The sequence below is a fragment of the Pan paniscus genome, chromosome 13 (genome assembly GCF_029289425.2).
Source record: "Pan paniscus chromosome 13, NHGRI_mPanPan1-v2.0_pri, whole genome shotgun sequence".
Lineage (NCBI taxonomy): Eukaryota > Metazoa > Chordata > Mammalia > Primates > Hominidae > Pan > Pan paniscus.
The window spans coordinates 141,645,890-142,218,023 of record NC_073262.2 but is presented as its reverse complement, the minus strand read 5'-3'; the positions used below and the strand labels follow the sequence as shown (position 1 = coordinate 142,218,023).

Genomic DNA, 572,134 nt, shown 5'->3' with positions numbered 1-572,134 from the left:
GCCTCCTTCACACATTCTTTATGCTTTCTACATGCCTTCTTCATGCCTCCATCACACCTACATGCCTTCTGCATGCCTTCTTCATGCCTCCATCACACCTTCAACCTGCCTTCGTGTCTCCACCACACCTTCTACATGCCTTCTTTATGCCTCCACACCTTCTACATGCCTCTGGGCATGGAGCAGGCCCTGTGAGGGATCTGGAGAAAGGGAGGGGACAACAGAGAGGTGCCCTTTGGGACCCTGTTCATTCTCATTTCTGAGCCCACAATAGAGAAGGAAAACAGCAAGAGCCTCTGTGTAAATGCTCACCCCACAGTGCACAGTTCTCAGAAACCAAAGAGGAAAGCCACGTTTCATGCTGTACTGGAGTCATGAACCACCTTCACCTCCACTGCATCTACCACTGACTTTAAGACGTGGCCGACACAGTAGGAGAGAGCTGAGAGGGGAGAGAGCAAGAAAGGAGGCAGGAGAGGAGAGGGGTCACAGATAACCCCTGGAATTGGGGAGTGCAGAGAGGCCACCTCGTGGGCAGCAGGCTCTTAGGGGAGCTGCAGTCATCCTGGGACTCCACGGCCTCCCCAGTGTTCACGTGCCCTGGCAGATCTGACCTCTTCTGTCCTGAGGTCTGGCCGTGCCTGGAGATTGAGAGGTATGGAAGAAGCGGTTGGCCAGTGATGGCTACTCTGCCTTCTGCCGCCATCCCCTCTGAACCTGCCCATCCCTACCCTCTGGACCCGTTGTCATTCCTCTCCATGCGGTAGAGTCCCCAGAGCTCTGCCCTCCTCCTCCAGCCTCCTGCTCTGCGTCTCCTGCACAGGATCCAACACCATCTCCCACACACCTGCCACCAGCCAACGCAGGTCAAAAAGATTTACTATGGTAAAAAAATAATAATAATAAATAAGTAGAAGAAAGCCGTTTCACACAGTGGAATAAACGCCATTGAGTCCGCCATGTTGCAGCGTTCACCGGGCTCAGGCCAAGGCAGCAAGGTCACTAGCTGAGAGGGGTTACCAAGACCAAACATGAACAAGAGAAGCTCACCAGTAAGAGTATGTCTGCTTTCCTGGGACACACGTATAGCATAGCGCCCAGCCGGGGGACACGTGGAATCTGTGAATCGTAAGGGATTGTTACAACGCTTAAAGAAAATTATTCCAGAAACAAATGCAGCTATAATTTCAGAGTCAAATCAATGCTCCTTGGGTTAGCCTTAAACACAGGATGCATGTATAATCTGCCAGAGAATGATTTAAGGAAAGACGCTCCTACAAATAAACAGTGGGCACGTGTCAAAGGTTTATTTAACTCATGAACGGGAGAACCAACAGATGGCAAAGCTCTCAAAGAGCGCTTTAAGAGATGCTTATATTTACAAGCAATGAGAAGAGAATGTGGAACTAAGATTGCAAGGTTAGAACTAGTGTTGGTTGATGTCGCACCGGGCAATAATAGTGCAGGTCTGGCGTTCACTTTGCTAAGAGTCAGGAGTCGTTTGCATCCCTGCTGAGCGAAACCTCCATGTTAATGAAACCTACAAGTTAACGGGTAACTTCACAAAGTCCTGGCACTGCTCAGTAAACAGCTGTGTCAAATATAGACACATCCCCACAAAGAATTACACACTCTTCTGGCGGGCTGGTTAGACCCTGCTCCAAAATGCCAGGGAAAGGACGGTAGCCACTCTTTTGCCTTATTTACAAGGTTGTTTAGAAATTATTTTTCTGGCCGGTCATGGTGGCTCACACCTATAATCCCAGCACGTTGGGAGGCTGGGGCAGATGGATCACCTGAGGTCAGGAGTTGGAGACCAGACTGGCCAACATGGCCAAACCCCATCTCTACTAAAAATACACAAATTAGCTGGGCATGGCGGCACGCGCTTGTAGTCCCAGCTACTCACGAGGCTGAGGCAGGAGAATCGCTTGAACCCGGGAGGCAGAGGTTGCAGTGAGCCGAGATCGTGCCACTGCACTCCAGCCTGAGTGATAGCTTGAGACTCCGTCTCAAAAAAAAAAAAAAGGAAAAGAAATGATTTTTCTTCATAGAGTATTAGAAAGGGGGAAATAGCATTACCATTACTTATAGATGATATTATTCACACACAGACAATTCAAGGGAGTCACTGAGAAGCCTTCAGTATTTGTTATGGGCCGAATTGTGTGCCCCCCGAAATTCATCTGTTGTCGTCCTAACCCTGGCACTTCAGAACGGGGCTGTATTTGAAGACAAGGTATGTAAAGAGGTCGTTAAGGTTAAATGAGGTCACTGGGTGGACCCTCACCCAATACCACTGTGTCCTTCTAAGAAGAGATTAGGACACAGATACACAGAGAGGGATGACCACATGAGGACAGCGAGTAGACAGCATCTGTGAGCCAAGGAGCGAGGCCTCAGGAGGAACCCAGCCTGCCAACACTGCAGCCTTGGCCTTCCAGCCTCCAGGACTGGGAGAGGATGGACATGTGTTGTTCAAGCCGCCCAGCCTGTGTGCTTCCTCACAGCAGCCCAAGCCAACTCATGCGTGCTTGTCCTCAAGTGATGGGGCAGACCCAGTGAGTCCAGGCAGCAGAGACTTTCCCAGGGCCGAGTGGGCTAAAATCCACACATGCTCCACAGCCCACCCACTGCCCAGTGCAGGCCTGTGTCCCCCAGGGGCAAGGGGACCTTTCAGGGCCCTACCAGCAAGGGCACATCCCTGAGCCGAGCTCTGCTGGCTCCCAGGAAGGCACCGGGTGGCCACAGCACCAGAGCAAGGCTCCAGACGTGCAGCGCTCGGCTCCCCGCCAACAGCGTGCAAAACAGAGGCGGTGTCAGACCCAAAGGAGAGCTGGGAGCTGCCTGGCCACACGCTCTGCGGGAAGCACACGTGGCCTGTGGGAAGAACAGTATTAAGCTCTCCTGGAGGACACACTGAGGCTTTGCCTAAACAAACACCCATCTTGTTTCCAGATGTGAAACTGCACTAATAAAGATGTGGTGTCTTTTAAAATCAAAAACCGTATGTCCTCAATTATAAGTGGGAGCTAAGCTATGAGTGCACAAAGGCATAGAGAGGGATGGAATGGACTCTGGAGACTCAGAAAGGAGGTGGGTGGGAGGGGGGCTGGGGATAAAAAGTACACATTAGGTACAATGTATACCACTCAGGTGACAGGTCCACCAAAATCTCAGAATTCCCCACTGTAGAATTCATCCATGTCATCAGAAACCACTTGTACCCCAAAAGCTACTGAAATAAAAATTAAATAAATATTCTAGTGAAAGCATAAATATATTAAAAATGCCAAGAAAATTTAAAAATATCACAGGAGACTTTCTATTATTAACAAATCAAACTGTAGAGCAGTATTATTCAAAGCAATGAGATACTGCAGCTAGATACCACAAGCGGACCGATGGGACAGGGAGGCAGTTGAAAGCGTACCCCAGAATGACCATTGAATAGGTAACAGAAGTACCTTCCAATCGGTGTGGAAACTCACAAATAAATAGCATTGGGAAAATCAACAGTATAACAACTGCTAAATTCCTGTTCATATCATACTCAAAAACAAATTCCTGATGAATAAAATGTCAAAATAGTTTCAATTATAGGAACAGCAGAAGAAAATAGGGGAAAATCAGTTTCTTTAATACTTGGGTGAGAAAGGGCTTCATAATCAGGATATGAAATCCAAAATGTATAAAAGAAAATATTGACACAGTTGATCTCATAGAGCTTTTAAACTTCTGAAGAATGAACACAGTTAAAAGAAAATGCCAGACTAGGAGGAAACATTTGTATAATTATAACAGGCAAGGAGTCACTATCACTAACCAACAATTAATATCCAGGGAAAGGTTTATAACTTAAAATTCTGATTCTAAATTTCTACTAGAAGCATAAATACATAAAAGTTGCCACATAAAAATATAACACATAAAAATGTAGTACTTCAGTAAGAAAAATTTACATGTTTGTTAGAAAAAAAGTGCAAAAGAAGAGAACACTGAAGGCATGGTAAATGTTCTAAATCTTGTCACCCCGGGGTAAAAACATAAATTTGTAAAATGTAAAAACACGTTAACCTTTGTCAAGCTATACACACAGGGCGAATGTACTTTACTGTCCCGATATTCTTTTACACCTCAATATGCGGTTTAGAAGCATGGAGCAAACACCCACAGATCCACAGAGAAGAGAATGGAATCACCAGTACACATATCCACACCATTGCCTCCACTCCTGGGCCCAAATCCTCTAACGCGCTAGGCCGTGCATCTCACCCCAGGGAGACTCTCCTCTCTCGGCCCCATCCCTATCTTCCCTGACTTCTCTGAAACGTCACCTGCCAAGGAAGGTATGGCAGCCGCATGTCCTGCCATCTTCCCGTGCTGGGGGAATGTCCTGGTCCGGCATGCTTGGTGGCCCGGCCCTTCCATGTGGCTATCTGAGATCTTGCTTTTAAACATGTCCTTGGCCAACCCTGTCACTGGAGGCCTCTCCCTGGCTGACCAGGCCACTGTCCTGCTGTGACCCCAGCCCCCTGCCATGGACCTTCCCCACCTTTCTCAAGGCTCACCCCGTGCCAGTCCCCCACCCTGCCTCACCCTCCTGCCCATCTGCTATGCAGTGCCGCTTCTTCCTTTCTCTGCCCAAGCACCTCTGTGGCCACTTGCTTGGAACTACTCATGGCCAGAAGTGTGGGCAGCTCCAGTGCAGAGGCTGTCCCTTCCCGACATGGCGTTGCTGGGCTTCCCCTCTTCAAGGAGCAGTGTTCTAGCCCTAGTCCAAGAAGGCGGGCAGTGGCCACAGGAGCTGGGCCAGCTGCATGGGCACCTTCCCCATGGGCCAGAGATCAGTCAGCTGAGGTGAAGCCGGCCTCCCATTCTCCCACCAAGTGAGGACCAGCAGCTTCAGGAGACCGGAGGGGCAGCGGGGTGGGAACGCAGCCCTGGATGAAGTGCAGAGGGGTGCAGCTCTTTGCCGGAGTCCTCCATGACCCAACAGCTCCCCTGCGTCATCACCAGCACTCCTTGAGCCACCTCCCCTGCCTAGGAGGGCAGTGGGAGTCGCCGGAGGTGACCAATGTGAGCAGCTTCAGAAACTAGGGCACCCATTCAGGTTGCCCCAAATTTAGCGGGGATATGAGATGATAATCATACCTCCAAGCTCATTTTCATTTGTTCTGAAGTTTCCTCTGTGTGGTTTGGGGCAAGGAGCAGCACCCTGGACTTTCTCATCTGTGAAACAAAGGAACTGACTTGATTTTTCATTGCTCCTAAAGGTATCAGATTAAGAAAATGGACAGAAGCAAGAAACAGATATACAGCCTGCAAAGGGGCCTTGCCAATGTAAGTGAAAAGGGCTGACTCCAGGAGCTCGCGAACATGGCATGTGTTTGTGTTACAAACCTGCAATTGCAGGAGATTGGAAGCCAAGCCTCTTGGGCACAGGCAAGGAGTTGGGCATATCCGGGGGGTCCTCCTTCATGGTACTGGGGTGTGATCATGAACAGGATCAGGAAGAGAAGCACAGGCTGGCTGGCCAGGGTTGCAAGGTGTGAGGCCGCTGCACCGGGAGAGTCTACCAGGCATCGTGAGTCAGCTGGCGTGGGTGGGATCCAGGAGGCGGGGACTGAAGAGAGTCAGCATGGAGGGGGACTGGGTGTGCACACATGCACGTGGATGAGTGTGTGTGTCCCCTAACCTAGTGCAAATCATCCTCTCAGCCCTGTCCCACCCACGCCAAAACCAGGTGTTGTGGGAGAATCAAGAGACAGCTGTGAGTTGTCCCACAGACTGGAATTCAGGAAAGTCAGCATATCTCCAGGGGCCACCATGATGGGGAAAGGGATCCTTGCCATGGGCCGCGAAGAGAAGGTCCACCCTGAGAAAGCAGGGTCAGGGCCCTGTGAGCCAAACAAACTCCAATTCCGGAAATTCTCCCAACCTCAGAGCACCTAGTGCAATTTTTATTAAGTGGTATTTTTATTACCTCATGCTTAATTGACCAAGGAGCAGGGAGGCTGGGATTGGCCTAAAGTCTGAAGTACCTCTCTCTATTTTCAGGGCGGGCAGCTCATCAGTGTTACCTGTGTGTCGTTCTCCAGATGCTCTCATGGCAAACAGCATTTCTAAAATGCTAAATCACGTGGCGTCTGGGAGAAGAGGAGATGATGGCCAGGGAAGGCCGTCGTGTCTTCCTGCCTCCTGCCTCAGTCCTGGGACGACAGAGCTGCACCTCTAAGTTCCCAGGAGAGGGTGGTCCATTTGAGTGTAGCCGTCTCCTCAAGACATGTTGAAATGAATTTCCATGTTCATCAAACCATGAATTATTGAAAAGCACTCAGGAATTTTTGTGTTCCATTTACACGAATCAATGAACAGAGGTTTAGAGTCAACCTTTGCTTCACTGCTTTATGGTTTATAAAGACAGGGCAACAATTTCAAGTGTATACTGAGAACGAGCTTATTCGTGGTTGGAATAAATTAAAAGAATGGCCTTTATAAGAAAGATTCAGAATCTGTATGAAGCAAATGACTAGGTCAGTAGGTAGAGAGATTTTTCCCCATTTTTGTATTGGAGATTTTCAAATGTATACAAGAGTAAAGAAGATGGAAAATGACTCCCTTGAGCCCGTCGCCCAGCATCAATATGTACCAACATTTCGCTATTCTTGCTTTATCTAACCGTCCCACTTATCTCAAAACCACAATATGTTAAGATAAGTGAACTGAAGGCCTGAATAAATGCAAACATCTTATGCAAACATACATGAATGGTAAAAGTGAATGTTATAAAACTGACAATAATTCTTAAATAAGAGCTACTGAAATACTAACGAAAATTCCAAGGGGAATTTTTCTTACTTTGTCAAAATAATTCTAGAATTCTGCAGAAAAAGTAAAACACATTAACAGTGCAAAAAAAAAAAAATGAGAAAGAGAGCAGGTTTTATATATTAAACCATAAAGCCATTAAAAGCATCATTAGAAAAAAGAGAAACATTTTTTATAACCTTGGAGTAGGAAAAGGTTTTCTCAATCTAATATCAAAGCCAAAAATCATTAAGAAAAATATCTAATAATTTGGGCTTATGAAAATGAAAAACATAATTATAAATCTAAAAGAATGTAAAGACTTACAATTAATAAGTGAATTTGGTAAATTTGCTAGCTATAAAGTCAGTATGCAAAAATTAATTGTATTTCTATGTGAGTCATACACAAACAGAAAAAGAGATTTACACACAACAGTATTTATGATAGCATTGAAAACATCAAATTTCACAACAGATGCTGGCGAGGTTGCAGGGGAAAAGAAACACTTTTACAGTGTTGGTGGAAGTGTAAATTAGTTAAACCATTATGGAAGGCAGTATGGCAATCTCTCAAGGATCTAGAAGCAGAAATACCATTTGACCCAGCAATTCCATTACTGGGTATATACCCAAAGGAATATAAATCATTCTATTATAAAGATACCTGCACATGTATGTTCATTGCAGCACTAGTCACAATAGCAAAGGCAAGCTGAACGATGAGAACACAGACACATTGGGGGAACAACACACACTGGGGCCTGTTGGGGAGGTGGGGGGAGGGAGAGCATCAGGATAAATAGCTAATGCATGCTGGCTTAATACCTAGGTGATGGGTTGATCTGTGCAGCAAACCACCGTGGCACATGTTTACCTGTGTAACAAACCTGCACATCCTGCACATGTACCCTGGAACTTAAAATAAAAGTTGAAGAAAAAAAAAATCAAATGTCTAAGAATAAATCTAACAAAGTATGTACAAAAACCTCTACACAAAAATCTACAAAACCTCATTGAGAGAAATGAAAGAAGTTATAAATAAAGATAGATTTAACAAAAGATGTATAGAACCTGCTCCCAGATATCTACAAAATATTATTGAGGGATAGTTGTTAACGTCTCAATAAATTGAAAGTTTTGCTTTGTAGAGGACAGTTCTCTCTGGATTAATCTTTAAATTCAGGGCAGCCCCAATCAAAATCCCAGCATATTATTTTTGCAGAAATTGACAGGCTGATTCAAAAATTCAGGTTCCCTAAGTCAGTCTTGGAAAAATAAGAACAATGATGTAAAATATCAAGACTTATTACAAAGTTATAATAACTAGATGAGCGTGATATTGGCACAAGATAGACAAACTGACCCATGGTGTGGAGCTGGGCCCAGTAACAGACACACACATAAGCCATCAATGCAGTGGGGAAAGATGCTTCTCAATCAACCAGCTGAGTCCACCTCTATGCAGATACTTAAAGGCATTCTGTGCCTTTGAGCAAACTGTCTTTTCGAAAAGCTGTGCAATCCTACAACCCACCCGTAGAGCATGAAAACCTATTGAATTCCTAATCATCACCCTCTGCCATTTGAAGCAATCTTTGCTAACTTGACAAACGACAAACAGCAGCTCCTCTCTGGGGTGTGGGGCCGAGCGTTGCCCCCATCTCTTTAGTGTACGTTTGTGTGGTTTCTCGAATGAATCACCTGTTCACATCTGTTGCCCAACTTTCTACTGGAATGTTCATAGTTTCGCTTAGCCATTTGTTAGATGTTGTAATAGCTTCCTATATTAAAGGTTTATTTTTCAATCTGATGCTTTTTGAAAAAGTTGTCCCAGCTTTCCCACTGTCTTCTAGTGTGGATTACCGTGTTGGTGGCACATACTCAGAGGCAGCCCAGACCCCTCCTGGCTGAAGGACCACTGGACAGAGTCCGCAGCTGACGCCACTGGGCCAGGAATGGCCTTGGTTAGCTGGAAAGAGGAGTTTCACTTCTACAGGGTCCTGCACCCTGCCTGGCTTATCCCATCACTAGTGCATGGTGGGATATAAAACCTGCTCTCTTGCCTGGGTAAACAGCAAGGCTCCATCTCTACAAAAACAAAAATTTAAAAACAGCCCAGCATGGTAGCACCCACCTGTAGTCCCAACTACTTGGAAGGCTGAGGCAGGAGGTTGGCTTGAGCCCAGGAAGTCGAGGCTGCAGTGAGTCATGATCGTGCTCTCCAGCCCAGGGGACAGAGCAAGACCCTGTGAAAAAAACAAGCAAACAAACAAAAAAACACTCCCTGCCCCAATCCAGGGCTCCTCTGAAAGGCCACCTGCACCAGATGGCTTTGTGGGCTCAGCTGGGGCTGGGGTTGAGACCCCACGGGGGTCCTCCTTGTTCCTCTGCCCACCCCTGCTCCTCCCTCTCCTGTCTGTCGGGTGTGGATCCTAACTGCTCTCCCAAGCACAGGCTGTGCCTGTTCATCTCCCTCCCAGAGGCTGCTTCCTGAGAGCCCACCTGCTTTGGTATTTTGGACGTAAAGAAGACCTTTATGTGGTCTGATCTGTTAATTTTCTGTTTCACGGGTTCTGCATCTGTTGAACCCTTAGGAAGTTTTTCTGCACTGCCAAGATTATGTGAATATTAAATATTCAGACTTTGAGCACTGGCCCACCTGGAATATATGAGGTATAAGATGCAAAATAGAGTCTCTGACTTCATTTTCCCCCCAGAGGTTTAGGTAGATCTCACAGTACCACTTATTGAATAATCCATCCTCTTGCCACTGATTTGAAATATCACCTTAATAATACAGTAACTTATTAAGGATACTTGGATTTGTTTCCAGGCTTCCTAAACTATTAATCAAAGCTGTCCATGTAGTCCTGGGCCAGTCCACACTACTGAAATTTTGTAGCTGTGGGCTTCAACCTCTGACAAAGCAACACTCATTACTCTTCCTTTTTAATAAGAATCTTTATTCTGCTAAGTGCAACCGCTGAAGGGCACGTTGCCCCTGCTATTTTATGTTTAATATTTTTATAATCCTTCCCGAGCTCATCGATCCCCACTTTCATCTCAGCCCAGTGCACACTGGGTGAGTGGATCCCTGGATGGCTTCTATGGACTCACGGGGTCTGTTTGTTGAGGACTTCAGCCCAGCGCTGGGCAGGCAAATGCTCAATCCCTGTTTCTCAGCCAGGCAGGTGGTTAAGACTTTCCCTCCTAGGTTCTTCCAAGATCTGTCTCCCCAGCAGGCAGACCTTGCATCAGGACTAATTGCAGAGACAGATCCATCTCTCTCTCTCCACAGCTGCTCAAAATCCACAGAGCTGGGACAGACTCATCACGTTTTTTGGGTCGGTTTGCTTTATTTTGCAGTTGCTGAATAGCCTGCCCTGCCTCTGTTGCTGCTGTTTTCTCGCTGCTGTTGTCCTCTGCATATTAGGAGCTTGCCATATGTGCGCCTAAACCTCAGGAAGGAAGGTGAGGACAAGAAAGAGAAAGGCTGGGAGATTTATACCCTGGAGGTGCAGAGGGGCCCGGGGTGCGTCATCCCAATTGCACAGCACCCAAAGGTGAATAAATGGAAGCGGTCGCCCCTAGGAGACGGGCGACTTCAAGCATTGCTCCTTGTTCCAGGGACACCGGCCACATGAAGCCCTCCCTCTGTTCAACCAACTTAGGCCTGTTTCTCAGACTGTCACTCACTGTCAGCTGCTAACCCAGTGGCAAGTGCTCCCAGAGGCAGGAGAGGACCCAGGGAGAGATGGAAAGCCAAAGGCCTCCCCACCTGCCATAGGGGCGGGGCAGGAAACAGTGAGAGAGGATGTGGGTTACTGGGATTTGGAACTTATTAAATGTGTGTGAAACTCTACAGTCAGAGTGGCCCAGGTCTCTATCTGACATGCACGGCTGGAAAAGTGTCATACTCAGCCAGGAAGATCCTGTATTAGTCCATTCTCGCATTGCTATAAAGAAATACCTCAGACTGGGTATGTCATAAAGAAAAGAGGTTTGGCTGGGCATAGTGGCTCATGCCTGTAATCCCAGCACTTTGGGAGGCTGAGACGATGAATCACTTGAGGTCAGGAGTTTGAGACTAGCCTGGGCAACTTGGCGAAACCCCGTCTCTGCTAAAAATACAAAAAATTAGCTGGGCATGGTGGCTCACACCTGAATTCCCAGCAGCTCAGGAGGCTGAGGTGGAAGAATCACCTGAGCCCTGGAGGTCAAGGCTGCAGTGAGCTGAGGTCGCACCACTGCACTCCCGCCTGGGCAACCCAACTGGAGTGAGATCGTCTCCAAAACGAAAAAAGAAAAGAAAAAGAAACGAGGTTTCATTGACTCGGAGTTCTGCAGGCTGTACAGGAAGCAGGATGGCATGATGCTGGCATCTGCAGGGGCTTCCAGGAGCTTGTCCTCATGGTGGAAGGCAAAGGGGAACAGGTACATCTCATGGCGTGAGCAGCAACAAGAGGGGCACGGGGCAGGCGTTATACACTTTTCAATAACTGGATCTTGTGAGAAGTCTCTCACAATCAAGAGAACAGCACCAAGGGCATGTGACTAAACCATTCATGAAGGATCCAGTCCTGTGATCCAATCGCCTCCCACCAGGCCCCACCTGCAGCACTGGGAATTGCAGTTCAGCATGAGAGTTGGTGGGGACACAGATCAAACCGTATCAGAGCCCCTCGGACCCTGCCAGCCGACGCCCTCTTCTTTGACCCTGGGGCCACTCTGGCAGCCTCAGCTCCCACATCCACTGCTCATTCCTTGTGTGGCCCAAGGAGTGGACCTTCTGTTTTCTCATTTACAGAGGCGTGTAGGTGAGAGTGAACCAGCCTCCTGTCCTGTGCAGAGGCCAGCACAGACCCCCTTGTGTGCCTCCTGGGTCCTTAGCCACATCAGTCCCCAGAACCCATGGCCAATTCCCAGGGAGCCAAGCTGCATAGGCTCACCTGGGCAGCACAGGCAGGCCTCACCCAATCCACTCATCCCTCACCCCTCAGCATGGCCACCACTAAGCTTGCAACACAGAGGCACCAACCATGCAGAAGATGCTCCATGGGGTAAACCCTGGACCGGCGCAAGCCCAGCAGCTGATAAATCCTTCTCCCTCCACCCCCAGGCTGGGCTGGCCTGAGAGGGAGTCATTCATTAGGCCTCATGAAGAGCCGTACAGCCTGCTTCCTGTACAGCCTGCAGAACTCCGAGTCAATGAAACCTCGTTTCTTTTTCTTTTCTTTTTTCGTTTTGGAGACGATCTCACTCCAGTTGGGTTGCCCAGGTGGGAGTGCAGTGGTGCGACCTCAGCTCACTGCAGCCTTGACCTCCCGGGCTCAGGTGATTCTTCCACCTCAGCCTCCTGAGTTGCTGGGAATTCAGGTGTGAGCCACCATGCCCAGCTAATTTTTTGTATTTTTAGCAGAGACGGGGTTTCGCCAAGTTGCCCAGGCTAGTCTCAAACTCCTGACCTCAAGTGATTCATCGCCTCAGCCTCCCAAAGTGCTGGAATTACAGCTCCCAAGACTGGAGCTGCTGGGTCATGGAACCCTGGCACCCGCTCTGCTGTCTCTCCTCCCCCAGCCCTCACCCCTCCCTGTCATTGCCCTGGGACTGCACCCCACTGAGGGAGCAGCCCAGAAACGTGGCCTCAGGCTGATTTCCAGGGATGAGGCTCAACAGGTGCTAGGGGGTAAGGTTAGGAACCAGCAATCCACTGAGGGTCCTTGTGACCCCCCCAGGGAACTGCATCTGCTAAAACCACTGCCTCTTCAGCCTCTGCATCTAAGGTGAAGTGTCCCCATCAGTCTGGCTACTCTAATAAGTTACTGTAGATTGGGCAGTCGAGACAGCAGACACTCATTTCTCACAGTTCTGGAGCCTGCAAGTCCAAAATCAAGGTGCTGGCATATTTCGTGTCTGAGGAAGGCCTGCATCCTGGTTCACAGACAGTGCCTTTTTGCTGTGCCCGCAGAAGGGGAGGCAGCCCGCTGAGGTCCCTTTGTAAGAGCACTGATCTTATTCGTGAGGCTACACCCTGAGGACCTAATTGCCTCCCAAAGGCCCCACCTTCTACACCATCACCTTGGTGGTTAGGTTGGATGTATGAATTTTGAGGCAACACAAACATTCAGTCCGTAACTAGAAGGAATGGTGGCAGGGTAAGCTCCATAGCACAGCCTGGCCAGGGTGCTTGGGAAAGTCCTATTTTTCATCTTCTCTGACACAGAACCATAGAGATGAGCCATCAGATGAAAAGGCCATCCTTAGCCATCTATACATCAATCAATCAATAAGACTGGATACTTTGCTTTGCCCTTTGAACTTGTAATGACTCTCCAAAATACCATGAAGATGACGCAGCCTCGCCAGGTGGACAGGAATGGCCCCACGGAGACATGCAGAGGGATCTCCCAAAAGAAGGAGGAAGCTCCCTTTGCTCCTTCTCCCAAAGGAAGCCCCACAGACACTCTTCAACTAAATTTGATTCAGAAAGTTCAACTGAGGCTTGCTATAGTCTGAATGGGTTCCCCTCAAATTCATCTGTTGAGATCCTAACCTCCAAGTTGAAGGGGTTGGAAGGTGGCCCATCGGGAGGTGATGAGGTCATGGGGGTAGAGCCCTCATGAATGGCTTTAGTGCTTTTCTAAAAGAGGCCCCAGAGAGCTCCCTCGCCCCTTCCACTATATGAGGACACAAGAAGAAGACACCATCTATGAACCAGGAAGCAGGTCCTCGCCAAAGCCCAAATCTGCTGGCACCTTGATCTTGCACTTCCCAGCCTCCAGAACTATGAGAGACAAATGTCTGTGGTTTGTAAGCTGCCCAGGCCATGGTATTTTGTTATAGCAACCTGAATGGATGAAGACAAGGCTTTATCAGTCTCATCATCTATCAGAGCATTCCTTTGTATACAGCAAACATCCCCAGAGTGTGTGTGTGTGTGTGTGTGTGTGTGTGATTCATTGAGGCAGATACAAGTTATAGCATTTACTAAATTAAACCAGCCACGTTTTGTGCAGGATTGTTCAAGGGTCCCGTTCTCCTCACAGGGGCAGGGGCAGGGTCCCTCTTCCACCTTTTTGAAGAAAGCACCAAGGCTGGGTCATCTGGAAGGGTTTTGAAAGGCCTTTGGTGCAATAAATACATTTTCAGCTTTTGGTTGAGCGTTTGTTCTTAATGCTTTCCCTACACACCCACCAGAGTCTTCCTTCAGTGGTTTTCATGAAATCACTGTTTATTTTCAATGTCATCTTGCAAAATGTTGGTTGCCTGATCCAGCAGCCCTGCAGGTCTTCATCCTCCAAGCTGAGCCCACTGGGACTTTGCTTTGGCAGCTGCACTGTCTCCGGTGCTCTCAGCCTTCTGTTTTCTATGGCTGTGAATGGAGCGTTTAAGCTCTCTGGATAGAAAGAGTCGCTCCCACTTGGCCCAAGTGGCAAGTGTGGTCCTACCTCGCACTGCACCGTCTTCCCCGTGGCGTCGCTCAGTTCAGGAGCGGTGGTCACATTCTGTCCAGCTCTGTGCAGTTGCACATGTTCTACAGGATGGTGTGCATGCCTGGGGCAAAATGCCCCTGAGACTTCAGAGTCACGCAGATGTGGCTTTAACTCAAGACCCATAGGTAGAAAAGGAGGAGTAAATGCGGGAGTCTGAGGCGATCAGAGAGATAATACAGTGACCACTCAGAGGGACACCTGCTTTCCACCACTGTGGGAAGATACACCGAAGGAAATCAGCAAATGCTCATTTCCAGGGAGGTGAACTCATGGTTATTAGGGATTACTACAGCAGGGAGGGAGGTCTGGAAGGCTGGAGGGCTCCTGTGAAGCTTGGGAAAGAAAGAGGGTTTTGGGTCCTCAGCTGCCTCTCCCCCACCCAGCATGCGTCCACAGTCAGCAGGGAAGGAAAGCAGAGACACAAGACACGGGAGAGAGGAAGGGCTCTAGTTTCAGATCTGCGCGGCTGCATCAAATGCTATCATCCCATCTGAACCCGCTGGGCTTGTCTGTACTCCACACCCAACAAGATCCTCACATTCGCCTCCTGGCACCGACCCTCACGCAGGGCTTTCTATCCTGCCACACCTTCTTGTGGGCAGAGTGATGGTCCTGGAAAGATGTGCACGTCCTCATCCCCGCAGCCTGCGAATATGTGACCTCGCAATGCAAAGGGACCGTGCAGATGCGATTGAGTTAGCGATTCTGAGGTGGGGGGTTATCTTGGATTAGCCAGGTGGGCTCGATGCCATCAAAGGGCTCTTATAAGGGAGAAGGCGAGGCAGGAGGCTCACAGTAGTAAAAAGAGGTGTGACCATAGAGGCAGAGGCGAGAGAGATGTGAAGGTGCTGCTCTGTTGGCTTTGAAGATGGGGGAGGGAGCCACCAGCCAAGGAATGTGGGCACCTCTGGAAGTTGGAAAAGCCAGAAAACCTACTTTCCCCTAGAGCCTCCTGAGGAACCAGCCCTGCTGATGACTTGATGTTAGCTCATCAGGGCCCATTTCTCTCAGGGGCGCTCAGCTTGAGACAGCAGGAAGACACACCTTGCCTGCAACCGGCTGGGCCCAGCTGCCCTGCACGGAGTGTTCATCCTCCAAGGCAGGCTCTGCCCGCCTCTCAGACCTGACTCAGACCCACCTTCACCTCATCTTCCTCTGAGGTCTGAATCATCAGACAAGCCACAGAAAGCACGTTCCCTCCTGCCTCTCCACCCTCAGACTGAAAGTGCCCAGTGAGGTTAGCAGGTGCGGGAGGAGTAGGGGGGAGGTAGAGCCGTGCCGTTGCCCTTGACAGCTTGTCGTTGGGTAAAGTGACTTTCAAAGAAAACAACGGCAGTGTGTCTCTGTCCACCCACATTGGGAGCCTGAAACATAACCCAGAGTGCAGCCCATAGCAGGGAGATGGCCTGAGAGCCCGTGGTAGCCATGCACAACCTGGACCCTCTGATCCCAGGAAGGGATTGGAGCTGGGAAGCGGGGCTCTGCCTCACTTCCCTCCCTTTTTCCTCCAGGGAAATTATTCAGAAACAAGGTGGACTTTCTTGCTAAAAGTTCTCGGTCTCAAAACAATCTTCAACTTTAGGATTCATTTCTCAGAAGTTTGAATGTCACATCCCCACCATGACAGGAACGGCACGACACTGAGATGCAGAATCAAGTGTCCAACCCCCTGACACCTACATGGGACTGATGTCTCACAGGGGACTGACACCTCGGATGGGACTGACATACAACAGGCCAGGCATTTTACATGGGACTGATATGTTACAGGGGACAGATGACATATGCTTGAAGGCAAGCCCCAGACCAGATGGTCCTCGGATACAGGGTTCTGTGGTCATGCCCTGCCCTGAAATCTTTCTCTAGTGTATTAGCAGGGACACTTCTCACCTCTCAGTCCTGTGTGCTCTGCAGTTTATCCTCTCAAAGCAGTGAGCCTCTAAATGGCAGGGGTTTGAATGAGCCTTGGGCTGGAGAACTGGGGAAGTAGCTTGAGGTAGCTGAGCAGGTGACAGTGGTGACCTGACACATAATATGCATTTGATTTTGTGATAAGAGTACAATCTTCCCTCGGCACCAATAGGGGATTGGTTCCAAGACACCCCCAACCCCCCGTAGATACCAAAATCCTGGGATGCTCAAGTCCCTGATATAGAATGGCATAGGATTTGCAGGGAACCTACTCACATCCTCCCATGTACTCTAAATCATCTCTAGATTCTCTAGATTACTTATAATACCTCACAACAATGGAAATACCATGTAAACAGTTCTTATATTGTATAGGCTTTCTTATATATATTGTTTTTTATTGTTGTATTGTTATTTTTTATTGTTTTTCCCCCAATATTTTTGATCCATGGTTGAATCCACGGATGCAGAGCCCACATATATGAAAGGCCAACTATATCTGGGATACTTCAATAACAAAGCACAATCCCACTTCTAAAGGGACATATTACTTGGAATGGGGCTTTGAAAACTATGGCCCGGGGCCTGTTATTGTCAATAAAGTTTTATTGGCACACAGCCACACCATCCATTCAGCTGTGGTCTGAGGCTGCTTTTGCGCTGCAACTGAAAAGCCTGGTGCAGATGCCACTGATTTCCCAGGGGGTGTCAGCTTCCCTGGTGGTGGTGCACAGCCCCTGTGATGCCACTGGTTTCCCAGGGGGTGTCAGCTTCCCTGGTGGTGGTGCACAGCCCCTGTGATGCCACTGGTTTCCCAGGGGGTGTCAGCTTCCCTGGTGGTGGTGCACAGCCCCTGTGATGCCACTGGTTTCCCAGGGGGTGTCAGCTTCCCTGGTGGTGGTGCACAGCCCCTGTGATGCCACTGGTTTCCCAGGGGGTGTCAGCTTCCCTGGTGGTGGTGCACAGCCACTGTGATGCCACTGGTTTCCCAGGGGGTGTCAGCTTCCCTGGTGGTGGTGCACAGCCCCTGTGATGCCACTGGTTTCCCAGGGGGTGTCAGCTTCCCTGGTGGTGGTGCACAGCCACTGTGATGCCACTGGTTTCCCAGGGGGTGTCAGCTTCCCTGGTGGTGGTGCACAGCCCCTGTGATGCCACTGGTTTCCCAGGGGGTGTCAGCTTCCCTGGTGGTGGTGCACAGCCCCTGTGATGCCACTGGTTTCCCAGGGGGTGTCAGCTTCCCTGGTGGTGGTGCACAGCCACTGTGATGCCACTGGTTTCCCAGGGGGTGTCAGCTTCCCTGGTGGTGGTGCACAGCCCCTGTGATGCCACTGGTTTCCCAGGGGGTGTCAGCTTCCCTGGTGGAGGTGCACAGCCTCTGTGATGCCACTGGTTTCCCAGGGGGTGTCAGCTTCCCTGGTGGTGGTGCACAGCCCCTGTGCCTTTTGCTTCAGTGCAGTCACACAGGGCATCTCAGTGAAGGGTCTTCGCCTGCTGCTTTCGGTGAGGGTCCCCACCAGCTGAGCCTGAATCAGGGCCCTTGTGCAGGAGATTCATAGAAGGAGGACTCCCAGGAGAAACCCAGACGGGTGGGAATAGGAAGAAGTTGGGCAAAGATTCAGGTCCAGGGCACACCCAGCCCAGCCTGAAACCATGGGAGCTCCACAGTGTGAATTTCACCACAGTTTGTCCTGCTCAGGGGCAAGGAGGCTGGGTTGTTAAACCCCATGTTGGTCAGAGGGTCAGCGGTTGGCTACGGGCACCATTAGGGTGGGAGGTGGAGAGAGTAACTGCTCAGCACCCCTCACAGCCCCTCATGGCCGTGGCCAAGGGCAGACGACACTCGCAACAGAGGGCGGGTGGGCACACAGGCCAGGAAGTGGGTCTGGACACAATAGGGCAGCATCTGCCACGCCTGTGGCCCAAGGGCTTCTTTGGCGATTGGGAAGCCCCTGAAATTGTTGGCAAATGGATTTTCTTTTCCCACTTTCATTAGAGCCTTAAAATCAGGCTTAGAACCCCAATCCTAGTGGGAGTCACACAGGTTCCCGCCCACCATTCTCCCCAACAGGGCCACACTTGGAGGAAGGAATTGTTCAATGTGTCAGGACTGTGAGAGCAGCTAGTGGCCCCCACGGGGCAGGGAGGGCGGCACCTGGACATGTCCAGGCAGAGGTGGAGACTGGACAGGGATCAATCCTGGGAGAGAGGGAGACGGGCTCTGCCCAAACCTTAGGTCCAACTCAGAAGGCTGGAAGTGTGCAGGATCACCAAGGGCACGGGGCCAGGGGAGCCGAGGAGGCAGGGCTCCTTCTGGAGGGTGCTTCTGAGAGGCTGGGTCACAGGTGGGAAAGCTGCCGGCTTTTGTCACCTGTGGCTCTTTGAAGTCCCCAGGCAGAGAAGTTTCCGTGGAAGGCTGGGGGGTGGGACAGAAGCCACAGGGAGCAGGGGCTGGACACAGAATTCAAGGCAGGGGCGTGGCGCTGGGGAGGGGTCCTAGCTGGAGGGTGATGTGGGGCAGGCGTTTTTCCCTGGGAGGTAGGCGTCGCTGTCTCTGTCCGAGGGTGGGGGTAACCCCATAAACAAGAGACCAGAGATGATTGCCAGCGCCATGCTCTCAGGAAAGGGAGAGAGGGGCCTGGGCTCCGGACGGCAGAGGGTGGCCTTGGTGGCTGTCACACTCCTTCCAGGTGACAGGAGGGAAGGTGGTGGGCAGGCCTGCAGATCAGGGACAGGAGGAATGCAGGGGCTTCTGGAAGCTTCCATCTCCTCAGAGAAAGAGGAGGGGAGCACCTCTGAACCTGAGGGAGGGGAAAGTGTGAGGGGAGGAGGAGGGTACAGGAGACACCCCGCAGGGACCCATGAGCCTAGGGCAGGTGGCTCCACTGAGGCTTACGGCCAGGAGTCTGAACGACTCCAGGGAAGGGGAAGAGGTGGCTTCTCCTGAGGCTGGGGTTTCATCCAGGGTTGAAAACGGGAGGAAGAAATGGGCCAAGGAGTGGAAGAGCTTGCCAGGAGGCGGCTGTCTCTGGGCCACATGGTCACAACTGGAGAAAGATGGTGGCCGAGGCAGGAAGTGGTACAGGAAACACGGGGGAGGCAGCTGTGGGCCCGCCAGGAACAGCCCCAACCACTCACAGGCGCTCTCACTCGGTGCCAGCACCTCCCCTGTGCCCACATGACACCAGACCCACTGGCATCATGGCCAATGGGTGCTGTTATAGGAGGGAGTAGGAGAGAGCTGATGAAGCTGATACCCTCAGAAACTGAGTCTAAGAGAAGGGCATCGTGGGAATCCCCCCACACTGCTGTGATGTCATCCACACCTGCTTTCATGAGACACCATCCACCGTCATCCTCACAGCCTCTACTGAGCCACCACGATTCCACAAAAGGCCGTACAGCCGCCCACTGCAAGACCAACCTCCCCAGCCTTGCGGGAGGGGCCAGTGTAGCATCCTGGCCAGAGCCACCCTGGCCACTCAGGAATGGTCCTGAGCCCTAGCTCTGCAGGAGAAGGAGGGAGTCCCCAGGCCCAGAGTCAGATGACAGCACCTGGCACAGCCAAACATCCTGCATGGCTGCAAGAAGATGCCAACTACCACCAGCTCTGTGCTGATTAGTAATGATGTGTTTAATGAAATTTCAAGGTTCATTACAGAATGTGGATTAATTAAATTGAGAGGGAAGATAATGAAAAATATTCCCATTGGATACATAAAAGAGCAGGCCTGCTGTGGTGGGAGGAGGGAGTTGAAATGTATGGACCTGCCAGAACTCTCCAAGTCTGCCCCTGGAAAATGAGCCAAGTCTTTCTGCTGCGTCCTCTAAGCAAAGACGGTGGCCTGAGTCCATGTGGGAGCCCAGTGGGGCCTCTGAGTCTCACTTGTGATTTGGGGAGAGTCATACTGGCTCCCTGCTGGGCTCAGCATCACATTCAAAGTCACTGGTTCATGTCCTCCCAGGACCTTGGAGTTGGCCAAGCACTCATGAATCCCTCTGTGTACTTTCTTTACCAAGGGTTCTGGAAGGAAAGGAATGAAAACATACACGTCAGATTCATCCAGATGCACCAATCTCAGCAGCCAGGCAGCAGCAGGAGGAGGCGCAGCAGTGTCTGACAGCTCTGAAGTTTCCGCCTGGTTCAGGAATCCTGGAAGTTTTCCCAGAGTCCTCTGCGCATGCTGGAAAAATCTGCTTTGAACTTCCTGATGAGCCAGTTGGAGCATGAAGGATCTGGTTGAGTCTTAAAAGCCTTAATACTGAGGCTTAAATTCCAGTGTCTGTGTGAGTTAGGATTGCGGGTTACTGAGCACCCTCGGCTGAAGAACAATCATGCTCATCCCGTGTGTCTGCAAGCCCACCTCTCCCTGCCTCCTGTGCCTTCCCCAGCCCAATCCCCAGCAGAACTCTATCCGTAAGGGCTATTGTGCCCATTTCATGGAAACACACAGTTGGCAAGCAGCTGCTACACCCACCACAGATAAATCTCATAAACAAAACGCTAAGTGAAAACCACTAGAGTTAAGAGAATATGCAATGTGTGATGCCATTCACCCAAAGCGGGTTCAACTGTTCAAAGGCAAAATCATGGTTATCTTTGAGGGTGTGGTGGGGAGGTGGGAACTGAAAAGGGCATGAAAAAAGTCTTCTGGGTTCCTGGCAATGATCTGGTTCTTGATGTAGGTGGTGGCTACACAGAGGTTTCATCATTTCAGAGATTTCCCTTGCCATCTGAGCACTCTCTCATACTTCAATTAGAAGCATCTGTTCTAAAAATTACTAAGTATTGTGTCCACAAAGTTGTCCTGCAAGTGGCATATCCATTTCACTATTCATCCTTCTCAATTTATCCAAAACAAAAAGGTTTAATGTACCATAAAATAAATGTATTTCTACTAAAAAATGGCTAGAAGTGTTTTAAAAATGTATTCAGATTGAGAATAAGTGGCTTCCCTTGGTCCTGCAGCTAGGGCTCAAGTGAATCTCAAATCCAGGTCTCTAATAGCACAGCAGGGCCTTTTTTTCCCTTCACACAAGAGTGAAGCCCTCCTTTCCTAAAATTGGACGAAGGGCATGGGTGGCAAAAGTTGGGACCTCATTCACAGAGCTATTTTGACAGAGGTGATTTCTGCTGCTCATGAGTGCCTCAGAATAGTAATAGAAATTATTAACTGATGTGATCCAAGAGAGTCAATGGTAAGCCTGGAACACTCCTCAATTCTTGACTTCTGGGCTATTGTGCTGACCAAGTTGATTTCCAACACACCCAATTGTCTCTAAATTTTCCTTCCTCCTACTAAATCAGCAGAATTTACCAGGAGGTATGAAGGAGATTAAAGTCCTTTTCCTAGGCAGCAATTACTCACACCAGTCAACACGTATTCACCAGAGATAAACATCTCATCCAATTCATATTCCATACCTCAACCCGCTGTGCGTAAGAGAAAATGACAGTCAGTTTCTGGGAAAGACAATTACATTACATGATTTCAAACAGCTCAAGCTTTTCCTTTTCTATCTTCATTGTATTCATGGAAGTCTTCATGAAGGACAAAAATATTGAACACTCTGGGTTCAGCTAACAGGATTTCACCAATGTCCTTTCAATCTAATGCTCTTACCTAGAATCACCTTCAAGATACAGGTCTGGGCCAGTCTGCTTCTTCATGCTGAAGGGACTAATAAACCCAGAAAGTGGACACATGGGGAGTCAAGGTCAAAGGGGGCCCAGAAACCACCCAGGAGATGACCTCCTTCGAGTGGGTTAGGAACAAGAGGCTCTGAAAGCCTCTGAGAGTCGTTCCTGGTCAGTGATGGTATTAAAGGTAGGGCCAGGACTTGTACTTGGGCCTCAGGAATTCTCATATGGTCAGTGCCTGAGCTGGTCTGCAAGAGACTGGGCACCAGAAGCCAAAATCAGGGTGGGGCCTGCAAGAGATCAGATGAACTTACTAAGGAGTGAGAGATTCAGCCCAGCACCCTGGGGAGTAGAGAGGAGTCCCCGCTGTGTGGAAGAGCCAGATTACAATCTTTTCTTTAGATAATCCTCACCCTGAACATGTTTGGAAGGGTGGCGGAGACCAGTACCCAGTGGTCTCTCCACGGGCCTGTCAAGCACAGACTGGGAATTCCAGGGAGGAAGGAATCCATCCCTTCTTTCAAGTGCTTATAGTGCCCTTAGATAATCCTCAGGGTGACAGTCATTGGAGAGTTACTTCTCTCATCTATCCAACCAGACCCATGGCTCCTTATACCAAGTCACATGTTCCGCATTCTAGACTCTTAAATAGAAACTGCAAGATTTTGCCACCAGAAGTCCCATCACTAGAGAAACGGTAAAGGAAGCTGTTTAGGAAAAAAGGAAAATAATTCTAGAGCAAAGATGCTTAGTGACAAGAAAAAGCAATGCAAAAAGAATAAAAATATAGAGAAATCTAAATAAACATTGACATGAAAATTACATTACAATAAATCCTAATTGGGTAAAGGACAGAAATAAAACATCAATAAGACTATTGGCAATATGATTAAGTAAAAGATATTCTCAGCTCCTTAAATTGTTCAGGAGGGCTGTAGGTCTTTCAATTAAGTTTAGATCCTGAGTTAAGTTTGTATGCTAAAATTCTAAGGGTCACCATCAGAGGGATAAACATAGATTGTGGTTTTGTCTAATTCTGAAAGACAGAGGACAGACTATGGATTTTAAATATGTAATCAATTCAAAATAAGGCAGAAAAATATTGGATATTTAGAACAAAAAGAAATCACAAAATAAGATGGAAAAAATAATTTAAAATGTATCAGCAATCACAAAAAATATAAATGGGCAAAATTTAACAGGTAACCAAACTGTCAGATCCAATGTTTTAATTTTAATCCAGCTTTATGCTGTTTAGAGATATTTAAAACTTATGTGAATAAAAAGTTGTAAAACATATGTCAAACATTATATGTGTATATTATATATGTATATAAAGACATATATATTAGTATTTTAGCCTTCGAATTTATTTTTCCGTATATTTGAAGGCTAAAATATTATGAGAAATAAAAGAAGTCACTACCAAAGAATGGCAAAAGCTTAGTTCACCGGGAAGACATAAAAACTCTAAACAAAATAAACCTAATAACATGACCATAAGATCTCTAAGACTGGGACTGGTAGAATTCGAAGAGAATACATGATAAATCCACCATCATAGTAAATTTTCATAAGCCTCGCTCAGTAATTGAAGAGGTGAACACAGAATTAGTAACAGTGTAAAAACTCTGAATAATGCAAGCTAGATCTAATGAAAATATATAGAATCCTACACTCAACAGTTAGAAAATATACATTCTTCCCAAGTACATATGCAACATTTATAAGAATGTCCACCAATACTAGATCAAATTTTCACAAATTTTTAAAAAATCAGTTTAAAGTAGACTACTTTTTCTTACCATAAATCCGATAATGTTAGAAATCTATAGTAAATTTAATTTGGAAATGTAAAACCACATTTCTAAATAAATGCCCCAGTTGTCATGAATTCAACTTTAATGACATTTTTAGAATTTTTAAATTCTCAGAACTGAAAAATGATGAAAAAGCTATAGCATATCAAAAATTTGATATAAGGTCTGTCAAAACATATGGATGCAGGTCAAGCTAAGACTTCAGGAATATGTATAGCTTTCCAGTGCAAGAAGGGCTGATATTGGAGGGCTACATCTCCATACTACAGGCAAAAAAGCAGGAGCTGTCCTTCCCAAGGTCAAGAACAGGACAGGCACACTGCCCCCGCCTCTGTGCAACCTTGTTCCAGAGGCCCTAGTACCACGCCAGTGATGTTCTCAAACCCTGTGCCACGATCTCTTGCGTGTTTCAACAGTTAATGTGCTCATCTCCTTAACTAAAGTGAAAGCAACTCAACGTTATAAACCATAGCTTATTGTACTTCACCTCTTTTTGCCTCCCTTTCCTCATCTATAAAACTGGGGTAAAATACTATCTACCCAGCGAGAGGAGGGAAGGCAGCCACCCACATAACACGCTCAGTGACACCTCACCTGGCACCCAGCCGACTCACGGAGCCTCGCCTGTTTTTCTCCTTTGCAGTTGCCCGTCACAGGGATCAGTGCACACTTCTCAGAGTCAGAGGTCTTACAGAGAGACTCTAAGGGACCTGGTGGCTAGTCCAGTCTGGCCTTGTTTACCTTTAAACATTGACATTAAACATAAAATTGAATAAACTGCCACTAAGCTGGGGAGTATGGTCAGAAAAGAATAAGCCACGGTTGCTCCTCAGGAAGACCAACAGTTGAATAAAGAAGAAAGATTTAAAAGAAAAACAAAAAACTAATTATATTGAAACTGTAGTGAGATATAGCCACACACCTGTCAGAATGGCTAAAATAAAAATTAGTGGGCCAGGCGCAATGGCTCACACCAGTAATCCCAGCAGTTTGGGAGGCTGAGGCGGCTGGATCACTTGAGGTCAGGAGCTCAAGACCAGCCTGGCCGACTTGGTGAAACCCTGTCTCTACTAAAAATAAGGACAACTGGCATGAGTCCTTTGACATAACGTTCTTGAAATGACAAAGTGATGGCGCTAGGGAGGGGTTAGCAGACACGGGGTGTGAGGGGAACAAGGAGCTGGTCGTGGCTAATAAGGGCGGCACCAGCGATCCGCAGATGGACGGACGGTTCTGTGCCTTCCCTGTGGTGCTGGCTACCCAAACCTACACCAGGGGGTAAAGTGCCACAGAACTAAACACACACACAGGTGAGTGCGTGTGACACTGGTGACATCCGAACTGTGTGTGTGGATGGTACTGAGGTCAAGTTCATGGCTATAATTTGTCATGTGGTTACCTAAGACAGTACCTCGGGGGAAACAAAGTGAAAGGCACCCTGATCACTCTGTAGTGTTTCTTCAGCTGCATGTGAATCTACAGTTATCTCAAATTAAAAAAAAAAATTAAGGATAATGTGAATTCAATGACAGAGATTTACATAAAGTCCTACTTACCAGGCACCCAGTTTTGCAGGTTGTATGTGTTTACTGAAGCTGCTGTAACAGATCACCACAAACTTGGTGGCTTAAAACGGTGAGGATTTACTGTCTCAGCATCCCGCAGGCTGGAAGCTGGAAATCTGGCAAGGCCATGCTCCCCCCAGGCCCCTAGGGGAGAATCTGAGCCCGCACGACTCCAATCTCTGCCTCCCTGGTCACATGGCCCCCTCTCCTGTGTCTTCTCTTCTCTGTATTCTCAAATCTCCCTCTGCTTTCCTACAAGGATACATTTCATTGGATTTTTGCTCCCCTGGCTAATCCAGGATGATCTCCTTGTCTCAAGACCCTTAATGTAATTACATCTGCAAAGATCCTTCTCCACAGAAAATCACATTCACAGGTTCTTAAGATGAGGACGTAGACAGATCTGGGGGTGCCGGGGGACAATCTGACCCATTGTATGGATGAAGCCATCGGCATCCCCGGTTTTCAGGACCCTACTCCATCACCACCTAACATTACGCAAAGAAATCTGGGTGATCTTGGAGAGAATCCCAGCCTCCCCACCGCCCAGCCCGTGTGGACCTTGCCAAGTTCTCAGGGAGAGGCTGCGGGGCCTGGGCTCACTTCTTGCTGAATGAGAGGTCCTCCCTCTAGACGCTGCAGGAAGACCTCCCGAAGTGCGCCTGAGGGTCTCACTACCCAGGCTACAGGAGCCGGCAGATGAAAATAACCTGGATGGGGATTTGTTTGATAACCTGAGGCAGTGGAGGATCATCACGAAGGAACCCTCTGCTCCCCGAGGGTCCCCATCACTTCTCTCTAGGGTTTCCAAGACTTGGACTAAGGCTCTGGAAGGGCTGTTTACACTGGACCTAAAAGCCAACAAGGAAACGGCAACCATTTGGAAGAGTTCGAGTTTTTCATGACTCCAGGAAGAGTTAATTACAACTTGGTGGCTGATAGCTGCTGACTCTGCAAGTTTCTGAGCAAATCAGAGACTGGGCAGTGGGAGTTGGTTGAGGATCAGGGGTCTCTCTGCATCAGGCTTCTGTGGAGCTCAGGAGGCCCAGACACTAGCCAGGCACTGCCACTGCCACTGGGTGACCTGGCACCAGTCGCTTACCACAGGCAGCAAGGGCTGCTCTGTGACCTCCTCCTGCTCTGAGCAGACGGCCAGGCCTGCAATATGCCTCTGCCGCACCACCTTGCTCTGCACCTGTGCCATGGATTCCTGATTGCTCTGGAAAATGCCACTCTTCACCCTAGCATGGTGGACAACAGGCTCCGGAATCATCCTGCCCAGTTTCAAATTCTGCCTGTACCCCTCATCATCTGTGCAATCCTGGGCAAGTTCCCCAACTGTCTGAGTGTCAGTTCTCACATCTGCAGAATGGGCATGACGACAAAACTCGCCACTTAGGGTGCTGTAGATTAGATGAGATGGTGCATTATGCAATTAAAATAATGTCTGGCACACAGAACACCCTCGGTAGATACCAGTGATAATAATGGTGGTGATGATGATGTCATCACTTGGGGCTTTGACTCAAATAATTCTCTTTTGGTCCTTCCAGTGCCTACTCCTTGTTCGTCTCTGACCCACTGTCCGATTTCCCACTGTAAACAAGAGAACACACAAGACTACACCATTCAAAACAAGCAAGGGGGCTGGGTGCACTGGCTCACACCTGTAATCCCAGTACTTTGGGAGGATGAGGCAGGCAGATCACCTGAGGTCAGGAGTTTGAGACCAGCCTGGCCAACGTAGTGAAACCCTGTCTCTACTAAAAATACAAAAATTAGCTGAGTGCGATGGTGCACGCTTGTAATCCCAGCTATTTGGGAGGCTGAGGCAGGAGAATTGCTTGAACCTGGAAGGCGGAGGTTGCAGTGAGCCAAGATCATGCCACTGCACTCCAGCCTGGGCCACAGAGCAAGACTCCGTCTCAAAAAAATAAATAAAATAAAATAAAATAAAAAAACAAGCAAGAGGCCAGGTCAGCAGAGCATGAAGCAGTGGCAACACCCCTTCCTTTGCTGCTGCAGCCTGGTGGGACTTCGACACCATCCCAGCTCAGCTGCAGGGCGCCACAACTAACAGCTGGAATTTGAGACCTTTGAGGAGGGTTTGGTGGCCCCATCCAGCCTTCTGTAGAGATAAGTTGATGCCGCCTGTCTCCACATTTATTTCTCAATAGAAACCTCCTGGTAAGGTCCACTGAGGTTTGTCCCTGTACCCTGATATTAGCAGGCTCAGGATGTCCCCCAAGTCCAGAGCCTAGCGTCAAGAGGAGAGAGGCCAGAAGCCGAGTCTTGAGGTGGGGTCCATGGTGCAGGCAGGCAGGCTCCATTGTGGAGGCCGGCAGGTTCTTTTGTGCAGGCAGGCGGGCTCCAGCTCCTTTGCAGAGGCAGGGGTTCCATGGAGGAGGCAGGCCAGTTCCATTGTGGATCTGGCCGCCATTCATGTTCATTTGATGCTCAAGATCATGTGGGAGCTTTGAGAAGGCTTTAACGCATGTGCTTTTGAGGATTCTTTCAAAAAGGGAAGATTAGAGGCAGGAAAAGCCTGGGGCAACCTGGTAGTGAAAGACAGAAATCAAGTTAGTGTCATCACAGAAGGCTACATGTTCTGAAAACCTCTCTAACCTCGTGCATCCTCCATTCCTGCAACCAACACACACGGGCACCTACGAAGAGGGACAGGGGCTCAGGTCTAAGGAGAATGCACGAGGTGGGGTCCCGCACATGTCGGGGCAGAGTCTGTTGAGCTGGGTGGAGGGTGGACAGCGGAGCCAGGATCCCATGCAGGGTCCTGGAGTGCCCAGCTTGCCGGGACAGGGCGGGGGCCACTGTGCCCAGGAGGGGCTTCTCCAGATGTTCACCCCCTCCCACCACCTGCACCAGAGTCCCGGGGGCTCAGCCCAGACCACAGGCTCCCCAGGCGGAATCTGAACATCCGCCTTTCAAAAGGCAGCCCCGATGTGTGGCCTTGGTGCGGGGATCAGGAAGGACCTTGCCCAAGTGCCTCTCAGTCTGAGGAAAGATCCTGAAGATGGAAGGGGCCGGCGATCCAGCAAAGACGGTGTGTGGAAAGGCATCTAACCCAGCTGGGCAGGGCAGTTTGCTCTTAATAGTTACAAGAGGGCAGGGTTTGTCCACCCCACACAACTCCCCAGGGCCTAAGGCACAGCTTGGCACTCAGTAGTGCTTGGTAGGTATTTGTTGAATGAATGAATGACTGCATGAGGGGCTATGGGTGTTCCTGCAGAGCCTCACCTGTTTGGAGAGTTCCGAAGGGGATGCCTGAGTCACTCTTGCTGGATAACTAGGCATTTTCCAGGTTGGGGCAGGGAAAAGTGTTGCTGGCAGAAGGACAGCATGTGCAAACCCCCAGGGTGAGAGAGTACAGAGCGTGGAAGGACGGGGGTGTGGAGCTCCCCGGGGAGGGAGGCAGAGGGGGTGAGGAGGTAAAGAGGCAAGTGCGGGAGGCTCAGAGTTGTGGACAGAAGGTGGGTCTCAGCAGCATGGGGAGTGGACAGGAGGGGCTTCCCCAGGCCACCAGGGCCATTTAGGAGACCCTCAGGGACAAGATTCCATATGAGGCCAAGAAGGTCTGACCTAGGGATGCAGGGGAAGGGCTTGTTGGGAGGGGAGGCAGGAAGGGGAGCTGCAGCCTGGTGGCCAGTCAGGGTAGGGGCAGCATGAGAGGGTCACTCCGGGGCAAGCTGGGGGAGAAGCCACCCTCCTCGCTGCCTCAGGATCCCCACTTCCCCTTCCTCTGACCTGTTGGTCTCGGGCCTCAGCTCCGAGTCAGGAGCTGTGTGGTCACTTTGGGCAGGGCCAGGGCTTTTGGTGGAATAAGACCCAGGTGAGAGGCCTCTCCAGGCTGGGGGTTTCCATTCATTCAGTCATTCAATCCATCTGGCCACATATTTATAGAGCACCTGCTATTTCCCAGGTCTCATGCTGGCCTGTGGGGTCAGGAAGAGAAGCCCGCCTGCTTGCTGCCCTTGGTGGAGGGCAGGCCTGATGTCAGCCCCATCCCCGGGGCTCCTTTCTGACCCACTGTGCTGGTGCAGCCCAGGGTGTATCCTAATGTGGGACAGAAAAGGGGTCTCATGGTGCACAAGCCTGCACACAGCTCCAGCTGAGACCAGAAGTGGGCGAGGGGCTGCCATCAGGCACCACAGCATGGGTCCACAGGGGAAGGACGGTTTAGGGGTGGGCACGGCTGGCAAATAAGAGGAAAGGGGAGAGGCTCTGAGGCTGAATTTGTCTATTTGGGATTCATAATGGTTCTCTCGTGATGCTTAAGGCAGCTGTGCTCCAGTGACTACTGCCACATAACAGCCACCCTGGGAGCCAAAGGCTTGACAGCCACAGCATTTCTTTTGTTTACCATGTAGCTCGGCAGGTGCAGACACTCCTGTTCCACACAGCATCAGATGAGTGGCTTGACTGGAGACTGCAGGACCCCTTCCAAAGCAGCCCAGGCACAGGGCAGGCCAGCGGGTGCAGCTGCACCAGCCAAGGTTGAGGGCTGGGGCCTCATTTCTGCTCCACGCGGAAGTTCTTCATGGGCTGCTTGGGCTCCCTTCCAGCATGGCAGCTGGGTTCCACAGCAAGTGCCCCCAGAGACAGGAAATGGAAGCTGCTGTTTCTACAGTCTGGGCCAGGCTGCCCCAGCACCCACCATGTTTTATTGATCAAGCAGCCACAGAGCCCACACTCAACGGGAGGAAATTCGGACCCCACCTCTCCATAGCAGAAGTTTCAAAGAAATTTGAGACTGTTTTAAAACCACCACACAAATAAAAACACATCTTTTGATTGTGACTCTGGGAAAATCAGTTGGCCTTTCTGTACCACGCTTTGTAATCATTTTAGAAAACAATCAAATTAATCATAGCTAATACTTCCATATTACTGAGCTTGGCTCAGTTCTAAAACTACGCTTTTGATTAATACTTGTCATGCCCATAACAATTCTATGAAGCAACTAAATTCACACTTGGGGAAACTGAGGTCAGAGGTGTGACTTCCCTGGGATCACGTGGCTAACAGGGAGCAGGTGTGGGACTGGGGCCCAGGCAGCTGACTGCAGAATCAAGCCCCTCCTCTGCTCCCCAGGCTGCTTCTCCACCCTGAGCTGAGCAGCTCAGGGACTGCTGCCCAGGTCACTGACAGGCCACACGGCTAAATGGAGGGATGAGGAAGTGAACCAATTGACTAATTCCTTCCATCACAGCCGTGAGCCTGCCCAGAGGTGAGCTAGAAACTATGAAGAGCTTCACCCAGCGGACTCTGCACACCGAAGGCAGCAGAGACACAGCCCCACAGCATGCACAGTACACCAGGTTTATGGTACCACAGACAGGGAAGGGGTAGGGTGCACCCAGAGGGGCTCAGGAACAGCTTCCTGGAAGAAGGAATGACCCGGTAAGACACTGAAAGATGAGTGGGATTGGGCTGGATTGTGGGGGAAGAAAAGGATGTGTTCTAGAGAGAGAGAAGCCGTGTGCAGAGGCCGGAAGGAGATAACTCATGGCTAATTCAGAGAGCTGACAGCAACTCCCTGTGGGCAGAGAGAGCAGGAGCAAGCAGGGCTGGAGCAAAGACTGCTCTAGTGTTCTCCTCTTTGCAGGGCTCCTCAAAGCTCACACCCAGACTTCCCACAATCCCACATTCATGATCGTTCGGTGTCTGGGCAAGAGGCAGGGACTTGCCTGGGCCCTGAAGCTGCTGAGGATGTAGCCCACCTTGCAAGAGGCAGGGACTTGCCTGGGCCCTGAAGCTGCTGAGGATGTAGACCACCTTGCATGCCTTGCCTGGCCCCGCCCAAGCCTCCAACAAAATCATTTTCAGTGTTTAAAAAATTATCTATAATATGTAGAAGCAGTAATCAATTCTTCTGCACCCCAGATTCTTTGAGCAACTCCCAGGTACAAAAAGACTTAACATAAGGCAGTAGATGGTTCAAGAAGTGCTGGGGAGACAAGATCACATCACAGCACATGGTGTGACTTGGTGCTGCCCGGGGAAGCCTGGGAAGGTGTGGGGAGACCTAGCCAACATTTTGCAGAGCAGGGAGAATTGAGCCAGGGTGGGAAAGACACAGGTGAGCGTCCCAGGTGGGACAGGAGAAGAATGCGCCAGGCTGAGCACAGCACGTGCTAAGGCACTGGTGCTTAGCCTTCCAGATCCCAAGGCACCCAGGCCTGACCCCGAGATGAAGAAGCGGAGTGAGGGAAATGGGAAACGTGTCGCTCCTCCATAGATGGAAGGCTGCTCAGTCAGCGTGCACTCTCTGCTCCTGATCCCTGGATTCATGCCAGACCACTTTTCCTGGAGTCTCCCCTGTGCTCGAGACCAAAGAGAAAGAGGAGCACTGCTCTCCACACACAATCACGCACGACTCCGTCCTGGAAGGAGGCCTGTCCTGGGGAAGAGTTCTTCCTACCAGGGCCAGCTCTTGTTCCACAGAAAGAACCCCATGCCACCCCACCCACCAGGACGCACCTGGACGCCTGGGCCACCCAGCTCCACCCCAAGCGTGAGTGCATTGCACTTTCCTGTCTGGGGCCAGTTTCCCCATCTGTGAAACCAGACAATGGAACTAGACAAGGGATTCCCAAGTAGCCTCCCAGAGGTGTCTCCAGGGCAGGGAGAGAGGAGGGAGCTGTGGGCCTGGATGGGTGAAGCCCCGGGAGCCCCTCCCCGAGTTGTCAGCCCAGCCCCTCCTTGATCTGCTTTACATGCCAGGGTTCTGCACCAAGGTCTCATCTGGAGAACAGGCATGCACATGCACACACACACACACGCAGGTGCACACACGCGCACACACATGCAGGTGCACACACACCCAGGTGCACACTTGCACATACACGCAGGTGCACACACGTGTACACACACGCAGGTGCACACACACGTGTACACACACGCAGGTGCACACATACACATGCACACACACGAGGTTCTGGCGCTAAAAAGATGCTGTGAAAGGCCTTGGTGAGAGGCTTTGGACGGGATAATCCCCAGAGGCCCCTCTGACCCCTGACTCGAGCTTCCTCCAATCAGCAAGTCACAGCACTGCCCGAAATGCAACGAGAGGCCACAGCGGGTTGGAAAGGTCAGTGAGAAATGCATAATTCAGGGAAAGCGCTTCCTCCAGGGACCACTGATGGAGGAGCTGCAGTGAGGCGGGGAGTTGGGATTTTATAGCTTGGGGAGAGAGATGTTATCCCGACCACAGCCTTGTCCAGGGGGCACAGGGTCAGGGCCTCGGCCACACGCAGTCACACAAGCTAGTGGCTCAGGCTTGCGTACAGGGTGCAAAAAGCCAGGCTGGCTCTGGCCTTTGACGCGCAGCACCCAGCTGTTGCCTGGCAACGGCAGATGCTTCCTGCAATGATGGGAGAGATAGACTCAGATGGGGCATTTGGTTTTTTCTGGGTAATCAAACCAGTTTAAAAGTTGTCAGTGTTGCCTGGTTACAAGGACAGCTCTGAGCCCCAGATGCCCCAAAGCTGCACCCAGGAACTCTGGGTCTCCTCGGGAGCTTGAGGAGAATCAGGCGCAAGGCACAGTGTGCAGGGGGCACAGAAGGGACCTGGAGCCCCTGCCCAGCTCCCAGCCAGCACTGAGTTGAAGGGACTCAGTCTCCTCTGCAAGTGAGTAGGGGACAAGCACCTGGCCTCCCACCTTCTATGCATCAAATGAGGCGGTTCTAAGCCATAAGGTGCTGCAGGGACAGGGACACCTGCTCACAGTGGCTCCATGCCTCACTCAGCCCTTCACAGGGGACACCTGCAGGGAGCCTCCCAACACCTGTCCAGCAGGAGACATGAGCACCAAGATGTTTATAAACAGGATTGTGCTCTGTGTTTTTCCCACAACTTGTTTCATTCCATTAGCAGCACATTACGTGGTCACTCCAAGTCAGTAATGCATAGAGCTTGGCTTATAGTAGCTCTGTGGTGTTGTGCAGTGCACACATACACACATTTGTTTTTACGCTTTGTCATTCCACACATGCTGGGGTGTTTTTTTCCCCCAGTGGTGCACTGACCAACTCTGCCTGCACTGCCTTTCTGCAGCCTGGGGAATTTTCTTTGATTATGTCTTTGACTTTTGTTTCTGTTCTCTTAATATTAACAGATGAAATCTATTTGGATACTTTCCATCTGCCAGGAACTGTTCTAAGCTCCTTACCAGCTGTCCTTTTATTTACTCCTCACAAGAAGCATAAAAAACACCTATTGTCCCTTTTCACAGATGATAAACATGAGGCACAGAGAGGCTGGGTGATTTGTTTGAAGTCACACAGCATTGAGCAATGGAACCCAGGCAGGAATCCACCAATCCTACCTTCAGGTAGGATGCTACACTGCTGTGCGCTGAAGAGCATGGTTGGGCTCCACACTCCCCTCATTCTCTGCCCCCAGCCGACACCTCCTCCTCCACTTTCACCTTGGATTACGCTTTTGGAGTACCTCTACCGTGGATTTTCCACATCCTTGATCCTCCTTTTTAGCCTCAATGTTGTCTTTCACTCCTCTCTTGTGCATTTATTTCCAAGTCCAGTTTGTGTCCCCGTCAGGGCCCCCCTGTGAGCCTTTCTGCTCTGCAATGCCAGCCTCTTCACCCCACAGCTGTGAGCACTCTGCTGGGTGCACCCACATTTAAGCAGCAATGCCCGGCCGCCTCACTCCTGGACCCCAATTGCATAAGGGTCCTGGCTGCCATAACAATGATCACAAACAGAGGATGGGGGCTTAAAACACAGACGTTTCTTCTCTCACAGTTCTGAAGGTGACATGCGAAATTCATGCTCCCTCCTGAGGCTCTGCGGAGGGTTCTTCTGCCTCTTCCAGCTTCTGGCGGCTCCAGGCATTCCTTGGCGTGTGGCTGTGTCACGTCCATCTCTGCCTCCCTCTTCACAGGGCGCTCTTCCTGGGTGTCTCTGTGTGCTCTCCTCTTCTTATGAGGGTAGTAGGCATTGAATTTAGGGCCCGCCTGCCCGAAGATGATCTCATCTCAAGATCCTTAACTAATTATATCTGTAAAGAACCGATTTCCAAGAAGATCAAGGACAGAGATAGAAAACCTAAGTGGGCAAGGTCTTACACCCATAATTCATGCAAAATATGGATACCACCCTTTAGGTTTTGCTAAAAAGCCTAGGAAAGTGAAGTCTAAGACATCCGTCCCAATTCATTCTTTAAATAACATGTATGTGAGGCCTTGTGTGATTTTCTAATATTCCTTCCTTGTTTAAAAAGTAAATAAGAAAACCCATGAAACAAAATAAAATTATCTGATTTTGCATCTGTTTTGTTTTTTCTAAGCTAAGCATCTTTCAGCACAGGTAAGAAGGCTGGCATCACATCTGGGAAATGCCTTAACAGATATCTGAGGAGTTACTGCACATTCAGTCAGTAACACCACACTTCAGTTTCAATGTGTACATAATCTCCCCTTGATGCTCTTCAACAGAGACAAGGTTCTTGTCTGCAGATCAGATAGATCACAGTATTAGGAAAAAAACATAACAGCAAATTTGGAAGTACAATCAATTTAAGGAGAAGCAAAAGGAAAAGACTTAGAAATGGGACATTATTGTCTACATCTAGAGGATACATATACCTGAAAGCTTAAGAAAGCCCTTATCTTAGGAACTTGAAGCTGAGGATAATCTCAAGTTCACTTAGTGCCAGTCACTTTAGTTTTTTAAAAAATTTAAGTTAAACCCCAGCCTAGGCAACATGGCAAAACCCCGTCTCTACTAAACATACAAAAATTAGTCAGGCATGGTGGTGTGTGCCTGTAGTCCCAGCTAGTTGGGATCTTCTTTGCCAAAATGTGAGTATACAGAAATTTTCTGTATATTTCAACTTAAGACATTTTTAGCATCTGTATAGTTTGTATTCAATTTGAGACCTTTTCTATGGGAAGCTCAGTAATTTTTATTAAAAGATTGCCATTGCTATTCATGTAAAACATGGGAAAAAAAATTGTGTAGTGAAGCCAACAGTGGACTTAGGATGGGACTGAATGTTCAGTATAGTGATCTCACTTAGGAGAATTTGCAGGAGAAAGTGATAGTTGATTGTTTTTTCCTCGCCCATATTCAGTTTTGTTCTACTTCCTCCCCTTCCTTCCAGATGATAACATCACATCTCTACAGTAAGTGCCTCTGCCAGCCCAACCCAGGAGCGCAAGTTGTCTTTGCCATCTGGTCTATAGTACAGTGCGCGGCGTTAGGCCACAACTCAAAAGCATTATCTTTTTTAGGGTTAGTAGAAATTGTTTTATGTTGATGGGAGGTTTGTTTGATTGTCAAAATGTACAGCCACAGCCTTTTAATTTGGGAGCCCCTGTTGTCATTCAAATGTGTACCTCTACAGTTGTAAAAAGTATTAGATTCTACTATCTGTGGGTTGTGCTTGCCAGACAGGTCTTAAATTGTATATTTTTTGGAAGAGTTTATATACTCTCTTAGGAATCATTGTGAAAAGATCAAGAAATCAGGATGGCCATTTATTTAATATCCATTCATTTCATGTTAGTGGGACTATTAACTTGTCACCAAGCAGGACTCTATTTCAAACGAAATTTAAAACTGTTTGTGGCCTATATGTGTTTAATCCTGGTTAAAGATAAAGCTTCATAATGCTGTTTTTATTCAACACATTAACCAGCTGTAAAACACAGACCTTTATCAAGAGTAGGCAAAGATTTTCAGGATTCATATACAGATAGACTATAAAGTCATGTAATTTGAAAAGCAGTGTTTCATTATGAAAGAGCTCTCAAGTTGCTTGTAAAGCTAATCTAATTAAAAAGATGTATAAATGTTGTTGAAAAAAAAAAAAAAAAAGAACCGATTTCCAAGAAAGACCTTGGGGTCTAAGGTCGTTATGAGGTTCTGGATGAAGATATACTTTGCGGTCACTATCTAATTCCCAACAGCACCCCTCTCTAGTTCTTCTGAGCAGTTTCTGGGAGATGCCGGCTCGGGCTGGATTTGGGAAGATGGGAGGAAGTGAGGGTGTGGGAGGGAGGAGGGGGCATCTCTGCAGGTGACAGGTGAGTGGGCTGTCCTGTCACCAGTTCAGAGCCGGGTCCCTGTGCAGGGTCTTTCCATTGAAGAAAAAAGAAGTCACTCGGGAGTGTTTTTCATTCCTTCTCAACATTTTCAATTCAGAGACTTGATTTCCAAGGGACACAGACCGGTGGGGCTAGGAGAGCCAGATCGCTTCCTGAGGGCCCGGCCAGGCCAGCGCTACCTGCATGCTGTCCTCTGCTTCATGAGGTCCTGCCTGGGTGGGTTTCCCACGCTGGCATCTCTGCCTCCCAGCTCTCTTGGTTCTCTGCAGGGTGAATCTGTGCCTCTTCCCTCCTCCCAGGTGCCTGTGGGGATTTGGAGAAGGCCACAACGAAGGCTCCAATCTGGTGTCTGCAAAACAAGACATGGGATCATAACATTCTAATCATCACTTGTGCCCCAGCATTAGGCTGACTGGCCGGGTCCCTGAGTCCCCTTTCAGTGCACAGAGCATTCAAATTGCACAGGGGAAAAAGAGGCAAGGGCTCAAAAGCAGCTGTCGGCTGCCAGCCAGAGGGTTTACTGGGTCTTAGTAACCTGCTTTTGTGGAAAGGAAAGGAAGGGAGCATTGAGCACCTACTGCCTGTGAGATTTGCGCAGCTACTTTGTTCAAAGCACCCCGAAAATGTCATCCCCAGTTTATAGATGAGGAGACAGACCTGACAATATTAAAGCCACTTCCCTGAGGCCCCACCAGCAGCAATGGTGAGCTGAAACTCAAACCCTTGCTCCTGGCACACACAGGGCCCCAGCAGGCTGCCACAGGCTGCACACCCAAAGGCCTTTTGGGGAGGCTCAGCCCTGCTCAGGAGCAGACCCCAAGGGGAGGTCAGGTACACCTTCCTGGTGCCCTGAGCCTCCCCTGCCCTTGGGCACAGCCCCGCAGCCTGCACACTTGGCCTCCAGCTACACATCTACATGGAACCTGGTGACCCCATCCAGGCCCTTGGGGGAGAGGCACCTGCACTTACAAGGCCTGGGGCCCTCTCCCTGCCTCCAGCCAGCAGGGCCATGCCACCTCCCTCCTCAGGAGTACAATGACCTCCATAAGAAGGCAGGAGAGGCAGGTCGCACTGACCTGGCTGGGCCACCAGGAAGCTGCCTGGCTCTCCTAGCCGACCCATCTGTGTCACTTAGAATCAAGTCTCTGAATTGAAAATGGTGAGAAGGAGGGAAAACATTCCCCGGTGGCTTCTTTTTACTTCAGTGGAAAGATGCCACAAGAAAGGATTTGGAATGAGTCCCACAGGCCTACTTTCTATGGCTGTGGCCTCCCAAAGGCCCTGGCTGTGAAATGCACCATCTCCATTTTAATGGGGACCACGCTGTTTTCCAGCTAAAGGGAGACAACTGGGCCAAGGGCCCCAGTTCCCACAGCAATCTCTCTTTACCCCCTGGGAGCTTCAGGAAGGCTCTTAGCTGCCTTCACACCCCAAAGTGTTCATGCTGGATGTGAAGTCTGCTGGTCCTGCCTGAGCAGCCGCATCCAGGCTGGCCCCCTCAGACCCACATTCCATTCCTCAGACATCTCTGGCGGGTTCCTGGAGCAAGCATCCCATGAGCTCAGCCCTTCATGGGGTGATGCATCCAAGACCCAGCAGTCACAAGCCCTGTGCATGATGGCGGCAGTTACCAGATGCGGTGCACCCCGCTAAGTGAGGCCATGTCTATGGGACTACCCAGCGTTGCCCCTCATGGGGCTGGAAGCAGGGGCCAGGACCCCTGGGAGGAAAGTGTCTCTTCCCACGTTGCCTCCATCAGCAGGGAAACCGACTGAGCTCCTACAGAGCCTGACCTGATTTGGGCAGTCTGAGTCCCACAGGGCACGTGACCACACCTGAGCATCTCCACAAGCTGGGCAGGATGGAGAGAACAGGGATGGCACACCCTCGTGATAGTGCACCCTCGTGACGGCGCACCCTCGTGACGGCACACCCTCGTGACGGCGCACCCTCGTGACGGCGCACCCTCGTGACGGCGCACCCTCGTGACGGCGCACCCTCGTGACGGCGCACCCTTGTGACGGTGCACCCTCGTGACAGTGCACTCTCATGACGGTGCACCCTCATGATGGCACGCCCTCGTGATAGTGCACCCTCGTGACAGCACACCCTTGTGACGGTGCACCCTTGTGATGGCACACCCTCGTGATAGTGCACCCTCGTGACGGCGCACCCTCATGACGGCGCACCCTCGTGACAGCGCACCCTCGTGACAGTGCACCCTCGTGACGGCGCACCCTTGTGACGGTGCACCCTCGTGACAGTGCACTCTCATGACGGTGCACCCTCATGATGGCACGCCTTCGTGATGGTGCACCAGGGGACCAGGGCCTCCAGCCTGGAAGACAGCGAAGCTCAGTGGCCTGAAGCTGCCCAGTGTGTGGGTTCCTTCCGGCAGCCCCAGGACACATGGCACCTTCACGGCCCCACCCCATATCCTCCTGCTGTGGAACCCTGTCTTGGTGTCTGCCTCCCGGGGTCCCTGAGTGCCCCACTCAGCACAGGATGTGAGTACAGGGAGGGGCAGGGATGGGAAACAGTGATGCAGTTTGCCTTCCGACCTTTGGAGTTGGGGGATGAACCCCGAGGAGCTTGGGGGCCCTGGTCCAGGCTGGTGTCAGGGAGGGACAACGAGGTCCCTCAGATGGATAGGGTCACCACAAGGAAGGAGAGAGGCCACCTTGGCTGGTGGCCACTGAGGCAGGGCTGCCAGAGCTGGTCCCTGCCCAATCCTGACCCAGTCCTGTGGGCACCAGCCTGTGCCTCTGGCTTGAACCCGAAGAGGCGGAACCTGGGACGAGGGACGGGTGGGCGCCAGACCCCACGCTCCATGGCAGGCTTGTTTTTTGGACAGCGCCCTTGGGTACCAGGGAGTGGGGAGCAGGTGCCGACCCAAATGCTGCTGCTTTTTGTGTCTCTGGCCCCCGGATTCCAGGAGGCTGAGTGCCTCATGCTGGGTGTTACAAACACGGCCCATCTCCCTGTGCAATCCTCCCACAGACCCTGTCCTGGAGGGGCTGAGGGTGAATGGTCACACCTGGAGCCCTTTCTGGCACCGATGCTTTGACTAAGCCCGAGCTGCTTCTCTTCCTGCCTCAAGGACAAGCCCCTTGCACCACCTGATCTCATCCCCAGCCTCTCACACTCAGACTGGGACTCTCACAAATTCACATGCACATCCACATGCAGGAGAAAGATGCAGTGTGCGGAGAAGTGCTTACAGCCGCACAGTGCAGACACGACGCCCCTGTGCAAGCGCCTGACCCCTCTCTCCTCTGACCACTTCTGGGGGGTTATGTCAATTAATCTTCTAGGCACCCTGAAATGGGTCATCTTATCCCATCTGACAGATGAGCAGGCTGAGGCTGAGGCTGATCAGAGTGCCCAGTGTCCCTCAGCTCATGAGTGGGGGCACCGACAACTATCGTCATCCAGAACCATCCTTCCAGGGAAGGTCCACGTGCACCTGGATCTCAGCAGCTCTCCAGCAGGTGGACACACCCCTTCTCCTCCTACCCAGGAAGAAACTACAGCTCAGAAAGTTGCGGGGCTCCCGGGGCTGCTGGAGCCTTCTGACCCCTAGTCCAGGGCTCTTCCTACTGGTCAAGGGCAGAGTTTGAAGGGCCCCCTCTGTATTTGCTCCCATTGTCCAAGAGGACAGGTTTTTCTCCTTCTTTCTTGCTCCGGCATTTCTGGTAATCAACAGTGTTTGAGCTACCCTTCTCATCCCCACCAGGATAGAAAAGTTACACCTGAGAGGAGGGAGAGGAGCAGGAAATAGAACTATTGGGCACTAGAATGAACACTGGCTGATGAAATAATCTTCACAATTAAACCCCCATGACATGAGTTTACCTATTCAGCAAACCTTCACATGTACCCCCAAACCTAAAATTAAAGTGAAAAAAAGCATAGGAAAAGACGCTCTGCATCATTACTTACAGGTAAATTCAAATTGCCACCTCCTCCTCACACATCCGTCAATCTGGCTAAAGTTTTAAAATCACTGAATGCACAGTACTGGGGAGGACAGGCAGGAATGGCAGCATTTGTGCATTACTGGTGGGAACAGCAACGGGTAAGATCGCTTTGGAAGACTTTGTGTAATAAACATGGGTAAACAGAGTGTACCCACGACATGGACCAGCACGTCCATAGCAGAGTTATTCAGCACAGCCCCAAATCAGGAACAATTCAGATGGCCATCGACAAGAAAATGTATAAAATAACTGTAATATCTTTATATAGTGTCAGGCATAAATATGAAAGAGAAAAAAAAAACACTGCTACAGGCAACAACAGGGATGAATCCCATAGACACAAAGTCTAACAAAAGATGCCAGACCGACTGGGCGTGGTGGCTCGTGCCTGGAATCCCAGCACTTTGGGAGGCCGAGGCAGGTGGAGCACCTGAGGTCAGGAGTTTGAGACCATCCTGGTCAATATGGTGAAACCCCGTCTGTACTAAAAATACAAAAATTAGCCAGGCTTGGTGGCGGGCGCCTATAATCCCAGCTACTCAGGAGACTGAGGCAGGAGAATCGGTTGAACCCGGGAGGCAGAGGTTGCAGTGAGCCGAGATCACACTACCGCACTCCAGCCTGGGTGAGAGAGCGAGACTGTCAAAAAAAAAAAGAAAAAAAAAAAGCCAGACCTAAAAGACTGCATAGCATATGATTCCATTTATATGAAGTCCCAGAATAAGCAAAGCTCATACACTGAGTGAAGGTTGACAAGAGAGATATTGTCTTGGAAGGGACACAATAAATCTCACGTGACGTGGGAAATGTTCTGTATGTTGATCTCAGTGGTACTTGTAGTTTTTAGAAAAGGTGATAACCTTTGTAAAATTTCATCAAGCCACACCTTTTATATTTGTGCATGTCACTCTACATATGTTACATATCACTAAAAAATAATGCCGGGTGTTGTGGCTCATGCCTGTAACTCCAGACTTTGGGAAGCTGAGACAGGAGGATTGCTTGATCCCAGGATTTCGAGACCAGCCCGGGCAACATGGCAAGACCCTGTCTCCACAAAATTAAAAAATTAGCCAAGTGTGGTGGCATGCACCTGTGGTCCCAGCTACGTGGGAGGCTGAGGTAGGAGGATCGCTTGAGCCCAGGACGTTGAGGCTACAGTGAGCCATGTTCATGCCGCTGCACTCTAGCCTGGGCAACAGAGTGAGATCCTGTCTCAAAAATAAATAAGTTTTCTAAAAAAAAAAAAAGAAAAATTATACCTAGATCTGGGCAGAATTTGAATGGCTGAATCTCCATTTGAACCACTTCAGTTTCAATGCAACCAAGTAATTAGGGGGGTGGGGTAGGTTGCTGGTTTCTCACACTTAAAAGATACAGAAAGTGTCTTACCAGGTTTAGAATTCACCAGTTTAACAAGTTTGGAGTTTGTGACTCACACTTTTCATGAAATAACTTTGAAACCCTGTGATCACATGATTTTACAAAATATTAAACCTTCTCAGCTATAAAAAGATTTTTGGACATTCTACAGGTCTCAGTAAACAGCCTTGCTAATTTAAGCATAAATTAATTGCATGTGGCTGGAGGAGAAACCAGCTAATTTTTTCTGGGCCATAAACCCTGGGCTGAGTCAGAGGCGTGATGCAATCAGGGCTGGGGGTGGGCAGGGGGTTATCTGCAGCGCAGCCTTTTCCCAGGCTGGCCTCCATGCCCCTAACACAGGTCCAACCTCATTCTGCTTCTGGAAAAGGAAAAGAATGGTTTGGGATCAGGTAGACAGGGCTGAAACACCCTCCCCCACCACCACCATGTCCATGGCACCCCTACTGCCCGCTCTGCGACCTTGGGCAGCTCCTTTGATCCCTACACCCCGGGACTCAGCGTCTGCACCCACCACTTGGGGTGGTAGTGAGGAGGAGGGCACAGGAGCTGGCCGCACAGCACCCAGCGTGGAAATTACTCCTCCACGCCGCAGCTTCCTTCTAACCAGAAGCCAAGGAAACATCTGGGCATTATCTTCAGGACTGATCCCCCAGTCCTGACCTCTCTGGGAACATCTTCCCCGTTCAGAGGGGGAAGGAGGGGGCCTGGGGTCCTGCTGCAGGGCCAGGCGTCAGCTCAGGGCTCCTGCTCCAGACCCCAGAGGGCTGGGCATGGGGCTTAGCACGTGGCATCCCTCATGCCCACAGTCCCAAGGCCAGTTTGGTAGGGTGTCAACACAGGGGGCCATCTTGATGGCCAGCCTTGGGTGGACCAGGGCTACAGCAAGCCCTATCACTATGGCAGCTCACAGCAAAGTGGCTTCTCTCCTGGCCCTTTGGGGCATGAGGGATGAAGAACCTCAGAGTGGGGCTGCTGGGCAAATCATCACTCGATGCATCTCAAATGCCTCTCATAGCCACACCAGGGCAAGCTTGGGAAGGTCCTACCCCTCCCCATTGCACCCTCGTGGCCCTGGCGGGTTCCACCCCGGGTGGTCTGGGTCAGCCCTCAAGAGCCCCTGTCAGCTGACCCCAGCACACCTGGGTTTTCCGTTCCCGCCCCTGCACAGTTTAAATCATCACAACAGAATTATGTGTTGTCTGGGTCATTCCATAGCGATCCACTGAAATCAATTGCCCACAGAAGCAGACAAATTCGAGAAGGTGGCCCCCCGCCCTGCTGGTCTGCCGCATCCCCGAAGGTGCCAGTGGCTGGAGCTCCCAGGCCCGGCACAGGGACCCTCGATGCATTTCTGTTGCCTGCCCAGTTAGACTCACGGTCACTCCAACTGGCTGGGTCAGTGGTCAGCAATGCTATGGGCCATGCGATGCACCTCCTCGTGGGCCCCCATGCTGACACGTGACCAGTGGTGACGTGTCATGTGTCACACATCACCATCCAAAGGCAGTGGCACTCATTCACGTGTCTTACAAATGTTTGTGGGTTTCTCCCAGATCCCAGGCAGTGCCAGGGAGTCAAGGGATGCGGTTCTTGCCTCCAGGAGCTGACAGGTATATGCGGCAGACAGACATGGAGCAGACAGTGCATCACACAGCCATCAGTGAGCTCGTGTGGACCTTGATGGGGGCTGCACTGGGGGCCTGGCCTCCGCGAGCGTGCGTCAGGGAAGGAGGCGTAATGGAGGACATTAGGGTGACCGGGCTCAGACGGGGAAGGCAGGAAGATGCTGTACATCGGCTCATGGCCGGGAGGGACCTCAAGGAGCTGGAAGACCAGCCAGTGAGGCCACTGCAACAAGTGGGGTGCAGGCTGGGGAAGGGGTAGACCTCACAGGCCCCTGAGACAAGCAAGGTTTGGTGTCACAGCCCAAGGCAGCTGGATGCCATGCTCCTTATCACGCCCTTTGTCCTAGTTGGGTTTCAGCTTTCTCTGCAGCAGCTGTGTGCTGATTGGGCTGTGGGGCAGCCTTTGCCAAACTGGTTCCATGGAGCACTAGTCCACAAATTGCCTCTTGACAAATGTTTTCACAGCAAAGCTGCTGCATGAAATCTGCAAGCTCCACCTCTCCTGCAAGGGCGGTCGTGTACGTTAGCCTCTCAGAGGCACTGATAAGTCCTGCTGTGGGGAAATCGCCCACAGCCCTTTGTGAACTGCCCCTCCCATGATCACATGCTCCTCGGAGCTGTCGCTGGCCCCAGCCCCGTCCCTCAGCTGGCCAGGGACATGTACTCTCTACACAGCCACAGAAAGGGGCAAGATTATCCAACCAGGGTGTATCCTGGTTTGAGGCGGTGCAGGGGCCCAGTACTTATTCCTACACAGCCCAGTTGTGACTTTTGAGAGCAAAATCAACCCACTGGCTTGACTTTGAGGCAGCTCTCATGGGCAGACTAGAATCTCAACTCCCTAAGCAGGAGCATGAGCCAGTCTTTCCCTCTGAAAACTTCAGTGGGCAGAAAAATATTACGGGAGAACGCCCAAGACAGCATGCTTTGGTCAACTCAGAAATGTTCTGGGTCACCCATTCTTGCCCCCAAATCTTCTAATCACTGGGGACCCTGAGCGAGAGGGCATGGAAGTCACTCCTTACTGCTCATTCATGCGGCAGGCATGCACCTGCACCTCTCAGACCCAGACCCTCTTGGCCCACATCTGCCCCACATGCCAGGCACGGGATTTGCCTCTGACTTAGGAAGGAGGGCAACATCAACCTGATCTTGGGAACTCGTGACATGCGGCAACTTCACGGGGCTGGAGGCGGGAGGGGCCAGGAGCCAAGAGACAGTTTGGGAGGGGAAATGCTGCAGGGAGGTGGTGGATTCCAGAATCACAGGGGCCTGTCACAGGAAGAGAGGGAATGGGTCCCAAGATGCAGGGACAGCCATGTCCTGGGTGCCAGCCCTGAGTACACTGGGGCCAGCCTGATTCAGTAACTGCTGCCGCCCAAACACAGCAAGCCCTGCACGCCTCGCACCAGCTCTGCACTGGACAGGCAACTGTTCCCTCCCCGCACGCAAGCCACAGCGTGGCACCTGGTCCTTGGCTCCCAGGACAACGCAACACACCCTCAAGGGTCCCTGTGGACAGACATCCCTGCTGAGGGCTGGGTGGGGAAGAAAGGACTCAACATTAAATCTCCACACTCTGAGAAAAGAAAAGAGGGCAGGCGGGCGGGCAAGCGGGTGGGCAGCCACGTTGGCCCTTTGAAGCAAACGTGTACTTCTCAGGGCTACCCCACCCTCCGAAGATGCCTCCCCAGGCCTGGACCCATGGGCTGTCCGCGGGACCCCACAGGCTGGTCTTGCTGCTGGTTCTCCTGGGACAACTCTGTCCGTGTGCCCTTTTCACTGTCAGGAGAGCGCTGGGCTGGTCGTCCCACCCTTCATGGTCCACAACTCACGAGGAACTGTGTCTCCGCTCCTCAGTGGCAACCCCATGGCCCGTAAAGTTGCCTTGAGCAGAGAGAGACGCAAACAGCTGGTCCCCAGTGGCTGCAGCAGGAGGAGAGAGCAGCTCTAGGCCACCCCTTCCCAGCTGCCCAGCCAGAGGAGATCAGGCACAGAGCCTCACACCCAACTCAGCAAACCAATCCCTCCCATCCAGTGAGGGGTGAAGTGTGTTTAATGAATGCAAAATCATGCTATCCCTGGAATGGAGGCCAATTCGACTGCTTTATTCCCAAAATTATTTGAAGTAGCTTCAAGATTGGGATTAAAACATCCATCAAATCTGCAGGAGGGGGAAGGAGGCGTGGCTGCTGTGGAAGGAGCCTGCAAGAGCATGGCTAGACGGTGCCCTCGGGGTGCAGACGCGCATCAGATGGAAGGTGAGGGAGACTCCAGGAAACAAGGACAGGCAGAGGCCCAGGGGGGGCCTGGGGATCAGGGACCCGGAAGTGCAGTGAGCAGGGGTTCCAGCACAGTTGGGGCTTCTGAGCATGTCAGGTGGGGCCAGGGGCAGTTCCCTCCAGCAGCCCAGGTGGAGTCTGTGGTCTTCTGGCCCCTCCATGCCTCCGTTCTCTTTCCAGAAGTCCAAGGTATGGGACCAGGTGACCAAAGCTTCGAGCCTTGAAGCAGGAGGGCCCGCCCAGCGGATGTAAATGCCTCCACGGCTGCCCCAGGCTGGCTCTCCCGCCTGCCCACCACCATTTTCAGAAACTGCTGGGGATCAAGGCACAATCAGGAGCTGGGAGGAGGGGCACTTGCACAGATGTGATGTCCAGCACCCCAGACACGCACCCCGGACTCTTCCCTTAACCCCTCGAACATTCGGAGGAGGCCCCGGTTCTTTCCGGATCATCTCAGATGGGCCCAGAACCTCCCTGCAGCCCCAGCACCTTCATGGGCCCTTCCAGGTGGCGGCTGGTCCTCCTCACTGCAATGGGCCTGGGGTACAGAGCCCAGACCTTGGTTCACGTCCAAGCACCCGAGGCCACTGGGCGCTGCCAGAGAGGTCAGGAGCCTCTGTAATGAAGGAGCGGCCCCTCCCCCAGCCCAGGTGTGTTTTCACTGTGGTCCTCCTTTCCATCTGTGCCACCCCCAAGACCAACATGGTAAATGCAAGCAGCATCGTTCAAGAAGCCGCCAGCCGCCTCTGACCTTCCCTTCTAAAAGGGGATGAAGTGCCTGAGCCCAGCTGATGAGAATCCTCGCAGCATAGATTACAGTCAGAAGCTCTTAAAGATTTAGCATAAGACAGACGAGATGCCTATCTCCGGGGGCCCTTGAGGAAGCAGCATCTTAAATAAAACCATCATACATCTTTCCTCCTGACAGCAAGACAGGCAGCATGGGGCAGAGTGGGATCGATCCCTCCTCCCACATAGATGGGTCCTGATTATTCCCTTAAAAGATGTCAGATGTTGAACAACAAGACATAAACTCCTGACACTGTCTTGAGATGCTTTTTCAAGATTGCTGCAAATGGAAGGCAGGAAAAAACAAACAGAGCCGTAGTGATCAGGGCTTCAGAAGCACCTCATGGAAAGAACACCTGAGCTGGCGGCGGGCCAGCCTGTGTGGCTTTCACCTGTGCTTGAGTCCGACAGCCACCCCAGGAGAAGGGAGCATGCTGGCTCAGCTGGTGCACGTTAGGCCTAGCTGCCAGCTGCCTGCACTGCTCCCCAGAACCTGCCTGCCCTTGTCCGGGGCTGGGGAAGCACAGGACCTGGCTGAAGTCTAGACTTTAGCAAAAGGTAGAACTGAGAAGGAATTGAGAGTCTATGGGATCCCCTGAGCACATGCAAACGCACACAGCGACAGGCCTTCGAAGCGGGGTCCTAGGGCACATGCGCTGGGTGTGTCTGTGGCCCAGGGTGACACAGCTCGGCACTCTGGGCACCCCACCCTTCCAGCTCAGGGCGCCTGCTGGGGGTGCCTGCACTGGCTGTCCCAGTAGTCGCTCAGGAACAGTTACTAAAATGGATCAGCCCCTCAGCTTTGTGGAGGTAGGGGGACATCCCCCAACCCCTTTTTGGTAGGCTCTGGCCCTAAGCTCAGAGAGGTGTCTCCTTCTGTTTCTGCCTCTCTTGCCAGGAAGAGAAGCTGCCCATTGGCAAGCGAGGTCCAGACTGTCCAGGCCCCACCTGGAGGAGCTGCCCACCCCTCATTTGAAGTCCTTCATCAAACTTCTGGAAAGTGCCCCATGGCAGGAACTCAGGGGTCAGCATGGAGCAGTGGGTGTCGCCTTCCTGGGGACCACACCGACACCAGGAGACTCGCTCACCATGAGTGAAAAACGAAAGAAGCTCTGCATGAGTTAGACAAGGGTCTACCCAGCAAGGAGGCCTCATGTCCCGGCCCCAGGCCCCAGGCCCGCTGCAGGGCCCTGAGTTCTGTGCACGGATGGCTTTTGACGTTCACCCAGATTTTCACTCCACATCCTTCCTGCACATGGCAGATAGCTTTCCATTCCCAAAACGCACAGAGAAGGACCCAGCTCCAGCGGTAAGAGCTGAGGTGAATGCCTGTCTCCACTGGCCACCTCCTAGCTGACGGTGTGACAGTGACTGCTGGGCCCAGTTGCCTCCCCAGGGTGACCCCCGGGAGACTTCACCCAGAACTGTCCAATCGCCTGGAAGCTGGGGCTCACCAGTCCAGCCCAAAGCACTTTGTTGTGAAGGTAGAGGCATGATGGGGAATTTGCATGAAGCCACAACCATTTTCAGAGCTGCAATAACAGTTTCTCAAGTTTCAAGGCATCCACCCGCTGCCCCAAATGTGAGGCAGGAGTCCTGCGCATCCTTAGTCCTCCGAGCTAGCATGCTGGTCCCGCAGCATCCCGCAGCGTCCTGCAGGATGGTGGGACTGCGGGGGTGTGCTCCCGAGGCACCAGGCCACAAAGAAGACTCTGGTGTTTGCTGGAATCAGCAGTGATTGCCCCAAGTGCCTGGGTCATGGCCCTCACCATCCTGACCGTAGAGCTGGGGCCTGGTGCCCTGGGGTACAGGGAATGAGACCCGGGCCTGGGACAGCTGTGAAGCAGGAGGTTTGCCCCACTGCACAGATAAGCGCAGCTATGGGACAGGGGTCGGGCTGATGCTTCCCTTGGGGCCAAAGACACCAATGCACAACCATCTCCTTGGATGGGACACCCTCTCCTTGCATGTCACTCAACTCTCTCTCTCTCTCTCTCTCTCTCTCTCACTCACTCTCTCCCCCAGCCTCCTGGGGAAAATCTGCTCTGTTAACTGGCAGGGTCATTGTCTAAACTCTGTTAGACCCATGATGGCTAATTGTGTATGCCAACTTGGCCAGGCCGTGGTGCCCAGTTGTTGGTTGCCCACCAACACCAGATGCTGCTGTGAAGGTAATTTTTAGATACCATTGACACTTACAGACCGCTGATTTTATGTAAAGCAGAAGCTCCCCCATGATGTGTGTGGGCCTCGTCCCATCAGCAGAAGCCCTTGGACAGAAAGACAGGCTTCCCAGAGAAGAAGCAACTCTGCCTCAAAGCTGAATCCACCCTTATCTGAGTTTCCAGGCTGCCAACCTGCTCGATAGAGTTCACACTCGCCAGCCCCACCATTCACGGTTCTGTTTCTGTCCTGTTCTCCTGGGGCACGCCGATGGACACAGCCCCGAACGTAGGGCCCTGGGATGAGGACTTGAATCTGGAGGAACAGCCATGCAGATGCTGGGTTTGCAAGTCTCGGAGTGCTCCCATCATTCCCAAATGGGCCTGGGTCTCCATAGCCCCCAGAGTAGGAGGGGAAATGAAAGCAAAGTGGGGCAGGGTCGGCGGGCAGCCCCTCTGGAGGCCTCAGGACAGTGCGGAGCCTCCCCTCCTTGTGGGGATTTTTGGGGAATGTTCCTATCAGGGTGGGGAGAGGGTGTCTTGTTCCAAATCAGAAGTTCACACCGCCCACCCGTGGTGTCACCCACCTCCGTGTGACCTTGGCTGTCTGCCGGCTGTGATGGTGCGCACTGGGATGGGCTGACCAGACACCCTTCTGGGACTGCATGTGGTATCACTGGTGCTGCAGGGGTGGTCTCTGCTGCAGAGAGTGGCCTCACCCAAGGGCACATCCTCCTGGGCCCCCCAAATCCAATGCCTGGCCAATGAGGGGTGTAAAGGCCCAGGCACCTCAGCCCAACTCAGCCCAGCCCTGGCGGGTCACTCTAGCCCCAGCTCCCATGAGGCCAAGGCTGGTGTGGGGCCTCCTACGGCTGAATTTCTGCCTCTGCTGGGCCCAGCTTCCTTCCCTATCCGTGGGGTCGCACTCCTCAGTTCACAGCCTGCACGCCACACTCCCTGCCAGAGTCGGGTTCCCGGACCAGCCTCAGCTTGGCCTCATGAGCACCACGAAGATGGCTGGGGCTCCCCAGTGTCTGCACCAGAGACTCCAGGCTTTTCTAGAGAAAAAATGCCACCCACCCACCCCACAATCCCATGGCCATCTTCCCACCTGCCTCCATCACCAGGGCCAGAGGGCATCTTGCCACGAAGATCCCATGGCTCAGAATCCTTTTCACCTTGGCAGCCCCATCCATGCATCAGTGCAGGCTTCTGGTTCCCTGGGTGCAGAGGTAAGACTGTCCCTACCACTCACTACCCCCCAGCCCAGCCCCACCCTCCCCTCCTAGAAAATGGGGACAGTAGTGCCGTACCATGATGTTTCTGGAAGAATCCACTGAGCTGAGCCAGTGTGCCATCTCTCAGAAAGCACGCCCTGATCATGGCTGCAAATGCTGTTATGACAGGGGGCGGAACAAGGGCACCCACCGGCCGCAGGCCTGTCCATGCCTGCTGGACCCAGAACCAAGGCATCCCAAGCCCCAGCCCAGTGCCCCCTTTCATTCTTTCATTCACTCGACAAATGCTCATAAGTGCCTGCCACATGCAGGGCAAAATTCCATCTCCTGCAGACAGAGCCCCAACCCCCTAGAGCTTATTCTAGAGTGGAGGGCAGACGAGAACCCAGCGAACATGCAGTATCTGGTCAGAGTGGCACAAAGAGGGAATCACGGCACCAGGGTGGGGAGAATCTCCAGGAGGGGGCTCCGCAAGGCACAGGGAGGAGGCAGGTGCACTTCCTGGGCGTCTTGGAAGAGGTAGGGGCACAAGTGGATGTGCAGAATGAGCAGGGAGAAGGGGAGGGGTCGGAAACTGTGGCCCTGAGGGGCCTCCCGGGCTCCAGACAGGTCTGGGCTACTGTCAGTGGGGAGAAACAGGTCAGCAGCTTATCCAGTCATGAAAACACACTTGTGTCCATGTGTCCAGCCCCGCATCTGGTACTTGGGGTCTGAATCCGGGCTGGGGGAGCAGGGAAGACAGTGCACGTCCCTTCCTCAGGTAGGAGCGTGGGCAGTGGCTGTGGCCGGAGGCCCCAGCTCTCATAGGAGCCACACCCTCTGGATGGGGCTGGCTGGGTGGGTGGGACCTTGGCAGGAGGGCAGGGAGCAACCCCAACCGTGGCCCCACAATGTCCACATGCTCTGGGCCCCGCAGCTCAGCAACACTCAGGACTGCCCCATGGAAATCCACCTGCTATGGAGATGCATGGGAGGGAAGGAAAGAGGAGGAGAGGCCCGAGGGAGGAGCCGTCCTGCAGAAGGGCCATGCAGCAGGAGAGAGAAATGAAGGACCCCTGACAAGAAAGTCCCTCCCGTCCGCCCAGAGCCCCCTGAATAACCGGAGGGAGGCAGCTTGCTGGAGTTGGGGTTGGAGGATCTGGGCTTAGATCCCGGGTGACTTAACTTTCAGGAGTCAGTGAGCCTGAGCCTCCTCTCACTGGTAAGATGGGAACGGTGTCTGCCATACCTGTCACACGGGGGCAGCGGCGGGTGGCCACGGGGCGGGGGAGGGGGGGCGATAAAAAGGTTGGTGACGTCACACCCCACCTGGCAGTGCACCTTTTCCCTTCAAGAGCAGGTCACTGGGATGAAGCACAGCGCTCTATCTTCCTTGACCTTGACCGATGCCTGCGGCACCCTGGGCTGTGTGCCCTCGGAAAGAGAAGCTACTCTTTGTTTTCAGGGGTGTGCTCCAAACACAGGTGTGGCCCTCATGCTCTGAAAGAAGTGAATCAATTCCCACAAGAACTCTGAGATCCAGAGACCTTCACAGCAGGATACAGAAGGGTCTACCCTTCAGAAACTCGGCAGATGCAAAGAGCTCTCCAGCAACTTGTAGGGCGAGCCATCCTGGACGGACGTCAGATCCTGGCAGCTGTCATGCCACAGTAAGAACCTGGGTCTTGGAGTCCAAGAAAAGGGGTTAAGGCCCAACTCTAAGACTTCCTGGCCAGGAGACGGTGAGCAAAGAGCAAGGTCTCTGGCCTTCCATCTGCCACCCTGTGAAAGGAGAGCAGGCACTTCCTCCACCAGCGGCTATGAAGATTAAATGAGATCACGGGGGTAAAATGCTTTGTACACTGTGACACGCTAATGTCGTTCTTAAACACCACCCCCACCCCGGGACCCCGAAATTGAAATCTCAAGAGCGTGAAATTTCATCTACCAGGCAGGATAGGAGGAAATGGGTTCTGTTCAATCCAAAGATGGCTGAGGAGCAGAGCCCCCATGCCTGAGGAGGGCTGCGGGGAAGGCAAGGGCCTGGACAGAGCCCTCCCTGTAGCCTGGAAGAGGAGCCCATTCTGCCTCCAGGTCCTGTGTTGAGGGATGGCCCTCGGCACAAGAACTGTGCCTGACACGCGGGATCTCAATTGTTGGATGCATGAAGGAATGGGTCATGTTTCCTGAAAGGTCTCGGGCCCAGCACCGGAGGTCGCCCTGTAGGGGCTGCGGGACTGTCTGATGGAGACCATCTTCTGTCAGGAGGAGCCTGATGCATATGTGAGTCCCCCCACCCCCACTCCCAGTGCCAAGGTACAAGGAATGGCAAGTCTGAAACAGGAGAGAACAGCCAGGGTTCTCAGCCACATCTCCCTGCAGCCAGCATGGGCATAGCTGACGAAGCATGGGTGTGATCTGGAAGCAGCTGGGTAGAAAAATCACAAAGAGCCTTGGCCCTTCATAAGCACGAAACCAAGAGATCTCATGCCCATCAACTCACTGTTTATCACTTGGTTTAAATATCTTTCAGGGCAAAGAACCATCAGTGCACCTCAGTGTCCAAGCAGAGTAACTGTGTACTTCTTAGCAGGTGCACCAGCAGAACAGCAAGTCCCCCCAGAAATCACAGAAATGAAAATGCAAATGGCAATAAATGCAAGTGTCACTAATGCCCACCTCCATCAAAACCAAATATTCATAAACCAATCATATATTCATCTGTTCTCACATTGCTGTAAAGAAATACTTGAGACCAGGTGATTTATCAGGAAAAGAGGTTTAATGGGCTCACAGCTCTGCAGGCTGTACAGAAAGCATAGCAAGGAAGGCCTCAGGAAACTGACACTCGTGGTGAAAGGCGAAGGGGGAGCAGGCAGGCGAAGGGGGAGTAGGCAGGCAATCATGTGGCCACAGCAATGAGAGAGATAGAGAGAGAGAGGAGAAGGTGCCATACGCTTTGAAACAGCCAGTCTCAAGAGAACTCAGTCCGCTTCACGAGAACAGCACCAAGGAGATGGTGCTAATTCATGAGAAACCGCCCCTGTGACCCAATCACCTCTCACCAGGCCACACCTCCAGCACTGGGAATTACAATTCTACATGAGATTTGGGTAGGGACACAGAGCCAAACCATACCGGTTCGTTAAAAACCTAGCTTTGAGCAACACTAATTCATTCAACAAATATTCTTGAACAACTACTATGTGTCAGGTTTACATTCTAACAAGCAAATAATCAAGAAAATACGAGTTACCTCCCAGAACTCCAAGTGCAATGTGGCCGTGTCAGGACAGTCACGTCCACCTCTGAGGAAGAGAAGTCCATCACTCTAGTTTTGAAATATATTATCTGGGCTGGGCGTGGAGGCTCACGCCTATAATCCCAGCACTTTGGAAGGCCAAGTCGGGTGGATCACTTGAGGTCAGGAGTTCGTGACCAGCCTGGCCAACACGATAAAACCCCATCTCTACTAAAAAATACAAAAATTAGCCGGGCGTGGTGGTGCGCACTTGTAATCCCAGCTATTTGGTAGGCTGAGCCAGGAGAATCACTTGAACCTGGGAGGCAGAGGTTGCAATGAGCCGAGATCACACCACTGCACTCCAGCCTGGGTGACAAGAGCAAAACTCCGTCAAAAAAAAAAAAAAAAAAAAAAAACAGAAAGAAAGAAAGGAAAGAAATCTATCATCTGTAGCCATTCCTGAACAATAATGAGACTGTGGGACAACTGCCTGTCAAGGTCACCTCAGGCTGGGGGAGGCAGAGGCCCCCAACTTTTAGGGGAGGATTATATTTCGGTCTTTGCAGGGGTCTTAAAGCTCATGTTGTTATCTATTCCTTTTCATAAATTCAAGGACAGCCAGAAGCCTCTACCACCAGTTGTGTCACTCCATTCAGGCTCCTAGGACAAAATGCTATAGACTGCATGGCTTAGAAACAACAGACAGATATTGCTCAGAGTTCTGGGGGCTGAGAAGTCCAAATCAAGGCACCAGCAGTTCCTGTCTGCGAACCCACTTCCTGGTTCATGGACAGCGCCTTCTCACTGTGGCCCCACGTGGTGGAAGGGGCAAAGGAGCTCTCTGGGGCCTATTTGATAAAAACACGAGTCCCATTTGTGAGAGCAGATTCCTCATGACCTGATCATTGCCCAAAGGTCCCACCTCCAAATACCATCACACTGGCGATTAGGTTTTAATGTATGAATTTCAGGGGGCCACAAACGTTCAGTCTTTCACACAGCCTTGTGTTATCCCTAATCAGTCTCTCCATTGCATGGTCTATGGTCGAATGGCCACTTTTGCAAGCTACAAGCAAAAGGTTGCCCTTAGAATCCTAGTTGTGCAGTTGCCCGCATGGGTGGAATGTCCAGTAAACCACAGGTGTGCACTAGGGAGAAAAAATTGTTCTATTAGGACCCAGCCACACAGCCTTGAGCTGAGGGACTGAGATGCTTGCTTCAGTGTTTCCATGACCTTCAGGATGAATCTCAACTGCCTAAACTTGTAGATAGGATTCTGCTTCTGGCCAAGATTTCATGAGGGGCAGCAGCAGGTTTACCCTCCTGCCTTAAGCAACTAAAAACCAAAAAAAAAAAAAAAAACTAAAGAAACAATAGTTTTTTTTGTTTTGTTTTGAGACAGAGTCTTGCTCTGTCGCCCAGGCTGGAGTGCAGTGGCGCGATCTCAGCTCACTGCAAGCTCCACCTCCCAGGTTCATGCCATTCTCCTGCCTCAGCCTCCCAAGTAGCTGGGACCACAGGCAACCGCCACCACGCCAGCCAATTTTTTTGTATTATTAGTAGAGACGAGGTTTCACCGTGTTAGCCAGGATGGTCTCGATCTCCTGACCTCGTGATCCGCCCGCCTCGGCCTCCCAAAGTGCTGGGATTACAGGCGTGAGCCACTGCGCCCGGCAAAGAAACAGTAGTTTTTAAGACATTGGACATCAGGCAACAGAGGACAGCGGTCCTTGAGATAAGAATCAAAAGAAGAGAGGCCCATGGTTACCTCTAGGCTGCAGGACAGGGAGGGGGCTCAAGCAGAGCCTGAAGACCCCCCCTAAGCGGCGAGGGGTGGGGGCTGATGTTCAAACAGACAGAGAAGGCTGCTCTTCTCATGCCAGAGTCCTGGAGAGGAGGAGCTGCAAAGACAGAACTCCAGAGAGCTGCAGAAGGCCCCCCAGGCCTCCGCCTCATTCCCATAAATGTATGTGAGGAAACCGCCCAGCCCTGGGGAAAGAGCCACTCTAAAGGAGTAGAGGGAAGCATGCCTGAAACTCACGCAGAGTCAGGGGTGGCCAGGGTGGAAGACCTTGTCATTCGTAGGCCTTTGGGTTGAAAATACAGAGGGTTTTGCCTCAGGAGTGGGGCAAAATTCACCCTAGAGTAAATGCTTCCCTGGTCTCACCTAACAAAGCAACATCTAAAAGGGTTAAGCCATTTCCAATAATTTCACTGTCTCCTGGAACAAAACCCAAGAATAGTCACAGGACTACAGAAATATCCAGCACCCAACAAGGCAAAATTTACAACGTCTGGCATCCAGTGAAAAATTACCAAGCATACAAAGAGGCAGGAAAATATGACCCACAGTGAGGAGAGAAACCATTTGAAATCAATTCAGAAATAACACATAATTAGACAGAGATAATAAAAGAATTACTATATCTGTTTGTTCAAGAAGCTAGAGGAAAGACTGATCATGTTAAGCCATGGAAGATACCAAAAAAAGTAAATAAACAACCAGGAAACTTCTAGAGGAAACAACAATGATGTCAACCCTAACTCTGACATGAAAACCACCCTGGAGGGATTAGCAGCAGATGAGACGCAAAGGGAAAGACGGGCGAACTGAAAACAGAGCAATGGGAACTTGCACCAGTGAAACACAGGGGGAGAAACTGGTGGAAAATCACAGAACGTCAGTGAGCTGCAGACAAAGCTCCACCCCTCTGCACCAGCCACCCCGGCACCTGCCTGGAGCAGAAGGTGGGCCCAGCCAGGGGCCATGTGAAGAAGGGGAAAGCTCTGTTTGGAGACCTCAGTGTAGGTCTTGCCCGAGCTGCTGCTGTAGGCCTGCCTCGCCACCAGCTGCCCTCAGAACTGGAGTCCCACTGCACACATGCACACACACCCATATATATGCACACATGTGTGAATACACACGTACACGTTTGCACACACCCACACACATATGTGTACATTATGCATGCACACGTACAAGTGCATTTACATATGTACTCATGTGCATGCACACATACATATGCATACATCACATGCACGCACTCTTATATGCACACATCTGTAAGCATACATGTATACATGTGCACACACCCACACACATATGTGCACATCATGCATGCACACATACAAGTGCATTTACATATGCACTCGTGCACGCACACATACATATGCACACATCACATGCACATACATATGCACACATCACATGCACACACTCATATGCACAAGTACACAGAGCCACACCATATCACCTCACACATGCACGCAGAGCACGCATACTCGAGGTGATATGGTTTGTCTCTGTGTCCCCAGCCAAATCTCATCTCAAATTGTAATCCCCACGTGTCGGGAAAGGGGCCTGGTGGGAGGTGATTGGATCATGGGGGCGGAGTTCCCCTTGCTGTTCTCGTGCTGATGAGTGAGTTCTCCACGGATCTGATTGTGTGAACATGTGTGGGGCTTCCCCCTTTGCTCTTTCTCTCTTTCTGTCTCCTGCTCCACCCTGTAAGAAATGCCTGCTTTCAATTGCCTTCCGCCATGGTCCTAAATTTCCTGAGGCCTTCTAGCCATGCTTCCTGTTAAGCCTGCAAAACTGTGAGTTAATTTAACCTCTTTTCTTCATAAATTACCCAGTCTCAGGTAGTTCTTTATAGCGGTGTGACAGTGGACTAATACATGAGGGCACCCACGCACTGACGTGTGCACACACTCGTGCACACATACACCCCTGCATGGAGTGTGGAAGACCCTCGGGTCAGATTGGGAGACTGCTCCTGGGTGGCTGCTTCCGGAGACCCACCTGTGTTAAGGGTCACACTGAACCTGCAGGGATCCTCGAAGTGAAGACTCCACCCCCGCAGCTGGTGAGCTCACACAGCCTGAGCATGAGACGAAATCAAGGGTGGCTTTAGTTGGCCAAATCAACACAGACTGGGTTAGGGCACCTGCCCGTGGTGTAGCCGGGAGAGGCCGAGGACACCAGAGAAAGGCCCCTGCCCACCTCAGCCCAGGAGAGGCCAGGGAGGGTCGGGATGACCACAGAGCAAGCTGGCAACAGGCACCCCTTTCCCTTGGCGAATCAGGAAACACCCTGAGTGGGAAGATGGGCAGGGACCGGCTGCCCCAGGCTGGAGCATGAGGAGGGTGCAGGGCGTTGGCCAAGGTAGGGAGTGGAGGGGTTCTGCTGGTTCATTAAGGAAAGAAAGCCGCAGTTTTACCCACACACACGTCCATACAGAGAGGTGCACCAGGGAGGCTTCCTCTGTTATCACCGCTGGAAATCAGACTTAACACTGTGCCCTGGGACAGAAAAAAGATTCCATTTCAAATCTCATTTCAAGAGAAACACAAAAATAAAGAGAAAGAAATGAATTGCTAATTAAATCCTCTTTAAATTTAGTTTAAGATTAAACGGAAACTTATGGAATCTGCAAGTTGGCATGAGGCACATTTTTTCCTAAAAAATGCTAATTTGGAAGTGCTGGACTCATTTAGCCCCAACTTGATACTGCTATTCTGAATAGCATGCTCTCGGGGAGATTCCGCATGAAGCTGGGGTGTGAGCTTTATTTCTGGAGGATGTCTGCCTGTCCCAAAGAAAGGATGCAAGGAGGCCACCGCAATGAAGTCGGATCACTGCACAAACCCTGCACCCAGAGCCACGTCCAGAATGAGTTCAAGGGAATAAAGATGACCCGGTGGGCCCTGGCTCCACACGAGGGGCAGGTGACCAGCCATGGAGACTCGCAGAGAGAAGGGAGGCTGGGTCCCAGGGCACCACCGCCACAGGGCGCTGCAGCAGCCAAAGGAGGGGCAGAAGAGGAAGCAGAAAGGGGGGACCTTCCCCTACCCACACCTCTCCTCTGAAGGGACTCAGCAAGAGGGGCGTGCTCACTCCCCAGCCGCTTCCCCACCATCCTGCACCCTACAGCTGCCTGGAGCTGCACAACCCAAGCCCTCCCTGCTCCAGCCCTGACCCCGGCTCTGGAGCAGAAGCCCTGCACAGGCTGGCACAGGCCCTGGCCTTCCGACACCTCCCCTCCTCCCAGCCTCTCCGATTCCTCACTCTCTCCCACTCCTGATCCTGCCGTCCTCCAGCCCGAAGGCTGGTATGTGCACACGTGGCCCATGTGTCCCCATGGGTGGGTGCAAGTCGGTGGGTGCATGTGTGTGTGCACGTGTTTGTGTGGTCACTGCTTCACCTGTGTGCACGTGCTCACATATACATGCGAACAGGTGCACACCTGCATGTGTTTTCAGTGAAATATTTTAATCAAGTACATAAAAACCAAACCATATATACTTTTATTTTTCAAACTTTTTATTCTAAAAATTTTAATGATTTATTAAAATTTGTGGCAAAATACAACCTATAATAAATGTTGACATTTTAAATCAAAATTACTTTAGTAAAGCTGACTCGCCGCGTGGGGCTGCCCATATGTGTATGCGTGTGTGAGGGTGCACGTGTGTGTGGACACTTTGCTCAGCTTCATCTCCAGCTCATAAGGACATGCGCTCTGAAGGGTTTCCTGGCACCCTATCCGGTTCCCTCCCTTGGGCACATCCCTCTCACTGAGCCCCAAAGCCCAGCACTTTGTCCTGGGAGGAGGCCGCTCTGACCGTGGCTCTCCCCAGGGAGGAGGTTCTGCCCCCCAGGAGGAGGCCCCTGGGCTGTCTGGGCCTAGCAGGCTCTTCTCCCATATTGGTCATTTCAAGCCTTTGGGGGCTGCTGTGTTTTCTGTTTGGCTTTGTTTTTTAGCTTTTGGTAGTAGTTATTAATGTTTTTCATTTCCTCAAAAATTACAGCTGTTGCGATGGTAATGGAGCTCATTGTTACTATTCAGCATCTGGAGAGGCAGTTTAGCACCTGCTAATAAAGACTCCTCACTTGAAGTTTGGAGAAAATGACCGGATTCCCCAGTGTCATTATGTCACTCTGGCAAGTGGAAATCATGAAGGCAGAGCCTGAGGCAGGGCCTGTCTGAGGACTCGCCACAGCGTGTTGCCCATCCCTGCGGCTCAGCGGACGTGCAGGAGGGCGAACGAGCGCTGTGTCCACCTCGTCCACGTGACGTTTCCTGCAAGATTTTCAAACCTTTCCTTTCAAGATTTTTAAGACATGTGCTGCAGCACACTTGGGTTGCAGGACACAACACTAAGCCAGATCCCGGGGAAAACTAGGCGCGGGCCACTCTAGGTCTGGGACTGCGGGGGGCCACGAGGCGGGGACCCCAGAAACCAGGGGATGGCTATGGCTGTGGAACATCCCGAGCTGGGTCCTCACAGTATCTGCCCTGCGGTGAGTTAGGAACCGCCTTACCTGACTGCCCTTCCCTCCACAGTCACGGGCCCTGCAAGCTCCGCCTCTCTTCTGCTCACCCCTCAATGGCAGAAACTCGAGACCTTCTCCCACAGCCCCTTTGCAATCAAGGGCTCTCCATGAGCCATATTGAGCCAATGTCTGTCTTCCTTGCGTCTTTCTCCTCCTCTGCTTGGTGGCTCAGGGAACAAACCCAACAACCTTTATGAGCAGGAGAGGAGCTGTGTGTCCCCAGATCCCCGCTCCTCCTGGCCAGATGGCAGCAGCCCTGCGGTGATGCCCCCTGCCCCCCACTGCCTACTGGACCGAGGGATGGAGTCCACTGCCCAGATCAAGTCCTAAGCACCCCCAAACACACACCCCCTTTCTGGAGAAATGAGAGAGGAAAGGAAAAGAGAAATGAACTCTCAAGCAGACCCGTCACCCACCAAGCACCCGGCAGTGCAGGTGACACCCCCTGCCAGTGCCGGAAAGCCAGTGCCAGCCTTGGATTTGGGGTGGGAGCCAGTGCCAGCCTCCGATCTGGGGTGGGTGACCCATGGTCACCCTGGGCATGGGGAGCACGCAGCGACCCTGATGGGACTCCTGCTGTGAGGCCCCTTGTCATCCATCCTCCTGCAACTGAAGACACGTAGCATGATCTCATCTCTCTGGCCCAAAGTGATTTCCAAAAAGCTGAGAGGGTCTCTGGCAGGAGGGCAGAGTGAGCTAATCCTGACTCTAAAAACATCAGGGCTGGAAACTCTGCCTGCCAGCAGACCTGAGGGGTGGAGGGGCGGAGGGGCGGTGCGGGAGATGGACAGGGCAGGGTCCTTCTCACGGATGGACGAACAGAGCTCGGGTGTCTCCTCCCACCCCGACCACAGGGCTCTGAAGTCAGGGCAGTATCCCCACAGGAAATGACGGACAAAATGTGGTTGCTAAGCCCCGTCCAACAGGCCTGCCCAGGGCCCCGGAGAACAGGACACCCCACAGAGCAGGTGAGCTCTCCCCCTTAGCTCCCAGCACTGCAGGCCCCCACCACCTCACACCTCAGTGTCAGACTCTGGCTGTCTGTCTTTCTCTCTCTCTTTCTCTCTCTCTCTCTCACACACACACACACACACACACACTCACACACACATGCTCTCGAGTTCTCTCAGATCACTGATAACTGGGGTGACAGGCCTCACCTGGGAGAAGTAAGGACGTCTTTTCAAAAGGAGCACACAGTCCTCGAGCTTCCAAACCCACAGCCTGCTGTGGCATGCCGGTGCCAGCTCCCCCCGCCTGCAGGAATGGATCACGGGTGTCTCTTTCCAACTCCACGCCAAGTGAGCTCACGTGGGTGGCTTGAAACCTGCCGTGGTGGGAGTGTTTACACTACAGAAATTGGCACAAGGTAAAAACCAGGCCCTTTTTCTTCTGGAGAGCTGGTTGCTAAACACTCAGTGGCACCCCACCGGCCTGGGGCCCCGGAAGGCTCTGGCCTGGTCTCTAGGGCTCTAGGGACACCAAGGTCCTGCCACCATGTGTCTTCTGTGCAGGTGGCCTCTGTTAATGCAGAGGCCATGACCTCGCGCTGCTTCCCCTAAGGCCGTCTTGAGAAACAAGAACAGAATTGGAGGTTCCCAGGGAAGAAATAACAAAGACAGGAAAACAGATCTGTGAAGGTGGAAAATTTACCTTTCCTTGCAGCACAGGTCAGCACTGCCCTGAGTGGCCATTTTTCTGGCCAAATGCTCGAGTTCTGGGGCTGCTGTCTGGATTTCTCAGAGGCCTTCTCCCTGTCTGTGGCTGTGTCCCGAAAGCTCACCTTGCTGTGACCGCCAGGAAGAGGCTTTTCTATATGCAATCGCTCTTCAACAGTAAAAGCTTTGTTGTAAAATGTCAAAGATAGCAGGTGTCCTTTTAAGGAAGTCCCCATTTATCGAGTACCAGGCTCATGCCCCTATTGTTTGTACAATTAGGGGGTAAATATTTAAAGCAGAACTTAGACAGACACCCCCTGAGAATGAGCCGGCATCATCTGTAGCGTGTGTGCCTGTGCATGTGTGGAGATCGTCAAAGCTGTGCTTCCAGCGTGTGAGCGTGCGCCACCCGGGCAAAGCCCAAGCCCATTTGAGCAGATTCATCATGTTTGAGGCTCGCAGAGTCTTGACCACATGGAAAATCTTGTTTTTGAGCAATAACCCTTCAGAACGTTGCATGTTAGCACCTTTTGGAGGCTGTCAGGAGACACTTCCTAAATAGGATCTGGGGAGGAAATGGAACCCGCTCAGGCCAAAGCTCAGCTTCGATATTGGATTTTCTGGGGTGAATCAGATTTGCTCGGTCCTATGAGGACTCGCAGAGGCTCACCTTGCCCAGCAAGGAGCCTACGCTTTTGAGACGCAGAAAATCCTTAAAATGTTGAGGCTCTTGTATCCTAGGGGAATTTTCTTCTCTATCAAAGAAACCCAAGACATAGGCCCGTGTGGGCAGGAGGGCACAGTGGGGTCAGAAGATTAGAGTGGAGGGCCAGCTGTCTGGCGGTGTGGCTGTGGGCAGGTCTGCAGCCTCTCTGAGGCGTGTTCTGTGGGTACCTGGGGCCTGTTGTAGCACCACACGCCACGAGTCTGCCACCATGCCTTCTTCAATGAGCTGCGTGCAGTCAGGGGGCCAGCAGGGGTGGGCACCAAAGGGGCCCAGGGACTGAGGATGAAGCCCCACATGGAGTTCTGTGGACCTCCCTGCCCGGCACCCCAGCTCCACTCCTGCCATCCCGATGGACACTGGACACCTGTCCCTTCCCCTCTGGGGTTCCTGGGCTGTGGGGTTTGCTGCATGGATGCCAAGCTGAGACATTTCCACCCACCCCCATCAGACGCCACCTTCCTGCCACAGGTGAGCTCATCTAGGCTGGTCCCTCTCCCTTTGGCAGCCTCTGCCCTCCGTGCATCCCGCAGCCAACATAGCCCATCTAGGCTGGTCCTGGCTCTGCCTTCCCTCTCCCTTTGGGGCAGTCTCTGTCCTCTGTGCATCCTGCAGCCAACATAGCCCATCTAGGTTGGTCCTGCTCTTGATGGAATAAGGTAGGCTTCAGAGACCCCCACTGGGAAAACATCCGTCCATCTACCCAGGCCTTGTTCCAGCATCAGAGCTGCCGCCGTGAGCTGAGCAGATGAGTCCTGCTCTCGAGAGCTTCCAGGAAGGAGGAAAACGGAGAGGGATCCTGCCTCCCACACAGGAGAAAGGCCACCAGGGTGGAGGCTTGGTCCGTCCCCTGTTCCAATGCTGTCTTTGGCTCCTCCCCACCCCATGCAACAAATCAGAGCGATGCCAGTAAGTGCAGACCAGGGTGACTGGCAGGCACTTAGAATTCCCCTTCCTGTGGGCTGGATGCTGGAAGGCACCCAAACTGAGGGCACATGAGCACCTCTGAGTGGCCTCTGGCGGGAAGCTGGATTGGCCTCCCACAGGTGTCTGGGCCTCTCTGGGTAAAGCGATTCCATGTGATTATTCAAGAGCTGTGTCTACGCTTGCAGAATCAACACATGGGCTGCCACCTCGATGACCCAAAAAGAAAAGGCAAGGGTGGCAGTGCTTCTGCAGGCTCTCATTTACTCATCCGATCGCTGGACCCCTTGGGAACCCACTGCCTGTTGGCAAGGTTTTGCTGAGCTCCCCATGGGCCGGGCACGCTGCCAGGTGGGCACCACCAGCATCCAGGGCCACAAGCTGGAGAGACAGGCACTGCGGAGGCCTAGGCCATGGGCTGGAGAGATAGGCACAGCAGAGGCCTGAGCCACGAGATGGAGAGACAGGCACTGCAGAGGCTTGGGCCATGAGCTGGAGAGATGGGCACCACGGAGGCCTGGGCCACGAGATGGAGAGACGGGCACCACGGAGGCCTGGGCCATGAGCTGGAGAGATGGGCACCACGGAGGCCTGAGCCACGAGATGGAGAGACAGGCACTGTGGAGGCCTAGGCCATGGGCTGGAGAGACAGGCACTGTGGAGGCCTGGGCCATGAGCTGGAGAGATGGGCACCATGGAGGCCTGGGCCACAAGATGGAGAGACGGGCACCGCGGAGGCCTGAGGACGTGATGAGGTGCACACCAGGGTCTGACATCTGGCAGACGGCAGAGCCGCTGTAGGCTCAGGCCACAGGAGAGGGTCCTGAAGGCATGAATGAGCAATGAGATCCTTCCCCATGAGCCCAGCCTGCCCCGCAGCCTCAGGAACTGGGTCAGTCACGCGGCTTCCATCCAACTCAGACGCCCCCGCTGGCCGCCTCACTAAGCCTCTTGGTCTCCATCCTTTCCTTGGATTCTTGCCTCTCTCACCTGTAGCCCAGATTTCAGTTCAAATCAGCAAGTTGTCGATGTGGATTTGCCCGCACTCATTCATTCAATGGCTGCACCCTACAGTGACCGCACTGTGGAAGTACTGGAGCAGAAGGAGCTGGGCAGGGCTGCAGCTGGGGGGCTCTGCAGCCATCGGCCCAGTGGCCACAAAGGGCCCTCCCCACAGAGGGTGGAGCAGGGCTAGGCTTGCACGACATATAAACAGGGACACAGACCAGTCCACCCCGGACCAAGAAGGTTGCAGCAGCCATTCCAATGGGGTCTGGTGTCACCAGGACCTGAGGCCCTCTCTCTCTCCAGCTGTCCCTCCTACCCCTCTCCCTCCCTTGCCCCTCCCCCTGTTACAACACCAATCTCTCACTCCCCACACTGGAGGAGCAGCCTCAGTCCCACGTCCAGCAGAACATTGGTCCCATCCTGTCTCCTTGTCCTTAGCTCACCGGAGGGTACCAAACAGAAAGAGAATCCAACCCAGAACTCCCTCTTTATCTGCCTTCCTTGCCCGCCTCCAAACCGGAGTCAGAGCCATTCAAGGAGGATGGAGAAGGCAATTTCCCGAGAGCCTGCAGGTTCTTCTCACCCGCGATGCCCGTGTGGGCCCCCCTCAGCCTGCAGGGAAGTATTCTTAGAAGTTCCTTCTTCACGAAGTTGGGTAACTTGCTCAAGGTCACATGGCCACCAGCAGAATAGAGGAAGGGAGAATCTACGAACACTCCAAGTCACGCTTGCAGCACTGTCCCGTGCAGTCTCTGTGTCAAACCAGGTGGTCCGTGGTGCTGTGAGCCGCCCGGGGCACTTCTCCAAGCTGAGAAGAGGCTCCAGGCTCGGAAGCCTCCTGAGAGCCCTCCCTGACCCACCCTCACCCTTGACCACCACTGAGGGGAATTTCTTCATTTTCTGTGCCTGAAGGTTCAAGAGGGAAGTCAAAAGTGGCTTCCAGTCAGCTTAATGGGGACGGGGTTTTCTCTGGGGGTGACAAAACTGTTTCGGAGCTTGACAGAGATGGTGGTTGCACAACACCGAGGATGTACTAAATGCTGTTGAAATTGACACTGCAAAAGGGTTCGCTTTATGTTATGTGAATTCCACCTTAAAAATGCTTTAACGTGGCTTCAAGACAAATCTTAGCGGACCTTACAGAGCATTTTGAGACACTATCAGCAAATGCCCACAGAGCTGGGCCCCCTGTGCCTCCCCGATCCCAGGTCCATGAGCAGAGTTAACCCTAAACCACCTCCTGAGCCACAGCCTGAAAGTAGCCCCCACGGACAGGGGAGGCAATGGAGTCCAGGGGTCCCTGAGGCCATGCCTCAAGCCCACCAAGTCCAGCAGAGTGACCGGTGCAGGTGCCTCAGTCCACGCCTCCCCAGGATGAAGAGAGGACAGCAGGGACCTTGCCAAGTTTCCCTTTGGGTGCAACAAGGTCTGTCACTTGTAAGCAGAGCATGAAGCACGGCTCTGTGGTCACTAGTAAAAGCTGGTGTGTGACACAAGGGTGGGAACTGGGAGCAGAGATGCCAGCACCTCCTGCATCTGCCTCAACATCAGCCGCCTCCTCCTGCCCTCTGTTGCCCTGACTGCCCATCTCAGGACTTCCCCGTCCGCGGTCTTGTTTATGAGCCTGTGGCTTTGAGGACGCTCAGTCCGTCCTCAGAGCCAAAGCTCTGGCCCTGGGAGAGGAGCGGGAGGCTTCAAGCTTCTACACAATGGAAAAGCAAAGATGAAATAAGAAAATTCCTCTCGGTCCAGGAGTCTGTGCTGAAGAAATGACTCATTACAAACAGCAGAAACTTCAAGTTAGACAGATGGGGAGAAACTCTCTGAAATGTGCTTTTCTGCCTAATTTAGAATAATTGCAATCCACTACATTAGGGCATCAGGTTTTCAGCATCTCATGAAATGCTGAGGGTGAGAAGGGAGCATTTTCTGACAAATTAAGATCAAGCTGAAAAGGCCAATGTGCTGGCTGCTGTTCAGCCTTGGTCCTCCCGCAGCTCCACGTGGCTGTAGCCAGCAACTCATTACAGGCAGCTTGCAGTCCGAAACCCACTGTGGGCCGATCAAAGACTGAAACCCTAGAAGGAGAGAAGGGAGAAGCAAGAGGTCCCTAGCCCACAGAACCTTGGGGACCGGCACAGCACCCTGGTCCTTCCTCTCATCCTACTCTCTGCCACCCACCCAAGCTGGGAAGAGGCTCCAGGCTCAGAACACCCCACCCCAAACACTTGGAGAGATGCTGGCCTCCGCTGCCTCGTGCCTTCCAAGAAATGAGGGTCCAAGCCACTCTTCTTCATCCAGATCTTGGCTCTAAACCTGCAGTGCACTCTGAGCTGGTTCCTGCTATCCCAGAGCCTCATTTGGCCACAGACGTGGAGAAGGAGCATTTCACAGCTGGAACAGAACTCCCATGCTCCCAACCCCAGCATCCTTGGGCCACCAATGGGAAAGCTGAGACCCCCTCACCTTCACCCAAGGAAGGAAACTCAGTCAGGGTCACCAGAATAATGAAAAGCCAGGCTTTCTCCCGGACGCTTTGCTGTTGAATCTGCCCGAGAGCAGTGCCGGTGGAGCCAGGTGGCTCTGGGCCAAACCACCACTCGTCCCCATTGGATTTGTGCTGACTCCCACCCAATTCCAAAGAATTACATCAGAGCTGTGGAAACCAAGACCAACGAAGCACCACACCAGTTGCCATTCTTCTAAGCTCCAAGTCCTCTACGCAACTAAAGACTCAGGATCCTTCCACGTAAACCCAAGAACTGGGAAGCCTCAGCCATGGCCGGGGGACGTCAGAGGCCGGGAGCCACTGCCCTGCCAGCCAGGTCAGCAGCTCACCCAGCTGGAGATGTAAGGGGACAAGGGGACGGCCCCACGTCGACCTCCTCCACCTGTGTTGTTCCCATGGAATCGGGCTGTTTATGTCCTCATGCATTCCCATGCAAACAGGCCAGAGCAGATGGCCCCTGGGCCGTCGTGCCCACACCACTGCTGTGCGGTGAGCAGGGCCTGCCTCTGCTTTCCTGACTTTCCCTAAAGCTCTCCTGTGGTCCAGCCACCGGGGTTCAACCCTCAGAGCTCCCGTGTCATCCCCCTCCGTGTAGTTCAGGTTTCCCTTCCTGACAGACACAAACATCTTCCAGCCTGAACATGAGCAAGACACGGTCCCACTCGGCATTCATTTTCCTTGAACCTGGCCCCACCTCCCTTTGCAGTCTGGCCCAGATTGTCCTCGGAACCTGGTGTGGCCCCACCTCCCCTTGCAGTCCGGCCCAGATTGTCCTCAGAACCTGGTGTGGCTCCACCTCCCCTTGCAGTCCAGCCCAGATTGTCCTCATAACCCGGTGTGGCCCCACCTCCCTTTGCAGTCTGGCCCAGATTGTCCTCGGAACTGGTGTGGCCCCACCTCCCTTTGCAGTCTGGCCCAGATTGTCCTCGGAACCGGTGTGGCCCCACCTCCCTTTGCAGTCCGGCCCAGATTGTCCTCATAACCCGGTGTGGCCCCACCTCCCCTTGCAGTCCGGCCCAGATTGTCCTTGGAACCCAGTGCAGGCCTCATGCATGGCAAATATTCCACAAACACACGCGGAACTGAACATCACCATCAACGCATTGATCATTACCATTTAGTGAAATAATGAAGGCTGCCCTTTAAATTTGCATTTGTGTGGACCAATCATCAGTAGCCAAGTGACCGCTGCCCTGTCTCTGTGGACCACAACTCAGGGGAGCCCCGAGCAGAGCCAGCTCCCCGAAGTCCTCCAATTGTTTACATTTACGTCACATGTGAAACTATGATCTGGGAAAGTTGGATGTGGCCAAGTCAGAGGAGCTGAGCCTGCCCTGGGCTGGCTGCAGAAGACTCGGAATTCACTGCCTGGTTGGACCCTCACTGCAGATTTGGGATGTAGGAGGGCAGGTGGTGGTATCCCCTGGAAGAGTGCTGGGAGGAGGCAGCTGAAGACAGGGGAAGGCTCCAGGTTAGTGGCACAGATGTCATGGGCCTGTCATCAAGATAAAAGCAATGGGAATATGACGGACCATGTCAAGATCTTTCGTGTGGAGGCCGGTCCAGGGGCCACTCAAGACCTTAAGTGTACAGCACCTCTGTAGGAATTCTGCTGGGATGCCACAGGAGAGGTTGGACACTTCTAAGACCTCACTCTCAGCAAGACTCGAGTCTCTTACTGTGGTTCCCACCACAAACACCCCACGGGAGCTACACGACAATGACAGTGAAGGCTTGGGCCCCGCCACTTCTCCCTGCAGCCACTGTGCCCGCTCGGTCACTGGACCACCCTCTCAGGGGCACTGATGTGCAGAAAGTAATTGTGTGGAAACGGAGGGTGTGGGGAGGCTGTCTACAAACTGTCAAGGCAGAGCAGGTGTGCGTTCAGGGCAGTTTGGATTGGTATTGGCTCTTATGGGGTCCTCCTGACCACCTGTGCTTTGTCCTTTGCCCAGACTTGAAGTTAGTAGACCTGACCTGAGGGGTGTCCTCACAAAGCAGGGTGTTCAGAAGGAGACCCACCACCCTCCACTGGGTGATTTCACCGCTGCCTGGGAGAGGCCATGAGACGGGGAAAGAGCCCTGACCTTGGCCATCAGGACGCAGGGGCAGGGCCGGACACACTGTGCTCCTTGTACATTCACGAAGGGGAGCCCACGATAGGCGTGGTACTCTCGCCTATCGGTACTCTGGCCCTGTGGACTCTCCTCCTTTTGGCCACAGCTCAGAGACCCCACACTGAGGTCAGTCCCATCACACACAGGGACACCTACCACCGCCAAGTAACTGCTTCCTGCCCCAGGCAGGAGCTTCTTGGAGTGAGTCCTCGGCATGAAACAGCTCTGCCCAGGCAGAAGCCCTACTCAGAAGCCCTAATGACGGTTTGCTAAGCCAGAGAGACAGGGGTCCTCCACCCCAGGGAAGAGCCAGTCTTAGAGAGGGTACACCTGGTCCACCTTCAGCGGTGGCATCCCAGGTACCAAAGTGAGGCTATTTTGATGGTGTCTTTCTGAAGGGTGGGGCAGTCACTGATTGGCTGGCTTTCAGAGAGGCAGGGCTGTCATTCATTGGCTGGCTTTCAGAGGAGCAGGGCTGTCATTGATTGGCTGGCTTTTAGAAAGGCGGGCCTGTCACTGATTGGCTGGCTTTTAGAAGGGCAGGGCTGTCACTGATTGGCAGCTTTCAGAAGTGTGAGACTGTAACTGATTGGCTGGCTTTTTGAAGGCCGGGGCTGACACTGGCTGACTTTCAGAAAGGCAGGGCTGTCACAGATTGGCTGGCTTTCAGAATGGTGGGGAGTCATTGATTGGCTGGCTTTCAGAAGGGTGGGGCTGTCCCTGATTGGCTGGCTTTCAGGAGAGTGGGGCTATCACTGATTGACTGGATTTTGTGTATTGGCAGAAAGCTGTCGATCAACTGGAATGGATTTAAATGATTCTGGTTAATTTTTTACTGTGGTCGAAGAACCGTGAGCCTTTTCCTAGGAGGACAGGCACTTATTCCTCACACAGGTTTCAACAAGAACATTACGAGCTGGCTGCCTGGTCCACTGGTACATCTGTGAGCAATCTTAACCCATAATTGTAATGATTTCCATTGTTCTAGCTCCTCCCTGGATCAGGCACTGAGCATGACCATGTTTTTTCTTTATGGTTGTTACAGGAGCCCAACGTGCCTCACATACATGGTCTCTGAGGAGAGAACAACCTCGGTTCAGCTCCTGCCTCCCACACTTAATCTACGGGAACTTCTGTTTACCATCTTTAGGGTAGTGGTAATACTAATTCTTTCTGCAAGGACCGTTGCAACAATTCAATAAGACCACGGATGTGTGAGGGCTTCTTCAAGGAAGCCAGAGGGAGGGCCAGTGTGGCCACCGAGGCTCCTGTCTGTGGGTGGACACCAGCACAGAGGAAGCAGACGTGTTCCTGCCGTTGTCAGATACGAGGCTGCGTTAGGGGGTCCTGCCTAGTCCAGTGGCTTGCTCTGAGCAGCTGTTCTTATTGAAGCACGTGCCCAGGAGACGGCTTTATTTCCCTCCCTCTCTCTGTTGTTAAGCAGTTCAAAAGTCACTGAGAGTTCAAGTCCTAAAGGCTATGTACAAAGAACGACTCTCCTGCAAAGATGGCCCCTGCTTCCCACAGCCCCACCGCTGAAGTCAGTGTTTGTGTTGGAGAATAATTAAAGCTGATCACGTTTTGTCCCCAACACGGAGTGACATCTTTTGAATCTCTGCATATTGCTGTTTTCACTAAGCCACATGTAACACTTCAGAGTGCCAAATGCTTTTTAAAAAATAGCCCTGGCTCTGAAAGAGTGCTGCAGAATAACTCTGATGGAATATGGCTTCTGTGAAAACACAAAATGTTAATCACCACCCCCCCCCCAAGAAAAAAAGAATTCAAAGAATTGTTTGAAAAGAGATGTTTGTTCTGGGCACATATTTCAAGGGCAAAAGTGCTTGAAGAGGAGTCGCTCACGTTTGTTCTGGTTCCTTAAGATCTCCAGCCCAGCTCCTCAAACGGAGAGAAATGGAGACCAGTCTTGCTTTCTGCAAAGTGGAGGCATCACCTGACTCTTGTCTGCTGTCCAGGTATGGTCAGGACTCATGAAACAAGAGGTGGCATTGGACACCTTGGAAGAGAAGCCATGCCCCAGGCAGACCCTTTCTCCCTCTCTGCAGCCCTGCACAGGCCTGTGTTCCCGCCGACCACCAGCCTCTGTGAACTTCTGCTCCTTGTCCTGCCTCCCCAGCCCAGCCCTGGATTTTAGTGGCTACTGCGTACAAACCAGTTTCCAGCCTTAGCCAGTGCTCCTTGCTGCCCAGCCAAGAATCTACATACTCATCCTCTGTCCCCTTCTGGCTGCTTCTCCTTCCCCTCTGAGACAATTTCACCAGCCCCCATACTGACCGGAGCTGACCCTGGAACTCAACTGAAATAATAGAACCAGCAGGCAGTTCCCACTCAACGTGCTTCCCTGAGCCTGCCTGTCTCCAGGACAAAGCCACCTCTGCGCTCCTCATGCCCATCTTCTCCTGCCTTCCCAGGAACCTCACCCCATCAAGCATGCTTTCCCTCCTGAAATCTCCAGGTTCTCTTCTCTTTTGGCTGTTTCCCCTCATCCTACGTATACAATCCATTCTCTCCCATCTTAAAAACAAACTACAGAAACAGTAAAGAGATCAGTAGTTGCCACGGGTTCAGGGCAAGGTGGGAGGGATGAGTAGCTGGAGCCCAGGGCATTAGGGTGGAGGAATGCTTCCATATGATGTTGTCATAGTGGGTACATGACATTGTACATTTGCCAAAAGCCATTGATCTGTACCACATAAAGCACCAACCCTAAAGGAGACTATAGACTTTAGTTAATGATAAGGTGTCCACATGGCCTCATCAACTATGACGAAGACACCACACAAATGCAAGAGAATAATAAGGGAAATTGTATGAAGGGTGGTGGGTGGGGATGTGGAATAATACAAGGACTCTCTGTACTTCCGGCACAGTGCTTCCATAAACACAGAAATGTTCTAAAAGATCATCTATTTAAAAAGCAAAACCGAACAAGACCTTCCCCTTGGTGGCTTTCATGTAAATGGCATGGTAAGTATAGGTGGTTAGCTCCCCTTTCCAGAGTCCAAAGGAAATATTTTTTAAGCTAGGGAAGGCTGTACCACACAGAAAACTGACATCACTTGATTCATGCAACTTCCACTAGAAAGGTTCAGGTATGTCTGTACTGAAATAGAGGAAAGGTGGAATTGTAACCAACGCTTCGCGGAAAGAGTAACTTGGTTCCAAATGAGAGAGATGAGAAACCCTGGTGTCACTTGCAGAGGCAGGAAGACAAGCAATGAACAAACAGGCAGCCAGCGGGGCGTCCCCAGGACAAACACTGCAATGGGCTAGATTTCCTCAGGTGAGAAAGTCAAGGGGGAACGGAAGGTTTTTTAAGAGAAGCTACAAGGGCAGAAATAATCAACAAAAAGAAACCCACAAAGGTGAAGAAGGACTAGGTGAAGGTGAACACAGGATCGCTGAATTTCCATAACATAAAGCCTCAAAGAGCCGAGGGTGCCCGTGCTGCTGAGAACGGAAAGGAAAAGGCCCCGGTGGAAGCTCTCGTCACAGCCGCGTTCCACGCCACAGGAGGGCGTTCCCAGACAGGCACGACTTTAAGTATATGAACCGGGAACCCTTCCCCAGAAGACCTTTTACAGGCATAAGCAATTCTGCCCAAAGGGCAGTCAACATTTAAAAGCTGAGAATAAAGCAGTCATTCCAAAAAAGGACCAACAGGAAGTATCGAAACCATCTACCTGTGGATTTCTGTCTACAAACCGGCTGTAAACGGCTACACGACGTGCAAACGCTAACAATAATGCTTTATTAAGGGGAATTACACTTACCAGTTACAATGCAGCCTCTGCTAGAAACAAATCCAGGATCACAGCTATAAGAACCAGGTGATATTGCTGTCAGCCTAAAAAACCCAAATGGTAAATTGAGAACTTCTCAAAACCAATAAACATGCTAACTGATATGATTTGGATCTGTGTCCCCACCAAATCTCACATCGAATTGTAATCCCCAGTGTTAGAGGTGGGGCCTGGTGGGAGATGGGGGCAGAGTTCTAATGAGTGGGTTTGCACCATCCCCTCAGTGCTGTTCTCATGATGGTGAGTGGGTGAGTTATCGTGGGATCTAATTGTTTAAAAGTGGGTGCGGCTCCTCCTTCTCTCTCTTCCTTCTGCTCTGGCCATGTGAGACACCTCACTCCCTGTTTGCCTCCCACCACAACTGTAAGTTTCCTGAGGCCTCTCCAGAAGCTGAGCTGAAGCCGCTATGCTTCCTATACAGCCTGCAGAACCACGAGCCAATTAAACCTCTTTTCTTTGTAAATTACCCAGCCTCAGGTATTTCTTTGTAACAGCATGAAAACAGACTAATATACTAAGAAACTAAAAACAGGAACCATGAGTGTTCCTATATATAAGCAATTATTACTTAGAACAATTAAAACAAATTCTATTAATAAGAAGCAGCAGACATTTAGGAACAAACCTAACAGGAAGAGCGCAGAGCCTATTACTACTTGCGGACTTTACTGAGGCAGTGAAAGAACATTTGCATAAACAGAGATTTATTCTTTGTTCCTGCAAAGAAAGACTCAGTGTGGAAAACATATCTATTCCCCCGGAATTAATGTAGATGTCTGGTGCTGTTTCAATACAAATCCCAGTCACATTTTGGAGAAAACTTAACAAAATAATTCTGAATTTTGTCCAAAAAAAAATAAACAAGTGAGATTAGCCAAGAAAATCATTTCAGGTGGGAGGGATGTTTAGAAGCATGGTGAAATAAAATGAACATGCCAGGTATTCAATACTAAAGGGTCCCATAAAGTCCCCAATGGCCTCATCACGGCTGTTGTGCTGGGGCTGACCTTCTCTCTCCACCTATGCCTCCTCCGCCCCCCTGCACAGCCTTGGGTTTCTGGCCCTCTGGGTTGGAGAAGGAGAAGCTGAGGTATGGCAGGAAAGTCTCCCAATGACTCCCTTGTAATTTGGTGTCATAAGTTGAATTGCGGCCCCCAAAATGAAATATCCAGTTCTAATCCCCAGAACCTATGAGTGTGATCTTATTTGGGGGGAAAATGGTGTTTACAGATATAATGAAGGATCCCAATATGAAACCAGCCAGGCTCACCCAAGAGAGCCCTAAATCAAGGACAGGTGTATCCATAGGAGACAGAGGAAGAGGAGGAGACACAGGGAGGAGAGCAGGGGGCCCTGGGAGACAGAGGCAGAGATGGGAGGACGCAGTCCCGAGCTGTGGAGCCCCTGCAGCCACTGGGAGCAGGAAGAGGCAGGAAGCCTCCTTCCCTGAGCTCCGGAGGGAGCACAGACCTGCTGGCACCTTGATTTTGGACTTGTGTCCTCCAGCGTTGGGGAAGCCTGTGTGCTGAGAGCACATTCCTATTCTTGTAAGCCACCCAGTTTGTGGTCATTTGTTACTGCAGCCAAAAAACAGACATTGCATGTGTCTGGAGCAGCAGGTGCTCCAGGCTGGTTCTGTGGCATCTCTATTCCACAAGGCTCTCTGTCCCCAGACCCTCGCCTTCCCATGGTACCTCCAGCTTCTTGCTGTCGGGGATGTTCGCCCACCAAGGAGGCTTCTCAGAAGGCCCTAGGATATGCCGCGCCTCCACTCTCACACACACGTGGTCCACGGACACATGGGCGGTGGTCCCGGCAGCACCAGGCACACTCCACCCACAAATGCTGCCCCTGCAGCCACTGCCCACCCAGCACCAGATCTGTTCCTCCCTCCAGTATGGCCTTCTATCCACCTTCATTTCCTCAGCGGCATCGCTCCGACCCCCTGTTGTAGGGGACACATGCCTGCTGAAGCCCCCCTCACTTGGCTGGTGGTAAGGGACCAGGAAAGGGCTCCAGGCTCCCAGCAGCCAGCCCCAAAAGTCTCCCTCCCAAACTCTCTGCCCATCACCAGGCTCACCCTGTTCTATAAAGGTTCCAACCAGTCCTTGGCCACCCACTTTCAGGAAGTTCTTCAGGTGGTGGATCTTGCCACAGTATTTAATATCTACCATCGTAACTACCTGTAACGTATATAAAATTTCACTGTTATAAAGCTGACATCACAAATGCCAACAAGAAACACAGGCCCCCAGTCCAACAGTTGACAAGGAACTGTATTCTGCTAATAACCATGGAAGTGTGGAAGTGGATCCTTCCCCAGGTGAGCTTTGAGATGAGATTCCCAGCCTGGGCCAAAAACTTGACGGCAGCTTTGTGAGACCCTGGGGCAGAAGACACAGCGAACCTGTGCCTGGATTGCTGGCCCACGGTAACCACCATAAATGTGTGCTGCTTCAAGCCACTGGGCATGTGGAACTGTGTTACACAGCAATAGATAACTAACACAGATAATAAGACTCACCCAGTTAAAATAACCATCACTCACTTCCAACCAGGATTCCTCCTGCATTATGATGGAAGCATGTCTCCTCTAAGAGAGGGTCTTACAAACCTCACCTAAGGGGCTTCCTGGAAGCCTGTGTGCCCATCAGGAAGTAGCCTTAGGTCAAGGGCATTCTCAGCCCACACCCCCCACCGCCATCAAGATCACTACATTATCACTAATACTAGCATGAGGAACTGAAAGGTAAGAGCAAACGCCACCTTTACAGCATTGGCTAATCCTCCTGAAATACATTTTTCAAGGTGGGTTCTGATTGAGGTTTCTTCTCCAGAAGGCAGTGGAGCCGGGGAAAGCCAACCCAGCTCCTATCTTGACCACACCTCTCATTAGCTGGGCCACCCCTTGTACAAGCCTTCCAGCACCTATCTAACTCAGTATTCTCATCTCAAAAAATTTTAAGCCATTAATTTTGCAAGAAAATTGTGGGCAATATGTGAAAAAAAAGATCAAGTTTCAGTATAATGGAGACCCATGATAGATGTCCAATAAAAGTGGCTAATGTTTCACATGGTTGTCCTTGATCTTTAAAAATCCTCTATCTTATTTAAAGAAGTGGAGAGAGATTTTGTGGTAGACCATCCTACTAGTTTTTTGAGGGAATAAATCCATTCTTTGCTGAAGGAAGTTTTAGTGAATGGATGAATGGATAGAGGGATGGATGAGTGGATGAGTGGATGAGTGGATGGATGGATGGATGGATGGACGGATGGATGGATGGATGGATGGGACAGATGGATGGATGGGTGGGTGGAGGGGTGGATGGATGGATGGATGAGTGGATGGATGGATAGATTGATGGGTGGGTGGGTGGGTGGATGGATGGATGGATGGATGGATGGATCAATGGATCAATTGATCAAATAATGCATCAGTAGACTACAGTGTGTCCTTTTGCATGTTTTTCTAGGATCCTAGACTTTTTGAGGACAGATGGACAAGTAGGATAGTAGGGCCAGCCCACTGGAGTCTGGTTGATGAAGGGTCAGAGAAGACTTGGAAAAGAGCTTTGAAGAACACAGTTTGCCCAAATACAAGGACAGGCACAGAGGGGAGCGAATATTCTGCAAACAGATTCATCCCCTGCTGGAGAGAGAGCCGCAGCCACAGCAAGTAAACTTGAAAAGGGCAGTGTGACGAACACCCCCAGGAAGCTGGGCACGGAGAAGCACTGCCCCAGGAAGGGCAGCACAGGGCCTCTCCCTGCTCCCATCTTCTGCTCTCATCAGTTTGGTGTATCTCAGAGCATCAGAAACAACCCCAAGGCCAAGGATTTCAGGGACCTTGGTATACAGCCCCCTGCTCAGCCCCCTCCAGGCAAAGAGAGCTCCAGGATGTGGCCTGGGGCAGATCACCAGAAACAATGGCAGAGAGAGACACCCCAGCACATTCGGGAGGGGTGCAGCCCAGCACCTAGAGACAGGCATGGACCAGCCAGGAGCCAGAGGCCACGTCTCCCTTCTGCTGCACCAGGGCAAGTCCAAGTCACGCTTGTCTCTCCAGCTGCTCTCCTTTCTCCTCCACGTCCTGCCTTTGGTTTTCTCATCCTCTTAGGGCAAATTGTGTGTGGGTATCTGTCCAGCTGGGGCCAATGACAAGGGACAGAGTGATAGGGTCAAACTCTCCAGGGTGTGAGTGGGGTGTGGGCAGCCAGACCACAGATCCCAGCATGGAGGACGTGCACACGGCTCAGAGCAGATTGAATTCAGAGCTGTGTGCTTGTTGGGGACAAGGAGGGGGAGGCAGGGACCTGAAATTTGAGCTCATCTTTAAAAGATCTTAGGGTAAAAATACATAATCTTTTAATTAAAATTTTACTGAATTTTAACTTGAATTTCCCCATCTGCTTCCTTAATTATGCCTAACCCTAAACCTAACTCTAAGCCATCTGTGTTCTTATCTCATTATATTGGGGTTATTTGTGTGTTTGTCCAATTTCTGCAGGAAACAGTGAGTCCCTCATGGGGAGGGGCTGAGGCTGGGGCATTCCGGATCTTCAGATCTAGACAATGCCTGTCACACAATAGGGTCTCAGAGAGGGTTTTTCGGACCAATCCTTTATCAGTGGGTGATTGGATGTGTGGACAGAGGTGTGAATGCACTGGGAGGACAAGCAGGTGAATGGGAAAGTGGGTGGCTCCTCCTGGCCCGAGCTCCCTGGTCAAGCCAACCCTGAGGTCACCATGATTTTGCCGTGACTTTCAAAGTGAAGTCGAACGGGGAAAGAGCACCGGAAGGCAAGTGCCTCCTCTTACACACACACAGATTTGTGGATTTGGTGCACATTGACTTAACCACTGGCTTTTTTTTTTCATGAGCCACGGGATTTGCTCTCTGTTCACTGGGCTTTCATCAGAATCAGCAGCCATGAAACCCTGGGCTGAGAGTCGAAGCCTCTCCTCTGTGACCCCAGAGAATGAGCGGGGCTGCAAACTCGCTCAGCATGCTGTGGTTGAGAAGCTACGGCATGGATTGAGCTGAGAAGTGCTTATATATTTATAAATATGACACCCACACGCACTGACGCTGCCAGAGCCCAGGCTCTTGGGGCAGAGAAGTCTGCAGTGAAATGAAGCAGTCCCCACCCCGTGATGGTGTGCGGGCCACTCAACCCGGCTCTTCTCTAAAGCTGAGTAAAAACAGCCTCTGCTCCACATGACTGCCCTGAGGTGCACCGGTGTAGAAGTGCTTAACACGCTTTACAAACTGCTTGGCACACAGCAAGTGCTCCATAAGTGCTCCCATTGTGAGTTTGACTCTGTGTAATCCTGCAATGCAGACTCACTCGACAAAGGAAGGCAGCCTTGAATCCCAGCCAGCCGCTTCTCTGCCTCAGCTGGTCTTGCTAAGCCCTGGCATTTCCCATCCGGGGCTGCAAGACAGAGGCAGGTGCCATATCCCTGCATTCGCCCTGTACTGGGCATTACCTGCCTACAGCCCTAATGCTGCTGTGTCCAGCCCAGTGGGTGCCCTGGAGCTGACTCGTGCTGATTTCACCGTGGAGTCCTGAAGGAGCCGGCCAGTCAGAAAGGCCAGGTCATAAGCGTGAGCCCAGGTCAGGAGAAAACGCATGTTTATCAGCACAAAGCTGGGCATCGTGGCCAAAGGACAAGCTGAGAAACTTGCACTAAAGGCACATATTCATGGCTGGGTCATGTACAAACTGCTCTTAGAAAATACAGATTTCAACTAAGAACAGGAAGGCGTTTCCTGAAATTCTGGGGAGACGACTTCCCCTGTTGTAGGAGACACAGAAGAATACCAAACAGGGTCAGAGGCTCAACCCTGAAATATGTGTTTATATTATTTATACGATGTATCTGTAGCATATATTATAATATTTATTTGCAGCAGCTAAATATGCATGGGAGAGGGAGAGGAAGAGAAAGAGGAGAGGGGTGGGCCCCGGGCCCAGTGGCACGACGGCCTGAGGCTCGCCCTGCTCCTGACGCCTCGGCTTTGAAGATCCTGATCTTTCTTTAGAGTCAAGCGAATTAGCTCCAGACAAAGTGGCAGTCCCTTTGCACACGTGCACTCCTGCTCCCATGGGTGGGCACGCACACATGTGTGTATATGCATGTGTGTGCCTGAGCCAGGCACTCAGACATGAGCGGGGGCTCCCCGAGGAGGCTGACCCTGCCACGAACCCCACTTCAGGGAGGAAAGAATGGGACGAAGGTATGGAGACGCAGGGAAGCCAAGGGACCTGCCCAGCCACACGGGCTCCCCACGGCTGGGCCACAGGGCCTGCCCATGTCCTGGCAGCGCCTCCAGGGTGGCCACCTGCAGGAACCTGCCGCCCTGGCCTCACTCAGTTTTTACCAAACAACTGTCATGCTGTGGCACCAGTGCTATGGCTGTAAACACGCCCAGCTCTTCTCTCCTGTCCCTCCTCTACCGTCCCGTGTCCCTCCTTTCAGCCCTTCGCTGGTTCCCGCCCTAGGGGTCAGCTCGACTTCAAAGTCACCGAGCCCCCTGGCTCCCTGCGAAGTCCTCAGTCCCGGCCTGTCTTGGATGTTGCCATCAGCATCTCAAATGAAACCCACCATGGACCCCCCCACCAAGCTTACAATTGGCTCCGGGGTCCCACCTCACCCCCATGTCTGTTCACGGCCCCGGGTGTATGGCTTGCTGTGGCTGTGAAGTTGAGGGTTTCATGGGGGGCCTGTGGGTCCAGGCCTGGCCCCGTCATGGGCCCAGGGCTTCCTCCCACATCCCATGCACACACAGGGCTAATTTGGAAAACCAACACGGGTTTTTGAGGGAGGGCAGGAAATGACCATTTTTAAATCAGAAGTCCCCCATCAATTTATAAAGAACACTTTAACAGCAGAAATAAGAAAGACAGCATTCCAGAATAAAGAACAGATCTTCAAACTCAACCTGCTTTTGCTTCATTTCTCTCATATCTGCATCCTTTCCTGCCTACATTTCAGTCCCACTCACTTAGGGACTTTCACTATAGATGACAGTCAACTGAGGTTCCAGACCAGACCACCCTAGACATGAGGAGGAGGTCCGAGCAGGTAGGGAGAGGGTGGTGGGGGACCAGGCAGCCTGCCTTCGAGCCTGGAGCTCCCTGGCAGCCATGGCAAGAACCAGCTCAAGGGGCCATGGGGCCACTGGACCCACAGGTGCAGAGTGGAGGGAATTCTGTGCACCCTGGTGGGGTCTGCTCTGGTCTCCCCCATGGTGGCCCTGGTCAGTACCCAGAAAGTATGGTGCTGAGGACACTTCAGGAGCCCAGCGTAGAAACTGGCCTTGAATCCCCCTGGCTGCTGAACCCCAGCCCTGAGCCTTCTCTATCCCACGTTGCTCCTGAGAAAACAAAAATAATCTTAGGCTCTGGCCGAAGAAAAGCTCACTGATTATGGAAGAGGCAAGACTGTTGCTATTCTCAGTAGGAGGCATGTTTACTTCTTTGCGTGAAGGTATTTCTAAACACAGGTAATTATAAAAATCATTACCCCATGAACCAGCGTGGTAAACCAGATGGTAGGTAATACATTCATAAATAATTACCTTGTACGAGTTCTCTGAAATAATACTTCCTATTCACTTTACACCTTTCTGTAGAAAATAAATCTCCAGCATTCTCTCATTTGGAAACAGGCAAGCAGCGACTTTCCCTTTATTAAAGGAATAAAACAGATGTGGAGGAGGCACTCCTTGGCTTGGTCTTCAGGGCCTAGTCCCAGGGACCATGCCGCAGGCTGCTCAAATCCTCGCCCCAGTGGTGCTGGTCCTGATGCCGTCCTGGAGCCAGCCACAGGGACCACCCCTGCCAGGATCCCATGTCCCTGGCTGACACCACAGCCCAGCTGGATCCTCTTCAGCCAGCTTCTCTCTGGTGTCTTCCAAGCCCAGCTGGATCCTCTTCAGCCAGCTTCTCTCTGGTGTCTTCCAGGACCCTTCTGGCTGCTTTGTGCACAGAGCTTGCTTCATGTGACAGATGATATGGTTTGGCTGTGTCCCCACCCAAATCTCATCTTGAACAGTAGCTCCCATAATTCCCACATGTTGTGGGAGGGACCCAGTGGGAGATAAATGAATCATGGGGACAGTTTCCCCCATACCATTCTCATGGTAGTGAATAAGTCTCATGAGATCTGAAGGTTTTATGTGGGGTTTACCCTTTCCCTTGGTTCTCATTCTCTCGTGTCTGCCATCATGGAAGACATGCCTTTCCCTTCCGCCATGATTGTGAGGTCTCCCCAGCCACGTGGAACTGTGAGTCCATTAAACCTATTTTTCTTTATAAATTACCCAGTCTTGGATATGTCTTTATCAGCAGCATGAGAACAGGTTAATACAATGGAGAATTTCAGGCAGTGACAGACAGAGCATGATGAATCCCATAAGGCCCTGTCCCAGCTCCATCCTCCACCTACTCAGGCCCATCCTGCCCTGCCCTCTCCCAGCAGTGGCTGAGAGGGCTGAGAAGATGGGGCCTTCGGGCCAGGCCAGGCGCCAGGGCCAGTCAGCAAGCTGGAGCCTCGGCCACCAAGCCCTCCCTCCTCTCCTCACCATGTCTCCTTTCTGGGGCTGCCTCCCCCTAACGCAGGGCTCAGCGTCGCCTTGTTCGCCGATGGCTAGGCCTGGTCCTGTCCTGCCTTCTCAGTCATTCCCCCAGTGTCCCCGTGCCCTTGTAACTGTTGCACAAATCTACAAAGTAAATCCTGCTTGTAACTCCACTGATGGAAACACCAAAGGATTCTGCAAAATTTCTTAATTCTCTTTATACGTGTATCTTCCTCGTTTAAAAAAGTCTTTCCTCCAGCCTTTTGTGAAAAGCAAGTCTAAAGCTTCGAAGCTGTCCTCACCACCCCAGCGTGCGTGACCTCACCTTCGCGACACCAGCGGCTCTCCAAGCTGTCTCTCCTCACCAGCCTCTGCTCGGTTAAGTTTGGGGGTTGATTTGCTTGCCAGTGCCCATTACCTCATCGGCAGTGGTGCCCGGCTGAGGAATGTGGGTATCTGGTGGGCATTCATGCGAGAAACGCTTCCCATGGCCTCTGCGTCTAGATGGCATCATCAGTGGACATGGAGCCACTTTCCCCATAGATGTCATTCTGCCACCTTCTCCTTTTATTTGTCTCACCAGATAGCCCCAGACCTTTCTGATGTGTTTGGTCTTTCATTCCAGGAATGTCTAGGAAGCACCATGGGTTGGTTGGTGGCTGGCTGTGGGGACTGCTCAGGGACCAGTGCATTGCCCTCAGCTCCTACAGATCCTCCCTGCGGCGAAACACCTTCCAAGGATGCCTCCTGTCACCTCAGTTGCTGCTGACTCAGGATTCCACAAGCCCTCCTTTTCCAATCTCAGTTATTTTTCCAGTTCCAGAATCGCCCTCGACGACAGCACCATGGTTTCCAGGCCGTCTGCCTCGCTTCTTCTGCAGGAGCTGCGGTGGCTTGCAGCTTAGCTCTCTTACTCTCCAGGCTCCGTTCCGCTTCTGAATCTCGCTCCTCCATTTACGCTTATTTTTCCTCCTTTTGTTCTGTATTCATTGTCTGAGTTTATCATGTGTTTCATTCACTGGGATTTGGGCACGGTCGATTCCGGCGGGTGTGCCGTCTAATGATGACAGAGATGACCCCCGGAGGCGCCCTTTATTTAAGTTCAGGGACACACGTGCAGGTTTGTTATGGGGTAAACTCGAGTCGCAGGGGTTTGTTGTAAAGATTACTTTGTCATGAAGGTATTAAGCCTAGTACCCATTCTTGCTGGAGAAGCATTTGAGATGAGGGTTGCGGGTGGCGGGTTCCAACTTATTGCTTTTTTCCCCCCATTTTAGAAAAAACTTCTTTTGATCCAAAACTTTTTCTTGCTGGTTAATACTTCTATGGGCTGTCCTTCTTGATGCTTCTTGTGATTCTTTGGTTATTTACAAGTAAAATGCTCAGCAGGGGGACTATTCGTTGAATGGGCAGGAAATGCTAGTGCTGCCATGCCTGCTAAAGGGGCCGCAGCCCATCTATCAAATCTTCTAGAAGAACTGCAGGTTAAATTCCCGGCATTTCTGTCCATCCCACCACCGCAGAGGTCCCCGGATAGAGCAGCCACGACTCTACCCGGAGGAGGCTCTCAAGCACAGGCCACCATCCCGAGGCTCAGTCCCGAACTGTGAGTTTCTCTGGACACAGTGGCTGCTGCTGAGAGGAGGGACCTGAAGTGGGCCTTGGCCTCTGGCCGCCCCCAGAGCCCCACGGGGAGACCCCGCCTCTGACCTTGATCAGAGCCCAGGGGCCTCTCCTACTGCACAAGAGAACGCACCATCCATGTGTCCCGAGGAGGGCGCCTGCTTAGCCTGAATCCTGACACTCACGAACCACCGAGGTAGTGTTTTAAATCACAGATCTCTGTTGAGGAATGTCTGCGGGCGGACGCACGATAGGTCCCAGGGAATGCCGGAGGTCGCCTTGACGCCTGCGTGCTTCGTGCCGTCTTCTCTGGCCCTGGCTGCTTCCCAGGCTCATCTCAGTGTGGAATCTGATGTCCAGCGAGGACCCCACTGTCAGCTCCACCTCTGGAGATGCTGAAGGCAGGGCCGGGCCCCTGTGGCACGCCCGGAAGTAGCCTGGGCGGAGGTGGTAACTGTGCGTCTCTCCATCTGCCTGGCCAGCACTCCTTCCCTTCCTCCTTCCACGGTGTACCTGAAGGCAAGGCACAGCTGCATTCCGGTTGCTAAGAAAATGACTCATACCGTGAGTGGAGGGGTCTGAGTAGTATCCATACGCTATTTTTTAATGCACTATGAACAATATGCCTACTGACACAGAGATTGTCAGGGAAACAAGTTTACTTAATGTTGCATACACTCACCATGGTTACGACTTGGCACAAACACTAAGTATTTATATCAATAGGATAAAGTTCAGATAATCACTGTAATGTGCATTTTACTGAGACAAATCCGTGGAAAACACAAGATTAATCAGGCAGGTCAGGAGAAGGCATGTTCCCAGGAGTGTAGTGATCTGATGGATTCAAAATAGATTTATAATTGATTGGAAGCAGTTCACCACCCACCAGCCTCAACTTCATGTTCAGAAGAGATTCCCCTAAATTGAGAAGTCCAGAAAAAATTCTTACCAAAAATCGATATGCAAAACATCACGGCATCCCCCAGGATGGTGCTGAAGATGGTTCCCTGCAGGAGGGCCCCATCCTGAGCACACCCAGGCTCCGGCCTCGACAGACCTGCAGCATCGGGATTCCCGGTGAAATCCTTCCCACCCATGGGAACCCTGGTTGTCTAACACAGATCTCCTGAGGGGCCCTCAGAGTCTCTAAGTCACTATTCCAAGAGCTGCAGCCTCGGGATTAGGGGGGACGTCCTTCCCGCCCACAGAAACCCTGTTTGTCTAACATAGATCTCCTGAGGGGTCCTCAGAGTCCCTAAGTCACGATTCCAATTACAGAACTCTCTTTCAAACAGCAATTTCTAAAAATGTAATCACAGATCAAAATGACCACTCTGTTTACAAAAAAAATTTTACTCATATTACGGTTGTCTTCATAGCACGTAATTTCTTCAGCTATCTTTGCCCATTCTTTCTTTTCTTTGACAAATGTCTGTGCCCAGTTCCAGGTCTGCAAAGCAAAGGCAACCATGAACAGGTCGTGTCCCTCTGGGCAAATCTGCCCTAGGACAGGAGAGAAATGGGAACTGGTGGACACACGGTGCCAGGGAACCATCGTGCTGTGAGGGAAGAGCGCGGAGCAGCAGGGAAGGAGAAGAGCAGCGGGGCGTGGCTCTGGACAGAGCAGGAGGAGCAGGAGCTCAGAGCCCTGCAGGCAGAGCCAGCTGTGGATCCTCAGGGCTGAGACAGGAATGAGGGCGACAAGATGCCCAGAGTGGCATGAGCAGGAATGAGAGGGTGAAAATCCAGCTGGGACCCAACCAGAGGCCTTGGCATTTGAAGTGGGGAGTCATGTGATTGGATTTGGGATCTACAAAAAAAATCTATGGAAAACAGCAGGGACGTTCTCAAAAAATTAAACATGGAATTACCATTTGATCCAGCAATTGCCCTTCTGCATATCTACTCAAAAGAACTGAGAAGAGCGACCCAAGCGGATGTGGGTTCCCCCATGTTCACAGCAGCTTTGCTCACAAGAAGCAAAGACGGGAAGCAGCCCCCATCCACGGACAGATGGATGGATCCACAGAGGCCGCCCAGCCATGGATGGAATCATGCTCAGTCTCGAGGCGAGAGGAAACTCTGACCCATGCTACAGCACGGATGGATCTTGAGGACATCATGCTAAGTGAAATAAGCCAGGCACAAAATGCAAACACTGCGCCATTCCACACATAGGAGATCCCTGGAGTGGTCAGATTCACCGAGGTGGAAAGTAGAAGAGCGGCTGCCAGGGGCAGGGGATGGAGAATTCCTGTTTGATTGGGACAGAGTCTCAGTTTGGGAAGATGAACAGTTCAGGAGATGGATGGCGGTGATGGTTTCACAACAGTGCGAATGTGCTTAGTGCCACTGAACTGTACACTCAGAAATGGTTAAAATGGGACACTTTATGCTATATACATCTAGCCACATATATATACATCCACCAGGTGGGCCTATCACCTGAGGTCAGGAGTTCGAGACCAGCCTGACCAACATGGTGAAACCCCGTCTCTACTAAAAATATAAAAATTAGTTGGGCATGGTGGCCTGTAATCCCAACTACTCGGGAGGCTGAGGCAGGAGAATCACTTGAACCTGGGAGGCGGAGGTTGCAGTGAGCCAAGATCACGCCACTGCACTCCAGCCTGGATGACAGAGCGAGACTCATAAATAAATAAATAAATAAATAAATAAATAAATTTAAAGAACACTCTAGCAACTAAGCAAACAGTGGGATCTGGAGAGAAGAAAAGCCAGAGGCACTCCCAGTTCTCTGGAGGAGAGGTCCCAGGGCTGGAAGTAACTAAGGTGGCGGGTGTGGAGTGGGCAGGCATGGGCAGGTGCAGGATCACTTTTGAAAACGGTCGATGGAGCAAAGGTGGGGGCTAGAGGCAGGAAGAATGGGAGTGGAGGCTTGGCGTGCATGCACCTGCGTCGTTTGAGGGGCCATTCTGAGATGGGGGGATTCATAGCATGGGGCTGGGGCCCAAGGGCCAGGCTCAGTCTCACTCCTCCTGACCACCGTGATGGTGGCTGTGTGAGGAGTAGCTGGCTCAGGGCTGCAAATCTTTCTAGGAGGTGCTTGTACCATGCGGCATGTGGGGGCAACTAGAGGAGGCTGCCTAAGGCTGGAGGCTGCCGGCGCTCCCTTCTCCACCACCCAGGTCTAAGGAGAGCATGGTCCTGGGCACCGTGGGAGGTGATGGCCCCAACCCTCAGGAAGCCCTGTAGCACTGAACAGGAGAGCTTGGGGCCGAGCCGGGAGCCCTCCCCACAGGAGCTCCCATGCCGAGACCCGGGGGGAGATGGAGGGGCTGCCCTCCCTCAAAGGGCCTCGTGCCTGGGTGCACATCGGATGGACAGGAGGTCAGGGTTGTCCCCAGAGCCTCTGCTTCACGGGCCTGGGGGTTGAAGGGCCAAGAACCTGCGTGTCTAACACGTTGCCACGGTGCCTGGACCCACTGCAGAACACCCTGCTAGTTCTTAGGTTGGTTCTGGGCTCCTAGAGTTTCTTCCTCCTATTAGGTGTCATTACCTACATGTTAAATATATCGCCTGGCATGTAATACCTACTTCAGAATTATTTTTAAGTTTCAAGAAGAGGGGTGTGGAGCACAGTCCCTCCAGGGCCCCAGGGGACGTGGGTGGTGTGCGCCCAGCTCCGAAGCTCCCTCTGGGCCTGGTCTTCTTCCTCCACGAGGCAACCCTGGGCCACTAGCAGAGAGGACAACGGTTGTGTCCCTAGACAGCTCTGCACTGTCCTTGTGTAGGGAGCAGGGCGCCTGCAATATGGAGACCTCCAAGACATAGATTCCCCACCTTGCAAGATCCCCAACCTCCCCATGCACCCTGAGTCAGGCCCCATGCTGAAGATGGAGAAATTCAACCCCAGCTCCCAGGAGTGGCCCCATCCGGAGACAGAGAGCAGGAGACGGGCACACAGGCCCTGTGGAGGACCCTGTGGTGACTGAGAGGGACCCCAGCACAGCCTCCCAGTGTGGACCCCTACTCAGTGTTCCTACAGCCCTGCCGCGGGGGCTGTCTCCCCCAGCTAGCCCCCAAGCCTGTCCCAGGTGGGCACCATGCCTGGGCGTGGACCTGCCTGTGCCCCCACCCCGTGCAGGCTCCAAAACCTCTGCAAGGTGCCACGGTTACAGGCTCTGTTTTTTTGTTTGTTTGTTTGTTTGTTTGAGACGGAGTCTCGCTCTGTCGCCCAGGCTGGAGTACAGTGGCGCCATCTCGGCTCACTGCAAGCTCCGCCTCCCGGGTTCACGCCATTCTCCTGCCTCAGCCTCCCGAGTAGCTGGGACTACAGGTGCCCGCCACCATGCCCGGCTAATTTTCTGTATTTTTAGTAGAGATGGGGTTTCACCGTGTTAGCCAGGATGGTCTCAATCTCCTGACCTCATGATCTGCACGCCTTGGCCTCTCAAAATGCTGGGATTACAGGCGTGAGCCACCGCGCCCAGCCAGGCTCTGGTTTTTTTGATTGAGGTAAAACTCATATAACAGAAAAATGACCATTTTAAATATACAATTCAGTGACATTCAGGAGAGTCACAATGCTTTGTAACCACCACCTCTCTCTGTTCCAGAACATTTATTTGAGACAGGGTCTCACTCTGTCACCAGGGCTGGAGTGCAGTGGTGCAATCATAGTTCACTTCAGCTTTGACTTCCCGGGTTCAAGCAATCCTCCCACCTTAGCCTCCAGTGTAGCTGGGACCACAGGCGTGTGCCATCACGCCTGGCTACTTTTTTATTTTTTATTTTTTGTAGAGACAGGGTCTGGCTATGCTGCCCAGGCTGGTCTCAAACTCCTAGGCTCAAGCATCCCTCCTGCCTCAGCCTCTTGAAGTACTGAGATCACAGGGGTGAGCCACCACACCCAGCCCAAAACACTTTTACCACCCCAAAAGGAAAGTTGTTAAGTTCTACACCCCATTTTCCCTTCCACTCAGCCTGAGGCAGCCTCTGATCCACTTCCTGCCTCTGTGGGTTTGCCTGTCCTGGAAATTTCATATAAATGGAATCCTACAGTATGTGGCCTTTGGGGACTGGCTTCATCACTCGCCAGAGCATCTTCAGGGTTCATCCACGTTGCAGGAGGAATCAGCACTGCATTCTTTTTTTTTTTTTTTTTTTTTTTTTTTTGGTAGGGGGTACGGAGTCTCGCTCTGTCACCCAGGCTGGAGTGCAGTGGCGCCATCTCCGCTCACTGCAAGCTCCACCTCCTGGGTTCACGCCATTCTCCTGCCTCAGCCTCCCAAGTAGCTGGGACTACAGGCACCCGCCACCACGCCTGGCTATATTTTTGTATTTTTAGTAGAGACAGGTTTTCACCGTGTTGGCCAGGATGGTCTCCATCTGCTGACCTCGTGATCCACCTGCCTCAGCCTCCCAAAGTGCTGGGATTACAGGTGCCGCCACCACGCCCGGCTAATTTTTTGTATTTTTAGTGGAGACGGGGCTTCACTGAGCACTGCATTCTTTCCGTGGCGGAATCACGTCCCATCGCGTGGCTGAGCCACAATGTGTTTACTCATTTCCGTCGATGGATATTTGGGTTGTTCCTGAATTCTGGCTGTTGCGCTCAGTGCTGTTACCAACAGTCATGAGCAGAGTCTGTTTTCGCTTCCTCGGGGTCTGCCTAGGCGTGGGCTTGCTGGGCCTCACGGTGATTGCATGTGAAACTCTTGGAGAAACTGTCACGTTTTCCACAGCGCCGCACAGCTGCTTCCACAAGACAACACACGGCCCGGCCCTCCAGGCCCCCATGCAGGCTGGAGCCCAGCCCCACCTCCGTCCTGACCTTGGGAAGGGGACGGGTCACAAGCAAGATCACGGAGGTGTGGCAGGGGTGGGGTGGGGGCGGGCACAGACTTCCCGTGTGGACCGTCAGCCTCTCGCCACCTTGTGCCGGAAATGCAACGTTCCCCTTCCTAAACTGAGGCAAAAGGTAATCTAAGTATTTTTCAATCTGAAAACGGAGGAATTATTAATAAATGATTGATTCTTCAGAGATTCACATCGTTTCCATTTTTGCCTTGTAACAATTAAGTCCGCTTGCTTTCGAGAGTGACCTATTTCAGTAGACCTGTTTAAACTGGATCAGCAGCAGCCCCGAGAAGCGGGCCTGTGCACACGGGGACACCGCCCGGCTCATGCACAGCGTGCAGTGCTGAGAGAGAAGAGCTGTGTGTGCAGTCCTCAGGTTCCGGACTGCTTTCCTAATGCACAGTGCAGTCACGCCGCTGCAGCTCTAGAGCCCTCAGTGGCTCCCTGTTGCCTTCCAAACCAAACCCCAGCTCTGCAGCAAGAACCTCCCCCAACAGCTGCCAACCCTCCCAGCAGCCTTTTCACCAAGCGCCCCTTCTGCATACCCCACAGCCTAGGTGCTCCCTACACGGCCCCTTCTGCCTCCCTTATCCCTCCATGAGCCATGCCCCACCTCACTTCAGTCCACCTCCAACACCGCCTCCCTCAGGGAGTCCCCCCAACAACCACCAGGACCCACCACGGATTCCTGCTGTACTGGCTAAAGGCACAGGCCCCTCACTCTCTGCTCCTGGACTTCTCCCACATCACTGTTGCTCCTTGCTGACCACAGGCTGTGTCCCAGCTGACCTCGCGCTGTCTCCCTGCTGACCCTGGACCATCTCCCTGCTGACCTTGGGCTGCACCCCAGCTGACCTTGGACCATCTCCCTGCTGACCTTGGGCTGTCCCCCAGCTGACCATGGACCATCTCCCTGCTGACCTTGGGCTGTCCCCCAGCTGACCTTGGACCATCTCCCTGCTGACCTTGGGCTGTCCCCCAGCTGACCTTGGACCATCTCCCTGCTGACCTTGGGCTGTCCCCCAGCTGACCATGGACCATCTCCCTGCTGACCTTGGGCTGTCTCCCAGCTGACCTTGGACCATCTCCCTGCTGACCTTGGGCTGTCCGCCAGCTGACCTTGGGCTGTCTCCCAGCTGACCTTGGACCATCTCCCTGCTGACCTTGGGCTATCCCCCAGCTGACCCAGGGCTGTCTCCCTGCTGACCTTGGGCCGTGTCCCTGCTAACGTTGGGCTATCAACCTTGTCCTCTTCACCTCAGCCCTCCAGGGTCCTTGAAGCCTGCAGCTGGATCCCTCCTTCCAGCTCTTCTGATGCTGGGAATCTCAGTGGGAACAGTCTGTGTGGGGAGCACTGCAGTTTACCCTACTCCAGCCCAGTGAGAGGGGCACATGGTGTTTTGTGTGAATTGCTTCCCCCCGCCAAGTCCATTGCTAGGGCCACACAGACACATGGACGGCGCCCTCGAGTCTCCGTGCCATGTCCAGGGAGGTCTACCCTCTGATGTGGTTTGAAGGCCAGGCGAGGCTCTTGGCCTGCAGCATCCTTCAGCACACCTGCCCCTGCCTGTCTCAAGCGCTCTCTCGGCCATCACCAGAAAAATCCAGAGCCACTTCCCACATATACCAGGAAGGAGGACCCATGAGGCTCAGCTCCAAGTTACGTAAATCCAGAGCCCAGCGAGCCACGCACTCCACTCTCTGGCTGCCAGGGAGGGGGCCATAGCGGGCTGCCTTCAGGTCCTCCGCGGAAGGATTCCTGGGGCCAAAGCCCTGCTGGAACCGCCCTGGTGCTCAGTGAGGGAGGCCCTTGCTGCCACAGAGCAGAAGCCCACTTCGCTCCAGGAAGGCAGATGCCCCGGAGGGATTTTGTCGCATTTACTGGTGCATGAGGGGAGGACAGAGAAGCCCCCCACCCTTGGGACATCCTCCAACCTGAAACGGCTGCCACTGCCTCCCCAGGCCATCCCCGAGTGAGAAGCTGCAGCCTGCCTCTCCACAGCCCTGGGGCCCAGACCTTGCTACCAACAGCCTTGACTGCCAACACACACCCCAGAGGGCTTTCCAGGCCAGGATGGAGACGCTGCCCTCGGCCCTCGTACAGGTGTGCGCACTCCAGACCAGTCACTCACAAGGAGAACATGGGTGAGAACTGGGAAGTGGTAACCAGACAGCCCTCCACCTGCTGCCTCCCTGCCAGTCCTCTACCAAGGGAAGCCCAGGGGAGTGGGCAAGCTCTGGGTATGCCAACAGAGGACCTCAACCTCTGTCCCCTTGGCAGATGTCCCCATGGAAGCCTGCGTGGCCCAAGGCTGCTCCCTGCAATCCCACCCAGACACAGAAAGGCCCATCAGCTCTGCTGGCCTGGCCCATAGTGACTCCCAGGCGAGGTGCCTGTTCCATGCAGAGCCTGCCATACTCTGGAGGCCTCTGCCCAGAACCCAGAACCCAGAACCCACATGCTCTTCTGACCCTTCTGAGTGTTCTCCCCAGAACTAGCAGGGCTAAGTTCTGGTCCAGAAAGGGCTGCACAGTGTCACATTTGAGTGGCCCCAAGAAATGTATCTTCAGAGTTCCGAAAGCTGGGTTTCTGGACCACTTCTTGGCCGGTCAGAACATTAACTTTAACCCTCCTTGAGTGGTAATCAGCATTGACCATCGCAGTTAGACTAAGGGTCAGAGGCCACATCAGGTAGGATGACTGCTCCAGCCAGAAGCCAAGGAGCCCCTTCTGCAAGGTAAGCCCCAAGTGGGTAGGATTGTTCCAACAGGCTTGGGACGGAGCAGGCACTCCATGAATATTTGCTAATGAATGAATGGAAGATGAGCAGTTCTCCATCTCTCCTCCCTCAATTCATCACAAGTCCTATCAAATTCACCTGGCAAATATTTATTGAGTGACTACTATGTGCCAGACACCAGGGAAACCATGAAGATTCCATGATTAGCAAAAACAAATATGGCCCCTGAAGCATATGATCCAGACAACATGATAAATAGTAACCAAATGATCACACAGACTGGTGTATAATTACAAACTAGAAAAGGAACCCAGTGATAAGAGGCACCTAACAAAGGAATCTGACCTGGACCGGGAAGTCATATGAGTGTCCTCTAAGAAATGGTGCCTGGGCCGAGATCTGAACGAGGAAGAAGAGTTAAACAGAAGAAATTAAGAGAGGAGGAAAGAGCTTTCTAGACAGAGCAGCATGTGCAAATGCCCTGTGGTCATGAGGAGAATGAACATATTCCAGGAGATGAAAGAAGACAAAAGTGGCTGCTGTGCCCAGAAAAGGAGGGACTAGGGTAAGAAATTTTGTTGGAAAGTCAGAAAGTCAGGCAAGGGCCAAACTGTTCATGGCCTCATAGAGGTGACATCAAGTAACATATCAATGATTTAAAGGAGGAAATCTTTGAAGAGGACTTGAAGTGCCTTTAAAAAATTCGCAAAGAGACGTTGAGTGGGCAGGTGGGCAAGAGAGTGGAAGCTCAGAGAAGAGATCTGGGCAGAAGAATAAATGTGGAGCCATAAGCATGCAGGTGGCACTGGAGGCAGGGGGTGTAGATACACTTACCCAGAGCGAGCCAATAGAGAGAGAAAGGAAGAGACCCAGGGCTGTGCCTGGCTGAACCCTAGCATCCGGTAGCAGGCCAGAAGAAGATGAGCTCACAAGGGAGACAGAGGAATGACCACAGAGACAGAAAGGAGGGAGGAAGAAAAGCACGAAAGAAGAGCCTACGCCTCTCCTTCTCACTGCCACCACAGGACAGCCACTGCCTGCCCTACATCCCGCCACCCTGCAGGGACCCACTAGCTGATCTTTCACTCCAATGTCCTCTTCTTGGAACCTACATACCAGCCAGAGACAGCTCTGAAAAGATATGCCCTTCCCCTGCTTCAAATCCTTTTAAGTGTTCCCATTGCCATTAGGGTACTTTCCCATATTTCCCAAGACCCCCAAGTCCTATGTGACCTACCTTTCCAGTGTCCATGGCTGTGTGCTGTGCAGTCCATGCTCCAGGTTCAGTTCCGGGAGACGCCAAGCCTGCCCTTCTGCCCCTCCCCTGGGTGAAGGTGGGGTGTAGATCGGGCACCTCCTGGTCCCCAGTGTGGTTTGTCCTTCTAATAATGATCAAGGGGGTATCCTGGAGCTCCCAAGCACAGGCAAGAGGACCCAAGCGCACAATGCCCAATGGTGTGAGGGACTCACCCCACAGCACGCTGGGAATGTCTTGGCCTGTCTCAGAATGTCTTTAGCACTGAGCAGTCCTGTAACCCCCACTTTAAGTTGTCCTTGTCATCCTATAGTCTGGATACCCTCACATTCTCCCTCAATACCCAGGCACAACATGTCCCCTGCGTGCCCAGGCTCCAGTTGCTGTGCGCCTCTCACAGTGCCCTGAAGTCAGCATGTTCATGGGGACTATTTCAGTTGCAGGTGATTGACAGAATCCACACTCAGAGCATCTTAGACCCAAGAGGAAATTCTTTGCCTTCAACCACTGAAAACCACATTCAAGATCTCACAGAACCGAAGAGAGAGCTGCAGGACTCAGGGTTCCAGAAAAAGAAGCTGAAACTCCACCCAGCATGTCCTTCTCACCCCTACTTCCTCTTACCGCACTCCTATTCATCCTTCAAGACGCTGTGTGCAATTGCTACCTCCAGAAAGTTCTAAGTGACTCCCCTAAGCAGAGTCCCTCTTCATCCTCTGGGATCTCAGAGATTTACGTTTGTGCCTCTTTTACTGTACTTTTCACATTGCGTTGTGTTTTTTTCACACACCAACCTCCTCCAGGAACCCAGGGCCTCCTCAAGGACATAGACTATGCTTTCTCCTCTCTCTCTCTCTCCCCCTTTCCCTGCTGGATACAGCCTATTCACATGCACAGTAGGCTTCAACAAACACGACTACATCAGATGTGGGCTTCTCAATCCTGGTACTGTGTTCTTTAACTCTTCTTTGGACCTGAAGATGCAAAGGAGCCATATGAATTTGGGGATGGTGGAGACAGCTGCCCTCGGGGCTGGGAGCTGAGGGGGCCGAGCCTCCCCAGCGGGACTCTGATCTTGCTCACTCTGCATGGCAACCCCCACATTTGCTTACTCGATACACACCACATACGTGCTTGATAATTACAGGCTGCTGTGGATTTGTCTCACCCGCATTTGGAAGATCCAAAAGCAATTACCCTGCAGCCTCCCTGCACTCAGGAAGACAGGAGTAATCAGGGCTAATGACACAGCACTTACTGTGTGATCCTCCTGCCGCTATGCTGTAATTACTATGTAATTAAGTGGTCACCAGTTACCATGTAAACACAGCTTACACTTGATGCATCTATGGCTTAAACAACCCTACAAACTCATTTTAATTTCAAAGTGTTGAATGGAAAACAGTTGGTCGGCACAGATAGAGGACACCAGGTTGGAAAACTGTGAGGGCTCCTGGGAAAGAGGAGGATGCCCTTTCAAACCTCAGTGTCGCAGGTGTGGGGCAGAAAAAGAAACAGAGCAAAAAAAAAAGGAAAGAGTATACAGTGGATTATCTGCAAGAATGCACCAGGTGCTATATGCAGAAGCACCTCATAGACTGTAAAGGGCCAGCCAACTGCTTGCGTGCGACCATACTTTTATAATTTGGTGATCCCTTGGGACCAGAGAATACATTCCAGACCACCCAACAGAATGTCATAAGGAAGACCCTCTTTTTCCCAGAGTAAAATAATCTTGAGTCAGGCAGTTCAAACCTTCCACTCTACTGCTGAAAACTCTTAGGTCTTCAGAATAATAGAGGAAGGGAGGAGTTATTTCTTATGTCCCAGTATCTTGTGACTGACAGGATGATGGGTACCCTAATGCCACAGCTAATTCTGTGTCAACTTGACTGGGCTAAGGGACGCCCAGATAGCTCAGAACATCTTATTTCTGGGTGTGTCTGTGAGGTGTTTCTGGGAGAGGTTAGCATTTGGATTGGTGGACAGAGTAAAGAAGACCTGCCCTCCCCAGCATAGGTGGGCAGCAACCATCCATTGAGGGCCCAGATAGAACAAAAAGGCAGAGAAGGGTAAACCTGCCTCCCGTTTGAGCTGGGACACCTGTCTTCTCCTGCCCTTGGACAGCAGCACTCCTGGCTCTCAGGCCTTCAGATGTGGACTGAGCTGCCCCACTGGCAGTCCTGGGTTTCTAGCTGCAGGCAGCAGCTGATGGGACTTCTTGGACTCCATAATTGTGGGAACACATCCCATAATACATCTCTCCCTTTCTCTCTCTCCATATGTGTGTGTGTGCACGTGTGTGCATGTGTGCACGTGCAAAAAAATCTTCTGGTTCTCTTTCTCTGGAGATCCCTGACTAATGCACCTGAAGACATGGCACCAGGGATTGGACACGCCTTGCTCATGCTCATCAGGAAGGGGAGGCTCCGTGGTAGAAGGTCTCGGCCCCATCCAGGATTGGTCATTAGCTGGCCTGGGGTTTGGTGCCTGTGACCTCCCAGAGGTCCTGAGGAAGCCATTCTATCCTGGGGGTTGTGGGTAGGGGTGAGGCTACTGTAGGAACTGGCCCAGGAGGGCAGGAGGGTGGGTGGCAGAAGACCAGCTGACAGGTCTCAGAAGCATGGCTGCCCCGCTCCCTACCACACAGGCTGCGAGGAAACCCTCCAGGCATGGAGAGAATCTCCCTCCAGGACTTCCACCCACCTGTCTGCAGCAGAAGCTGGGCTACCTCCTGGAGCCCCCAAAACAGTCAAGGTCAAAACAGACCAGAGGGCCAGGCCTTCATTTCTTCCAATTCGGGAGGACATCATGGGTCATGGGGGTGGGGGGAACACGTGTCAGCAAATGACCCCACCCCAACCCTAACTGGCAAATGAAAAGCCAACACTGTCACCTCCCTCAGCCTTCTGGGAGCACTCACCATGCATGAGCACCCCTGTTGCACAGCCAACTTCCTCCACTCAGTTCCCAGCTCTGTGCTCCCTGGGGGTCCCAGTTCACATCTTGGCTGCTCCTTGTGGCCTCCGGGACTGGATCCTCCTCCCCTTCCAGGATGCTACACAAGACTCTGTTCCTAGCTGCACTTGCCCACTGGGTGGTCTCTGAGTCCCAGTCCCATGGCCTAGATGCTGTCTTTGCACAAACGACATGTGCATTGCCATTTCCATGCCTCGTCTTTCCTACAGACTTACTCCACAGGGCTCGCTTGACCAGGTGTCAAACAAGATTAAGTCTCAAATCCACAGATTAAGTCCACCCATCGGACTCTGTGCGACTGTCACAAAATGTCACCAACTGGATAATTCATAAAGAACAGAAAGAGGCTGAAAGTCCAAGATCAAGGCACTAGCAGGTTCATTGTCTGGAGAGGGCCCGGTCTCTGCTCCCAAGATGGTGCCCTGAACGCTGCATCCTCCGGGGGAGGAATGCTGTGTACCCATATGGCAGAAGGTGGAAAGGCAGGTGAGGGATGAATGCTGAACAAAGATCTCTCATAAGGGCCTCAATCTCACTCACAAGAGGGGCAGCCCTCATTGCCTCGTGACCTCTTAAAGACCCACCTCTTAACACATCCCATTGGCCATTAAGTTTCAACACCTGAATTCTAGAGGGTACACATTCAAACCACAGCACCACCCAAATGTCAAATATGCAACCCAGACTTCACGTGTGTACAGTGGCTGCTGGGTTGCATACCCTCCATATCCCAACTTCCCCTTTAAAATCAAGACAACTGTCATCCCAGCTGCTGGCAGTTTCGGCTGCTAACAGCTCACATCTGGGTTCCTTCTGGGACTTGCCCTCATCCAGGATAACATCCAGGCACAGGCGACGGGAAGCCCTCCAGCAGCAGCACCCAACAAATGGAGGATGCCACACACTGCAGGAGCTTACAGTGCCCACCACATGGACGGTGTCACGGCAGGAAGACCCGATGAATAAAACAAAGAGTGTCCAGCACATCGCAGCCTCTGGTATGACAAAAGTGCTCTAGAGCAGGGGTCCCCAACCCCTGGGCCAGGGAATGGCACCAGTCTGTGGCCTGTTAGGAACCAGGCTGCATAGTAGGAGGTGAGCAAGCATGACCGCCTGAGATCTGTCTCCTACAGGATCAGCAGCATTAGAGCCTCACAGAAGCACAAACCCTCCTGTGAACTGCACATGCTCAGGATCTAGGTTGCCTGCCCCTTATGAGAATCTAATGCCTGATGATCTGAGGTGGAACAGTTTCATCCCAAAATATCCCCCCACAACCATCCGCCCCAGTCCATGGAAAAATTGTCCTCCAGGGACGAAACTGGTCCCTGGTGCCAGTGGTACCTGGGGATCACTGCTCTAGAGGACACCCTCCTATCCGGAGGATGAGAGGGAAACTCTCAAAAGGTTTCAAGGCTGGCAGCATCAGGTTAGCTTTTCGGGACCCAGTGATCCAAGGCATGCAGTACATCCCCCACAAAGTAAAGGACAAATGGCTGAATCTCGTCCTCCCACCAGAGAAGGAGGCGCCATTCCTTGTTGGCCTTCTGGGGTTCTGCCCCTGCCCTCATCACTGCCAGTGACCATCACACTAGACTGTGGACTTCCCACCCAGTGAATTTAGGTCAAGCGGGTCTAGACGTCCTGGTTCCAGAAGAGGCTGCTCCCGCCAGAGGTCCAGCAGCAAGGAGGGGAGTGCCCACCTGGTAGGGTTGGCCCAGGTCCCCAGGAGGAGGTGGGAGCCCAGCCAACCCACTGGGGCATGTCCTGGTTCTCCCCTGACCAGTCTTGATGGTCAGTGGACAGATACGGCCAACACAGGGGCTGAAGCTCACCCCACTAACCTTTGTCTGCTGAGTTTCTCCAGGAGGAGACATCACGCCGATGCCAGGGCAGACTTTCCTAGGTGGGGTGGACTCACCATAGGAGGCAGCGGCCTAAGCTGGGGGTGGGGGTGGGCCATCAGGAGCACGGGGTGCACCCCAATGTCCCCACATTGGACCAAGGTGCTCATTTCCCAGCCACCACTGCTGCACTGCTGGGGCCCCTCTGCAGCCTCCACTGGCGGATGACAGCAGGAGCTCCCTCCCCACCCCACGCAGGATGACGCCAAGGGCTCTCCCAGCTCCTGAGCTTCCATGGGAATGGCTGAGGCTCAGTGCAACCACATCATGGTTCGACAGCCCCCTCTGTAAACAACGCTTTCCATGCTCCCCTGCAGGTGTGCCCCGAGAGCAACCCCTCTGTTCTCTACAGCTCTCCACCTCAGGACCCTTCCCAGGGACCCCAAACCAGGAACAGGTAGAAAAACAGACTCAACTTTCCATCTCAGGCTGTTTCTCCCCCGAGTCTTCTCTGCTCAGGAGACGGAGCCACTGTTCATCCATTGGCTCAGACATGGAATCTGGGTGCCAATGCTGACCTCTCTCTTTCTGTCTACCTCACACCTGACCTGTGAACACATGTTTTCCAATCTAACTTCACAACCTTTTCAGGACAGAACCTCCTCAGCACCTCCACCACCACCTCCTCCCCGGAGCCTCTTCCTCTCTCATCAGGACCAGAGCAGCAGCCTCCCCACTGAACCCCACCACACACACACATGCCACACCATGCCACACACACATACACACACTCACCACACCACACACACGTACACAACAAACACATCACACCACACTATACACACACATGCCACATCATGCCACACACACACACACATGCACCACACTACACACACGTACACAACACACACATCACACCACACTATACACACACATGCCACACTATGTCACACACCACACATGCACACATACATTGCACATATCACACCACACCATGCACACACATGCCACACATCACACACCACACCAAAAACACACACCACACATGGAGACACACATATCAATATGCACACACGTACCACACACCACACATGCACACACATATATCACACCGCACTATGCACACACACCACAAATCACACATGCATGTGCATGCCACACTACACCACACACAGGCTGAGGGTGGCTCCAACCACGCACACACACACATGCACCACATAGGATACATACACACCACACAGTACATGCAAACACACACATGCATGCACACACACACGTAAACTCAAATACCACACACACAGCCTAGACTTCCTCTGGCAGCATAAGTAGACATTTTAACACATCAATCAAATCATGTCCCACCTGTGAGACCCCCACACCTAGGGCCCCCCACTCCTTAGGAAGAATCCACGGTCCTCACCGTCCCCAGGAAAGCCTGCGGCCTAGCTCCCACCTGCCCCTCTGGCCTTACCTTCCTCTGCTCCATCCAGCTTCCCCCCACGCCCTGACACACCAAGCATCACCTGCCTCCTGGCCTGGCCCAGGCTTTGTCTGTTTGGGACATTTTTTCCCACGGATGTGCACAGCTCCATCTCCCATTTCACTGCTGTCTCAGCTCCAATGTCCCCTCTCAGAGGGACCCACCTTGTCCACCCCAGGTAATGCCACCCCTCACCCTGGATCCCTAGGGTCTGCCCGGGTTTACCAGGCCCTTGTTCTGCAAGGCAGCTTCCAGACGTGGCTGGCAGAGAGCAGCTGTGGGGCAGCCTCGGCAGGGGAGACACGCTCACACTCCCCGCCCCGCCCCCCAGAGTAGGCCAGGGGCCGCAGGCCAGTTCGTCCTGGGCCACACCAGGGGGTCACCTTCCCTTTTCTCTGTGAGCTCCTTTGGTACCAAGCTGATCCCCACTCCACACAATCGGCATCTTGACATTTACCAGTGAAGAAGTGATGGGTGAGACAGTGACCCCCAGGGACGCCTGCTGTAGGACCAGAAGTGATTGCTAGCCAGAGCCAGGGTTGGGGGGGCATCCACTAGTCAGGAAAAGCCATGTGCCATGCAATGTCCCCAAATGGAAACCAGGACCACCAGCCTCCTGCCCGCCAGCCTTCTCCCGCCAGCCTCCTCCCACGCCAGGCCCGGTTGATTAGCTGCTCCCGTGATGATGAGGGGCCTGCTGCTTGGGGCCAAGGAAGCTTCAGGCAGGAAGAGAGACCTCAAGCACTATGGAACCAAGTGGAAATTGGCCACAAAAGACTAATTAAAGGGGCCTGAGGCCTCCAACCTGTCACCTTGTGTGGGCTTTTAAAAAGCTTTGCAGACAAGCACAGAACGCTAGGACTTTGGTCTTAATTAACTCCACGTGTCTTGTTGAGCAAGCAGAGACAAGAAATAAGCGCCTCTCCTGCCCCCAGCCAGGAGCTCCTCACGCCTCCCAGAGGCTCTGGGCTGGTTTAGGTGGAGGTAGAGGGAGGAATAAGGTCTGTAGATGGGCCAGCCAGGTGCCTACCAGGTACCCACCAGCTACCCAGCAGGTGTCTGCCTGGGACCTTCCCAGGGACCCTGGGTATTCTCTGCCTGCGCCCATCACCTCCACCCCCAGAGCCTGTGACCTCCCTGGCCACAGCACACAGAGGCGTAGGGCACAGCCTTCTACTCCAGCCGTGGCTCCTGATGCCTGGCAGCACAGGTGTCACCCACGAGCCTGTTAGAAACGCAGAACCGAGGACCCGCCCCAGGGATTCCCATGCATCAGAGTCTGAGAAGCAAGCGCTGTCCTCGGGGACGGCTCCAAGCCCACTGGCTGAAGGCTGTGTTGGGGCAGCCTCAGCTTCCTCATCTATGGGACGGGGATGCACACTGTCTGCACCACAGGTCATGAGATTCCTCGTGATGTGTGTGCAAAGCACTTGGCACTGAGCCACAGGAAGCACTCAGCGTTGAGAATCAGCTGTCTGCCTATTTAAGTAACTTCATGGGCCGCTTTAAAAAAATTTATCGCAGCAGCACACCTGTGAACCTAGTTACTCAGGAGGCTGAGGCAGGAGAATCACTTGAGCCCAGTTCAAGCCTGCAGTGAGCCATGATGGAGCCAATGCACTCCATCCTGGGGAGCAGAGCGGGACCCTGTCTCTAAAATAGTGTTTATCCTGCTGGGTTTGGCTGAGGGGAAGGAGGGGCCTCTTGCTGCCCTCAGGCCTGGTGACTCATAGCCCTGGCACCAGGGAGGGCCCAGCTCCATGGGAAGGGCACAGAGCAAGCCGGGGGAAGGATCCAGCTGCTGCCAGCCACACGTCATCCACCCGTGCTGTTTGGCACCCATGTCCCCCGCAACCCGGCGGGATGAGAGTGAGCAAGCCCGTCGGGGCTCATTAGCAGGTGCCCTAACGCCATAGGAGAGGAGGAGAGAAACGTCCTGGGAGGCCTGATGTCAGAGGAGCCTCAGGATTTGAGTGAGGCCTATGAGGCGGCCCTGTGGGGTCAGGGGGCACGGTGGGACAGATGTCCAGGAAGACAGGGGAGCTGCCGGGGACACGGACACTGCCCCCTTCCCTTCTCCCTGTGCCAGTTCTCGGGGTCCTGCCTGATTGGCCTCCTCCCTGCATCCCCAACTGTGTCCTTGCCCTATTGTCCTCCGCCCCCAGACAGTGGCAGGCACCGGTGACGGGTGTCTCCTGTCCACAGGAGGCTGCACCCTCCTCACTTCCTCCTCTCAGCTGTCCGCGGACACCTTGGAGCAAGACAGCCCCACACCTCCCAGCCTCTGCCATGCACTCACCAGACAGGCGGCCAGGTGGGCCGCAGCACCGCAAGGGAGGTCTCCAACTGGCAGATGAGTTCCTCCGCCAGGCTCCTCCCCTCACTTCTAGGCTCTGGGCCAAGGCCACCTCTTTGTCTCCTTCCCTACTCTCGGCTCCCCACCACTGCCACCCCCAGTTCAGCAGCCTCGTGCTCCCCCCGGTCATGGCGCAGCCCCCATGCCCCACGGTCTCCATCCTGGCCTCTGTGTTGCTCCACCGTGCTGCCTGACCTGACCACCTGAGAGACGCAGTTCCGACCCCCACTCTGAGGCCACTGAGTGTGGGGCCCCTGGGCTCAGTCCCCAAGGCCTGAGTCAAACCCACCTCCAACGCTTTCAGCTGGGGGCTAGAGGCAAGTTCCTCCCGGCCTGGGCTCCAGGCTCATCATCTGTAGAAGATAATAATGGGACCCCCCTTGTAAGATGAGGTGTGGCTGCTGCCCACCGGATCCAGGCCAGAGCCCCCTGTGTCTCTGCTGTCCTACTTCTGCCGAGCACAGCCTCCTGGCCAAGTGGCCAAGCGGCAGGGACCACGGGGCTGCCAGAGGTGGTAGTGTCATCCCGAGAACTCAGCTCAGTCCAGTGCTTCTCCATCCCAGGAGAGGAGGGTCCAAACACCCAACATTCCCTCTCCTTGGGCGAGCTGTGCTCCCCAGGAAGTGAGCTACAACCTTCCAGGGACAGCCGGGGCTCCATCCCAGCCAGGACCCGCCAGGCCCTTCCTCAGCACATGACATGCCTGGACCAGCTCCACCCCTCCAGGGGCCCCGGCTCTCACCGCACCACACCCTGCTTTCCTGGGATTCATTCCAGAGGCGCTGTGGAGACCACTCAGTCCGGACCCCTCATTTTGCAAATGGCAAAGCAAGGAGCCAAAAGGGCAGGCAGTGACCAGCATAGCCCCCTAGGACCCCAGGGAGCAGAGGCTCCAGCCAAGTCTGGAGGGCACGCCGGCCGCTGCCCCAGCTCCATGTCCCGTTCTCTCCCGGTGGCCCGGGTACTTTGATGTTCCCCAGGGAGGGCATGCCCTCCTGCTGCCTGCACCTGAGGCCTCCTGGCCTCGCTAAAGTGGCCTCATGCTGCCAATGGCTGCACGGAGTTCTGTGTCATAGCCATGAGCACTAGCCCGGTGTTAAGCAGCCTATTTAGAAAGATGACCTATTTTTAGCTGAATCTTCTGCCAGTTGCTAAATATCTGTTTAAATACATGAATTAACACATCTGTCAACAGCACTTAGAGTGGGAATCAGACACACACTCACGGTGGAAGGTGATTTAAAACGAACACATGTGGCAGAATGAAACCTTAGGGGTGGCTCTTGTTCTTGGCTCCTGGCGGGGCGCCATGCCGATGGCAACCCCCTAACAGGGCGACAGCAGTCAGGCAGGTGGAGCCCCCTCTACGGCCTCCTCCAGCCGGGATGAAAGGGTGCCTGAGAGAACACCAGGGGGACTTCAGGAAGCAACAGCCCCTTAGGGCATCCGAGTGAGGAGCAGGAAGAGCCACCACCACCTCTAGTAGCAGCTTCTCGGCATCACCCCCGTCCATGGGCGCAGCTGAATGAAGGCAACCTGGTGTTTCCCATCAGCTGTCAGGAGCCATGCTGGGTGCGGAGCAGGAGTATTAATTACACCCCACGGTGAGCCTCAGACCCAGGCTGGCAGGACACAAAAGGACGCCCCTGAGCCCCTTCTCCTGGACCCTGAGAAGAGCCTGCAGAGGACCCGAGGGACAAGGAGAGCCCTCAGGGAACACCCTGCCACCCTCCCCTGGCTGACCCAGCCGCCTGAGATGCCACCCAGTGATGGCAGCGCTGCTGACCTCTCCACCGTGACTCCTGGGATGCTCAGCTCTGCACCGGGCAGCCCCACATTCCAGCTTCCTGAAAGTACAAACCCTCCCTAATGAGCTTGTGTCCTGCTCCAGGAGGGGAATGCGTGTGAGGACTGATGTGGCAGGCATCAGAAAACCTGCACTTTCAGCCCAGTCCGGCCACTTCCTTGTCACATGACACTGAGAAAGGCACACCCCTTGCTGTGCCTCAGTTTCCTCATGGATCCTGAAAGTGTAGCACAGCAGCTCTGCACCCCCCCCCCACCCCCTGCCACATTGACCAGCAGCATGTGGGATCTTCCCAAGGTCACAGAGTGGGCCCAGTGGCCACATTGTGATCTTCCCCCACTCCGAGGGGGCACCACGAAGCCCACCCACCCCACCCCCTCTTCTGCCTCAATTTCCCTCAATGGGTAATGAGTCTGGGTGATGGTGCAAAGTTGTGAGGGAAACACCTGAGTCCTGGTGAGAGGGAAAAACCCAGAAAATGAAATGGAGATGTTCCTGCTCTTCACGCCAGATGAGGACCCTGGTTCTGGAGTTCCCTGGGCCAGGACAAGACCAGTGAGTGGGCAGAGCAACCTCGGCTCACCCAGCTGCTCCCTGTGGCTCTGTCAGGAGCTCAGGGGGCTGCCCACAAGTCCCTTGAGATGGGGCACCCCCAGGGCCATCCCCAGGGCTCAGAACCCAGGGCCAGCTTCCATAATTCCCAAGGACTTTTCAGTTTGTGGCTCCCAGCTCCCCTTGATTCCTCCCTGGACAAAAAATCACAGCCCGATGAGTCTCCCTTTGCTGTCCTCGTGACCTCAGTTTCTTCCAGACCCAGGCCCTCCATGCTCTGGAGTTGGTTCCCTTCCTCCAGGTGCCGTCCAGGAAGGCAGTCAGTAGGTCAGTGGGGAAGGGGCTTAGCTGTGGACATACCATCCCAGAGTGAAGTGGGAGGGTGGCCGGCTCCAGGACATGTCCCTGAGCCCTCGGGTCACTGCAGACCCCATGAACCCCAGGTGGGAGGCCGCCTGGCCTGGGTGGGCCCCAGCCCTCCCCGGCACCTGTCCATTCTCTCTCTGTGTCTCCAAAAAGGACAACGGGGATGTTCACAGACTCCTGCTAATGAAAGTAAGGAGGAAAGCTGCAGAAATGTAGGAAAGCAAGAGGTAAGAGGGTGCATTCTCTTTGGAGTCCCCGGAATGGCAGGGCAGCCATCACTCTACCACACGCAGCTGGTGACTCAGCACTCAAGGCCCAGTGGAAGCCGGCCTGTCCTAAAAAGTTGCCCCACAGCCATCATCCAAGCACGTCACTCACAGCAGGAGCAGCCAGCCCCTTGGTCTCATGGTGGGAAGTCCACAGCGGGATTCTGAAAAATACCCCTGAAACCACAAATGTAACCAGGGAATGCGTCCTGGGGAAGAGTGCCAGGAACGATTGGTATCATTCGGAAATTTTGCAAGAAAATGGGAGCGTGTTCCTGTTATAAATGAGTCCCTGACGGTGAAATCACTTGATTCGAGTGACTGAACTGTGACCTTTACTCAAGCAATAAAAAAGCCAACAAGAGGAAATGTACACTTCATTCTTTGGTTAACTTGGGAAGCACAGATGCAATATTTCTCCTTGTCTTCTGCTTGCTAAGATTAAAAGCAACTGGTAAATTCAGGGAATGGAAAATGGATCGATATTCCCCAGCTCCTCCCCAAGCTTTGGGGATGATAATCTTTCGATTACTATCTCCAGCTAATGGGACAGAAGCAGAAGCGATCGTGAGGCCAGCAGGGGCCTGTGGGAAGGCACATTTGGCCCTTTGAAAATTACCTCCTGTTATTTCTGCAGATAAGAAGTAGTTTCCAAAATTACAAAGACATGTAGTTATTCATGCCAATATCAATGACATTGATGAAAATAATCCTAGCCGTGGACACCTTTGAGAATCCAAAGATGATAATAACATTCCCAGGGAAAATCCATATGGAATTTTGTCATCTAGAAAATAGGAATGGTATGATGCAATGAGACTGTCTGCAAACATCCCAAGTCTCACGGATCTATGTGACAATGAAAACAGGAAGCACTTGCTTCCATGAGTTTGCAGCATGGACCGTGCCTGAATGAATGAGGTACATCCCAGCACAAGGCACACAAGAGAGGCTGGCAACAAATGTTGCTATTAAACACACATTACCCTGCAAAGCAGTGAGCTTGGTAAGGAGAATTACCTTACCAACCTCCTGAAACCTGAAACCTGAAAATGGTTTTGGAACTCCTCTCTAAAAATTGCCTTTATTCTCTACATACATTTTGTTAAATATCCGTAACAGTGAGCCGGGCGCAGTGGCTCATGCCTGTAATCCCAGCACTTTGGGAGGCCAAGGTGGGTACATCACAGGTCAGGAGTTTGAGACCAGTCTGGCCCACATGGTGAAACCCCGTCTCTACTAAAAATACAAAAATTAGCTCGGTGTAGTGGTGCATGCCTGTAATCCCAGCTACTCAGGAAGCTGAAGCAGGAGAATTGTTTGAACCCAGGAGGTGGAGGTTGCAGTGAGCCAAGATCATGCCATTGCACTCCAGCCTGGGCAACAGAGGGACACTCTGTCTCAAAAAAAAAAAAAAAAAATCCGTAACAGTGGAAAATTATTTCATGATGGTGACTTAGGATTCATAGAAATCATTGTAATTGTTTTCCATCGCTGCCGAAAGAAAATGCCACAGCCGGGGTGGCTTCAGTAACAGAAATTGATTTTCTCACACTTCTACCATTCTGGAGGCTGGAGGTCAGAGATCAAGATGTCAGCAGGGCTAGTTCCTTCTGAGGACTCTTTTTGGCTTGTTGATGTTCGTCCTCTCCCTGTCTTCAAGTGGTCTTCCCTCTATGCATCTCTGCCAGTGTGTCCTCATTTCCCCTGTTTCCTTGGGACACTAGTCATACTGGATTAGGGACCACCCCAATGACCTCATGGTCACTTAATTACCTCTGTAAGTCTCCTGTCTCCATATACTGTCATTTTCTGAGCTGGAAGTTAGAATCTCAACATATGAATTTTGGGAAGACACAATTCAGCTCATAACAACTGTCAAAGCCAATCAAATCCAAGACAAGTGCATATGGTGAGTAATCACAGCACCACGTCTTGTCAGTGGGGATGACTCTGTTGTCACGGTAACTGTGTGTGAACCGGCCAGCTTCCCCTAGTGACCAGCGAACGAGATGCCTCTGCCACCTTCTGTCTCTGCTTCCGCTGACAGCTGTTCCCCCTTGGCTGGCCACAGCACGGTTCACCCTAAGCCGGATTGACTGAACCAAGCCAGCAGTACCTACACCTTCCCGTTATTTCCTGTCCACTGTGTTACTTTCAGATACGCAGTGGCACCTAACTAGACCTGTTGTAGAAATGAACTCTTAGCCACAGAACAGATGTCTCCTTCCCAAATTAGAATTCAAAGCAAATGCTAATAAAATAAACAAATAAATAAATAAAAGGAAGCAGCATGATTTCACAGGTTTTGGGACGCACCTGCTCTTCTGACATGTGGTGCTCTTGAAGTTTCCTGTCCTCAGTGGTAGTTTATTCTCTGAGTCCTCAGGAGCCCACAACCAGCCACAGCAGATGCACAGCCAGAGGGTCACTGAATCACCGAATGCCCCGGAGCTGCCTGGGTACAGACACCCAGCTCACCCCTCTCTCAGCTGTCACTGAGCTGAACTCGGAACACTGCCCTCCAGAACGTGGAGGAGCCATGGCCACTGCCACCACCATCCTCCCAGGACATCCAACCTTGCTGAAGTCCAGCCTGAAGCCTGGGCTGGGCAAACCTGCTTGTCTGGACCTAAGCAAGGGCCTGTACCCCAGGGTGGGTGAGGGAAGCTGGACAGCAGATGCCCAGCATCTCCAGCCCTCTGGTGGGAGGCAGATGGGGCCTCTCAAGAGAGGGTTCTCCAAACCGGTGGGAGCTTTCAGATGCAGGGAGGCCCAGAGAATGACCAATGATCACCAGAAATGTATCCAGGGCTTGGCAGAGGTGCCCATTTTTCTGGTTGAGCCCTGCCCTTGGTCTACTTCCTAACTAATTTGGAGCATGTCTGGGTTCAATAGCATCTCCCAAAATTAACATCCACTTGGAACCTCAGAGCGGGACTGCTATGGTTTGAATGTTTGTCTCCTCTGAAACCCATGTTGAAACTGAATCCCCAGTGTGTCAGTATTGGGGCAGGGGGAGCTTTTGGAGGTGATTAGGTCATGAGCGCTCTGCCCTCATGAATGCATTAATCCATTCAAGGAATGATGAGTTAATGAACAACTGGGTTGATGGATTAATGCATTATCCTGGGAGTGGGACGGGGAGCTTCATAAGAAGAGGAAGAGAGAACTGAGCCAGCACGCTCAGTCCCTTCACCATGGGATGCCCTGAGCCACGTCGGGACTCTGCAGAGAGCCAGCCTACCAGCAAGAGGGCTCTCACCAGAGGCAGCCCCACGACCTTGGGCTTCTCAGCCTCTATCACTGTAAGAAGTAAATTCCTTTTCTTTGTAAACTGCCCAGTTTCGGGCATTCTCTTACAAGTGGCAGAAAATAGACTAAGACAGTGATCCTATTTGAAATAGAGTCTTGCAGATGTAGTTAAGGTGAGGATGAGATGAGATCATACAGGATTATGGTGGGCCCCAAATCCAATGAGAGTGGCCTTAATGGACTTTGGGGCGTCCTCACTGTCCAGGGAAAGGGCACACCGACACTGGGAAAGGCCTGGTGGAGAGGAAGGCAGAGAGCGCAGTAATGCGTCTATAATCCAAAGAAAGTCAACGACAGCCAGCCGCCACCAGGAGCAAGGAGAGAGGCCTGTCACGGTTTCTCCCTCGGAACCTCCAGAAGGAATCAACCCTGCCGACACCTCGAGCTCAGTCTTCTGGCCTCTTGAAATGTGAGAGGATACATTAGTGTTGTTTTAAGCCATCAAGTCACACTCCACCAACTGCAGCTGTGAAGCCAAAGTCCAGGGAAGTTCCATGAAAACGCTTCTCTACCTTGGAAGGTAAGCCCTGTTTGAGGGGCAGTCCCTACAAAGATTCTCCCCAGATGCTAGGCCAGAACACAGGTGGCGGCTGGGTTTTCCTGGGTCACACCACTCCCCTTAAGCAAAGCCTGAGTGGTTCCCACACTGGAGCATCTGTCAGAATCACCTGGCCAGCTTTGTGAAAGCACAAATGCCCGGGCCCCTCCATGTCCATTTCTGACGCGGCAGGTCTGGAGCAGAGTCAGAGAATTCCCACCTGATGCTGGGGTCTGGGCACCACACCGAGGGACCCTGGCTCTATCTGGGGCTTCACCAAATCAACGAGGGAGTTCCATTGGGATCACGTTGCTCAAAGTGTTGTCCTAGCCCAGCAGCCTCGGCATCACCTGGGAGCTGGTCAGAAATGCACATTCTTAGGCCCCAACCCAGACCCACATCCTAGATCCACTGAATTGGAAGGAGCATTTTGATAAGATTCCCAGGATATCTGGGGCTATCTGGAGCCTCTGTTTACCTGTTTCTCAACTGCAGGGGTGCACAGAGGAGTGAAACATACTTAAAAACAGGCAAAACCCACACAGGCTGGTTTCCAATCCTAGTTGCTACTGCCACGCAGGCATTTCATAATGGGACACAGGGAAAAAAAAAATGTGTGTGCACATTTGAGTTTGAGAAACACGAAAAAAGAGGACTCCTCTTGTGCCTCCAACACAGTGAGCCCCTGCCCAGGTGACCCAGAGATGACCGTGGGCAGCTAGTCCCCACCTGGGGCTCTGTGTAGCCATCTCCTTCCACCCCACACCTTCCACTCCCCGGTGAATGGGCAGCTGGGGGTAGAAGACTTCATCCACCTGAAGTCTGTTCATGCACCTCCATTCTTCATTGCTGTTACATAAATCCAGGCTGTACAGGGAGTTCTGGAGGCAGCCCTGGCCCCTGCCATTCCCAGAACACACACAGCCTGCGAGAGCCACCCTCAGAGCCTGTGGATGGCCCCAGCTGGGAGGGATGGCACAGTCTGAGCTGACCGACCCCTGCAGGACTCCCCCACTGTCTTCATGTGAAATTTTCTCTCTGTTTTTTTTTTTCCCTGTGTCCCATTATGAAATGCCTCCGTGGCAGTAGCAGCTAGGATTGGAAACCAGCCTGTGTGGGTTTTGCCTGTTTTTAAGTACATTTTGCTCCTCTGTGCACCCCTGCAGGTGAGAGACAGGTAAACAGAGGCTCCAGGGAGGGACCCAGGTCTTCAGGGTGGTTTTCCAGTCCCTTTCTTTGCTCACAGAATCAAATGAGTGTCTGCATTCCATTTCTCAGCTCTTGTTCAGTGACCAAAGGGTTATTTGTTTGTTCTTTGTTTTTCTGATCAAAAAAGGCGAGATTGTGCCACTGTTCTCCAGCCTAGGAGACAGAGCGAGACTCCATCTCAAAAAAAAAAAAAGCTATACCAGGTCTCAAACGTCTTGTGCCATGTTTACTTGCATGTTGTAAACCCCACGGAAATAACCAAATAAAAAGGCAAACCAAAGTATAATGTACAGCAACACCTAGAAACAAAGAAGAGTTTGTGATGAGCCAATTTTTGACTTTGAGAAAACTCTAGACTGTATGACGCAGATGGGACTGGCTGGGCACACGACTGCCAGGGTATCTGCGCCAGGGTTCCATACCAACACAGGGTGCATGCTGGGCTTCTCAACACAGGCCTGGAAACCTCTTGCCCTGGAGCAGAACAGCCTGGGAGTAGGATCCAGGGTGGGCTGGGAACAGTCTGAGAGGCTTACGTCGAAAAGACCTTGTGAACTGCGCCAGGTGCAGGAAAATAGCTGTTGGTGTCTTCTGCTTCCCCAGGCAAAGCCCCCAGTGAGTGAAAACATGAGAGAAGGGCCGGACAGAGAAGGCAGCAGCCCCCTCTATAAGAGGCCACTGGAGCCAGTGCAGATGAAACGAAATGGCCGTCCCAGCGCCCCAGCTTCCATGGCCATGCCTCCCTTACGTGCCTCTGCCAAGCATCTCAGCTGAGACACAGAAGCTCCTGAGATGGCAGCAGCTGTGGAAGAGGCAGGGAAGGGTCACTGGGAGGCATCACGGGACATGGAGACCCAATAGAGACCTGTGTCCAGAGCAAGCCAGACCCATCAAGACACCAGCTCCAGGATTCGTTTGGAAAGGACAGTGCAGTGAGGAAAGTGAGACCTTTGCCACTAGGGGCTTCCATGAGACCCCAGCTTGTTCATGGACTGTTATTCCTGGCCATGCGCATACAGGGAGGTCTCCAGCAAGCCCACCCACCTGCTCCCTGCACCTAGGACACCACCCAGCCATACAGCTCATTGTGCTTGGAGGCTTGAGAGGAAGAGCGGCTGGATGGGGGAAACACACTGGACCCTACACGGCTATCACAGGGGCAGACGACCCAGCATCAGAAGCATGAGGGGAGGCAGCATGTTGGAAAGCTGCAACAGGAAGAACTCCACGGAGACTAATATAATGCGCGATGCGGGGAAGAAGCACTGAGGAAGCCAAACTCACGCTCAGCAAGAATAGACTAATGCTTCCGAAAGCAGGGCGGACTGGACACTCTGAAGGGCTCCCCATTTGCCTACAAGAAGCTAGACCCTGACCAGGGTTGATCTGCAGTGTTACTGGGCTCAAAGAAAATCAAGGAAGTTGCCCAGGAGCACACTGACCAATGACACTGAACTGAGACTTAAAGACAATGCCTAGAGAAGGTGTGCGAGCTAAATCACGAGGGATGACAAAGTGGTCCCAGTCATCAGGGTCTCTTGTCTTGTTACAGAAGCAAACACAAATCCTCTCTAGTGGAAAACATCCTCAGTTTAGGTTCCACAAATTAAGACCAACCAAATATGAGCTCACATTCAAAGATCAACAAGTAAAAAGAGAACAGACCATCGGAGATTAGGGCAATAGAAACAAACAGCAGATTTAGACTTCCAAAAGCCTCTAATATTAGAATGATCAAGGACAGAGCATATAAAACCAATGTAGTAAATATTTAAAGAAATGCAACATAGAATCATAAACATGAACAGGCAACCTGAGACCATCAAAAACGACTAGACAGATGTGGAAAAAATAACCAGAACTTTAGAAGTAAAAAGAAAAAAATCGTTAAAAATAAAATGCATGGAACAAGTTACAGAACATATTAGATGTGGATAAGAGAATTCTTGATTAGGATACAGAAACCGGAGCCCAGGGCCCATTGAGAGCAGGGGCACCATTAAGCACCTCCCTCATCCTTTAAGACAGAAACCAAAAATGTGTCTGAAGGAGAAACTGAATCGAAAGTGAAAATCCCATGAACAGACTATAATTGGTTTTGAGTCATCTGGGTAGCACAGAAAAATCTTGGGTCTGAAATACTGAGTTAAAGTGATCCTCCATTGCTAATGTCTTCAAGCACCTGAGAGACACAAATAAAAATATTTTCTGAATAAAGATAACATCATCCTAGTTCTCTAATTACTTCTACAACAATTTTTCAAACATAGTGTCCAGCACAAAATCAAAAATGAACAAGGCATAGGAAATAAAACAACATAAGCAAAACTCAGCAGATATATTACATAATAGAAAAAGATAAGCATGTGCTTCAAATACTGAAATGAAAAGACATAGGCTTTAAAATAATTATGCTGAAGGATGATAAAGACAATATTGAAAAACTTGGCAGACAACTGGAAAACATTTTAAAGACTTTAATTTTAAAAAATAATGAGAAATAGAATAACTAAATTTTAAAGAAAACCTAAATGGGTGACTTTAATAGCAGTTTAAAAATACAAAGCTGAAGAGAGAATTAATAAACTAGAAGATAGACAAGAAGAAAATATTCAAAATGAGACATGAAGTACAGAGGAAGAAAAATAAAGGTATGAAAATGTGGATAATTGAGTGAGAAAATTTAACATACATTAAGCATTGGAAAAAGAGGAGAAAAAGAGTGAAACAGAAACAATATTTGAAAACATAATGACTGAGAATTTTCCGTAACTGGTGAAAGAAATCAATTTACAGACGAGTCATAAAGTTTAGTGAGCACCAAGCCAGATAAATAAAAAGTAAATCACGCCTAGACACATTATAATAAAAATGCAGAAAAACAGAAACAAGGAAAACAATTTTAAAAGCAATTAGAGGGGGAGAAAAAAATTTACAAAAGAGCAAATATCAGATGGATTTCTCAACAGAAACAGTGCAAGTTATAAGAGAAAGGATTTGCATCTTTGAAATACTAAAATAATAATGACTACAAATGTACAATTGTATTGCCAGTGAATATTTTCTTTTAAGGATGAAGACAGAATACTACCAGATACTCAGACAAAACCTGAGAGGTTCATCACCAGCAGTTTATTAAAGAAAATCCATTGTTGTCTTCAAGAAGAAGGAAAACTATCTCAGAGACAATATGATTTCATTGGGAGATGAAGGCAGGAATAAACAGCAACAAAGTGAATGAGTATATAGATGAATCAAATTGAATATTGACTTTAAAAGTGATAATAAAGGGCTGGATGCTGTGGCTCATGCCTGTAATCCCAGCACTTTTGGAAGCCGAGGTGGGCAGATCACGAGGTCAGGAGTTCGAGACCAGCCCGCCCAATATGATGAAACCCCTTCTCTACTAAAAACTACAAAAATTATCCAAGAGTGGTGGTGCGTGCCTGTAGTCCCAGCTACTTGGGAGGCTGAGGCAGGAGAATCGCTTGAACCTGGGAGGCAGAGGTTGCAGTGAGCTGAGACAGATCCACTGCACTCCAGCCTGGGTGACAGTGCGAGACTCCATTTCAAAAAAAAAAAAAAGATAATAAAGGGTTGGGCACAGTGGCTCATGCCTGTAATCCCAGCACTTTGGGAGGCGAAGGCAGGCAGATCACAAGGTCAGGAGATTGAGACCAGCCTTGCCAACATGGTGAAACCCCGTCTCTACTAAAAATACAAAAATTAGCTGGGCATGGTGGTGCACGCCTGTAATCCCAGCTACTCAGGAGGCTGAGGCAGGAGAATCACTTGAACCCGGGAATCGGAGTTGCAGTGAGCCAAGATCACGCCACTGCACTCCAGCCTGGTGACAGAGTAAGACTCCATCTCAAATTAAATAAATAAATAAATAAATAAATAAATAAATAAATAAAAATAATAAAGATATAATGGTACTTTAAGTAGAGAGAGAATTAAAGCATGGGAATCAGAGCATGTAAGTTGGGGTGAGGAATAAGTAAAAGGGAAGAAGACAAAAGCCAGCCCCAGCCATACAGAGAGGTATGATTGGACTCCTATCCTTCATGTCCCCACAGTTTGGACCACAAAAGACTAAAGCTCTGGGTAAGGAAAAACCAGAAGGGACTAGCAGAAAAATTGCCCTGGTCTTCATCAAATCAGGAGGAATATAGTCCATGAGAAATTGTAACCAAGCTGATCTTGCAGGAGTTGCAGCACAAATTCACATCACCGGTGTGGTTCATAAAACCAGTTTTAAACTTGTTTTAAAGTGTTCATGTACTAGAAATTCCCCTAACTACCAGACAGAAACAGACACATATTCTGTCTAAAGGATTTCACCTTCACCCAGGCCTAAAGAATATTCACACACATATTTTTAAAAGAGTGCTTTTCATAAAAATCTACTCAAGAACACAACTAAGTCACAATGAGACAAGTAGGAACAGTAAATAGAAAAATAAGACCCAAGGCTTCAAACATCATCATTTTTTAGTCACAGATTTAGAAAGAAGTCTAAGTACTATGTTTAAAGGAATAAAATACAGGCTGGAAAATATCTCTAGTACATAGGAAACTATAATATGTGACTTAGCAGATGTGAAAAAAAACAGAACTTATAGAAATTAAAAATACAGTGATCAAAACATTAAAACTGCAAGGGACAGAAATAACAGGTTATTAGATATAGCTGAGGAAAGAATTAGTGAACTGGAAGAAAACTCAGAAGCAACTACCCAGAATGTACCACAGAGAAAGGGGGAAATTTAAAAATATAATGAAGAGATTGATACATGACAATGATGTGAAATCTAACAGTCTCCTAAATCAAAGTCTTTAACAGAGAGCAAAGAGGGGACAGATATATTAAAGAGATAATGGCCAGGTGTTATTTCATATGGCGGAAAGCACCAATGTGCAGATTCAAAACACCCAATGAATCTCAAGCAAAATACTTAAAAGTAAATCACAACTAGACACACTCTTTAATAAAATTTGATTTCACTAAAGTCAAGGAGAAAATCTAAAAAGCTATAAGAGGAAAATTTTAAAAGGACCAGTTTGTTCCAAAGAATATCAGTTAGCTAACTGTATCATTTTTAACCATAATAAAAATCAGATAACAGTGGAATGAAATTTTCAATGTATTGAAAAAGAAATATTAATCTAGAATTCTAGAATTGGAAAACATCTTTCAAGAATGAGACAGAAATAAAGACATTTTCAGATGAAACAACTAACAAACAACACAACAAAGAATTTGCCACTGACTGAACTTTACTAAGGGAAAATTTAAAGGGAAAAGAAAGTAATCTCAAAGAACTAATTCACAAAAAAGAGTAAAGAATGTAAATATGTGGGTGAATATAAACAAACTGACTAAACGGTTGCAACAATGTATGGAGGGGTTCAAAAAGATGGAAATAAAATGTGTGACAATACATTTGTATGCACCTCATAACAGCACTGAAACATACAAAGGAAATTTCAATAGAACCTCAGAAGTTGATAAATACATACTCATAATGGGAGATTTCAACACACTTCTTTTGGTAATACATATATAAAGTTGGTCAATGCTAAGTAAGGATATAGATTTATACAACACAATTAACAAACTTATGGAACACTGTTACCCATCAACTGCAGAATACACATTCTCTCTCTCTCTCTCTCTCTGTATGTGTGTGTGTCTCTTTATACATACATAAAAAATATACTAAACAGTTGAGTGTATGTTATGCCAAAAAAATGTGCTGAACTACAGAAGCAAGTTCTCTCACAATAAGATTAAGCTACAAGCTAATAACAACAAATAACCAGAAATCTCCATGTTTGGAAATTAATATGGTTCAGAATAACCCATGTGTTTGAAGCATCACAAGAAAAATCAGAAAATATTTGTACTGAACAATAACAAATACTATGTATCAAAACTTGTGAGATGCATGTAATGCTGCATTTATAGGAAAACATAGCCTTTTATGTCTATCTTAGAAAAAAGGGAAAATTAATGAGCTAACAATCCATCTCAGGACATTTGGAAAAAATATATAGTTCTAAAATAAATCACCCAGCACTTTGGGAGGCTGAGGCAGATGGATCACCTGAGGTCAGGAGTTCAAGACCAGTCTGGCCAACATGGTGAAATCCTGTCTTTAATAAAACTACAAAAATAGCCAGGCATGTGGCACACATCTGTAATCTCAGCTACTCAGGAGGCTGAGGCAGGAGAATCGCTTGAACCTGGAAGGCAGAGGTTGCAGTGAGCTGAGATTGCGCCACTGTACTTCAGCCTGGGCAACAGAGCGAGACTCCATCTCAAAAAAAAAAATCACAAAAATATTAAGGAAAAATAATATTAATAGGACTACAAATTAATAAAGTAAAAAATAAACATTTACTAAAGCATATAAACACATTGGTTATTTGAAAAAAACTAATGTTAGTGTCAATACCCTAGCAAGACTCATTAAGAATAAACAGAAAAGTCATACACATAATCAAAAATGAGAAAGGGGACATTGCTACAGATCCTACATATATGAGAAATGTAATAAGAGAATTTTTTTTAAATATCCAATAATTTGTGAAAATAAATCTAAAAATGTGTATAAAATAGAAAATTCCTAAAAACTTTTCAAAACTTAAGAAGAAACAGCCTATAATCATTAAATAAATGCAATCATTAGTGACATTTTTTTTCCTCAAACAAACTTCCAGGTATAGATGGCTTCACTGGAAAATTCAGATACTCAGGAAAGAAAGAATTACAAAATCTCTTCCCCTGCCCCGCTGAACCAACAAAACAAAACAAAACAAAAAACAGAAAAAGAAGAAACACTTTCTAACTCATTTTATGAGGCTATTATATTCTGACTAGCACAATCCAAAAATGATATCATGAGAATGAAAACATACAGGCTAATCTCATTTACCCACAACATACATTTTTTAAAAATGACAACAAAACAATTAACAGGGGAAAGATAGCAATATATACAAATGAGAACGCATCATGATCAAGTTGAATTATACCAGGAATGCAAGGTTGGTAATGAATTATCATATCAACAAATAAAAGAAAAGCAAACATTTGTTATCTCAATAAATGCGAAGGAAAGTGTTTGATAAAATTCAACATTTTTATTATTTAAAAACTAAAAATACAGCAGAATTCCCTTAACCTGATAAAGGGTATTTCAAAATTTTCACAGCAAACAGCAATATCTTATTGGCAAGATATTGAAATATTTATACACTCAAGATAAAGAACAAGATAAGGACATACACTTTCACACTTGCTTTCAAATTGGATTGGAAGCCCCAGCCAGCACAGTGAGATCAGAGAAAAAACTAAGAGATATAAGAATTAGAAAGGGAAAACAAAACTGCCAATATTCATAGATAACATTTAATAAGAGTTTAGTAAAATGGGTAGGTACTAAATCAATATACAGAAATATGATAAACAGTTATAAAATTATACATTTTAAAATGTCATCTACAAAAGCATCCAAAACCATAAAATGCCAATAATAAATCTAACTAAAGATGTACACAACCTCTATGGAAAAAGAAATAAAATTTATGAAGAAGCCCTGAATAAATGGAGAGAGACCATGTCCATGGATGGGAGCATTCTCTATTATAAGCATATCAATTCTTTCTAAAACAATTTATGGATTCAACATAATCCCTATCAAAATCCCTTGTAGAAACTGATACACTGACTTTAAGCATTATATAAAATACAAAAGTCCAAGAAGAGTCAAGACATTTTTAAATAAAAATAACTTGGAGGTCTAACCTTCCTAGGTATTAAGACCTCTGTTAATACAAAAGGGATAGACAAATAGTCACATAAGACCAAATAGTGATCCCAAAACAGATAGCTGAAATGCCAACTTTATCATATGCTAAGGCAGGTAAAGGGTGGGATTTTTAAGAATTCACGCTAGACCTATTGACTATCCATTCAAGAAAAATATGAAATTACACCCTACCTCACACCATATCCAAAATATCAATTCCAGTTAGATTATAGGTAAAGTTACCATCTGTCTCAGCCTGCTCAGGACTGAGGAGTCCCCAGAACTTTTAGTGTTAAAACTAGTCAAGTCCCAAGCAAAAATAGACTGGTCACCATAAACAGGACTAAACTGGAAAGACAAAAAATAAATTGTTTAGACTATATTAATATGAGAATATCTTCCCAAACTCGGATGGAAAAAAATTCTTCAACCAGACACAAACAGATATTACCCATAGAGAAAAAGATTGATACATTTAGCTACATTAAAATTAGTTATCCAAAGTCACCAAAACATCCCTCATGACCAGTGGGGAGCCACGATCTAGGAGAAGATATCTGTAACACATGCAGCCCACTGTGACTATCTTTCAAATTATGTAAATAACTCCTGCAAATTCGAATGTTAAACAACAAACAACCAAATAGAAAACAGACCAAAAAAACTACAACAAGTACTTCAAACAAGAAGAAAATCCAAATGGCCAATAAACACATAAAAAAATTTTCAACCTTATCCCCACAGAAAACAGAAGAGACAAACAAATCGTACTGAATTCTACACACTAGAAGACTGTATAGCAATAAAAAAGAACCAGTAACAGCTGTACTTGAATAAAACTCACAAATATAATTTTGGACAAAAGAAGCAAAGTACAAAAGTATGCCAACAGTAAAATCCCATTGATTTGGAGTTCAAAATCTCTGCCATGATGAATTGGGAGATACCTGCTTTCTGAGAAGGCAAAGGGGAAGACTGTCTCCCCACAGCCAGGACAAGACACTTCACCTTCTCCAAACTAAATCACAAAATTAGTTCCAGGGCCTGAAACAGTCTCTAACCGTGAATTGCCGGGGAGATCATGAGTTGACGCTCTGCTTTCCTCATCCTTCCTCCTGAGTCCTCCATCCTTCGCTGGTCAGTGTACCTGGCACGCAGCAGGCACATCAGGCTTTGCTTGTTGAAGGGAAAACTGTTGGGGCCTTTTTCCATTTTGCAAACATGTTCCAGGCATCAACCCTACCAAAGAAGCTGAAAGTTTTGGCAGTTTGGGACCTGCTGAGAATGAAGCTGACAAAAGTTATAGTTGTACTTACAAACAGACTTTCTGATGATAAATTGGGCTTTTCTCTACTTAGTTATCTAATGGGGAAGCCCCACAATCTTAGCACATTCCAAAAAAAAAAAAAAGTCTCTGTTGCCAAGAAGTTTTCAAAAGTTACTATTTTTGTAGGACCTATAAAAATTCAGCGTATTCACTCCCTCTGCTGACTCGGCAGAAGCGTGTAACTCCCAGGCCCTATTTCCAGAGCCCGCTGCCATCTGGGCCTTGCACAGATGTTTTGGCAGGACTAGAACCTTCCAAACACAAGTTTTTGTTCATTGTATTAAACAAAAGCAGCCCTGTTAATTTCAGTTCCATTCAGCACCAAGTTTGAAGGGGGGGAAAGAATCAATATTTGCTAAGAGGAGAAGAACAAAATCAGTAGGGGGAAAACAATTATTTGCTGGCTTTTCAGAGAATATTACAAATAATGATGGTTCAAAACCATAAAAAAACTGTTCAAAGAATTGCCTGACATGAGCCCTTTAATCTGTGGTTCAGTTTACTCTCTGGTTCATTCTTTCTATGAAGAATTTGAATCCATGAAAATTTTTGTAGGAATACAAACTAATTGCTATGCAAATACCAAGCTTCTCTGGTGCAGAATGCTTTCGGCTGGAAGGGATCACACAGCAGCCCAGCTCATTGCGACATGCTCGGGTTGGCAAGGGGGCAAAAGATGTTTGTCATACACAATAGGCAAAGTGAGGTACCTGCTTGCTGGGAGGCAGAGCATGTTTCACAATCCCAAGCATTAGGCATTCCGGAAAATGAACCAATCCCAGCAGACACCTTTGAGGTTGGCCAAGAAAAATGTATCCTTCCCCTTCCACACCCCCACTAAATTTTCCTCCTTAAAACACGAAAGCCTAAGCATTGTTGGAAGATAAAATAATGGCTAATCAGATGCAACGTTTTATAAATAGATTATCACTCAGTAGAAATTATTTTCTCCCTAAACAAAAGGATTGTTAAGCCCAAAGATGAGTCACTTTATTGACCTGGAGATTAGAACAGGATTTCACAAAGTGAGGAGTCTGACTGTTATGAAACGCCAGCATCTTTCAAAGGCATGGAAATTGAGGGCTCCCGAAACAAGAAACTAGGAGGCTTGTGATCTAGGAGTAGAATCTAAAATGTATTTGTCTGCTACTTTAGCCAAAGGGGTCCACCTGGTATAGTACTATGGAAGATTCCGGGGTTCTGGATTTCTTTTGCTGTAAGTGATTCACCCAAGGATGAAGTGGGTAGTGATTGCCACCAGCTCCATGTGATGGATGGTCAGTGCCCATTTGACAGAATGAAGCAGCGCCCCGTGGACTGGCCTGGCTGGAACCCAGCTTCGCTGTCAAAGCGTGGCAGATCTCCAATTCCCTCACCCTCCCTTGTGTTTTATCCGCTTAGGGAGTCATCGCAGGCTGCCTCTGGGGCTTGGCTTTGTTCTGTTTCTTGACCTGGGTGGTTCATTCCACCTAATCCATGACTCTACATTTCTCTCAATGTGTTCTTTTTCATAGCTGACAAGGTCTAAACACGCAAATGGTAGGTGGAGGAGCCAGGTTAGGACCCAACCCATCTGACTCCAAAACTCACGTCCTTGACTTCCAAGGATGGAAGAAGAGCAGGTCAGGCATCCACAGAGGATGAGTGATGGGTGTGTGAACAAGTATTTCCTGCCCCTGTGAGTCATGACACCGCCATGGCCTTCCTGGAAGGGCTGACAGATCAGGCAGAAGTCGGGAAGGAGAGACACACACGTGTAGCCAGCACTCGACTGTGGGCAATGGAGTCCTTCCAGCTCTAGGAGCACCGTGGCTGTGCTTGTCAGAGTGAAAACACGAAGCCCCAGCCCCATGTCACACTCCAAGGCCTGATGAGCAGATGCCAAGGCCTTGGCAACACAGAGAGGAAGGGTGCTGCCCCCCCCATCTTCAGCCAGCTCTGGGTGTCCCGACTTGAGAAGCGGCAAGGACAGCTTGTAGCCTGAAAGTCAGCAGAGTGGTGTAGCCTGAAAGTCAGCAGAGTGGTGTAGCCTGTGAGTGCAGAAGGGCTCTCAGAGCTGCCGGAGGTCGGAGCAAACAAGGACAGCTTCTGAAAGAGCTCCCTTTCGGGCACAGCCTTGAACAATTGCAAGTAAGAGGCCTCCAGACCAAGAAGGCAGCTGAACCTGACAGCAAGGAGCTCTGAGCAGGTGACACCAGGCCAAAGGCTGCAATTAGGGCAAAGGGGAATGAAAAGCTGGAACAGCAGAGCCCAGAAAGTCAGGCAGAGGACGTCAGGGGCAGGGTCCCAAGGCCACCAAAAGGGTGAAATGGCAGCAGGCAAAGGGATAAGGGGTGAGTGGGCAGGATGGAGGCAGCCGCTGGTCTGTATTATGGACAATTCTTAGAGCTCTCTTTTAATATAAAAAATCATACTCTTTTAGTACACTTTTGTAGGGTTGTAAAAGTTGTCCTGGTTGTTTATCTGTGTATGTAGAGGAATCCATTTAGATTTGGGAATGTGATTTTGAAATGTTAATTAACAGTGCCCCAAAGACACCTTCTTCTCATTCCTGAGGACACTTATTGACTTAGGATGATGCTCTGAAGAGACTTCTGAAGCTCCAACAGGAAAGAACTGGGGGCCATGGCTCTTGACTAGGACTGGCCAAGTTGAGTGGGAAGAGAGAAAACCTGGGCCCATGAGAGCTGGGGTCAGACACAGGCTGGTGTTCACACAGGAGATGCAGGAGGAACTGCAGACGACCAAGCCGTGGTGGAAGGTGGAAGCGACAAGAGACTGACTTCAGCTCAATACAGAGACACTTCTCCAAGGAATCAAACTGCCCAGCAATGCCAGGGTCCCATGGAAGGCAGAGAGCTGGGGGACCACCTCCCAAGAGTGTCTCTTTGAAAAGAGATCCCTGCTTTGACCGAGAGATGAAACAAAATGGTTTCTATAGCACCTTCCATGCCACGATGCCATGATTGCATCTGCCAGTGCCTGGAGCTGCTGTGACCCAGGAGGCAGATGAAAGAAAAGCCACTTCCCTCTCTGTTCACATCCAGCATTCAAACCAAGATGCACTCTGGGCAGCAGTGTGCTGGAGCCCGCTTGTTCCTTTGCCCAGGAGCCCCTCATGTGTGGGCTATTGAGGGGATCATGTGAGATGAGGACTGTGAAGGCTTAGTGGACTCTACCCTGGGCCCAGCTCTGGTGTCAGATGCCTTTCCAGTGCTGCCATGGAGTTCACTTGGGTTCCCAAAAGCCAACAATGCGTCTTCCCATCTCTGCTTTCAGTGGCATCGTATCAGTAGCTTGACATCTGCTACGATGGGAGTATTTACACCAGAGACATGGGCAGATGCTACAGATGAAAGCGTCCCCCACCCCCACCCCACACAACTGGTTGATAAACATTTGCCAGCAACCCCTGGCTCCAGGGCAAGATGCCTCTGACCCAAAGCTTTGGAGCCTTGATTTGGGTATGGAGCGTCCTGTCTCATGCTCTCTCTGTGCCCACGCTGCCTGCCAGGGCTCGTGTTTAGCCTCACTCAGGCAGCTGTGCTGCCTTCTCTCTCCTGGGCCTCTCCATCTTTACTCCTTTGTTTCTGTGCACTCCATCTCATAACACAAATGTGCCCGAAACTGAAGTGAGCACTGCGCGTGCAGTAGCTCATTTAATCCCCATGCCCTGGGGGCAAGGACCCTCCTGGCACTCTCCCTGTGCACAGAGGGGAGCCTGAGGCTCAGAGATACCCAGTGTCTTGCCAGAGAAGTGCCAAAACTCAGATAATCCAAAATAATGGTCAACGGAAAGTTGGCCTTTTGGGGCAGGAGTGGGTGGAGTACACGGATGACATCCATTTGCCTGGTCCTGAAATCGAACTGTGCTTCCTCTGGGCATCAGGGAAGAGGGAGCCTGCAGTCACAACTTGCTGAAGAAAATCGCAAAAAGAATAATGTTTACACAGCTATTCATTAAAATAACCACAGACGTGCACAAAAGCTAGCAGAACCCATTTTCACACTCACGCCCAGGAACAAGAAGGACATTCTCTTTAGATGATTTCCCTGTCACCATGAGGTGCCTCTTTGTATCTGGGGTGAAATTTGACTTGCAGAAATGAGAGTTCTTGGGCATTTCCAAAAACCCTCTGGGTGTCTGTTTCTTCCTGTGTAAAATAGGATCACGCCGGCCACAACAAACTCCCTCCCCCAGCACCCGGGGGACTGAGAAAAGATGCATGTGGAGATGCTCCGCGAATTACACTCTGCCCTCCCAGAGTGTAATCCTGGGGAACTGGCTGAGGCTGTGATGAGGCTCCGTGTCATGGCAGTTTATAGTTTAGAAAATTTAGCAGTGGAGCCTTCCAGATGTTCTGAACCAAAATGCAACGATCCAAGGGCTCCTTTGGATTTCAACTTACTATGGATATGTGTTCACAGCCCCAGATGACGTGTGTCCAGTTTTCCAGTAAAGGCCTGCTCTTACGAGGGCCGTGCTGCAAATGTATGAAACAAAAGAGCCATCTCTTCCTGCGAGTAGGAGTCAGCATCAGACATCTCAGCTTCTCAGTGCTGCTGCGAATGCACTCGCGTTTAGAAAAATGAAAGGGAAGTGCTGTCACTGAAGCCTGAGAACATTCAATGACCCACTGGAGGACGTAGAAACCTCTCCAGGTTTTACGCTTCTCCGTCATGTTTCCACCTCGGTCTCTCCCAAGGAAGAGCAGTAAACACCGGCCTCCCTCCCTCCCTGCTGCCCTAGAACCGTGGCATGAACCCCTAGCAAGGAGACCACATCCCCATTGCGATTAACAGAGCCTTGGGGGGCAGGGAGGTGGGGGGGCTGACCCCTGAGGGTGTTTTCACAGCTGCAAAAAGACTTTTCCACTTGAGCCTTTAAAAATAGGTTGTCATCCCCCTCCCTGGGGAGGAGTAATCCAAGTAAAGCCCACTTCTGATTCCAACTAAAAGAAGTTTATAGACATTTTCTGTTTATTTGTGCCTCACACACCAATCAAAGCGAGCCCAAGTCACTGCCTGGCTCACGAGTGTCTGATTTGGGTCCTATTATGTTGTCTGTTGGGGGGCGCAGCTCAGAGTCCGAACTGATGGGTTTCCAACAGCCTGTGCCAGTGGGGGAAGGAGAGGCCCCCTGCCCGCGTGGCATTCAACAGCCCAGACCCAGGGGGCCTGCCATCTCCGTTTTGCCAGCAGAAGAATCACAACTGCCAAGATTCAGCTTCAGAGTGAGTGCAGCTGGGCACAGCCGAGGAGGGACCAGGAGACCGGCTTTGTTCTTCAGGCCGGCCTGCCAGATCAAAGCTGCACTCCCCGACCCGGGCATCCCGTCCCGAGGCCAAGACCCATCTCATTGCTGATCCACATGTGTCTCGCCCTCCCTCCCTGCAGCACGATGGGCGGCTGTTTAAAAACAACTCTGACAACACCGAGCAAAACAATCCTGCTGCTTGTTTCAGACAAAAGAGAGAGCCGGTGCGGCTCAGCTCCCAGGCGAGCCCGAGCTGGAAGCTGAAGGGGGCAGAACGGCTGCGATTCTGTGAATTGATTCTCACCTGCTCTTCTCTTTGCCCTTTTACAAAAGCTGGGCCAGGGTGGGCAAGGCGATGACAGATTTGGGGGTTAGAGATGCTTCTAAAATGCAGTAATTTTCCAGAACAACAGCTGCACCCGGGGCTGGGCAAGGTCCCTGGGAAGATGCTTTCCTGGCTTTCTGTTCACCTGCTGAGGAATTCTGACCACCAGCTCCTTAGGAGGAAGCCTAGGGATCATGCAGGAAGAAGCCAGGGATCTGGCCCCAGCGAGGGCAGCTGGTGCATCACCACTGATTAGATGGCACTGGGGGAACCCTGATTTCTCCCCACCCTGAGCTGGGAGCTGGGAACTGGGGTTCAGGCAGGATGGGCTCTTGCCTGCCTCGAACAGCCAAGGGCCATGGAGAACACAGGCACTTGGCCAGGGGGTCTGGCCGGGGCTTTAGCCTTGGGGTGGAGGGAGGGGCCGTGGTGGAGTTTTAGGGGCGAGAGCTCTCTGAGCACCCCCGAGTCCTGCTCTGGGACTATACAAAGAGGAAACAGGGCCCAGATCTGTGGCTTGGGAGGTCCCCAGACTTCCCTGAGCCTCTCCCCTACATCCCTGACTGCACAGAGGGGTGCACCTACCTCAGGGTACCCTCCTCGGCAAGGGTGGCAGTGAAATCCTTGAGGCCCGCCATGCCCCAGTGCCACAGGCTCCAGCTGCCTCCTGCATCTACAGCCCCACGTCATCCTCGAGGCCTCTTCTGCCACCTCCTTCCTCCCTTTCACCCCAGCGTCCCTTCTCTCCTCCTGACAGGCTCTCTCAGGGATCCCTGACTCTTCCCCATCAGGACCAGCAAACTCATGCCAGCATGTTCCCTCCCAGAGTGCCGGAGGCCAAGGGGCTGCAGTGCCCGGCCTGCTGGAGGTATCCAATGGGGTACAGAGCCATGTGCCACTCTAACCTCACCCTCAATCTAGCTGCCGGGTGAGCAGCTCTGGGAGTGTATGGCAGACAGGCGGACACGCCCTCAGGCCTCCCCACGACACAGCACCCGAAGTCCACGCCCACGCCAACCTCCCTAGAATTCTCCACACATCCAGCCTCCGAGAGAGCAATGTAATAAGGAGGCAATTTTGTGCACACACAGCTTCATCTTCTGAAGGGTTTGGATTGCGGTGGCTCAGCATCTCGCCTCGTGCAGCTGCAGATTAAAAGCTTCAGAAATGCGTCTTCACTAAAATGACTCCAAGATTGCCTGTGATTTCGGCGAGAGGATTTTTCCTTTCTTTCCCTTGTTCCTTTTCACTTGGCTTTTTCTCCCTTTTTAAAAAACATAGTCATTAAAGAAGATCCCTAAGGAAATGAAACACAGAACACTATGTGAACATATCACAGAACTTCTGACTCTCGACACTCAATTCCCCAGAAAATGTTGAATTAAGCCAGTTAGTTCCACATTTACAGAAACACCGGAAACTTGCTGGGGAAATTATTCAGAATGAAATGAGTAGCTCATATAGTGTCTCTGCCTGCTCTCAATCTGCCCAAAGCTACTCTCACTTATGAAATTTTTATGAATGAGAAACGGTAAGACTACCAGCACCCCCGGTATCTGGATAGCCAAAGCCAGGTCCCAGGCGGGGAAGGCCTGACATGTTCAGACGCGGGACTTTGTTGGTGTCTTAGACCCCTCTATTAAAGTTGGGTCATAGAACACACTTAGAGATAAATGTGGCCCTATCTCATGACTAATTACCTTCTAAAATTCACCTTCTTACATAACTTCATTAATTTCTAAAGTCACAAACCCCTGCTGCATCTCAGATCAAAACATCATTTACAATTATTGCTGGTTCAATATGTAACATTCTTTGTCATCCCACAAGAAAAGAAAATTTAAATACCTATGTATATTTGGAGAGTCCAAGAACACCATACTTAGGTAGGTTGAAATATAATTATTGGAGTTTTTATTGCATCTTTGTATGACATCATGATGTGATATGATACAGGAATGCTTCCACTGATTCTTCATATTCAGGATTCTTCGGAAAGAATAGCCTTTGTCATACAGAAAGAGGATGTTCACTATAACCAGGATAGTTTTTCCCATAATGCTTAGTCACATAAACCTAATCGGACACCACATCATAATATTCTATATTCTGTTCTTATGTTGGTGTTGATTTATGTAAAATATGTTTTACTTAAAACTTTTTATACATAAATATATTTTATGTAAAATATATTTTTATTTTCCAAATAGCATATAGTAAAATTGACTACAAACTTTAAAACCAAGAAAAACACCTCAGTGCAGTTTAGAAATAATTTTCATCAGGCATTTGTCAGACATTGATATGTCAAATACATTGTAAAATACCATCTTACCTCTCACTATACAATAAGAGATGTATTCTTTATAATATTTCAAAAGCCAAAAAAAGGGAAATGGAGGAAAGCTGAAAATATTGTGTTTTCATATACAATTCTGGATCTTTCTAAATAAATGCAAGACAAAAATAAAAGGCCATGAAACAACACTTTCTTTGATTATAATCGTACCTGCCAAAATCCTCTTTTGTCAACTTCATGGGTTCATCAATATTACAAAGTCTATCCATGTGCTCCCTCTGCGAGGTGTACCCATTTGAAATAAATGAAAGTAAACAGGAAAAAAAAATAAGAAAAACAATGAGTGATCTCTTACACACATGAACACAGGTGATCAATTGTGAATCTTTAATGCCTGTGAATAAATGTGTTGGGTTTTTAAAAAGGAATGACCTGGTCCCGATGGTGAAGTCATGGCTTCCTTTATATACTATGACCTTCTTCTTCAAGAGCTAATTCTAGGAGGTTTTTTAGTGTATCAGATTCTTTAAAATCACTTTAAGGGGTTACGGGGCCAGGCTTTAAGCATGTGTAACAAGGAAAGAGGAAACACAATTTTCTTAGCAGCTAGAATCAGAGCTGTTTTAGGGCAGAACCCTCTTTAATTGCAAACTTTCTTGCAGAAGGTAAGTCATTACAGAAGAGGGCTCAGCTGCATCCAAGATCCTGTGGTAGCGCAGAACCCCCCCAGAAGCCAGCGGGTAGGTAAGGCCTGGGACAGCCCCAGGCTGGTGAAGGCCATAGAGAGATGTGGATGCTGACCTGCACCATCTTATAGCGGGGCGTTACTCTTCAGCACTAGTCAATTTTGAGAGGAACTTGGCCAGTTCTTCCAAATTTTTTCAAGGAAATCTAGGTGCTTATGTGAAATCTCTCACTTTTTAAATGTTTACCTAACATTGTTTTAAAAAATAAATGATTTTTAAAATTTCTACTATGGAATCCCAATTTTTAGTTTTGAAGAAAGAGAGAAAACTTGTCCTGCAGGAAGCAAAAAGAAGAATTTGTTTTCTCCTGGGTTGAGAGCAGGAAGACAGAGCGAGTGAAATATCTCATGTGATGTGAGTTGTGCAAAGTAAGTTCCTGTCCTTGGTTTCCATTCCCACTTTCAACAAATCATATAGGTTGGCACTCAACTCCCGTTCTAAACCTCCTTCTTGCTAATCTGCCCCTACTATAAAAAGTAGGAATTAATTAGAAAATTTCTGAACTACTCCTGAAGGTAGTAGTTGCTATGTGACACCTGAACAGTGCCTGCTGTCCTGAATAAAAAGATAAAACCTTACTAGAACACAGCTATTTATCCCCTTTTCATTCCCTTTTCTTCCTTCCTGGAATATGAATGAAAGGTCTGGAGGTACGGCAGCCCTATTGTGATGGTGAGGACAAAAGCCACATATGAGGAATGGCGAAACAGGAAGGTAGAAAGAGGGTGGGTTCCTAAAGACACTTCACTATCCCTAGTCTGTTCACCTCCACATTTCTTGCTAAATGAGGAAAATAAGTACTATTTCATATCTTGAGCTGAGCCTGAGACAAAGATTAAGTGCTGGTGCTCAGTTTGCCAGAGTAAAGAACCCTGACAAAGGGTCACGTTAGGATGAGAAGGAAGGCAGGGTGACGTATTGCCACAGCACCCACTGTCTCACAAATGGACACTGAGGGTGTTTGGCAGATGTGCCAGCTGGACATATGGGATGCCTCTGGCCAGGCTGTAGAGATCAACGTCTTAAAACAGTCTGTCAACAAGAAGGAGGGAAAGGCAGTTACCTTCACAACTCCCTCTCATCTCTTGTTTCTGATTAGTCAGAGATTTGCCCCACAAGGTGTGAACTCGCTGGCCTCCAGGTGTCATCTCAGACCTCCTGGGCAGTTGTTTAGGATGCCTGATCACATGCCCTGCGAGGTGGTGGGAGGGGTAAGGGAAGTCAGGAACTCCAGCTGCACAGCTGGTCACTTTGAATGCACAGCAACAATCGGAGGGGGTGCCTGGCTCTCCCAGGGCAAGTGAGTAATGGGTCCTGACGGCAGAACAAAAGTCTGAGAGGCCATGGGCCGCCATGCCAAAGGGACTCAGAGAGGTGTGTGAAGCATGTCTGACTCACTCCGTCTGCTGAGACTGGTGTTAATCTAACATATTATTATTTGCAGCTGAACCGTTTTTAGTCACGTGCTCTTTGGGGATGTGTGTGTGTGTGTGTGTGTGTGTGTGCGCAAGAGACTTCTCATAAAGTTAAATGTATTAATTATAATTTTTTAAATGTTCCTTTTAAAATACCTCTTTTGCTTTACTGACTTTAAAGGTCTTTCATTTAGGGACATATTGGTGATAGTAGATGGTAGATTGTATTCACACATTAATATGCTTCTTCATAAATACATCAAAAACTTTCTCTTAGTAAAAATGTCAAGCATTACAGAAAAAAACTACAGTCACCTTGACCATTGCCCCTAGTCAACCTCAACTTCCCAAAGATACTCATAATGATGGGTGTCATGAGAAACCATTCAGTTCTTTCCGAGGTACCTGCAGAGAAATTGCTGCATGCATGGGTTTTTTCTTCTGAGTTCTCTTTTCGGTTCCATTTATCTACTTGTCTAAGCCAATGGAAGAAACAAAAAGAAATTAAATAAAATATAAGCATGAGAAAACAAATATTTGCAAATCACATATCCAACAAACGATTTATGTCCAGAATATATAAAAAACACTCAAAACCCAACAGTGAGAGAACAAATAATCCCATTTATTTATTTATTTATTTATTTATTTATTTATTTATTTATTTATTTTTGAGACAGAGTCTTGTTCTGTCACCCAAGCTGGAGTGCAGTGGCACAATCTCAGCTCACTGCAACTTCTGCCTCCCAGGTTCAAGTGATTCCTCTGCCTCAGTCTCCCGAGTAGCTGGGATCACAGGTGTGCGCCACCACGCCAGGCTAATTTTTTATTGTTGTATTTTTAATAGAGATGGAGTTTCACCATGTTGGCCAGGCTGGTCTCAAACTCCTGATCTCAAGTGGTCCACCCCCACTCGGCCTCCCAAAGTGCTGGGATTACAGGCACGAGCCACCATGCCAGGCCAATAATCTAATTTAAAAATGAGCAAATGACCTAAACAGACACTTCACCAAAGAGGATATATCCATGGAAAAGAAGCCCACAAAAAGATCCTCAGCGTCACTAGGCATTAGGGAAATGCCAATTGAAACCATTGTGATACACCACTACACATCTATTAGAATTGCTAAAATAAAACATAAAATAAGTACATATATGCATACATCAGTAAGTAACTAAGTAAATAAATAATAAACCTGACAGCGCCAGGTACTGATAAGGATGCAGAGCTACTGGATCTCCCATCTACTGCTAGTGGGAATGCAAAATCGTGCGGCCATGCTGGAAAACTACCTGGAGCGCCTTACAGATTTGAATCTACACTTACCAGATGACCCAGCAATCCCACTGTGTTTATCCTGGAGAAATTAAGATGTATGTTTGTACAAAAACCTGTACACAAAAGTTTATGTCAGCTCTATTCATAATTGCCAAAATGGAAACGACCCAAGTGAGACCAGTTTTTAAGATTGCTTCAGCCAAGATGGTCTTTTGCTGATGTGGAAGAGGGGGCTGAGAGGCTGGGTTGTATGTTTCAGCCTTGCCAGGCTTCAGGAAAAAATCTGAAGTCTGAGGCCTGCCCAGGGCAGGAAGCCTAGAAAACAACCCCCCATTTTAGGTAGAAACCTCAAAGAGCTGACCCCTCGTAGCAGTCATGTAGTAATAAATTCTTAACAACTGGCTCTCCAAGATACAAAGCCCTTGTTTGCAACATCTGCTAACTGCCATGGTGTAAATACTCCTACCAAGGCCAATTTCATGCTGCCAGTATGACATTGCTGGACACAGAGCTGAGAAAAGAGTGCACAGTCGGTTCTCATGGCTACAGCACACCACTTCCTAGAAGTTAGGGTGAACTGGAGGAAGCCAGTTCTTATGGTCCAGCTCTGAATCAGCAGAATGATGCAGATAATCTCTCAAGCCCTGAAATTAGATTAAAGTGATCCTAGATTGCCAATGACTCGTAGTGAACTCATAGGTGACTCACACATAAATGAAACTCCTCTGAAAGAAGAAAATATACAACTGTTCTCATTTTTTCCTGAAAAATAAATAAAACCAACAACAATACACTCTTCACTACACAAGTAAAGACAACCAGACAGATAAGTAAACAAGACCACATGAATGAGAACCAATACAAACAACAGACAAAATAAACCAGTACAGGTACCTAGAGAGTAGAAAGGCCAGGAAAGAAGCCAGACAAGCAAAACAAACTGTATGATTGTTTCCATTTATATAAAGGTCAAAATGGCAAAATAAAATTATAGTGTTTGGAGGTGCATATTTAGGCTAAAAAGTATAAAGAAAATGAGAAAGTAGGTACAATAAAAGTTGAGATTGTGACTGGTCGAAGGGGTGAGAAGGTGCTGTGACTGGGAAGGGGCATTCAGAGAGAGGTTCTGTCTCTTGTCTTGAACAGTGGTGACTCTGGTGTTTAATGCAGAGTAATTCATTAAACTGTACATATATGTTTTATGCATTTTCTCTTTATATTTCATAGGAAAACAGTTAAAAATACATCATGTCCAAGGAGTCTTTATCCCAGTAATCCAGAGATGAGTCAGTATTTCAAAAATATATCAGTGTAATTCTCTCCAATAATAGGTTTATGGAGCAAGGAATCTCAATATTTGCCAAATAAAAGGGCTCTGATGAATTTAAAATGCATGTGCATGATTGAAAACAAAAGTCATTGGAATCAAAAAGTACATAATAAAGAGCATTTATTTGATAAAAAAGAAATCTATAGCAATGACCACTCTGAATGGTGAAGTAGCACAAGCATTTTCATTAAAGTCAGAAAAAAAATCAAATGTGTTCATTATTCTATCCTGCAGCACTTTTACCAGAAGTTTCAGCCTATACAATGGTAAGAAAAAAGAATACAAGGAATACAATTCAAACAGAAGGAAAAAAGACATTCTTTGCAGATATATAATTAGCTACATAGAAAACCTAAGAGATTCAAGCAGTGCTGCCTAGACACTCGCCCCTCACAGCTGCCATTTATACAGAATGCATGTGTGCAGTGCTCCCTGGAGTTGTGTAGCATGGGGGCCTTGGCCAACTAGTAAACATTTAGAATGAATAAGAATGCATTGGCCAGACATGGTGGCTCATGTCTGTAATCCCAGCACTTTGGAAGGCTGAGGCAGGTGGATCACGAGGTCAAAAGATCGAGACCATCCTGGCCAACATGGTGAAACCCCATCTCTACTAAAAATACAAAACACTAGCCAGGTACAGTGGGGCAGTCACCTGTAGTCCCAGCTACTCGAGAGGCTGAGGCTGAGGCAGGAGAATCACTTGAACCTGGGAGGCAGAGGTTGCAGTGAGCCAAGATTGTGCCACCGCACTCCAGCCTGGTGACAGAGCAAGTCTGTCTCAAAAAAAAAAAAAGAAAAGAAAAAGAAAAAAGAATGCATCAAGGAGACAGGATAGCAGATCTCCATAGACCAAATATTTGTGTCCCTCCAAAATTCATGTATTGAAGCCTAATCCCCAAGGTGTTGGTATTTGGAGGTGGAACTTTTGGTGGTTATTAGGTCATGGGGTCAGAGCTCTTGTGATTGGGATTAGCTCCCTTATAAAAGGGATCCCAGAGCCCCCTTGCTTATTCCACCATATGAAGACACAGTGAGCTGGGAAGTCAGCCCTCACCAGGCACTGAATCTGTTGACACCTTGGCCTTGGACTTTCCAGCCTCCGGACTGTGAGAAATAAATGTCTGTTGTTCACAAGCCACCCAGTTGATGGTGTTTTTGTTGTAGCAGCCCTGAGGGACTAAGACCTCAGATCCACATATACTGCCTTCAGTGGCTTTCCTCTACAGCACCAATAACCAACTAGAAAATGGAACAGAAAAAGAGCCCTCCTTCACAATATCAGCAAAAACTATAAAAAACACCTAAGAACAAATGCAACAGGAAGTCAGGAAGTGTGTTCTGCCTGTCTGAACGCTAAGACTACGGTGAAGGATCTTTAAAAATCAGACCTCAAGGTAATAGAGAAAAAATACCACATTATTGATGAGAAGACTCCACAGACATCAACTGTATCCTAAATTAATCTATAAATTCAGTGAAATTCTAACCAAAATCCCAACAAGATTTCACATGGACACCGACAAACTGTTCCTCAAATTCACAATTAAGTGGAAAGCTCATGAATCATTAGGATGTTCTGGAAAAAGAGCAGTGGGACGCGCTTGCCAGCCAGCCCTCAGGATACATGGCAAAGCTGTCATAAGTGAAGAAGGGTAGAATCCACCAGCGTCGAATCCCACATGGGTGTGGGAGTGTCTTGTCTTGAGCCCTGTGTGGGTCCTGATTCTATGTCCCAAGGAAACCAGTGAAAGTGCCAAGTTCTGTTCCCAGGTGGGTGTGGGAGTGGACAAGACACCACAGGCTGAGTCACAGACAGGAGCTGCAGGGGACCCCATGACTCAAGTCCACAGGCCTGCCCAAAAATCTTTTAGAGGACTTGGGATGTTAACAGAGCATGGAACTGGAGGTAGGAAAGTGGGATCCTTTGAGAAAGCTTCTCTCATAAAGCAAGGGGCAGGAAGCTCCCAGCCAATGAAGGGATTACATGCACATGTATCCACTGTTCAAAGGAGTGTAAGCTATGCAGCCTCATGAGACAGAGACTTGATTAATGATCACCTATATTCACCATCGGAAGAATTTTCTGGAATTTCTTTTGCAAATACTTATTCCGTTTCAGCTTTTTTGGGTTTTTTGTTTTCTGTTTGTTGGTGGGAAAATATACATACAAAATTACCACTGTAGCTATGTTAAGTGTGTACTTCAGTGGCATTAAGTACACTCACATTGCTGTGCAACTATCCCTACTGTCAATTTCCAGAACTTTTTCATCATCCCAAACTCCCAAACTTCATCATTTCCCATTCAACAGTAACTTCCCATTCATTCTTCCTTCTGCAGCCTCTGGTACCTACCACTCTACTTTCGGTCTCTATGCATTTGACTACCCTAGGAACCTCATTTAAGTGGAATATTTTTCCTTTTATGGCTGGCTTATTTCACTTAGTATAAGGTTTTCAGGGTTCACCCATATTGTAGCATGTATCAGAATTTCCTGCCTTCTAAAGGCTAAATAATATTCCATGTATCGACGGACCACCATTTTGTTTATACCCTCAGTTGTTGATTGCCATTTGGGTTGTTCCCACCACTGGAAACGTGGGCTTTTCTGAATCATGTTCTGTGAACATGGGCATCCAAATATCTTTTCAAGTCTCCTCTTTCAATTATTTTGGGTCTATACCCCGAAGTAGGACTGATGGTTCATATGGGATTGTACGTTACCGTATGGAAACATACGGATCATACGTTGGATGTTTTGAGGAATGTCTCAAGTTTCAAATGCATTGTTGATCCACCACAATGGTTAGTTCTATCAAAAGCATCCGTGGTTTGTGGCTCATAAGGAACTCCAAAGCTCATGAATGATTTGGGAAAGGAGTATTTTTTTCACATATAAATAAGGTGTAATCTAGCATTCATAAAACAAATAAAACGCTTGGGATCTCACAGCTTTCATCATGATAGAGATCTCTTAGAACTTATGAGGCTGATGGCTGCACTTGCTGTGTGGACAGGATGACAAACGGATGTGGTCCTTGTCCAGTGCCAGGCTGTTGGGGGACAGTTTCTAGGCTCTGTCCAGCCAAGAGCCACCGCGGTCCTCCCTGAGACTTGTGGACCCTAGTGGTCTCAGAGCTTGCCCTAGCTATGTGGGGGTATCTCTCACGAGGGTCCTTGTCCAGACCTATGCCTGGCCCCAGCATCAACCCACGGTCTATTCTCCATGTGAGACTTGCAACCTGGGGACATTGCAGCCTGCCTCATCCACCCACGCACTGGTCCAGCAACCTTCGCACCAGGGGGGCACGGCCCTGCAGCCCACAGCCCACAGCCAGCATCCCCATTGCCTGGGCAGGAAGGAGGACAGCTTCCATTGTTCTTCTTCATCTGTGCCTCCTCAGGGGACAGAACAGTTTTGCAGTCATTTTCCATGGACTCCACAGTCCCAATCGTGAATCAAGAGTTAAGGGAAAATTTTTAAAATTAAATCTGAAACCACAGGATATGTACAAGAGGGTGATGATTATGCCTGGGAGTTTTTATCAGTCACAGCTGTTCCATTATGTTTGTTTACTTTGGGGCAGAAATGGTCCTTTGAAATACATGACCAAAATAAACACACGGGCAGCTGTAGTTAGCATGGGCAAGTGAACAAGCGAATGGAACCAGCCCAGGGAGGCCACGGTTCACAGTCGCCAGGGTCAACAGCAAAATAAGTAATCTTTTTTTGACAATACCCAAAGAACAGACATCTTTTACGAATGAATCCTGTTGGAATCTAGGAATTATGAAATTTTGTGAAATGTTACAGTTCAGGCAAAAGCCAAACACTTTTTAAAAAATAGAGAATATGGAATTAAATGGAGCGCGAGAGAAGCCACATTGATCATACAGTAATTAATACATACAAATATTTATCGAGTGCTTACTCAGTCCCAGGCATTCTACTCAGTGCTGAGCACCCAGCAGTGAAAATGAAAGTCAAAATCCTTTTTCCTAGGAAAACCAAAATCAACGACAAAACAAATAATAGAATTTCATGTAATGATTAATACTACAGAGAGTTTCCACCACAATTAAGTTATTTAAATTATTAAACCTCGCTAATCACATATGTAGAAATACATTTTACTTGAATTAAGATAAATAAATTTCATATTTGTATATACCTAAAGTCATCTCTAACTAAAAATCAATAGAGGAAAATAAAAGCAAAAGAAGTCATAAAGGACTTATGTCTTCCTCATACATATATAAAAATGTGCATATTTTATGAATTCACAACACTTTACTTCTTTCCATGACCTTTTGTAGAATGTTAGGAAGCCTTCAGGTACTGAAAGTTGTTATTCAAGGAAAAATGCTGAAACAAATAAATTTGAAATGCTGGCATTTGTGTCCCAATCTAAGATAATGAATTACAGTTTCTGACAGTTTCCCTTTTTATTGTAATTGAAACCACTCCACAAAGAAGGGACTACTTATAAAAACAAGTTGTATTAAAATATCTGTTTCCAAGATATAGGGGATCTCAGTGTACAATGGTTCTCTGCGGTAATGACCCAGAAAAAAAAAGTGATTTGTGTTTGCTTTTCATTCCCTGTAACAAGAAATGCATCAAAGAAGAGGAAAATAGAACCAGTAGGACAGATCAAGGCAGAGAGATTGTGTAGGGACTTCCTATGAATTATTTACTTCCAGATACTGATCTGATTTTGCTGGAAGAGGGAAGACTGGAAGCAGTGCTCAGATTATAAGACCAATAGACTGGATGCAAACTGAAGACTGTACTGAGTATTAGGTTGATGCAAAAATAATCGTGGTTTTTGCTATTAAATAACTAAGAACAAATTTAGCTCCCAGGCTGTTGGCTTTCCTACCGGACACGGCTATCTTCTGATGGTGTTACAGAATTGTTAACAACAGACATACCTAAGTGTTAATATCAGTTTCATAAAAGCATATTCTTCAGAGCACAGATCTGCATCTCTTGGAAATGATGATCCTTGGTCCTCAGGCTGCAATCTGCATCTGTCTCCACTGGAGATACTGGCATTCGTTGACCAGCGTTTAGACTCAGGGTTTGTTACACTAGACGAAAATGTGGTTGAGCTCTGCAGGACTACCCTAGGTTGCAGAGAGCTAAGTAATGCCCTCATGATTGTTAGCTGTAAGTATTTTTTTAACTTCAAGTTATACATGCTATCAGTTAGGAATGCTTTAGGCTATAAGTAACAGATCGCTGAGTCTCAGCAGCTTAAACACATTGGGGTTTATTTTTCTCACATACAAAAAGTTTGGAGGTGCACAGTCCAAGGCTGCCATGGCTCCTCATTCGTATTGTCCAGGAAAATAGGGGTCTCCCAGTTTTCTGCTCTGGCATCCTCAGCAAGTTACCTTTCATCTTCATGCTTGCTGCCTCCTGCCTACAGCAGGCTGTTGCACATCTAGCATCGCATCCATGCTCCAGTTGAAAAAAAAAAAGCAAAACTACAGGGAAGAGCAAAAGGAAAACAGGGCAGGGCATCTAAGTGTATCTTTCATATGTGTGTGTGTGAGATGGAGTCTGGCTCTGTCCAGGCTGGAGTGCAGTGGCATGATCTCGGCTCACTGCAACCTCCACCTCCCAGGTTCAAGCAATTCTCCTGCCTCAGCCGCCTCCCAAGCAGCTGGGATGACAGGTACACACCACCATGCCTGGCTAATTTTTGTATTTTTAGTAGAGACAGGGTTTCGGCATGTTGGCCAGGTTGGTCTCAAACTCCTGAGCTCAGGTGATCCGCCCACCTCAGCATCCCAAAGTGCTGGGATTACAGGCATGAGCCACCATGCCTGGCCTCAAACCTATCCTTTTTTATCCAGAAAACAAAGTCATCCCTGGTAACCAGGCTACCGACTTCCATTTACATCTCATTGTCAGATTAGGACTGCTGGCTGCCCCTAGACCAATTACTAGCCTAGAGATGAACTACCAGCAAAGGGTTAGATCAATCAGGACTTAAAACCTGAGACTGAGATCAGCATTAACTGTGCCTGAGATCTAGAGACTGCCGCCCAGATCTGGACAAACTGGCATTCTGTTAACAAAGAAAGGGGAAGAATGGAGAAGTGGGTATTGGTGGGATGACGGGGTGGGGGTGGGGGCGGGTGTTGGGTGGGGGGGCAAGGGGACAACAGCCTCTACCTCTGTTTTCTCCTTAGCCACCTGAATGTTTTTGTTCTATTAAAATAACTCTGCAAAGGTGTTGAAAAGGGAGTCCTTCCCCTCCAAGGAGAAGGACTCTGACATGTTATCAATGGTATGAAAACTTACTTAACTTTACAGAAAGGTAGAAAAATCATACTAGCCAAATGCATCTCAAGAAGGGAACTGATTTGTAGGAAGAGGGCTTAGGATGGAAAGTGAGACCAGGATGTGAGAGTTTGGAGCTCCTGGAGCCAGAGGGAGGGTGACAGAAGGATGGAAGGCTGGTTTGTTGTGGAGGGAGCTCCAAGCCCTCTTCCTGCACTAACTCATTTAATCTTCAGGACAGCCCTGCAGCGCTGGGCTTCCCACCTCAACAAAGGGAACTTGATGCTCAGGAGGCTACTGGGCTTTTCAGAGGCCTTTTGGCTAGAGGTGCCCATCCTGAGCCCAGGTCCCTGTGTTCCGCACTCCCAGGGATGGAGAAGTCAGCAGGCGGGTGGGACAGCCCATCCTGGACAGCCAGGGCCTCTCCCACCCACTCTGTGTGCTTTCCCTAGAGACACTCAGCAAACAAAACGCCTGAGCAGAAACTGGAAGGAATAGGCGGTGCAGTGATTCTCTCCCGACCTGGCAAAGGCGGAGGAAGGCCAGTGATAACACTGTCGGCAACCGTCTGCATGGCTCTGGGGTTAAAGCCATCGGCTTAGGGTTTCCATCAGGTTTGGCCAGCTCCATGAAGGACAGAGCCCTCAGCTGACCTCTGAGCTAGGCCCAGCTGGGTCGAGGCAAAGGATAGAAGGATGTGGCCAAGGCCAGTGGACAAAAGAGTTGGGCTAAAGGATGGCTGGGATGACGGGAGGTGAAACGAGAATGTCGCTGGCCCCAGAGGAGGTGGGCTTGACCAACGTGAATGGGAGTGGAATTCGCAAAGGTTTGAGCCTTGTACTTCACTCATGGCTGTGAAACTTATTTCTAAAAGGTGTTGCTGGTGCCATAAAATTTGAGCCTGTAATTCTTTACTCACCAACTCCCTTGGACTCCAAAGTGAAAAGACGTCAGTACTGCCTGGGGTCCAGGACAGGCCATGATCCAAAGCTCTGAGTCAGCGCCCAGGAAGCAGGGACCCCACCTCCCCCAATGCCCAGTGCAGGGGCAGCTGAAGGGCAGGCCGGGAGAGCGTTGGCTTGGTGTGGGTGGCCCCGTGGCATCAGCTGTGCCCAGCAGCGGTCATCTATGAGGACTAGAGCTTCCGCACCCTGACCCCAGGCTTCCGTGTCTCAGAAAAGGATTACTCCTACTCGGGCCAGCAGGGGCTTCCCAACACTTGGCAGAAAGACTCACACAATTGCTATTCTGCACGCCTCCCTTCAAACCTCCAGTGATTACTCTGGATGTCCCCGAGTAAATGTCCAGAGAACACTGTGTTTCTTCCTTTGGATGCCATGTTTTGGGGACATGATGCTAGCACAGTGGCTGGCTACTTACAGGAAAAGCAGCCAAACACAAGAGACCAAGAGGAACGAGAGTGGGCTACAATCTTTTCAACATTTTGGCTGCCAGTCAATCTTTCTCTGATGCCGAAACAGGCTGTCCTGGGCACGCCACTGGAGGGCCGTGGGCGATGATGGTTGCTTCTCTCTCCCTCCTCCTCTCCTTTCTTTCTTTCTCTGTCTGTCTCCCTCCTCCCCCACCCCATAAAAAGTACAATCGCTTACTTCTTTTTCTTACTTCTTCCTCTCAGTGCCCTCCAAATTCTTCTGAGCTCTTTTGTTTTGGGATATTTTTTGGTAAAGGGAGCTTCAGTCTCGCATGAACCCCCATGAGATGGGGGAGAGTGAGGGGTGTATGGGTGTACACACACACACACACACACACACATATAAATATAAATGCAGTGGATATTCTATAAAATTCTCATGTTAATTAACATATAAATCTGTGTTCTCAAAGCGATTTTTCTCTGTCCATTCCCTAAAATTACCTGTTTCATATAAATATTTTCTCTCTCTGAACCTAAGTCTCACAGATAATGTTTCTTGGTGCCATTCATTTTTTTATTTAAACACCTAGAAAAAGTCATTTGTGATCTGGCTCACCCCATGCCCTTTGTTGGGTCCCCAGCCCTTGCTGCCCTGGGGTTCCTCCGCAGCCCTCTCCCTGGACCTGGTCCAGTGCACGGGGCACTTGGCAGCTGTGGCTCCTTCTCACAGTGGAGGCAGTGGGCTCCCTGAACACACAGTCTGCACGGGGGAGCCCTTGGTGTCCAGGCAGGAAGGCTGAGGTTGGGGGGTGGGGGTGTGAGGCTGATGGAATGATAAAACCACCCTCACCTGGGCCCTAGATGGACCCCAGGTATGGAGCCCTCTGGCCCACCTCGGAGGGGTGCTGAGCCTCTGAGCTGCTCTAGTTCTGATTCCATGCCCTCATGAGGCCACCCCTGGAGGTTCAGGGAAGATGCTTGCTCTCTGGAGCTCCCGCGCAGCTGGGGCCAGACCATCGTGGAAGCACAGGTGGCTGCAGCCAAGGTGCTTTGGTGAGTCCTCAGGTGGAAACCAGCAGGGGCTGTCACAGAGAAAAGCAAGCGCCAGGGAGGGCCTCCAGGGGAGCTGGCAGTGGGGCCGAGCCCTCAGGGATGCTGAGGACCCAAGCAGGCCAAGACTGGCAGGGCCGCCCCACCCTCATGTGGAGAGCTCATCTCACCAGCACAGGGGCCTGGGTTTAGCAGGGGGACCAGGTACCAGGTACCAATTAAACTGGGAACCTGGCTTCCATCTTTTCCACAGCATACATCCAGGCTGTCTCAGTCTGCACAGGCTGCCATGGCAAAGCACCACAGACTGGGGAGCTTAAGCAACACACATTTATGTGTCATAGTTCTGGGGGCTGGAAAGTCCTAGATTCAGTTGCTGGCAGATGCAGTGCCTGGCGAGGGCTGCTTCCCAGTTCACAGATGGCACCCTCGTGGGGCAAGAAAGCTCACTGGGGTCCCTTTCATAAGGGTGCTAATCCCATTTGTGACAGCTCCATCCCGTGGCCTGATCCCTAAAGACCCCACCTCCTAAGACCATTATCTTGGGGGTTAGGATTTCAACATACACATTCTGGAGGGACGCAAAGACTCGATCCATTGCACATTTGTATAACAGTTGTCATTGGTGTGTACATCTCTAGACACACTCATACTGACCCTCTCTACCTGTTTCAGAATATTTTCCTCTCTCCTTTTTCTTGACTTACATTCTGTGTTTGTTATTTTCAAGAGTGACACGCTTCTCAAAATCCTAAGAGCATTTTTCATGGATGACTTTTTTCTGCTTTGCTTGGTTCCTGCATTGCTCATGTTCTTGTTGCCTGAGACTGACAGCATGAAGGCCAATGCAACAGATGCAGTCACCGTGGATAAAACTCAAGTTGTCCATCGAGTTCATCTATTTGTGTGTGCGGTAAAGATAGCTTGGCAAAAATCACATTTCTAACTTCCCAATTATATTTTGAGTAGTTCGCCAGAAAACCTCTACTGGAAAAAAAAAAAAAAACTTCAATATTGAAAAGCATCTCTGGCAAATAAAATCCATTTTTTTTTTTTTTCGAGATGGATTCTTGCTCTGTCGCCCAGGCTGGAATGCAATGGCACGATCTTGGCTCACTGCAAGCTCCGCCTCCTGGGTTCATGCCATTCTCCTGCCTCAGCCGCCCAAGTAGCTGGGATTACAGGCGCCCGTCACCACACCCAGCTAATTTTTTGTATTTTTAGTAGAGATGGGGTTTAACTATGTTAGCCAGCATGGTCTCAATCTCCTGACCTCGTGATCCGCCCACCTCGGCCTCCCAAACTGCTGAGATTACAGGCGTGAGCCACCGCGCCCGGCCAACAAAATCCATTGTTAATACAAACAATGAATCTCTGACTTTGTTAAGAGTCTGCATTTTCCTCTGCTCTTTGGGCTGGGTGCGGAGTCTACCTGGTCAGATTCAGCGTTACACCCCCAGGGCCACGTTTTCCATCCCTGGCAACCACAGAAGGTGGCTTGGTGCATGGGGAAAGCCCTATGTGGACAGATCGAAGATCCCCCTGACCTGCCACTTCCTGGTCACGTGAGTTTGGGCAGCTGCCCAGAGTCTCTGAGTGGTCAACTTTCCTCTTGGAAAACAGGAATCAGGGAGATACTTAGGGTTGTGGCAAAGAATCAATATGAGCTATGAGTGAAATGCCAAGCATGGAGCCCGGCAAAGAGCAGATGCTCCTGTGAGTGTAAGTCCCCTTCCTGCTCCTCCTGCTTCACTTAAGCCACTCAGAGCAAAAGATGAGACTCTTAATGAAGCAATAATAGAGCATCCGTGAGAAGATTTTCTAGCTTATCCATTTCAGGGTGACCGTCCTCCTTGAAAAATTCAGCAATCTTCTCCCTATCCTCCCTCTTAACTGGTCCATCCAAGTTAGGTTGGCATTAAGAGATAAAGCAGGAGACCAGATCAGAAGCCCCAGCCCCAAAACTCCATCTAAGTGGGAGCAGGAGCCCTGTGGAGTGGCCATGAGGGGCACAGAGAATCAGAAGTGCTGCCCAGGCTGGAATCCTGAAGATCTGAATTGCTGAAGACCACTCGGCTTCCAGGTCACCTTGGCTGCCGGGTAGCCCGACACCCTCCCTGGAGCAAGATTCCAGTTCTGTTTGCAACGGATGCAGCCTAGGTCATGCGCCCAGACACCAGCCTCTGTGCCAGCCCTGTACTTCCCACGTCCTCCCAGACCTTGAATGCACCGCTGCCTGGGCCCGTGTTTCAGCCACACCTGCCCCCTATAACCTAGCTCCAACCTTCATCCCTTGGTGAGCCTTCCCTGGCAAGTCATAGAAACCCAGAGGGAGTTCCTTATTTCCTGGTCACCTGGCACAGCTGTTTGCAATCTTCACTGTCCATTAGGCACCTCAAGGGGCTTTTAAAAATATTCATTCCTGGGCCCCACCCCCAGAGGTTTATTAAGTGTGTGAACTACCGGGATGGGTGTTGGGGAGAGAGACTAAGACATCATCTAAACCACAGATGTTTTCAATCTGAGGGGGAAATAACATATGCATGCAACTACCCCTTCTGTGAGACGGGAGCTGTGGGGTGTTGTGAGAGAAGAAGGTTATGTTCCCAAAGAAGTCCAAGAAAAAAGATTTCTTAGGGTTGGGGAATACAGAAGGCTTTGTGAGACACAAGGCCTTTAAACCTGCCTGTATACATGAGGAGCATAGAGATGGGTGGTATATTTACATACTGTGCCTTCCCAACAATCTTGTCAACTCTGTGGGGCATGGGCACACAAAATCTAAGTGTTTTTTAATTATCTTGAGCATCTTGAGTTTGGAAAATGCTGAAATAAGTTTTGTTTTTGTTTTTTTTTTGTTTTTTTTTGTTGTTGTTGTTGTTGTTGTTTTGAGAAGGAGTCTTGCTCTGTTGCCCAGGCTGGAGTGCAGTGGTGTGATCTCAGCTCACTGCAACCTCCACCTCCCGGGTTCAAGCAATTCTCCTGTCTCAGCCTCCCAAGTAGCTGGGACTACAGGCACCCACCCGCCACCCACAAGCCTGGCTAATTTTTGTTTTTATTTATTTATTTATTTTTTGAGACGGAGTCTCACTCTGTTGCCCAGGCTGGAGTGCAGTGGTGCGATCTCGGCTTACTGCGAGCTCTGCCTCCCATGTTCATGCCATTCTCCTGCCTCAGCCTCCCGAGTAGCTGGGACTACAGGCACGTGCCACCACGCCTGGCTAATTTTTTTTATTTTTATTTTTAGTAAAGACGGGGTTTCACTATATTCGTCAGGCTGGTCTCGAACTCCTGACCTCAGGTGATCCGCCACCTTGGCCTCCCAAAGTTCTGGGATTATAGGCATGAATCACCAGGCCCAGACTGTTTTTTCTTTTTTCTTTTCTTTCTTTCTTTTTTTTTTTTTTTTTTTTGAGACAGGATCTTGCTGCATCACCCAGGCTGGGCTGGAGTTCAGTGGCGCAAACATGTCTCACTGCAGCCTTTGCCTCCTGGGCTCAGGCGGTCCTCCTGCCTCAGCCTCCTGAGTAGCTGAGACCACAGGCATGTGCCACTGCACTTGGCTAATGTTTTTATTTTTTAGAGACACCATCTTGCTCAGGCTGGTCTCAAACTCCTGGGCTAACACCATCCTCCCGCCTCTGCCTCCAAAAGTGCTGGGATTACAGGTGAGAGCCACTGTGCCTGGCCTGAAATAAGTTCTTATTGATTGAGGAGAGATCTTCAAAACCTTCATCCACAAGACCACAGGGCAGCCTAGCCAGCATGACTAACCTCCTCAGAAGGCTAAGAAACACCAGCATCTACCAAGGGCATTTATTTAAGAAATAATGCTGTGAAAACAGAAATTACCTACAGAAGGGAGAGGCAAATCCTGTCAAATGTCTTCCCAGACCGGTGCTGGATTCTTCCAGTGCCAGGTGCACAGGTGGGGGCTTTGCCTGGTGAGAGCCTTGGGCTGCATCTACACAGGAACACCAGTTCCCCTCTCACCAACGCAGTGTTTCCTCCCAGTGAATCAACTCACGTGTGTGTCATTGACCCAACCCCCCGTCATCCCGGCATTCTCAGGAGGCCGGTGCTGAGACTTGACTTCATGTTGGACATTTGCACCTCCCTGACTTTCCAAATGGCCCATTCGCAGTTCGAGCGCTGACATTAATCCAGCCACATCTTTGTTTTCCTTCCTTTCAGATCTACAGATAGAACCTCGTAAAGCGCCATGACAGTTGGCTTGCATTTATAAGCAGTAATTAGCTATCAAATCCTTTGTGAATCTGTTTCGAGAAGAAAAGAATTCAAAAAAGCCAAGGTTCCTTCTGGGAGCAGGAGCCTTTGTCTTCTCCTCTGCCCCCGCGTTTTGGAGAGCGCTCCCATCCCGACTGTGCTCTGTAGGAACGAGTTATTATCAACATGGCACACACTGGGTAGGACCTTCAAGAGCAACGGACAAAAACACAGTCTTTCAGGGTAAGAGAGAGGATTTATAGGCAAAATGCAGCTATTCTGAGAGTCTTCAATAAAGATATACAACCTGAACAAAAGGTAAGTATTTCACTCCGTCTATGAAAGCCTGTGAAATTTATTTCTTGCAAGCTTTTACAGTCCATGGCCTTCCCATTCAATCTTGAATAATAGCACTGAATTGAGCTGTAAAAGCTTCCGAAGTTTGAAGCCTTTTGACAAGTTAATTTAGCAGTATGGTAAAAAGTTTTTCCCCAAGATAGAATAAAGCCATCATATCATGAATGTAGCAGTCATCCCGAGGAAAGAAAACACCATTAGGATTCGAAATGATGTGCTTTATGGAGATAGTTTGTGGTTTTGTGTAATCTACTATCAATATTTCAGGAGAAAGATGTTCCACTCATCAGTCAGCCAGAAGTCAATATCTCCACTTAAAACCAACACCCAGGGGCCAGATCACATATATCTCTTATTGGAAAAATAACATTTGCTATGTAGTCTCGCTTTCTTCAGTTCTTCAGATTCTAATTGAGGGGTGCGTGCGTGCGTGTGTGTGTGTGTGTGTGTGTGTGTGTGTGTATAACAAAGAAGTCTTTCTTTTTCTAGAAAAAAAAAAACAAGGAAAAGAAAGAGGCAATATTTTCTTTGTCTCCCCTATACACCCATATCGGCCACCCACCCTTTCCTCAGCGGCTGGTATGCTTTTCCGTGTCCATTCTAAGTCAAATAGAATGAGCTCGGCCACTTTCTTTACACACAATGAAAGCCCAGTTGAGGGTTGTTTGTTTGCTTGTTTTAAAAAATTAAAGTAACTCAAAGTGCCTGGTTCCTATTTGGCCATAGGAGGACAAGAAAGGAAACAGAATTACCATCTCCCCTCCAGCATCTCTGTGGTTATTGCAGAGAATCTTTGGGGAAGGAAAAGAGTCACCTATAAACAGGATGAATGGTACAGATCCAGCTTTGTCATGATGGGGGAAAAAAGCCAAGAAAAATTAATTATATTTAACAAAGAAATGCTTCAGATGCCATTTGGTCTTGTGCCCTGAATATAAATCTCCAAATGTTTCTCGCTTGAATATTTTAGTGGGAAAAAATAAAATTAAAATTAAAAAACAGATGCCCTATTATTGTGTTTATATAGTAATTGCATGGGTTGCTTTGAAGTACCCTGTGTAGTTAGGAGAGTTCAGCACTGGTTTTTGGAACTAAGCCCTGGGGTTTTGGGGTAGAGGATGTCTTGTATAATGAAACACCTCCAGTGCTAAACACTCAACGTGACTCTCCCAAGGACAGATTCAAAGTCTTGCACAACAAGGTGTGGAAACTGTTTCTCAATGGTTCTTACCTTTGGTGTTACAGAGCAGAGAGTGGTTTTCATTTTATTAAAGGAGTTATTAAATTAGTCCTATCTAGTAATTATTTAATTAGTCCTATCCTACTAAATCATTTTAGAAGGGAAATGTCCAATGGGGGTTGGGACTAAAGAAAGGAATAACAAAATTTATGGTACTAATTAAAAGCACACACTTTTGGCTCAGCTAGACCTGAGTCCAGACTCTCTAGCTCTGCTCTACATAGATGTTCCTGGAATAATTCACCCAGCAGCTACTCACTAAATGCCCACTACTTGCTGGGCAGCATGCTAAGTGCAAGGGCTTCCGCAGTGAATTGAAGATAGATACAAGTTCTTTCTTATTTCCCCAAGTCTTCTTGTGCTTGTACGATGTGATACCAGGAGCACCTGCCTCTCAGGGGGCTGCAAGGGTTGCCATGGGCTTGCCTCAGTGCCCGTACACGCAGTCACTGCTCAGATGTTTAAATTATGATCATGTGGGGCTTTTAATCATCTAACGCTAAAAAAAAGTCAAGGAATAACAAATAATATTTCCACTTAAAAGTGAAATCCTGATGAAACATGATTTCTCATATTAAGTGCCTTCTTTCTCAACAAAATGAATTTAGAGCATCGTGGGCACTTGAAAAGTAACGTTAACTATTTGCCCACACTTATACACATTTATTCCAATTTTCATTATGACAGTTTGGAATTTCTTTTGTGTCCTAGAAACTACTTGTTAGTGAAAAATGTAATTTGATTTTCATACAAAAATAATTGACTTCAATAGTCTCCACAGAATTTAATTCTTAAGACTGATACCAATGAAATTTTATGAGTTTCAATTGTGCAACTGGCAATGCTTCTAAACACGATTAAGAAATAACATAGAATTTGGCCAGGCGCCGTGGCTCACGCCTGTAATCCCAGCACTTTGGGAGACCAAGGTGGGTGGATCACGTGAGGTCAGGAGTTCAAGATCAGCCTGGCCAACACGGTGAAACCCCGTCTCTACCAAAAATACAAAAATTAGCCAGGTGTAGTGGTGCACGCCTGTAATTCCAGCTACTTGGGAGGCTGAGGCAGGAGAATTGCTTGAACTTGGGAGGTGGAGTTTGCAGTGAACCGATATTGCACCCCTGCACTCCAGGCTGGGTGACAGAGCGAGACTCTGTCTCAAAAAAAAAAAAAAAGGAAAGAAAAAAAAAAGAAATAACATAGAATTTTTGTCTTTTCCAGATCACAGAAGTGAAGTTGTCCTTTCGACATAATTTGTTGAGGGTCATGAACTGTGTGAGGTAAGAAAGTTCATCAATGGAAAAGAGAGGAGGCGTCAGAGTCACTTGACCACTGTGGAAGGTGGGCACTGGGTAAACCACTGGCTGTTTGAATACTAACAAAATCTTGAAAGAGAAAGATTCTGATCTTTGAACTGTCCTCCACATTTATTATGTATGTATGTGTGTATTTTATTTTGGATACCAATGTTAAATATTCCAAGCTTAGAGAGAAGTAGAAGAGTTAATGACCACATGTGTCCGTGCTTGTTATCATATGTATCCAAAATCGTTTATTCCTCTTTGTTGTGTAGTGTTCCGTTGCATGGATGGACCACTCTGTTTATCCACTCAGTCACTGAAAGACCTTAGGGTTGTTTCCAGTTTGTGGCTATTATGAATAAAACTATGATAGTCATTTTCATATAGATTTTTGTGGAGCACATGTTTTCATTTCTCTAGGGTAAATACAGAGGAACAGGATTGCTGGGTGTATTAGTCCTATCCAAGACTGGGTAATTTATAAGGAAAAAGAGGTTTAATGGACTCACAGTTGCATGTGGCTGGGGAGGCCTCACAGTCATCTCGGAAGGTGAAAGGCATGTGTTACATGGCAGCAGACAAAAGAAGAGCGCTTGTGCAGGGAAACTCCCCTTTATAAAACCATCAGGTCGGCCGGGTGTGGTGGCTCATGCCTGTAATCCCAAAACTTTGGGAGGCCGAGGTGGGCAGATCACCTGAGGTTGGGAGTTTGAGACCAGCCTGACCAACATGGAGAAACCCCATCTCTACTAAAAATGCAAAATTACCTGGGCATGGTGGCGCATGCCTGTAATCCTAGCTACTCAGGAGGCTGAGAGAATCGCTTGAACCCGGGAGGCAGAAGTTGTGGTGAGCCAAGATCGTGCCATTGCACTCCAGCCTGGGCAACAAGAGCAAAACTCTGTCACACACACATATACGGAAAAAAACACCAAAAAACAAAAAAACAAAACCATCAGATCTCATGACACTTACTCACTATCACAAAAACAGCATGGGAAAGATCCACCCCCCATGATTCAATTACCTCCCACGGGTCCCTCCCACAACACATGGAAATTGTGGGCGGTATAATTCAAGATGAGATTTGGGTGGGGACACAGCCAAACCATATCACTGGATCATATATATGGTAGGTGGATGTTTACCAATGGGAAAAAACTGCAACGCAACAAGACGCCTTTTTTTTTGGATTGGCTGCACCACTTTGCATTCCCATCAGCCAGGCGTGAGAGCTGCAGTTGTTCTGCATCCCCATCAGCCTCATAGTCTCCACTGCGTTTTCTTTCAGCCCAGCAGATAAATGTGAAGTGGCAGCGCATTGTGGTTTGAATTTGCATCTCCCCAATGGCTAATGATATTGAACAGTGATGTCAAATTTATTAATATTTTCCTTTATGGCTTCTGGCTTCTGTGTGCTATGAAAGAAATCTTTTCAAGGGACATAAAACTATTCCTACCCCATTTCCTTCTAAGACTCTGAAGTTTTACTTTTTCGTATATAGATTATTTTTCTGCCAAGTTTATGTGTTTGATGTGAAATGTAATTTTATTTTTCTTTTGTTTAATATGGAGAACCCATTGTCCAAGTATCAATGCTTTAGTCGTCTTTCTCCTCTGCTCCGTAATGCAATCTCTGTCATAGATCCAGTTTCCATACATACATGAGCTGCTGCCTGGACCCTGTTCTGTTATGCCGCTGTATTTGTCTATTCCTGTGCCAAGGCCATGTGGCACAATTCCTAAAGCTTAGAATAGATCTTGACATTTGGTTAAAACACCTCCCCTCCACCACTATGTTATTTATCAAAATTGCCTTGCCTATTCTCAGCTCTTTGCTATTTAATGATTTTCAGAAGTGATTTGCCAAAAATTGCATTGAGGTTTTAAAATGCATTGAAGAGAATCATCATTTTTTACAATTTTCAGCTTTTCCATCCATGGATATGGTATTCATTTAATTGAATCCGAGATGCCATCAAGTAAAAGATGCACCATTATTTTATGTGCTATGAGGAAACAGAAAGTGCTGCCAATTGATCTATGACACAAAACTATGACACAGTTAATTTTAAGACATATTTGATTTCTGAGATGTTAAAAATGTGAAAAAATGCATGTTTCAGAATTGATGAAATTTGATGTATACCATCAGTTATTTGGTTCCATTTAAAATATATTTCAATAAGTTTCACAACTGTTTCCACGAATATCTTTTACAAGTTTTGTTAGGTCTATCCCTAGGCATCATGAAGTTTTTGCAGGGTAAATGGTGTCTTTAGAATTCTAAGTGTTTCTGTGTATAGAAATACGATGAATTTTGATGTATGGATCTTATGTCTGGAAAATCTCCTGAGCTTCCCTATCAGTTCAAATAGTTTGCCTATAGATTCTCTTGATGTCATCTTTTTGCCATTGATTTCTAGCCCTATCACAGTTTGGTAAGAGAATATATTCTGTATGATATCAATTCTTTGAAATGTGTTGAGATTTGCCTTCTGGCCTAGTGTGTAGCCTTAGCCAGTGTTTATATGTTCCATGAATGCCTGAAAAAAAAAATGTGCTTCCTCATTTAGGAGTGTAGGATTCTTTTGATATGGGGACATTAGTATAACCATGTTAATTAATTCAAATCTTGTATATATCAGTTATCAAATGAGTAGTATTCTACAATATTATGGATTTATAAATTTCTCGTTAGAATTTTTAAAATTTTTTCTTTATATCATTTTGGGGCTAAATCGCTAATGCAAAAAGTTTAAATTGATTTATCTTCCTGGTGAATTGTCCCTCTTACCCTTATGCAGTGGCCACCTTTATCTCCAAAAATGTTTTCTTTCCTCTGGGTCAATTTTGACTGACATTATAACAACAGATACTTCTTGTGATTTGTGTTGGCTAAGAACATCATTTTTTTGCCCCACTCAGACTATTAGCTTTGCAGAATTTTCATGTTTCATGCTATCGCTTGTAAAAAAAAAAAAATAGGGAGATGGCTTTTATTTTTAAGCCCAACCTGGCAATCTGTCTTTAACTGGCAAATTTAGTCCATTTACATTCATTGTGAATACTGATATATTTGGACATATTTCCCAGTTTCACTTTTGGTTTTACCCTACTCTTTCTATGCCTCTTTTGTTTTCCCCCATTTGGATTGATTGATCTTCCCACCTCTTTTTCTCCCTTCTTTTTTTCTGTCCCCTCTGCTGCTTTGGAAGTTATATATTTTATTTCAAGTGGTTTAGTGTTTTCTTTAAAAATTTGAACAAACATTTTTTGCTCAACAAAATATAAATGTATACTTCCTACCAATACTAGGAATGCAGAGAGCTTCAACTCAACGTCCCCTCATGCCTTATAAGCTATATTATTGTATGCCAGACACCACCCATCACCTTATCTTATATCATGTGTGCTATAGCTCATGCCTGCTTAGATTTACTCACACAATGTCTTTGCACTCCATTTTCTTGCAACTAATTTACTGTCTTGGCCAGGGCAGGGCTCCAGAGAGCAGGGAGGCCAATTCAAGGGCTTACACCGGGCCTTTCCTGTCATGATACCTGTTGCCCAAGAGGTGAAGGCTCTGCAATCTACTAAATACATCCATCCTAAGCTTAAACTAATGTTTATGTATCAAAATAATTTTGGCCGGATGTGGTGGCTCATGCCTGTAATCCCAGCACTTTGGGAGGCCGAGGCAGGCGGATCACGCGAGGTCAGGAGTTTGAGAACAGCCTGGCCAACATGGTGAAATCTTGTCTCTACTAAAAGTTACAAAAATTAGCTGTGCGTGGTGGTGTGTGCCTGTAGTCCCAGCTACTTGGGAGGCTGAGTCAGGAGAATCTCTTGAACCCAGGAAGCGGAGGTTGCAGTGAGCAGAGATTTTGCCACTGCACTCCAGCCTGGGTGACAGAGCGAGACTCTGTCTAAAAAAAAAAAATAAATAATAATTTTGCACTCCTAAATTAGGAAACACGTTCTTTTCAGGCATACATGAAACATTGACAAACACCGGCTGTGACCATACATCAGGTCACAAAACAAATATTAACATATACCAGTGAATCAGTACCACATATAGTCAAGGGCTGGAGAAGTGAGCACGGGGAGGTCTGCAAATCCCTTAGACCCACTGTGACAGACGTGGTGTGGGAAGGAGAATTCTTCGAGGGCACCAAGATTCTGGCGCATAGTGACGGATGGCAGGATTTGCAAATATGACGGGATATCCCTCCTGCAATTATGCAACCATAGGAGACGCAACACTCTACTTCTACCTCTTAGGGTTCCCAGATAGGCCTGAGAATTCACTTGGCATAAGACAGATTAACAGCAGAAAAGCATACCGATTTATTTAATCTAAATTTTATGTAACACAGGAAACCTCATTAGGAAATGAACAGAAAGAACCGGCAAAACCACAATGTTTCTATACTTGCTTGAGCAAAGAGAGGCAATTGCAGGAAAGTTACTAAATTATGTGGGATGCCAAAAGAAGATAAGAATTATTTTAACAAGATCCATTTGTACAGCATTTTCTCAGCTCTGACTTCCACTGAAGAACATTTCTTTTTCTGCTGGGACAGGGAGGGCATCTTTCACACAGGTTTTATCTCCTGTTTTCAGGAATCAATGGAGAAGTCAGAGCACCCTTCTTGTGTCTGCTGTTTTAAGGTGCCTTTAGCTCGAAATGATCCTTTACCAAAGTGACGTATTTTGGGGTGGCATGGTCTGCAACCCTTCATTACATTGTATGTCAGAAAGGATTCTGCAGGTGTCATTAACATCCCTAATCAGTGGGCTTTGAGACAGTCAAAGGGAGATTGTCCTGGGTGACACTGAACTAATCAGGTGAACTCAAAAGACATCAGAGGGATGCTGAGCTGGAGGGAGCCTCCTCCTGGCCAGGCAGAAGCAGACTGCTTGGTCGTGGAGGGGACAGGTGGCAAAGAATTGCAAGTGGCCTGTAAGAGCTCAGAAAAGGCCCTGGCTGACAACCAGCAAGAAAGCAGGAACTTCAGTCCTGCAACCACAGGAATCGAATTCTACCATCATGAGTGAACTCGGAAGAGGACCCCGAACCTCAGATGAGAACTCAGTCCTGACCGACGCCTTGATTTCAGCCTGGTGAGACTGCACAAAGGACCCAGACTCCTGGCCCACGGACACAAAAGAAATCATTCATCAGGCTTATTTTAAGCTGTTGAGTTTGTTATGCAGCCATAGAAAACTCACACAGCAAGACCCAGGTACCACCTGCACTGTGTGTGCCCTTCTCAAACAAGGATTGTAGGGGCACCTCTGATTTCAGTGTCAGCTCAATCCTGTATGCAGCAGTTCTCCTGAGGCCTGGATCTTCCCTGCTCCACAGGGGGCAGTTACTCTGAATGGCTGGAGGTCCTGTGGGGAAGCACAGGGAAAAGAGCTAGTCTATTAACTGGCTGTGGTGCCTCAGGACCTCCATCGCTGGACTGGTGCCTGAGAACTGACTCAGGTCTGGCCATCGGGTGAGGGGTTGTGATTTTCCTTGTGGCAGCTGACACCAGCCTCTGTCCACCCACCTCTAGCCTTTATTGATTCTATGTTAGAAAGTAGTGCCCCCATTGGCTGCTGTCTCTCGGCCCCCCAGGACCTCCCTGGTCTGTTGGCATCACCACCAACACCTGTGAATTGAGCACCTTATCTGCTGTCCTGGCTTGCTGCCCATCATGGAAATTACGTGCACCTTGCCCCAGATGGTGAACTGACACTGCCCCTGCTATTCAGGATCCTGCCACTCCCAAGAACACGCGAGGACTCAGGTTCATCAAGGCCCTCCCTCTTCTGCCCTGTCCTACTGAAGACAGACACCTCCAGCTTTCTCAATGATGCTCACACCTCTTCTAAAAGTTCTTTTCTTGCCACCTGAATGCAGAGAGAGTCCTGTGTTCCTTGTGGGAACTTCATGTGATCAATCTCTCTCAGTGCGCCCACCTCTTGGACTTCCTGACCCCTTCCTTACTGACCCCCAAGGCAGGCCTGGCGGCTCCCCTCCGCCACTGTTGGCCATTGTCTCCATGCTTCAGGGAACATTCTGGCAACCCATCAGTTCCAGTTCTCCATGTCCTCACTGGGGTGTGAAATCCTGAGTCACAGAGGGGGACCTACGTGACTACGTCTTCTCTCTCTTGGGTCTGTGCTGCTCCCATCGGCACCCTCGGGATCTATGCTCCTGTTCCTGCCCGTGTTATATTCGTTAGCTCCCAAGTTTCTGTTAAATAATCCCTTTTTTCCTGTAGCTGGGGCTGTAAGCCTCCTGCCTGATCCAGGGAGGAGCTGACAGTCACCCTAGAAGCAATGAGGGAAGGTAGGGAAGGTGGCTCCTCACCTTGGGAGAAACTGCCTGAGCCAAGGCTTTGCAAACCCTATAGGTGCTGAGCGAGTCTCTGCTCTGGCATGGGGAAGGCCACTCGTGCTGGCCTGGGGCCCGTAGGAGAGTCTGGAGGTTCCAAGACCTCACACGCATCCTCTGAAACGTTCCTCTCCTACATCTAGGATCCCACTCTTTCCCCACCAAGGACCCTACCCTTGACTTTAACACCAGAAGCTTGCTGGAGTATGAACTTAGCCTCTATCACTTTGTAATCCAAGCTTGGGCCTGATTTTCAGCACAGTTTGCTCTCCAACTGCAGAAGCTGCTAAAACTAAGAATTAAAAAATTAGCCAAGCACGGTGGTGTGTGCCTGTAGTCCCAGCTATTTGGGAGGGTGATGAAGTGGGAGGATCACTTGAGCCCAAGAGTTCAAGGCTGCAGTAAGCCATGATTAGGCCATTGTACTTCAGCCTGGGTGCCAGAGTGAGATTATGTCTCAGAAAACAAACAAACAAACAAAAAAAACAAAACCCAAAAAACAAATAGTCTGCCATCAGTCCAATGATCATTCCTCAGGAGGCCACCTGCCATTTCTTTGTGGCTGCTTTTAGGAAAGCTTTCTTTGCATTGGCATTGGGCGGTGTTGCTACCATAGGTCCAGTGTATCATTATGTTACTTACCATCCTCAGGGCTCGCAGGACTTCCTGAGCCTAAGGATCCCCCTTCTTCTGTAATGCTAAGAACTTCTCAGCCATTATCTTGCTCCTCCTCCATTCTCTCCTCCTGCAATGCCTTGTTCTAGATCAGTTACCCAAGAGGCTGAGGGTGAGGTTAGGGCTGCTGTACAAATGCTTTCTCGAGGATTACTCGCAGGGAGGACCCTGCCAGGAAGTGAAGGGAGGATGGCAGGGCAGGGAGTAGGGCCAGAGGAAGGACAGTGCACAGCAGGCGTGGGGGGAAGTTAGGAAAGGTCGTGATTTAGGCTCAAGCCAGCCAAGGCTCAGCCTGAGCCCATGGGGAGCTCAGGAGCATGACTTGCTGCACAGGGATCTGGGCTTCCTATCCCTGGGGGTCAGACACTGGCCATCTGGGAGCGGAGACAGGTAACCTCCCAAGCATTTCCAGGTGAGGTGACTCCCCTTTGACCAAGGACAGCTCTCTGGAGAATGACACAGCTGTAAGCCATTCGCAGGCCACACTTCCAGGTAATGGAGATCTGTCCCAAGCACCCACATGGCCACCACTCTCCTAGTAAAAAAGAGATGCTTCCATATCTTTTATCCTGTGGTCTGCATTTGGATAAATTCCTTGGGTCCATTTAACAAGTTGCTAATAAGGTTTTCTAAGATGCTTTTTATTTTCCCCACCAAATTTTTAATTTTAATGACTACATATCTCATATCCAGATGTTTTACTTGGTTCCTTGAAAAATTCCACTCTTCTTTTTCTTAGTGTCTTATTCTTTGGTTCATAGTCAATGTAACTTCCTTGATGCCTTTAGCAATTTCTAACATTTATTTTTAAGCTCTCTTATAATCCCAGTGCCTTGGCTGGAGGCATCATCCTGTTCTTCATCTGCTGACTCTTGCTCATGGTGAATTGTTTCCTTTGGGTTTTATAAACTTACATAACATTTTACATATTTATATAAAACCTTTACATCCTGTCATTTTCGGTCGTGAGCTCATTTTGCGTGAGGCTCTATTCCTGGGAATCCCGTGTAACCTAGGTTGAGGGTGTTACCCTCATTGCCACTGTTTGCTTCTGCCAGAAGTTCTGACAGTATCCTACACCTGGACTACTTTTCATGTTACTTTTGGGGCCTGAGAGTTCCTGGATTGTGCGGGTAGCATGTGTCAAACCCAAGTGAGGGTGGGCCCTGCTACAAAGTTGCAAGAAGCCTTTTCCCCACCCAGAACCAAGGTGGAAACAGATGCCCTTCCTCATTGTCTCTGTGTTCCACTGGGCAGATTTTTTTCTAGTCTGTCCTTTCACTAAGGATATAGAATTCAAACGCCTCAGCCCCTGAGTTAGAGGTATCAGGAAGGGCTTTTTCCTAAGGCATCAGTTTAGGAGATTTCTCGTCTTTACGGAGTTCCCTTACTTGCTTGTATATACTCAGCCATGTGTTCTTCAAAATGCAGCCTTTTAGGCAGCACTCCTAGGTCCTTTGTAATGAGAATGTTTCCAGGTAAGCGAGTCAGCCCCCTTGCCAGGATCCTGAGCTTTGCCCTCTCCCCTACCGCTGAAATCTTAAGCTGAAAATCATAATGTCTTTCCACAAGTCTCTGGGCTACAGCTACTCAGCCCGGGCACTGAGCTCACTGGAACCTCCAGGTCCTTACCCCTGCCCTTTTCTCATCCAACTCTGCCCTTTTGCCCTTCCCGTCCTCTGCGGCCTGGACCTCACAGTGAGTCATGCCCACCACCATGGCTAGTACCCCTAGGGCTTTGCTCCTTTGTCCTTCAGCCCTACCACCAACCTTGCATCTATCCAACAATACAAGAATTTTGCAGCTGGCCTTCTCAGTGCTACCAGAAAAGATAAATGACCCTGGTGCCATTACAAACACTGCATTTGACTGGGTGGGCCCTCAGCACCACTCAGCAATGCTTTTTTTTTTTTTTTTTGAGACCGAGTCTCGCTCTGTCGCCCAGGATAGAGTGCAGTGGCGCAATCTCGGCTCAGTACAAGCTCCGCCTCTCGGGTTCACACCATTCTTCTGCCTCAGTCTCCCGAGTAGCTGGGACTACAGGCACCCACCACCATGCCTGGCTAATTTTTTGTATTTTTAGTAGAGACAGGGTTTCACTGTGTTAGCCAGGATGGTCTTGATCTCCTGACCTCGTGATCCGCCCACCTCAGCCTCCCAAAGTGCTGGGATTACAGGCGTGAGCCACAGCACCTGGCTAGCAATGCTTTCTAATAGCCTGCTCAGCTCTCTCTTCAATACCCTGCCAATGCCACTCCCATAGCACCTGGCTCATAGCAAGCACATCACGTGTTGATTATTGTTGTCATCACCTGTCTTTACTCCTGGGTCTCAGCTCAGGACCATGTCTATTATAAACATAAGGCTGCCATCCTCAGCCTCCTGCCCTCACCTGTAGACTCATCTCTGCCCATTCTCACCCCCTCCCCTTTCTTTCAGAGGCCCCCTCCTGTTTGAGGATCTTCCTGCTTGGGGTTTTCAGAGCCCGTCTGAGACCTGAGCACAAGGGTCCTGACCTGGCCTCCTGTTCCAGGACCCGTGCTATTGAAGCAGGCTATCTGGCCCCTCCAGGGTATCTTTCTCTCTAGCTTAGAAGTCGCTGCGACCATCGTGGGTGTTGCTCGGGGACCCATGCTCCAGGTGACAGGGGCCCAGGATTCCACATCCAGATGACCCGAAGCCATTTCCAAACAGGCACGGGCCTATTCTGAGGTCCATGGCCCAAAGGCAGACTGTGGCACGGGGCTGCCACACTCAGGTCTGCAGGGAGGCCAAGGGGTGGCTGTCTGGGAGTGTGGGTAGAGCTTGAATCAGGCTGGGCATGGGAGACAGGCTCCTTGAAGTGCAAGACAAGGCCAGTGGCAAAAGGAGAAAGGAACAAGGCAGAGGCTGACTGCAGCTCCCTCTGAGGCAGAATCTTGAGGCCCCTGAGGATTTTAAATTCCAGACAGTTACAGCAGGACGAGTGTGGCAGGAGGAGGATGGGCACTTTCCTTGTCACAGTCTATTGGCTGAATTTGCCCTTTTATTTATAGTATTTAGACACGAGATGTGTGAGCCTCTGCCTGACGCTTGCCACGTGCCACACACGCTCGGGACGGGCCTGGCACTCCCACGGCATCCTCCACATTCCTCCCTGGGACTCTCTCAGGGGCACTTCCCCCACGCCTCCGCCCTGGCCACAGACCTACCCCGGTCTCCTGTACTAAGAGGAAAATACAGACAGTCCTGACTCAGGAGGGTCTGACTTGGCCTGTTGCAGTTTTGACCTAATTTACAGTGTTCAATGAGTGATGTGAGGTGCTCAACCCTTTATTATAAAACAGGCTTGTGTAAGATGATTTTGTCCCACTGTAGGCTAATGCATGGGTTCTGAACCCACTGGAGGCAGGCGAGGCTGAGCCACGACGCTTGGCAGTTTCGGTGTATTCGAAGCATTTTCCGCTTAGGATGGACTTATGGGGGTGCTGCCTGCGGCAAGTGGAAGAGCCGCACATGAAACTTTTTGCCTTGGGTCTCCCCCACCAGCTCCTCAGACGCTCCTCACTTCATGTTTGCTTGGTGACCGTGGTAGCTACCCAGCCGATGCCTCTGAGCCTTCCAGGGTCCATAGCACCTCCTGGAACAGCAGGAGACCTGGCCTCTGGCCTTGCCTCAGCGCCCCTTCTAGCAGCTGGAGCTCCCTCTCATCCCAGCCACGCTTCCATGGCCAGTGCTCCCTGGGCCCCGCAGATGCGCCCTGGTGGCTCCTCCCCTTGGCCTGTGGTGCCTCTCTTGTCTCCTTTCCCAGAGATTCTCTGAAGCTCAGAGTGGGGTGTTTGGGGGGCTCTCTCAGAACTCCTGCTTGCCCAGCCTGGAAGCATGGGGGGCCTTACTTAACCCCTGTGGGGCAGCGCTTGACCACTGGTGTTTGCAAGCTGATGGAAAAATGCTTCCTCCTCCTTCTCAAAGATGAACAGTCTGGCCAACTGCACATCACAGCCCAGGACTGGCTGTCCTTCCTTTCCTGTCCCATCTCCAGCCCCCAGGTCTGTCGCTCCTGCCTCCTGGGGCCTCCTCCCAAACCCCTGCTGCACCTGTGTCCTTGTATCAGGCTCTGCTTTTGGACCTGAGCTAAGGTAGTTGGCACTTAAATTCCTCAGATAGCAGTCACGTGCAAACTTACTTCCCTGAACAGCAAAGGCCTCATCTGGAGGACTTTTTCCCAGTCCCCCAGCCTCCAGCCTCTCAGCTCTCGGCCTCTTCTCTCTTCTCTTCCTGGACTCCACTGCTCCTGCCATTTCTAGCCACTCCCTACCTGGCCTCACCCTCTGTAGTGACTTCAGCTCCTCCTTACATGCTAATGACCCCAATATTTTACCTCAAAAAACATAAACTAAAGCAAAAATCTCAAGCCAACTTTGGTAGCTTTTGACTGGGTCTGCTTGGTCAAGTTCACTTCCATTGAATCAGTCACCCAAGGCTGAAAGCTGGGCAAGGGGAGCCAGGGGAGCGTCCATCACCAGCTGTTTTGTTGGTCTCTTGCTACTTATTTCAATGACCTGGTTGTGTCATCCCTATCTGGAGCAGGTCTTGGGTTAAAGTGTTGGAGGGCAGAAGGTCCGCTGAAAGATATGGAAGAATTGAAAGTCTTAGGGCTGTAATTTTCTGTCCTTGTGATAGTTTGCTCAGAATGATGGTTTCCAGCTTCATCCATGTCCCTACAAAGGCATGAACTCATCCTTTTTTATGGTTGCATAGTATTCCATGGTGTATCGATGCCACGTTTTCATAATCCAGTCTATCATTGATGGACATTCGGGTTGGTTCCAAGTCTTTGCTATTGTGAATAGTGCACATCACTCATAGGGGGGAATTGAGCGATGAGAACACTTGGACACAGGCTGGGGAACATCACACGTCGGGGCCTGTCGTGGGGTGGGGAGGGGGGGAGGGACAGCATTACATATCTAATGTAAATGACGAGTTAATGGGTGCAGCACACCAACATGGCACATGTATACGTATGTAGCAAACCTGCACATTGTGCACATGTATCCTTGAACTTAAAGTATAATAATAATAAAAAAAAGAAAGTTTTAGGGCTGTGAGAAGAGCCCTGAACTACCCCACCCCTGCTCCCTCTACTGCAGCCCAGGCTGCACCTCCCATCTCTGTCCTACAGCCCCCGGCTCGTGCCCGCTTGACAGAGGCTCTCAGACCTTGCTGTCTCCTTAGTGAACTTCATGTCCTTCTTGAATTTTTTTAAATAATTATTTTTTACAAAAGGAAAACATGTTCACTGAAGAATTAAGAAAACAAGTGAGCAAAAGAAAACAAGAATCTCTCATTTTCCACTTAGAAGAGGACACATTTTTCCTCATTGTTTTTGTGTCTATAAATGCTTTCATTTGTAAAAATTACATCACATTGTAATGAGGTCTTCTTGTCTTTCTTTTCCCTTGAAACTATAAAGTGAATTTCTTTCCATGATATAAAACCCCTTATTTTTGGTGATATATGCATACATATTCATCCCAACCAACCATTGTTTCTGTAGACCTTTTAGCTAAATGTTTATTAGCATCCATGTTTGTCTCTTTGAATGAGGTTCTAAAATTGCAATCACTAGGTGAAAGAAGGTACAAATTTTGCAGGTTTTATTTATGAGTGTGGTTAAGTAGCTGTCTGAAAGTTTCTATCAGTTGACACTCAGTTGCTGTATAATAGCGTTTATTTCCACACATTTGCTTTTATCAAACAAAGCATTGCACTTCTCTTATTAGAGAACATCCTGCCATGTTTATGGGCGTTTCTTCTTTTGTCTTTGCCTCTCCTTGTCCCTGCCTGCTTTATGTATGGGCTGCTCCGCTCTGAAAACCCTCCTGCCTGTGAAGATCAGCCTCTACGAATCCCACGCAAACGCTTTCCCCACTCACTTGTCTTAATTTTATTGTGTTCTGAAGCACCAGAAGTCCCCCCTTCCCCTCCAAACTGGGGCAGCCACTGCCTTCAAAAAATTTTTTTTCTTCTGAATTAAAATCTTCCTGAGAAAGGCACAGCTCTTAAATTCAACGAGTTTTGATCGGTACGTACCCCTATGCGATCTACACCCCAGACAGAAAGTGTATTATCTCCATTGCCCAGGAAGGTTCTCGTGTCCTTCCCAGTCCACCCTCTGTAGGCCCCCAATCTGGAGAGAAGTGTTCTGATCTCTACCCCATATTTGGCTGAATTTCATATTAACAGTCATACGGTGTAAACCCTTTTGTATCTGACATCTTTTATGATGTTCTTGACGTTCAACCGTCTATAACAGTTCATTCTTTTTTATTGCTAATATTCCCTTGTATTTTGCAGTTGGGGTTTATCCATTTTCCCACTGATTGCACACTAAATTTTAATTACAACATAGCTAAATTCTCAATTATTTCCCTTTATGACTGTTGACAATATTCTTTATATTCCACAACCCTATAGAGATGTCCAGAGTTTTTCCTTAGTACTTTTTTTAAAAACTTAAGTCTTTACTCCATTTGATGAGTAAAGATTTCAACTTTAATCTCTTCTCTTCAAATGATTAGCAGGTACCCTACCATATTGCTTTCTCACTGATTTGAAAAGCCACTTTCATTATATTTTAAATCCCTACAGGGGTGGTATTAAAACTAGTCAAGAGTTGGTGAGGCACAGGCACTAACCAGCCTACAAAGCTGCCCATTAAGAACAGCTGGAGCACACTGATCATACACATATCGGCTGGGTATCAGCCTGGAGTCAGTTCATTTGCTTGGGGCCATTCCTTTACTTTCTATTATTTTGCATTGATCTGGGCCAATATCACGTTGTTTTCATTTCGGAGCCCACATAACATGTTTTTATTTTCTGGGAGCACAGTTTCTCCCTCATTACTCTTCTTTTTGACTGCTCTCAAATCTTTATTCTTCCAGATGAACTATTTAACGATTTTCACAATTCTCAGGAAGTTCTGTTGGAACTTAGTGTTACATTTAGGTACTTAAAATGTTTTTGCTAATTGAGAATGTTTCATATTTTCTAACACATATGTAAGTGCTTAGCACAAAGCTCACCACATACTGAATATGCAACAATTATTTAATTACCGATTGAATGTTGTCAGTTATCTGAAAGTTACTGTTATTTGTATATTTTATAATTGGCCAGCTTGCCGATCGTAGCCAGTCTAGGAGTTCTACCATTTTATTGGATCTACCAACCCTAGATTTTAAAATTTGAGTCTTTGATGCTGGTTTCTTTCAACTGTGAGAACACGGAGATTCCTTTGAGTGTGATTCATTTGACTCTGTCAAATACCTGTATGTGAAGTCCCAAGTGAATGCTCCCAGGCATTGGGGTTGTCACCCCACCTTTCTCCTTATACACAGCTCACAGGATAGCGTGTTTGCTTTCACTGCACACTATCGTACTGAATTGCTCTGCACTGGCTGTGCACCGGTCTCCTTCAGACAGCCCCTCTGACACATAATGGCAGACACAGCCACCCAGGCCAAGTTTCTCTTTTCCAGACATGGCGAGTGAGGTTCTTGCACCATCCACCCAACGTCTGCGTGGTGCCTCACTCTGCTGGAGTGCCTCTCAGGACTCCTGTGGTCTAAATGGCACGCAGCAATGGGGCTACCCATTCCTTCTAATGGAAATCTACTTTTTAAAAATTACCTCTGCAAGCATTAGATCCCAGAGCTCGTTTCACGTGACTTTTTGCGCAGGCACTTCTCTTTGTACGTGAAAAACTAACTTTGGTAGACTTACAGGCAGGTTTTAATATTTTCTCGTGATTGTATGTTTTTGAGAATCCTGTCAAATGATATTGAATCTTATCTAGATGTTAGCTAGCTACAGACCCTGTTTCATTCTACATGAAAATTAGATAGTGCACCGTTTCCATCAGCAGCCAAGTCTCCAAAACCCCGTAATTGCTCTCCTTTTCTTCAGCTGTATCTTGTTTTAAAGTTCTCTAATTCACCATTCCTCTCCTTCAAAGTTCAGCCTAAGCATTTCTTGCAATGACCAAAGTTTTCTAATTATTAATGAGATATTTAAGGAAATGTAAAATTGGCATTTTTATTTTGCTAACTGTATTTTTATCCACATAACTAGTTTCCCCCACCAAGAATCACAGGTCGAGAATGCTGTAAAAACGGATCCTTTCTCAGCTCCTAAAAGGAATGGCCTACAATCGAAGCGAACGCGCATCTCCGCCAGGTCCGCAACCACGGGCCCACGCCGTCGGGCCCCACGAACCGGCGCGCGCTGTCAAAGGCGCTTCCTCCCTGGAACGCGGGATTCCGAGGACAGTGTGTGCACTCAAGTTGAAAAGTTGTCATACTCCTGTTGGAAAGAAACGGAAACATCACCACCAGGAGGGTGGCCACTAAAGACCCTCGCCGACACCTGCTGGCAACCAAAGGCGCTTCCGGGGATCTACGGGCCGACCTTTAACTCAACACAAGCCTCCCAAGCCCTGCGGCCTTAAAACAACGCCCACCCGGGCGGTGCGCCGTTCCCGCCACCTCCACGCCTGCCTGGACCCGGACTCGAGACCCTGGCGGCGGGCCGGGCTCCCTCCGCCTGAGCAGGGACGCGGCGAGCGCATCCCACGACCCTCGGCAGCCGTTGCAGGCCTGGCGGACCTACACCCCACACCCTCACGGCTGCGTTCCCGCCGCGGGGCAGGGCGAGGCCCACGGCGCCTGCGCACTCAGTGACCGGGCCGCCCTGCGCCTCAGTGCGCACGCAGCACCACGTGACCCACTGCCAGTATCCAAGATGGACGCCGCGGCGAGGCCTGGCCGGCTCCCCGCCTTAGCCTGCACCCCATTGTGTGCCCTCTAAGCGCGAATTAGGCTCGCAGACACGCGGTGCTGACCGCTAGGCAGCCATGCGGGCTACCGAGTGCGACTGGACACGGCCGGGGCCCGTGTTTACGGTCACTACTGGCCCCCGGTCCCTGCGCCTCCTCAACCGCGAAGCACCCAGCGGCTGGCGCCTGGAGCGTCTTTTGGTACGCCCCACCCTCTAGAATTGGCAGCTCCAGCAGCCAATGAGGTCCAGGACGCGTGCGGGGAGGCGGGCAGCGGTGGAGCCTCTCTGCCGCTCATAGGGCATCCGGCCCCGCGGTTGGGCAGCCGCTGGGCGAGGGGTGGGAGCAGACGGGCTGTGCGCAGGTTTCAGCGGGCCAATGGAAGGCCGGCCAGGCGCCCAGGGCGGGCGGGCGGGAGGCGGGGCCGAGCCGTAATTGACGAGCTCTTCATTAGAAACCAGGCGGGAGGGCGGGGCCCGCAAGGGGAGGTGACGCAAGACTGCCGCAGCTAATGGTTGGCGAGCCGCCGGCTGGCTGGGCGGGGCCGGGCCGGCTGACGGGCGTGCGGGGTGGCCTATCGCCGCCTGGCTCGACGCTGGAGGGGGGAGAAGCATCATGGTTCAACGTGGGTCAATTTTTTGTGAATGAGGAGGGGAGGTTGTGGGGCCGCCGCCGCGGAGCACCGTCCCCGCCGCCGCCCGAGCCCGAGCCCGAGCCCGCGCACCCGCCCGCGCCGCCGCCGCCGCCGCCCGAACAGCCTCCCAGCCTGGGCCCCCGGCGGCGCCGTGGCCGCGTCCCGGCTGTCGCCGCCCGAGCCCGAGCCCGCGCGCCGGCGGGTGGCGGCGCAGGCTGAGGAGATGCGGCGCGGAGCGCCGGAGCAGGGCTAGAGCCGGCCGCCGCCGCCCGCCGCGGTAAGCGCAGCCCCGGCCCGGCGCCCGCGGGCCATTGTCCGCCGCCCGCCCCGCGCCCCGCGCCCCGCGCAGCCTGCAGGCCTTGGAGCCCGCGGCAGGTGGACGCCGCCGGTCCACACCCGCCCCGCGCGCGGCCGTGGGAGGCGGGGGCCAGCGCTGGCCGCGCGCCGTGGGACCCGCCGGTCCCCAGGGCCGCCCGGCCCCTTCTGGACCTTTCCACCCGCGCCGCGAGGCGGCTTCGCCCGCCGGGGCGGGGGCGCGGGGGTGGGCACGGCAGGCAGCGGCGCCGTCTCCCGGTGCGGGGCCCGCGCCCCCCGAGCAGGTGGGCTCCGGGCCGCCGGGAGTGAGGGCGGGGGCGGGCGGGCGCCGGGGCCGGCCGGGCGCCGTTTATGTAACTTTGTCAAATGCTGTGAGTTTGCAGAAAAACGTCCCTGCCGGGGGTCCGCGGCCCCGCGCTTGTCGTCGCCGCTGCGAGCGCCCGGGGGGTCGCGGGAGGGCGGGGGGCTGCCCGGGACCCGCTTGGCTCAGCCCGCAGGGCGCCAGCAGGCCGAGACGGGGCCCTGTCCCGCTCGGGGGTGGGATCCGCGTTTGCCGGCGTTGCGAAAACACACCACGGAATCATAAGCAAATTATCTCGTATTTACATTGAGCGTTGAATTATTTGACACTGTTATAGCAGGAGACCGTGCGTATCAGTTGGAAAGGCCGGGGGTGGAACCCAGTGTACTCATTTAATGCACATCAAAAATTTGTAATAACTTGAGGCAGCTGATATGAGTGTTTTCTTTATTGCATGTTGTAAATTGACCTGCTGTGACACAATTTTCAAATAAAGCGTTGCAGAAATTAAACTTAAGTTATTTTAAAACTAATGACTTTCTTAACTAAATCCTAATTGCATGACTGTAGAGACCTACCTAATTGCTTGCTGAGAGCAGTTCTGCTTGCTCTCCGTGAGGGAGGAAAGGGCCTGTGCAGTCACTTTGCCGCCCCGTTTTTCTCTGTTCAGGCTTTTCTGTTTATTCCCACAAATCACCGAAGCAGTTAAGGCCTGGGAGTAAGCCTGTAAACAGTCCTGGCCCAGCGCCAGCCCAGCAGGACTAGGGGGATACTGGCAGGTTTGCACCTTGACCTGGTTTCACTTTTTCTTTTGTAATATGATCGTAGTTGCCTGGAGTTTTAATTGCTTCTGATAATTCTGTGCATTATTTTCGGGACTGTCCAAGGAAGGCTGGTGTGGTGGTTTCAGGACCTAGCCAGGAAAGGTGGTGGTGGTGGCTGGGGAGAGGGAGGGTGGAAGGGAGGGAGATCGAATTAAGAAAACTCAGCTGCTTGTACACAAATATACACTACAGCAGTTACAAAGCAACAAAAGTTATTGCAGAATTTTGCAGTAACTATGGCAACACAATTACTCTATTATAATTGGAAATGCAAAATGCCACCCAGTTAGAAGTTTCATCAGAATGGAGTTTTGGATATCAAAAATATGTGAAATTTAATTTTTTTTCAGGTAGCTCCTGTGAATTCTAAAATCTGTGTTCAATTACCTATTTTTAAGACTGATCGGGCTTTCCCAGATATTCTACTCTCTGGGATCTGTGGCATCTTTCCCCAGAAGAACTCACATTTGTGTGGGAGGGAAGTATTTTCATGCCTTAAAAACACACACCCCAACACATTGTAAGACTTCTATAGCTTTCTGTGTTCTGGGCTTTTATTTTAGAGATCAAATCCCATCCTAAAGAGAGCAGTAATCAATTAGAAAAGAAGCCGGCTGTACTCAGCAGGCAGATGTAACGCTGCCCTCTTTAGGGTTCTTTCTCCTGCAAGGGGAGCTGGCAGCAGGCATGCCCCCGGGAGAGCCCTGGGCTAAGGGGCGGGGCGGAGGGAAGATGACTGGACTGCACATAGGCCTGGAAGGCCTAGGGACGAAGGACAGATGTGGCCTCGGAGCCCTGCACCAGAGAGAATGTTCTGTGTTCAGCAGCTTCCTAGCCATGCAAAATAAAAATCTCCAAATGCCATATTCTCGGAGGCCTTGGGGGCTGTTGCTGTAGCAAGATGGACAGGACAACCTGGCACGCTGGCCACGTGCGGCTCAGGCAGCCCATCTGGACTCTGTGGCCAGAGACCTCGTTGAGAAGAATGCCCTATGGATGTTTACCAGGAGGACTCTAGTGCTGGAAGTTTCCACACATTGTGGGGTTGCTGCAGTTTAATTTTGTTATAACTCTTTCCTTTTAACTACTGCATATTTATGCCCAGTAATCGACTTCCATTCTCCAGCTTCATTGTGAGGTTTCAATGCAGCATGAATGGCTTTGAATTCCAATCCTTTGATGTTGGGGGTGGCACCAAAGGAAAGGCGACTTTATGCTGTCTTAATTGCCGGAGCAGAAGAAACATTTCATCACTCCTGTAGAATTCATCCATACCATTCTCTATTGAAAACGGCTGGGCTTTCATAGCTCAGAAGCTGCCATGAGTAATATATTAATACCTGATGTAGGGCGCGAAGGAGCCGCAGAGGCCTAGAGAACTGCCGTTGCTGAGAGGCAGCGGGGCGACAGGCTGTGGCCGGGCTTTCCTCCGAGGCTCAGAATTGATGACTGTAGCTGGGGATGGGGGAAATGAAGGGCGAAGGGGCCCAGTCTCCACCTAAGCTTGGGGCTGTGGAACCGGGACTGAGCCCCTGCCCTGTTGTTTGCAGCCCCCAGTCTGTCCTGGGGTAAGGAGTCGGAAAGGATGGATTTGGAGGGAGTGTTTGTTTTGATTTCAGGTGGTCAGCATATGCCCTGCCGTGTGGTGGGCTCTGGGTTTTTGGCCTTGACGTTAGAGGCGGGTACTGCACCTTCTGGTTCAGGTCAGATGAGGGGTACCGTGTCAAAAGTGATGCTACCTTTGAACACACCTTAACTCATTCTTAAGCGTTTCTGTGGGAACAAGTGTCACTGAGGTCAGTAAGTTCTCTTCATACGGTCAGTTTTCTTCTCTTGGGCTTCTGTGCGTGGGAAGAGTGGGACCTGTTTTGGGGTGGCATGAGGGCCATGGTGCCTGCAGCATTAAATGGCCATGTCCCCTTGCTGCAGCCTCACTGAGACACCTCCTACTCACTTCCTAGAAGGAGGGTCAGGGTCCTACATGTCCCCTTGCTGTGGCCTTGCTGACACACCTCCTACTCACTTCCTAGAAGGGGTCAGGGTCCTACATGTCCCCTTGCTGTGGCCTTGCTGACACACCTCCTACTCACTTCGTGGAAGGAAGGTCGGGGTCCTACATAGATTGTCCCCACTGTGACTTCCTGTATCACTGTCGGGGGATGAGGATGTATCCTGGAGCAAGGAGATGATGCCACGAGCAGCTGTCACATGCTCCCGTAGCTGACGCCAGATGAGCACCTGCTTGGGGCTCGTGCTGTTTCATGCACTCACCATGTAGGTGTCAGCACAGTCCTGCAGGTGGGCTCTACCTCTGGAGGAACTGGGGGTAGAATGCGATGGACCATCTGCCACCCCCTGCATCTCCAGTCCCAAAGGCCAGTTCCTCTCCGTGCCTCTGCTTCTGGGCTGGTGGTGACCTTGAAGCTGAAGTTCAGCTTGTCGAGGTGCTTGGGCGAACACAGCCTCTTAGAGAAGAGGACGATTTGGAATACCTTTCTAGTTCAGTGTCGTTAGACTTTCTAGTGCTGTGTTGACTGTTCTTGGAGCTGTTACAGGCGGGTTTCATAGGTCTGGGCAGTACTTCTGGCTTTCTCATGCTGTCTTATGTCACGTGTGGGGCTGCAGAACTAGAAGACATCATGTTCTTCTCCTGCAAAGTCCCCAGGACGCCTGGAAGCAGGTGGGGGTGACGGAAGGGAGCTAATGCTCCAAGTCCACTTCAGCCGGAGCAGCTTTTAGTGTTTGTTGTTCGGTCTGTTGATTACCTTGGAAGATTTTATTGGAAGAAAGCATTTGAGGACCAAGTTAATCTACTCTTTCAATACCAACCCGGAAACCTTAAAGAAAATCTTGACAGATTTAATAGGATAAGAGTTTTTTTAAAAATCTCTTTGGCAAAAGACTCCGTCAGCCGGGCTAAGAGACAACGAGAGAGAAAATACATAACACATTATGCCTGTGTAAGCTTAATAGTCAATATATAAAGAGCTTTTACAGACCAATAAGGAGAGCATGAGATCACCATTGCAAGATGAGCAGAGCGTATGAACATTGAATCATTGTGCCAGTGATGAAAGGTTAGCATTACTAATCAATTCAGTGTGAAGGAGATTCCCTTTATGCCTATCATATTGGCGAGTTTGATGATACCTGTTGCTGGTCATAATAATAATTTCTATTTTGTAAGGTTTTTGCAAAGTTTAAATAAGTTAATGTATGGAAATTTCCTTGAATAGGGCCTGGCATGTAGTAAGCATGATATAAATGTTGGCTGTTATTTATTATCATTTGCTCTCTGGAGAGACCCATATGTATTATTATATAAAATATAATAGCGCTGGGCGAGGTACCTTATGCCTGTAATCCCAGAACTTTGGGAGGCCAAGGTGAGAGGATCACTTGAGCCCAGGAGTTCAAGACCAGCCTGGGCAACATAGTGAGACCCTCATCTCTACAAAAAAAAAAAAAAAAAAAAAATCAGGCATGGCGTCGTGTGCCTGTAGTCCCCATTACTTGGGAGGCTGTGGCAGGAGAATCACGTGAACCTGGAAAGTCAAGGTTGCAGTGAGGTGTGATTTTGCCACTGCACTTCAGCCTGAGTGACACAGCGAGACCATGTGCTGTCCCCCCCAAAAAGTTTATATATGTAATGTATAAACATAAAATAGTGATTACCGAATTGCTCTCTAGAAAAGTCTTAAGTGTCAAAATCTTAAATGCCATTCCCCTTGTCCCCACAGTTCTACATTTTGAAATCTATTCTAAGGAAAGAAGATAAGTGTGTAGATATCCAGACGTGTGTGGAGGTCGGGGCTGCATTATTTATAAAAGCAGTACTTGTTAAACATGCTGGCATTTCTGCACTGTGGCATCCTCCATGTGTAGACAGGCAGAAGTGTGCAGTGTAAGAGGGAAAGGCGGGGTCTGGAGCAGTCCCCGGGCCACTCCTGGTTTTAAGTACATGGGTCTCTAAGGTAACCATCAGAGGTGAGGAAATGGGGTACACTTTTCTTTTATACATGGTGGTATTGTAGAGATTCTTTTGGTAAGCGTGTATTTTTTACAGTAGTAATTTGAAAACATTTAGATATCGTCATTGGAAAGAAAAGTACTCTTTAAGTCCTTGGCAAGTTGATAAATATGCTTCGCAATAGAAGAATTTAGGGGCATTTGTTTTTCTAACTCACATGTAAGCTCTTCAAGGTGGGGACTGACCCTCGGGGTCTGAGCGGGCTCTGCTACAGCCCATCCTACAAACAGTCTCCCAGGTTTCCACCAGAAGCAGGTTTGTACCTCTCATTCCCTTGCTTGAAACCCTGGCATGACTTTCCTATATTCTTAGGATCCTAAGGTCTCGGGGCCCTGGAAGGCCTGCCTGATCCTGGCCTCTGTTTTACCAGCCTCATCTGATAGCACTTGCTGTGTTTGTGGAGTTTCAGCTGCCACCTGCTTTACTTTCTAGCTCTCTCTAAGTCCCTTTTGACCTCGGGGCCTTTGCACACACTGTTCCCCTTCCTTGGAATGGCCTCCCTTTACCTTCCTCTTCTCCAGCCCCTCAGTTCATGCTCATCCTCTCATCCTTTGATCCCCTGTTAAACTTAGCCTAACAGCTTTTTTCCTCCTTTCTAACAGCATCCCACTGTGCAATTTCAGGAGCTCATTGTGACCTTAGTTGTTTAATGCCCCCTTTTCTACTAGCTGGGGCTCTGTAGGATTGAGGGGCCCTGAGGGCCTCATGCCTGCTCTGTACCCTGTGCTTGGCAGTGTAGGTGCTCGAAGAATGAAAGAAAATGAATGAGTGAATGAATGAATGAATGAATGGATGGATGAGTAAGTAGCCCAGTGAATGGCACAATGTGGGCCTTGGGTGGGAGAGCTGGGGTGAGGCCCCACCTCTGGCCTGGCCCCTCTGCGGGGTTCTTGCCAGTGCTCTGGAATTGCCTGTTTCCTGACACCCCCTGCCCCCATCTGGGAACTTCTTGGTCCTGATTTTGGAGATTACATGCTCCTAAGGAGATGTCATAAATGCAAGTGGAGGGAATTCTGTGATGCAGAAAGGAATGGGAGGGAGAACGGCCTTCAACACAGCTGTCGAGTGGCAAATGCGACTGTTGTGCCAAGGCCAAGGCAGGTGTGTGCGGCTTGTTCTCCAGCCACTTTGCCCAGGGCCCCGGTGTGTGAGGAGGCGAGTGGTGCTTTTATGAAGAAGTTTTTCTCTGCTTGTTTTAAATTAGAATTAATGACATTATTTAATCACTTCTTATTTAGCGTCATAATTTTAATATGATATGTTAATATGTTTGTGTACATAAACATTTTGGAGTCTGCTCTGTTTAAAAATGTGAGTGTTGGGCTTTGTGAGTTTACTGTTGTTTATGAAGTACTCCGTCTGTGTGAGTCAAGTGCTTTTGCTGGATTGATGTTTAAGCTTGAAACAATAAATCAGTTCTTAGGACCTGAAAGTCTGAACCAGCATTCCAAGTGGGAGTATTGTTCAAGCGGTGAGGGAATTGCATTTTCCCTTGGGAATGGCCCGTCATCTGGTTTATGTGTTGCTATTTGCTGGAGCGGTTCTTTTTTAAACTGAGGAAGAGAAGTTTCTGTGGTATCTCCACTGGCCTCCCTGGTGGTGGGGTTGGGGGTGGAGGGGGGGTGGTCCTTGGGGGCCATGTTCCCTAAATATTTCTAATTGATTAGTTATTATTTTGCAAATACTCATTTTACACCCCAGCCCAAGTACTAGGTTTTACATGAGATGAGACTCAGTTGAACACATTCTCTGTGCCAGACGCAGTGGCCAGCCCCATGACCCCAGGCTTGATCAGGAAAACTGGCCTCTGCCCACAAGAGGCTTTGGTGTTGGTAGGGACAGAGGAGAAAAAGGAGCTAAACAGGCAGGTGCACACGGGTCACCATCCTGAGAACCAGGGCTGTGGCTGGAGGGCTTGCTTGGTAGGGAGAGCCGTGGTGCAGGAGCCAGGCCCAGATGAGGAGGAGGAAGGGGAGGCTGGGTGGGTGGGAATGGGGTGTGGTCCTTTTTAGCCAGAGCCAGAGTTTCGGGGCTGCAGTAGGGTGAAAAGGGCATTGTGGCCAGACGGTGGCCTGGTGACTGAGGTCTCTGAGGCCAGAGTGCGTGAGCCAGTGATGAGCCGGGCCAACTGGCAGGCTGCCTGGGTGGGGCGGAGGTGTGGTCTGCACAAAGGACTTCCTTGCGTTTTCATGTACGTGTAGTCTTCTTGCATTTAATGGAGAGTTTGCTTCTGTCCTTTCTGTTTTGTGCATTGGTGCCTGGCTCCAGCTGGGTGATGGACCTGATCTCTCTTGTTCTAACTTGGTGGAGGCAGGCCCATTCAGATGCATCCCAAGGAGGCCTCCAGGTGGTCCATGGAGTGGCTAGGCCCTCCCTGGGGCACATGCTTGGTGGTGCTGTTGTGGGGACCTCTGCATGAAAAGCAAGGGCAGCTTCCAAAACAAGGGCAAGGTGAAGAAGGTGGCTCACACGCCGGGGGTCCCAGCCCTGTGGCTCTGAGACGGGCCGCATCCAGAAGGGAGGGAGTTCCTTCCTTCCAGCAGTGCTGGCGAGAGCTTCCTCTGTGCCTAGGTCCAGGATTCTGTAGAGTAGCTGTCAGGACTGAAGCCTGCCAGGAGTCTGTGTAGAAACCGTGCTGGAGGGGACCCGCTGGGGGACCCGAGCTGGCACCCCCAGTGCCACCAGTTTACACACCAGAATTCCGGGTCTGAGGCTGAGCCCAGCCTGGCCCATCTGCAGGGGCCTTGCTGGCTGGCACCGTGCCATGTAAGTCAAGTGGCAGAAAGTGGGCCCCCAGCAGGTCAGCAGAGCGTGGCCAAGGGCCCCTGAGCCTCAGTCCTCCCTGTGGCCTGGGGCTCATCCCAGCTGGCTATTGAGGACTTACCCACCCCCAGGACTCATGTCCAAGCCCCGTAAGCTCAGGGGTTAGAGTGTTCTAAGGAGGCTGACCCCCATTCCACCTCTGGGGGCTGTGGACAAGGAGGGGAAGATGGCCTGTGGGTCCACACAAGCGGGGTGTGTCTTAATTAGTGATGCCAACTGTGCCTCCTTGCTTGCAGGATGTGGGTGGCCCTCTGACCTTTTGGACCTTTAAAGGGAGCCATAAAACCATTGGGAGGTTCTGGCATATTAAAACCCCCTCTACTATAAAATTTACGTCAGATTTTGCACTGAAAAAATCCTCATAGGTGGTCACAGTCCCCATTCTTTGGAGAACACTTGTTTGCCAGATCAAGGGCTCTGTGTTGGAATCCGCCCCTTGGCTCTCCAGGTCAGAAGGATGCATCAAAGGAGATGTCACTGGGGTGCCTGTGTCTTCTCGCCTTTCGAGTGCCTGCCCTGAAGCAGCTTGCTTTCCTTTGCCCCTGAGTGTGCAGCACAGCCCAGCGTAGCTCGGTTGCCGGCTGGGGCAGCAGCTGACCTGCAGAGCCGTTACGCGCATGCCCGCTGCCATCCGAGGGTAGCAGCCGGGCTGGGCCATCCCACCCCTGCCCGGCATGGTGGCCCGGGCAGGATGGGGCCTGGTGTGGGAGCATCCAGCTCACCTCCCAAGCTGGTGGGGATGTTGACCTTTTGGGCTTCGGAGTTCACAACCAACCATGTGCAATGCTTCCCGCGGTCCCTCCCTGAAGAAGAGTGTCTTTCCATGTCAGCGTGCCAGCTTCAGCACACGCGGGCTACGTTCTGACGAAGTTCTGTTTTCGGAATTCTCCTGGTTAAGCGGAGGCCAGAGCTGAGGCACGTGGGGGCTGCGGAGGGCCTCTTCTCTTGTTTCACGTATCCTTCTCCTGGTTCCTTGGTGCTCTCGTGGGTGTGGGGTGAAGGGTCTGATTGGTGGATGTGCTCACTTCTGCTCGTCACACTGCCAATGTGCCGCAGTGGACAAGAGTGATTTGCAGTGATGTCCTGTGTTCCATGGCTCTGGGGTGTTGAGTGAGCATCGGTTGAGATCCCAGCTTCACTGTTATGACCCCATCACCTCAGTGAGTCCTTTGTCGTCTGCTGAGTGAGTGTCTCTCCCGCAGAGACTCAGCTTTCCTCTTCCTCCTCCCCCGCTGGCTCTGAGGACACGCAGCCCTCTCTGCTGGCAGGTCTTGGGAGGAATGAGGAGTAGGGTATGTCCCCTGCCCGGGGCCTGCGGCTGACCGGGCCTTGGATGCACCTGCAGGACTTTCTGAGGCTCCTGCACCTGCTCAGGGTGTCTCTGCAGCAGGTCGTGGTGTGGTGGACGTCTCCCCGAAGGACCTTAGTACCGTTTGAGAACAAGCTCTCGTCTGCCTTTGTCCTTGCAGGGACTGTGTCATAGTTTACAGAGATTAGACTCTTGAAAGCTCAGAAGCACCGTGATGCTTCCCACGGACACTGTCACCCCCCAGGGCATGCTGCGCTTGTTAGGGACCTGAAGGGCCAGCGTCCCTACCCGGTATGCAGAGCCCTGCTCGTGATGGTGGCTCAGCTGCTATGGCATGTCCAGATTGCGCCTTGGCCACAGTGTGATTCGTATCGAGGCCGAGCCGAGGCCCCTGGCCCTGAGGATGACCCGAGCGGTCTGATGGACACTGTGCCACGGCTTTGCCGTCTGTCATGCTTCCCAGTGTGCTGGGAGAGGGAGCTGCCCTGAGACTGTGGCTGTGCGTAAATCCAGGCTGCCCCGCTTTCCCTCCCCTTGGTTCTTTCTGTCCCGTCTTCACTGCTTCTGATTTGCATGAGCAGGGACCCTGAAGGACTGTGTGCATTTTGCCCACTGCCTTGGTCAGAGGGCTACCGGGTGTGGCTGCAGTGTCTCAAGGGAGGCTGCGTGGCTGGGTGCTCAGGTCCAGGCTCGGGGCTCCAGGCATGTGGCGGCTCCTGGTAGCAAAGTGAGGGGTAGTGCCGCTGTGGAGGGCAGTGAAGGACAGGGAGATGGGAGAGGTCAGGGCTGGGGCTGCGGCCGCGTGGTGCCCCTGTGGGCACAGCTCCTCCACAGGTGGAGGGTGGGAAAGGCACTCTAAGGGGATTTTGGGGGGTGGCTTCCAATATATATATATATCTTTGGAGACAGAGTCCTGCTTTGTTGCCCAGGCTGGAGTGTACTGGTACAATCACCACTCACTACAGTACAATCACCACTCACTGCAACCTTGATCTCCCAGCTTAAGCAGTTCTCGCCTCAGCCGCCTGATTAGCTGGAACCAAAGACGCATGCCACCATGGCTGGCTAATTTTTTGTATATTTTGTAGAGATGAGGTTTCGCCATGTTGTCCATGGCTGGTCTCAAACTCCTGGGCTCAAACAGTCTGCCCACCTCGGCCTACCAAAGTGCTGGGATTACAAGCGTGAGGTACTGTACCTGGCTGGCTTCGAGGGAGGTATTGAGCAGGGAGGTATTTCTGGTAGCTCCCCATCAGATAGGCTCTCGCTAGGTACTGTGGCCTCAGGGAATTATTTGGCTTGTTTTCCTAGAAAGTGCCGGAGGAGGAAGTATTCAGGCACTGTTTGATCCAGCTCCTCCACAGTGTCATCTGGGGCTTGTTTCTTTTCCCTACCTGGGGAGAGTCAGCTTCATGGGATACACAGGCCCTGCCCGCTGCTCCCAGGGTTATATACACTGGCTGGTTCACACCCGTCAGGAAGGACAGCATCTTTGTCTTAGCAAGTCTTGGATTCACTCTCCTTCGGTCTGGCTCCAGCCACGTATTGAACTCTGAACCAGTCACTGTGACCGGGGTGCAGAGCGCACCGAGTGGCTCAGCCTGGGTGCTGGACATGCCTCTTCCAGAAGCCGGCTGGGGAACTGGCCTCCCTGGTATGGAATTCACTGATGTCAGGAAGGAAGGGGGAAGGGGACAGATGCTGAGGAGGAAAGCCGCCAGTAGCGTCCTCAGTGAATTTAGCTCCTCGTGCCTCATGAATCCCAGCAGCAGTTCCAGAATAGTCTTGGTGTGGGCTCAGTGTGCATGGGTGCCACACTGAACGCTCTGCGGACCTCGCCTCAGAATCCCTTAGCAGGCCTCTAGGAGGGCAGGGTGGGCCCCATCCTGTGTCCGGAGTTGGTTCCTTCCAGTGGGTTCTTGGTCTCACTGGCTTCAAGAATGAAGCTGCAGACCTTTGCGGTGAGTGTTACAGCTCTTAAAGATGGTGTGTCCGGAGTTTGTTCCTTCAGATGTGTCCGGGGTTTCTTCTGTCCAGCAGGTTCGTGGTCTTGCTGACTTCAAGAATGAAGCTGCAGACCTTCGCGGCAAGTGTTACAACTCTTAAAGGTAGTGCGGACCCAAAGAGTGAACAGCAACAAGATTTATTGTGGAGATCGAAAGAACAAAGCTTCCACAGCATGGAAGGGGACCCAAATGGGTTGCCACTGCTGGCTGGGGTGGCCAGCTATTATTCCGTTATTTGTCCCCACCCGCGTCCTACTGATTGGTCCATTTTACAGAGTGCTGATTGGTGCATTTACAATCCTTTAGCTAGACACAGAGTGCTGATTGGTGCATTTTTACAGAGTGCTGATTGGTGCATTTACAATCCTCTAGCTAGACAGAAAAGTTCTCCAAGTCCCCACCCGACCCAGAAGTCCAGCTGGCTTCACCTCTCAATCCCAGAGGCAGAATGCGGGCTCCTAGGGCCTGCGGGAGAAGCCCTCGGCAGGGTTTTCTGGCAGTGGAGACTAACACACAGTGGCCTCCCTGTGTCTCTGCTGCTTCCTGGGAAAACCCGGGGCCCTGGAAGTCAGAGCCCAAGTGCGCCAAAATGGCCAGTGGGAAAGGTGGATAGAAGTAATGGCAGCTCAGCAGGGAGATCCCTCCACACACTCCCTCCACTGATGACTGGCTGGATGCAGAGAAGCCTGGGGCCCTTAGAGTGGGGAGTGGGGGCCAGGAAGGGAGGAGCCTGTGTGGCAGAGTCCCTGCGGCTGCAGCCCAGTGACCCCAAGGGGCGGGGTGGGGGCTCCAACCCACAGGATGGTGGAGGACGGATCAGGGCCATGGCTGCCAAAGGGGGGCCCAGAGGGTGGTCCTTCCAGCCGTGCGGTCCAGCTGCCCTCTGGGGCCAGGCACCCAGGTCACCCAGAGGACCAAGGCTCTGCTGGTCATCTGAGGATGCTCCGGAGAAGGGTTGAGCCATGTTGGCTCATCTGTCCCATGCAGAGGTGGGCAGGTGCCTGAGAAGGCCGATGCAAACGTGGCCTGGGCCCCGATACTCCTGGAAGCCGCACTGACCGCATCTGCCTCCCTGCGGGCAAGTGGTGTGTTAGAAGGAATGTGCTTTGGGATTAGGCGGATGAGCTTCAAAGTCCAGGCTTGCGGCCCTCCAGCGAGCGGAGAGCCACAGTGGTCAGTTTGCCACTTCCCTCATCCGGGTCCACCCATCTGCAAAGCAGACTTCAGGGTTTCCTCCTTGAAGAATTGTTTTCAGGATAAGTAACACAGGAGGTCAATGGCCCAGCCTTTCCCCAACCCCAGGTGCCATGAGGTGAATGAACTCGCTGCCTCCCTCGGCTTCAGGGAGGACCTGCCCAGCCGCGTCCTGCCATGTTTCTGCAGTGGGTGTCTTCTGTGTGCTGGGCCCCATGTTATGACATGTGGTCCGTTAGTCCCTGCACACCTGTGGCGTGGATACCCTTCCTCCCGTCTGATACCTGTGGCCACTGCGGCCCCAAGCGAGAGCGGTGGGGTGGGGGTGTGGATCTGAGCTGGCCGCTGCTCCTGAGCCCACGCCTTCCACTCTCCTTAGTGCCCATTGCAATGCGCGATGGAACCATGTGCCCCAGCCAGGAGGCGCGGCTCCTCCAGGGGCGCACTCTTGTTGGAAAGTAGAGTGAGGAGGAGCTCGGCTTTTTAGGCTTTTTAGGGCCCAGGTGCATCTTGGTGGAGCCACGTTCCAGCTGCTCTGGTGCCATTGACCCAACCGCTCTAAGCCTTGGTTTTCTTCTCCACACGATCAGAATTGCAGTATCCCTGCCCTGGCTGAATTGTTTTGGGTATAAAGCGTATTGTCCCTGTCAGCTGGGGCACAAGGCTGGCACAGATGCTGCCTGAAGACAGGCTGGAGCTTTCTCTGGTCACAGAGTGCTGTGCCTCGTCCTGTCTCTAGGCTGGAGGGAGAGGCAGAGAACCTCAAACCTGCACACCTCTAAGAGGAGGTTTCTTCCAGGCGAGGGTGGGGGTTTTGTAAAGTAAGGGGTGGGAGGCTCTCCTGGGCATTGCGTTGGTGGCGGCCGGCCCTGTGGTCCTGGCCAGGCACGCAGCGGCAGGACTGAGGCTGGAAGTGGCCTCCTGGCCTGGGTGCACCGGGGGATCTTCTGGCCACTCTCCAGCCCCTGCTGCAGCCATTCTGGTGCTTGTGGGCCCACGGCTGCTTCAGTGGGTGACCCCATCCAGGCCACTTGTGAGCAGTCCCCTCTTCTCTGTCTTTAGCTCCCACTGAAGTTCTAGGACTGCAGCCCTAGTGAGTGTTATTCCTCCTCAACACACATGTACGTGCATGTGCACGTGCCGCACACAGCAAGCATTCCCACCCACACACTCGTGCTCCCCGGACACGCACACACCCTCATACAGACAGATGCACGGACAGACATCTGCACACACGTGCTCACTCACTGGAGTCGTGCAGTCTGGCTCGTCTGGCGTGATTCCTGGTGAACCCAGAACAGTCACTCACCTCTGGTCGCTGCCACCTAATGAGGAAGGGTGGAGTTTCTCTAAAATGGGTACATCTGATGGTGGCGAGGGTGGCGAAATCCTCCCTCATGCGCAGTTCTCACCCAGCTTCTCTTCTCTCCAGGGAGACCACTGTGTTTTCACTGTTAGAACTGGGCTGTCTCTGGACAAGGGCCAGCCTTGTTACGAGCAGAAGTTCTCGGTATTGTGTCTGGGATGTGGCTCTTGCTCCTCTAGGTCGTGACTACGTTGTTTATGAAAGTCAAGCTCTTACACCTAAAGCCGGTGCTCATGGGATTTCCTTACGGTGCATTACATTGTTAAATTTCAGGCCCAGACGTGGTCTGGCGGCTTGTCTGGAACACACAGTGGTGCTCCAAGCATGCCTCTGCGTGGACGCCTTACCCGCCAACATCCGTGGGCTCCAGAGGCCTCACACCCTCCCCTGGCCGGCCACCCCGGGATGCCCCCAGGACCTGCACCCTCAGCTGACGCTCCTCTTGGGGAGGTGGTTTTGAACCTCTGTCATGTGGTTCCTCCCGTGGTTGGGACACACTGTAATCTGCCTCTGGTGTGACCCATCTCTCTTTGGTCTTTCCTCGTCCCTCCAGTGCCACCCATTTTCGTACAGAAACTGAGGATGCCTCTAATTCCGTTTGAGCATTTGAGTCTCAGTGTCTGTGACCTTGACTCCCCCTGTGCGGCCGCCCCAGCCCCAGCGGCACAGTCAGGACTGGGACCTGATAGTCGCTCTGAACCTCCGAGACACAGGCCCCAGCCTCTCTTCCCTGTGCTCCGACTCTCAGCCTTCCTTCTCTGCCCTGGTCCTGGCATCCTGCGGCTCATCATTGTCTAGAGTAAAACGCAGGCCCCTCTGCCGTGCCTGCCGGGTCTTCCAGGGTTTGGCCCAGCCTCCCTGACCCAGATTCCTTCTCCCTCATCCTTGGGTCTGGCCACATTGTTTAGCCCTTGTTTAGGGCACACCTGAGCTTTCCTGTCCCTGGGCCTCTGTTTACCTTGCCTCCGGGGCTTGTTTGGGGCTCCCGGAGCAGAGCTGTAGGAGACTGTCTTGGACCGCTTTCCGGGGCCCAGTGGCCTCTTTTTGATTCTGTACCAGCAGGAAGGGTCATCACAGCCTCCGTGGCTTCCTCGGCACTCACCGTGGCTTGCCTGGCCTCCTGTCCCCTTTGTGAGTTGTAGTGAGTAATGGATGAGGCTGCAGTCAGGCTCCCTGTGTCCTGTTGTATCACATGGTCCTTCTGGGGCTCCTGGGGTGGCGTCTGTAGAATCAGGGACAGGCGTGTGCGTGTTCCTTATCACAGGCCGGCTTTGCCCGCTGGTGGGCTGTGCTGTGCACCTGAAGCTGCGAGGGCTCCAGGCACAGGCAGGCAGGGGGCTTGAGGCTGAGACTTCAGAGGGAACAGGGGCCCCTGTGGCCACTCATTTCCATGCTCTAGCTCTGCCTTCCTGCTCTGGCCACCCACAGGGAGCCGGGTGGAGGCAGAGCTTCCCCGCTGCTGACCTGGGCAGAGTCGTGGGCCAGGAGCCTCCTTTTCTTCAGTCCTCGGAGGTGGCCCGGAGGCCCCCGGAACCTCCTGACACTGCCAGCCAGTGCTTCCTCCTGCTGAGAGCAGCCAGCCCGCTGTGTGCCCCCATGTACTGAGCTCCAAGAGTGTCGCCTCTGGCTAAGGGAAGCTGAGGGCAAGGCTTCTTCCTGAGGCTTGGAGGAGACCTTTCAGCTGAGGTGCTGGGGATGCTGGGGAGAGGGCCTCCACGCAAAGCAGTCAGGGGCTATGGGCCTCCGATTGTGCCAGTCCTGTGGAGGCGGCCGGGAAGCAAGGTGCCCTTCTCAGGAGAGAGAGCCAAGATGGAAGGGAAGGGATGGGAAGGGCTCTTCCATGGAAGCTTTGTCCCTGTCCCTGTTCACAAAATGTCCGCAGTTCTGTTCTCCTGCATCCTGGCTCGCTGGAGCCCTTGGGTGTGCACCTCCCCATCAGTTTCTGGGCCCGGGGGGGTGCAGAGAGGAGCCCTGAGCCCCTCCTCAGGTCCTGCCTGTGTCTCATCTTCTGGTGCTTGGTCCGAGGGCTGATGTATTTGGAAGTTTTATTTAAGCTGTTGTATTGTTAAAGTGTCATCTTTGTATGTGTTTGAATACAAATCGGCATTTTAGGGGTCAGAAGCAGGGGACAGAGCCGTAGGGTATATGGTGCTGGGGCCATGTCCACTGAAACAAACCAGACTAATCGTTGCCGCCTAGGACCCATTCCTTTGGATGCAGGGCAGTTTTCCTTTCTCTTTCTTTTCTTCCGTTTCCTTTGCCTTTTTCTGAGCTAGAGCCTTGCTCTGTTGCGCAGGCCGGAGTGCAGTGGGACAATCATGGCTCACTGCCGCCTTGACCTCTTGGGCTCTCTCCATCTGCCTGCCTCAGCCTCCTGAGTAGCTGGGACTACAGGCGTGCACCACCACATCTGGCTTTTTTTTTTTTTGTAGAGACAGGGGTCTCACTATGTTGTCCAGGCTGGTCTTGAGCTCCTGGTCTCAAGGGATCCTCCCACTTAGGCCACCTAAAGTTCTGGGATTACAGGTGTAAGCCACCATGCCTAGCCTCAGTTTTCTTTTTCATTAAACATTTCCATATGATAGAGAGAGGTACTAAAATATGTCATTTCGAATGTGGCTTTAGGGAGATCATGGATCTTTTCAGCCCACGCAGGTATCCCAGATTACGAACACCTGATACAGAGGACCTGGGATCTGGGCATCCCCTAATATTAGCCTGGGCGTCTTTCCCATCGACGTGGTGTGCAGCCAGGTCCCCCTGGGTTTTCTGCCTTTGCAGAGCACGATGGAGGGTTGCCCACGAGCTGCTTCTCTGTCTGTGTCCGGGCTGTTCGTGGCTTCCCATTAGAGGCGAGAGTGGACTGCGCCTCGTTACTCACGTCAGTAGGCCTCTCGCATGGTGCCCAGGTGCCAGCGATGGCAGCTCTTCCAGCCGCCCTGCCCTCCAGTGGCTCTTAACGTCTGTCCTTGTCTGGCCTTGTTGGTGGGGCTGATGCCGTCTGGGGGACTCTGTGGGACTGTGTGGATGAGCTTCATCCTGTCTGCATCCTGTTTCCACTTTGTATCATTTTTCTCACTTTCCAGTCTCTGTTGTCCATTCCTGCCCCGGCCATCGTTGAGGGAGGGGCCATCAGCTGGCCCAAGGCACTGCTCTACCCTGCCCCCCACCCCACGCCCTCGAGTGAGAGCTGCTGAGGCGGTGTCGTTGCCGCGCTTTCTCCCACCAGGTACAGAGAGGGAATAAATGGTAATGGATTGATCGGGCGCTCTTTGAGCGTATTGGGTTTGCAAAACTAACTGCTTCCTTGTTGCTTCATTGTGGCCCAGACTGCGCTTGCCGTGGGTTTCTCTGTGGCGCTCAGAGGAGCCAGGTGAGGAGGCACCTGTTCCGGCCGAGTGCTTAAGAAGCCGACCTCTGCCACCCCTGCCCCTGCCTGCCCACATGTCATCAGATCTGTTTCCAAGCCCTGCTCCATCTCCCGAGAGGCAGCTTTATCCTTCTTTCAGATTCTGAACTCACAGACACTGACGTTTGTCCAGCCTCCAAGCAAGGGTCTGCTCAGTGGTTATGCACTTTACGGGAAGGTGCAGGGCTCAGAGCAGTGCCAGGGCCTCCTGCTTGTGAGGGGCATCATGATGGAGGATTCCCCCTGTGGGCTGGAGCCAGGGTGGGGGTGGCCACGGGAAACAAGCGCATCTTCCTCGACAACGGGAGCCTTTGGGTGAGCAGGGTGAGATCCGTGAACTGGACTGTGAGACCGTGATGGAGAACACTGGGTATTAAGCCAACCATGCCTGTAACGTGGGCAGTTACACAGTGAAATGAACACTTCACTTGAGTTGTTAGAAAGTGTAAGCTGTTGCTCACGCCTGTAATCCCAGTACTTTGGGAGGCCGAGGTGGGTGGATCACCTGAGGTCAGGAGTTCACGACCAGCGTGGTCAACATGGTGAAACCCCATCTCTACTAAAAAAAAATACAAAAAAGTTAGCCAGTCGTGGTGGCTCATGCCTGTAACTCCAGCTACTCAGGAGGCTGAGGCAGGAGAATTGCTTGAACCTGGATGGCTGAGGTTGCAGTGAGCCGAGACCGCAACATTGCACTCCAGCCTGGGCAACAAGAACCAAACTGCGTCTGAAAAAATAAAAGAAAAAGAAAGTGTAAGCTGTTAGAGAAAGCTCCCATCACGGTGGGCTGGCTTTTCCTGGCCTGGCCCCACCCACAGGACCCCTGGGCTGTTTCTCCCCTTTGTGGGGAGGAGTCAGGGAAGCCCTGTTTGGGGGCCCATGTAGAGGGCAGAGCACTGTGGCTCCGGGGTTCAGTCTCTGAGACGTGGCCCATCTGGGTCACTCTGGGTGGTCCTACCCATTACATGATCAGAAAGGCACAAAGTAGAAAATGTGTATCTTGTATTGCCTGAGAGTTTTATTAAAGCATTTCCAGTATCATTAATATTAGAGGAACTAAATTGGTAGAATAGATCAGCAATACAAATAAGCAGTTACTATAATTGGGAAAAATACTAATGATTTAATTTGCATATGTGGCAGAAGCGATGTTTTATGATTGCTTTGATAATAAAAGACAGGCTGAGTATCACCAATGCACGCAAATAAAGAATCCATTAATTCTATTCATTTAAAAAGATGGTATTCCCAGCTTCTGCAGCGACAGTTTAATAATTAGCGTGCCTAATTTTAATCTGTTACGTGGGTGCAGGTCCTGACTAACTTGGGAAGGCAGCTCCTGCTGGTGTGAGTCTGTGCTGTCGCTGATTGTGCTGAGGAATATGGAGATCCCAGCCCTTGGGGAAGCAGAGCCCTTGGCCCTAGGGAGCCGTATGTGATCTGTATCACTGTTGGCTTTGGGGGCCTGAGCAATTGGGACTGTGTTGCCCTGGCTTCCAAAGCCCAGTGAGCAGTCTCAGCTGATGGAGTGTGTGTGTGTGTGTGACGTGGAACTAGGGGGCGGTGACTTCAGTCACTCTGGCTTGAGTCTATTTTAGGGGATCCCTCGCCTAGGAGGTTTTGCACCCTCCTCCCCCAGGGGACATTTGGCAGTGTCGGGAGACAGTTTTGGTTGTCACATCTGGGGGCGTGGTACTGGCCTGTAGTAGTTTGAAGCCAGGGTTGCCACTGAACATTCTACAGCACATGGGACAATGAATTGTCCGTCGCAAATGTCATTGGTACCTAGGGTGAGAAGCTCTCTTGTCGTTAAGTCCAGAACATGAGCATTTATTTAGCATTAGAAGTAAATGGCACTGCATTTGCCCAGTATGGATTTTGTTCCACTGTACAGTCATAGAACTTAAATAGTAATTTTGAAAACTCTTGGGACAAGTTACATACATCATTTACCAGCTTGGGGGTGAGGAAATGAAACCAGCTTTCATTTACATTTTTTTGCATGTGAATAAAATGTACCTCTCTCCTCTCCGTTTCTTTTCATTTCTCCATCTCTTTCAGATTTGAAAAATGGGTTTCGATTCCCCAGAACTTACATTTTCCCAGCCAGAGCGTGTTTTGCATGCAGATGTAGTTGGAGATAACAAAGAGGCATGTTTGTGTTGTAGTGACTACATAAAAAGAAAGGATATTGCTGAATTGTAAATTGCATTTTTAGAATATGCTAAAACGAAGCACTGAGAGTCATTTGTCTTCACTGCAGCTCAGCTCACTGCGTGTTTTCTTTGTAGTGATTGAGGAAGGCGGTCGCGGGAGGCAGCTCCGTGACTCTTGGTTCCTAGACGGTTTCCTTCCTCAGAGCATCGCGTGTACGTCACGTGTTCAGGTGACAGCTCAGTCACCATAAATATACTTTAAACATCCTGATGTGTGTGTTGTGTGTGGGATGCTGTTGTTTCAGTCACTGCCAGTCATTTTCTCAGCTATCAGGACGTGAACCCGTGTTTGCTCCTCGCATCCGGGAGGCGCTGCTGAGGGGTGACCTCGATCCACAGGAAGTGTGCGCTGTGTACGGGAACGTTTAAACCGGGCGTCCCTCGTTTTCTGAGATGGGGCGTGAAGGCTGAGTGGAGATCGGTAGGCAGCAGTGCCTCTGAAGTTGGGGACAAAGCGGGAAAGAATCCATGTGAACAAGCAGTTTGGGCAATTTATTTGATTGTGTGTGTGTTTCCGGCTTTTAAATATAAAAAAAATTTTCAATTGTGGTAAGAAACACCTAACAAAATTAACCATCGTAACCATTTGTTACTGTACAGTTCAGTAGTGTTAATTATATTCACGTGGTTGTGCACCCAATTTCTAGAATTTTTTCATCTTGCAAAACTGAAGCTATTAACATACACCCATTAAATAGCTATTCAGTTAGAGTTTTTAAAGGCAGGTGGTTCTTCTGAAACACAAGGTTACTGTCAGCCCTGTGGTGAACTCAAATGTTTGCTAACTATAGAGAGAAAGATGGGAAAAAACAAATGTTTATACATACAATAACTGTAGATACACATATATAAAATATGTCTATATTATCAATATAGAATACATAGTAAATGTGTATTTATAACATATGTATAATTTAATGTAAATGTACATTAAATACATTAATTATATAATAAGTTAAATGTGTGCATGGACGTGTGTGTGCATGTGCACATCCTTGATTTACCCAAAGACGCAGGCCATTGCAGAGCTCGCGCATTCTGCAGTGGGATTTCTTCTTATTCCTCTGGTCCAGATCTCCAGAACTGATTGTGCTGTTTTCTTTCTCTGAATGAATCGAGCCTCATGAGGGCCCTCTTGGCTCTGGCACCCATGGGCCCACGCCGCGTCCCCAACCCCAGGTCTCATCCCCTTTTTGGTGCACGCCCTCCCAGCCCAGTGGAGTCTTGGCGCCCCCAGCTGGATGGCAGGCTGGCCACGCTCCACCACGGGCCAGATGGAGCCTGCAGTCTGCATCCGCTTCTCCCCGAGTCACCCCGCAGCCAGGTCTGGAGCATTCCACTGTCTCCCTACCCCACTGTCAGCGTCTGGGTGCAGGTGCTGAGCCTGGCTTGGTGTTCTTCTGTCCTTTGTTTCCTGTGACCCTGTGGTGAGTGTGACCCTGTGGTGAGGCAGGGGCTGCTCTCTGGCCTTCCCAGTGGAGAGGATGAGCAAGGGGCCCCGGCAGCCGATGGGGGGCTTGGAGAAAGGGCGCTTACCCCACCCTGGGGCTCCTTGGGGCTGCCAGGGGGATGGTGCCCAGGCTGGCTCTGAAGTTAGGGTAAGATGACTGGGCCACCAAGGTGGGGGCTGTGGGGAGCGCTAGGGAGGCCCTGCCAGGAGCCGGTGCCCTGAGAGCAGGGCGGGCACTGGGCCAGCTCAGGCCGAGGGGACCTGCCAGACCCCTCCTGGGAGCTTGGACCTCCTTGGGTAAGAAGGAGCAGACCTTGACGGGGCTGGGCTGGGGCTGTGCTTGAGGGACTGGAGGGTGACAGGCAGAAGAGGGCAGTGGCTCCACAACGGGTGGACGGGGTGAGTCTTGGTGTCTGTCAGTGACTGCCAGCATGCCCAGCATCATCACACGCTCTGCTTTCTCCTGGCACCGGCCTGGTGCGTCTCCTCGGGGCTCGCCCACCTGCACGGGAGCCAGCACTTGCAGGGGCCCACCTTCCTGGGTTGGTCACCTGGCTTCCTTCCTCTCCACCCCCAGCGCCCACTCCCCCTGGCTGGACTCTCCCTCTGTCCTCCGAGGAACAGCTTTTCTTGGCGGCCTCCACCCCCAGCTCCTGCCTTCCTGGAGTGACTTGCCCCTGGGCTCCCTGTCACTTCTGAATCACTTAGCCCGAGAAGCATTTCTTCCCTTTGTGTCTCCTTCCCTAGGGCGCTTCCTCTTTACCTTCCCGTCCCGCCCCTGCGGCTGACACTGAAGATTCTGCTGTGTGCCAGTGAGTGAGCGGGCCCAGCATGGGACACTTTTCCTTGGAAATGAGGGGAAAGAGGGCTGCTTCCTGGGGAACTAGACAGAGCTTGGCAGTCTTCGAGGAGGCCTGGTTGTGTCCTCTTTGTTCGAAAGATTGTTTTGCCTCAGGCCAAATTGTCCGACTCTGTCAAGGCAGGAAGGAGAGTAGGAGATACATGGATCCCTCAAGTGAACAAGAGAAGAGCCCAGGACATGCCGGGGTTATTGGTTCCCGGGGTTATTGGTTCCCGGGTTCATTGGTTCCTGGGGTCATTGGTTCCCGGGGTCATTGGTTCCCGGGGTCATTGGTTCCCAGGGTTATTGGTTCCCGGGTTCATTGGTTCCTGGGGTCATTGGTTCCCGGGGTTCTTGGTTCCTGGGGTTCTTGGTTCCCGGGGCCGTTTCAGGCCACCTCCGGCTCCTGAGAGCGAGGGGAGCCCATGGAGGCCTGCAGAGGAGAGTGGGAGGTGAGGACAGGGACCTCTGGATATGGCCCTCAACAGTACAATGGTCCTTGTGATGCTGCCATCTGGGTGGTGCACATTCAGTGTGGGTGCCAGCCTGGGCGCAGTGTCAGAACAGCCGTGGTCACGAGCATGTGACTTAGCTCTTCGTTCCCCGGGGCCCACGCCTTCCCTCTTCCAGGCCATCATCGTGTGGACCCCAGCTGCCAACTCCGTCTCCATCCTGGACTCTGCTTTAGTGCCCTCCCCACCCTGGTCACCACTGGACTTTATGTGCCTGGGTGCTCGTCTCCCCCAGGAAGGAAGGAAGTCCCCAAGCTGTCACGGATGCCCACTGGGCTGCTCTTCGACAGACGCCTCAGGGTCCAAGGGGTGTCTCCCGGGCCAGATCTATGTGCACAGGGCATGTCCCCAGGCTGAGAGGGGCACCCACCTGCCGCTGGCATTCCCCGGATGTTGGCTGAGTGGAGGGGCACCGCGTTTGCTGGACAGAGGGGCTGCCTCAGGACGCGACGTCTCCCCTGGAGGACAATGGCCATAATTCTTTTTGAAAACCAGGCATTTTGATGTCCATAGAACTCCTATTTCAGGGAAAATTAGAGGTCCTTGAGGTGGGTGTAAAACCAAGCAGGTGGGGCGCTCCCCCTGTTGCATTTGGAGACAGTCCCAGCAGAAGGTGGCGGCAGCTGAGCTCAGCGCGGCGATCAGTCTTGGGCCTGGGCTCGTCTGCCTGGCCGTGCCCAGTTGTGTCTGAGATGTCCGTCTTGCATCCTGGCAGGTGCTCTAGGGTCCTGGGGGTCTTTTCACCGCGTTGGGTCTCTGCACATAATACTGGTCCCAGCCGGATGAGCTGTCAGCCCTGCCCCTTGTGAGAAGCCAGTGGTGAGACTGTGGCCCTGGGGCCTCCTGCCCGCACCTCGGCTGCTCCAGGTTGGTGGTCTGGGTGAAGTGAGGCAGGATACATCATAGGTCCCTTTGGGGAAGGAGAGTCTCGTGCTCCCTCCATTGTGGTGATGCACTGAGAGGTGTGGAGATCTGCATAGAAGACAGGGCCTCCAGCAGGGTCCAGAGAGGCCCATTGGTGGCAGAGAGGATGCAGGTGTCGGGGCAGCCCTCGCAACAGGTGCTGTGTTGCAGCCTGGAGCAGGCCTCTCATGCTGGCAACACGCAGACTCACGGAGTCAGAGGCCCTGGACATTTTGGGGCCTCCAGAGGCACACGTGGCCTGTGAGCCAGCACCTGTGTGGACAGCGCCCTGGCAGTGGCTTCGGTTAGTGGATGGCCTCGTAACCTGTGGTGGCGACGCCTCCTGAGCTGGGGCAGCTGACGCCTGGGGAACTGCTTTTGGTTTCAAGTTCAGAGTCAGAGTGAGCAGAGGTAGCCTTTGGGCTGCCATAGAGGAGCGCAGCCCACCCTGGCTTTGGGAGGACAGCATCTGGGCACCGAAGGCAGAGGCCCCGCAGGCTGGGGATGTCTCTGAAGCATGCTCACGGGTGAGGTGTTGGTTCCAAGTGACCGTGTCTGGCAGGGCAGTGGTGTGAGTAAGGAAATGGTCTATGTCCAGGAGGGACGGGCGTGGAACAGCTCCTCTTCCAATAAGGACCTGCACTCAGAGCCACTGATTATTGAAACTTGCTATCATCGTGCAACCCCAGTTTGTGCTGTAGTTGTCATCAGTGTGTCAGAAACATTTTGTGCTGTGCTTACTCAGAGAGTCTGGTTCCACCGAGACCCTGCCACCCAGCCGTATGCCTGCATTATGAGGATTTGTGTCATAGCAGTGGCGTGTTCTGTTGAGCACTGTGGCTTTTTAATCGTTACTCAAGTGTGGCCACTCAGGCTGTATTCAGGAACACACGGTCTGAACTAACAAGAAAAAACTAGGCGTCCCGGGCAATCTGTGGCTGGATGGCGTTCATCACCTCCCCCTGGGGTGGGTGTTGTGCTCCCGGCAGGTGGTGTGTGTGGTGTGGCCAGGAGGCCATGTTACTGATGGTAGTAGACACGTGCCTTCGGGCCAGGGCGGTCGACAGAGTCTGTGTCCCACCTCTGATGGCGCGGTGGTGACATCTGGGGCACCATCAGGAGGGTTGTGAGCACACAGCACCTTCCTCACATCTGGGCACCATCAGGAGGGTTGTGAGCACACAGCACCTTCCTCACATCTGGGCACCATCAGGAGGGTTGTGAGCACACAGCACCTTCCTCACATCTGGGCACCATCAGGAGGGTTGTGAGCACACAGCACCTTCCTTGGTGTTTGGATGGTGGAGGGTTGTGAGCACACAGCACCTTCCTTGGTGTTCGGATGGTGGAGGGTTGTGAGCACACAGCACCTGCCTTGGTGTTTGGATGGTGGAGGGTTGTGAGCACACAGCACCTTCCTTGGTGTTCGGATGGTGGAGGGTTGTGAGCACACAGCACCTGCCTTGGTGTTTGGATGGTGGAGGGTTGTGAGCACACAGCACCTTCCTCACATCTGGGCACCATCAGGAGGGTTGTGAGCGCACAGCACCTTCCTTGGTGTTTGGATGGTGGAGGGTTGTGAGCACACAGCACCTGCCTTGGTGTTTGGATGGTGGAGGGTTGTGAGCACACAGCACCTGCCTTGTTTGGATGGTGGAGGGTTGTGAGCACACAGCACCTGCCTTGGTGTTTGGATGGTGGAGGGTTGTGAGCACACAGCACCTGTCTTGCTGTTTGGATGGTGAAACATCATTGCCCAGAACCTGCCAGCCCTGCTTTAGGGACCATCGAAGGACACACTGAAGCAGAGTCAGACGAGGCTGGCCCCAGGGCGTCCAGCAGGCTGTGGACAGGACATGACGTGGTCCAGGTGACACTCGCAGTCGGGTGGGGTGACTGCCAGGCACCCCCCTCTTCTCCAGCACCCTCCCTCATGAGGGCCGGCAAGAGGCCTGGGCTGGGCAAGATTGCCTGCAGTCAGGGGCACTCACTGGTTGAGGGAGCCCAGACTCCCCAGGCCTCCTGGGGGGCCACGGAGGAAACGCCCGTCCAGAGCACCTGGCAGTGGGTGCTCCATGGCAAGCAGTGTCCCCATGCGATCTTCCACCCCAGACTGCCCTTCTGCTGCGCCACTGGAGCCTGTGCGTGACCGAGTTGGCAGGACCCTCTCCTGCAGTCATGCTGGGAGGCTGTGATGGCCTGTAGCGTCCGTGGTGTCTGTGTGCCAGGTAGGCGTGAGTGCCATCCTGTGGATGCTGTAAGGCCTCACCACTCGCTGAGGTCAGTGGCGTTGCCCTGGCAGGGCTGAATCTGCATGGAGGACGCTCAGGCCTGAGGCAGGGGCTTCGCTTCACACATCCTCACGGTGGGGTCGGGCTGGCCGTGGGCCACCAGGCATCCTCGCTGGCCCGGTGAGGACAAGTGAGTGGACGGTCCATGGCCTGGCAGGTGTTCAGGGAACATTTAGGGACATGCGTGGATGGGAGGGTGGGTGGGCGGAGTCCACAGGCCTGCAGGACAGCAGAGAGACCAAGCTGGCTCTGGCATCTCCTGGGGCACCCTCTGCTCCTCTGATTCCCAGGCCCCTGGCTCTGCTGACTTCTTCCTACGTGGCTGCCCTGCCCCAGGCACATCTGGGCGTTCCTGCTGCCTGGTTCCCAATGTCAGTGTTCTTCACAGCTCTGTGGACCCTGCCTGGCTCTGCGTGTTCTCCCAGCTGACCCATCAGACCCCTGCGGCTGCCCTTCCTGCCCGCAGCAGGCAACTCCTGAGTCTGTCTAGCTCACACCCACCCGTCCAGGTGCCCTGGCAGCGTCATCCCTCACCTGGGTCTTCAGGCCGTGAGCCTTAGGGACCGTCCCTCTCTTTAGATCGGGTCTCTGACTTACACAGGGTGCCCGATTTGCACGCTGCCCTTCACGTACCACCAGGGTGGGCCTGTGCAGCTGACAGGACCTGTGGCCAGCTTGGCTCTCATCCAGTTTTAGGTGTCTTATTTTCATTTTATCTGAAATTTGAAATCTGATTATCTTTGATATTCTGAAATTTAAAATTTATCCCATTTAGCACACATGAGTTAACTTAATTTTTAAAGCCTTGTTTTCTGTTCATCTGGGGAGGTTTCCTCCTCTCCTGGTCACCCTCGTCATCATTGTCGGCATCATTGTCATTTCCCTGCAGCGCCTCTGACCTGTGTTTTCCTTTGGTGGGATTCCTGTGAATGCCATTTTGGCTACTGGTTTATTTCTCTGATATTTACTCAGTGTGATCTCCCAGGTCCTCTGTGCAGTTTTGTTCTGCTGTTCACCGGCTGAAGTTCCAGGCGCTCTTCCCTGCTGCCTGATCGCCTCTGCTTTGCATCCGTTGGTGCCTGTTCTGCGGACGCCATAGCATCACTGTTCTCAATGTCCCTCCTTAGAGGGGCTTGAATTACCTCTGTGTCTTCCGGGCTCAGTTTTTCTGTGTACCTTGGTCATTCTTTTTCTTGCTTCAACTTTTTCAGTGGCTGGTCAATTGTTCATATCTAAGTATGAGGAGAAGATACATTTCAGATGGATTCAAGGCTTAACTGTAAAAAGTAAAGCAAGAGAAATCTCCAAAGACAATTGGGGCATCAGGGACCCGTCCTCATTGACCCAGGATCTCTAGAAGCAGACAAAGATGCAATTGACAGAATAAAAACGGCAACTTTTGAGTGGATAAAGATATTAGCAACAAAGTCAATGAAGAAATGAGAGTTTTGGAAAAATATGTGTAACATTTGACAAAACTGAGGCAGGCGGATCACCTGAGGTCGGGAGTTCAAGATCAGCCTGACCTGCATGGTGAAACCCCATCTCTACCAAAAATACAAAAATTAGCTGGGCGTGGTGGTGCACGCCTGTAATCCCAGCTACTTGGGAGGCTGAGGTGAGAGAATCGCTTGAACCTGGGAGGTGGAGGTTGAGCCGAGATCACACCACTGCACTCCAGCCTGGGTGACAGAGTGAGACTCTGTCTCAAAACAAACAAACAACAACAACAACAAGTTTACTATGGAGAGGTCTCTTACAAACTGGAGAGAAAGACCAACATTAGAAAATGAACGCTCAGTGTGACCAGGCAGCCCAGGGAAGAGGGGTCGTTGCAGACGTGCCCAAACTCCCCAGCCCCCAGGGAGATGCCCAGAAAAGTCAGCAGAGATCGTGCTTTTTACCCAGCTTGGCAGAAGATGGCAAGAGAGATGGTGTCCATTGCAAGGGAGGATGTAGAGGCCGCAGCAGTGTCGGGCATGGCTGGAGGAGGTGCGCGGCTGCAGCCTCTTTAGAGGTTGTTCTGCTCACATGTCCTGACGTGAGAAATACGCAGATACTTCACTCAGCCCCCACTCCCAGGGCTGTGCTCCACAGGGGCACAGACCCCAGGACGTGAGGCTGTTTGCACCTGGCAGTCTCTTGCAGTGTTGTGGTGAGAGTCAAACGCTTGGAGGAAAGTCTGTGCCCATGAGTGGGAGAATGCTTGGCTAAATGTTGGCACAGCCACGTGATGGACTCCCCCGAGACATGGTATTGAATGAGAAAAGGAAGATGCTGAGAAGTCTGTAGGATACAATTTCATTTTTGGAGGCAGTGACCACCTGGTGTGTGCATGTGTACATATGTGCACATGTGTGCATTGTGAGCATGTGTGTGTGTGTGTGTGTGTATGTGTATGGAATGGAGGGAAGTGTGGACAGCAACCACGCAAAGGTTTCCTGTTGGGTGTTTGATGGTGGAGAGAGCAGGAAAGAGAGAAAGAAGCTATTGCTCTGAACATGAAGCAGTGTGTCTGTTCTGTCGCTGTGTATAAACTGCTTGCTTGTGCGTGTTGCCACATACACTCTGTAGAGAGAGGGGACCAGAGCTCCTGGTGTACCGGGAGGCCGGGATGTGGGAGTGGGAGCTGCAGAGCAGCGTGTGGAGTGCAAGTCTTTGGGCACTCACAGAAGCGAAGCCTGTCTGTGTGTGTGTGCGCGTGTGTGCGCGGGAGCCCAGCCCAAGGAAGGACCCTGGTGGCCTTGCAAGGGAGCCAGGGACAGAGGTCACCTGTGTGTGTCTTTGTGTGGTGGTGTTACTCTTGTGGCAACAACGACTTTCGTAAATGAGAGTGCATGGCTGAGGCGTTGCTTCTTAAAGGCAGAAGTAAGGAGGAGGGCCCGGGGATGGGGAGCGGTGGGGTGAGTGGCTGGGCCCTTCCAGTGCCGGCTTGAGGGCCTTTTCTCTGGATCACAGACTCCCCGCCTGCTGCCTCGGGCAGCGGGTTCTGTTCTGGTTCTGCAGAGGAGAGTCCTGGGGCCCACTGTCCAGGAGTTCCTGAGACAGAGACCCTCAGGGAGGCTCCCCATCAGGTTCCTATGGGTTCCTGCTTCACCCTGCTGCCCTCGTTGGAGAGACCCCCAGCAGTCTGGGGCCTTGAGGATGCCTCTGGCCGAGCAGCCACCCACGCGCCCTGCCCTGGTCTGCTTTGCAGCTCTGCGGGTGCAGCTGCTCCTGTCCGCCAGCTGCTGGATGTTTGTGGGGCATTGTTGAAATCTCTGATGGATGCTGCCCCCTGCCCCTCCACGGGCTCCTCACTGTTTTGGGTCCATGCCTGTGCTATCACTTGATTCCGATTTAACAAGACAGGTGAATGAGGCAGGGCCGGATGCGCAGGCCCAGATCCTCATCTTTGTGCAAAAGCTTTGAGGAACCACAGGTAAAGGCCCGGGCCACGCCGACAGAGGCTCCAGTCTCCATCCTGCTTGTGCGGCCATGCCTGAGCCAGGTCCCCTGTGCTGTTGCCACACACGTGTGTGTGTGAGTGAGTCCGTGCGTATGTGTGTTTGAGGTTATATGAGTGTATTTGTGAGTGTGAATGTGTGAGCATGAGTGTGAATGTCTGTGGGTGTGTTAAACTGTGAGCATGAGTGCATGTTTGCATGAATGTGATCGGGTGTGTTTAAGGTTATGTGTGTGAGCATGCATGTTTGTGTGTTTGTGTTAGTGTGTAAGTGTGAGTGCCTGGGTGTGAGTGTGCAAGTGTGATTGTGTGAATTTGAGGTTGTGTAAGTGCATGCTTGTGTTTGTATTAGTGTATAAGTGTGTTAGTATATAAGCGCATGGGTTTGAGTGTGCATGTTTGAGTGTGTTCGTGATTGTGAGTTTGTGGTTATGTGAGAGTGTGTGTGAGTGTATAAGGATGTGTGTATGTGATTGTGTGAGTTTGAGGTCATGTGTCAGTGACACACGTGTTTATATGTTGGACTCCTTGTTGGAGCCTGGCCTGAGTGGACGGGGCCGTGGTGCAGGCCGGAACAGGTGTCTGCACAGACAAGGTGGCCTGAGGCGCAGGGTTCCTGCCTGGACAAAGGTGGACTCTGTCCTGGGTGATTCCCTGTCCCAGCTGGGGCCTGCCCTGTGGCTGCCAGGAGCTGAGGAGTGACTGACTCTGGGGGCGACAGGCTGTGGGAAGCCCTGTGGTGTGGACAGCAGCTGCACGTCACTTTATTGGTGGCTCCAAAGGGCAGAGGGTTAGAGCAATTGCCCTAGATGGCGGCTGTCATCGACCATCAAACTAGGAGATGAGGGGCATGTTGGTCCTTCACCTTTATGACTTATTTAGCTGCCTGTAATTCATCCCAGGAACGTTCTTAAAGTAATCATAACCATTTTGAAAAGACCCAGCATGATGCGGGGATGAGCTGTGAAGACAGGATTTCAAGCCCAAGTCCAGCGGGTGCTCAACCAGCTCCTCTGCTCGGCTCCTCCAGGCGCCGCAAGGCTGCAGGTGCACCAGCCTTTCCACCAGGTGCCTGGCCAGCACAAGAGTCCTGCTCTCCGGAGGCCGCTGTGCAGGATCAGCTCTGCACTATCTGTTGCCGTTAACCATGCAGTGCATGACCTCCTGAAAAACACCAGACATGCTTCACAGGCCCCAGGGCTGGCGAGGCAGGGGGCAGGGAGGCCTGGATTCAGGGGGGCGCTGCGGGGAGTCCAGAGTGCCCGTGCTGACTGGGTTTGGTCTGTCTCTGGGCAAATCCAGTTTTACAAGTCTGCTAAGTAGCAGTCTTTAAAACTGCATCTTGATTGGTGTGTCACCTGTCTCCTGCCTGCGAGGACCATACCTGCTTTTACTCTACCCTTTAACAGGAGAGCCCCGAGCCATGTCTTTCAGTGGGATCGAGGGAGTTGGAACATTTCAGAGCTGCGGGGTGCCTCCCTCAGCGCAGCACGTTGGACCTCTAGCACCACTCTCTGACGGTTGTTGGTGGCCCACGGCTAAGGGCTGCGTGGTTGTCTTTGCATTTTTAAACTCTGTTTTGACCCCGCAGAGTCCCTTGGGAAAGGTCGGGATGCTCCCCTCACTGACCTGCCAGTCCCGGGACACAGGGCAGACGGCCTGCCGTCCTGTACAGGGCCCCGTGCATCTGGGCGTGCTTTTCTCTGCCTCATGAAGTGTGTCGCCAGCCACGCTGCAATCATCTGTTCTTTAAGAGAAAGAAAAGTGGAGATGACAGGATATGGCGGTCCTATGATTCTCTCCGCCCACCAGGGAGGAATGGGAAGTTCCCATCAGGGCATGGCGCCACTTTCAGTACAAGCCTTCAGGCATCTGTGCCACTTCCTTTCACACACCCTGCACTGTCCTCAGCTCCTTTAAGCTCTTCATTTCCGTTGTTTTCTATGAAAGGTGGCTACGATTCTGTGTGTTCTGCTTGAGAGAAGGTGGCCCAGGCCTGCTGAGACGTCATGGGCCGTGTCATCCAGCAACCTGGCTTCCGAGGCGCTGTGTTGAACACTTCTTGACTTCATGAGTTTATAAGTACTTCATGCCCAGCTACACCGTGTACGCGGAAATGAGAGCAGGGCTTGACCCGTCTCTTGATTATCTGCAGCAGTTTTAATTTATTTTAAAATAGAAATAGCTTTGCTTTTTACATTAAAATAACGCTTTTTGTAAACAATTGCAACAATAAATAAACTTAGAAAGTAGGAGTTTAACGAACCTCTGAGTTTCGCTCACATGCCTGGGAAACCAACCGGGTTAGCAGTGGGACTGTAGCTTGGAGACATTGCAGCCCACGGGGCTGTCTCTGGGGAGCCCTGTGGCTCGCGGGCTGCCCACCCCGCCCCGGGCAGTCGGCTTGCTGCCACCAGCAGGTGTGAGCTCCAACCGTAGACATGCTCTTGGTCCAGACGTCCATTTATTGGGACCCAAAACTCAGAACTGTGGGCAGTTCAGACCTGGAAAGATGAAAGGGGACCGTCGGGGAACGGGCCGTGCTGCTGTCTTCCTTCCCACTTGTTGGCATCTGTCCAAGCCTTCCCTCCTTTCTTGGAGACTGTCACCAGAGAGGGCCTGTCTGTGTCTTGTCAAACAGAGAGGATTCCTCCCTGCCGGCGAGCCTGTCCACTGCCTGTGTGTGCAGGTCCTTTGTCACCTTCCAGCAGCTTCCCTGGGGTCACCAGGGGAGTGGTGTGCCACCCGTGGGGTTGGCATTCACGTCTCCCCAGGTGCGGGCTCTCTGACAGCTGTGAATAATCACAGCAGCAGGTACCAGGATTGTCTGCGGGTTCCCATCTGCAGGGCAGCCTCAGCTGCCGATGCCGACCTTGATGGTTTTGAGTAGAGTTGGGGAGGAACTTGGGCTATCACCTGGAATCAAAGCACCTTTATTTACTGCTTTGATCCGAAAGAACTCAACACTTAGGAGGGTCCACTCCAGCAGTGATAAGCACCTCACCTGCAGAACAGGGAGGGCTGCCTGCCCAGGTCTCCCACCTCACCTGGGCAGGAGAGGCACCTGCAGCTTGAGACAGGCACGGAGAGGATGGTCCTGACCACTGGGGAGTGTCTGTGTCTGGAGGAAACAGCCTGTGCCCCTCTCCTCAGGACGGAGGCCCTTCACTTGTACCCCCCTGTTATCCCCCAATGGAGAAGGAAGTGGGTGGGCGGCTGGGACACGTCAGTTTCCAGTTTTTCTTGCTTGGCACCCTGTCAATCTTGAGTTTGTTTCAAGAAGCTGTTCTGCTTCCTTGATGAGACCCCCTCCACGTGAAGAAAGGTGAAGTGCAGCAGCGCCAGCCACACAAGATGGTACTGTGCTTTGGACGGTGCATTTCAGGGTCTTCTCATCGCCCCCTTTGCTAATCCCTGAATTCCTCACAGCCAAGTTCTTGTGTCTCTGCGGGCCCCACATCCCTCACATCTGACATTCAGGGCCCTCCTGTGTCTCCGAAGGAAGAGGGTTGGAACACACCTGCAGAGCCACAGTTCTCAAACTCAGGAGCCCTTCACACTCCTGCAAATTAGCATGGACTCCAAAGAGCTTTAGCTTCAATGATTGAGATGCACAGGCTGACTGTCGTTCTGACATGCTTGGGACCAGAAGTGTTCAGGCTCTCAGAGTTTTTGGATTTTGAAGTATTTGCGTATACATAATGAGATATCTTGGGGATTGGACCTGAGTCTAAACATGAAATTTATTTATTTATTTATTTATTTATTTATTTATTTTGAGATGGAGTCTTACTCTGTCGCCCAGGCTGGAGTGCAGTGGCATGGTCTCGGCTCACTGCCACCTCCGCCTCCCAGGTTTAAGCGATTCTACTGCCTCAGCCTCCCTCCCGAGTAGCTGGAATTACAGACATACACCACCATGACTGGCTAGTTTTTGTATTTTTAGTAGAGATGGGGTGTCACCATGTTGGCCAGGCTTACCTCAGGTGATCCACCGGCCTCAGCCTGCCGAAGTGCTGGGATTAGTGTGAGCCACCACACCCAGCCTAAACATGAAATTTATTTTTCATGTTCACCTTATACATACAACGTGAAGGTAATTTCATATAGTATTTTTAATAATTTTGTTCGCCAAACAGTTTTGACTGTGACCCATCACGTGAGGTCAGGTATGGAATTTTCCACTTGGGTTTTCATGTTGGTGCTCAGAAAATTTCAGATTTTGGAGCATTTTGGTTTGTGGATTCTTAAATTAGGGATGCTCAACCTGTATTGGTATTTATTGTATTAGAAACTAACACGCATCTAAAAAATGTGCTTACTCATTTGAAACTAAATAAACCCATTACATGTTAAATAGATAGGTAACATTTTTAATGAAAAATAACCGTTCGGTAAAACAAAGCGTCGTGAGAAGAGAGGCATCATTTTACCCTTTGCCAGTCTATGGAAGGTCTGGCTTAACGGCGACAGTATTTCTGCTTCTCACACCGGCTCTCGTTCAGTCCATATCCACTGTACCCCTGTGAGAGAAGGGCACGTGACATTTTTCTATTATGAACAAAAATTTGACTTCACACACCCCTTGTAAAGGTCTCGGGGACCCTCTGGGACCCCAGATGGCATTATGAGGACCGCTGTTTTAGAAACGGGTTTCTGTGTGGCTGGGGGCCTGGGGGCTGATCACTTATTTGGCCGATAGGGTCTTTTGTCAAAGGGTTGTTTTCCATCCGCAAGTGCCTGTCAGTGACGGAGGCTTTCAGGCATGTTGTTGGTGAAGCTCAATTCAGGCCCGTTGTTGGTGAAGCTACGCGTGCTTGGGTGCATGGTGGTTATGGTGGAAGAGATCTTTCCTTACTTAGTCTGGTACTGACATAAGGTTCTGGGGCTGTTTGTCACCTGCCCCGGGGGTGCCCTGCGTAGGGCAGGGATAAGTCATGTTTTCCTTCGTGGGGTTGCAGCCATCTGCCTGGGACCCCACTGGCCTTTTGCTCTCTCAGGGGGTTCATGGCAGTTGGTGTTAAATGATCCATTGAGCCCAGCGTTTCACACCGTAAGTCAAATCCCTGGGCCTCCTGTGTGTCTGTCTGAATCTTTTTCTCTGAAATTCTTTTATTTCACAGCGAACGGAAACAAGTCTTGTTTTATCTGGATGCCTTCTGCATTTGGACTCTTAATCTCCAGAGTTTATTTTACCAATAAGTTTGTACATGCTAGAGATCATAGGCCAGAATGTGGATCTTTATCCACTCTTACGCCTATGCAGACTGGCAATAAACACACCTAGGCATCTGCAAAAGGGCCTCAGTGCTGACATCTCTTTTCCTCCATGGAGAAAGTTCAGTGCTGACGTCTGTTTTCCTCCATGGAGAAAGCTGATGCTCTGTTGCTGCTAACGGACAATTATTCTTGTGTGTTCATCTGTGTGTCTGTGTCCGCCAGTGCCACACGCGTGACCCTGACAACCCTGCTCTGTGCATGCATGTTTGTGTGTGTCCACCAGTGCCACACGTGTGACCCTGATGACCCTGCTCTGTGCATGCATGTTTTTGTGTGTCCGCCAGTGCCACACGCGTGACCCTGACGACCCTGTTCTGTGCATGCGTGTTTGTGTGTGTCCGCCAGTGCCACACGCATGACCCTGACGACCCTGCTCTGTGCATGCGTGTTTGTGTGTGTCCGCCAGTGCCACATGCATGACCCTGACAACCCTGCTGTGTGCATGCATGTCTGTGTGTGTCACATAGTGCCACGCCAGTGACCCTGACGACCCTGGTCTGTGCCTGCGTGTCTGCGTGTGTCCCCCAGTGCCACGTGCGTGACCCTGACGACCTTGGTCTGTGCATGCGTGTCTGTGTGTCCCCTGGTGCCACACACATGACCCTGACAACCCTGGCTTGTGTGTGCATGTCTGTGCATGTCCCTCGGTGCCACATGCATGACCCTGATGACCCTGGCCTGTGCAAGTGTGTCTGTGTGTGTCCCCTGGTGCCCCATGCATGGCTCTGAAGACCTAGCCTTGCTGGCTCCCATGGCCCTTCCTCTTTATCCTCTTGGTATCTGATCTTCCGAACGTTCCAGAATGAGAGGGTGGGGGAATCAGAGCCTCAGATGGAATGGTGGCCTCAGCTCAGCAGAGCCTGTTTTGGCCTTGTTCAGCATAAGCCTGTGGATTGTGTGAAATGCTTCCTATTTTATTCCCGTTACAGCACAGTGAAATGGAATTTTATTACTTTCAAGTGTAGAGTCCATTATGAAGCTAAAGTATAAATCTGTCCCAACAAATTATGGAGGAAAAATATCTGAAGTCTTGCGCCATGTGGCCACGTATCATAAAATGACACTCTTATAAAACACAATAGCCAGACCTTACACTCCACATTTCACTAAGGAAAACAGTGCTTATTAAACTCACTGTATAGACAGGAGTCAGAAATGTCATATAGCAACAGTTTGCTTTCTAAAGCTTAAAATTTATTTCAATTTTAATTACCCTAAATTCAAATTAAATTAATCATTTAATTACACAAATTAAAAATGATTTCATATATATTTTGTCTGACAAACCTGACTTAGTACCTCTTTGGGAATTCCCTGTTTTTTCTCCATTTAAAATCTGCACCCTGTGTTTGCACCCTCGTGGGTTCTGAAAGAATTCTTTTCCGTTTCTGCGAGGTTTCTTTTAAGAGGAGTAGTATGGTGACGATTTCTCCTACATGTACTGATTGTAAGAAATGGTGGCAAGAACTATAAAATACTTCCTCACTGTCCGGAAAGTCCAGGTAAGATCGTGCAAGCTGCATGGACCAGTCAGATCGGTATTATTTGGATCTTTCTTGGTGCAAGATGGCTTTGAGTCATTGGTCTGCACCAGTTTTTTATTGAATTATAAAATATATGAGAAAAGTACACAAGCCAGGAGGGATATGCGGGTGCTGACTTTCTGCAAGTGAAGGCTCTGCCTCCTCTTCCACGGATCAAGGAGCAGGTGTTCCCCCCGCCACCGCTCCCTTGTTCTTCCTTCAGTGGCCGTCCCCCACCCCTCCCAGGGGAACCTGTCTGGACGTCTCCCACCTCGGATTAGTGTTGCCTGTTTTCACATTTTATGCACATGGAGCCCTACAGTAGGCGCTGCTGTGTGTGTCTGCTTTTTCTCAGCATGATGTTTCTGTGATTTATCTGTGTCACTGCATATAGGTGTAGTTTGTTTATTTTTACTGCTGTATGGTGTTCTGTGGTATGATGACATCACAAGGTATTTATTCGTGCAGCTGTTGGCACGTTTGGGAGGTTTCTGGTTTTTGACTGTTACAGATAATGCTGCTGTGTCTTCGTAGATGTCTTTCTGTTGGGTAGATGCCTCGGGCTGGCATTGCTGGGGCATGGCACTTGTGTGGCTGTAGTACCTGCCACCGAGGGGTTTCCCACAGGGTGTGTGCCGTTCACTGTTTCGTGACCTCGTGTGTGAGTGCCGGCCAGCCACATCCTTACCAACACATGGTATCCTTTCGTTTACAGATTTTAGCCATTTTGGTGGGTATGGAGGGTTCCGTTGTAGCTTTATCGCGTTTCCCTGCAGTCACACATGCGCGGGACCTTGTGTGTGTTGATTGACCACTTGGAATCCTGTCTTGTAAAGTACCTGTTGATGTGTTTTGCTTATTTTTCATTCAGGTTGTCTGCCTTTTTCTTAGTGATTTGTAAGAATTATTTATACATTTTGAATATCCGTCCCTTGCTGGGTGTATGTGTGGCAGGGTCTCTTCTATTTTGTGGCTTGCCTTTTCCCTCTTCTGCATCTTTTCATAAATGAATGTTCTTAATTTGAGTGCAGCACAATTTATCATTTTCTTTCCTTCATGGTCAGTACCTTTTTAACATCTGTCTATCTTTGCCCACCTGAAGATATTTTTTGTTGTTGTCTTTTAGACCAGGCCTCATTGCTTACCTTTAATATTTAGGTCTGTGATCCAGCTCATACTAATTTCCATCATGGCGGGCTGTATGGGCTGCGGTTCATTTAGCATCAAAGAGCAGTTGACACAAGCACTGCATATTGAAAAGACCCTGTTTTCCCTATGGATTTGGGGTGGAATCCTCACAATAATCAGATGACTCTGTGTTGGTCTCATTCTAGCATATTCTCCTTGGTTTACTTTAATTACACAAGTTTAGAAGAAGTCTTGATATTTGGTAGTGTGAGTCCCCCAAGCTTGTTTCTCTTCCAGATTGCTATTTCAGGTTCTTTGTGCTTCCATTTAAAATGTAAAATTGTCAGTTTTCAAAAAAATTCCGCTGGGATTTTGATTGCGATTGCATTGACTGCCGATTACTTTGCAAAACATTGACATCTGAATCTCATTGGGGTTTCCGGTCCATGCACATGGTATATTCCTCCTTGTATTGAGATCTCTAATTTCACTTATGTTTTATAGTTTTCTATGTAGAATTCTTCTACGTCTCTTGATAGATTTAGTCCTGTATATTTGCCAATATTGTATGCTATTATAAATGTTATCTTATTTTCAAAGCTTATTTTGTATTTGTTTATTGCCACTGTATAGAAATACAATAGCTTTTGATTTTGGTACATTATTGACCTTTTACTCAGCAATCCTGTAAAATTCACTTAGTTATTTTAATAATTATTGGTAGATTGTTTTGAGTTTTCTGTGTATACACTATATCATCTGTGAATAGTGACATTTTCCTTTCTAATCTTTTTGCTTTCTTTTCTTTTCTTGCCTTACTGCCCTGGCTAGGATCTCTGCCAGGGTGTTGAGTGGAAATGATGAGAGTGGGCATCCTGGCCTCACTCCCTGTTTGGGGAAGGCTCTCTGTTGCCCAGGAGATGATGTGTATTTGGCGTTCTGGACTGGGTTCTGCAGGCTGCTCTCCTTCGTGTGACTCTGGGTTCTCCTTTTGGTTCACTAGCACTGGCTGTTCCGTCACCAGCATGGCAGGCTGAGGCCGTGGTGGGCACTTTGAGCCATAGTCACTGCCCATGAAATGGGGTGGGGAGGGTGTGTGGTAAGGGACAAAACTGGCCCTCCCCACACTGTCACATTTCTTTGTGGTAGCTTGGTAAGATTTTTTAGAAGAATGTTCTCTGATGGATTTATAGCTTCTAAGACTTTTGCTCTTTGGAAGGTTTATGGCTTATTCCATGAAATTAAGTCAACCAAAATTTCAAAATTTCCAAGCTGCGGGAGGAGGAACCATAGGTAACCTTAGATTCCAAGTGTTTGGTGAAGGAAATACACCCACACTTAAGCGTTAGTGATGCATTTGCTTTCATTGATTCTGTGTGGAGCAGAAATGAAAAGAGAGAGATGTCTTTATGTAAACAGATGCCCAGTGTCGGAAACTGCCCACTTGGCAGAGTGACCATGGCTATCTTGCTAAAGGTGCTTGTAAATTAAAATCACAGGCTCTGTGGCTCAATGTGGACTTCTAGTGCATCTGCTAAGTTAGGGGAAAATACATCATAAAAGGCATTGTGTTTGAAAGTTGTAATATGTCCACATTCGTCTATTATTTATTAGAATGTATTTTAGTTAGGGATGTACAGATACACATTTCAAACGTCCTTCAGAAACAAATGGATCCTTGAGATCTTAGTAGCATGTGCTTTCCATGTGTTTTCTTAGAAAAGTGATCATCCTAGTTCTCTAATCTGGTTAGTGAAGTATCATTAGACACATACATCAAGATAAAAAGAACTAGATCATGCTTAAGTCTTATTAAACCATTTAATTTCTAGTACGTTTTTATGTTGTGAGTGTTGTGTTGGGTTGTTCAAAGACACACCACCTAAGGGGAAGGTGACGGAATGGGCAGAAAGAAGAGAGGTGTATCAGGCAGAGAGCTGACTGATGGGTTCTCATCCCATATCCAATAGAAAAGACTCTGCTTTCCTCGTGGGCTCCAGATAGCGCTGCTTTCTTTATGAGGGGTTCCATTTAGTTTGCAGCTGTAGAATCGTTTGTTCTTAACTCCATAATTTTTCTCTTCTCTGCCTGTGATCTTCATGAGGGAATGTGAAGTTTTTCTTTTAACCCAGATATTCTGAGGGCCAACAGCAGTTCCCTGCATTGTGTGTGACTCTGGCTTTCTCATGGCAGCCCTCTGCAGGCTCTCTGAGGCGTTGGGAGTCCTGAGGCTTAAAGTACCACAAACTTGTGAATTTCTGGAATCTTTGATATCAGATCCTTAAAACTTAACTCTAGCCCCCAGAAGGCAGAAAACGGTTTCTTTTGCAATTTGCTTTCAGCTTCAGCCCCCTGTGAGGTAGTTTCTGAGGGGAATCCAGGAAGACCTTAAAAACGTTCATTCAGTTCACAGTTTTATTGTGTGCCTACTGTGTGCCTTGGGCCAGGGGTGCAGCAGGAGGTCACATTCCAGCCAGGGGCAGGCAGAGGGGCCGACAGATAATGAGAAAACAAACAACTACTTAATGTCAACATAGAATGAAATATCAGAAAAAGGAAAGAACTTGGAAGGGCAAGAAAGTAGGGTGACAGGAATGAGCGTCTGGGGTGGGGCGATCAGGAGCAGTTTCTGGGAGGTGGGACGTGGGTGTGGAGGTGGAGAGAGAGGTGCCTTTCCTGTGCTTACCTGCAGCCTCTAAGCCGTCTGGAGAACTTCCATTTCCCAGACAGCGTTGGCCCCAGAGCCTTTTTCCTACAGCACACCAGGGATGCCGATGAACTCCAACACAGTACTTCTATGGGGAGAAAAGAATCAGGCTCAGGGGTGATAAGGAACTGGTCCAGGGTGAGAGAACACACTGGGGTAGTGCTGGGGCCAGGTGGAGCTCAGGTGTCCCCGCTCCCTGTCTAGTACTCTTTCCCAAGGGACCAGGTGGAGCTCGGGCGTCCCCGCTCCCTGTCTAGTGCTCTTTCCCAAGGGACCAGGTGGAGCTCGGGTGTCCCCGCTCCCTGTCTAGTACTCTTTCCCAAGGGACCAGGTGGAGCTCGGGTGCCCCCGCTTCCTATCTAGTACTTTTTTCCAAGCCAGAGTCCGGGGGTGCGAAGAGATACATGTCCCCGTTTGCTCTCAGTAGAACTTGCAGCCAGGCACGGGGCAGGTGCTCATCAGATAAGCCAGCACATGGGTCACAACAGACCCAGCCAGAGCCAGAACAGCATGGGGTCCTGCTGCAGGAAGGCAGGGTGCCTGGGCAGACCCTGAAGGTCCTGTCTGTGGCTGTTGGAGCTACTTTTTTAGCCCAACTGAGCATCATGGCTGCTGACTCAGTCTCCCCAGCTGTGACACGGGGGCTGGGGTCTCCGGGTCCCCTTGCGGCTGTCTGTGGCATCTGTCTGCCTTGTCCTATTTCCCTCTCTGGTAATGATTCTTTAGTTTTCCTTCGAGGAATGACCTTCATTCCCATTGGTCTCACCTTGGTGGCGCTGCCTGTCAGGGTGTCCTGGCCTCCCTGGTCAAGGGGTGTGGCTCAGCGCAGGCCATCAGGTGTGGTTGGACAGTGTTCTGGAGGGACTCGCCGTTAATTCCTGCCTCTGGGTCCCTCCACCTGCTTTGCCAGCTACCCCGTTCACTCCCAGGAGCGTCCTCTGTTTGCCTAGATTATCCAAAGTCAGTTTTCTATTGCTTGCAACCATGAACTCCTAACAGGTGTACCTTGAGTCTAGCATGCCTGCTCTGTGAAACCTGAATTCTCACTTCCTTTGGCTCAAGCACTCTGTGTTCTCGCCGGTTTCCAGAAAGAAGGGTTCATAGACTGTGGGCATTGATATTCTGTCCAGCAGGTTCTGGAGCTGGCTTCTTAGCCTCCTCATGTCAGAGCCACTCGTCTACAGATTCCTGAGTCTTCTGCTTCCTCTCTAAATCGCAGCTCCCACTGGCTTCCTCCCAGGAGGCTGTGGCCAGTCTTCTGCTTCTCTAAATCACAGCTCCCACTGGCTTCCTCCCAGGAGGCTGTGGGTGGGCCCTGGTGACCTGGCTCTCAGTGAGCCTTCACCAGAGGCACCAGGGAACGACCATTTCTGGCTGAAAAGGTGACCCGAAGGCTGAGTATGTGACCGAGTGGAGGGGCATGTTCTCCATGCACTCCCCAGTAGCTGGAGCCCCCACCCCCCAGCTCTGGGAAGGGGTCCCCACCCAAGCTGCTTCTGTCATCTTGGCCTGTCCTAGACCCGACCCCAGGTCCTCTGTCCTGCTCAGAAGCCTTCAGTGGCTTCTGCTTCCCTCAGCGCAGAGGACACAAGATTCTGAGAAGCCCTCTTGTTCATGACACAGCCGGATTCTGGCCACATCATGTGAAACATGTTTCCCATTAGCTTGGCTGTGCATGTAAAAGTGAGGAGGAACTCACATGGTAATAGGGTTACATGGGTATATGCATTTTCAAAATGGTGCCATTAACTTTCGGACGTTTCAGTGTAGGTGGAAGGAGGTACCGATGCAGCGTGAATGCCAGGGTGTTGGCCGGCGTTGAAGCTAGATGCTGTGGGCTGTCACACAGTTCTCTTTACTTTGTATATGTTTGAAGTTTTCATAATATAAAAGCTTTGTTTTTAAAGAGAAATTCATGTTAAAACCTGTGAAATCTTAAATTGCAAATATCAATATGAAAACACCTTTTTTTTACTTAAAATATTTGTACTTTTTACATATCCAAAAAATAAACAAATGACTAAAACCAACCAGTATGTGGGGAACCCAACATGAAATACATATGCTAACCAAGGAATTTAACTCTCTTACAAATGCGCTCACCTGATAACTTTGGAAACGAGCGTCTTACCTGGATACGGTAAGGCTGAGAACAAGGAGAATCGTGTATAAATGGTGGTCTTGTGAATGTGTTTCTCGTGTGTAGAGGTTAGCGATTCTGAAATGACTTTGTGTGTGTACCGGAATTAAACAAATGAGAAAAGATACTGTAGATAATAGGAACCAGGTTTCCCACTGTTAGAAAGATATTTAATAAAAACAAGGAAAGAGGAAGACTAAAATACACCTTGTGATGTTGGGATCTGAGGTCTCAGTATAGACTCATGATTGTTCAAGTGTAAACTCATACAGAGATACTGAGGTGTGAGTGAGTCCCTACGCGCGCTGCCTGCTGAGAGGGCCCTGCACGCTCTGTCGCCCAGCAGCAGTGAGCACACCTAGCACTAGATTGGGTCTGAACACAGTTCTCCCAAACATGGATCCAGGGTTCCCTGGAGAAGCCGTTGATTCCGGGACTGTGACAGGGACATCTTGTAAAATCAGAAAGTAAGCAAATGCTCAAAAACAAACAAACGAAAGACTGGATTGGATGCTTGCCAGAAAAACCTAGGAGCTGGTTTGCAGGAGCTCCCGACGGCCGGCGCTTTAGCGCCAACACCAATGGTGGCGATATGGGACTAATAACACAGCGGATAACGTAACTATCTGTGAGTCCACACGAACGGAAGTAGATTACTGAGTCACTGGAAAGATGGAGCAGTGAAAGCTCATCCTTGCCTTGGAATTCTAAGTAATAAGTGCAGCAAAAAGGAGGCGATTTGGATGTCACCACTAGGCAAACATCATGACAGTGAGTGTCACAGCCCGGCTGCCCTGATGGATCCAGGCCCACGAAGACGTGTGTTGATATGTGTCTCTCTCGAGTGAGCTTCGGTAGCTTGGGCTTTTCAAGGCACTTGTTTATTTCATCTAAGTTGTCAAATTTATTGGCATAAAGTTTTTCATAATATTCCCCATTGTCCTTTTAATATTTGTGCAATCTGTAGTTAATTCCACTCTGATTTTTTTTTTTTTTGGAACAGAGGCTTGCTCTGTCACCCAGGCTGGGGTACAGTGGTGTGATTTTGGCTCACTGCAGCCTTGACCTCCCGGGTTCAAGTGATCCTCCCACCTCAGCCTCCCGAGTAGCTGGGACTACAGGCATGCACCACCATGCCCAGCTTATTTTTTTTTTTATTTTTTGTCGAGACAGGGTTTCACAATGTTGCCCAGGCTGCTCTCGAACTCCTGAGCTCAAGCAATCCCCCCACCTCGGTCTCCCAAAGTGCTACGATTACAGGTGTGAGCCACCACACCTGGCCCCCTCTCTCATTCTCGATATTGTTAATCTTTGTCTTTTCTCTTTATCAGCTCTGCTAGAAGTTTATCAATTTTATAGTCTCAAAGAATCAGCTTTTAGTTTCATTGATTTTTCTCTGTTCTGTTGTCTTCTGTTACTGTTTTTTTTTTTCTTATTTTGAGTTTAATTTGTTCTTTTTCTAATTTTTTAAGGTGAAACCTAAGGTCATTGAATTGAGGCCTTCTTTTCTAATACAGGCATTTGGTACTTATGTTTCCTCCTAAGCACTGCAGATTTTTATGTTGTATTTTCATTCGTTTCAAAATGCTTTCTAACTTCTTTTAAATTTTTTCTTTGATTCATGATGTGTTAGTTTGCAAATACTTAGGATTTTCAAATATCTTTGTTATTGACTTCTAATTTAATTTCAGTTTTGTCAGTGAACATACTTTGTATGACTTGACTTGTCCTTTTGAATTCGAGACTGGTTTTATGGCCCAGAAGATGTTCTATCTTGGTAAATGTTCTGTGTGTGTTTTTAAAAAAGAACGTGAATAACGTGTATTCAGCCGTTGTTTATGGAGTGTTCCATGAATGTCATTTTGGTCAAGTTGGGTGGTAGTGGTCAGGTCTTCTCTGTTCTTATTTTCTGTCTACTTGTTCTAACAGTTACTAAGAGCAGGGTGTGAAAATTCCCAGTTAAAATTGTAGATTTGTCCATTTCTTATGCTTTTATTATTTTATATTATTATTTTATTTTATACCTTGTGATGTTGGGATCTGAGGTCTCGGTATAGACTCATGATTGTTGAAATGTAAACTCATATGGAAATATCGTGGTGTGAATGAATACCTATGCACACTGCTTGCATCAAGTATGAAGCCCTGCCAACAGGTGCATAAATGTTTAGGACTGTGTGCCCACTTGATGAACCAACCCCTTTATCATTATGAAGTGGTCTTCTGTATTGCTGGTAGTATTCTTTCTTTAAATTTTACTTCGATATACATATAACCATTACAGCTTTCTTTTGATTAGTTATGTGATATACATTTGTCCATCTTTTAATCTATTTCTATATTTTAAATATAACAAGATAGATTTCTTGTAGGCAGCACATAGCTGGGTGTATAGTGCTTGGGGAAGATTGACTGTACGTTATAAAACACAGAGCCTCCTCTCTCCAAAAGCTTTTTAGTCCCTCCTCACACTATTCCTCTTTATACTCTGAGAAAGTAGGGTCTCGCTTTTTTATCCAGTCTGACAACCCCTGCCCTTTAAATGGGGTGTTGAGACAGTTTGATATGCTCACTGATATAGTTGGGCTTGGCTGTCTCCAATTCTGTAACTTAGATGCTTTAATTCTTCCTCTTACTGTTCCATCAAACTGCTTTCACCTTTTTAAAAGGTAAATTTCTATGTTTACTGGACTTTTCATTGATCAGGACTATTATATATATATATTTAAAACTATGTGATGTTTTTCTTCATGTAATGTAATGTTCTCTGTGTAATGTTTTTGTAATGCCTTGGTGATGAAATAGCATAGTTTTGAATAGTCTACTGCAACTTTTCTTTTTTCTAAGATAAGCCCTTGTGTTTTTAGTATACAGTTTTGCAAGAGTGTGAGGTTCTTCCAGAACATTTCTATTATAGTGAAAATGCCTGTGCTCTATTGAATCTGCAGCTGGGAGAAGAATCCGTTTCTAGCTGTCAGCACTATGTTAGGTGAAACCTTGCTAGACACTGGACATTTGGCTAGGAACCGTGCATGTCAGCTTGCCAGAATTATAGCTTTGAGAAGCATAATTGACCAGTATTAAAGTGAACACAGAACAGGGTAGGAGTGAGCACACATAGCCTCTTGGCAGTCCTCAGGTCTGGACTAGAGCTTATTCCTATTTGAAGATAAATAAACAGAAACAAACCTCACCTTTGGACCTGTCAAAAAAAGGGTATCCCAGAATGTATGGAAGAGGGAAATACCCTGAAGTGCAGAAGAATATGCCTCTGAAAATGAAATTAAATCAGGAAAAAATATTTTCAAAAGGCTTTGGCTAGAAGAATACCTGGCTCAACAAAGAGAAGCAGAAGGTGATGTATGAGGAGGGACTAGGCCGAGTGAGAAGATGATGAGATGAGTTTAAAGGGAAGTGGTTGAGAACAAAGAGTTCATGGCTTAGTTAAAATCTGTATTTGAAGCCATAAGGAATAAAATGGATATTGTGGAAAATAGCAGCAGTGAAGTGAAGAACATACTTGAGAGGCTGCCTGGGAATGCAGAATAAACAACAGATGTGTCACCGGTGAAAGAGGCCAGATCTGATGGGGAGACTTCAGCCAAATAGCATAGGAACTCTGAAGAAGCCAGAACAAGTTTAACAAAAATAATAATCAATGACATAATTGAAGAACATTTTCCTGAGCAGAAAGAAGACCTATATTTGTTGAAAGAGTCATGTTTTGAACAAAATAAAAGACTCTTACTTATGTATCTTCTGACAACGTTTTTGAATTTTAAGATTCAAGAAAAAAATGCCAGTAGATTCCAGGCAGAAGAAAATGGTAACAACCACAACATCAAGACTCGGCCCCCAAAGTTTTACCTGGAAAGAAGCTGTAATTGAGCTGGACTTAAACTTCCCTACAATGTTGAGGGGGGAATGACATCCAAAGATTTTGAGGGGGGCATATTTGTGATCTAAGATTTTTATACCCAGCTGAGATGTGTTTTTTTGTGTGAAGGATACTGTCATCTGAGATTTGTGAGGGTTTGAAAAATATGCCATCTACATTCCCTTCAAGAAAATGTCTCTTTCTGACCAAGAGATGAATAAACATTCTGACCCTGAAGACAAATAAGTCATTGTCATTCCTAAGGAGATAACCAGATACAGAACAACAGTCATGAAGATATTAATCAGAGTTGTAGATACAATGAACATAAAATTGGAAAGCATCTAGATAGCCAGCCTTGGGGGCGGGGGTGATTCTTTACATGATGAACTGGTTAGAGTTCTTTGGTTATAAGCAATTGGCAAAAAAAAAAAAAAAAAAAAAAAAAAAATTTCTAGACTAATTAAATCAAGAAAAGGAATTGGTCACACTTTTAAAGAAAGATGAACACAGAAGCCTCTGAAAGCACTTGAGCTGGGATCAGCCAGGGACTCTCAGTGGTAGGAGTACTGAGACTTGTCTCTTTTGGGTTCATCTAGTGACTGATCTATTGAAGAGGCAGGCCTTGGAAAGAGAACTTGATGAGCTCAGCTGGTGCCACATGCCACTCTTTGGCCCGACACTTCCCTGGGAGCAGCAGGCTCATCCGAAGCTCCTGAAGTGGGGCGGGGCAGCTGTCTATCCACACATGGAATAGGAAACAGCCCTTCAAAACGAAGCTTACCAGGTATTGTTAATGCCATTGGAAAATGCCTGGCTGTAATATCAGCACAGAGAACGTGATAGACAGCTGTATCACTAGAGGTTCGTATGGGCAAAAGGCAAAGAAAAACAACGGCAAGGAAGCATGTCAGAATGTTACCAAGGGCTTGTCTCTGTGTGATGGCATCATGGATGACTTTTTAAATACTTAACCTGTGATGCGCATGTATTGCTTTTATAAGCAGAAAATGAAAACCTGAGAAAATGGTCATTACTAAGACAGAAACATGAGAGAACTATTTTAGGTTATCATGTTACGTGAGGAATGCGGACTTTAGAATTAAATTCTGTGATTACACAGACATTGTGACTACGAATGTCTATGGATCCAGGGTGATGCAAGCGTGCAGTAATGACATTTTGTGGTGGGAATGTGCTGAAAGTGATTTTTCTTTTAAAACATTTTATTTCATATTTATTTTGTAAGCTAATATGACAGAATAAATTTATATTAGTTGGAAGATACTCTGCTTCCTTTCAAAAGCCTAATGTTGGGGAAACTTCTGGAAGGGGTAAGGAAGGTGTCTCTAGATCAGATATTTTGAACCAGGGGATGATATTGTCCCCCAGAGGACCTTTGGCACTCCCTGGAGACATTCTTGGTTGTCATGACCTGGAAGATGCTGCTGGCGTCTGGTGTGTGGAGGCCCAGGATCCTGCTAAATATCTTATAATGTGTATGGCAGCCCTACACCCCAACACCTAAATACGCAAACCAAAATCCCAGTGGTCCTGAGGCTGAGAAACCCTGCTCTCTGGAGACATTTTTACATGTCTGTGATTTACTAACAAAAATCCCGCTGCTCGTATTTGTAGAAATGATTCCGTCGAACTGTTCTATCTGTCCTTGGTCAGAACAAGGATAAAGAAGGAAGTTGGTGGGGCGTGGTGGCTCAAGCCTGTAATCCCAGCACTTTGGGAGGCTGAGGTGGGTGGATCACTTGAGGTCAGGAGTTTGAGACCAGCCTGGCCAACATGGCAAAACCCCGTTTCTACTAAAAATACAAAAATTAGCTGTGCCTGGTGGCATGCACCTGTGTTCCCAGCTACTCGGGAGGCTGAGGCAGGAGAATTGCTTGAACCCAGGGTTGCAGGGGTGGTGGAGGTTGCAGTGAGCCCAGATCGTGCCACCACACTCCAGCCTGGGCGATAGAGCAAGATTCTGTCTCCAAAAAAAAAAGGAAGTCATCGTTTCCCTAGTTGGATGTTGTTTTCCAGATCGGAACTTCCATGTTGTAACTCCAGTCTCTTTTCTCCTTCTGACCTTGCAGGTTCATCTGCAGAAGCCAGCGGACGCCTCTGTTCTCCTTGTGGGTTACCTGGCTCATGAGACCTTGCCGGCGAGGCTCGGCGCTTGAACGTCTGTGACCCAGCCCTCACCGTCCCGGTACTTGTATGTGTTGGTGGGAGTTTGGAGCTCGTTGGAGCTATCGTTTCCGTGGAAATTTTGAGCCATTTCGAATCACTTAAAGGAGTGGACGTTGCTAGCAATGAGCTCCCAAAGCCATCCAGGTAAGGCCGGGTCCTTTCTTCTCTGGGCACACAGCGGGGCTTTCTTTGCCCAAAGTAGAAGTTCTTGTGACTGCAGCTTGCTCTCTGGATTCGAGACTTTTGTTTTTCTTGATAGTGGTCACTGTTGGTTTTTGACAGCACAAAGTGCAACATGGATGGTTTATTCTTCCTCCTGGTGAAAGAAGAATGATAAAACCTGTGAGGATGTGGAGTCAAGTCTGTGACCCCGGTTTGCAGGCTGACTTGAGAGGCACACAGGTTTCCTCGATGCTCTTTGACAAGGGTGATGTTGAAAGGTCAGGTTGTGATGTGGAGAGCTGGTTTCTTGCCCAGTGTCTTTGTTGTTTCATGAGGGGTTGTGTGAGGGGTGGGAGTGCTCCTCCAACTGGGCGTCTGGGCTGTCTGGGAAGAAGCTCATGTTCCCACTGAGGTCGTGGCCACAGTTGCTCCTGGTGTTTGAGTGCCTCTGTGAGGGGCTGCACTAAGCATTTTATAAGCATTTAGTACAGCCCCAGATCATCTCAGGCCTGGAGGGAAGAAGTAATTTGCCTGAGGTCACAGAGCTGGTAGGTGGGGGACCCACATGATTGGGAAGCAAGCTTGTCCTGCTCTGAGCTTCAGAAGCATGTCATGGGCCCATCCATTTACGACTTCACACTTTCTGTCCTTGGAAAGTCACCGAGAGCGTGCGCCATAATGAAACCTCGAGGCCTGCCGCTGACCTGCCTGAGTGTGGGGCTCCTGCAGAGCCAGTCCTGTGCTGCCCAGCTTCCTGCCACTTCCAGCGCACCGTGGCCTTCAAGGGCACTTAGCCATCGACTTCTGTCTTGCGTCCACATGAGAGAGAAGACGGTGGCCACTGGACAGACGCTTGGACAGGCACCTGAGGCTCTGTTAGCCTTGGCTCTGGGTCCTGCTCCTTAGAGCAGAGGCAGAGAGGCTCAGGGTCTGTCTCGGTCACTCTCTTTGAGATTGCCCGGAACGCTTACACACATCTTTCCCTGGGTGGAATCGTCTTTGTCTGAAAATTCCAGAGGGCAAGATTCCAGGTTTTTTTAGATATGAAAGTTTTATTGAGTTAAATTGTTTATGTATTGACTGATGTAAAGAAATGGTTTATGATCATTCCAAGACAAAATTAAGCGCTATGGCTCAAAGTGTCTAAATAGACATTGAATGGAGCTGGCTCTCTCCCTCCTACACTGGGCTGCTGTTGGGTGAGAGTGTATCTTTTTTCTGTGTCTAAACATAGTGTGATGTGTGTGAGCATTTTCATAGAGTATAATTCTAGAGGCAGGGCCCTGTGTTTTACATTCTGTCCATTTTAATGTGTTATAAGCATCTTTTGGTATCAGTATGTGTGCAAATATAACTTGCTCTTTTGATACCTTGCGAATGGATATTTATGTGGTTGTAGCAGTGTTTATACCAATTCCAAATTGGCATCAAACAATTATTATACATATATTTTGTAAACTTCTAAGTATCACTACTAGACAAATTCCAGGAAGTGGAAGCTGGGTCAGTGAGCCCGTGCACTTAAAACATCATTAGGTTGACTGTCAAATTGCTCCAGAAGCCTCGTTCCAACTGATCTTCCTAATTCCAGTGTAAGAGGATGCATATTTTTCATTTGTGCTGTACCAGCACTGGGTAGGTTCAGTCTCTTTCATTTTTGTCAGTGTGCTAGGGGAAAATTATTGTTTGAGTTCACTTGATTATTTTAATGGGGGTGCATATTTTTGTATGACTTGGTGTACACATAATCATAATTTGTACATGCTCTGCAGGCATTTGAAGAGAAAGTATGCTCTTAGGATTTTGTTTCAGTCTAAAGACGTCTGTATGTATGTATCAATATTGTATTTAAAGTTCTCGGCCGGGCGCGGAGGCCCACAGCTGTAATCCCAGCACTTTGGAAGGTCAGGGTGGGCAGATCACAAGGTCAAGAGATCGAGACCATTCTGACCAACATGGTGAAACCCCATCTCTACTAAAAATACAAAAATTAGCTGGGCGTGGTGGCGTGTGCCTGTAGTCCCAGCTACCCGGGAGGCTCAGGCAGGATAATCGCTTGAACCTGGGAGGCAGAGGTTGCAGTGAGCTGAGATTGCGCCACTGTACTTCAGCCTGGCGACAGAGCAAGATTCCGTCTCAAAAAAAAAAGTTCTCTCATTTATATATATTTTATTTATATATAGGAGGATATGTATCCTTTCTTTATATGTTATTTTAATTATATATTAACTCAGTTGAGTTATTTAAATCAGTATAGCTTTACTTATTTTTTTCTGTCTGCTCGATTTCTTGGAAAAGTGTATTTTTCTACTGTGATTATAGTCTTATAATATTCTTTTTACATTAATAACCATTTTTTGCTTTATATAGTTCAGTGTTTTTTTTTAAAGCTTAAAAATTAATGACTGTTCTTTTGGTAGATCAGGTCTCTTATCAAAATATAATATATTTCTCTTTGTTTAATGTTTCTTTGACCAAGAGCTTATAGCGTTTCATGAGTTATTTCTACCCTTGGTTTCTTTTGGCTAACAAATATTTCTCCATCCACTTGTCTCTAACCTTTTCAGGCCAGGTTCTTTGAGGCTCAGCTCTGGAAACCGCGGGGTGCTGGGTTTGTTTGGCCTTTTCTGTGGGAATTTCAGCCGCTGCGGTTCAGTTTGATCACCGGCCTGCCCGGGCCTGTCCTGCCCATGTGAGTTGGGTTGTGTGCGCCTTATTGCCACCCACGACCTCTCCATTCTCTCTCTCAGTGGGTTGGAGGCTGAAGACAGGCCGCACTGGTGAGGGCAGGGCTGCCCCTTGGCCCAGCCCATTCTCTGCTCTCCATCTGTGGAGGGGGTGCAGCTGAGGTGGTTTGCCTGGGGCCTGAAGTCTGCTGGCTGCCTCCTCTGCCCTGTCCACTGTCATCTTTCCCTGCCGTGTCTGCCCTTCCGCCTGGAGGTCCCTTGGGAGGCAGGACCCCTTGTGCCCAACACGTGCGTACCACCACCTGCACACACTGGCTGGTGGCCCAGCGGCCTCTGCCCACATCTCAGGCGGGGGATGGGGCTTGCCCAGAACCGTGCCCTCCCTCCTGGGCGAGGCCCACTGGCTTGTGTGCCTTCCCAAGCAGCTCCATCCCCAGAGATCTCTAGTTTCGGGAAGTTCCTCTGTGTTTCTTGTCAGCTGATGCACCTGTCCGTCCGCTCCCAGGCATTGCTGGAAGTGCTTTCCAATCCTGCTTTTCATCATTTTAGTGGGTTTTGGGAGGAAGAGAAATCATTAATACTAAAGGATTCAGTTTGCTCTCTTGAGCGGGTAATTTCTAGGTGTGTCAGAGCACAGCCACGGAACCGCTGTCCCTTTTCCTTGAGCCAAGGAGCCGGGTCCTGGGCTGCCTTGCCATCACCAGGCAACGTGGTGTTCGGGGCCTACCTGGCTGCACCTCCCCTCCCTCCGTGTGTCTCTCATGCCGTCCTCTGCTAGCTGGCCCTGTCCTTCGCCCTGCCCACCCGGCTCACTCTTGCCTGCCTGGCTCACCCTTGCCTGCCCATCTGGCATGGGGGCCCTGCTCCTGTGTGGCCTGGTGTGGGTGCCCGTGCCACCCTCACTCCCTGGGCAGGCCGGGCTGGGGGAGTCCAGCCGCCCATGGGCCCCCTCTCACATTTGTCGTGTGATTTGGCTTTGCCCTGCTGATGAAGTGCCCTTCTAGTGCAGTGTGTGTGGCTTTCCTCTCCTGTGTTCTGTGAAAGTCCTCTGCTGCTGGGTGAGTTTTGTGTTATGGTTTTATTGCTGTTCCCGCTGAACTTTGCCAGAGCCAGGCCCTGGTTCTCTGACGTCAAAGCTGCTTAACTGTTGGGATTTTATTGCTCTAAATAACGATTTCTAATGATGTGAGCGGCCTGAGGGAAGAACCTGGATTGACTTAGCCTGGAAGAGCTCTCCTTTGAAAGGAGGCCCTGGAGCCTTACGCCCCTTGCCCGGCCAGCCCTCCACACCCTCCCTGAGGGGATGCGCTGTGGCAGGGCAGGATGCCTTTGTCAGGACACAGAGCCTCTGCCTTGAAGCCAGAGTCCCTGGCATGAAACCGGGAGTGTGGACGGGAAGCCCACAGGGGCCTGCTGGCAGGACAAGCCATGCCTCCTTTTTTCTCCCATTCCCTTGTTTTCCTCCAAGGACAGTTCTCCAAGTAACTGTCCTTGTCTTTCCTTGTGGTTAAGGGCTTAGGATACTGGTGACTTGACTGGCCAGCAGGAAAGGCAGACGTTGTTACTTGGCCACCCACTTAACACTACCCCATCCCTCCAGTGTCATTTACTTTCCCTTCCGGAATGTTCGTGCCTAGAGAAAGTCTTGCCCAGAAAAGTTCTCAGTGTCAAGGAGCCCCGCAGTGGATTTGCTGGGATGTGTCTGTGGTCACCGGGATGATGCTCTCGATAGGAAGCTGGTTGAGCAGGCAGTGGCCGGTAACTTGAGCATCGTCTCGCTCCTGGAATCTTGGTGCGAGGTACGGATAATGTTTAGTTCAAAACAAAATAAGTGGCCGGGTGCGGTGGCTCAAACCTGTAATCCTCGTGCTTTGAGGGGCCGAGGTGGGCAGATCATTTGAGGTCAGGAGTTCGCGACCAGCCTGGTCAGCATGGTGAAACCCCGTCTCTACTAAAAACACAAAAATTAGCCAGGCGTGGTGGCACGCGCCTGTAGTCCCAGCTACTCGGGAGGCTGAGGCAGGAGAATCGCTTGAATCCGGGAGGTGAGGTTGCAGTGAGCCGAGATTGTGCCACTGCACTGTAGCCTGGCCGACAGAGCAAGACTGTTGTCTCAAAACAAAAAAAAAGGATTTTGTGGGAAACGTGTGTAACTTAAGATCAGTGTGTTAATTTGGGCCATTCTATGATTTCTTAATATTCTGTTCAGTCTGAGCTACCCCCATCCACATAAAAGCAGCTAAAAAGTCTCTGTCCACAATGACTTGGTGATGAGTGAGTTCATGGTAATACAGTTGCTTCAGACCACTGTTGAGTGTTAACCCTGTGAGTCCAGGGAGAGGGCTGTCCTCTGGGATTGCTTCCAGTCCTCATGTTCTGCTCTAACTTTATTTGATCTTGAATCTGTTTATTTTAACCATCGTGGCCGCCAAGATTATTATATTTTAATATAGAAATGATCTCATAAAGATGCATTTTTATGGCATTTAAATAATGCTCTGCAGTGGTTGAATGTCTCAGGAATACCACAAAGTGTCTGTGTGTATGTGTGTGAGTGTGTGTTAGGGTGTGTGTTTTAGACAGGTTGTATGTGTGTGAATCAGGGTGTATGTGTGTTAGGGTGTGTGCGTGTGATGGGGTGTGTGTTTTAGACAGGGTGTGTGTGTTAGGGTGCATGTGTTTGTTTTAGACACAATGTGTATGTGTTAGGGTGTGTGTGTGTTTTAGACAGGGTGTGTGTGTTAGGGTGTGTGTGTTTTAGATAGGGTGTGTGTGAGACAGGGTGTGTGTGTGTTTTAGACAGGGTGTGTGTGTTAGGGTGTGTGTGTTTTAGATAGGGTGTGTGTGAGACAGGGTGTGTGTGTGAGGTGGTGTGGGTGTGTTTTAGACAGGGTGTGTGTGTGTGAGACAGGGTGTATGTGTTAGGGTGTGTGTTTAGACAGGGTGTGTGTGTCAGGATGTGTGTGTTTTAGAGCGTGTGTGTTAGGGTATGTGTGTGTTAGGGTGTGTGTTTTAGACTGTGTGTTTTAGACTGTATTAAGATATGGGTATGTGTTTTAGACGGTGTGTGTGTGTTAAGGTGTGTGTATGTGTGTTTTAGACAGGGTGTGTGTGTCCTAGACTATGTGTTAAAAGTATGGGTGTGTGTTCTAGACAGGATGTGTGTTAAGGTGTGTGTGTGTGTTTTAGACGGGTGTGTTATGGTCTGTGTGCGTGTGTGTTAGGGTGTGTTTGTGTGTTTTAGGGTGTGGTATGTGTGTTAGGGTGTGTGTGTCTTTGTGTATTAAAATATGGGTGTGTGTTTTAGACAGGATATGTGTGTGTTAAGGTATGTATGTGTGTTTTAGACAGGGTGTGTGTGTTTTAGACAGTGTGTGTTGGGTGAGTGCATGTGTGAGACGGGGTGTGTGTTTCAGATGGTGTGTATGTGTGTTAGGGTGTGTGTGTGTTGGGTGAGTGCATGTGTGAGATGGGGTGTGTGTGTTTCAGATGGTGTGTATGTGTGTTAGGATGTGTGTGTGAGAGTGAGTGCAAGTGTGTGAGACGGCGGTGTGTGTGTTTCAGACGGTGTGTATGTGTGTTAGGATGTGTGTTTGTTAGAGTGAGTGCAAGTGTGTGACACGGGGGGTGTGTGTGTGTTTAGACGGTGTGTATGTGTGTTAGGGTGTGTGTTAGAGTGAGTGCATGTGTGTGAGACGGGGTGTGTGTATTTTAGACGATGTGTATGTGTGTTAGAGTGAGTGCATGTGTGTGAGACGGGGGTGTGTGTGTTTTAGACGGTGTGTATGTGTGTTAGGGTGTGTGTGTGTGTGTGTTAGGGTGAGTGCATGTGTGTGAGACGGTGTGTGTGTTTTAGGGAGTGTGTGTTTTTTAGACAGGGTTGAGAGTGTTGTTTTACACAGGGTGTATGTTAGGGTGTGTGTTTGTGTGTGTTAGGGTGTCCGTGTGTGTGTTGGGTGTGTGTGTGTGTGTGTTAGACAGGGTCTTGCTGTCGCCCAGGCTGGAGTGTGGTGGTATGCACCGCAGCCTCAGCTTCCTGGGCTTCAGCGATCCTCCCACCTCAGGCTCCCGAGTAGCTGGGACCACCTCTGGCATGCACCTCTGCATGCCACCACGCCCAGCTAATTTTTAAAATTTTTTGTGGAGACCAAATCTCACCATGTTGTCCAGGCTGGTCTCCAACTCCTGGACTCAAGCAATCCTGCCCTCTCGGCCTCCCAAAGTGCTGGATTACAGGTATGAGCCATTGTATCCGGCCAGGAGTACTACAAAGTTTTAAGGGGCAGAAAAGGAATTTTGAAGACCTGCAATTAACCCAAGACCTTGATTCTGAGCTTCTGGTGACAGGTGGGTTGCAGATTCTGAGCATGGCCCTTGCTCAGAAACAAGGTGGCGGGAGGTAATGAGAAAGCCTGGGAGCTGAGAGTGGCTTTGCAGGAGGCCCAAGAGGGCTCCCAGGAGGACGGGGTGTGTAGGCAGCAGGTGCAGCCAGATGGCAGGAGTCCAGGGGAGCTTGGACAAGGTGGCAGGGCCTAAGAGCATGCTTGGTGCCAGCTGGAGAAGAGCTTGTTCATGGCCCCTGCAGTGGGCAGCCCTACATCAACTGGAGGTTTTAGAGAAGGACAACAGAAATGCCTGGATAGTTCCGGCTGATGTTGGGGTGGGAGATGCTTTTGATCCCCATGTACTGCTTGCTTCCGCTTTCTAAAGGCAGGGTTTCAAAAATACTTGTGTACGTTTTCTGACGCACAGCACCGCCTGTCTGAATGTGCATCCTCCCAGCCACCCGGCACGGGGCGTCTGCAGCTCTCAGATTGTCACTAGCCTGGATTCTCCATGCCATCATTATCTGGGATCTTAATCAGTCAAGGTTTGTTCTGGAAATCATGTAGACATAAGGACTTATTTTTCAACCTACTTTTTTTTTTGATCCTCAAATTGTGTTTTGTCTTTTAAAAATCACGAGTACTCAGTCATTATGAAGAGCTCAGAAAATTCACTGTCAATGGAGCATTGATGGTTTGTTTTGGCAATTCTCTGAAAATTCTTACACAGTTTGTGGAACATTTGCATTTGTGTCCCTTTTTCAAAGCCACTATTGTAGAAATGCAAATTTCTGAGTTCTGAGATGCTGAATGTTGGATGATTAATGATATTGAAATTTAAGAATGAACTCCCGGTATGTATTTGACATAGAAAACGCGGTGTGAGAATCATTAGAAACCATTGAGCACAGCTTGGCGGGGAACAGAAAGGCTGTGATTGAGGCACCCGGCAGTGGGGGCAGGTCGCACGTGGACAGGTGTGCAGGTGCGTGGCTGCCTCCGGGTGCCGGGCTGTGTGAGGCGGGAGCTACTGCCATCAAAGGTCTGGCTCTACTGGACCATAGGTGTTCAAAACTCATCATAATAATACATCAGCCTTGATGACTTGCTTGCTCAGTCAACCCCACTGCGCGTTTAAGAGAACGAAATGAACAGCAGGTTTGTTCTGAGTTTTGCTTGCTGCTACTTCATTTGTGCTTGCATATAGCCTGTGACGTGAGCTGGACACGTTATTTCTGTTTTGTAGATGAGGAAACCAGTGTTACTACTATCGAGTGCTTAGGTAGGCTGAGGCTGGGCAGCGCATCAGAGGCCAATCTGGCACCGCTAGAATCGGTCACCTTCTCTCAAGGAGCGTGCGCCTCTCTGCGGCACAACCCTGGGCGCCTGGGACCTGAGAGGCATTGAGCCTGTCTGCTTGTGTGAGCTCCCTGGCCAGGGCAGGCAGGGCAGGCAGGGCAGCAGGCACTCTGGTCCAGTGTGGTTCATGCCATGAGAGGGATGGGCTGGGCATGGAAGCCCCCTGAGGGATGTGGAGGCCAAGGGAGGCTGTCCCCTAGAAAGGACCTGAGGCTGAAACAGCCTTGCGAGGACGGTTGGTGGGTCTCCCGCAGGTCCTGCCCCGCCGGCTGGGGCCCTGTCCTGCAACGTAGGCTTTTTTGTGTCCCAGTTGGTTTCAACGAGCGTGGGTTTTGCCATCAGGGAACTTTATCTGTCCTTCCTCTGTCTTTTTGTGAACTTTCTCTGAGCTCTCTTTGCCAGTCCTTAGAATGTTGGGACTGAAGGAGTGACTGGGTGATTGGCATAACCAAGCGAACTCTGAGATTTGGGCTGAAACTGTCACGTTGTGGCCACTTAGCATCCTTCTCTGTGTTTATTTCATGAGAACATGGCAAAAAATGGGCACTTTGGGGAAAATTATAATGAAAATTACAGTTAATTTTAAGAAATTAAAATTAAGACAAAAATCAACTGAGGCATATACCTAAACTTTTTTGAATTATATCTGGCCTTGAGCTTTTAAACTGGTTTGCCTTCAGCCACCTAATCAGTAAGAGACTGGGAGTGCTGGCCCTTCAGGAGTGATATGCATTGGTGGGGATGGAGGCCTTGGGGCGTTATTTTCATGTTTGCTTCTCTCTCCTTCCCCCTTTTTAGGAAAACAAATACAAATAGAAAAGATAAATTCTGCCTCTCAGGGAGCTAGGCACAGCTGATTTGGAGACCGAAGCCCATAGCCAGGCCTTTGGGAGCCCCCTTGACAGTGTAGGCGGCTGTTTCCCTCCAAGACGACGCTGGGCCTGCGGGCTCTTGGTTGTCTGTGAGGATCCTGAGCCCGGCTGGCTCATGGTGGCTTTGTTCTCACTGGACTCCAGGCTCCCTCGTCTCCCTCAGCCCTCACTGTACTCTCCTCCATCTCTGCCCAGTGTCCCCTTGCTGCCTTTCCTTCAGTGCTACAACCCGGACTCAGGACCCAGTGTGGTTCCGTGCTGACGGGCAGCTGTAGAGCTGTTGGGATATTACCCTGAAACACAGTGTTCAGGATGACTGTCATTTCCTAGCTTTCACCAAGACTCTGTACTTTCAAAAGGAGTAGTAAAACTTATTGTAACGTATTTGTTTTTTACAAAATACAGAAATGACCTAAATGTACTTATTTTTGTTCCATTTGAAATAGCATTTATAAAGAATTAGGACAAGTTGGTCTGTGTGTCTTAGTGTTCATTATTTAGTGATGGTCATTAACTGGGGGAGTTTTTTCTTTTCTGTATACAACTACATTCTCAAAGGTTCAAATTAGCTCTTTGAGTTTGTATTCACTTGAGATGTCAGAATTTGTTATTATGAAGCCACTGTCTTCAGAGCCTTTCCCTAAAAGAAGTTTTGTGATTGGAGCCAGTTTTTTTTTTTTTTTTTTTAAATTTTAAAATGCTTAGACCATTTTCTTAGAAGATTGCTTCCATAATCTGGTTGTTTAGGTGATGCCTTCGTTCGTTCAGCCTGCTATCATAAAATACCTTAGGGTGGATGATATGTAAATAACAGAAATTTCTTGCTCACTGTTCTGGGGGCTGGGAAGTCCAAGATCAAGGTGCCAGCAGACTTGGTGTCTGGTGAGGGCTGCTCTCTGCTTCACAGATGGTGCCTTCTTGCTGTGTCCTCACCTGTTGGAAGGGGTGAGGGGTCTCACTTGAACCTCTTTAATAAGGGCACTAATCCTATTCCTGAGAGTCCATAACTTAATCACTCCCCAGAGGCCCCACTTCTTAATACTGTCACATTGGGTATTAGATTTTAACACATGAATTTTGGGGGGGATGCCAACATTCAGACCACAGCAGCTGCTAAAGCCAAGAGAATACCTTTCATTATAAGAGCGAATGGTTTTCTTTCAATTAGTTTGCATTCATAGCCAAGGGTATTCCTTTTTAAATACCTATGAGTTTTCCTAGGAAATATGTAGAAATTGGATGCTTATTAACACTGTGTTTCTCAGTGACTTGTTGATTCAGTAGGGTTTGTGAAATGCTGTTGGAGTTTCAGGCAAGGATGTGGAGTCTGTTCTGAGCGCACTCAGGGTTTCCATGTGTTGTCCTGAAAGCCTTTCTCACCTCTTCACATCTAGGGTAAGGCCGTATTGAGGGGACGTTCCTCCCTCCCTGTGAGATAGTGTGATGCAGAATTCTTGACACTCTTTGTTTTCACATGGACTGAATCCAAATCAGGTGGGGCTGATTCTTCCAGCCCTGTCTCCTCATCCCGGTCTGACACTGCACAACACAAACCTTCCTGCTGCAGGCTCACCGAGGTTCTGTCTGGCCCTGTCTTTGCCTGAACACCTGCAGTCTCAATGTGGCTGTGCGGGAGCAACGGCGGCCTTCGCCCCACGTCTCTCTCATGTGCTTCCATAGCACTGCCTTGTTTTTGTGAAAGGATTAGGGAGGGAGGAAGGCAAGGTTAATTTTTTCTTTCTGATGTACTAGTGGATAAAAAGAGTTCTAGAACATTTGAGGAGGCCCTAGGGGAAACTGGAGACATGGAAAGCAGAGGTTTTCCTTGGTAAACCAGAGAGATGAGGAGTTTTAGTTTTTGTAGTGCCTGCTGCATTGTATGTGTTGAAAGCCGAGTCCTTGATGGTAATGGGGGCTCTGATGATGGTGGAGATGGGAGGTTAGGATCCCCTTAGAGATGTTTAGTGGGTGCTGCAGTGAGCCCAGTTTTCTGAGTGACAGGGACTAGGGTGTGACTGCTGAAGAGGGGGCCAGATCTTCAGTGCCCTTTATCTCTGGTGGGCTTCTCATCCTTGGTCTTGCAGCATCAGGATGGGGCCAGGGTGCCTGGCCTGGGGGGGTGGACTTGGGCCGAGGACTGCAGGGCACAGATGTCCTCTCAGTGTGGCCCTCAGCACGGGGAGCCCTGTGGCTTTGAAGCAGATGCTTCATTCAAGGCAGGTGGTTCTTTTCTGAATACAAACATACACTTGAGCATCCCCAAAGGCTGTTTTTGAGAGATGGTGTCTGTCTCCATGTCCAGGCTGTTGCAACAGGATGATAAGGTGCAGAGGCCATCTGACAGCTGGAAGGGTACAGAGGCATCTCTAAGCAGCAGCACCGATGGAGTACCCAGCCTGGAAGTGCTGACACCCCACCATGGTCCTCCTCTGTCCCATGCAGCCCAGCCTTTAGGAGATGCACCAACAGGCATTTGGGTGGCAGACTGGAGCTCAGTGGGGCTGCCCCCACTGGGGCCCCTCTGTAGCTTCTGAGAACAGTTGAATTGTCTATCTGCCTTCACATCTATCTGTGATTTGGTTCCCGTTTGTTCTTCGCCAGTCCTCAGTAGGATTTGGTAAGACGTAATTTCTCGATGGTTCAGGAAGACGGGTGGGGCTGTGTCCATGCTTGCACAGCCTACTGTGAACAGCTGAGCTCACTGCCCTGTGACTGGCTTGGTGCAGCTGAGGCTCAGGGAAGAGCTGGGGTGTCCTGGGGTGAGGGAGCAGCAGCACCAGCAGGACCCCATGCCCCAGCTGCTGCAGGGACCATCCTGGCCCGAATGTGTTAGAAACTAGGAGGGTATCTGGGGTGGGGACACATCCCACTCTTCTTGCTTTGTGTTCAGGCCCCCAGCCTCTTTCTGTCATGATGTCTTGATGTCTCCCTACTCAGCTGCTAGCACTTCTGCTGAGGGAAGCAGTCACAAAGCCCGGTGGCCCTGGCCTGAGCATGGATGTGGCTTTCTTGGTTCTTGGCTGTGGTTTCCTTGAACTCTCTGTGGTCTGCAGGACCTGATGCATGAGAATCACATGTGGGGAGGGTGTTTCTTGTGTTTATCAGTGTTTCCATTTCTTTGGACGTTACATGGATGCTGTTATGAGTGGATTTGGTGGACTGATTTGCATGGGTGTGGCCTCAAGGACTGCATTTTCTAAGGAGATGGTGTTTTTAATGCCTTAGCCAGGAGATTGCAGGGGGCCGCGGGCCACGTGTGTGGTTCTCTGGGATGATTCTGCTCTGGAGCTCTGCTGAGGGATGTTATTTCAAACTTCAGTACTATCTTCATGAACAAAAGAACAACGTAGGTCTCCGTTGAGTTGCTCACATCACCCGAGAGAGCATGGCTTTGGTGCTCCTCACCCATGTCCAGATCAGAACATTTAGGCTTCACCTGGGGAATGGACAGGGGCAGGAGCTGGGAGATCACTGCCCAGGGGTGGCTCTGTGTCCAGGGGTGACCTGGACTGGGCCCATTGCTTCCTGGGGCTGAGGTTGCTTCCTTTCATCAGGCCCTGTTTCTTTAGAAAGATACTGGGCTTTGACTTTTGCCTTCTGGCGGCACCTGGCCCTGCAGCTGATGGAAACTGGCAGAGCAGAGGACTTCACTGGGACAGTGAGCAGTGGGGCAGCCCTGTGTTTACAGGCAACCCCAGACCCTCTTATGACAGAAGGGTAGGGCAGGGCAGCCGGCCTTCACCTGGACAGGAACAGCAGGTGGCTGATGTATCTGAGTTGGTATATTCATTCAGAGACATTGGTTAAAATGACTTGTCAATATAACATCTTTACCATTGTTTTCTTCAAAGCCAGATTCTGTATTTTCTGATTTTATGTAAACTAAATACATAGTTTTCTTAAATACAGATGACCTGTGCCTTCACAGTTTCTTTGGATACCTTTCAAGTCAGTTTTACACACATGCTCTCTGGAAACAAAACTCAGCCACTGGGGAACCGAACCTATGCTTTTGGTAGAATCTCAGCCTTGGGGGGAGCCTGGAGGCCCTGAGCCCTGGATGACACCTGCTCTGGAATCCTCCACCAGTGGCTTTTGAAATGTGGTTAGTGGCTGAATCTCACTTCTGCCTTGAATGCTTATGGAATCTTCTGGATGGACTGAGCTCAGAATCTCATTGAATACTGTGGTCCTCTCAGTCTGAACTCTGTACCTAAAAATCCATGGGAATCTCATAGCAGCTGCTGAGGATTTGGAGAACTCCCTTAGAAAAATAAAAGGAATTTATTTTTTCCTATTTTACCTAGTGGCTATTTAAATTTTGAACATCAAATGGTAGTTTTGGATTTTAAAAGCTCAGTGTGAATAAACTTTGAGCTCAGATGCAGCCGTTCTTTTAGTGTGTCAATTTTAATAGGTGTCATTTGATGTTTGCACCGGGGGTTGGACGAAGGTTGGTGTGAGAATCTCAGGGATAACTGGGCTGCTGCAGGGGTCAGACAAGGCCTCCTGTAATAGGGATTTTGGGGCACTGATGGAATGAAGGGAAGCGGGAGGAGAAGGTAACGAGTAGAGGCTGCCGCTGCCCCAGTTGTATTAGAGGGTGGTGAGGGAGGTGGTGGAGAGGAAGCTGCGTGGGCCTCCAGGAACTCACTGCACTGGCTTTGAGTCGCGAGAGAGGTGCCATGGGAGGTCTAGAAACCGTGCATTTTGGGACTGAGATAAAACACGTCCAGCTGGTGGCACGGACCAAGCCAGCTGGGAGCGGAGTTGTCTCTCTGTGCTTGTCTGGAGTACCTGCCTGTGCTCTCTGAGCAGCCTCTGCACCTGGCTGGTGGGCGGGGCTGAGCCTCACCTTCAAGGCTGCAGATTCCCTGGCTCTCGGTGTGCTGGGGGATGCCTTCTGCATGGCCTGGCTTTCCTGGGATTTCCAGACCAGATCCACCTCTTTCTCCCCTTTTTCTTTGTCTTTCTGCCCCCGAAGAGATAGCAGTGTACAAAAACAAGCCAGCATTTCTTGTTCTCTTGCTATTTGCAATTGTCCCGAGCCTGGACTGGGTCCAGTCCGCTCATTTATTCTGCCAGGGCCCAGTCTGCAGATCTCAGCCGAAGCCGGTTGTCCTGCCTGGCTCGCTCTGTTCCTGGAAAGCTTTGTCACGCACAGCCAGGGGCCACTTTGGGTGCATCCTGTCTCCCCCGTCGCCGTATGTTTGGGAGCAGAAGTTGGCTCTGGTCAGATATGTGGATGTTAATTTATCCTCATTCTTGGAAGCAAGTTGGGAGCTCAGAGGAAAGAAGAGCCACAAAATGTCAAACCCAGCAGCGGCCATCTGACTCGGTTGCTCATCGCTATAATATGTGATTAAGATGGAAGTGTTTGATTTCCTCACTTGCCAGATTTAGGCCTCATTTTGCTTACTCCCGCGAGTCCTGATTTCTTCCTGTTAGAGAGAGGAAGTTTGCAGCGATAACCGGCTTGCAGTGGGGTTTTCTGTGAATGGAGCTTGTATTGGTGCGATGTGTGGCGTGGGAGTCCCCACCGGTTAGTGGCTTATGCAGGGTGTGAGTTTCTCTCAAAGTGGACGTTTTCTGCCTTCCCGGAGCCAAAACGTTTATTTCGCCGGTGAGTACAGCTGAGTCTCATGTGCATCTGACAGCAGTGTCTCCGAGCCTTGCCATTTCCTCCACTCCCTCCCTTGGAGCCGTTTGTGTGACAACCTGCTGTTCAGTAAAACCAGTTTAGTGGAGTGGGTGTGTGTTAATTCTAGTTCATGTGTTTAAAAATCAATTCATATGATGAGAATGGCACTTTCCCCCGTGGTCTTCCTCTCAGTAACCCATAGCCCCAGTCCAACCATGGGAAAAACATCAGACAGATTCCAGTAGACACCCTTCCTACAGTCTACTCTTGCCAGGCCCACTCGATATACCAAGGTCATCAGAAATAAGCATCCTTTGAGAAACTGTCACCACCAGGAGGGGTCTCAGGAAATGCGACACCTAATGTGATGTGGAATTCCTGGATGGGATCCTGGATGGATCTTGGAATACAGTGAAAGACATTAGTGGGAAACTTCAGGAAATCCTAAACTCTAGAATTTTAGTTAATGACAGTAATGTCAGTATTGGTTCCCAATTGTGACTAACATACCGTAGTAAGGTAGGATGCTAATAATCGCGGGGAATGTGCAGGTGGTATTGGTAGGGTATATGGCAGCTCTCTCTACTGTCTACTCAAGTTTTAATAAAATATGTCAAGAATTTTGAGTTCACAAAATGAAGTACATTTATAGATACTCTCTTTTGCTTAATGTTTGTTCATGAATGGCTGTATACTGTAGTTACTTTAGCACCTAGCTTTTACAGTTTTTCCTTTGGGGACTCTTTTTTTATGGTTGTGCATAGATGTGGTAGAGTAACTTAACAAGTCATTATTGGTGGACAGTGAGTTTGTGTTCAGCCTTTCCATTGTTGTTATTATAAACATGTAGCCTTGAAGACTGCCAGTGTCTAAGTGAACTTTTTAACTGAAGTATCACAGGCATCCAGGAAAGTGCAAGAATCATGACTGCTTAGCTTGATGAACTCTCCCAAAAGGAAGATGCCTGTAACTGCTACCCAGATTGTGAAATGGGACATCCCAGCACCCAGAAGCCCCGTATGTGTCCTCTCTCAGTTACTGTACCCTCACTCTCACACCTTCTAGATACCACTTCTCTAGCTTCTAACATGAGTTTCTCCTGGTTTTGAACGTCATATAAATCACGCAATACTTATTCTTATTGTCTGGATTATTTCACTTGACAATATGTTAGATTTATTGATATTGTGGCTTATAGTAGTAGTTTCTTCATTTAATGGGTATATAATATTTCATTGTATGAACATATCACAAATTATTTGTTGGTTCAATTGCTGATGACATTTTGGTGGTTTCCAGTTTGGAATTATGTATAATGCTACTGTAACATTCTTGTATATTTCAATTGGTTCATATAAGTATGCAATTCTTTTGATAAGGTGTATGTGTGCCAAACAGTTCTTCAAATTGATTGTACCAGTTTACACTCTGACCTATAGAATGTTGCTCTGTCCTTGCCAATACATGGTACTGTAATTCTTTTTCATTTTAATTATTGTAGTTTCATTTGTATTTCCCAGATTACTAAAAATGTTGAATACCTTTTCATACGTGTATTGACCAACTAGATGTCATCTTTGGTGGAGAAGTTTCTATTCATTTAAGAAACTGGTTTGTCTTTATTTTTCTTACTGAGTTGTAGGAGCTATTTCTGTACACTGGCTATGAATGAGCTTTTTGTTGTTTGTTGCTATTTTCTATGTGTGTGCTGCGTTTTCCCTTTCTTAATGGTGGTTTTTTTTTTTTTTTTGCTGAACAGATGCTCTTAATTTTAATAGTCCAATTTAATAGTTTTATCTATGCCTATTTGAAGATATTCTATATTACTTTTGATAAACTTCATTGTTCTATCACTGATTTAGATCTGTGATCCACTGGGAATTTTTTTTTTTATGTGTGAGGTAGGGATTGAGAGTTACTTTTCCATTTGGAAATTCAGTTGGCCTAACAGTATTTATTTAAAAGAGTCATCCTTTCTTCTCTGCTATGCAATGCAACTTTGTCATAAGTGAAATAAATTATATAAATGGATCTGTTTTTGCACTTTATTCTAGTTCATTGGTCTGTTTGCATATCTGTGTACCAGTGCAACACTGTCTTAACTAATAGATTTGCAGTTAACCATAGTATCTAATAATGTAGGTCTTTCAACTTTTTAAAACTTTTCAGAGCTTGTTTTGGTTCTTTTTAGCCCTTTGCATTTCCATATGGATTTTTTTTTTTTTTTTTGAGATGGAGTCTTGCTCTGTCTTCCAGGCTGGAGTGCAGTGGCACGATCTTGGCTCACTGCAAGCTCCGCCTCCCGGGTTCACGCCATTCTCCTGCCTCAGCCTCCCCAGCAGCTGGGACTACAGGTGCACGCCACCATGCCCAGCTAATTTTTTTGTATTTTTTAGTAGAGGGGGGTGTTTCACCGTGTTAGCCAGGATGGTCTTGATCTCCTGACCTTGTGATCCACCTGCCTCGGCCTCCCAAAGTGCTGGGATTACAGGCATGAGCCACCACGCCTGGCCTCCATATGAATTTTAAAATTAGCTTTTCAATTTCAACAGAATACCTGCTGTGGTCTCAATTGGGATCCACTGATTTGCATATGAAATCAGTTTATTAGGAGTCTTCTAATCTACGAATATGCTACGTCTCTCTATTTTTTTCGAGCATCTGTAATTTCTTTCGATCATATTTTGTAATTTTCAGTATAGAGGTCTTAGTTTTTTTTTATTTGTTTGTTTTGAGATGGAGTCTTGCTCTACTGCCCAGGCTGGAGTGCAGTGGCACAATCTCAACTCACTGCAACCTCCGCCTCCCAGGCTCAAGCAGTTCTTGTGCCTTAGCCTCCTGAGTACCTGGGATTACAGGCACATGCCACCATGCCTGGCTAATTTTTTCTATTTTTTGTAGAGATGGGGCGTCACCATGTTGATCAGGCTGGTCTCGAACTCCTGACCTCAAGCAATCCGTCCACCTCGGCCTCCCAAAGTTCTGGGATTACAAGCATGAGCCACCGTGCCTGGCCTAGAGGTCTTTTATTTCTTTTGTTAGATTTACTTCTAGGTTTTTGGTGAGTTGGGGGGTTATGCTGTTTTGTTTTTGAAATTTTATTTTTGTAATGTTTAGAAGCACAATTAATTTTTGTATATTTATCATGTCTCCAGATACCTTGCACAGTGTTTATTATTATACTAGTTATCTATATATTCTTTTGGGTTTTTAATGCATATTGTCTATGGATGGTGAATGTTTCATTTCTTCTTTGCTAATTTTTAAAACTTTTATGTCTTTCTTGCTTTGCTGCACTGCCTAGGACCTTCAGTCAAATGGTAATAGTAGGCATCTATATCAGTCATTGGTAGTAGTAGGCATCTATGTCTTATTCTAATATCAAGAGAAAAATTTTTAGTATTTCATCATTATAGATAAAATTTGCTATAAGTTCTGTGTAGTCTATCAGATGAATGCAGTTTACTTTTGTTCTTAGTTTGCTGAGTTTTTCTGATAAGCAGGTGTTAAAATATTAGATGGAGTCATGTGAAATTGCAGATATTTGATCTTTTTCCGTCTACAAAAAATGGTATTTTCATTTGGTTCAACTTAATGTATTAGACTTTTTCTGCATCTGTTAATAGTCTTATGCTTTTTTTCTTTATTTTATTGTGTTGAATTTTCTGATTGACTTGAATGTTAAGTCAACCTTACACTTCTGTAATAATTATTATTATGTGTTATTCTTTTTATATACTGTTGAATTTACATTGCTTATAGTCAGTTTAATTTTTATCATCTAAAGATATGAATGAGATTGACGTGTTATTTTTTCTTGAAATGCTTTGTCATATTTTAATATTAAAGTTATACTAATCTCTTAAAATATGAAGTTGCTTTCTTCTTCTATTCCTAGGATTGCCAAAATTTTTCTGTAGAGAGTCAGTAAAGACTTCATGCTTTGTGGACCACATGTGGTCTCTATTGCACATTCTTTTCCCTTTTTTCTTTTCTTTCTTCTTTTTTTTTTAACAACCACTTAATGTAAAATCCCATCTTATTTTTCAGGTTATATAAAATCAAGCCACAGATTGTACTTGGCCCATGGGCCATAGTTTGCTGACTCCTGTTTGATTTTCTTGAAGAGTTTATGTAGGAAAGATGCTATTTCTTTCTTAAGTTGGGATGGATTTGCTTATGAACCTATCTTGGAGCTTTCTTTGTGGGAAGATTTGTAAATTACACCCTCAACTGATATAGGACTGTTTAGGTTTTTAAGATTTTCTTGTGTCAGTTTTTGTGTGTTTAGTTTTTGTGGGAATTTTTTACATTCCATCTGCATCTTCAAATGTATTGAAATAAAGTTGTTTAAATACCTTCTCATTATCTTTGTAATGACTGTAGGATTTGTAGTGTCATCCCCTTTTAAATTCCTGATATTGTTTATTCTCTCATTTTTCCTTCATTGGACTTTGCTAGGAGCTTATTTATTATATTAATATTTTTTAAGAACTGTGTTTGGTTTTCTTGATTTTTTAAAATTGAATTTAAAAAAATAAATTTCTGTTCTTATTGCTATTATTTTTGTTTTTGGGATTTAATTTGCTGGGGTTGTTGTTTTTACTGATTAAGGTAAATATTTAGATCACTGATTTTTTTTTTCAGACTTTCTTCTGTAATCCACATGCTTAAAACTATAAATTTCCACCTATGTATGGCTTTTGCTAGATTATGTGAGCTTTTTAATGTCATTTTAATTATAATTTGGTTTAGAATATTATCTAGTTTCTTTTTTTGATTTGTGTTAATTAGAAATACATTTCTAAATTTCAGTGCTTTATGAATTTGCTAGTATTTTGCTTTCATTTTGTTATTGATTTCTAGTTTAATTTCACTGTGGTCACTCATTTTATGTAATTTCAGTTTTTAGAAATTCTTTGAATTTTGCTTTATTGATTATATGGTCAGTTTTGTCAACATTTTATGTATACTTGAAGAGAAGAAGTCAGCCGTGGAGATTTGCCAGTTCTACATGTCCATTTAATCAAATTAATCATTGTGCTCAGATCTCCTGTTATCTTTACTATTTTATTGTCTGCTTTTCTGTCAGATAGTGGGAATGGAATATTAAAATCCCCCTGATGTAACTGTGGAATGGCATTGTTTCTCTTTTTAGCTCTGTCAGGTTTAGCCTTTGTTTATTTTGAAGCTATTTTAAGCCTAGGCAGATTTAGAATTTTATGCATAAAATTATTCCATAAAATTGAAATAACTGCCTTTTTGTTACTGTGAAATGTCCACCTTTCCCTCTTGTATCCCTTCTTATGCTCAAGCTGCAGATTCTGTGAGGACTGGTCAGGTCCGTGTTGCCCTCGCTCCTGGCACGGGGCTCTCCTCACCCCCACGCTCAATCTGGCGTTCGTTTCCCAGGGTCCGAGCCGTCCGGTGCTGCTCCGCTCCTCAGCCTCTGGAGGACACGCGGGCCGAGTGTGCCCTCTTTCCACCTCCCTTCTCTCCCAGGCCTGGGCTCCTCGTGCATCGCCGTGTTTTAGATTGCATCCTGTCCTCCATGTTCCTGGCTGGAGGGTTAGTATGGCCTGCTGTAGCCCAGAGTGGAAGCTGAGGTTTACCTGTCAGTGCCCGCACGGTGGGTCCAGTGCAGCCCTGGCGACGTGTCATTGCAGTTCGCTCACCTGGCCCGTGTGTGCTTCCTGAAGGCTTCCCCCGTAGAACTCACTATCTGGGCGGCTTAGTTCACGAGTCCCAGCTTGCTTTCCAGGCTTGCATTCATCTTTATGTTGCAGTAAAATAACTGCTGGGCATATTTTAAAGTGGACTGAAATATATCTGCAGCCTTGAGCAGCTCTTATAGCACTTTTATTCAGATATTTTATGAGGTGATTTATGTCGCACCTTATAAATGCTCTAAAATCTCCCTGACCAGAAATGCAGTGGGCAGGGCCACCCCACCCCTTCCTGCTTGTCTTCCCTCCCCCATCCTGCCTCCTTCTCGTGGCTTTTACCGTTTTCCCCTTGAATATGAAGGAAGAATTCATTCCAGATTTAGCTTTAGGAAGCATGTGCAGGACGTTGAGTTTCGTGCCATCAATGTCACGACAGTGCTGGCCGCGCTTTGCTCCGATGGCCCATCAGCCCCGCTTCCTCCTGGGCAGGCTGAGAGCTTCACTTGGCCGCTCTCTCAGTATGTCCTCTGGGCTGTATTCAGGCATATCTGCCTTCCTCCCCACTCCGAATTTCGGGCAGCCAAGGCCAGGCAGGTTGGGAATGCGCACGCACAGGGCAGCAGGTCTGTGTCAGCAGCGTGGCATGTGGGGCTGGGGTGGCAGCACAGCCTGTCCTCTTCATTGGCCTTTTTGGGATGGAGAAGGCTGAGGGCGAGATCTCTTTTGCCACATTAAACCAAAGTGGTTGGGTTACAAATACCATGTTTAGTATACTACGTTTAAAAGTATATTTTATTCAGTATAATTGCTCACTTAAAACATTTAAAGATAAATATACTTGTATTGACACATTGAATTACAGATAGTCTAGTAAGGAAGCCAGCGATTTTTCTCCCTGTAGAAGGCCAGGCCTCATGACCAGGGGATGTTAGCATCATGGGGAAGCAGCCATTTTGTTTGTCAGAATCAGCATCCTCCTCTGAGATAAGAAAACAGAGTGTGAAGGTTGGCTGACCTGTGCCACTTCTGCCACGTGGCTGCCTTCAACCACTGTGCGCGGTCACTGGCAGCCTGTTCAGTGTTGGTGGAGAAGAGCTTCTTGGAGCGGAAGTCCAGGCCAGTGTTCGGTGGGGCCAGAGTTCAGGTGTCCGTGGTGAGCCACAGTCCTTCCTGTTGCCCTCTTGCAGTCCTGATTGCCAGGTTGCTGGCTGCAGGCCCCAGTGGCCCTCGCTCAGGCCTTTGGAACCAGGCAGGGTTAGCAGCTGCCACTCCCTCGCGGGGTCTCCTGTGAGGCATCTCTTCCTTTGGCACAGGGTCCCCCTGGGGCCTGGTTGGACCTCCCCTTCCCGATGCTCCTATGGAAAGCTGGCAGTTGGGCCACTTGGCACCACTCCCAGTGTCCCTCTGGCTCTCCTGTGGCTCTCCCATGGCTCTCCAGGCAGCTGTACCTGGCCTGCATGTGGCCTCCGGCCATCGGCTCTGTGGCCGCTGATCCAGGCCCCTCCATGTGACCGTGGCCGCCTCCCACTAGGCTTCTGCTCCCTTCTCTGAGACATGGGGCTCCTAAGAGACTTCACCTTATAGGGTTGTCGTGAAGATCAAGTGAGGCAGGCATGGAGCCCAGCGCCTGTTCCTGCCCAGGGATGTCAGCTGCTGTCCTCCTGTTGGGATCCAGAACCCTCTGTAGCCCAGCCCAGGCCCTGAGTGTCTGGCAAGGTTTAGTTTAGTCAGCCTTGTCAGACTCATGCCCTTTTTGATAAATATAAATAACCTGTGTCCTTCAGTGTTTGAAATTTCAGAATAACTTGGACATCAGATCACAAAACAAATGAAGCACGGGTGTCTGTGTGATGCCAGCTTCCCTCCCCCAGCCGGAGCAGGAATGGGGGAGCAAGGAGGAGGGGTGTCCCGGTGGGAGGAGTGGTGTGCAGAAAGCTGGAGAGGAGCTGCTGGCCCGCCGCGGCCCCTGCCCTCCCAGCCCAAGCTGCTGCTGCAGAGGCTGTGCCTGTCTCACTGAGATGACAGGGCAGAATCAAACTTGTATGTTTTACCTTTTTTTCTCTTTTGGTGATGAGTGATGGTAAACCATAAAACTCAACTCCTGAGAAAGGAATTTTACTAGCAGATAATGGAGGGTTCCTGTCATTCCAATAGGAGGACCCGCCTTTGGGGTCTGCACAGCTGGTGGGGTCCCCGTGGACCCCTTCTGAGTCCTTCTGGGAGTGGGCTAGCCCAGGATCGGCTGGCCCAGGATCAGCTGGTGGGGAGGTAGCTGCACTGGGGGGGACGTGGGGGATTGGCATTGCGGGATCTTCCATGCCGCCTGCCTCCATCTGGGGCCAGGAGTTGGCCCTGGGCTCTGCCTGTGGGTCCTGGGTGTGCTGCTGCTGCCTGGTGGCCTGGGCCTGGAGGAAGGAGCTCAGCTTACACTCCCAGCCTTTCAGGCAGGTTCGCAGCAGCCAAGTGGTTTCTTAAAAAGAATTCCTCCTCCCTTGATTAATTTCTGGCATGCGGCTTCGGGGAGCTCTTGCGTCAGTAAATCGTCATAAACCCCCAGTTGTCTGGATCAGACATAAACACCAAGCCCAGCTCCACCGCTCCTGACTCTCGGCCAGGGCTGGCCTGCCCTCTGAGCTCCGGGCTGGGCTGCTGGAGATAAAGAGGGCCAGCGGGCGCCCGAGAGGTCAGGCGTGTGGCTGCACCCGACAAAGTCCTTTTCTCAGAGGTGCCGAGCCTGGCAGGTCGGATGTGTGCTGTGCTCGCTGGGGGAGGATGCCGGGCACAGATGTGATTTATTTCCTGAAATGTTTGGTGTTTCTTTTTCCTCCCCCACCAGCTCCCCACTCTCATGGATAGGATGTTTTCCTCGTTGGGAGTATTTGCCTCCTTCCAGTGGGCATTCTGTAGGGGTTAAGAAAGATCCCTGTGTGTGAGGCTGGCACAGTGTTACATTCAGGTCTGGGAAACTCAGGGGCTGGACAGCAAGTACCTCACTGTCCAGATCTCAAGGACAGAATGCCTTACAGAATGCTTCCTGTTGCTCACAGCAAACCTCGTCTTAAGGCCTTTTCAGCAGCGTTTGAGATCGTCAGGAGGTCCCGGACTACATTCATCTTGCCCTTGTTTTTGTAGAACATTTTTCATCTGGGGTACCCGTGAAGAGGCCAGAAGCCTGGGAGCTGGGTTCCCCACAGTCCTGGGTTACCGGGGAGCACACTTGGGCCAGCGCCAGGGCTCCTCCAGGGTGGCTAGAAGAAAGAACTTGGGCCTCCAGTCGTTTCAGGGCTGATTCAGGCATTTGGCAAGTATTGATTGAGCCCCTGCTATAGGTGGATGGTGGGAATGTGTGGCTTTCAGCGTGTCATCCAGCTTACATTGCTCAGGGCGGGGACCAGTCACTGGCAGATGTGGAGGGATGTGCAGTGAGGGGCCTTGTGGACAGGGCCAGGCATGGGCCTGTACAGACATTCAGAAGAAATGGCAGCCACCCCAGGCCCCTGGATGGTGTGTATGCGGGGAGAGCATGGGAAGGAAGACTGTCCAGAGACTGTCCAGGGGCTTCTGCTGGATGTTAGCTTGCAGGGAGCAGTGTGGGCCAGGAACCAGGCAGGGCTTGGCCATGCCCATGAACTTGGCCAGGGTGTCTCTAGGCTTGCTCTGGGTTTCCGAGGGCCTGCAGGGCACAGGCACGCTTTGGGGAGGCTGTCAGGCCCTGGTTCTGAGTCCCATCCTGTGAGCCAGGCAGTCTCTCTGGGAAAGCCCTGTAGGCAGAAGGGCAGTCCCGGGCCAAGTCTGGGCTGGCTGGCTGGGGGCTAGCGTCTGATTTCGAGATTGCAGTTTCGACTTGTTTTCTGCCTATGCACATAAACTGTGGTATGAACCAAATTTAAGGGAGTTTCATGAATGAAAAAAAGTCCAGGCTGTCTACGATAATTAACTTTGTGTGTAAAATTGAGAAAAGACTTCCGTATTGTAGCTGAGGGGCAGAACAGCTGAGTTTCACTCGCTGGACACCTGGGCTCTGCAGAGCAGGTTCTGAGGGCAGGGGATCTGGGCCCCAGTTTCTGAGCTGCATGGGGGTGCCCCCCAACCTCTGGGGATGGGGACGAACGTTCATCGGGCCCCGGCTTGCCTTATTCATGCCATTGGCTCAGCTGAGCCCTGGGCCACCCCGTGGGAAAGGCACACCCTCCCTCACAGGTGGGTACGGCTAGGCACCCAGGGCAAAGCCAGGTGCCCCAGGAAACCCAGCTGCCAGCAGAACCAGGCGAGGCTGCCGCCTTCTGACCCCAGGCTCTTGCGGCTTCCTTGGGGCTCTGCTTCTCAGATTCTGAAACATTTGTTCAGCAAAGGCAGTTGGTGAATCATCCTAGTCAGGGTTTTTTTCCAGAAACAGGTGCACCGCCAGTGAGTGATGTGGTCTCGTTCAGACTGTGCTTCTCGTGCCTGCACTCATGACCTGGGAAGGTCATACCCCTGGGCCTGTTTTGCACTTCTCTTTAGCAGTATGACAGGGGTGACCTCTGTGTGCTTGGGGGTGGCATGTGAACTGCCCCACAGGCTCCCATCAGCATTCAGAGAGGCCTCAGGTGCGGTGGATGTGGGGGTCTCGGACCAGAGAAGCAGCCAGCTGCTGGCTCGCTGGGATGCCCATGGCCCCAGAAGTATCTAGCAAATCATAGAGAGTTTAAAACATACTGCCATCTGTTGTTTTCTTCCAGCTCCTTGCTTTGCCATTTATTCTGTCTTGAAGATTATTTCATATCAGTTAATAAAGCAATCCCTGATTCTTTTAATAAATAACATATTTCTTTTTAATTCTTGAAATAACACTTGGGTGTTGTTTCTGACTGTCTACCAACATGTATATTAATTTCTTTGTTCATCATGCTTTTTTATTGTAAAATATACATAACATAAATTTATAATTCTAAGCATTTTGAAGCGCACAGTTCAGTGGCAGTAAATATTTTCCCATTGTTGGGCAACCATCACCACCATCCATTCCCAGAAGGTTTTCATCTTCCCGAACAGAAACTCCATACCTAGTAAACAATCCTGTTTCCCTCCCTCTGGCTGCGGCACCCACCATTCACCATTCTGCTTTCTCAGCGAATCTGACTCCTCTAGGGCCCTTCTGTGAATCGACTTGTATCGTATTTGTCCTTTTGTGCGTGGCTTCTTTCACTTGGCATAATGTGTCAGGGTTCACTCGTATTGTGGCATGGTCAGAATTTGGTTCCTTATACTTTTAAGGATGAGCAATCCATTGTGTGCATACATCATATCTTACTTATTCCATCTCTTGGTGGACCTTTGGGCCGTCTTAACTTTTTGGCCATTGTGACTAATGCTGCTGTGAACATATGTGTACACACGTCTCTGAGTCCCTGCTTTCACATCTTTTGGGTATATGCCTTGGAGCAGAATTGTTGAATCCTATGATAATTTAGTGCTTAATTTATTATTATTATTATTTTTCATCCCACTCTGTCGCCCAGCCTGGAGTACAGTGGTACAATCTCAGCTTACTGCCGTCTCCGTCCCCCGGGGTTCAAGTGACTCTCGTGCTTCAGCCTCCCGAGTAGCTGGGACTACAGACACCCGCCACCACGCCCGGTTAATTTTTGTATTTTTAGTAGAGATGGGGTTTTGCCATGTTGACCAAGCTGGTCTCGAACTCCTGACCACAGGTGATCCACCCGTCTCGGCCTCCCAAAGTGCTGAGATTACAGGCGTGAGCCACCGCGCCCAGCCCTGTGTTTAAGTTTTTAGAAACCACCAAAGTGTTTTCCACAACACTGCACCATTTTATGTTCCTGCCCACCACGTATGAGGGTTCCAGTTTCTTCACATCCGCACCAATATTTTTTATTTTCCAATTTTGAAATAATAGTCATCCTAGTGAGTGTGAATGGTATCTTATTGTGGTTGTGATTTGTATTTGCCTAATAATTAGTGATGTTGAACATCTTTTCATGTACCTATTGGCCGTTGGCATATTTTCTTTGGATAAATGTCTCTTCACGTCTTTTGCCCATATTTGAATTGGGTTGTTTGTTTTTTTGTTGTTGTGTTGTAGGGGTACTTCATATGTTATAGATATATAATCTGCAAATATCTCCTTCTATTCTGTAGGTTGTCATTTCACTCTCTGGATGGTGTCCTGTGGTGCACAGAAGTTTTTCATTTTGATGAAGTGCAGTTAATCTGTTTTTTGTTGCTTGGCCTTTGATGTCATATCTAAGAAGCCACTGCCAAATCCAAGGTCATGAAGATTTCCCCCGTGTTTTCTTCTATGAGTTTTATGGTTTTAGTTCTTATATTTAGATCATTGGTGTATTCTGCCTTAAGTTTTGCATATGGTATGAGGTAGGGGTTCAACTTCATTCCTTTGCCTGTGGCGATTTGATGGTTCAGCACCATTTGTTGAAGAGGATGTTGCTTGCCTTTAGCTGCTGTAAGACAGCACGTGTCTTAGAGGAAAGATCTTGCTTATTTCTGAAGTTGTGCTTTGGAAGTGTCTGAGCTGCAGTTGTTCTTCCTTCCCAGGTCGATGTAGACTCTGCTCTTCCTAAGCCAGGGCGCTGCAGCCATATTCAGTCTCTTGTTCTTTGGCTCCCGTCCCCGCTGCTGCGTCCCTACAGCAGCACCTCGCCCACGCCCCCTTCTGTTATGGCCTCTCCAAGGGATGGCGAGTTTAACAACAACTGACCAGGGTTTCCACAGGAGACAGAGAACAGGCTTTCTGCAGCGTGGGTTCCCAGTTGTGCTGACTGTGAGCTGTGGTGCCTCGTGAGTGGGGCTCTTCCGACCACCCTGTCACCACTTGCATCAGAGTCCTGCGTGCTATCTGCCTGGGGGTCCTGAGCGCGCTGGCTGCTGCAGTGAAGCGGGTGGGCTGCTGAGCAGGAAGCCACAGCATGCCACGCAGGCACTTTGGCTTCGCTTGGCCCCTGGAGAGCAAACACATAATGGCAATAGGCTTTACAGGGAGTAGGATTTATTTACTTTATCTGAAGGAGTTTAAAAATTGCTATTGTTCTCTTGGCTGTTAATTTTCACTCTCACCAGCCTTTCTGTTCAGGATACTGTGCGGTGAGGACCTCTTTCTCCATGTGAAGTTCGCACTGGTGAGTTGTGGCAGGATTGGTTTTCTCGTAGGATGGCTCAGGGCTGTGTTTCTTTCAGCTAATTGTGGCTACATTTTTGCCTTTGCATGTCCAATTTGGGTTTCAAATTCAGGATTGTCCAAGTACTCTATGTTTGAAAATATTTTCCAGAGACCCCAGATTTCTTATTTATGTGCGTTAGTTACTTTTTAATTTTTTCAGCTGCCTTCTAGTTTCACACCTTCAATTGTGCTAATCCTTCGCATTTTAAAAGTTACACCAGCCTTTGTCAGTGTTTCATCAGTGCAAACCGTAGTGCATGTGGCCCCGTTCAGATGCACTTTCTGTGGCCTGGATTCTAGGGGAAGCAATAGAGGATATATTTCATTCTGAAATTTGCACCGTTTCTTTTTTAAGTTAAATATTTCAACAGCAATGGATGTTCTTGTCTTTTTTTAGAAAAAATAAAAATGAATGTTTTTGTGGCGCTTCTGCCTGCTTGAGTGGCGGCGTTTTTTCCCTGTGCAGGCCCCCAGGTGTGTGTGACTGGCTGCCCCGGGGCCCCGTGACAGGGGATGCTTTTTGAGCTGTCACTGGCATCTTCCTCCTTAAATCCAGATTGGGCGGAGACATGAATTCAGCATTACCTCTCCCATGTCCACACGTGAAGAAGCACTTTCCAGGCGCACACACCTAAGTCGTTGGCCGCGGGTTCTTGGAGGGCATGGCCTGAGCTCCCAGACGCCTCCTCTCTCGCCTAGCACTGCACAGTGCCTTCCACACACAGGCTCTCCGAGGATCTGCCCCATTGATTGCTTTGATTTTGTTGGATGAAAGCAGTTTATTAAATAAATGGGAAAATACTCCCCTTCCCCAGTTTCAAAAGTTAAGATGTAGTCTTTTCTTTACTTAACATCCAACAATGCTGAAAGATGAAAGAAAGGAAAATGCCCTCTTTACCCCGCCAGACCACAGTTAGCTGGGAGGCACACAGTTCAGAGAAAGTCACAGGTGACATTTTGTAGATTCTCAAGCAGGAGCTCTCTCTCTTTTTCTCTCTTTCCCTCTTTGTTTCCCCATGTCCATACCTGTACCTATTACATACACGATAGAACAGCAATGGGATTTTTTTGTAGCTCCGTAATATTTCAGTATTTAAAAATCCTCTGTTAATGGGACTTAAATTTTTTGTATAGTAAATAACACCTCAGCAAGCATTGTTGCACACGTGTCTTTATGTTTGGGGCTGGTTGTTCTTATCATGATTGTTTTGTTAGGATAAAGTCCAAGAAACAGAACTGTGGGGACAAGGGGCATGCGTGAGTCACACACATCATCAAGAGTGAGCTGTTTGTGGCACGTGCACCCCACCCACTATGGCAAGATGCCTCCACACACCCCGCAGCAGCGCTGGGTTTTTCTCAGTCACTGCAGTTCTTTCTGGGCTTCCCGAGAAGGAAGGGCCACAAGAGTCTGTCCAGGTGCTGGGGCAGACATTGGTGATGTCACTTATCGAAGCCAGGAGTGGGGCCCTGGGTGTGGGGCCGAGTGACAGACCCAGGCTACCCGCACCTGGGCAGGATGAAGAGTCTCAAGAGTGCTTTCCTTAGGCTGGTTCCCATCCACACACCAGCACTCAGCCAGTCAAGACACCTCTTGTGAGCATCTGCTACATGCCAGGCTGCTGTAAGCACTGGGGTCTACTGGTGAACCACACAGGAAAAGCCCCCACCCATTGCCACACCCAGTGCCAGTGGGAAAGTCAAACAGTAGATGGGTGAATAAACAACTACATAATGGTAAATATGGCTGGCAGTGATGGAGTCTGCCCTGCACAGGCACTTTGCTAAGTGTTTTCTACATATTTACAGCTGTGATCCCCACAACAGCCTACGGATGGGTCCTACTAACCTTACATCATCCGTATTTTACAGATGAGAAAACAGAGGCATTGAGAAAGGAAGTCACTGGCCCAAGGGGCTGTGCCAAGCAACTGACTCTTAACCAGTGAGCTTGCGCTCTGAAGCGTAAGGCTTTACTCCCCTAAACTTGTCATTGCAAGGCAGTAGAGTAGGATCTGGAGACAGGGAGCCTTCACTTCAGCATCCGATCGGTTGCAGGCTGAGGTTTCACTTCAGCCCCTGATTGGTTGCAGGCCAAGTCTTCATTCGCATAGGGTGTAACTTCACTTTGGCCTCTGATAGGTCACGAGCCAAGTCTTCATTTACATAGGGTGTAACCAATAGGAAACCTCTAAAGGGTACTTAACCCCCAGAAGATTTTGCAAGTGGGACTCTTGAGCAGCTTGCTCTGGAGCTTGCGCCTACTCTGTGGAGTGTACTTTCGCTTAAACAAATCTGTGCTTTCGTTGCTTCATTCTTTCATTGCTTTGTTTGTGTGTTTTGTCCAATTCTTTGTTCAACATGTCAAGAACCTGGACGACTCGCAGTGAAGACCCTACCCCGTAACAACCGGATGTGCCATTAGGGATAGATGCTGCCCTGAGAATGATGAAGCCAGTGTCTAGGGGAAGTCCTGGTGTGGCCGGGAGCTGTGATGTTCTGTGCTCTGTGGCAGGGCTTTAGAGGGCTTTGACTGGGCCAGAGCAAGTAACTATAAAATGTCAGACCTTAGAAGAAAAGCATCCTGTACTCTGACAGGAAGCAGCATGAGTTGGTTGTCACTAAAAGGAAGAACTTCTGAGAACCCCACAAAGGACCCAGTTAGGTAATTGTTGAAAGCTGCTACTCCTTCAGGGATAACGTAATATTTTTCCAACATTTACACACGTTCACCTTATTTAAGATTGGCTCAAAACACAGAAAAATGTAAGCTAATCTTTTTTTTTTTTTTTTTGAGACGGAGTCTTGCTCTTTCGCCCAGGCCGGAGTGCAGTGGCGCTATCTCGGCTCACTGCAAGCTCCATCTCCCAGGTTCACGCCATTCTCCTGCCTCAGCCTCCCGAGTAGCTGGGACTACAGGCGCCCGCCACCACCACGCCCGGCTAATTGTTTGTATTTTTAGTAGAGACGGGGTTTCACCGTGTGAGCCAGGATGGTCTCGATCTCCTGACCTTGTGATCCGCCCACCTTCACCTTCGAAAGTGACGGGATTACAGGCGTGAGCCACTGCGCCTGGCCGCAAGCTAATCTTATGAAGCTTAGAGTATCTTGATTTTAGAACCTGTAAGAGACAATAATAAAGCAAACGTTATAAGCACATTTTGTTTGTAAACATAGGTTTAAAACCCTGAATAGAATATTGGGGAAAAGAAAATAACAGTACATTATGTAGTTATTCGTTATCAAAGGTTTTATTACAGGACAGTTGTTATACAAGGAAAGCGTTATAAATCATGTAAATATGAGAGAATGTTTGGAAAAATAAAAAAGATTAGATAAAATAATTATTTCGGTTTTCATAATTGATTTTAAAATACCCAAGTTGGAGAGAATATGTAGTTCTTACAAGTTGGGGATCATTTGAAAGCAAAAATGAATCTTTTTCATGGTTGGAAAACTCTAAAGGCCTTGTCTTAACAAGAGCTGTGTTCTGAGGTTGACCTTACGGTAGCACATGTGTTCAGTATGGCTTGAGATGTCAGCAGTTTCATTAAGATGGGAAGAAACAAAATAAATTCACATAAAAAGACTCAAAAAGATTCAGAAAATTTTATAGATTATCAGAAACCCACTAGAATCATGGATTTTGTATTTGCCGATAACTAATAGCTAGAAAAGTTCAACAGCAAAATAGTTTTGATTAAAATACATATTTTTACATAACAGAAGAGTCCTACCAATTTCCTTATTTCCATATTTGGCAAATTTAGATTTACCTATGTCGTTTGTCACAGGCTGGTGGAGATCAGCATTCCATTCTCTATAATTCCTTCTAAATTTGTTTGTTTGTTTGTTTGATTTATCACTTTTTTTTTTTTTTGAGCTGAAGTCTCACTCTTGTTCCCCAGGCTGGAGTGCAGTGGTGCGATCTCGACTCACTGCACCCTCTGCCTCCCAGGTTCAAGCAATTCTCCTGCCTCAGCCTCCCGAGTAGCTGGGATTACAGGCTCCTCCCACCACACCAGCTAACTTTTGTATTTTAAGTAGAGACGGGGTTTCACCATGTTGGCCAGGCTGGTCTTGAACTTCTGACCTCAGGTGATCTGCCTGCTTTGGCCTCCCAAAGTGCTGAAATTACAGGTGATTTATCACTTTCTCAGCCCGCTTAGTCATTCTCTTTTTATCCCCTCCACATGCATTTATTTTAAATTTTAATTATAAATCTCTAATTAAAGAATTAAACAATTCATAGACATTATCTGCATCATTTAAAGCAATACAATAGCAGTGACCGTGTGCTCTGTGAGACAGAGACCACTACAAGGACATTTACATGTTTGCTTTTCATTCTGCTGTTTCCAAAAAAAAGTTTTATCATACATGCACATGTTCCTAAACAGTATGATTTTAGTTTTATGTTTTTGAACTTTATGTAAATAGAATTATACTATTATGTTTTCTATTTCGTGGGTTCTTTTTCAGGCAGGACTGTTTTTGAGAACCATGTTTCTGCCTGTAGCTGTCGGTGACTGGTGTTCATTAGTGTCTTGCATTCAATTTTGTGAATTTTCACAACTTTGATTCATGTTCAGATGTGGCTGCTCTCAAACATGATGTTGTGGACATTCTTTTGTGTGTTTTCTGGCACACGCAAACTTGGGCCTTTGCCAGGTTCCTGCCTGGGAATGGGAGTGCCGGGTCACGGGTAAGCTACTTTTAACTCTGCGTGACCTCCAGCACGGCCACACCGTCTTACACCTAGTGCCAGTGTCTTCAGGCTGACCAGGGCGCCTTGCTCGGTCCCGGGAGGTGGCCCTCGCCTGGCCTGTGCCTGACCGCCAGCCTGCTGTGGCTGTCAGTGTCTTCTGACATGGGGCACCCATTTTTATGTTTGTTGTTGGTTTCGTTTTCTTAATCATTTGCAGAATTGAAATATCTGGGTGTGTGTGGCTTCCTTCCAGCAGCTAACGGGAGGCTGCGGCCGTGTGCTGCCTTCATTGTCACAGCTTCCTATGGCCACTGCTCCTTAAAGTTTCCTATATGTGGATATTACTTGTTTGCTGTTTCTTGTTGAATATCAGATATTCTGGTTTTTTGCTCTTACTTTTCTTCTGGAAGTAATATCCTTTGGAAGTAATATCCTTTAGAAATTACTGCAGAAGTTCTGTTTTTTGTTCGTCTGAGAGTTGCCTCCTTTTCCTTCATTGTTGAATGATCCCTCACAGAAGACAGTGCTGGGGAGGCAGCTGCTCTTCCCCAGGGCTCTGAGGATGTGATTGGTTCACTCATTTCCACTGGGGCTGTTCCGTTCCTTGGCAGGAATCTGTTGTGTCTCTCTAGGTGTTTTGTAGTCTTAGTGTTCTACATTTTTGTAAGCGTTTTCACTTACCCCTGTTGATATTTTTTTGGACTTCCTGAATCTGAAGATTAGTGTCTTCCAATAATAATGGGGAATTTTATTTCTTAACTTTTTTCTTTTTAACTTTTAATTTTGCTGTAATTTCAAACTTACAGAAAATCAGCAAAAAATAGTCCAAAGAATTACTGTTTATTGATATGCATCCTTTATTTTTTTCAGAATCATTTGAAAGTTAGTGTTAGATGTGATGCCTTCCCCCAACTAATAATCCAGGCCATGTTGCCTCAGATAAGCGTGGTCACTCTTCAACTACGGACAGTGAGTAGAGTTGGAAAATAACAGCGAGCCGGCGTTGTTCTCTCATCTCTAGGCCTTGTTTATGTTTTGCTGATGGTCTAGTGATGTCTCGTTATCAACAGCAGATGACAGGCCCTGCAGGGCCTTCGATTCTCACGTCCTCCCCAGTCCCCTTTGCTCTGGGACAGTCTCCTCGTCATTTTTATGTTTCGTGACATTCACATTTTGGAAGCGTAGGGGCAGCTATTTTGTAAAATGTTTTTCAGCTTGGGATTTCGGCATGTTTCCTCGTGATTAGATTCCAGTGATGCCGCTGGGCTTGGAGGCCACCGCAGTATTTCGTTGCTGCTGATGCTGCCTGGAAGCTCTCAGTGAAGGTGATGCTGGCGGGTGTTTCCACTGTGAAGTTACATTGTTTCCTGCATAATTAGCAGGTAGCTGGTAGGGAGATAATCTGGGACTGTGCAGACAGCCTGCTACTTCCCGAGCACTGACCTGCAAGTCTCAGCATCATTGACGGTTCTTTGTCGGAGTCTGTTGTTGTCGTGGTGGTGGCTGCTGGTTATCGAATGCCACCGTTCTTGCTACATTCAGGACGGGAAGCCCTCATTAACCTCAGGAGGTTCTTGGAAACTGACTTTTAAGTGAAATAATACAGAACAAAACCAAGGTTATTTTTCTCACCAGTGCACCAGTGTTATAATCAAACGACTGTTGAAGGACTGGCATTGCTTGAGGACCCTCTGTCGTTGGCTTAAAGTTGCGGTTTCCAAGAACCTGTGGACAACGTGAAATGTGGACTCCTGTAGTTAACTTTCTACTGTAAAGAGCTTTCCTTTCCTCCTTATTTATGTGTTTCCTTATTGTTTACTTATATTAGTTTGAACTCACAGATTCCTAATTTATTAACTGGGTTATAACCTTTTATTATCAATATCTATTCTGCTGCCCAAATTGTTCCAGTTTGGCCAATGAGAGCCCCTTCATGCTGGCGTTTCTGGCAGGTCCCTCCCGTCTTGGGACACTTCTTTACTCTCTTGAATACACAAAATGTCCTAATCTCTCCTGTACTTACCCTGCCCTGGCCTGGAATCAGTTTTTTCTCAAGGCGGCCTGGTTCCTTTCTCGGGGAATGCTATTTAGAAACCAGCTCTCGGCAGCCAGAGCTGTGAATAGATGTGCATAGATCGGCCCCTGCACCCACACACGCCGGCCCCACCCACACACACGGCAGTTCACTTCCAGCCCAGCCTCACAAAGGCCACCGGCTGGCCTTCTCCTTTCACATTTGTTACTCCCTCCGCTGACAAGGAGACGTGGAGCTCTCAGAATCCATCATGTACTTACTTATTTGTTCAGTCTCAATCCCAGAATACTCAGAGATTATTAACCTATGCCTCTGTGAAAAAGAAACCCCCAACTAGAGTCCAGCAGTCGCTGAAGGCATATGGTCCAGATACCGGGTCTAAAAGCCACTTTGGCAAGCTCTTATGCACACCCCACCCTGCCCCAGCGTGGTTGTTACTCATCTGAAATGGGGTTTGGTTATTTGTTTCTGTTTGTATTTCAGTTTAGAATTTTTCCCCCTTTGTACTTTTTGATTGTATTAATTTTCACTGTTTGATGATGTGAAACCCAATTGCAGTTTCAAAAGTCAGAACTGTGTAGCAGTCAGACTCAGAGAAGCGGGTCCCCTACCCCTGCTGTTCCCCTGTCCTTTCCACCCTGTCCCCATGAGCTACCCTTTCTTTCCTGGGTGGCCTTGTGTGCTTTCATTTGCCCACTTTCTTGCACAGAAAGAATGTCCTATAGGGAACTCCTCTTCCCTAGCAGCATGTCCTGGAAACCACGCCACGTCTGTCCACAGGCTTCTGCTCATTCCTGTGGACAGCCACATACACTCTGCAATTCATCCAGCCACTCTCTTACATAGGGCCCATTGGTATACTGTACAGGGTAGTGGTAGAATCACAGCTCACTACAGCCTCCACCTCGTGGGCTCAAGCAATTCTCCTGCCTCAGCCTCCCAAGTAGCTGGGACTACAGGCCCGTGCCACCATGCCTAGGTAATTTTTTTATCTTTAATTTTTTTGTAGAGATGGGGTCTTGCTGTGTTGCTCAGGCTGGTCTCAAACTCCTGGGCTCAAGTGATCTTCCCACCTTGGCCCCCCAGAGTGCTGGGATTTACAGGTGAGAGTCACCGGGCCTGCCATCTAAATTGTATCTTCAGAGTTGGTTTATGGAGTGATTTCTATCAAAAGATAAGTAGATTATATCATTTTGTTAGATTTTTCTCAAGATTTCCTGTAGGAAACTTATATCAGTTTGCATTTCCGCCAGTAGTGTCTGAGCGAGCCTATTCCCACAGGGCTTTGGAGTGGAGTGTATTACCTACTTGCTGATTTGGTAGATGAAGGATATTTCAGTTTGTAAGGGCCGTTTTTCTGTCTTTGCTTTTGGCTTTTCTGTTAGGCTTTTGGTCTCTGTTCACACAGTTTGTAAGAATTCTACTGATGGAAGAGATTTTGGCCTTTATCTTTCATGTGTATTGCAAGTAACTGCTCACAGTTTGTCCACTGTATTTTGACATTCTTTCTCATGCTGCTTTCACCCCGTAAAAGGTTTTTCCTCCATGTATCAAACTTACTGTTTTTTTAAAATTGCATCTGGATTTTCAGTCCTGGTTAGAAAGGCTTCCTTGACTTCCAGAAGATGTTTTCTTTGAGTGCTTGTACAGTTTCGTTTTTTACATTTGCATCCCCAATTCGTTTGGAGTTTACCCTTGTGTATGGTGTTAGGTTTGGATTTAATGTTATCTTTTCCCAGACGGCGACCCAATTGTCTCCAGCACTGTTTATTAAAACATCCCTGTTTGTCCCAGTGGTTGAGATGGGCACCTTTATCCTGCCCTGGAGTTCCGTCTGTACTTCTGTTTCTGGACTTTCTCACTGTCACCTGGTCTGCTGGGTTGATGGTGTCTGTCGTGCTCTCTGAAGCGTAGGGGCTTTGAGGCGTGTTTTAGCATGTGGTTGGGCATGCTGGGTTTCATTTTGAATGTTTCTCTAGCGCTCGTGCATCGGCATTGCCCGTCGCTCTCCCATCATCTCTCTTCTTTCTTTCTGGGACTCTGATTACAGGTGTGTAAACCAAAAGTATCTGAGACAGGTCTCACTCAATTTAAAAAGTTTGTTTAGCCAAGCTTAAGGACGTGCCTGTGACACAGCCTCAAGAGGTGCTGACAACATGTGCCCAAGGTGGTCGGGGAACAGCTTGGTTTTATACATTTTTAGGGAGACATGAAGCATCAGTCAGTATGTGGAAGATGAACATTGGTCCAGTCCAGAAAGGCGGGACAACTCGAAGTGTGAGGCTTTCAGATTATAGGTAGATTTTAAAATGTTCTGATTGGCAGTTGGTTGAAAGAGTTATTATCAACACAAAGGAATGTCTGGATTATGATAACGGGTTGTGGAGACCAAGGATTTACCATGCAGACGAAGCCTCCGGGTAGCAGGCTTCAGAGAGAATAGACTGAAATGTTTCTCATCAGACTTAAAGAGTCTGTTCTATCAGCAATTCCAAAAGGGAGGAGGGTATCATGAGGCACATCTGGCTGCCCATCCCCATCACGACCTGAACTAGCTTTTCAGGTTAATGTCGGAATGCCCTTGGCTGAGAGGAAGGGTCCATTCAGATGGTTGGGAGCTTAGAATTTTATTTTTGGTTTACAGATGTGTGTTAGCATATCTTCCTCTGTCCTTCCACTCCTCTAACGTCTCCAGCTTTCTATCTCTTTACCTTTATGTGTTGCATCCTGGTTTATTTCTTCCGTGCTATTTTACTGTTCACTAATTCTCTCTTCAGCTCTATCTATTAATACTTGATTAGTTAACTCACTCATTTAGTTTTAAATTTTAATGATGACAGTTTTGTTTCTACAAGTTCCATTTGGATCATTCAGATCCATGTGACACTTCTGATAGTTATTAATAATAACAGCTGAGACATCTGTCTCCTTTCTTCCTTAGCCTTGCTCCAGGGAGAGTGTGGGCTCTTCTAATCCCCCTTTTTGGCAAATGGGAAGCTAAGGCACAGGGAGGTTGAGGAAGCCACCAGGTTTGTACAGTCACTAAGTGACAGTATATCTGGTGGCCTCTAGCTCCAGCCTGACCCTGGATGACCTCTCTTGTTTTGTCGAGTGTCCTTCGTATGTGTTTTGGGTCAGTGCCTGATTTTCCTACAATTGAGGTCTTTCCGGGACTTACTCCCGCTACCCATGGTTCTTGATTGTGACTTTATGTCCGTCCTTCTTGGATGTTTTTTTGAGGTTCATAGCGTGTTCCTCTAGAGAAGGTTTCTGCCTGGTGCTGGGAGGTGCCACCTGGGACATGCCTGTGTTTGCAGGTGCCAGGGATGCTCATCAGGCCTCATGGGTTGTCTGAATTCTCCCCAAACCATTGCGAGGGGTCTGGGATTATGAGTTCTGAGGGGAGTCCTCTCTCGATTTGACCCCTTCTAGCCAGCACCAAGCCCAGGCCCGGATGTGTCCCTTGCAGGCCTGTCTTCTGGCTTCCCCTGCCAAGGGAATTACAGCCCCTCCCCACGCACACTCACAGGGACAGTGCAGTGGTAAGAGGCAGTGCAGGTGGCTGCCCCAGGACAGGCCCTGGGCTCCAGGCTGGCTTTCATGTTCTATTCGCCCTGCCTTGAATTCCTGTCTTTGGAGTATATTCCTCACTCTTCAGCCAACTCAGCCCTGAGTATAATTAGACGTCTCTAAAAGTGCATGTGCCATATTGCCAGGCGTGAAGGCTTTTCTGAATCTTCCTTTCTGTCACCAGTGCTGTACGTTGGCTTTCTTTTGAGGTGCTTATTTTCATAAGAAACTTTCTCTGTGTCCTTAACTTCCAGCAGAGAGTCTGGGAGATGGAGGGGTCCGGAGGTGCTAAGGGCCTGACCAGCTGTGTTTGCGAAGTGCAATGGAAAACTGGGATGATTCTGGTCATCACCTCTCGTGAGGTTAGGAAGAGTCCAGCCTGCGGTATCAGTGCTCGGTGGGATGGCCAGCCCCCAATTGGAGGAGCGGGCTCCTGGGCAGCCTGGGGATACTTGGTTCTAATCCAGATCCTCACACTCTTTGGGGAGGAGGCCGTTTGCAGCAAGTGAGTGTCCCTTGGGTTTCTCCTCAAAGCCCCTTCTAAAATTAGTCCCTGGCTGCTGCAGGGACATTTACATCAGCGCATTTTGTCAAGTACTTTTCTTGCTTTCCATTAAGAGCATATTTAAAAATATGAAATGAATTCAGGCAGAAGCCAGGCTCTGCCGCTGAGAACATCTGTGTGCTGGTGAGAGGGAGAGACTGGGCGGTGGATAACGGGCTGCAGCTTCCTCCTCCGCCACCTCGGAACGCCCCCGGGGAGGCACGGGACAGAGCCCAAGCCTGAGTGAAGCTCCCCGGCTGGGGGAACACCCTGCCCCAGGCTGGCCACCTTGACTCCTTGCTCTGCAGGCTGCCCCCGGCACCTCGTCTGCCTCCCGTCGGCAGCCAGTGAGAGGATCGTGGGGCCTGAGAGCATTGCCTGCCTGCTGGCCGGCCGCCCCCACGGTGCAGAGCTGGAGCGGTCTTCAGAGGCTCCGGGTCTCCCTCTGCAGATGAAGACACTGGGGGAACGTGGCCTACCCACAGTCAGCAGGCTCCCCTCTCCGTGTACCAGGCTAGTCTGCCGGCGCCATGGCAGCTGGGCCACCACCACATTCTGCCCTCAGTGCTGCGGTGCCGTCGAGGGGTGTGCCCTGGAGGACTCATAGGAAGACCAACTTCATGTCCATGGGACACGCTGGCAGAAACGCCACAGACCTTGTTCCAGGTGCAGTTTTCCGTTTTTATGAAGACAAGTGTGGATGTTTTCGTTTCGTTGGACGCATAGAGGAAAGGTGACTTGGCTTCTCCTGAAGCCCAGCAGCCCATTCTTAGCATTTGCTTTAGAATGGAGGACAGTCGGGGACATTTTCCTCGTGAATTTCACCATCATCTGGCTTTGGCCTTCTTTCCAACAATTGAGGAAGAAAGGGCCTAATGTGGAACTACGTGCGTGCGTGCCCTGCGTGTGGGCTCCTGGGCCACCATGGATGGTGGTGCTGGCAGCACCACCACCGTGCAGTTGGGGGTGGGCAGCAGGCCTCTTGGCGGCAGCCAGTGTCCTTCTCATCTTCCCTGTCAGGTGCTAGGAGCCCTGGCACCAAGGCTGTGGTGATGGTACCGGGGTTCTCTTAGTTGGGAGGGGCTGCATTTCCTCTGTAGCGTGGGTGGCTGGCTGGCCTGGTGTCCTGCCCTGCCCAGGGGTGCCCCCGCCCGCCCCTCCTTCCAGGTTGCAGTGTGGTAGGTGGCACCTTGGTGTCCAGTGTTTTGTGATGGTGACAGTGATGTCAGCGCCGAGGTTCCTCAAGTCTAAACTGAGATGATCTGGTGTGATTTTTCTTGGCTTTCAATTTTTGGGTAAGGCTTTTAGCGGGCATTCTTCTCTGTTTCCCCTTCCTCATGTTAGTCTAGGGCCCCAGGGAACCACAGAACCCCTGCTCTGGGAGGAACCTTTAGAGGAACCCGTTCTGAGCTCTTCCTTTCACAGGAGAGTGCTCAGAGCTGCCCCGTGGGCTGCCCAAGGCCTCTTAGGTTAAGGACCCTGCTGACTCCGGTCCAGACTTCTCCCTGCCATGTCACCGTGAGGAAGCACCGCCCCATCACTGTTCCATGATCATTGTAACACCTGCCATTAAAAAGCACGGGAGCTTCATGTCAGAATGTAGTTTAAAATGTTTTGTAATGTTTGCTTAGAACAGAAACTTGAAGTTCTGTGAGAAACGGAGTCCCCTGTGTATGGTTTTGGAGGGGCTGAGCTGTCCTTTCCTGTCATGGGTCACAGTGTCCCTCTCCCCCTCACCCATGAAATAATGACAGTGGCCTCCATTCCTACAAAGTCCTCAGTCGCGGGTGCCGTTTTATATCGTAAATCTGTCATCTTCAACTGGATGGTGTAACACTTGGATTCTACATTTCCCGGATGCTCGGAAAGGAGTGCCAGGAGTTATGTGTTCTGCGGATCAGAACAGCTGACGCCGGCTGAGGACACTTCATCCACTGTTTGCTTGGTGCTTGACAAATGCTACCCAGTCTAACGGTGAGCGTCGGGTGTCTCCGGGCTTGGTGCCTGCTTGTGCCACACATCTCAGTGCCATGCAAGACCAGCATGCCAGTGACACAGCAGGGGACACGCGGAGTTCAGGCTGCTGAGAGCTCGGAAGGGGCCAGGCCGTCCCCCTGGCCCTAAGGCTGCAAGGCTCTGCCCTGGAGCTGCAGAGCTGACACCTCACTCTGCGGGGTTGTAAAGTGGAGCTGATGCTGCTTGACCCCACAAAAGCTCACAGGCCTTTTAGGTGCCTGTTAATGCTGGAATGAAACCACAGGTAGCCAAGAAGACCTGCCTGTCAGACCGTGACCGCGCAGATCTCAGCAGAATGTTTAAAAGGTGCTCTTTGCAGTTTTGGAATCGTGGCGCTGCTCTTGCTTAGTATTACGGCTCAAGCAGGTTAACGTCAGGGTTCGTTTTCTTAAATGGCCAGTGGCCGTGGTGGTGTTGGACGTGGCTAACCTGGCACAGGGCAGCAGAGACCCAGGTGTCAGGCCAGTGGAAGGGTTGAAGCCTCTCACCAGCATGTCTGTTTTGGAGGGAAGTGTTGGACATTGAGTGAGGCCCCTCTGCACTCAGCGACCCTGCCCTGTGCTCCCAGACCCAGTTTTGGGTCTGCTTGGTTGGCATCAGGGTCCTGGCCCTTTCTGTGTTTTGGGACCTCTGTTTGCTTATCATATTTGCATCATTGCCTTTACTCCCTGGGGGGCAGAGGGGGGAGCTCCTGAAGCCATTTAGCCCTGCCAGCCTGGGGCTGCCCTTGTGCCTGTGCTGTGTTCTTTCTGCCTGGCAGTCCTGCCCTACGCAGTCTCATGGAGGCAGGGCTCATGGGAGGGGCCTTCCCTCGGCCCCAGCCATCCCCCCGGGAACATCACACTCTCTCACACACTGTGGCCATTTTCTGTTGAACCTACTCTGTGAAACATTCTCTCTACTTGTTTCGGGGGGAGCAAAATCCAGAATCTGCTAAACACCAATGCTGTCACTCAGAGTTTGTGTATCTGCTGTCTGTGGAGCTCTGGACCAGGCTTGAGGGACGCCTGGGGTTTCCACCCACATCTGGGGCAAACCAGACCCCCAAGTCACTGACATGTTGGTTTTTCTACTAATCACGTTGGCTTTGGCAATTCTGTATATAATAAGAAGTATTGTGTTCTCACTTGCACTTGGGCAGAACGGTTCACTCCAAGGCTGAATGACTGCCATGGACCATTCCCCCAGCAGGGGGTCCTGGGGTTTAGTGGTTTGATTCTGAGCACCTCTACGCACAGAGCCCCTTAGTGGGTTCCCTAACTGGACGGCTAACCCTGCTGTGGAATCTGACTTTTTCTGGACCGAAGAGGACAGGCTGCTCTGGAGAAATTCCTTGGGCCTTGTGCCTGATGCTGGCTCGGGCCGCCCTGGCCACCCTCCCTTCATGCCCCATGGGACCAGGCAGCAGCATGGGAGGGGGCAGCTTCCAGAACACCCTTCTGCTAGGGGCTGCTGGCCTCCGTGCTGGCACGGCCACATCCATGGTCTGAGTGTGTGGTTGGAATGTTTTATCAACACCAGTCCTCACAGCTTCCCCAGATGAGCCAAGGGGAAGGGGATGGTGTGTGGGGGGATTGCCTCCCTTGAGGCCCCCCAGCTCCCAGGATGCTTGCTGGCGGAGCTCTGCCTGCGGTGGAGGCCCTATGACTTGACCTCCATCTTCTCCCTGGGCCCCTCGCTGGCCCTGGATGTCAGGGGCTCCTGCACGCCTGCAAGGCCAGAGCCTCCCGCCAGGTGCAGGAGAAGTAAATGCAGGCCAGAGATAACTTGTATTTCCCTCTAACTCGGATGTGCAGTGAGAGGAAGGAAGCAGGAGTGGAGCTGAGTGTTAGTGAGAGGTGGCTGAGAAGGCGGGGTCCCGCTTCTTGCTTCCTTGGGCATTTGCTGTAGGTGCTGGGTTTCAGCCTGGAAGGGTGCAGCCTCCGCACTAAGTCTGGTTTGGTGAACGTTCATGGCCCCCAATATAAACAGTGTTCTGGGCGTTCTTTGTGACTCTTGAGCCGAAACACTGTGGTGATCTCTCGTATCATCTGCTTGTTATGTAATGTGACAACATGGATATGAAATAGAAACCAGATGTCAGGGTGGAGCGGCTGAATTCTTCCCCAGCGAGGCCGCCGGGAGAGCAGGACTTGGGTTTCTCCTGAGTTACGGCGCCGAACGCCCTCAGAAAAACGCCTTTGGAGCAGTTTCTGGGATTAAGCGAAAGTCTGGGCTGAAGGTAAAGTACCAAGTCAGTACGATTAACTCTTTTTTTAAGAAACTTGTAAGGGATTTTCTGTGCTGTTATGTAACTGCTCAGTGTCTTCCAGTGAGCTGGCGACTTGTTATCAAGAATCCGTTTAGAATGTTTGAACTCAGCCTCTGGGGGAGCTGGGAGCATTGTGCCACCTCCAGGGGCCTGCAGCGTGCTTCCGAGGGCTTGGGTGTAGAGGAAGGAGAACCCGTCTTTCGCCTGTGACAGCCTTGCCCTTGGGTCTGGGAGCAATGAGGACTCGGAACGTGAGCCCCCTGCTACAGGTACAGGCCCTGGGGGAGTGAGGGCGCTGGCGGACAGCAGTCTTGGCACTTCACGTTAGCAGATTCGGAGTTTCTGCAGCGGCTGAACCCCTGCACTGGGCTGGAAGCGGGGACACCCGGAGGCCTGTTAACCACACTCTGCCTGGACTACACCATGAACATAGATCTTTGTGCTTTTGAAATAGAAAAAACGAGCTCACCTGGATACGAAGTGTGGTTCCGGAAGCAGTATCTGGCTGTGGATGGAGGTTATGTATTCCACCAACGATATCTTCATTATTGTTATTTTCCTTTGGTAGCTGATCTTTCAGAGAGATCTGCAGATTCCTCACTTTGCTAAGAAGACTCTCTGGAAACAGGAAGCTAAGGAACTCCTCACTCCCAAGTTGATTACAGCCTCATGGAAGTGTGGAATTCTTATTAGGAAAGCCTGTTGCTGAGTACCAAGCAGGTTATCCTCTTGTCCCGTGTCACCAGGGGGCCAGCTTGATGAGGAAGAAAGTGACCCTGGCTCCCTCGCGTCCCCAAGGCAGTGGACTCCCCCCGTGTCTCTAGCTCTCTTGTCCCTAAGCTGATAGCTCATCGTCAAGGAGGGCTTCCTGCACGCTGACCACCCCCATCTCACAGATGAGGAAGCTGGGGCCCAGGGAGGGTGAGTGATGGGGTGTAGGAAGGGCGAGTGACAAGGCCCACAGAGGGCGTGTGATGGGCCCAGCTCTCACCGTTGGGGGTGGGATGGGCCATCCTTGGCTCCTCGCAGCTCGTTGCTGTGTGGCCACTCATTGCTGTGTGGCCGCTCACTTTGGGGGGGATGGGGACACTTTGCTGGCTGTTGCTGCCGGGCCTTGTGTTCCGTTTTCAGGTGGAGATCAGGAATTCTGAGATAGCGGCAAAACGTGATGTGGCTCGGGGTGCGTGGAGACGTGTGTGACAGTCCCCAAATCCACAGTGGCTGTGGGGTGGCGTTTCAGGCTGGGAACCCCTCTGGAAAGAAAGCACGAAACACTCTGACATCCTCATTCCATTTTGCTTGTTCTAAAAGAGAACTTGAAGAAAATCATCCCAGCAGCGTTTGCTTAGACCAAGTGCGGTCATGAGAACGTCGTCTGAGTGAGGAGGGCTTCTCTTGCACGCGTTTTCTTGAGCAGGAGTTGTCGTTTGGCTATTTGGAAAACCAAGTTTAGGGTCCCTGGTAAGTCTGCGAGGTCCAGGAAGCAGAGACACTCACTTTATCTAGGTGAGAGGACGGAGCTGCAGAGATGGGCCTTAGTGACCACTGGGCCCTCGTATCTCTGGCAGGTCCCTGATTAGTGGTGGGAGGGGGGTTCCCTTTTGTAGCCACTTGGTCTTTTGACAGCTTGGGGTACTCATCCTTCAAGCCCCTCTCTCCTGGGGCCCAGTGGCCGCCTCTGGGCATCACGGGGAGCCGCTCTTGTGTCGGGGCCTCCGGCTTCTCGGCTCTCTGCTTCTAAACAGAACACCCTCTTGTTTCTGAAAGTAGCCCATGGTCCCCTGAGGGTCCTGAGCACAGCCCCCACTCATCTGAGGATGACCATTGGGGCATGGAGCCTGCCCCAGGCCCTGGGCTTTGTGCCCAGGGCTCTCTTCTCCCTCCCTGTCAGGGTTTCCAGACCCCTCGTGGGCACCCAGGATGGACGGCAGGCACAGAGCTGGAGGATGTGGCCTGAGATGGGCCATCCGGACGACTCGGGCCTCTGGGCTCACCAGAGTGCTGAATGAAGGCCGGAGGGCGAGAGTGGGAAGGATGGCATCACCTACCCTGCCGGTGGCCCCTATGGTCCTGCGGCTCCTGCTGCTTCTGGGTTACCCTGGGCCCAGGGTGCAGGCGCCCTTGGGGAGGTGCACACGGGAGGCTCAGGCCCTCCTTGGACACTCCTGAACGCCCCCGTGCATCCCTGCAGCTCCTTCCAGAAGGTTCTCTCGATCCTGTCTGGCTCCTCGGGGGTGTGAGGGAAACCAGGCCAGGGTCTCCCGGTTGTTGGCTGGGGTGGGGTCCTGCCTTCGCCCCTTAGCATTCACCCCCTACCCCTTTTCACCACGTAAAACCCTGTGGGCCCTGGGCCCTGGATGCTCTGCGCCCGAGGACCTGGGTTCTGCCATCACCTGGGCAGTGTGGGGGGCATATAGGGGGCACATGGGGTGCCTGATGTAGTGCCTGTGTTTGACCTTGTTTAGGTGAAGAGCACCCTTTCCAGCTTACATTTTGTATCATGACCGGGAAAGGTACGAAACGAGTGTGTCGGGGCCCGGATGATTTGATGGCTCTACGGGCCGAGTATGGGACACAGGATAGCTTGGCCCTGGGTCAGGTATGAGTCAGTCCTTGCTGGCACCTGGGCAGGGACACATCCGTGGATGGGCCAGGGAGCTCCTGGAATCACTAGAAAGATGAACTTTTTTTGCCTTCTAAATGTATGAAAAGATGGGAAATGATAGGAAAATAAGTGGAAGTCAGATCTATTCAGGAAAATGACTTCCCAGGGAAGAGCTAGGGTGCCTCCAAACCCAGAATCCTCGGTTTCTAGAAGCAAGGCTGACCGAGGTGGGCAGCATTCTTTGGGACCTTGAGTGATGAAGTAGTTACTTAAGCAGAGTGTTGCTCATGTGAAGCCAGGCAGTCATGTGAAGCAGGACACTAGGAATCATTTCAGCGTGGGGGAGACGCAGACACTGTGCTTGCCCAGGGTGCTGCATTCATCCGAAATGCCGGTGGCTACCAGCTCTTTGTCGCGGTTCCTGCGTGGTCTCCTTGAATGCTGTCAGATTCAGGGCCCGTGTGGGCAGCGGCAGCCTCGTTCCCAGTCGTGTTTAGGGAATGGGGTCAGAGGAGTACTTGCTAAAGCTTCCTGTGTGCACGTGTAATTGTGTGTGCATGTGTGCTAAATAAATGTATTTCAACTCGAAATACATGTTTCGTGGCCATCAGTCTAGGGATGGCTAGAATTTAGTCACTAGATGAAACTAAGCTGCACCGTCACCAACAATGTGAACATGATTAAAAACCACACTCAGTTCTTATTCATTTACCTACAAGTCTAGAAACTTTTAGAACTTATTTCACCATTGAAATAAATAGTTTTTTAAAAAATATACAACAATAAGGAAAAATTTGAAAGCTCTTGCCCCTCTGTCCCAGGCCTGACAGAGTGGCTTCCACAAAGAAAGAGGCAGAAGCCAGGGCCGTCTGTGCCTGCAGGACGCTGTTGGGCTCACAGATGACCCAGACTCCTCATGTCAGTCCCGAGGCGCCTGCCATGGCTTTCAGAAACCTGACTACCAACCTGGATGAAAACCGACTGCTTGTTCATGGCCATGCAGTTAGAAAACACAGCAGCAATCCTCAGATGAGTGTGGCCGTATTTGTGTTACTCAAGCTGCTTTGTCATCTGCATTTGAAGAAACGTGGTGAGCCTCCTGTGTGTGCCCATGTGGCAGTGGGCACCTCTGCCCCCTGCAAAGGCTGTCTAAGAACACAGAGCCTGCAGTACAGGCCCTGCCTCCTGACATGCCCCAGGCCGGCTGGAAGAAAGCGCGGGACTGTCCTATTGACGTGGGGAGGGGACGGCTGGACTCTGTGATGCTCACTGTGTTCTCTGCTGGGCCATCGGCTCCCCACAGAGACCCTGGGTGCCCAGTCATTCGCGTTCTCCTATGTGTGTGTATATATATTATATATACATGTATTTACTAACTTTAGAAAGCCCCCAAGGGGGCCTTGTTTCTGCTTGGACAGTCAGCGTCCATAGCGTGTCATTCCTAAGCTCCATTAAGGAGATTCAGAAGCAAGCAGTTACCCCCGGAGTCTGCACGCTGGGCACAAGGGCCACAGCTTCGTTGAGAGCTCCTGACCCCAGGAGCCGAGGGCAGGACACGGTAGTGTTTACAGGACCTGGCAAAGGGGCACTGCCTTGTGTGTGAGGTTTTTCCGCCAGTCAGTCCCTTTTAAAAACAGCATATCTTTTGAAGAACAAGAAGTTTACGCAGGCATAAGCAACTCACTTTGCACGTGGAGCTTTCAGGACGTTTCATGTCTGTTACGTTACAGCCTCTATCCTCATGGGGGCTCTGAGTTCAGCAGGGCCTGAGCTGTTAATCTGCTTTTTCAAATTATTAATAATGAAAGTAACACCATGCCACCACCTGGTATCATTTCATGCTTTCTATGTGCCTGGTGTTTACACGGTTTATCTCATTTAATCATCCCAGCATGTAATAAAAATATTGCAACAGGTACTGCTCCTGTGTGGACTCCTTCCCCGAGCTCACACTGCTTGAGGCCTTCCCAGCTCTGGGCTTTGTGTCCTGTGTGGACTTCTTCCCCGAGCTCACACTGCTTGAGGCATTCTAGCTCTGGGCTTTGTGAGTATCCTGCTTTTATCCTCATTTATAGGTAAGAAAGCTGACTCAGAGAGGTTAAGCAGCTGGTCTGAGGTCAACTGCTTACGGGTGGGGGAGCTGGGCCTGCACACAGGGGTCTGATGCAGAGCTGGTCCTATCTGCTTTATAAGCTGTGGCTCACAGGGCACTCCAGGGGCTCGAGAGGACCTGGCAGGCTGAGATGAAGACTGGTGAGGCCTGGGAGGCAGGTGCTTGACTGAGGCAGGAAGTGGGACCTTGGTGCCAAGCGTTCCCAGGGCCACGGGGCAGGCCTGTAGGGTCTGGTGGGTATCTGGGGTCCCGGAGAAGCCCTTGGCACGGGGCTTCATGAGAGCATAGGCGAGCGCCGCGCCCTGCAGTTGAGCACAGGGGATGCAGCTGTCGCAGTCGCTTTTGAAGAGTGAGGGGTGAGGCCTGCAGTTGCTGCCCGATGTTGTTTACAAGTGAGCAAGTTTTACAAAAAACATGGACAGCATCAGGGCTGACTTGAATTTTTTACTTGAGGCAGCAGCTCAACCTGTTGGTTTCCTCAATTGTGAGTTAAAAAAAAAAAGAAAGAAAAAAAACAGAGAAAGCTGACAACATAACATTGATGAGAGGATTCTTAAGGGAGAACAAGCCACAGGCTGTCCCGAGAAAGGAGCGGGGAGATCGAGGAAGCACGCTGCCGTGTCTTGTTTGTGGGGTGCTTGTGACGCTCTCACAGGATGCCCTGTGGGCCACACCACGGGTGCTCGGTGGCGACTGCAGAAGGGTGAGGGATGTTTCCCCTCACACCAGACGGCGGGTCTTGATGGCAGAGGAACCAGGCATCAGAGGAGGACAAGTCAATCCGGGAGCGTAGATAAAAAGGAAGCGAAACTTATTTCACATTGTCAAGCTGTCGGGGATTCCAGGGACCTTGTCCTCCAGGCCTGTCCCTGTGCCCTCCTGTCCCCAGGCCTGAGCAGCCGGGTGTGGGATGGGAACAGGCCAGGGCCAGGTGCCTCACGCCCTGAGGCTGGAGTCAGGCTCTGTTGCCACTTTGAATCCAGGGGCCCACCCTGAACCCTGAGTTCAGTACGCGGAGGTGATGACCTCTCCCACCCGGGGGGATTTGAGGACTCCCGAGGTGGCAGGGGTGACGCCCAGCCCAGCATGCAGAGTGCCCAGGCAGTGCCCACACCTTTCCTCTCCCTGCCAAGGTGCTCCGGGCCTGAGCCTGTGTGGCCCCCTGCTTGGGGCTGTCACCACAATGCCATTCCCCACACGCCCAGCAAGTCCCTCCTATGGGTGAGAGCCTAACTTGAGAGACTCTTTTGGGGAGGAGTAAGATGACCTGCCCTTCTCAAGAGTGAGCAGTTCTTAGATGACTGCCTTGAGCAGCGATGGTTCTTCCTGCAGGGGTGCGCCCACGAAACGCTCTGCGTGAAGCACATTGGTGCCATGCTCAGGCCCACGGAGAGTGGAGGGTGCTGCGCTCTTGGACTGGGTCCTGGCTCGAGGGTTGAGGGGCTGGGCCACGTCCACAAAAAGTCACTGGATGGCTGGGCTGCTCCCGCTGTGTCGCTGGAAGAGGGGCAGCGCCCGCTGCAGTGTTTGGAGTGCTTGGTCATGGCCCCACGTGGATTCTCCTTCCGGGGGGAAGCTGTTCCGTCCCCAGGTTTTCAGCTAACTTATCTGAGTTTTGATGAAGAGAGCAAGGGGTTTTGCTAATCTGGATTCCTGTGGAAGGGCCTCCTCTCTCTGCTCGTGTTTTATAGCTTGGCAACTCTAGTGCTAGTTCTGCAATATTCGAATTTGAGTAGCCAGAAGAATTTGCTGCCAGGGTGGCCTTGCCCTTGACTTTGAAATGAACTCACCCGAGACTTCAGCTTGACGCCTCCTTTGGCTGATGCTGGGTTCTGGGCTTTGGCCGCCGCCTGCCTGTCCATCACAAGGGGCCATGTTCTCCAGTCAGGACGGAGTTCTAAGCATTTCACAGTAAAGCCTGCAGGAGTTAGGTTTTCTGTTCTTGACAGACTGAGAATGATACTAAGAATGTTTTCTGATTGATTTGGTGAGCTGTCTGTTTATAGCATCATTAGAGATTATTTTCCATGGCTAGGAATTATTCTTGACCTCACAGTAAAGGACTCTGAATTCCCCACCCCCTGCCTGTTTTTTTTGTTGTTGTTGTGTTTTTTTGTTTGTTTGTTTTAAAGAAAAGACTTGTACCATCAGTCTTAGGCGTAATCTCCTTGGCAGTAGTGAGGAGCAAGGCATCTGATGGAGAAACAAAGCATGGTGAGGTTTTTACCATTCAGGAATCACACCGCAGTAGCATTGTAGTATTTGATCACAATTTACTCTTACTTTTTTTCATAAAGAAAGAAATAGGCCTACAGTGGCTCTCACTTGTAATCCCAGCACTTTGGGAGGCTGAGGCAGGAGGATTGCTTGAGGCCAGAAGTTTGAGACCAATCTGGACAACATAGGAACACCTCCTCTCTACAAAAAAGATTAAAAACATTAGCTGGGCATGGTGGTATGCGTCTGTAGTCCCAGCCGTTCAGGAAGCTGAGGTGGCAGGATCCTTCGAGCTAGGAGGTCGAGGCTGCAGTGAGCCATGTCATACCGCTGCACTCCAGCCTGGGTGACAGAGGGGAGACCCTGTTTCAAGAGAGAAAAATAAAAAAAAAAAAAAAAAAGCAAAAGAAAGCACCAGCAGAATTTAGAAACGTGGGCCAGTGTGGGAGCCTCGCCTGGCATCACTGGCCTCGCCTGGCATCACTGGCCGTGGGCTGCTGCTCTCGCCCTGGAGCTGTTACTTTGAGAGCAGATCGAGGACTCAGCAGGCAGGAGGAATGTTCACGGCAGGATCAGTTCCCACGCTGCATACGCACACCACGGCCCCACCATCGCCCCTCCTCGTGGCTGGGATGGGAGACAGACTTTAGAACCAGAGCCTGGGAAGACGGAGATACCCCCTTCCAGAAGGGGCCTTCTGCTGCTGAGTAAGGGGGTGGTGCCCGGCTGGCTCCATGAGGGGCATGAGGGGTGCTGGCTATGCTTGGCCTGAGGGGTTCCTGCAGGAAGGCCTTGCTCCCCGCCGGGGCTGAGGGGACCCGGCTGAGCAGCAGCAGCAGGAGGAATGGGCTGTGCTCTTGGAGCCCGGAGGAGGGGGCAGGGCTTGTCCTTCTGGACGGGCAGCCCCAGGAAAAGAGAAGCCCAGAGCTAAGGGCCCTTGCCCCAGGGAGGGGTCCCACATGGACCCCGAAGACGCTCCTCTCTGCAGCCCTTCCTGGCACTGCGTGGACACGATGTACGGAATGGGGAAAACGAGCTTCTTTCCCTTCTCTTTCACTTCTCCCTCCCATCACGCAGCGTGCAATTATGGAAGAGGATAAAGAAGGAAAGAGCAGTCCGAAAAACTCCTTAAGAACCGGAGAGGGGAGTTCGGGTGTTTTTACAGCTCCTGGGGTTCTCTGGGAAACAAAGGTGTGCTATTTCCACTTCTGTGTCTTCATTCCTGTTCTGCAGGGAAGCTCAGCCTGGCTTCATCCACATGGGTGGAGCAGAGTCAAGTTCAGTTGGGAATTTTTTTTTTTTTTTCCTGCTTATTTGGAAAAAGAGGAAAAGACACTGGGATACAAAGAGGGCTTTATAAAGAAGAGGCCTCCTTGGTCCTCCACTCCAGGACTTTCTGCGATGGCGGAAATGGTCCATAGCAGCAATGCCCATCGGGGCAGCCACTGGTCATGCCTGACTGTTGAGCTTGTCAGCAGCCACATCAACACATGGATGGTGTGGCCGAGGAACTGGATTTCAAATTAAATTAAATTAAATTTCAATTTAAGTAACCACATGTGGCCAGTAGCTACCTACGGCGCACTCTCAGGAAGGCTCTAGACTGAGAGTTTGAGGATCATCCTTTATCAGTGATTTGAATGGATGAGGCTTCATCTGTTTGAATTTCCCAGTTGGGGTAAAAGGAGGGGATGCTTATACTGGAATGGGAGTAGGTTCACAGCGCACGGCCTGGGCCAGCATCAGTGTGTTGCTGAATTTATGCTCCTTCCCAAGGTTGTTCAGGAGACTGGAAGAGAAGTTCCGTGTTAGAGAGAGGGACGCCCTGACTGTGCTAGAGGAGTTCACTTAGTCACAAGGAGCAGAAATGCCCTCGGTGGCATGGATTGAAAGGCACTTATGGATGGAATTCAGGAGAAATTCATGGAGCACTGCAGGGAGTCCTCTGATGGGACCCCTCTTCCTTCTCTGTCTCCCCTGTCTCCCGAGCCCCAGGACTGCCGGTCTCCCATCTGCTTCGTCCCCAGCTGCGTCCCTGCAGGCTCTCCGCTCTGTTGCTGGTTTGGTTCGTCTGGTGTGTGCCTCCCCTGTGACATGCTGGGAGCAGAGCGGAACAGCTGTGCCAGTCCCTGGGCCCCAGCTGGACTGTGCTGGGTCCAGGGTCTATGAGAGCTGCTGGGAGGCCACCAGTGCAGGTGGGCGGGACCTTGCTCCATGATTCTACCCATGACGCTTCTCACTCAAGGAATTGGCTTTTGTTTCCGTGCATCCTATTGAAAATCACTTAGCCAGTAAGCAAATGTTGGCCCTTAGTCTGTTAAACATTAATACAAATAAGCACGTGTCGCTGCCCTCCCGTTGTACAGCTGTAATAAACACCACTCGCCCTGCCTCGTGTGCATGTCTCTTCTGGTTTCGGCACCCCAGTGCCGTGGTTGTGCGAGGGGATCAGAATATCTGCTTGAGATTAGCCCATGTCAGCATTTTATTGGGATTGTTAGGCACCTCCGTCCTGATCATTGCACCACGCTCTGTCCCTGTACTTAAATATCTCTACTTGGCATTTGAAACAAAACAAATAAACCTATTGTACAGGATGGACCAATCATGAGGCATTTTCACTCTGATGTTGGCAGTGGATGTGTTGACATTGAGAGGATATTCATGGTGGCAGGCTGCCCCCAGTTCCAGGTTTTGGATATTTGGAATAAGGTAGGCTATGACAGGCAGGGTGCGATAGCTTATGCCTGTAATCCCAGCACTTTGGGAGGCCAAGGCAGGCGGATCACGAGGTCAGGAAATCGAGACCATCCTGGCTAACATGAAACCCCGTCTCTACTAAAAATACAAAAAATTAGCTGGGCGTGGTGGCAGGCACCTGTAGTCCCAGCTACTCGGGAGGCTGAGGCAGGAGAATGGTGTGAACCCGGGAGGCGGAGCTTGCAGTGAGCCAAGATTGCGCCACTGCACTCCAGGCTGGGCAACAGAGTGACTGCATCTCAAAAAAAAAAAAAAAAAAAAAAAAAAAAAAAATAGGCTATGGCGATGAAGGGTTGCTTCCAGATTCAATACATTTCGGAGGAAATACTGTTGTTCATCATATGACACAGTTAAGTTTCCGAGAGATAATTAAATGAAAATCATTCTAAAATGTTTGTTTAAATGCCTTTCTAGCCTAGCCCCTGTAGGTGGAGTGTCATGATTTCCACGTTGTTGGGTGCTGGATAAATGATTTAGCCACAGTCTCACGGCTCTGTAAAGAGTAGCAGGCTGCTCCTATCACTGCTGATCCTGTGTGTGCTGTGCACCGGATGTGGGTGGAATGAGGCTGCAGGGGCACCTGCGTCCCCAGTGGCTATGATGACTAAATGAGGAGGCCCCTGTAGAGTGCACAGCGTTCACCCAGTGACAGTGTGATTGTAATAGCTGGGGTTGCTGGGACCCTAGAGTATCCACGGTGTGCATGCACTTGAACTTCAGGATACCCTGTTTCCCTCTGAGGTGCAAGAGCTCTGGCGATTCCGGATCCCTACTGTGTGTCAGGTTCTGGAAGCATCTTCTCTCATCTCCACGTGATGCCCAGGGGCTCCCCCAGCTTCTAGAAGCCACCGCTTGTCCAGGGCACCAGCCCAGTCTGTCGTCAAGCCTGGATTTGATCTTAGGTCTAGCTGCTTCCGGAATACCGAGACGGGCCTTTGCTGTTCCCTGAGCTTGCTGTCAGCAAACGTTTGGTGAGGAGAATTATTTGGTTTGGAATTTCTTGTTTATGTTTTAGTCCATTAATTTTTTTTATCATGTGAAATATTTTATTTTAGCAACGCTAAAGACCCATGACACACAGGTATCTCTTCCATATTGTGCTAATTCCTGCCTTTTTTTGGTGTCTTCTCATCTCAGCATCAGTAGTGGTGGCCACGTAGGGACAGAGGCACTTAGCAGCCGTGGTGCCGGGAATAATGATTGGACTTGGGGGCCCTGTGGAAGAGGCACATGTTGCCGCTTGAATTCCAAGAACACTATTTACCTTTCTGTTTTGAAAGTTCACTTTCACTTTCAAGGTCTCAATTTTCTCGAAAGTTCTAAAGTGATAAACATAGTCTTTCTAAGATTTTCTTTTTGCATTTGTGGCCTTTGTTGTGGCACAGCCCTGTGTCAGGTGGGGCTGAGCCCAGAGGGTGCTGAGGGGATGGGGCTCATGGTGACAGCGTGGCGCAATCCCGAGGCAAGTCCTTGGCACTGTGATGGGCGCTGCCATTGGGGCCTGGCATCCCCAGGCCTTGTTAGCCAGCAGTGACCACAGGTGATGCACAGGCGTTCTCATGTCCTGCTTCGGCTTCCCTCCGTTAAGGAAACCGCAGCACAGCACCGCTCCACAGTAGCTCATAGCCGGGCAGCCAGGGAGCCGCAGAGTCTGGACTTGACCTCTGCAACCCTGTCTCAACCCTATGCTGTCACACCAGTGTCTGAGTTAAATGGCAATGCAAAGCTCTGGGTCCCATCTTCTAGCGGGGACCCTTGTGGCTTGCCCACAGGTTGGTGGCACGGAGCGCTGCTCTCTGGGACAGCATGGGACCCTTTCTGGAGCGAAGTCCACTTCAGAGACCCTGGGTTGCTGTCTGACAGAGCTGTGGGCCTGCCTCATCCTCCGGCCAAGGTTTGGGTGAGCGCTGGCTGCTCGTGGGAAGGTTGGGGGCTCAGGCACCTTTGTGATTGCCTTGTCTTCAGTCTCCACTTCTGTCAGAGCTTACAAAGAGCAGCACATGGGGTCCAGAGGCTTCTGGGGAGCCACCCGTGCCCCTGACCCAAGGATGCATAGGCCAGCCCTTGTAGGAAGCAGCATAAGACTTAATTCCTTTTTTTTTTTTTTTTTTTTTACATGAAAACAAACAGAAATGGGAGTTTTATTTGTTCCCTGCAGCCCCGCGAACATCTTTTGGAGCCATCTGGAGAGCTGATCACTTCTTTGGCGGGGACAATCAAATATTGAATATTGAGGGAAATTAGGGCAAATGGCTCCAGGACTGTCCACTTTTGACAGACCTGGTGAGTGAGTTTAATCATTAATCATTAATCCACGCTTTCTAAATATATCTGCCCCGAAGAATCTCCCGGGCGGAGGTGAAAGTCCTGCTTCCCATGCTCCCTTGACCTGACTGAAGCACAGCTCCGGGGCCCGGCAGTGGACAGGCACCCCATTTCATCCCTGTCTGGGGACACATTTAAGCAGTGCTGCCTCGGTTTGTTATTTAGTGACTTATTTTCAAGGAAAAAGATCCAGAAATGATTAGATAAATGCGAAGTCCTAAAAAAGAAAACAGCGCAGTTTCTCTTAAATGCCGGCCAGCATTGTGACCCTGATCTGCTGAGGCCTTGGAAGGTAGTTGAGGCTGCAGGAAATGTCACGGGGTGACCTTTAGAATTAGAGTGTCAGCACTCAGCTGGCTGCCTGCATCTGAAAAAGGAGCCATTGTAGCCAGTGAAATGGGGAAAAACCAGAAAACCAGCTGGGCCAGGGTGCTGCAGGACTGGCCATGACCGCCCTGTGCCACTGTCTGCAGAGACCCTGGTCCAGGTGGGTATTGGCCTCCTTCTGGGCAGAGTGCTGGTGTCCACGCCCAGGGCACACATACGGCTAAGCACATCCTCTGTGTGCGTGCATGTGTGCATACCTGCATATGTGCGTGTGTGTGTGCTTTGAGAGTGGTGGCTTTCTGATTGAACAAGCAGAGCGCTCAAGGACACGGCTCCAGGTCAGCCTGTGCAGGCTCCAGTTTGGTGCTCCCCTTTTCTTGCTGGATTAACTTTGGACCGTCCCTGAGCCTCTTTGTGCCTCAGTGTCCTCATGTAAAATGGGCGTGATAGCATCCTCAGCTCTCTCCTGCTTCTGTGAAGATGAAGAGTCCCTCTGTAGATGCGCCCATTGCCTGGTAGCTCTAATTACTGGCTCTTCCTCCAGCACCCTGTAAGAAGCTGTTGCAAATGAAGTGCGAGTTGGTGACAGAGCAGTGAAGAGGCTGAGAAAGACAATGAAGGGCTCTGGGGGCACCTGTGATGTGGTTTGGAGAGACAGCTGCCCTAGAACTCACACAGGTGGCCCACTTCTTTGGTCTGTTTGTGCAAAAGTCATTGGTAGTGATTTTGTTGGTGGTGGTGGTTTTGGTGAGGATGTCCATTTAAGAAATAAAATGAAACTGAACGGGAATGGTAAACGAGACACAAAACAGAATGAAAAGCCTCCCAGAGGCTGAGCTTGAAAGGAAACAGCAAATTACAAAGTGAGAATGCCAAGAGCTTTCTCCTTTAACAAACCAGGGTGCATTGTTCTCCTTTCTAATGATAAGGGAGGACCTTTTTGCTCTGGGAAGTTTTAGAAAGGACAAAGGCGTATGAAGGAGAGAGTCTCTGACTCCTAGTCCTGTCACCCTGGGTTCAACTGTGAACATTTTCATGCGTTTCCTTCCGGCTCCCATCTTGTCTCGTTCTCGTTGGTTTTTATGTAACCAGCTTTTGGATGAATAAAAATCTGCTCTTTTACTTTTCACCCTTGCCAGTTTACTATAATCATCTTTTCACATTATTGAAAAACCCTTAGCAGCTGTTCCCTAGCACTAAAAGTCTTATCAGACGGGCGTTGTCCCGAAGCCCTTGGACAGTCTCTCCCGGGCCTCCCTGGCCTCCACACACCCACCCCCTTAGTCAGAGCAGAGGCCTAGCTTCTGTGGCCCTCTGTCCTGTCCTGAGAGCGCACAGTCCTGACCTGGATGATGCTCACATGACCCTGAGGGAGGAGTGGCATGGCCCCATTTTACAGATGAGGAAGCTGAGACGCTGAGCTCCTGGCCTGGGTGGGCTGTGCTGCCTCCGAGGCAGGCCCACCTGCTCCCCTTCCTTCCAACTCCCTGTTCTGGAGCCAGCTCTGCTTGCTATCCTGAGCCTCAGCCATGAGGAATTCTGGGGTGCCCACAAATACATCTGTGTGTGCCCCAGCTGTTCCCACTACTGTTGTCCCTTCCCAGAGAGAGAGAGCCCCACCCACTCAGAAGCCTAGGTCTGACACAGCTCTTCCCTCCTTTCCACCTTCAACGGGGACTTAGTTTCTGAAACACAGTGGCGCGACCTCCTTGCAGTCTCTTTACTCTCTCTTTTTTTTCTCTCTGCCCTGGGAGCCAGGTAGGCTCCAGACTCCCTGTCAGCCTATCCACAGCTTTCAGAACCTTTCCAAAGTGCAGATCTGATCAGTCAGGCCTCTGCCAAGGCCCATCAGGAGCTCCCAGTGTCCACGTCCTCACGGCGAAGGGACAGCTTCCCTGAGTGCTCTGTGCCCAGGTTCAGAAGGGGCTGCCCCTGCCTGGTGATTGCGGTCCTTGTCTGAGTCACTGGGAGGTGATAGAGGTGGATCATGGGGCACTTCTGTTTTAGCGTAAATGTGACACCTCAGCGACCCTGCACTGCACGGAGCATCCACGAGCTTTCTGCCCGACTTGTGAGAATGAGCTGCTCTTCCTCCCATAGGCAGCAGAGGGTGGGCTGGGAGACGATGGGCGGGTATTTGTGTGGCCCAGTTCTCTCTAGAAATGTCTCTGTTAAATTAACAAATGGCAGTTAGTAAATTGCAAGTGGATGATTTAAAGTCCTCCTGTTACTTTTAGAGTTCTAGGGCCCTAACAGGTGCTTAGCAAATACTTGTTAAGTGTTTTCCCACTAGAAAGGTTTTGTAAGGAGGAAGGAGGCTGGCGTTCTCGCCGTCAGGTTTTTATGCCATCCGCTGAGTGCAGGTATTTTGGGAGCACGTAAACTGTATGTCCAGGTGATACAGGTTAGCTTCCCAGTATAGGGTGCAGTGGACCCAAAACAGGAAAACCACGTGGCCAGGCACAGCAGCTAGAAGCGCATCAGCTGGAGAGAGCCCAGAGATGCCCTGTGCGTAGCCACTGCAGGAAGCCTGGAGGTGCCCTGTGCGTTGGTTTGGGGATCCCTGTGTCCATAAGCAGGTGGGCCTCGGGCTCCTGCTCTCAGCTTCTGCCTGGCTCTTGACCCCTTAACCACCTCATGGTAGCAAGAATGTGACCTTTCTCCCACGCTCCTTTGCTGCTCTCCGCCCTTGTTAATGTTCTGCCCCTGCTGGGGTAGATTTTATCCCCCTTTGATTGTGGAGGGTAGGGCCCTTCTCAAATAGGGTTTTCTGGGACCCTGCGGTTTTGCAAGGTGTTTCCAGTTATTCACCATAAAAACTGAGGGCAGGGGACAGGCCCTGGTCAAACCCCTTTGGGGGAAGCTCAGAGAAATTCAGAAGGCATCTGCTACATTCAAGCTCTGGGAAGCTCCCGAGTAGAGAAGCCAGCTGGGATCTGTTGAGAAGAGACTTGTCCAGTTTATTATTTCAGGGAATTTGTATCCCATGGACACAAATTCCTCACGGGACACCCTTTGGGAAACACCTTGTGAGGACTGACCCAGCTGGAGCAGGTACCTGGGAAGGAAAGTCATTTCCACGGGATTCTGGGCTACCTGGGAGCTGGCCGCTGGCCTCACACCTGAACCTGAAGGCCAGGTGGGTGGTCTCATTTCATGTCTATAGGGACATTCAGCTGTTATTTTTTTTTAAGTAAAACTGTATCTAATGGAGCTTGCTATTTATTGAGTGATAACTTCAAATTGGAAATGTTCTTTTTCCCACTGAAAGGCCTGAGCAAGGTTTTGCTCTTAGTGTTGTTGGGTACCTGTTTCCACCCAGCTTTTAGTCCCTTGTAATTTCTATTTGGGTATTAAAAGGACAGTCTAGGTCCACGTGAGAGACCTGGTGAAAGAGAGCCTCCTTGGCTTCTGGTAATGAACTTCCATCACCCCCCTTCCAAACAAAGAAACAAAAAAGAAACAGTATCCTCTTGACCCAGCCTCCCGCCTTAGTCTGCTAGTTCATGACACTGGATCATGCCTTGTTTGACCTAACCCATTACTTGGCTCGAGGTCCCAGATAGGATATATTAACTTGCTTTTCTGGAAGTAAAGAGATGCATTTTAGATGTGGGTTGGTGGCTCTGTATTTTCTGGGCCCTGCCAAGTATGCCCACAGGGGTACTGGTTTCTCGCTGGAGTGGGGGGGTCACTGCCAGCCCTTCAGATTTGTTTGGCTCTGCGCTCCAGATGGACAGCGGGGCTCAGCCTCCACTGCCCATCTCAGTGCAGAAGCTCTCCAGGGTCTTTTTGTCACACATCTAACAAACAGCCCGTGCTGGAAAGGGGTTTATGCTCGAACGCAGAGAGCAGTGAGCGAGGGCATCTTGTCTTCTGCCGTAACAGGTGAAGGTGACCTCAGGGTCCCCTGGGACTGCTTCTGCAGGTGCTCTGGGAGCCAGCGCATTGCAGCACCCGCCCGGCTGGGAGTCCCCAGCCACACTGACAAAACACCGGAACACCTGGGGCCCCACCCACCATCCTGGCCGTCCCCTTGCCTGCCCTGCCACGATGGGCAAGCACAGTCCCTGGCGTGGCCGTCTTGAGCTGGGCTGTGTGCGCAGCCCCTGGTGTGGCTATCCTGAGCTGGGCCGTGCGTGCAGCCCCTGATGTGGCCGTGCTGAGCTGGGCGGTGCGCGCAGCCCCTGGCGTGGCCGTCCCGAGCTGGGCCGTGCGCGCAGCCCCTGGCGTGGCCGTCCCGAGCTGGGCCGTGCGCGCAGCCCCTGGCGTGGCCGTCCCGAGCTGGGCCGTGCGCGCAGCCCCTGGCGTGGCCGTCCCGAGCTGGGCCGTGCGCGCAGCCCCTGGCGTGGCCGTCCCGAGCTGGGCCGTGCGCGCAGCCCCTGGCGTGGCCGTCCCGAGCTGGGCCGTGCGCGCAGCCCCTGGCGTGGCCGTCCCGAGCTGGGCCGTGCGCGCAGCCCTTGGCGTGGCTGTCCTGAGTTGAGCTGGGCCGTGCGCGCAGCCCCTGGCGTGGCTGCCCTGAGCTGGGCCGTGCGCGCAGCCCCTGGTGTGGCCGCCCTGAGCTGGGCTGAGCTGGGCCGTGTGCGCAGCCCCTGGCGTGGCCGCCCTGAGCTGGGCTGTGCGCGCAGCCCCTGGGGTGGCCGTCCTGAGCTGGGCTGTGCGCGCAGCCCCTGGCGTGGCCGTCCTGAGTTGAGCTGGGCTGTACGCGCAGCCCCTGGGGTGGCCGTCCTGAGCTGGGCTGTGCGCGCAGCCCCTGGCATGGCCGTCCTGAGCTGGGCTGTGTGCGCGGCCCCTGGTGTGGCCGCCCTGAGCTGGGCTGAGCTGGGCCGTGCGCGCAGCCCCTGGCGTGGCTGTCCTGAGCTGGGCTGTGTGCACACACCAGCCTCTAGCATGGCTGGGCTGAGCTGGGCCGTGCGCGCAGCCCCTGGCGTGGCTGTCTTCAGCTGGGCTGTGCGCGCAGCCCTTGGCGTGGCTGTCCTGAGTTGAGCTGGGCTGTACGCGCAGCCCCTGGTGTGGCCGTCCTGAGCTGGGCTGAGCTGGGCAGTGCGCGCAGCCCCTGGCGTGGCCGCCCTGAGCCGGACTGTGCGCGCAGCCCCTGGGGTGGCTGTCCTGAGCTGGGCTGTGTGCGCGGCCTTTGGTGTGGCCGTCCTGAGCTGGGCTGAGCTGGACTGTGCGCGCAGCCCCTGGCGTGGCTGTCCTGAGCTGGGTTGTGTACGCGACCCTTGGTGTGGCGGTCCTGAGCTGGGCTGTGCGCGCAGCCCCTGGCGTGGCCGTCTTCAGCTGGGCTGTGCGCGCAGCCCTTGGCGTGGCTGTCCTGAGTTGAGCTGGGCTGTACGCGCAGCCCCTGGTGTGGCCGTCCTGAGCTGGGCTGAGCTGGGCCGTGCGCGCAGCCCGTGGCGTGGCCGCCCTGAGCTGGACTGTGCGCGCAGCCCCTGGGGTGGCTGTCCTGATCTGGGCTGTGTGCGCGGCCCTTGGCGTGGCTGTCCTGAGTTGAGCTGGACTGTGCGCACAGCCCCTGGGGTGGCTGTCCTGAGCTGGGCTGTGTGCGCGGCCCTTGGTGTGGCCGTCCTGAGCTGGGCTGAGCTGGACTGTGCGCGCAGCCCCTGGCGTGGCTGTCCTGAGCTGGGTTGTGTACGCGACCCTTGGTGTGGCGGTCCTGAGCTGGGCTGAGCTGGGCCGTGTGCGCGGCCCCTGGCGTGGCCGCCCTGAGCTGGACTGTGCGCGCAGCCCCTGGGGTGGCTGTCCTGATCTGGGCTGTGTGCGCGGCCCTTGGCGTGGCTGTCCTGAGTTGAGCTGGACTGTGCGCGCAGCCCCTGGGGTGGCTGTCCTGAGCTTGGCTGAGCTGGGCCGTGCGCGCAGCCCCTGGCGTGGCTGTCCTGAGCTTGGCTGTGTGCACACACCAGCATCCTGCCCCATCAGTTGCTGTGCTGCAGACAAAGGAGGGATCCACTGGAGCGGGAACTCTTGCGAACAAAGGTTCTATTTTCATGCAAATGTAATCGGCGGCTCCCGGGGAGAAGGCCCAGCTAGCTGGGACTCTTGAGCTTAGGCCACTTTTCTAGAAGGCGATGGTGGACACTGGAAATCTTCTTTATGATATCTGTGTGGACTTAGAAGAACCAAATAAAAAGCTCTTAAATAGATATTGCCCTTCCCCCGACCTGCCAGCTAGGGCTGTAAGTAGAAATTAACCTAAATTAGGAAGATAATTGTCCCTGTGTTAATTGTAGGTTGTCTTTTAAAGCTGTTTTCATTCTCCAGGCCTGAGCAGCAGGCTGGCTTCGGGCCCTACCATGCATGGGTTGCTGCGCATTGACACCCATGAAAACCAAAGTTCCAGAGGGGCGATCTAGCGGCCTTCCTGCTTTCCAGAGCTCCAGGGTCTCTAGATGATGACGTTTCTTTGAAAATCCCACTGCAGCTCTTCCTGTGTGCCCTCAGGCCCCCCGCCACCCAGGGGACCCCTCTTTGAGGGCGATCAGGCTCTCAGCCCAGGCCACGTAAACAAACACCGGCTATTTTCAGCAAGCCCTTGGTGTCGCAGCTGGCCTGGCTTGTGCGCAGTGGCTGGCAAGGCCCATCCCCAGTGTGCACTTGGCCCTGGCCAGCCCGGGCCAGCCCTGGCAGGCGAGCCATGCCTTGGAACATTCTTACCCGCCATGCTTTTCAGTTTTCTCATAACGCCCCCTGGCACTCGACGGCAGCGTCCCAGTTAAAAGGGGGCTGAACAAGTACCCCAGGGACTATTGTATTTGGGGTTTTCTTTGTTGGGAACTTGGATTTCTGTTTGAAAGTGCTTGGTAAAACCTGCCGTCCTCCCTGTCCCAGGCGCGCACCAGCAGGTGGAGGCAGGCGCTGCCTTCTGAACGGCTCTTTCCTTTTGTCCTCGGTTTTCTTGAGGCCTGGCTCACTTATTCCATTAGTCATGATTGGATAAAGCTTTTAAAGAAAAATCCCCACCGCTTGCCTTACTGTGCCACGAAAAATTCCTGAGTGAATGAGCGAAGCCACCCACTTCATAGGAGCCCTGGAGGCTGCCTTTCACGTGGACTTTGAGGTGGGCCAGGCCCTGTATAGAACCCCGGCCCTCCCCACAGTGCCCTAGAAACACACTAAACACGGGAGCGTGTGTGGTGTGTGTGTGAGTGCGTGCGCGTGTGTGCGTACGTGAGTGCGTATGTGAGTGTGTGCGTGCGTGTGTGTGCATGCGCGTGCATACTGAATGCATGCGTGTGCATACTGAATGCATGCGTGCGCGCATGTGTGCTTGTGTGTGCGTACATGTGTGTACGTGACTGCTTGTGCGCACGTGCCTGTGTGTGTGTGTGTGCCTACTCCCATTTCAGGAGCTTGCCCTGCCTGTTTGATTTTTCTAAAGATTGACACTCTAAATCCCCTTTCTCTCCAAAACTCTCTTGGGGTGATATGGAAGACTCCTAGGGTCTCCAGTTTTACCACATTCTCCCCAGTCCACACAGAAGGTGTCCTTCAGCCACATAAAATGGGCCACTCATTGGTGCTGGACGTCCTCACGCCATTGGTGCTGGTGTCCCCATGTCGCTGGTGCTTCATGTCACGTGCCGTTGGTTCTGGGTGTCCCCACAGCCTGGCCTTAGGGTGCCCTGTTTCTTTATAGTTAAGGAATTAGCTCAGCCGACAGGGAACTAGGTAAGAGTAAAGTCTGATAACATGGAAAATGTTAGTGCACATTTGAAAAAAAATAATGAATTAAATTTAGTAAAAATGTTGATATATTTTAAGTTTGAATGACAAGACTTGAGTGAATTTTTCCTGGTTAATGTTGTGTCTGTTGATTAAGCCATTTCAATGGAGTGTACATTTATATTAACTCTTTGATGCCTTTTTTATTTGCCATAATTGGATTAGAAAATAAGATCTTTTCTGTAGTTGATAGAACTTTGTTAATTTTATTCTCTCATTTGTTTTCCTTAACTCAAAAATGGTGAGTAAAGATCACGATGCTTTTTTAAAACTTAGGAAGTGGTGAACCATCAAGAGGATAAGGTTAGGTGTAATTTGAAGGATGATTATGAAGTGAGGGTTTATGCAGATTTGTGCACCAGTGTGTACAGTAGGGAAACTGAGGGTTATAACCAGGGGCATTCTCAGAGTTTGGGCAGGATCAGGCAGTGGGCAGAGCCCTGGTGCCCCATCAGGCGGGGACTTTGGGGGGTGCTCTCTGCTCTCCGTGGGCTCCCACATCAGATGAGCCAGGTGGCTGGGAGGGGCCCTGCGTGCCCAACACAGTGGCTGAGGGGCTGCTGCTCCTGCCCTGTGATGTGTGCTCTCTCCCCAGCCTGGATTTCCAGGGTCGAGAAGAAAAGACCTCTGCTCCTCCTGTCTTTTTATTCTTTATTGGCCTGGTGCTGGGCACTTAGTTGGAGTTCAGTAAAGGTTTAGTGAGTGAAGAAGGAAAAAATGTTACTTAGAAGTGTTTTACTCGACTTCCTTGATCTGGAAACACACACACACATATTGTAACATAAGAAAAGTTATATGCAAAAACAGTTCTTAAATGACACCTCGACTAAGACAAAACACAGACCTTTTCTTTTGTGGTTAGTGCTTTTTCGTATTTCATTTAAAAACAAAACAACCACCAAAAAACCTTCCCTACCTCAAGGCCATGAAGATAACCTTGTATATTTTCTCTTAAGGCCTTTGACGTTTTGTCTTTCATACTTAAGCCTTTGGTTTTTGTGTGGGGTGCAGGGTAGGGATCAGTTTCATTTTCTTTTCTCATTTTGAGAACCATAATGTTTGACACTTTACACCCTTTCTCTGGGATAACTGTGCGGCCAGCTCATCCTCCAAGTTCAATCTGTTTTGGACCCTCCCTGTGCTCAGCTGCTCCAGAGCCTGTCCTGGGGCCAGCAGGGCACTGTCTCCTTGACAGGCGCTGCAGCCGCACTCAGCCCCCTCCCTGCAATTGTCCCAGCTCCTCCTAAGCTGTGACTTGTCTAGAGACAAGTTCCTTTAAAAAGCCTAGCCTGAAACTTGATTGGAATTGCATTGACTCTATGGATGAATTTGAAGGCAGGGTTGGCATCCTGACAGTATATTTGTGTGTGTGGCTTCTCTTTCCCTCCATCAGGTCTTCTTTACTGTCTTTTTTCAATAGATTTTTATAATTTTCTCTATAAAGGTCTTGTACGTGTCAAGTTAGATTTATTCTTTATTCTTTGGTAGATTGTAGTTGTTTTGTTTTTCTGTTGCAGACAATACGTTTTTTTTTTTAATCAAGTTTTCCCTTGCTAGTTTTTGGAATTGCAGTTGATTTTTGTATTTTATTTTTATATCCAATCATCTTATTAAAATCTTATAATTTCTAAAAATTTTTTTCTGTAAATTCTTCAGCGTTTCTAAGACAAAGACTGTTAATGTAACGATGCTAGTTTAGTGTCTTCCTCTCCAATTCCTCTGTTTATTTTCCTTGTCTTACTGTGCTAGCTGGGAATTCCAGTTCAGTTTTGAGTAAGAGCAGAAATACTGGACTTCTTCTGTCATCCTTGACATTAAAGAGAAGATTTTTAACATTTTTCCCAATTTAAGCATGATGTTTGACATAGGTTATTTTAGATTCCCTTTTTCAAGTTAAGTTCATGGATAGCTGTGTTCCATTAGCCAAATGCTTTTACTCCGTCTGTTGTGATGATCGTATAGTTTTCTGTTCTAATTTTCTGTTAAACTTCCCTTATCTCTTCCAGTGGATTCAGCTTGTTTGTGATAAATCTTGTCATTTTCATACTTTGCTAGCGCTTCAGGATTCTTCATCTCTGTTCTTGAATTGGAGTGGACGGTAATTTTCCTTTTTTAATGTCTTTTTTTTTTTTAACTTACAGGGATAGTTTATTTAAGATTAGAATTAATTATTCCTTGAAAGTTTGTAAAAATTAACCTCAGACTATTTGGGGTTCATATTTCCTTGGTGGTTTGATGTTTTAACTACTGATTTAACATCTTTAATGGTTACTAATAACCTGACCTTTTAATTCCTGTCGTATGGATTTAAAAGAAAGTTTTTAGGAGTCCTACTTAATCTACGTTTTCAATTTTATTATCATAGATTTGCTTCTGCTGTTTACATCTTTGCTGGATTTGTCTCTGTGTACCCGTTTTCATTTACAACATGACTTAGTCGTCTTCTTGATTAATCTGTATTAATCGTTTGGAGTCACTCTGGCTTTGTGGATTCCCTTAGTTGTAAGTCAGCTTTCTGTGTTTTAAATGCCTGCTCTTATCTTCCTGGTACTTTCTGTGGCTGGCTGCACCCAGTGTTCTCTCTCTCCCGAGGTTGGATGTGCAGCTCCCATTAGTTCTTAGCCTTCCTTCTGTTATAAGCTACACAGTTCCCTTGAAGTAGGCATTGGGTGCATACAACAGGTTTTGACACTTAGCATTTTCATTTCCATCCCAAGTTTTTAAAAGGTCGTGTCAACAGTACACCTTTGAGATGATGTAAGGAGGTGCCACTTGGTCTCTGTGAGCTTCCTCCCAAAAACATACAACCCCATCTGGTCATGACATCAAACAAATTCTAATTAAGGGACATTCTAGCAAACACCCAATCAAGTACTTTAAACTGTCAAGGTCATTAAAAACAAGGCAAGTCTGAGAAACCGTCGCAGCCGAAGGAGCCTCAGGAGTCAGGAGGATAAAGGAGGGACAGTGGCCCCTGGGTGGGGTCTCAGAACAGGAGGACCACAGGGAAAACAGGAAATCCAGGCACGGCTGCAGTTCATGCTGATGGATCACTGTGGGCTCACGAAGTGTGACACATGCCCCATCCTGGTATAGACGTGATCAAATGCCTCGTATTGTCCGAGAGGTCCCCAGGACATTCCCTGCCCTGGCCAGTGTCCAACTCCCTGTGCACGTGTCCTTCCTGCTTGCATCAGACACTCTCCTGCTGGGGTCACTTTCTCTTTTCTTGATGAACACATACCCCTTAGGAGTAGCTTTAGTAGACCTGTTGGTGATACAGTCCTCGCGTGTGTATGTGTGTCTGATCTGAAAATGTCTCTATTTCACCAACATGCCTGAGTGACTGTTAGGCAAAACTTGGAGGTGAGTTTTCTTTTTCTCCTTTCATCACGTTTAGTGTATTCTTCTCATCCTTGGCCGGCCTACCTCAGCATAGCAGCCGCTCCTTCCTTGTCTGTCTGTGTCTTACTGGCTGCTCGTCACATCTTCTTTTGTCCTTGATGCTCCCAGTTTTGTCAGGGTGTGTTCGGGTGTGGAGCACCCTGTTGTCTTGGCATATGTTTGCCTCTGTGTCTGTGAGTTTGTGTGTTTTGTCAGTCCTGGAAATCTGCAGCTAGTGCCCCTTTAAATATTGCTCCATAGTCTTCCTTCCTTCCCTTCCTTCCTTTCCTTCCCAGTCCTGCAGGGTCAGCTGTCACACCTCCTCAGGTGGCTCTTATGGGTTTTCAACTCTCCTTGGACTTTTACTTTCAGAATACAAAATGCAGGATTTGGGCTCTCCTTCATTTTTGTATTTTGATTCCCTCTGCTCAGCTGATTTCTTCGTCAGGATCTTCTCACTCACCGAATCTCCTTTTTATTTTTGCATGGCATTTATTGCTTAAATAATTCATTGAGGGTTTTCTTTTTTTTCAAATGCATCAATTACACTTACTATTTTTGAAAGTCTACTTTGTTCTTTTCCTAAAATGATTAATTTTGACAATTCTGTTGCTTCCTCTGATTCATTACTTAAAATTTTTCAAGTATTTTCAAAAACTTTTTATTTAATCAAAACATACATGGGGAAAATGATAGTGAATAAAGCATTAAGAGATTCTTTGAAAGTTTCAGAAACAGTAATCGTACCATTTCTAATGATATGAGTAACTGAAGAACTTGACTGTCTCTTGATGTGTTTGCTGCCTTTTTTCACTTCTTTCTGTGTTGGCTTGTGTTTGCTTGGGAGCGTATGTCTCGCTGGTCTTACTGTTTGGAAATAGAGGGATGGGAGTGAGGAGGCCGTTCTTCTGATAGGCATGCCACGTGCATTTCCTGGGAGCTGCCCTGGACTCCAGCCCTGGCATCCTGAACGCTGCAGCTCTGGGCTCACCTTGGTCCCGACCCCCATGCAGTCCTCCACCCGCTGCCCTCAACTCTCCTGTCAGCTCGAGTTGCTTTTGTTTCCCTTAATTATATATTTCTGGCTTGTTGGAGGGTTTCCTTACTGCTGGTGAGCCCAGCAGTGTGACAGAAGGTATGTCTTATGCAGAACCTGGGGTTTCCACAGCACAAGAGCCTGTAAGATGACTTGTCTGCCACCTCCCCAGAAGAGGAAGTTTCTAGTACTTCAAAAGCCCAACCTTTGGCCAGCTTTCTCTCAGCCCCTTTTACCCAGCTTCGTTTTCTCCCCACCAGCTGGGATGACAGGTCCCGCGGCGGAGACACTTGCTGGCAGCCGGCACTGCTCCTCTGCCTCCCCGCACACTAGCGAAGCCCCAGCCTCGGTGGAACCCCTTGCTGTCAGGCTTCTCCTTCCTTACCCAGGAAGTGCAGGATGCCAGGGAAGAGCACCGGCTCAGCGTTCTGGCCGCGCTGCACAGCCGCGAACCTGGGGGCCCAGCCGCGGAGCGTTCTCCACTCCCAGCAGGAATGTGCCCCTCCCACCCCCAGCGTGGCTGTGTTCCTCCTTAGCGTGGCTCTGTCCCCCTCCACCGTGGCTCTGTGCTCATCCAGCTGCCTGTTTTCTCACTGTGTAACGCTTTCTCTGTACCATCTGCAGTCTTTGAACTTTGAACTTTGAACCTGGCCTTCCAGGTTGCCATGAAGGTAGATTGTAGATTGTCCAGGTGTGGGGGTGGGATGTATTTTATTTGATGGCTTGGTAGACTGATGGATGCATTTAGACAAATTGTCTCTGGGCTTCCTTCATGCTTTTGATCCCATCTCTCCTTTCATTGTGAATATCCTCTCATTTTCCTTGTAAGTTTTGTCACTTGTCTCTGGCTTCCTTTCTGAGCCTCTAAATATACCCTAATTACTTACATTAAAAAACACAATGAAACAAAAGTTTCCTGATCCCGGGTCTCCCCAGTCTGCAGCCCAGACTCTCCTCAGCTTCCTGTGGGAGGGCTGCTTGTGTATTTACTTTTGAACCCGGACGCTGGTCTCCAGGACACTGGAGAGTGGAAGGGCCTCTGGCTCTGGGGCGTGGGCGCTCACCGTCTGGTGCCTTTCCCCCTGCAGATCCTGGAGGCCCCACCTCCCACCCAGTCCCTACCGTGGTGGCCTGCTCTGTGTGTGCTGGGACCATCTTCATGCAGGGGCATCTTGCCTTTCACCTGCCTCTGCCTCTGTTGGCACCGGATGCCCAGGGGCACCTGATGGGCTTTCATGCATGTCACCTGGCGTGTGTGGAAGCTGCTCTCAGGGTCACCCCTGACTACGAGGGCCACAATGCACCTGCCCCCATTCCTCAGGGAGGCAGCTCTGCGATGCTCCCCGAGGCCCCGCGGAGGGTCCCCGTGATGGAGCATGCTGTTGGCCATCACTGGGTCAGCACAGTGGCTCAGGGCTGCCCCCATGCGTTGGCTCACTCTGCCCACTCCCTGGCCCGCTCCCTCTGTCCCTCACCCGGCATCCCAAACCACATTCATCAGAAGCGCAGCCAGTCCTGCCATCGGTGTCCTCGGCTCCCCTGTGGTCGGCTCCCTGTAGCTGGGCTCAGGACCCGCACTCTCCTGGCGGAGAGTCCTGCTTCAGACACCACTTGGGCTCCTCTCAGTGTGTCTGCAGCCTGTGATGGGCAGCAGGTGAGTGTCATGTGGAGAGACGTGGAAAGCCACTGGGCGTGGAGACCGCGGCATGGACTTCACAGTTTTCAGAGGCCCTGGGGTGCAGAAGCGGGAACTGTGACTGGCTGGGGGCCCCTGCGCCGACGCCCTCGGCGCCTTCGGGGCCTCACCGCTGCAGATCCCGAGGCAGCACTACTGTCCCCCAGCAATGTTGGAACTGCTCTCCACTTCTCCCCGGCACTACATGGCCCCTCCAGTCAGCCCAGGCATTCAAGCCAGAAGCTAGCAAATGTATTTTGCTTTTCTTCTCCTAACTCCCGACAGCCTGCCCATCATCCCTTTGTGACAGTGCTTCCACCAAAACGCCATCAAGGCCGCCTGATCCTCTCCAATTCCACGACCGCCCGTGGTGGCCAGCACTGCTGTTACCGCTCGCGGAAGTGGGTTGCCAAACACAGCCATTATGAAAACGAAATTAGCTAAACTTACGACTGAATAAGTCACATTAAAACAAATGCAATCAGTGCTTACAGCTCCGCCTTCCTGATTTCTGTACTGCAGTGCTCTCTTCTCTGCTCGCAGGGCCTTTGTGTTCTTATGGTGGAAACGCCCAGGTGTGATCAGGCCCCTTCTAGCCTCTGCCGGCAGTGGCGTCCCAGGCCCCTCGCGGTGGCCAGCCCGACACTCGCTGCAGCCTCGTCGGCACTGATCCTGCTCATGGGGGGCGGTAGCCATGAGACCAGGCTTTCTGCTGTTTGAGGAGCTCCACAGCTCCTGTACCTCCGGCCCGCACCCTGGCCACTTCTGCTGCCGGGAGCCCCTTCCTCTGGATCTCAGAGACCCAGCATCATGCAGAGTTTTTTTAGCTTAAGCCTCAGTTCCTCAGAGAGGCCTTTCCAGCCAGCTTGACTCGCCAGCCCCTGCCCTCATAGTCCTCTGCGGGCCAGGCCCGTGGTGTCCTCTTGTAGAGCGCATTCTTCCACTGACTGTCAAGCTCCCTCTGCACCCTCGGCCTCAGCATTGCTCCTGCATGCGTGGCTGACTGTGGGCGAGCGAATCCTGGAACATCACATGTTTTGTTTGTAGAGTGGTGTGTACATTGTAGAGTGGTGTGTACATTGTAGAGTGGTGTGTACATTGTTTGTAGAGTGGTGTGTACATTGTAGAGTGGTATGTACATTGAGAGTGGTGTGTACATTGTAGAGTGGTGTGTACATTGTGTGTAGAGTGGTGTGTTCATTGTAGAGTGGTGTGTACATTGTTTGCAGAGTGGTGTGTACATTGTAGAGTGGTATGTACATTGAGAGTGGTGTGTACATTGCAGAGTGGTGTGTACATTGAGAGTGGTGTGTACATTGTGTGTAGAGTGGTGTGTTCATTGTGTGGAGAGTGGTGTGTACATTGTAGAGTGGTGTGTACATTGTGTGTAGAGTGGTGTGTACATTGTGTGTAGAGTGGTGTGTACATTGTAGAGTGGTGTGTACATTGTGTGTAGAGTGGTGTGTACATTGTAGAGTGGTGTGTACATTGTGTGTAGAGTGGTGTGTACATTGTAGAGTGGTGTGTACATTGTGTGTAGAGTGGTGTGTACACTGAGAGTGGTGTGTACATTGAGAGTGGTGTGTACATTGTAAAGTGGTGTGTTCATTGTAGAGTGGTGTGTACATTGAGAGTGGTGTGTACATTGTAGAGTGGTGTGTACATTGTAGAGTGGTGTGTACATCGTGTGTAGAGTGGTGTGTTCATTGTAGAGTGGTGTGTACATTGAGAGTGGTGTGTACATTGTAGAGTGGTGTGTACATTGTAGAGTGTGTACATCGTGTGTAGAGTGGTGTGTTCATTGTAGAGTGGTGTGTACATTGAGAGTGGTGTGTACATTGTGTGTAGAGTGGTGTGTTCATTGTGTGGAGAGTGGTGTGTACATTGTAGAGTGGTGTGTACATTGTGTGTAGAGTGGTGTGTACATTGTGTGTAGAGTGGTGTGTACATTGTAGAGTGGTGTGTACATTGTGTGTAGAGTGGTGTGTACATTGTAGAGTGGTGTGTACATTGTGTGTAGAGTGGTGTGTACACTGAGAGTGGTGTGTACATTGAGAGTGGTGTGTACATTGTAAAGTGGTGTGTTCATTGTAGAGTGGTGTGTACATTGAGAGTGGTGTGTACATTGTAGAGTGGTGTGTACATCGTGTGTAGAGTGGTGTGTTCATTGTAGAGTGGTGTGTACATTGAGAGTGGTGTGTACATTGTAGAGTGGTGTGTACATTGTAGAGTGTGTACATCGTGTGTAGAGTGGTGTGTTCATTGTAGAGTGGTGTGTACATTGAGAGTGGTGTGTATATTGGAGTGGTGTGTACACTGAGTGGTGTGTACATTGAGAGTGGTGTGTACATTGTGTGTAGAGTGGTGTGTCCATTGTAGAGTGGTGTGTACATTGAGAGTGGTGTGTACATTGTGTGTAGAGTGGTGTGTTCATTGTAGAGTGGTGTGTACATTGAGAGTGGTGTGTACATTGTGTGTAGAGTGGTGTGTTCATTGTAGAGTGGTGTGTACATTGAGAGTGGTGTGTACATTCAGAGTGGTGTGTACATTGAGAGTGGTGTGTACATTGAGAGTGGTGTGTACATTGTGTGTAGAGTGGTGGGTTCATTGTAGAGTGGTATATACATTGAGAATGGTGTGTACATTGAGAGTGGTGTGTACATTGTGTGTAGAGTGGTGTGTACATTGTAGAGTGGTGTGTACATTGAGAGTGGTGTGTACATTGTAGAGTGGTGTGTACATTGTGTGTAGAGTGGTGTGTTCATTATAGAGTGGTGTGTACATTGAGAGTGGTATGTACATTGAGAGTGGTGTGTACATTGTGTGTAGAGTGGTGTGTTCATTGTAGAGTGGTGTGTTCATTGTAGAGTGGTATTTACATTGTAGAGTGGTGTGTACATTGTAGAGTGGTGTGTTCATTGTAGAGTGGTGTGTTGATTGTAGAGTGGTATTTACATTGTAGAGTGGTGTGTACATTGTGGAGTGGTGTGTTCATTGTAGAGTGGTGTGTACATTGTAGAGTGGTGTGTACATTGTAGAGTGGTGTGTTCATTGTAGAGTGGTGTGTACATTGTAGAGTGGTGTGTTCATTGTAGAGTGGTGTGTACATTCTGTATAGAGTGGTGTGTACATTCTGTGTAGAGTGGTGTGTTCATTGTAGAGTGGTACGTACATTGTAGAGTGGTGTGTACATTGTAGAGTGGTGTACATGGTTTACACACGTGTGTGCATAGGGAGAAGACTTGGATGGAGTTTGCCATCCCCTGTTAACAGCAGACAGTTCCAGGATGTTGCGTCGCATCTTTGTTGTGCCTGGTGTCTTCCTCAGGCGGGAGAGAGGCCCCCGAGCCTCCTGGCAGAGGCCCCAATGCACCTGCTCCCCGGGGCCTTGTTTTCCTTACTTAAAAAAGTTGTCTGGAGGCTTCAGCATTTGGGACCAGGTGGAGGCGTGCAGTGCCCGGGTCACCTGCCTGCCTTCTGTGCCCCTGGCTGGCCCATCGGAGGGACCAGTGGGCACGGCTGAGTCATGGTGACTCAATGTTTCATACAGTGGAGCTGGCTTCCCAGAAACAGCTCTGTATTCCTCTAATGTTCTTCGTGCGTGTAACGTGAAGGCAGTTTGGGGCAAAATGTGCTTTCAGGGCATGTGGCCTTCTTTCCTTCTTTAACACAGCGTCTCGGGAGTACGAGGCACTCGCACATCAGCTTTGCCCCCACTCTCGGGTTGCTGGCATTGTTAAAAACGAGAGAATATAAGGTAGAAATTTCCAGATGCCTTTTTTTTTTTCTTTGACCAGCATGTTTTTCAGGGTTGATGCCACAAGAACCAGCACATGTCTCAAGTGGCATAAGGAGGTTTCGTCAGCATGGCCAGTTCTTAGCTGACGAGCTGGAATCCCAGGGTGGTAGGAAACACAGGCACTTTGGGGTTGGGGGTGCTGCCCTCTTCCGCAGGAGTGGAAGGGATGAGATGCTCCCGAGAGGTGGGATCCTCACTTCCTGTGGACCACAGTTACTGATCCTAGAATTCGGGGAGGGAAACGTCAGACAGGCCACTCATGGTTTGTGGCCACTTTGGAAACATTGGGGAAGGGTCCTGGGGAAGGCGTGGAGAAGCCCGGTGAGAGCTGGCCATTCATCCTGAGGGCGTAGTTTCCACCTGGACTCTTGTGGTGAGGGTAGGGGACACTCCTCACTCAGTCGCCCCCATCCCATGCCCCCTGCGGGCCTGGCCTGGTGTGGCTGGTTCTTGTCCCCAGGTCCCCTGCTCTCGGGAGACCTTCATTTGTGGGAGGCACGGTGGGGGCTGCGTGAGATTTCCGGCTTCTGCTGCTGCTGAAGCTGTCCCAGCTCACTCCACCCTGGGCTGCTCCCACCCCTGCCCTTCTGCTCCTCACCCCGACAGTGTCCTCTCTAGGGAGAGGTTTTCTGCTGGGACGGTGGAGAGAGGACAGACTTCAGAGGCAGAGAGATGGGCCTGAACCCCAGCTTTTCTGCCTAGATATTGGGAGCATTACTTAGTTTCTTCGAACCTTGATTTTCTCGTCTGTAAGATGGATGTAGTAGAACTGCCTCATGAGTTTATTATAAGGCTGAGGGGATCAAGTGTGAATTTAGTGCCTGGTGCCAGTTTGTTCATTGATCCCTCTAATGAGTCATTTATTCAGTCACTGTTTTCGGCTCAGAAACGTGAGCATCTCCTGGTCAGGCACAGACCTCAGGCTTTGCCTTCTTAGCAGCCCAGAGTCTCCTGGGAGAAACAGCAAATCAGGGACTTTGCTTTTGCAAGCAAAAGCCATTATGAAATTTGAGTTTGCTGATGCCCTGGAATCAGGAGGGGAGCCCTCCGGCCTGTGGGCCCTGCTGCCCCATTACCTCCAACCACTTTCCCCGCCTGGGGCAGGGTGTGGCCCCACACCAGCTCCACTTTTCTTTCTTTCTGGTTTTTCAGTCCTGCCGGCAGCATAGTCTTTTTATTTGTTTGTTTGGAAGAGATAGGGTCTGACACTATTGCCCAGGCTGGCCTCGAGCTCTTGGGCTCCAGGCGCCCTCCTGAGTAGCTGGGACTGCATGTCCACACTACTGCACCTGGCTTCAGGAGCGTGGTCTTCCCGGCCCCAACGGTCCTCATGTTTAAAGAGGAAGAGAGCCACACTGATGGGCAGGAAAGCCGTTTCCTGAAGGAAGGTCCAGAGCCACCTTAGAAGGTGAATTAAAGCAAACCACAGCCTTCGGCCACTTATTTTGACTGACATGTGGTACAAAACATGTTTTTTGTTTTTATTGAGACAGTCTCCCTCTGTCACCCAGGCTGGAGTACAGTGGCATGATCTCGCCTCACTGCAGCCTCTGTCTCCTGGGCTCAAGCGATCCTGCTGCGGCCTTCTGAGTAGCTGGGACTACAGCTGCTCATCACCATGCCCGGCTAATTTTTGTATTTTAGTAGAGATGGTGTCTTGCCATGTTGGCCAAGCTGGTCTCGAACTCCTGGGCTCAAGCAATCTGCCTGCCTCAGCCTCCCAGAATGCTGAGATTATAGGCGTGAGCCCTTGTCCTGGCCCAAAATATGTTTTTACATTTTAAAAATTATCCTTTTCTTTACCAATTAGATCGTCAATTTTTTTTTAAACAAATGCTTTCTGTGGCCTTGTAGAAAATACTGGTTGCTGGGCACCTCTTCTTGGAAGACTGCCACTGGAGGGGTCCTCAGGGTGAAGTCACCCCCCCTTGGCTTGATGCTTTGTTACCAGTCTGTTTTTTTTTTTTTTCTTTTTTTCTCTAATGTCTGTGGTGGGATAATTTGAAAACTCAACCCTTTCCAGCCAATGGTGAGCACCTGTTCATTTCTCAAGACACCCTGAGCCTCCAGGCGGCCTCCACCAGCGGGGAGCCGAATGTGCGGCTGGAGTGTGTAGCTGGAGTGTGTGGCTGGGGTGTGTGGCTGGAGTGTGTGGCTGGGGTGTGTGGCTGGAGTGTGTGGCTGGAGTGTGTGGCTAGGGTGTGTGGCTGGGGTGTGTGGTTGGATTGTGTAGCTGGAGTGTGTGGCTGGAGTGTGTGGCTAGGGTGTGTGGCTGGGGTGTGTGGTTGGATTGTGTAGCTGGAGTGTGTGGCTGGAGTGTGTGGCTGGGGTGTGTGGCTGGGGCCTGCTCAGCAGAGACGGGGAGCCGAGTGTGTGGCTGGAGTGTGTGGCTGGGGTGTGTGACTGGCGTGTGTGGCTGGAGTGTGTGGCTGGGGTGTGTGACTGGGGCCTGCTGAGCGGAGAGTATTCTCAGTTATTTGTTTCCGGCAGATCTGAGAACCTGATTAGTAGGAACTGCTTCAGGCCTGGGTCCCGGCCCGGATGGAGTTGCTGGGGAACGCAGGTGTTTTCTGTGTGAGTTTGCTAAGCGCTGTTAGGCGTTCTGGAAGTGTCTTTCCAAAGCAGACATTATCAAGCCAGGGCCCTTGTGGCTACACCAGGCTGGGCGGCTGTGTGGCCCTTTTAGGCAGCTAGAACTGGCCTCACTGGTTCCGGGGATGCGTGTGGTGAGAGTGGGCACGTGTCCGGTGAGCTTGTGGAAGTGCCCTGAGACCCTGGTTCCTGCTCCGGAGGACAGAACGTGTGATGATCAGCGATGGGCCACCGTGGCATGACTGGCACCAACAGCGCAGAGACCATAAACATGTTCCTTCCTGCTGACCGGCCCGTCCTCCCAGGGTGGTGGCCCAGGGCCTGTCCACCTGGGTCTGCGCTTCTGGGCTTCCCTGTAGTTTCTCCAGCTTCCCTTCTGGTAATGAGCTTGGTGCTCCTCCTCTCCCCACCTCTCACCCTTGTGCCTTTGGAAAGGCCTTACTGGACAGACCGGGAACAAGAGGGAATCTGCTATTTCTGGGGAGCTTCAGAAGCTGAGCTCACCGGGCTCGGCTCTGGGAGTGTGGTTGTCCTCCAAATACATGTTTTCTTCTTTTACTGATCCTTCTGCTAACCTCGGGACCCCACTATACCAGGTGCTGGGTACACCAAGGTGAGCAGGACCCCGTCCCTGCTTTCAAGAATGGTTAAGAAAGAGAACTGCAAAATATTAGTGCCGTGCAGAGTCCCAGGTGCCACCAGCAGGGGCAAATACAGGCCCAGGAGGGCGCGGCAGTGGAAAGGGGCTGCACAGAGCAGGGGAGGCTCCACAGCTGACTCTCGAATGGTGTTCCCCAAGGGCTAGAGGGGTGTGTGTTAGGGGGTCAGGGTTGGGGGATTTTGTGGCACGGTGACAGACAGTGTTGCAAGAAGAATGAACTCGTACACAGACCTGATCACTTGGTGGTGGCTTCACCCTGGAGCCTGTTGTCAGTCCCCCTGGCCTCCCTCTGCCCTCCTGCCTTGCCTGGCTCTGCTGCTCTGCTGGCCTCTGCAGCCGGCCTTTGTCTGGGCAACGGGCAGTGTCCAGGCAGCAGACAGCGGGTAGTGTCCAGGCAGCAGGCAGTGTCCAGGCAGCAGGCAGTGGCCCGGCAGCAGGCAGTGTCCAGGCAGCGGACAGTGGGTAGTGTCCCGGCAGCAGGCAGTGTTCCGGCAGCAGGCAGTGTTCCGGCAGCAGGCAGTGTCCAGGCAGCAGGCAATGTCCAGGAAGTGGCCTGTGTCTGGAGAGCAGATGGTGTCTGGGCTGTATCAGTGTCTCATCTCCGGCTAGAGGGACTTAGGTCCCCATGACTGGTGAAGCCGTTTCAGGAACAGCACTGATGACCAATGGAGCAATCTCCGGCCTAGTTGGGAGGTCCGTCAGGGCTGCTTTGAAGGTGGCACAGGCCATACATGCAGAACCCGGGTGCCTGTCCCACTCCTGCCCCCGTCCTGTGGCCTGGGGTCCAGACACAGGGAGCTGGAGGCAGAGGGGCTGCTGAGCCAGTTAGACAGGCCTCTCTGTTGGCGGGACCACGACTTGACGCCTTCTCCCCTCAACACTTCCAAGGCATACTTGCCAGGGGTCCGCACCCGCTCTCTGGTTCGGGGCCTCTCCCTGCCTCTGTAAGACTGGTGCAGCTGCTCTAACTTGTCTGCCATCTGCAGGTTCTCTGCGTTGCCACCAGAGTGAACTTGCTGGCGTGGGGGTCGGTGTCTGCCGTGAGTCAGGTCCCTGCGCAGTCCTCGCTGGCAGTGGAGGAACACTGGTTCTTTGCCTGGCCCCAGGGCAGTCCCAGCCCCAGAGGTCCCTGGCCTGCGCTGGCTCAGAGCATGCTGGCCATCTGCTTGGGCGGAGCCTGTCCACCACCGCCTGGTGCCTTCCCGCCCATCCTTTTAAGGCCTCTCCTCCTCTGGGAAGCTTTCCCAAATGAGGCAGGCGACAGAGGAGCTTCATCTTCTCCGCCCCATACCTTCAGGGTGGCACGTGGCACCATGAGGAGCTATCTGGGGCTCCCCTGGGTGTCTTCCCCTCCCTGTGAGCTCCTGGAAGGCAGGGGTCCTGGCGTTCTATCTTGCCTTCTTGCATCATGGGTGTGCCTGGCAGCCTGAGGGGTGGGGACTGGGACCAGGCGCTGCAGAGGCCCCCAGCCTCACTCTGAGGCTGGACCTGGAGTCGCAGGGTGGCAGTGCCGAACCCAGGCGTGCCACCCGCACACACACAGACCGTGCAGGCAGGGGCGGTGGCTGCTGTTCTTCCATGTGTGTCCCCCTCGTGGCGGCCCTGCATTGCTGCCTGTTGGTGGGGTTAGGGTCTGCTGTCACTCCGTGGGCCATGACATCGCCACTGCCATCACATTTGCAGAGCTCCGTGTGCATACATGATAGCGTCCCGACCAACAGCGCCTCCGGTACACAAAGCCGTTTCTTGGTGAATCAGCAAGTCTGGGCTCCTGCCGTTTCTGGGTGAGCCCTGTGCTTGGACAGTTATGAATCATTTGCTTGCCTCTTGATTTGCGTCAATCAAACCACATGTGAAGAAAGCGGCAGTGAGCAGCACTTTGCCGGCAGCCTGGCTCCAGCGTGGGGCGGCTTGCCAGGGACAGCCTCAGGAGGCCAGCCTGCGCGGCCTGGTGGTCTGGGCCGCGGGCCTGGGGTGGCTTCGGCCCACGGGGCTTCCGGCCGGCCCCCACCCTTTCTTCCCCCGATCCCCGTCAGCCACGGGAGATGGGTGAGATGGTAATGATAGCCTAGCGTGTGCTGGCTTCCTACGTGTAATCCTGTGGCCAGGGGCACATATTCGCAGCTCTGGGAATGTTTATGGTTGGAAGCTCCTCCGCTGATCTGTTCTTCCCTCTCACACAAAATCACTCCAGGACAGGGCTCTTTGCAAAGATTCCGTGTAAGAAAGCCTTAATTAAAAAGGGATGTCACCATGCCCCTCCCCTCCTTCAAACCAAGAGGAGCAGCAGAAGGGGGAGTGGCCCAGGGTCAGAAGGACAGCTGGGAGGAGCGTGGGGGCCAAGCCAGGCCTAGGGAAGGGCCATCCACCTGGGACTTCTGAGCCTTTTCTTTTCTGGAGCAGCTTTGGGGATGAGGCTTGCCCTCCGTTGAGTCACGGTGACAGCTCTGCACTGTGCTGGGCTGAGAGAGCCCCGCCGTGGAGGGCCATCTGGGGAAGTAGGGTTCCCAGGGCCCCCCAGCTTCACTGGCTTGCTTTGCTTTGGTTATTTTTGAGGTAGGCAAATGAGGTTCTCATTTTTACCATGAAGGTTACTTGTATTGTTGTTGAATTAGCTGTTGAATGGTAGCTGTTGTCCTAGTTTCCTAGTTAGTCATGGCTGTGGCTCGTGGCTTAGAGACCAGCGGCGCCCTGGCTCATTCCCATCTCTTGCGGGGGCCCATACATGATTCGTCCTTAAAACTGGGAAGGGACGCCGGGGTGCACTGGGCTTGTCCTGCCGTTTGGTAATGATCACAAGTGTGTTTATATGTGACTCTTCCAGGGAATCGTGGAAACTTAGTGGCCATGAGGTCCTCTGGCTCTGAAATTTCTCTCTGAGCTGGGAGGGTGTAACCTTCCACAGTTGTGAGCCCAGGTTTATGTTTGCAACAAATAATAAACAGCAAAACAGAACAGAGTGATACCCCCGTCCAAATCTAGCACCTTCACTGGCTATCTTTCATTTTTTATTACGGAAAATTTCAAACATTTACGAAAGTGAAAAGACAATAAGGAGCGGACTAGGCTGCTGTCCCCATCTTCAGCGATGGCTGAGCAGGGCCAGGCCTGCCTCACTGTATTGTTCCAAAGCAGTTCTACCGTCATGCGGGTGTCTTCCGAACATGCGACCGGACTAGGCTGCTGTCCCCATCTTCAGCGATGGCTGAGCAGGGCCAGGCCTGCCTCACTGTATTGTTCCAAAGCAGTTCTACCGTCATGCGGGTGTCTTCCGAACATGCGACCGTAATACCATTGTCACAGCTTTAACACATCAACACGTGAATCCATCAAATAATCAGTCATTTAAAATCCCCATTGTCTCAAAAAGTTTTCAGTCTCTTTTCTTTTTGTATGTGGCTGTTGTTTAAATAAGTGTTAAGTAAGGTTCGTGGGTTCTAATGGGCCACTGTCACCTGTGATGGACACAGCCGTTTCCTCCCTCTTGCTCTCCAGTCTATTTGTTGGGGAGCTTGGCTTGTTGTCCTGTTGTGTGGCCATGGCGGAGCTCTCACTGCCTGTGTCCATGTGGCGTGTTGAGCAGGTTCCTCCTCCCTCTCTTTCTGGTGACCTGGTGGTCGCAGCTGGAGCCTGCGCCCGACCGGGCCTAGTCGGCAAGACTGTGGCATGGGGGCGTGGGCGTTCTGCTGGGTGATGAGCGGGTCCTGAAGGTGGCTGTCTAGCTTCATTCCTTCCTGGGGGCTGCAGAGTGATAATCCGAGACGCTCACTCCTGAATCAGGTCAAAGACTTCTGCAGAGAGGAAGTGCCCTCGTCAGCTCTTCGGCTCACACGGGAAAGGCTTTCTTTATTTACCGTCTTTCAGAGGAATGAGCTCGTTGCTTTACATCATCTGAAGGTAACTGGTGAGTTTTGTTGTTTATTTTTGCGTGTAATTGTGAGCTCGTGGGTTGAAGTGTACTCCGTGCCTTTTAGGCCTTTGCTGTTGTTATTCTCACTGATGCTCACCTTGTCCTCCTTGATCCACGAGGCCCTGTGGAGTTGGCCCTTGAGTCTTTCGGACATAACCCTTGCAGTCTTTGATTGCTTCCTTGCTCTGCTGTGACAAGACACCTTGTCACCTTGTATAATTCCTGTCCCCGGAATTTATCTGATAATCCCTCATCTCAGTATCCTTAATCACATGTGTAAAGTCCGTTTGAGCATCTAAGGTGGTGTATTTCTAGGTTCCGGGAATGAGGATGTAGACCCTGTGTGGGGTATCATTTATCCTTCCTGTGCTCAGCCCTCAGACCTGCAGGTCTGGTCTCTGACTCTGCCGCTCATCGTAGGCAACTCTCTGGCCAGGTCGCTAGGGAGGGAAGAAGCCGTTGCAGGAATATAGGGACAGCTTGGGACGAGAGGGCCAGGGTAGATGCCCGTCTAAGGGTCTAGGGAGGCACAGAGGTGAGCCCCTCTGCTGCTCTTGTCCCCTACAGCTGCCTGCCCTGCTCTGCCAGAGTCAGAGGGCATCGCCTGGGGCACCCACAGCAGCAGCGCAGGGGTGCGTTGGGAGTGAGTGCGGATGGCTGGCTGTGAGAGGTTCCGGTGCTGGGTTTGACGGTCAGGGTGGTCTTGTATCTTTTTGATCCTGGCCATCCTTGTGGATAGAAAGTGACATCTCATTGTGATTTTGATTTACATTTTCCTGAGGTTAACAACTAGTGATGACAGTCATCTTTTCACATGCTCATGGGCCATTGTGCATCTTTGGAGAAATGTCTGTTTAAATCCTTTGCTCATTTTAAAATTAGATTATTTGCCTTTTTATTGTTTGAGTTGTCCGGCCCTTTATATTCTAGATACAGCTCCTTGATCAGATATATGGTTTGCAAATATTCTTTTCCATTCTGTAGGTTGCCTTTCTGGATGATGTCTTTTGAAGCTCAGAAGATTTTTATTTTGCTGGTATCCTGTTTGGCTATTTTTTTCTTTTGCTGCCTGTGTTTTGGTGTCCTATCAGAGACATTTTTTGAACTCGGATTGGATTGGAACGATGATGTGGGCCCCCTCTTGGGGCTCCTGGCTTTTGGCTTCTGTCGAATGTAAATGCTAAAAGGCTTCTCTGGGCGGTTAGGAGAGAGGCAGATTTTATTGCCCAGCCAGCTTCTGCAGTGTCTAATGGCTAGATTCGCTTTTCCCACAGTTGTTTTTAATTGAATGTCCGTGGGAAAGTGGCCAAGTAAATGGAAGGTTTCACAGAGAGAGCTGGGTTTCTTTGTTGATTTTTTTTGAAACGGTGCTTTTTTGTCATTACTGTGCAGAGTTTGTTGGAATCTGGCGCCAGGTTGTGATGTCTGCTGAGACTTGTGTTGGTCTTGTTGAGTATGGCAGCATTGTAGTGGCTTTTCCCCCACTCGAAACACAAGTTCCAGGAAATTTCGAAGCTCTGTGTAACTTCCAGGTGGACATCTTCCCTGTTGAGAGGTTAATTATGGGACATGGAGCCATCAGGGACTCTGAATGTGGGACACGCATCCTGAGGAGAGAGGCCACGTCTTGGAAGGATGAAGGGCAGCCTGTCTTTGGGGTCCAGAACTGGACTCTCACTCAGCAGCTGTGCCGGCCTCAGCCACCCAGGCTTTGTGTCTGTAACATGGGGATGATGACAGCGTCTACCCGAGAATCCGGAGATCCACGTCGGGGGATGGAGAGCTCTAGGGAGGATGCCGGCAGAATCGGCTCTCATAGTCCTAAACACAATCACCAAGAGGAACTGTTGCTTTCATGTGAAGTGAGTATTCCTCATTATTCCAAACACAGCAGCACTGAAAACTTAGAATGTGTAAACAAAAAACACACTAAGCCGACCAAGCACGGTAATCCCAACACTTTGGGAGACCAAGGTGAATGGATTGCTTGAGCTCAGAAGTTCAAGACCAGTCTGGGCAACATGGCAAAACCCCTTCTCAAACCCCTACTCTACTAAAAGTATAAAAATTAGCCAGGCATGGTGGCATGCACCTATGATTCCAGCTACTCAGGAGTCTGAGATGGGAGGATCACCTGAGCCCAGGAAGTCGAGGCTGCAGTGAGCCGTGATCACACCACTGCATTCCAGCCTGGGCAACCGGAGTGAGACCCTGTCTCAAAAAACACCAAAAAACATGCTAAGCCCCAACCTTTTTACTGGTTTTAAATTCTGAATCTTGCATTTCCCTCAGCTCCAAATTAATGAGAAAAGTGAAGGTTGTGTGTCTATCAGATAAACCCAGTCCTTTGAGTTGTATTTTCAGAGATTTGTAACTAATTAGGATATATTTAATATTAATGCACATATTTGCCATGTTTCTGAATGAGGAACGGACACTGTATTTTCCTTGCCAAAAGCTAGCCTACCAGTGTATAATTTACTCTGTATTTGGGGTTTTTTGGAGGTCTGTGCATATTTTGGTTTGAACTAAGAGCCACTTAAGTCTGCACGTGCTGCTCACAGTAACGCTCACATCTGTCGTATCCGTCAACAGGTCGTCTTACTCCTTTCCATTAAGTAGATGGTTTAATGATTTCAGAAATGTCAGATAGTTCCCTGTTAGTGCACGTAAGAAAGTATACAAATGTTGAATGCAAGTAGCACATCTTTGTTTGGAACAAGGGAGTGGTCCAGTTCCCAGGAGATTTGAAAGCATTATAATATTCCTGATTAGGTTATAAATGTCTAGGTTTTTTAGCCCCCGGACTATTTCGGCTTATTCTGGATTCTCATTTTTAAAGGCCTCTTTTTCTCTATCTCCTCATTCTATGTCATTTTAACGTCTTCCTTTTCTCTATCGCCTGCTTCACTGTGTCTCACCACGAAATTTCCTGTTTTTCTGCATGTTGCCAGCTCTGCTCTTTCTGCTTTCCAGTTGAATACATCGGGGGGCAGCTAATGAGCATCCCATTGAGGCCACAGCGAGTTCTTTCGGCTTGCTCAGAATTTCCCTCTCCAAGGTGTCACCAACGGCGCTTTTCTGTTTCCGTCATCCATTCATTTTTACACATACGGATGTGGACAGGCCACAGGGTCCACACAGCTGCTCCAGTGCAGCCCGAGACAGAGCTGATGGGGCAGCCTCCAGGACTCTGGGTCCTTACCTGCTGCCTTGGGAGTCATCAGGCTCCTGAAAGGCTGGTGACATCCTGAGCTCATCCAGAGAGTAGGCTCTGGGACCTCAAGGGCCACCTGCGTGCAGTTGACTCTCTCTCAGAGTTGCCTGTTGTGTTTTGTGTAAGGACATCATTTGGGGGGTGGGGAGATAAGTCAGGTCCACTCGCTGCTCTTGTCTATGAAGCCCTGGCACATGATAATGTGCAATTAACAAAGTGCTGGGATGAGATCCGAGCCAGCCTTGGGTCGTAAGAACCAAACCCATCATTGCTGGCCTTGTAATTACACTGTTGTGTGTGGACAGTTTGTACTTTTTCCCTTTTCGAGCAACTTGGAAGATTTGCTGTGTCTTTAAGTTGAAATGACTTGAGTCATCTTCCCTTAGAAACCTTCTGTGTAGAAACTCAGGCTCTGAACACATGGTGACCCGGCAGTCCCGGCCACGAAGTGACCAGTACTTGATATTTGTCTTTTTAGGAAAGCGCACGGGCTCACAGTGGCCAGCCCACTGGGGCATGAATAAGGACCCTCCTCCTCCAGGAGGCCAGCAGGGCCTCATGCTTCTCATTCAGTGGGGAAAACTGGGGTTCTGAAGAATGGAGCTTGCAGAGAATTCCTGCAGACTGGAATGGAGTTTGGCACTGAGCTAAAAGGTGTTGAGGTGACACCTGCAGGAGTTACCTGGCCAGTGCCAGGAAGTCAGACCCCACCCTTCCTTGGGCACACAGACAATGTACAATATTTGCTAGGTGCATGCATGCATGCACATGTATGTAGATGTATGAATGTATGTAGATGTGAATGTATGTGGGTGTGTGAATATATGTGGGTGTGTGAATGTGTGTGGGTGTGTGAATGTGTGTGGGTGTGTGAATGTAGGTGTGTGAATGTGGGTGTGTGAATGTGTGTAGATGTATGAATGTATGTAGATGATGAATGTATGTGGGTGTGTGAATGTATGTGGATGTGTGAATGTATGTGGGTGTGTGAATGTGTGTGGGTGTGTGAATGTGTGTGGGTGTGTGAATGTATGTGGGTGTGTGAATGTATGTGGGTGTGTGAATGTGTGTAGATGTATGAATGTATGTAGATGATGAATGTATGTATGTCTGAATGATGGGGGTGCTTGGATGGCTTCCATCTGCTGGTGAATTAGGTCTTAGTGTGCACAGTAAGAGCGTCTTCTAATTGAACGTTTCCAATGGTAGCTGCCTAGAATCAAGTCGCTGGAAGCTCAGCTATGGAAGTGATGGGTCCTTGAGATTTCTTGCCAGTGCGATTAGTCTTTCTTTAAAAGCCAGCTGAATTCCATTCTTCTATGTCGCCATTTCTTTGTTTCTTTCCATTTTGTGGGGGTAGGGAGCCTGGCACCATCCACCTGGTGCCCTAAGGTCCCCTGGTAGGCTTCTGCACAAAAGCTTGCCTGTCTGACCCTGTTCTTGGTTGACAACTGATGAAAAGGCTAAGAGAAGTTCAGTTCTCACACCTGGATCTCTGCAGTTTCCTGGGGAGTCCTGTTCCCTTTTCTCTGTCCAGCCCTGGTGAGGGGCTGTGTCCCTGATAGGAAATGGGTGGTCACCTGGGATTACCCTATCTTCCTTGGCCTGCAGGCCATCTAGTCACAGGGCAGGTTCTTCTGTCCCTCCAGGCGGTCGTGAGCACCAAACCGATTGTACTGTGGAAATGCTTGGTAAAAGCCAGCACGGAGGAAGTATGTTGATTCCTTTTTGTGGTAAGTTAGAACTCAGAGAGAAATTTATTTACTTTCATGATGAATATCTTTATCCTTGACATGTGGCTTATTTACTCAGTGTCTTTTCAAAATCACACTTTATCCTGAGAAAATCTAGACCCAAGTCTAATCTCTGATCTCTTGGGTCACTCTTCGCAGTGCGGAGTGGGCCCTGCTCCTTCCAGGACGGACCTGCCTAGGGCTGTCAGTGAGGCCTGGCCCGCCAGGGCCACCGTCCTGGCCACCAGCCCGAGCCTGGGAGTGGCCAGTGCCGTTGGCAGTCCCAGTTTGCTGAGGACCAAGTTCACTTCCTCCAGCACCCATTCCAACTTCCTAAGGAGAAAGCTCAGCAGCGAGAATGGGATGAATTGAGCAAATAAAAAAAATTACAACCAAGTGAATTTAAACCCCTCTCAAAACATTTTCTGATTATTCTGCTAACTCTTTGACCTAATTTGGACAACAGTTAGAGAAATTCAGATTTATGCCTGGAATTCAAGTATAGCCTGTAGCTTGGTGTGTGTGTTTTAAGTGCTTGATATTTGTCTTTTTAGGAAAGTGCACTCATTCTTAGACGAGGCGGTATTTGAAAGACTGTTTGGAATGTGCAGAATTACCATGTAAGAACTCAGAAGCTGGGAACAATGGCAAGCGGCTGGCTTTGGGTGGAAACTAACCAGCTGGCTGGAGCAGTCTCTGTCCTTGACGGAGGGAGAAGCCTGCGAGGGGATGCAGAGGACCTGCCCCAGGGCAGAGCTCTTCGTGAGGGGCCTCATCCCTGTGATTTTAGTCCCCATTGCTGTGTAGAAGGGCGCAGGGCCCCTGGCACAGGCCTCTTCTGTGGAGCCCTCCAGGTCTGCCTTGGCTCAGGGCTCCGCCTCCTGGTGAGGAAGTGTCACGGAGCTGTGGTTTAACGTTTCCGGTTTGTGGCTAGTTTCTTGTGTGTACAACTCTCTATAGCTGTGCCAAGCCCTTCCGGGAACAGTTGTAGATTTTTGCTGCCTTCAGCACGTCCTCAAGGGTTTGGGGAGTCCTTGCTGTCCACCGTTGTATCTGGGGACCCTGGGCAACTGCTGAGTGGTGCCATGGGCCCTGGTGCTCCGCTGGGAACTGTTGGCCACTGGTGCTCTTCAGACTCCATCGGCTTCCTCGGGAGGGTCTGTATCAGAGGCCGTCTGTCTGGTGTGATATGGACGGGTGTGGTATGCGTGTCCATGGTCACGGATTAGTGTTTACGAAGTGTAATTACAGGTGCAGTGGATGGGAACTTTCTGTGGGCCGGGCACTGCCCTAGATCCTGGACGGTGGTAGGTCCCACCGTCTCCCAGGTCATAGATGACAACATCAGAGGTCAAGTAATGTGTCCAGTGCCACAGGAGTGCTAGGTGGTCAAGCGGCACCCCCCATGCCGTGTACAGCTGCCGCGGAGACCATGTGAGCACTTACTCTCCCTCTGCACAGCTGTGAGCACCAGCCGTGCACAGCCACTGTGCCCAGGATGCTCAGGGTGGTGTTCTGAGAGATTACCAGTAGCCCTGCCTTGTCCCCTGTGGCTTAGGGAACCTCCAGTGGTTAGGGCTGGGGGAGACGAAACTAATGACCTGGTGTCCCCTGGGGAAGGCCACAGCACCTGGGTGTGGGGTGGAGCAGGAGTCCCAGGAGCTGTAGAGGCCAAAGGGGTGCCTTGTAGGCACCGTCAGTGCCGGCTAAGTGAAGGAAGAACCTCTTCCACTTTACAAGCTCACAGTCCCCTTTGGGCTACCTGGAAATGGTGACATTGGGAGGGTCCCAAGGGGCAGATGTAGAATGTGGAGACAGAGGGAGAGAGGGTGGGATGTGAGCTGTGAGCTGCAGCGCTTGCCTTTGGGTGTGTGGAAGCCATGATGATTTCTTGGCCAGTGGCTTATAATTTCCCAGAGGGAGCAAAGGTGTCTGTCATGAAATCGTGGACTCTTGCCTCGGGACAGCTGGTCTGTAATTGTTAGCCTCGTTTGTCCTCAGCAGCCCCGGAGGCACCTCTGGAATAGGTGGGGGTAGCATGGCCGGCACAGGGCCAGGTGCCCCTGGGCAGGTGGGCTGTGAATCTGTGCTGCAGGCAGGATGGCTGTGCGGAGGTCATGGAGGGCTGGGCGGGCCAAGCCAGTGGCTTGCAGTGCAGGGCAGTGAGGACAGTCAGAATCTCAGTGTGGGCTCCTGGGACCAGGGTACGGGCCTATGGAGAATCAGGGGCACGTTTCCCACCTAGCGGCTCTGCTACAGGAAGTAGGCCTGCCTGGAGTGTGGGCTCCCTGCCTCGGGCACTGTGCTGGGATGCCGGCGAGGGGCTATGGCAGTGTGGTGGGCTCCGGCCGGCCTGGCCCCTTGGCCTTATGGTTCACCTCTGGTCTCAGCAGCCTTCGCTGGCTGGCAGCCCCTCTGGATGCCACAGCAGCCTCTGCGCAGGCTTAGGGGCTCTGTGTCCCCCTCCCTGTCCTTGGAGGGGGAGCTGGGCAAGGCAGGCCACGCTCCTGCCATACGGTTGGTGTATGAGGATGGACAGGCAGCTCGCTTTGGCCTCACCTCATCCTACCAGGCCCAGGAGTTCAGTACTCCAGCCTGATCGGGGCACTGCCCACTCAGCACCAGCCAGCCCATGGCATGGTTCCCGCATTCCCATTCACCCCCAGGACCTAGCAGAATGCTTGAGCTCATGCATAACTTTAAAATGGCGTTTGGAAGTTCCAAGAAGCCTGGTGTCTCTGACACTGTTGTTTGGGATCCTGCAGAGCTGGCTGACCTTGAGCCTGCACCCAGCCTGGTGACTGTGTCTTTGTGGGGTGCCTGTGTTGGTGCTGGCACTGTGGCCTGGTGGGCATTGACATCACCTCGTGTTCCTGCTCTGTCCTTTGTGCCTCAAGGCTCTGCGGAGCAGGAGAGTCAGGGGCAAAGGGAGGGCCTGGGTTCCCGCCCCACCGCGCCGCACCTCCCCCCAGGAGGGCTCTTCACCTGCCCCACATGCAGTGCCCAGAAAGCGCAGAGGGGTGGTGCTGGGAGGCCACTAACAGTGGGGTTTTTCTTTGATTTTGGAAGTGCTGTTTCTGAGTGGGAGGCCTTGGCTTCTCTGGAGGAGTGATTTATTTTGAAACCACACCCATTGCTGGGCTAAGATTGACTTCCTGATACGAAAGTCTGTGGCGGTGTTTGCTGAGAAGTCACACGTTTGAAGGGGAGGGTTTTATGACTTCATCTGTGACGCCTCTGGAGCACTGTCAGAGGCTGTGATTTTTCCTGAGTGTGCTGGACCCATCCTGGGGTTGGCACACATGTGGGAGCCCTGCTTGTCACTTGGGGGTTAAGGGTGACCTGGAGCAGCAAGTCCTCCCCTGGGGTGGGTTCACAGTGGTTCAAGGGAGGTGGGAGAGCCCCAGGGCTGGCCCCTGGCTCTTTGGCCCCCATCCCCCACTCTCCAGCCCCTGTCAGGCTCTGCACCCCTGTCCGCTTCAGCCCGCATCGGGCCTGCCCTGCTCTGCAGGGGGAGGGGCAGGAGAGTCCATCTTCAGGGTTCTCTGAAGCTGGACAGTTCTGAGAGGCAGCTTCCAGCTCGTGGAAAAAAGAAAGCCCATTGCCACACCTCCAGCAGCATATGGGGGCCTTCAGGTCCCCGGAACACCGAGTAGGAAGGATTGCTGGACCCTCCGACAGGGCAGCAGTGGGCCAGGCATCCCCCCTGCACAGTGTTTACACCCTGGGACCTGCCGCAAGGCATGGCTTTCAGAAGAGCCTCCCCCCAAGAAATGCTGCAGACAGGACGGGGCTTCCAGAGACCTTGGCTTCTACCCAGGAAGGCTGATCTGTTCTTCGACTGTTGCATCAGCTTCCTCAACCTCTGCAGGTTCAGGCTACGAGCCCTAGGGAGCATCACTCAAAGCACCCTGTTGGCCACTTAGGATCAGGAGGGCCTCGGCTCACCCAGGCCATCTCCCTCTGGTCGCATGTGGTTGGCTGTCCTGTCAGAGCCGTGGGCAGCCACACTTCTTTTTCCAAGATAAACCGCTGCATCTGCCCAGCGACCTTCATGTGTAGTCTTACATTAGCACATTCTTAACAGACATTTAGAAACCAACCAAACAAAATCCAGTTTCCTGCCCCCACGGTCTTTCGCTCTTTTGCCACACTCACAAATGTGAGCTGCATTTGGAAATGCCTGTGCTTCCATTTGCAAACCGAAGCTGAATGGAACCTGGCAGGCGCATCTGTTCCTCCGTGGTGGAGGCTGGGGCGGCCCAAGCAGAAAGAGGTGAAGCCTGTGCCTGCTGGGAGTCCCCGAGCGGCAGGAACTCCGGTGTCTGGGATGGCCTTTGGGGTGTGACCTTAGGCTGAGGCCAGAGCCCGTCTCCCCACGAGCTCCCCGCCTGGCCTGGGAAAGTCAGCCCCCTCCTTTCCAGGGCTGCGTGTTACCCCTTTTGTTTTCAGTCATTGAGCCCCCGCTCGGGGATGGCCCCCACCCCGAAGGTCCTGTGTGCCCTGAGTAAGCCACTGGCTCTCGGAGGTGCCCACGTACCCTTCCTTTCAGACTGAGGGGAGCAGTGGCCAGACGGGGCTCTGCCTTCACGGAGCTTCCCCTCTGCAGAGAAGGGGCAGAGTGGCGTTGCTGGGCACCAGCTTAGATCGAGCAGCAGGAGGCGAGGCTCAGCCTAGTCGGACAGCTGGGGCCAGGCAGGCGGCTTGCTCTGCATGCCCAGGACAGCAGCACTGGGCTCTGTACCCCCGTCGGTGCCCCCGTGTCTCTCAGGAACCCCTTCAGATGTGATTAACACCTCCAACTTGGAGGCCTTTCCTGACTGTCCTGACCCTGTTTATTCTTCTCTCCCGTGTCCTTCTAGAACATACTCTCAGGCAAGGCATGAAGATGCTGCTGTGTGTAGAGCCTCACTTCCCTGCCCTTGCCCCTGTCCTTGACAGCAGCTCCGTGCGGGCCTAGCAATACCCGTTGGGCGTCAGTGCCAAGAGCTGCCCTGCCTGGGGGTTCCTGGTGGTGTAGACGTGGACGCCTCCACACCTGTGCACTGAGGCCCATGGGGCAGCTCCGGGGGGGAAGCTGTTCACCTGCTGCCTGTTGTGAAGAGAAGGGGTGCTCTCCAGGCAGGGGACTCGGCGGGGGTCCTCAGGGAAGGCTTCAGGACGGCTGATGTCCAGGGGGCTGGGCTGGGCGGGGGTCCTCAGGGCGGGCTTCGGAGTGGCTGATGTGCAGGGGGCTGGGCTGGGCGGGGGTCCTCAGGGCCGGCTTCGAGACAGCTGATGTGTAGGGGGCTGGGCTGGGCGGGGGTCCTCAGGGAAGGCTTCAGGACGGCTGATGTGCAGGGGGCTGGGCTGGGCGGGTCCTCAGGGCGGGCTTCGGGGCGGCTGATGTGCAGGGGGCTGGGCTGGCGGGGGTCCTCAGGGCGGGCTTCGAGACAGCTGATGTGCAGGGGGCTGGGCTGGGCGGGGATCCTCAGGTCGGGCTTCGGGATGGCTGATGTGCAGGGGGCTGGGCTGGGCGGGGGTCTTCAGGGCAGGCTTCGAGATGGCTGATGTGCAATTGCACAGTGGCCCCGTGCCCTTGGAGCCATTCTGACCTCTGGGGCAGAGGCTAGGGTGCCGACACAGCAGACATGGAGGGTAGTGTTTTTCATATTTTCTAGCAGTAATTGCAGTGGTGTGTATGTGCCTGTGTCACCACTGCATCAGGTTCTGGGATCTTCTCTTGGTCCCGAGTGTTTGGGGCAGTGTCCACGTCCTTCATTCTCTCGTGTCTTCATCGGCATAATGGGCCCTTCCTGGGGCTTGGCTTCCCGGGGGCTTCACGCATAGATCTTTCTTGAAGCACAGAAGCTTCCAGGCTGTCTCAGTGGTGCCGTGACCTTCCAGTGAGGGATCCACTCCTTAGAGCCTCACGCTCTCCTGCTCACCAGGGCACCAGCTTTTCCAAGGGCTGCTGGGTGGATCCCAGAACAGTCCCTCCATGTCCTTAGTGCCTGAGCACAGGCCTCCTCGTCTGTGTTCTTGGGCTGCGAGCGTGGCCCACAGAATGCCCTCTGCCCGTTGCGCCTTCAGCCGTGTGCACCCTTGGGGGTGTCCCGCTTGTGGTGCCTGCCCACCCCTGCACTAGCCCAGGTCTCGTTGGTCCCACACTCTTGCCCAGAAAATGGAGCCCGGCTGAGGATGGGGACATTTGGCCAAGAGTGTCAGAGCCAGGCTCTGGCCCCCTCAGAGTACAGATCAGTCTTGCCTGCTAATGGCATTACCTCATCTCGGACCTGGGCAAACAAGGCAAGGGTGATTTGAGAAGATCCTCATCTGTTTCTAATTAAATTTCTATCTCTGCTTTCACAAAAGCTTCTCTTTTATCTCTTCCTCCTAATTATTTTTAAAATCTCAAGGAAAATACATCCCTTCCACTTACGATTCCGCAGAGAACCAAATTGCTACTCTGTTTCTAAAGTGTGTTATTGTGGTCTCTAATACTAAGCCAAGGTTTCTGTAATCCCACTAAAATTTTATCTCACATCACAGAAATTTAGGATTCCCCCAAGGAGACACCACAGGAGGAAATACTAGCTTCTAAAAAGCCACGTGGATACCTTGTCGTGGGTCTCAGTGGACCGTGGCTCCTTCTTGGGCCTTGGGGTGAGCGTGGCCCGGCGTCACTGCAGGCGGCGCTGGCGTGGTTGGGAGGGTCCCTCAGGGCTTTCCCTTGGAGCGACAAGGGGGCAGATGCCACCCTGCTGGATTCCCACCTAGGGCCTCTGTGTCTGGGGCCTTCAGGGAAGAGGCCAACCTGTAGGGGCCGGGGGCTCACGAAGGCAGTGCTTTCACGGCGCCAGGCAACCCGAGGACCCTCCGACATAGGCTTTTCGAGACTCTCACTTGCCCTGGGCAGGCTGGCAGCAGAACCTGCTGGCTGGGCCGGGTGGGGGGTGTCCCTGCCGGGCTCCTGCCACTGTTAAGGAGCGAGGGAAGGTTCTGGGGTGGTTTGAGTTGGAAACCTCGCCTTCTAAGAGTGGACCAGCCCACTGCTGCCCCTTCCTCCCCGTGGGCCCGGGCCGCCATCTCACCAGGCCCTCTAAGGACGCTGACTTCTGCTTTTCTTCAGCAGGGAGACCCCTTGTCCAGCCTTGTCTCTAGCCCGTGGGTTGTGGGGGAACCAGAAGGCTCCTGCTCTGTGGACCTGAGGCTCCCAGCCTGGGAAGTCTACATGCTGGCTGGCAGGCTAGTAAGATGCCCATTTTTGGCAACTGTTGAAGCGTGTTTTGTCATGTCCTAGGATGCCCCATGGATGCACCTAACAGGGTCCCCAGGGCCTGCCCACCTCCCAGAGCCCAGGCCTGCCACGGTTTGCTTCCGTCTGTGCAGAGCCTGGCTGGCTGTGACCACGCTCCATCTCAGCACACGGCAGCTGCTGGGGTGGAGTTCTGGACTGGGCACCTTCTATACGCCCTCCTTAGTCTCATCTCTAGCGTGTTACCTGGGCTCGTGTACATTCTGTTGAATTTAGTTCCTAAAGTGCATTTAGGCCTCGGCAGTACCTGTCTCACCTGCACGTTTCTTGATTTTCTGTTTGCCTTTACAGAATGGGCCAACTGGGCTCAGTCTTATCTTTAACACCACCCCGACCACCCCATCTCAGGAGGCTGAGGCTTAAGCCCAACCTGGCCAATGTAGCAAGATCCTGTCTCTACAGAAACAAACAAAACATCCAGAACGTCCACCTGAAACCTTAGTGCCGCATCGAGTTTAGGTGCATGTACCTGTGGGGAGCGGAGACTGCTGCTCCAGCCGCTCCCAGGCTGGCTTCTGTCTCCACCCCAGTGCCCTGGCCTTGTCATCTTCCACGTAGGAAGCTGGGCTTTCTTGGTGGCCGCTGACAGGATAGACTTCCGTGCCTCCTTCTCAGGCTCAAGGTGTGAGTCCCCATCCCAGCAAAGACAGAGCCATTTGCCCAATGCAATGTGAGCCGCCTTCCTGCCCTCCATGGGAAAGAGAGGCAGCGCTCGGGCCCCAGGTGGAAGGCGTGCCCAGGGGGAGGCCGGGCATGAGAACACTGCAGCAGGGGGACCTCACATCCCCTCACATCCAACCTTGCAGGCTGCAGGAGCAGAGCCGGAGGCCACAGGCCACAGGCCACACAGCAGGGCCACAGAGAAGCGGTACTCCCAGGAGTGAGTGGCCTGATAGGCATTTGATAGAGACACTTGGGGCCACAGTGTTGGGATTGCTGGCAGGAAGAGAGATGAGGCCAGCAGGCCGGTTTGGGGCATTCTCTACCACGATGAAGGATGATAGAAACTTAGCATGTTTATTGGACAATAAACAGACCCTGCTCCAGACCCGTTATTTGTACCACTTAGTTAATACTCGTATCAGCACCCTGAGATCCAAGCGTTGTCCTTCCCATTTTATGATGAAGAAACTAGGACATATAAAACTTGCCTAAGATCTGACAACTAGTGAGCGAGGGAGTCTGGGTTGAATTGCACGTCTGGCTTCAGAGTCCACGGTCTTACCCACCATGCGATGCTTTTGCATGAGCGTGTGTGTGTGCGTGTGTGCAAGAGAGCCGTCACAGGGCGCCTGCAGAGTCTGGACACGTGGTCCGCAGAGGGGCTTCCGTTGGATGGGACACCTCAACCTCTGTCTTTCAGCTGAACTTCACCAAAAGGAATTGCTCAGCTTATAGAGGTGGCGGCCTGGCATGCAGTTAGGAAATCAATCACAGCGTTGGGGGTGGAAGGCAAGGGAGCGGTGTCATCTGGCTCCTTGAGTCTTCAGCCTTCCTTCCTGGGCTTTGGCAGGAGCTTCACCCTTAGATCCTCTTCTCCTTAGCTGGCTGTCAGATGCCCTCTGTGTGACAAAGGACGGCTCACTGTGTCACTTCTCTCTTCCTCTCCTGCCCCACGAGGCCATATTTCCTACTTGCAGGCTGTGATCTAGGGACTGGGGCTCACGCCATACCACAGGCTCTGGGCTGAGAAGAAACTCCTTTTTTCTTTAACATTGTCAGCAGAGATCTTTCCTCTTCATTAGTCTTTTTAAACAACCAGGTTTTGGTTTTGTCACTTCGGTCTATATCTCTTTTCTGTTTCAGTAAGTTCTGTTCTTTATTACTTCCTTTCACTTTTATGAGTTTAATTTCCGTTTGTTTCTAAGCCTTTGAAGTGGAACCCGAATATGAGGATTTTAAGGCCATTTTCCTCTATGCATGGCTTTCGCTGCTTCCCAGAAAATTTAATGTGTGCTATTTTTATTACCCAATTTCCCTTTGGCATATAGGTAATTTATAAGTGTTTTTTTGGTTGTTGTTGTTTTGTTGTTGTTTTGTTTTTGAGACGGGGTCTTGCTCTGTCACTCAGACTGGAATGCAGTGGTGTGATCTCAGCTCACTGCAGCCTCCACCTTCCAGGCTCAAGCAGTCCTCCCACCTCAGCCACCTGAGTAGCTGTGACCACAGTTCTACCACGCCTGGCTAATTTTGTGTATTCTAGGTAGAGACAGGGTTTCACCTTGTTGCCCAGGCTGGTGTTGAACTCCTGAGCTCAAGTGATCAGCCCACCTCAGCCTCCCAAAGTGTTGGGGATTACAGGCGTGAGCCACTGCATCTGGCCAAGTGTATTTTAAGGTTTTCCTAGTTCTTTTTTGTTGTTGATTTTTACTTTAGTTGCATTATATTCAAAAAAAATGGGGTGATACGCTGTCAAAGTCAGGAATCAGTACCTGTATTAAAGTCTACTTTGTCTGACGTTAATATTGCTATCCCAGCCTTCCTTCGGCTGTTATTTGCAAGGTACATATTTTTCCAACTGTTTTATTTTCATACTTTGCATAGCTGTATGTTTTAGATATTTCCTTGTGAAAAGCATGTGTTTGGGAATTTTTTTAGTTTATGTTCTTCTATGCAGTCTGGCAGTCTTCACTTTGGAGTAGAGCCTTTAGTTTGTTTACATAGAACATGATTGCCTAGAATGTTTGTGTGCCCATCTGCCATTTCACTGTGCCCTTACTCCTTTGTCCTGTCTCTTCTGTGGCATACTTTATTATTTGTCAATATTCATTTCCATATATCCACACGTGTAAACCCTTTTCATTGTTCTTTATATGGGTGTTCATTTTCAGTCTTCCCTCTGAGATCAGTTGTGAGAATGTCTTCTGGTGTAAGATGATCAGTCTTTGTTGGAAAATGACTCTTTGAAGAATGCCCGTGCTGGTTAGAGGATTCTAGTTTGACAGTTACCATCTTCTAGTACTTCTAAGCAGTCCTTCTGCACTGTGAAAGATATTATTGTTTTCTGGTTTACGTGTTTCCGTTGAGAAATCACCAGTCATCCTAACTGCTGTTCTTTGTAGGTAATCCCCCCTCCCCCTCCACGGCCGTTTTTGTTTTCAGCAATTTTCCCTGGTGTCTTTTAGCCATTTGGGGTAGTTCTTGGCCAGGGTCCTTTCAGACGTGCTTTTGACCCGTTCAGTGTCTCCTTTCCTGTGTCTGCCTGCACATTCTGTCTCGGTGCCTTCTGTTTCTCCAACTTCCTGCCCTTGACTTTTGAGATCATTCTGGAAATGTCCTTCTGGCCCACCTTCCTACTCAAAAATTCACTCTAGCTGTGTCTAATCTGTTAAATGATGGAGTCCTTAATTTCACTTTTTGCATTTTTCAGTTCTAGAATTCTCTTTTCAAGTTTCCAACTCATCTTCTTAAACATAGAAATCATCATTTCTTTAAAATCTATTTCTAAAACTGCCGCAGGATCTTAAATTGCATTCAACTCTTTTATCGTTACTAGAACACTATTGATATTCATACTTTGAAACTATTGTTTATGGGTCCTGGTATTGCAGCAAATAAGTAACAAAGTCTCTTTCTCAGAATTCTATTATCTGGAGCACCTGAGGGTCTTTTTCTATTGTTTGTTGTTTCTGTTGGGTTTTTTTTGTTGGGTTATCTTTTCCTCTGCCTGATATGTGAATGTGTAAGTGTGTGTGTTGAAAATATTATTTGCAAAATCTGTTGAGACAGTTTGAGGCCTAGGATGATGACATCATCCTCCTTAGTAGACTGAAGTTTGTTTCTGCCTGGTGCTTGGGGGCCCTAGCAATGAGTCATCACTTCAGTTCTATTTCAAGGATTACAGAGTCATTAGAAGCAGAGCTGCAATTGTTGAGGGTCCATTTATTGTGGAGTCTCTTTTTTTCCCTAGGGGTTGCTTCCAGATCCCAACCCACATTTCCCTCCTTCTCTCCTGCCTGTCAGTCCCTGGAGTTCTCCTCCTAACCCTAATGTCTGCAAGAGGCGGTCAAAAGTACTAAAGATTCTTAGATGGCTGGGGGTGGGGCTCTGCAAATACCAACAGGGGAAAATCAGCCCCAAATGCCATCTTCACCCCCCAGCCTTTGTCTGGTCCTGTAATTCTTCACTGTTTTTTTTAACTTAATAGTGTCATCAAGAAGATGTGTTTATATTTGTCCAGCTTTTGTGATTTTTCTCTCTGCTAAGGCTGGACCACATGGCCTATTTCACCTTTTTTCTTTTTTTTTTTGCACTTGTGTTTTTTGAAGCAGTCATGTTTATTAAATATCGATATTCAGAGTTTTTTTGGTCAAAAACAAAATTCTTCTATAAGATGATTAGCAGTATATATGGAAAATCAGGCAATTTGAAATGAAATTAATAACTAAGATAATTATTAAAGGGGTTATAGGAATGCTTATTCTGTTATTTACCCAGAGTTATTTGTCTACATGGATATTTTAGAGTTTTAACAGCAAGTTTATGTGAGAGTAGGTGTTTCTGTTGAGGGACATCTGAAAATACCCAGGTTCTTCTGTCTTCTTAGGCTATCCCACGTGGATTCTTGGTCTAGTGGATCTGATTAGCAGTATATCTGCATTCTACACAAATGGAATGGTAAAATTAGTATTATTAGCATGTTAAGGTCAAACTGTTTCCAGGTACTCTTGCTTGGGTAGAGATTTGGAAGTTGACTATATTTGAAATCTGAAGGGTGACAAGTCAGTGTTTCTCCACATGATCTGTTTCCCCATAGGTAGCTTGATTTATTCATCCAGTCATCTGCCCATCCAGTCCCTTCTGCTGCTGAACTAGTCATTACTTCAGGGTCATGGACACAAAAACAGACAAGGGTATGCCCCTCTTAGGGGCAGACGCAGAACAGTATCAGTGGAGCGATCTGAGGAAGCCAGTGTTGGCAGGGAGCCTTCTAGATGGCCAACACCTTCTATGAAAGAGGAGGATGCCGCTGGGGTGAAGTCCTGGCCTTCTGGGAGGGGCTGGAACCCGCCTCGGCGCTGGGTCAGTGCTCTGGATGGCAGCCTGGCCCCGACCAGCCTGTCCTTTCCCACATGTGTTGTTCTGAGTCTCTTTCCCCTGCGACAGAATTCACAGAAAAAGCAACCCTAATTTTCTCCTTAGTCAAAACTATTAAAAAAGAAAAATCCCACACATAAAGCCAGACCTCTGAAGAAGTAAATTTGGGAATTCATTCTTGGATTTGTTTCTCTCCTGCCTTAAAAGAGAAAGAAGCCTCCTAGAAGGAGCCCCACTGAACTTGTTTGCTTTCTGTTTTCTTCAGTGAACCGCTTTCTGTGGCTCTGCCTCTCTGAGAATCTGTTTCAAACTCTGAAGCGCAGCTGGAACACACTTGAGATGCTCCACACAGACTACAAAGTGATGGCATGGACTGTGCAGAACAGATGCTGTTTGCATTAAAATAAAAGACAAACATAATATTTGCATTAATCGAGAACCTTTGCAGGAGTATTTGCATAGAGTGGTTTATCCTTTTCCAAGAGCTGGTTACTCTTAACTAATTTCTGAGTATAGAAAGGATACGCAATCTTTTGCTGATTATTTCTCACAAAGAATTGCTTTTGCCCAAGTGTGTAGCTGTTTCCAAAGACGGGCTCTCCGACATGCACGTGTGATGTAGAGTGCAGCACAGGAAGAATGGCCCATGTGCCTGGCAGTGATTGCTGTCAGTCATGCTCTTGGGAGCTTTTTGTGTTTCAGAGTAGGATTGCTGAGCTCGTACCCTGCTTTTAGTGGTACTGAACTTTGTTTCAGCAGAGTTGTGCAGAGTTACTCACACTAGGCCATATTTCAGTGGCCTCCTCTTCCTCCTTATAATGAGAAGAAGCCAAGGTTGTGGCGTGTTGGCGTGTCAAGTGTTTTGGTGCCTGTGCGTACAATTTCAGGGACAGCTGTACTTAATTCTTATTTCATTAGTGAAGGCTGTGTAAGAATAAAGACAAAGGACTCAGAGCAAAGAAAAAATGACGGTCTCTCAAAGAGAAGTAGAGCCCGGAGATGCAGGTCATAAACCCTGCATAATTGGCTCTGAGTTTCTTAGCTGTCAAAGGAAAAAGGGAAGCCCTTTAATTTTAAGGTCTATGTTGTTCTTAAGAGGAAACCAACCAGGTGTTTTAAACAGTGACTTTGAAACACACACACACACACACACACACACACACACACACACACACAGTGAGAAAACAAGATTACACATAGTCTCGGTATCTGTATGAACCTTTGTATTAATTGAATATTCAGTAGTTATTAATGTGTACTTACATGATTTACTAGTGTTTTTGCCTTACCATTGCTTCTGTCATCTTACTCTTTCACCTGGGATATGATTTTCTTCCTTCTGACGTAATCCCTTGTTAGTTCAGCAATGGTTTCTGAATGGTAAGTACTCAAGTTTTGTTTATCTGAAAATGTTTTTGTTTTCCCTTTTACTCGAATGATCGTTTAGATGGGTGTAGAATTGCAGATTGCTGTATCTTTCAGCAGTTTGAAGACATTTCATTATCTTTTGGCTATTTTTGTTGCTGTTGAAACATTGCCTCTCAATCCAATGTTCTTAGATCATCTAACTTTCCTACCTTGGTGCTTTTAAGATCTCTTTCCATGTTTAGTGTTTAAATATTTTATTGCACTGTGTCTAGATGTCGATTCAGACTTATTTATCCTAATTGAGACTTAGCGTGCTTTTTAAATCTAAGGACTGTTATGTCTGAATTCTGGAATATTCTCATTTGTTATCTGTTTTAATACTGCATTTGTACATTTTTTCCATTCTTTAGGAACTCATACTAGGTCTATGTTGGACCATCTTATTCTTTTATCCTTGCTTCTCTCCTTTATCTTTTCCTATCTTTGTGCTGCATTCTGGTTAGTTATCTAGATCTAGTTTTATCTTTATATCTAATTTGCTGTTTTTATCTTTAACTAGATCTAATCTTTTCTTCTCAATTATAGAAAATTCACTTAATTCTTTTTAAAAACTTCTCATCTCCCATTTCCAGGTTTTTTTCCTTCATGATAGTTTCTCTTCTTCATTTAACTTTTTTTTTTTTTTTTTTTTTTAGCGCAGCTTGTTGTCTTTTCCACATTGTTTTAATATTTGTGGACATTTTGGAGTCATTTCTCGGTTTTGTTGTTCTTGCTGATTCCCACATGGTGGGTTGTTTCCATCTATCATTTGTGATGTTAAATTTGCATGGTAAACTCTTCAGCAGGGGACTTTCCTCCCTCCCTCCCTCTCATCCTTCTTTGTGTGTTTTGTGTGCTGTGGATTGTGGGTGTAGCCCTAAGGAGCTATTTTTCTTTGTCTTCCTGGGGCTACAGGGTTTCCCAGGTTCTAGACTAGTTTTACCCTTATTTCTAGACTTGAGATTCCAGAACTACTCAAAGAATATGAATCTGGAGACCACATCCACAGGGACCCAGGTTTAGGGTCTTAGATTCTCACTGAAGCCTCTTCCTAGCAACCCTCTATTGCTTCCCAGGCCTGGTGGGTGGGGTTTTCTAGTTCTCTTTTCATAGACCAGACAGTCCTCCAAGAGTTCTGCCCGGACACAGGGTCTCAGTTCCAGTTCCCTGTCCAAGCCACGCTCATGGCCACCTCTCCTGCCCACCCGGATATGCAGCCGCCCACCGGCTCCCTGGTGCCTGTCTCCAGTTCTGATGACTCTTGGGCCCCAGGAACAGGCAGCTGGGTCTTAGTGCACCTGCTCGGAGGGCCGTTTGCTTTCTTTCCTTTCTGGTAATTGGGGTCTTCTCTTGAACTCAACTCTGCCTACAATATTAGGGCGAGATTTTATTCTATCTTCATAACCGTTTCTTTGTTCTTACAGTGGGAAGCGAGGGATCCTTATCGAGTCAGTGCAGTAAGGTTTGGGAACCTAAAGTTCTGGTTGACTTGCTGTGTTCTGTAGCTCTGTGTTGTGGACATGAGGAGGCTCTGTGCTTTTCAAAGTGTAAAATTGGCTTTTACTACAGGCGCGTGTTAATTCAGAACATCAAAGCAAGGAGTACACATTCAGCCACTGCTGTTTTCCAGTTCCTCTTTTCTTGTAGTTGAGTTAAAAGGCTAGCCCTTCTTTCTAGTTGTCTGAATATTAGATGTGACATCGGTCATAACAGCATACAGGGGTGTTCGTTTTAATTCAAGATTGCCTTCATGCCCAAGTGTGGGACTTTATGGGTATAAAACCAAAGAAATTTGCTTTTGATTACGAAAGCTGCATCTTTGTTTTGTCTTGAGGTAATTTCTTTGTTTTCTTTGCCGTATGATTCTGATTTTTACCACGCTAACGCAGTGGTACAAGATTTATCATCTGAGTTGCACGTTGAGTGATAGGAAGTGGATTTGTTCCCGGGACTCTGATATCTTAGGAGAAGATGCAAATATGTCATGAGCTTAATGCCGCGTATGAAGTGTGATGGGAATGTGTGTTGTGCCTCCCTCTGCCGGGCACACTGCCAGCTACACAGGAAGCCTGCTAGGAAGTGTGCAGTGCGGGCCGCCGTGGCCAGCGGGCTCTCCATTGCAAAACCGGTGGCCGGCGAAGCGCAGGTGATGCGTTCCCGGTGGAGAACAGGCTGAGTCTTAAGGGTGTGTGCGTCAGGGAGGGAGGAGAGAAATGATCAGATTTCTGCTTCTTCAGAATTCAAAAATAACTTTATTAAACAGAAGATAAGGGATTATATTTTTAAAATTTTGGATAACTCTGTTCTTAGAGCTATGAAGCATTTAAAACCTTGGAAAATTGTTTAAGAAAACATTTTAACCTACTGACTGTCTGGTAAGTCGACTGCCCTCTGGTTTGGTGCAGTGTTTGTCCTTTGGCGGAGAAGCAAGGGGAGGAGGTGGCGGGCACAGACCATCTTCCCATCCTCAAGAAGGAACTTCCGTGGGACATGAGAGCTCTTGGAGGCAACAGCTTCCTTTTTGTTCTGCTCCTTCCCTCGTGCCTTTTGATTTTTCTCTTTAACTTTCTGCTAAAACCTGAGAAATGCTCTCAGCCAATCTGCTGATGGAGGGGAAAGTCAGAGGACTTGCTCCCACAACGTGGGCCGTGTCCATGGTGACGTGGGCTGTGTCCATGGTGGCGTGGGCCATGTCCATGGCATAGGCTATCTGTGGCACTGCGGCTTGTGAGTACGTTTGTGGGTGCTTAGTCCAGTCCTCTCAGTCCTGCAAGGTTGGAGAGCATCCTGGCACCCATTCGATGGCTGTTGACAGTGAGGCCCACACTGGTCAGCTGGCTCATGTGGCATCACAGGCTCCTGGGAGTGGATCCCGGCTTTGATGCTGGGCGATCCTGCTCCCACACTCCCGGCCAGAATCCTGGAACCACCATGACAGTCGTCATGTGGAAACCACAAGCTGGAAAGTCTGGAAGGGGCAGAAATCCACATCCTGTCAGTGACATTAGCGTAGTGAACATCCAACAGCAAGTCGCTTCTCCTGGTGGTGGCTCTATTTTTAGAAGATTAAAATAGAATGCAATACAAAGAAATCACTGTATATTTAGAAACTGAAACTTCTGTTGTATAAAAAGGAATAGTGATAAGATTAAGTTAGTCTTGGTGTAGGGGAAGTTGTGATGTGTAGGGTATGTTCATTCTGTGCATAACAGAAATGTAATAGTGATTTCTGCAGATGGTACACCTGCTTCTTACAGGATCCAGAAAGGCTGGTTTTGTTGGGGGGAGGGGTGTGCTGGAGTACTATTGAATTAAATAATAATGATGTGATTATCTTGAATGTACGTTTGTACCATTGAATAATGAGCCTTGTGCAGTGGGAGAGCCTGTTCTAGAATACAAGGAAGTAGCTTGGAGCATCTCAAGCAGGAGCTAGGACTGCAGGTACTGTGTGGTTACAGCTGGGGCCAGTGTGTGGAGAATGGAAATCTTTTATTTTTTATTTTTGTTTTTATTTTTTATTTTTATTTTTGGAGGCAGGTCTTGCTCTGTCACCCAGGCTGTAGTGCAGTGGTGTGATCTTGCTCAAGAGATCCTCGTGCCTCAGCCTCCCAAGTAGCTGGGACTACAGTCACACGCCACCACACCCAGCTGATTTTTTGTATTGTTGATAGGGACAGGGTCTCATTATGTTACTGAGGCTGGTCTTGAATTCCTGACCTCAAGCAATATTCGCGCGTCATTCCTCCCAAAGTGTTGGGATTACAGGCGTGAACCACTGTGCCTGGCTGGGAATGGAAATCTTTACCCAGATCACCCACGACGCTAGCTACGGTGGCATCTGTGTGTCTCCCCCACCCTCACTTTTTAGAAATAAAATTTTGTTTGAAAACATTTTAGATATGAAAATAAAACTACGTGGTGTATATTATTAGGTAGTACCAAAATTAAGGAGAGTAAAACGTCTTGAAATCGTTTAAAGTTGAGGACATGGAAACCACTCATGTGGAAAGGCCCTTTCCACCCCATGTCATCCTCTAAGGAAGCTGACGGCGCCCATAGGGCCAGGTGCCAGCTGACGAGTCTCTTTCCAGACGTGCTGGCTGCACCGGTAAGTTGATGCAGGTCTCGAGGTGAACCAGGTGTGTGGCGGGGGCACGTGAACACACGTGGACAGGTTCCCCGGGTCTGCAGAGGGGAGGATCCCGCCGAGGGTGAGGGAAAACCGCCCCCGAGTCCCATCTCCGGCAGCTCTTCCGCTGGGGAGGCCCATGAGCCAGTCCACTGTCGTGCCCCTTCGCTGTGGCCTCTGGCAGCGGGCTTCTGGCTGGAACACAGCAGTCCACAGTCAGGCCACTGAAAACCATCCTTTCTGTCGAGGTCCCAGGGAGGAAGTGCCTCTTCTGGCCCCTTCTCCTTGGAGAGGCCAAGACGTTCCTCTAAAGGAGGCCCGATGCCTGTGTCACCACTGCCAGTGCACGCTGAACCCATAGCAGCTTCTGGATACTTCCAGGAGAATGGCCTGCTGTGTGAACCAGTGCTTGATTTTGCACCCGCTGTGTCTGCCCCAAGACAAGCTGCTGGAGGCTCCAGCTGGTGGCAGCCCCAGTGGCAGGAAGGCACGTGGAGCTGACTGCCTGGAGCTGGGCCGTGCGGGGCCCTGGACTATCCGAATCTCATGTCACATTTTCACAGCCTGCAATTCCTTGTTCTTCCCCACTGGTTCTGGCCAGGTGGCCCCGGGATCTCTGGGGAGCCACCTGCAGGGTTAGAGACCGGGTACTGAAGACACAGTGATGTTATCACCTGGACCTCTCCTCTCGGACCCCTGGGGGCCGACTCTGTGTCTTCATCAGCTGGGTTCTCAGCACCTAAGGTGATGTCTGGACCACACCTGTCTCCTGATAGTGCTTGTCAGAGACGTGGAATAAAAGCAGGGTGCTTTGTTTAACCAGAGGACATCCATGCATCCTCATAGGAGATGTGGAGCGGGGTATTCCCTGCAATTCCGATGGGAGAGGCTGCGGTGGCCATCACGGAGGATGCTGCGCTGGGCCTCCTTCCAGAGGCGGGAGGGCTGTGCGAGGCGGGAGGCCCGGAAGCAGAGCTTCCCCTTGGATGACGCGTCACAGCAGGAAGGAGCACAGCTGTCGCGGGGTGAGAGACGGCAGAACCAGTGTGGAGCAGCCAGCTGACACATTAAACGAGTCTTCACTGCTTATGTATATTTTGTGCACATTCTTTCCTGACACAAGAGTTTTGAGTGCAGTGTGTGTCACTTAATATTCAGCTCCTTGTTTTTTTTTCTTTAATAGCTCAGCTAAAGGGATGAATAAATATTTTAGAAGATTAGAGCCCCTCCCAGGATGGGGCGGTCTTTGGATAGTGAGATTTCGGGTAAAGGATGCTGCTGAAATACATGTTGTTGTAGAATATGGAGAACTTGAATTTTGAACCATTGACACAAATTCTGAACATTTTGGATTTTTTTTTTTCCTGAGAAAGTCACAAAGTAATGATTCAAAGGAGGTTTAGACGTACTGTTTGCTCTTCAAAATGGTGATTGGCTCTCTTAAAATCAGCAGGTTCCATCAAATCTGCATTTTGGATTTCCGGCTTGCTTCTCCCCACTCAAGTCTCTCTGTCTTCCCTACCTGGGTGAGTGTGGCACACCCACGCCAAGTCCATCGCAGAGTCCTGATGGATCCCTTTCCCCATCTCTCCCAGCTCTCTCTCCGCCTCCCCCGCCTTCCGCAGCCCCTCCCCGCCCTGGGCGACACTCCGCATGGTGGCTGAAGTCGGAATGGAAGGTCCTTACCGTGGCCTTCGGACCTGCAGCTGTGTCAGACCTCTGTCTGCCCCGTGGGAACCCCCAGGCTTGTTCCCCTCCCAGGCCTTGCCCTTGCTGTTCCCTCCACCTCGTGTGCACCTTGTTGGGATCGTTGATCCCACATGTCCTTCAGGTGTCGGCTCAAATGCCACCACCTCGCGGGGCCCTCAGGTCACTTTGTCTAAAAGAACAGTCCCTGCCGTGTTCCGCCTGCGTGATTGTTATTCCAGCATGTGATCCCACACGGTCTTCTAATTTACGTGTCATCCCCTCTTCAGCAGTGGAAGTTTGGGGTGCAGGGACTTACAACACTGTGTCCCCAAAATTGTGGCCATCACTTAATAGCTAGTTCAGGAAAACTTGAATGAATGAGCAAGTGATGGGATGTTGACCTTGAGGCTTGAATGAGTCCGTGTGGAGAGGCAGAACAGCAGAGTGGGGGTCAGTTTGCTTTTGAAAGTTGGCCCCAACCTTGATCAGGATGGTCTTTATCATCTCCCTGGCTTCTTTAAAATGGGGACAATAACAGTATCTGTGCCAGTTATTTCTCTGGTGAGAACCATGAGTACCACTTCTGTGAATGAAACCCAGAGATAAGTGCCTGACCATCGTCAGCTCCTGCTAGGAGTTACTTAGCTATTATTGTTTCTCATTTAGAATGTAAGCAGGATGTTATGTTTAGTTCTAGCAAGATATAGCAACAATAGTTTAGAAAATGAAATACATTTTCAGTGAATTGAGGCAAATATTGTCCTAAAAAGCGCTAGAGGTGGCCGGGCGCTGCAGCTCATGCCTGTAATCCCAGCACTTTGGGAGGTTGAGGCTGCGGATCATGAGGTCAGGAGATTGAGACCATCCTGGCTAACACGGTGAAACCCCATCCCTACTAAAAATACAAAAAAAATTAGGCGTGGTGGTCGGTGCCTGTAGTCCCAGCTATTCGGGAGGCTGAGGCAGGAGAATTGCTTGAACCCGGGAGGCGGAGGTTGCAGTGAGCCGAGATGGCGCCACTGCACTCCAGCCTGGGTGACAGAGCGAGACTCCATCTCAAAAAAAAAAAAAAAAAAGTGCTAGAGGAGTAAGTCTTTCAACACAAGGGGCGTGTTGGCTGAAGCACCTTGGAGCAGACTTTTGCTGGGTGAAGCCACCGGCCTGTCACTTGGGTAGCTGCTGGCGGGGTCAGCCTGACTCGCACAGAACATCACCGAGTGTTATGGGCGCTGGGGGAGCCCCAGCCTCACTCTCTCCCCATCTCACTGGCCATTGACCACAGATTGGTCACTTCCGAAATGCTGCCTTAAACTTGGCGTCAAAGGATCCTTTTTCTGCACAGAGAATGAGCGGTGCTTTCAGGTCTGGTTTGGTGAGAGGAGGAGAGGGTGTGGTCCACTGTGGTCAGCGCCCTCCGTTCTCCACCTCGCTCCAGGGAGGGATCTCTGCTTTGATGCTCCCAGCCGCGCAGTTAATGTGCCTGCCTAGACTTTCCGCAAATGGCCACTTTGAGTTTATTGTTCTAAATTAGTGACTCATTTTTTGTGAGCTACTTATTAACATGCACCTATTTTCCAGCTTCCTGCCACCTAACCACAAGCACCTTTAGCGAGTTTGTGATGTTCAGCAGTGTGGAAAATATTCTGGGAGAATGGTTCATCTGTATAGTGGTTTTCGTTGCTGAGTCACATTTGGTGAGCAGCTTGTTCGGCTCAGATGCCCTGGCGTGGAGGGCACGGGCCCCGGCTGCGGCACTGAAGCAAAGGTGAAGCGGGAGGAGCAAAGGGAGTCCCTCGCCCCGCACGTACTGTGTGCCTCGTTCTTTATCTGTGTTCGTTTATCCGGGAGTCCCTCGCCCCGCACGTACTATGTGCCTCGTTCTTTATCTGTGTTCGTTTATTCACTCCTCATGTCAGCCTCGTCTCCACTCGACAGGGGAGATATTCCACCCCAAACCCTGCAGGACTGCCTCCCACACGGGTTCTACGTCCAGGTGGAGGGTAGATTCGGGTAGGAATTGTATAATATTTGTTAGACTTCTCGGGAGTGAAAAGGTGTTAGTTTAGAAAGTAGGATGCCTGCGGGGACACAGAAGTGGCGGGTACAGCATGAAAAAGTGGGCCCTTTGGTTTGCCCGGCTGTGCGGGTGGCCCGGCAGCGAGGGAGCGCGGTTATCCACGAGCAGACGGCAGAGCTAGTCTCCAGCCATTGCCGATAGCTGCATGACCTTTCATCATTAACTGAAGGGAACCTATCCAGAAAACTATTTTACATTAGCTGTGGAGATGCTATTTGTGTGTTTTGCAGCGTTCCTATTTGACGTCTGTTGTGTGTGACTCCTCCCACTGGCCCTGGGGAACCTGCACACGGTGCATGCCAGGTGATCCTCCTCGCACGCTCCCAGCGCTGTACAGCACAGCTGTGCAGTGACTCACCCACGTGTGCCCTCACCACTGGGCAGTGGACATCCTCTCAGGAGCAGAGACGATGCTGTTTTCAAAGGCAGGCGAGGACATTTTCTCCTGATTTGCTAAATCACTTATGAACGCTTGAGCTGGCCTGTGCCACTTGGTAGGTAGGGGTAGCTGAGAGCTGTCTCTCCGTGTTGTCTTACTTAGGGAGGAAGCAGCCTGGCCATGCCCTGCAGAACCGTCTAGGAGAGGCCCTGAGACACTCCCTCCAGGAAATGCTGTTCTCCAGCCCTTAGAGCACAGAGCGGGGCCTTGCGGAGCAGGAAGAGCGGCTTGCTTTCACTCCTGCCGGCGCCGTGGCCATCACCTGCTCAGCCAGCGCCTGGCCGGCCCCCGCCCACACACCTGGCTCTATGCTCGGTGCCAGGACCTGTGGCAACAGGACAGCCCCATTCAGCCCCCGGGCAGCCCCTTTTCCACACTGATTCCTGACACTGCTCCTTGCGTCCTGTGGCCCGCAGCAACCCCGGTGCTTCTCTGGCTGCCACGCCTCCTGGGTGCATGGATGGTTTCTCAGACGGGGGAGGGGAAGGGGCGAGGTGGTGTGTTTCCACTGCCACATTTTCCCTGGGAAAATCCCCGAGTAACCTGCTGTTCCCTTTCCCCCGTGGCTCACTCCTGCCCGCGTTCGCCTCCCCACCGGGCTCTGCCTGCCTGCTGAGTCTGTGTGTCCAGCGGGCTCAGTTTGCACGTTTTGTCCCTATCACCCGACTAAGCCACAGGTGTCAGCAAGCCTGGCCTGGCACGTGAGAGCAGCTGGACACCCCCCTGCAGTCTCCTCTGCCCTGTGTCTGGGCAGGTGCTGGCACCAGGCAGACCCCATGGCGGGACTGGACGCAGGCAGCTGGTGTGGGTTGCCGGTTCTGCTGGGCCGGGGCCAGGTCTCTGCGTTGCTCACTCTCACGTTCCCAGACGCTCAGGGCCTGCTCGCTGAGCTGTGAACCAGACGTGTGTGTCTGCTTGAACACATAGGGGCTGGGGATGAACTGAAGACTGTTGGGATATTCGTGAAGGAACAAGTTAGGTAGATCACCCAGCAGATGCTCAGCGAAGACATACTGTATTGAATAGAAGGTGGGAGCAGGCCTGTCTTTATTCCTGGCATCTCTTGAAAAATTGTTATGAAAAGTTTCAAAGATATATGAAAGGAAAGAGACCAGTGCATAGAGCGAGTGCCCACAGCCACCTCCCCCCAGGAAATCCCTGAGGCTCTCCATCGTGACCACTTCATCTCTCCACACCTTTATTTTCTGGAGAATTTAAAACCGATCTCAGAGGCCATAGCACCATCCCTTAAATGCTTGAATGTGTGTTTCTAACAGATCCAACCCCATTATCACACTCAGCAGAAGGAATCATGATTCCTAAATTTCATCTTATACCCAAACGATGTTTAATTTTTACTGGTTGTCTTAAAACCTGTCTTTTTACAGCCAGTTGTTCAAATCCAGACCAAAACATCAGGACTGGCGGGCATATCTGAAATTTCCCCTGCCCACTCTCCGCCTCACTGAGTCCTTTGTCCTGGGATTTTCTGTTTCAAGGCTTGACTGATCATAGCCAATCCAGTGTCCTTTAGCAGGTTCTGCCAAACCCGCACTTCCTGTAAGCCGGCAGCTACAGCTAGTTTTGATTCTTAGTGGAGAGACAACAAGAATACTTCTTAGGTTATCCTTGACATTTTTAGACTGCCTGATTACCCTGAAGGAAAAATATTGCTTAGGGAAAGAATCTTTTTCCATTTTCATTTTCTCTAATAAATGCACATAAACTATGTTGGACATGCCTGAGGAATTCACAGCACTTACTCATTAAAGTTTAATTTCTATTAATGGGCAGATGCAAGCACTGTTATGGAACTTTGGTAATTTTCAGTAACCTGCGCAGTGGGGAAAAGCAGAATCTAGTGGCCTGGGCTGCTCGAGGCTATGAGCAGAGCTCCCAGGGAGGGCTGGTTGGGTGGGCACAAGTTTATGGAGCATCAAGCCTATGCCTAGTATCTGCCAGGCCCAGGGGTAGTGCCAGGGTGTGGGCCGCACAGTGGAGGGAGGATGGGCTGCTGGGGTCACTCAGCAAAGCAGGAGTCTGAGCCGGGAGGAGGCCAGCGCAGGTGCAGGTCCTGCTTGGGGTGGCAGATGGAGACCCCTCTGGGGGTTCAGGTCAGGGGAAGGACCTAGGGGGAATTTGAGTATTTGGCTGACCTTGTAGATCATTTTGTCTCCAAGCCATGACATTTCAGCCTACTGAACTTCCTTTTATAATTTAATTGAACAAGGGCATCAAAGTGCCAGTAAAATGCTACTACCACTGGTCACACAGGTTAGAGGCCTGAGGGGATGGCATGATGGCCCCAAACCCAAATAGATACCCACTTCATTCCACATTGACTCACACGCCGTGTGGAGGGAAGGTTTGCATGTGAGTGTGCACCACACCACACCCTCCAGGAGGTGCAGGTCTTGGTGGGCCATGTGGGCCCTCGCGCAGCGCTTTCTCACAGACACCTGCCAGTTTGGTGCAGGCCAAGAGGCTGTTTTCCTCATGGCCAATCCTCCCAGCAGAAGGAGTTTTCCGTCCCTCCTTATTCAGGCAAAAGACAAGTCCTTTTGCCCCAGACACGAGAACCAGGTGGTTTCTTTTGTCTTTGCTTTAAGGGTAAGCTCTTTCTTTAAACCATGGGAACTCTGCTGTTGCCCATGAAGTTCGGTTTGAAGGTATCGGGGCTTCTCTGGTCTGACGTCAGCCCTTGCTTAGGTGTTCACGCAGCTCAGTCCCTGGAGTCCCAGTGAGGCCCTGGGACAAACCCAAGTTGAGGCACATTCTATAAAATACCCAAGCAGGATTGCTTAAAGCTGTCAAGGTGGTCAAAAACAAGGAAGGTCTGAGATACTGTTGCAGCCAAGAGAGGCAGGACCCTGGATGGGCGCTAGGACAGAAAATGGGCACCAGGGAAAAACGGTGGAAATCTGAATCAAGTCCGGGCTTTTTCTGTCATGACACCTAAGCACAGCATCCTGATGGAAGATGTTAGTTATAGGGCATGGAGGGTGCAGAATACAGGAATGGAAGATGTTAGTTGTAGGGCATGGAGGGTGCAGAGTGTAGGATAAGTCTCTACTAGCTTTAATTTTTCTATAAACTCACAGCTGTTCTAAAACAACACCTTTGTTTGAAAAATATGAAAGGATGGGGAGATTGGCTGCAATGAAGACTGTGTCGTTACTGTTTCCCAGTAGCCCTAAGCTTCCGTTCCCGTGTCTGAAAAGCAGCTCTGTTAGCACAGTGGGGTGTGCACAGTGAGGTGTGACCTATACTACTCTTGAGTCACAGCGGTTTCATTGTTGTTGTCTATGTCAGCAACCCCCCACCAAACACACTTTAGAATGTTAATTTATCAGGCCGGGAGCGGTGGCTCACGCCTGTAATCCCAGTACTTTGGGAGGCCGAGGCAGGCGGATCACAAGGTCAGGAGATCGAGACCATCCTGGCTAACATGGTGAAACCCCGTCTCTACTAAAAATATGAAATACTAGCTGGGCTTGGTGGCTGGTGCCTGTAGTCTCAGCTATTCGGGAGGCTGAGGCAGGAGAATGGCGTGAACCTGGGAGGCGGAGCTTGCAGTGAGCTGAGATCCAGCCACTGCAGTCCAGCCTGGGCAACAGAGCGAGACAATGTCTCAAAAAAAAAAAAAAAAAAAAAGGAATGTTAATTTATCCAATTCTCGTTTTATGCTCATAACGAAATATTGAAGTGAGGTGCTAAGGCTGAAATGTGGGACTGAGGTCTCCGAGTCTTCAGAATCAAGCATGGAAAAGAGTTTAGGTGTAGCTTGTGTGGAGCTCTTGCTGCCTTCCTGTTCCTGAAAACCCCCTGGGCCTGACCACGCTGGTTTGTCACAGGAATGCAAAGTTAGTTTGACATGAGAAAAAAAAATTTACTATGTTATCAGATGGAAGGGGAAATTATTTAATAAGCTGAATTGATGCAGAAAAGTTTAATACAGTTAAGCAAACATGTGATTTAAAAATATGTCTTGGCTAACTAGGAGTAGATGGGAACTTCCTTAATCTGATTGTTACCTGTTGGACACCTGCAGCAAGCAATACACTTTCCAGTAAAACATTGAAAAATCCTTCGTAAGATCAGAAACAAGACCAAGGTGTCTTTTATCACCATTTCTCTTTAGTTACTGTACTGTAGGACTGAGCCAGCAGAATAAAGAAGAAGAAAAGGTGTGAGGTCTGGAAGGTGGAAACAACTGTCATTATTTGTACGTGACCTGATTCTGTATGTAGAAAATACACGATAACTACAGAAAAATGATTGAAATTAATATTCTACGGTACAGAACCAATAAGTAAAAATTAATTGTATTTCCATATGCAAGCAAACAGAAATTGAAATGGAAATCAAATATCAAATACCTAGTAATAAATCTAAAGATGTTCAAGACCGCAACACTGAAAATTCTGAAACATTTCTGAGAGAAATGAAAGGAGGTAATAGCCCATGTTCATGGATTGAAAGATGCAGTACTGTAAAGATTATCTTCTCTCAAAATGACAGATGCAGTGCAATCCCAGGCACTGTTCGTTTCCCTCCCTCCCTCCCTCCCTTCCCCTCCTTCCTCTCTCTTCCTCTCTTTCTCTCCCTCTTTCTCTCTCTCTCTCTCTCTTTCTCTTTTCTTTCTTTCTTTCTCTCTTTCTTTCTCCTTCTTTCTTTCTTTCTTTTTTTCTCCTTCCTTCCTTCCTTCCTTCTCTTTCTTTCTTTTTCTCTTTTCTTTTCTTTCGGTGGAACTTGTCAAGTTAATTTTAAAATTTATGTGGCGGAGTAAAAGGCCAATTTTGCCCAAGGTGATCTGAAAGAAAAAAGTAGGGTTTTTTGCCTTGCCAATATTAAGAGTTATTGTACAGTTATGGTGGTTAAGACAGTGTGATTATTGGCAGAACCAAAAACAAGTTGGCCAACAGGATTGAGATTTGGCTTATAAGGGAACTAATGTTGCCGATCCATGGTGAAAGATAAGACCTCTTAATAACGCTGAGGGGACATTTGGCTGTTATCATAGGAAAACCTACCCCAAACCCCTGTCTCATAGCGTATACAAACATCAGTGCCAGTAGATGAGAGACTTACATATAAAAGGGAACACTGCAAAGTTTCAGGGTAAAAATATGTTAAAATATCTCTGCAGCCTCCAGGAAGAGAAGAGTTTCTTGAACCTGACATAAAAGCAGAAGCTTTGAAAGATTAAGAAATAGGACCTTTGAGAGGATATCTGCAGCATTTAATTGACAGAGGATTAATGTTCAGAATTTGTAAGGAGTTCCTCTGAATCAATAAGAAAAAGACAACCCAACTGGGGGCAAAAAACAGGTCAAAAAGACATGAATCCAAAACAGCCAACGAAAAAGCCAATAAACATGTAAGAAGATGGTCAGTGTCATTGGTCATCTGGGAAAGACAAATGAAACCTTCAAGAGACACCCTTTCACCCCAACCTGGGCAGGACTAGGTGTTCCCAGGCAGGTCCCAAGGGTGGAAACCACACTTTCTCCCCACTCCCTTCCCCTCCCAGTTCAGGAGCCTGTGCGTGGGGCTTTCATGTACTGTCTTTATTGGCTCAAGAAACCTCCTTTCTTGTGTGGCAGTATTGTGATGTGAAACCCTTGGTGGAGGGCACTGGTCTTGGTGGGTACCTGTTTGCTCAAGGTCCAGCTTCAGACAAGCCGCTGGTTTAATTGAGACAGAACTGGATTCCGGCTGGTGCTCACTCCATGATCCTGGGAAACTGCACAGCCCTTGAGGCCATTTCCCCAAGTGTGAAGTGGGGGGCCTGGGCCCTCCAGGTGAAAGTGAGGTTCCTTTGGCTCCGGAAGGCCGGGTTTCTGGTTAGACATACCTACCCATCTGATGCAAGGTGGATTCTGAAAAGCAAAAGCACTGTCTGTCTTAGTCCTGTTCCTCCCATGGGCGGACTCCGAGTCTCAAACAATGCTCAGTTCAGGCGGGTCCTGTCGGCGCGAAAGGGACTCCTCGCAAGAGTGATGTGGTCACTGCAGTTGACTGTGGGTGCATTGAGCACACTGGGGCACATCATGTGCTGGTGAGGACACGAGGTACCCGTGCTCCTCGGCCTCCCTCTCAGTGTGCATCTGGTCTGCAGCCCCAGCGCTGATTAAATGCCGTTTGAGGACACTCAGTACGATCGTCCCTGTCCAGCAGGGTTTCCAAAAATAGATTCTCAAGCGGAGACAGATAAGGGGGAACCTGCTTGCAGCAGGCGTGTGATGAGGAAGTGGTACTTTGCTTCCCATCTTCATTATTTTCCTGCTTGTAAACGCTGGGTTCTTAGCACCGCTTTCTCCTCAGCCTGAGAAATTTCAGCCCAGAGGCAGATAAATATGGAAATTCCGCCTCTCATCACTAATTTCATTTTAACTCACTCTGGAATATGATATCTGAAAAAACACAGCGTTAAGAATCTATTCTGTGCACATTCACGGATGCCGTCATGCGTTCCAGCTGGCTGTGTCCCGCAGCTTGTCTATTTCACCCTGGTGACAGACGTCCTTTGCCCCACTGGCCACGCTTTGTTTAGGTCCGTTCCAAAGCTGTCTTTCCCAGGCCTGGTGGCCCCTGCGCCTGCAAAGTGCACTCTCACCGCCACTGCTTTGCCCCCAGGATTGTGTTCCACCAGCCACCTCTGGCAAAACGCCTTTAGTGTTTGGCTTCTCAATCATGGCTGCTGCCCTGAGCCCCAGCCTTTCATAATGAGGGATGCGGCATCTGTCATGCTGTCCAGGGGGACGACCAAGGACGGCTCAGGCCAGGATCTTGTCTTAAAGAGACCGCGGCCGTGCTTCCAGCTGGCTGGGGCTCATGGGGCCTCCACATGTGGGGTTAGCGTCCCGCACTGAGGCCCATGTCTGTGCCGCCGCCTCCAAGGCCGCCTGTGCTTGAGACACTCCTGCTGTTTTCTGATAGTTCCACATGGCTGCCCCGTTCCGCGAGAGGCAGGCGCTTCCTATTAACCCAGTGCCGCCTCAGAACAGCTTTCCCTTCGAGCATTTCCATGTCATTCTACAAAGATGTGAACATGGCAGTGTTGGGGGTTTGAATGTACAGGTTGTTATGAGGCTAGCCAGGCCCAGTGGCACACAGCGAGAACAAGCAGCATCTCTGTGTGGCGGAAGAACAAGCCTATCTGATCTTTGTCCTCGTTCCTGGCAGGGAGCTCTTAGGATCCCGGGAGCTTCCTGAGTGTCCGGCGAGCCTTTCGTTATTCCTAAGGAGGAGCTTCTTATGTGCTTCTGAGTTTATGCTAATGAAGTGACTTAGGGCAGGACCCCTGGATAGCCTCAGGATGGGGCCAGTCACCAGGACGCAGAGACGAGAGGGGCAGAATGTTCAGCCGCACCTGCTGACCCCAGTGGTACTGACACAGAGGCTCCTGCACTCAGGACCCCTCCAGACCCTGCCTTCATGTTGCTGTTTATTTGCATCTTTTACAATAAACCCGTCAACATGGTAAAGTGTTTTTCTGAGTTTTGTGAGCCCTTCTAGCAAATTACAGAACCTGAGAGGGGCTTGTGGGAACTCCTGATTTATAGGCGATCTTTAGAAGTCCAGGAGGCCCAGGGCTTGTGTCTGAAATGGGGGCAGCCTTGTGGACCTGAGCCCCTAAGCTGTGGCGTGTGTGCTAGCTCTGGGCAGTTATTGTCAGAGTGGAACTGGATCATTGGACGCCCAGTTGGTGCCAGTTGGCTGGTGTCAGAAACCACCCCACCCGCCTGTGTACAGGATTGGACATGTTAAGGTCAAGGTCTGGTTTACGCAGGGAATCCACGTGCTGTTATCGAACGGCATTCTCCTTGGTGTGCCAGCTAGTGCAAGCATGCGATAAATGTCTTCTTGAAGGGTCGGTGGGTTGCGGACCAGCCCAGTGCCCAGAAATGTAGGTGAGCCAAGACCCACTAAGCTGCACCTTGATCTGAAACACACGAGTGATGCTTATGGATACAGGAACACCATGTATCGTGACTTACAAGTCAAATCGGTTGCACTGAGATCTGATGTGTCTTCCTGCTTCAGTGTAGTAAAAGTAAGTTGTAATTAGGCCTCATGTATGAACTCGGTGCTGGAGGGATTCGCGTTTTGGGCTCAGGCATAAGCAGTTCACTTCCAAACTCAAGAAGGGGCTTCATGTGAGCTGGGACTCTGGCCCCACCGCTGCTGCTCACCACTGGGGGGCTTCTTGGTTTCCAAACTTTCTGGTTCTAGGGCTTTTGCTGAGGTGGAAGCTAAGGTTGGGCGTTGAGCTGACTACAGGGGAGGCAGTTCTGGGGGACAGGCATTGGCTCGTAGGAACTGTTGCAGAACCCTGACCAGGGTGGTCCGCCCAAGCACCCTCCTCTTGACCCCTTCCCATTGGAAAACTGCAGCTACATTGAGATCTTCAAAAGGGCCTTCTGTTGTTTCTGAAAGTATTTATAGTGGGATTTGGGTTAAAGATACACACACACATATACATTCACACACACATATAAACATACATACATACAGGCACCTTTTCGAATTTTTTATTTTTTGTCTACAATGAGCATTTATTTATTATAAAAATGAATACAAATATATTTATTTTTAGAGGAAAAAAAGGCTTGAAAAGTACTTTCCACCACTATCTGGGGTCTCTTTCTGAGTTGCAGTGAAGGTTCTCTTGAGACATGGCATCATGTTTACAATTCAGCATCCAGGCCATCTCCTAAGGTGGCCATGTTCTTTGAGAAAGCCCTGGAATGTGTGAAGACTTGGGGCGATTGCTCAGGTCTGGTGGTTGCTTCTAAGGTGTAACTATGACCTGCCGGTCTTTCTCCTGACCCAGGGAAGCAGAACTGTTTTGCCTCCGAATATGCCCAGTGTCTTACTGTCTTTACTTCTGTTTTCAAACCTTAAGAGTTGCCGAGACTTGGGAGGAGCTGCTGGTTGGTTGGAGAGGTCCCCATGGTTTTTTGTTGTTGTCTTCATTTTGATTTTTATTTCTGGCACCCACGTTTGATCTCTGCATTGCCCAAGAGCAGCCTCACCTGCTGAGCTCCTGCAGGTCCATGTTGGCCTCACACTTTCCCAGTTCTAACTTCAAGAGCATGCCCTCCAATCTCCTGGGGCCCTTGTTTCCATTCTTGAATATTGAACATCTCCAAGGACATGCACGGGTTGGCAATGCTAGGAATTATCTATTTTGGATAAAAAATGGGTTTTTTTTTGCAGTCATTTGACCTGATGTTAGTCGTTTTTGTCCTGTTTTAAAACTTGTATCTACAGAGTTCCATGGCTGCCCTGCGAAACTGGTGCTCTCCTTCGCTTAGTAAGGAAAATGACCTCCGCGTGCAAGTCTGTAATGATATGCACATTATTGCAGGGCATTTTACACCACTTGTCAGAAGCTAATTTTAAAAGAAAAGTGTGATTCCTGGAAATCTTGCCAGAGTTTTCTTTCCTTTCTGCTTGGGAGAATATAGAAAAATCCCAGGCAGTCTAAATCCAGCCTGCACCAGGTTTAGGTGGTGGGTGGGTTCCAGTCTCATCTTTGCAGTGAGTCTGAATAGATGGAAACAGCTCCAGAATACAGTCTAAAAATGGATTTAAAAGAAAGGACTCTGTACCTTGAGAACACCTGGTGAAGTGTTCTCCTCCATGCCTATTTGCAGCTAGAGTGGCCTCAGCTTGCCTCCTTCCCTGTCTGCACACCTGGCGGGTTCCGAGGGCTCCCTGTGCTGTGTTTCTGTGAGCGTCCAGACCGTTTGTCACTATCTGAGAAGAGGAAGAGCTGCTCTTCTCTTTTTATTATCTTAATGCTTGTGGTCTGCAGAAGAGCCGACTTCTGATCAGCACAAGTGGGTATAATGTGGTTGCTGAACAGAAGTAAACCCAAATTGCTAAGCCAGTGGCTCTTAGGCCAGAAACGGGCGTTTGCCATATCTCAGTAGGAGGCTATTTTGATTATTCTACAAAGGATCTTTGATTTTCTTTGGCAAATACAAATAATCTATGATGAAGCTGAAAGTGTCCCCCTGTAAAAGTAGGAAGGACACATGCATTTCATTGTTTGGGGAGTTACTTCCTGCAGACTCCCAGCATAAAGTATGTTGGCTGAAATGCGTGCAGTTTCTGAAGCCAGTGCCTTCTCTGTTCTCCAGATGGACTTTCTGGCCGAGACCAGCCAGTGGAGCTGCTGAATCCTGCCCGCGTGAACCACATGCCCAGCACGGGTAAGTCCGCCCACCCCTGCCCTGTCCGGCCGGCCCTGCGCTGAGCCAAAGAGGTGTTCAGACGCTCTGCCTTATTGGAGGAGTGCGGAGAGGGCGAGGGGGGAGGTGTGGGGTATCAGGTTCACTGAATTTGAGTGCTCTTCCTGGTGGTAAAAGAGGCCATCCTTTTTGGAAATGAAATGGCTCCGTGCCATGTAAATGGTAGAGAAATGCTGATTTTTTGTTGTTGTTTTTCTCTCTGGTGCTAAAGGATGTGTTCTTCCCAAAGGCACCAACTGCCTGGCTTAGGTGTAACCCCTGGCCCTGATCCCCGTGAGGGCCTGTAGGAAAGACCTCTGAGCTTGCAGTGGGCGGGGCTGGGTCCCACTGGCCACGCGACCATGGACAGACCACGCCTTTTCCGTTGCCACCAGCTTTTGTTGGTTAAATGAGTCAGTGGCATCATCTGTCTTCCAAGTACCTTTCAGCTCTTTAACAAAAAAAAGTATCGGTGGTGATCAGAAATATTTCATTCCATAGGTAATTTTTAGTTATTTATGCATTTGTGTATTTGGAGACGGAATCTCACCCTGTCGCCCAGGCTGGAGTGGAGTGGCGTAATCTTGGCTCACTGCAACCTCCACCTCCCGGGTTCAAGCGATTCTCCTGCCTCAGTCTCCCCAAGTAGCTGGGATTACAGGTGTGCGCCACCACACCTGGCTAATTTTGTGTTTTTAGTAGAGACGGGGTTTCACCATGTTGGCCAGGCTGGCCTTGAACTCCTGAGCTCAAGTAATCTGCCTGCCTCGGCCTCCCAAAGTGCTGGAATTACAGGCGTGAGCCACCGCGCCCACCCCCATAGGTAACATTTTAAGGTACTCTAAGTCTATAGGCCATGGAAACAGACTTTTTCCCCCTTTCTTTGTCTGTAAAACCCGTTTCCACGTAGAATCCTCCAGGGTTTAAACTCCTTGTGAGGGTACCATTCTTCCCAGCCATGCAGCCTCTCCGAGAATAAAACCTGAACCTCCTGATGGCGTGGGGCTGAGGGAACCAGTGTTCCGTTCCACATGCGTCCTGCAGGGCAGTGTGGCCGGGCCTTGCAGGGACTGCGTCCCGAGGCCTGGGTCTCTGGTTTTGGCTCTGCTGCACCTTCCTTGACAGTCAGCCTTTGCTGCCGCCTGTGCCCTCCGGTGCCCCAGTTAGACCCACTCATCACCCCGAAAGGAAGTTGAAGCCAGCTTGAAGCCAGGCTGAACGTTTCCAAGAAGAGATTTCCTTCTTTGCCTTGTGATTCTCCCAAGTCGGCCAGGTTTTCTGTCATTTTCCAAACCCGGACTTCTGGAGGTGTCTTTGCCCTGCTCCGGGAAGGCTCTCTGTGTCTGTGGGGTACGGTCCCCTGGCCTCTTGGGGGGTGCTCGGGGGGCTCCTTTCTGTCTGTTTTTTACACCTTGATTTTACTCTGCATTATTACTGATCAAGCAGTTTATTTTTTACCCCAGCACACTGGAGCCTGGGGGAGCGGTGGGGAGCTTTAAGTACCACATGAAGACGCACAATTTTAAAATTTTGGCTTATGTCGACAGTTTTGGTTTTCACTTTCTCTCAAGTTCACTTTGCCGGTGTTGTTTTGGTGTAAACACTGAATTCTGTGGCTGGGGCATTTTTGAGACAACTTGCTTGTGCTTAACCAGGCGTGGCATGAGGGTAAGAGGATTTTCTGATAGCTTGATGGGCTGGGAAAAGATGGTAAATATGCATAGTTTCCAAGTGAACCAAAAAAGGTGGGCTTCAAATTAATATTCTGGCTTGGGAAGCGCACCCTGCCTGTCGAGACCTGCCGTGGGATCCCTGCCTGGTGTGAGGACAGGCCGGGGCTTCAGCCTCCCACAGAGGGCACCTGGGGCCCGCCTCTGCTGCCTGTTTGCGTGGGAGCTTAGGAGAGTTGCTGAATAGCTCAGTTTTGTTTTCTCATTTCTTAGCTGGGGATGATAATGCCTCTCTACAGAGTTCTCATAAAGATGAAAGATATGTGTCAGCTTTTTAGTAGTTCCTCAATAAATGTCACCTCAGTGTCCCGTTGACTAGTACTGAGGAATGTGCGTGATGTAGCCTTTATATCCCCGTTCGAGGCCTGGACCTCTCCTGCAGCCTGTCACCCTCATTCTCTTCCTTTGGGGTGAACCGCCGGACTTGAGAAGTGGCATGTTGGGAAGGCTGCCCCATGACGCTGGCCATTTACCTCCCTCGTCATCAGGTTCCCATTGGTCTGAGTCAGAGAGAGTGCCGTGTCTCCTGGCATTTGTTGCATATTCAGGCATGGGTTGGTGGGCGTGGTGGGAGTGTTTGCAGGGTAATTTTAAATAACGTAGCAGCGATGCCCAGGAACAGTGGGCAGAGAAAGCATGCATGCATATGCAGCAGTCCTGTATGACATCCATCATTGAGCCTGCACAGTGGCCTGTGCCTTAGAAGCCTCTAATGTGAAGCGTGTTCTTTCAAACTGCATTTTGGTCATTTCAACCCACTGAAAAATACTGCAAAGAAATATTAATCTCAGGTTAGGTGATAACTGGAAAATTGATAGGAAAATGTCTTTAAAGCCACATTTTTATGATATGGGAGTATAAACATTTTTAGGTATATTTTTATGTCAGTCCTCAATTGCTGTTATACATTTCCTAATGATTGAATTTAATCTTAACTATTCTTTAGACATTTTGATGTTTGAAGATGTGGAAACAGACTGATACACACACACACTCAATTGTCAGGAATGACTCCAGCAGTCACTGTGAGAGCTCACTCCCTTTGAACAGATGAGTGTGTACTTGGAGCAGGAAGGGCGCCCGGCAGCCCTCCCCACTGTTGATCTGTCCTGTTTCCTGACCATTCCCTCGTGTGAATGCTGTTATGTTCAATGCAGGTCTTTTTCTGATTGTGGTTCTTTTTCAATACACTTAGTCCTAATAAATTCCCACTTCCAACAGAAAAGCTTTATTCATACCATGTATTCGTGTGCCATCTTGAGATTTTAGAAACGTCAGGTGAGCATATCATGTGCTTTGGGAAAGTCTATACAGGTTGAGTATCTCTTATCTGTAATGCTTGGAAGCAGAAGTGTTTTGGATTTTGGGTTTGTTTGTTTTTTTTTGGATTTTGGAATATTTGCATTATTCTTACTGGTTGAGCATCCTAAGTATAAAAATTCAAAATCAGAAATGCCCCAATGAGCATTGCCTTTGAGTGTCACCATGAAAAAGTTTTGGATTTGGAGGCATTTTGGGTTTTGGTTTTTGGGTTTGGGATATTGTCAGCTGTACTGGAGGAGGAAAAAGCCAAAATGCCATTTGTCTTAGATCAACTTTGATTTCTTCAACTTCCCTCATAACTTTTTATCTGTAGACTTTGTTCTCTTTCTTTTTTAAAATGTTTTAAAAATTTTAATTGTAAAGTAGCTCTATCATAAAAGAAAACACATAACCATTTGCCTACCACTAAGATATAACAGACATGTTGTTAGTATTATTCCATCTTTGCCTCCTATTTCTTTGCGTTTTGAATAAGTGGAATGTCACAGTTGTGGACGTGGCTTTGCTCTTCCCCCTTCCTGGGAGTTGTTGTCTGCTTGCTGAGGGGAAGGGCCACCCTTGGCTTGGTGAGGGGAAGGGCCACCCTTGGCTTGCTGAGGGGAAGGGCCACCCTTGGCTTGGTGAGGGGAAGGGCCACCCTTGGCTTGCTGAGGGGAAGGGCCACCCTTGGCTTGGTGAGGGGAAGGGCCACCCTTGGCTTGCTGAGGGGAAGGGCCACCCTTGGCTTGGTGAGGGGAAGGGCCACCCTTGGCTTGCTGAGGGAAGGGCCACCCTTGGCTTGGTGAGGGGAAGGGCCACCCTTGGCTTGGTGAGGGAAGGGCCACCCTTGGCTTGGTGAGGGAAGGGCCACCCTTGGCTTGGTGAGGGGAAGGGCCACCCTTGGCTTGGTGAGGGAAGGGCCACCCTTGGCTTGGTGAGGGAAGGGCCACCCTTGGCTTGGTGAGGGGAAGGGCCACCCTTGGCTTGGTGAGGGGAAGGGCCACCCTTGGCTTGGTGAGGGGAAGGGCCACCCTTGGCTTGGTGAGGGAAGGGCCACCCTTGGCTTGGTGAGGGAAGGGCCACCCTTGGAGGAGACTTGACACCGAGGCAGATCCCATGCGGAGACATAGTGGCAGGGTGGGGTGGGGGCGGGAGCTCGTGACCCCCGGTTCTCTGCCAGAGCCTTGTGTTTTCCCATGGAGTGAGCAAACAGAGCCATTGACTGAGTTAGGCTGGGGAGACGTTGCAGTTTGAGGACAGAGGAGAAGGTATGGAATTAGCCAGGAGAGACCAGCAAAATGTCATACAGGATTATAAACCCAACTATGCCCAAGGGCTGAATTACAGGGAACTTAAAAACTATTACTACTCAGTCATTCGTTTCAGAATCATTGTAGCTAAAACTCCTCCCCTTCCTGATTATAAAAGCAATGCATGTTTATTGTAGAAAAACATCACTAAAGTGGTGGGTGTTGGGTTCCAAGGCTGGAGGTCGAGCTGGCTTCCAGCCAGGCCTTGCAGGTGCTCAGCAACCTCGATTGAGGAGAGGGGCGCTTCGGGGAGGATGCCTACCTCAGGCACCCGGGAGCAAACTGGAGGCACACAAAAAAAGTCAGTAACAACAGGAAGTGTGGATGAAGGACTTACTGTTAAACAGACGGCATGCTGAGGGCTTACAGCCCTCATGGCGCTGCTCTCCACCGTGAGCGAGTGCCCTGGCTCCTGTGCCCCCTTCTGCTCCTACAGAAGGAAAGCCAGAGCCTCAGATCCCGTGGCTGCTGTCCCAGGGTCGCTCAGCGTATACATTACAGGGCAGGACACATGTCTGCCCTGAGGGCTGTGCTACTGGGGAGAAAGGCATCCTCAGAGAATGCGATGCCCTTCCATCGGCCAAGAGGGGAAGTAGAGGCCGATGTTGAGACCGGGATGCTGGACTAAAGAGAAGCATGTTCCACGGTTTCCTGAGGCACAGGGGTGGCGGTTTCATCACCCTCTCTACCTGTGTCCTGGGAAACGTGCATCTGTCAGAGTTAGGGAGGCTCTTTTTAAGGTTATGTTTCAAAAGCACCATTTTTAAAAGAAAACTCTGGAACCTTAAAGGGGATTAACTAGAAACTGTAGAGAAACTCTCCAAAATAACGCAAAACTCACGTTTGGCTTCAGTGTTGGATTCCCACCTCTAAGGGGTGTTTGACCAGCACACTGTCAAAGGAGCTGTATTTCCAGACACTGCTCTTACATTTGGGAACAGGAAGTATTTGAGGTTGGCTGGTGCCTGGAGCTCATGCTGCCTCCTAGATGTGTTTTGTGGCGGTTGTTGCGTTGTTTTATTTGGTGAGAAGAAAGTGGAATCTGGTACAAATCTGCAAGGACGTGTGACCTCAGGGGAAGCTTTGAAAGTCTCCCTTTATTGGCACCGGAAGCTGTTAATTACCTTCATACACAGAGCCCGTGGTAACAAAGTCCTTGGTTGTAATATTCCTGTGTGGTGCCCCTTTGTGAGTTTTCATCATAAAGCTGGCATTTCTGGGGTTTGGATAGGGTCCAGTGAAGGACCCATGGCCATCTCTGGTGGTTCCTCGAGTGGCCCCCGCGGAAGGACTGGGCAGGAGTGGCAGGAAGAAGAGAGGCCGTGGCGGCCTTGTCCTGGCGGCGCCTGCCGTGACTGCTTGGGTTATTTTCCTCCGATCAGGGAAGTGTCTTTGAGGAATCAATGCCCTCCGGCCCACGGACTCGGCAGCTCGCCAGCCACGGGCAAGGATTGGCCAGGACGGTCATGTCTGCCGCAGAACATGTTGCCTGCTTTGCTTTTTTTTTTTTTTTTTTTTTTGCTTGCTTGCTTTGTTTTAATTTTTAGAGGTAAAATGAAGTGTAGAATGTAAAGACATCAAAGTAAAACTGTTTGTGTAAACCAAAAATAAAATTCTAAGTCCCCCAACCCAATGAATGGACCCCCTTCTTGACCAAGGGGTCCCAAAGAAACTTGAAAAATGAGTTCAGGCCCTGATGGGAATGGGGGGTTGGACAGGCCTCCTTAGACCCCCCCGGGAGACCGTTCAGGCCCAGCTGACCAGCATTAACATCAAAACAGCGATCTCACGACTGATAAAACAGACACAGCAGTAAGATTCCTGGTTCCACCCTGACTCTGGGATAGCAGCAGGCGACAGAGAGCAGGCCCTGCAGGAAATAAAAGTATTTTACCTCAGAATATATTCCTTCCACCTATTTTGAGTGGCTACAGAAAACTGCCTCTTGGGGGGGAAATTTGCATTCTGGAGAGAATCCCATGCCCTTTCCAGGTCTCTTTTTCCTGATCCAGGAGAGATTTAACTACAAGTCACCTTTTAAAGTCCCATAGGAGACATTTACCATCTATTCTGTCTGAAGCCTGCTTCCTGGAGGCCTCATCCACATAACGAGAATCCCCGCTTATCTTAACTCAAACATTTTTTAATGCTGACATCAACTCTTCAGTCAGAAAACCTTTCAGTCTGCCTAGGATCTGTGAGGTCCTCACCCTACTTCTTCAAGATGTTCTGGGCCAAACCAGTATATACCTTACATGTGTTGCCTGTAATTTCTGTCTCCCTAAAACGCATAAAGCCAACCTGTAACGTGACAACCTCAGGCACAGACTTCCTGAGGCTGTGTCCTGGGCCATGGTCACTCGTATTTGGCTTAAAATAAACCTCTTCAACTATTTTACAGAGTTTGGCCTTTTTTGTCAACATTTGAAAAATCTGAAAAGAATTCCCATGGTTTGATTCTCTTAGTTCAAACTAATGTTGAGAGTTTGTTGACTGCCCTCCATCAGGTTAACCTGAGGGCCCGTATGAATAGCCATGACTCAAAGGCCAGACGCAGGAGTCTGCCCCCCACGTGGCTTTAAAAGCTGACTGCAATATAGCGTTACTCCTGGAGGCCATGTGTGTGTCGTGTACAATTATGAGCAATTTAGAAATGCTTTAAGAGTCACTTGTGGCAATTAGGCGAATTGGCCCCATTACTTTATTCATTTTATTTTTATTTTTATTTATTTTTTGAGACATAGAGTCTCACTGTGTTGACTGGAGTGCAGGGCTGGAGTGCAGTGGCAGGATCTTGGCTCACTGCCACCTCTGCCTCCCAGGTTCAAGCGATTCTCCTGCCTCAGCCTCCTGAATAGCTGGGATTACAGGCGCCCGCCACCATGCCCGGCTAGTTTTTGTATTTTTAGTAGAGACGAGGTTTCACCACATTGGCCAGGCTGGTCTCGAACTCCTGACCTCAAGTGATCTGCCTACCTCAGCCTCCCAAAGTGCTGGGATTACAGGTGTGAACGACTGTGCCCAGCCCTTGTTACTTTATAGTAGAGAATAGTTTTGGACCAGAAGCTGCGCCCTCCTGCTTGGTCACTACCTTGTTCACTAGATGTGGTGTCGAGTAATCCTCAAGTTCCAATTCCCCTTCGATGGCTGAAGGCATATTACCTCTTAAGAATTTCAAAAGGTGTTATTTTTCAAGGTCTGTTCATCCCCATGCCCCCTTCTCCAGTCCTTCCCAATATCTCATCCCTATCTGCCCCTAAACCTTCAGATCGTTCTGTTTTTCTCTGATGCTGTTTGCTTTTTGCCACCTGGAGACAAGTCACTTCCGATTTCTGCTCTCCTTCCCCTCAGATCTGTGAACTCCCATGAGCAGTAACATCAGGTTTCTCTGGAAACACTGCGGGGCCAAGAACACCACCTTTCACGTGGCGTACACAGCCTGTATTTGCACCCCATTCACTTTCCTCCTAACTCTCACAGTGACAGCTCCCTCCTGCCATCCCGTTCCGGCTCAGTATTGACAGAGGCCAGTGAAAGATCAGGTCCTGGGCTCAGCTGAGTTGCTCCAAGGCCTGGGAGCCTGGCAGACATGGGGGCAGCACAGTCTTCCTGTCTCCCAACGGCCACATGGCCTCCAGCAGGCTGCTCCTCACCTGGTGTCCCGGGGCTGCTTGGTCCTGGGCCAGGGCGCAGGCAGCAAGGGCAAGTGTCTGGCGTAGCGTCTGGCACACAGGAGGGGTCTGTGTTCTCTTGCACTCTTGCTTCCTGGTGCCCTCTGGTGTGCCTGGCCCCAGGTTCGTGGCTCTGCCCTTCCTGCAGCTCAACCACCGTCGCTTCCACCTTCCCATCCCTTTGTGGCAATGTCCCTAGGAGCGACTGTCTCAAGTGAAACCCAGCCCAGCTGATGCTGGGAAGCATAACAACAGGAGGGCTTGAATTGCGTTGAAAATGTGTCTTGAGAAGATGCCTGGTGGATGGAAGCAGCTGGGAGACCTAGCAGAGGGCCCAGGCCACCCTGCAGTGGCAGCTGCTGGACCTGCAGCCTGCTGGACCTGATCTGTGGGGTGGTGACTCTCGTGAAGCTGCTGAGTCAGTCACATTTGCCTTCCGAGGGCCCTTCTGGCTTTTAATGGTGTTAGCCCTCTGAGGCTTGCTTGCTCATTTCGCCAGGCAGAGACTATGTTCCTCCGCACCCGAGGCATGCCCTCCTGTCCTGGAGCTCCAGGGCTGCCTCCCGCTCCTTCCGCTTGTCTTTGGAGGGCCTGTCTTCCCTTCTCTCTGTCTGCATTTCCCCAGGGTGCTTGTCTGTCTGTCCAGGCTCTGCCTTCTGTGACGACAGTCTTCCTGGCCTTTCTGGTGAGCACGGTATCTGCCATCTGTAGCAGAGGGCACTGAGGCTGGCGGGACCTGCAGGGGCACGCAGGGTGCTGGCCGCTGGGGGCTGCCCGGTCCCACTTGGCATGGTGTCCAGCAGGCTGCTTGGCCCCTGTGACCTCACTGGGAGGGCCCAATGCTGCCTGCCCTGCCCCCATGCTGGGGCAGGAAGATCAGGACACCTCACGTGTAGCTGGCCAGCTTCCACTGGTCCGCAGTTTTCAGTGCTGTTCCATCTCCCTCTCCAGAGGGTAGTAGTCCCTGGGCTCTGCCAGCCACGTGGGGTAAGCGGTGGTTGGGGCCCTGCGCTCCCTGAGCAGATATTTCATTCTCCTTCACCTCCAGTCCTGGTGCCACCAGCCCCTGTGCCCCGGAGGGCTGTGTGACCGAGACTGGTCTGCCCCTCCCTTGGCCCACCCTGGCTGATGGGTCAGCTTTGCTGTCTCTGATACCTTATTCACCCAGATCCTTTCTGACTTCCAGCATTTTGTGGCTGCTCTCTCATCTCCTGTGTGTGTGTTGTGTTGGTGTGTCTTTCTAAACAATCCACACACTGTTTTAGCAGAATCTTGGAGGGAGCCTGACAACGTGATTGTGTTCACTCCGTTATTTTTGACCAGAAATGCCCTGTGGCTCTGAAATGCCACCCTGTGGCTGGCAGGTGGGACCGTGCCTCCCCACGCGGCCCAGGACACTGCTGCCTGCCAGCCCCGCCCGTGAGCCTGCCGGCCTCACTTTCCAACTGGTTCTTTCCCTGTCCGCAGTGCCTGAGGCAGAAAGATAGAAAGTTTCTCCATCCTGGGTGGACGTTAGATTGTTTGGGTTATCTACATTTATCACACCCCCCCATTACATTTTACATTGTTGTTGTTGCTATCGACCCAAAGATTTCTGAAGAGCTTACTGTCTGCCCTTAGCAAGGAACACGGGTGGTAAGAAAGCAGACGGTTATTGGTTGGGGCGTCGTGGAGAATTGGGGGTGCTGTCTGAGAAATATCCTCTGGGTGCTTCTAAAACCGTCCACACATCCACAGCAAATCTGGATGGGGTGGAGCTGGTGACTGGTTGTTTCTCTACTTTAGAGGGAGAGAGAAAGCTATGTGGCAGTCCCAGCAGTGCCCCTCAACCGTGTTGATACAGAATACAGAGAAATCTCACTGAGTATCTCTCGGGGAGGATTCCACAGTTCTAAGTGATGATTGGTTGGAAGAAAGGATTTTTTTTTCCACTGAGAATTTGGTTTGATTTGTGTATTCGGAGTGTCACTGGTGGCCGAAGGTATTATCCAGGAATGAATTTTTGCATCATGACATCATTTCTGGTTAAAGGGCTTTTTATCTTTTTTCTTTTATTACCAGCTTTGTGTGCTTTAAGGCTGTGGACTGTAAAATGTATCCAGAGGGCCTGCGGAGCCCCTCAGTGGCATCTGGAAGCCTGTGCCGCCAGGACGAGGGAGATGGCTCTTTGCCGACCCTTGTCTGTGTTAGGGTGTCGCGGTGCAGCTGAAAGGGAGTTCCTTCTCAGCAGCCACATTTGACCCTAATGTCATGTTTTCGCCGTACCAACACCATGTCCCCTACCAGAAGAACCTGCCCATCTTTTAAGGAAGGTTTCCATTTCTGGACCTCACAGCAAGATGCACACACTGTCACGCGTGATGCAGAACCAAACTCAGGCCCTCTGTGTTTCCAACGAGGGGCTCCGAGGGGCCGTCAGAGCCAGGTGTCTGACCAGGTGAGGGAGGACTGGAGGTGTCCCTTGGGTAGCAGGTACGTGGCCACGGGCGAGGGGAAGAAATTGAAGGCGGTTTAGTCAGGCGCCTGAGGAAGGGGCTGGCACTTCTTTCAGTTCTACAGCGGTCAGCCGAGCACCCAGCCCTGCGTGGGCCTTCCTGGGCGGGCCTGCCCTCCCCTGCGGACCTGCCTTCCCCGCCTTCCTGGCTTTCCTCTCCTGCTCTTGAGCCCAGCCAGGCTCCACCCCTCCATCCAGGTGTTTCTCATTCCCCCCTGGGGTGGCGGCACCCTTCAGGCGGTGGGAGTCCAGCTATGCTTTACTCTCCCGCAGACCGGCTTCTGCCTTCGTGGATCTGCTCTTGTGGGTGTGTTCTCTGTTTTATTAATTCCTGTTTTAATAGCTGTTCTCCTTTCTCTGCATTTATTCGGATATGCTTGTGCTTTTAGGTTGAACATTTCACTTGTTAATTTTTAGCCCTTCTTCCTTTCGGATGGAGGCATTCAGGGTTCTGTGCAGTGCTTCCCTTGGGGTTCAAATGAGGCTGCTTTGGATAAGTTCTAATTTGTATTATTTAATTTGTAAAGCATATTACATTAACACTTCATAAAGTCTTGGTGTTTCTCAAGAGAGTTATTTTGAAATTTGCTTTATGGTTCCTTTTTTATTTGAAAAAATGAAATATTTAGAAGTGTTTTTTGTTTCCCAAAAGTCTGAATTTTCCAAGTCATCTTTTTTGTTATTCATTTCTAATTTACTCCATTCTGGTTAGAAATTACCCAGCCGTTGAATTTTACTGAGACTTGCTTTGTGGTCAGTTTTTATGAATCTTTAATATATGTGTGAGAAGATTTTGAATTCTCTAGTAATTGGGTGCTGGATTCTAAATATGCTCATTAATTTCAGCTTATTGATTGTAAATTACCTACAATATTAGAACATGTGAGAGGCGAGAATCGCTGTGGAGGAGAGTGAGCAGTCAAGGACTGGGGATTCAGGAGGGTGGATTTCTGCGTTCAACTCATTCATTCATTCACTCATTCATATTGATTGGGCCTTCTAATGCCATCCCCTGCCCTTGGCATATGGGATACATGTATTTATGATTGACACAGAGACCCCTATTTCATGGTGCTCATGTTACCCTGGGAGGAAGAGAGGAAACTAGTAAAGGCAATGAGTAAACAGTAGAGCAGGGAAGGCAGAGCGGGGCTCGGGAGTGGAGGGGCTGCGATTTTACACCCGCTGGTGAGGGCAGGCCTCCTTAGAAGGTGAGCAGACATTTGCAGGCCGAAGACCTGGTCAGGAGAAGAGGGAGTGGGCGGTGCGGGAGACGTAAAAGGCCGGGTTAATCAATTAGGCATGGCTTTGAGTGACATGGAGGCTCCTGGAGGTTCTGAGCAGAGAAGCGACACCACGTGACGTATGCCACAGAGAATGCAGTGGCCACGTGGGACAGGCATCGGAGGAGCAGGGAGACCCACCAGGGTCTGGGAGCAACCCAGGCAGTGGATGGGGCTCAGTCCGGGTAGGTGGAGTGGGAATGTAGAAAATGGTACAAATTCTAGAGATATCTGACGTAGATGGGATTTCCTTAGCCTGCAGATGGGCTGTGCAGGAAACAGAAGAGTCGAGGGTGACCTCAGGATTTTTGGCTTTAAGCACTGCTGATGGAGTTGCATGAATTCATGGGGAATGTGGGTGGAGTGGACCCTGCGCTGGGATGAGGATTAGTATGGATCTGTGCAGTGCTTTCAAAGGCACCCAGTTTGGAACACTGAGGGGTAGGCGTTGGCGAGCCTGAGCTGAACGTGGGAGGGGCCTGCGCTGGGCATTCATAGCAGAAAGATACATGGACATGAACTCTCCCGGGCAGTGGATCTCCGCCGTGCAAGGTCCACAAAGTAGACTTTGTTTCTTTTCCCTTTTTTTTTTTTTTTAAAACAATGTTTGCTTAGTGCTAGCATGCATCTTCTACCACATCCTACTTTGTAAAGTGTTCCTGCTGGCAAGAGAGTTACTGGCTCCAGGATCTTTGCTGGGCAGAGAGTGTGAGCGCACAGCCTCCACAGCCAGCAGCAAGGTCCTGCTCAAAGTGGGACTCGTGGTTGCTCCTAATTACAGCAATGATGAGGACACTGATGGCCACAGGTCCCCTTACCAAGGCCACCCATCTGTCACTCAGCTACGTACTGTGTGTTCATTGGCATTTAATGCCCCTGGGGACATCACACAGTAGTTACTGGTTCAGGAACTGAGGCTGGGAGGCGTAAGTCACTTTTTAACAAGCTGCCCAGGTGATTTTTCTGGACAGAAGTCTGAACCAGCCCCCTGCCTTCTGCATTTCCACCTGCCTGCTGGATTATTCCACCCCCAGTGACCCGCAGTGCCCTTGAAAGATGCTGCAGCCCACGCCGGTCTCCAGAAAGCCCCGGCGGAATGTACGTTGCTGCCTGGAAGAGGCCGGCTCGCCCCAGAGAGAGGGGTTACCTCCTTCAGGCCTCTTCCTTGGTGCCCTCTCTTCTTCTCCAATGTTTTCTATTTTTAAATATTTCAACTGTTACTGTTAAGTAATAGTGGTTCCTACTTTGGCCCAGCTGTTAGGTGAAACACATAACCAAACGTTTGGAGGTTGCTAAGAAGGAAATTCTGAAATGCGTTCTTATGTAAACTTGACCTTACGTAACTGAGAAGGCAAGAGCAACTGCAGTGGGATTTGTAGGCTTCCTAGACCACTGAAACTATTTTTAATTTTCAGACAATACATTTTTATCCATTGGGTTTAGGGTATTTGGATAGCTTTCAGGAGTAACGTGTAACTTGTGCTGGTGTGAGCAGGCTAGAGAGATGGGCTGCAGTGGCTTCAGGGAGGTGGTGGTGTTCCAGGAGGTGTGGCCAGTTTTGAATCCAGGTGACAATGCTTACTGGCTGCATCTCCCGTCTGTGATACCCAGGTCCCCGCTGGGACCTGCTTCAGGGGGCTGTGAGGACGAAAGGAGATCACAAAGCAAAAATACTTTAAATTCGTGCTCAGTCCTGAAACATTAGTTTTTTGTTATTGTTTCTATTCGATTGCTTTTGCATTGGAATTGTAGAGTCTTAGAAAGATTTTCCAGGAATGCTTTGTCCATAACGTGATTGTAGCAGCATCTCAGACGGATGGTTCTGTCTGTTATTTCTGGAGGTCATGCTTGTCTTTCGTGGCTGCGCTTCTATATGAGAACTTAAAGCACATTTCACCATTTTTTTTTTTTTTTGGTATGGGGTAAGGCCTGGTTCTATTTATAGTTTCCAGGAAGTACATTTGTGCACTTCTTGAAAGCCAACTTACCAACTGCATGCCAGGTTTTTATTTTCAGCTCTTGCTCAATTTGAGCTTGCAAATATTTCCAAAAGATGTTTTTTTCTTCCTGGGGATATAGAACAAATTAGAAACATTAAAAGGATTTTCTAAGGAGCTTTAAGGATAGTTCTGAAATAGGGAGCAGGGAAAAAATCTAACACTTGCGTTTTCATTAAATTGTGGAGCAGAAGCACACAGATGGTCTTGCTCCCTCCAGATACAGCCCTGGCTGGTACGGCCAGCACCCAGGGACTCTGCACACGGAATTCCACGAGAATAACATCACAGGCCGCCGTAAAAGCCAGGGAAGCGAAGGGAGGCGTTTCTGATCTGTTTCTGGCCTTGCGGTGGCACAGGGTGTCATCCCTTGGGTGGGAAGGGTCTTTGGAGCCCCTTATGGCAGCAAGTTTACTGCCGCATTTGGATTTAATGCTGGCAAGGAAGGACTTTATTTTCTGTTCGAATCAAATTTGGAATACGTTTTTGAGTAAAGCTTGCTGCGTTGTTGATACAGCTTATTACTCAGAAGAAAAAAAGCCTTTTAAGTGACCTGTTAAGGAAAGTTTTATTTCCTCAAAGTTCGTGATAGCTTCAATAGTTTCGGCTTGTCATTTAATAGGACCTTTTGAAAGAAATATTCACCAGAAAAGAATCACATCAAGTTGTGTGTGCATTATAAAAATGGCTCTCGTCCACGATGACTGGCTGAAAAATGAGATTTTTGAGTTTGTCATACATTTAGGGGACCCTTAAGAATGTGGACAGATGCGGAAGTAGCTGTTCTTCAGTTGAAGGCTGTGTGTGTGTGTGTGTGTGTGTGTGTGTGTGTGTGTGTGTGTGTGTCCCAGTCCCACTCTCAGCGCACTTTGAGGCGCAACTCGAGGTGACTCGTGACACAGTTGAGTCCAGGCCTTGCGGTGAGTGCTGAGGACACAGAGATGGGCATGGGCCGTCCTTCCCAGGCGGCCACTCAACCCCCGGGGAGGGGCACAGGGTCTCCGAAGCTCCTGCCACACTCCTGTCTTTTTTGTTTTGCTTTGCATTTCAGTAGCCCCTGTGGGGTAACCAGATGCTCTTAGCTTTGTTGGTTGGAGCTGTGATTTTTTTTCCAGAGGGTTTCCCAGAATGCTCCCATCTCCTCCCCTGATGTGGTGTCAGGTGGCACCATGGTGACCCCCCCTCCTGTGCACAGACCTTGGCTTTCCTCAGCGGTTTATGTCAGAGAACGGGCCGATGTCCGCTCCATCCCCTTCGCTTCTCTTTTATTCTTCTAAATGGTGTTCGCAAGAACACTGATACCATCTGACAGGGTTCTCCTTCATGTGGAGGAATCATTTAAGGCGACTGTAAACGGGGAAGGTAAAGAGAGACAGGGCGGTGAGGCCTCTGTGCTTCACTCAGCGGGTCACATGTCACCGCCCGCAGAATGAGCTGAGTCCAAGGGCTGGTGGGAGGGAGGTCTTCGTGGTGAGGGAGTACCTCGCCTTGGTCATGATGACAACACGGTACCAAGGTCGGTCCCTGGCTTTTTTTGGCTACAGAAGGTGGAACCAGTGGGGGAAACCTGGTAGAAGGGTACCTGGAACCTCTCTGGACTTTCTTGGCAACTTCCTGTGAATCTATAATTATCTTTTAAATTCACAATATTAGTGTGAGAAACCTTTAATAAAATATATGACTCGTTTCCCATCTGTTATCCATTTAAAGTTGAGATGTGTCATTCCATGGGATTAGAAATAAAGAAAAAAAGATGGATGTTCGTAGATGAAGCTGAATGACTAAGGTTGATCATTGTGGTAGCTGGATACGTGGGTGTTTATTATATTCCTCTCGCTAACTCTGTGTGTCGTTGAAGATTTTCATGATGAAAGGCCACTGACCAGTTCCTAAGAGTCTTCTGGCACCATCTTCTCCAAGGTCACTGTCTTCCCCTAAGAAGCACAAACTGTCCCTACCGTAGGCTTTATTGCTTCTGCCTAGATCCGCAATCTGTCGGATTTCTTTCATCTTTATTATCTTCTTCCTCTTTTTCAGTGCACAATGTATGCTTTAATTTTCTAGTTGTTTTTCTAACTTTTTGAGTCTAATGTTTTTATTTGTTTGGGTTCGTTTTGTAGTTACTTACATGTAGGCAGCTTTTCATTGTTCTCTGAGCTCAATTTTAGGCAATTCCTACAATTTTCGATATGTGATGTGTTCATTACTTTATAAATTTTTACCACTTTCACTAGAATTTGAAGCGTTTAAGAGAAAGAGACTCATTTTTCCCATGGTTGGATTTTTGTTTCTCCTGGTTTTATTTCTGGTTCTGTTGCAGTGTGTTCCAGTGTTTAGTCTACACTGTGTGTATTTGGAAACTGTGTTCTTTATGTGGCATTGGTTTTTGTAAATGTTTCATGGGGGCTTGCAGCAAAACGCATACATGGCTTAATGATAAGAGGTTCGAGGCCTATCTGTTGGCTGAAGTAAGAATTGTACTATTCCCATCCTCTGTATGCACACCTCCTGTGTGTTTGCTCTGCCGTGAGTGTACAAGAGCGAGTTCATATCTAGTGCTGACCATGTGTGTCTGCATTCTGTGTGTTCTGTGTTTTTACTCGAAGGTACCCACAGTGTGTGCCTCAGACAGTTCCATCCTCTTTGTAGATTGCATGCTTTATACTTAGGAAATGGGCAAATCTGTTTGATATTTAGTGTTGGATTTAATCTTTGTGATACCGATATCTCGATTGCACATTTCAATTTGTTTCTATTTGCCTTTTGGGGCTTTTTACCCGTCTAATCTGAGCCTTACACTGGATTTGTTTTTATTTTATTTATTTTATTTTATTTTATTTTATTATTATTATACTTTAAGTTTTAGGGTACATGTGCACAATGTGCAGGTTAGTTACATATGTATACATGTGCCATGCTGGTGTGCTGCACCCATTAACTCGTCATTTACATTAGGTATATCTCTTAATGCTATCCCTCCCTCCTCCCCCCACCCCACAACAGTCCCCGGTGTGTGATGTTCCCCTTCCTGTGTCCATGTGTTCTCAATGTTCAATTCCTACCTATGAGTGAGAACATGCTGTGTTTGGTTTTTTGTCCTTGTGATAGTTTACTGAGAATGATGATTTCCAATTTCATCCATGTCCCTACAAAGGACATGAACTCATCATTTTTTATGGCTGCATAGTATTCCATGGTGTATATGTGCCACATTTTCTTAATCCAGTCTATCATTGTTGGACTTTTGGGTTGGTTCCAAGTCTTTGCTATTGTGAATAGTGCCGCAATAAACATACGTGTGCATGTGTCTTTATAGCAGCATGATTTATAATCCTTTGGGTATATACCCAGTAATGGGATGGCTGGGTCAAATGGTATTTCTAGTTCTAGATCCCTGAGGAATCGCCACACTGATTTCCACAATGGTTGAACTAGTTTACAGTCCCACCAACAGTGTAAAAGTGTTCCTATTTCTCCACATCCTCTCCAGCACCTGTTGTTTCCTGACTTTTTAATGATTGCCATTCTAACTGGTGTGAGATGGTATCTCATTGTGGTTTTGATTTGCATTTCTCTGATGGCCGGTGATGGTGAGCATTTTGTCATGTGTTTTTTGGCTGCATAAATGTCTTCTTTTGAGAAGTGTCTGTTCATGTCCTTCGCCCACTTTTTGATGGGGTTGTTTGTTTTTTTCTTGTAAATTTGTTTGAGTTCATTGTAGATTCTGGATATTAGCCCTTTGTCAGATGAGTAGGTTGCGAAAATTTTCTCCCATTTTGTAGGTTGCCTGTTCACTCCGATGGTAGTTTCTTTTGCTGTGCAGAAGCTCTTTAGTTTAATTAGATCCCATATGTCAATTTTGGCTTTTGTTGCCATTGCTTTTGGTGTTTTAGACATGAAGTCCTTGCCCATGCCTATGTCCTGAATGGTATTGCCTAGGTTTTCTTCTAGGGTTTTTATGGTTTTAGGTCTAATGTTTAAGTCTTTAATCCATCTTGAATTAATTTTTGTATAAGATGTAAGGAAGGGATCCAGTTTCAGCTTTCTACATATGGCTAGCCAGTTTTCCCAGCACCATTTATTAAATAGGGAATCCTTTCCCCATTGCTTGTTTTTCTCAGGTTTGTCAAAGATCAGATAGTTGTAGATATGCGGTGTTATTTCTGAGGGCTCTGTTCTGTTCCATTGATCTATATCTCTGTTTTGGTACCAGTATGGATTTGTTTTTAATATAATGATTGTTCAATCCTGTTTTTTATCCAATCTGATAATTTTCATGTGACTCTGTGTTATTTATGAATGTTGATAAAATGGACATATTTCTCCTAAAATTTTCATCCAATTTTATATTCTGTTTATCCGTTTTTGTTTTTTGAGATGGGGCCTCACTCTGTCGCCCAGGCTGGAGTACAGTGGCATGATCATGGCTCACTGCAGCCTCTACCTCCCAGGCTCAAGCAATGCTCCTGCCTCAGCCTTCCAAGTAGCTGGAACCACAGGCACGTGTCACCACTGCTGGCTGACTTTTTAATTTTTTTGTAAAGATGGGGTCTTATGATGTTGGCCAGGTTGGTCTCAAACTTCTGGCCTCAAACGATCCTCCTCCTGCCTTAGCCTCCCAAAGCACCGTGATTACAGGCGTGAGCTGTTGTGCCCGACCCTGTTTTCTGTTGTGAATGCTTCTTGTTTTGTTTCCTATTTGACTTCTTGGATATGGGCTTTCTTACCTTTTATTTGGTCTGGTGTGTGTGGTTTCTCTTCCTTCTGGTGATTTGGAAGGCCGTGCTCTCTTTTTAGTTCTTATTGTGTGAACTCTTATGAGCTCATACGCTTTCCCTAAACTGTGCTTTCCTGTTCCAGCACCTTCAGACCATGTGAGAGAGTAGCCCGTCGGCACAGACACTTTCTGCCGTCTCTTTTCTCCAACCTTCTGATTTTGTTACTTGCAGTGTTATTTTGAGTTTTGGTGATTCTCTTTATAACATATAAATAATATATTTAGACTGACATTTATCAAGTTATTAGCCTTAAAATGGTTACTGATTCTATCACTGAGAAAAATGAGAAAACAGATACATTAAGTTTCTTCCCCCAAATTTCAGTTTCATTACCATTTCCATTTAAAATGTGAGGAATTTTAGGTTAACCAGTAGGTTTTGGAAAGTTGGGTTTGAAGATCTGGTCGCTTGATTATCCACCATGAAGGGGAGTAGACGGGCCTCTTGCTTTTGGAGAGCTTCCGGGAGCGATGCTGCCGGCTCCTGGAGACCCTGCTCCCGCCTGTGCTGTGTTCAGGCTCTGCCACCAGCGGGTCCCCTTTGGAGCCCTGCGGAGGTGTGTCCTCCTGAGCCCACCCTGAGGCCCAGTGCCCGCAGCCTGCCATGGCCCAGGGTGTGAGAATGTCTGCCAAGGAGGCTCCCTTTCTATAGGAGAGCTGTAAGGGGGCTCGGGGTTTGGGGTTACACTGGGGGAAGGGAAAGTGGCGTGAATGCAGTCACCTGTCTTTTGCTACTTACTTCTCTTCTGACAAACCAGGGACTGTGTCATTTAGAAATTGTTGAGAATAGTTCGACGTAGCTTAGTCAGAGCTTCCTTCCTGTGCACATTCTGACTTGCCTAGAAAGATGCCGAGTATGGCGGGTGGAAGCCCTGCGCACCCCCTTCTCACCAGACTCCCATCCCGGCACAGGGAAGGGGCAGGACACACACCCTTCCCGGTCAGTCCTGTTCCCAGGGGCCCAAGTAGCCCACAGGAGGAAGGAGTGCAGCAGGGCAGAGTGAAGGCGGAGGGTCTGGCAGGTGGAGCTTCACCCAGGGAAGGAGCTGTGTTCCTGGAAGGACATTCAGTTCAAGAGCAAAGGCTCAGATGTTCATACCGTAAATATTCAGCATCACATAAAATTAAAAACTCGGTTAAACCAAGCCTTCTCTTCTTCAGAAGGTGTTGGTTGTTAGTGGGCTGCAGCGCAGCAGGTGTGGACAGTGAGCACCTGTGTCCCCAGGTGTCCTGAGAGGGCAAGATCAGGGCTGGTAGGGCGCCCTCCTCATCGTCTTGCTCCTCATCGCCAGTTGTCTTTAAGGTCAGAACATGAGAACATCAGCTCTTAGTGCCAAGGTTTTTTGGAGACTTTTTCTTTTATTTTTTTTTCCTCTGGGAAGATGTGTGAGAACATTTCATTTTTGTTCTTGAATGGAATCTTCCGCATAAATACTACATATACATGTACATATGTGAGTATGTGTGAATATCTATGTGTGTGTGTGTATATATATAAACATGTGCGTTTTTATATTCATTGATGTGGAAAGTGCTCACAGTGATTACTAGGGGAAAAGCATGCATAATATGGCCCTAATTAAAATGTAAAAGCTATATACAATGTAAGCACATGTACATATATATGCTGAAGAGTATATATGTTTGATTTTTTTAAACAAATTAGGGTTTAATGTGTTAAAAGTACATATTATTTTAAAATAAATTTGGGTGCATTCTATGAATATATCATAACTTTTATGAGTCGAGCCAATGGCATAAATATTTACTTGGGGAATTTAACACACATTATCAAATTGCCTTCCAGAGAGGTTGCACCGTTCATTATTTATTCAGGGTGATTTCTTATGAACCAAGATTCGCAGACCCCCAGTGCCTGCGCGGAGCTGATGACCGCGTCCTCCAGGGAGCCCGGTGCAGAGGCGCTGGTGCAGACAGCTTTGCCAGTCCACACTTTCTTGTTTTGAAGTTTTTGTGTCTTGTTTCTGTTTTGGTTAGTGGGGAAGGGGTGTCTGCTGTCTGGAGATTAGAGAGAGGTCTGGCATTTCCTGCGGGGATGTCTCCTAGTGTTGCCGCTATTCATGTTGTTGACCAGAGAAGAGAGATGGAGTCCAGGTGGGCAGAACTCGATCTCCCTGCGCCTTGAGCCAGCCCCGTCCTGAGCCCTTGCCCTCTCCAGATGTGAGGAGGTTGGCCACGGTCTTTGGTGCCTTCCCTGTTGATTTCAGGTGAGATGAGGGAGGGCACTTTGGCCTGCAGGGAGCCCAGGTTTCTGGGGCGTCGACCCTGCTTCTCTGGGCTCCCAGCAGCCAGCCCCTGGTTTCGTGTCACCAGTGACTCCCTGTTGCCAGCTTCCATGCCCGGCCTCAGCCCATGGCCTCTCACCAGTGTTGACTTGGTGGAAGCACCTCCTTACCACACCACATGCTCCTGGTACCTTCCCCTGCCCTGGCCACCAGTCCTCAGGTGCCTTGGTGGGTTTTTCTTATCTCTCCAGCATCATCACATCCAAGCGCCCCAGGGCTCGTCTCCGGCCCACTCCTTGTTTCCACTGAGTCATTCCCTTGGTGATCTCCTGGCCTCATCCAGTCAAATCATAGATCACAACACCATCTTGATTCTGCCGCTCGAATGTCTGGCTCCTGCCTGGATCTCACCTGCCTTCCAGATCCTAGAGCCTGCTTGCCGTCGATCCCCAGCTGGGCGTTCTCAGACTCAGCAAGTTTGAAAGCAGGCTCCTGATCTTCCCCTGCAAACTTGCTTCTCCCGCGGCCTCTCCTACTCAGGGCAACCTCCAGGCTCAGGATCCCAAGAGTCCCCTTGACTCCTATTTCTCTCCAGTCCCACGCATGGCCTGTCAGCCAGCACTGGCAGCTGCCCATTAAAGTGTGTGCAGAGGGAAGGGTCCCAGTCAAATGTGAAAATGTTCTAAAATCTTGGTAAATCTACTAAAAGATTGTTGGATTGTACATTTGAGAAGGGCAGAGTGTAAAATATACCTCTTTAAAGCTATCAACATGTGTGCTGAGCCTGGCCGCTGCTCACAGCTCCAGCATTGCCACGCGTGGCGAGCCACAGGTGTCACCCATGTGGCTGTTGCAGGTGCCTCCTCACCTGGCCCCAATTCTGTTCTTGCCCCTCTAGTCTGATCTCGGCCAAGGAGCCAGAGTGCAGTTGACAGAATAATGGAACCCCCGAAATGTCCCTCAGCTAATCCTCAGCCCCTGTGACTGTGTAACCTTACCCGGCCAAAGGAGCTCTGCAGATGGGGTTGTTACTCACTGGAGATGAGGAGGTTGTCCTGGATCATCAGGGTGGGCCCTTTGTCTTCACGAGGGTTCTTTAAGGAAGAAATCAAGAGGATCGGAGTCAGAGGAGATATGCAGACAGAGCGTCGACAGGGCCACGCAGGGGCTGGTGTTGAGGAGAGAAGGGACCAGGAGCCAGGGGACATGGCAGCCTCCAGAAGCTGGAGAAGGCCAGGAGCAGATTCTCCCCTGGAGCCTGCAGAAGAAGCACAGCCCTCCTGGCTTTCTGACTTTCGCTCCGTAAACCCCATGTCAGACTCTGGCCTCCGAAACTGTAAGATAATAAACATACGTTGTTTCAAGCCATTGAGTTTATAGTAATGGGTCACACGCATCACGCACAAGAAGCTAACACCCAGAGTGAGCCTGTCAACTTTACGTCAGCCAGACTCAGCTTTTCACTCCCATCCGTGTGACCTAGGCAGGTTTCTCTACCTCCATGCCTCAGTTTTCCACATCGGTGAAATGGGGACTAGCAGGCGGTTAGGCACATGCTTTGCATAGCTTTCTGCTTTCTTGTGGGTCCCCCTCATCCAGCTATGTACTCATGGAGGGCAGGCCCTGCCCTGTGCACTGCAAGCGCTCCAGGGAGCTGGAGATGAAGGCTCACTCTGTCCCTGTCAGGCAGTGTGTGTTCCATGCTTTTATTTCAGTGTGTGCTGAATGTGGGCTGTCCTGTGCGTCTCCCCTTGGTTTTTCTCCTGGGAACCCTGATGCTGGGTTTTCCAGCGTAAGCACATCAGGAGTTTTGTTGCTGGAGTTGGGTAGTGGCTCCGGCCACTCTCCGAGCTGGAAAAACACAAGCTGGTGTGACTATGCAGACACAGGCTTTTGGGGATAGACAATAGATGGGCCTCCAGAACCCGAGTGAATTCCAGATGCAGTAGCAACAGTAGCAGGCTTGTTTGTGAATGTGTAGGGTCCAGAAGTTTCTTCTGGAGAGCTCGATCCTTCAGTGAGTGGTTGAACTTGAGTAGCAGTCTTCAGCGAGCAGGGAATGAGGGGCACCGGCACCACTGAGTTGTGCTGTTGGGTTTAAGGAAACCTCGTGGCCGTTGCTGAGTGCGTTCTTTTTCAGCATCCGCCACAGCTGACCCTTCAGCATTCCTCCTGGCTACCCAGCATCTGTCCTTGTGGCTGTGGCCCCGCCCGCCCCTCCCTGGCCCCTACTTTGCTGTTATGGGACTGATGAGCTGTGCTAAGTCCTCCTCCTCCTCACCCTTGTCCTTCCCTCCAGCATCGTGGCCGTCTCATATTCTGGGGACAGCTCTGGGTACTGGCGGGACCAGAGAGAGCAACCCAGATGCCACACCTCCTCCAGCTTTGCGTTTTCCTGGGCGATTGCAGGGAGGGGCAGACAGTAAAGAAGTGAACAAGTCAACAGACTGGAACCCACGTGGGTACAGAGGCTAGAGGGGGCCTTTGTTTTGGTCTGCTTTTCTGTTTTTCAAATTAGAGTCTTTCCCAAATGTTTGGTGATCCTGGCTGGCCAGCGTCTAAGAGTGAGTCTCTAACAAGCTGGGCGGGGCATGTTGACTGCTTATCTTCCTGGCCAGGTGGCAGACAGGGACCTGATCACTTCCTGGTGGTCCTGGATGCCACTGCCTGTTGTCCTGTTCTCTTAGCCCAGAGAGGACCCTGTCAGCTCCTCCCTGGAGTCCGGGCCTGGCTCACACAGCCTCACCCCTTGGCATGTCAGCTCTCCCTGCCCCTGTTTACTGCCCATGCTGGCGCTCCTGCCCTCAGCCTGATAGCACCAAGCCTGGGGAATTCTGGGGGAATGGGGTTGGTCCCTGTATGGGGGGCAGAAGGGATGAGGGGTCACATGCTCTTTATAGCTCAGCCTTCCCTGGGCCATTCTGGCCTTCAGACCAGCCTGGCTTCAGCTCTCTGGTCAGCCAGCCCCCGACTGGCTTCCAGAATTCTATGGCTGCTGTCTGCTTGTGGGATCTGTGTTTTTGGAGAGATTTATATCTTTTTTCCTTTTTTCTTCTTTTTTTTAAACTGCTTTTAGAAGGGGGTTGAGGGAGTCGGGTCAGTGCCCTAGCCTGTGTTCTTTACAGGAAGCAATTCTTTAAATGTCAAGAGGGAAATGCCCCCTGCCCGCCCAGCTCAGCTAGGAGGCCGTGGGTAGAAAGACCCTTTCAACCAAGTCTCACAATTAAGGTTAGAGATGATTTTGGCTCCTAAGAATACTCTAGAAATCTAAAGCATCCCAGTTCACATCACTTTTATCTGTTTCTTTGTAAAAATGCTTATCATTGGGCTTACAGATTAAAATTTTAGTGAGACAGAACATCGTTTTCCCAACTTTCCCATCGGTCACATTAGAGCAAAGTCTTCAAGAGCATTTTTCACTTAAGGGATATTTCCTAAAAAGTGACCCTGTGCTTTTGATGAAATAGTCAGCTAAGGAGAATGGAACCCTTTGTACCTTCACGCTGAAGTCTAAATTCAGCGTCTGCAGAGCACGGGACTGCTCTCGAGGAAGCCCCTCGGTGGCGCGTGGTGCCACTGCCTCTGGTTTGTTTGTTTTTGTCCTTTTTTGGGGGGCTTATTTTTGAAAGCAAAGGCATGATCAGTTATAGCAGTCCTTGAAGACAGTTTAAGATGCTGGATTCTGGGGAATATGTTATATGGCTTAAGAACGTCTGACAGCTCAGTGAAAGCAAAGTGGAAAAGTCACTGCCTGGGATTTAAAGGTGTGTCTGCAGCTTCAGCTTTTGAATCATTGGGTTTAGAAACCACAGCCCTTGCTTCAGACAAAGTCCCAAGAATTGGAGTCTGGTGTTGGCTGGCAACCATATCATTCAAGTTAAGCCAAGTGAGGTGAGAAACTAACGGAATGGCAATTTCAAATGCAGATTCCTTTGATGTTTCTTTTATCTCAGGATAAAACTCAGTGCTGGGGATTTCTTCATCCTCATTTGACTAAACCCAGTCAAGATGTGTGCAGGGGCCCGGACCACCCTGGGGACCATCACCGTTAGCAACCAGGACTTTCGGCCCCCAGGAGAAGCACGGGGCAGGGCTCTCAGGAAGGGCAGAGCCTAATTCTTTCCAGCATTCTGGAAGCTGGCTTTTATACTGCTTAGTGATTTTGTATTGTGAGGGCAACAATTCTGTTTATAATATTAAAAATAGGATGAAAGAAATAATATATTTTCTTCTGTCAGACATTTTTGTTTAAATTTTTGAATAGATCCATTTAAAATGGAATGTAAGTGAATCTTTTTGTGAGAAAGTGATTTTCGATGCATGAAAGCTAGGTGATTTTACCCTGCAGTCAGGCTTCTGATCTGCAGGTATTGTAACGTTTAAGATTGCTTCATCCAGCCTTTCAAATACTGTCTAGTAAAGCAGGACAGGCCAGCATCCACCTTCTTTTAGGATGGCATGTGTAAAGGACCCTCGGTGTTTGTGGAGTGTGTTTTCTGTGATCAGGTTCATGCCATAAATCCTCTTTAAGAGTCGGCCGGCGAAGGAATAGTGCTTTTTCGTCCTTGTCCGTGGAAGGTGCCGCAGGAGCTGGTTGGTTTTCACTCGAGAGGGTTCTGGTCTCAGCCGCGTTGCAGGCGCAGATCCCAAGCAGGTCATTGTATAAATGTTCTTATCCCACCTGTTGAGTGTCCTCTGTCACCAGGAATTCAGGATGGTAGGATTTTGTGCCGTCACTCTGTCCTCTAAACTGGCGTTTCCTCCTTTATTATGATAATATAAAGGGGACCTTGTGTCACAAACGAGTCACTTTTGGTGGAAGTGGGGCAAGACATTTCCCTGTGCTGGTTTAAGCAGGGCCGGTCTCCTCCAAGGGAGCCCCAAGCTGTTGTGCTCACAGGCCAGGTAATAAATGTACACGTTTGTAGTAAAGCCATTCACCACTCCCCAAAACACAACACTGAGAATAGGGTTTAGCACTGAGTTACTTTCTTTAAAAAACTAGTTTTGCCGTGTAAGTATGCTTCCTCAGTCAGCATACGGTTTGGATTTGCTTTTCCGAGCTTTTAATAATCGAAATCATACTGACGTCGTTTTCTGCAGCTTGTTTTTTTTGTTTTTGTTTTTTTTTATTTTTTTAACTCAACGTTGTTTCTAAGATTCATTTACGTCATTCCACATGGCTGGGATTCGTTCACTTTCATGCCAGATACAATTCTACACTCTCAATATTCCACTGTTTATCTGTTGCTCTGTTGATATTTGGGCCGTTTGTAGTTAATGCTGCTATAATGAATATCCTTGTACCATTCTCCTTGTGTAGACGTGCAGGAATTTTTCAGGGGTGGCTGTACTAAGGAGAGGGCTTGTTGCTGGGTCACGAAAGCGAGATTCGGCTGTCTATGAGAAAGCCCACTGTTCTAGAAGGCCCCGTCTCATTCATGCTGCTGCTGCTCCCACGCCCCCGCTCCCTGCCTCTCCACCCATACTTGGGTCGGTGGGTGTAAAGTGGGGTCTCCAGGGGTCTGATTTGCCTTTCCGTGCTCACTAACATGGTCCGGCATTTGATCCTTTGTTTTCCGTGCCGTCAGGGTCTTCTGTGACAAGCCCATTCATACCTTCTGCTATTCTTTGGAATTCTCTCCTTCTGGCGGCTTTATAGGAGTTACTTACATGTTACGGATACAGGTCCTTTGTCAGTTGCTGTGTTAAAGTAGCTCCTCTGAGATTCAGCCTTTCACTTTTTAAGGCTGTCTAGTGAGCAGAAAATTTTAATTTAAATGTAGTCAGATGTAACAACGTCATATTTTGTCGTAAGAAGCACTTTTCACATCTTGAGTTTTCTATTCCAAGGATATTTTCCAATAGTGTCTGCTAAAAATTTCAAAGTTTTGCCTTTCACATTTGAGTCTTAATCCACATGGAATCCATTTTGGCCTGTGGTGTGAATAGGGACGAATCCCATCTTTTTGTTCCCCGTAGAATAGTAGGATAAGTGTTTGTCCCAGCTGCATTTGCGGAACACCCTGTTTTTTCCACAGTAATCTGCAAAGCACCTGCATCTACCCTCTTTGGGACCACCTCAACTGCTTCTCAGTTCTTCTTCCATGTAGTTTTATAATCAGCTTTTAAGATCATGAACTACCTTGCACTGGACCTGTGGTTCCGTTTAGAGAGAATCACTATCTTTAGAACAGTAAGTCTTCCTATCCTTGAATACGAGCTATCTTGCCATTTATGTAGACCATTTAAAAATGTCTTTCAGGGCCAGGCACAGTGGCCTGATCACACCTGTAATCCTAGCACTTTGGGAGGCTGGGGCAAATGAATTGCTTGAGCTCAGGAGTTCAAGACCAGCCTGAGCAACATGGCGAAACCCCCTCTTTAAAAAATAATAATACATAAACTAGCCATGCGTGACGGCGTGCCTCTGTAGTCTCAGCTACTTGAGGGGCTAAGGTGGGAGGATCGCCCAGGAGGTGGAGGCTGCGATGAGCCATGATCGTGCCACTGCACTCCAGCCTGGGTGACAGAGTGAGAACCTGTCTCAAACAAAGAAAAAAAGTCTTTCAATGTATTTTATAATTTTTATCCATAAAGGTCTTTCTCATTTTTTGTTAGAAATACTTCTAGGTGCCTTGTATTTTTTTTTTCTTATATTAGGTTTTCTGCTTGTTGCAGTATGTTGAAGTGGAATTGGATTTCTATGTTGATCTTATCTAACACCGTATTACATTTCCTCATTAGCTCTATTGACTTCCCTGTCATTCTTCTCTTTGCAGGTGGTGGGGGTGGGAGGAGCTCAGTATCTGCAGTCTTGGAGTCTGGATCAGGAGTTGTGTTCCCTCCCTTTGTGCCTGTATCATTACATCAGCTTTTTCAAGATTCACCATTAAAAGCAATATTTGCTGGGACCTTTTAATAGATAACTCTTTTTTGGTTAAAGAAGCGCTCTTTTATTTCTAGTTTGCTAACAGCTTTTATAATGAATAGCTGGATTTTAACATATACTTACTTTCATTCTGAAGATGATCATAATTAACAGTGAGTTGGATTTATAGGTGGTTTGTACATAGGTTGCTTTTCTTGTGTTTTCTTTTTTTTTTTTTTTTTTGGGACGGAGTCTCGCTTTGTCCCCCAGGCTGGAGTGCAGTGGTGCGATCTCGGCTCACTGCAAGCTCCGCCTCCCGGGTTCACGCCATTCTCCTGCCTCGGCCTCCGGAGTAGCTGGGACTACAGGCGCCCGCCACCACGCCCAGCTATTTTTTCTTTTGTATTTTTAGTAGGGACGGGGTTTCACCGTGTTAGCCAGGATGGTCCCAATCTCCTGACCTCGTGATCCGCCTGTCTCAGCCTCCCAAAGTGCTGGGATTACAGGCATGAGCCACCGCGCCCGGCCTTTTCTTGTGTTTTCTTGTGTTAAAACACCAGGCTTATTGGTCTGCTGTCTTTTCTATAGACTATTAGATTAAGCTTGCTCATAGTTTATTTGAGATTTTTGTGACTGTATTTATGACCAAGACTATAATTTTTCTGTCTTTTTTATACTTTGCCCAGTTCTTTTAAAAGGATATTTATTCTCCCCTCATAGGATTGGCTCAGGATCCTGCCTGCCCTTTGCATTCTCTTGAAGAGTTTGTTTAAAGTTGCATGATCCGTTAGTTGAAACGTGGCTGCACTGCCTTTAAAATGATTTTTGTGAAAAGATTTTAAAGTATTAATTCAATTTAGTTCATGATTATAGGGTTAATTCTGTTTTCTATTTATTTTTTGTCAACTTTGGAATGTTTTTCTAGAAATGTGTCTATTTCATGTAAGTTTTAAAACTTACTGGCCTCAAGTTGTTCCTTTGTATTTTTTTATTTTTTAAATCTCTGCCATATCTGAGGCTAGGTGATTAAACTCCTAATGTTTTTTAATTTGTGCCTATTCTTTTTATTTTCTAAATCACTCATAACAGAAGTTTGTCTTGTATTGGTCTTTTGAGAGAATCACTTTTTAAAATTATTTTGGTGTATATGAGTGTATGTAATGATTACATTTCATTTCATTTATGTATTATCTGCTTTCATCTGTTTTCTTTGGATTTGTTCTACTGTTGCTTTTCTAATTTCTTAAAGATAAATCTAGTCTTTCAGTTCGTATTATTACTGTCATATATAAGTATTTAAGGCTACCAAGTTTCCTCTAATTATAGTAAACAGAATCTTACAAGATTTTGTATGTATTTTTTTCATTCTTATTCTTTTTAACTGTTATGGCTTCTTCTTTGGCCCATAGATATTTAGAAATTTATTTTTTTTTGAAATTGAACTTTCTATTATAGAGAATTACAGGCATACCCAGCGGTGGGGAGAGCAGGTAGAGTGAGCCCTGGGGCGTGGTCAGGTGGCTCAGGCCAGGGCAGTCCCTCCAGTACTTGCATTTAGGCCTCCCTCCCATCCCCAGCCTCTCAGTCTTTCAGAGTCAGACCCCAGTCACCATGTCATTTCATCGATAACATTCTAGTGCCTAGCTCTCTAAAAGATAGGGACTCTTTTACTGCATTGATGATGTACATATTTAGACAAGATGAACCATTCTTTATTATTAGCAGATTTTTACCCAATGTTGATATATCCCTGATGGTGTTTAAAATCACTTTTTTAGTTTGTGGTTTGACTTTTGGTACCAGGAGTCTCTGGGTCCAAGCAGTGTTCATACACTGTGATTGGCACCTGTCATAAAGTCCTCAGTTAATCTCTAGGTTTCTTCTTCCTACCTTTTTTTTTTTTCAGTCCTTGAGATTTATCTGTTGAAGACACTGTATTGTTTGTCCCACAGAGTTTTCCTTCCTAGGTTCTAAATTTTACTTGATTTTAGCCCTGTCATGTCATTTAAAATGTTCCTTTGTTGCCTGTATTTCCTATAAATTGGCAGTTAGATCTAGAGGTTTGATCAGATTCAAGCTTGGTTGTTTTTGGTAAGACTTTATAGATGCAGTGGTGCACCCCTTTTGGGAGGCAACCAACCATACCCATGTTTGTGTATGTGTGTGTGCATGTGTGTGTGCATGTATATAACAGCCGTATTTTAAAACATTTATTTAATTACTTTTTTTTTTTTTTTTTGAGGCAGGGTTTTGCGCTTTTGCCCAGGCTGGAATGCAGTGGTGCAATCTCAGCTCACTGCAGCCTCTGCCTCCCACACTCAGGCCATCTTCCCGCCTCAGCCTCCTGAGTAGCTGGAACCACAGGCATGCACCACCACACTTGGCTATTTTTTGTAGCTTTTGTAGAGATGGGGTTTTACTCTGCCTCACAGGCTGGTCTTGAACTCCTGGGCTCAAGTGATCCACCTGCCTCAGCCTCCCAAAGTGTGGGATTGCAGGCGTAAGCCACTGGGTGTAACTAACAGCCATATTCATTATCCAACAAATTATTCTTTCTTCTCCTTAAAATTCTTTGTGATGGATCCTGCCCCAACCTGACCGCTGCTTTGGAGGTGATGTGCTTTATTCCTGGCAGTTAAGGTGAAACGTTACTGTATGAGCTTAAAATGTCTAAAGTCCCTATTTTATGTCCCTGACCTCTACAACACGTGAGTTACAGACACTTTAACACTGAGCACCCCTTCCCCATTCACCTCTTGCCGTTCTCTACAACACGTGGGTTACAGACACTTTAACACTGAGCACCCCTTCCCCATTCACCTCTTGCCGTTCTCTACTATGTAAATTGTCCTTCACTTCAACCCCACAAGTGAGGTAAACTTCTTCCTTCTTTGTTCTTCTCCCTCCCTCCTCGTCCTCCCCTCCTCCTCCTCCTCTTCCTTCTTCTTGCTTCTTCTTCCTGTGTTGTTCAGATGAAGTCTGTTTAGATTTCTCTCCGTAGTCCCCAGTTCTTTGCTCACCTTTTCTTCCTCCCCCTTTCTCTGCCCACCTCCGTGTTGTTGATCCTCCCCTGACTGCTTCCTGGTGAGTTGTTTAAACGTTCTTAGTTTTCAGCCTGGTATATGTTTATATCCTGAGCTTTCTTGCAGAACAGCTTCCCTGTGAATGCGATTCTAGCTTGACAGGGGCTTTCTCTTAGTTCTCAGAGGCTCCCTGGTCCTGGCTTCTGTGACTGCATTTCCTTTGTTGGATAATGTTGCCCATATTGCGGGGTCTTCTGAACTCTGTCTCAGCGGTCTGCTGTTTTGCTTTGAAGTTGTCTTGATTCCATTTTGCTTTTTCATGCATGGTTGTGCTTTCTGTGTCTGTAGATGCATGTCTCCCACCAGTTCTGGAAAATTGTCGGCCATCTATCTTCAAATATTGCCTCTCCAGAGTTCTGACACTATGTAAAGGTTTGCAGCTCAGAGTACAGACTCTGGAACCTGAGTCCCTGGCCTAAATGCAGGCCTTGCCACCTGCCAGCCACGTGGGGTGGGGAGACCAGGCAGGAAGGATGAGTGCCTGCAGGAATTCAGTGCTGAGGGACAGAGGTGGCTCGGGGACGGGGGAAGGTGGGGAGGCCCTAGCAGTCAGCTTTGATGACAGGTGAGGTAGGGAGGAGCACGGACACCTTCCCTGTGACATTGAGTTAGCTCTTTGACCCAGGTAGCAGGGGTTAGCTCTGTTGGGGGCAGTGGGGACCCTAAGAGGCTTTGGTGTCTGAAAACAGAGGAAGGGGCCATCAGAGGCCCCTCCGTGGTCTCAGCACCTGCCCTGATAGGAGCTCCAGAGAATAGACTTGGGGTGCCCTCTGTCCTGGAGGGTTGGATGCAGGGTTGAAACCTGACCCATTCCCAGGGTCTGGCTGTTGAAGGGCGAGAAGCGGCAGACTCTCTGTGCCAGGCCCGGGACGCCTGGTCCATCCCTAAGCCCTTCCTGAGCACACCTCAGTGGTGCAGCCCTCCACGGACCCTCTTTTCCCTGAAAGCAGGGGTTCCTGGGCCAGCGTAGGGGCTGGCAGTGCAGATGGCAGACTGTAAGGTCCGGTTTCACTGGACATGATCCGAATCAGAGCCCTCTGCCCATTTCCCTGGGGCCCATCGCAGCCTGCCTACCAGGTACCTGCCGTCCCTGACATTCTGCCTGGGAAATCGTGTTTGTGTTCCCAAACCCTCTGCAGTACAGACACCTTCCCTACAGAGCCCTGTGTATTCAGGGTGCCTTTTCTAATAAAGCCCAGGCCAAGTCACCGCTGCCTGCACTGGAGGGCCCGTGGCCCGGGCACAGGGGCCGCTGCATCGTGGTCAGCATTGTGGTCGGCTGTCTATCTACAGTCATTACACCTGCACAGCACGGGGACGCCGGGACACAGGCCGGCCAGCAGGATGCCCTGTGCAGAGAGGAGCTCACAGGTTCACAGAAGCCACCAGGCTAGATGCTTAGAAATGAGGACTCCTGCTTTACACACGAATATGAGGTTTACCAGAATCTGCTTCATTTTTCGAATTCTCTTCCCTTCATTCTCCTACACTATGAAGAGCTTTTTATTTCCCTTGGAAGAGAGAGAGCTCGATGGATGCATTGGACCCGGACTCCTAACCAGAAGCTGTGGGAAGGGCGCTGAGGAAATGAAAGCCAGTGTTTCTTTCTCCCTCTTCAGTGGAGAACAAATCAGCTCCTATTTTCTTGGTGCCTCATGAAGCGGGAGTGTTTCTGAGTCCTACTCGAATCCCTTGAAGCTGATAATTCCATTTTAGTGTCTGTGTTAGTACCTCGCAGTCCCTCATCTCTGCTGCTTTGCATACAGAAGGTTTTGCAGACTGAGGAAGCCCCAGCCAGGGCTGGGGGTGAGGGATGGAGGCTGCAGTGAAGTCTTTCCCTACTGGACTGTGTGTCAGGGATGGGCAACTGTGGTCGCCTTGGCAGCCACCACGGCAGTCACCACACCCTCCTTTTACAGAAGACGGTCAGACCATGGACGTTCAGTTCATGCATGTTTTAGAACCCAAGTCTGTTTCAGTTAAAGCGGTTCAGCTTAGAGACCACAGGACTCATACTGGTTAGTGATCGTGGAGGGAGGGAAAGGCAGGTCCTTTGGTTTCTTTCTTATATCCTGAAAGTGTAATTTTTGTATTTTCCAATGAGCCTTCTTGGCTTCTAGTTAGAGTAAAAAATGGAATTTTCTAAATCTGAGCACGGTCAAACGTATTTTTATCCTTGACTCGTGTGTGAAGCTGACACTGATTTTGCTAGAATAATCCTATTATTAAAAAGGGACAGGGAGGATTCTTCCCAGGTGCACCTGTGTCCACCTTGTCTGTGCTGGGTGGGCACCCACTTGCTGGGGGTTTGGAGTCTCCAGGGCTAGGCATCCACACTGGGCTTACTGAGCTCTTCCCCTTGGTGTTTCCCGCTGTCTCGCTGGAACAGTGGACAGGTCAGGCCCTTGGCTTTCTCGCGGTAGCTTCTGCCTGCCACCCTATGGCACAGGAGCCCTGCAGGGCTGTGTGCCTGTAGGGCTGAGGCTCCACTCAGCGCTGCCAGCACCCAGGAGTCTGGGCTTGCTGCCTGGGCTGTGCTGCACCCAGTAGCCTACATCCAGGTGCGGCGATCAGTCTGCTCCTGCTCAGGCGGCGTGGACGGGCCCTTCCTTTCTTGTCAATGCTCTTTGCCTTCCTGGTGCTCAACTAACAGGACATGCCAAAACCTGCAGCCCTGCGCCCTCCTGGACACACTCGTGGCATCCTGATCACTGGGTTTATCACCCTGGGTGATGAAAAGCTTTTTCTGGGCCTGCTGTTTTGTCCCAGAAGTGTGTGGAGCTCATGAGGCCAGGGGGTACAGCTCCACCGAGGAAGCCTTGCCTTGTCTCTCCTGGACGGTGATTCTCCATGTTGCGTGGCCCTGCCACCGCCACTCCCGCGTGGAGGGTGCATCCTGTCCCTGTGTTGAAGACCAGCCACACCCATGCCAGCCCTTCTCCCAGAGCTCCGGTTGCCCTGCAACAAGCAGACATCCTGCTGTCGCCCCGATAGATGGAGGCCAGGGTACCTTCTCCAGAGTCACCCCACTGGGTCAGAACACACACCCCACCCAAGTCTACGCCCCGTCCACTGCCCCACTCTGCCTGTCTCCAGGTGTTACCTGTGTCTTCTCGTGTCTTAAGTCCACAATGGAAATTTGGAGAGACCAGGTCTTTCTATCTGAGTGTCCTGTGAGACAACCTAAAAGGAGATTCTGGGTGGAGATTACTCTCATTAGGCTTTCCTGACAAATACCATCCTGCAGTCTGGTACTGGAGACTGCAGAGCTTCCTACTGTAGGTAGTCCCCATCTTACACCAATGTCCCCTCAGGCTGGTTCCAAGGTTCGTGGATGAGGTGAGGGCATGGAGACAGCCAGCCCTCCAGCAGCACCCCACTCGCCTTCTCCATCAGAATGTTCTCGGGTCCAGCAGACCCGGAGAAGCCCTGGGATGCTGGAGATGCCTGCAGAGGGGTGGAGGCTGGGGAAAGATCCTGCCAACTGCAGGGACCACCCTTCTCAGTGGCATAGATTTGGGCTGAGTTCATACCTTATTATGCATGCATCTACTTAGACTTTTTTTCTGCCAGTAAGAAAGCAGTTTGAAAACGTAGATTTGGAAGGTGCTTTGAGTTTGGTGCAAGTGAAAGCCGATTTACATAAAAACAAAAAAAAAAAGACAGTGGAGTAAAATGCACACCTGGTATATTAATTGTAGCTTTTTATTTTTAGCAGTGAAAATACTGTTTCAGGAATGTGTCGTTTCCATCTCTGTGCTCAGCAGGCTGGGCTTGGCCGGGCTTCCCCTCTCATCACCTGTTTTCCTGGTGCTGTTGGGAAGGGAGGTGGGGCCTGGCTGTGCCTCTGGGGCTGTTGTCTCGGCCTTGAGCAGCTTTGTGGGAGCAGATCCTAGGTTGCTGCCACAGCCCCAGGAGCTTTTCAGGAAAAAGTGACTTTATTCACGGAGAGCTGTGGGCTGTAGGCTCTCAGTGAATAGTAATTACAGGGGGGCCTGGCCTTTGGTCAGGAATGAAACCAAAGCCCAAGCCACACAGAGCGGGCCGAGGGGTCGGGCAGGCCCCCAGTGCTGGCTTTGGAAGACCATCGGCTCCGGAGCAGAAGTTCTGAGGCCTCAGGGATGCTTGGGTCTCTACGGCAGGATAGGACCTAGGCCCTTTCATTGCTCCCAAATCCCTGTGTTGCTGACCACACTCAGCCTGAGGCACCCCCCTGGGTGACCTGTGAGCTCCCCATAACACTCCTTCAGCCCCTGATGTTTCCAGCAAAACCAGCCTCCTCTCACTGTTCAGCCAGGTTAGGATGCCAGGGTTCTGGTTTGCTGTGCACTAGTGTGTGGCCCTGGGCAAGTCACTTAAACTGTCCGTACATCAGTTTCCCACACCTGTCAAGCGGGGTGTCCCTTAAATGAATTAATACATCAGCACTAAAGGCCGTGGGCCAGAGTTCACCCCGGGCCCTGTGATTCCCCGGTAGTGAAGAGGGCAAGGAGGCAGGGGAAGTTTCCTGTGTGGGCCCTCTCCCGCCTCCTGCTCGAGCGAGCAGTCTCCTCTGCTGCAGTTCTCAGGGAGCCTGAAGAGCTTTACCTCCCTTCTTTTCTAGAAGGCTAAAGCGCAGTGCCATCCAGGCCTGGCCATGTGCTGCAGCTGCCTTCATGCTAGAACTCTGCACCGAGAACGCAGCTCCGAGCACAGCGTCGAATGCAATCTGCCTGTGACTCGTCTCTCTCCCGCCCAGCCCCACACAGAGAAAGCCTCCCCTGTGCACATCCGTAAATACCACTGTATCTTCTCTTTGCATTTATTTCTTTACATTTTGATTTCAATGGAAAGCAATACAAAACACCTTCTTCTTGCACCATAATATTTTTTATTCTTATTTTTCAAGCATAATTTAACCTACAGTGATTGTTAACATAAGCTTTTGTCTTTGGCATTGCATATATACATGTAAATGAGAGAAACAGAAGTGGCATATAAAAACTCACCTACATACGAAGCTCCAAGGTAGGGCCACTTAAGTTACATATGTTATCTACAGAATATTTTTAAATCTTTACCTTAAAGAATACTTCTACTTTCTCTACCTCGTCTCTACTTTGCGTGCGTGCCCCTCCCCACCATGGTAAATACAACAGTTGTAATTCAGTTGAGAACACTAGGGGAAAATGACATCACATGTAAGTCAGCGTTTGGAATGGGCCTCAGTTATGACCGTTCAGGCCTTTGAATATCAGCTTCAGCGCGAGGTGCTCTCCATAGCTCCGAGGAGGGATGGCAGGTCAAACACGCGTGTCCATCCCTCAGGAAATTCACAAAAACGCCAGTAAAGATCGATAGTTCGTAAGTCCCAACCCAATAACAGCGCTTACCCCAGTCTCCAGACTGTGGTCTCTAAGACTGTTTCCCAAGAAAGGGACCCACACAGGGGTCAAGAAATGTACAGGAAGAGGGCTGGGTGCGGTGGCTCACGCCTGTAATCCCAGCACTTTGGGAGGCCGAGGCAGATGGATCATGAGGTCAGGAGATCGAGACCATCCTGGCCAACACGGTGAAACCCCGCCTCTACTGAAAAAATCAAAAAAATTAGCCGGCTGTGGTGGCTGGCGTCTGTAGTCCCAGCTACTCGGAAGGCTGAGGCAGGAGAATGGTGTGAGCCCGAGAGGCGGAGCTTGCAGTGAGCCAAGATCGCGCCACTGCACTCCAGCCCGGGTGACAGAGCGAGACTCCGTCTCAAAAAAAAAAAAAAAAAAAGAAATGTACAGGAAGAGCCCAAAGCATCTGGTAGCAGAACAGGGCGCTGCTCTCAGAGAGCACTCACAGGGTCTGGAGGGCCGCCCGATCCAACCACGGGGCTCCTGCTCATCAAGGGCAGGACTGTGAGCATTCGTAAACAGTGACCGGAAAACACACCCTCCTCACTGCTCGCGTTTGGAGGATGCTGCGAGACCCACTCAGGATTTTCAGACATAGGCAAACCGAGGAGGAGAATCAAGCGTGACACTGCCTTTCTCATAAGCGCTGTTTGTGAGAGTAACAAGATAGTTGATCCTGGATTCCTTCCCGTTATAGAAATGGTCCTGCTAACACATGGGGAGGGTCTGATGGGACTCGAAGAGCTCTGTTTTTAACCCTGATGAGAGAATCTAGTCAGTGATCATTTTGAGCCTTCGCAACACAAAAAAGCCACCCAGAGAGCAGGGGTTCGCCTTAGGTCTTGCTGGGAAGTCTAAGCTGCCTCTGACCAGGCCTCTCGGTGAGCACCCAGCTTTCAGAAGAACGGGGGACAGAGCCTTGCTCGTCAGCACCAGGGTGTAATCAGCAAAGTGCAGATGACCCGATGTCTTCAGCTAATAAATTATCGGGGTGGGGGGGTGGGGGGCGGGAAGCAGGAGGTCAGGGGAAGGGGTCTTAAAAGATACATCAGCTAATTACAATGTATTTGGATCGTGATTTGAACAAAATATTTAAAAGTGTTTATGAAACTATGGGGACACTTTCTGGCTACTTCATAATATTATAGAATTGTCCATTTATTTGCGTGTGTTGATGGCATTTGATTCGGAAGTCTTCCTGGATAAGATGCAGTGATGACTGGGGCCTGCTTCCCTGTCATCTAGAAGGTGGGGAAGTGGTGGATGAGCAGAGGACCTGAGATCGGCTTGATTACACTATTCTTCATGCTTTTGTGTATTTTCGGAATTTCTCATGAAAGATAAAAATATATATTCTAGAGAAAGGTCATAAGCTCACAAAGATGGGGAGAACAGAAGAGGGGTGACGCGAATGAGAGCCTGGCAACTGACAGCAGGTGACAGAGTCACAGCGATTCAGCAGACCCAAAAAACAGATCTCAGCCAACCACGAAGAGCACTGAGAACTCACCAGATGGAAGCTGCACTGCCACAAAGGGGTGCTCTCCAGCGACTATGATCCTGAGCGCCTCTGCGTGGGGACAGGAGCAAGCTGAGGATGTGGGTACTGCAGCAAGAAAGGGGGGCTAGTCACTGTGTCCACAGCAAACACTGAGTAGGGGGTCCCTCTCTTGGTACACTGAAGGCCCAGCTCTCACCCTCCAGTCCCAGGATGGAGAGGCGCCTCTCGTGGACAGTAGGCCAGCCCTAGGGGAAGGTTCTCTGGGCACTGAGCCAGGGGGTTCCTGATGATGCCACCTCCAGTCACCCTCCATGAAGCCTGGCATTGAGAACCAGACTGTGCCCACAGTTGGCAGGTGGTTTTTGTGCCTCCGCTCACTCTCGGCAACACATAACCAGGGGCAACCAGGCACCTGAGGGGAGGCTTTCGTAGGGACGGTGGAGAGCAAGCAGAGACTCCACAGGGAAAAGAAAACTTGTCACCAGGCTTGGTGACCTGAGGGGAGGCTTTCGCAGGGACGGTGGAGAGCAAACAGAGACTCCACAGGGAAGAGAAAACTTGTCACCAGGCTTGGCGGCTCAGGCCTGTAATCCCAGCACTTTGGGAGGCCACAGCGAGAGGATCACCTGAGGTCAGGAGTTTGAGACCAGCCTGGCCAACATGGAAGGAAGGGAGGGAGGGAGAGAAATTAGCTGGGCATGGTGGTGCACACCTGTAATCCCAGCTACTCAGGAGGCAAGGCATGAGAATCACTTGAATCCGGGAGGTGGAGGTTGTATTGAGCCAAGATCGCACCACTGCAGTCCAGCCTGGGTGACACTCAGCGCGCGCACACACACACACACACACACACACACACACACACACACACACGAAAACTTTTAGTGAGCTATCATTACTATCTTCAGAGACTAGACAAGATATTTTATCTAGGAAATATGAACAGGATGACATTAAAAAAAAAGAACATCCAGGGTCCATTGTCCTCTGAAAATGGCTGTTTTATTTGTCAGTTAGAAACAAAATAGCAAAAATCATGAAACCTCATTTAAAAGGTTAGAATATACATTTAAGGAAATCACACATGAAGAAGTGTGTAAGACAAAGACAAGGAAAACAGCGAGGATGGAAAAGACCGAGTATTGTTCTGGGAGATCTCCTATTCAAGGGGTAGAAGTTCCAGAAGCAGAGAATGGGAAAGGGGAACCCTTGATGAAGTGCTTCAGGGAGCCCCCTACGATGGGAGCACGGGAGCTGCCGTCTCCAAAGGACCAGCCAGGCGCCCAGCAGTGGGTGTGAAAGGTCTTCACCAAACCACACGGCTTCGAAATTTCGGAACGCTGGGGGCCTGGAGAAGACCTTATAGATACCCGGAGAGAGACATCGAGTCACACTCAAGGTGCAGCATCACGTGGCGCCCATTTTCCTGACAATACTGGGAGAGGAAGACAACAGAGTTGCGCCTTCAGAATCCCGAGGGCAAAGGATGGTCTTCAAGCTGGAATTCTATACCCAGCAAAAGTCAGGACGCGTGAAGGGGAGAATCGACACGTTTTCAGATGTGCAGAACTTACTCTCATGCCTCCCTTTTTAAGACACAGCTGGAGCCTGAGTTCTGCAGAGTGAGAAAGTAAACCAAGGGAGACGATGGCTGGGACAAAGGAAACGGGAGACTTAAGGTAGGGCAGAGACAGAGGGAATCCCCTGGAGGAGTTGGGCCCGTCCAGGCCAGCAGCAGTGCAGACAGACGGAGCGCCTGCCCAGGGTGAGTGGCACAGCTTCGGAGGCAGCGTCTGGGCCGGCCTCACCAGACTGCCTTGCCTCGCTGCCTAAACCTGAGGATGCAACACTCAGCCGCTTGTCTGTGCCTGACCTCCGTTGACCACGTGGCCCCACTTTCTCCTCCTTGCCCCACTGCCTCGATTCCCCGAGGTCACTCATTTCTCCAAGGGGGTCTTCTGCCCAGCTCCCACCTGAGAGCTGGAGGTGGCCACCATGGAGGGCAGCCCACCCCTCAGACCACACCTTCTGGCACCTGGTTCTGGTCCACATGACTGCCCTGCCAGATGTTAGACGGGGTGTACTTGGTTTCCTGGGGGTCACCCGTGGCTTCACCCCAGAAGAAGCTCGTGTCCCCTGTCCCAGAAGCTGACGGCAGACTCGGACTCAAGATTGTCCTGTCCCGGGAACCATCGTCAACTCCTCCTTCCACTGCACTGGTGCTGCTGCCTTCAGTCTTCAGAAAGCAAAGGACGTGTTTTCAGGGCCACATATATGCAGATGTTATTATCATAGCAAAGCAAGAGGACACTTAACAAGGTCAGGATGTTGCTCACGGGGTAGGGGGTGCATGTGGTTTGAAGGGACACAGAGGGTGACGTTTGGGCCTCATTGAAGCAGAGGATGCACTGGTGCTGGTTTCATTACTATTCTTTTACTAAACATACTTGTTCTTCAGCATGGATGGCACACTGCACAATAAATAAAGGGTGAAGGACATTGTAGCTAAGTCATGCATTTCTGATGTGCTGTCTCCCTCCTCTTCTGTCCCATCCTCTCTCTTCCCCCCACCCCCACATAGAGGCAAAATATCAGTGTAAGAGGAAATCATGGTTACATAGTTGAAATATCTATTATTTTTCCCTTGATTTGAATGAGTCATTCTTTACTTGAAGAGACCCTAAACGTTGACTGTGTTTCCTAAAGAATAGTGCCTCTTTTTCTTCCATATCTGTATGATGGCATGAAATCGCGTCCTGGGAAGAGGACCTAAGCATGTCGTGGAAAATTAGTGTGCTTCTTTATGAACATTTATTTTAAAAGAGCAAGAGAGAGAGACTAACAGATTTTTCTGTTTGTGATTGAGAATTCATTCACAGCACACTGACCGTCTCCCATTGGACTCTGAATGCGGCCTTTGTGCTCTCACTGACGTCAGGAGTCTGATTGTCTTAATATGTTTCTCAAGGCACAACCTATAAAAGCCATTTTCTGCTGTACCATAGAATATTCATGAGAATACAGACTTTTTTGTTTTGTTGCTGCATTCTTTAAGGAGAGAAGGTTTTATTGTTTTCTTCAGGGTGCTTTGGGTCAAAAGCACTAGCAGCTTCTGTTGGGAACTCGTGGCATTTTGAATGGTTTTTGATACAGAAATAGCACAAGTCACGTCTGACACAGCCGTAGGCGCACGAATGCGTGAATGCAATTGTGGTTCTCATCTCTGCAGCTGGTGTGTGGGGCCGGGCCTGGGACAGCTTGGGCCTCATCCCCACCCACCCGGCTCCCAGGGTCCTCATTAGGAAGCCCTCAGGAGCCCTGAGGTGGGTCTCCTTGCCCTGTGAACGCTCCATTTGTGTTATTGAATCCAACACAAACACAGCATTGTCTTCAGAGGTGAGTGATGGCCGTGGCCGGAGGTGCGCATGGGATGCAGGCGGCATGTGCTGCTGTTGATTTCCTCTGCTCTGCTCTTAGCTTACTTTAGCAGATAGTGGAGTTTCACGTAGCAGTCCGGTAAACCAAGGCAGTGTGAACATCCCTTCCCCACAGTGAGTGAAAATGCAGGAGGTGCCGTAGTGAGAACAGCGACGGCATTCTGCGCATTGGTGAGCCCGACTCCCCAGCCTCGGTGCCCACCGAAGCCCCCTCTGGCTGCACTGTACCAGTGAGTCCAGGCTCCTTCTCAGCAGAAGGTGGCTGCTCTGCAGGGCCCCTCGCCTCCCTGCTCCTCAGGGGACCCGCACTCTTCCGTGTCCATAGGGAGAGGCGCACTGAGCTGGAGACACAGATCTGCGAGGAGTAACTTGCCTCTCTCACCAGCACTGCCGGGGCGGATCAGCGCCAGCACCTTCCAGCATGCACTAAACTGCTGGAGAAGCTGGAGTGGCTGGAAGGAGCCCTGCCTGCCTGCCCTCCTCCTCCTCACTTGCTGGCCTTGGCAGCTCTAGGGTGACCCAGCAGGGGCCTGGAGGAGTCGGAAGCAGCTTCCCAGCTGCAGTCTGCATCATCCTCTCGGTGCTGTCACAGAATGGAAGGTTTTAGCAGAAAAAGGAGTTTGTAAGCGGCATTCAGAAGATTTGGGCAGCAGTTTCTTCCCCCATAGGGTCCTGTCTTTTGGGAGCGGGGAGTGCCGGGCTAGGCTGCGCACTGGCTGATTCACAGGTGCTGGAGTTGAAGAGCAGACCTGGGCCGAGCTGTGACCTCTCAGGTGATGCATGCACAGGAGGTTCAGCTGTGTGCCTGTGAGGCGGGCAGGAGCGTCACCCAAGCTTCAGAAGAGAATTCCCCGGCAGCAGCGTGGCGTTCAGCGTGTTCCGTGTCTGACTGTTTTGATTGTCTCTCAGTCCACTTGACAAATTCCTTTTAAGATGAAATTTGAATCGATTTGCAGAACTTGTACAAATCTCCAAGAAAACAGCTTAAAGAACAGATTAAAGAATGAATGGCTTAGGAATTAAAGCATTAATAGCTCTTGAGTAGACTGGATGGAAAGATGAGTTGTGTAGGTTATCCAGATGAGGCTACATCCAGGGAGCAATTCTTACCTTCAGAGGGCGCTGCCTGTCCTCCTTGGCATCCAAGTGAGCGCATCTCCTCCACGCTCAATGGTGAATGCTGGCCGGCATCCCTGTGAGGAACCTTGTGATCATTTTCCATTTCTGAAAACTCCCAGGTGGTGGGGGCCCTTGGCCCACATCAGCATTGACCACCCCGGGCTCAGATCTGGCCAGGTGCCTGCGTTGTGATGGGAATTTCAGTACACTGAATTTTGCCTCTGACCCTGATGAAATAGCTTCAGTGGCATTTGCATCAAGTTCATGTTAGTGTCATCTCTATTAGATGCTTTGGAGCAAACATGAACTTGGGTTTCCTTTTAAGATGTCCTGTGATTCCAGATTCAGGGGAATCTGAGAAAAGTTTGAAGAAAGAAAATTCCACTCGGCCAGCCAACCTTGGGTGTGCAGAGCCTGCCCCGCCTTCCCCACTTTGTCCTGAGAAGCTGGGTCCTCCCCAGCACCAGAGTTGCTGCTGCTTCCCCTTGCGCCCTTGGCTGCTCTCCCGGCCCCAAGCCTGAGTGACACTCTAGGATTGCAGATGGCGGGCTGGTCTCTGGGCTCCCCCGTCCCCATGACCCTCCACCTGCACCCAGACCTCTGGGTCCTTGCTCAGGCAGCCCCTGCCCTCAGTGAGACGCAACCCACTGTGGGCCCTTCCCCTGGGCCTGCCATCAGCTCCTGTGCTCCTCGGCGCCCCAGCGGCTGCCCTGGGCCCGTTCCCACAGCACCTGGCACACAGCAGGAGCCATGAATGTTCTTTGGGAACTGAATGAGGAGTAGAAATGCGGGCATGTCATGTTTTTGAAGTTAATTAAAAAAATCCCTTTAAAGTTGTTTTATGTTCGGTTTTTAAAGAGATTAACACCAGACGTTTGCGATGCTGCCCCCTCCCTCCATCTGTGAGAAATTAGAAATGGAGGGGGATGCGCTAAAGCCAGCAGCGGGTCCGGCCTCTGCCCAGCGCCTGTGGTGGGACCCTGTTTCTACATGGGACCTTGGGTGACAGCAGCACATCTTATAAGCAGGGGTCCCACCCAGGCCCCCCACACAGGGATAAATGAGGCGAGACGTAGGCAATAACCCAGCTTCCAAGATGCAACGCTGTGCAATTACTTATTCCCTGTGCTTATTTGTTCAAGCTAAAATGTCTCTGTTTGACCAAACAGAAAGAATATGAGAGAGACCAGTTTCACCTACAAATATAGACACCAGCATTCTAAATAACATGGTCGTTGTTCATGCTATTTTGTTTTTCTAACTTTATCCCTTCCTAGAGATAAATGCAACTTTGTTCTTCTACATTATACAAGTGTATGCATTCCCCGATGGATTCACCCATGGGTGCTGGCTGTGTGACTTAGAAGAACAGTTGTGTTTATCCCTGGAAAGCACAGGCCCGCTCACCTGAGGCACTCTAGGAAGTCACTCTGCAGGGCACTGGTCCCAGGAGAACCGCGTGCCAATCACAGCCATGAACGCGGAAGAGGGAACCGCAACCTGACAGTCATTCACGAGACTGTGTTTTCAGGAAAGTGTTCAGCACCGCCGTGCTTGTGAGAGCCGGACCCGTAGCCCCCAGTGCCCACAGCAGGGAGCCCGCCAGCTGAGTCTTCTTCAAGAAGCCAGGCCCCGTTCTCTTTTCTCCAAGTTTGCGAGTTTGCTGACTTAGCTCTCCTCCCTGCCTTTCATATATTTTATTCCTTAAAAGAAAGTCTGAAGCAAATGTAGGTGAACACTGATGTTTCATAAAACCGGCATTGCTTACGCAGTTTTTCCATTTTGCTATATTTTGTCATAAAAATGATCAGAAAAGGGAAGAAAGGAAATGAATAGGGTCCAGTCCTCACCCACGTGTGGGGTGGGGGAGTGGGTGGACCCCTGCTTTCTGCTCCTGCACATGGAACAGTCTTCACCCATGTGTGGGGTGGGGGGTGGGTGGACCCCTGCTTTCTGCTCCTCCACATGGAACAGTCCTCACCCATGTGCAGGGTAGGGGGTGGGTGGACCCCTGCTTTCTGCTCCTGCACATAGAACAGTCCTCACCCATGTGCAGGGTGGGGGGTGGGCGGACCCCTACTCCCTGCTCCCGCACACTGAACACGCAGTTTATGTGCGTAGATTCTTCTCACATAATAGCAAATGAAAACCTTTTACTGTGTCAAAGTCGACACCCAATTAAAAACTAAATACGTGCATTTTAAAAGTTGGGGGTTGCACTTCACTGATTTGGGGAAAGAAACAGAAACAGTCAGAGAGGAGGATTTCATTTGAAAAACAACAACGAGGCAGCCCGTGCTGCGCTGTGGAATGTGATCAGATATATTCAGAAGCTTCTGTCACCTTCTGGGTTGCTTTGTGTCTTTTCACTGTCCGGGAAAGTGGCCTGAGCTGGTCTTCGTGGCCTGAGGCCTGGGCACTCCTCAGGTTCAAGCCAGTCCAGCCAGGGCAGCCAGCAGGGCCAGGTTAGGAGCATGATTGACTGCGGTGGGGCAGGGGAGGGGTGAGGAGACAGTGAAGTCAGCCAGGGAACCTGAGAGCACCCCTCACCCTGGGCGCCAGGAGCTCAGGTGACTGCAGCTCCCACGGCTAAGTGGCAACCCAGGGATCAGAACCCCAAGCTCTGGCCAGTGCCCAGGCCTCCCCCAAAGCATTTCCCACCCTTTTCTCAGGAGAAGGCTGAGTCCTGGGACCAGGACCTCCAGTGGTTTGGAGACAAAGCCAGTGTGGGACCTGCTGCCTGGGCAGTGACTGTGGAAATGCTTTGCACCGAGGGGCAGCTGCCACCTATGGGCTGTTTCACCCAAATCGGTGGCTTTGAGACTGTGGAGTGCAGGTTTTCCTAGGAACTGAGTTGCTGACAAGGCCTGGTCTTAGGCCAGTCCAGAGAGGGGCTGAGTGTCAGGGTGAACGTGGGTGGGCTGCTCTCAGGGAGGCACCTGGACAAGGTCACGCCCAAAGGTGCTGACCCTGAGGGGCGAGGAGCTGTTTTCTCAGCAGCCCTCTTGTTGGCCCAGACACCCCTCTGAGCTTGAGACCCTCCTAGACGGCAAGGCCCCACCTCCCCACTTGGCCCAGGTCACATGAGTGTTGGTTATGGGGAGCTTTCTGAGGGGTGGGCCTGTGGGAGGGGAGCAGGCAGGCTGGGCTCTCACTTGGACTCTCAGTGAAGTTTTCGGCAGAGTCGTGTGTCTGAGAAGTGACGCTGGGATGTCCCTGGGCTGTGCCAGGAGCAGTGCTGGCTCAGAGTGAGTGTCTGCACGCACTGCATGCTTTCAGAATAGGGACCTGCCGTAAAAGGGGTGCGCAGGTCGGGCTGTTTGTGATATCTGTAATTTAAACCTACCCTTCTTCCTGCGTTACTTTTCTCACTTTCATTTGGTATTGATTGTAAGGAATGAAATTGATTCAGCTTCTGTTCCTCATCAAAATTACTTGTAGCCTTTTCTCAATAGCACATTAGTACAGGGCAGAAAATCCATTTCTTCGCGAGGTGCAGAAACGCATGCCCAGAGGAACGCACTTGTGCCAAGAGCCAGGAGCACGTCTCGTTGGCTGTGTCTGGTAAACATGTTTTCCAAGGGGGCACTTGTCTCACCATGGAAACGGGCTCCGGGTCTCTAGCGTCTGTCTGGACCACTTCTGGGGCACACGCTCTTCTTGTGGCTCTCACAGCGGCACGGTGGCTTCGATGGAAGAGGAGGAAGAGGAGCAGGACAGGCAGTCTTCCTGGCTGAGGCCAGGCGCCCGCTCTTTTCCTTGAACAGCCAGAACCTTTTTCTTTATTTTTCTCATTATTGACCTCTAGAAATGATGTCAGCAAGGCCTCTGGGCCTGTAGCGGGGTCCTCTGAGAGCCGGCCTCCGGGGTAGGGTGGAGGAAGGAACAGGGATTGTGGAGTGCGTCCTGGCCTGACCTTCCATGGGCTTTTGTGGTTTTTGTCCTTGAGGAATGGGCCCCAGAGGCCTCTGAGTCTTGCATTTTGAGTTTGTTGGGCAAGAGGGGGACAGGGGGAGAGGGGTATCCAGTCCTCAAATGGTCACAACCCTCCCACTCCCCGCCCCGTGAAGGTGGCCAGTGTGTTGGGTGGGGGCTCTGGGGCCCAGGGACGGCCGAGGGCGGCAGTAACCGGCTCTCCTGCTTGTTTTTCCCACAGTGGATGTGGCCGCGGCGCTGCCTCTGCAAGTGGCCCCCTCGGCAGTGCCCATGGACCTGCGCCTGGACCACCAGTTCTCACTGCCTGTGGCAGAGCCGGCCCTGCGGGAGCAGCAGCTGCAGCAGGAGCTCCTGGCGCTCAAGCAGAAGCAGCAGATCCAGAGGCAGATCCTCATCGCCGAGTTCCAGAGGCAGCACGAGCAGCTCTCCCGGCAGCACGAGGCGCAGCTCCACGAGCACATCAAGGTGAGGCGCGGTGCGGGGGTGCGGGTGGGCCAGGCCTCCGGCACCCTCAACTCCCTGTGACTCCAGCCCTGCCTCCGCGGAGTGTGCCGGGGCCCCAGGCATGATGCAGGGTTCCTGCAGGAGGCCTTCCGCGTTGGGACGGTAACACCAGGCGACAAACCGCGGGCAGCACTTGCGTGTATTGTGGAGGACGTGGTGCTGAGTGGGAACAGCGGTCCAAAGTCATTGAGTGGAAGCATATTCCAAATAGGAAAAATGCTTATCGCCTAATTTCATCCGAAACATGCTCAGAAACAGAAAAGCTACCAAAGGGAAGAAGCACCAGAACCTTAATGATCGTTGCTGGGAGGTGTATTGACAAATCTGTGTTTTCTTTTCCTTAGGACTTTTCTATATTTTCTATTTTCTCTACTAACCTTTTATAATTAGAAAAAGATAATATTTTCTTTTAATTTAAATGCGGTAAGAAAAAAAAGACTTTTTTTGGTACTTACTGTCTACAAATATTTAATCTGATACCAGATTTTAAAATTAAATCAATTGGAAATATGTACTAGTGATATGTAGCAAAGTTCTATAGTTGGCAGGCTAGTTATGATATCTGTGATTATAATATGCTGTCACTGCATTTAGAACCATTTAGAGCAACACCGTCTAATAGAAATATACATGAGTATATTAAAATTCCACCAGTAATTTTAAATATTCTAGTGGTCACATTAAACAAAGTGAAAAATCCCACAAAACCAGATTAAGTTATCTATATCTGTGTAACAAAATTACCCCAACACTTAGCAGTTTAAAATAGCAAGTTTGTATTGTCTTGCTCTGTGGGTCAGCAATCCTGGAGCAGCTTCGCTGATGGGGTCTCCCATTATGTTGTTATTAAGATGTCAGGCAGGGCTGTGGTCTCATCTGCAGGGTTGACTGGACTGAGGCGGGAGGAGCTCCATTCAGGCTCACTCACATGGCCGCAGGCAGGAGCCCTGAGGTCCTCATCCACAGGGCTGCTCACAGCATAGCAGCCAGCTTCCCAGAGGGAGCAACCCGAGAGGAAGCATGGCCAACATGGAAGCCACAGGGTCTCTCGTGCCCTGATCTGGGAAGTGGCAGGCCGCCACCAACACTGCTGCTGTTGTTGTTCATGCTAAGTCTTGGCAAGCCACTGGGTCACAGGTAGGGCATGTCTCCATTCGGGCCAGCCGCATTTCGAGCCACACGTGGTTCATGGCAACTGTTGGACAGCACAGATGTAGGGCATCAAAAGCCTATGACCGTATGCAACCTGGTGCTTCTGAGATGCTCACATGGTCCATGGGTAGAAGTTGTTCAGCTGAGGTCTTGGCTACCTGGCATTAGCCCACACACAGATATTAGTGTGCCCACCTAGTGTGCAGAATAGCTTAGGGGTGCATCCCTCTGTTTCTGCCCTAGCTGGTAATTCTCTTGACCACAGGATCCCAGTTTCCCTTCCTTTATATGTAAGACACTTTGTTCAGTGTCTTTATTTCATAATCACTGTTGAGAAATGGAGGTAAAGTAGTATCAGTTGTCTGTAGACTTAGTGGCAGATTGTGGGGGAGGCTGCATCCCAAAGCTGGGCTGGCCCTGGAGGACAGGCTCAGGGACAGCTCCATGTCCCCTCTCATGGGTGCCAAACCATTCTGTGAGTGCCTGTGCTTCAAAGGTGAGCCCTGAGAGCTCTGTACTCGGCCCCCTCTGGCCTTGAGGGAACGGGGGCTGGGAGGTTTCTGGCTGGACCCTGAGGGGCTGCTTGCGGGCTCTGGGTCTTTGGACTTGGCACCGTTGCCTTGGCATTTGTTGGCTTGGGAGTTGTTGCTGCTGCTTTTTCCCGGATGCATGGGCCTGCTAATGTCAGTGTTTGACAAACCAAGGAGAGGACACTTTCCTGAGCTCTTGAAGTCCATGCTTTATCGTTTTTGCCTTCAGATTTCAGAGCGACCTAGCAGCCGTGTGTAACAAACACGTCACTTGTCCCTGTGGAGATTGGCCCACCAGCCTCCACTGGCACCCTGTCCACTTTAACAAGCGCACTCGAGTTTAGGGTGGGGCAGTTGAGAGCTCCACAAGCACCATACCCTTTGGGATCCCTGTGATCCTGACACTCCTGGCAGGTGGGACATGAGAGAGGACACAGTCTTCACTTTACTGATGGCACCGCTCAGTGCTGTGGACAGGCCAGTCTTGCCTCCCTCACGGCCCTGACCATGGGCAGCTGCAGCTGGCTTCTGTTTTTCAGGCCTGGGAGAAGAGTTTTCAAGCTGGCTGCAGGAAACGGGTGCATGCCAGGCAGAAGGCGCGGATCAGGGGGAGTCACTGCAGGCAATCCCTGCAGCCTGCCCAGGGCTTCAGCTCACCAGCCTTTCCGTGATCTGCGAAGAGCAGCCCTCAAGAGGCCACTCGTTTTATTTAGTTTTTGCGCCATAGGCTCACATTCTATGACTCCTAGAAGTAATTTTTTAAAATGAGTACCGTAGCTCCTTCGTATTCTGCATGTTGGCAACCCCACATCAAGCCCGAGGACTCCCTGACAGCAGTCTTGACCCAGGCACTGCCCTGTGCCTCTCAGAAGCCCCCGTCGGCCATTGGTCCCGCCTGCCTCGGGGACATGAGGACCACTCACTCACTGTGGCTTCCCTGCATTCCTGCAGGCCAACACAGATGCTGGCTGAGGATGGCCTCAGGGGCTCCTGCTGAATTCCATTTTTCCTGTTGTCACTGCACCCTGGTGAGCCCTGCAGTCCTCGCGGTTGATCCACCTGGAGCATTCACAGTGCGTGATTAGGAGACCCTACCCCAAAGCCGCCATGGCTGTCGGTGCAGAGCGAGGTTAAGGAGATGGGATTGTTGATGTCTTATTCCGTGCTGGTTGAATTTGTAGCTTTTACAAGAAGAAGACGTAGATGAGAAGCTGAGAAGTAAGCCTAAGCCCCGTGTGTTTGACCAGGGCTCCTCAAGGTAGTCCTAGGAGGCCAGAAGACATAAAGAAGACACTTGAGTTGGGGTCAGTGCTGCCATCTCAGGGTGAGGCCAGGTCTCACCTCCAGAACCCCTCTGCCTCTCCTCTCCTGGTGCCCCAGGAGCTGGCTTCACTGCTTGGAAGAGAACACCCCGACCCCAGTCCTCACGTCGCTCCTACAGGCCAGTCCTTCAGGCCATGCTCCTCATTCCTAGAGGGGTCCCTGGGAAAGCCCACCCCACCACCCTCTGAGAGATGGCCAGAGACCTTAGAACCATGGCTCTGGAGCCAGTCTCTGGGCCAGGGACTCAAAAGCACAGAAAGAAGTACAAGGTTGCCTTTCTCTTTGCATTTTAATCACTTATTTCTTCATTAAAATAGAGATTATAAAAGCCATTTGAACTACATAGTGGTTTCATTACATTAGGAGGCTTTTGTTTGGATGATTTAAACTCTCTTTATAAGCCATCATATTGTTAGTGACATTTGGCAATAGTGTTTGTCAGACAGATTTCTTGAACACAAAATCTAATTAGTGTCATTAAATCATCAGTGAATTTGAATAGAGTTTTATAATTGAAAAGGGAATCATTTTTAAAATATAACTTAAATTATTAATGTTGGGTAAATAGGATCTTTTAGGAGAATTTTAATGCTCGTGGTCCCCTTGGACTTTCCGGTTTCCTGGCTGTTTGTGGTGGTTTAGACACAGCCTTGCCTCTCCTTCTCGGACAGTGCTTTTCCACCGAGAAGCGGATCCCAGGTAAGCGTGGAAGTTCTCTTGCACTTCTGTGTGTTTGTTTGTTTTTTGAGGCAGTCTCGCTCAACTGTTGCACAGGCTGGAGTGCATTGGTGCCATCTCAGTTCACTTCAATCTTCGCCTCCCAGGTTCAAGCGATTCTCATGCCTCAGCCACCTGAGTGGCTGGGATTACCAGCATGCACCACCACACCCTGTTGCTAATTTTTGTGTTTTTGGTAGAGATGGGTTTTTCCCATGTTGGCCAGGCTAGGCTCGAACTCTTGGCCTTAAGTGATCTGCCTGTCTCAGCCTCCCAAAGTGTCAGGTTTACAGGCGTGAGCCACTGCGCCCAGCCTCTCTCTTGCATTTCTGATTAATGCCTCCCAGAAGAATATGGAGAGGGAGGATACAAACATAGATACCCAGAGAGGGTCCAAGGACAGGCCACGAAGCTATGGCTAGAGCATGCCCCAGGCTGGTGAGTGATGGAGCAGGGGCATGTGGGAGACCCCAAGCCCAAGACTGGGCCCTGGCACCCCCCTCAGGGTACATCTCTCCCCAGGAGGCACAGGGCACCCCCCACAGGGTGCACCTCTCCCTAGGAAACATGGGGCACCCCCTGCAGGGTGCATCTCTCCCCAGGAGGCACAGGACACCCCCACAGGGCACACCTTTCCCCAGCAGTTAGGGTACACCTCTCCCCAGGAGGCATGGGGCACCCCCTGCAGGGCACATGTCTCCCCACAAGACATGGGGCACCCTTCATAGGGCAGACCTCTCCCCAGGAGATATAGGGCACCCCCTGTAGGGCATTCCTCTCCCCAGAAGACACTGAGGCACCCCTATAGGGCACACCTCTTCCCAGGAGATACAGGGCAACCCCCATGGGGGATACAGGCACCCCATGGGGTGCACCTCTCTCCAGAAGACACTGGGCACTCCTCCCATAGGGCACAGCCTCCAGGGCAGACACTGAGGGATAGCCCTCCATGATAGACACCAAGGGACCCCCCCCATAGGGGACAGCCCTCCAGGGCAGACACTGAGGTACCCCCCGCCCCCACCATAGGGCATAGCCTCCAGGGCAGACACCAAGGGACCACCCCATAGGGCACAGCCTCCAGGGCAGACACTGGGGGACCCCCCCCAATAGGGCACAGCCTCCAGGGCAGACACTGAGGGACCCCCCCATAGGGCACAGCCCTCCATGATAGACACCAAGGGACCCCCCCCCATAGGACACATCCTCCAGGACAGACACCAAGGAATCCCCCCATAGGACACATCCTCCAGGGCAGACACTGAGGGACCCCACCATAGGACACATCCTCCAGGGCAGACACTGAGGGACCCCACCATAGGACACAGTCTCCAGGACAGACACTGAGGGACCCCCCCCCCATAGGACACAGTCTCCAGGACAGACACTGAGGGACCCCCCCCCATAGGACACATCCTCCAGGACAGACACTGAGGGACCCCCCCATAGGACACAGCCTGCAGGACAGACACTGAGGGACCCCCCACCATAGGGCATAGCCTCCAGGACAGACACTGAGGGACCCCCCCCCGATAGGGCACAGCCTCCAGGACAGACACTAAGGGACCACCCCATAGGGCACAGCCTCCAGGACAGACACTGGGGGACCCCCCCCATAGGGCACAGCCTCCAGGACAGACACTGAGGGACCCCCCCCCAATAGGGCACAGCCTCCAGGACAGACACTGAGGGACCCCCCCCCCCAATAGGGCACAGCCTCCAGGACAGACACTGAGGGACCGCCCCCTCATAGGGCACAGCCTCCAGGACAGACACTGAGGGACCCCCCCCCCCCCACCATAGGACACATCCTCCAGGACAGACACTTAGGGAGCCCCCATAGGGCACAGCCTCCAGGGCAGGTACAGGGCACCTTTTGTATGTAGGTTGCACATCGCCCTCCTGCAAGGCTTTCCCTCTTTCCCTGCACTGGTGTAAGGCGTGCCTTTTCTTCCCTAACTTCAGCCTATTCCCAGTCGAATGCATGAAGAGTAAAAATCATTTACACACTGTTTTAGTGGCATGTCTTTTTTTTTTTTTTTTTTTTTTTACTAGCAAGGCTGGCCTCTTTTTCGTGTGCGTGTGTGTGTGTGTGTGGTGTGTGTGTGTGTCCATGTGACTTGTGCTATGGAGAGCACAGTGGGTAGGAGAGAGTTTTCAGAGCTGTTTAGTTGATAGTGTGACTCTTCCTTTCAGGGAGGGACTAACATGGAAAGGAACCTAGTTTTCTGGCACTGGGAGCGTGGGTCATGATCCTTATTCTCTTTAATACCTGGCCGAGGAAGCTGAAGAGATGTTGCCCAGGCCCAGCTTTCTGGTCACCTGAGGCAGCTGTCAGTGAGCATTAGAGCTCACCTGATCTGTGCCGAATGCCTGATCCAGGGCTCCGCGCCAGGACAGGGGTGCGGTGGGGAGGCGGGGGGCAGGAGCACACTCTTGGTTTGGAGCAGAGTCCCTCTGTGATGCCTCTGGGTGAAGATTAAGAACAGATGGGAAGACCTCGTGCACACCTTTGCTTAGCATGAGCTGCCTCCCAAGCTAGGCAGAGGCACATGCACGTGGCAGTGGGCAGTGGGGCCAGGTGACACATAGGGCACGTGGGCACACACCTGGAGAGCCATGGATGCCGTGGCCCTACCCCAGCTGGTCTGCACCTGGTGTTCCCATCCATGGGCGGCAGCTTGCCGTCCGTGGCATCCACTCTTCCGCCCTTTCCTCCTGGCCCCTGCCGCTTTATGTGGGCGCGGCATCTCCCCACTCTGGGGCTGTTCCCCTGGCAAGTTGAAAAAGAGACACAAGAAACTCAAGAGTTTCGTTTTAAAAGTGAAAATCTTTTTGGGTTACCACTTGAATATTTGTATATTAAATTCTGAAGTCAGAGTCAAAGCAGCTAAATTCTGGGGCTCCTATATTTGGTTCAGAGTTCAGTGTACGCTTAACTTAAAGTCTGGTTAGAGTAATGGGATCAGCTATGATTGGTTTTGTTTTTGCTTTTCTTAGAAGAATGAGGTCGTAGTTATCTTATTTTAAATTGCTCATTATAGTTTCAGTCTGCAAAAAATTGCTTCCCAACAGCCCTTGCCCCATGGAGTAGTCTAATGTGTAAAGTTAGCGAGGGACTAGTTGCAGACAATTTTAGCTAACTTAAAAATAAGCGCATCTCAAAGTCCTGTTTTTCGAAGCCTGAATTCGGTATTCCAGTGACGCACCTGCCCTCTAGAAGCCAACTGAGGGTTCCTACGGAGAATAAGTACCTATTCACCATGCTAGGATGTGGGGCAGGAGTGAAGAAGAGTGAAATGGCCATCTTCCCTTGTGGTTCCAGCATTTTCCGAGCATGCCGAGGGCAGAGGGTCCCTGTGTCTTCTTTGAAGATCAAGAAACAGGCCTGACGTCTAAGCTTGTGCTATGAACAGGGAGTATTGAAATCCAGTTTGTCCTGACGGCTTTCACTTTGCAGGCTTTGCTCTACAGATAATCTGTTATAAATCTAATAAGATGGAATGCCTCCCTACAAGTAGCGAAGCTGAGATCACACAGCGTTGCCGGGGGCAGGGAGGGAATCAGTCACTGTTTGTGACTGCTGGTTTCATTAAAACTCCACCACAGTCGTGTTTCTGGGAGTTTTGCCTTCCTGTGAATTTTAATCCCCAGCAGCCATGGTTGTTGCTTTCATTCTTTTTGAAATGATGGTGGAAAGAGCTCACTTTCCCTCTGGGTTCTGGCTGACAAGTAGATACTGTGAGACTGCATTAGGCTGCATCTGTCCGCTCTGCGTTTCCGCCCTGAGTGAGCTCTGAGCAGCAGGAGGGAGGGAGCCAAGGGGCCCTGTGCAGGTGACAGCCAGAGGGGAGGGGCTCGCCATGACGAGGAGATCAGTTCAACAAAGGACTGTGTTTGTTTTCTGAGCTGAGAAGCACCCCGAAGCCCTGTGGGTTGTATGTTTATAGGTTAACCTGCCGGTGGCGTTCCCAATCTGCGGACAGTGGCCCAGGGATGCTCTCGGGGCACCTTTCCCTGTGTACACAGCTCCGGGTCCCCAGGGCAGAGTCCTGAATCTGTACCTGCCCAGATGTTTGTCCTGGTAGAGGGACTTTGCTTGCATGTGGCAGCAAGGAACACCGTGTTAGGAAGGTGTGCTCCGGGTAGTATCTCCCTAGCCTTGAGGGGGCCTGATTTTACCTTAGGATATTTAGTGTCTGCAGGAAGTCGGCGTCTCTAGGCGACATCTTTCAAAAGTGACGGTTTGATGACAATCAGGCTGCACGGAGGCAAGCCCAGACCAGCTCTTCTGAGTGTTCTCGCCATGCCACCTCTTCCAGTCCTCACAGGAACCCTTGGGGCAGGTGCCACATTTAACCCAGCACGGAGAGGTTAAATATTTAGGTGCAAGTGTGCTGGCAGCAAGCAGGCGGGCGGAGCAGGGTTTATCAGCCAGGCAGCCTGGCCTGGGCACTGCCCTCCAGCCAGCGTGCTGTGGGACGCCTGTGAGTCTTCGGAGGCCAGCGCTGCCCTGATGAAGGACATGGCAAGAGCTTGCTTATGTTTATCCCACCATCCCCAAGAAGTTCATTTAAGTTGGTTGTTCAGAATTAAGTTTTTGCCATGGGAAAGATACAGGTGAGATGCTTGGTGTGTGCAGCTAGCCCTGACGGCCCTCCCTGCCCCTCCTGCGCACACGCTGCTGCCGGGCCTGGTGGGTGCCCCCTCTCCCTCGGCCCACCCAGGCCTCCTGCCTTGCCTGTGCCCACACATCTGCCAGGAGCAGCACCCCTGCTGGAAGGCAAGCCTGCAGGTGCACCTGCCTGGGTAGGGTCTTGCCTCAGCCCCTCCTCTCCTCCCTCCTTCCCTGGGTGTGGGCCTACCTCCTGCCACCTCTGCAGCTCTTCTATCCCTGTGCTCCTGGCTGGAATTGAGTCCCACCCCCCTTGTGAGGGCTGTAGGTGGGTGGGCGTGTTTGTGGACACGGCTTTTCATCTGTGGGGAGAGCAGACAGGTCCTGTCCCCAGTGTCTGGATGCTGATCTGCTCTCTCTGCTGCTGTAAATCCTTGCTGTGTGTGACCACAGGTGTGACTGGGCAGACCTGCCTAGAGCCCGAGGTCCCACTGCCCTGGACTCCAAGCGATTCCTGTGGGGCTCTGCCATCCAGGCCACTTCCGCTGCCATGGGACAGTGGATGGGGAGGCTGGCTGTGGGCTGCAGGCTGCAATGGCCCAGCCCAGGTGGGCCAGGAAAGACCAGCGCTGTGGTCTCCGTCCTGGAGGCTGGGGCAGCCTCAGTCCAGAGCTATCTGCTGGGGTCACTGCAATGGGGCAGGCGGTTTCTGCCTGGGGACTCTTCCTCAGGGTGGGCCATGGGGGGCAGCGGCCCAGCACACCCTTCCATCCACATGGGGCACTCATGAGGGGCAATCATGTTCATTTTGCTTGTTCACTGCCAGCGCCAGTTTGAGGTTGCCGAATGCCATTTGGTTGGCCAATGCCTGTCTCTGTCCCTTGTCTGGGCTGGGGGCTTTACTTACAGAATGGAAGAATGAGGAGTTTTACCTTACAAAATTATACAGTTGATGTTACGTTTAACATCGTGGACACGATGTGATTCAAATTTCACACAAGTCACAGACATGCGGGGTGACTGGCGTGTCTCATCTTGAGTGGGAAGAGGCTGTGAGCAAGCTGAAATCCTTTCTTCCCTATTTACAAGTGGTTCTGGGTGGTCGTGGAAACCGGCTGAGTCCTCAGCAGTGGGAAGTGAGGTCCAGGAACGGGATTGATGCCCTGGTGAGGCCATTCCTCATCCCCTGCACCGCCTGTGACCATGAAAGGGCTTGGGCCAGGCTGTTTTTGCAGGCTGGATCTTCCCAGAAGCCTAGGGGTTTGAAAGGTGTGTGTGCTGGGTGCCTGGGGGCTGAGCTGGACCTCCAGGCTCTCACAGGAGAGGGTGTGGTGGCCACCTGGAAGCTGGCTGTGCAGGGGCAGCAAGGGTGTGAAGCTCGCCAGTCGGCTCAGGCCTCTCATGTGAAGAAGGACCCAGCAAGATGCGGGAGATGTTCCCGGACACACACTGCCTGCCCCCGTCACCTTGCCAACGCCACTGAAGGTCGGCGCCCACAGAGAAGGTCGGCGCCCACAGAGAAGGGCAGCGCCCTTGCACGCTCACAGTTACCTGGAGCACACGTGCTCAATCCCACGCGCGCTCACTCACATTCAGAACGCACACTTGGGTGGACAAGCACGTTGATGTGCATGTTCCTCCGTGCGGGCAGCCCTGTTGTCTTGGAGCAGCGGGCCCTGTAGCAGAAGGCTTGTGCCGCCTCCCACCCTGAGCACGCCGCGTGGGCTCTCAGGCTGTGGCACCTCAGGGACCCAGCCCCCCATCCCTGCTGGCCCTACTCTGTCGGGGTTGCCTCTGCCCGTCTGATGTAATCCTTTTCATCTGCTTTCCTACCCCTCAGCCACTTTCATTTTCCTTTGTTATCACCTCTTGCTCTGAAGTGATGCGCATTTGTTGTAGAGCGGCAATCAGTCCCGACCTTTTTGGCACCAGGGACCGGTTTCGTGGAAGATGGTTTTTTCTGTGGACAGGGGTGGGGGACGCAGGAGAATGGTTTCGGGATGAAACTTCCACCACCTCAGATCATCAGGCATTAGATTCTCATAAGGAGCGTGCATCCTAAATCCCCCACACGCACAGTTCACAACAGGATCACACTCCTGTGAGAATCTAATGACACCACTGATCCGGCAGGAGCTTGAGCTCTGGCGGGAATGCTCCCTAGCCTGCCACTTACCTCCTGCTTTGTGGCCCATTTCCTAACAGGCCAGGGACTGCTGCTACCCATCCACGGCCAGAGGTGGGGACCCCTGTCGTAGAGGGATTGAAGAATACACAAGGACTACAATGTGACGTGGGTGGCATCCCGTGGGCGCCAGTCCTGCTGTGCCAGCGCAGTCACTCATGGAGCACAGGCGTCCGGTGGCTGCCTCACACGCACACCCCACTCTATGCCTCGGGCGTCCGGTGGCTGCCTGGCACGCACACCCCACTCTATGCCTCAGGCGTCCGGTGGCTGCCTCGCACGCACTCCCCACTCTATGCCTCAGGCGTCCGGTGGCTGCCTGGCACACACACCCCACTCTATGCCTCGGGCGTCTGGTGGCTGCCTCGCACACACTCCCCACTCTATGCTTTGCTCATCCTTTCCCTGGCCTGAGCCTCATCCTCCAGGAAGAACCACCAGCTGGTGGAAGCCCCACTCTGGAGCCAGCCCGGAGCCCCTGATTCACTAAATTTCCTCCACAGAAAGTTTTTTGGGCCACTCTGGTTGCCAGGATGCCTGCTTACCCTGTACCCTCCCACCGTCCCCTCTTCCTCCATAAGGGGAGCAAGACCAACAAAAAGCAACCCACCAGTGGCCGGGTGAGGCAGCTCACGCCCGTAATCCCAGAGCTTTAGGAAGCTAAGGCGGGAGGATCACGTGAGCCCAGGGGTTTGAGACCAGCCCCAGCAACAGAGCAAGATCTTGTTTCATCAAAAAAGAAAAAAACGTATCTGGGTGCAGTGGTGTGCACCTGTAGTCCCAGCTACTCAGGAGGCTGAGGTGGGAGAATGGCTTGAGCCCAGGAGTTCGAGACCAGCCTGGGCAACATAGCAAGACCCCCTTCTCTACAATTTTGTTTTTTTAATTAACTGCCATCTATTTGGGAGTCTGAGGTAGGAGGATCACTTGAGCCCAGGAGCTCAAGCTTACAGTGAGCTATGATTGCGCCACTGCACTCCAGCCTGGGCAACAGAGCAAGACCCTATGTCTAAAATAAACAAGACACTGGGACAAGAGACAACTGGTAACGGAACAATCACTGGGGACAGCAGACAGACCATGACCGGGACACGTGCGGCCACAGAGGGTGGCAGAGAGGCTCTCCCAGGCAGGCAGGTGGCAGAGCTCCTCACACCTGTGGAGGCCTGGCACTTCCCCCGGGCTGGCCCAGGGGTTTGTGTGGAAGCCGAGGAAAGTGTGTGCAGACAGAACCCTGGAGCGTGCGAACGAGAGCGGAGCCATCTCAGAGGAGCGGAAGGACGTGCGGGAGCCCTGGAGCCTGGGCTGGGTCCCAGGACAGAGGTGCTCTGGGTTTGCGGGAGTCCCTCTCAGGGCGTCTGGTCAGTTGCACCTTCCCACACTCGTCAGCGCCAGGCCAAATTGTTCCTTTTCACCTTTTCTGATACCGTGAGTGAAATGGGAAGTGTTCACTAGTGAGCTTGAACATTTATCCCCATTTCTTTTTAAACAGTTCTTCTGTGCATCTTGTTCTTTTCTGCCCAACGTTTTAGTGGGCTACCTGTCATGTTCTCATTAATGGATAACAACCATTTATATAAAATTTGTATGTCATAAATACTGCAGTTTTTCTTTTACCTTCTGCCTTTTGTTATTAAGACAAACATTTTATGTCGATGTCAGTTTTTGAAATATGAGATATAATTGATACTCGGTAGAATGCCAGCCCTTAAGGGTGCTGTTGGGTGGCTGTGCCCTTCCCTGTAGACAGTCAGCAGGTCGGACACTCCACCCACTAGGGCGTTTCCTCCGGCCTCGGCACCCCCAACCCTACCTCACCCCCGCAGAGGCAGCCTTCTTCTGATTTTCATCCTTGTGCGTTAGTTTTTTCTGTTTTAGGGCTTCATGTGAATATAGTCAGCCCTCCATATTTTTGGGTTTCACCTCCACTGATTGAGCCAGCGGAGGATCAGAGCCTGGAGACACTGAGGGCCAACCACCCGTATTTCCACGCCAGGCTGTGGTGGAATGTGCGGATCTGGAGCTGCAAGTGCAGAGGCTCAGCGGAGGGTCTTTCAGTCTTGCCTCTTCTCTCTGCTCTTTCACCCTCTGCCAACACCTGCTGTTTAGCAGTTCACCTGTGTTTTCTTGTGTACACGTAGGTTGTTATTTTTTATGGTTAGGTGGTATTCTCTTTGATGAACACACATCATTTCTCCAAGTGTCCACCTTCGAGGGAACATGCGGGTTGCATCAAGGCTGGTCTGTGACCAGAGCTCCCATGCACATTCTTGTACAGGCTTTTTGTGGGTGTGCTTCCGTGTTTCGGATAAATAGCTAGGAATGGGATTGCTGGGTCTCGGCAGATGTGCGTTTAACTTTATAAGGAAGTGCCCAGCAGTTTTCTGAAGTGGTTGTACCATTTCACGCTCTCTTCACTGTCTTTATGTCGTTCTCAAAATAGCATTTCCAACTTGCAAGATAACATAACTCTTCTTGCGTATTTTCTTCTAGCAAGCCAATGGCTTTTGTTTTTAATGTTTTCCACTTCGAAGGTAAGACAATGCCCAGAGCCCGGAATGGCCCTGACTTCTTTTTTTGGACTGAAATAGCAGCAGTGCAGGGCAGGGCAGTGCCCAGGGCCACACCAGGGCAGACGTGTAGGGCCTGGGCTGGTTTCTTGGGTCTTCATTGGGTCTCTGTGTGTGTGTGGAGCCTGGGCTCTGACCGTCTGTCTCCTCCTTCCACTTGTAGCAACAGCAGGAGATGCTGGCCATGAAGCACCAGCAGGAGCTGCTGGAACACCAGCGGAAGCTGGAGAGGCACCGCCAGGAGCAGGAGCTGGAGAAGCAGCACCGGGAGCAGAAGCTGCAGCAGCTCAAGAACAAGGAGAAGGGCAAAGAGAGTGAGTGTGGGCACGGAAGGCTGGGCAGAGGGAGGGAGGCCGGGCAGAGGGAGGGGTGCGGGCACGGAAGGCTGGGCAGAGGGAGGGAGGCTGGGCAGAGGGAGGGAGGCCAGGCAGAGGGAGGGAGTTGGGGCATGGACTCCAGAAAGTGGGGGGCAGAAGGAGTGAGTGCAGGAGGGCACTGGGGCAGCACACGGGGAGTAGGGAAAGATCTAGGGGCAGCTGAGCCTCACCATGGTGACTCTTTCCACTTTGCCTGTGCTGGGTTTCTAAGAAGCAGGCCAGGAATGGGACCCCCACCCCCTGACAGGGACAGTGAGTGTGACAGTGTGTCAGCCCACCCATGGTTAGCTCCCCCGGTGAACCAGAGTCCATGGATTTATCTTCATCCAGGGCTGCAGGATTCAATATTAACATCAAAGCAAGGGGCATTCAGCCCGACTTTTGGTTTGATTTAAACATTTTAAAGACTATTTGGCAGGATTCCTAATAGACTTAAAAATATTAAAAGCCATAAAGCATGCCAGATGCACAGTGAATTTCATCTGTGAGTTCTGCCCTGCATTTTTCAAAGTACTTTTCTTTCGGGAGCATTTTATAAGTGCCTTCAAAGCAGGTGTGAGGTTGTAGAGTGACCCACGGCCCAGTGAGGGCCAGCAGCGTGCTCTTGCTATCTGCTCCTTCCACTCTGAATTTTGCCTTCTGTGGGGGCTGTGTTTGTACATCTGGAGACCAGCGTGGTCTGTTTTCTTCTAAGGAGAGCCCACACTTCATACTATCCAGGAGAACATTGTATTTGCTGTTTCCCCCTTTGGAAAGTTAGAGGGACGCATCTACTGAGGAAAAGGTCACAGTGTCGCCCCTGCTGACTGTGGGCTGCTCTGCACGAGGACGGTGCCCAGCGTCTCCAGTGTGTCTGAGCCCTGGCGTGTCCCCGGGGTGCAGGGTCCACCGTGGGGCTGAGTCAGCTCTGAGCATCCTCTCAGATCTTCACTTAAAAGAGCCCTTGGCTCACTGTGTGTTTATATCCTTTCCATGGACAACTTCTTGTTTTAAGTGACACAGACAGTCAGGATCTAATCACCAGAGTGAAGGGACTTTCATAGACACTCCGAGTTTCTGCCCAGGACTTACATGCTCAGTTAAACTTGTCTGTTCCCTGGTAATACTGAAAAGGAGTCGAGGTATACATTTTCCTCAGGTAACAGGATTCCAGGTAAGGAGAGTAGAGGGATTTACTCTTGTAGGGCTGCCATGAGTAAGAAGAGAAGTCTTTATGCACTTCCCCCTTCCCCAAAGATAACTCCTCTCCTGATGTTTAACATGGAAGATTAATTTTGCCTGCTTTTGAAATGTATGTAAATGGAACCCTTAATATGTAGGATTTTTGCGTTTTACTTCTTTCTGTGGACATTATGCTTGTGAAATTCATCCCCATTTTGCATTTAGCAAGAGGTCATTCATTATCTATTATGTATTGCTGCATGGTGTCCCATTTATAAATGCACCAATGTAGTCATTTCTTCTAAAGTTGTTAGATATTTGGCTTGTTTCCTAACCAGAGCTATTAAAAGCAGTATTGCTATGTGCATTCTTGTACATGTTTCTTGGTACATGTGGGCAAATGTGAAGTGGAGTTGTTGAACTTTGGGGCATGCATGTTGTCAGTGTTCATACGTGATGCCCAAAAGTTTTCAAAGTAGTGTACCAGTTTACACTCCTACCAGCCATGTACAGGGGTTCCTGTGGCTCCATGTCCTTGTCAACACTTGCTGGTGTCAGTCACTTTAATTTCAGCTCCTCCTCATGCCCTCAGCTACATTTCTTTGATTACCAATAAGATAGTTTATTTTCGTAAGTTTTTTTGCCGAATGAATATTCCCCTTTTTGTGAAGTGCTTGTTCCAGTCTCTTGCCCATTTTTCTGATGCGAGGTCTCCCTTTTTCTTGATTTGGAGTTGTTCTTTATATATTATGGAATCAACCCTTGGCCAGTTGTACATGCTGTAAATCTCTTCTTCCACTCTGTACTTTGCCTGTTCACTCTCTTAATGTTATCTTTCAGGCACAGAAATTCTCCCTTCTAATACAGTTTCAGTCTTTTCCTTTAGATGATTTTGTGCCTTAAGAAATCTTTCCTTTCTTCAGAATCTTGGATACATCCTCTTTAATTATCTCCTAGGAGCTGATTGTACCTGGAATTGATACTAGTGGGGTTTTGTTTGTGATTGCATTGACTCTGTGGTTCAAATTAGGAAGACCTGATATTTTTACAACATTGATTATTTACCTTCTTTAATTTTTCTTAATAATTTCTTAATAGTTTTATGTTTAGGAGGCTTGCATATATTTGATTAAATATATTTCAAGCCATTTGATGGCTTTGGTTGCTATTGTGAATGGCTTGGTTTTTATAATTTTGAAAAGCAGTCAGTTTTTGACCATTGACTTCGTGTCCAGCAACCCTGTTAAACTCAGATATCCTAATCATTAATAGATTGTTTTGAATTTTCAACATTTAGAATCCTGTCATCTATAAATAATGACAAGATTGCCTCTTTTCTGATTGGAATACCTTTTATGTCTTTTACTTGCTTATTATATAGAATGGGCTGAGATTGCCAATATAGTATTGAATTGTGGTCCTGATGGCAGGAACATTTGTCTGGTTCCCAGTTTCCTGTTAGGTGCCATGTTTTCTGTAGGGGCTTTGTTTGTATTTTTTACTCATTTGTCTACTTGTTTTTGACAGGTGCTATTTATCAGATCATGGAAGTTTCCCTTCCATTCCTTGTTTGCTTGGGGTTTCAATATGAATGGATATTGATTTTTGTCAGGTGCTGTTTCAGCATCTTTTGAGATGATTGTATGATTTTTTGGCTTTATGTGGTTAATGAAGTAAAGCATATGGATTTATTTGAATATAAATTCTAACTGGCATTTTTAAAATAACCCCAGTCAACTTGATTGTAATATATTATCTTTTATGTAGTGAAAACTTGGATTTGCTAACATTTTATTTTGTACGATTGCAACTGTGTTCCTGAGGGAGATTGCCAAACAGTTTCCTTTCTCATAATGTCCTCGTCAAGTTTTGGTGTCATGACTGTGCTGGCCTCAGAATGAGTTAAGCATCATTCCTCTCTCCTTTTGTATTCTCTGGCAAAGTTTATTTAACATGGATATTACTTTTTCCATAAATATCTTGTGAAACTTACAGCTAAAGCCATCTTAACCCTAAGATTTCATTTGTGCAAAGGTTTTTGATTACTTATTCAATTTTTAAAATAGTTCCTGGGACATTTTTCCCCCCCGGCTCACTTTAGCTAAGTTGTATTTTTTTAAAAGAAATATATGCCTTTGTTATACATTTTTGTATTTTTGACTTAGTGGTTTTTGGTGTCGTGTCCTTTTCTGGTGTTTTTTATGTCTGTCAGACCTTTAATGATGTCCTCTTTTACACTCCAGATATTGGTTGTTTGTGCTTTTTCTCTTTATTGCTGCTGTTTTGTTTTGCTTTTGTTTTTCTTGGTCACTCTCTCCAGAAGTTTATCAGTTATTCTTTTCAAAGACTAGCTTTTGACTTTATGGATGTTGTTTGTTGAATATCGATTTCATTAATTTCTAGTATTTTTATTTTTCTATGTTCTGTTTTCTTAGGGTGTATTGTGGTTTTTGTAGCTTTTTGATATAGATACATAGAGCATTGATTTCAGCTCTCTCTTCTAACATATGCTTATATAGCTATACATTTTCCGATAAATGCAACTTTATCTGCATCCCATAAGTTTTGATGCGTAGTTTGACAATCTTTGTCTTTCAATTAGTTCGGCCCATTTACATTTAATGTAATTATTGATATATTTATGCTTAAATCTATCATTGTACAATATGAATTATAATTATCTCAACTATTCTAATGCACTTGTCTTGCTTTTAATGTATGTTTTTAGTGATATATATATATATATATTTTTTTTTCACCAGCTTGGTAATCACTATTTTGCTGTTTCTTTACTGATTATCAGTAGGATTTCAACAACTGTCTTTAATCTATCACAGCCTTATCTAAATTAATACTTTTGCCAATTCTGGCAAAGTAAGGGTCTGGGATACTTTAACTCTTAATTTATATACTATTTTGACCTGTATTTAACTCTAAACTTATCTTTAACATCACAAGACATTGTTGTTATTATTTTATATAGTCAAGATTTACTCATAAATTTATCCTTTCCACTTTTATTAATTTCTGCATGTCTGAACTTTCATCTGTGATATTCTTTGTTTACCTTAATGTGGGTCTAATGGTGATGAATTTTCTTTCTGTTCAAAATGTGATTTCAGGTTAATCTTTGAAGGTTATTTTTGCTGAGTATAGAATTCTAGGTTTGTATTTATTTTCTTTCAGCACTTTGAGAATGCCATTCCATTCTCTTCTGACTTCCATTGTTAATCTCCAGAAATGAGCTATCCATCCTATTGTTCCTTCTTTGGAAATAATCTTTCTTCCCTGGCTATTTTTAAGATTTTGTCTTTGGTTTTTTGAAGTTCTTCTTTAATGTGCTTAACTGTAGTTGCTTTCATTTTAATGTCTTCTTTTTGGGATTTGTAATTCCTAAATCTGTTGTTTTATACTGTTATGAATTCTTAGACCTGATTATTCTCAAACTTCACCTCAACAAATACTGACTTTGCCCCAGTCTCTCCATTTAATCTATCTGGGATTTAGTTATACACCTGTGTTGGATTAGCTTTCAGTATCCCCTAAGTTTCTTAAGTTATTTTTGTGTCTTTGTTTCCTTTTTCTTTTGCCTCAGTGTGGGTATTTTCTTCCAATTTATCATCCACTTCCCTAATTTGTGCTTTACCTGCACAATAATCTGCTGTTAAACTCATCCATTGGATTTTACATTTATTTGGTTTTCAGTTCTAGGATTTTCATTTGGCCCTTTTTCATAGTTTTCCATAGACTTTCTTGATCTTATTTTTTTCTGCACGTAGTGCAGTTATTTTGGAGTCTGACTGGTAACACTCTCTGGCCCTGTGGCAAGGCTTTCCTGCCTGTTGTTTCTCTCATTTTTTTTTTTGGTCAGATTGTGTTTATTTCTATGGTTGGATATTTTAGGTTGCATGTCTGACTTTGCACTGTTGTGATGACGGGGGACCTGGGATGGTGACACATTCTTTTTGAGTGGACTTTGTTTTCCTTCTTGTAGTTGACCAGAAGTGGCCAAGTTTCTTAAGCATCTGAATGCAGTCAGGTCTGGAGCTGATTCTGAGTTGGGTTTCAGGCCTTCAAAGGCCTGGTGGATTTCTGGCCATCGTTACTCATAAGGCATATCCCTTTGAGGTCCTACGCACAAGCTCATGAGGTTTATTGGGGTCCTTTAATTTTCCTCAGTTTTTGTGGCCCTATCAAGGGCCTCTTCCGAAACCCACTATTGACTCTAGAGAACAGGCTACCCAAGGGTGGGGTCCTGCTCCCCGCGGTCCCTGTTTCTGACCTCGGCCCTGGTGTTCCACACTGCCCTAGTTGCTCTCTGTGCCTTCGCACAGAAGGCTAGGGTGCTTTGTCTAGATCTTCTGACCATTTCCAATAGGTTTAATTGAATTACCTGAATAAAAATTCTTGAAGTTACATTATTGAAAACACCATGTGCTTGGAGTACTCCAGGTTTCCTAACCTGTTCTTTATACTGTTTATGTTCTTTGTTTTGTCTGGAGTGAAAGGATATGTTAATATTTGGTGTGTTTGGTGATTTGCCTTCATATAATTTTTAGATTGTGAAATTGGCATTTTGCTTTTAATTAATCTGCACTAGATTTGAAGTTTTTCCAAATAGGACATTTTTGTTCATTTGTTTGTATTTGAAATCCTTGTGTTCTAAAAAGAATTAAATAACTATTAAGTAAATTCAGTTTGTAAGTTTATTTTTAATGTAATGAATGTTATAACTAATGCTAAATTAGAATTGGGATATAATCTAAACTGTATTATTATGCCTATATTATTTTGTACATTTTTATAAATATTTGCTATTTCAGACTAGATATATTTTTCCTAAGAGTACATAGCTAATGCACTCTCTGAGTTTTTAGTTTATTCCTCTATTTAGCTATTTCCAAGTTCTTAGTAATTGTTTTTGTCCATAAAACTAACACTTTTATCAATTATCACAGCATTTTACTCTTGAAATAATAAATGCACTTTAAATGTTTTTTCACTTTAACTGGTAGAATTTCAAGGTAGAAGGCCTCTGAGGAGGGTTTATATTCCCTTGTAGGTCTAATTTTTGCATCAGGATTTGAAAGTGAGTACCAAATCTGCATGATGGCCCTGGCTTCTGTCACATTGATTAGATAAGGTGGTGACTTAATCCCCAGGGATTGCCCACAGGGGAGAGCTTCCAGACTTGGCTGCAGAGGCCTTGAGGAGACGGGGCTGCATAGGGGAGAGCTTCCAGACACGACTGCAGAGGCCTTGAGGAGACGGGGCTGCATAGGGGAGAGCTTCCAGACATGGCTGCTTGAGGAGAAGGACCCTGCAGACAGGGCTGCGGGCACGCCTGGTCTTTGCATGCAGATCCGGGCCCTCTCGGTAGTGGACGGCTGTGCTGTGGGTCTCTGTTCACTCCAGGGTGTTCTGCCAAACTGATCCCAAGTGGAACCCGGCTGGCAGTGTTCTTGCTTCTGAAGCTGCCTAGTGCGTTGCCTGGGTTGGGGACCAGGAGCGCAGCTGAGTCCTCTGGCTTCACGTGTGAGGAATCTGAGTATCTTAGGGGCTCCACGGCCTGCTGGGCGGGGCCCACCCTGTGGGGTTGCTTTCCACTTTAGAAAGCTGCCTTCCGTAGACAACAGCACGTGGTCCCCGTGGGAGCCCTGTGCGCGGGGCTTTGACGTGTCTGGCCTGTGCTGGTGACGCTGCAGTGCAGGAGGCGTGCGTGGGACCCACATCACGGGTGTGCGCCACGGGCCCAAGCACTGGGGCCTCTGCCTGGGGTCCGGCCTCCCCTCCATGCTTCTGTGGTTCGCCGGTAGCCCAGGGTGTATCCTATGTATTTTTCTTTGGAGTAGGGAAAATAGTTGCTTATCAAAGAATTGAAGTTTGAAATTTAAATATCAGCTGGGTGATTTGTGCCACAACTAACCAACAAATAAGAGTTTTTCAGATTGCTAAAAAGCAGCTTGGTCTAGATTACTTCCTCGGAGTTTACCAGACTCTTCCAATAAAAATACCATCTTGAGGCTCACAGAATATGAAAAGACTTCACTTCAGAAAACATTTTGGATCCGTTTACCAGCCCGAAACAATCCCTGCGCTGCATCCGAAGCGCCGTCCACCCTTAACTGGAGCTCTGGAATGTTCCTGCTCCCCTCTAGCCCCATCACAGGCGGCAGTCCCGGTGGTTTTCACTGAGGATTTGGGTGGTCAGATTTTATTATTAATAATAAACTGTGTACAGTTGGGTACTTGGCAAGCTTGCGTCGGCTCTGCAGCCCTCAGAGTGTGGTCTTGTGGTGAGGACGCAGGGCCGCAGGCCCCTGTGGTGGACGCCACTCGGGGGCTCTTATGTAAGCGGGGCCCAGGGGCCGGCGTCTTCCCCCGTGAAGGAGGTTCTTGTCTGTGCAGGCTAGAGGAGCAGCGGCGGGCCGGCGCGGGGGGCACGAGGCACCTCCAGCATCTAAGCATTCGAAAACACGGTGCACAGCATCTGTTTATTCTCTTGGGTTTTTTTTTAAGTGAATTTCTTATTGAGTATCTAATAAATATCATTACACTTATAAACATTTACATGACTTTTAATTTTAAATAATTCTGCACTTTTATTTATTGATACCAAGTAATGCAATTCATTTGACAGAACGGTGGCAGTTTTCATCATGTTTAGCAAGAACACACTGTCTTTAACCAGCAAGGTTTTGATTGAGATTAACGGCACTTGGGAATCTAAGACACAGCTCTTCACATAAGCTCGGGGAAGGAGCAGGAGCAGGAGCAGGCTGGACTCGGCCCGAGCAGTGTGGAGCGAATACAGCCCCGCTTTCTCTCACCGCGGTCCACACGCGCAGCCCTGCAGGGAGTGGAGGGAGGTCACTGAGCAAGTCCTTTGCTTTGTGTAAAAATGACGTGAAAGGCTGATCCTGAAAGTCATTAGGTGTCCCTTCCGTGAAGTTGTGCCTTCCTCAGAGGCAAGGGGGTGGGGAGAAAAAGGAGCACTTTCAGGCAGAAGCCAAGCAGAACCTGCCACAGCTCTGTCGTCTGGACTCGCCAGGTCCAGGCCACGGCCCTCCGGGAGCACAGCCGTCCCTCCCCGAACACGGCCGTACCTCCCCACCTGCCCCGCCCCACCCAGAGCTGCTGTCCTCGTCTCTCTGCCCCGCTCAGCTGTTACTCGCTCGCTTATTCCTTAGGTCTCGGGTGCACTCTCTGCCCCCTGGTATGGGAAGAACTTGGCCTCTTTTATCCACCGCTTCATCTCTGCTGGCCAGAACGGGCTGGCATGTCATAGAGCCTCTGTAGAAGCCTCCATGCAGGGGATGAGTGATACTCAATGTGAATTAAGAAAAAAAAAAAAGTAAAAGTAAAAATTAGGGAGATCTGCTATCCATTTGTTGAATGGGTTTTTTCATTCTAGAACTTTAAGTGAGAAACCTGTTGACAGATGAGCGTGTGCATAACCAGAAGTGCAGAAACGGGGTGGGGGTCAGAATCAGCCCCTCATTTTGAATACTCTCCTAGTAAAGTCTGAAAGATCAAAAGAAGATTCCTTGGTGGTTAGAAAGGTCATGAATCGATGACTTACCTTCCTTGTGTTTCCTGCTGGCCAGGCCTATGCTGGGCATGGGTGGGGTGTGAACCCCAGTCATGTCTGCCCCCTACTGCATGGGGCATGAACGCCAGTCATGCCCAGCACCCAGCCCTGCATAGAGGGAGCCAGGCAGGACCCAGACTTGTGGCCAAGTCACCCTTTGCCACCGAATGGTGTTTGCAGAAGCAGGGAGAGGGCGTGGGTCATAAAGTGTGTCCTGTTCCTGGAGTGCGCACCCTCCCCCGTGGAGGGCCAGTGGATCCACAGTAACAGCTGTCCCTGGGAACTGGTGTTTTGAGGAGGTAAGGCTGACTGCACTGAGTTTGGGTCTACTGGGAAGTGTTGAGGGCGTCCTCGTCCCGCACACCGAGAACCTGCTTCTTGTCCTGCTCTGCTGCCTCCACTCAAGGACGGCCGTGTAGGGGGACCTGCAGGGCAGTCCCCTCCAACAACTGGCCATCTGGGTCCTCATCCTGTCACTGTCACCAGCATCATTGTGCGGTTGGACTACTTCCCTGCACTGTCAGCAGCATGGGTAGTACCCAAAAAAATGTTATCCGTGTAAAGGCAAAAAATTGAAGTTACCCATTTCACTTCTTATTTCTTTTATCAGTAAAGTTAAGCTGATTTAACATACTCATTGGCAAATTTGCCTTCTCCTTTTGAAATTCGCCTTCTGTGTTCTCTGCTCACTTATCTTCCCCACCGCCCGGCCTTTCCTTTTATTCCTAGTTGTGGAGGCAGTTTGTATATTTACGAGGTTAACTCTCTGGTTTATGTCTGGGTCTGTTTGTCCAAAGTTAGCAGCCTGTTGCTGATAATCTTTTAGAAATGCCAGTGCTCACATGCCTGGGAATGGTAGAAGCGAATGGTTTCCATAGGTGTGTGATCTTTTGACCAGTCCCCTTACAGACAGACAATTCAGCTAAAAGTGCTTATAAGTGATGTTCAAGTCTAACGCTGGGTGCCCTGAAGAAGCATCCCTCCTGTCCCCCCACCCCCACCCTACCTGGGGCAGTGCTCACCGCAGTCACAACTTAGGTGATGAGACATCTTCAGCAGCATGAGCTGGGGGACGTCACAGGCACAGCTTGACTCGGGCAATGACATGATTTTCTCAGACCGACAGATAGCCCCAAGCCTGAAGCCTCATGCATCACGGTGGGCCTTCCCGGACTCATGCTGGTGGTCGTGTAGTTAATGTCTTTGTGTTTCCCTGGCTTGGCTAGTGCAGGCCCCACCACAGCCTGGGTAGACCCTGTTTCCAAGCGTCTCATTGCTGACTGACCCTTGACCAGCCATTAAAGTTCCACCTTAATGTAATGGGAGTGGGGTTCTGCCGTAGGGAACACAGAATGAGCCTAACTAACAAAAACTCCATTTGTGAGTGGCAGCAAAGACATTTGGTATGTGATGAAGGTGGCAAGGAAAAGACATCTTTCTAATGATATTAATCATTTATTAGCAGTTGGTCAGAATATCCATAGAGCCTTATATGCCAAATCCATTTCTGAGCCATCAGAGTGAGTCATGAAAAAATTTAGCAAATAACCAAACGAATGAAAACCCAACACCAGAACCAAGGATAAAATTAAAATGATTGCTTGTTAACCATTGAAAGGAAGAACAATGGCAGAGTTTTAAGGAAAGGGAAAACTCACAAAGGAAAAACTAAAATAGACTTTATAAAAACAAGCATTTGAACATTTTACCCAAATTGTAAAAGGAAACAAGAGGCAGGGTAAATGCACACACACACGGAGCAGCCGAGAGCCACGAACCAGGGCGTCCGTGAGACTTGGTAACTGAGCCAACCTCACCTGAGGCGCACCTGGCCGCCTTTGTGTTCTCCATCCACAGTCGGGGGATGAGAATACCTATTTATAGCTCTCATGCGAGGCCGAACCAGGCCAGGGCTGGCATATACTAGGCTCTCGATACAGCCATTATCATAAGAAACCCACGCAACTCCAGTGGATACAAGTATGAAACACACACACACACACACAGACCCACAACACCACTGTGCACATCACCAGAAGATTCTAAGAACACATAAGCCAAGGACGTGAATTATCTTGCAAGAGAGGAAATCGGCGCGTGTCCAGTGGTGCTCAGGGATGCCTCACAGTGATGTCTGCTGGCTTTTGGATTTGGGCAAATGGTGATTTGAGGACCAGCAGGAGGAGCAGCTGCCCCTGCTGCAGGTGGATGGGTGGTTCAGGGGGTCAGCGTGTAGAGAAGTTTCGTTTTTCTTTTTTTTCTTTTGAGACAGGGTCTAAACTCGCATTGCGCAGGGTGGAGTGCAGTGGTACAGTCTTGGTTCACTGTAGCCTGGACTTCCCGGGCTCAGGTGATTATCTCACCTCAGCCTCCCAAGTAGCTGGAACTACAGGCACATGCTACCACACTCGGCTAATTTTTGTATTTTTAGTAGAGACAGGGTTTCGTCATGTTGTCCAGGCTGGTCTCGAACCCCTGGGGTCAAGCAGTCTGCCCTCCTCAGCCTCCCAAAGTGCTGGGATTCCAGGTGTGAGCCTTCGGGCCTGGCCTATGTGTAGGGATATTTTGGGCAGCAATTTACCAAGATGTGCCGAGGGTTAGAATAGTAAGTTTGTTAGATGTAGTCACTTTGCCAAGCTGTCCTAAGCAAGTAATTCTAAAGGTAGTCAGTGTTACCCACTCATAAATGTTCACTGCAGCGTGGTTTCTAACAACCAAAACTGCCTCCCAGTCGGGAAGTGGTTTTGTAAACATGCTTCACTCACCTCAAGGTGTGTTTTTGACCATTACAAACGCTATCTGAATATTATGCAACACTAGGAAGATACTTAAGGTGCTGTAAGAAGGATAGAAGTACTGTGTGGTTAGATTGGAGATCTGAGGCGAGCAGCCTCCGTGCTAACAGGCCTTGTGTTCAGGCGGTGAGAGTGGCCTTTTTTGCCAGTTCCCTTTAATGAGGCTTTGAAAAAGAATCACCGCCACGGAAGAAAACCACAGTTTCGACTTCGGTCCCACTTGGTGCAGTCACTCTGCCTGAGTCTGAGCTGCCAAGCTGGGGAGGACAGGCGCTGCCCTTTGATGCTGTTGGAAGCAGAGCCGGCCGTCATGTCGGCGCAGGTGTGGAAGGAAGCACGCCTGCCTGTGAGACTGGCTTTGTCCCTGCGTGATGCATCCATTTGCACAAAGCCTTCTCTCTTAGATTCTGCTTTGCGGTAGCAAGAATGCAACCACCACGCTGCCACTGCCTAATTCAGAGTGTTCTTTTATGTGAGAATATTAAAACTTCCTTCAGAAGTGGGTTTTGTGTTAGCTAACAATAAGTCTTTCGGATGATTAAATCTGCATTTTAAATAGAATGCAGTGATGTAAAATCTTGATGGGAAGAAGACCTCTCATTAAAACCCCTCCCGGCCTTGGTTCTTTGAGGAAGCGCTCAGGAGGCCACAGCGTCCTGAAGGTGCATAGCCGTCCCCAGCCCTTCCCTCCCTCTGTGGCCCCGCTGCCCTGCATTGCTGCTGTAGGGCAGAGCCACACTTCACCCCCTGCTATGCTTTCTCCCACGCCAGGTGCCGTGGCCAGCACAGAAGTGAAGATGAAGCTACAAGAATTTGTCCTGAATAAAAAGAAGGCGCTGGCCCACCGGAATCTGAACCACTGCATTTCCAGCGACCCTCGCTACTGGTACGGGTAAGTGTGGGTGTGGGGAACACCCCGGCCTCCTCTCTGGGGGCCCAGAGGACTGTCTGATCGCCGGTAGATTTGCATGGAGCCAGCTCTTCAGCTGAGGCAGGGAGGGAGGGTGAGGAATTGAAACCCCAAGCACAGTGGTGCTCGGATGTGGGTGACGTGGTCTGGGGGTACACTCATGCGGCAGCCGTCCTCACGGAGGGGCCCACCTCCAGAGTGACGTGTTCTGGGGGTACACTCACGCGGCGGCTGCCCTCACAGGGGGACCCACCTCCATAGTGACGTGGTCTGGGGGTGCACTCACACGGCAGCTGCCCTCACAGGGGGACCCACCTCCATAGTGACGTGGTCTGGGGGTACACTCCCACAGCAGCCATCCTCACGGGGTGGGCCCCCCTCCAGAGTGACGTGGTCTGGGGGTACACTCACACGGCAGCTGCCCTCACAGGGGGACCCACCTCCATAGTGACGTGTTCTGGGGGTACACTCATGCGGCAGCCGTCCTCACGGAGGGGCCCACCTCCAGAGTGACGTGGTCTGGGGGTACACTCACACGGCAGCTGCCCTCACAGGGGGACCCACCTCCATAGTGACGTGTTCTGGGGGTACACTCACGCGGCGGCTGCCCTCACAGGGGGACCCACCTCCATAGTGACGTGGTCTGGGGGTGCACTCACACGGCAGCTGCCCTCACAGGGGGACCCACCTCCATAGTGACGTGGTCTGGGGGTACACTCCCACAGCAGCCATCCTCACGGGGTGGGCCCCCCTCCAGAGTGACGTGGTCTGGGGGTACACTCACACGGCAGCTGCCCTCACAGGGGGACCCACCTCCATAGTGACGTGTTCTGGGGGTACACTCATGCGGCAGCCGTCCTCACGGAGGGGCCCACCTCCAGAGTGACGTGGTCTGGGGGTACACTCACACGGCAGCTGCCCTCACAGGGGGACCCACCTCCATAGTGACGTGTTCTGGGGGTACACTCACGCGGCGGCTGCCCTCACAGGGGGACCCACCTCCATAGTGACGTGGTCTGGGGGTACACTCACACGGCAGCTGCCCTCACAGGGGGACCCACCTCCATAGTGACGTGGTCTGGGGGTACACTCCCACAGCAGCCATCCTCACGGGGTGGGCCCCCCTCCAGAGTGACGTGGTCTGGGGGTCCACTCACACGGCAGCTGCCCTCACAGGGGGACCCCCCTCCAGAGTGACGTGGTCTGGGGGTCCACTCACACGGCGGCTGCCCTCACAGGGGGACCCACCTCCATAGTGACGTGGTCTGGGGGTCCACTCACACGGCGGCTGCCCTCACAGGGGGACCCACCTCCATAGTGACGTGGTCTGGGGGTACACTCACACGGCAGCTGCCCTCACAGGGGGACCCACCTCCAGAGTGACGTGGTCTGGGGGTCCACTCACACGGCGGCTGCCCTCACAGGGGGACCCACCTCCATAGTGACGTGGTCTGGGGGTACACTCCCACAGCAGCCATCCTCACGGGGTGGGCCCCCCTCCAGAGTGACGTGGTCTGGGGGTCCACTCACACGGCGGCCGTCCTCATGGGAGTGGGCCCCCCTGCAGAGGGACCGAGCAGTGCTCCGGAGGCTGGCGCCTGTCGTTACTCTTGGTAATGTTGTGCCATTTTTCAGCCACAATAAGAGCCACTTAAACTGGAACTCTCGTCTGAATCCTCTGTGCTCCGACAGCGCTCCCACCTGACGTTTCAATAATTCTTAGGCTAGTCAGGAAGCCCCCGTGGTACTTCTGTTATTTTATACTAAGAAACCCTGCCAGGGCCCACGCAATTCACAGAGACCACAAAAGGCTTGTTCGTCTGAGGACTGAAGAGAGCCGACCTGCCATGCAAAAGAAGGCCTTCGGGGGAGAGTTCACAGAGCACAGTGCGAGCGAGTGGCGAGGTGATGCGGCTTGAAACAGTGAGCAAGGGCAACAGAGGATCGCTTTGAAATGTAGTTTTCTGCTGCTCTCAAGGTTCATTTCATTTCTAGAAAAAAATCCCATAAGGGAGTTTTTGTAAATCGAAATATCAGTAATTTCGTTGGAAAAAAAATAGCTATTCTCAAGCCTCAAAATGGACAGCTATGTGTAGTGAGACCCCCCCACAGCTCAGGTGCGATCCCCCTTGTTTCCATGGAGGCCGCCCGCTACCCCGACACATCCCAAAAGGTGTTTCCAGCACAGGTGGCCCACGTCCTCCACCCTGGCAGCCGCTGTGCTGGCCAGTGGCACATAAGCTGCACTCACGGCAGACACACCGCCTGGATTTGGGTAACTCGACCAGGGACACACAAACTCGCAAGGAGGAGTGAGACCGGCGTCCATGGGAGGCAGCACGTGACAGCAGTGAGCCACTGGGACCTGAGAGAGGAGGTGGCTTCCTGAGAATCGCTGGCGACCAGCACCTGGGAGCCAGCTTTGGGGGAGACCCCGATCTGTGCCCCCAGAGCCAGTCCACTGCCTGGACTGGTTGTGGAGAAACTCCATTGTCCCACTGGCTGGGGCAGGGCGTGGGGTTGCAGGGCAGAAGGAGCAAGGGACAGGAGTGTGGATCGCGGTTCAGATGGTGCCCCTGGGGCCCAAGCTGGAAAGGGCAGGATGAGGAGCCAGGGGCAGGGTGGGCCTGGGGCCTGGCGGAGGATGGAGAGCTGGAGTGCAGAGCCTGCTGGACCAGGGCAGGGCCGCCTTGGGTCCCCCTGTGAGGCAGCCGAGCAAGCGAGCTTTGAGAAGACAGTGATAGGAGTGGGGCAAGCACGGGCAGCCCTTTCTGAAGAGGAGCACAGAGTCTGGGAGGCTGCAGCAGGAGTTGGAGGACTAGAGCAGTGGGGCTGCTGGGAAGCAGGGGTCACGGTGAGCACAGGGCAGCCCCCAGAGGGTGGCCACGGCAGCATGGAAGAAGGTGGGGAGCTGGTGCCCCCTCGCCCAGGAGTCAGTGGACGGGGGGCCGAGGCCAGCAGGAGTAGAAGCCGGGCAGTGGCCTGGACCTGAGGGGAGGGCGGAGCAGCAGGCCCAGGGAAAGGCTGCACCTGCAGTCAAGGAGGCCACGGGAGAAGAAGTGGCCTGGGGCAGCCTCAGGGCGCTGAGGGATGTGCTGAGAGACGGGAGATGGGGGGCTTCCAGGGAGGAGGGGTGACAAACAGAGTGGCTGGGGCTGGGAGGACTGACTTTTCCTGGAACTCCCTGGGTGAGCTGGGTGCTCAAGGTGAGTGTCTTGGCCTGGACAAGGGCGGCGTGCCCTGGCTTTAATGGCAGGGGCCGGAGGTACTTCTTCTCAGAGGGCTCTGGGGACCTTCAGGCTGGAGGGGGAAGGACTTGATCTCAAGTCAGCTGTAGGACAGGTTTGTTTTCCTGGAGCCTGGTGGTTTTCTTGTTTTGCCGTATTTGAACCCTGAACTTAAACATCATGGAGTGGTGGCAGAAACTTTGTCAGAAAACCGGCTCTTCATAGGGAAAGAACTGAAACCCTGATCCCAGCTTCACACCACGCATGATTAGTTCAGATGTCAGAGACCTGAGCCTAGACGCAAAACTGATCAAACTTCTGGAAGGAGACCTAGTAGAAACTTTTCCCAACCTTGATGGGGAGGGGGAAGCAAGATTTCTTAGGTCGCCAAAATCATCGGCTAGATACCAAAAACCCAAAACATGATATTTCCACAAACTGAAACACTTCTGCTCTTTGAAAGGCACCATTAAGAAAATTAAAAAGCAAGGTACAGAATGGAAGGAAATATTCACAATGCGTATATCTTACAATACGCTTGTATCCAAATGTAGAGCTCATTCCTATAACTCAATAGTAAAAAGACAAGCCGCCCACTTAAAAATACGGTCAAAAGGTTTGAACAGGTACCTCACAAAAAAAGGCATGGGGATGGCCAGTAAGTGTGGAAAAGATGCTCAAGATCGCTGGTCATCAGGTAAATGCAAATCAAAACTGCGGCAAGCAGCCCCTTCATACCTGTGGGGATGGCCGGAGTGAAACAGGCCGGGTGCTGGAGCAGATGCGGTGTCCCTGGACCTCTGCGTGCTGCCTGTTGGAATCTGAATCACGCGTGGGGAAACAGGCAGGCAGTTTCCTACAAAGACAAATACCCACCAACCCTGTGACCCAGCAATGCTCCTCCGTATTTGCCCAAGACATGAAAGCAAGCAACACGACGAGTCGTCATCTTACGGTCACAGTCACCAAACAGTGGAAACAACCAAGCTATCAACAGGGGAACAGCCGCGCAAACTGGGGCCCGTGCACACGCTACCGTGCAAACTGGGGCCCCTGCACTGCTACTCCACAGTGACAAGGAACGGACCGCTGGCGCCTGCAGCAGCTTGGGGGAGCCCCAGAGGCACGGTGCCTAGACAAAGAGGCCATCCCCATGACTCCACTGATGGGAAATTCAGAGTCAGCAAAGCGAATCGACTGTGAGAGAAAGCAGACCAGGGCTGGGAGGCTGCAGAGATGGATGGTGCTGTGGCTTCATCAGGGCGCGGACTCCGTGGGTGTTTACGTGAATCACCGCTTCCAGCTTTAAGACTGTTGAGACAAGATGGCACCTTCCAGTGTGGCTGCCACAAGCCACACGTGGCTCCCGAGCACTTGAAACGTGGCTGGGTCTGACCAGGACATGCCATAGATGCAGAGCATGGAATTTCAGACACTTGGTCTGAAGAAAGGACCTACGGTGTCTTATTAATATGTTTATATTGATTGTAAGTTGAAAGGATGGTTTTTATAATGGTTTAATCGAATACTAAAATTAATTCCACTCATTTATTTTTATCCATGTTAATGTGGCTACTAGGAGATTGTAAATTTCACATGTGGCTCCCATCATGGTACATTTCTGCTGGAGTATCCTGGCGTGTGTGGTTCCTCGTTGTATTTCTTGGAAATCACTGGTACGAATCTGATGAAAGGGCAATGGTTTGGAACTGAAATGGTTGAGTTTGTATGAAGCTTTATTCTACAGTCAACCAGTGTTTAGAAGAAAACAGTATTTGCTTTTCCATCTTCCTCCGGAAGACAAGGTTTGCCTTTAGGTGCGGCATCCGGGTTGGCCCCAGGGCCCCGTGGGGGCTGCACCTCGGCTCCTGGCCCGGCGTCTGTGTCCCATCCCCAGGCTGCAGGAAATGAAAGGTTGAAAAATCGGAAGATAATTTATGGTCAGGTGAGGTAGAGGGAGCAGCTCTGCAGGTTCTGCCCTCAGGGCTCCGTGGGGTGGCCAGTGTGACTGTGTGAGTGTGGAGTGTGGCCGGGGTGAGTGTGAGTGTGGGGTGTGGCCGGGGTTAGCTTAGTGTAGGGTGTGAATGGGGGATGTGGGTGTGTGCAGTGGGTGAGGTGAGTGTGGGGTATGAGTGTGAGGTGTGGGAAAGGTGACAGGTGTGAGTGTGAGATGCAGGTGTGTGTGTGGGAGGTGGGGTGTGGGTGGGTGTGAGGCATGAAGTGTGTGGGTGTGTGGGGTGTGGGTGGGGTGTGCATGTAAGTGGGTGTGAGGTAGATGGGTGTGAGTGTGGGAGGTAGGCATGAGTTTGTGTAAGGTGAGGGGGTGTGGGTGGGTATAGGTTGTGAGGGGGGTGTGGGTGTGAGGTGGGTGTGGGGTGTGGAATGTGGGTGTGAGTAGTGTGCAGTGCAGGTGTGAGTGTAGTTGGGTGTGAGTAGTGTGAGGTGAGGTGTGGGCGTGAGTGGGTGTGAGTAGTGTAGGTGCGAGCGTCAGGTGTGAAAAGTGAGATGTGGGTGTGAGTAATGTGAGGTGTGGGTGGGAGTAGTGTGAATTGTGGGGGGCGAGTAGTAGTGAGGTGCAGGTGTGAGTAGTTGGGTGAGCTGCAGGTGTGAGTGGGTGTATTGTGAAGTGCGGGTGTGTGTGTGTGAGGTGTGGAGGTGAGTAGTGAGATGCAGATATAGGTATAGGTGAGGTGTGTGTGGGTGTGAATAGTGTGAGGTGCAGGTATGGGTGGGTGTGAGTAGCGTGAGGCATGGGTGTGAATAGATGTGTGATGTGCGGATGTGAGTGTTACCAGTTGTGTGATGTGCAGATGTGAGTGAGAGTAATTGTGTGCAGTGCGGATGTGATTGCAGCAGGGATAGAGCTTCACTTCTGCTTGCCCTGCTGGACGCTTCTTCACGGAGGGCACGCGTGTGCGGTCTGGCCTGGGACCATGTGACCAGGGCTGGGCAGGTGTGACCCGCCCTGACGGTGAGGGCCGCCCTCTCCTGGTGTCTGGAGGGTGGGTGCGCGGTGGGGCGGGCTCTGCATGGTGTGCTCCTGGCGGTGAGCTGGGCCGTGCAGGAGATGAGGTCGCTCCTGTGAGGTCTCTGGATCCATCGAGGTGGTCCAGCGGGGAGGCGCTGGCAGTTGGGGGGCAGGGCCCAGCCCCTCCTGCACCTGCTGCTCTGCTCGTTTTAAGATTTGACAGGAAAGTGGGGATTTTAACACTGAAAGCACCTCAAGAGATCAGAACAGTAAGAGAACGTCTGTTAGATCTTAAACCAATGTAACTTTTGCAACTCCTACTTCACTGTAAGCAAATCCTACCGTTCAAATATAATAATTTTTATTCCATTTATTTAAATTTATTATTATGTAAATACTGATCTTTTTAACTCGTGGGATGCATGTACAAGTCACTCCGTGTTTCCTATGAAGGAAAAAGTGAATGCAGAAATGGTCCCAGACTGTCACCTGGTGTTGAAGAAGTTTGGAATCAGCCAAGATCACATTCCCCATAGGATACAATCTGAAAATACTATTTGGTAGAGAAAGAGTGTTGCCCCCAGACCTTTTCATGAGATTGTGAGACGAGGGGTAGAACTACAGGGAAGAGAAGGGAAGCTTGCACAAGGACGTGGTCCCACTTGGAGGCCACAGCCCCTGCACAGGTGCAGACAGGCATGTCCCAGCCCTGCAGTCCGAGCCTGACTGCATGGTGGAATTCCCCGGGAAACAGCGAGAAGCTGCTTGGGGTTGGAGGTGTGCCCTGAGCAGTGGGCGGGGTTGGGGCGTGGCCTGAAGCTGGGCAGTTTCCCGGAGCTCCCTGAGCTCCTCCCGTGATGCACGGCCCAGCACCCCACCGCCCAGGTGCCTGGGCTCGGCTCCTCAATTTTGTCTATGAGTTCCCTTCAGCACATTCTTTGCACTGGTGTGCTCTCAAATATTTAAATATACACCTGTACCCATTTACAAGCTCCCATTCTTAATTCAAATAACTCCAGGTGCCTTGGTGTGCCATACTATGTATTCAAATAGTCTAACCAATTCCAAATAAGTAAGTCGGCAAATTTGTTTGTAGTCATTAAGCAGATTACGCAGTTTAAAGACTCAGAATTTATTCCACTCAGCACAGTGTTTTGAGCAAGACTGAGCTGTCAGTGCCGTCAAAAAAGGCCTTGCTGATGGTCATCCGGGTGGCAGCCCACATCCCCGTCCCGGCCCAGGGCCCGCCTCCTCCCCATGTCCATCCTCCGGCCATCCTCCTGGCAGACGATTCCTGTCTTGCTGCCTGGAGGGTGTGGAGTTGTACCCAGCTGTTCATACAGGAAGTCCCTTTCGTAGGTCAGCTCCCTGGGCACAGGGTATCAGTAGCTGCCATCCTGTTCCTCCCCCAGAGAGGGAGGTGACCAGGGTGAGTTTGGTGAAGGCACGGATGACGATGGGTGCCTTCTGAGAGACAGCCCCATGGGCTTCTTCTCTCCAGGTGGCAGAGAGAGTCCCACACATCACAGCATTTGTTCTTAGACCGGTTTTTGCCCCGTCTCAGCTGCCTATGAACTCACCTTTGATTCCTTATGCAGCAGCCTACTGTTTTCCTCTTCCTCTCCCCACTGGGGACAGGCTCTCTGAGTGGCCAGTGGTGGCCCTGGTAGCGAACTGACTGGGCTGGAGCCATCTGAGAGGACAGGGCCAGGTGGAGAACAGCCGCCAGGAAAACGGCCAGAGGTGCTGCCCATCCCATCCCCAAGCACTGCTGGTCCCGCAGAGGAGGATGTGGGCATCGGATGTTTGCTTGCTTGTTTAGCATCCTGTTTGTTTCCATTTAATTTCAGCTTGACCCTAGGGAAAAGGGTGCGTCTGTTGAGGTGGGGCTGAGGTTTCAAGGGAAAGATCATCGTGTGTGGCTTCTCGGCTGCAGCGTGCCTGGGGCAGTGCGCTGGGTAGACTAAACCATCTGTCTTTGCCTTCTCTCCAGGAAAACGCAGCACAGTTCCCTTGACCAGAGTTCTCCACCCCAGAGCGGAGTGTCGACCTCCTATAACCACCCGGTCCTGGGAATGTACGACGCCAAAGATGACTTCCCTCTTAGGAAAACAGGTGAGTACCCAGGCATGCTGTGGGCCGGGAGGTCTCCTGCACGGGCACCTTCCACGCCACAAGCCACGCAGGGCCCACCGCTGTCTTCCACTTAGAGAAGGAATCACCTGCAGATTTTTAAATATTTTCTCCTTTCATAGAGCATCATTTTTAAAAGATATCCCTAAACATTTCCTTATTATTTATTTCAAAAGAAATGAACCTAACGCATGTACACCACTGCTGAACACTCAAACTCACTTTGAAAGCACACTCCGTTTAGTTTTCTTTCGGTGGTGTGTTAGATTTTGCCACGCTGAGGGGCGTCCCCGCAGTGGTCACGGGGTGAAGCAAGTTCCTGTTGGTGGGCCATGTGCCGTCTGAGAGCAGGTGAGCCTGTGGCCTTCAGGGATGGCGCTGGGCAGTGCCAGCAGCAGGGCCTTCCAGGTCCCCAGAGTGGGAGGGAAATCTTTATGAGAAAGAAATTCGCTATGTCCTGCAGGGGATATCCCAGCTGGGCTCAGAGTTATGTGCCGCAGTTCTGTCCTAAGCCAAGGGAGAAGGGCATTTAGGCACAAGCAGGTGCCTGGACCATCTTAGAAGCAGGGAGAGGCGGCTGCAGCAGTGTCTGGCAAGTCAGGATGGACCCTCTGTGACTTTCTCAGGGGCCACGGCAGTGGCTTTAGATAATGATTAGGGTGGCTGTGGGCAGTGCGCTGGGGTAGCAAGAAGGGCAGGGGCCAGGGAGTGCCTTCCAGAGGCTCTGCCCAGAGAATTGGTGAGGGCAGGAGCTGGAGCAGGTGCTGAGGGCGGGCAGTGCCTCATCCCAGATGTGGCCAGTGGATCCTACAAACTGCAAGACAGTGTGGGAAATCCCAAGGCGTCCTCCCTAGGGGGCGGCTCTTGGAGATGAGAGCCTAGGGGCACCGCTTTTTCTTGCTAAACAAATTCTCTGTTATCCAAAGGTTTTGGCCAGTTCTGGGCGGAAACAGTGAACGTACTCAGTGACACAAGGGCTTCTTCACTGGAGCAGTGAGGCTTTGTGAGGGGCTGCTGGGAGCCGTGTCAGGCCAGCCACATCCCTGGAGCAGAGGGTCATATCAGGCCAGCTGTGACCCTAGAGGAGTAGGCCGTATCGGCCAGCCACATCCTTGGAGCCGTGGGCTGTATTGGTCCAGCTGTGACCCTAGAGGAGTGAGCTATATCAGGTCGGCCATGTCCCAGGTGGAGTGGGCCATATCAGGCCAGCCCTGTTCCCAATGGAGTGGGCTCTATTAGGGTGTGTTGAGGCGGTGGTGTCCCAGGTGGAGTGGGCTGTATTGGGCTGGCCATGTCCCAGGTGGACCGGGTCATATCAGGCTGGCCCATGTCCCAGGTGGAGTGGACCATATCAGGCCAGCCATGTTCCCAATACACCTATTAGGGTGTATTGAGGCGGTGGTGTCCCTGGAGCAGTGGGCCGTATTGGGTCAGCCATGTCCCAGGTGGAGTGGGTCATATCAGGCTGGCCATGTCCCAGGTGGAGTGGGTCGTATCGGGCTGGCCATGTCCCAGGTGGAGTGGGTCGTATCGGGCTGGCCATGTCCCAGGTGGAGTGGGTCGTATCGGGCTGGCCATGTCCCAGGTGGAGTGGGTCGTATCGGGCTGGCCATGTCCCAGGTGGAGTGGGTCGTATCGGGCTGGCCATGTCCCAGGTGGAGTGGGTCGTATCGGGCTGGCCATGTCCCAGGTGGAGTGGGTCGTATGGGGCCGGCCAAGTCCCTGGAGGAGTGGGTCATAACAGGCCAGCCATGACCTCAGAGGAGTGGGCTGTATCGGGCTGGTGGAGACCCTGCTGGAGTGGGCCATATCAGCATGGCCATGTCCTCTCCAAGTCAAGAACCCTGCAAACATGGGCGCATTTCCATTTGGGCCATAAACCTTTATTGGGAAAAGTGAACCTAGAGCTTCTGCTGCTTTGTTTCATGGGTGTGAGCCTGTGGTTCTTACTGATGCTTCTACTGAGAATGGTCCTGGATTTCACCTGGAGAGCGCCCTAAAGCTCGACAGAAAGAACGGATTTAGAGATCAGTATTTTTTCCAGAAAGATGTGCCCAGTAGTATCAGGAGAGAATCTGTGGGCTGATTCTTACAAATCGCCCTCCAGGTTCCCTTTCTGGGGACCGATGCTATTATTAATCAAATTCCATCAACAAAACCAAAGTCCATGGTGAGTGGAGAGCCCTATGCTGGGAGAGAGACCCGGGGAATGGGGAGGCGAGGAACGTGCCTACCCGGAAGAACCCTGCCCTAGAAACTGGAGCGATGCCGAGGGTGGAGGGTGGGAGCCCGGAGGTGTTGTCGTCAAGTGCTGTGGGTTGGATCTGTGCTCATTCATGTAATAGCTCTGTGTGCCCTGAAACAAATGCCTTCCGTTCCCCTGGCCTCCATTTCCTCATCAGCACAGTGGGTCTGCCCACACCCACATCCTCACGGCTGTGGCATGCACCCATCCCCAGAGTCTCCTCTTGTCCTGGGAGTGATGGCTGTGGCACTCAGACTCCAGAGCCATGGACCCAGGAGGGAGCTTCCGGCGAGAGCACCAAGCCCAGCAAGTCGGCCTCATGTGGGGACGTGCCTTCCCAGAAACTCCCCATTTGGAGCCTTTCCACCAAGGGCCCCAGGAAAGGACAGCACACACCACCCATCCCATCAGGCCCCAGAGCAGTTGCTCAGCAGCTCCACACCCCAACTGGCAACAGAACAGCAGGGATGGGGGAGCCCTAGGAGCTATTTGCACTGACTCCTCCCCCATCCCAAACGTCAGCACTACCTGGGGATCAGCCTCCTGTTCTAAGAAACAGAACCAGCTTGAGTACTTCATAGCAAGGAAGGCTATCAGCATGGGAGACGGCACACTGTCATGGCCCTGCCCTGCTGTTCACCATCAGAGGCCTTTCTCCCATAGGCAGGGCCCGCGCCATCTCTCGTAGATTCCGTGGCTGTTGGCTTCCCATGCTGCCTTGTGTTTCTCTGGGGATGACTGGAAGCAAAGTCTCCAACACCTTCTACTGTGCTTCTAACCTTGTGATAGCACCACCCTCCAACTCCCCGCTTTCTTGAGAACGGAAGAGAGAATTCTGTTTTCACACTCCGGGAAATGTTATTTAGAATACATAGTGCTCCAGAAGAACTTAATTAAGATTTGATTGCATTATCAGTTTTTTAAAAAGTCATCACTACCACATTAATAATAGTAACATAAAGATTTCCAAGAAAATGTTTAAACCACTTAAGAGAATAGTGTGTAGTTACACACCCTGTATCACCCTTGACATCTACTTTCAAACACATGACATCGCTCATTCTAAGTAAGTTACATCTGTACTTTTCTGCAGTAATTGGTAATATGAAACACGTCATTAAATTTTATGAAGTTCCTTGAATGAACTGAAATAGTCTTTAATAATTGTGATGTAGACTTAAATAATTATATGATTTTGACTTTACATTAACTTATCCTGAGCCGGCACACAGTTTGCCCATTTCTGCATCTCTAAAGGGCGATTGTATGACCTGTGAACGTGTGAAAAGCTTTGTCACTGTCTTGTGAATTTTGTCATCACCCCATGCATTTTTTGCATGTCCTTTGCTGGCTCTGCTGACAGGTAACACCTGTACCAGCTCAAATGTCTGACCTCCCTGGTGAAAGCAATGCAGTGACTCCTATTCGGAGCTTGGGCATATTCTGGGCATTCACATCGCCTGTGCCTGTGGGCAGGCCCAGGTGCCTGAGTTTCTGCCCAGCTCCTTCACCCGCCACCTTGGGACCTGGGGAAGCTCTTGAACCTCTCTGTGCCTCAGTTTCGTCATCTGTGAAATGTACCTTTAAATTGCTTCTCTCCTGGGGCTGTCATGAGATGTGAATTAATTAATATTTGCAAAGTCCTTCGAGTAGGACCAGATCAAGGTGTTTTCTGCTCTTGTTTCTCTACGCTGTTAGGGTGTTTTTGATTTTTTTCTCCATCCAATAACTGGTAACTGCCAGACCCAGCATCCCCCCACCTCCTTGCCTCCATGCCTACAGTTCAGGTAGAAGCCAGCAGGAGCCACTCACCTCCACTTAGAGAAGGACCACAAGGATGGGAACACCAAGATTTATACCCAAAATCTGGCCAGAAGGGCCCATCTTGCTCTGTTGGCTTTTCAGGGCTCATCTCCTCGCTCCTGGCTTGCCTTCACCTGAGTGCCATCTCCCAGGAGGAGCCTCCACCGCTGGGCTTGAGAGTCAGAGCCCTCTACCCAGGGCCTCAGGTCCAGCTCTTCCTGCCAGAGGCCCTGCCCCTTTCCTGGGAGATTGGCAGCAGGGGTGTCTCCACTTCAGAAGTCTTCACCTCCTGCCAGATTTCGGCCCAGGGTGAGGTGCCTGGTCCCTTCCCATGTCTGTGCAGCCTCAAGTGTCACCCTGACTTTGGGTTTCTGCAGACTTGTGAAGCCGCCAAATGTGTATTTTTAAATATAGTCATAAGAGACAGAACTGTGTGGATCACTGTCATGGACATAGGACGCTGGATCTTTCCTGCACTGTGTGGGTGTCAGATGGCTTCACCAGAAACTGCATTTAAACGGAGCCTTTGAGTCCATGTTCACGCTGAGGAATGGAAGCTTTTCCACTTTTAAAAGCAAGCAACGTTTTGTCATTTTGATGATGTTGAGGGATCTTAGTTTTCCCCAGTAACATCTTCATCGTGATCTTCTTAAAGATATTAGTCACCGTGTATTTTTTATAATGACTCTTAAATTTTCCCCTCATGTGACTGCTGATAGATGAAAGGAGGCCAAAACAACTAACTGTTGTCCAGCCAGCACAGTTCCTTCCCATTTGTCAGCAGCTTCTTGGGCCTGAGCACTGAAAACCGTGCACTCCACAGCACTCCTTGTCCAGCATCCTCATGTGTCCCTGGGCACATGGTCCTAGCAGCAAACACTCTCCCCAGCACGTGTTGGGGCCCGGCTGCTGGCCTGGGCTGCGGCACTGCCATGGATTGTCCTGGCTCTTTTAAGGAAGCAGAATCCCAGAGCTCACGTTCGGTGAGAAGTTGGTAACTTCAGCCTTGTTCCGGCATTCTCTAGCCTGCCTGGTAGGGCTTGGTCCCCACAGTTGGGTGTGAATTGGAAGGAGGCTGGGCTGGTCCTAGGGACCGAGTTCTTTTGGCCCCTGTATGGATCATGGATCTGGGCAGTCAGTCAAAGGTCCTGGGCTCCCCCTGCACTTGCCTCCATGGTCAGGCTTGAAAAGTGTTCATCTAGCTCTGCCCTCCTCACCTGGGGCCTTCTGAAACCAGTCACTCAAGGTCACGGCTGCCCATGGGAAACATCCATCCATTGCTTAGATGTGCAGATAGGGTGGGTTTTCCTCCATTTTGGGGGGAAGCTGTCCCACTTGGTGAGGAAGAGCACAGGGCCTGTGGCCAGGCTGGCGCCCACGACACCGTATCCTGGGCAGACGAGATGACCTCCCGCTGTGTCCGCAGGTCTGCAGGGTGGGGCGGTGGCATCCGCTTCACGGCTTCATGGTTCTTTCATCAGTCACGCCCCACAGTTCATCAGTAGGCTCATGGCTTTTGCCCTGTGTACTAGTGACCTGAATAAAGTTACAAGTGTTTGTTCTCATCCGTGTGTAGAGTAGGCTCAGGGTACTGTGAAGTAGGACAGAGTGTGTTTTCCACCCTCACATCCATCCCTGAGTTTGGGAAGGGGCTCTCTGTTTGCCTCTGACCATTGCTTGCTGTCCCTTGTTCTAATGCAGTTTGCAGAAACTGCTGGAGAGGGGTGGGACCAGGAAGAAATGGGCAGTGCCCACACTTCCTGCTGCTGTATGTAAAGGTGTAATGTAGTACATACTTCAGGAGGTGCCGCGTGGTGAGACTTCCTGCTGCTGTATCTGTGTTTATGTACCTGTGTGTATATCTGTGTGTGTACCTGTGTGTGTATCTGTGTTTCTATGTATCTGTGTGTGTGTGTCTTTCTGTGTGTGGGGTGTGTATCTGTGTTTCTGTATATCTGTGTGCGTTTCTGTGTTTGTGTATCTGTGTTTCTGTGTGTGTGTCTGTTTCTGTGTATCTGTTTCTGTGTGTATCTGTGTTTCTATGTATCTATGTGTATATCTGTGTATGTACCTGTGTATATCTGTTTCTGTGTGTGTATCTGTATGTCTGTGTATCTGTGTGTGTATCTGTGTGTCTGTGTGTGTACCTGTGTTTCTGTGTGTATCTGAGTTGTCTTGTTAACAAAAATACCCATTTTGCGTTTTCTCCTCTACCTTTATTTTTAATTAATATTATATTGTGGCCATTATTCCATTTTTACGTATGAAGCTCAACGCCTTTCCCTCAAGTAGTCTAAGACATAGATGTAAGTTGGACTGTTTTGCCAGCAACTTTGAGCACATTTCCTCACTGTGTTAGTATTTCTGTAGGAAAGGTTCCTGAAAATGGAGCTGCTGGTTCAGAGTATGTATATTCCAAAACACTGAGCAAATGATACCCTCTCCCCAGCAGCCTGAGAGTCCATTTTCCCCACCCCCTCCGCGAGCAGGCGGGACGGTGTTGCAGTTCATTCTAGGCAATGTGGCCAGTGGTGAAGATGGCGAGCCTGTTGGTGTTTGAGTGAGCAGTGCCGTCACCGTCGGTCAAGGGCGGGCATGGCTGTGTGCTTGCCCCCTCCCCGGGAGCACGTGAGTAACGTGCTTCAAGGTCGAGGGTGGCTGGTGCCCCGGAGCTGGGCAGCGGGGCTGCCCTGAGCAGGCCCTGTCTTCAGAGCCACCCTGTGCCCAGCATCTGGAGCCACGCAGGGCACGTGAGGCGGTTCCATCAATGCTGAATGGAGGTTGTTTAGCGGCAGTACATTTACCTGTTCTTCTGTCGGGCGTCGTCTTTTCTTGTTCCTTTGTAGGTACTGTTTATATGTTGTTTGCAATTCTGTGTTTTCATGTATTACAGAAGTTAGATTCCAGTCTGTCATTTGTCTTCTTAGAATTATCTTTTTATTTATTTATTTATTTTTTTGAAATGGAACGTCGCTCTGTTGCCCAAGTGAGACAACCTCTGCCTCCCGGGCTCACGCCATTCTCCCGCCTCAGCCTCCCGAGTAGCTGGGACCACAGGCGCCACCACCACGCCTGGCTAATTTTTGTATTTTTAGTAGAGACGGGGTTTCACCATGTTGGCCACGCTGGTCTCGAACTCCTGACTTCAGGTGATCCACCTGCCTCAGCCTCCCAAAGTGCTGGGATTACAGGCATGAGCCACTATGCCCGGCCAGAATTATCTTTTTATTTTTACCGAAGTAAATAAACGTACATTTACATAGACCCCCACGATGTTCATGATAGGAGAACGGCCGTCCCTGACTGCCTGTCCCTCCTGCGTTATTACAACGTGTGTCACGTTCACAGCAGAACCAGAGTCCACCTGGACTGCATTCACCTCGTAGAAATTTTCCGGAAGTTGATCATTTTTTTCATTTGCTTAGTTTCACACCTGCCTGCTATCAATTCAGGCCCACATTTCAGCAGACCTAGGAGACCCTCCGCTGCACAGCAGGCCACCTGGTGCTTCTGGCCCCACTGCCCGGTGTGTGTGAACGGTCTGCTCTCCCGGCCTGGCCCCCGCCTCCTCTCCCGGGCTCTGTGGCCTCCTTTCTGCGGCCTCGCCATCTTGGTCCTGCACGTCTTCCAGTGGCTCTTGGAGAAGTCGTGCATGGAGCATGAGTTTTTGGAGTCCTCATTTGCTGGTAAATCACTTTATTCTGTCGCACTCTTGGATGATCAGTTGGTTGGGATGGGTTTCCTGCAGGGTTTTCAGGTCATCGTCTTGCCCTCGATGTGGCTGTTGCCAAGTCCAAAACTGTTCTCAAGGCCGAGCCTTTGTCCCCAGAGCTCTGAAGCAGTTTGGGATCCCGCAGGTGGGGGATTCTTGGCCTCCGTGTCCAGCTCCTCTTCAGCTGGACAACTAGGCCTGGAATTGCTGCTCATGATTTTCTCCACCCTGCTGATTCTCTCTTCTCCTGGCGTTTCCAGTAATTTGTTGTACGGCCTTTGCACTCCCATTTTTCATCTTTTTATCCTTTTATTCCCCCTTCTGACAATTCTCAACTTCTTCTCCAGCCCCTTCCTTCTGCACTTCAGTTTTTGTCCTCTTGTCTTTATCCTCTTTAATATTTCCTTTGGTGTCACTTTAGGATTTCAGGGCAGAGCAGCTGGAAGCAGGTGCCTCCTTCTCTCTGCAGTTCTGCCTGCCCGCCCTGTCCCACGGCAATGTTGCGTGCATTCTCTGCTGCTACATCAATGGGTTCTTTCCTCGCTGGCTGCTGGACATTGCATCAGGCCCACAAAGAAACCACCCTCCACACTGGTGCCAGGTGCACGCATGTCCCCTCTGTAAACCCGGCCCCTAACAGTCAAAGCGTTCCGGCTCTGAGAGCCGCTTCACCTGCAGCTGACTCTCAAGATGTTTAAGTTGGGAGGAGCCAGCCTGTGTCTCCATCAGAATTGCTTCTGGCAGAAGGATGAAGGCACCTGCTAGGCATTGGGCACTGCGTTGAATTTTAAGGTTGTGATTGGAATGTTGTATCTCCTTAATTAGTCATTTACTTGATTGGCTTCAGGAGAAACAATCCCACCTGCTCCCTGTTCCCTAAGGAGCAGACACTGCATTTGGAAGTACAGTTGGCATCCTTCCTGCCCTCACCCACGCTTGGTGGGAGCAACTCTTCCATGAGGCCTCCGGCCTGATACTTTGGTTCTGTCAGTGTACCTGCAGCCCTCTTAGGGGTAGGATCCAGTTTCTGCAGTTCCTCCGCCTGGCCACATCGTGCCTGGAATGAGTGGAAGGCCCGCGAGGGCGGTGAAGGGGCTGCTGCACTGAGCCGGTACACGTGCAGCCTCGACCCTCACCGTCACCAGGTGCCGGCTTAACTGCATCTTCCACTTTGGCTGCCTTTGGCAGAATTATTGGAGTTACAGGCATTGTGCAAGCTTTAAGACACATGCATTTGAAGGGCTGAAATTGTAGGTCCCTATGTCTTAAGTCGATCTATGAGATGCCCGGCCTGGAAGTAATGAGGGAGGGCAGGAAGCAGGAAGGCTGGCCACCCTGAAAGCAGGCAGTGAGCCGGTCCTGGTGGTGTGCAGCTCCCCCGGCTGCCTTCTGCCCCCTAGGGCTTCTCTGTTCTCCCCAGGAAGGCCACTTCATGTGCCCCGGGCAGTCTCCAGCATCCCCCTTCTCTCCTGGTCCACGTGCTGCTGCTCAATCCCCTCCCCGAGCCCTGCATCCAAAACCCTGCTTGTCTGATAGGTTCTGCGGGGAAGTCAGAGTGCTGAATAGCCCACGGGGCAGGGACGAGCGGAGGGCACCAGCCTCATGCCATGCTGTCCCTGGCAGTGCTGGCATGGTGTCCTGGAGCCTCCTGGTCAGCTGCAGCCACCCTGCAGGCAGAGTCGACCAGGGACGTGCAGTCGGCTAGAATCAGGGAACCCAGGCAGGTGTGCAGGCTGGGAGGCAGAGGGTAAACAGGTGAGGGGACAGAAGCATTCCGGATGGTGAGAAGGCTGCTGTGAGGAAGACAGGGCAGTGGGGCTGTGATGGGGGCAGTGGGGCTGTGATGGGGGCAGTGGGGCTGTGGGGGGTCAGGGCAGCCTTGGGAGGGGCGTGGAGCAGAGGCCTGTGGAAGGGGAGTGGAGGGAAGGGGAGGGGAGTGGAGGGAAGGGGTGGGGTGAAGCAGCCACCACGGGACTCTCTTCGAGAGTCTCTTGCACAAAGAGTCTGGAGTGCCCGGCAGGGCTGTGGAGGATCTGCCTCCTGACTGATGACCTGGTGGCAACGTGATGACCCCACAGGGCCTGGGGGAGGCGGTGCACTGGGCTGCAGTACCACAGCCAGTCCATGGTAGCCTGGAGTGACCGTGTCATGCCCGCCTCCCGATGCCACGTGTCCCACTCTATGTGGCAGGGCAGCCACTGAGGAAGACCTTTCATACAGGGCCAGGGACCCTGTGCTCTTCTGTGGGTGCACACAGCCCCTGCCTCTCAGAAGTGGGTTCCTGCCCACCATCAGCGGCTCCTGTCCCAGGCCCGGGGAATCCCTGCAGAGCCCATGTGGGTTTCAGTGGAGATCTGGTGGTGAGAGAAGAGGTACTGCTTTCTTGCCTAGTCATCAGTTGGGTTTTTTGGCTTGGTTTTTTTGGTTTTGTTTTGTTTTTTGAATAATGGCAAGAAACCCGGCGTGGAAATAGAAGTGGAGCTTGTGAATCTACGCTTGCCTCGGTCGGTTGTGTTAGGCACAGAAGTGTGCCCTGGTCAGTAGCCCATGGAGAGGCCGGCTTGTGGCTGAATCCGTCATCTGTCGTCATCCAGGTCCCCCGTGCCACAGCACAGAGGCCTCGCTCCCTACAGAGGCTTAGAGTCTGATACCTTCTCACAGCGCCTCTTTGGTTTCTCTGGGAAGGCTGTTTTAGGGAGCTTGCTTCTCCCACATCCTTCCAAGACCTGCAGAAAAACTGTCCCTGACTCGAAGCCTTTTCCAAAGTGGAGAAGGTCCTGGGCTGTCTGCACGTCCCAAAGAGTGAAGTCATGTTGGTCCCCATCGCCCAGCCACATCAGTCCTGCTTCCAGGAGAAACTCCGTCTCATTCCTTGTTGCTCTGGAAGCAGTGCACTGCCTGTTCCAGAAAGATTAAGAACAGCAGGAGTGCTGATTCTTTAAAAAGAGGTAAAATCTCCCTAATGTGCAAATCTCCAAGTGGTAGAATCTTGAAAGTAGCCAAGTAAAACCTCAGAACTCAAAGGCTCGTGTGACACACATCTCCGTGGCGGTATTCTTGGCTCTGCTCTGGACTCTGAAAGCCGATAACCTCTCCCGGGTGGGTTTGGGGATTTCTTTGACTCCGGTTGCTGCCTTTAGATCCCTAGTGCTTCCCAAGGCGGGCCTCGCCCCAGAGGTTTGGATTCCAGATGCAGATGAGTTGGGGACCACGGTGGGCTGAAAGGTGCAGATTCGCAAATGGCTCTGTCCACACAGGCAGAGCTGTTCACAGAAACCGACCCACGCCCAGTACCTTCATCCTGTGGTCAGATGAAAGGTGAAGCTGGCGCAGATGTTGGGATGGGCTCTGCTGAGCCTCCCCAGGTCGGGGTGGGGATAGCAGCCTCACGCTCTGGAGGCCTCACTGACTGACACAGCTGGGGCGATGCATGGGCGAGCAAGAAAGTGTGCAACGTGGACACCATCCTCACATCCCTGGGCCCAGCCTCACATCCCTGTCAGTCTTTCTCTGATTTTAGAGCAACACAGCTATGAAGATAGGGGTGTATTATCTAGAAGAGCATTAGTTAGGAGACATCGCCATTAAGTGACTTCACACCTCAGCAGCCTCCTGCCACGCCCATCAGCTTGTCAGTCCTGTTTCCATCTCCTGGTAAACAGTGGTGGCCTGATTCTGTGAAGACAGTGCTCGCGCTTGCATAATGCTGTGGCCACAGAAATTTATCCAAAGCACCAGATTCGTTTCATTCATTATTTGGGACTGATGAATGGGACTTAGAATCCCCTGCTTCGTGAGCTCCCTGCGCTCTCCCCTGCAGCAACACGGCAGTGTTGAGCGAATATTTACTCACCAGAGTGCATATTTTTAAAAAACCACCAACAGCATAACCTTGAGCCAGTGGTGTCTGCCTGGCTGTAATGACATCTCCTTTTCGTGCAGCTTCTGAACCGAATCTGAAATTACGGTCCAGGCTAAAGCAGAAAGTGGCCGAAAGACGGAGCAGCCCCCTGTTACGCAGGAAAGACGGGCCAGTGGTCACTGCTCTAAAAAAGCGTCCGTTGGATGTCACAGGTATGTCGGCTGAGCAGGTACACCCGCCCCGCTGCCCTCCCTGCCAGGCCTTCCTGCCATAGGCTATTTCTCTCAGGAGCTTCTGAAAACCCACGTGTCTGCCTCACGCTGTCAACCCCCAGTGTGGTCCTGTTCCCATGGCACTGGAAGTGCCAGGCCCGGGGGACCAGGTTTGATGACTCCGGCACGTCTAAGCCGGGCCCTGCTCCTGGCATTAGTGACTCAGAGCTGGTTCTAGGTGGGCTCAGGTGCACAAGGGTGCCCCAGCTTGGCACTGCGGGAGATGCAGTCAGGAGCTTGAGTTGAGGCTCCTCTGAAGGTGGGTCTTAACCAATCCCACCCTAGTAGTGGTGAATCGCGTGCTCTGCCCTGTTCCGCTGCCCCTGAGCAGTGTCTGAACCACCGGGGCATTTTAACGTCTTCCCACGCCAGAGCACCCATCAACTGAGCAGGGAGGGAAGCAAGGAGTGAAGTTGCTTCAGCTTGGCCCTAGTGACGTGTCACGGTTGGCCCCATCTAGTGGTGGACACGCAGAAGGACAAGACTGAGCAGAGCCCCATCCTGAAGGCTCACCCGCCCCTCTTGAGGGTACATCCCCATCCAGAGGACCACCCATTCCCAACCACCACCAGGGTACACCCCTCACCCCACCGCTCCTGAAATCACAGCACCAGGATAAAGTAGCTGCTTGGGCATGGCCTGGATAGAGGGGAGGCAGCGGACATGTTTGCACAACAGAAAGTGTTCGATTTGAAGGCCAAGGCTCATGGTAGCTGGTCTGTGAAAGGCACAGTTCCACTGAGCAGGCTGTTGACCTAGGGAAGGCGGGGAGGGGCTCCTGGTGCCATGCCCCGTGTGTGCGAGCATTGGCATCACACAGGGACTCTGCTTCAGCAGTGAGGTGAGAGCCAGACCTCCCCGCTAAATACAGGGCCCTGCCTGTTTCTCGTGCCCTGTCCCCTCTCTATTTGAGGAGTTCCTAACCATGGTGTAAGGGTCTGGGTCTGAATATTTGTGGATTTCTATTAACAAGTATCTGACATCTTCATGCCCGGGGGAACTCCATGTGTGTCATTTCTGATGTAGGTTTCTTTCCTCTGGCCATTATATACACACAGACCTTTTCTACAGCCATCAAGAAATGTTATGATCTAAAGTTTCACTAAGTCTAGCTGACTGGGGAAGATTCAGTTGAAATGAGGAATCATGTGAGTTAAAAGCTTTCAAACTCCAATGCAGCCTTTTTTCCTATGAGCAGTGCCTTGCTTGGCCAGCTCTAATGGACACGTGAACCTTTGCGTTTTTTTGTTGTTTTTTTTTTAAAGTGTGCAGTGGGTGAGACGGAGTCTTCAGCAAGCTTCTTCTGAGTGTTAAAGCTGGTGTTCCTGTTGTCACCCAGTGACTACCGAGTGCTGTTTTTGAGTCAGCACTGGGCTGGGCGCAAAAATAGTGAGACAGAGTCCTTCCCTGGAAGGAGCTTGTGATGTAATTTGAGCAAGAAGCACATCACACGTGGGACCATCCAGGAGCCATGCATGACAGGGCGTGATCAGTGCTGAGCTCACCCAGGAGTTATGCATGACAGGGCGTGATCAGTGCTGAGCTCACCCAGGAGTCATGCATGACAGGGCGTGATCAGTGCTGAGCTCACCCAGGAGTCATGCATGACAGGGCGTGATCAGTGCTGAGCTCACCCAGGAGTCGTGTGACAGGGCATGATCAGTGCTGAGCTCACCCAGGAGCCATGCGTCACAGGGCGTGATCAGTGCTGAGCTCACCCAGGAGTCATGTGTGACAGGGTGTGTTCAGTGCTGAGCTCACCCAGGAGCCATGCGTCACAGGGCGTGATCAGTGCTGAGCTCACCCAGGAGTCATGTGTGACAGGGTGTGTTCAGTGCTGAGCTCACCCAGGAGCCATGCGTCACAAGGCGTGATCAGTGCTGAGCTCACCCAGGAGTCATGTGTGACAGGGTGTGTTCAGTGCTGAGCTCACCCAGGAGCCATGCGTCACAGGGCGTGATCAGTGCTGAGCTCACCCAGGAGTCATGTGTGACAGGGTGTGTTCAGTGCTGAGCTCACCCAGGAGTCATGTGTGACAGGGTATGTTCAGTGCTGAGCTGACTCAGGAGCCATGAGTGACAGGGCTTGATCATTGCTGAGCTCACCCAGGAGTCATGTGTGACAGGGCATGTTCAGTGCTGAGCTCACCCAGGATTCATGCATGACAGGGCGTGATCAGTGCTGAGCTCACCCAGGAGTCATGTGTGACAGGGCATGTTCAGTGCTGAGCTCACCCAGTAGTCATGCGTGACAGGGCATGTTCAGTGCTGAGCTCACTCAGGAGCCATGAGTGACAGGGCATGATCAGTGCTGAGCTCACCCAGGAGTCATGTGTGACAGGGCGTGATCAGTGCTGAGCTCACCCAGGAGCCATGCGTGGCAGGGTGTGATCAGTGCTGACCTCACCCAGGAGTCGTGTGACAGGGTATGTTCAGTGCTGAGCTGACTCAAGAGCCATGAGTGACAGGGCTTGATCATTGCTGAGCTCACCCAGGAGTCATGTGTGACAGGGCATGTTCAGTGCTGAGCTCACCCAGGATTCATGCATGACAGGGCGTGATCAGTGCTGAGCTCACCCAGGAGCCATGTGTGACAGGGCATGATCAGTGCTGAGCTCACCCAGGAGTCATGCATGACAGGGCATGTTCAGTGCTGAGCTGACTCAGGAGCCATGAGTGACAGGGCTTGATCATTGCTGAGCTCACCCAGGAGTCATGTGTGACAGGGCATGATCAGTGCTGAGCTCACCCAGGAGTCATGTGTGACAGGGCGTGATCAGTGCTGAGCTCACCCAGGAGCCATGCGTGGCAGGGTGTGATCAGTGCTGACCTCACGCAGGAGTCGTGTGACAGGGTATGTTCAGTGCTGAGCTGACTCAGGAGCCATGAGTGACAGGGCTTGATCATTGCTGAGCTCACCCAGGAGTCATGTGTGACAGGGCATGTTCAGTGCTGAGCTCACCCAGGATTCATGCATGACAGGGCGTGATCAGTGCTGAGCTCACCCAGGAGCCATGCGTGGCAGGGCGTGATCAGTGCTGAGCTCACCCAGGATTCATGCATGACAGGGCGTGATCAGTGCTGAGCTCACCCAGGAGCCATGCGTGGCAGGGCGTGATCAGTGCTGAGCTCACCCAGGAGTCATGCATGACAGGGTGTGTTCAGTGCTGAGCTCACCCAGGAGTCATGTGTGACAGGGTATGTTCAGTGCTGAGCTGACTCAGGAGCCATGAGTGACAGGGCTTGATCATTGCTGAGCTCACCTAGGAGTCATGTGTGACAGGGCATGTTCAGTGCTGAGCTCACCCAGGATTCATGCATAACAGGGCGTGATCAGTGCTGAGCTCACCCAGGAGTCATGTGTGACAGGGCATGATCAGTGCTGAGCTCACCCAGTAGTCATGTGTGACAGGGCATGTTCAGTGCTGAGCTCACTCAGGAGCCATGAGTGACAGGGCATGATCAGTGCTGAGCTCACCCAGGAGTCATGTGTGACAGGGCGTGATCAGTGCTGAGCTCACCCAGGAGCCATGCGTGGCAGGGTGTGATCAGTGCTGACCTCACCCAGGAGTCGTGTGACAGGGTATGTTCAGTGCTGAGCTGACTCAGGAGCCATGAGTGACAGGGCTTGATCATTGCTGAGCTCACCCAGGAGTCATGTGTGACAGGGCATGTTCAGTGCTGAGCTCACCCAGGATTCATGCATGACAGGGCGTGATCAGTGCTGAGCTCACCCAGGAGCCATGCGTGGCAGGGCGTGATCAGTGCTGAGCTCACCCAGGAGCCATGCGTGGCAGGGCGTGATCAGTGCTGAGCTCACCCAGGAGCCATGCGTGGCAGGGCGTGATCAGTGCTGAGCTCACCCAGGAGCCATGCGTGACAGGGCATGATCAGTGCTGAGCTCACTCAGGAGCCATGAGTGACAGGGCATGATCAGTGCTGAGCTCACCCAGGAGCCATATGTGGTAGGGCATGTTCAGTGCTGAGCTCACCCAGGAGCCATGCGTGGCAGGGCGTGATCAGTGCTGACCTCACCCAGGAGTCGTGTGACAGGGTATGTTCAGTGCTGAGCTGACTCAGGAGCCATGAGTGACAGGGCTTGATCATTGCTGAGCTCACCCAGGAGTCATATGTGACAGGGCGTGTTCAGTGCTGAGCTCACCCAGGATTCATGCATGACAGGGCGTGATCAGTGCTGAGCTCACCCAGGAGTCATGCGTGACAGGGCATGATCAGTGCTGAGCTCACCCAGGAGTCATGTGTGACAGGGCGTGTTCAGTGCTGAGCTCACCCAGGAGCCATGAGTGACAGGGCGTGATCAGTGCTGAGCTCACCCAGGAGTCATGTGTGACAGGGCGTGATCAGTGCTGAGCTCACCCAGGAGCCATGCGTGGCAGGGCGTGATCAGTGCTGAGCTCACCCAGGAGCCATGCGTGGCAGGGCGTGATCAGTGCTGAGCTCACCCAGGAGCCATGCGTGGCAGGGCGTGATCAGTGCTGAGCTCACCCAGGAGCCATGCGTGGCAGGGCGTGATCAGTGCTGAGCTCACCCAGGAGCCATGCGTGGCAGGGCGTGATCAGTGCTGAGCTCACCCAGGAGCCATGCGTGGCAGGGCGTGATCAGTGCTGAGCTCACCCAGGAGCCATGCGTGGCAGGGCGTGATCAGTGCTGAGCTCACCCAGGAGCTATGCGTGGCAGGGCGTGATCAGTGCTGAGCTCACCCAGGAGCCATGCGTGGCAGGACGTGATCAGTGCTGAGCTGTGGCATAAAGGGAGCCCGTGCCGAGGGACCTAGGAGTTGGGAGATCAGCACAAGCCACTCTAAGCCAGCAGAGCTCTGCAGAAGGTGGCATTTGCACTGGGACTTGGCGGGTGAGTGGGACTGGTGCAGAGAGGCAGAGGGTTGTGCGTCTCCTGGCCGGCACTGGTACCAGGGAGCTGCCACGATGGGGAGGCTGCTCTGAGTGGAGCTGATTTTCAGAAGACAGGTATTAGGAGTTCTAGGCGGGGTGGTCCCACACGGAGGAGTGGAGCCGATTTCCAGAAGACAGATATTAGGCAGGGTGGTCCCATATGGAGCGGTGGAGGCAGTCGCAGTTCTTGGCAGAAAGAGAGCCATGTGGATACTCTGCTTTTTCTCAGTCACTAATTAATTGGGTGTCTACTGTAGAGCACAAAGAAGAAAATGCATTCCCATACGCACTCTGTCCAGAGTGAATCCTGCTCACTCTGCACATTCCCGCAGCCCGTGTTCTGCGCCTTCCTCACACCTGAGTTCTCTCACTCTGCACGCCTTCCCGCAGCCCATGTTCTGCGCCTTCCTCACAGCTGAGTTCTCACCATCTTCCTGCGCCATCCTGCATCCCTCTCCACTCAATTTCAGCCACACGCCTTTTGTGCACCTCCAATGGTGTTCCCGTTTTGCTGATCTAAGTAATACTATGAAGATTATGCATTTATATGAATTTTCTTAGACCTATTCCTGGAAGTAGAATGCAAAAAAATAAAATTAATCTCGTTGAGTTAAAAGTGGGTGGAAAGTTACACATATAATTTTTACCGCCCCAAAAAGTTGTCCGGACTCCCCAGGCACATGCGTGAGGGTATTTATCTGATGACACAGCTGGGAGGCACCCATTACAAGGTAGATCTGCTGGATCTTGGTGTGTAGCTGGAGACAGCTTGACATCAGAGAGCAGGGGTCTAGGGCGGGCCACGGTGGGCTGCAGGTGGGGCAGAGATGGGAGAGTTGGAGGAGCCTGGAGAAGGCGGGTCCTGCTTTCTTGAGTGAAATGCAAACACTGGCTCAGCCCAGGTGGCATTCTCAGAATGCCCACTCACAGTGCAAATAACATGGCCTTGGCAGTGGGAGAAGCCTACCTCTGGAGTTAGTGTCTGGTGGAAGTGAGAGGGTGAGAGGGCCAGGGAAAGAAAGAGGATGGGGTAGGGTCGGGACCCGGTCCTGTATTCCTGCTCAATGCCCAGGACAGTGAGCTGACCCCACACTCTTTCGAGCTCCAAGAGCCATGGGGAGCGGCTGGTGTAGGGCTTCTGGGTGGACACCCTGGTTTGCCCTTGGGAGGTTTAGACTGCCCTGCTGTTGAGGGCAAGATGTTCCCGGGGTGTTCCTGGCGGGCAGCATGGTCAACAGAGGAGGTGCGCCTTCACCACCCAGCCGGGTTAACTCTGGTATGCAGACGCCCGTGACAGTTCCCTCAAGCCACGTGGCCTGGGACAAGTGATGTTGCTGCTCCGTGCCTCCATCTCCTCTTCTGGGAAACGGGGTCATAATGGCACCTTCCTCAAACAGTGACTGAGAGATGGATGAGCTAATAAAGGCAAAGTTTGGAATCAGGTCTGCCAGGTGGGGGGAGCTGTGGGTGGCTTTACCTGTTCCCCCACCCTCCTCATCCTCCTCACTGTGGCTCGGGGCTATATTTGCAGAGTCACCACCTCCAGCAGGCGTGGATACCACGTGAGTCAGCATGAGTGGGCACCTGCATCCTCGTGGGCTCCAGGAGGACCTGGGCAGCAAGCAGACCGTGGAGGAGGCTTTGCTGGGGATGGCTCCGTTGAGGGGCTGCTTGGGGAAAACGTCCCTTAACCTCCCCTCCAGGGCCCCCACCATGTCCCTTCCTTCTGACCTGTATGCGCTGCGCACATGGGTTGGGGCGAGGTTCTGAGCACCCAGAGTCGTTGCTGAACAGCAGACGCCTAGAGTTCTCGAGGCAAATGGGTCACATTGTGTTTTCTTTGGAAAGCTTTAACCAGATGATGCCATTGTTAAAATGCCATTAAACTAAACGTATGACAAGCCAAACAAATCCTTGTGTGAATATCAAGAGCCTCAGCGGCCTCCCACGGTGGATGTGTGTGCCCAAAATAGCAGCAGGCCCCTTCAGAGGTGAAGGGATCTTTGGATTGGACGTGGCCCCTTTTGGAAGTCACATTCAGTCAGAGCGGAACCTGGTCTCATTAACCAGGGTCAAGCCGCGCAGATGGTCAAAGATCCTCTAAGACTGTCCGAGCGTGTGTCTTCCAGTAGCACGGATAGGTCTCAGGAGACACTGGCTATATTTTCCCCTGGATGCTTGCTGCTATGTAGGGAAAATGAGAGGATTCAGCTCAGAGTGAACACTAATAGTAGGTTGCTTTATTTTGAACTAAGCTTTTTATAGTGAGCACAGGAAAGCTGACCTTTTGCTTTTCAAAGTCACTTAGCTTCTGCATTTCCTGGTCTTCTGTTGTTAGGTCACTAATAAGTGTTTAAGGATTTATCTTTTTGGTGTTTAAAATTGTCTTGAAAATCAAACGAGGTATAAAATTGGTAACGTACATGTCCTAGAAAAAGTGAAGTCAGTGGCAAAACTGGAAAATCAGAAATCAGCATCATACTTTCTTTTTTGAAACCACGGCCATGTTCTTTTTGTTGGGACTTCTGCCTGTCGCAAGCTAACGAGCAGGTCCGTGGAAGGCACCGGGCATTCGGGCCACAGGTCAGCACGGCCCTCCCTCCGCATGGAGTAACACTCACCAGGGTATTTCTGCCTCCGCAGACTCCGCGTGCAGCAGCGCCCCAGGCTCCGGACCCAGCTCACCCAACAACAGCTCCGGGAGCGTCAGCGCGGAGAACGGTATCGCGCCCACCGTCCCCAGCATCCCGGCCGAGGTCAGTGTGAAGCGTTTGTCCCACGGCTAGAGTCGGACTCGGGACGGATGAGCTTGAAGTGACCCCACTTTGCACTTGCCCTTCACTCTTCACCTTCCAATTTGGGGTGAGGGAAAGTGGCCTGTGAGCCATCCTGAAAAGGACGCAGTTGGAGGTTACTCTCCTGCCTTCCTCTCATCACAGACGTCTCCTTTCATTATGAACACGCTAGTTCCAGGCACGTCGGGGACAGCCCTGAGCCTGGTCCTTTCTCCTGACCTTTTCCAGAGCAGATGTCACTAGATGGTGTCCCAGCACAAGCCCACGCATGGCAGGTGCTCTAGGTGGACAGGACCCTGCTTCCCGGCTCGCTGTGGTCGCCAGTACTCTGAGGGTGGCTGAGAGGCCATGGGCACCTGGGTATAGTTGCTAAGTGAGACTTAACGTTTTTTATTTTGTATTGAGAAATACACAACACGATGTCAGCCAACAAAGCATGTGTCAGGGCCGACTGGAGCATCACCCGTGGTCAGCATGGCAGGGCCGGCCAAAGCCACAGAGCGGGGAACTTTTCCAGGCATCATGGGAACCAGGCATCTCAGACCGCAGAGCTCAGCACCCCTGGTCCCCTGCCTTCATCAGACCCCAAGTGGTGCCACAGTCTGGGAGGGACATTGGCAAGCTAGAGAGGAGTCAGGGGACGCTTGGAGTCCCTAGGTGGGAAAGATGTCAGAGACGCAGGAGCTGAGTGGCAAGGCAGGGAGGAGTGGCGCCCAGGCTGGTGGAGTCGCACCCTGACCATACTCGGAGGCTTTCCAGGGCAGCAGGTCCAAGGACCTCGCTCCGTGTTCCTTGAGCTCCTTTGCGCCCCCTGCCTTTATCCCACACGTGTCCCGAGCACCTTGTGCCAGGCCCAGGGACAGAACCAGGCAGGCAGCAAGGACCTGTCCCACACTCCACACAATGCCCCACTGACGAGGAGAGGCCACCCCCAGAGCACGGGGAAGAAGAGAGAGACAGAGAGAGGCAGTCCCGCAGGCTGAGTGGTGCCCTGGGCCTGGGTGGGCCTGACTGCAGGGCAGGGGTGGGAGGGGTACGCTTTAGCAGTGAGTTTTCTGATGAGTTGAGCTGGAAATGCTGTGTCTGCTTCATGGGGCAGAGTTCTACTGAGTGGGAGGTTCTTTCTGAATTCTCTCCAACTTACAGAAGGCTATAATTTATTAAATATAGTTATTGACTTTCCTTCTTAAATATTTAGAAATGAATCCTGCCCTTCCAAAGGATTGGCAAATCTTAGCTGGGATACAGAGGCATGGGTGTTTAGCATTTTCATTTCAAATTTCAAGACCGTTTATGTATAAACATTTTTAGAGACTAGAATTACTGCTCGGAACGAATTTTGCACTTTGTCTCCAGGCTGCTTAATCCCCATTTTCTCTTACTCTTTTTACTTCATACATCAATTTCTTTTATTACCTGTCTTCTTCAGCCTGCCAACTTCAGTACTTATTTAGATGATTAGAAGTTTTAACAGTCCTCTGTATGGCTGTGGTCATAGCTGAGGTCTACCAGTAATAAGCCTTATAATGCAACCTAGAAATTACTTCCTGCCCTGAGGTTAACACTGGTTGCATCTTGTTGATTGTGGTCCTAGATACACGTTTTTATTTAAAATGAGGCACTTACGTACATGGTAGTTAATATTGGAACAGTGCCTTGTTTGGGTGGGTCTGCATCATTCCAGTTCTGTGTTAATTTTTAGAAATCGTGATACGTAAATGAAGCTACTGGAAATTAATGGAACATGTAGAAGGAGTTACAGGAAATACCAAGAGGTGCCATTGTTCATGTTCCACATCAGATGTTCATTAGACTGGGCACGGGCAGCCTTTGCATGTTGGATCACACCCAGGCGCCCTTTCTGGGTTTCAGTATCTCTAGAGTTGGACAGGTCTGTGAGAATGCCTCTGCTTCATGGCCAGGGGCTGGCTCTCCGTTCTCACGTGATGCAGAGTGTAGTGAGGTTGCCCGTCAGAGAGGGTGTCTCGAGTGGATGGGGATGTGGGGGGAGCAGGGGCCTCCCAGCCTGGCTCTCAGCACTGCCTTTTCTGTTCACCCTGGGGCCCCTAGAAACACTACTGTACCTTGAAGGCCCCCCGGACCCAGGGAAGCCCAGTGTGCCGGGCACCTCCTCCTTTCCAGAGCCAGGGAAGCCCAGTGTGCCGGGCACCTCCTCGTTTCCAGAGCCAGGGAAGCCCAGTGTGCCGGGCACCTCCTCCTTTCCAGAGCCAGGGAAGCCCAGTGTGCCGGGCACCTCCTCGTTTCCAGAGCCAGGGAAGCCCAGAGTGCCGAGCACTTCCTCTTCTACAGGCCAGGGAAGCCCAGTGTGCCGGGCACCTCCTCCTCTACAGTGCCAGGGAGGCCCAGAGTGCCGGCACCTCCTCCTCTACAGGCCAGGGAAGCCCAGTGTGCCGGCACCTCCTCTACAGGGAGGAGGCAGGGCTCAGAGAGTGAGAGGAAGTCGCCCAGGTGCGTAAGGGGACAGCTCCTCTGTGGCCGCTGCTGCTGTTATTTACACGCGTGCCTGGATGCTCTGACCTCAGGCCCGCGGACTTTGCCTCTGAGCACATGCTGAGGTGCGGTCCGGGGGCGCCAGCCTCAGAATGCCTCCCGCAGGGCTCGGCCCCGAGGCAGCAGATGCCAGAACGCCCTGCGATTTCTCAGGTGGACCAGTCGGCATCTCCAAGGAACAAATTCTTAGAAGCCTCCTTTAGTTCCAGAAATGGGCTTAAAAAAACCTTGCTTACAAAGGAAATGAAAACTTTGCAAACATTAGAACGTCTCCTTATTTTGTTCCCAAATGATAATAACACAAGCACAGTTGTGCTTTCCTGGAAATCACAAGCATTTTCTCTACAGCATAACTTACTGATAATTCTTTAACTTTTGACAAAAAAAAAAATTGCCTAGGAAAAATGTTTTCCTCAGTAGCCCTTTAATCATTCCTTACACAATGTAATATATGAGCAAATCTAAAGGGAGTCGCAGGGTTTCCTCTGGGGCGAGGTGCGCCGTGAGTTTGCTCCTAAGTGAGAAGGCCGGCTTTCTGTTCTGTAGGAACAGCCTGAGTGTAAGTGTTTGTCAGGAGAAGCGTTTCTTCTTATCCCCAATGGCCAGTCATGTCTTTGGGGAAATGTCTCTTCAGATCCTTTGCCCACTTTTATACTGGCTGCTTCAGGTTTTGCTGGTGAGTTGCTGGAGTTCCCGCATGTTCTGGATACTGCTCCCTTGTCGGATGAATGGCTTGCACATGTTTCCCCTTCCCACAGGTCGTCTCTTCACTCTGGTGATTCTCTTCCTTTGCTGTGCAGAAGCTTTTTAGTTGAGCAGAGTCCCAGTTGCCTGTTTTCGTTTTTGTTGCCTGTGCTTTTGAGGTCTTAGCCATGGATCTTTCACAATAGCCAAGAGGTCGAATCAACCTCAGTGTCCTTCAGTGGATGAATAGACAGAGAAAATGTGGTGCTGTACACAGTGGAGTACTATGCAGCCATCAAAAAGTATAGAATCCTGACATTTGCAGCAACATAGATGGAACTAGAGGCCCTCATGTTAAGTGAACTAAGCCAGGCACAGAAAGACAAACATTGCATTTTCTCATTCGTCTGGGGGAGCTAAAAACGTTGCTGTCATGGAGGTGGAGAGTATAATGAAATCTGTTATCTATTCATTATTAACGTTAGCTTCTGGCAAGGGGATTTCTATCTGCCAAACCCCACTAACTAGCATGATTACAACAACATTTTATTCCTTCTCTTTGTTTACCCATTCATTCAGCAGACATTCCTTGAGTAGCTACTGTGTAGGGGATATAGTGGTGATAAACTATTGTCCTTTTTAGCAAAACACGTTCATTCTACAAGCAAAAAGATGTTAAATATCGCAATAGTTCAAGTCCTTGGAGACTGTTGCTGCTGACTCTTCCTGTGTGGCCTTCTAATCTTTACTCCTGGCTTGTGTTTGCTTTATCCAAGCCCATTCTTTAAAAGGTACATGATCTATAACCTGTTTTTCTAACTTAATGTATCATAAACAAGTGTCCAAGTAATCAGCTAGATTGTTCCCAACCCCCAGAGCATCCCGGTGTGCAATGCCCCTCTGTTCTGTTAACACCAAGGTGTCGGGGAAGCCGCATAGCTCTGCCGTGCCTCCTGGGTGCTCGGCCCTGCAGCGGAGGCTTCATGGGCATCAGGCCGTCTCCTTATTTCTTAACGTTACATCCCAAGAGTGCAGCTCCAGCATCAAAGGTTAGACAGATTTTGAAGGCCTTTGACATAGATTGCCAAATTGTCCTGCAGAAAGGATGCCACTAACTGATTTGTAAACCACCCAACAGTGTTTGCCGTTCCTCTAGGCCAAGATGGTATTACCATGTTTCAAAAGTGTTTGCCAGTTTGTTGGGTTTCAGAATACGTTTTTAGATGACCATGATGTGTTTTCCTGAGTGCCTTCCCCTTCCTGAGCTCTGCCGTCACTGGCCCTCACCGCGTGCTTTTCTCACTGTTAGTTGTTTGATTTGCAAGCTCTCTGTGCTGACCCTCGTCTGCCTCATACATGGCCAGTATTGTCATCATTGCCCGCCTTTCGTAGAGGCAGTTGTTTTATGATTTTCTCTTTATTTTTAATTTTTGTGGGTACACAATGTATATATTTATGGTGTACATGAGATGTTTTGATACAGGCATGCAATGCGTAATAATCACGTCATGCGAAGTGTGGGGTGTCCATCCTCTCCAGCGCTTATCCTTTGTGTAACAAACAATCCAATCATACCCTTATAGTTATTTTTAAATGTACAGTTAAATGTTATTTCCTTTTTGTTTTCTGCCTTTGACGTTATGTCTGGAAAGACATTGCCAACTACAAAAAAGCATTGTAAACTATATTAGCCTAGAAACTGCAAAACGGCATTGTAAACTATATTAGCCTAGATTTCCTTCTAACTGTTCTGTGGTAAATAATCAAACTAAATAGAAGTCAACGAGATGATGCTGGACAAGATGACAGAAGAAGAACTCGTATCAGGAGGAGGAAACTGGAGCGGTGAATTGTGCTTTCATGTTGTGGCGTGTTGAAATCTCATGCTCTCATTGCTGTCTCATTTGTTACATGTATGTTTACGCTCATATATCAGAATTCAGTGCAGGCTGCCACAGGTGTTTTCATCGTTGTTTTTCTTGGTGTATATTGCTGATGTTTGGCCGTGACAGACTGTGATGGTCATCGTGTGTTCTGTCCCCAGACGAGTTTGGCGCACAGACTTGTGGCACGAGAAGGCTCGGCCGCTCCACTTCCCCTCTACACGTCGCCATCCCTGCCCAACATCACGCTGGGCCTGCCTGCCACCGGCCCCTCTGCTGTAAGTCAGCCCCCGTGGGTCCGTGTGGTGTGGGGTGGTGGTGATGGGTCCTTCCACCCGAGCATCCTGGCTGTGCTTTCCAGGGCACGGCGGGCCAGCAGGACGCTGAGAGACTCGCCCTTCCCGCCCTCCAGCAGAGGCTCTCCCTTTTCCCCGGCACCCACCTCACTCCCTACCTGAGCACCTCGCCCTTGGAGCGGGACGGAGGGGCAGCGCACAGCCCTCTTCTGCAGCACATGGTCTTACTGGAGCAGCCACCGGCACAAGCGCCCCTTGTCACAGGTGAGCACAGATGGGCCTGGGTGCAGCCAGGCTCTGAGGCTGCCCACGCTCTGGATGGTGCCCGGCCCTCGCCTGCCTTTGGAGGAGACAGGAATGCACGCCTGTCCCACCCCCACAGTTCCCAAACACACATCCCCATCACGTGATGTAGCCACCGTGACTGCAGTGAAAATCCATGCCTCACTCCCAGAGTCAGGTAGATGGAGTGGAAACAGAAGTCACTTCCCCTTTCTCACCTTTTGGGAGAGGCCACCGGCTCTTGCGATTTGGGTTTCTGTCTAGACCAAGCTGAGCCAGTACTGGAAGCCCAGAACCGACTCTTGTGGTCAGTTTGTGTTAGCGAACTTTTACAAATGTGCACTGTCTGGGGGAGTGGTTACATTTAGAAAAATACAATTTAGAGAAAAATGGGAATGTCCTTATGAAATTACATAGCAACAGCAATGTGAAAGTGTCACTTCAGAAATGAGGGAGCACCGGCCGGACACGGTGACTCACTCCTGTAATCCCAGCAGTTTGGGAGGCCGAGGCAGGCGGATCACGTGAGGTCAGGAGTTCAAGACCAGCCTGACTAACATGGTGAAACCCCGTCTCTACTAAAAATACAAAAATTAGCTGGGCCTGGTGGCGCACACCTGTAATCCCAGCTACTTGGGAGGCTGAGGCAGGAGAATTGCTTGAAAGTGGAAGGCAGAGGTTATAGCGACCCGAGATGGTGGCGCTGCACTCCAGCCTGGGCAACAGAGCGAGACTCCGTCTCAAAAATAAATAAATGAGGGAGCAGCTACCTACCCCCTTGCCGTGCGGGTCATCGTTGTACATCTTCATAGCTTTGTGTTTGGCTTCCTGGAAACCTGTTGTTGCCAATGAAAAGCTGAAATACCCTCAGAGCTGCACCTGTGAAACTCTGGCAGTGAACTTGGTGAAAACTCAGGGGCTTGGCGTGTTGTAGGAGGCTGCGCTGCAGGATGCATGGGGCTAGGGGCTGGCTTGGGTGGGCTTGGGCCTCTGACTTGACTAGTCTGGTGGATTTTGGTGTTTTCTTGTTTTGTGCTGCCCGTGTGTCTCTGTTTAGACAGAGAGGATTCCTTCTTATTCCTTCTTTGCCCAGAAGCCAAATGGGGCGATCTTTGTTTTGTGCCTGAGCCCCTTTCTGTTTGTTTCTCCGGAAGCTTGAATTCGTGTCCCTGCCTGTCCAGAGCAGAGGAGCCCGTGGTGTAACGAGGGAGGGGGCAGCCCTCACAGTGCCTCTCTGAGCTGCGGCCACAGTGGCAGGCACGCGGATCTCTCTGGAGGAATGTATCTGAGGTTCCGTCTGAGTCTCTTGGATGCTCTAGATCAGCTGGCACGCGTGTGGGTAGTGAAGGACACCTGAGTTTCTCGCCTGTCTTTAAAAACGTAAAATGTGCCTGATCTTCAGGATTCCTGGGATTCTCTTCGTCAGAGATGTTTGTCACTTATCTTCTTTCCTTCTCTAAATCAGTTTATTCTGCACGATTAAGTAGCATGCGTAATCTTGTGTATCAGGTTTTTGGAAAACAGCCTTTTTGATAGAACCTGAATATCGAGTGTGCATGGATCTCACCTCTCTGAGAAACTGGCTGAACTCGGCATTGCTTCTTCCCCGTGTGCGCTTATCCCTCTTTTCCTCCCAGGTGCAGCTTGCTCGTTGGCATGGGGACCTGCCCACAGTGCCCTGCCCAGGCTCTGTGGCACCAGGGGGCCCATGCATGGCTGCCCAGCTTGCTCTGGCCTTGCTTTACGCCTGTGCCCAGCAAGCCCCTCCAGTCCTATGCCGCCACCTCCAAAACTCTGCAAGCCCCTTCTCTCCTGCACGGCCTCCCCAGGTTGCCAATGGCTAACCCTGCAAACCCCCTGGCAGGGAGCCTCTGAGCCAGTGTCACGTGTGCAGCGTAGTGCAGCCACACAGCCGCCTCTGTCCCAGCTTTCTCCTGCTCCATGACCCTGGGAAGCCGCTTATGCTCTGTGTGCCTTGTTTTCCCATCTAGGAAGTGGGGATACTAAGCGGTCCGCCCCCGTGAGCCCGATGAGGGTTAAGTGGGCTGTGCACTCATGTGCCCCTGCAGGTGTTGGCATCATTGTTGTAGTCATTGCCTTGTAACCTGCTACCTCCGATGCTCTCTCACTCCCCCAGCCAGCCCCTGTCCGTCCTCAGTGTCTCAGGGGCCCTCCCCCAGCCCCGCCATGAGCAGGGCCCTCATTTGGAACCCACTGGGATTGCCCCATCTTCTTGTGGGAAGAAGACTCCTGTGCAGGTTCCTGCCCCTCTGGTCTGTCCTCCTGTATCCACCGGACTCTCCTTGAAGGCCTGGAGGCCCCCACGCTGTCTAGAGCAGTACTGGCCAGGTCAGGAGCCACCAGCCACGGGGAGCTGTTAAATAGATAAGTCAGAATTAGAATTCAGTTTCTCAGTCACATGTGCACCACATCCAGTGCACGGCCCACGGCTGTCCCCTGAATGTTCTCATTGTCACAGAAGGTCCTGGCAGGGCGGCACTGGCCTGGAGTGAAGTCCCAGCTTGTGCGCAGGAACTCCAGCCTTCCTCTACAAGCCTCGTTTCTCTTCCCTAGTCCGGTACAGCAGCCAGGCCAGCCGGCTCAATGCTGGACCAGACCGCAGCCAGCCCCCAGAGCCAGGGCTCTTTCCCAGGGCCCTTTTCCCCATCAGGTGTGGTTCGTCTGCCCCCTCATCCCAGGCTTCCATCCCTGCCCCAGCCCTGCCTTGTTGCTCCTTCCCTGGACCACACTGCATCTTCGTTTCCATGTTCTGCCCTTTCCCGCAGTTTTTGACGAACTCTTGCTTGAGTTGGTCTCCTGGACAGCAGTGCCTGTGTTTTCCTGGCCCACAGACAGACCCACCTTATCGCTGGTAATCGTGGTGCATAGGCGTATAGGATATCAAAGCTAGAACAGCCCTCCAGCCACAAATGCTTTGAAACAGAGGCCTCTGTGGGTGAGGTCACTGTCAGAGACCAGAGGGGTGAGCCATGGTCCAGGGTCTCCCAGAGCTGCCTCCTACACGCCAGTCAGCCCCTTTCTGCACCGCTGCGGGCAGTTCCTCGCCAGTCACAGGCTGGGCGTGCCTCTTCTATGTCCCTGTTCATGTGCTGCTCCAGTGCGGCACCCCGCACATGGTCACTGTGGACTCAGATCTTTGCAGAGTGGCTGGTACATCCTCGGAGATTAGTCTCCGCATAACTAGCTGAGGTGAGGAGTGGAGCTCAGGAGCCCATTCACGGGTAAGAAGGAAAGTGTCTGTGCAGAGCCCTGTGCTGCTGCTTTAGTTGGATGCAAAACTGTGGGCATGATCATTGCCTGGGCAGCCCAGCTAAGTCCTTTATGATGCCTGTGTGGCTGAGAAGCAGGACTTTGAGAACCATGCAATCTGCTGTCAGGACCCGAGAGACAGGGCCCCCCAAGACCCAGGAGGAGCTTGGGTAGTACAGGCATGTGGAGGAGAAGGCCAGAGACCAAGGCTATGCCGCAGGTGGGCCTAGGGAAGGCTTCCTGGAGCAGTGGCGTCGGAGCTGTGATCTCAGTAGGAGCCTGCAGGCGGAGAGGGAAGGGCCCAGGTGGAGGGAGATGTGTATGCCTCCTGGAGGTGGCCCTGTCACAGATCTTTCTAGCATCCTGAAACACTCAGAGCATGCCACCAGCGTCTTAAGGCTACTGCCTTCCTGAGCTGGCAGTGGAGATCCACTGTCCTGCTGTCACACGCTGAGTGGAGGGTGCCCCTGGCTTCTGTGTTGGCGATTGCATGCTACTGTTTAGGCCTCATTTCCCCAAAAAACAGCGAGTCCCAGGAAGGGCTTGAGCACAGCTGGCCGTGGTTCATGTCCTATAATTGGCACGCGAGGCTGTGGTCCTCAGCCCTGGCCTGGCCTCAGCTCCATACCCCGAAGCTCAGACAGATGCTGATTGGTCCAAGCGAGTCCAGAGCACCCACATTGTTCCCTTGGGCGGCCAGGATTGCAAACTGTGAGTTGGATCTAACTCTTGCCTGGTTTGCTTCTCAATGGAAGGATTTTAAAGAATTTTGCAGAAAAAGCAATGGAATACACCAGATGGACTTCTAAGGACTCAGGCACCCTGAATTGTTCATCTCATGTGAATTCATCACCTAAACAGAATCCCAGTGTGTGAAGACCAACTCTTCAAAACTGGGTCCGGAACTTGAGAGCAATCCAGTCTTTCACCTTCTTTTTTCTTAAATCCCCATACCTGGTGGGGTGTGTCTGAGTGATGCGTTTGCACACTCACTAATTAGTTTGGGTATTGCTGAGCAGGGTGTGCTAAAACTTAGACCCTGGATGGCTGGGTACATTCCAGCATGCTCACTCGGGAACTGCCATTGCAATTATTGTGATTGTGTGTTAGAGTATGGACTTTCAGGGGAGCTGGCCACTGCGCACAGTTCAGGCCCAGCCCCAAGTGCCTCCAGGAGGAGCAGGAGCCGGCAGCCATCGGGACACAGCCGTCCAGCACCGGGAGCCAGGGTCAGCTCAGCAGCCAGGGTCAGCTCGGGAGCCAGGGTCAGCTCAGGAGCCAGGGTCAGCTCAAGAGCCAGGGTCAGCTCAGCAGCCAAGGTCAGCTCAGGAGCCAGGGTCAGCTCAGCAGCCAGGGTCAGCTCAGCAGCCAGGGTCAGCTCAGGAGCCAGGGTCAGCTCAGCAGCCAGGGTCAGCTCAGGAGCCAGGGTCACCTCAGGAGCCAGGGTCACCTCAGGAGCCAGGGTCAGCTCAGGAGCCAGGGTCAGCTCAGCAGCCAGGGTCAGCTCAGGAGCCAGGGTCAGCTCAGGAGCCAGGGTCAGCTCAGCAGCCAGGGTCAGCTCAGGAGCCAGGGTCAACTCAGCAGCCAGGGTCAGCTCAGGAGCCAGGGTCAGCTCAGGAGCCAGGGTCACCTCAGGAGCCAGGGTCAGCTCAGGAGCCAGGGTCAGCTCAGGAGCCAGGGTCAGCTCAGCAGCCAGGGTCAGCTCAGGAGCCAGGGTCAGCTCAGCAGCCAGGGTCAGCTCAGGAGCCAGGGTTAGCTGTTGCCCCTGCACTGGGCACAGGGAAGGGCTTCTGCCAGTGCTTAGGGCAGAAAGAGCAGAAGCTGGGAAAACCCTGGCTAAGATGCCCAGGGGAGGAGCCCAGAGCAGGGGGCCACTGGGACCACAGGAGCCAGGCTCTGCCCCACACCCCGCCCAGCACCACACAGCCAGCCCCTGCAGCTGGGTCACCGACCACAGAATTGTGTCCTGATGGCCTTATGCTCAAAAGTCCCTGACAGCACATCCTGAAGACCACATCATGGTCTGTCATCAGAAGCTCTTGTTAATGATCTCAGGGATCCAAATTGGAAACCACCCTGCCAGCAAATAGCATTGCTATGCAGAGGTCAGGGCGCTGCTTTTCAAGGATACCCAGGGGTAGGGTGTCCCTGTGTATGGCAGCCCTGGGTTTTGCATCCTGGAGGCAGCGGAGTGAAATTCTGAGTGGGCGAGATAGGCTGAGAGAGAGTGAGGGGCTGGTCCGTGGGGAGTGCAACTGGAAAAGGAACAGGGCCGGTCTGCACGGGGGTCTCTGCTCACACCAGTTCTGAAAATGAAGCCCTGTTCCAATGGGGCGTAGGCTTGTGTCCCCGTGTGAAGCTGGTGGCCTGGGAAATTCCTGGGCCCATGCGGAGGGTGGCGGGAGGCAGAGCCCTGGACCAGAAGGAGCCTGGGAGCGCTGTGTAGCCCCCACTCACACCGCTGGCTCGAGTCACTTGTTCCTTACCGTGTGTCACACCAGGAAGCTGAATCCTATGAAGTTGGCGTGTCCTTCTCCTCTGCAGAGGGTCAGGCCTGGGCAGGGGACTGTGCAGCTCATCACCGCCTCCACCCCTGAATGGTGTGCACACTGAGGCTTTGGGGGAAAACAACGCTAAGGAAAATGTATTTCAGGTTCCCATTGCTTTCCGAGGAGAGACCTTTCCAGCAACTACGTAGCCTTTGCGTCCCCTGAAAGAAGTTTTGTGTGACTGACTTCCTTATTTCCTCCGTGAAGTAGTTCAATCCCACGTAATACACACGTCAACAATTGAAAAATTCTGAAATGCCTTCTTTTTTTTTATTTTTTTTATTTTTGAGACAGAGTCTCGTTTGTCGCCCAGGCTGAAGTGCAGTGGCATTATCTGGGCTCACTGCAGCCTTCCCTCCCAGGTTCAAGCAATTCTTCTGCCTCAGCCTCCTGAGTAGCTGGGATTACAGGCATGTGCCACCATACATGGCTGATTTTTGTACTTTTAGTAGAGACGGGGTTTTGCCATGTTGGCCAGTCTGACCTCAGGTGATCCACCCACCTCGGCCTCCCAAAGTGCTAGGATTACAGCCACCACCGCGCCCAGCCTGAAATGCCTTCTTTAGGATGGTTTACCTTTTTCTTTTTTTACGTTTTCAGGGAATGATTCTGAATGGAATTTTAGTTATTCACTGTAATTTAATAGCCAAGCATTGATGATAAAATTTAAGATAACATGTCTTTCCGGAAAGTTGTGGGGTTGAGTGAAAAGGGACGGTGGTTTAGAGAACACTAGTGAATAACCTTTGAAAAGGTAGTGAAGAGCAGCCTTGCTGGGGGTCTTGCTAGGGTCTTGCCGGGTTTAGTCTGTCTGGATGTGTCCTTTGTGTTTGCATATCACGTAGTATTTCTTAAATTTAGAAATAGCCCCTGCGAAGGGACTTGAGAAGCACTAAGCAGCATGGCTCTCACTGGGAGGCTTGGACTCCACTAAACCTGATGACACACCCAGCTGCCCTGCGAGCCCTGGCATCAGTGTCCTGGGGGAGGGACAGGACAGGAGCTGCCACTTGCCGGCAGGGCCACCTTGGTATCCCTGGAGGTCTCGTAGCCCTTGCAGCAGGCATGTAGCCCCGCCTGGCAGCAGGAACAGCAGGCTGCCTCAGGCGGATGCCGAGTTCCAAAGAGTCCCCCACCAGGGCCTCCAAGAGCTGGTGTGGTCACTCCTTTGTCATTTCACCCGGTCAGATGCCCTTGAGCAGGTCAGGGTCATTTTTACCCTGAGCAGGATTGTTTAGTTTAGGGTTTACCCCACTCAGGTTACCAGAGGAACAGAGATTCACAGAGCAGCACAGAGGGTTCGTTAGATCCTTTTGCCCACAAAACCATGGAAAAATGTTAAACGACCTAAACCAACAATTTATATATATCTCGATGAAAAGCATGCAGAAGGAAAAAATGTACTTGACTAGGTCGCATTGTAAATCAGGACACAGTTGCCAATTAAAGCAAGATCATCTATCAAAATGGATTCTTTTAATCAAAACATACAGGGTTGGTGAAGTGGGCATCCTCCACTCCGCTGGCAGGGATTAGCCAGATCTTTTCAGAAAGGGGTTTTGACAATATGCATAAGGACTTTTTTAAATGTTTACGCCATCTTTGTGCATAAAATCAGTGCTCGAAGAGACCTTAAAACGATGTCAACCCTAAGGACAATTGTTTTTCTCACAACTCAGGCTGTCTTTGGAAATATGTGGAGGCTCCCGGAACCGTGGCGGCCTTCCTCAGCACACTGGTGGCCCTCTCTCCCCTCCCACCGTGCTGTTCAGACCAAAACCCACTTTTCTAGGGCCTGTGGCCCCCAGGAACAATTGTGTGGTAGCCAGTCTGGGGAAGGGCTTCTTCTTTGAAACCTGCCACACAGGACTCCTGACATTTCCTGTGTCGACCTGATTTTCATAGAAAATTGCCTCCAAATTATGGTTCCTGTAGTCCCAAAGCACCAGCTCACGGCCCCCAGCCTCAGCTGGAGGGGGCCCAGTTAGCGAGCCAGCTCTGGGGCACCAGGGCAGAACGCCTGGGCTGGCGGGCACAGGGCGCAGTTGTCTCCATCACTTACTCAATAGCCCTCTCTCCCTCCTCTCTTCTTCCTCTTCCCCTCTGCTGTTTCTTCCTCCAATTATCTTCAGACTGGTATCTTTCAGGCCTGGGAGCACTGCCCCTCCACGCACAGTCCTTGGTTGGTGCAGACCGGGTGTCCCCCTCCATCCACAAGCTGCGGCAGCACCGCCCACTGGGGCGGACCCAGTCGGCCCCGCTGCCCCAGAACGCCCAGGCTCTGCAGCACCTGGTCATCCAGCAGCAGCATCAGCAGTTTCTGGAGAAACACAAGCAGCAGTTCCAGCAGCAGCAACTGCAGATGAACAAGGTGGGTTTGCCGGCTCAGCGCTCCCAGGCCCCAGGGCGGCTGTGTGCTGTGCGCTTCAGCCTCAGGCTTCAGCACCGGCCCCTTTCTGACCTTAAGGGAGGCCAGGAGGCAGAAAGAGGGAACCAAGGAGGCACATGCTCTGGCCCACGGCACAGAGCTGGGCAGGGGCAGGGGCAGAAGGGATGCTGCTGGGAGCTTGGGCTCAGGAACAGTTCACCTGCAGGGAGTGGGACGCGCAGGGCCAGTGCCCTCTCCCACCAGCCCGTGTGAGTTCCACTGGACCACGTCCTGCCCGTGGTGCATCAGTGCCAGCGAATGGAATAGTCTACTTGGGCAACACTTTTTTCTTGGGTTTCCTAAGGCCATTTAGTAAACATATCTTTAAATAAACCAGCAACCCACAGTGCCCATCTCCCAGGCCATCCGGCACTTGCAGCCTGCCTGAGTGCATGAGCAGCGTACAGGGTAAGCAGCGTACAGGGCCGGGGGGCCCGGGTGCAATTGTACAGGTGCAGAACTCCAGCAGGAAGTCGAAGGGACACTGTCAGAGCTGGTTCTGGGCCCCGGCCAGCCCACAGAGGTCTGCATAACCTACAGACATCTTGAAAGTCACTCGGATAAGTCCATTTTCAGGAGGAGGTAGTAGGCAAGGCTAGCACTGTGATGCTCGTGAAGAGGAAAACTAACATGCTGAATACGTGTTGATCAAATGCTGGCATTTGACATAGAGCATCTTTAAGGTAAGAGATGAGATGAGCTGCTGTGAACATAGTCCAGCAGTTCCTCAAAAGGTTGGACACAGCCACCACGTGGCCCCACAGCTCTGCGGCCGGAGATGAAAGCACACATCTACACGTAAACTCACTCAGGCATTCACAGCAACCTGAGTCCCTGTGTCAGGCCATTCCTGCACTGCTTTAGAGAAATACCTCAGACTGCGTGATTCATAAGAAAAGAGGTCTGATTGGCTCCTGGTTCTGCAGGCTGTAGAGGAAGCGTGGTGTTGGCCTCTGCTTCTGGGGAGTCCTCGAGGAAACATTCAATTGTAGGCGAAGGGGGAGCGGGCGCATCACTTGGCAAGAGCAGGAGCAAGGGGTGGGGAGAGGGGCCACACACTTCTAACCGACCAGACCTCACCAGAACCCACTCACTTCAGTGAGGACAGCACCAACAGACGGTGTTCAGCCGTTCATGCCAAATCCACCCACATGATCCAGCCACCTCCTGCCAGGTCCCACCTCCAGTATTGGGGGCGAGGCTTCAGCAGGAGACGTGGGCAGGGACACAGATCCAAACCGTATCAGTCGTAATAACCGTATCAGTCGTGATAGCCACATTACATGGGAACAGCCCAGGTGTCCATCCTGTGATGCGCGGCCACACGCCGGCACACCGGAATGTCATATAACATGGAATGTCATATAACGCGGCCACACGCCGGCACACCAGAATGTCATATAACACGGCCACACGCCGGCACACCGGAATGTCACATAACATGGAATGTCATATAACGCGGCCACACGCCAGCACACCGGAATGTCATATAACGTGGAATGTCATATAACGCGGCCACACACCAGCACACCGGAATGTCATATAACGTGGAATGTCATATAACGCGGCCACACGCCAGCACACCGGAATGTCATATAACGTGGAATGTCATATAACGCGGCCACACGCCAGCACACCGGAATGTCATATAACGTGGAATGTCATATAACGCGGCCACACGCCAGCACACCGGAATGTCATATAACGTGGAATGTCATATAACGCGGCCGCACGCCAGCACACCGGAATGTCATATAACGTGGAATGTCATATAACGCGGCCGCACGCCAGCACACCGGAATGTCACATAACGTGGAATGTCGTATAACGCGGCCACAGCCACACGCTGGCACACCGGAATGACATATAACGCAGCCACACGCCGGCACACCGGAATGTCATATAACGTGTAATGTCATATAACGCGGCCACACGCCAGCACACCGGAATGTCATATAACGTGGAATGTCATATAACGCAGCCACACGCTGGCACACCGGAATGTCACATAACATGGAATGTCATATAACGCGGCCACACGCTGGCACACCGGAATGTCATATAACGCGGCCACACGCTGGCACACTGGAATGTCACATAACATGGAATGTCATATAACGCAGCCACACACCGGCACACCGGAATGTCATATAACGTGGAATGACATGCGGCCACACGCCAGCACGCCGGAATGTCATATAACGTGGCCACACGCCGGCACGCCGGAATGTCATTCAGCCATAAAGTGGAATGACACTGACAAGCGGCAGCACGGGAAGCCTTGGAAGCAGGATGCCAGGCACGAGAGGCCGCGTGTGGTATGATTTCATGCACATAAAACGTCCCCAACAGACAGACCCGCAGAGACAGGACACAGACTCGTGGGAGCCAGGCCTGGGGTGCTGCGGGCAGATGGGGAGCATTGCTGGGGAACAGCGTCTCTTCTTAGGGATGGTGAAAATATTCCGAAATTAGACTATGGTGATGACCGCACAGCTCTGTAAATATACTAAAAACAACAAGTGATATCATTTAAAAGTGTGAATTGGATGGTATGTGAATTATATCCCAGTAAAGCTGTTACAAGGAAGAAAGAGGATGAGTTGATGGGAGGGGAACGTGGAGAAACCTTTGGCAGATTTGGCGACAGACGGAATCATTTCTCCGTCTATTGTCTCTCCTGTGAAAGTGCCCCCCTCACTCCACCTCACCCCCGTTGCTTCCCTGGATTTCAGGACCGGTCCTGGGTTGTCCACCTGTCCGGAGGCTCAGGGTCTTCTGTGGTTTTCCTGAGGGTGAAAAATTGGGGTTAGGACTGGGGAGGAGATAGACTTTCCTAGCACACGTAGACAGGAGTTGGAAAGTGAAACACCAGGATCCCCAGCAAGAGCAGAGGCAAAGCCGTGGGGAGAGAGCCCTACACCACCAACACTGCTGCCTCTTCCCGCAGCCCCGACCTCCTGATACCATTAGCCCCTCCTGCCTGCCTGGTCCCAATTTCCTTCTCTCAAGCCCCACAGTTCCAGCCCAGAAGAGGAGTCAGCTCAGCCCTGGCGCAGTGGTCGAAGGCTTTGATCGCGTGGTGTCCAGTCCAGTGGGGCTGAGTCGGGGAAGGCCCCTGGGAGATGGCAGCCGGCTGTGGCCCAAATCCATCCTAGTGTGTGAGCCATCATGGGGCTGCAGGCTCAGGATTGAGGAGATGGGCTCCTTGGGGCCTTGCTCCAGGGTGGCAGCCACGTCAGACCAGATGCCCAGCACAGGCCACAGCCTGGCCGCTGCTGCCCACTGGACACCACAAAATAGGCTCACCACCCCCACCCCACGTGCCCCTCCACCCCCAAGCCCTCATCAGCGGACAGCAGGGAACACATCAGAAATGGATGGGGCACCCAGCAAATCCCCTCATTGGGACGGGAAAGGCACAGGCTGTGGGCGTGTCGGGCGCCTGCCAGGCATCTTTACTCCCAGGTGTCAAAAGCACTTTCACATCTGTCTTCCTAATGCCAACTTAGGTTTGTTAATTTTATTATGTCATTATCTGAGTGATGGGGTAGGAGGTTTGAGGAAGACAGGAAACACCTATTCACATGCCGTATACTCTTGAAGGATTTAGAAACCGGGTACTCTCACTGGAGTTTGTTCTCTGATTGATTTACGGGAGTGAATGACAGTTGACTGAAACGTTTAGACAGTGTTTTCCCAGGATGCCCAGGAAGACAAGAGTCTTACCCAGGGCCGCCTAACACTGACGTCCCGGCCCTTCCTCTTGGAGGATGATGTCCCCAGGGGCTTGTTCCCTGAGGGCATCTGCCCAGCTCTGGCAGCTGTGAACCCTCCTGTCCCACTGCGCTGCTCCAGCCTACATTGGGGTTGCAGCTGGGGCCGGCTTGGTCTGCCCCTCCTTCAGCCTGTACCTTAGAGGGCAGTTGCTTTGGAAACATCACTGTGAATAAAAAAGAAAGAGAGGCGGCCCGTGCCTAGCCCTGGTGTTCCCTGCAGCCATATGTAGCCACTCTAGTTTTCCCGAGGCCTGCAGCCTGCAGAGCTGCCCCTTTTGGCTGAGAAAACTCCACCAGGTGGACAGGATCGACCCCGAGCTGGCTCTGCTCTCCTCTCCCCAGCCTGTGGTCGGGATGGTGGCAGATGTTTTCCAACTGTGTCAGCTTCTGTTGCCCGTGCCTTGTATGCACTGGTGTTTATAAGGGTTAGCTGCATGAAGGAACTTTCTGGAGAACGCACACCATCAGAGGGCGAGTGGACCTTGAAACTCTGCAGGTGAAACTGGCCCTCCGTGTTCGCTGGCCACGTCCGGACTTGGCCTCAGTTATGTCTGGTTTGCGAGCAGTGGGTGATGTGTGTCCAGGCGAAATACCTCTTTCTATCAAAAGACGACGGTCATTGGAAGGTGTCCTCCACCCTACAGCAAGAAGCCTTGCTTCTCAAGGTGGTTCTTCCAGTGGTTTCTGGACTCTGCACAAGAACCTGCCTCCTGCAGAGCGGAGGGCCTCGGGTGTGTTTCCCTTTAACTTGACATCCTCGGTTTTGAATATGAAAACTTGGACTCATATTTTGGGTGGTCTAATTACGAGTGTGTCCGATTGTTTTAAAATACTGGCAGTTTACCAGTTCGGTTTTGGCCCTGAACTCCAGCCTGACTTTTTAAAAATGTAATTATTCCAAATATGGAGGTGCATTTGTTCTTCCTGAATTGATGAAAGGGGCTCTCAGTGTCCCCAAGGCCTTCGGGCTGCACAGAGCTGCTTCAATTGTCTGCCCGCGTCCGGCTCGCCTCCCAAAGCCAGCTCTGCAGTGCAGCCCCAGCCCACAGCCCAGCCAGTGAGACTCGGAACTGAATGTCAAAGGAGAGAGAGAGAGAGAAGCAGGCTTTGTTTGCAGCCATGGCCCAGGGAGGTGACCCACAGGCGCCTGCGTCAGTGCCAAGGCAAGGGGCCTGGCCTGCGTCACAGAGGGCTCTGACGTGGTGCCACTGCCAAAGTGACATCCTCCTCAGGCCCTGCCTGAGAGCCCTCGCCGGAGGCCCACGGTGTGGAGATGATCCCTCCTCCAGGCCGAGGGGCGTGCGGCAGCGGGGGACACTTCAGAGGCTTCATCCTCGTGAAAGGGAGAAAAAAGACCTGGGAATGTTGTCACTAAAGGACACTAAAGAGATGCGGCCCCTGGCAGCACACGCCATCCGCAGCCAGCCGGGGAAGGGCCATCCAAGAGCCCTTGGAACGGTGGGGAGGTCTCCTGATGCACAGCCTCCGGCAGGCAGGTTGCAGTGGCCTTGGGGCCCCTGAAACAGCCCCCCAGGAAGAGAGGATGACCCCCGCTATGACCCCCGCTACCTCCACCGCCATTCATCTGTGCATAGGGGAAGGACGTTTGAGATTTTCTTACAGAGTTCTTGAAGTTTTTCTTTAAGTTTGAAATTTAAAGCTGGGCATGGTGGCTCACACCTTGTAATCCCAGCACTTTGGGAGGCCAAGGTGGGTGGATCATTTTGGCTCAAGAGTTCGAGACCAGCCTGGGCAACCTGGTGAAATCCCATCTCTACAAATATTAGCCAGGCAAGGTGGTGCATGCTTGTACTCCCCAGCTACTCAGAAGGCTGAGGTGGGAGGGCTGCCTAATGCATGACTGCACTCCAGCCTGGGCAACAGAGCAAGACCCTGTCTCAAAAAAAAAAAAAAAAAGAAATTTAAAGGAAAGCATCAGAAGAAAAGTCTTGGAGCTTCTGTGTCCACTGAGTCCTCCCTGGGCCGTCTCCTTTAAAAGGCAAACAGACAAACCCTTTTCCTCGATCAGCCTGGCTTCCTGGGAGTGGCCATTTGCTGCAGGAACCCCTCCCCTCCACCCTCAGCTGCCTTGTCCTCCACCCCACCCTAGAGAAGGGACCTGCCTCTGTGTCCTCTATGGGGTTGCTGCCCTCCATCACTTTTATCCACTTCAGAATGGCCCCTGGGCTGCTAAAGAAAGGCAGGCACACCACTTCCGGTCATTGCTGGGATGGGGCAGCCCCACAGGGTCCCCTCTAAGGTCCTAGCCTTCCTCCCCCGCCCCTCCCCCTATTTCCCTTCCCCACCCCCCCATTTCCCTCCCCCACCTTCCTCCTTCTCCCCTTGCCCTTTCCTGGCATGGTACCCACCCTTCTGCTGGCCCTCTGGTCTCCTCTCCTTGTCTGTGTGTGCCTGTGCCTATGTGTATTTGTGTATCTGTCTCTTCATGTGTATATGTATCTGCATGTCTGTCTATTTGTGCATCTGTCTGTGTCTGTGTGCGTCTGTGTGTGCCTCTGCGTGTATATGTATCTGTGTGTGTATGTATCTGTATGTGAGCCTCTGTGGCCTCCCTGCTTCCCGACACCCTACCACTGGTCCCCGAGGCCTCATCCCTGTTTCTTCAGCTCCCCAGCTCTGTGTAGCACCTCTGTGCTCCCAGCTTTGACTTTATTCCACCTGCGTACTGCTCCAGTCCTGATCTGTCTCCCAAATCCCAGACTCCAATCTGCACTTTCTTGCTGGATTTCTCAGGGCCCCACCGGATGCTGGGATTCAGCCTCTCTGAGCTGCCCTCTACCCACCTCCCCGTCCCGGGGCCAGCACCTCCTCTGTGGTGGCCCTTCTCTGGCACTTGGCCAGGAGTCCTGGTGCCTCCTGCTCACTCTCCTGTCCACGGGTGGTCCCCACTGCCGCTGGACCCAGCCTCTGTGCCAGCCTCTGCCCGGCCCTGCTGCCTCTGTGCAGTCGCTTCTCTGCAGGCATTCCCCTGCCCTCGCGCTGACTCATTAGCACCTTCCTGTGGCACAGGCGGGACCATGCACCCCTCGGAGAGAACCGCAGCCTCTCCTGCCCGTCCACTGATGAGCAAAGCCCACATTGTGAGGAGCCCTCTGAGGCCCTGAACACATCCTCAGCCCTGAGGTCTGGTCCCCGCACCCTCAGCCCTGAGCTCTGAGCTCCCATCTCTGCGTTCTCAGCCCTGAGCTCCATTCCCCCTTAGCTCCAGTCCCCGCGCCCTCAGCCCTTAGCTCTGGTCCCCACACCCTCAGCTCTGAGCTCTGGTCCCCGCGTCCTGAGCCCTGAGCTCCCATCTCTGCGTCCTCAGCCCTGAGCTTCGGTCCCCGTGCCCTCAGCCCTGAGCTCCGTTCCCCTGAGCTCCAGTCCCTGAGTCCTCAGCCCCCAGCTCCTGTCCCCGCGCCCTTAGCCCTGAGCTCCCGTCCCCATGTCCTCAGCCTGTGGTCTGAGCCCTGTCTCCTCATCCTTAGCCTGTTGCTTTTCCTTCCACACCTGCAGCCTCCAGGACATTCTTGCTTCCTGAAGGCCCATCCTGGCTGCTGCTCTCCCTCCTCCCAAATCCCTCCTGCTCCTCATCCAGGGCATTGTCCTCAGCGCTCTGTGCCACCTTCTTAGGGAATTGTTCTGCTTTCAGATTCTTTGTTCTTTGCTCTCCCTCCGGTGCACCGAGTGATAAGGGCCCCGCTCTCAAGAAACCTCCCATACACCTCTCAATCAGTCACATCCCGTTACCCATCAGACTGCACCGGGCCCTGGGGGAGCTGCAGGAACTGAGCGTATGGGTGCCCTCTTGATGAGTGTCCTGAAAGCCAAGACTTGGATGCCATCTTCGAGGTCCCCTGTGAAACAGCGCTGCTTCACCCGGCACCCCTGCTGCACCTGGCACCCCTGCTCACAGCGACAGCGGTGCCACCAGGCTCCCTGTTCTCCCTGCCCCCCACAGGGCCTCTCAGGCTCTCAGTGTGCAGGAAGAAGATGGGACTGAGAAATCACAAGCAATCACAGACCTCAAAATCATCAAGTGAAACTAGTGTTGAAACACATGCTTTTTTTTTGTCGACCACTGAGAAACCTGTCAGAGCAAATGGGGACAATGTTGGTAGATTCCTTAGTTGAACTTGTTTCTCCCCGGCTTTGTGAAAGTCTAACCGGAAACAGTCGCATGTATTTACAGCGTACGGCGTGATGATTTGATACTTGTATGCGTTGTGAAATGATCGCCACAAGGGACCTCATCCATGCCCCCTTGGCCTCACGGGGCTCTCATTGTGTCTGTGGTAAGGTCCGTGAATATCGGGGCCACCAAACTGTGCATCAGGCCCCGGAACTTATTCCTCTCCCAACGGCACGCTCACCCGTGGACAGCACGTTCCTGTTCCCGACGTGCGGCCACCCACCGCTGCACTCTCCTCCCTGCGAGTTTGGCTTTCTGAAGCTGAGTTCCTTACGTGCCACGCCGCCTACTGGTTCCCACACTGCCGATGGCCGGCCCGTCCCGACACCCACGCTGCCTGCACCCTGGCTGGACCTGGCTCCCTTTCCCTGTGCCAGGTTGAAAGCTTTTCTGAAGAAAAGCTGCCTTCAGTTTAGAGATAAACAATGGATCTGCGTTTTCTTCACTCGGCTTTTACTGCTGTACTTTAAACTGCTCTTAGAAAGAAAGTTAAGGGATGATCAATCATAAAACAAACCCCCCGCCCAATCTGAAGTCTCTGATGTTCCACAGTGAGGCACAGCAGGGCTCTGGAGGCTGAAAACTCACCATGTTGTGTGTGTGTGAGTCTGCGTCTCAGCCCTGCTGCGTGGGGACCGGTGTCGTCTGATACGGCTGACCCCTGGGAGCAAGCGGACACTGAGTGCCCACCAACCCGTGCCCCGTAGTTCAGGCTGCTGGAGAGGCCGCCTCGCGTGAGTGTGGAGCAGCACGCAGTGCTCTAAGGGTGTTGAAATGCAAGGGCTCGGGGGATTTCAGGTGTCAGTCTTCCTTGCACACCTCAGTTTCCTTCTGGAAACAGTCGGATGCGGTGCCGAGATCCATCCTCCACGTGCTGTAGCTCCTCTCTCTGCCAGGAACTCGGCTTGTCCCACCGTCCCTCGAATCTGCCCTTCAGGCCGTTCCCCATGGGGACAGATGAATCGAGCATCCGGAGAGACCCCTCGATCTGGGGCTTTGGGATTGTGGGATGTTCTTTTACAGTCTGCAGAGGAATGCAGCTCAGTCAGTGCCTTCTTCTGAGAAACTCCCTGTGCGCCCTTCCTAGTCTAACTCCAGACCCCCGCCCTCTCTCCTGAGCTTTTTTTTTTTTTGCCACTTCCCGTATCCCTCTCTCCCCTCTTGTTCTCAACTCCAGCCTTTGCTCTGCTCACATGCATCCCTTTTCTGGCTCCCAGATGTGATGGGGCAGCTCCATTGCCCAAAACGAAGGAGTTGTCCTGGCCACCCTCTCTTGCCTCTCCATATGCAGTCTGTCCCTGGGCCTAGAGCTGCTTCCTTTTTGGTGTCATGGAAACCTGTTCTTTCTCCCATGCCTTAGCCAGACGTGGGGCTGGCCTCGCCCTTTCAACCTCTGGCCTGTCTGCAGCAGGGCATGCTTCTAGAACGTGCACCTGCTTGTCTTCAGCCCAGAGTGCCCTTCCCACAGCCCCACCTCGTCTCTGGCACCCTGTGTTCCTGCTCTCTGGCCTTCCACGCTGCAGCCCTGCTGGCTTCTCACAGCTCCCAGAGCGCACTGAAGTCAGCCATACACCCTGTTCCACTTTGCCCCACTACCCGGACACCCCTTGCATTTGCCCCATCCTTTTAGTGAATGTGCGATGAGCATTGCCTGTGCCACGTGGATGAGTCAGAAGTGGTCCCTACCCTCCTGGGAACTGCAGACTGCAGGAAAGATGGATACATGAATGGCAACCACAGAAAAGTCAGAGGACTGGGGTCGGGGGGCGCTGGAGGAGGGCACATTGCCCTATCAGGAAGATCAGCTGACCCTGGAAAAGGTGACATGCACGGGAGGCTCACAAAGCCTCTTGGAGTGGCTGGAGGCCGAGGAAGGAAGGCAAGCAGCGGGCTGGAGGCGAGTGTGACATGAGGGATGCAGAGCCAGCAGCGTGGTGGGGAGCAGGGTGGCAGGGAGGCTGCAGGGGCACCATGGCCACACAATGGAGGGGCTCTTCAGCAGAGGCAGGATGGCAGAAGAGCACTTGGGGGACATTCAGCAGGGGAGTGACCAGGTCCACTGGCCCGTTTGAAAGCGTGCCCTCACTGCTACATGAAGAAGATTGCAAAGCGTTGACGCTGGAGGTGGGGGCCTCCCGGGAGCCATGCTGTCATCCAGGCAGGAGAGGCCAGGTGGGGCAAAGCAGGAAAGGCAGGAGGTCGAGGCTGGAGAGAAGCAGCACTGTCCACAGGCGTTTCTCGTGAGCAGTGCATGGGCAGTGCTTGGCGGACGGAATTGGGAGCTTGGGGTGTGACTGGACAGCTGGACAGAGGTCCCAATAGCCAAGAACAGGTCCTAGAGAAGGGAGAGGCTTGGAAGAAGCTGCCCTGCGTTCAGCATTGGGCCTGCTGTGCTGGGGCTCATGGGCACTCTAGGCTAAGCTGAGGCGTCTGGCAGGCCATTAGGTCTGGAGGTAAAGAGCGAGTTTGGGCTCAGCACCACCTTTGGGAGTCGCTGATACTTGGAATCCAGAATGGGGAAATGAGCCGAGGAGCAGGCCCAGGACAAACCAAGACGGAGGAGCAGGCGGGGAGCAGGAGAGGAGCACCTGCCGCCTGTTCCGCGCTGAGAGGCCAGGGAGGGAGACCGAGAAGTGTCCGTGAGATCCAACAGGAAAAGAGGTCGGGGGCATCTAGGGAGTCCCACAGGAGGGAGGATGTCACGGTTCTTGGGGCCCCATAGCGGGGCAGGTCATGGAGCACCCGTGGAATCCTGCAAGAAGGGAGGTCATGGTGTCCCTGAGATCCTGCAGAAGGGGAGGCCGTGGCATCCCCGGGATTCAGCAGGAAGGGAGGTCCTGGAGTGTTCCCAGGATCCGGCAGGAGGGAGGTCATGGCACATCGGTGGGATCCTGCAGGAGGGGAGGCAGTGGCGTGTTGGTAGGATTGGGCAGTGAGCATTGTGGACGTGGTTGTCTTCCGCTGAGTGGGTGGTGGGCTGTTTCTCTTAGCAGTTGTGGCTGTGAGGTCAGCATTGGCCTCTCCCCTTCACACTCAAGCTCCCCTCTGCAGACTTTGTTGACACCTGCAGCTTCTTTTCTGTTTCTCGGTGCCTGACACAGAAGAGGTGCTTAGTAAACCCCAAATGTTAGTCAGCCTCCTTCCCTGGGCCAGGTCACCTTGACCCTGGGCCGGGGTCCTACTGGGCATTATTTTCTCAGGCACTCAGGCACCCCAGTGCCTGTGGGGAGATAAAGGTGCCTGCTGGCCTGTGGCAGGGTGATAAGGTGCCCTGAGTCCCTGATTGTCTGCCCCAGAGGGTGGGGTTTGCAGCATCCCTTCTCCTGTCAGATGAGCTCGGAGGACCCAGCTCTCTGTGCTTCATGTGTTACCTCCGCCTTGCAGATCATCCCCAAGCCAAGCGAGCCAGCCCGGCAGCCGGAGAGCCACCCGGAGGAGACGGAGGAGGAGCTCCGTGAGCACCAGGCTCTGCTGGACGAGCCCTACCTGGACCGGCTGCCGGGGCAGAAGGAGGCGCACGCACAGGCCGGCGTGCAGGTGAAGCAGGAGCCCATTGAGAGCGATGACGAAGAGGCAGAGCCCCCACGGGAGGTGGAGCCAGGCCAGCGCCAGCCCAGTGAGCAGGAGCTGCTCTTCAGACAGGTGACCGCAGGCGGGGAGGGCACCAGCAGGCTGGCACGCACAGCCACCCTCGGTCCCCAGGTGGCATCTTCTGTGGTGATCACGGGGGCTGCAGGGCATCCTTGCGTGGTCGCTGTCCAGTGTCTCACCTGTCTTGTCCTGGCCAGTGAGGGAGGTTGATGTGGCTTCCGTTTTGTCCCAGCCATTCCTAGGGATACGAGATGTTTGCCCCCTGTGGGTGGTTACGTAACTGCTTTCCAGCCATGCACAGGCCCCAGAGAATGGGTTTCCTTCCTGTCTGTAGGCTGTAAATGAACACAGAATCCACGTGTTAGTGAGATACAGCATGCTTTTTAAAGAAGTGAAGGAACTAGAGGTATTAATTGATCAAAAAGGCAGGCAGGGCCTGATCAGAAGTCAAGACCTTTTGTGGCCCAGAGGTGCTAATGAGCAGCTCTGCAGATCCAGACAGATGGGTGCGATTGTGGCACCCAGAGCCAGTAAGGCTTCAGGGCACTGACACCCAGTAACCAAACTCACAGGAGACTGATGAAGAAGGCCAGTGAATGACTGGTTAATTTCCATGGAAACATTAAACTTCTGAGTCAGCGGAAATACCTAAGGCATTTGGGCAGCCAGCTGGAGCCCCGTATCTGCAGCTAGAGTGCCCTCAGGAAAGTGGCTTCCTCCCTGGAGCCAGGAAGCGAGCCCAAGGAACCACAGCTCTGTAGGATTTGATTCTATCCTCCAGCAGCAGAGCTGCTGCCTCGGCTGCAGGAGCCACTGGCTCGTTCCCTCCCTTCTCTCTGGACTCCATGCCGGCCGTGCCGTTGAGCACCTCCCCAGCTTCCTGACTGCCAGCTGTGCGGCCAGACGCTGCATCTCCACCCCCAGCAGCACCTTGGAAGCCAGGAGCAGGACGCCCTGCAGTAAACTGTTCCCCTTAATTCTCAGCTGCAGTTCTTAAATGTTTGCCACTGAATGAATCAGTGTGGGGCCTTGTACCTGGAGCACCTAGACCCAAGCCTGCCACACACGGGATCAGTGCTCAGTGGTCTCCAGAGGCTTCTGGGTCAGGAGCCCTTCTCCACCGAGCTTCCCCCAGCGGCTGGCATTGGGTGCTATTTCTCCTTCTTGTTCAGAGGGGGGCCTGTCTCTAATTTCTGGGCCTTCTTAATTAGCACCCCGGACACTAAACACTACAAAGCCCAGCAGAACTAACGCTTGGCAAAGACAGAGAGAGAAAGCCCCGGGCCTCTCTGGCACACACACAGTGCTTCATGGTGACCACTCGTCCACAGGTCCTGTCCGACAGGCCCAGGGTGGGGGCCTCTTCCTGTGGTCGGGTCTTGTAAGTTGATGAAGATCTGAAATTCAGTGTGCTATTATTATGCTGATAAGAAATGGGAAACTATTTACATTAATAATTTTTAGGGCTAGTTTCTCATAGATCAGCCTTTACTTTGAGAAAAAGAGGCTTGTTATATTCCAAGCATGAGATGATTATTAGAAACACTTATTTTCTGTTCTCTCTGGAGAGTAATAGGCAGAACCCCTTATCAGGGAAACGTCGTAGTACACGGAGCAATTTGCCGAGGTAAACATAAGGCGGGGCACCTCCAGCCCGCGTCCGGGAGGATTGCTTATTAACCACTTAACCGCGTGGGGCCCACGGCAATCCCAGCTGAATTTGGTCAGCAGCAGACTGGGGGCCTGTGGGTGCTGGCTCCTGCTCCAGCTCCTGCTGCAGCTCCTCCCACTGTCTCAGGGCTCCCTTCTTCTCTGCTCCCTCCTGGCTCTGATTCCTTTTGTGTGTGTGTGTGAGAGACAGAGTCTCACTCTGTTGCCCAGGCTAGAGTGCAGTGGTGCCATCTCAGCTCACTACAGCCTCCGCCTCCTGGGCTCAAGCAATTATTCTGCCTCAGCCTCCCAAGTAGCTGGGATTACAGGCACCCACCATCACACCTGGCTAATTTTTTTTTTTTTGGAGAGATGGGGTTTCACCATTTTGGCCAGGCTGGTCTCGAACTCCTTACCTCAGGTGATCCACCCGCCTCAGCCTCCCCAAGTGCTGGGATTACAGGCATGAGCCACCACACCCAGCCTGATTGCTAAAGGCAGGACAGATCGGAGCCTGGCCGGGTAGCTCTGGTTTCCCCCAGTGCTGGCAGCACAGGGCTGGGCTCTGCCTTCATACAGGAGCTGGGATGTAGGTACCTGGTTTTCCATGTTCACAGGATTTGTTCATCAAAACTAAGACAGGATTGGCGCAGAGCTCCCAGCAAGGAGGCGCCCGGCTTTCTTTTTGCCTCGGCCTGGGTGGCAGGTTGCTGTGCTCTCCCTCAGCTGCTGTCTGCGGAGAGGCTTGGCAGCTGTGACCTCATCTCTGCCCTGCTCCCTCCACTCCACTCTGCCTCGTATGGGGGTTTGCACCTCAGCCTGTTCCCAAAATCCCTCAGGGTGTCCCAGGCCCCTGGCTGAGTGCCCCCCCACACGGAGAGCCCAGCCCAGCTCCATCTCATCAGAGAGGCACATCCCCACCAGCAGGCCTGCTCCAGGCCCCAAAGGTCCTGGGTGCCCAGAAGCTGATGGGCTGTTACTGCTTTTAGCCTGCACGAGGGTGTGTGGGATGTGAGACTAGGGAGGGGAGCGGCTGCAGATGAAGCCGAGTTGGCACTTCCAAGTCTGAGAGCCGATGGTGCTTTCTCGCCCAAGTTTGGCATGCAGATTCAATGCTGTTGGTCAGAACTAAGACCCACAAACCCAACAAGGGGGTTGGGCTTCGTGCCCACTCACCGTATGTGTGTGGTATGGCAGAGTGGACGCTGTGGTCCCCACATCTGCATGGCCTTCACATATCCCCCAGTGAAACCAGCGAGGGCCAGGCTGCCGCCCCAGCAAGAGCTTCTCTCCACACCTGCCAGGCCCTACTCCCCTGCACCTGCTCCAGGCTGCTCCTGGCTCGGCACCTCCTCAGAGAAGCCCTCCTTGATACCCCATACTGGGCCAGGCCTCCCTGGGACCCCCTGACTCAACCTGTGTTATCCTGTTAATGTAGCCCATGGCAGGATCCCATGTGGACAGCCTGCCTTCCCTAGAGAGACCATCCTGGGAGGCAGAGCCCGTGCTGGCCTCGTTCTCGGCTCTGGGCCCACTCAGGCTTCAGGGCACTCACAGGGAAGGCCTCTCCACGCAGCTGGCCTCCCGGCATCCTTGTGGCCCATGTATGGCCTGTGCGTGGACGGGAGACTTGCAAGAGAAGGCAACCCCTAGCCCTGCAGCCCAGGGGCGGGAGACATCCGCAACCGCCAACACAGCCGTTTCTTCCCCGCAGCAAGCCCTCCTGCTGGAGCAGCAGCGGATCCACCAGCTGAGGAACTACCAGGCGTCCATGGAGGCCGCCGGCATCCCCGTGTCCTTCGGCGGCCACAGGCCTCTGTCCCGGGCGCAGTCCTCACCCGCGTCTGCCACCTTCCCCGTGTCTGTGCAGGAGCCCCCCACCAAGCCGAGGTTCACAACAGGTAACACGTGGCCTTTGCACAGCCTGAGGGTGCAACGCGGGCCACAGTGGGCACAGAGCGGGGGGCTTTTCCCGGCCCAGCTCTGCAGAGGCTGAGGAGGGGCCGGGCAGGCACAAGGGCCACGCTGGATGGTGGGGACCACACAGGTCTGTCACAGAGGCCCTCTCCCCGCCCTACACCCCACACCTTCAGTTCTGTCATTCTGGGGACCTGTCACGGGCTCACTTGCCCACTTTCCTGTCCCAGAGACCCATGGTCTCCTCCAAGAACAGTCCACAGCCCATGCCCGTGGGGCCATGAGAACCTACAGCTTCTGGTCCGGCTCAGGAATCATGAGCCCACGCTTCTCCGCTTACTCCCTCACGCTTCGCCCACGTCCACAGCGTTGACGCTGAGGCTCCAGTGACAGGGCTGTGAATGGCTGGGGGGGGCTGTGATTACACGAGAGCAGAGCCCGGGACCCCTGGGACATGCTGTGGGAGCCACACGTCCTCTGTCTGTGCCATCCCTCATACCATCCTCACCCCGGGGAGGCGATCTGCCAGCAGAGGTCCTTGGTTTTCCCTCACAAGAAGGAGGCAAGTAAGGCGTCCAACACGGCTGAGGAGGCAGGAGGGGCCGGGCCCTGGACTTGTCTGCCTGGAGCTAGCCGGAGCCGGGGAGGAGACTGCTGTCCTGGGCTGCCCCGCCACCCAGCCACCCCTGCAGGGGAGAGGAGGGAAGGAGGGCTGGCTTCTGGCAGGGCTTGCCTCTGAGACAAGCACGGAGGCAGGAGCGCTCTTCGTATTGTTATGATCTAATATTTCTTGTTAATGACGCACTAAGAAAAATGTTCTGTAAATACAGCACGGCTTCATTCTTCAGATGATTCTCATCACGTGGCTTAGTGTTCTGCAGTCTGTGAGGTTCTCACTCTCAGGTCTTAGAAGGATGCTATTCATATTCAGAGACAAATTTCCAGAGTAGGTATCCAGCAAGTAAAATGCTGCTTCTCAGAAAGAAAACCGTGGAAGGTCACAGGAGCAGCCAGATGATCCACTCCACAAGTCCTGGGCAGCTGACTGCAATAAGTGTGTTCTTGAAAGAATGCAGCTCAGACAAGGGAGACCCCAGTCACCACCACCAAGGAGAATCCTCCCACTAAGCTGGCCCACCCTGGCTGGTCCCAGGAGACTTGCAGGGAGTCCTGCTTCGTTGGTGTCCTTTCTTAGTTTGTCTTGATTACTTTTTAAACAAATTTATAAAACAGTACACATTCATTGTAAAGAAAAACATGATAGAAACCCACAGGAAATGCCGTTTGCCCGTAATCCCACTCCCCAGTGGTGGCAGGTTGTTAGTATTTGCTTTAAACCTTCCAGATCTATTTCTGTGCATAGCCAGATGGACAGATAGACACAAACATAATTTGTTTCACAGAGACGGGACTCTGTTGTGTCTGATGCTTTCTGTTAGTACCTCACACTCTCAGCCATCTTCCCGTGTCCGTGCACAGCGACGCAGTGCGTTCCTTTAGCCACGTGGTCTCCTGACTGGCTCTGCCACCCTCAGCTGTGTGGGCTTTGCCGCTTCTCCATCTCTCTACGCTCCAGCTTTTCTGTCTGTAAAGGCAGTAAAGCAGGTATCTGCCTCATAAGTTCCAGCCGTGTGCTTAGTAAATATTAGCACACGTGACCTTATCATGATGATTCCACTGTAGGGGCAGTCCCCATTCCTCGTATCTGTGAGCAACTGGTTGTTTCTGCACACACACTTACGTATTTCACGGGGCAGTGTCCGTCATTGCCTATGTGTCTATGTTGCCATTACAAACTCCCAAGCACACCCATGTCCACACACAGTGTACTGATTGTGAGTCCTAGTTTCATTGACTCCTGTAAGCCTGCACCTACCCTGATGCTTTTTTTTTTTTTTTACCAGAAGTCCCATCCCCCAGCACTGTTTTGCAAGTACCCCCAGAATTCCTCAAGTGCAGGAGACTGACTCCTGTTAGCCTGACTCACAAGAGGCTGAGCCAGGAAGTCTGGGAACTAATATGCACCAAGTGTATCCTGTAGCTGGACCCTGCAAACACTGGACCACCTTGAATCTCAGCTCCCCTTGGCTGGGGATGCTGCCTGTGTTCCCAGTAACAGGAACACAAGTGGGGAGGGCCGCATCCTGGGCCAGCACACTGAAGCAATAGAGCAGGTCTGTCTGGGCAGCTTGCCCAGGCTCTTCACCGTGTGCCCCGCCCTTATCAGCCTGGATGAACCCACATTAGCACAGGTGCCCCTGGCCAGTGACCTGCCTGCGGAAGGCATCTGTTCACCCAGCCTGGCCTTCCCTTTGTTAAGTCCTGGAAGACCAAGTGTGTGCAGCACAGACATGTCCCGGCAGGGCCTTGGGGCAGCCCTCCTGCCAGGTGTCACCAGGGGCCAAGGCCTGGTGAAAAGGAGCCGGGGCAGAGCTGTGCCCCAGAGGGCCACCTGGCCTTCCCTCGCATCTCTAGCCTCTGCAGACAGGTCAGATACTCTCCCCTTCACAGCGGTCCCACGTATGCTGACTGAGACAGGGTGGCATCCAACACGGGTTCAGGCACATTGCCTTTCCTGCTGCAGAGCCCCAGGCTGCCGGCCCAGTTGGTTCTGGGGCCCCCACCAGGAGCCTCTTCTGTGGCTGCCGCACCCTGGGGGCCCGTCCGTGCTGAGCTCAGTGCTGTGGTGAGCACATGGCTGGCCTCTTTTCACAGTCAGAGGTTAAGTAGACCTGTGTACATGGGTTTTGCGTGTGTTTTCTAGCATATGTGTTCCAGTCCCTCTGGAAGTTTCTAAAGGCAGAGCTCGAATCTGGTGTTTCTTTGGAATCTCAAGTACCTTGGACAGTTCTCCGTCCAGCAGAACTGGAGTTACTGTTGGTCCAGGACCAGGTAGACTTTGAGGGTAGGGGGCTAGAGTCGCCTCCTTCTAGAAGTCAGCACCATCCTCCCCAGCACAAGTCCCACATAGAGCTCACCCCTGCAAGGTCCAGCCACCCAGGGCAGACCTCCTCATCACTGTTTTCTCCTCAGCCTGCTGCAGCAGGGCAGCTGCGCACGTCCCTGCCCGGGTCCTGGGGCGCTACTGTGAGCGTGAGTGACAGGCAGGCCCTCCCGCCCGCCTGGCCTCTGCATTCGTCCACGTTCTCTGGGCCTGGCCAGTCAAGGAGTCTTGGCAAACGTGGTATTTTTCTAAAGAACCGTCCCAGCTTCCGTCTCCTTCTAGGGAAGTGGTGGTTCCGCCACCGCCCGGGGGCAGCCTGCCAGTGGGTGGTCAGCTCGCCCCTGGATGCGCTCTGATCTTGGCCCCTCTGCCCCGCCCCAGGCCTCGTGTATGACACGCTGATGCTGAAGCACCAGTGCACCTGCGGGAGCAGCAGCAGCCACCCCGAGCACGCCGGGAGGATCCAGAGCATCTGGTCCCGCCTGCAGGAGACGGGCCTCCGGGGCAAATGCGAGGTAACGCCGGCCGGGGCAGGTGGGCAGCTGCAGCTTTGGGCACCATTAGAGGGGACCCTCGTGGGCCCCCGTGATTCAGGGTGTTGGTTTTGCAGGTGGTTCTTTGGGCTTACAGCCCCGGGGGAAGGGCCACAAGCATCTTCACTGTCTGCATTTTGGGCAGGCAGCTATCTGCTGAGAAGCCCGGGGCTGTCTCCCTGGAGTCCCGTGCCCTCCCTGCAGGAAGCTGCTGCCTCTGTCTGTGCCCTTTCCTGACGTTTCGCTCCCACCTCCCACCTAGCAGGCTCTTCTCAAGGTCCAGGGCTGTTGCTCTCTGCCTCCGGGTCACTTCCCCAAGGAAACCAGTTCCCACCATGCTCCCCCAGGGCTGCCAGGAAGGAGCCACGGGGAGATCCGATTATATCTCAGATCAGGCCTGTTGGCTTTTTGTTAAAATAATTTTCTCTTTTTTTAAGATTTCGAAAAGCTTCTTCGAGAACACAGGGAGACCTCAGGCCCTTGGGGCCCTCCTCAGAGTTAAGGTGCTGGCGAGGCAGTGGGTCGTGAAGGGAATGGAGCTGCAGGCAGGGCCCTGGCCTGGTTTGAATTCAGCTCCCTTATGTGGCTGAGTCACACGAGGAGGCTTCGGGGATGCTGCAGCTCTGGCTGTGCCTCAGTTTCCCTGGCCGCCAGGCGATGGCAGCGGCCTCACTTGTTCTCATACAAGGAGGGCCCAGCCCCGCCTCCTGATAGGAACCAGAGCCCTGCCCCGAATCTGGCTGCAGTGGACTCCCAGGCGCAAGGAGGCAAGAAGGATCAGCCGATTAACACCTGAGGGCAGGACGGGGGCCGCACTTCGGTGAGGCTGTCCCAGCTGGTGCTCTTCACCCTGGAGGCAGCTGTCACAGGGGATCTTGAGCTCTTGACAGGGAGGAGGGTGTGGCCAGGCCCTGCTGATAGTGCGGGCAGGAAGAGAAGAGACTCCCGTCTGGGAGCTGGTGACCTTGGACAAATTTCCATTTCTTTGTCTGTAGAGAGGGGCTGGCAACACTGTGCAGGGTCGCACAAGGCCCCCCCCATGCCAGGGCCCACCAGTAGGGACCTGCTGTGTCCGCTCCCCACACCAGGAATCCCACCATCCTATAGATAGCTCACAGGGTGGACAGGAACATCCACACCCACCCCTCCAACAGTCCTGGGCACCCAACAGCCCAGGGCCCAAGTGGCCGTGGCAGAGATGAGTGAGCACGTGGAGCTGGCGTGGCGTGGCCTTGCTGCGTGGGCACGGAGGGCCTCTGGTCTCCTGGCTTAGTTTCCGCAGGATCCCACCCCGCAGGTTCGCCTGCCCCTCCTTTAGGAGCTGGGATATTTGGGAACTTAAGTTAATCTGTGCTTCATCTTACCCCCGTTTCCTTTACCAGTTTTATTGGTGATACATAATTTTCAGGGGGGAATTCTCTAAAAGTCAGGCCCAGGACCCTCTCCTGCAGTGCCCTCTGGGAGGAGGGAGGAGGAGGGCAGGGAGGAGCCACTGTAGAGGCTCTTGGCACCTGCTTCAGGGATCTGGTCGGGACGGCTGTGCCACTGGAGGGCAGCATTGCCCAGCGGACACTGGCTGCAGGAAACTCCTTCTTCCCCAAGTCCGTTCCCTCCACAGGACCAGACAGCTGTCCTGCTGCCCCTTCCGGGGACTGCCCAAGGCCTCCTGAGGCTTCCAGAGCTCCATAACCTGCTTCCTTGTCCCTCCCCTACATGTGCCCCCACCCTCAGGGGGTTCCGCTGAGGCCAGGGGATTGGGAGAGGGTCTCTCAGCCAGAAAAGCAAAGCAAATGCAAGCAAGGGAGGGAGGAGTGAGAAAACAAAGACCCTGGAAGAAACAGCCCGCTCCTCCACCCGCCCTCAGCTCCTCCGCCCGCCCTTAGCTCCTCCGCCTGCCCTCAGCTCCTCCGCCCGCCCTCGGCTCCTCTGCCTGTCCTCAGCACCATGGGTGAAGGTGCCAGCCACGACTGGGCCAGGGGCTGGCAGAGGGTCCCCAGGTGTTGGGACTGTGGGACAAGACCTGAGCCTGGCAGGATCTCAGGGAGAGGAGAGCTGGAGAAAGACAGGTGGCTGGGAGACAGCCACAGAGGCGGTGGAGGCCATACTCCCTGGACAGCAGTGCCTTGCTCCCACACGTGGGGCAGCTCTCCAGTGCGGGTGCCCCTCCAGGTTCAGAGCGAGCGGTGTGCTAACTCAGCCCAGGGGGACGTGACGTCACCCACCAGACTTTCAGTGCCAGCCTGCCAGGGGTCACTGGCCTCCTGAGATGGCCGAGCAGAGGGGCCATGGGTACAGGGCACGGTTTGTTAGAGTGGGTACCTGATAGGAGAAGATGGGGTGGATGGGGCTGTGACTTCCCCAGTTCGCGGACCACTTGGAGGCCACAGCAAGACTGAAGCCCAGGCCCGAGGGCAGGGCCTCAGAGTCAGCACCCCTTCTCTGGGTAGACGATTGCCTGGAGGCCTGGGGGGTGAGGCCCTCCCCTCACACTGCTGAGTTGGCTTCGCGTGGTGAGGAAGGATGAGAGTGGGCTGGGAGATACTTTCTGCAAGCTTGGGACCCTGTCGATACTGGCAGGCCGGCCCAGCAAGACGTGGCTCCCAGTGCAGCTGTCTCGCTCCCTGCCTCACTCCAGAGCAGGCCTTGGGAAGCTGCCTCACACGTTCTGAGCAGTCGGGGGTCCTCTGAGTATAGCCATGTGTGTGTGCGGGCCCCGCCCTCCTGCAGAGGCTTCCCGGGAGCCAGAACAGCTCCTGGCCAATTTGCTTGCCCAGCTTGGTTTGTCCTGCCTCCAGGCACGGTGTCCAGGAAGGAGAGGAGAAGGGAGTGAGCTGGAAGTCAGATGCCACAGAGACCAGGGCCACCACTGGGATTTGCACCCTGCCCCAAGCCTGTGTTTGCTGTAAGGAGCAAAGACTCCTTCTGTCTTATCCTAGGAATTAAAGGGAGACAGAAATAACGAGGTCAGCCTCCCAAGAAAGCGGGAAGGGGCCACCATCACCACCGCTCCCAGAGTGGCTCTGGAAAAGCCTCTCAGGTGCTCAGTCTGAGCCGTCACCATATTGCACGCTACAGCCCGAGCCGTCGCGGTGTCTCGCACCTACAGCCCGAGCAGTTGTGGTGTCCCTCACGCACAGCCCGAGCCCTTGCGGTGTCGCGCACCTGCAGCCCCAGCCGTCGCGGTGTCGCAGAGCTTTTGGGGCTTTGATCCTGTGTCTTTTCTGTGTCCATTTCATGTGTTTCTAAGGAGAGGGCTTTTCTACTTTTCTTCTTTGCCTTATTCTAACATCAACTTTAATTTGTGAATTTCATTTGTGGTCTAACGTCAGATCTCTCTTTCTGCAATTCAGTCTCTTATCCAGTGGGTCGCTTTTGAGTGGGGAGGACACACATGGCTACCCTGCCGTTCTTTCACCCAAAGTCCACACTGCATGACCTGCCTCTTGGCACCGCAGGGCACAGCCTGTGGTCCCCTACGGGGACCTTCCCAAGCGTGGGCTGCCCAGGCCCGTCTGTCCAGAGGGAACTTGGCCCTGGCCACAGCTGCTTGTGCCTGTACACACATGTGGGCTTCCTGAAATCATTAGAAATGAGAAGCCCTGGCCAGGTGCGGTGGCTCACTCCTGTAATACCAGCACTTTGGGAGGCCGTGGCGGGTGGATCACATGAGGTCAGGAGTTCAAGACCAGCCTGGAACAACATGGCAAAACTCCGTGTCTGATAAAAATACAAAAATTAGCCAGGTGTGAGGGTGGGCACCTGTAATCCCAGCTACTCAGGAGGCTGAGGCAGGAGAATCGCTTGAACCCGGGAGATGGAGGTTACAGTGAGCCAAGATTGCGCCATTGCACTCCAGCCTGGGCAATGAGTGAAATTCCGTTTCAAAAAAAATAAAATAAAATAAATTAGAAGCCCCCACAGCCGCCGAGGGCCCCAACTGCACCCTGACCCTTACCCAGAGAGTACGTCCCTCCTGCCTGGCTTTCCAGGGACATGTGATTTATGTCCCCAAAGTAGAAGCAGCACTAGGTTATGGATGGGACCATAGAGTCGTTTTTTACCATCGGAAGCCGTGTCACATCTTTTCTTTGTTAAACAAGAGACCTTCATAGAGGAAGACTGGTTTTGTGGAATTGTTGTTCATGAGAAGAGAACCCGCAGAGCATCCGCCCCTGCCCAGCGCACCTGCCCTCTGGAGGTCCCTCCCCTGTGGGCGGGGACTGAGTTCTTGGCTCCACCCCTTCTTTCTCCACCCTGCATGGACAGGACCCCCAGGTGCAATGCGTCCTGCAGGAAGGCTGTGTGCTACGGCTCCTGGCGGTCTGAGAGGAGCCCCAGGTGCTGGGCTGGCATAGAGAGCCCTCGAGCTTCGCCCACCACAAGTCTCACATACAGGGTGGACACCGAGGCCTGCAGGAGCTCAGCGGATGCTGAGGCAGGGCTGCAGTCAGGAGGGAGAGAGCAGATCCTGCTCAGGCTTGGGGGAAGCAGGTAACAGCCGCAACCGGGGCCACCTGAGTGGCGTCTGACTCATCCTGTGGTGGCCTAACCCTCTGAGAGCCATTTCCATGTGAAATGTTAACTTGAATCTCATGTCCAAAGCCATCGTCCCCTTTAAAAGGCTAAATAAATGTAGCTCAACTGAAGAACACTAATTTTCCTGTGAATTTCTGGAGAAAATCTGAATTAGCACAGGGATCTCGATCTGAGGAATTTCCAAACCTCAGAGAGACGCAGCCGGATGCCAGCTAGCCATCCAGGACAGATGCCAGCCCCTGGCGGCCGTGGCCCCGGGCAGTCCAAGGAAGGCTGCTTCATCCTGGGGCTCAGAGACTCCGGGAGCGCGGCTGGGGTTTCCCTTGAATGTGAGGGAGGCGCAGCAGCTCACCTCTATTTTAGGACCAGACCCTGGCAGTTGGAAAGCAAAGTAATAATTTGATGCCAAGTCATTCGTGCGACAGTGAAGGGTAATGCATTGAAGGCTGGAATTATCTTTTAAAGTGTTTTTTCAAAGCTATAATTAAGTGTAAGCCCTCTAAAATATTTCTTAAATATTTTAAAATATCATGTTGGGTGATGTTGCTTCTTCTTTTGCAGTAACCAAATAACATGCTTGTTTTTGTATCAAATTAAGTTTCCTTTTGGGCAATGGTTTCAGTTGGAGTTTCTGTCTGTGGAGCTGAAGCAGCAGCTTCTGCAGAACGTGTGAGTATCCTCTCGCCTGTCCCCACAGTGCATCCGCGGACGCAAGGCCACCCTGGAGGAGCTACAGACGGTGCACTCGGAAGCCCACACCCTCCTGTATGGCACGAACCCCCTCAACCGGCAGAAACTGGACAGTAAGAAACTTCTAGGTATTTCAGGACCTTCCTTTCCTCCCATATTGGGTTTGAAGTCCCCCGAGGTTGTGTTTCCAGCTCTCAACCCCTTGTGTCTGGGGCACCTGTGGGTGTCGCCTGCCAGGTTATAAGGTAAAGGGCCTGAAAGGGAACCTTTCACCCTCTGTTCACAAGCCACTGGTTGTTGATGAATGTGCCAGGTAGCAGGTGTGTTTGTGTAAAAACTGGGCTGAGAACCGTTGGTTTAGAAGCATCTTGAATCACAGAGTTTAGGTTTGAGAGGCTGATTAGGAACACAGCCAGCGTGCTGCCCGCCCTGCCCTGCAGGGAGCCTGCAGTTGTTTTGAGCTCCGCTTTAAGGCCCATCAGAGCAAGACCAGGAGGAGGCCTAGGGAGTGTCCACTGCTTAGGGGTAAAAGGCTGCTGGTGTCTTGGCTCTGGCTGAAAGCACCTGCACACGTGGTGGAGGGGAATTTTAGCCTCATGGAGAGAACTTTCTAATGGGCATCCTCTGCCCGGGGAGCTGGTGAGAGGCTTTCCACAGGGATCTTCAGCAGAGGCAGGTGAACTCCCAGCCAGCTCCATGGGGCTTCCAGTGTTCCCAGGCCACAGAACCCAGACGTGGGGCCGGGGGCTTCCAGGGCGCAGAACCCAGACCCCGGGCCGGGGGCTTCCAGGGCACAGAATGTGGACCCGGGGCCGGGGGCTTCCAGGGCACAGAACGTGGACCCGGGGCCAGGGGTGTCCAGGGCACAGAACGTGGGCCAGGGGCTTCCAGGGCACAGAACGTGGACCCGGGGCCGGGGGCTTCCAGGGCGCAGAACCCAGACCCCGGGCCGGGGGCTTCCAGGGCACAGAACGTGGACCCCGGGCCGGGGGCTTCCAGGGCACAGAACGTGGGCCGGGGGCTTCCAGGGCACAGAACGTGGACCCGGGGCCGGGGGCTTCCAGGGCACAGAACACAGACCCGGGGCCGGGGGCTCCCAGGACACAGAACCCAGACCCGGGGCCGGGGGCTTCCAGGGCACAGAACGTGGGCCGGGGGCTTCCAGGGCACAGAACGTGGACCCGGGGCTGGGGGCTCCCAGGGCGCAGAACCCAGACCCGGGGCCGGGGGCTTCCAGGGCACAGAACCCAGACCCCAGGCCGGGGGCTTCCAGGGCACAGAACGTGGACCCGGGGCCGGGGGCTCCCAGGGCACAGAACGTGGACCCAGGGCCGGGGGCTCCCAGGGCACAGAACCCAGACCCGGGGCCGGGGGTGTCCAGGGCACAGAACCCAGACCCGGGGCTGGGGGCTCCCAGGACACAGAACCCAGACCCGGGGCTGGGGGCTCCCAGGACACAGAACCCAGACCCGGGGCTGGGGGCTCCCAGGACACAGAACCCAGACCCTGGGCGGGGAGCGTCCAGGGCACAGAACCCAGACCCGGGGCCGGGGGTGTCCAGGGCACAGAACCCAGACCGAGGGCCAGGGGATCCCAGGGCACAGAACACGGACCTGGGGATGGAGGCTCCCAGGGCACAGAACCTGGACCCGGGGATGGGGGATCCCAGGGCTCCCTTTGTTCCTCGATAACGTCTTTCCCTGCCTCCCAGCCACCCTGAACCAGGACAGTCACTGCCCACTGGTTTTCTTCCCCATCTTCTGTGCCTTTGCCCTGGGAAGAGCATATTGGCTCTTCCCTGAGCAGGACCCTAGGAAGGCAGAGAGGGAGAACTAGGAACCATGAACGCAGGGGTTGCAGGGGCAAGGAGAGGGTGGGCCGTGCCTGGCTCGTTGACTGCATTTGGCAGGGCACACGTTGCAGGAGGTGTCCTCCGTGCCAGGCCTGTGCCCGGCAGACACAGCCTCACAGAGACCTGCACGCCTAGTCCTTCATGCGTTCACTCACTCGCTCGCTCACGCCTTCATCCACTCGCCGAGGGCACCTTCCGTACTGGATGCCCTGTAGGTACAGACGGGGTCACAGACCATGGAGCCAGTAGGGCCGTGAGGACACGCATGGGCTCTGGCCTGGGGTGGCGGTCACGCCGCTTCCGGAGTCCCCCCTGCCCTGTGGTATGGAGGCTTCTAAAAGGACAGAAGCCTCAAGTTTGGGGAAAGTGAGAAGGGAGTGAACAGCAGTAGGAAGCAGGTGGGCCGGGGTGTGGCTGAGCAGGTTCACGAGGTGGATCCTGAGCTATTGCTGGGGACAAGGGCCACCGACCCACCCCACAGACTCCGACAGCTCAGGCTCAGCAACAGCAGAGGCTATGGACTCAGGGAGGCACTCAGTCAAGGGCCTGGGCCAAAGCTGGTGGAAAGGCCTCTGGGCCCCGACTCCCTACACAGCGGCTTCGCCTGCTGCTGCTCTAGAAGGGGTACAGCACCCTTCCACCGTCCCTCTGGAAGGGACAGTGGAAGACAGGGGCTTCCTGGACTGGAGACAGCTGCTCTAGATGAGGGCATGGATGCCAAGCCCCTACCCCTCCCCACTGGGCTGCCAGCATGCTGACCTTTACCCTCCAAGCAGACAGGAGACCCCTCTGTGGATTTGACCAGCCCCAAAGAAGCTGACATCAGGGGTTCCCAACAAATAGCCCCTGAGATCCCTTATACTGGCACTCACGGCTAATCACCCCCTGTGGGCCCAGAGCTTCCACCCAGCCGTTGGCACTTCCCCCTTAGGAGCGGACAACCAAGGAGGACCCAGGGCCCGAGGAACGGCTCGACAGGGACCTGGAGCTGGAGCCACACAGGGGAAGGAGGCTGGGGGCAGACAGTGTGAGGCACTAACCCAGCTGCCATTAGCACCCTCAGAGAGGATGCCACATCCACGTAACGTGGACAAGTTCAGTGGAAAAGGGGAAAGCACAGAACGTTCAGAGAAGACAAAAATTAAACACCTGACCGCAGAAAAAGAAAATCCTCCTCAGACTGGAAGATACGGTGATGTCATCTCCCAGAAACTGGAGCAAAACGTGACAGCTCTGGGAAACTGGGAAGTGAGATGATGGAGAAGAAGGCCAAAGCTCACTGCAGTGTGCAGGGTCCAAACAGCAGGAGTTCCCAGGGAAGGCAGAGGCCAGGAGGAGGTGTCTGGAGTTCAGAAGGCCCCAGGCCAAAGGCAGAGTCTCTGGGCTGCAGGGGCCCACCAGGGGTAAGAAAGACCCTCTTAGGGAGAAACAGCAGAGCCTCAGAATGCTGTTCTGAGGACAGGTGAGAGCCAGGGCACCTGCAGACTCCATGGGGCCTGCAGCCATGCCAGTTTTAAGGGCGCGTCATTGCCCTCCTGAAGTTTGTGTCCCGCCAAACTGCCAGGTGAGTAGGAAGGTGGCACAGAGGCATTCCAGGCATGCAAGGGCCAGAGCTTTCACCCTCCAGCTGTTCTTCCTCAGGAAGCCACCGGAGGACATGCTGTCCCAGGGCAAAAGAACATTGGGAGGCCCATCATGGAGGCCGGCCTCTACTGGGTGGTCTGTGAGAGGGTGGCGGCCAGGAAGTCTGAGATCGCCCTGCAGAGAGAAGCTGATGCAGCTACCCCGAGGAAGGGGGCACGCGCTCCTGGGGGAGAAGATGGCGCATGGATTGTGGAGTACCTAGCGGAGGCGGGGAGCGCCGCTGGGGCTGGGGAAGGGAGCCCTAGAGGGCAAGGGCGGCAGAGAGGGCAGGCGGCTTTCTGTCCGGGAGCTGGGTGGACAAAGGCCGTGCATCGAGCCACTGAGGCTGGAGTGTGCTGTCCCTCAGGATTCTCCAGTCCTTACCAGGAAACGTCACTGCCTCCCCATGTAACACCTCAGCTTCTGGCCGGGTTCTCCAGCATGGGAGGGGCTGCCCGTGGGCCCCATGAGGGGACAAGATCTTTGCCTCGATGTCACCGGGGCTGCCACAGCAGGGGCTTCAGCAGGCGTGGGAGTTGCTGAGCTGCCTGAAAGCATCAGCTCGTCAGGCCGTGTCCTGCACACACACCGTGTCCTGCACACACGCCGTTCTGTGCGCCCACCTCCACGCCTTTCAGAATGGCGGCTGCTCCTGACACCTTCATCCATTTTCAAAGGACCGGCCGTTGGTCCATCCCCTGCCACCTTCAGTCTTCCAAACCTGTGGAATTCAGCGGGCAGAGGATGGAGGCAGGACCAGCTCCACCAGCAGAAGGATGAAGGCAGGCTTAGCTCCACAACCTTGCTTAGGTTTCTAAGCTAGTTTCAAACAAAGTTTAAGAGAGATGATCAAAAAGGAAGACCCCTTTCTTGTTTTTGGTTTCTTTATTGAAGTGTCTCTGCAGCATCCCTTTGCCCCATTCCTGTTCTCCGAAGGCAACCATTCTAGTCAGTTTCTTTTGTTTACAGGAAGGTTGATCATTCTATTTCCTGTTTTTTCCTGGAAAGCTTCGTGCTTTAAAATCTGTTCACATTCCTGTGAGGATGCCTCTCCCATTACCTTCTCACAACTCAAGATCGATTTTTCAATTTCCAACAATTGTCCTAACCCAGAAACTTCATTATCATCAGTCTAAGTATTTCAGACATGGTAATAGCTGATGATTATCTTGAGTTTTGTGAACATAACCCTAATGAGGTGTTTAAACACTACTGTGTGATTTTTTTTCTTTCCTCTTTTAATGGAATCCACAAGCCGCTAAGCCGTTTGCAAGGGCCTTCATATTTCCTTTCTGATGTGGTGAGATGCCACACATAAGGCGTGGCTGAATTGGCTCGTGGGCCTGAGACAGGCTGGCCGCTGCCCTAGGCATCCCTGAAAGTCACGTGGCTCATCTGCTCATGTCAGCTGGCAGGGTGCTGCATCCGGGCAGAGCTGGGCCCCTGGCGAGTGGGTGCCGGTGATGCTCAGGGTAGGGTGCAGCAGGAAAATGACTTGGTACAGCGAGGGCCTCCCCAGCCAGGGAGCAGTAGCAGCAGCGAGAGGATGGCTGGAGCCGAGCCTTCCCTGCCCCAGGCACAGAACGCCTGTCTGCCAGCCTGCGGCAAACAGACAAGTAGTAAGGCTGGTCGTTTGCAGAGCTTCAGGCCCTGTCACCAGGCTGGAATGTTTCGTGGCCTGGGCTTGGTGATTGTGGCTCCAAACCACAGGAGGCCGCTGGGCTCCTCACAACTGTCACCAAAACTCTGCCTATAACTCCATTCCTATACACATGCATTTGGATGCATAATCGTGTACTTTTTCTTTGTTGTTTTGGTTTTGCTAGATAATGAGCAAACTCAAAACAGTCGGATGACTTGTGGTTTTAATGTAGACATGGTTGGCTATGATTTCAAAGAGATTCAGTCTCTTGCAGATACCTGGACACGTCTGTCTACTGTGAATTCATATAGCTGAGCGCGTGCATTATTTGGAAAACGAGCTCCCTAGTTTCTGGCAGTGTCTTTCCCGTGCGTTGGAGTAGTCAGTGATGGAAGGACGTGGCCCACGGAGCCACTCCCAGCCCCAGCTACTCAGCCACTCACCAAGGCCATGACCACCCTTCCAAGGCAGCACCCGCCCACTGTGGTGAGGTTGGCATTAGGTGACCCCACTACAGACGACGGGCAGCAAGCAGGACAGCAGGTGGCTTGGCACCTTGGCACCCACGCCCTCCTCCTTTTTCAGTCTCGTTCCACCTGCGCACCAGCTCTCTTGCCCACCACATCCTGCCAGCTCCTGCCCAGCCCCAGCACCTTCCAAAGGGATCCAGTGTGCAGGCCGCTTCCCCGCATGGTCAGCCCCACATCCACTACTTGCTGTCACCAAGGCACAGAGGAGAGCAGGGCCAACATGCCTGTGGGGATGAGGGCTGACCGCCATGAGGTTCAGGCCAGAAGTGTTAGCTGATGTTGTCCCATGTCCCACGCTGACATGTGGACACGGGAACCAGGGTCAGGAGCCACGACTCCAGGCAGTGGCGGGTCCGTGAGCCATGGATGCGGAGGAAGTAGGCCCAGGACAGCGCCCAGGAAGGGGAGGCATGCTGGTGCTGCTGCCCTCAGTGGGCGTGAGGGCCAGGACCCAGAGGCCGAGGCATGCCTGCTGAGCGCTGCAGGGAGAGCCAGGGCCGACTGAAGCCCCTGCTGGCTCAGTGCCTTGTACAGCCCAGGCAGGGAGGAGGGACAAGGCGGGCACAGACCCTGCCCTTGGAGCCAGGCCAGGTGGAGAGGAGCGCGGGCTCCCTCCGACACAGGCTGGCTCCTCCGAGCACAGCCTTGGTTTTGTCTGGAAAACGTCACAGCATCTGCATGGCGCCTGCGCCCCTCAGCTGGCCGGGCCCTCCTAGCAGATGGGGGCCGGGCCTATCCTCCCTTTGCCTGGGGGGCCTGGGAGCCCCTGAGCCCCTTCTGAAAGTGGCTGCAGCTGCTGCCCCCTGCCTCCTGCCTCCTGCCCTGCTCCCTGTTGGCATGGCAGCTCCCCAGCCCCGGGCCGTGGACGTGGCCATTCTACAAGCCTCCAGCCTTGATGCAGATCTGTGACCTCCACAGAGTGAGAAGAGCCTGAGTCAGCTCTGTGCATCGGGCCTCACACTAGGGCCTGGCTGTGGCTGTCTGTGGGACATGTGGGTGTCTGTGGGGGGTGCTGGTGTCCGTGTGGGTGTCCGTGGGGTGGGGTGGGTGTCCATGGGGGGTGCTGGTGTCCATGGGGGGTGCTGGCGTCCATGGGGGGTGTGGGCATCTGTGGGGGGTGCTGGCATCCGTGGGGGGTGCAGGTGTTCGTGGGGGGTGCAGGTGTTCGTGGGGGGTGTGGGGGGCGTGGGCATCCGTGGGGGGTACTGGCGTCCATGGGGGGTGTGGGTGTCCTTGGGGGCGGGGCGGGGGGGCGGGCATCCATGGGGAGGGTGCAGTCATCCGTGGTGGGGTGATGGGGGTGCAGTCGTCCGTGGTGGGGTGATGGTGCAGGCGTCTGTGGGGAGGTTGCAGGTGTCGGGGGGGTTTGCAGGCATCTGTTGGGGGGGGGTGTGGGTGTCCGTGGGCTAAGGCAAGCAGGCCTCTGTTCAGCTTCTCGTCTGTGCCAGCCACTCTCCTGCAGCTTGGGGCCATCGCAGTTGCTCTTCCCAGCCAGGCACGCTGTTCCCTGAGGAAGGGTTCCTCTCGTGCTAACCGGGCTGGCAAGCCCTCCAGGCAAGAGGCAGACAGGCCCTAATGGGCCCATGGCCAACTCCTTCCTATGGCCCCCGGCAGCCAGCCCTAGGAGCGTGGACCAGAGCACACAGAGTGGGGGCTGCTGCTCTGGAGCAGGCTGAGAATGGGAGAGGAGCCCCACAGCAGGGGGTACAGCCCAGCTGAGGCCAGAAAGTGGGGTCCCACATTGGATAAAGGAGCTGTTACATCAAGCCAGTCTCCCTGGAGCATGTGAGATGTCACTCCAGCTCCAGCCCAGGAAGGGGCCGGGGGCTGCGGAGAGCGAGGGGTTGGGGCCCAGGCAGCCGCTAGGAATGGCAGGTCCCGCCCCTGGTTAGTGGGGGTCTCTTGTCCCCACAGATGGGTTTTAAGCTGTTGACATGCATTCAGCCAGCACTGGGTCAAACAGGAAAAAGACAGCACCCCTGTCCTGGGAGCACGTTCACTGCCGGAGCAGGCGTGGGCGCCAGAGCAGTGGGGTGGGGGCTTCGAGGGCCCCGATTTCCATGGGAGGAGGCCTGGCGTGCAGCTGCAACGTCCTTGGAACCCTCAGTCAGCTGCACACGCTTCGCCTGTGTCGCAGGGAGGGGCTGTCGCTGCATACATTCCCGAGAATCTCAGGGTCTCAGAGGCCTCGGGACCCATGTTTAATCCCGGGACCTGCCCCTTGCTTGCCATGGGAGGGGGCTGCTAGACAAGCCCTAGGAGCTCTCTGAGGAGCCAGGCTCGGGGTCCTGGAGCAGGATTTGCCGTTAGATACAGCCCCTCAGGGGCACGGGCTGCAGGCAGACGCCCACCAGGGGTACCTCGTGCTCCCCAGTGGCTTGGTGCCTCTCCTGGGCCCCTGACAGGCTGATGCCACAACAATTTGAGGTGTCCCCACCAGGGTCTGTGACCCAGCTCAGCCCTCACAGGAGTCAAGGCACCTCTAAGGGCCAGACACTGACCCTGCAGCAGGGCCACAGGGTGTCACAAGGGGGAGCAGTGGCCCCTCATTGTCCCACAAATGCCCAAGTGCCACTGAAGACCCCGGAGTGCGCCCAGGGCCTGTCGAGCGCCTTGGCCGCGTGCCCTTGGCCTCTCTGACCGTCTCCCTCCCCCCCACAGGCTCGCTCGCCTCCGTGTTCGTCCGGCTCCCCTGCGGTGGTGTTGGGGTAAGTGTTCCTTTAATGTGTAAATAATGTCCTGTTTCTTCTTGAGTCGCAGTGGTCACAGAAATCGCAGCCTTGCTTCCCTCAAAGTGAATAATTGCTGCCAGGTGTTTTCCACACACAGGGTCTGGCGGGCAGCGCCTGCCCATGTGCGGCTTCAAAGGCCGTGTGAGCCGAGAGCGTTTTGATCGCCGACTCGGGCACCTTTCTCTGGGGAAGGTTGTCTGGCGCAGGCGGCTGGGGCTCTGGGGTGCAGTGGCTCTCGCTTTAAGAAACAGGATCCTGTATGCAGCCAGCATCTCATCCCCTTCCAAGTCTGCGGCAGTAATCTGCTCACATCAGGCCACGAGTATGGTGCGGGTAGGATGCGTGCTTCTATATTCTGTACCTAGTTTCCACCCGAAGCTACAGGTGGGGCTCCCAGTGATACTCATGGGCCGTGACCGTGATACTCATGGGCCACGTGGAGTCTGTAGGGCTACTCGCTGGGCTGTGCTGGCTTCTGTGAGCTGATGATATGGACCTGGCCTGGGCATATGAGTCACTGGGCTGTGCCAGCTTCTACGAACTGATGATATGGACCTGGCCTGGGCATATAAATCACTGGGCTGTGCCGGCTTCTACGAGCTGATGATATGGACCTGGCCTGGGCATATGAATCACTGGGCTGTGCCGGCTTCTACGAGCTGATGATATGGACCTGGCCTGGGCATATGAATCACTGGGCTGTGCCGGCTTCTACGAGCTGATGATATGGACCTGGCCTGGGCGCATAAGTTCACAAGGACTTTCCAGTCTGGGCATCTGCCCATCCGTCCACACAGGAAGGGTCAGGTCTTGCAATCAAACTTCTCAATAACAAAAGGGTTCTCCCCTGGCCCCTGACCTCCTTGATGCAGCCTGGGCAGGGGTGGCAGTAGCGAGGGCGGCCATGAGAAGCTGAGGCGGAGCCTCCGAGCAGATCCGGGCCATCATGGTCCTGCAGCGCCGCGAATCACCACAGACGGTTACAGGCAGGGAGGACGGGAGCCGGTGGACAGCAGGAGCCGCTGCAGCCGAAACCGTGCGGTGTGTGTGTAATCACTGATCGCAGGGTGAAGCTCAAGGTCTGGATTCTGTTATGGAAATGAAACAAAATTGTTTTCTTCCTGAGTTTTTATAAAAATCACTGCTTTGAAAATTATCCCGTCAGAAAGAGAATAAACGGCATTTATTCATACCACCACCAAGCACTCCTAGAGTTATTTTATTTTGTATTGTAAATAGGCTGCAATCTCTTAATTTGGGGCAAGTTTTTGGCCAGACTTGAAAAGAATTGAATTTGCACTGCCCTGCAGCCAGCACGCCTGTGCAAGGCAGAATTTATCATTTGCAAATGAAAGCTAAGTGCAGACTCAGAGCTGAGGGGGTGAGCCCAGCAGCCCCTCCCAAGTGTTAAATCCAGATCTGAGGCACAGCAGATGAGAGCTGCACCCTCACGTCTGGGTGTGCAGATGCTGATGGAAAAGCTCCCCACGTGGACGCGGGCAGAGAGGGTAGCCTGTTGGCATGGGCAGGGAACAGTGCAGGCCGTGGGGCTTCCTCAGGTACAGCCATCGGCAGGATGTGTATTCTTCCCATTGTTTTCCAAAAGGAAGAAGACAGACAGGAGGCCTGTGCAGACCCCTGCCCTGGCTGTGGGATGCACTTGCTGTCGCTGGCACAGATGCAGCTCTCCTGAGCCTCATGTCTCCTCCAGAGCCAGGAGGGGCCAGCCTCTTGGGGTGTCAGGAGGAGCAAAGTAGACCTCGGGAGCCGAAGTGTGGGCACACAGCAGGTGCTCTTGTCAGGGAGGGCAGAGCAGGTGAGCAGAGCCAGCCACCTTCCCCAAAAGCAGCTGCAAACTCTCCTGGAGGCAGAACAGTGGGGCTTGGAACACCGAAAACTCACCACTCCTCGGCGCTGGGAAATGGGAGCTGTAAAGTGCTTTGACCTCTTTTTTAAGCCAGATCAGCTCCTGCGTTGCTCCTCTCCAGTGACCGCAAGTTTCAACTGGGTGAGGAGCTGGTGTCCCTGCTCGGCCTCGCCCAGTGGAGTCCCGGCCTGCTCTCGTACGCCCGGCTCCCCGCAGCTCCTCTGAGCTTCCCAAAGGCCTCCCAGCCCTGCCAGCCCTCGACATGTCCCTTTTAGACTCCATGGGATTATCCGTGGGAAGCTTTCTCCATGTTTCCCCCCGCCTTTTTCCTGTCTTTATTGCGAAAGAGAAAGAAAGAGAGAAAAGGAGAGGAGAAAAGCGAGAGAGAGAGAGAAAGAAAGGAAAAGAAAACAAAACAAAAAAAAAGAAACGAAACACAGAGTGAGCCATTTGCTCCTTCCTGCATTAGCAGTTGCGGCCGCCTGCCCTGAGCCAGGCTGTTGCTCAGTGGTGGCGCTGCACGCCTGAGCCAGGCTCCCTGCAAGAGGCCTGGAGCTCCAGGCTGGTCCCTGGGAGCTGGAGCCGTGGTCCTGAAGCAGGTGAAGGAGGGTCTCTTGAGTTCTCTGGGGACTGGCGTCCTGCAGTTTGGCTGGGGCTTTGTCCTTCACTCTGTGCAAGACATTCCAGAAGCTTCTGAACCCCAGGGTCCCATGGGAGGGGGCACAGACACAGGCACCTGGTAGACCGAGCAGCTCCTTGGCACCCCAGGTGTGCAGAATCCCCAGAAGACCCTTCAGAACACGGGTGTAGTACACCCTCCGCTCCCTGCAGTGTTGGCCTAATCCCAAAGCCTAGTTCATTGTATGTTGGAGAGAAACCATCTCTGGGTGCTGTCCCCACAGGGGCAGCCTCGGGGCCTGGCCTTTCTGGGACCCCACCTCTCCTGGCTGACACAGAGCAGCTGGCAGAATCTTGCCCTGCCCAGCTCTCACTCCTGGGATGTCACCTTGGATTTTTTTTTTTTTTTTTTCCTCTTTGGAGACAGAGCTTCAGTCTCTTACCCAGACTGCATTCAGGCTAACTGCAGCCTCGACCTCCTGGGCTCAAGTGATCTTCCCGCCTCAGCATCCTGAGTTGTGGGGACTACAGGCCCAGGCCACCATATCTGGCTAATTTTTTTTTTTTTTTTTTTTTTTTTTTTTTGAGATGGAGTCTTGCTCTGTCGCCCAGGCTGGAGTGCAGTGGCGCGATCTCGGCTCACTGCAAGCTCCACCTCCCGGGTTCACGCCATTCTCCTGCCTCAGCCTCCCGTGTAGCTGGGACTACAGGCGCCCGCCACCACACCCGGCTAATTTTTTGTATTTTTAGTAGAGGCGGGGTTTCACTGTGTTAGCCAGGATGGTCTCGATCTCCTGACCTTGTGATCCACCCACCTCAGCCTCCCAAAGTGCTGGGATTACAGGCGTGAGCCACTGCGCCCGGCCCACATCTGGCTAATTTTTTATTTTTTTATTTTTTGCAGAGATGGGGTCTCACTATGTTGCCCAGGCTGGTCTCTAACTCCTGGCCTCAAGCCATCCTCCCACCTCGGCCTCCCAAAGTGTTGGTATTATAGACTAGAGCTGCCACACCCTTGCCACCTTTAATTTTAATGAATTGATTCTCCAGCTGAAGTCATCGGCCCATAATAGTCCTATTTATGTGGCTGCTTCCGTGAATAACAATATAGCATTACTTACAGGAGAAGCCAGTCGTTGCAGGTTGAATTTGAACACTGGAGGGTAGGTGAAGTGGAGTTATTTTGACATTTTGAAACCGTTTAAAGAATACAGAAGTTTGGTCATTGAAAAGAAAACCATCACCGAATACACTTCAGGAAATGTCTTCAGCCCCTTGAAAATGCATTTTAACTCACCTTGCTTTGATGGTGAAGCTTCAAGACCGCCTGGAAAGAAATCCTCCCTCCCCACATAATGAGCGGTGTCTATCAAGTGGCAAGTCTGCCTGGTGGTGGACAGGAGCCCTCGAGGGCCTGGTCTGGGGAAGGGAGAGGCAGGGTGGACACGCCTGGCTCCTGCTTAGGAGCCCCAAAGCACTCGGTGCTCAGAGGGGCTCAGTTTGAGAAGGAGGCATCCTGCAATGGACCTGCAATCGCCCTGGTCAGCACCGTGTTGAAGCTGAGCAACCTATGACGCAGCTTCTAAGACCTCCACCGGGCTGGGCACCCCCAAGTCCCCGGTGTGTTACCCCGCAGCAGCTTGCAGGCAAGGGACACACTTGGGGACAGATGCTCAGGTGCCCTGGGGCCAGCTCAAGGGCTGTGTATTTCATCTTAACGCCTCCCTCCCCTGGCCAGACTCCCATAGGAGACTGCTCTGTGCAGAACTGGCTGTCCAGGTCTCTGTCTGTCGACTTTCCTCCTGAATTGAGCCAGGGCTGTAAGAAATTTCTGGTGTGCCTAAATAAATAAATGAGCCAACACACAATCGGGGATTGTTGACGTGTTTGTGTAAAACACGTTTTCTGTCTGAAGTGGAAAAGGCCAGCGGGCTGACTTGCTGGTGTCCAGGCAGAGCCATGTACCGTCACCAGCGCAGAGCAAGGCAGCTCTCCTCACCCGCCCACACTGCCAGTCCCGCTTAGCTACGCTGGTCAACATGTGGAGCTTCCAGTTAAACTCGGCACAGGAGAAAGTCACTATTGGAAGAGACTGGTCGTGATTCCCCTTACATTTCATTTTGCTGCTAATTATTTGACAGGTCGACTATCCCTTATCCAAAATGCTTGGGGCCAGAAGTATTTCAGAGTTTGGTGTTTTTCAGATTTTGGAATATTTGCATTATACTTACCAGTTCAGCATCCCTAATCCAAAAATCTGAAATCCAGAATGCTCCAGAGTGCATTTCCTTTGAGCGTCACGTAAGCGCTCAAAAAGTTTCCAGTTTTTTTTTTTCCTTTTTGGAGACAGAGCCTCACTCTGTTACCCAGACTGGAGTGCAGCGGTGCATTCGTGGCTCACTGCGGCCTCGACCTCCTGGGTTCAAGGGATCTTCCCGCCTCAGCCTACAAAATGCTTTTGTAGTATTTCGGATTTCAGATTCTCAGATCAGAGATACTCAAGCTGAATAACTCTCTTAACTACAGTTCCAGTTAAAAAAAAAAAAAAGGAAATAGATCACCTTGACATTACTTTTAGTGGAAGTACACTGAAGCAATTGAGGGAAAGAAGGATGCCTCAGAACAGGGCAGGATACATGCATCTTACTTCTGGTAAATTCTCTTGTATTTTCCTGTTTAAATTTTTTGCCATGTCTTAAGAAGATTGAAGCCCAAACGTGGGCTGCGGCTGCCCCAGCTCTGGTAGGCCCTGGGGTTTCAGAAGCAGAGCCCACGGAGGCTGAGCTGCTCTGCCCAGCCAGGGCTGGTGATGACGGTGGCCGGGGAGGGTGACCTCACTGTGGGGTGTTGTTTCTACAGGTGGACAGTGACACCATATGGAACGAGGTGCACTCGGCGGGGGCAGCCCGCCTGGCTGTGGGCTGCGTGGTAGAGCTGGTCTTCAAGGTGGCCACGGGGGAGCTGAAGGTCAGTCGGGGCCTGGACAGTGGTGGCCCTCCAGGAGGCCTGCCATAGATTCCCAGTGTGGGGAGGGGCCGCCCACTGCGTCTCCCTCTCATCAGGCTGGGAGGCGGCTGTGATGGGGAGGTGTGGACCCCACTCTGTCAGCACAGCCTCGCTATTGAATCAAAGAGACATTGCCCACATTTGTGACAGGGTATGTGCATAGTACAGAGATTCTCAATGATTTGGGTCTTAAGAACCCTTTATACTCTTAAAAATTTATACTCTTAAAAAAAAAAAAAAGCTCCAAAGAGCTTCTGTTTACATGAGTTATATCCGCAATATTGACTCTATTAGAGATTACAACTGAGAAATTTTCAAAATGTTTATTAATTTAAAAATAGCGACCGGGCACAGTGGCTCACGCCTGTAATCCCAGCACTTTGGGAGGCCAAGGCAGGGGGATCACCTGAGGTCAGGAGTTCAAGAGCAGCTTGGCTAACATGGCGAAACTCCTTCTCTACTGAAATACAAAAATTAGCTGGGTATGGTGGCGCATGCCTATAATCCCAGCTACTTGGGAGGCTGAGGCTGGCGAATCACTTGAACCTGGGAGGTGGAGGTTGCGGTGAGCCGAGTCACGCCATTGCACTCCAGCCTGGGTGACAGAGTGAGACTCTGTCTCAAAAAAAAAAATTTAAAAATTAAAAAGTAATAAAAATATAAAAATAGCACTAATGTCTTGCCTGTGGACAGCAGCTGGGTTCTCACACCTGCCCGGCATCATTCTTGGGACTTGTTGAAGTACATGAAGGAATCCTGGCCCGACACAGATACGTAATTGGAAATGGGAGAAGGATTTTAATAGACTTTTCAGAGGTATTCTAATTGTGGGTATTCTTTGACAGTATACCAAAAATTCAGCAAGTGGTAGTGTCTTGAAAATTAGCTGCAGTGTGGATCTGAACTCAAATCATGGCCTCTTCCCCCTCCGTTTTGTTTAACTGAACCATTAGCCCTTCTTGGAGATCAAATCGATCCTTCGTTCATGGGTGATTGGTAGCACCGTGCATTGGTCATTTGGAAACTTAGCTTCACGGAGTTACATGGATCTTCCATATTCTGACCCATACAGTATCAAAAAAGTCATTAATTTTTGAAACTATTAATATCACCCCCATCTCACCAGAAGTCTTCTAAGTAGTGAGAGAGCCAGCAGGTTCACAGGGGGAGAGCCGTGTGTTCCAAACTTGTAATTTTCACTGGAAAGCTCACATTTCCTCACGCTTCCTTCCCGTCTCTTTACTCGGGATGTTAAAAGGACGTGTTTGAGGGCGGAGATCTACTAAAATGTCTGAATACTGCCTCATCGAGCACATTGTTAAGAGAAGCTGCTCACACACACACACACGCCCCCGTGCTGTTCCCTGCCCGCCGTCTACCCTCCGGTGCTTCAGCACCATCGGCGCAGGTGTCAGGGCAGTGAAAAGAGTACATAGAGCCTCAGGACTACGTGGACTACAGACCCTCAGCAGGGGTCGGGACCGAGGGGTCTGCAGCCTACACTCGGAAGCACTGAGTGCAGAAACGCAGGGAGGCCAGGGCCTCTTGAGAGCGTTTGCCGCCACCTCATGGGCTGCCCTCGCCCCTTCCTGAGCCTGGTCCCTGCGGCGTCCGGCTCACCCCGTCCATGGCATTCTCACTCATGGTTGGCCGGCACTTTTTTTGAGGCTTCATTACAGACCTTGACCACACAGTGTCCTGTTGCTGGTGAGACCAGGAGAGGACTGGAATCCATTTTTATGGCAGCAACTACAGAGTGGTTTGCAGATGGATTTTTGACACAGAAGTGATGGGGCAGAGGACAGCGTTTCTGCCCAGTGTGAGAGGAGCTGTTTCGTGGGCTGCCCACTTGCCCACCGTCCTGAGAGCTGAACTGCACTAAGGACAGAGGCAGTCACGTGAAGGCCAAGCTGGGGCACAACGTCTCTGCCCCGCGGCCAAGTCCTTGAGTGGGGCCCCCTCTGCTTCATCTTCCTCCAGTGGCCACCTAGCGGGTCCTGGTCCCGAGCCGACGGGGAGTGAGCACATCCCTTCCACATCACCCCGACCCCTGAGCCAAGGGCACCACGCCTCACCGACAGTGCTGAGAGTGGGCAGGGCACCCACCTGTTATCCTAGTGACTGCGTTTCAGAGGAACCATTAGTAGCCCCCAGACCTCTTTAGGAGAAGGGCCCAGGCTTCCCGGAAAGGCTCCCAGCTGGCCCTGCATCCTGTCCGCATCACTGTGGCCAGGGTGCAGCAAGAAACTGTCCTCCTGTGTAGCCCAACTCTGCTAAAAGTTGAGTGTGCAACCATTTTCCCATGGCTACAAAGTGTGTCTTTTGTTGCTCTCTCCTGGCTGTCTGGTGTCACCTGCAGAATGGCTTTGCTGTGGTCCGCCCCCCTGGACACCATGCGGAGGAGAGCACGCCCATGTGAGTACACGCCGCAGCCCCGCAGAGCAGGGGAACCCAGGTCTTCCTTCCCTCCCTTAGGGCTGGGTGGGTGTGTGAGTGACTGCGGGGAGCTGGGCTGCTGTTTCCTGGCCACCCAGGATGTGCCGCATGCCGGCTTGGCTGCAGCTCCTGGGTGTGGAGTGCAGATGACAAGGTCTGCGAGCATCACTGCTCAGTTACGACGGAGACAGATCAGAGGAAAGGATGGGAAAGGGTCTGTGGAGGTTAGTCCAGAGAAGCCTCTGGTTGTTGAGTAGTTGTCAGCACTTGGGAGAGGAAACACCACTCACCCTCAAGTGAGTCACTGCAGCACTTGCTTGTCTAGAGGACTCAGGTCATTTTGCGCATGGCCTTTTAGCTGCCTGCCGAATGCCTGGTACTGACGCAGCAAGCCACAGAGCCACGTCCATGCAGGCAGCTATCCTGATGCTGTTTCGGGTCTTTCAGAGACTGCCGACGGTCCATACAGCTGAGGATCTGGGCAGGGTGGCGAGTGTGGGGTGTGGGTCCTCCCAGATCCATCCCTGTGTGTCCAGAGCCAGTGGCAGGGCAGACCCGCAGCTGTCTGTGGAGTGCCTTGCAGCCTGGGTGGTGAGTGAATGATCTATCCCGTCAAAGAGCATGCTGTCTCCTGGGACGGTAGCCGCTCTAGTGAGGAGGGGCGGTGCTAGAAAGAGCGTCTCCCCACGCTCTGGAGATGGAGAAGGGGTGCCTGATCTTGCCAGCTTCGGTGAGGAGGAGGTGGCGTAGGGCTCTGCCTTGGAGAGTTGGAGCAGCAGTTTGTCAGATGGGCAACGCAAGAACAAGTGCAGATACAAGTTCACTATCAGGCTGTGGCCAGGAAGCAGTCAGAACAAGACTAGAGATAGTCAGATCCGCGTGTTAGAGCAGAGTCTCCTTCGTGTACAGGGAGGAGACTGTACGTGAGAGACAGTCAGATCCGCGTGTTAGAGCAGAGTCTCCTTCCTGTACAGGGAAGAGATTGTACGTGAGAGACAGTCAGATCCGCATGTTAGAGCAGAGTCTCCTTCATGTACAGGGAGGATACTGTACGTGATAGACAGTCAGATCCACGTGTTAGAGCAGAGTCTACTTCATGTACAGGGAGGAGACTGTACGTGAGAGACAGTCAGATCCGCGTGTTAGAGCAGAGTCTCCTTCATGTACAGGGAGGAGACTGTACATGAGAGACAGTCAGATCCGCGTGTTAGAGCAGAGTCTCCTTCGTGTACAGGGAGGAGATTGTACGTGAGAGACAGTCAGATCCGCGTGTTGGAGCAGACTCTCCTTCATGTGCAGGGAAGAGATTGTACGTGAGAGACAGTCAGATCTGCGTGTTAGAGCAGAGTCTCCTTCATGTGCAGGGAAGAGATTGTACGTGAGAGACAGTCAGATCCGCGTGTTAGAGCAGAGTCTCCTTCGTGTACAGGGAAGAGACTGTACGTGAGAGACAGTCAGATCCGCGTGTTAGAGCAGAGTCTCCTTCATGTGCAGGGAAGAGATTGTACGTGAGAGACAGTCAGATCCGCATGTTAGAGCAGAGTCTCCTTCCTGTACAGGGAAGAGATTGTACGTGAGAGACAGTCAGATCCGCATGTTAGAGCAGAGTCTCCTTCATGTACAGGGAGGATACTGTACGTGATAGACAGTCAGATCCACGTGTTAGAGCAGAGTCTACTTCATGTACAGGGAGGAGACTGTACGTGAGAGACAGTCAGATCCGCGTGTTAGAGCAGAGTCTCCTTCATGTACAGGGAGGAGACTGTACGTGAGAGACAGTCAGATCCGCGTGTTAGAGCAGAGTCTCCTTCGTGTACAGGGAGGAGATTGTACGTGAGAGACAGTCAGATCCGCGTGTTGGAGCAGAGTCTCCTTCATGTGCAGGGAAGAGATTGTACGTGAGAGACAGTCAGATCTGCGTGTTAGAGCAGAGTCTCCTTCATGTGCAGGGAAGAGATTGTACGTGAGAGACAGTCAGATCCGTGTGTTAGAGCAGAGTCTCCTTCGTGTACAGGGAAGAGATTGTACGTGAGAGACAGTCAGATCCGCATGTTAGAGCAGAGTCTCCTTCATGGGCAGGGAAGAGATTGTACGTGAGAGACAGTCAGATCCGCATGTTAGAGCAGAGTCTCCTTCATGTGCAGGGAAGAGATTGTACGTGAGAGACAGTCAGATCCGCGTGTTAGAGCAGAGTCTCCTTCCTGTACAGGGAAGAGATTGTACGTGAGAGACAGTCAGATCCGCGTGTTAGAGCAGAGTCTCCTTCCTGTACAGGGAAGAGATTGTACGTGAGAGACAGTCAGATCCGCGTGTTAGAGCAGAGTCTCCTTCGTGTACAGGGAGGAGACTGTACGTGAGAGACAGTCAGATCCGTGTGTTAGAGCAGAGTCTCCTTCATGTGCAGGGAAGAGATTGTACGTGAGAGACAGTCAGATCCACGTGTTAGAGCAGAGTCTCCTTCATGTGCAGGGAAGAGACTGTACGTGAGAGACAGTCAGATCCGCGTGTTAGAGCAGAGTCTCCTTCATGTGCAGGGAAGAGACTGTACGTGAGAGACAGTCAGATCCGCGTGTTAGAGCAGAGTCTCCTTCATGTGCAGGGAAGAGACTGTACGTGAGAGACAGTCAGATCCGCGTGTTAGAGCAGAGTCTCCTTCATGTGCAGGGAAGAGATTGTACGTGAGAGACAGTCAGATCCGCGTGTTAGAGCAGAGTCTCCTTCATGTGCAGGGAAGAGATTGTACGTGAGAGACAGTCAGATCCGCGTGTTAGAGCAGAGTCTCCTTCATGTGCAGGGAAGAGATTGTACGTGAGAGACAGTCAGATCCGCGTGTTAGAGCAGAGTCTCCTTCCTGTACAGGGAAGAGATTGTACGTGAGAGACAGTCAGATCCGCGTGTTAGAGCAGAGTCTCCTTCCTGTACAGGGAAGAGATTGTACGTGAGAGACAGTCAGATCCGCGTGTTAGAGCAGAGTCTCCTTCATGTACAGGGAGGAGACTGTACGTGAGAGACAGTCAGATCCGTGTGTTAGAGCAGAGTCTCCTTCATGTGCAGGGAAGAGATTGTACGTGAGAGACAGTCAGATCCGCGTGTTAGAGCAGAGTCTCCTTCCTGTACAGGGAAGAGATTGTACGTGAGAGACAGTCAGATCCGCGTGTTAGAGCAGAGTCTCCTTCCTGTACAGGGAAGAGATTGTACGTGAGAGACAGTCAGATCCGCGTGTTAGAGCAGAGTCTCCTTCGTGTACAGGGAGGAGACTGTACGTGAGAGACAGTCAGATCCGTGTGTTAGAGCAGAGTCTCCTTCATGTGCAGGGAAGAGATTGTACGTGAGAGACAGTCAGATCCACGTGTTAGAGCAGAGTCTCCTTCATGTGCAGGGAAGAGACTGTACGTGAGAGACAGTCAGATCCGCGTGTTAGAGCAGAGTCTCCTTCCTGTACAGGGAAGAGATTGTACGTGAGAGACAGTCAGATCCGCGTGTTAGAGCAGAGTCTCCTTCATGTACAGGGAAGAGACTGTACGTGAGAGATAGTCAGATCCGCGTGTTAGAGCAGAGTCTCCTTCATGTGCAGGGAAGAGACTGTACGTGAGAGACAGTCAGATCCGCGTGTTAGAGCAGAGTCTCCTTCATGTACAGGGAAGAGACTGTACGTGAGAGACAGTCAGATCCGCGTGTTAGAGCAGAGTCTCCTTCATGTGCAGGGAAGAGATTGTACGTGAGAGACAGTCAGATCCGCGTGTTAGAGCAGAGTCTCCTTCATGTGCAGGGAAGAGATTGTACGTGAGAGACAGTCAGATCCGCGTGTTAGAGCAGAGTCTCCTTCATGTGCAGGGAAGAGATTGTACGTGAGAGACAGTCAGATCCGCGTGTTAGAGCAGAGTCTCCTTCCTGTACAGGGAAGAGATTGTACGTGAGAGACAGTCAGATCCGCGTGTTAGAGCAGAGTCTCCTTCCTGTACAGGGAAGAGATTGTACGTGAGAGACAGTCAGATCCGCGTGTTAGAGCAGAGTCTCCTTCATGTACAGGGAGGAGACTGTACGTGAGAGACAGTCAGATCCGTGTGTTAGAGCAGAGTCTCCTTCATGTGCAGGGAAGAGATTGTACGTGAGAGACAGTCAGATCCACGTGTTAGAGCAGAGTCTCCTTCATGTGCAGGGAAGAGACTGTACGTGAGAGACAGTCAGATCCGCGTGTTAGAGCAGAGTCTCCTTCATGTACAGGGAAGAGACTGTACGTGAGAGATAGTCAGATCCGCGTGTTAGAGCAGAGTCTCCTTCATGTGCAGGGAAGAGACTGTACGTGAGAGATAGTCAGATCCGCGTGTTAGAGCAGAGTCTCCTTCCTGTACAGGGAAGAGATTGTACGTGAGAGACAGTCAGATCCGCGTGTTAGAGCAGAGTCTCCTTCATGTACAGGGAGGAGACTGTACGTGAGAGACAGTCAGATCCGTGTGTTAGAGCAGAGTCTCCTTCATGTGCAGGGAAGAGATTGTACGTGAGAGACAGTCAGATCCGCGTGTTAGAGCAGAGTCTCCTTCGTGTACAGGGAGGAGATTGTACGTGAGAGACAGTCAGATCCGCGTGTTAGAGCAGAGTCTCCTTCGTGTACAGGGAGGAGACTGTACGTGAGAGATAGTCAGATCCGCGTGTTAGAGCAGAGTCTCCTTCCTGTACAGGGAAGAGATTGTACATGAGAGACAGTCAGATCCGCGTGTTAGAGCAGAGTCTCCTTCGTGTACAGGGAGGAGATTGTACGTGAGAGACAGTCAGATCCGCGTGTTAGAGCAGAGTCTCCTTCGTGTACAGGGAGGAGACTGTACGTGACAAATAGTCAGATCCACGTGTTAGAGCAGAGTGTCCTTCGTGTACAGGGAGGAGATTGTAACCGCCAGGGAGGGATGCTTGTTGGAATCTTTGTAGCTTTACCTGAAAACCACGTGTTTGCTCCACATCCCAGAACAGTCACTTGGGCACCAGGCTTCCTGTTTGTTTCATTTCTCTGAAGTTTCTTTTCTAATTTGAACCTGAGTTGTTGGATATTCCAAATAATAAACCTCAGAGGAGACAAAAGAATTGTGTTTGGTTGCAGCTCTTCGCTGTGCTCCCCGTGAGCCGCTGCAGGAGCTCGGCGTCTAGGATGTCCTGGGGCGTGTGGGCTTCCCCATGCCAGCCCGGATTCTGAAAACAAAACAACTAGTGTTTCTCCGTTTCTGTGGTCATTCGGACAAAGGGAAATTGAGATCAAGAAGGTTTTCGTTGTTATTTGAATCACTTTCATAGCTTGTTTTCTTGGTCTCTTGAGTAAGACTCTCTAAAATTAAAGGTAATTTATGTATTAGAATATAGAAAGGTCAGCAGGAAGCAACTGAGATGAACGGCTGCCATGTCTCCTGGGGCATGGCGGCAGCTCCTGAGAGGAAGGGTTCCAGGTGAAGATGAGGGAAATACTGGTAACATGTGAAATAGGGTTCCCTACCAGAGGAGCGTGGGGGACCTCCAAGCAGGAGAGTGTGTGTGTGTGTGTGTGTGTCTGTGTGTGTGTGTGTCTGTGTCTGGCTGTCTCAGTATGGAACTGTGGATGTGTGTGATAGGTATATGCTTATGTGTATATGTGTGTGTGTGCTTGTATGTGTCTGTGGTTTGTGTATGTGTGTGAGTGTTTCTGTATGGGGTGTTCATGTGTATCTGTGCATGTGTGTCTACGTGGGGGGGTGGGTATGGGTGTATCTGGGGCATATATGTGTGTAGGGCGTGTTGCATGGTGTGTGTGTCTCTATCTGTGGGGTGTGTGTCTGTGTGGGGTGTGTGTCTGTGGAGTGTGTGTGGGGTGTGTGTCTGTGGTGTATGGGTGTATCTGTGGGGCATGTATGTGTGTAGGGCGTGTTGCATGGTGTGTGTGTGTCTCTATCTGTGGGGTGTGTGTCTGTGTGGGGTGTGTGTGGGGTGTGTGTCTGTGTGGAGTGTGTAGGGGGTGTGTGTGGGGTGTGTGTCTGTGTGGAGTGTGTGTGGGGTGTGTGTCTGGTGTATGGGCGTATCCGTGGGGCATGTATGTGTGTAGGGCGTGTTGCATGGTGTGTGTGTGTCTCTGTGGTGTGTGTGTCTGTGTGTGGGGGGGTGTCTCCGTCTGTGGTGTGTGTGTCTGTGTGGGGTGTATGTGTGTCTCTGTCTGTGGTGTGTGTGTCTGTGTGGGGGGTGTGTGTGTGTGTCTGTCTGTGGTGTGTGTCTTTGTGGGGTGTGTGCATGTCTGTGTCGGTTAGCCGACCCTATGGCATTGGCTAAGATTCCCCAGTGGCTTGTTCGGGATCTGTGTGTGTGTGTGTGTGTGTGCACGCGTGTGAGTGTGTCTGCGTGTGGGGTGTGTACGTGTCTCTCTGTTAGCCGATTCTCTGGCATCACTGAGGGTTCCCTGCGGCGTATTCAGGAGCTCTGCACTCACAGAGACCTCTTAGGTCTGCGTGGACCCCGAGTGGCTCTCTGGCGGGCTGTGGAGAAACTGGCCACCGCCCACCTGCGCTTCGTCTCCAGCGTCAGTTCTCTCCCGCAGGGGCTTTTGCTACTTCAACTCCGTGGCCGTGGCAGCCAAGCTTCTGCAGCAGAGGTTGAGCGTGAGCAAGATCCTCATCGTGGACTGGGTAAGCAGAGCCGCCTCGGCCAGCGCAGCTCAGGTTGCTCCTGCGCCGTCCCCGAGCGGACAGCAGCGTGTGGACAGAGGAGCTGGGCTCTTGGATGTGGGAAGCTTAGGTTTCTGGAAACGGTCTCAACGATGCAGAGAAGTAAAGCCCCAAACCTGCCACAAGTCATTGTACAGCTTCCGTCAGCCGACCCTGGCGAGTGGGGTCCTGGCATGTCTAAAAATGTGCCTGTGGGTGACGGCAGCGGCCAGGGCCACCCTCGGCGAGATCGTCTTGGAAGACAGGCGTCGGGGAGGAGGCTGTGTCCACATCTGCTTTGCGTGTGTGGCCTGGGAGCCTGGGAGGACCCTCACCCTGGTCGAAGGCGGCAGTCTGCTTCTCAGTCACCCCAGTGAAGCCCGTGCCTTCCTGCTGCTGTGTGGGCACCTGGTCCTGCTGGAATGGGGGGTGCCACTGCCCCCAAAAGAGTCATCTCTTTTTAAATAATGCTATATGATGTCCGAATCTGAATTCCACGAATAGTTATACTCATTCTTATACCGGAAATTAATATTCAAGATGTTCATCTTATTACTCTTTTTAAAGCCAGATATATACATATTTAGTGTTCTCTTTGGTATTTATGATTTATTTCATAATTTTTAAGGGAAAAAAGCAGGCCCTGTCAGGTAGGGTTCTGATTTGAATTGGAGAAGTCCTTCTGAGTTTGGGTAAAGAAACAATATGGCACAGCCAGGACAGCCATGCTGTTTGGGAGAGGCAGGTCAGGGGATGCGGCAGAGCAGCGGGTCCCCCACACCCAAGGACCTGCGAGCCGGGAGCCCTCCCTCAGCTCCTCCTAAGGGAGCAGGTAGGAGTGCCTGGGAAGAGAGCAGTGTGAGGTCGCTGACGGCTAAAGACTGGGGACCCATCCCCAACAGAGTGAAGCGCTAGGACACGCAGACGGGCTGCGTAGACCCCGTGTGGCGTGCTCCCTGCACGCTGAGCTGTGATATTGCCCATGTACACACCACACGGACAGGGTCATCTCAGTGTGAAGCCACGTGTCGGGAAAGCCTCCATGTGCGTCTTCACAGCGATTACCTACTCTGTGGGGTGGAAGGTTCTTGTCCATCGCTCCTCACCTGTAGCTGCCCTTCCACCTTTTCTGTGATGAGCACAGATAACGGAGCAGCAAGTTCTCATGCTGGGAACATCAGGGCTGCGTGCTGTCTTCTCAGGCACACAGCTGTTCTCAGTGGGGCCACCCCCTCGCCCGCCCATCCTGGTGACCACCTGCCCTGTGGCCCGGGGCAGAACAGCCATGGTCAGTAAAGCCCCAGGCTGCCCGTCACGTTGCTCTCTGGTGCATCCGACCTGTGGGTTTTGTGATGAAGAAACGGTGCTTGCCATTTGGGCACAGGGGCCTGGACCCTGTACTGTGTGTGCCTGTCACTCACGGACACCTGGGACTTGTCTCCTGCCGAACGCCCTGCCTGGCATGGAATTGGCACCTCCCACGTGCCTGCAAGCGGGCAGGCCACAGCCAGTGACCTCCTTCCCGACAGAGGCTGAGGAAGTGGCTCACTTGTCAGAGACACGGCAGGTGTAGGAAATTGATCAGATGGCTTCGTTTGGGAAATGGTGGCCTCTAGGCCTGGCTGAACTCCAGCCCCATCTGCTGCTGGAGTCAGGATTGTGCCATGGCACTAAGGGCGAGGGAAACAGTGCTGCAGACGCGAACATTGGCTCTTAGAACCCCTGCGACCCTGCATCACGTAGCCCTGACCCACACAGCCCCAGAATCGCACCTGCCGGGTACGGGCCCAGCTGGAGGGTAATGTCATTCCTGAGCAGGAGCCGTTGTCACTAAGCACAACTGGGGTTGGGGACGGCCCTCAGGGGAGGCCACCCTCCAATACCTGCCTCAGCCCTGAAGTAGTTGTCCCTGCTCTTTAAGGACGTGCACCATGGAAACGGGACCCAGCAGGCTTTCTACAGCGACCCCAGCGTCCTGTACGTGTCCCTCCACCGCTACGACGATGGGAACTTCTTCCCAGGCAGCGGGGCTCCTGATGAGGTAGGTGGGGTATATAAGGGCCTCTGGGGGGAAAGGGGGACTGCAGGGAGCCGCTGTGGGGGCACGGGGCAGACGGTCCACAGCTGCCCGGCAGCAGTGAGTGAGGCCTTCGTGCTCACTTAAGCCCAGACAGTAACTTCAGTCAGACGTCAGCCTGCATCGTGTCGCGTGTGCACAGGTGGCCTGTGTTTTGTCTGAAGTACAAATGAGAGGCTGGATATTGTTTCTGGTTCCCATCCAGGCAGACTGAGGTGTTTGTGAAGGAGGTGTGTGGTGCCCGTTTTCCTCCAGGCAGGGCCCAGGCCACTGTCTTCCACAGGACACCCTCCAGCAAGGGGCTCTGTCCACTGTCCTTTGCCCGGCGCAGGGCTGCATGGCGGCCCCAGGAATGGCAGGCCCAGCGGCTCCTTGACAACGCCCCAGGTCCCCGTTCAGAGCCTGCCCACTCTGAACAGAGGCTCCAACAGCAGGGCTTTCATCCAGGAAGACGCTCCGTCTGCCTCTGGGTATTATTTTTTTGGAGGAAGTAGAAAATGACAGGCTCATCGGAGACACTTTCTGCCCAGAGAGACCCAGGTCTGATTCCCTGATGTCACACACGGCACACAACACAGGGCAGCGGGTCCGCAGAAATGTCAGTGCAGGGCCTTGGTGTGCCAAGGGCAGGGTCGGCGAGAGCCTACAGCAGCCAGGAAAAGGGCCCCCTTGCTGATGTCAGTGTGCCCCTGTCAGTGGGGCCCCTTCACGCACATCTTAATGAATATGCACCAGGAGATCAGGACATGTGGGCTCTCCCCAGGGGCCCACCAAGGCCGAGCCCATCCCGGTGCCACCTGCATCAGGCGTTCCTGTCAGACAGGTCCCGCTCGGGGTCCATGACATGTGTTTCTCTCCTTCTGGCCACAGGTGGGCACAGGGCCCGGCGTGGGTTTCAACGTCAACATGGCTTTCACCGGCGGCCTGGACCCCCCCATGGGAGACGCTGAGTACTTGGCGGCCTTCAGGTGAGCCTCCCGGCTTCACATGACATCTGAAGTAGCAGCTTTTCCTCTGTGCACACATTCCAGGAAGCACTTGTTGGAGATGAGCGTGTCTGAAACTGGTCTGTGGCTGAACGGGGCTGTGGGGTCCGGAGGAGCTGTCTCAGTTCATTCTTCAGTGCCAAGCGTGGAATCTTGGCGACTATCTTCTTACCATCAGCTCTTAGTGCTCCCTTTTGTGCATGAAATAAAACCAGGAGCTCACTTTGGGTCGATGGTGAGAGAGTGATGGAGACAGAGGCAGGGACTTATGTGCAGAGTGTTATGTTCATGAGAAAGGAAGGCAAAGACCTGCAGGGTCTCCTGATCTCCTAATTCTTCTTCCGCAAACCTCCTGTGATGTGATGTCCAATGGAAATAAGTATTTCTTCTTTATTTATTCCTAAAAATCAAGAGGCAGTTGTCGCCCTTCCTCCCATTTCCTTCGTGTGGCTGTGACCCTTCAGCATTTAGCCGTGGGGCGCCATTTAAAGACGCAATGTTTGCTTTTGTCATCAAGCAGTTCCTTCTCCTTTGGTCTAGGCCAGATTGGGGTCATTCCTGTGACCCAAAATGGGATGCTGAGCAGCACAGGTTTTCTTGTCATCGTTGTAAAATGGCAGCTTCACCTGCCGTGGTGGAGTGACGGGCCTCCAGGGCAGCAGCCCACAGCCCACATCGGTTCCCAGAGCCACGTGGGGAGAAGGGTTTTATTAGCATGGCTGAGCCTGACAGGTCGTGCCTCTGTTAGAAAACACTGTCAATATGGTATCAAAGCCCCATACGGTCTTTAGCGTTTTTCTCTTTCTCTAACTCCATGGTCTTGCTCTGATTTACGTACATATAAAACACATGTGTGCAGACGTGTCTTTGTGACGTGTGTGCATGTGTCTGTGTATGGATGTGAGTGCACGTCTGCATATGTGTGTGTCCACGTGCGTGTGTGTGTTTGTGTGGGTCGGTGTTCATCTGTGTGTGTGTGTGTGTCTGTGTGGGTGGGTGTTCATCTGTGTGTGTGTCTGTGTGGGTGGGTGTTCATCTGTGTGCATGTCTCTCAGTGCTTGTGCAGGTGTCTACAGCCATGTGCATGTCTGCAGGTGTGTGTCCATGCCTATGTGTGTTACACACGTCTGTGTGGGTGTGGATGCATGTCTGTGTGCATGCAGTATACATGTGTGTGTGCATATCTCTGAGGACACACCCATGTGCTTGTCTTTGCATGCACATGTCTTTGTGTGTATATCTCTGTGTGTGCACATCTATATATGAGTACACACACGTGTGCTTGTGTGTCTTTGCATGCACATGTCTTTGTATATCTCTGTGTGTGTGTGCACATCTGTATATGAGTACACACACGTGTGCTTGTGTGTCTTTGCATGCACATGTCTTTGTGTGCACCTGAGTATGCACGTCTCCAGCAGGTGAGGCCCTTCACAAGGACACGTGTAAACGTCTTGTGTGGACTCTACCACATGCTTTCTGGGGACGGTGAATAAGTCACGAGACCCCTCTCAGTGTCTGCTCACTGTTCTCTAACTGGGGTCCGTTGCCCTCCTTGGAAAGGTTGTTGAGATCTGGTAACATAAAGGCCTGGCCCAGGACACGTGGGCCCCCCTCCCCAGGCACTCAGTGGTTCCCAGAAGGAACAGACCCCGTCTGACGGAGCCCAGGCTGCTTGGCTGCTCCGGCAGAGAGCCCGGGCTGTGCCGGTGGGAGTTCATCGGCTCCTCAGTGGACCTGCTCTGGTCTGTACCTGAACCACTTTTCCCCTGATCTCATCGGTTTGATTGTGATGTTTCTTCTTACTCTTGATCAGATTTAATGGAATGTTGACAGTTGCCTAGTTTAAGAGAGAAGGACTCCCCCAATGCGTACCACTTCCGAAAACGAGCTCATATGAAATCGGACCCCGGGCGTGGGCGTGTCACCGTCTGCTCATGGAATGTGTTCCCGTTGCCCCTCACTTGGTTGTCGCCCCAGAGAACTGGCCCCCCTTGGAGGCTTCTCTGAAAGTAAAGTCTCTGGCCACCATGAGAGGTGTGCATGCTGCCTGATCGACTTCCTGCCTGAGTGAACACTGGTGCCGCCCGGGGGACCCAGGGCCCACGGTGGCCAAATTCCCGTCTGTGCAGAGAGAGAAGGCAGGGCTTTCCTGGTGGGCGGGGAGAAAGGAGGTGCTGCCCTCTTTCAGGTCAGTGGTCCCAGGCCAGGTTTTGATGGAGCCACCCTCACCCCATGGGCGTTTCTCAGTGGTGCCTTCGGCTCTTGGGTCCTGGGGTGAAACCCTCACCCCGTGGCATCCCTGCCGGAGGGCAAGCCCAGGCCCAAAGCAGCAATGGGCGTCTGCCGTCAGGGTCACTCCCCCTCCCCAGGCCCCGGCCGGCCCAGCCAGCCTTTAGGATGAACGTGCCTTTCTGAGTTGCTCTTGGCGTGTGCTTTAATCTCCTGCCAAGTGTGTCCGTGATAATACCTTATCAAGTGAACTTTTTAAAGCTTAAATAGCATCTTTGAAAAGGAAAATTGTTTCAGGGGTTTTTTTTATTGATTTTAATGTAAAATAGCACTTTGAAGTTTACAATTTATGGTTCCCTGGGCATCCGATGATGGGGAAGAAGGGTCAGAAATTGGTTTTCCCCTTTCTTCTGCTCTTCTCCCCACTGGGGCCCCCGGGGACAATGCATGCCTTCCAGGCAGCACCTTGTTATTCAGACCCGTTGCCTGCCACATTGCATTTTCAGGGGATCAAGCCTAAGACGAAGAAAAGATAAGAAAATTGCCCCTAATGAAATCCAGAAGCAGCCGGCACTTTCTCCTCAGACCCAGAGACTCGTAGGAGAAAAGGGAACCTTAATTCAAACCAGTCCCAGTGCCAGACGCGGCTTTGAAGTTGCTGAGTAAAGTCTGAGCCACTGGGGGCGGGGGCTTGTAGGGAGATGATTATGACGATGAAGATGGTGCTCTGTAACCCATCCCTCACCTGTGCGCGGGGACATGGGGACTCTTCCGTCAGGGATGAGCGCCACATCCAGATGCCCGTGGTTCGTAGCTTAGATTCCACTGTGATATTACGAAGTTTATCAAAGATGTCTCTGAAACTGGATCTTCTCAAGCAATAACTGTGATAGCTTCACGAATTGGCATTAGCCTTGAAATTGAGCAACTGGGCAAAGCTATTTCACTTTCCCCAAACTTTCAAGTAAGACGGGAAGGCTGAGGCTCTTGAATGTTCGTTCCTTCCGTAAGCTGTGTTGCTGTGTTGCTGCTGTTGCTGCCTTTTGTAGACAGGTGTGTTTTAGGAGTCGCGGCGCCTGATGTCTGCTGTTTTCACCATTGCCGAGTGGCACCCGCTGCACACACCACGCTGGTCCCTGGGTTTCTTGCCTGAGGAAGTCAGGGTTATGAAGTTTTCATACAGACCGTACCACCTTCTTTTCTAAAAGCAATTATGTCTCTTTAAGTGCATCCAAGTATTTTCCTATGTAGAAATTTATCTGAGAAGCAAAAAGAAGCAAAAGCATATAAGCTACAGCCTCAGAGCTGAGAGAGGTCGTCCTGCGCCAGCCTTCGCTCGCCTGTGGGGCCGGCCCTGTAAGAAGCGAACAGTGGAGGCAGCACAGTGCCTGCCCTGGAGGATAGCGGGGGACTGGGAGGACAAGCTCTAGGCAGGTCCGGTAAGACCTCAGGGGACCTGCCCACTTGGGGGGCCAAGGAAGTTTCTGGAGGAGGCAAGCCCCCAGCTGAGTCCTGGAGGAACGAGCCTGGCAGGGGACATTATGGGAGAAGGGCCGTCCCGAAGGAACAGAGCCCGATGGTGCAAACCCGCTCACCTGGGCTGCATCCACAGAGCCAGACCTTGGCCCTGATGGCAGGGGCTCTGTCGGGGCCTCCGACTGTGGAATGAAGAAGCATCACGGCCAGCTCTGCATGTTGGACAGGCCCGTCTTGCGGCAGCTTAGGTGACAGACTTGGACCTGGCAAAGAGCATTCCAGGGTAGGATCTGGGGGCCAGTGGACAAGCCCAGAAAACAGCGGCAGAGATCGGGACAGGGCCACAGGCTGGAGAGGTGGGGCCATCTCAAAGAGGTTGAAGTGAGATGGGATTGAGGGGAGTAGAGGCTGATTTTGGGGGAGAGGGCACTTGGTGAGGTCTCGAGGTGCTGGCTTAGAGGAGGCTGAAGGATGCTGGGCAGACATCCAGCGGGAGAAGGTTCAGGTGGGGGTGGGTGTGGGTTCAGTGGGGACGCTTTTGCTTCAGTCTGTTTTCAGGAAAAAGTGAGAAAGTGTCCATCCAAGTGGGTGGTTGGGAGCATCTCCACCTGGAGGCCCCTTAGCAGGGAGAGCCAGTGAGGAGCCAGTTTGTGTGGATGATACCCCAGGGCATTTATTGGGGCAGAACGGCAGCCAGAAACTCAAGCGTGGCGTGCCAGCCCTGAGCCCAGTTCCCACGGAGTCCCCAGAGGCTTGCCGGCTGTGGGTGGCCGCAGGACTGCAGCCTCTTGGCCCTATAAGCTCGGTTTGCTCTGAGGCTTGTGTTGACGGAAGGTGTGGTGAGTTTTGTTTAGGGTCCTACTAGGGGAATGAACTGGAAGGTCATTTCTTTCCAGATGTTGAAACCCAGCTGTTAAGTGAATTATTGCATTTAGATGCAGTTGTGGCTTTTGAGGATGGTATGTACAGGCCATAATTTGATGGTGTGCGGTGGTTCAGAGCTAGACGTGCCCCGTGACACAGCCCCTTGCGCAGAGCACAGCTGGGAGGCTGCACGAGCGATGGCCTTTCGAGGAAGCAGAGTGGCCGGCACCCTGCCTGCTGTCCTGGTCCAGCTCTGTTCCCCTGGGAAGCCGAGGGGCGTGGCCAACACCCGCCTGCTGTTCCAACCCAACCCAGCTCTGTTCCCCTGGGAAGCCGAGGGGAGTGGCCAACACCCGCCTGTTGTTCCAGCCCGACCCAGCTCTGTTCCCCTGGGAAGCCGAGGAGAGTGGCCGGCACCCACCTGCTACTGCTATCCCGGCCCAGCTTTGTTTCCCCGGAAGCTGAGGGGAGTGGCTGGCACCCGCCTGCTACTGCTATCCTGGCCCAGCTTTGTCTCCCAGGAAGCCAAGGAGAGTTCGCTGGCACTCGCCTGCTACTGCTATCCCAGCCCAGCTCTGTTTCCCAGGAAGCTGAGGGGAGTGGCTGGCACCCGCCTGCTGTCCCAACCCAGCTCTGTCTCCCTGGGAAGCCGAAGAAAGTGGCCAGCACCCACCTGCTATCCCGGCCCAGCTTTGTTTCCTGGGAAACCAAGGGGAGTGGCTGGCACCTGTCTGCTGTCCCAACCCAGCTCTGTTCCCTGGGAAGCTGAGGGGAGATGTCGTCTTCAGGCTGCAGGTGCAGGTTGGCTGATGACCGAGTGAAGGGTGCAGTGCTGTGTCGGTAACGAAGGTGCCAGAGAAGCCACATTGAGGCCACGGGAAGGGGATGCGTGGCACCCGGCAGCTTCACATGGGACCTCCCTAAATGCAGAGGCCACCGCGAGGAGAAGCCACTCTCTCCCCTTAGCACCACGCTCCCCTCTGTACATGCCTCACGGGCACAGGCACCCTCTGGGCACCACAATCATGGCTTCCCTGGGCTTGCCGGCCCCAGGGGTGCACCTTACAGGCATTTGTCCATCTTCTCTAAAGATCCCCTCTTTCCACCCATTTCTCCTGCCTCTTGAGCTGACGATCAGTGGACGATCAGTGGGCCTACTGCCTTGGGAAACTGCGAGCCCACCCCTCTCTCCCCTCAGGGTGCCCCAAGAAAGGCCAAAAGTGACCTCATGGAAATACTCTCCTTAAAGTGATGGCTTGAGAGGCCCACGGCAAACATCTCAATCTTATTTTTTTAGAGACTGAGTTCTTTTTTTTTTTTTTTTTTTTTTTTTTTTGAGACGGAGTCTCATTCTGTCGCCCAGGCTGGAGTGCAGTGGCGTGCCATGTCGGCTCACTGCAAGCTCCGCCTCCCAGGTTCACGCCATTCTCCTGCCTCAGCCTCTTGAGTAGCTGGGACTACAGGCACCCGCCACCACGCCCAGCTAACTTTTTGTATTTTTTAGTAGAGACGGGGTTTCACCGTGTTAGCCAGGATGGTCTCCATCTCCTGACCTCATGATCTGCCTGCCTCGGCCTCCCAAAGTGCTGGGATTACAGGTGTGAGCCACCGCGCCCGGCCGAGACTGAGTTCTTTATTAAAAGTTTAATTCTGGGAATAAAATGTGAGTCCAGTTTCCCATTTTTTGCAGCATCTATTAAACAGGAACATTCCTTCAGCTTCCTCTTGTAGGAAGGTCGTGGAGGGTAAGCACGGCCCTGAAGACACAGGGAGTGCCATGCTCAGCTTCCTTTTTACAGGCAAAGAAGTCATGTCCCATGGAGGAGAAGGGACATTTCTCAGTCGCGCCACAAACGGGTGCTGAAGGTGCACTCATGCACCTCACGTTCTGACCTTCTTATGTCTAGCAGGTGTTTGGGATCACAACCTAGAGGGTGTTGAGCCCAGTAAAATGAAAATGAGTGTGTGGGCACGTGCATCGGACTGTGCCCCACGCAGCCTCACGCGTGGCTGACGTGCCAGTGCCCGCGAGCCTGGGCTCATCTTTCCCATTTTGTTTTGACTGGCTTTGAGGCAACGCCACACACCAAGCCTAGACAGCAGAGACTCTCTTGGTATGAACTTCATTTAACAGCGATTTTCACAGGACTTCTTTTTGGAGGGGGATTAGAAGTAAAATAGCTCAGCAGCACTTCAAAGCGGGGAAGTAAAGCCTCCACGTGCGCTCGCTGCAAAGCAGCAGTCAGAGTGCCTCGCCAAGGACACGGCGTCCACACAAAACGCCTGTGGTTCTCATTGAAAAAAGTCTCGGCTTTAAAATCCACACCAAAAGCATGGCTGGAAATGTGTTTTTCTGTCCAAAGAAAAAGGTTTTATGACAAGAACTTTATTAAAATAATTAGAAGCGAGTCTCCTTGGGATGATGTGGACAGTTGAAAGCAGAGGGCGGCCCCCTCAGTCCTGCGGCCCCCCTCAGTCCTGCTGCCCCCCTCAGTCCTGCGGCCCCCCTCAGTCCTGCGGCCCCCCTCAGTCCTGCTTCCCCACTCAGTCCTGCTGCCCCCCTCAGTCCTGCGGCCCCCCTCAGTCCTGCGGCCCCCCTCAGTCCTGCTTCCCCACTCAGTCCTGCGGCCCCCCTCAGTCCTGCGGCCCCCCTCAGTCCTGCTGCCCATTAGGTTGGTCAGAGCCATGGAGGAAGCCTCGGAATGTCGGTCAGAAAGGACTGTGGGGCCAGTGCCTTCCAGTGTCCAGGGCAGGGCCCTGGGTCCAGCAAGAGTCAAAGGACTCCTGGATTCCAAGGCATTCTCTCCATCCCGCCACTGACTAGACTGATTTCTCCCCTCCCAGCCCTGCGGCGGGAGTGCCAACACCATCTCCACGCACGCTCTGAGGCCAGCGCAGTGTTTCCTGTGTTGTACACCATGTTTGCGAAATTGCCATGCTTTGTGGTGGGGTCCCAGTAAGTGAGAAGAAACCTCTCACTCTGGGACCAGAATCACGCATGGAAGAATGTTACAGAAGTTGTATGGACAAGACCAGAGCAGAGGTTTGGGCAACTCCAGCTGGTGGGCCAAGTCCTGCCGCCTGTGCTCTCGGCACAGTGTTATCAGAACACAGGGACGCTTGCACGCCGATGCACTGTCTGTCCTGTCTTGGGCACCACAAGGGCAGCATCACGTGGTCCTGGCAGAGACCGTGTGGCCCACAGACTGAGGTCAGGTGCCTCCTATCTGACCCGTGGCAGGAAGCTCGCTGCCCCTGTCTAGATTCACCTTGTTTCCTCGGCCCCTAATGATGGCCCTCGGGGCACAGTTCCTGTGTCCTTGGAAAGCACTTTCTACAGCTGCCGCAGAGGCAGGTCTAGGGGAAATTGTGTGGACTGGCTCTCTTCAGAAAAAAGAACAGAAGCAGACTGCTCAGAAGCCACCCAGGGTCTCCTGTGACTCCCATCTAAGTTCCAGAAGTGAGTTTCTTGGCGGGCAAGGTGCCTAGGTGTGGATCTGACGCATGTTTGGAGGGCAGAGTTTGTCAGCACTGACTTGAACAGGCTGAAGCCACACAGTCCCACGCATCACTCTTCTCCCGTCTGGGCTTGCTCATGGGATGCGGGGCACCAGGATCAGGCACCGCGTGCTCCCAGCATTGAGATGGGCCCTCCCGTTGCCTCAGCGTCCCTGATGGGACTCATGACTGCTGGCCCTCTAGAGAGTAGCCCGCGGGATCTTCACCTGGTGTTTAAGCCCTCGGGGGTTGTGTCCCTCCACCACCAGAAATCAGAGGAACTTTTCAGTAAGATTCTGATCTGCGGTCATCCCCGAAAAGGGGTCACATTGAATTTTCAGCATTTTTGTTTCTTCTGGTCAAAGTTGATACTTTCAGTGACATCAGTGGGGAATTTCATTTGTAATAAAAGCCGAATGAAAAAGTTTTAGGGCCAGCCCTGCTGCCGTCTGCCGTGATGTTTCTGGAAGGTCCTTGGTGGTGGGAAGGGACACTGGGCCCGGTGAGTGCATTTTTGGCTGCCCCCAGGGAGGGGCCTCTGAAAATCCATATGAAGGGAGGCGCCCATCGGGTGATGCACTTGGCCCACACGCGTGTGCTGGGGAGGCCGTGGGGACACAGAAGTGTGCTTCGGTGCAGGACAGGCTGGGCTGAGCAGCTCCAGGAAGTAGGCGGTGGTGAAACCCTAAAACATGGACCTACTCACACAAGGGCTTGGTGAGGGGACCCCCAGAGCTCACAGCACAAGTGGGAATCGTGCAAACTAGGCTTCATGGTGGAAATACCAGGAGACTTTTAAAAGTTCGTAGAAAATGCATATTTTGAAAAAAACTGCATGGGTTTCAAAATGTGTCTGCACCAAAATAAATTTGCACTAACGTGTTATATCTGGACAGGATCTAGTTTGAGGCACCAAGGATAAAACGTCAGTTTGAAAAGAGTCCTTCTCAGAGCAACATGAATTCTGCTAAAACTGAAGCCAGAACAAACAGCAGGTTTACAGTGAAGCTTGGGTAGGAAGAGTGGTGAAATCATTGATACTTTATGAAAAGTTTATGGGGACAATGCCCCAAAGAAATCAGCAGTTTACAAATGGACGACTCATTTTAAGAAGGAATGTGCAACGGTGTTGAAGATGAAGCCCCCAGCTGCAGACCATCCACATCAATTTGTGAGGAAAAAATTCATCCAGTTCATGCCCTAATTGTAGAGGACCCACAATTAACAGCAGAAGCAACAGTTGACACCATGGGCGTCTCAACCGGCTCAGCTTACACAACTCTGCCCGCAGAATTAAAGTTGAGCAGACTTTCCAGTCAGTGGGCACCAAAACCACAGCGTCCAGATCAGCTGCCGACAGGAGCACAGCTTTCGGTGGAAATGTTCAACAGGTGGACTCAGGGTCCTGAGTGTCATAACAGGAGATGGAGCACGGCTTTCCCAGGACCATCCTGAAGACAAGGCACAACCACAGCACCAGCTACCGAGAGCCAGAGGTGGCCCAGTCACAGCAGTAGCAGGCTGGTCAAGCAGGAGTAAAGGTCATGACAGCAGGTTTGGGGAATGCCCAAGGCATGTTGCCTGTTCTGGAGGACCAAAGAATGATAACATCTGCTTATTGTGAGAGTGTTTTGAGAAAGTTCCTCAGCACTTTCACAGAAAATCACTGGGAGAGTTTCCCCCAAGAGTCTTTTTTTGTTTTCTGAGGTGGAGTTTTGCTCTTATCAGCCAGGCTGGAGTTCAGTGGCATGATCTTGACTCACTGCAACCTCTGCCTCCTGGGTTCAAGCGATTCTCTCACGTCAGCCTCCCGAGTAGCTGGGATTATAGGTGCATGCCACCACGCCCGGATTTTTGTATTTTTAGTGGAGATGGGGTTTCACCATGTTGGCCAGGCTGGTCTCAAACTCCTGACCTCAGGTGATCTGTCCACCTCAGCCTCCCAAAGTGCTGGGATTACTGGCGTGAGCCACCGTGCCCAGCACCCCTCCCTCCCCCGCCACCAAGAGTCCTCCACAACAATGCTTCTGCTCACTCCATTAAACTAGAAAACCTTTGCAAGAGCTTTGAAGAGAAACGAAACCATTAGGCATCCACCTTCCAGTCCTGAGTTGGCTTCTTCTTCTTTCCTAATCTTAGAAAAACCTGTAAAGGGCACTTATTTTTCTTCATTTAATGTAAAAAAAAAAAAAACAACAGAGACTGCATTGACATGGTTAGATTCCCAGGACGCTCAGTCCTTTCGGGAGGGACTAAATGGCTGCGGTCACCATTGCAAAAGTGTCTTGGACTTGATGGAGCTTGAGAAATAAAGTTTATATTTTTTATCTTTTAATTCAATTTTTCCACGAACTTTTTGAAGCCCCTTTTTAAAGGCTCCACTTCTGTTCCACCATCCTCACCTGCACAGGCCCCTTGCACCTGGGCCGTCATTGCAGGAAGACACCAGACCACCTTTCTCATGAGGTCCTTGCTGTCCGCCAGGAAAGGGAGGCCCTGATTCTGCTCCCCTCACCCACAGAGAGAGTGAAGGAGACTTTGAAAGTCAGTGGTGGTGATTAACTCAGGATCGAAGGCGGCAGCCTAAAGGAGACATGAAACTGCTGAACTTCCCCACTCACGGAGAGCACACATATGGATTCATAGCACACGCATGGATTCATAGCACACACTGATAAGATCATTAGACTAAAGACTGATAAGTTCTTTTGTGTTAAGGAGTGCTTTTTCCCCTTTCCAAATAGAATATTTTCCTTATTTCCCTAATACAATTTAAAGAATTTCTCAGTGGTTCTGTCTTTTCCAGTGAATTCTCTTACATTTGTCATCCGTTTTCCCTTTAAAGATTCTTAAGTGTCTTAATTGTGTTGTAATTCCCTTACACCTGTGTGTGTTGGTGTTCCAGGGTGAGTAAGGAACACGTGGGCTCCCCCAGCAGGGCTGGCAAGGGCTCTCCCCCCTGTCGGCCACACTCAGTCCCAGCACTAGGGGCAGTGGGTGACTGCACATGTCTTCAGTGGGAGCTGTGGAAAGTGCATTGTCGCAGCAAGAGCAGCCTGATGGGGCGAGTGGAGCTGACCCAGTCTCAGAAGAGAGGATGGGCAGGGAGGACCGGGACAGAGAGGACGGGACAGGGCCAGGGATGGTGGGCACGGGGCCAAGGAGGGGTGTTAGTGGGACAGGGAGCTGGCTTCACTCCCCCAGGTTAATGCAGCTTGTCCCGTGGGGGTTACAGAAATTATACAGAAAACAGCATACCAAGAAACAGCAATGCTCTCACTCTCACCAAGCAAGTGCAGTGGGGCTTGCTGGCTTGCACCGTGACTGCCTCTCACCAAGCAAGTGCAGTGGGGCTTGCTGGCTTGCACCGTGACTCACTCTCACTAAGCAAGTGCCGTGGGGCTTGCTGGCTTGCACCGTGATTCACTCTCACTAAGCAAGTGCAGTGGGGCTTGCTGGCTTGCACCGTGACTCACTCTCACTAAGCAAGTGCAGTGGGGCTTGCTGGCTTGCACCGTGACTCACTCTCACTAAGCAAGTGTCGTGGGGCTTGCTGGCTTGCACTATGACTCGCTCTCACTAAGCAAGTGTCGTGGGGCTTGCTGGCTTGCACTATGACTCACTCTCACTAAGCAAGTGTCGTGGAGCTTGCTGGCTTGCACTGTGAAGATGTGAAATGAGCCTGGATCACATGTGGGTTGATTCCCTTCTAATTAAGCGTGGTCGCCAGATTCCAGCCTGCTGTGTGGAGCCCTCAGCCCGCCAGTGGCCGAGGGGGTGCGGGGCAGGCATTATCAATGCCAGAGGGAACCTTGGGGTTTTGTGACCGTCCCCGTCCCTCTTTCAGCTGACCCAGTAACGCCTTCTCCTGTCCTTTGCAGAACGGTGGTCATGCCGATCGCCAGCGAGTTTGCCCCGGATGTGGTGCTGGTGTCATCAGGCTTCGACGCCGTGGAGGGCCACCCCACCCCTCTTGGGGGCTACAACCTCTCCGCCAGATGTAAGTGGTTCTGCATATGACTGAGGAGCCGGTTCTGCTCATGTCCGTGATCCGCTGTGTTCCACGTGTCAGGTCCCCTTTTTAATAACGAGATAAGGAAGGGCACCTTTTTACTAATGACCAAGGTCCTGACCGTACTGGGAACCAGTCCATTTGGGAGGCCCCAGAGAGCCCAGAGCAGGCAGCGGGAGCTCAGACCCAGGCACCTCGGGCACTCTTTGCCCAGGAAGGGCCTAGGGCACACGAGGCTCCCTCTCTGGGATGCGGGTGCCTAGGGACCTGCAGGCCACCTCCAGGGGCAGGTCCTGGTCCCACCAAGAGCTGAGATGTGCCCCATGCCGCTTCTCTGGCAGGCAGTGCCCCTTGGAACTGTAAAGGGAAGTTGCTGGGGGCACAGTTGAGTTCAGAGTTGGATGAGGGAGCCCAGGATGTGTGTGTCCTCTCAGGATCAGCGTTAGGGGCCATGCTGTCAGGATGGGAGGAGGGACTGCCCAGCAGTGCTCCCGCTGTGCCTCAGCAACTCACAAGGAGATGAAAACCTCCTGGCATCAGCGCTTGGCGCACACAAAGGCCTGGCCGCCTCCCCTACCCTGGAGTCCCCGAGGATCCTGGAGAGCCTCCCGAGGCCCAAGCATCCTGTGGCCTTGGTCCTAGCCCTGGTGATGCCCTCAAGGCCCCAGCGTCCACAGTGTATGGCCCTCCCCACTCCTGTCGGCACAGGCGGCCAAGGAGGGGCCCGTCTCTCAGGTCCTTGCGTGGGGAGGGTGTGGCTCACCCAGGAGACCTGAGGCAGCCCTTGGTGGCTGTGCTCCCCTGGGGCCTCCCACAGTCCCCCAGGCCGTGCAGCCTAGTGGCCAGCAAAGTGACCAGACAGAGGGCAAAGAGCTTCCACTGTGCCCAACGCCCCACAGCACCCGGCCTGGAGCACCGCGGCCACCACATCCTCAGCTTCCTCCTCAGTCCGCACGGCTGCCTCGAAGCCCCTGTCACTGTTTCCATCAGATGGGATGAACCGAGGCTTTGGGAAGTTACGGCCTCGCCAGCCCATGATCGGGGCCACTAATCAGCGGCGCGTGGTTCCCGGCTCTCTAATCAGCACCGGCCTGGCCTGGCTGAGGGTGGTGATTACCCTCATCCACCAGGCATTCCCTCCCGGGGTGAGTGATGTGGGTGCAGTGGCGGGACTGTGGCTGTTGATCAAAGCCAGACGCTCAGACCTGGACATGGGAGAACACTTCAGGAACACATGCAGCCTGTGCACATGTGTACACATACATGTTTGGAGCATGTCAGATAACCAGAGCCCGCTGGGCCGTGGCCACAAGAGCATGGCCATAGCCCCTCTGCGGGGGCCGAAAGGCAGGTGGCCTGCAGCCTCTGCGTGGGGCTGGCTGCCCTCGTCCCCTAAAGCAGATGATTTGCTGATTAAAAATCAAAGCATTGAAGCCATAATTCCTCCTCTCAAACAGATCAAAGAGGAAATCCAAAGCCGAAACTCTTCAGCGAATTTATTAAACGAAACCTGGCCCGGCCATGTGTCTCGACACCCCAGCCCCCGGTCTTCTTACGATGCCATGAGACGCGTTTCTGGGCTGCGCTGGCTGCGGCCCTCCCCCGTTCACACTGCAGTCTCCCGTTTCCCGTTGCAGGCTTCGGGTACCTGACGAAGCAGCTGATGGGCCTGGCTGGCGGCCGGATCGTCCTGGCCCTCGAGGGAGGCCACGACCTGACCGCCATTTGCGACGCCTCGGAAGCATGTGTTTCTGCCTTGCTGGGAAACGAGGTAGGAAGACCCCAGAGACCCCACAGGATGCTCCACACTGACAGGCTCGGGGTTGTGGCCTGGCTGCCCGAGAGCCCCAGAGCATGAAAAAGCCAGTGGGTCTCTGACCACGTGGATGCTTGCAGCTCCGCCTTGCACCTGCCCCCCACCCCCGCATAGCTCTAAATGTGGCAGAACCGTGACGATGGCTGGAAGAGGTGCAGGGGGCAGGACTGGAAGGAGCCCTTTTGTCGTGAGAAGATGGCTCAGGGCCCTCTGCGGTGCGACTGCACCCTTTCAGTTCAGGGTCCCTCTCTCCATTACGTGGAGCATACTGTGACCAGAGGTTTTCTTTTTCTTTCTCTCTTCGTTTCCTCTGTGGACAGTCAGCTTCTCTAGGGAGTCCTCATGTGGGTTTCGGTCAGTGGCCCCAAGGCAGGCTGGGGCTCTTCTGCCCAGCAGGCCTGTCTGCTGCTCTGAGCCCCTAGGGACAGGGCTCCCTGCTGTGTCCCTACCAACACCGCCGGAGGGAGTCAGAGACGCTGTGGTCTGTACAGCTGGCCTCTGAGGCCTGGGCAGAGAAAAAGAATGTTCCACGGGCTCGGGGTGAGAGCGCCACCTGCAGCGTTCCATTGCAGCGTGACGCCGGGGCCCGGGCCTCCCTGCTCCCAGCAGGGCCTCCATCAGGCGTGGGCCAGTGAGATGGGGGGAGGAGGCGGTGCCACAGCTACCAATGTCATATCCACCTCCAAGAGTGTCTGAAGTGTGTGACACAAAGTGGAGGGGTACCTTTCATTCTGAGTTTCCCACACCTGCTCTTCCTGAGCCTCTGAACCCATCTACAGGGTTTTGGGTGTGAGTCCAAATCCCCAAGACACGACTCAGTCGGTGGCTTCCCCACGCAGAGCTCTGCCTGGCTGCCTGTGCTGGGTGTCCAGTGCAGGTCCTGAGAACAGCCAGCTGGCGTGTGGGGGACTCAAGGGCCATGTGTCCAGATCACTTGACCACAGGAAGCGGAGGGCAGGGCAGTGCCTGAGGCTCCAGCACACCAGATGCAGAGGCCTTGCCAGGGGGCAGGGTGGGAGTCTGCCTCCTGTGCCCTCTGGGGCTGCCCTCCCCAGCCCGGCAGTCCTGAGGACAGTCTCAGTAGAGTCGGGGTGACAGGGCACTTAGTGGGGGTGTCCTGGTGCTCAGCGGTTTGCAGGAAACCTGCATTTTCACCCCCATTTGATGCTCAGCCCCCACTCTGGGGGACTTCTCTGGAAGCAGCATCCTCATTTTCAGCTCAAGGAAAAGGCAGCACTCTACCATCCGACCTCACCTGTCTTTATTTAAAAATCTCCCCAGTCCCTTATGTTTGGGGAACCAGTGGGACAGCAGCTCAGATGCCCTCGGGTCAGTGCTGGCTTTTGCCTGCCTGTGGGTGCTCCAGACCGAGGTGCTGGTCCCAGGCCCTCTGTGCACCAGACAGGCGGTCACACACTTACAGGTGCCCTGCACGCCCCTGGGCTCTGGTGTCTGATGGCTCTTACTGACAGGCGCTCTGGCCTGGCATTGTGGGGCGGGCAGAGGGATGGCAGGGACTGCAGCCATCCCAGGACACTCTGTGCAAGCCTCTCCCGATGGAAAGCTGGCCCTGCTCACTCCAGGACGGTCCGGGTGCCGTGCAACTAAGGGCAGCGCCCAGAGGCACTCGAGGTCACGAGCGGTGGGGAAACGTCAGGTCGCACAGGAGGCCACGGACCCCTGTAGTTAAGCACGGCGCTCGCGGGGTCTGGTGTGCAGGCATCGTTCGCATTGTTCTGGAAAATGCAGAGGGAGGGTCCACTCTCTGGCCCGCTGTCTGTGAGTGGCCTCAGCATGCGCAGTGGGCCTCGAGGTGGCCAGCACACAGGGCACCTCGCAGAGGACGCCTCCTGCACATGGGCATGGGTGCTGGAATTCTCATTGTGAGCATTAGAACAAAAGGGTGTCTTCTTCCCAGTGCAAACCCCATTATGAGAGGAACCCCACTGGTCACAGCCAGTTCCCACCTCCACCACCTCTGCCATCTGTCCCTGGGAAGCAGGTTGCTTTCCAAACGGTTGGTAACTCGCTGCTAACTGGGTGCTGCTTTAGCCGAGGAAGCCGTGCGTTCCTGACCTGGGTCTGCTCGTGAGAGCAGGGGCTTATTGTGAGCAGTCAAGACCCCCACCTTCCTGGGGCCCCAGGCCGCCGCAGCACCAGAACCTTCCTCCCTCCCCTTCTGTTGAGGCCGATGTGAGGGGCAGCATCAGAGACGGCGGAGGTGGGACCTGGGACTGCAGGTCCTGCCTCCAGCCAGGGGCACTCCAGTCAGGGGTCTCCCCCTGCGCCAGAAGTGGGAGCAGCACAGGGCATCCTCCGGGCCCCTCCCCACCCCCTCAGCAGCCTGCGCTGGAAGTGGGAGCAGCACAGGGCATCCTCCGGTCCCCTCCCCACCCCCTCAGCAGGGCTGCTGCCATGGCTTTCCCAGAAAGGCCAGCACTGTAATCCTAAATTTTGAAAGATTCACTCTGAGACAAACCTGCTTTATTTTCCAGGAAAGGTCTCATTCAGACACAGGCCTGAAGGCCAAGTACACCAGCAATATCTCCAGGTGACACAAACTGCCCGGCACAGCAAGGGGGGCTTTTCCAGGCCAGGGAAGCCAGGGCAGTGCGCGTCAGCTGTGTGTTCCTCCAGCCCTTGCCATTAGAGGGAGAGGGGCAGCTTCCTTAGAACCTACAAGGCTCCGTCTCTCTGCAGTGACTCCTGATCGAAGGGCCGTGGGTGAGGCCTGCAGATTATCGGCGGGGCTCAGTGCCTTGCCCCGGTGACCATGCGCAGCCGCTGAGGGAGGCCCAGGACCGGCAGCGCTGAGCCTCGGCTCACCCAAAGGCTGCCATGGGGCCCATGGGGCCTTGACCCAGACTTGGGAAGCCAGGGAGCTGGCGGTCAGGGAAGTGGGCACTAGCCAGTGGTCTCCCAGACAGGAGGGAGGTTCGGTGGCTTGAAGAAGTAGAGGACGCCAAGGGCAGGGTGACCCTGGGGGTCAGTGAGAGCCCAGAGGTGCAGGCACCTCACGGGAGGACAGTTGGGCTCTCGCAGGTGTGGGGGAGGCTGGGCTGGCCAAGCCAAGAGCACAGGCAGAAGGGGAAAGGGAGAGAGGGACGCATGGCCAGGCCTGAGGTGATCTGTTGGGCCCCACTGGAACCCCTGGATCTTCTGAGGGGTGGGCGCATACGTCCCCTTGCACACCTCTGCCGACAGCTGACAGTGCTGCCTTAAAGACCAGGGTTGGCCGGGTGCAGTGGCTCAGGCCTATGATCCCAGCACTTTGGGACGCCGAGGCGGGCGGATCACGAGGTCAGGAGATCGAGACCATCCTGGCTAACATGGTGAAACCCCGTCTCTACTAAAAATACAAAAAAAAAAAATTAGCCGGGTATGGTGGCAGGCGCCTGTAGTCCCAGCTACTCGGGAGGCTGAGGCAGGAGAATGGCGTGAACCCGGGAGGCGGAGCTTGCAGTGAGCCGAGATCGTGCCACCACACTCCAGCCTGGGCGAGAGAGCGAGACTCCATCTCAAAAAAAAAAAAGACTGCAGGGCCACGGCCCGGCTTGGGAGGATGGGGGATGGGAATGGTTCCATAACCCACTACAGAGCAAGACCCCTGGGTGCGTGACCCCGGGACAGCAGACCTGGAGTATGCGAGACCCCATGTGTGCCAAGCCCCAAGGGCACAAGACTTAGCCGGAGGAGCGACAGCAGGCAATGGCCAAGGTCAGGGACTTGGGGGGGGTCAGGACCTTGCATCGCCAAGGGGAGCCCCTTGGGACCTGCAGCCTGGGCCATCGCAGGGGCGTGCGCCAGCCAGAGGGGTGCCGGGAGGGGACATGGGCAGTGGCTGCAGGTACCAGGACACGCCCTGCTTTCTGGCCATCTTTGCTGGTCAGGGATGGTGTTCCTGTTAACATAAATCAGAAGTAGATCAAAGATCCAGGTGGCATCCCTGCAGCGGGTGAGCTGGCCAGCGACAGGCTGGATAAAAGACCAGGCTGCTGTTTAAAATGTCCAAAGCACTTTACAGGCCCTTTCTTCACATCAAACAGTCTTTTCCCCCTTTTTGCTCCAGTTAAAAGGCAACTGACGCATATATTCTACCATCCCGAAGCCTTATGGTTCTTCTGGCTAGTTATTTTAAATAACAATAGGGAACTTCGCTTTCAGCCATGGCCTGTTCTTGCTTCCTGATGCGTGTTTGCGCTTCTAACAAGAAAATGTTCTTTTACTTAAACACGTCAAAAAGGAGGAAGCACTAGTTTTATCAAGGTCTCTTTAAAAGTCTCTTTAATGCACAAGAGTTGGCCTGGGCCCCGCCCCTCTGCCCGGCAGCCTTTGATGAAGGTTGATATACAGTGTGCCAGGCGATCTGGCACACACAGGCGGGGCCGCCAGCTGTGACGGCAGTGGCCTGCGGGGACCCTGTTGCTGCAGAAGTGGCTGAGTTATAGGGTGTGCGGGACAGGAAGCGCAGAGGGGCCTTGGCGTCCCCGCTATCAGAGCGACCCCTCTGTCTTCAGCGCGTAGGTCTGGAGGCCGGTGCTGTTCCCAGCAACCATTTTATTTAAGTTTCCATGTTCAGTTATCTGCAACTGCCAGTGACTATGGACAGTGAAATTTCCCTACGAGTGTTGCATGTTGCAGTGTAGACGGGCCGTGGAGTCGTGTGGGCGCAGCACCGAGTCGGGCCTCCAGCCAACTTCCATCAAAGACCCTGCACCAGACGGCCACGGGGATCTGTGGCCCAGGCCCGTGCCCCCGGGAGCTTAGGAAAGGACCGTCTCTCCTGTCTGAGACCATGCCCAAGGCAGGTTTTTGCTTGGGCCAATTTTCTACTTTAGTCATGGGGCGTTTCAGGGTTAAAATGCCACCATCTCATTTAACCCACTCCAGGATTCGTGGAAGACATTCGTGGAGCAGGAGGGTGGTGTCGTGTGGAAAAGGTTTTCCCCCGGGAGTTTAGCTTATTAGTTATGTCCTGATGCTTTGTGAAAGGTGTGGATGTGAAACAGCTCTAACAAAGTAACGAAAACCAAGTGTGTGTGAGGGACTGAGAGCTGGCTGCCTGCTTCCAGTCACTCTTCCTCTCACACTGACACCCCACATGGCCACCCTCTTGTACACACACACCACACATATGCACACACAGGCACCACAGTCGCACATGCACGTGCATCCTTGCACATGCACACCCACGCAAGTACCAGTCACACATGCACATGTGCGCACCCTCTCATGCACGCACATACCACACATACGCACACCCACACAGGCACCAGTCACGTGCACACACCACACACGTGCATCCTCGCACACGTGCACACCCCACATGCACACCCACACAAGCACCACTCACACATGCACACACACCACATGCACTCCCTCTTGTGCACACACACACCACACAGATGCACACCCACACAGGCACCACAGTCTCACATGTGCACACACATGCGCATCCTCACACACGTGCACACTTGCACACCCACAGAAGCACCACAGTCACACATGCACACACACCACACACGCACACCCTCTCCTACACATACCCACACAGGCACCAGTCTCGTGCACACACGACACACCCTCTTGTGCACACACACCCCACACACACCTTCTCATGCACACACACACCACACATGTGCACACCCACACAGGCACCAGTCACACGTGCACACACCACACACCCTCTCGTGCATGCACACACCACACACATGCACACCCACACAGGTACCACAGTCTCACACATCACATGCACCACACAGGTATGCCCTCTTGTGCATGCACACACCACACATCTGCACACCCACATAAGCACCAGTCTCACATCTGCACGTGCATACTCATGAATGCACCACAGTCTCACGTGCACACACACACACCACACACGCACTCACACATACCCCACAAGCACATGCTGTCACGCACATTCATACACATGAATGCTTACACACACCACACACACTCAGTCACACTCCCCCCGTGCCAACGGTGAATGTTTTATCTGCGTGCAGCTGATTGTGGCACGCACAGGGTCCACGTCGTGTGTCCCGCTTGCTCCTCTTTCCATCCGGGCTGCCAAAGCCTTCCTGGCCGACTTTCAGCAAGACAGAGCCCAGCCTCGTGGCCTTCAGAGTTGAAGGAGCTGTGGCCACACACAGCGGGGCCGTCCCTCTGGGCCCTGTTACCTGGGTGTTGGGATATAAGGGACATCTCAGCGCTCTCCCTTCCCTGGGGCCCCCTCTGTAAAGGAGCCTGCGTGCATCCCACACGGGCCCGGGCCGGGGCAGGTGCGGGCTGCTCCGGGTTTGCCTGTGACAGACAGAGTTACGCTGAACTTCCGGGCAAGTCCCCAATACACCTAGGTGGCCGTGTCTCCGGTAAACGTCCAGGAGGGGAGATGGCCCAGGATGTGTTTGTTCACCTTTAGGAGATAACATCAAGCGGCTTAAGGGTGAAAACTGTCTTCAGCAGTGGCGCGACCAGACCTCAGCAGCACTTGGCATTGTTGCCCTTGACCTTCGCCAGCTGGACGGGGGTGAAACTGGCCCCTCTGCAGGGCTCCAGGGTCCCTTCCTCATGACCGCCACGGCGGAGCAGCCCCGCATCTGCCTGTTGGCCACCTGGGCTTTCCCTCCTCGTGAAGTCCATGTCAACCCGTTTTTCTATTGGACTGTCTTTTCCCTATTTGTTCTTAGTGGGGTGAATTAGACAGATGGACAGAGGGAGAGGAGAGAGCGGTGGTGTGAAGCAGGTTCTCCACACATTGGTGACCAGCCTGTGTGAGTCCAGGGAGACAGAACACCCACACACACGTTCTGTGCAGCGGATTTACTACTTACAGACAGGCAGCAGGGGACGGCAGAAGCCCAGGGCACCATGAGCCAGTCCCCCAAGGCTCAGAAATGCCCCAGTGGATGGAGTCCCATCTGTGCGCTCCTCTAGGAAACAGCCTGTCCTGAATTTTGTACCCCGAGTGCCATGTGACACACTGAGCTGAAGCACTGAAGGGTGCCCTGTTTCCACCGGTGGAGGACTGGGACAGAGCCAGGCTGGCCAGCCCGCGTCCTTCACATCTCAGGCTGTGTTGCCCAGCACAGTCCACGGTCACTCTCGAGAACTACGAGTGTGACGGACCTGGGTGGATCCAAGGCCCCCCGGAGAGCTCTCCTGCAGGCTGGTGGGTGGGTCCAAGGCCCCCCAGAGGACTGTCCTGCAGGCTGGTAGGTGGGTCCAAGGCCCCCCAGAGGACTGTCCTGCAGGCTGGTGGATGGGTCCAAGGCCCCCAGGAGAGCTGTGCTCCAGGCTGGTGGGTGGTAGCTGGCTCCCTAGGAGTGTTCTCCCTGTCCTCTGGAGGAGTGGAGGTAGGATCAGGATAATCTGTTCCTTGACTGGGAGAACTCTCCTAGGCCACAGGTTTACTTTGGGTGAAAATTTTAAATTACAGATTCGGTGACTTTAATGGTTATAGGTCTATTGAAGTTTCCTATTCCTTCTTAATTTTGAGAAGTTACATTTTACCAGAAATGTCTCCATTTCAACCAGAATTTCTTCAGATTTCTTGGCAAGAGTTAAGTGTCCCCAGTTTCCTGCCTTTCACGTCTCTGCTCTGCCTGTAGCCGGGGCCCCCTTTCATCCCTGGGGTCGTCCCTGTGTACCCCCCGAACTTGGGTTTCCTCCGTCAGTCCTGCCAGAGCCTGTCAGTTTACTCAAGCACTTCCGAGAATCAGTTTTCAACTGCAGCATCCTTTTTTCTTTTCAGAATTTGTCTGCTTTCCCATCTATTTTCTTTCCTTCTTGCTTTAGGACCACTGTGTTCTCTGGCTAACTTCTTACATTGGATATTTATTTTTAGTCTTTCCTGATGTGTGCAGTTAGGGCTGTAAATGGCTCCAACATGGCATCCAGCCGCATCTCACATCGTGATAGGTAGCACTTTTCATTACTTTTTAATTCTCAGCATTTCCTGATGTCTGTTATGATTTCTTCTTTGAGCCATGAGTTGGTGTGTTTTCTAATTTCCAAACATAAGGACTCATGGTTCTCTTTTTGCTATCAATTTCTAACAAATTGCACTGTGGTAAGAAAAGGAAGTGTGGTTGGCATTTATTTTTTTGTGGAGACTTGCTTTACGGGCCAGTGCGTGGTCAGCCTGCAGAGACATTCCACATGTGTTTGGGATAATGTGTCTTTTCCATCTGTTTCCCAGAGTTCTGTTTGTGTTCATTAAACAGAACTTGCTAATTGTATTGTTCGCGTTTTGGTTTTCCTGACCGACGATTGTCTGCTGGATCTGAGAAAGACATGGCAAAGTCTCCCACGATGGTGGGACACATATTCTTGTCTTCTTTCCATTGCATTCATTTTTACTTAGACATTTTAAAGCTGCTTTACTAAATATAGACATTTGACATATTATGCCCTTTCGTGATGAATTGAAGTCTTATCACAATAACCTGTATATCTAGTAATGGCCTTTCCCTTACACCTTTTGTGCCAGATATTGGAGCTGTGACCCCAGCTGCCCTTTGGCCAGGTTTGCCTGCCTAGCGTCAGTTTTCCTGTGTGACTTTTAGCCTTCCCCTGAAGTTTCAGATGTGTCTCCTATAAACAGCAAAAGCCTGGGCAATATATTATTTTCACGTCCTATCCTGTGGTCTGTGCTTTAAGTGGAAATGTGGGTCATTTGCTGTTAGTTTGATCCCTTTTTTCAGATGCCTTCTTAGCATCTTATTCTTTGTTTGTCCCCACTTTCTGTGGCTCTTTCCTTTTTCTCTTTTCTCGCCTTCTCTTGGGGTAATTGAGGGTTTCCTGCATTCCATTTGTTCCCTCTACTGAGTCCAAAGATATGCAACCTATTTTCTTGTTTTTCATTCGTCATCTTTAACAACTGGAGCATGTATTGTCAACACAGTCAGCATCCTCACTCCCGCCTCCATGCAAACCAAAGCCCGGACTGGGCCAGCCCCAGTTAGGGTGCCAGAGTAGACACAGAGCACCCAGGTGGGTATCCTTCCACTGCAAAACTACTTGTTTATCAGACACTGAAATTTAACCAGGGCCGTGAATGGTTTTGTTTGTTTTTGTTTTACTAAATCTGGCAGCCCTAGCCTCAGTGCCCCATCCCGGGTTATATCACTGACTGGTGTTTCATTTCCTTCTTTCTTTTGTTTGATTTCACTGATAAGACACCATTATTATTGCTCTATGTCATCCCTGTTCATCCAGGCTCTCCTGTACTTATGTCATTTTCTTGGCTCATGATTCCTTCTCATTTCTCACACTGTCTTCTAGGATTATTTTCATACTGCCTTAAGTATAATACATCCACTAGTGTCCCTCGGGAAAACACTCATGTGGTCAACTTCCCCAGCTCGCGTTTGTGAGGAGGAAGGTCTTTATCTCACCCTTGTTCTTGGATGATAGTTTCACTGGATAAACAATTCTGGGTTGACAAGGATTTGCTCTTGACACATTGACAATCTTAAGCCACTGTCTGCTTGCCTCCATTGCTGTTAAGGAGTTGGTGTGTGGCTAATGGCTACCTCTTTGAAGATTCTGTTTTCTCTAGCAGCTTTTAGAATTTTCTTTTTGTTTTTGATGTTCTGCAGTTTTACTCTGATGTACCTAGGTGTGCATTCCTGGGTTTTTTTGCCCCTGGCTTAGGTCTCACATCTTCCATGTCACGTTCATAAATCTCTGGTTGTTTCATCATACAGAAATGTCATTTATTTTTAATACATACTATATTTACTTTTTATAATTTATAACTGATCATTTCAGTAACTGCGATCTCTAAGGATCTAATCAATTAAAAATTATTAAAAGTTAATAAACTTTTAATTTTTGGATAGTCTGAGATTTACAGAAACATTGTAGAGATCGTGTACAAGTTCCTCATATCCCCCCGCAGAAAACGTCTTCTACTGTGAACATGTTACTTTGATATGAGTCATTTGTCACAACTTAGAAACCAGCGCTGGTCCATGACTATTAACTCCAGAATGTATTCGGATGTCACCAGCTTTACCACAACTGCCCTTTCTCCATTTTAGGGTCCCGTCCAGGATCACACATCACATTTAGTCATTTCGTGTCTTTTTTCTCAGTCTTTCATGGTTTTTCAAGGAGCATTGGCCAGAGATTTTGCAGACTGCCCTTCAGTTCATGTTTGAGTTTCTTCTCCTGGTTCTGTGCTTTGGGGAGGAAGATCATAGGATCGAAATGCCATTTGCTTGTCAGATGTGCTGCCAGCACGGCTCACTGACCTTGATCATTTGCTGAGAGTGATGTTTGCCGGGTCCTTCCACCATCGGGTTACGCTTTTACCGCCTTTCCAAATGTATTACACTTTGGGTCATGCTTCAATACCACGGTGTTGATTTTGCTGCCCAGCTGGTTCCTGCTCTGGCCCGGGGGCACCTTTCAGACTGGCCCTGCATGTCCTGTGATGGCCCCGTCCCTTGACCTTTAGGCACGTCCTGATTTCCCAGCTCCACGAGGTGCTCCAGGCTCTCATGTCTTGTATTTTCCCCGCCCCAGCCTTGGACCGAGCTGTTCTCCAAGGAGCCCTCTTCCCTTCATTGGAGAATGGGATTGGGAACCTCACTCATCACCCCTCCTGACCCAGGCTCGTGCTGGCTCGCTTCCGTGTTGTTTGGGGTTTTTGTGTTTGGGAACTCATGCTTCCTGGAAGTTAACCGGCTGTGCTCATTTGAAACCTGCTGTGGGTATGTGTGCCTCCAAAGAGGCCCTGCTGTGGTTTCTGCCCGGCGCCCTGGCCTGGCGGAGCTGCCACTGTCGATAGTAGCTGTCCACTCCCAGTGTCTAGAACCAGGCAAATTCTCAGGGTCACTTTGTCTTTTCACCTCTACCCAGAAGCCAGAGTTAAAACCCAAACGCTCCTTCCCATGGCCTGTGTGAGACACGTCATGCGTCTGTCCTCGCTCACCCATCCTGTCCTGACAGTGGTCTTTCCAGCCCCAGCCTGCACAGCCCAAGGCTGGCTCCAGGACACCTGGGGACATGGGTGCTTTGGCCTCCTGACTCAGGTCCAGCTTTGTTCCAGACCCAGCAGGTTTCCCCTGGTTTTGTGGGCTCTTCCAGTTATTTAAAGGTTCTTGAACTGTTGTATTTCTATATTTTTATGATCTATTTCAATCAACCTTTTTTTTTTTTTTTTTGAGACAGGGTCTCACTCTGTTGCCCAGGCTGGAGTGCGGTGGCACCATCTCGGCTCACTGCAGCCTCCGCCTCCTGGATTCAAGTGATTCTCATGCCTCAGCCTCCCGAGTAGCTGGGACTACAGGTGCCCACCGCCATACCTGGCTAAGTTTTGTATTTTTAGTAGAGACGGAGTTTCACCATGTTGCCCAGGCTGGTCTGGAACTCCTGACCTCAAGTGATCCACCCGCCTCGGCCTCCCAAAGTGGTGGGATTACAGGCGTGAGCCACCACGCCCGGCCAGTCAACCATTTTTAATTGTTGTGTTGCAAATGCTTTGCCCTGTTGCCCTGTCATTGACTTGTAAACTTCTTCCCTGCTTTTATCTGCTGCCAGTACTTAGGGAAAAACTCGGTGTGAAGGATTCCCTCTGAGAGATCTGACTACTACTTCCATTTCATCTCCCCCGACCCCACCTTCCACTGCCCTGGAAGAAAACCAAGATCAGGGGATATTCAGACATTCTTACTTATTAATAAAAGACAAAGGAAAGAAAAGTGATGAAGTAAGCGTCACTCCCCCTCATGGAACCCTGTGGCGTCGATGGCAGATACCAAGTTCACGTGCAGGTGCCAGCCCCACTCCTGGGGACTGTCTTTCTTCCTGCTACTTGTAGGAACCCACAAATATCTTATAGTGTCCTAAAAAAAATCCACTTTTACAAAAAATTTATATAATAAATACCACAGCACATTTGGCTTTTTAAAGTTATTTTTTTCTACTCTGTGGGCAAATGCACCCCACAAGGGTCTCTGTGCTCAGGAAACAGTTGCAGTCTCGGAACACCCGTCTAACGCACGTGTGGATTATATTGGCAGTCTTTATATCCTTATGCATTTTCTTTCAGCTTGATCCTCTCCCAGAAAAGGTTTTACAGCAAAGACCCAATGCAAACGCTGTCCGTTCCATGGAGAAAGTCATGGAGATCCACAGTAAGTTGCCTGGCTGGGTGCTCACAGGGGACACGCCCCTGGGGGTGGGACTGCACCACACCCCATCCCTGTCCCCCTATACCCCCAGCTCCTCTCCATCCCACTGCTGGCTGCTTCCCCAGGCCTGCAGCAGAAGGCCTTGCTTTCAGCTGCATTTCTTGAGCTGGTAGAGACTCACATTTAACCCCGACTGGATTTCCCCCGGCCTGCTGGGATGGTTCCATCAGCCCATTTTGTAAGTCTAGAGAATCAAGGCCCAGACAGTCTCAGTGTGGAGTCACTTGCTCTAGGTCCCCAGCTAGCAGCGGGGGCCATGGCTGTGAGCCTGTACCCTGGGGACTCCGGCCTCTTCCCTGGACCAGAGAAGCCCACGTCCTGAGCTCAAAGAACCCTTGGCCCTGCAGAGAGGCAGGGTGTAGGCCCTCTGCGTTCTGGCACCGACCCTCAAGCAGCAGGTCCTGGGTGCAAGGGCGTGGCACGTAGCCTGTCTCAGAGGCACTTCCCACACCCAGTCATTGTCGCAAGCCCAGCTTGTCTTGCCTTTGAGATGACCCAGATGGTTGAGACTGTCCACAGAAGCAGGGGTAGTCCAGAGCTCAGCTCCCGGTTTCCCTGTGTGAGGGAGTCCTGGCCTCAGAGCCCTGAAGCTGACCCTGGGCCAGGCCCAGCCCTCCACATACACCCCCTTGCGCCTGATGCAGTACTCCTCCACCCCCAGCCTCTGTGAGGGCCCAGGCAGAAGACCCCTCAGCCCCAGCGACAATCCCCCAGCTCACCTGCTCCCGGAGATAGGAAGGCTCAACCCAGCAGGCTGGCAGCCCCCTGCCCTGGCCACCCAGGGCAGAAAGGGGCCTGTGAGCGTGGAAAGCCAGGCCTACAGGAGCCTCCATCTGCAGTCCTAGGTGGGCCTGCTCCTGGAGGGACTCGAGCCACTCACAATGGGGAAAGATTTCCAGAGATTTTTTGGGTCTTTGTGAGTTTGTAGCCATGCAGTCTTCTGCTTCGTGTCTCTTCAAAGACGGGTGCTTTTAAAATCATAAGTGATCAATCTGGTTTGAGGCTCAGGGTCCCGCAGGACCTTCCCGGGCCTCAGTGCATCCTGCTAAGTTGTAGTCACTGAGCGACTTTCCTCACCCCACCACCCCAGGCAAGTACTGGCGCTGCCTGCAGCGCACAACCTCCACAGCGGGGCGTTCTCTGATCGAGGCTCAGACTTGCGAGAACGAAGAAGCCGAGACGGTCACCGCCATGGCCTCGCTGTCCGTGGGCGTGAAGCCCGCCGAAAAGAGGTGAGCACCTGCCCTGCCGCCCGCCTGCAGGCTCACCCAGCCCCACTGTGCCCACTGACGCACCATTCAGGGTCAGAACCTTTATGGCACATGCCCTGCCCAACAGACTAGAGACAGGCCCGTGTGGCCCCCTCCTTCCAGTGCCAAAGCCCCTTAGAGACGCATGAGGAGCGTTAGATCCTGAACAGATGGACCCGGGGCTGCCAGGCCAGGGCTAGGCTGGCGGGTGGGGCAGCACACAGCCTTTAACCCACGTTCTGTTCTCTCCTCTCTGTGGTGCACCTGCCCCACGCCCCCATCTCCTTCTCTTGCGGGATCCACAGACCAGATGAGGAGCCCATGGAAGAGGAGCCGCCCCTGTAGCACTCCCTCGAAGCTGCTGTTCTCTTGTCTGTCTGTCTCTGTCTTGAAGCTCAGCCAAGAAACTTTCCCGTGTCACGCCTGCGTCCCACCGTGGGGCTCTCTTGGAGCACCCAGGGACACCCAGCGTGCAACAGCCACGGGAAGCCTTTCTGCCGCCCAGGGCCACGGGTCTCGAGACGCACATGCACGCCTGGGCGTGGCAGCCTCACAGGGAACACGGGACAGACGCCGGCGACGCGCAGACACACGGACACGCGGAAGCCAAGCACACTCTGGCGGGTCCCGCAAGGGACGCCGTGGAAGAAAGAAGCCTGTGGCAACAGGTGGCCGAGCTGCCGAATTCAGTTGACACGAGGCACAGAAAACAAATATCAAAGATCTAATAATACAAAACAAACTTGATTAAAACTGGTGCTTAAAGTTTATTACCCACAACTCCACAGTCTCTGTGTAAACCACTCGACTCATCTTGTAGCTTTTTTTTTTTTAAAAAAGGACGTTTTCTACGGCTGTGGCCCACCTCTGTGAACCACGGCGGTGTGCGGCGGGGGGTCTGCACCCGGGTGGGGGACAGAGGGACCTTTAAAGAAAACAAAACTGGACAGAAACAGGAATGTGAGCTGGGGGAGCTGGCTTGAGTTTCTCAAAAGCCATCGGAAGATGCGAGTTTGTGCCTTTTTTTTATTGCTCTGGTGGATTTTTGTGGCTGGGTTTTCTGAAGTCTGAGGAACAATGCCTTAAGAAAAAACAAACAGCAGGAATCGGTGGGACAGTTTCCTGTGGCCAGCCGAGCCTGGCAGTGCTGGCACCGCGAGCTGGCCTGACGCCTCAAGCACGGGCACCAGCCGTCATCTCCGGGGCCAGGGGCTGCAGCCTGGCGGTCCCTGTTTTGCTTTATTGCTGTTTAAGAAAAATGGAGGTAGTTCCAAAAAAGTGGCAAATCCTGTTGGAGGTTTTGAAGTCCAACAAATTTTAAACGAATCCAAAGTGTTCTCACACGTCACATACGATTGAGCATCTCCATCTGGTCGTGAAGCATGTGGTAGGCACACTTGCAGTGTTACGATCGGAATGCTTTTTATTAAAAGCAAGTAGCATGAAGTATTGCTTAAATTTTAGGTATAAATAAATATATATATGTATAATATATATTCCAATGTATTCCAAGCTAAGAAACTTGATTCTTATGAAATCTTGATAAAATATTTATAATGCATTTATAGAAAAAGTATATATATATATAAAATGAATGCAGATTGCGAAGGTCCCTGCAAATGGATGGCTTGTGAATTTGCTCTCAAGGTGCTTATGGAAAGGGATCCTGATTGAAATTCATGTTTTCTCAAGCTCCAGATTGGCTAGATTTCAGATCGCCAACACATTCGCCACTGGGCAACTACCCTACAAGTTTGTACTTTCATTTTAATTATTTTCTAACAGAACCCCTCCCGTCTCCAAGCCTTCATGCACATATGTACCTAATGAGTTTTTATAGCAAAGAGTATAAATTTGCTGTTGATTTTTGTATGAATTTTTTCACAAAAAGATCCTGAATAAGCATTGTTTTATGAATCTTACATTTTTCCTCACCATTTAGCAATTTTCTGAATGGTAATAATGTCTAAATCTTTTTCCTTTCTGAATTCTTGCTTGTACATTTTTTTTTTTACCTTTCAAAGGTTTTTAATTATTTTTGTTTTTATTTTTGTACGATGAGTTTTCCGCAGCGTACAGAATTGTTGCTGTCAGATTCTATTTTCAGAAAGTGAGAGGAGGGGACCGTAGGTCTTTTCGGAGTGACACCAACGATTGTGTCTTTCCTGGTCTGTCCTAGGAGCTGTATTAAAGAAGCCCAGGGGCTCTTTTTAACTTTCAACACTAGTAGTATTACGAGGGGTGGTGTATTTTTCCCCTCCGTGGCAAGGGCAGGGAGGGTTGCTTAGGATGCCCGGCCACCCTGGGAGGCTTGCCAGATGCCGGGGGCAGTCAGCATTAATGAAACTCATGTTTAAACTTCTCTGACCACATCGTCAGGATAGAATTCTAACTTCAGTTTTCCAAAGACCTTTTGAGCATGTCAGCAATGCATGGGGCACACGTGGGGCTGTTTACCCACTTGGGTTTTTCCACTGCAGCCACGTGGCCAGCCCTGGATTTTGGAGCCTGTGGCTGCAAGGAACCCAGGGACCCTTGTTGCCTGGTGAACCTGCAGGGAGGGTATGATTTCCTGACCAGGACAGCCAGTCTTTACTCTTTTTCTCTTCAACAGTAACTGACAGTCACGTTTTACTGGTAACTTATTTTCCAGCACATGAAGCCACCAGTTTCATTCCAAAGTGTCTATTGGGTTCAGACTTGTGGGCAGAAGTTCAGACACACCGTGCTCAGGAGGGACCCAGAGCCGAGTTTCGGAGTTTGGTAAAGTTTACAGGGTAGCTTCTGAAGTTAACTCAAACTTTTGACCAAATGAGTGCACATTCTTGGATTCACTTGGTCATTGGGCTGCTGATGGTCAGCTCTGAGACAGTGGTTTGAGAGCAGGCAGAACGGTCTTGGGACTTGTTTGACTTTCCCCTCCCTAGTGGCCACTCTTTGCTCTGAAGCCCAGATTGGCAAGAGGAGCTGGTCCATTCCCCATTCATGGCACAGAGCAGTGGCAGGGCCCAGCTAGCTGGCTCTTCTGGCCTCCTTGGCCTCATTCTCTGCACAGCCCTCTGGGGATCCTGCCACCTGCCCTCTTACCCCGCCGTGGCTTATGGGGAGGAATGCATCATCTCACTTTTTTTTTTTAAGCAGATGATGGGATAACATGGACTGCTCAGTGGCCAGGTTATCAGTGGGGGGACTTAATTCTAATCTCGTTCAAATGGAGACACCCTCTGCAAAGGCCTGGCAGGGGGAGGCACGTTTCATCTGTCAGCTCACTCCAGCTTCACAAATGTGCTGAGAGCATTACTGTGTAGCCTTTTCTTTGAAGACACACTCGGCTCTTCTCCACAGCAAGCGTCCAGGGCAGATGGCGGAGGATCTGCCTCGGCGTCTGCAGGCGGGACCACATCAGGGAGGGTTCCTTCATGTGTTCTCCCTGTGGGTCCTTGGACCTTTAGCCTTTTTCTTCCTTTGCAAAGGCCTTGGGGGCACTGGCTGGGAGTCAGCAAGCGAGCACTTTATATCCCTTTGAGGGAAACCCTGATGACGCCACTGGGCCTCTTGGCGTCTGCCCTGCCCTGGCGGCTTCCCGCCGTGCCGCAGCGTGCCCACGTGCCCACGCCCCACCAGCAGGCGGCTGTCCCGGAGGCCGTGGCCCGCTGGGACTGGCCGCCCCTCCCCAGCGTCCCAGGGCTCCGGTTCTGGAGGGCCACTTTGTCAAGGTGTTTCAGTTTTTCTTTACTTCTTTTGAAAATCTGTTTGCAAGGGGAAGGACCATTTCGTAATGGTCTGACACAAAAGCAAGTTTGATTTTTGCAGCACTAGCAATGGACTTTGTTGTTTTTCTTTTTGATCAGAACATTCCTTCTTTACTGGTCACAGCCACGTGCTCATTCCATTCTTCTTTTTGTAGACTTTGGGCCCACGTGTTTTATGGGCATTGATACATATATAAATATATAGATATAAATATATATGAATATATTTTTTTAAGTTTCCTACACCTGGAGGTTGCATGGACTGTACGACCGGCATGACTTTATATTGTATACAGATTTTGCACGCCAAACTCGGCAGCTTTGGGGAAGAAGAAAAATGCCTTTCTGTTCCCCTCTCATGACATTTGCAGATACAAAAGATGGAAATTTTTCTGTAAAACAAAACCTTGAAGGAGAGGAGGGGGGGGACGTTTGCGTCTTATTGAACTTATTCTTAAGAAATTGTACTTTTTATTGTAAGAAAAATAAAAAGGACTACTTAAACATTTGTCATATTAAGAAAAAAAGTTTATCTAGCACTTGTGACATACCAATAATAGAGTTTATTGTATTTATGTGGAAACAGTGTTTTAGGGAAACTACTCAGAATTCACAGTGAACTGCCTGTCTCTCTTGAGTTGATTTGGAGGAATTTTGTTTTGTTTTGTTTTGTTTGTTTCCTTTTATCTCCTTCCACGGGCCAGGCGAGCGTCGCCCGCCCTCACTGGCCTTGTGACCGTTTATTCTGATTGAGAACTGGGCGGACTCGAAAGAGTCCCCTTTTCCGCACAGCTGTGTTGACTTTTTAATTACTTTTAGGTGATGTATGGCTAAGATTTCACTTTAAGCAGTCGTGAACTGTGCGAGCACTGTGGTTTAAAATTATACTTTGCATCGAAAGGAAACCATTTCTTCATTGTAACGAAGCTGAGCGTGTTCTTAGCTCGGCCTCACTTTGTCTCTGGCATTGATTAAAAGTCTCCTATTGAAAGAAAAAGAAAGCGAACAGTTTTTGTTTGGTTTTTTTGCCGTGTGTGCTCCATAGTGGAGGCGCTATTTTCCAATTGATGAGAATGACAAACATATATAATCTATCTATCTATCTATCTATCTATCTATCTATCTATCTATCTATCTATAAAGGGGGCTTGAACCTTACTCACCCAAGAGCTTCTTACGGAATGTGGTAGAAAACCAAGTTGTAACAACACTGTAACCTGCCTGATGCCTGTTCGCGCCCGGCATGAGCTGCGCACTGGCCGTGGCCACCATTCACCTCTGTAATTTAATCCGTTTCTCTTGGATTGTCTGGACGTGCCCGATGGTTCTTTCTTTTGCTCAGTGGAGTTGGAGGTTTTGTGTTTGGTTTTCTCATTCTCATCTTGTTTTGTGTGGGTGGATTTTCACCGACCAATGATACCCTCTTCTGACAGTCACCTTCTTCCCACTTCACTGGAGTCCAGTATTCTGTACCACATCACGCAACGTGTTATCTTGTGGTGTAAATAAAGACTGCGTTACTTGCCCTCCCAGCTCTGGTTTCTGCCCGTGCGCTCTCTTCCTCATTGGCTCTCGCATGTCTGGGACCCTGTGGGCCGAATGGCCAGTGCCCTGGGTCGCATCCGGATGGCTGCATGGGAATCACTGGACCCCATGGGGACGGCCCCTAGACCCAGACCAGCGGCAGGCCCGTCCCCCTCTGCCTGCATAATCAGGTCCCATAGGAGTGTCTTCATTTTAAATGTCCAGTAATTTAAATCTTTACATTATCTTCTCCCCCAAAACACTTACCAAGCCATAGTGAGCTGGAAATAATCTTGGAGAGAACAAGGCCAAAGAGAGAGGCCCAGGGCCCAGGCTTAGCCACCTGCCCACAGCCGGGCAAACACACCTCTGAGACTGGAGTCCAAACACCAGCCACAGCTCCTGACCCTCAGCAGCGCCCCTTCCCAGGCTCCCGCATCCGGTGACTAATCAGTTGGGTGCCGGGCAGCGTAAGCACCAGGCCACCTTGGCCCAACTTAGGACAACTCAAGGCCTGCTGGCTTCCCGGAAGGTGCCTGAGCCCCTCCCTAGGCTGACTGCCTTCCCTCCTCCCCTGTCACAGCTGCCAACCCAAGGACACCTTAACCACCTTGCACACTGAAGCCCACCCAGTCTGCATCCCAGAAACCCAGCCCACGGCACCCAGGTTGCCCTTGAGCCCCCGAAAGAGGCCTCTGGAGCAGAGGGCCCTGCTGGCCCCAAGGCATAGCCCTGTGGCAAGGGGGGCTCAGTCGGCCCCAGTATAAGAAGAGGTACTTGGAGCCTGAAGCCACTGAGGCTGGGGTGGTTTTGTTATTGTTACTGATTCAATTGGCATGTTTACTGGTTATAGTATATTAGTTATCTATTGCTTGCAACAGATTCCCTCAAAACTTAGCAGCTTCAAATAGCAGACATTTATTACCTTGGAGTTTCTGAAGGTCGGGAGTCTGGGTGCATCTCAGCAGGGTCCCTGTCTCGTCTTCCCTGGGGGTCCAGTCAAATGCTCAGCCAGGGTTCCTCTGGGGGCCCAGCTGCTGGGGGACCAGTCTGGGGGTTGGCCTCCAGGCACATGCCTGTGGCTGTGGGTGGCCACCTTCCCTCGCCTGATGGGCCTCTCCACAGGGCCGCCTCGAGGCCTCGCCGTCGGCGTCCCCCACAGCACGTGATCTAGGAGCAAGTGGAGAACGCACCAGGAGACACAGCCAGTCTTTTTATAGCCTCATCTCCATGGGCCTAGAAGCCAGTCCAGGAGGCCAGCCCCCACTCACGGGAGAGGCTTCCTCTGCTCAAGGCCCAAGGACCCTCAGGCTCAGATCCTGCAGCGCCTCCCTGGGTTTGTCCATCTCATGTGCTAGAGTAGAAAGTTGGAAGCTGGTCTACTCCTCTAGCCCAAGAGATGAAGACATCATCACTCCCCAGTAAGCAGATGGAATGAAGGATTCCTAGGTTGTCTTCTCCGCCCATTTGTTTCATTATTGGGGCTGTGAACTAGAAAGCTTTAAAATCTATTTTGGGATGCTAATCCTTTATCCACCATAAATTTCTAGTATCTTCTGGTCTTTAAATTCTCCTCTGTCTCTGAAAAAGTCAGACACATACCAAAGGGGACTAGTTCTGAGGCCCTGTGTGCTCATCAACCTGCCTCAACAGCGGTAAACCTCCCAAATGTGTTTAGTCTACCCCCTCCTCACCCCAAACAGGAGTGTTAGGAGGCAGAAGCAAATCCCAGACATCTTATCATTTCATCTGTAAATATCTCAGTAGATTTCTCTCAAAGATAGAGACTCTTTTCTTAGACAACACAGTATCTTATCATGCTGTCAAAGTGAGCAGTTTCGTATCATGATCAAATATTCAGCCAATGTTGAGATTTCCCCATTGTTTCAGATTGTCTTGGGGTTTTTTTTGTTGCTGTTTTGGTTTTTTTTGTTTGTTTTTTTTTGTTTGTTTTTGTTTTTTTTTTTTTGCAATGTATTTGCAGAAGAAATCCGGCCATTTATGCATTTGTACATCCGCTGTGTCCTAGCCCTTTCCTCTGACAAGTAAAGGAGGGACAGGAGGGTGGGCCTAGAGCACTGGCCAGTTCAGGCTCACACCCCTAGCAGGAGCCCCTCGGAGGCGGGGCCCACCCTTCTTCCACGTGGCCACTGGGCCCATTATTTCACTGGGGGTTTGAAGGCGGCGATGCTTTCTTGCCATCCCATTTTCACAAATGCGATACTTCAACGCGTTCACATTCACCACAAGCAAGCAACTGTTACCAAGTTTCTAGGCCCAACACCTTTGTTTAGAAAAAAGTAAACACGTAAAGGTTAGAATTACAGATTGAAAAGGGTTTCCACTGAGCGTCCCATTGATAAGAGATCCTTTAGCCAATAATTTATGGATATTATTATTATTATATTATTATTTTAGACAGAGTCTCACCCTGTCACCCAGGCTGGAGCGCAATGGCACAGTCTCGGCTCACTGCAACCTCCACCTCCTGGGTTCAAGTGATTCTCCTGCCTCAGCCTCCCGAGTAGCTGGGACTACAGGCACCCACCACCATGCTCGGCTTTTTTGTATTTTTAGTAGAGATGGTGTTTCACCATGTTGGCCAGGCTGGTCTCAAACTCCTGATCTCAGGTGATCTGCCCATCTTGTCCCCACAAAGTGCTGGGATTACAGGCATGAGCCACTGCACCCGGCCAAGGATGGTAATATTATATGGTACTATATATATATGAGACTTTAATATAAATATATACTATACTTATACTATATATATGAGACTTGAATAATATATGAGACTTGAAGGTTTATTTTTAAATGCACTCAAAATTTCTATTTAAAAGGAACTCTCTGGCCAATTAAACTTTTGTTGATTTGATTTCAAATGCAAGAACATTTTATTTATCTGATAGTGATGGAAAATAAGTTCATATGAAAATGTGGGAAAAAAAGAAGTGTGGCATTGTAATTCGTGCAAGTCTTGGGATTTATGTACAAAAACTAAAATGCTGCGGTGTTCTCAGTTTCTTAAAGTTTTTGTCTGATATCTGAGTGTACAAAAAAACGGAAAATCGGGTTTGCAAGTAAATCGTGCTGTAATTTCAACACGTGCTGTCTTCTACATCAGATTCTCAGGAAGCGCAGGTCATAATGCAGCTTAGGAGGACCCAGGAAGTGGTTCCACTTAAACTTTTGGGGTGCAGTTGTAGGGAGTTGTATGTCCCTGACACACTCTTAATTTCAATCTGGATGCAGCTGCTCTTTGAAGTCACACTGAGTCCCTAACGTGTACTTGGGGCCTCAGACTAATGTGTTATAGTGTTGAAGTTATTAGTAAAGCCCCTTTGGAAAGTAAACAACTCCCAGTAATGGGCAGTTAGATATGACAAAATGACAGATGATGGCAAAGCTAATGTCTGCGTGGGTGACACACATCTACCGAGCCCACCACAAATATTCGCAGGGCCAGGGGCCAGGGTTCGAGTGGAGACCGCCATATGCCCCAGTATGTGGACACAGATCAAGCTACAAAAGTGTTATGCAGAAATATGGGCTCCTCACCACCTTGACAAATCCACCTCCCTAAAGACGCAGGAGGCCAGGCTGGAGCCGCAGCTCTCAGCCTCCCAGGGGCCCTCGGCAGCCTCTGCCACCGCCTCTCTCTTCCTACTCCTGCTGGGGGGACCACAGCCCGCCCCCTGCCTAGCTGCTTCTCGGGCCTTCTCACCTGGCACCAGAACCCAGAATGGCTCCTTAAGGGTTCTCCCCAGATGCTGCACACAGCATTTCTGCTTAAGACCCCCTGGGGCTTGTGGCCACAGCAGCTGCAAGCAAGGCCAGGATGTGCAGTCCTCCACAGGTACCCACCTGTCCAAGTGGAAACAGCAGCTCTGCTGTTACACAAGAAAGGGAGGGTGGGTACTGAGAGACACCAGAGTCTCTGCCACAGAACCAAGAACACCTGCAAACCTTACCAACACATGAGGAACCACTGCACCCAGGTACCTCACAACCCCCAGGGCCTTCCTATGAGGTCCACGCTCTACCTGAAAGACATCTGTGCCAGTGGGAAGGCAGAGGGTCAGGGATGGTGCCGCCTGGACTGTCTAGGTAGGCACAGGCAACTAATGATACCAGCAAGGGTGGCCGGCCCTTACAACCACATTCTAGCCAATCGGAGGTTCTCTTCTTTCCTAGAATCAATCGTGGGAGCCTTCCCCAGAGAAGAAGGTGGTACACACAGGTCCAAGGTGAGTATCATGACCAGAAGGAATCACCAAACGATGCCAGACCAGGAGCTGGCACTGTGCTGTCTGGCTAGTGAATTATTGGAGGACTAAGGATAAAATTTTCACAGGTACGAGGACAATTCTACAAGTAATGGCTGCGTGCACAGCCGCGAAGCTGATGAGATGCTGTTCAAGCGGAATCACTAGAAATACAAAAAGACATTTCGAAGAGATGTTAGGCCAGGCGCATACAGGAGCATACAGCAGAAATAAAAAATAATCACACGGATGAACATCGTGGATTCTCCTACAAGCTCCAGGTGGGAAGGGCTGCTGAAGAGGGAACGGATGAAGCGTCACAGTGGGCAGCTCTCTAAGCGGCGCCTCTCTAACTTGGTCCCAGCTGGCAGCGACTTGGCAGGAGGCACCAGGTGTGCCATGCAATGGAGAGCTGGCCAGCCAAACCCAGAGGCCCTCATGCCTCTTTAGAAAGGCAAGAAGAAACTGCAGATATTCCGTATGAGTCCATTCTCACACTGCTATAAAGAAATACCTGAGACTGGGCAACTGATAAAGAGAAGATGTTTAATTGGTTTACGGTTCCCCAGGCTGTACAGGAAGCATGAGGCTGGCATCTGTTCGGCTTCCGGGGAGGCCTCAGGAAACGTCCAGTTATGGCAGCAGGGGAAGCAGGTACGTCTTCCATGGCTGGAGCAGGAGCAAGAGATGGGAAAGGGGCCACACACTTTGAAACAACCAGATCCATGAGAGCTCATTCATTCACTCCACAGTACCGAGCGGGGATGGAGCTAAGCCATTCACGGAACTCGGCCCCTGTGATCTGATCACCTCCCACCAGGTCCCAGCTCCAACACTGGAGATGACAATTCAACATGAGATTTGGCAGGGGCACAGACGCAAACCATATTCTATTCACAAACCAGTTACCAGGAAATTCATTCTAAATCTAGACTTCCTCTGTATGGTACCATCACAAAACCGAGTTTTAGTCAAAGCCAAGTTTGGTGGGCAGGTGGAGGAGGTTCCCATGATACTAGGAAGTTTGTTCCAGTAGTCCCAAGAACCATGCAAATCAAAAAAGCTGCGACAGGAAAATAGGTTTGTTATATCGTCTGTTTTAGGAAGACGTGTCTTCATGCAAAGTGTAAGCTCTGCGTGCACTGGAGGGTGGCTCCCCCCTGCCAGTGACAGTCATGAAGAAGGAACATCCGATTCGGGGCTAACAAACTCCTCACATCCAAACAGCCCGGCACACTGATTTTGAAAAGGAACATGGCCAAAGGCATTTTTTGCCATGAAAAGTGTATTTCCAAGGAAAATGAGGGGCCCATTCGATTCTCTTTAAAGCACACACAGAAGTTGACTTTGTAAACAGATTTGAGCCCCTACACCTGCAACCTGGTTGAGTGAGAATGCCCTCATGAGCCTGTCGGCTTCCTACTATCCCACCCAGACAGCTTTCAGGAAAATGTTTAAAATCAAGATTGATGGAGTGATTAAAATGGGATGTATTTTTTTCTAGCAGAGAGCACCCTCCGGAATCACTACACCCGGAGATGAGAGGCTAGTGACAGACCCAACACAGGGCCCATATGGTGACAGTGGCGGTCTTGCCACTACCTTCGGTGAGTGCTCACGTGTGGGGCCTGGCGTCGACATGACTCAAATGTAAACCTTCCCAGGTTGCCATGACACTGGTGGGAGTGGGTGCCCTGAGGCTGGTGGAGGCGGGGAGGGTGGTTGACTTTATCACAGGATTCTGTCTCCTTCTGGGTATGTTCGAGATTTTCCATAATGAAAAGTTAAAAAGAAGCAACAGAAATAACAAATCACAAAAGAATAACATTGATAAATGTGACTAAATAGAAATGTGAAAACTTCTAGGGCGATTTAATAACCCCAGTCTCAATGAATGGAACGTACGAAACCAAGACAGCCAGGGCCAGTGTTGACAATCTGTGCAATGATCGTAGAAATTTTTTAAAAACCATGGACAAATCCAGAAAGATGAGACACAACTGTGTGATAAACATACAGAAAACTAACAAGCCTTGTCTGTAGTTTTTAAAATTACTACAATCCAGTACTTTGGGAGGCCAAACCGGGAGGATTGCTTCAGTCCAGGAGTTCAAGACCATCCTGGGCGACATGGTGACACTCTTACAAAAAATTTTTTAAAAAAATGAGCCGGGCGTGGTGGTGCACACCCGTGGTCCCAGCTACTCAGGAGACTGAGGTGTGAGGATCACTTGAGCCCAGAAAGTCGAGGCTTCAGTGAGCTGTGATCATGCCACTGCACTCCAGCCTGGGTGACAGAGTGAGACCCTGTCTCAAAAAATAACAAAATAAAAATTGCAAGCAAAAGTAAAAGAGAAAAACGATTTGGGGCCTGTATATATTTCAACAATCTATCCCGTTAAATGCTGGGGTGTGTGGACACGAACGGCCCTCAGCACCATGGCTGGGGGACCGTCACCACGAGAGGCTGCAGAGCCCTTCAGAGCCTTGCAAACGGCTGTGCCCGGACCTGATTACACTTCTGGGCACCTGTGCCCAGGACACAAACCTAGTTACGGAAAACCTCTTGTGTCCAAAGACGCTCATTTCAGCATTATTGAAGGAACAACTGGAAACACCTGGGAATATTTAACAGCTGGGAACTGGGTGGTACTTAGGTGCTGGGTGAGTGGGCAGCGTCTGCGGCAGGCAACTGACCAAGGCCGCCCTGTGAGGCGAGACTCACAGAGGGCCGGCCGCCCGTGGACCCTGCCCGTGTTAAGACAGTGTGAGCGAAAAGCAAACAAAAACCCAGCCATGCCTTCCGAGGAGGCTGCGGGGACGGGGGCTGAAATTTTCGAGCATCCTCTTCAAGATCTAGACTGTGGATCCCTAGGTTTCCCCTTTTCTGATGTCAGGAGTACACACCACCCTTAATTCATGGTACTCACATTCCTGAGAATCGACTTTAAAGCTGCCCTCCCTGCCTCGGCCACAGAACACGGTTTCCTCAAGGAATCAATAGCTGCCCCAAAGAAAAAGGTAAAATGCAGGGACAGTATTTTCTAGCACATTCCTCTGAGCTCCCTCACCTCCCATCCCAAAGGACATCCGGTCCCCATTCCCCCATGTGCAGAACACACCCAGAGGAGGCCTTGGCCTTAGTCAGGTGGCCAAAGCATCTCTCTCCCTGGGGGCTGTGTCTGTCTGGCCAGGCCGGCCAAGGCAGCCCTTGCCACCAGAGAGTCAGTAAAGCCACTTGGAGCTTCCAGTCATTTACAGTAAGAATGCCAGGCCCCAGGCATGAGGGTGACGCGGGCTGAACCATCTCACCTGACCTGCCACTCTTCCAGATGGGACTGTCCTGAGAATGGCATCAGGTAATGAGTATAAAGGCACTTAGTTCAGTTTGTGGCCACAAATGGCTATTCTCAATGTTGTTATGGACGCCACAATGCGTGCTTTGTTCTACAAAGTCCTTGTTTGGAAGATAGTTAACAGCAGTCTTAGGGGAGCCCCCGGGGGCCGCTGAGATGCACCCCCAGCGCCCCTGCCAGACTGAGGCCACTTTCTACTTCCCAGCTCAGCCTCACACTCAGCCTCCACCCCTTTCCAGAAACCACCCTCAGCTGGAGAGAGAGGGGTGCCTTCAGGGTAGCCCACACTTTAGGAGCAGTCCACGTGGGATTACAGAGGCCAGTCCCTCACTGTCATGCAGGGCAGGGCTGAGTCCATGGGGCCGGCTGAGGCCTCTGTTGAGACCGTGTCACGGCTCAGCACCTCCCTCTGCCCGGCTCTGCCACCTCCCTTCCTTCGCATGGGAGGAGCTCACCAGCACCCCCAGCGAACCCGGGGTCTCAGAGCCGCCTGCTGGAAGACCGAAACTGCACCATGAGAGGGGGGAGCAGAGGACACCCCCGTCCTTTTGGTGCCACAAATTCTAAGATAAATTTTAGAAAGGTGAAAACATGAGAAGTGCACATCTTGGACAAAAGAGTAGAATTATGAGTTCTCAGCTCAGTCAAGCTTCTTCATTTGCAAGGACAGAAAACCCCTGTGGCTGGGACCGAGGAGGATGGGGCATTGAAAGACTGGGCATCTTGTGTCACTCCGGGCTTCACCTCGCCCAGCTCCCCCTGCCTCTGCCAGCCCTCCCGCTCCTCTGCCCCGGGCTCCTGCGTTCCCCTCAGATCCTGGCAGAAACGGTCTCCCACACCCATATGCCCACTGCCACCGAACTGAGAGTCCTGCCTCGCGCCTTCTGCCCTCAAAAGAGAATCCGACTGGCATCTGTTCAGCTCTCCTCAGCCCACGCAGACACAGAACACGTGCTTCACACAAGTGGGCCCACGGCTGTCTTGGAGACCAGCATCACGCTGACCGCCAGCGTGGGAAAGCCAGCTCCGTCCTGCCGGCTGGGCTCCTTGAAGGCACAAACCAGTTCCTGCCTCCAGGCCTTTGCACAGGCTGTTCCCCCGCCTGGAACGCCTTTCCCCACCTGGTGACCTCCCCTTCATCCTGTGAGCCTGAAGGTCAATGGGGCCTCCCTTCTAAGCCTCCCTCCCCCAGACACTCATCTCCCATCAGCAGCATACGGGGAGGAGGAGGAAAGGCTTCCTCGGCCTCAAGAGACACAGAGGTGGCCGGGGAGGCCTGGCCTGTCTGCAGAGTCTCAGCACAGCCTGTGCCTCCTCCAGACAGTGACCTACAGCCTGAGTCCCGCCCTCCGTTTTCCTCTGCAAGCTGCATGCCAGCCTCTCTCAGGGTAGACTTGAGTATGGACGTTCATGAGGCCTCACGGCCAGTTCACTTCTCAGCAGGGGGAGATCAGCTATGGGTCCAGAAGGCTCCATTCCCCTGAGGACCAGAGGTGGCTCCCAGTGCTCTGAGTCTGTAAGGGAGTAACCGGGAGGGTGATGGATGGGCAGGTGCTTCAAGGCCTGAGGCTGAGCCTGATGTTCCCCAAAGTTAGCAACATCCTTGTCCTGCCAAGGCCTCTTCCTGGGCTGAGCCGGGGGTGGGCACTGCCACCGTGTGTCCGGAGCCCCCTCTCCTTCCTGCCAACCAGCCCCTTCTCACTGAGAAGGGCAGTAGTGGGCTGAATGGCAGCCTCCGTCCAAAAGCTGTGTTCACATCCTAACCCTGGGAACCGGGTAAGTGGACTGATTCGGGAAAGCACCTGTGCAGAGGTAGTTATAGGTGAAGGCCTCTCTGGATGGGCTCAGCCTGAGTTTTCCAGGGGGACCCTGAATCCAGTGGGAGGATCCTTACTGGGGACAGAAGAGGAGACACACAGAGAAGGGAAGGGGGCCTTGGGAGACGGAGGAGCCTGGGGGGATGCTGCCATGTGCCTCGGAGTGCTCGGAGCCACAGACGCTGGGGGAGGCAGGAAGGGCGTCCCCTAGAGCCTCTGTAGGGGTCATGGTCCCCCAGGCACTTGGACCCCAGCCTTCTGGCTTCTAGAACTGTGAGAGAACAGGGGCAGCCCCCGCCCGGCCAGCCGCCCCGTCCGGGAGGTGTACCCAACAGCTCATTGAGAACGGGCCATGATGACGATGGCGGTTTTGTTGAATAGAAAAGGGGGAAATGTGGGGAAAAGAAAGAGAGATCAGATTGTTACTGTGTCTGTGTAGAAAGTAGACATAGGAGACTCCATTTTGTTCTGTACTAAGAAAAATTCTTCTGCCTTGGGATGCTGTTAATCCATAACCTTACCCCCAACCCCGTGCTCTCTGAAACATGTGCTGTGTCCACTCAGGGTTAAATGGATTAAGGGCAGTGCAAGATGTGCACAGATGCTTGAAGGCAGCATGCTCGTTAAGAGTCATCACCACTCCCTAATCTCAAGTACCCAGGGACACAAACACTGCGGAAGGCCGCAGGGACCTCTGCCTAGGAAAACCAGAGACCCTTGTTCACATGTTTATCTGCTGACCTTCCCTCCACTATTGTCCTATGACCCTGCCAAATCCCCCTCTCCGAGAAACACCCAAGAATGATCAATAAATACTAAAAAAATTAAAAGAACCGTGAGAGAACAGACTCACTATTTGAATCCCCCAATGCATGGTCCTGGGTGCCCATGGGCTGGGCAGCCCGGGTACAGTGTCTCATTGCTATTCAGGTGTGGGGCGAACGGAGCAGAACACTGGCCTTCAGAAGACAGTTCGTGGCCCATCGTTCCCAGGAGGAGGCGTAGCACACCGCACAGTAGGCCGGGGAACCCAGGGCGGTCAGAGGCCGAAGGAGTGAGCGAGAGACATGGGAAGAGCCATTCTTGTGGTCCACTCTGGAGAGGCAGGATCAGCAGGCCCCGGGGGCAGGGTCTGCTCCACATTGTCAGAGCCTGGCCCGGGCTGATTAGGACAGGGGGTGATTAGGTCCTGAAGGGAGAGTGGGAGAGAGGAGGCGGCTGGGGGTCTGGATGGCTTTGCACACGCACCATGGGAGAGTGGGAGAGAGGGGTGGCTGGGGGTCTGGATGGCTTGCACACACACCACGCACATGCTCCGAGGGAATCATTTTCTATCCCTAGGAATCCACCAGCCCTGGAGAGGCACCTCCTCTAGTCAGTGAGACCCCGGATGCCAGGGCAGCACAAATGCAGCGAACAGGAAAGACAGAGAACCCACACAGCCTAGGCGAGCACCCCAGAGGGCACCCTCCACCTGCCGGCAGATGGCCCATCACACCAGGGGCTCTGCATCTGGGCTGCCCCAACAGTCTGTGGGGTTTTCACAGCTCTGGGACCCCCTGAACACTTTGTGCAAAGTTCTCTAGGGGGAGGGCCTTTGTGTGCAAAGTTCTCTAGGGGGAGGGCATCGGGTCTTCATCTGATCCCAAGGAGGTCAGCTCCCCACGTCTCGGGATGATTCTAAAGCCCCCAGCCCATCCTCGATGTCCTGAGCCCCCTGCTCGGCCCTCGGCGGGGCTGGCTGTTTTGCTGCTGCCACTCAGTTGGTTTTTCCCTCTCTCCTGCAGGGCACCTAGGTTCAGGGACAGGTCTTGTTACCTGGGGCGGTAGGAGGTGCTCACGGAGTGTTTGGGGTACTCCCGAGGTCAGGGCCTTCCTGTGGCTGCGCTGTTCTCCCCTGTCCCCACTGTGGTGCCTGTAAGCCTCTGCTGTGGGTCGCAGCAGGAAAACCCTCTTCCCCCAGCCCGCTGGGCCAGGCGGAGCTGGGACTGCAGATTCACCAAGGATGCCTGCATGACCCTGTCCAGAGATTCTTTCCCGCCAAAAGCCAGCTGCATCCCACCCATCACCACAGGGACGGTGACACCTGGCCAGGCAGGGGCATTCAGGGAGTGGCACTCTGCCCTCTTGCACCTCTGAAATGTTCGGGCTGCTTGGCAAAGGAGCTAAGAAGACTTAGCGTGGCACACACCACACGTTTCACAACTGAGTGACTGGGAGCCTCTGACCCCTGGCTGCCTCTCCCCTGGGGACCCCACCTCCCCTGACCCCTGACCCCTGGCTGCCTCTCCCCTGGGGACCCCACCTCCCCTGAACCCTCACTCCTGACCCCTGGCTGCCTCTCCCCTGGGGACCCCACCTCCCCTGACCCCTGACCCCCTCTCCCCTGGGGACCCCACCTCCCCTGACCCCTCACTCCTGACCCCTGGCTGCCTCTCCCCTGGGGACCCCACCTCCCCTGACCCCTGCCCCTAACCCCTGGCTGCCTCCCCTGGGGTTTTGGCATCACTGGCACCGAGCCCCTCTGCTAATCTCTGCCCCCACCCAAGGCCCCTCCCACAGCTGGCCTGGGGAACTGAGTTGCTCATTAGGCCTGGTGGAGATTAATGTCATCAACTCCAGGCGATTTTCGCTGTCATTAACGGTGTCCAGTCCCCTCCAGCAGGAGGGAGGACGCGCCCACTGAGGCCGACTCTGGAGACCTCCGAAGGCCGCGGTGCCCACGCGTGGAACGCCCTCCAGGCCTCGCTGCAAGGAGGTAGAGTGGCAGGGCTGCACGCACCTGACTCCAGGCTGGCCCAGTTTAGGAGACTTGGCCCACGGGGGAGCCCGCAGGAGAGCGGGGCTGCTAGGCTAGGGGGTGGGCGCGCCTGGCGGGGACCCCCACCTGCCCCGCCCCACCCCACCCTACCCGGCCGCTCCCACGCCCAGGCCCCGCTGGGGAGGCTCGTGGACTCCATCGCCACCTGGTGGTGCTGCCTGGAACCGCGGCCTCATCCGGAGGCCCCACCCCACCCAGTGCCCGCCAGCCCTGGTCCCAAACCCTGACCCCTGCCAATGATGGAGGTGACAGTGGTGCGGCCTGCAGAAGCCAGGCGCCTCAAACCATTCCCCAATATTCTGGGGAGACACAAAACTGACAAAGTGAGACTCCCCCCACCCCCCTGGGAAGCTCAGGGCACTTTGGTGGACCTCCTCTGTGGTCTCCTCTGCCAGAGGACCCCGGGGCACAGTCCACCACCGCCCCATGGAGCAGCCCGTTGCTTTCTGGACAGTGAGGACCCAGGACGTCCTGCCTCGTGCTGGGCCGGGATGGCTGCTCTGCACCCGCAGCTCCCACGTGGCCCTAAACACCCGCTTCACTCCTCACTGTCTACATGGGCTGCCAGGCACTGCCAGCCTCTCCAGGGGCTTTCATGGTGGGGACAGAGAACAGACATACAATGGCGTATGTCAGGATGCTGGGAGATGCGCCAACTAGGAAGGTAGGGCAGGGAGGTTGGGGGTGACGGAGGGGCAGGGCAGGGGGTGATAGGTGGGTGGGCCAGGGAGAGCAGGGAAGGGCTGCTGGGGACATGCCAGATGGTGCAGCGGAGGCAGGAGGCTGGGGGGTGGGGAGCAGGGCAGGAGGGCCTTGGCTTTGGACAGGATGAGCCGAGTTCTCTGTTAGTTTGTTTAGAACCTTGGATAGTTGAGCCTAGAGCTTGAGAAATAGAGGCCTGGCTGGAAATGGAATCCTGAGCCTGTCAGCAGTTAGGTGGCATTTATGGCCACAACATGGAGCAAAATAACGAGGGAGCAAAATAACAAAGAAGAGAAGAAACACCGAGTCCCAGAAAAAGAGGCTGGAGAGAAGAGGAACCGGCAGAGGAGGCCAGGCAGGGTGAGCAGTGTGTGGGGCTGGGGAAACCCAGAGTGGGGGGCTCCAGCGATCAAGGGGTCAGCAGAGGAGAAGGTGCCATCCATGGACCGAGGAACAGCCGGGAGATTGAGCACCATAAGCACGCAGCCCCTAACACCCCAGCTCCTCCGTGCTGCACACACACCCTCCTGGCACACCTGGGCACCCGCCAACCTGGTGTTCCACCATAAGCACAGCACTGGGAACCAGATCCAACCATCAGGATGTGGTTCCCCCAGAGCGATGTGCAGGCCTCACTGGTCAGGACTTCGCGTCTGTTTCACCCTCATGATTGTTGTAAGACCTGCTGTTTACTGGGGCTTTATGATTTCCCGGAACTATGCTACGTATTTAGATATTGACTCCATCCAAACTGACAACAGCCTGCCTGGAGAAGTAGTTGTTACTCTTTATGGAAGAATAAACTGAGGCTCCTAGAGGTCCAGAAACTTGACCAAGTTTCAGCAACTGGTTTTCAGTAGGAGCGCCACCATTGGTGCCAGGCCTGCCTCCTGATTCCAAAGCCCCAGGTAGGTACCCGCCAGGTGGCCTCCAGCCCCAGCCATATTTCCGTTTGCATATTTGCACCTCATTAGCAACTTCTTTTGAGCTAGAAGACCTGAAAAATGCTCAGGACATTTTCAATTAATAAGTACTTCAAATGGAATTATAGAACTTTAGTCACTGGTGCCTCCCAAATAGGGATGCTCAGCCAATCTGTGTGGTGTTGAAGAGCCTGGGGCAGGAACATAACCAACAGGTATTTACTGTTCTGGACATGTCCACGTGTTCTTCTGCAACCGCAGGTTCTATTGTCTAAACTCCCTGTAGTGAGTTGAGGGGCGCCCCCCAAAAAGATAGGTCCATGTTCTATAGTCTCTGGAACTTGTGAATGTGTCTCTGTAGATGTTAAGCTCAGGATTTTTTTTTTCTTTTAGAGGGAGTCTCACTCTGTCGCCCAGTCTGGAGTGCAGTGGTGTGAACTTGGCTTACTGCAACCTCCACCTCCCAGGTTCAAGCAATTCTCCTACCTCAGCCTCCTGAGTAGCTGGGACCACAGGCGTGTGCCACCATGCCCAGCTACTTTTTGTATTTTTAGTAGAGACAGGGTTTCATTATATTGGCAGGGCTGGTCTTGAACTCCTGACCTCAGGTGATCCACCAGCCTTAGCCTCCCAAAGTGCTGGGATTACAGGCATGAGCCACCATGCCTGGCCCTGGTTATTATTTTTGTAAATACAATAAAGTATTTTGAGAAAATATCGGCAAAAAACGTGAATAAATGTTAACAGTTGAATATTCTTAGTGGTGAGAAAGAGTGTTTTTTATATTTATTTACTTACTATAGACTTAGAATTTATTTTAAAAACCTACTTTATACCACCAATATTATAACATTAAAGAAAATCACCAAAAAAGTTTAAATTGACTCATTATCAAAATAGACCAATAACAAGTGCAAAGAGTGAATTAGTAATTGAAGATCTTGCCACAAAAAAGCCCAGGCTCAGAATATTCACTGGTGAATTCTATCAAATATTTAACAAAATAGTACCAATTCTTCACAAACATAGGAAATAAACAAAGAGGCAACATTTATTCTCTGAGGCCAGTATACTCTAATACAAAAAATAACTAAAGTTATGACAAGAAAACTACAGACCAATATCATGCATGAATTTAGACCCCAAGACCCTTATCAAACATTAGCACACTGAATCCAGCAACATATAAGGAGAATGATACACCACAACCAAGTGGGGTTTATCCCAGGAATGCAAGGTCGGTTTAACATTTCAATATCAATTAATTTAATACATCATGTTGATAGAATAGAGGTAAAAAACCACATGGTCATCTTGATAAACACAGAAAAAAACACTTAACAAAATCTCCCCCCCACAACACACACACAAAATCCAACACCCATTCATGAAAAGAATTTTCACCAAACTAGAAATGAACTGGAACGTCTTCATTTCTATTAAAGACATCTATAAAAATCCTGCAGCTAATATTATACTTAATGGTAAGAGACTGAATGCCTCCCACTTAGGATTGGGAAAAAGGTAAGGCGGTCCACTCTCTTCACATTCATTTAACATTTACTAGAGATGCTAGCTAATGAAATAAGGCAAGGAAAAACTAAGGCATCCAGACTGAAAAAGAAGTAAAACTCTCTTTATTGACATATAATAGAAAACCCTGAAGAACCCACAAAACTAATAAATTTAGTAAATGAGTTTAGCAAGATTACTAGATACAAGATCAAAATCAACATATAAAAATCAAGTGTACTTCTATATACTAGCAGTGAAAGATCAAAAAATGGAATTAAGAAAACACTTCCATTTGCAATAGTATTAATAAAGAATAAAACTACTTAGGAATGAAACCAACAAAGGAAGTGCAAGACTTTTACATTAAAAGCTAGAAAACTTTGCTGAGAGAAATTAAAGATCTAGATAACCTGGCGGGGACATTCTGTGTTTATGGATTGAAAGGCTCAATGTTGTCAAGATTGTAATTCTTCCAAAATTGATGTATAGAGTCAGTGAAATCTTACTAAAACCCAGCAGGATTTTTGTGGTAGAAGTAGGCAAACTGACCATAAAATTTGCTTAGAAATGCAAAGAAATCCGAATAGCCAAAACAATTTTGAAAAAGAACAAAATGAGAGCACTTCCACCACCAGATTTTAAAACTTTCTGTAAAGCTATGGTAATCATCGCACACAGATCAATGGGAGACAATTGAGAGTTCAGAAATAAACACGTCTATGGTCACCTGATTTTCAACAAAGCTGCCAAGACGGTCAATAAAGAAAAGATGGTCCTTTCAACAAATGGTGCTGGAGCAGTTAGATACCCAGGCAAAAAGATGAATTAGACCTTTACTGCATGTAATACACAAAAATTCACTCAAAGTGACTCATAGACCTAACTTAAAACTATAAAACTCTGAGAAAAAAAACATAGGGGACAATCTTTGGGACCTTGGGTTAGGAAACAAGTTCTTAGATTTGATACTAAAAACATAATCCATAAAAATGATAAATTGGACTTCACTGAGATTGAAAGCTTTTATATATACATCATAAGACATGATTAAGACAATGAAAGACAAGCTTCAGACAGGAGAAAATGTTTTACAAATTATATATCTGGTGAAATATTTGAATCCAGGATATATAAAGAACTTTCATCATTCAATAACAAGATCAACAGCCTAATTAAAAATGGATAAAAGATATAAACAGCTATTTCACCAAAGACGTACAAATGCCTAATAAGCCAAAAAGATGCCCAATATCATTAGTCTCAGGGTTAATGCAAATCAGAGACACCACCTCACCCCCACTGAAATGGCTGTTGTTAAAGAGACAATCACAAGTATTGGTGAGGACGTGAAGCAATCAGAACCCTTGTTCACTGCTGGTGGAAATTTGAAATGGTGCGGCCACTTTGGAAAATAGTTTGGCCGTTTTTCTTCAAAATGCTAAACATAGAGTTACCTTATTAGCCAGCACCCCATGCCTGGGTACATACCCAAGAGAAATGAAACATACCCATCCAAGGACTTGTATGAGAATGCTCACAACGGCATGATTCACAACAGACAGCAGACTCAAATGCCCACTGGCTGGTGAGTGGATAAGCAAACTGTGGTCTGTCTATACAGTAGAACATTACTCATCAACTCAAAACGAACAAAGTACGGACACATGCTACAACATGGATGTGTGTGAAGAACATCATGCTTAATGAAAGAATCAGATGCAAAAGACTTCACATTATGAGATTCCACTGATTTGAAGTGCTCAGGAAAGGCAAATCTATGGAGACAGAAGGCATTTCTGCAGGTGCCTGGTAGGGCTGGTATGGGAGCAGGGATTCACTGCAAATGGGCACAAGGGAACTTTTTGGTTTGGGGTGATAGAAATGCTTGAAACATGAAAATAAAACTGTGGTGACAGTTGCACAACGCTAGAAATTGACGAAAAAATCATTGAATTGTCACAACAGGTGGATTGCACGGTACCTAAATGAACCTCAATAAGAATAAATTATGTTAGAAATAAATCTTCTCTATAAGATCAGCATTCAAACAAAAATCACTGCCTTAGCTTTTCTAGGCTCTGTCATAGTCTGAGTGAAAACTCAAATGGGTTTATCAGCAGATCTGATTTTATTATTCATGGCTCCGTGGGATTCCACTTTACCAAGTCTGTCATAGTTGAAGGCAGGAAACCAAAATCACTCAAGTTATTTTAAGGAAGAATGTCAGTGCATGGAATGAGATGCTTATCATTGTGAAAGGGCTGAAGTCACAGGTGCCCAACTGGACCTCACGCTTATCTCGGAGACAGCCCTGGAGTGACGCTGGTACCTGGTGGCCCCTCCTGAGCCCAGGGTGGCTGCCGCAGCGTCGCTCTTAACCTCTGTGCTGTGGGACCTCACTCAGGAATCGGGGAATGGTGATGAGAGTTTATGGATAAAGTCATTTTATTTGGGAAAAACTAATTCCTGGAAACATCAATAGCGTGTTCATTTACTCATTAAATAAATGCTTTTCTGTGGAAAGAAATGGTCTCTATGCACCACCACCCTGCATCCCCAAATCCCTTTGGCACCTTCTAGAATGGAGCGGCCAGGGAAGGTGTGAACAGCATTCACTCAGTCTGTTCTCTGTGACGTCCGTGAAGAGGGCCTCCCTGCACGCCCCTCGTAATGCTGTGGCTTCAGGTCTGCGTTTGGGTTTTAAAATGTGGACTTTGAGAAGGTACGTCCAGTCAGTGCTTCCCTAGCATTGTCTTGTGCTCAAGGTTTTAATTACTGGCCAACTGGAACATTGTCTGTTTGGGTCAAATGTTCACTTGCATGTATCACTCGCCTCTCAGGGCCTGTTTTCCCAGCGCGGGGCTACTCCTGGCCAGTTATTGACGCTGTTGTACCGTATGGACAGGGCACTGGCGCTACTGACATTCTCCAGTAATATATCGACTTCATTTTCAGAGCTTTACCAGGTGTTCACATTTTTTAGCCCCATATTCAAAGACGTCTTGGCTCTGACCTTCTCATGCTGTTTCTGGCACCCGAAGTATGAGGCTCCCCTGGGTCCTCCAGGGCTGGCTTTGTCCCACACGGTCCCGCTGGCTGCAGGTGGCTATTCAGATGAGACCCGAATTCATTAAAGTGAAATTCAATGAGAGGTCCTGTTCCTCAGCCCCTCAGCCACATCTTGAGGGTTTTATAGCCAATGTGGCTCGTGGCTGCCGGAGCACACAGCTCAGAGACAGGACACATCCACCACCGCAGAAGACGACTGGCACCTCGCAACTATGAGTCCTCTGCAGTTCTTTGTCCATTTCCCTTTGAGAAGTGACTTCTGAGGTGAGTGTGTCTTACCTTAGTGGGTTTGGAGCAGGTATTTGTCACCGATTCCCAAAGGAGGGGATGACTCGAGGGCCCTCGCACGGAGGAGGGCAGGGCCTTGAAAGTTGCCGACGTCAGGCCGGGTGCAGTAGCTCACGCCTGTAATCATTTTGGGAGGCCGAGGCAAGTGGATCGCCTGAGGTCAGGAGTTCGAGACCAGCCTGGCCAACATGGTGAAACCCTTTCTGTACTAAAAATACAAAAATTCACTGGGTGTGATGGTGGGTGCCTGTAATCCCAGCTCCTCAGGAGGCTCAGGCAGGAGGATCGCTTGAACCCGGGAGGTGGAGGTTGCAGTGAGCCGAGATCACACCACTGCACTCCAGCCTGGGCAACAAGAGTGAAACTCCATCTCAAAAAACAAACAAACAACAACAACAACAAAAAAAACAGCCGGTGACGTGGGTGAGAGGGCTCTGTGGTAGCAGGCAGCAACTGGAGCTGGAGAGAAGGATGAAGTTGGGATTTGATGAGCAAAGGGGTGCAGCTGGGACGGGCAGGACACACTCGCTCTGTCAGCACAGCCTGCTGCCACTCCAGGGAACCTCTGCTGTGGATTTTTTGCCATGGACTGTCCCTTCTGTGGCACCTGTGTCCCAGGTGGGCCCATGCCCCAAGGACAGCCTTCTGATGGGCTGGCCAGCAACCCTGACCCTCTGACCCCCAGGACCTGGCTCCCAGCGACAACCTGGGTTGGGAATTTGGCAGTGGGAGACCAAGGGCTGAGTCAGTCCCTGGGAAAGCTGAGCTGAAAATCATGAGGCTAGTTTGGGGTTGGGAGGCTCCCGTGGCCACGGGGCAGGGCAAGAGGAGGGACAGAACCCAGAAGCCAGGAGAAGATCCTGAGGATGGAGCCGCTGGTCCCCTGGGCTGCCCAGCAGAGTTCGAGCCCCATGCTGCGCCTGGGCCCACCCGAGCGTGGCTCTGTGCCTTGTGGTCAACATGCCTGGGGGAAAACAAGGCGTTGGCAGCTGGGTCCCTGGCTGTGCGCGCAGCGTGGGCCACCACGCCAGACAAAAGACGCAGCTCTGTTGGCTCAGCGGCGCTGTGTGTAGGGCGCGCCTTGGCCCGGCCCCTGTTTGGGGGAACATCTGGTTCTGATTGTGTCGTCCTAAAGATGAAAACTCTTCTGGGGCAGTGAGGGGAAGGGCTTGGTGGCCTGGAGTGGTGTCCCCTCCATAGGCGTGCTGGTCCTCGGGAGCTGCTGAAGGCCACCTGTAGGGACCTGCCGTCCCGGCCACTTGCTTGGCAGGACCTCCTGGAGTGCAGCGGCCACTGCTGGGGGCCCTGTGGGAGATTTGCTGAGAAACTGAGAAATGCCAGATTCACACCCGAGGCCTGGAGCTGAAATGGTGCTGACATGAGGGATGGCAGGGCTGACACATGGCATAGACACGCAGGCCTGGAAGTGGGTCCATAACTCCTTCAGTTTCATTAGCCGTGGGGAGAGCATCCTCTCCTCACCCCAAACGTTCCCCGGCGCCACGCTCGCCCTGGGTCCTCAGGCAGACGAGGCCAGCATCGTCACGGGCTCTGAGGGCTGGACGCCCGGTCCTCATGCAGCACTGCCAAGGTCACCAGGGAGGGACAGCGATCCTGGGTGCCTCAGACCAGTTCTTTATTTTTCTATTATTTGTTGTCTAAAACCCTCTGTTATTTTTATTTTTTCCTACTTTTCTCAGTGTCCTAAAAACCCTGCCAATATTTTAAAAAACATCACCTTGAATCAGATTCAAACTCGCCCCGCAGCTCCTGTCAAACTCAGCTCTGTGACCTGGGGACAATAAAACCGGCTGGGAGTGCTGGCCCAGGGTGGGCTGCATCTGAGGCTCTCCACGCATGACATTCTCCTGCCTTGGTTCTCTGGGATCTGGGCCCTTCCTGCTTCCAGCGCCACGTTCCTGTTGCTGACAACTTCCAGGAACGGCCCCCAGGAATGCACTGAGTGTGCTGACAGGGGGAGCATGCTAAGTGTGGGCTGCGAGGGATCTTTTCTCATCATCTATTGAGCTATCCACTCACTCTTCTTGTAACGCACGTCTGGTAATGTTCGCTCTGGACCGTTCCACTCAGGGAGGCTGAGGATTAGGCCACGCGACCTACAGGCCTGTGCTGGCTCGGGTGGCGCTAGCATGACTTTAGCTGGCTGTGCTGCAGGTGCTGCGGGACTGTGGCGGGGAAGACGCCCTGGTGGGGAAGAGAGCCCTGTGTGGATGGATGGAGCTGACAGCCTGGTTGGGCAGACAAGATCTCGTCCCTCTCTGCCCCCAGGATGTGCTGGTGTCTCTGCTGTAGGCAGACACAGCCCCGGTGCTGCCTCACCTCTCACCTGGCCTCCTTCTAGAAACGTGTTCCAGAAGGGACCAGAATAACTCATGCTTGGAACTACGAGGACATCCGTCATGTACCCAGGAAGCCTTTAAGGCAAAGTGATTTCAGCTAAAACAGCTTCTGTGTCGCTGGGACCCAGCCCCCTCTCTGTGTCACTGTGACCCGGGCCCCTCTCTGTGTCGCTGTGACCCGACCCCTCTGTGTCGCTGTGACCCTGGGCCCCTCTCTGTGTCGCTGTGACCCGACCCCTCTGTGTCGCTGGGCCCCTGGGCCCCTCTCTGTGTCGCTGGGACCCGGCCCCCTCTCTGTGTCGCTGGGACCCTGGCCCCCTCTCTGTGTCGCTGGGACCCTGGCCCCGTCTCTGCAATGGAGTTAAGAGAGAAAAACACGTGTGCAGGTGGGAGGATCTCCGAGCGCGCACTCTGAGCGGTGGCAGGATCTCCGAGCGCGCACTCTGAGCGGTGGCAGGATCTCCGAGCGCGCACTCTGAGCGGTGGCAGGATCTCCGAGCGTGCACTCTGAGCGGTGGCAGGATCTCCGAGCGTGCACTCTGAGCGGTGGCAGGATCTCCGAGTGTGCACTCTGAGTGGTGGGAGGATCTCTGAGCGCACACTCTGCGTCTCGGGGGTCCACATGCTGCCTCGGGAGATCTCTGCAAGGCCACTCCTCAGGCCAGGGCCTCCCTGGCAGCCTAGAGGCTGGAGCCTGAGGGAGACAGGGCCCTGGAGAGGGTGGGCCGACGGTGGGGGCGGGCACACTGTTATTTATGAGTTTTCCTGGGGCTGCCAAAGTGAGAGGCGCTCCTAGGGTCTGACCCCCTGCCCGGCTCTGCGCTGGAGGGACGGCCGGGGCGCAGCTGCAGCCACCCACAGAGGCAGCCACGTCCCAGCTGTGGGGGAGGCGAGCATGGGCAAAGCGGGGCACATACTTCTGTCCTCAAATAGATTTTATCTCAAAAAGAAAACAGATGGGGATGGAGATGATTTTTTTCTTCTGAAAAGTGCAGGAAGCAGCGTAGAGCTGCCAAGCAGCTCCCTCTCCCACCCAGATGCAATTAGAAACTTCCAGAATCCACTTGGTGCAGAGCCCCCGGGATGACCTGGCCTGGGTGGGGCGGGGTAGGGGTAGGGGGTTGAGGTGGGAGCGGCAGGTGGCCTGCGTGGGGCTGCTGCAGACCCTCCGTCTCCCCAACCCCGCCATAGTGAAGGTGAAGCCACGTCAGAGGGCACAACGCGAGGGGCCCTGGTCCCAGCAGAACAGCAGAAGCGTGGATGCAGTCCCCACCCCCCGGATCCCTGCCACACCAGGAACATGGGTGTGGCAGGGACCATGTCTTGCGCAGGACCAGACACAGAGGAAGCCAGGCGGGCAGAGCTGAGCCTCCCTGGGAGACAGTACCCAGGCCAGTGTCTCCTGCCCTAGACAGCACCTCCAGGCCAGCGTCTCCTGGGGCAGACACACCCTCGGCTCTGCTGCTGGGGGTGGCTGAGCCACAAGGTTGGCAGAGGGGACCAGCAAACCCTGCAGAATGTGACCGTGGAGGAGTCTGGATGCAGGAGGCTGAGTTTCCTGGCTGCCTTTCCCACTTGCCTGTAAGTTTCTGTCTTGGGAACGCCCGAAAGTGTTAGCAGGTCTGTCTCATGATTAATGCTATCAGAGTAAAGTCTTGATTCAGCAGAATTCCTCCTGACTCGGTTTTTGCCACATGACTCACTGTCTAACATGGAGGGAACAATCACAAAGTTTCTCAGTGAAAACATCCCGCTTATTCACAGTGAACCTGGGGAGACCCTGAGTGTGGGTCACGAACACGATTCTCAGGTCCAGAGAGGGTTAGGATGAGATTTTCTGACCAGGGATGATCAGAGATGCGGGTTTCCTTCTACTCTATGGATTACAGATTTGTACCCAAGTTGAGGACACATTTCTTCTTTGACAGTGTACCCTGTGGGCTTGGAGACTATGGCTGCAAGGTGTGTATCTGCAGCAAGGGAGAGAGGACCACTGGGCCTGCAGACCCCACACTGCAGGAGGAGCCCAAGAAATTCACGGACAATTCAAAGGCTTTGGTTTCCAAACAACACATGCAAAGCAAATATTCTGAGGCTTTACTCTGCAAATACACCTCACCATGGCACACAGCATATTCTTAGCTCAGATCTCATGACAAACAATAGTGGCCCCACGTAGCTGAGGCTGCCACCGTGCTCTGTGGCCAGCACAAGTGGGGCCAAGCAGTGGGAAGGCCCTGGCCACTCTGGGCCAGGGACAGGCCTGTTTGTTCACAGGGATGTGGGAAGCCTGGAGTTCTCACTCTGCAGGACAACTTTATGGAAACCCTGGGCATCCTGAGCTCCCCACAGCCACCAGAAAGCAGATGGAAACATGAAGAACAAGAGGGGGCCAGAACCAGGAGGGCAGCTGACACCCTAATCATGGCCACCAAGGGCAGTGAGCGTCTGCACACCCTCCCGTGGCCTCAGTGCCCTTCAGCATGGCCTGGTCAACTTTCCAGGGATGGCGGAGTCGTGAACTGCATTAGCAAGGGAGGCTGCCCCACCTGGAATGTGGGGCTGATACGGGTTGGCTGTGTCCCCACCCAAATCTCCTCCTGTAGTTCCCATAACCCCCAACGTGTCATGGGAGGGACCAGGTGGAGGTAATTGAATCACAGGGGCGGTTTCCCCATCCTGTTCTCATGAAAGGGAATGAGTTCTCGGAGAGCTGATGGTTTTATAAGGGGCTTCCCCCTTCACTGGGCACTCATTCTCCTTCCTGCCACCACATGAAGCGGGATGCGTCTGCCTCCCCTTTGGCCACGATTGTAAGCTCCCTGAGGCTTCCCTAGCCCTGTGGAACTGTGAGTCAATTAAACCTCTTTCCTTTATAAATTACCTGGTTTCAGGTAGTGCTTTATAGCAGCGTGAGAATGAACTAATGTAGGGGCTTACCTGGGGACCCTGCTCCAAGCCAACTGAGAGACGAGAGCTAAGGGTCACCATCCACAGAACAGCGGAGGCGGCTTCCCGACTTCCCACAGCCCCCCTGCAGGGCGTGGGGCTTGGGGGAAGAGGGCATGGCCCAGCTCCTGTTCTAAAGTCTCGATTCTTCTAAGGAGGACAGGGAGCACAGCCCAGACAGGAGCACATGCAGGACCTGGGCTGCCCATAGGGCCCACGGCTGCTGTGGCAGCAGCTGTTGGAGTGGAGGAAAGGGTGGAGTTCCTACCTCGCCACTGCCCTCTGCATGCAGCCAGCATCACCCTTTGGGTTTCTGTCTGCGGGGAAGTTGACAAACACTGAGCATCCTCCGTCCTTGAATTGAACTCGGCGCCAGAGAGGCCCCATCCTCGTGCAGTAGGGGAGGGAAACCAAGGCAGCCCCTGGGTCCTGAGCAATCCCCCAACCCCCAGCCCCAGATTTTATGGCACTACCCATCAATGAGATAGACACTATGAGTGAAATTGGGGTGAAGAAAAAAAGTAAGAGGAAAAGAAATCAAGATGAAGCCAAGAATCAAAAGAGAACCCCAGATGCACAACAAGTGATCCTGTACAGTTGCTAGGGGTGGGTTGCAAATGAGGCTCTGAGTTTCCCAGCAGTCACAGCAAAGGGGGAACCAGCCCGACCTTAACATAACAACAAATATTTTTGCCCCAGTTCCCTAGAAGCCTCCAAAACAACCTGTGGAAGCCTTGGGGTTTTAGCTCATTGTTTTAAGGTCTTGGGTTTAAAATAAAGGACAGGGAGGGGAGAAATTACTTAACTTTAAAACAAGCTAACAGACTGGGAAAGGACAGCATTTTATAATTATTTTGTACCTCACAGAGTCACGGCGCTGTGTTGCAAAAACGGGGAGTGATTCATGGTATTTCTGGAAGTAAATCTCTCCTCTCCATCTCCTCCATCACACCTCATCAGGGCCAGCATCACCCATCAGCTGTGTGTGTGTCTGTATGGACTCCCCACCGGCCCCACGTCTGCTGCCGTCAGACCCTCCTCCAGCCCCAGGAGTTACATCCCCAAACGGGGACCTCACTACCCACAAACAGTGAGTGGCTCTGGCCTTTTTTCCACCCTGGCCTCAGCTCAAATCCCCCTTCCCCAAGCTCCCCCCACGTATTTTTCTGGCTGTTTGCTTGTTCTGTTTATCCCCCTCCACTAGGACCTGACGTTGCCGGGACAGAGTCTGCCTCAGGCGGGTTCCTGGCTCTGGACAGTCAGTGCCACGCACAAGTTCTGGGTTGTTTCATCCATTTGCCAACAGCCAATTTGACGATTGATTCAAGCCAATGGCCAAGTTACTCCAAACTGTCAGACATGGTAGGCCCCTCTGACGGCTTGTCACAGCTATTTTGCCATAAGGTTTGGGGAAGCGGTGAGAGCTGTGAGGATCTACCTCCTGGAAGGGACGATCCTGGGCTCACACCTCCAGGAAGCACAGCACAGCCTGGTGCACTGCAGGGTACAATAGCCATTGACTTGTCGTCTTCTGAGTCCCTGAAATAGTAACATTTTTGTAATCCAAGTTTGCAGTGTGTCTTTATAAATAATGATGGCAAAAACTAAGAGAAAGGCATTGTGTAATTTGAATCAGTGCCTACAGGGCTAAGTCTCCTAGAGGCTGGATCAGTGAGAGATGATCTGGACAAGCCTTTTGCTGTGACACTCGTCCAAGAGAGCTGTCCTGCGGGAGGACAAGCAGAGCAAGGGCAGTGAATATGATTATTACTGGATTTGATATTGGTGTTTCTTACAATATTTTCAGACATGTGCTTCTCAAACTTTCTGTGATGAAGAACCAGCTTTTTAAAATGTCCAATCCACTGTGGACTGATATTTTCATAAAATACAGGCAAAAATGCCCTGGCCGCATCAAGGGACAGCAAAGTATCTACATGTTTGCTCTCAGTTTCTGCCCAGACTCAAGGGGTAGTTCCAACAGCCATGGCCCTGCAGTGCTTGTGTGGAGTGTTCTTGACCCAGATGAGCTGCAGTGGGGCTCGTGGCTGGCGGACCATCCTCCCTACTCCCCGCCCAGCCACTGAAGGCCACAGGGTCACCGCTCAGAAGTGGATGTGGCTGTCCAGTCTTCACCGACCCTTCCCGCTGGTGGATGCCTGGACACACTTAAGCTTCCCAACACTTGGGTCATTTTGTGGTGATGTCATTGGCCACAACATGTGAAATCGAGCAGGTGGCACCAACTCTGACCACGCATCCGCCAACATCAGCAAGGAAGCATGGCTCGAGCTGTAAATGGTAGCATTTCAGCCATTTCTTCTTTCCAAGTTTGACTGCTTCTCACCTTTGTGATGCACACACACAAAGGTAGAAACATTAGAGAGGGAGAGAACAAAGGGACAGCAGGAACGCCCTCCAGGACTCTGGGCGTGTCCCTGAGGAAAGACCTCTGCAAGCAGCCAGTTTCACCATTTGGGTTTCCGTCTGAGGGGATGTTTACAAACACTGAGCATCCCCAGTCCTTGAATTGAACTCGGCACCAGAGAGGCTTGCAGTGGGAGATGGAAGCCAAGACAGCCCCTGGGTCCTGAGCAATCCCCCGACCCCCAGCCCCAGACTTTATGGCACTACTGGCTAACAAGATAGACACTATGAGTGAAATTGAGGTGAAAAAAAAAATAAGAGGAAAAGAAATCAAGATGAAGCCAAGAATCAAAAGAGAACCACAAATGCACACCAAGTGATCCTGTATAGCTGCTAGGGGTGAGTTGCAAATTAGGCTCTGAGCTTCCTAGCAGTCATAGCAAAGCAGAAACCAGCCTGACCTTAAGATAACAACAGATATTTTTGCCCCAGTTCCCTGGAAGCCTTCATAGAGGAAAAACCTGGGTGCTGTGGGTTCTGCCTTGGGAGCATCATCCCTCCTAGACAATCCCAGAGGCCCACCACAAGCAGGAGCTGTCACTTCTGTGATGCGGAGGCCTGGCATATGGGGGGTCAGAGCTGTCATGGGTGAGTTGCTTGGTCGGTGAGTAGCTGAGCAGGCTCCCAACACCCGCTGGTCACTGTCACTGCCCAGTGGTTTTCTGCACCTCTTTGTCTTCACAAGCAGCTCTGCGGACTGGATAGGAAATGCACCTCTCACTGGTGCAGCTTTCTGAGGTCGGGAACAGCCTGCCCCAGAGGGAGGCAGGAGGGGGACGGTCTCCAGGAGGCTGCTCTGGGGGCCCGGATTTTCCTTTTGTTTGGTGGCCATCAGCTCCCTGGGGCTCCGCTCCCCTTCACCTCCAGCTTCAGTCCCTTCCTAGGGCACCAACTGGTCCCCCCGATACGCCCTGCCTTAGAGCCTTGTTCTAGTCCGTGCGGGTTGCCGGCCAGTGACCGCCACCTCCCACTCTCAGTGTGGCCTCGGAGCCTGGGTTTCCCAGGGCTCTTCTGTCTCACGTGGAGACTGCCCTCCTTGCACCCATAGCTGGTCAGCCATGATGCGGTGCTTCCAAGCTGATCACTTCCACTCTCGTTTCTAGAAATTCCTCATTGTCCTTGAGATGGGGAGAGCCTGATCTGTTTTTCCAGCACAGTCAGGGACTAGTTCTTATGTTTCTTCTTCTTCTTCTGTCATTTCACTGGGGCTCAGGGAGGAAGGACATAAACTTGGCTAACATTTTGAAGGGATGTCCCTGTTTTTGCCCTTGAGGGCTCAAAGGATGCTCTCTTCCTGAGTTTCCCCCACAGCAGGGCCTTCATACTGAGGCTGGAAATACAAGACTCCTAACTCTTTAAGAAAGCAAGAAAAAAACCCAAACTTCCCACCCTATTAAGGTGTTCCAGTCTTATCTCACGAATGGGAGATGTTTTTGAGGCAGAAGGACCAGAGAAAGTGTCTGGTCCAAGCCTAGAACATTTTAGGAAGGAAGATGGAGGGTGTGGCAATTTCTACACTTAGAAAAGTATTAGAGATCATTAATGAGGTGCACTACGCTTCACAAGGATATTGATGGACTCTGTGTTTCTAATAGTTAAAGAATGGAGGCAGGTTAAATGCCCTCCAAAAAGGTCAGTTTATACAGTAAGAATGGCTCAACTAGGCAGGACTAAAAGGTTAGTGATTTGTGTATTGACTACGTCTGAAAGCTTAATCAACAAAATGTTACCAGCACTTATCTCTGTGTGGTGAGATGAAAATTATACTTAAATTTTTTTTTTTCTAATTTAAAATTGTGCTTCTTAAGTTTTCAACAAAAAATGCATATTGTTTTTTAATAAGAAAAAAGGTTACGAATTTAAATATAACAACTGGTGTTAAGGTGATGGCGGGGCCGAGGCTAGACCAACTGCATGTGCAAAATCCACAGCAGCGCGTGACTGGGGCTGATCATCTCTGTCTCCAAGTGGCTTTGGGGGGAACCCTCAGGGACTTTCCCAGAAAGTTTCCCACCAGGTGATGGTGCTTTCGAGTGCTGGGTGCTCAGCAACCGCTGTGAAGGGACAGAGGCAGTGCCTGCCTGCAGGATGCTTCCAGTCCAGTGAGGGACAGACAGGAGGGCCCAACCTGGAGCAAAGTTTAGGGTGGCCACCCTGTAGGAGACAGGCAGGCAGGGGCCACGGGCACTCCCAGGTGGAGACCAGATGCCTGGAAAGGTCAGGGCCACGTTGGTCTCCAGGCCCAGCACCCAGGCTGAGCAGAAGGTGCTCTGGCCGGGTTTACCACCTCACTTACCAACAGGCCCCCACCCCTCCCTGCCCCCACATGGGTGCCTGCCCAGGTGCAGTGTGCACAGGAAGGGGACAGGGCTCACTGAGAGTGTGTGCAGGGGAATGTAGCAGGGCACAGTGCCCATGGTCCCTGGAGCCCCCTTGCTAGGTGTGTGCAGAGCCACCCTCAGCTCCTTGGGACCCTCTGCTCATGAGGCCTCCTTCCCCAGGAGGGAACCCCCAGATGCGGCTTGACAGGGGGCTGGGAAAGCACAGCCCATGGTGGAAAGGGGAAGATCTGACCCAACCTTGAACTTTTCTGGCAAGGAAGTAAAATCTGCGAAGAAATTCAGGGAGTCTGGGATTCTTCACTCTCTGCGGGACGTCTTGGGGGCGGTAAATCAGCGTGGGAAGGAGGCAGCAGGTGGGGAGGGCAGAGTGGGCGTGGGGGCTTTGACTTAAAAAGCTTTACTGTCTGGGAATGCCGGCATTCTGAACAGTGTGTGTGTGTGAGTATATGGGCGTGCACGTGTGCATATGTGTGCGTATGTGCACATGTGCATACATGTGTGTGTGCATATGTTCAGGTGTGCACTTGTATGTGTACATGCAGTTGTGACTTCTTTCACTTGCCTGAAGGAGAGGTAGGTTTGCCTCAAGGCTCTTGCAGCTGGGAAAGTGGGGACATCCCCAAAAGGCAGCTCGGCTCCCCTAGGCTGTGAGTGTGGGTGCTGCAGACCTGTGCTCAAGAGCAGCCTGGGTCACCCTTGATGGGCACTGCATGGGGCCTCACACCCGCAGCCGGGAGCCCTAGACAGGGACCAAAGGAATTTGCTCCCAGTGGTAGAGGAGAGAAGGCAGTCATACACGCACACCCACATGCTCACACACATACACCCCTACATGCTTACACACACACATACACATACACATGTATGCCCACCTGCTCTCTCACACACACAAACCCACCTGCTCAAATACATGTGCGTGCTCACATGCTCATACACACACACACACAAATCCACCTGCTCAAATACACGTGTGTGCTCACATGCTAATACACACACAAACCCACCTGCTCACACTAACACACGTGTGTGCTCACATGCTCATACACACTTACACAAACCCACCTGCTCACACAAATACACGTGCATGCTCACATGCTCATACATACACAAACCCACTCGCTCAAATACACGTGCGTGCTCCCATGCTCATACACACACACAAACCCACCTGCTCAAATACATGTGCTTGCTCACATGCTCATACACACACACACACAAACACATGCTTGCACACACAGGCATATGCGCAGGGATCCCTTGTATTTCAGTCAAAGATGCTCTAAAGGGCTGGGATCTTAAGTGATCAGAACAATAAACTTACAAGTAAATACCTGCAGATCAAGAATCAGAACATCCCCTGTACCTCAGAACCTTCCCCATGCCTCCAAACTGTACTGTTTGCTTTCCTGGAAAGTCCAATCCATTTCTCTTACTTCCCTGAATGCAAATGGACCCATCCTGGGCCAAGTTCTTCCCCACTTGGTGGTACAAGAAAATTAGCCTGAACATCATACAAGGGAACGGCCAGGCTAAGTGATGCTGGAGCAGTGGGATCTCTGGTTCTTTAAGGTCAATGGGATCCATTCAAATCCTTCATGGTTCCTGCAACCGATCTTGGTGTCAGGGTATTAGAGGGCACAACAAAGAGCTGAATAAAGGCCCTGCCCCGAGGGGACATCCTGAGGCAACTGGGCAGGTAGAGACAATGCAGTGAAGTGTGACTAAAGGTGACCTTTGGATTGTGCAAAAGTTCTGCAGGTGAGACTGGTGGGAGCAGGGGCAGATAGCCCATCATGGGCCACAGAAGGCCAGGACTTGGGCCCCGCAGGGCTTGTAGGAGCCATCTGAAGGCTCTTCTGAAAGGCTTGGGGGCCTGCCTGGAGGGTGGCGGGCACCTGAGCAGGCTCAGCCCCCTTTGGGTCCTGTGGCAGGGCCCTCACTGCTGTTCCCTGGCCTCCGGGAGCCGCCCTGCAGAGGTGGTCCTCCTGCAGAGGGACTGCTTGACCTATTTAAAAAGGTCTTCCCTCGATCCTTTGTGATGTCCTGAAGTGTTTACAGGATCAATACTGGCAATTATCAGGCTCTGAGGCTGCTGACCAAGCAATGACGTCATACATGAACAGATTCCAGCGTCCTGTCCTGTGCAATTGCTCTGGAGGGATAAAGGGCAATATCTGATCAGATAGGAATCTTGCAAGGCTGTGGATAGATGGGAGGAGGTGGGTGTTGGGAGCAGGGATGCCTCCTGTGGCCAAAGCTCTGGGTCAAGCCACACATCCGTGGCCAGGGTCCTCCTTTGCGGGCTGTTAAGTCCAGCAGACACTGGTGCCCAGAACATGAGGTTGCAGGGCTCAGCACTGGAGATAAAGCCAGATGCAGGGGTGCAATGGAATGCTGGCGTAGGCAGGGACAGGGGATGGGGGAGGCTGCCGGGATCTCCAGCCAGATTTCTGACATCCTTGCGAAAAAGCGACAGTCAAGACAAGGGCCAAATTTCCTCCTAGGAGAGAGAGGATGGGGGAGAGGCGAGGGAAGGCACGGGAGGCCATATGTGGCGGAACAAATGTGGTGTGTATGTGGGGCTCTTGGAGGCAGCTGTGTAGAAGGCTGCAGGGGCTCAGCCCGCTGGCCCTGGACTCTCACTTCGAGGAGGAGAGGGAGGTCCATGGGAAGAAAGTGGGTGGAAAAAATAGTGTGACTTTAACAAATCCTCATCAACTTGGGAGTGTGCTGCAGCTGCCTGCCAGGGAGAGGGGCCATGCACCCCACACAGGGTGGCCGGCGTGGCTTCCCAGCCAGGTCCTGCAGGGCCATGAGCCAGAGAGCAAAGGGGGATGGTGCTCCCCACCCGGGGCCTCTTGTGCGTGTGAGCTGCACCCCTCCCTGGGGCACCACGCTCCCAGCTCTATTTTCCTTTGAAGAAGCAACAGAGCATCCTTGATGTCTGCTCAATATGTGGCAGGAGCCCGGCACAGCCCCAAATCCTCGGGGATCTTTCCTCTGTATGGGTCCATGGTTGTCACGGTGACACAGGCAGAGTGACAGGGCTTTGGAGTGCGCCCCCATCACAGGAGGAGGCAAGTCCTGCAGGGGTCCCTCTGTCTTCCTAATGCGAACCCCTGCTTCCAACTCCTGTTGGCGGGGGCCTTGCAGCACCCCCAGGCACCTCTCGGTTGCCAGAGATCCCAGTTTAATATGAAACAAGGCTCCTCTCTGGTACTGTCCACCAGTGTTGCCCCTTTGCACCCCACGCAGCAAGAGCTTTTCCCTCCTAGGGGTCTGCCACTCGTGTTTAAAGATGCCCATCCCATCTCCACTTCTCCAAGCTGCCCCCACACCGAGTTCCTCAGGTAGATTCTAGCCAAGTGCCCCCACACACATGAGCCTGTGCTCACAGCACTCAGCAACCCCTCCTCCTGCCTCCTGAAGAACACAGTCTCCAGGCAGCAGGGGCCAAGGCCCTGGCCACACTGCCACAGGTGGCCCTGCCATGCTGTACCTGGGTCCCTGGACTCCAAGCTCAGTGCTTTTCCAGCCACACCAACAGATCTCAAAAATCAGTTCCTCCCAGTGGTGGAACCATTCCTTAAAAAGGAGACTTTGAACAAAAGCATGACGTGCACAGGCTGCTAAGGGGGATGGGGGGCTGGCAGCCAAGGGCCCTTGCCCCACCCCTGCCCCACTAGGATTGTCCTCCCTGAGGTAGGCATGGGCTGGGTAAGGGTCCATGGAACATGGACTGAAACCCCCAGGCTGCGAGGGTGGAACAAGTAGGCAGCTCCCTTGGTTGGGCTGGAAAAGGCTGTGAATCCCATTGCTACCCCTCCCAGGTCCCTGCAGGGTGTGCCCCTTGGTATGGGAGCTGGGGGCCACCTAACAAAACCAGCACAGGCTTCCCTGGGGAGGAGTGGTCACACCTGGATCCCTCCAGGAGCTTGTCCATGGGTGGACCTTGGGGAAAACTACTTAGAATAGCCTGTTTTACGGAAGAATCAGAAGCAACTTTGGTTACAATTGATCTCCCATTTCTAAAAAAAAAAAAACAAAACCCTACTTTATTCACTCATTTGGTATTAAATCAAATTTAAGACATTATAAAAAGAAATTAAAGCAGGTTTCACTCGGAATCTCACCGTCTAAACAGCATCCCAAGATAACAAGGTGGAGGGTGCCTGAGCCTGAGTCCGCACTGGGCCGCCTGCCTTCGTCGCTGGAGTTCCTGACTCCCCAGCAAATGTGAGCCATTGGTGCTGTGTATCTCATGTTTGTGTTTAACACGTTCACAGTGCTTTTTACCTGTGTCTAGTAAATATATTTATTATTTTTAAGGACTGCCTAGCATTTTTTGCAGAGATCCCATAATTTATATTACTATCCCTGTAGCACTGAAAATTCAAATTGTTTAGTTTCCTTTTTTTTTTTAAGCTTTTCATTGGAACTTTATATACATATAAGTTTCCCATTATTTTTAAAAAGGGGCTTTAAAATCAGTCATATAAGTGTCTGTTTTTGAGGAATAAAATGAAGCAACTTTGAGGTCATATCTAATCCTCCCCCATCCCAATTTTAGCAGAAAAATTATGTACGTTTGGATTTGCTTCCATAAGTCAAGTTCTTAATGCGTCGCTCTCCTTCAGAAGGGAGAGTCCTGTCACTTTTATGAATCATCCGAATCCCAAAAGTGGAAATCCTTCACTGAGCAGCTTACAATGACTTGAGATTAACAATGCGTGTTGGCTGGAACAAGCGCTCCTAGGAGGAGGTGGTGCATAAAAGGGTCTGTCTCAGAGCTTTGTCTGCAGCTGAGCCATCTCGTCCCCAGGGCAGGCAGCGTGCCCTGGTGGATAGCACACAGAATTTCTGTCCTGGCCTCCAGCTAGCACAGGGGTGCCCCGACACAAGCTTGTCTCCCAGGGAGAGGCCTCGATGGATCACTCTGTATTCCTGGACCTGACCGTGGCTGAGCATTGCCCCAGAAGTTGAGCCCAGGCCCTGTAGCAAGGCAGGCTTCTCTGAACATTTAGTGTGCTGGGCTGAGCCTGGGTGAGCCCCCAGGGACATAGCTTGAGGAATCTCCCAAACTTTTCTGGCCAAGTCTCTGGCCTCCGCTACCACCCTCTGCACTTTTGGGGGAACATCCACCAGCACCTCCCAGGCCATGGGTGCTGGCCTAGGAGATAATGGTCTGCAGTGCATTTGCTAATGGCTCAGATGTGCCATCTTGAGAAGACACTGCATGCAGGGCCTGACAACCCAGACGCCTGCAGAGGACAGGTCCCAGCCAACGGAACGGAGCTGCTTTTATTGGGGCCAAGCTTGATACCCTGCAGGTGTGTTACTGTTTAAATCACCTCGTGGACCAAAAGAAAATGGCAGCTGGCAGTACTTGGCTGCACCCAGCCATACCCATGAGTACCTAGCAGTACTCACCAGTACCCATCAGTACCCAGCAGCACCTAGGAGTACCTAGCAGTACTCAACAGTACCCATCAGTACCCAGCAGCACCTCACAGTACCCAGCAATACTCATCAGTACCCAGCACCACCTGGCAGTACCCATCAGTAGCCAGTAGCACCCATCATTACTCATCAGTACCCAATAATCCAGTCATACCCAGAAGTACCCAATATACCCAGCAGAACCCATCAGCACTCAGCAGTACCCAGCAGCCTCCAGTAGCACCCATCGTATCCAATAGTATTCATCAGCACATGATAGTACCCAGCAGCACTCATCAGTATCCAGCAGCATGCAGCAGTACCAAGCAGCACCCACCAGCACCCAGCAGCATCCGACTCACCCTTGCCAGGAGTGGTTGGTCTATGTCTTCCTGTTCTCCTCCACAGTTGTGAGGGAGGATGGCCCTGGACCAGCCTGGGCACCAGGTCCACAGTGGTTCCTGGTGTTCTTGGCATGGTCTTTGGAGGGGGTTGCAGCTTTCTCTGTGGCCCCCTCCATTCTGGCTGCTTCTCAAGCCCTGGAGGAAGCTGTGCTTGGGTGTGGGAGGCCTGGCGCCCATGGCTGTTGGGTGGAGGCTGGTGAGTAGCTGCCTCCGATGGTGGTCCTGGATTCTGGCTGCCCTGGGGCAGGTCTGCAGCGCTGTCTTCCCTGAGACTTTGCTGCCTGAGTCCCATCCACTCCTCTTAAACCCGACTCCCCTCCTGCTGCCCAGGTCAGTTCACGTGGACCCTGGAAGAGCCCATGGGCTAGTCGGTCCGTGGCTCCATCCTCTGCACCTGCGCCTGCCCCTCTCTCACACGCTTCCTGCTAAAGCTGCACAGAAAGAGGCGCTGTGGGGAAGTGCGAGCAACAGCTGGGCCCAATGAACAATCAGAAATGACTGAGGATCATTTTCCTGAGCTGAAGGTATAATAACAAATGTCAATTTAAAGGCAAAACCACTGCAAGAGGCCAGCCACTTTCTGACACAAAAATCACACATTGCACAAAAAGGAAACCCGTCTTAAGGAAACCCACCAGTAAGCAACCAGACAAATCCATGTCCCTCCAAAGCAGCTGCTCCAACAGGAGTCTCAGAGTCATTTGAAAGGGTAAAGTTTGCCCTAAGGAACCCTAGAGAGTACAGGAATCTGAGATACGGGCAGCAGCTACAACCTCTCAGGCAGAAGCTGAGCGCCTGCCTTCTAGGGTACTTGGAAATTCCCCTGGGAAGTGGCTCGCCAGGTCAGCAGCAGGACCAGGGTGACTGCAGAGCTCCCAGCCAGGCCGCCTCGGGAGTGGAGCTGCTGAAATCCCCGTGGAAGACACCCTCTGGATGCCAATGGAACCCGCTGGGAAGCTGTCCTGTGGGGGCCAGTGGAACTTGCTGGGGAACCGCCCACATGGTGGTGCCCTTGATGCCCACTGGGGTGAATGTCCTGGGTGTCCCATGCCTTGCCGGCTGCCGTGCTGCAGGAACAAGCTGGGAGGGACATGGAACCCGGAGATAGGCCCCTTCCTCTGCCATGCCTGACAGCACCCCCAGTACCCTCCATGGATGAAGCCTGGCGCTGCCAGCTTGCAAAGGAGCCACATTCACAGCCCAGTTCCCGCATCACAGGGCAGGTCCAAGGAGGGCAGAGTTGGAGCTGAATGGTAATAAACTGATACCAGCACACAGTGTTTGTTTATGATATATGTATACTACTGCACTACGGTACTAATGCACTTTAGAAAAACACAGACCAAAGGGCCGGGCGCCGTGGCTCATACCTGTAGTCCCAGCAGTTTGGGAGGCAGAGGCGGGCAGATCATTTGAGGTCAGGAGTTCAAGACTAGCCTGGCCAACATGGAGAAACTCCAACTCTACTAAAAATACAAAAATTAGCCAGGTGTGGTGGCTAATTTTTGCACCTGTGGTCCCAGCTACTTGGGAGGCTGAGGCAGGACAATTGCTTGAACCTGGGAGACAGGAGGTTGCTGTGAGCCGAGCCCACGCTACTGCACTCCAGCCTGGGTGAGAGAGAGACTTCATCTCAAAAAACAAAACAAAACAAAAACGACAACAACAACAACAAAAACCACCAAAAATCAAACAAACAAAACACAAACCAGAGAAATTTACCATTAGTGTGAGCAGTGTTATTATGGCTGCTTTAATAGTTTGTGACATAGTGATTCAAAGGTCTGTTTCTGGCTGGGCACGGTGGTTCATGCCTGCAACCCCAGCACTTTGGGAGGCAGAGGTGGGAGGATCACTTGAGCCCAGGAGTTTGAGACTAGCCTGGGCAACACGGTGAAACCCTATCTCTACAAAAAATTTAAAAATTAGCTGGGCACGGTGGCACACACCTGTGGTCCTAGCTACTCAGAGGCTGAGGTGGGAGGATTGCTTGAGCCCAGAAAGTTGAGGCTGCAGTGAGCTGTGATCACACCACTGCACTACAGCCTGGGCGACAGAGCAAGATCCTGTCTCAAAAAATAAATAAATAAATAAAAACCCCAAAATCCAAAGGTCTAAGTTCATTTTATTTTGTAACTTGGTTTTAATGACAATCACTGCTGGAAAGAAATTGCTTACGAAGTCATGTAGATCCAAATAAAAGCAGGCTGTACTTATTAAATATGCTGTAACTTTTCAATTCCATCCACCAATTATGCAAAAGATTTTTTTTCAAATTTTGTCCAGTCAGTGCCCATCTTCCCTGATGTTAATAATTTGCTCTTGCAAATTAATTGGGAGGAGTCGTATTTAAAAGTTTTTAACAAACATATTTAAAACTCACTAGGATCCTTCATTTGGAAGATTTTCGAACAGATTGAAAAAAATTCTGTCCTTAAATTTTTAAAGTGTCCCTATATAAGAATTTTTGTAGAAGACAAATATTGTTTTAAGCCACAAAATTATATAACAGTGGAAAATGTTTTAAAGCCTGTTTTTAAAGTGCAATCTCCACTGAATTATTTTCTTTAAAAAAAATCCCCCCTATTTTCTCATTCTTTATTAAAATGCCAACTTTACCTTGAGGAGCAGACTGTGTTTATTTTTCCATAAAATATCTGTAAATAGCATAGACTGTCAGTCACCGGTCACTTAGAAAAGTCTGCAAATAGAAACCATGTGTATATTGTAAGAGAAGAGAGTGCCACATCCTCCCAGTGGTGACGAGGAAGATTGGGAGGGTGCCCAGGGCGCACCTGGGCCTGGAGAGTCCCCGTCTCCTCTCCAGCTCCTCTGCAGAGCCACGTTACTGCTGCGGCCACTGGCTGAGTGACACAAGGCCTCCGGCCCTGCGGTTGGATGGTTCAGGGGCCACCGCCTCTGACCCTGTGAGCGGGAAGCTGGTCTGAGGAAGGGGATGTGAAGGCCACGTGACCTCCCAGAGGGAGGCGAGTGGGCAGATGGAGTCTTCTCTATCCTTGAGGGGAGGAGGGCAAGGAGAGTTCCTTAGGGGCCTCGGAGGGGCTGAGAACCCTTAAGGGGGTGGGGGCGGATCCCTTAGTTGTTATTGTTGTCTTTAACCTGTTGGGCATTAAGGACATTGCAGCAATAGGCCTGTGCCCCAAATTGCTGACAAAGGTGGGAAAAAAAGAACGTTCCATCTGGCCGGGTGGGCATAGAAGGGGGTGGAGGGAGCGCCTGGGTATTGTCAGGTGAGGGATGTCAGAGGGAGCCGTCCACCCACGTGGCCAGCGAAACGGAGCGTGGGAGGAGGCCCACGAACACCTGAGATCAAAACCCACAGGGCACGTGAGAAGATCCCAATTCCAGGGCGCGAACGAAGTCCAGGAGCTTCAAAATTGGCCCACATCATGAAAACATCCGGCAGACGATTGAAGACTCACTCTTGATGCAGACCCTGACCCGAGGAAGGAAAAGGGTGAGAAACAGCTAGGCAGACACAGCAGAGCGGGAAAGAGGCAGACGCCGACGGAATGCAGGAGGCTTGGGGGTCGGGCCCAGGAGATCTGATCTGAGAGTAACAAGTTACAGGAGCGCGGAAAATCACAGATGGAGGAAGGGCAGTCATTACATATCGGAACTCTCCCCTGAGTTGAGGGACGCCTGCAGAGTAGGCATGGAAGGGCTCAGGGAGTTCTAGGTTCAGCTGATGAGAAAAGATGCCCTCTGTGCTATGTCATGGTAACAGCTTCCGAACTCTGCATACACACTGTATTCTTCCCTTTGTGTGACACTCCAGAAACAACAAATTGCATCCATAGTGATGGAAATCAGACCAGTCGTTGTCAGGGGCCACCGAGTTGACTGGGATAGTGATGGAAATTTTAATGAATACATAGATGTATAAACATGTCAAAACATGTACTTTTTAAAATGGATCCATTTTATTGTATACAAATTTTACTAAATAAAATGGAATGGAAAATTATAAGTGCTGTACTTTCTGCATTGAGGAAAAAGAAAAGTCAACCATTTTTCAGTCAAAAGGAATATGTTACCTAAAAAAGCAAAACAATCAGAATGGTCTCAGGCTTCTCATCTACAACACTGCAAGCTAAAAGCAGTGGAAGAGCAAAAGACTGCACCCCAGGAACCCCTGTTCTCAATAAAGAGATTGTCGAAGTGTTAGGAGCAGAAGGTATTTGAAGATACCTAAAACCTCAGTGAGTTTATCACCTAAGTGCCTCATCTAGGAAAGCACTGGAGAAACAGTTCTAATGAAATGGCAAACCCAGAAACGACATAGCAGAGACCTCCGGATGAAGGAGGATGGAGAGGAAGGACGCAGTGGCATGAGGAAGCTTCACCTACTCGGAGGCATCCCGAGGGGCTCAGCCGTTGGGAGCAGCGGAGGGGCACAAACGCTGCAGGGTGGCTGGGTGTGGTCTTCACAGGGGACGGCAGAAGCATCAGAGAAACTGAGGCTGCAGTGTGAGTAGGAACCTGGCTGCAGTGAGTTATGGGTTGAGAGAGACAGTGAGTGTGTGTTTGGTGCACATAAGTAATTGTCTTTTTTTTTTTTTTTGTCTCACTCTGCCACCCAGGTTGGAGTGCAATGGTGCAATCTCGGTTCACTGCAACCTCCACCTCCCGGGTTCAAGCAATTCTTCCTGTCTCAGCCTCCTGAGTAGCTGGGATTACAGGTGCTCACCACCATGCCCAGCTAATTTTTTTTTTTTTCAGTAGCGACAGGGTTTCAAATCCTCTTAAGGGCACATTGATTAAGTCTGGTTGAAAATAGGATTTGATTCATCCAAAGCAGGAAGAAGTGACTGCTATGAAGGTGAAGGCACAGCCATGAAAGATTGATCATTCTGCAACTCAGGAGGGTCTGTCTAGGGCCCAGGAGCCCGTGTTTTCCTTATTAACCAAAAATAATTAAGAAAGGCGATGATTCCGTCTGCACCCTGAGCTCTGCACGTTGATTTGGTGATGAACGGAGCACCATTGCCATGAGGACAATTGCCAGTCCTTTCCCGACTGGAAGATGGCAACAGCCCTGCCCCATTTCCCCGCCGTATTTATACTGGACTTTAGAGAACTGTGAAAGCCCATCTGGAAAACACTCAAGGCAGGTGAGTGCCCCTCACAAACCCTGTGGAGAACACCATCCTTCCCTCCACCATCATCACCAGCAACAAACGTTTGCTCAACCCACGGTGTGCAAGGCAGAGGGCCCGGTGCTGCAGGGACAGAAAGAGGAATGAGGGACAAACGAACATGATAGAAGGGAGAGGAAGGATGTCTCTGTTCTCCAGGGATTTGCCATCCACCTGGGTGCTGGTCTGATGTCCCTGAGTCGCTGAAGCAATGCCAGCAGCATTTTTATGGGCAGAAAGATCAATGCCCATAAATAGCAGGGCATCCTCCCTGTCAAATAAAGGTGACCTAAGATTCTACCAGTTCGGGCTGAGCTCTGAGTCACCTATTTATTCAAGTTATAATTACTGAGCTCCACTGCAGAGGCTGCTGGACACACCCCTATTTCCTAGAAATGGAACTCTTTCTGGCACCGTGCATGGCTGACTGGAATAAAACTATACCTCCCAGACTCTCCTGTATCTATGGTTGGCCACATGACTAACATCCGCTTCATGGCATGTAACTGGAAGTGTTGTGTGCTGCTTCCCTAAAGGGAAGTGGCTGTGCCCCGAATCATCCCTCCTCCTTCCTGCTGTCTGACATATGGATATATAGGTTAGATCTAAGCAGCCATCTCAGACTACGAGAACACTGGGAGACAGTGGAGCAGAGAGTGGAAGGGGCCTGGATCCCTGTCGGCTGTGTGGAGCTGAGCTGCCCACACCACCTGCACTGTCCACCTTTGGAGTTTCTGCTTGAGGGAACAAAACCTTGTGTGGTTGGGTCAATGGTAATTCAGGGTCTCTGTTCTTTGCTGCTGAACCTAATACTGGTGGATATAAGCACCTACTGTGCATCAGGACCCTGTGCTAAGGACTGGGACTTTGAGAATGGATAAGAGAAAGACAGCCCCTGCTCCCAGGGAGCTTAGAGTAGAGAGAGAGAGAGACAGATCAAAGACATCATGTTACCTGAAATAAGCCAGGCACCGACAGTTACATTCTGCATGATCTCACCCGCATGTGGAATCCAAAAACGTTGATCTCATAGAAATAGAGAGTGGAACAGTGGTTCCCAGAGGATGGATGGGCGGGGGTAGGAGCTTGGTCAATGGGTGCAAAGTTCCAGTGAGACAGGAAGAACAGGCCTGGTGTGCTATGGCACAGCGGGTTAATAAGAATGTATTATATATTTCAAGAGAGCTGGCAAAGAGGATCTCAATGTTATCACAACACAGAAATGATAAAGCTCTGAGGGGTTGACATGCTAACCACCCTGATTTGATTATTATACCACGTGTGCACGCATGGAAACATCATGGTGAACCCCAGAAACATGTACAGTTGTTATGCGTCAATTCAAAACAAAAATTTTGTTTAAAAAGTAAGCTAACAAACACATTCACCCCAGCTGATAAATTCAATAAACTAAGGGAATGGCTTGCTTGCTAAGTTAGAGAATAATGGCGACAGACAGCAAATAGCGGCTAGAAAGGGCTTCTAGAAGGAGGCGGGTTTTAGGGAAAGATGGAAAGAGGAGTAAAGGGCATTATAAGAAATTGTCTCCTATTATTAATCTTGGCCAAAATTCAGAAACGGGAAGAGAGAGGCTGATCCATCTGCAGCCAACAAGGGCATTTGCATAGGGCAAGGACCCAACCCCGCAGCAGAGAAGGGGAGCTCCTCCCAAGCCAGGGCAGGTGGTCTTGGGGTGTCCCCAGTGGGTCAAGCCCTGGGGCTGTAGCTGGCTGTGGTCGGGTTGTATTCAGCTCAGGGAACACTCAGTCACTAGCCTGAGTCTCCAGACTGCCTGGGACACAACGGCTCTTTGCATGAATGCAGATTCCTGGGCCCTGCTCATTGGAGATTTCTGATTTTGTGGAATTAAATTGTATTGGTGAGATCTAAAAAGCCCAAGGAATAATGAACTTTCAAAAGCTCAGATTTAAAAGGGGTCTCAGGTTGTCCGGCCCAAACACCCACAGGGCTGTGACCCTCTCTCACCCTTACCTGCCTGCACGGCTACCAGCAGAGGCAGGTTCTGCCCTTCCAGGGCTGCAGTCTTCTCCCTGTAGGAAATTGTACTGAAAGGAAATCTGGGCCGGGTGTGGTGGCTCACGCCTGTAATCCCAGCACTTTGCGAGGCTAAGGCAGGTGGATCACTTGAGGTCAGGAGTTCGAGACCAGCCTGGCCAGGTGCAGTGGCTCATGCCTGTAATCCCAGCACTTTGCGAGGCCTAGGCAGGCGGATCACTTGAGGTCAGGAGTTCGAGACCAGCCTGGCCAACATGGTGAAACCCTATCTCTACTAAAAATAAAAAATTAGCTGAGCATAGTGACAGGCACCTGTAATCCCAGCTACTCGGGGGGCCGAGGCAGGAGAACCGCTTGAACCTGGGAGGCAGAGGTTACAGTGAGCCCAGATCGTGCCACTGCACTCCAGCCTGGGCGACAGAGCAAGACTCTATCTCTAAAGAAAGAAAGAAAGAAATAAGAAAAGAGATCTGACCCCTCTTGCAGGGCTGCCTCTGGAAATACCGAAAATAAGATTAATCTCTTTTCCAAATGAGAAGATTTCAACTTACCACGGCCCTGGACGTCTCCTCTTTCCCAGGCTAACTATCCTTGCATCCTACAGCCATTTCTCTTGTAAGCTTCACTGGCAGGCCCCCAGTCCTCTGGTGCAGCAGCCTGGGAAGGGCAGCTTCCACTCGGCCGGCCCGGATTCCAGAGAGAAGGAATATGTGTGCTGTGTTCTTCAGAGGGATTCCACATTCAGGACCCCGCTTCCTAGCTGTAGCCTGGAGATTTCTGAGGAGGCTTCGAAACGATTTAGTTTAACCTCCTGAATTAGTTTCCTAGGGGTGTCATAACAAATGACCCCAAACTGGGTGGCTTCAAACAACAGAAATGTGTCCTCCCACAGTTCTGGAGGCCAGAAGTCCTACATCACGGCGGCAGGGCTGGTTTCTTCTGCGGCTGTGAGTGGGAATCTCTCCGGGGCTCTCTGCAGCTCCTGGCAGGTGCGGGGAAGCCTGGCTGCTGGATGCATCACTCTAACCTCTGCCTCTGTCTCCATGTGGCCTCCTTCCCCGTGGCTCTGTGTCTTCTCCCCTTCTCTTCTCTTCTAAGGACTCCTGGCATTGGATTTAGGGCTTACCCTAAACCAGAATGATCTTATCTCGAGATTCTTATCTTAATGACATGGCCCTTGGGCCAACTAGGGGCACACTCTGATGTTCCTGTTGGACATATCTTTTGGAGGTGGCGCCATTTAACCCAGCAGAACTCTTACTTTACAGATAAATGCCATGGGGGTCAAAAGGGGAGTGGCGTGCCCAGGAGTCCCTGCAGAGTTCGCGAGGAACCTGAGCCTCAACACCCCAGGTCCGCCCTCCCCGCCCTCTCACATGGAGAACACAGAGACACAACCAGGACAGACGATGACACGCACGGACCCGGCATTGCTGCAAAATGGGAGGCTTCCATGAAGTTCTCAAGTAATTGAAGCTTACCTCTTTAAGGGACAAAATTATGTTCAAAATGCTCTTTTGATAGTAAGCGTTCTAAACCACAGAAACATACTCTCCCAACGTGCTTAAGAGAATACAAGTTTGAAACAGTCCGTCGGCATTTTGTTGGTAACTCAGGGTGGTTGCCGAGGGGCTATTCCGAGCCGGGGCTGGGCTGTGATCCTTCCAGTTCTGCTCGACTGGCTGGGCCGTGGCCCCTGCCTCAGTTGCCCCCACATCGCCGGCTTCTGGACGTGGTGACTGCCAGCTGTTTCCCCCAAGAATTGGCCCTTCTCAGAATGGCAGCCCATTCATTCGCCAGCTCTTAATGGGATGTGTGATGGAATACACTTTGAGGGGGTGGGTGGAGATATTAATCTTTGTTTTGCTTTCTTATTTCTCCCCCTCATCCAATTTCAAGCAGATCACCCGGCTCTTTGTAATTTTTTTGCCTCGGGGATTTTTTTTCCAGGCAGAACGCCAAAGCAGCTCAAAGCCAAAGGCTCTTTCTGTCTTTTGTAAAAACCTAAACCCATTTCATAAAAACCCAAACCCAGGAGGCGAGTGGGAGGGAGAGGGCAAGATTCACTGAGGCTGGGAAGAGGAGGAGGCTGGTGTCCCCAAGGGCCTGAGGTCTGAGCACAGCTCCAAGGCACAGCCTGGGAGGGTGGAGCGCACACGGCTGCCCATGTTGTGCCCTGAGGCTCTCATCCCTGGCAAGGATCCCCAGGCATCGGGCAGGGCAAAGGAACAGCCATCAGCCTGAGGGCAGCGGGACTTGCGTGCGAGTGGCGCTGAGGCAGTGGTGACAGCTCCCAGCCCTTCAGCTCTTCTGGGCACCATGGAAGCTTCTGGATCCTGGAGGGACTCTAGGAGGGGAGAGAGTTGCATTTTCTGCCAGCCCCACAGGGTGGGGCTCCAAGTTGGGTTTAAGTTGATTTATGTAAACAAAGAAATGAAACTTCCGGATTTCTCGACAGCACGGCCCTACAAGTTCATGCACTGAGGCCTCTTCTCTGCTCCGAATACGCAGCAGCATTAGAGAAAACATATTTCAACAAAACAAGCCAAGCATCACAGACACCAAAAACAGACAGAACAAAACCCGTGGGTGGGGTCTGAGATGGGGCTTCCGGTCCGGAACCAATGTGGGGGAAGCGCTGGCACCTGGTGCAGCCCCTACGGTTGGGAGCAGAGGCCAGCTGACTGCACAGAGAGACCCCCACCCCAGAGAGAGAACAGAAAGAAAATTCCAGCTGAGTGCTTCTCAGGCTTTAGCTTCCACAGATTCAAGGACCAGGAGGTGAGAGGAAGCAGCCTCCTGTCCAGGACCCAGGTAAGGCACCACCAATGCCATTACTCTATCTGTGATTTAGCCGATGCTCTGTGGGTCATGAAACCTGGTTCACAGAGGGGATCCCTGAAGGCCGGGCGAAGACCGATGCAAACCCTCAGGGCAGAGAGGGTTGAGTGTGTGTGAGGGGCGTGGACAGGGAGAGAAGGACGAGGGTGGAGAGGGACACGGGGGAGAACCAGAGCAATAGGAAAATGACCTTAAAGTAAGTTTTTTAGCATCTTAAAGAGGAAAGACAAGAAATAGCCTAAAAAGAGTAATTGGCTATACACAAAACTTGGCAGAAATGAAAAAGATCAGAACTGATGGAAATGGAAAATATCTAATTAGTAAACCGGAAAATTAAAAAGATGCTCGTTGAAATAAAAAGGAAACCAGCAAATGCAATAAAATCCTTAACAAATTCAGGCAAACAGATCTTGGGTGAAATGGAAGATGGACGTAAGGAATTCTCCAAGAACGCATCACACAGCAACTGAGATTTCAAAAGAAAATCACCACAAAAGAGCAGGCAAGAGACCTGCAGAGTCGGCCGGGCAACTCTTGCCCGTCTTGGAGGAGGTCCGGGAAAGAGGAGCATCAGGTGGGGGAGTGAGATTGAACAGACAATGCCAAGAAGGGTCCCAAGCCCAGGAATGACACAACCCTCGGGCCGGAAGCCACTGTGAACAAGTCGACCAAACATAGACCCGATCTCTGCATGCCGCTGGTCAAATGTGTCCACAAAGTACCTGCTCGCTGTAAAAACACTTTACCTTTGTGCATTTATAAACAATAACAATAACAAAGATAGGGCAAGATACAGGAAATAATGTTCCTTGTTCAGAAAAAGGACGTAGATACTTTAGATTTCATTAGAAAAAACCCAGAGTGCCGAATGTAGACTAAAAATGAAGGATAGTCACTGTCAAGAATAGAAACAAAAATCTACAGCTGCCAAACCATCTCGGGGGGAAAAGAAAAATCCAAAAATGTTATCATGCTTAGAAAAAGCAGAAAAGATAAAAGAAAGCAAACAAAAATCATGGCAAATGAAATATCACATACAGTAATAGAAACAATTTTAATTACTTTAGTATTAACTAAAACTGTAAAGGGATTAAACTCATGTACAAAAACTGGAGACTACAGGATTAAACCTTCATCCCCCAAATTCAGCTAGATGCTGCTCACAAAGAGACACATAAAACAAGGCAGAGACTTTGTTTTTGTTTTGTTTTGTTTTGTTTTTCTGAGAGAGTCTCACCCTGTCATCCAGGTTGGAGTCCAGTGGCACAATCTTGGCTCACTGCAACCTCCACCTCCTGGGCTCAAGTGATTCTCCTACCTCAGCCTGCTGAGTAGCTGGGATTATAGGCATGCACCACCATAATTTTTGTATTTTTAGTAGAGATGGGGTTTCACCATGTTGGCCAGGCTGGTCTCGAACTCCTGACCTCAGGTGATCCGCCCACCTCAGCTTCCCAAAGTGCTGGGATTATAGGCGTGAGCCACCTCGCCCTGCCAGTTTTTTTTTTTTTTTAAAGGATGAAAAACAGGAACACACAGCAAATACAGATAAAAAGAAGAGGGTGTATCAATAAGAAACAAGCTAGATTTATGGCAAAAACCTTCACAGCCTCTAAGGACTGTGGGAACGATCCAATTCTCAGGGCTTACAACTACAGGGCGACTTCTCACTCCACCACCCATGGGCCGTGGCTCTGCTCCCTAACGTCCTGGACAGGAGCGGCTCCACCTGGGACATTGCCAGGCTCATGCAAAGAGGGCAGGGAGACTTCCAGAACCACAGGCTGGCTCTCTGTGCTTCGGATGGGAAGTGTCCCACATGACTTGGCCCACACTTCCCTGGCCGAGAAGCCCTCCTGAGCTCAGTGGTGAGGACTGGATCTTCTCACTACGGGGAGGGGAATGCAAATCAGGGCAAACAGCGACAGCCCGCCCTGTGCTGCGCAGAAACACCACGCCTCGACAAACAGGCCAGGCCATCACCGTAAGCTTGCGTGCATGTAAGGAACAAACATTTTATGCACAAGTAAGCTTTTTCACCAATGTGGACT

At 51.0% G+C, this 572,134-nt stretch overlaps 1 protein-coding gene and 2 long non-coding RNA genes across 22 annotated transcripts; 2 read left to right on the top strand and 1 right to left on the bottom strand.

Annotated features, from left to right (window-relative positions):
* Positions 1-161,629: 161,629 nt before the first annotated feature.
* Positions 161,630-162,156, bottom strand: LOC103785185 (uncharacterized). The gene is made up of 2 exons (XR_610879.5): positions 162,021-162,156; positions 161,630-161,915 (listed from the first exon to the last, which is right to left on the bottom strand). It is a non-coding gene; the product is annotated as an uncharacterized LOC103785185 (long non-coding RNA).
* A 174-nt stretch (positions 162,157-162,330) lies between these two features.
* On the top strand, positions 162,331-525,392 carry HDAC4 (histone deacetylase 4). Of its 20 annotated transcripts, none has more exons than XM_034955509.3 (27): positions 162,331-162,588; positions 211,005-211,245; positions 328,420-328,491; positions 374,862-375,106; positions 388,401-388,551; positions 400,933-401,053; positions 409,260-409,381; positions 421,102-421,233; positions 428,849-428,961; positions 434,240-434,356; positions 434,440-434,638; positions 442,623-442,846; positions 454,259-454,516; positions 457,830-458,016; positions 461,358-461,491; positions 466,743-466,863; positions 475,044-475,090; positions 480,459-480,566; positions 482,965-483,020; positions 489,589-489,676; positions 491,616-491,735; positions 492,642-492,739; positions 504,709-504,827; positions 506,477-506,610; positions 518,723-518,807; positions 519,955-520,096; positions 520,420-525,392. In XM_034955509.3, the coding sequence occupies exons 2-27, from the start codon at positions 211,224-211,226 to the stop codon at positions 520,457-520,459; spliced, it is 3,255 nt and encodes a 1,084-aa protein (XP_034811400.1). In that variant the 5' UTR covers positions 162,331-162,588; positions 211,005-211,223; the 3' UTR covers positions 520,460-525,392. The 20 variants fall into 20 exon arrangements, with proteins under 20 accessions (XP_034811400.1, XP_034811395.1, XP_054965250.1 ...); XM_034955504.2 differs by having other exon boundaries at positions 162,334-162,588; positions 442,608-442,846; XM_055109275.1 differs by having other exon boundaries at positions 162,336-162,588; positions 466,743-466,848.
* LOC134728764 (uncharacterized) lies at positions 255,039-258,632 on the top strand. Its single transcript, XR_010109554.1, has 2 exons — positions 255,039-255,572; positions 256,577-258,632. It is a non-coding gene; the product is annotated as an uncharacterized LOC134728764 (long non-coding RNA).
* Positions 525,393-572,134: the final 46,742 nt, after the last annotated feature.

What these genes read in the sequence shown, in the direction of transcription:
- HDAC4 (XM_034955499.3), top strand. Translation starts at nt 254,535, where the DNA reads ATGAACATAGATCTTTGTGCTTTTGAAATAGAAAAAACGAGCTCACCT. An exon ending in AGCAACTGCAGATGAACAAG is followed by an intron (nt 442,847 to 454,258) that starts GTGGGTTTGCCG and finishes TCCGCCTTGCAG; the next exon opens with ATCATCCCCAAGCCAAGCGA. An exon ending in GGACAGTAAGAAACTTCTAG is followed by an intron (nt 466,864 to 475,043) that starts GTATTTCAGGAC and finishes TCCCCCCCACAG; the next exon opens with GCTCGCTCGCCTCCGTGTTC.